This window comes from Marmota flaviventris, chromosome 9, assembly GCF_047511675.1.
Source record: "Marmota flaviventris isolate mMarFla1 chromosome 9, mMarFla1.hap1, whole genome shotgun sequence".
Taxonomy (NCBI): Eukaryota; Metazoa; Chordata; class Mammalia; order Rodentia; family Sciuridae; genus Marmota; species Marmota flaviventris.
The window spans coordinates 102,113,365-102,620,080 of record NC_092506.1 but is presented as its reverse complement, the minus strand read 5'-3'; the positions used below and the strand labels follow the sequence as shown (position 1 = coordinate 102,620,080).

The 506,716-nt window shown below is 50.6% G+C and overlaps 5 protein-coding genes across 6 annotated transcripts; 4 read left to right on the top strand and 1 right to left on the bottom strand.

Moving 5' to 3' along the window:
- Positions 1-3,398: 3,398 nt before the first annotated feature.
- Il10ra (interleukin 10 receptor subunit alpha) lies at positions 3,399-16,959 on the bottom strand. The gene is made up of 7 exons (XM_027930735.2): positions 16,833-16,959; positions 14,284-14,404; positions 13,513-13,694; positions 12,141-12,310; positions 11,360-11,510; positions 9,787-9,908; positions 3,399-6,635 (listed from the first exon to the last, which is right to left on the bottom strand). The coding sequence occupies exons 1-7, from the start codon at positions 16,897-16,899 to the stop codon at positions 5,718-5,720; spliced, it is 1,731 nt and encodes a 576-aa protein (XP_027786536.2). The 5' UTR covers positions 16,900-16,959; the 3' UTR covers positions 3,399-5,717.
- Positions 16,960-67,346: 50,387 nt separating this feature from the next.
- Tmprss13 (transmembrane serine protease 13) lies at positions 67,347-86,994 on the top strand. Its single transcript, XM_071616993.1, has 13 exons — positions 67,347-67,361; positions 69,125-69,359; positions 70,142-70,246; positions 72,691-72,813; positions 73,789-73,918; positions 75,717-75,809; positions 77,637-77,680; positions 78,970-79,132; positions 79,959-80,131; positions 84,646-84,744; positions 85,935-86,077; positions 86,211-86,363; positions 86,968-86,994. Exons 1-13 carry the CDS (start codon positions 67,347-67,349, stop codon positions 86,992-86,994), a joined length of 1,503 nt encoding a protein of 500 aa, XP_071473094.1.
- Positions 86,995-109,491: 22,497 nt separating this feature from the next.
- Positions 109,492-140,544, top strand: Fxyd6 (FXYD domain containing ion transport regulator 6). 2 transcript variants are annotated; one of them, XM_027930717.3, is made up of 8 exons: positions 109,492-109,789; positions 134,771-134,833; positions 135,463-135,501; positions 135,626-135,700; positions 136,288-136,324; positions 137,054-137,103; positions 137,555-137,604; positions 139,253-140,544. In XM_027930717.3, exons 2-7 carry the CDS (start codon positions 134,776-134,778, stop codon positions 137,581-137,583), a joined length of 288 nt encoding a protein of 95 aa, XP_027786518.1. In that variant the 5' UTR covers positions 109,492-109,789; positions 134,771-134,775; the 3' UTR covers positions 137,584-137,604; positions 139,253-140,544. The 2 variants fall into 2 exon arrangements, with proteins under 2 accessions (XP_027786518.1, XP_027786519.1); XM_027930718.3 differs by having other exon boundaries at positions 109,718-109,789; positions 137,558-137,604.
- A 14,882-nt stretch (positions 140,545-155,426) lies between these two features.
- Positions 155,427-159,748, top strand: Fxyd2 (FXYD domain containing ion transport regulator 2). Its single transcript, XM_027930716.2, has 6 exons — positions 155,427-155,716; positions 157,390-157,428; positions 157,645-157,719; positions 159,000-159,036; positions 159,166-159,196; positions 159,496-159,748. Exons 1-5 carry the CDS (start codon positions 155,581-155,583, stop codon positions 159,188-159,190), a joined length of 312 nt encoding a protein of 103 aa, XP_027786517.1. The 5' UTR covers positions 155,427-155,580; the 3' UTR covers positions 159,191-159,196; positions 159,496-159,748.
- A 37,447-nt stretch (positions 159,749-197,195) lies between these two features.
- Dscaml1 (DS cell adhesion molecule like 1) lies at positions 197,196-498,466 on the top strand. The gene is made up of 31 exons (XM_027930592.2): positions 197,196-197,313; positions 410,275-410,421; positions 416,020-416,298; positions 419,119-419,394; positions 421,670-421,966; positions 423,917-424,189; positions 432,610-432,888; positions 433,261-433,380; positions 434,451-434,627; positions 453,296-453,495; positions 453,981-454,077; positions 454,900-455,028; positions 461,507-461,674; positions 462,511-462,581; positions 467,364-467,604; positions 470,991-471,137; positions 473,641-473,796; positions 479,031-479,170; positions 485,199-485,352; positions 487,573-487,690; positions 488,036-488,199; positions 488,500-488,598; positions 489,286-489,474; positions 489,975-490,262; positions 491,598-491,753; positions 493,593-493,623; positions 493,938-494,056; positions 494,308-494,460; positions 495,089-495,283; positions 495,887-496,198; positions 497,510-498,466. The coding sequence occupies exons 1-31, from the start codon at positions 197,211-197,213 to the stop codon at positions 497,983-497,985; spliced, it is 5,754 nt and encodes a 1,917-aa protein (XP_027786393.2). The 5' UTR covers positions 197,196-197,210; the 3' UTR covers positions 497,986-498,466.
- Positions 498,467-506,716: the final 8,250 nt, after the last annotated feature.

Here is a 506,716-nt window from a genome sequence, read left to right as displayed (position 1 = left end):
TCATTTGCCTTCTGCCCTCGGCACCTCCAGTTCTAGGGAGCCTAGGCAGCCCTGTGCACCACACCACGCTGATGATGGCCCAGAGAAGATCAAGGGAGCAGGAGTGGAAGCAGAGGGAAAGGACAGGTGCAGCTGGTCCAGGGGAGAGGTGATAATGAACTTGACCAAAATGCCAGTGGTATGCATTTGGTAGGTAGGGGTGGTGACAAGTGACTGGATTCACCATCTGTCCTGAAGGTAGGACTGGTAGGACTCACCTGATGGGTTGGGGTGGGGTGGGAAGGGATGACTCCTGGGTTTGGGGCCTGAACTGTGGGGAGAGTAAGGCCACTTACTTAGGTGAGGAAGACTCTGGGAGGAAGAAGCATGGATGTGTGGTATCAAGGATGCAGTCACAGTATAATTCTGAGATCTGTGCCAGGCATCCAAGTGGGGCTGCTGAGCCAGCTGAATAGAGTTTGGGGGAGAAATCCTGCCTGGCCACTTGGACTCATCAGCATCCAGATGGCCCTCTAAGGACTGGGTGATACCATCTAGGGAGAGAATGGCAAATCATCAAGTTGTTCCCTAAAGCAGTGACACACAACTAAACTTCGCTGTGTGCTGGAATCACATGTAGCTGGATCAACTGTGATTTGTTTCCTGAGCAGGTCCTGGAAGCCAGCACTCAGAAAGTCCTGGCCTTGGGGAGAAGCCTAGGAAGCCAACGCCCCAGGTGATTCCCATGCAGTGACATGGTGAGAGTGCCCTGAGGGGTAGGTAGAGGCGATATGGGGAAACAGAGGGCAAGGGATTCTGCCAGGGCTGGGATGAGCAGGTAGCAGGATTCTAAGAATGTTCCATGCTCTCCAGGGTCATTGCGAGGCCTTAAACTCCGCCACCCTCTCCTTTCTGAGCAGGTAGGTGTACAGGTGTGACATCCTCCACCCAGGATTTTGCTGATCACACGCCTATCTGTACCCTTCCCCTGCTCATGCCCACTCCAGAGTCTATCAGCTCTGTAGATGGGACAATTCATAATGAGAGCCCTCAGCTGTTACGCCCTCAGTGGTAGGTTGCGATTTTTATCTAGGGAGACTCTGGGCTGGGGTCTGCAGGCAGATGTCAAGCACAAGCATGGCTCACTTTGCTCTGTAAGTCAAAGGATGGCAGGCTGCTTTATCTCAAGACGGGAGGTCACCAGGTGAATATCCTAACTGCATATTGGCTGCAGGGGGCCCAGAGATCTGCTGCAGGCCTGCCTCCTCATCCCCACACCAAGGACTGTGCGCTCATATATGAAGCAGATCACAGAGAGCACAGAGCTCTCGTTGGAATCCTCCGCCCTGAGCTCTCACCTGGGGCCAGGCCTGGCAGGCCAGCTGCTGAAAGACCTTTCCTTTGGAGGACACCATTATTAAGCCAGAGCTCACCCTCTCCCCCTGCACCCGTCTCCCTTCCATGTCCATATTTCATGTTTCTCATGGAGCTCAAGTGTATTGAGCACCTCTAACTCCACCCTGTCATCTTGTCTTGCCAACTCTTTCTTTAAAATGTCTTTTGAATCTGTCCCTTCTGCTGCCCCTGGTCAATACTGTCATTCGATTGGGCTGTTGTATAAGCCTCTGTAATGAAGTGAATATTGGTGTCCCCAACCCTGATGCCCAAACTCATCAGTTTCTGCCCTGACCCCCGATGAGATGGCATTTGGAGGTGGGTCCCTTGGGAGGTGATTAGGTGTAGATGAAGTCTGGAGGGTAGGAGCCCTTGATGGGGTCAGTGTTCTTAGAAGAAAGGGAGAGGGGCTGGAGTCCTCTCCACCACGTGAGGACACAGTCCATAGAGCAACTGCAAGCCAGGAACAGGGGCCTCACGGGAACTGAATCAGCTGGCACCTTGGTCCTGGGCTTTCTAGCTTCCAGAACTGTGAGAAATAAATGTCTGTTGTGAAAGCCCCCCAGGTTACACTATTGTTATAGCCAGAGCTAAGAGCCCCCTACCCTGCTTCTCTGCTTCCTGCCTCATCCCTTGGGTGGAATACCATTTCGTCCATGGCACTCATCATGGTATATTTGTCGCTGAGCTCGTCTGCTGGCTGTTTGCCTTTATAAGCAGATGGTACCCTCCACGAAGCCAAGCCCCTTTCATACCCGGGGCTGAACATCATGTCCAGCACATAGTAGGTGTCTGTGGAAGAAATGAAGTGCTGACTACAATAAAACCTCCCAAGCAGGTCTCCCTGCCTCCTGCCTCACCCCTCTGACTTGAGCCTTGTGTTTCGGCCAGGGTTGTGTTTTTAAAATACTAATTTCATCCCAGCCAGCCCTTCCTCATCAGTGTTGACTGAGCCCCATCTCCTTTTTTTGAAGTTTATGGGAAATTAAGAAAAGTTAAGATCAATATGATAGTGAAGAAAGGTGATGAAGGCCATTAATAACAATGCCTTTAAATTGTGGGTTTGCTTCGAAAGAAACCCTCAAACCCATGAGCACTGCAGGAAATGAATGAGTCAAGCTTCCCAGTACCCAGTGGCCTCTAGCTCAGGCCTGATACAATCAACCCTGACTCCTGGACCTGGCTTTCACAATTACCAGGCTGCTGTCTCAGGTGGGCACAGCCCATGACTCCCCTTTATCTGCCGTTCACAGGAGGGGCTCTGAGAACTTCTGCCCAGGGCAGTGTAGGGGCCGCAGGGAGTCTGTGGGTGGGACCCAGGCTCATGGATTGGGTGTGCTCTGTGAGACTGTGAGCATGGGGGTGGTGGATAGAGATATTTTGGGAGGACAGGCAATCCCTTGACTACAGCTGTTAGCAAAGTTGGGAAAACACAGTTCAATAGAATTTCCTCTTCCGTCAATATGGGCCCATTTCACCCCTCGCCTTTCTAAAGAGGAAGTTCCGTTAGCTCACAGAAACACAGCATCACACACATTCCTCCGCCTGGAAAAGCCCTAGAAGGACGGTTGCTCAGATTAAGAACCATTAGGGCCTTCTCTTGGGGACTTTAATTCCAATTCCAGAGAAGTAGGCAAGTGTCCCATCCACCCTGCAGCCTGGGAGAGCTCTCAGCCCCTCCCACAGCCCTGCCCTACTGGGTGCTCAGAGAGCAGCCCCGAGGCCCAGGAGCTAGAGCAAACTCCCACTCCTTCCACTGGAGCAAGCCGAGGGCTGCCCTGAGAGCCACATCATCTAACTCCATTCTGTCCTGCAGGCCGCTCCTCACGCTGCCTTCTTCCACCAAACTGGCCCCAATTTCTTCTGAGAATTTTTCTTATTTTCTCAACCTTTTCCCCACCTCATGGTCCGCTTCATCCCACCTGCCCAGAGGCCTTTTCCATGGGGAAGGCGCCACCTCCAACCCTCCACTCCCCTTTCCATCCTGACAATTCCAGATGAAAGTGCGAGCGGACTCCAAATGGTCAAGTTCATGGAAGGACATAAAATGGGCACTTTTCCAGAACTTACTTTCTCAGAGCAAAAGCAGGGAGAGACATGGTGGAGATGATACAGGGTAAAAGAGATGAGGTGTCACCTCCAGGGGGATCCAGGCTGGGGCAGAGTACAGCACACCAGAGGCTCAGGCCACGGGACTGTGGTTTGCTCCACCCACTGGGCTGAGCTCAGGGACAGTCAAACCCACGTGTGGCTTTTCGAGGAAAGAGAAGGCTGCTTTCGGAACAGAGTGCAGAGAGCTTCCGCAGTTATGAGAACTCCCTGGGACGTCTCCCGGGCAAGGCGAGCAGGTGAGGCTCCAGGAAGGCGGGGCTATTGCCTTCCTGACAGGTGGTGGGTTTCCTTTCCAGGTTGTCAGAATCCACATCTGAAATGCTGCAGTGCACTTTCCACCGGTTCCTTTTCTCATCTTGTGAAAGAATCCTTGTGCAAACTCCTTCTCTCATTTTCACCCATTTCCAAGAAAAAAATCTCCTTTACAGCCTTCATAACCAAGGACAGCTATTTTCACATGGGAACCCCACATGCCTGGCTCCATGTTAAACTCCTTTGACACATAATCTCATTTAAACTCACAACATCCCTGTGGGGACTTGCCATCCCCACGTTACAGATGGGAAATTGGAAGCTCTGAGAAGATCAATCATTTTTTCAAGGTCACAGCAATACATGTGAGCACAGGCTCTCGATGAGGGCTCTGTCTGAGCAACACCCTCTTCATTAGCATCCCAAGTATCATCAACCAAGTCAGCCATTGCGTCACCAGAAATCTGACTGGTTTCGCAAGATTTCCGTGGTCTAGACATTTATTGGAATAACAATACATCCGTCATTCATAGCGCTCCATGTTCAAGGCGTGTTTCCATTTTCTCAGGGGAACTTCGTGTCCCTGGGAATTAGACAAGCCAGACATTCTTCTACAGTTTTACAGACAAGAAAACCGAGGCTCAAAGAGGAAAGGTGACTTGGCCATGGTCACACGGCTAGAAACAGAATTCTTTCCTGTCTTATGCTGCCTCTTCAATAAATAAAGGAGCAAAATAAATAAGTAAGCTGTCAAGGAAACCCTGAGGAATCCTCTCCTGAGCATGTTGCCAGAGGGGCTTCACTTATCAGGCTGGTACCCAGGAGCTTCTTGGCAGAGTGGCAGGGGCCATGGGTGGGTTCCCTGGGCCAGAAGGCCTGTTTTCAAAATTCCACAGAGAAATTCAGGGCCAAGAGGTAGCTTGGGAAGGCCTGCCCTTCTTCCCAGCATCCTGTCTGGGGACTGTCAACGGCCTTTATTTGAAGACAGATTTCAAATGGATAGTGGGGACGCAGGGCCCACACCTATCCCTCTGGACCTCAGAGATGGGCAGTTCTCCAAGGATGCTCCCATAGACCGATGCTAAAACTATTAGCCCTTGCAGTGAGCAGGAAGCTCACTGGGAAGATTTGTTCCAGAGTCGATTTCCTCCCAGCACTGAGTTGGACAGGGTCTGAAATGTCACCCCAGGGCCAGCTTGGCTAACATCCATCACAGAGACCCTCTAAAGATTGAGTCCTTATTTTACAGATGGGGAAACTGAAGCCCTCTGAGAGGTGACTGGCCCAGGATCACATGACTGAACACCAAGCATGCAGGATCCCAGCCCAGGGCCCTGACCTCTGGGTCTGTGGCTAGACATGAGCAGCAAGCACAGGTGCCAGTCCCAGCCCTGTCTCTCTGGTGATCTCCTGAGTTGGTGCCCAAGCCCAGAGGTCACCTGAAGGCTGGTGCTCTGACCAGTCCAGACACCTCCCTGTGGGGGAGCTTCTCCCTGCCACCACACTAGAGATCAAACTCAGCCTCTGCTCCTGCCTTCTCTCCCCAGAAATGACCCCTCCAGGGAGGCCTTGAAACTCCATTTTCTTAGCACTCCAACCTGCAGGAGGCTCTGATGCCTCACTAGCCTGAAGGAGGCATCAGGGTCCGAGTGGACTGCAACCTGGCAGCCTCACTACGACTCCAGAACCCCTGAGGTTCCCCTGAGCACAGAGCCCTTTACAGCACAGGAAGGAGTCCCAAGGAGCGGAGGTCTTTGCCCGGCCCTTAGTGCTGCTAGAGTCTGCAGGGCCCCATTGAGCAGCACAGGCCAATGCCATCCTCATGCCCTGCACTACTCCAGCGAGACAGTCTCCTCCTGTCCTGTACGGCCTGTCCAGGGCTGGCCCCGATAGGCTTGCAGAAAAATGCCCAGCATGGCCTGCCTGATCCAGGCAGAGGCACAGGCATGACTGAAACCAAAAGCAGCCCTAAGCCCAGGTCACTCATTCGAGTGCAGGCTGGAGATCAGCGGCAAGGCGACCATGTCTGAGTCAAAGCAGCTCAGGGGACCCCCTGAGGCTGCCACACAATCCAGAGGGGCAAGGTCATGGATAAAACTCCAGTCAGCTGTTCCCAGGTCACCACAGCTGGTCAAGCCCAGGAGTGGCCATTCCTTAGACAGTTGGTTCCACTGTCCGGTGGGGCCATCTGAGGGAGCCACAGTCATTCCTGGAGGATCCTGTTTCACATAGCCCTTGGCCAAGGCTGGCGGAGGCCAGTCTGCCTCGGCATCCAGGCACGTCCTGAACTGGGGGCCAAGGCTGTCTGTCAAGGGCGCCTCTTCCTCCAGGCCACCTGCTGTGGCTGCGTTCTCTTCTGTGCATTTAGTTTGTTTCAGGTAGCCCTGGAATGCCACCACGGCTGGGTCTTCCTCCTCAGGCACCTCAGGCCTCAGGAGACTGACAGGGCCCAAGGCAGAGCTGTCCTGTGCATCCCCTGGCTGCCCCTCAGAGCTGTGGACTAGGCCAATGCCACTGTCATCCTGGCCCTGGCTGGCTTTCTCCACCTGCTGCTCCCAGGTGGGTCCCCTGCCGGGGCACAGGCAGGGCTCCTGCAAGCAGATCCCACTGTCTGTGCTACTGCTGCTGCCACTACTGCAGCTGTCCTGTAGCTCTGTGGGGACCTCCGTTCCCAGAGCCCCACAGGCCTGGGTGTGGGGAGTAGGGAGGAGAAACTGGGGCTCTTCAGTCTGCAGGGATGGCTTGGCACTGCCAAAGCCACTGTCTGTGCTGCCATGCAGGTCTGAGTTCCTTAGCTCTGGGGACACCTTCCGGAAGGCCTCCTCATCAAGCAGGTAGATGATGTCTGGGCAGGGAGGCTGGTTGACAGGCCCAATGGGGCTGGGCTTCTCGAAGACCTGGGAGGAGAGGACAGAGTGAGATTGGTTGGGGCCACCTGCCGGAGCCCTCCCCAGAGCCACAAGGGAGGCCAGAGACCCAGGAAGGGAGCATCAACAGAAGGGGACCACAAGGCCTGGATGACACTGCAGGGAGCTCTTTGGAATTAGCTTTTCTCCTGAGGCATTCTCTGCCCAGGCCAGATGCACAAGAAGCTGCGATTCTTGAAGCCAGATGGAAAGGGAGGCCAGGCGGAATGGGAGCCTGCAGGGAACCCCCGAGCCCCCAGGCGGCTCCACCCTCTGGGCTTTTCAAACCTGTGCCCACCCATCTAGAAGTGTGCCTCAAACTTCCTGACAATGACCTCAAATAAGATACAAATATTACAAGATAATCTGTTCATATAACTCATATAGAAGCAAATGGAAGCAGCTTCACAAAATAATACCTACTCCCCGTGCGCCGCGACGGATCCAGCTAGTCTACTCTATCCCATCCCACCCATTTTTAGAAAAATTTCTGGGTGTGAGACATCAAATTAATCTCTCCAGTTTCTGAGTTGTGATCTCCACAAACAGGGTGGCTGCAGTGTGGGGTAGCGGAATAAGTGAAGAACTAGCAGCCAAAGACCTGCTCCCCATCAATGGCCAAGGGTCCCAGGGAAGTCATTTGACCCCTCTCTCTGGCTCTCCTCTGCCCTAGCTGCAGTTGTGTTCTTTCTGTCCCAGAACAAACACATCAGGGCCTTTGCACATGTTAATCCTTCTGCTTGGAATACTCTTCTGTCTTGCACTTTGCATCGCTGGGTCCCCTCATCATTCAGGTCTCAGCTTGGATGTCACCTCTTCATCAAGCCCTTCCCAGCCATGCTTTCCACATTAGCCTTGTTTACTTCTTCCTAGTACTTAGTTCCTGGAAATAATACACACTCGTTCACTCCCCATTCCCCAAAGAATCTAAGTTCTGTGAAGGCCAGACTAGTCTTTTTGCCACTCTGTCCCCAGAACCTGAATTGAGCTGGCACAAGTAGACACTCATAAGGTTTGTTGACTGACTTATTGACTCACCATCACACAACTGCCCTCACTTCCTTAGTACACAATGATGCAAATGCAACTCTCACTGGCTGAGTCTCTATTATAGTCTCTTTTACTTTAAAACCATTGCTTAGTGTTAAAGACGTACACTCAGGAGCCAGACTTCCCAAGTTCAAATTCCAGCTCTGCCTCCTATAAACTTTATAAGTTGAACCAAAATACTTATCTTCTCTGTGCTTTGGTTCCTCATCTGCAGAGTGAAAACAATAACGGCACATGCCTACTTGTGTCATTAAGGCGTGTAGTCATACCAAGAAGAAACTCAGGAAATATGTGCTCAATTGAATTTCATCCTCCAGTAATTTTTCAAGGGAAGTATTTTGACCTCTATTTCTTAGAGGAGAAAACTGAAGCTCAGAGAAGTTAAATGGCTTGCCCAAAATCACACAGCAGTGAAGAGCAAACCTGAAATTCATACTCAATTGTCCTGTGAGATCCCCTGATTTCCAATCAAACTTCCCTGGATGGACAGTTGAAAGAGCATATCAAGCCAGCTAATGAACAAGGACAAACTAAAGAATGTGAAAGTGCTCTCAGCATTATACATTAGTGATGACTCGGATTATTAGGGGAAGGAAATTGGGCTGTATTTAACCCAAGGAGAAAAAACCCTCCAGGACAAGTGAATTCTGTGATCAAATGTACAGAAGGAACAAAACCCCAGAAACTGCTTGTCATCTCTGCTGCTCGGATGTTATTTCCCTGCTTTGTGCTAAGCTCACAGTTTACATATTGGTTGTAATCAAGTCCCTTGGGACCAGGGGCCACATGAATCAGCTCCTTCCCAGACAGAACTGTGCATGTGATGGATGTTCAGTAACCAGCTCAAGCACCACCTCACACATTCTAGATGCCTCTCCTGACCCCTAAGTAGAATCTCCCATCCTGGGTCTCAGGACCACCCTCCTCCCACCCCAACTTTCTTCTAGCCATCTCGTCCCAGTCTCCCAGTACATTCCTAAGCTACCACCCAAGTTCCAGGCCCTGTCTTGAATATATGCTCAAAGTGCATGGGAAACAGGCCGAGGAGCTGACTCTCCCAGGAACAGAGAAAGGATGATGAGTAGACACTTCAGCTAGACACAAGGAGATACTATAAAACCCCTGAGGGCTGTTTAAGTGTGCCTGCCCCAGTCTCCTCCTCATATCTGTCTACCCAGGGTACTGAGCAGGGGACCCGGTGCTTTCTCACCCGGAAAAAGACCAATCAGGCCAGGCAGCCGGCCACCCGCCACGCGCACACACGGATCCAGAAGGTAAACTCAAAACAACTCGGTCTCTCTCATCATTGTCCTTAGAGAGCCTGGGATCCCTCTGGAGTTTCCCACCGCATTTGTGAGCTTCCCTGGGGCTCCTGCCTCCCTGCCCAAGCTGGGTCCTTTGGCACACAGCAAGACCAGCTCGGGGGGCTGTTGTGGTGACCCTCCATGCAGCCTGAGCCCAGGTGGGGGTGGGCTGAACTTCTGAACTGCTGCACAGTTCTTACACGATAACTTTTGGAGGCTGACATGCCACTCCCAGATGTGGCCCAGATGTGGCCCACTGGGAGAGGTGGGAGGTCCTGGCCTCCTTCAAGAATCTTCCTCTCCACTGTCACCTCTCTACTCTGCCCCCTCCCTCTCTGACAGCTTGAGCCCGTCTTTCTTCCTGTCTTGTTGGGAGTCATTGCTCTTGGCCACTATGTGTAGGAAGATGGGCTCATGACTTTTCCTGGCTGTACAAATCTGTGCATGGAACAATCTCTCTGTCCTCACTTCTAAAATGAGGATAGTAACTGGTACTAATGTACAGGGGCTGGTCAATGGCCAATTATTAATAGAAATGACAAGACTTGTGGTCACTGGGTTTGTGATTGCTCAGCATGTACCTGTGGTATCTGGGCTACTAGAAGACAGTGTTCTCAGGACAGGGTTTTGTGTTTACTTCCTCCCTCTGTCCCCATAGTGCTTGATGAGAGTGCCCATGATAATGTCAGGGCTGAAAGCCAAGGTTAGCCAAGGGAATGGACAGCCTGGGAGGGAGGGAACTCTGGAGAGCCTGGGAAATGGAGCAATGGCCTCCCTGTGAGACTCACCAGGACCGAAGGCAGCTTCCTCCGGCGCCGCACATACAGCTGGAGGGTCAGACAGTAGACCAGGGCTCCACAGAGCAGCAGGACACAGGAGAAGAAGATGCTGAGGTTGGTCGCAGTGAAATCTGCAGGCAGACAGATGCATTAGTAGCCTGGCACCATGGGGCACTAAGGGACTGTCCCCAGAGGTCCCTTGGCCACTCTGAGGAACTACTCAGTGAGTGACCCAGGCGACCCCTACAGGCAACTTCTTAGCCATAGTGAATCTCTGCCAGTCTTCCAACCTCTGTGTGGGGTCCCCTCGCTGGGCACATCAATTCTGCTTCCAGCTCTCTGCACCCAAGGCAAACAGAACAATAGGGCAGGATAGCAGAGCAGGCAAGAACAGAGGCTTCTGGGGGCAGCCAGACCTGGGTTCAAATCCCAGCTGCACCACTTGCTAGCTGTTGGACTGTAGACAAAGTACTTAATCTCTCTGAGCCTCAGTTTGTTCATCTATAAAATGAGAAAAAATTATACCTTATAATATGGTTGTAAAGTATAATCTTGTCCCAAGAATTTTACTTACTTCATCAGGCCCTTCTAACAACCTGAGGTGATAAATATTATCATCACCCCCATTTCACAGATTAGGATACTGAGGCTCAGAGAAGCCAAGTCACTTGCCCAAGGTTACAAGCTAAGACCAGAACAAAACTATTTCTTCTATAAAAAAATTCTTTCTCTCTCTCTCTCTCTCTCTCTCTTTGGTACTTGGTATTGAACCTAAGGGCACTTTACCACTGAGTCACATCCCCGGGGTCTCACTAAGTTGCTTAGGGCCATGCTAAGTTGCTGAAACTCCCTCGAACTTGCAATCCTGCCTTGGCCTCCCGAGTTGCTGGGATGACAGGCATGTGCCACCACGCCTGGCCTTAAAAATCTTTTAACACTGCCTGATGCATCCTTGGTGCCTTAGTCTGCCCTGGCACTTCAATGACGATGAGTTGTTGAGTGTTCTTCATACAACAGGCCCTACTGTAAAGTAGAGTCACTGCCATCTTTGCTGGGCAGGGCACACTCTGCCCCCTAGCCAGATGGCAGGATCCTAGTGGGCAGGACTTGGCTCCACACTGACATCTCTCCCCCACTACTGCTGACTTTAGCAGCTCTTCCCAGGAGACAGCTCAGTTCTGCTTCCTCTCAGGGGAGAGAGAGGGGGCAAGGAGAAGCCCTCTGTACCCCAGCTCTGAGGAAGGACAGTACAGACTGTAACAAACAGGAACTAGCACAGCTGACTGGGAGGTGGGGTGGTGGGGTGGGGTCCTGAGGCGGTCCCTGGAAAGCACAGCTGTATGTAGGACCCCAGAATCAGGGGACCTGGTTCTATGGGCCCACCCCTTCCTTGAAAGTTGTCTTCATGGAGCTTTTCTAATATGGGACAACAGGACCTCTCTGATGGGCTGTGCAGGAATAACTGGCTACACAGGGCAGGGCCAGTGTAGTGCCTGGCACCAGCAGCCTGAGTGAGGCTTTATGGATTGTGCCAGCCCTTCCAGATCCTTCTCCACCCGGATGCCAATCTGAGCCCACTCACACTGCTTGGTGAGGACGATGCACTGCTCCTCCGACCAGACCCCCTTGTTCGTCCGGGAGGCCACAGATGGCTTCACTATGACACAGAACTTTCCCACCTCTCCTGAGGCTGTGAGGTTGAAGTTTTCATGACTGACCTTCTTTATTCTCAACTGAAACCAAAACAAGAACAACAATGAACAAAATCCTCTTATGCCATGGTACCTAGAAGAGCTGGAGGCCCCCCTTTTTGGTGTGTGATACAGAGGATGGAGCCAGGCCTCCAGCATGCTAGGCGAGTGCTCTACCGCTGAGCCCCAAATATCCCTAACCCTGGAGGGGCCTTCGAGAACTCCTTCAGTCTATTCCTAAGATAATCGACTGTGCTTATCAGTACAGCCCAGCATCTCTGTAATTACCACAACCAATTTTGCATTAATAGAGAAAAGGGAGTCTTTTCTAGAAGCTGAGGATCTCTCTAGAAGGAACCTGAATCAATTGTGGTGAAGAGGAAAGAGGATGGATTCTGCCCATTCCAGATTTCCCACCCGCAGGGGTGCCCTTGGAAAGTGCCACAGCCTCATCTGTAAAATGAAATAAAGTACCCACGCCGAGGGCGTCAGAAACAAGATCCATCACATGTTTTGAGAGCTGCTGACACCTGGCAGGCAGTGCCTTCCCCGCAGGAGTGTGTGTTCGAGGGCTGAGGTCATTTCAACTCCTTCCTCGGTACCCAGGTTCTTTCTACTCTGCACAAAGGTGATGCTAGCCCAGGGGACAGAGAAGACTTGGGGACCCCGTACCGGAAAGCTTCCTGGCACCTTGCGGATGGCAATCTCATACTGGCGGAAGTGACTGAAGATGTTTTCATACGTATCACCTTCAGGGGCCATCTGGGGCCTGGGGGGCTGGATTGTCCCAAGAATGGAGTCCTCGTGCACCTCTAGCTTCACGCTTCCAACTGTCAGTGTCACTGAATGGGGAAGGGACAAAGCCATGAGGCTGAGGCATGGAGAGGGCCTGGAGATCCCACCCATGACTTTCCTCCAGGGTCAAGTTTACCTCCCCCAAAACCTAGGCCACAGGTTTCCAATCCCACAGAACATATGAACTTCTTGGGAAATGTTTGAAATACAGATGCCCTGGGGGCCTCTATAGACATAGGGAACCTGAATTTTGCAGGCTGAACCCTGGAAATACATACACACACACACACACACACACACACATATATATATACATACACATATATATATACACACACACAAATATATATGTACACATAAATGTACATATATACATATGTATATATATTTATTTGTTTGTTTGTTTATTTTTTAACTGAGAATTTAACCCAGGGTGCTTTACCACTGAGCTATATCCCCAACCCTTTTTATTATTTTTTAAAATTTTGAGACAGGGTCTCACTAAGATACTTGGGCCCCTCTGAGTTATTGAGGCTGGCCTTGAACTTACAATCCTCCTGTCTCAGCCTCCCAAGATGCTGGGATTACAGGCATGCGCCACCTTGTCTGGCTAGAAATATATTTTTAAATACACTCCTTAAAAAAATGTTTCTGCAGCTGGCTGAGCACTGGTCTGTGAGCAGGCATTTGGGAGACCATCGACTCCAATTGGAATCCCGCAGAGCAGGACTTGCACACAGACCAAGCTCAGTCCCAATTTGTGGAATAGAAGAATCCCACTGGGCTTGAGGCTTCATCGTTTCTGTTACCTTCCAGGGAGACTCCTGCCTTTTCTTAAGCAGCACTTTCCTGCTCCAAACGATGACCCCTGGGAATTCTCCCCTACAGGTGGGAGGACCAAATACGCCCACTGCTCCAGGTGCTATGCTGAGTGCTAATGGATTCGCTTCCTTTCCCCAAACTCCACAAGTTCACAGGCCTGGCCCTCATGACTCAGCGGCTCCAGTACACCCCAAGACCTCCCTTCTGTAGGATAAACAACTCCAGTTCCCTTTTAAATCTCAGAAAACTTGGCTGTTTTCATCTAACCTCTCCAAAGACCTGACTCAGGCCTGTTTGAGTAACTAGTTCCCGGCTAGAAGGTCTGATGACGGGAGGAGATATGGGAACAGAAAGAAAAGCCTCAGGCTAGGGTTTCTGGCTGGAAGGGAGCCAAAGCCATGCACTAGTTCCAGGGGAAGTAAAGCACCTTCATCCACAGAAAAGCGGGTTTGGGTGATAGTCCAATTGGAGTGCCGCCTGCCATCCACGGCCCGGACCTTGGCCCGGTAACCGTTGTTGTGGTACAGGTCCAGGGTGGCTGCGGTGAGATCACAGAACTCCAGGGCACCCCTACAGCTGGTGACGTTTTCCCAGAGCTGTCTTCCGTACCTGAAGAGATATCAGGGTAGGCACTAGGGTAGGAACTATGCTCAAGTCTACTCCTTTAAGAGGGCATCCAGAGGTCTGGGCAGAGAGCTTCCATCATGGAAGAAAGCGGAACACGCTCGGGATATTTCCTGTAGTTCAGGGCATCTAATTGCAAGGGGTCTCTCCTGGTTTTGGGACCGCATATCAGCTTTTCTGTGGTGTAGAAGACTCAACAGAGGGAACAGGAGTAGCTCAAGTGCTATCCCTCCAGAAAGGCCTTCGGGCCCTGTCCCTCAGCCTTCTTTCTAACTTCTCCCAGCTACATTTGCAGACATACAGTTTCCTTGTTCTCCAACAATACTGTGGAGGCTTTCCCCGTAAGATGGAGAAACCTGGTGGGGGAAAGCCATTCTTGGCCTTCTCACACCAGAGATCCCAGCATGCTGCTTAGTATACATGGGGATGTCAGCTGGGTAGATATGTTTCAAGGTCCCCTGTTGAGTTGCCTCAATAAAGAGGCAGGCACCTTCCTGTGAAAGGGGAGCAGATGGAGACCAACTGGCCCATCCCTCACCGCCCTTCTCCTCCCTCCATCTTCCCCTTTTCTTACTTCAGGAGTGCCACTTCATAGTAGGTGCTTTCAGACTGATTAGGGATGGGTGTCCAGTGGAGGATGTGCTGGAAAAATTCTGCTTCAAACCACACAGATGGAGGGCTAGGCAGTTCCGTTCCTGGGGAGAAGAGATGTCAATAGCTTGTAGAATCCATCCCCTGAGACTAGGAGGACCCAAATCACTCCCCACGGGAAGAAGCAGTCCCATCATGGCACCAGAAAAGCAGAAAAGCCATGGCTAAATTTTTGCTTTGTCAAGAAGTACATTTGAATTAAAAAAAAAAAAAAAAAGTGGGGAGCTGGAAGTGTGGCTCAGCGGTAGAGCACCTGCCTAGCATGTGTGAGGCACTGGGTTTGATTCTCAGCACCACATACAAATAAATGAATTTTTAAAAAGTCCATCAATGTCTAAAAAAATAAAAAATAAAAAAAGTAGGTGGGTGAGTTTTTGAGTGGGGAGGGGCTATTGATCCCGCACACCATCAATCTCAACCTCTTCCATTTCTACTTCCAGCGGGTGATGGTGACAAGAATTAGAATTCATTTGCTGGGTCCTCTGCAATAAGCTGAGCACTGTGCTAAGTGTTTTGCTATGTTCCATGTCACATCAGCCCTGCATGGAGAACATTTATTGCCCCCATTTTACTAAAGAAGAAATGGAAGCTCAGAGAGGGTAAGTGACTTGCTCAAGGCCAATGGAGCTGGTAAGAGGCAGAGTGTGGACTTGCCCCCAGATGTGTCTGATTCCAGAGCTAGGGTTGGGTCCTGCACTGTTGGTGACCAGAAGCTCAGTGGTGGATGAGAAGACAGAGCTGGGTCCCACACAGCCCAGGGGAAAAGACAGGGGGAGGCCTGAGGCATGTCAGCAGCAAGCTCAGATGAGCTAGTTTCTGGCTCTGCCTGAACACTGTCTTTGCTCCAGTATCATCCTAAGGCCTGTCCCCCACCCCTATACCTGGTCCCCACCCAATCCCAGTCCAAGGCCACTTTTCTGGCTACACAGACATCTTACTTATTGACATCTGCCTGGGCAGATGGTCTCTTGGGCCACTCAAACTGAGGGCTGGTTCCATTCCCTGAATCCTAGAAGGGTTTCACCTATAGTCAGATACCCCCCCGAGGCTAGGTGAGGACAGCCAGGAATCAGCCCTTGTTTTAGACTGTGCTGAGGACCTCTCCTCAGAGAACTAGCACCCCTGGATCTAAGGTGAGATTTGAAACACCAAGCTCTGTCTCTACGCTACCATCCTCTCAGCCCCAACACACCATTCACCACAGGCAGCACTGGTTCCAGGAACCTCAAACTAGCCCTTGCCAATGTGGTGCTAAGCACAAAGTATAGTGAAGGTCAATAGCAAGTGGGTTCCCCTAGGGCGTCTCCTTTGACAGTGGCTCTGCCCCCACTTGCCCAGTTCTCTAACTTCTCAACATCTCTCAAATCTTGCTTTCTTTCTGACTCTGCCATTTTCATTTAGAAAATATACCCCCACTCACACACACACACACACACACACACATATGGGGTCTAGCTAAACTGCCTCGGCCAACCTTGAACTTTTGATCCTCCTGCCTCAGACCTTCCTGTCTCTTACATCCTTTCATTTACTGTCTTTGAGCATTAATTCTGTTTCGTTGCAAAACATTAGATGGAAAGTGAAAGACACAGCAAGTCTTTGCAGGGTTTGGGCTGCACATCCCCACCTCAGCCCCGATCATGTGAAAGTGTTTTACTTTGTATTTTGACATCATGTAGAAGATATTTGGGTCCCTGCTCTCCTTGCATCTGCTTTTGGTCCCTCCAACTCTGGGCCTTTCCGTTCTCTCTTTCTGGGGCTTCTTGGTTGCAGAAACTCAGACTGAGTTAAGAGCTAGGGGTAAGGCAGGAGGGAGGCAGGGAGCAATGGGAGTGAGCTGGGGGGCTGAAGACCATCTCTGATGGTCACATAGGAGTAATCCAAAGGGTGGGGAAAGGGCAGAGATGGAGGTGAGACCAGAAGGCAAAGGGAGAGGAGAGTCAGAAGGGCATCAAAATATCAAAATCACTCCCCACGGGAAGAAGCAGTCCCATCATGGCACCAGAAGAGCAGAAAAACTATGACTAAATTTTTGCTTTCTCAAGAAGTGCATTAAAAAAAAAAGTGGGTGGATGAGTTTTGGAGTGGGGAGGGGCTATTGATCCCCCACACCCCTCAATCTCAACCTCTTCCACTTCCACAGCAGGTGAGCCTGAGACTCAGTCTTGCCAGAGTGAAGGAGCCCCGGCAGGGACAGGGAGGTTATGAGCATCCCTCTCCGAGAGGGTAGCTAAATCGAGTTCCCTGTGGGAAGCAGAACATAAAGGAGGGCCGAGGACAGATGGGAGTGGGATCTGGCCATCCGTACAGCCCAGCGGGGCAGCCGCGAAGAGGTCGAGGCGTTCCTCTACTGACTTAATACTTCTGGAGTTATGTCCATGACATCTCCCAATCCCTCTTGGTTTCCCTTGCTTGTCTGAAATAGCGTGGTTAGAGCTGGTGATAGCACTGCTCCGGGACCCGGAGCCTTACCGTGCGCACTGGAGCCAAGGCACAGGCTGAGGAGCGCCGCCAGAGGCACTACCAGGCGCGACAGCATTCTGGGCGCGCCGCATCGTCCGGAGCCGCCTGAAAACCTCCCGCCGCTACTCCGCTGCGCTGAGACTGACGGCTCTAGCCGCTAGCCCAGCCCGCGCCCTGGGCTGGGGGGCTGACGTCAGTGAAGGCGGGGCGGGGCCTCTATGCGCCCCGCCCCTTCGGCACCGTGACGTTGGTTTGACAGTGCTCCGTGCATTAGCCCCGCTGGCGACAGAGGCAGGGCAAGTCTGTGCAAGTCTGTGCAGAGGCAGAGAAGGCTGCAACCAACTCTGCCCTTCTCCCCATTGGGCTTCCAGCGCCATTGAAACTGTGTGTGTATGTGTGTGTGTGTGTGTGTGTGTGTGTGCGCGTACGTGTTGGAGTGCAGATGGCCTAAGACAGCTTTGCCCTAAAGGGCAGCACCTGGGTTCAGATTAGCTAATTATATGAGGCTACCAGGCTCAGAATTGTTCCTGTGGCCAAGGTGGCCCTGAAATGGGGAAGCAGACAATTCCAGGTGCTGAATGCAGATATCTGAGGACACGTGTGTAATTCTCAGTGTTGCCCTAGGACCTCTGTGCAATCTTCTCAGCTAAACTGACTCTAGAGTAGGTGTTGCCTACCTGACTTATACTTTTGGAGGGGTATCCACGACATCTCCCAGCCCCTTTTGGTTTCACTGGAGTTTCACTGCTGGGGTACCCAGTAACATTGGAGCCAACACTTTTGTGTCACATGGCTCAGCTGAGACTGCCCTCTGGGTGTGCTAAAGATGTAAGGGTGTGGGAGAAAAACTTTGTCACATCACTTTTTATTGGAGGGTGAAACTTGCTACATACATGCATACCCTTGCAATGTGCATATGTGCTTGCACTCACATATGCAGTAGTGAATCTGTCTAGATTTGGATTCATTTGTGATGTTGAGCATGTACTTGTGGGTCTTCTTGTCAGTGTCTATACTGGCTGACCTGGGAGCCCTGTTCTTATTCTCAGAGGACATGGGAACAAAAGAAGGGGGACTTGACATTTCCAGGCTCAGCCTGGGGTCACCAGGCTCTCTCTGTTCCTGGGATGTTTCCTTGGTAGTATCCAGAGCCCACACTGAAGGCCTATCTGTAGCTTTTGAGAAAGGGGACCCAACTTGGATAGGTGTGCATGGCACTCGAGTTAGTAAGAATGGCTTGTGGAGATACCCTGTTGTGGGAGTGAAAGAATTTGAAAGTCTTACCCCATTACAGCTTTTTCTTAAATTTTTTTATTTTATTTTTCCCCCAATTACAGTTTTGATCAACTCTGTTACCCAGTGGTCTGGACCGAGAGTATTCTAAGTTGGCTGAGGGTAGGAGTTGGGGGTCCCATCTGTGCCTGTGGGTGTACATTGGGACTAGAAATATTTCATTCTTGGTCAGCAGTGGCCAGGGTGCCCCAGCTACCTGGGTAATAGAAAGTGGTATCCGCTTGGCCCACCAGGACATATGATCAGTTAAGCCCTCTCTTGGGGTACAGCTCCTGTTACCACACCCTCAGATCAGCCAGGAAGGAGAGCTCCAGGTTTATTTTAAAGAATGGTTTTTGTACTTACTGGTGCTCAGCTGAGAACTTTAGATGACAGATTGCCCAGGAGTACCCAGGCGTGATGCAGGAGGTGTGGCTACCTTCTGAAATGACTTCTTAGTTCCTGTTAACCTTTTTAAGGAAGAGAATGCTGTGGTATTTCTTTCTTATCTTGCCTTCTTGCCTTTAGTTTTTGTTGAGTGTGAGAATTTGAAAGTCTTACTCTGTTACTCTTCTGATCAGGATTCTTCATTCATTCACATGGTCATGTGCACACTTATGACCCAGACATTTGCTGATGCTGGGAATTAACAGGTGATCAAAACCAAGTCTCTTACCCAGGGAGTGATCTAGTTAGAGTGAGAAACAGCAGAGATTTTGATAATCTGTTGTAAGTGTTCTGGGAAGGGAAGTATAGACTAACTTGGGACACAGGGCAGAGACTCTCAATCACACTTACAGAGTGACCCAGTGGAGTGTCGGGTGATAGGAAGGGTGCTTCAGACAGGTAAGTGTATGAGGATAGGTATGGGAGATGAGAGAATATGACATTTTTGGAGATCCCTATAAAATGGGTAAGTTGGCATTTATGTTTTGGAATGTGAAAACTACAGTGGCTGACATAGGTTAACACCTTCCCGAGTGCAGAGCCAGCCTCTGAATGCAGGATATTTCAACATATCTGCCGCCTCATAGAAAGCACCCAGAGTAAGAGTTATATCAAGCATGATTTCTATATCTTAAATTTTTTTAATAAAGCTTACTAGTTTGTTTTGTTTTGTATTCACTTACTCATTCTCAGTGTTTGGACAAGTCTATCTTGAGGTTCTGGGATTTCTGGTATCCAAAACAGTATTAGGACAGATGATAGAAAGTAATTATAACAGTATCTTGAATTTATTGAGTTCTTAACAGTATATCAAGCACTATGCTAAATACTTGTTGTAGCAGAGCCTGGCCAGAGGTCTAGCTAGCAATCTCATTTCCTCTTCCTGGGTACATGTGGGGCAACTAGATTTCCCTGTCTCCCTTGAAGTTCAGTGGAATATGTGGCTGAGTTTTAGCCAATGTGAAGTTGAACTGGTGGGTGCCAAGTCCAGCCTGTTTTTTAACTCTTCGCAAGTCTGTCAGCTATCTGGAAGGGCTCCAGTGGAGGACCCCAAGGGAATGGAAGGTCTTGAGTCCCTGAACCACCATTTGGAGGAGAGCTGTGCAAGAAAGACACCTAATCCTCATCAATTTGTTAAACAAGAGGGGAATGAACCCTTGTGGTATCAAGCCACTGAGATTTTGAGATTTTCCTTATAGCAGTTACAGTTGACTATCCTGATTAATCTGCAAACATAGTCTCATTTACTCCTTATAACCACCCAGTGGAATGGAGTTTTGTAGATGGGGAAGTGAGGTCAAGTGAGATCAAGTCACTTGCCCTTATCTCTCAGGACTAAATGGTAGGACTAAGAGGTCAGTTTGGGTCTGTTTTATTTTAGAGCCCATATTTCTACAATATTGGTACAGACTCCTTTTCAATCTCTGAAGAGTTCTTTGTGAGAGACTAATTTAAAAAGACTTGAGAGAGAGAGAGAGAGAGAGAGAGAGAGAGAGAGAGAGAAGGAAAGAAAGAGAAAAAGGAGCAGCTTAAGCCTGAGAGAGTGCTGTAGAGGGTAGAGGGATGAGGCAAGCCCAGAAACCTGTGGGCAGAGCTGGGTGGACAGTCTGCTCTTGTGACCTCCTGGGAAATTCTTAGAGCAGATTTGGAGCTCTGGAGGTGCTGTTGTTTTCCTTTCAGTCCACTCCATCCAGGACTTCGGGATGATGCTCCTAAATAGGTATCGCTGCGGGGTAAAGTGGGCCTCTGAGTGGGTAGGAAATTGTGATCAAATGTGGTAACAAGCACAACTTTCAGTTTTCTGTCCCTGGACTAGTGATTCGGGAAGTTCCAGGCCTTGTGATCACTGTGTTGGAGCTACATATGATGAAGAGAAACCCAGAGGGAACTGACCCTGAGAAGGAGACAGAAAGAAGGAAGCTGCCTGGGGAAGCTTGGTGGTCCTTATGTTGCGGTTGAGGAGAATTTCGAATGTGAATGGAAGGGCCTGCTGGGACTGCTGAGCCAACTCCAGCCCGGCCCCATGGGACTTCTGGTGGCCATCTATAGAACCCAGTTGATGTCTGCATCCTCTCATCGTCTACCTGACTCCCTGAGTCTAAAAGAGCTCAGAAGTGACAGTGGCTCAGGCTTGAATAAGGAGTTGCTTGCACTTCAGTTGGGTGGGTGACAGTCATCCGTAGGGGGGTTCTGACCAGGAGAGGGACCCCACAGATTTGCATCCTCAGAGCATGGGGATAAGTTGCCAAGATGACTCACCTAGTTAGTGGCAGAATTAAAACCCTAGTCTCCACATTGAGGTTCAGCCCTGCCTGCCACGCCACGGCAGCTAAGTTTGTGGAGCTATGAAGAGGGTGTGGGGTTGTTTTGCCCATCAGCTTAGAGGAAAGGGAAACGAAGACTGACCCCCTGTGCTCACACTCTGAGCCAGCAGAGAGGGGACCTGAGAACCTTTTCCCCCAGCAGTCTGCCCAGGATACTGCTCTTGGCCAGTGCCCGAGGTGGAGGAGCCATGAGCCTTGGAAACAGGAAACCTGGTTCTGGCTCCAGCTTGGCCACTGCCAGCTGTGTGTGTGTCCTTAGGCCATTGTCTTTTATCAGTCGTTGGCAAGGTTGGAACCTTTATAACCTTGCTGGGCTCTTGGAAGGCCAGAGGCAAATGAGTTCTGACAACTGATAAAGGCTTCTGCAGTGAGGGAGTTAGTCAGGAGAAGTTCCAGGAGGAAGAGCATCGTGCTGACCAGAAGAGCCAGTTCCTTTCTCCATTGCCAGGATTTGTTTGGCGTCTCCCCAGGCTGTGTGATGAGCTGAGCTCCAGGGCACCAGCCTAGAGCAAAGGGGGCCTTTGACTGTTCTTGGGACAACTCCTTCTACCAGAGCAATTTTTAAGAAAATCATCTTGGCAGGAAGCACTTGGACCTAGCCCACTATCATTGCTTTATAAACTTGAGAGGCCAGAGATGACCGACACAAGGTAGAAATATCCTGGGTCATTTAAACAGAGAGCTGTGTCTTCCTTCTGTAGCCCAGATGGCCTTGACTTCCCCAGTTGTTAAGGGTGTCATTTCCTCTTGCTTCTAAAATAATAACAGTCTGAGCTCCATCCCACAAATGCAAGAAGTCCATCTGTTCTCGGTTTCCTTCCCAGAGCTGTGCTGGTGGGCTTGTATCTCGTCTCTTCCTATTCAATGATGGTGACCTCTGGGTGCCGGCTGCTTGCTTCAAGTATGGACACAGACAGGCCCATCACGTTTTAAAATGCTATTGGAGGCTTATAAATAACTCTGTACCCCCAGAATTCTGGCATCCTCCCTGGGAGGCCTGCTCATCTGTCTCCCCGCACTGTTCCAAAGTACCTACAAGTTTACCATTTACAACTGCTTCCAAAAGTAGACTCTCAGAGCATCCATTGGTTCACCCCAGTCTGCAAACCTTCCTGAGTGCCTGGTGGTCTCTGTGGTGGGAGAGGCCAGCTAACACCCTGCTTTTGGACATCTCCAGGCCTTTCTGAATACCTTTTAGTCCACAGAGAGAAGTAGCCTTTCTTCACTGGACAAAAGCCGCACCCCCCCCCCCCCGCCCCGTCCTCCTCTTCCTTCTTTTCTGTTGCACTTGAGGTGATTCAGGAGAGGAGTACTACCATCCTTTAAGAGAAATTCCCAGCCACACCATGAAGCTGTAGTCTGGCTCCAGTGGTCCATGCACGTTGGTTGCCTTAGTCTGTTTTCAACCTTAAACCACAATGCCGGTGAGACAGGAGCTGTGTGGCCCCGTTCAGTGGCGTGTGAGGCCCAATCCTGTCTTTCCCCTCAGTGGTTCCTGCACAGAAGGGAAAAGAACAAGTCAGTCTGCTCCTTCTGCCTGTGTCTGGTTCTCTGGTCCTCTGTGAACCCTACCTGGACTAAGAACAATGATTTTTAGGCATGGAACAGCCTAAACTCAGAAAACCATATCTCTGATTTCTAGGGACATGATTCTTCCAAGGAGACAATTGGCATTGCTTAACTAAACCTGTAACACTGCAGTCTGAGGCATCTGCCCAGGACCCACTGTAGATGCCCAGGACCTCTTCCAAACCAAGGGGGCAACCATCTGTTTATATGGACATGACTGAGAGGGTTCACCTAGGACAGTGGGAAACTAGTCTCCAGTCTGTAATGCAGAAATTGTTGGTAAACACTTGACTTACAGTGTCTTAGCTCCAAAGATATAAAGTTCTGTGTTCTCCAACACCTCCTGTAGTAGTGAGAGTGCTCAATGGCAAGACCTAAGACCAAGGTTCAAGCCCCAGTTCTCTCGTTCATGGGCAAGATTTGTATCTTGTCACAATCACCCAGAGGCCACCATCATTCCGTCCTGAATTTCCAAGATTTCAGATTCGTTAGCTGTAAAATGAGCATGATACTACTTCTTCCAACCTGTTGGGTTGCAGAGATGATTAACGTGAGCAAATATTTGTTAAGTACCATTGTGTAGGTACAGTGGGATTCAAAAATAAGTCAGATGCTGGCATTATCAGGTTCATGTACTTTGGGGGGCTTTAGACCTGCAGTAAATAACTTTAACATGATATGAGAAGGGCCAGCCAGGATAGAAGGTGTTATACACCTGGAAGGTGTCATGTCAGTACTACTGTTGTCATTTGCCCTCTAGATTGTGTCTTCTTTGAGTTCACTGCAACCAAGCATGTCTTGAGCAGCTCACAGCGGAGCTTTCTCCTCCCTGTGCCCTGGTTCCATGAGGTCTCACTGCACCCTTGGAGTCCTGGCATCCTCCCCGGGAGGCCAGCTGATCTGTCTCCCCACACTGTTCCAGCACTCTTTCCAGGACATTTAAAAAGTGCCATCTTTTTCCTTTTTCACAGAATTAATGACCAATACAAGAAATAGTAACTGGAAGCCAGCCAGGGATGGCGGATGGGGTACTTGCACTTGTGCCCAGTAGATGGGTGGATGGGAAGGGGACGTAGAAGAGGGAAGCGCTACAGTCCCAGGGTGGAGTTGAACTTCTTACAATTTATAAGAAAATGAAAGAGAGGAAGAGCTATCTCAAGACAATGGCAAGTTCACACCTCACCCCCAGATTCACTCTGTGGCGATCTGACCTTTTGGGACATAAGAACAAGTCAGCCCATGTTCTTCTCACCTTCTTTTTCCAAATTCTTAAACAAGCCAACATCTGGGTGATTTTGATGGGGGAGCCCCCAGTGGTGTCTCTGGTAGCCAGTAGCCAATCCCCTTTCTATCTGTACTAACCGCTCTTTGGGTTCTACCCCAGCCCCCTCTTCTCAGGACACCCAAGGAACTCAAAGGAAAAAGTCACCAGGACCCATGAAAAGATTAGAAAAATTAGAATTTCCTTCTTTTTCTTTTTTTGGTATCAGGGATTGAACCCGGGGTGCTTAACCACTGAGACACATCCCCAGCCCTTTTTATGATTTTTGTTTTTGGTTGTTGTTTGTTTTGTTTTGAGTCAGGGTCTGTGCAAGTTGTTAGGGCCTCACTAAGTTGCTGAGGCTGGCTTGGAACTTGCAATCCTCCTGCCTCAGCCTCCCAAGTTGAAAATTAGAAATTTCTTTGGCAAATTTTTAGAGTTCTTGTATATGATGTGGTCATTTTCACACTTCTTAAAAAATGTTCAACTTTTATGGATAAGCAAGTGTTCAAAACCTATAAAAATTATTTGCTAAGTAAATAAATGCTCAGAAATCTAGAATTTTGATGTGTGGTATGAAGTTTGCAAGAAATGATTCATGTTTAAGATACTTCATGTTTCTACAAATTCATGTTTTTTTTTTCTTTTCTTTCTTTCTTTTTTTTTAATTATAATAATTCTAAGCCTCGATTTGAAAAACTAAAACCAACAAATGCTCTGAGATTTATGAAATTCTTATGAGTGGTCATTCCTTGTGCCAGCTTTATAAATTACAGAAGGTTACCATGTGATTACTAGGTGCTTGCTCATCTGCTGGGCCTGGAACATGCTCCTTGTCCACTCACAAATGATGTACTTCTTCCGGTTCTTTGTCCCAGCCTCTTTCTATTGCCCAGTGTTCCTGAGCTTAGGACTTCATTTTTTTCTCCCCAGGCCAATTCTGATCAAGTCACCACATATTAAAGTGTAAGTTAATAACAGTTCTTTGAAGTCCCAATTTGATTACAAAGTCCACAATGGCTACACCTTCCACTCACAGGTGAGAGAGACTCACCTGGCTCCTTCCTGGGGATAATAACTAGTGGCTGACAGACAGTGACTGACAGGCAGACAGACAGAGGATTGGAGAACTCTCAGTCCCTCCCCCTTCCCCTCAGGAATATTCTTTGGGAGAGGGGTGGGAGAAGCATGGGCACAGGGCTCCTTCCTGCAGCTTGGGCCTAGCCTCTGGCATCTGAATAAATCCCACAACCCTGACATACTCATAATCTAGCCCCTTTTACCTTCACCCTTCCCTTTCTTTATCCTTGATTCCCCTTTTCTTCTTCCCATTTTAGTTTCTTTTCTTTCCCTCAAAGAGTGTGGTCATGGAGAAGGTTGATGGGAAGAGGATTGGGGTTAGACTGAGGAGGGAGGTCAAGGCGTATTAGTTTTCCGTGGCTGCTGTAACAAAAATTACAAAATGGGTGATCCAAAAACGATAGTAACTTCTTATCTCACAGTTCTGGAAGTTAGAAGTCCGAAATCAGTTTCACTAGGCTAAAATCAAGGTACTGGCAGAGCTGCACTCCCTCTGTGGCCGGTAGGGAAGAATCCATTCCTTGTATCTTCCAGCTTCTGATGGCTGCCAGATTCCTTGTCTTCTCTGTGGAGGTAGGTCAGAACCTGCCTATCCCTGAGGATCCAGAAAATCTCCCCATCTCAATATCCTTAATTCAATCACATCTGAAAAGACCCTGTTTCTATATAAGGTAGGTTCAAGGGGTTCAGATGTGAATATCTCTGGGAATCATTTTTTATCCAACAAACGAGGCTGGTCAAGTTTCAACAGTCATGTCTGTACTCATTTATTCATGCATTTATTCAACACACATTCTTTGAACATTTTACTCAATACCAGCAGTGTGGGGGATGCTGAGAATACACTCTGAGCAAAGCAGGGCCCTCATGCAACTTACATTCTAGAAGAGGAAATGGATGTGAATCAAATAGTCACCCGGAGGAAATGCAAGTCACAACCAGGTTCAGTGCCAGGAGACCTGCAATGGGGGCTTTCCCTGGTGAGAAAGGCCTGAGGAAGCTTCTGTGAGGAGGTGTTTTTGAGTTGAAATCTGAGGAATGAGTTGGAGTCACCAGATAAAGAAGGAGGGAAGAAAGTTACAGGAAGCCGAGACAGGTGACAGACTCGGAACAGAATGGCCCTGCCAGGTTGTGGAGGGCTTGGGGTGGCCCAGAGGTGGGAAGTAGGGCTTCCGAGACCCTGAGGGGATCATTATGGAGTGTCTCTTCTGCACCCCCATCCCAGTCTTCACACTTGGCCACCATGCTGCATCCAGGGGCCCTTCCTTCCTGCTCCTAACAGAGGCCCATCTTTCCACTTCCTGCCTGGTGTGGCATGTGGTTTAGCAACGAAACTCTCCTAGCTCTGGGTTGGGACCAGACCTCTATCTAAACTCCAGTCAACAAGAGTTTCTAATAAAAGCCTAAAGCATGGCAGACCTGGTGTTGGAGATTCTGGGTCTGGAGGCAAGGGCAGCAGGTAGAGGGGCACATGAGGTTTAAGGGTTCAGACTCATATCTGCTACTTACCCCACCTCAGGCACAACTCTCCAGGAGATGGCCTTCATTCAGAGGAGATGCATGTCCTGGGAGTGGGGACCCGTCCGACCTTCTCTTCCCTCCTGCAGAATACTCAGTACTGTCCAGAGAACCTCCCTTGATGAACATGAGCCATTCTAACCCAGGGTGCTCCAGGTTTGGGAAGTACTATTCTGGCCAACAGTTCCCATCTACACCTTTGTTACTGACCACTGCTATTAGATGCCTCTGCTTGACTTTTTTTTTTTTTTAATGGGCGTGGCTCCAGTGTTTTTCATCAGATTATCCCATGTGAAAAGCCCAAGGAGTCAGACAGCATGCCAATTTACTGGACTGTGTTTGACAAGCCACTGCCTCTCTAGGCCTCAGTGTCCAGAGGAAAGTGAGGGTCTTAATCCCTTCCCTTAATTTTCCTGGGGCTTTTGAGAAAATCCAGCAAGATTCTGTAGCCAAGCCCAGCTTTCACTCCATTGTGGTGCCCAGCTGAGGCCCAGGGGAGGTGCTGAGGAGGGGAGGTCTTAGTGAGTGCTCATCTCTAAGGTGGCTGAGCCTTCCTTACCCATGCTCCCTCCTCTGCTGGCAGTTGTGGGGGCTGGAGGGGTAACCGCCCTGAGTGATCAGGTTTGCTTTTCTTTTCCAACCATAACGGCTTTTGAATATTCAGCTCCCTCCCTGTCCTCTCACCTTTATTGTTTGGGTGGGGGATTTTGTTCAGAGTGTGAAACAGGCTTCTAGATCTCTCTGGCCCTCATAAGTGTGAGGCACTATTCTTGCCCTTGGGTGGCAGAGGCACTTGATGAGCCTGGAGGTGTGGGGCTGCTGCTCTCTGGGTCTGTCATGGTGACTGACGTCTTGTCGTCTGAGTGTCCAGGCACCCATGGAAAATTCTGGGACTGGATTCTGCATGGGCTCTGGAGCAAATAGGATGCCTAGTTACTGTACAATCCGGTCCAGCAGGGAAGAGGGGATGGGTAACCTCAGAAATAGCCACAACTTACCTAATATGATAGCCTTGGTGAGACCCTAGAGCAGAGGGGCTGGAGTTTCGAGTGGTAGAGCACTTGCCTAGCATGTGTGAGGCACTGGGTTCGATCCTCAGCACCACATAAAAATAAACAAATAAATTGAAAGTATTCTGTCCATCTGCAGCAAAAAAAATGTTTAAAAGAAAGGAATAGACTGAGAAATGTGTGGAGGAGTCAAGACAGGGCCCACCTAGCTGCACCTAGCTTGGTGGACAAAGAGGGTCAGGAAAGGCACTCCAAATTTTAGGTTATGTGTGCAAAGCACACAGGAATACAGTGGGGCTCACAAATAGAGTGACTCTGAGTCTTAGTTTCTTTGTGCATGAAATGGGCACAATAATACTCACTGCACAGTGTGATTGCAAGGACTGAAGGAAATAAATACATGAAAGTGTTTAGCACAGAGTATGGTACCCTGTGAGTGTCTGATCAGTGTTAGAAATGGGGAGATCCAGCTCAGAGTTCATACCTGTTATCGGCCAAAAGTTTATTCCAATACAAACGATTACTGGATAACACTTTGTCTCAGAGGTGACAAATCTCCTATGTACAAGAATTCCATATAAGCCCAGAGCTGTGGTTCATGCTTGTAATCCCAGTGACTCTGGAGAGTGAGGCAGTAGGATCAGAAGTTCAAGGTCAGCCTCAGCAACTTAGCAAGACCCTGTCTCAAAATAAAAATTTAACAAAGGACTGAGGATGTAGCCTATTGGCAAAGCACTCCTGGGTTCAATCCCCAGTATTACAAAAATAAATAAATAAATAAATAAGTTATTATAATATGGAATTAATTAACTGTAAAGAATCAATCATGATGAATTCCATATTAATTCCATTAATTATAAAGAAGTCCATATTCCATTAGTGGTTGATGGGGGAAAAATTCCCCACTCCTTAAGTTGACCATATGTACCCTTGTGTGGTGAGATTTGAATGCCATTTCACCTCTGTGTTCCTCTTCCCCCAAACACACAATCCCACACAGCCATGAGAAAGGCATCCACCAAATTCCAAGAGGGAGCACCCTAGAAAATACCAGAACAGTAAGTCTCAAACTGTCAAGCTCATCAAAAACAAGGAAAGTCTGAGAAACCGTCACAGCCAAGAGGAGCCTAAGGAGGATGTGACAACTTACCTAATATGATAGCCTGGGTGAGACCCTCGAGCAGAAAAAAAGACATCAGGTAAAAGCTAAGGAAATGTGATGAAAGTATGGTCTATAGTTAATGATAATCGACTCATTAATTATAAGAAGTGAACAACATTAACCTAAAATGTCAATAATAGAGGAAACTGCAGGGAATAGGGGAACTCTATGTGCTATGTTCCTCATTTTAAAAATGAATCTGAAAATGTTCTAGAAAATCTGAGTTCATTTAAACACACACACACACACACGCACACACACACACACACAAAGACGTATGTCACCTATCTACTATCAACAAAGGAAACCAATCAGGGAAATATGCTGGCCATTGAAGAGGCTGTGTCTACTCAGGAGTTCTTTGTATTATTCTTGCAATGCTTTCAGAAGTCTGTACATTTGAGATCATTTCCCCAAAAGTTATGTAACCTACAAAATGAACGAACCCAGCTATTTTGAAGTCACTAGAGAACAAGCAAAGCTTGGGGGAGGGCTCACAGAACTATGGTCCACAGAAGAGTGTGTCCTGACGAGCTCAGAACTGGGCCAGAGGTGGGGTTCAGAGCTGCCAGACCGCTAGAAGTTGAGAAGGAATGATCTCAGGAATGAGGGAGCCATAGAATCAGGAGCCCCAAATATGCATACAGCTTCTTCTTTAATCTTTTAACTCATGTTCTGCACATGTGTACAGCAAACCCTGAGGAGTCTGGCAGGGAACTGGGAGGCAGAGATTCAATGTCTTTGATGGACATTAGAATATTCCAATTTTCCGTTTCTTCTCATATTTTTGTTAAATAGCCTTTTTGAAGAATTTTTCCATTCCATTCAATTTGTCAAATTAAAAATCTTCTGAACAGGAAAGGAAACAAGAACATGAAGAGAGAGCCTCTGGAATGGCAGAAGATCTTTGCCAGCTGCTCCTCTGACAGGGAATTAGTAGAGCTCAAAAAGCTCAATGCTAAAAAAAATATAATAACAATAACCCAGTCAATAAATGAGCACAAGAACTAAACAGACATTTCTCAAAAGGAGGAAACATAAATGGCCAACAAATGTATGGAAAAAAGTCCAACATCTCTAACAATCAGAAAAACACAAATCAAGACTACACTAAGATTTCATCTTGCTTCAGTCAGAATGGCAATTATCCAGAACACAAATAATAATAAGCTCTGAAGAGGATGCAGAGAAAAAGTACACTCATACATTATTGGTGGGACTGAATATTAGTAAATGATTTCTGGAAAGCCATATGTAGATTCCTCCAAAAGCTAGAAATGGAACCACCATATGACCTAGCCATCCCACTCCTTGGTATTTATCCAAAAGAACTAAAATCAGCCAACTATAGCAATATGGCCTCTTCAATGTTTGTAGCAGCACAATTCATAATAGCCAAATTGTGGAATTAACCCAGATGCCCATCAACAAATGAGTAGGTCAAGAAAATGTGTATAAATGTGCATTTGTCCATAATGGAGTTTTACTTAGCCCTAAAGAAGAATGAAATAATGGCATTTGCTGGTAAATGGATGGAAACGGAGAACATCATGCTAAACGAAATAAGCCAGACTCAGAAAGTCAAGGGTCAAATGTGTTCTCTTATATTAGGAAGCTAAAGCAAAATAAGGGAGAAAAGACCAAGGAGGGTGGCATCTGATATCCTAAATACAGGGAAGGTCAGTGAAGTAGGAGGTGGAGTGCAAGAGGGGGTATATAGGAGAGGGAAGGGAATACGGAATTAATTTAATACGATTATGTTATGGTCATATATAAATGTACCAAAGGGAATTTCACCTTTATGGTATATGTAGAAAGTACCAATCAAAAATAAATAAGGGCTGGGGTTGTGGCTCAGCGGTAGAGTGCTTGCTTTGCACGTGTGAGGCACTGGGTTCCATCCTTAGCACCGCATAAAAATAAATAAATAATATAAAGTTATTGTGCCATCTACAACTAAAAAAAATTTAGATAATAAACAAAGGAGTAAGAGGAAGATAAGTAGAGGAGAGAGAATGGGGGGGGGGGGCGGAAGGTTAAAAAGGAGGGAAAGGGGATGAAACTGATTCCTTGATTCTGATTATATGAAAATGAATCCAACTACTATGTGTAACTATAAAAGAAAAACCCTGATTACTTTATGCCAAAAAATAAAAATCAGTTCTTGCTAAATTTTTAAATCAAATGTATTAATGTTTTGAGAATGAGTTTTTGGAGTTTTTAATTCTATATTTTCAATTCCTAACCTTTTGTTCTTATCTTTTATTATATATTCCCTTCTACTTTCTTAAGATTTAAGATTTGCTCTCTCTCTCTCTCTCTCTCTTTTTATGGTTTTGCTATATTGCCCAGTATGGCCTTGAACTTGCAATTCTCCTGCCTCAGCCTCCCCAGTAGCTGGGACTATAGGCATGGACCACCTCACCTGGCCTTTTTTATCATCTTGTGCTGGTAACTTAGATGATTGATTTTCAGTTTTCCTTCATTTCTAATTTATATATTTAAGATTACCAGTTTCCCTTTGTGCCATGGTTTTTGTTATGTCTATCACCTTGGTAAAAATACTTTAAATGTTCATTTTGATTTCTTGGATTATTTGGGAGTACACTGTTTGCTTCCTAGGCAGTTGAGGGTTTTCTAACTTTCTCATTGTTTATTGATTTGTGGAACACCCTTACATGGCTTAAATTTTTGAAAGCCATTGAGGCTTGATTTATGACTCAGAATAGGGCTCATTTTTGATGTATTTGTTTTATAAATTTCAATTTCTGATGTTTTGTTGCTAATATAAAAAATATACTGGGTTTTTGTATATGAATCTTGCAACTTGTTACTTTGCCTGTTACCACTCACTAGTTCTACTAGTATTTTTGGGTTTTGTTTGTTTGTTTGTTTGTTTTGGTTTTCCACTTATGTGATCATGTTACCTGAAAATGAAATCAGTTTTACATCTTCCATCCAATCTAGATGCTCTTTATTTCTTTTTCTGGACTGTTTATCCTGGCTAGAGTCTCCAGTAAAATGTTGAATAGGATTGGTGAGCCTTGCCCTATTCCTGATCTTAGATGGGGGGAACATTGAGTCTCTTGCCAAGAAGTCTGAGGATAGTTGTCAGGGTTTTGTGGATTTTTAAAAATAAAATAAGATTGAAGAAATTCTCTTCTATTTTCAGTTTGCTGAGAATTTTTAAATCAGGAAAGGATGTTAAATTTTTTCAGGTGTTTTTTGTGCGTCTATTGAGAGAATCCTATGGTTTTCCCTTTTTAGTTTGTTAATGTGGTGAATTGAATGGCATTGAGGGATTTTCAAATGTTAATTCAACCCCGAATCCCTGGGATAAACCTCATGATGTATTTGATCATGATGTATTTTTCTTTTGATATATTGTTGGCTTCTACTTGTGTAACTATAGGATGCATCTGTGTTTATCAGAAGTTTTAGTCTTTTTTAAATACAAAATATTTAAAAAATGGGAGTTCATAACCCACTTGAATCTAATGTATGAAATATGATATGTCAAGAGCTTTGTAATGTTTTGAACAACCAATAAAAAAATAAAAACAAAATATTTATTTGTTAGTTGTAGCTGGACACAAAGGTATTGCACCTTTTTTAAAATGTATTTTTATGTGGTGCTGAGGATCGAACCCAGGGCCTCACACATGCTAGGCGAGTGCTCTACCGCTGAGCCACAACCCCAGCCACCAGAAGTCTTGGTTTTATTCTTTAGTCTTTAATTTTCTTTCCCTGCTAATGTCTCTATCTGGTTTTAGTCTTAGGGTAATTCTGACCTCATAAAAAGATTTTCTCTAATTGTTGAAAAGAATTTGTTTGAGTTGGCATTATTTCTTCATTAAATGTTTGGTAACATTCACCAGTGAAGTCATCTGAGCCTGAAGTTTTCTTTGTAGGAAGGTTTTCAGGTACAGTTCCAAATTACAGATGTAGGGATGTTCAAGTTATCTGTGTTTTGTTGTTGTTGTTTTTGGTTTTTCTTTTTGTTGAATGAGCCATAGTAATTTTTGTTTTTCAACAATTAGTTCGTTTCATCCAAGTTTTAAATTTTTTGATATACAGTTATTCATGGCATTGCTTTACTATCCTTTTAATATATGTGGATTGATGTCACCTCACTCATTCCTGATACTGAAAAAAAATCTGTATCTTCTCTCTTTTCGTCCTAATCAGTCTAGCCAGAGCTTATCAATTTTATTAATCTTTTCACGGAATCAACTTTTGGTGTCATTTATTTTTTGTTGTTGTTGTTGAATTTTCTTTTCTTTTTTTAATTATTATTTTATTTCTTTTTCTTTTTTATTTATTTTTATTTTTTAAGTCATACATGACAGCAGAATGTATTTTGACATATAATACATACATGGAATGTACATACATCAATCATAATGTGAATTTTCTATTTCATTAGTTTCTACTTTGATTTTTATTGTTTTCTTCTGCTGCTTATTTGAGGTTTAATGTTCTGTATTGTTTTCTAACTTATTAAGGTAGAAGATGAGCTTATGAATGGATACATCTTCTCTAGTGTAGGCACTTAGTATTGTGAATTTTCCTTTAAGTACTACTTAGCAGCATTTTACACCTTCACATATTTTTTTCATTTTCTTTCTTTTCTCCTCCTCCTCCTCTCCTTCTCCTTCTCCTTCTCCTTCTCCTTCTCCTTCTCCTTCTCCTTCTCCTTCTTCTTCTTCTATACTAGGGATTGAACTCAGGGGCATTCAACTCACAGAGCCATTTCCCCAGCCCTATATTGTATATTTATTTAAAGACAGGATCTCACTGAGTTACTTAGTGCATCATTTTTGCTGAGACTGACTTTGAACTCTCGATCCTCCTGCCTCAGCCTCCTGAGCTGCTGGGATTATAGGCATATGCCACACTTTTTGTTTTGTTTTGTTTTCATTCAGTTCAAATACTTTGTAATTGCCCTGTAGTTTCTTATTTGACAATGGGTTATCTAGAAGTATAGGATTCAGTTTTTAGACATTTGGGGATTTTCCAGATATCTTTTTGATATTGATTTCTAATTTAATTGCACTGTAGCCTAGAATATGATATATATTGGCAAATTCTCTGTATGCTTGAAAAGAGGGTATATGTGATTGTCATTAGATAGAATGTTCTATGAATGTCAATCAGGTCAAGTTGATTGATAGTGCTATTCAAATGTACTATATTCTTGTTGATTTTCTGAAAGAAGGGTGTTGAAATCTCTGACTATAATGGTATATATCTCTATTTCTCCTGCCCTTTTACTTTCTTTAAAATTATTTTTAGTTGTAGATGGACACAATCTTTATTTATTTATTTATTTTTATGTGGTGTTGGGGATCAAAACCAGTGTCTCATGCATGCTAGGCAAGTACTCTACCACTGAGCTACAACCCCAGCCCCTGTCCTTTTACTTTTTACCAATAAGTATCTTTATATTTAAAGTGTGTTTCTTGTTGTCAGCGAATAGTTGAATCTTGCTTTTTTATCCAGGCTTGCAACCCCAGTCTTTTAATTGGGATATTTGGATACTTTACATTTAAAAATGATAATTGATATGTTTAGGTTGGATTCTATCATTTTTTTTTTGTTTGTTTTTGTCTCTTCTGTGTTCTCCTGCCACTTTGAGGGGGGGGCCTTCTTTGGATGAATTGAGTATTTTAAAATGTTTTTGTTGGTTTATTACTATAGCCCTTTGTTGTGGTGGTGTTTGTTAGTGGTTGCTTGTGGGTTTGTGGTATGTATCTTTAACACAGCTTACCATCAAGTGATAGTATGCCACTGTATCCATAGTACAAGAACTTCACAAAAGCACACGTGCATTTCTCCTCTCCTAGTCTTGATGCTATTTTTTATCACACATTTTACATACAAACTTTATTACACAATATATTGTAATTTTCTTTAATAGTCCATTATCTTTTAAAGAAATTTGAGTGATTTTTAAGAACCCATATATTTACAGTGTAGTCATGATTCTCCCAAGTATTCTCCTTTATGTAGATCCAGATTTCTATCTGGTATCATTTTCCTCCTGCCTGAAGAATTTTCTTCTACATTTCTTGCAGTGTGGTTCTGTTTGTGAAATTCTTTTAGCTTTTATGTGTTTGAAGATGTCTTTATTTTACCTGTATTTTTCAGCAATATTGGCTGCTTAGAGGATTCTAGATTTTCTGTGTTTTCCTTTCAGTGCTTTAAAGGTGTTGCTCCACAGTCTTCTTCCTGGCATTGTTTCTGATGGGAGATCTGCGGTCATCTTTATCCTAATCCTTCCCCTCTGTATAATGCATCCAAAGAGTGGAGCAACAGCTCTGGTGAGGGCCCTATGGCTGCATCACCCAATGACAGATGGATCGTGGCAGGAATGTGTGTGAAAGAGAAATCACATTGTGAAACAGGAAGTCAGAGGGTGCTGAGGGACCAGTAACAATTCCCTGCTAGGCCTCACCTCTTAGAGGTCCACCACCTCCCAGTGTTGCTACACTAGGTTCAAACTCTCAACACATGAACATTGGGGACAAACTCAACCATATCTAAACCATGGCAATGCCCTTCCAAGTATTCCAAGGAAAGGTGGAATCTACCCTAGCACTCTGAAATACTCTAATGTCCCCAAAATGGGATTTTGCAATGATCTCTTACATTTAAAATTTTAAAAAGTTTTTCTTCATTACAAAGCAGTGCATGTTATTAAAGAATATTTGAAGTTGCAGAAAGTTTGTAAAGAAAGAAAAAGCAATCTCCCATGGTCCCACAAAATAACTACTGCAGTTACTACATTTGTGTATTTTCTCCCCATCTTTGTTTTATATGTAGACTAAACAGCTTTTAAAAATGTGGTTTTAATCATACCATGGATATAATTTAATATTTGCATTTTATATTTCATGTTTTATCATATGTGTTTTTCTATCTTATCAAGTAGTGGCTAACATTTATTAAAACTAAGTGTTGAGCTTTATGTTAATGTAGTTTTTATTATCTTACTTAATCCTCACAACAATCCTATGAGGTAGATATTCTCATTATTCTCACTTTATAGATGGGAAGTTGAGGCTTACCCAGGTTGAATAACCCTTCTAGGAATGGGTGTAGTTGGTATTTCCAGGCCAGATCCATCTGCATTCAGAATATAGGCTTTTGACCATTACTGTATACCACAGTAATTTTTAAAAACATGTTATAGTTACATAGAATAAAAACTGTGGATCCTAAGTGTATAGTTTGGTGAGTCTTGATAAATGCATTTACACTCCAAGCACTTTTAATGTCAGCATGATTTTCATCTAAGTCCTTAGTTGAGTTTTTAGCTCTGTTACTAAGAGCATGACCACCTGATCTGCCTTTCACTCCAGGGTGCCCTGAACACTCCTCCCCAACCCTTCTACAATCTGGTACCCAAAAGATTAATGCCTGGTGCAAGAGGGGTCTTCAGAACCTTTATTTGTATGTGTTGTTCAATGTTTGAAAATACCATAATCTACCTAGCAAATTTCTCTCTTGTTTGGCATTAGACAGAAATTCTTACTTCAAACACTATAATGAACATCCTTGTGTAACATAACCTTTGGTGGCTCTATGATTATTTCCTTAGCATAGGCTTTTAGCTTGGAATACCTGGGTTAAAGGGCATGCATTTTATTTAAACAGCTTTTAACATACCATTTTGCATGTGAGATTCTCCTCTTTTAAAGATCATTTTCTTAGAGAAAATTTCCAGAGGCTGAATTACATTATCATGGGTCACAAGTATATTGAAAGGCTTTGATGTACATGAAGGCAAGGATTTTACACTCTGACCAGCTCCTCACTCCATACCTCATATGAGTTTAAATTTTGCTGAAGACCAGCTTTACTTGAGATATCCAACTGAGGGATATGACCCTGTCCTTTTCTTGGCCAACCCCAAGGAGAAGACAAATGGCTTTCAGCTGGCCACTTCCCAACTCCTAGATGGGTAATGGGTATCCTCTGGGAAAAAAAAATGACTCCCATTTCTGGGAGTCATCAGCCTCCCTGGTTTTCTTTTGTCTTAAGGTGGAGACTTGTGGCTGCCTCCTTCAGCACATGGAGAACATCTTGCAGATAGGCAGCACCTCCAGTTCATCTTTGCACCCCCAAAACTAATATGGAATTTAGCACATAATTGCTGAATAAATAAAATGAGTATCTATCGTCCACTTTGCAATGAGGGACAGGCATTCCCTGCTCTACATTTGTTTATATCCATTATCTTATTTAATAGCCATAACAATCATGAGAAATTGGCTTCATTATCTCTATTTTCACTGATGAGTAAATCGAGAACCACGGGGAAAGAAACTTACTTGAAGCCACAAAGTCCTCATTGGACTCCAGATCCAGTATTTCTTCCCATTACATTGAGATGTCCAGTACCATAGTATCCTTTGACATGGAAGTCACACCATTTTCAAAAATAGCGACTGGTGCTATCTGTGCTAGAGTTGGAAACAGACTTTGAGCTTCACATCTAAGAACTGTGGGTCAAACACCCAGGGAGCTGATTCAGGCCTCTCTCCTTCTTTCTTGCTCTGGTGCAATTATTATCACTATCTATATCTCAGCGCTTGTAATTGTAGGTGCCAGTGAGGCTAAAAGAGAATTACAGCCCCTCTATTAACAGATTCTCAAAGAATAGGCTTGAGACATGAACCAGGATTCCCTGTAGCCTGTATAAAAATGGGCATTCCTGGGTATCTCGAGGACTATTAAATAATATTTTCTAAGAATTGAAACCAGAAACTGCACTTGAACAATTCCACCAAGCGATTCTCACAAGGGCATCCTCAAGTTTGAGCACCATTGTCTTAGAAGGAAGGACAATGGTCAGAGCAGCAGACTCAGGCTTGTAATGAGGGACAGGCATTCCCTGCTCTCATTTGGGTCACCAAGGCATGTGGAGACGATCCAGTGTGACTGAGAGAGGGTCCTGGGCCAATTACATGTGATGGTGCCATACCCTGGGCCCGTGGACATCCATCAGAAGCAAGACCTCACGTGCTCATCACCAGTGACGTGACCACTGGACACCAGGCCAGAGAGTGCTGCTGGTTCCAAGGTCAAGCCCACTGATTCGCTTGTTCTTCTGGTTCATAGGAATGTTCTTGGACCCTCACCAGGCTTCTGGGTCATGTTCTGTGGCCAGAGATTGAAAGGGCAGAAAAGAGAGTGGGGGAGGAGTAAAGGAAGGAGGGACTTGTACATTATAAGTTATCGAGAGAGGAAATAGGTGGGGCCCAAGTAACCACTAAAGAAAAATGTCATCTGTGGTTTTTTTGGATGGAAAAGACCCGGGTTGGTAGATCAATATTTCCTCCAACTATTCTGTACTTTCTTTAACAACACAGAATGATAATCACCTGACATTTATTGTGTGCTTACTATGTACCAGGCACTAAACACTTTAATGAATTAACTCATTTCATCTCACAACTCCCTATGATGTAAACACTGTTTAACCCCATTTTACAGATTAGTAAACTGAGGCACAGAGATGTTGAGTCATTAGCCCAGGCTACATGGCTAGCAGGTGGCAGAGGGAGGACCGAGCATGGCAGGTTGCTTTCAGAGGCTGGTGCTTAGCTTCCATACCATACTACATATTATGTCCCTAATGTGAAAAACACAAGTATTTTAAAAAGTATTGTCTCTTTCTATTCAGTCTGGCCTGCATTATGTTCATAATGCCTATATTTGCCACATACATATTGGGACTACTAGTTTACCTCTATTAGTTCACTTAATTTTGACAACCCAGTTGTACTGCATAGTCCAATATGGTAGCTACTTTACATGTGGCTGCTAGTACCTGACAAGTGGCTAGTTTGAATGCAAATGCACAGTATGTATCAAACATGCTGTATTTCAAAGACTGTACTTTAAAATATATATATATATATATATATATATATATATATATATATACACACACACACACACACACACACACACACACACACATTTTGTTTTTTAAGTTGATGTCATGTCAAAATGATATTATCATTGCAATAAAATATATTATTAAAATTAATTTCATTTTTAAAAACTCCTTGCAATGTGTATAACTGAATTCTTAAAAATCCCATATGTGGCTTGCATTTGCGGCTTGTGTGGCGCTCCCATTGAGTGGTGCTGGCATAGAAGGTAGGTGTTGCTATCCACCCCACTACACAGATGAGGAAACTGAGGGGTTAAGTCACCTGCTGGGTGGAACAGCTCATAAGGTTGGCATCCAGGCCTCTGACTCCACCTCACCACACAACCGTCCTTTCTTCTATGGGCAAAGGATCACAAGTTAGAGGTCAGCCTGGGCAACGTAGCAAAACCGTTTCAAGATAAAATAAAAGGGTTGGGGATATAGTTTAGTGGTAGAACACTTGCTTAACACATGTGAGGCCCTGGTTCAACCCCCAGCACCAAAAAAAAAAAAAAAGAGAAAAGAAACAAATTAAGTCAGTTTCTCCCTCCCCCCCCCATTTGATGTGAATCATTTCTTGAGGATTTTATCATCTCAAAGAATTCACAAAATCAAATTTTAGAGTTTGAAAAACTGAGAAACAGACCCAAGATCGAGCTTAAATCATCAAGATAATATCAGGCCATCCTGCCAGGGACCTTCCTGGTGACATCCTGTACATCAGGGTTCTCAGCCTCAGCACTCGTGACACTCTGGTCTGGGTAATTCTTGGCTGCAGGTGACTGTCTCGTGCACTGTGGCTATAGCAGCATTTTGGCAGCATTCCCCATCACCAGTTATGACAACCCAATATGTCCCCAGGCACTGCAAAATGTGCCCTGCTTGAGAACCTCCATTTTATGTAGTCAAAGCTTCTCAGTTTCAGCACAGAACAACCACTAAGGCAAATTGAAGGAGTGAGAGAATGCTTTTTTCCTTGCACACCTGAATGTTGGTGCAAGGGGACAGGAGAAGCAACCATCTTTAAATTCATCCATATATTTCACATAAAGTGTGATTTAGATGTGGTCAGATCTGACTTCAGGTCAGACCTGATCTTTGCAAGTTTCTTAACTTCTCCTGGTCTTAGTCTGCTCATCTAAGTGGGAATAACAGTATCTATGGGCGAGAATGAAATGAGGTCTCATAAAGCAAATCCTTGGAAATACCCGATGCAGATGAGGATTCTTCCTAGGAATCATGTGTGCTCCCTGCTCCTTGAGATCTGGATAAGATGAGTGGAGCTCAAGCCCCAGACCTGGTATGGTCTGAGCCCTGCTCAGGAGGAATTTCCAGGACAGCATGTGAGCTCACGCTGCCTTTCCCTCCAGCTTCTGTTTTTCAACATGTGTTTTCTGCTGTGCTCCATGGGTGACAATCTCGGTTCTTCCTTTGATTTCCACCAAAACCAAGACAGAAACCAAACTAAAAAGTGAAAACTCCCTTGTGTGAAATGCCCAGGCATATGATCAATTCACGCAGAGCTCAGAGGAGGGGCCACACTGTGCCCCCTTGTTGGACACAAAATTGGCTGTACACAGTTCTATTGATGCCTTTAAAGTCATGTTGGTCACTTTGCTTTTGGGGGGTCTCTTGCTGATGCTTTGCTGCACAAATGAAGAGCCATTTCCTGGCTCCTTTGCCCTCTCTTCCTTCCTCCCTCAGTGCTCTCCTGCATCTCTCTGAATTTTTTGACACCCTTCGGGTGCTGGTTTAGGTCACCTTCTTGATCACTGATGTCATTTTTGAGGCATCTCCCTCCTTTCCTACTGGCCACTTACTATCACTTAACTTCATTTTCTTGTCTTTATAATACTCATTACTAAGGAAAGCAGCCAGTTGCCTATTGCCTCCCCAGAATACAAATTTCTTGAGAGCAGGGCTCTTGTCCACCTGCATACCCCAGCACTCTGTACCCTAAACAGACCTGAGCTGCGGGGGAGCCAGTCTCCCCACCAAAAGGTCAGGTATGCAGATGGCATCGTATTCGCCTAAGCTCCCCTTCCTGACAGTGCTGAGCAGAATGTCTAACCCTTGGCTTTATTTGCCTGCAAGTCCCCCGACCCCACCACCATTTGATCCCTCTCATCTGACTCCAGATCTACAATAAAGTGTTCCATAGGTACAGCCTTTGGCTGGTGGCCCTTTGGGAAGTAAAAGGCCAGAAGCATGGTTCAATGGGGCGCATAGTCCAGAGAAGGAACAGCACGAATAGGAGCAGATCTAGAGACAACCTTGGGGAGCATCAACTGCCCTCCAGAGTCCTTGGAGATTGGAGAGTGACCCTGCTTCCGCCATACCTGGGCTTCGAACCACTGGGTAAGCCAGTGGGTAACCACCTGGATGCCTCAGGGACATCTAAGAAGCTGACATATGAGTGACATTTTTCCTCAAGAGGATGTTTATGGCTGAGGCCACATAGTGGGATTATAGTCACGGGGAGGGGAACTTGGAAGAGGGTTGGTGCCACTGTCCTGTACCTTGGGACTGTGATTACAGGTGGTTCCCAGTAGGAAGGGATCTGAGGCTACCCAGCCTGGGGAAGGAGGTGGCATGAACAGGACAGCCTTTCCTAGAGGTGTCCCCAGGTGGCGCCCTAAGCCAAGCCCTGGAAGGCTGGGTGTGCAAAGAGGGAAGGAGCTGTTTCTCACTGCACTTCTCAGGAAATGACTCAGCGGGTTGACGTCATCAGTTGGGTGTTCTTCTTTAGGATCAGTGGCAGAGACCCAGGGTGCTGTATCACCCCTTTCTAGCTGTGCTGTTCTCAGGGTGGTGGGTAGAGTTGGGGTAGTCTTCTTGACTCATTGATTTACTCACTCACTCTGCTACATTGATCAACTTTCTAAGGAGTTGACCTCGGAGTGTAAGACCCTGCAGCAGGTCCAGAGAGATGTTGCAAGCATTTCCTCAGAGACTGCTGCCTTGTTCCTTTTGTTTGGCCAGTGAAGTGGGAGGATGGGAACGAGGGCCAAGGAATGACATCTGGACACAGAAAATGGGCCATATGGATGACGTCGTGGAGAACACCCCAAGCCAGCCCGGCCCAGAACACAGTTCTTTCTCATTCTCTGCCTCCTCTGAAATGAGATACCATTTCTGTACCAGGTCTGTGGCATTTATTACAAACTGCCCTAGAGTCTGATAAGCTTTTTCTAAGTATGTATCTTATCTCCCCAACTGCTGCACCGTAGCACATGCCGGTCATATCTGATTCATACTGTTATCTCACCAGCTTTCCACCCAGCCCCTGCTCCCCAGCATTCAGGACGGTACCCCGACACAGGCATGTTCAGTAAAGATCCGCTGAGCTTGATAAATCCAGAGGCCATCTGCCGTGAGGCTGCCGGCCCAGCCTGGCAGGCCCCGAGCATCACAGAGGTTAATAACAATGTCAGAGGTCACTGAGGCAGGGAGGTGCCTGGGCTGGGCATGAAGTAGTCAGCAGCTCTCTTGCTAGAAGCAGCCATGCTCCAGGTAGCAGGCGGCACCTGAGAGAGGCCTCGAAGCAAGGCCATTATTACCTTCATTACCATTCCTGGGCTTTTATATTTTATGTGAAAAAGACTAACTTTATCATAGCAGTGAGGGCCCCACTGAACAAAGACTTGACACTCATCTCATACTCGCTTGAAATCTGGTGATAGAAGGATACAAGGCAATATTATCCCCTGGGCACAATAATGGATAATGATATTCATTTCTCATTCATTGGCACAAGCACACATTCATTCATTTATTGAGCACCTCCTGTGTGTCCCTTACTGTTCTAGGTAATGCAGTAAAGAGCTGAAACAGACACAGCCCCTGTTCTTGCTGAGTTTGAAATCTTGGCAACAAATGATCACACAAATATAAAATTACCACTGCAGCATGTGTTCCACAAGAGAGGTACATGGTGACATGAGAGCATGTCATAGGAGGATTTAGCCAGAAAAAAAGTCCCTTCTCTACCCCATAGAGACTGGAAACATATCCAAGCCAGGCCAGATGTGGCCTCTTCTGAGGTCACCTGACTCCTGCCCCCTGAGAGGCTAATTGGCCAACTGCTTGTAGCTGAATCTGGGGGCTGTCGTGACCTGAGTGGCGGCTGCACAGGAGAGCTCTACCACATGATGGGTTTGATGCAGTAGGAAGATACCCAGTTGGCTATGCAGGACTCACCGGTCACCCAGTCTATCATCATTCTGAGTGGCAAGAGCCGATAAAAACACGGTGATGAGAGAGGCAAATAGGGTGACTGACTGGCCCCATTTTCCCAGGACTTTCCCAGTTTTATCACTGAAAGTCCCATCCTCTGGGGCTGTCCTTGTTTTAAAACTGAAAGTTTCACCTCCTGGGAAGCCCCTGAGTCCAGAGCAAGCCAGGGTAGTCAGCCACCCTTGTTCTAGTGACTGCCCAACTTCCTCAGCTTCCTCCCCTGTAAGATGAAGTTGGACTAGAACAGGGTTCCCAGGCCTGGCTGCAAATGAGAACCCCTGAGGAGGCTCTTAAAAAGCACCAAGGCCCAGGTTCCCTCCCCAGAGATTTAGTTAGAGCAGGTGTCAGTGAATTTTAAAAGCTTCCCAGATGGTGCTGCATGAGGCTGAGAACCATTGTTCTAGTTGATCTCTTTATGCTCATCCAGGGTTTTTTTTTTTTTATAAACTCACTAGTTCATTTATCCCCAATTTCCCAGACTGACCCTTCTTGACACTGTTATTCCTACTGGTGACACTGCATAGTTTTCTCCTCTCTCCCTCTTTCTCTCTCTTTCTACCTGTGACTGCCTGAGTGCCTAACACTGATTCCCCCCTGCTGTGCTTCCTAGTCTTGGATCAATCCATGTCATCTCCCCCCCTGTCCCACCTCTGTCTCTGTCTGGGTTTCCCCTTCCCCAGCTTCTCTGACTCCTCATTTAAAGGAGGTGAAACAGCTCTCTGGGGACAGAGCCAGGTGCTGTGCCCAGGAGTCCCTCCCTGTTCCTCTTCTCATTTCCAGTATGTGCTCCTCCCATGTAGGTTCTGGGATAACTCGGGGGCCATGTGGCTGCTTGGAGGCCCTACTTTCATTACTGCACTGGGATCAGAGTCTGGTACATGGCTTCCTGCTTCACTCACTCCTGGGGGTTGGCCCAACCCACGCCAGCTCCCGCTCTACCCAACATTCCGGGATACAGTCTGTAAACCACCTCTGTGCTAGTGGCAAAGGGGCTCCGTGTGAGGAAGAATGTTCCCAGTGCTTCAGGGCCCCCCTCCCCCAAGCTTCCCTACCTGGCTGATGACCTCCTTTACATGAGACCAAAAATGGCACCTTCATGCAGTCAATTATCCAGGGAACACTTTGTGGAGAAACATTAACTTCACTCCACACATGCAATCTTTTGTCAACCCAGTGCTCCTTCTAAAACATACCCACTAGTACCAGCTTGGCCCAAACTGCCTGGTCCTTTACCTAGACAATGACAGGAACTTCCAAACCAGCCAGGCCTGGGAACCCTGTTCTAGTCTAAAACTTCATCTTACAGAGGAGGAAGCTGAGGAAGTTGGTCTCCCTACTCTTCTCTGATTCACCCCTAAAACTGATATTTAACAACATAAATTAGATCATGCTGTCCATGTAATTCATCATATCAACATACTAAAAAATAAAAAACAAAACAAAGCATGATTATCTCAATGGGTGCAGAAAAAACATTTGATGTATTTTAACTTCTATTTATGATTAAAAACTCTTAGAAAACTAAGAATATCCTCAACTTAAAAAGAATAAGTCTAGAACTGATATGTTAATGAAAAGAGACTGAATTCTTTCTCTTAAAGCTCAGGAACAAGGCAAAGATGTCCACTCGCACCATTTTTATTCAGCATTATACTGCAACAATAAAGAAAAAAGGCATGCATATGGGAAAGAACACATAAAACGATTGTTATTAACAACCAACATGATAATCTACATTTAAAAAAAAAAACAACTACAAGGAATTTCCAAAAAAAAAAAAAAATCCAATGTGTGATTTTAGAAAGTTTGCAGTATTCGAAGTTAATGTACAAGGTTCGGGTACAACTGTATTTCTAGAAATTAATAATTGAAAATAGAAATTAAAATATACTATTCAATGGTCTGGTGTGGGGGCACAACCTGTCATCCCAGCTACTTGGGAAGCTAAAGCTGAAGCTCAAGTTTGGGGCTGGCATGGACAATTCAGTAAGATCTGATCTTGCAATTTTAAGAAAATTTTTAAAAGGCTGGGGATGTACCTGGTGATAGAGCACCTTATTTTCAATCCCCAGTACCAGGGTGGGGGGAACCTACAATAATCATGTTATTATGGTGTTAGCATACAGACAAATGTATAGATCAATGGAACAGAATAGGGAATACAGAAATAGACCCACATGTATACAGTCAACTAATGATTGACAAAGATAGTAAGGTTCAATGGAAAAAGGCATTCTTCAGTAAATGATACTAGAATAATTAGGATGTTCACAATGAAAACATAGACATTGACCTTTACCTCACACCATATATAAACATGAACTTGAAATGGATCATAGATCTAAGAGTACAGGCTAATGTTAGTGGTGCCACATTCCTGTAATCCCAGCTATTGAGGGCGAGTGACTTCAAGGCCAGTGGCCATGGGCAACTGAGACCCTGTTTCAAAATAAAATGAAAAAGGGTTGGAGGTGTAGCTCAGCATTGGAGTGATTGCCTGGCATTCATAAGGCTCTAGATTCAATCCCCAGTACTAAAAAAAGAAAAAAGAAAAACTAGAACTATAAAAATTCCAGGGGATAAAACAAGGAAACTTCCTTTAGTTAGGCAAATATTTTTAGGCAAGTTCAATAAATCATAAAGGAAATTTTTGATATTTTGGATTTCATCAAAAAGAAAACAAATCTTTAAAAAGACATTGTTAATAAAATTTTAAAAAAACACCCATAAATTGGAAAAATATTTGCAAACATACACTTGGAATGTGCAAAGAGTATTCAGAATATATAAAGAATTCTACATCTCAAAAATAAAGAGAGAACTCAATAAAAAAAAAAGAAGCAGATGGCAAAGTTTGAACTAGCACATCACTGGAGATATGGAAATGACGTATAGGTACAGAAAGAGATGTTCCACATCATTGAGTATCAGAGAAATGCACATTAAAAACCATCCACTAGAACAGGTAACATTAAAAAGAATGATAATCTCAGTACTGGTGAAGACATAGAGCTACCGGAACTCTCCTACACTGCTGGTGGGTGAGCAAATAGTCCAATTACCCTAGAAAACAATTCAGTGTTTCTTATAAAGTTAAACAAACACTTACCATATAGCCCAGTAATTTCACTCCTAGAATGTATGCCCAAGGAGAAATGAAAATATATGTCCATACAAAGATGTATGTGAATATTCATAAAAGTTTTATTCCTAATAGTCCTAAACTGGAAATAAACCCCCCAAACAATCAGCTAACATGAGCATAACAGAGGATGACATATCCATAAAATGAAATACCATTAGCAATGAAAAACATCATGGAATACACCAACATGAATTAATCTCAAAAGCATTGTGCTCTCTGAAAGAGGCCACACGCCAAGGAATACATCTTTATGATTATAAATGTGTCATGTAACATTCTACAAATGGAGGGCGGGAAGGATCCATGCCAGGGCCTGAGAGTGTGCACAGAGGGCTGACTGAGAAGACATGTGAGGGCTTTTTAGGGCGACGGAAATAATATATCTTGTGCTTGCCACACAGTAGCTACGTAACTGGAAGTGTTTATCAAAGCTCATCAAACTGCATACTTTAAAAAGGCAAATTTCATTGTACTCAAATGACACAGTACTCATTAAGTCACTTCCCACTTACCCCCAATGTCCTTCTGCCAGCCACAGGCAACCTTTAACCTACCCTTCTGTGTCAATAGATTTGCCTGTTCTGGACCTTTCTTTTAAATAGAATCTAATAGTGTGTGGTCTTTTGTGTTTGTTTTCTTTCTTTTGCTAATGAGTAGGGTGTTTCTTCTGAGGGTGATGGGAAAGTTCTAAAATTGATCGTGGCCATGGTTGCCCAACTCTGTGAGTCCTCAAAAAACCATTGTGAGCACTTTCGATAGATAAATTTTATGGTACACGAATTCTATCTCAATAAAGCTGTTAGCAAATTTTTGTGGAGTGAATAAAGAAATTTTCCCCTCTGATCCTGTCCTGGCTCTTGCAGGAGATGAATCAGGCAGGACGTGTCCTATGAGCTGGTCACTGGGCCTGGAAGTGCACAATTGAGAGCAGGCAGCTCATGCAATCTGTGTGCATGAACCTTCCAGCTCGGCAGCCCCGGCCCCTGGGGCTTTGCATGCACTGGGGATTTCATGGGAAGGGGGTTCTGGAGGTCTGGGACCAGTATGGGATCCTAGCAATTTCTCCCCAGTTCTCTGTGGTCAGAACAAACCACTTTCTTAGTCAACTGGGCTGTCACCCCACCCGGGGTAATTACTGCCGTTCGCCCCTCTGGATGTGTCATCTACACATGTGAGTAATTAAACTGAATCCGGCTGATGACTCGGGTGCGTGGCATCACACCAGCCCTGGCCCAGTGCAGACTGGGAGAACTGGCTCATCCAGGCACTGGTGTGAATAGAAAGCCAGTTCACCAGTGCTGGGCGCAGGCGGTGGGGAGCAGGGGGTGGTGCACAGAAGCGCTCTCTGGTCTTCCTTACTCCTCACCCCAAAAGTGGAACCCAGAGTGGGTGGGGTCTGCATGGTTCCAGGCTGGGCTGAGGCCTGCGACTGGTCAACCCTGCGATCAGCCTGGAGGGTTTGAACTCTGGGTGCGAGGCCTGTGGTTTGGTGCTGAACTAAGGAGAACAGAGCAGGCTTCAAGCCCCAGGGCGTGGGCTGAGGCCTGAGAGGAGATAGTAAGTACAGGAAGCGGGTCTTTAGAATCCTGGCCTCTCAAACCGCCTTCCACATGGCATTAGAGGGTTTCTCCAGAATAAGAAGAAGATGAAGGGAGTGATGGGTTAGTCAGAAAAGAGGGCCTCTGGAGTTCCTTCCAAATCCTGCATTCTGCATGTTTGTTTGCTAATACCCACTGGTCTGTGGGACAGCCCTACCCACACCACCTCATTTCATGCTCACGTGACCCTAGGGGGTGTTTCCTACTCTACCTGGGTTACGGAGGAGGACCTGAGGGTCAGAGAAGTCAAATCAATTATTTGCTCCACGTCACAAACCTTCCATATGGTGGAGGCTGTATTCAAATTCAGGTCTGCCTGACTCAGACACGGAGGCCTCAGTCAGCCATGGCCCAGCTGCCTTCATTCTGTAAGTCTAGAAATCCAGGCTCTTTCTAGTTACTTTGAAGAACATATGTGTGGCATAAGAATTATCTCCAGAGGGAAGAGCCATGACTCACTCGATCAAGGTTATTTTGTAGGAGGACATTGCAAGTTTTCTTTGTGATGGGGAGATTGGTGGGAGCAATTTAGTATGAAGCAACTCCTGTTTGCCACATAGTAGAGATTCAATAAAGGCTTGTTGATTGACTAACTGATTGCTTAGATTTATGATAAACATTGTGAGGGGATGCAAAAGAATTGTTATCAATTTATTAGTGAGTATTTATTGAGTATGTATTATGGTCAATGTCAGTATGAAGATCATACCTACTTCTTTGGATTTTTTTTTTTTTTTGGTATTGGGGCATTTTACCACTTTGCTATATCTCCAACCCTTTTTTAAAATTTTGAGACAGAGTCTCACTAAGTTGTTCAGGCTGGCCCCAAACTTGCTACCCTTCTCCTTCAGCTGCCCAAGTTGCTGGGATTATAGGCACGGGCTACCACACTCAGCTTCCTTGGATTTTTTAATAGTCGAATTTTTAAACGTTAGAAATTAATTGAGACAAATGAGCACTGTCCAAATTGAATGAACTGCATCTATTAATCCAGTTGGATAGCAGTTTGCCATCTTTGTTTTAGACTTTCTAAATAAGTTGAAAAGATTCAATACCGAAAGATATTGAAAAAATTGTGATTAAGAAAAAAGCTGTAGAATAACTTTTTTCCCCCTGGTGTTATCTCATTTAATCCTTACAACCCCATGGGATAGATATTATTCTCCCTATTTCATGGATGACGAAACTAAGATTCCAATAGTAAGTAATATAACCAGAATTCCAATGTAAGATGGCTTTTAAATTTTTTTAACCTAATTTATGTTCTTAATCACTATGTTATATTACCTTACAGATTAGGAGCTTGTTTAGAACAGAAAACAAACCACAGAGAAAATTAGAATCCTGTGTATCAGAGAGCTGTCAAGTAATGCTCTCCAAGAACCTCTGTCTGGATAGACCTGACTGAAAGCATTGTGAATTTTCTCGGAAACAGAACAACTAATAACATTTCAATGTCAACCTCTGAAGTTGACATTGCACTGGGAGACTGTATACAGGCACAGAATAACATTAAAAGCAGCTTCAGAAGTCAAACAGATTTGGATTCAAACCCCATGTCCTATGTGGTCTTGGGCAAACTACCCTGTCTGAGCCTCTGTTGTAATGTAAAGGGAATAAAAATAATTTCTACTCACAAGGTTGATGTGACAACGAAGACATTCACACGAGGAGGGTCTGATAACCATTAGCTGTTATTTTTCTGATAACAAAATTCCCAGGTGAGGAGGGCAGGGACAAAGGAGAAAGAAGCTCTGCACTCAAAACCGAGTCCATGAGAAACAGGCACAACAGACCAGCTGTCCCTTCTTTGCTCTTTTTCAGTGGCCCAAGGTGTGCCTGCAATAATGGCAGGCACACAGTACAATTGTTTATGGAATGTATTAAAAATTAAGCAAGGTGCAGATGCTGAGTGGGTGAGCTTTGATTTGCTAAAGTGGCAGGGAGCAGGTGATCCATGCTCTGTTGTAGGGCTGTGGCCCTGACCTTCTATTTTGACTCAAGGTCAGGATCTTAGAGTTCTGACAGACAGTTTTGGGGGCAGTATACCCGTGGGTAGTCCAAAGGCAGCCACTGCCCCAAAGACCAATGGAATCTGAATGTTTTCAGGGAGAAGTTTGGAATTCCACTGGAAACCTTGTCCTCCTCTTGAGTAATGCTCCTCAGTTGATGCTTCCATGATTCCAGGGTCTGCATCAGGAGCTACTAGGAAGATCGCCATTCCTTTGTGTGGGAAAACTATGGCAGAGGAGGAAAACAACTTTGATTGCTTCTTTGTACTGAGGATTGAACCCAGGGGTTCTCAACTACTGAGCCACATTCCCAGCCCTTTTTAAATATTTTGTTTAGAGATGATCTGGCTTACCTGCTTAGGGCTTCACTATATTGCTGAGGTTGGTTTTGAACTCATGATCCTCCTACTTTAGCCTCCTGAGGGATTAAAGATATGTGCCGTTGCACCTGGCTAGAAAAGGAAAACAGTGTGAATCTATACACCTCAAAAGACGAACTGAATTCTCACACGATACAAGAGGGAACATCAGAAGCATCGAGTGAAGACAGTTTGTAAAGATCCACTTGCAGAGTTTTAAACTTAGAGTAATAATGTCCAATGTCCTCTAAATACTTGAGAGTTTCCAAAAAGCCATCTTACACACTGTTTCATCTCTAAGAGGCAGACAGAGCAGAGCAGATCATAGTTGAGAGAACTCAAGTGAAGAGGTTTTTCAGGTCTACTTCTGGGAAGGAGCCAAGCCAGGGCTGGGCCAAGGTCATGATGCATTCTTCCTATGCAGTGCCATAGATTGGAAACAGAATCAGGTTCAAGGTAAGTGTTCATATCTTCATTCTATTTCTATCGATCCTACTTATGAAGGCTTCTGAGGCTTCGTGGAATGTGCCACTGATGTTTTCAGTGCACAGCTTCAGAGATAATGTGGCTGCAGCCAGGCTAAGCCAAGCCAGCAGCCCTGGGGCCTCGAGCAAGTCATCAAGCTTCTCTGGGTATTAGAGAGAGTGTTACCTGTCTTGTCTACCTTGGAGGGTTATCCTAAGGGCCAGATGAGATAAGGAAGAGAAAGTGCTTTGCAAATGTGATATTCTGAGTTTTAACAGCTTCTACTCAATGTCAAGTGTCTGAAGGCACTTCTACAGGAAACAGCCTCTTTGCCCTGTTTGCTGTATGCTTAGCTCAGCATATACCAACTTTTCTACCCAATCTGAGTTGGATTAAGCTGAGTCAAAGGATGCTGATTGCACAGAGAATCAGAGCAGGAAATAGGTCTTGGGTTAAGAAATGACCCCATAGTTCATTCAACTTCTCTATGTACATAGAGAAATAAATCATAGTCCTTAAGATGAATTTGTTCTAAAGGAGAAGTCTTTTGAGAGTGGAAAGAGCAGACTCATGAGTTTTGTTTTTTTCTTCCAACCTCTAAATATCCTAGAAGAGAAATGGAATAACATAGCCGCATGCTCAAATACCCAAAGTTTCTCATGAGCCAGGTTTAAAGTCTGGGCAACTTTGTATCTTTCTCATCTCAATTTTACTTTACTTTACTTATTGGTTGAAGTACTAAGGATTAAATCCAGGCATGCTCTACATCCCCAGCCCTTTTTATTTTTTATTTTGAGACAAGGTCTCACTAAGTTGCTCAGGTTGTCCCCACACTTTTGATCTTCCTGCTTCAGCCTCAAGAATAGCTGGGATTACAGGTGTGCATCACTGTACTTAGCTGTATCTTTTTTAATCATTTACATTCAAAAACAAAAAAAAAATCAAAATGCATAACATTTTCCTTTCACAGAGCAAATGATATGTTGGTCTTTGGGTGACAGTTGGCAAAACACAACATGATTAATCTGGGGACCTGCAGGAGTTCACCTTCAGTGACTGTGCCCTTACCACCACTGATAAAAACACATCTGAAGCAGCTGAGAAAGGAACCTACGAAAAGAATTGCTTCAAGATAAAGTATTCCTTCTCAGTTGCAAAGAGTAAAGATAAAAGTTCTATCAAGAATATCCAAACTTGACATTTTAAAATTTGATATCAAAACAGTAGAGTGACATTTAAGGAAATTTAGAAATGTAATGACCCATTACACTTCTCTGTTACTAGTGACACTGTCCTGCTAAGAACATAGGGGAAGAGGCAGAAAATGTGAATTGAAATTAAGCTTTAAATTTATAAGCTGTTGATCATTGGAAAGTCTATTTCTTTGAGTCTTTGCTTCCTTGTTTAAAGTGGGGAGAGTAGTGGTAACACATGCAAAGACATCCTAGGGACAGAATTAAGTAATCTGTGTGCAGTGTTTGGCAAATATGGCTTATCATTTCTTGGCTTCTTTTTGTTTTTACCTTGGGAAATCATATATTATAAGGACACCTTGTTTTGGTTTTTCTCTGGTTTCTGACCATCCTTCCATTCCTGTCTTACAGGCAATCATCAGGGGCGATTGCTTCTTTCTCAAACTGTGACTGTTTTCTCTTTTCGATCCTCTGCTTCCCAGCTCCAGGCCTCCAATTACCTTTGACTCTCCTCTCCTAGAGTCCCTCGCCAAAGGTAAAAGGGGCCTCACTTTTTAGGATGATAAAGCTCATATCTGGGCACCACACTGCTTAGAATTAAGAGCCCCAGCAAAAGCCCAGTCCTTCAGCCCAGCAAAGAACCCTTCTCCTTGGGCTTTGGCCACAAAGCACACAACTTCACAGTCTCTTTTCTGTAAAAGCTACTATTTGTTGCTCAAATTTTTACACACACAAATTACACACACACACACTATTTATTAGTGGACCCTATGTGGCAAGTCTTGTGTCAAATATATCATACAAATGATTTCATTGAATGGATATATATATTCTTGAGAAGAATATTTATTCTCATTTTACAGATTAAGTAACTTGCCCAAAGATATGGAGGTATAGACAGAACATCCCTGATCCAAGATTCCAAAATCTAAAATGTTCTAAAACTTGGAGCTTTTTGAATGCTGACAGGAGGTCACACTTGGAGTTTCACACCTGACCTCACCTGATGGGTCACAGTCAAAATGCAGGTACACTAAAAACAATGTATAAAATGACTTCTGGGTTACGTGCACAAGGTGTATGTGAAACATCAGTGAATTTCATATTTTGACGTGGGTCCCATCCCCAAGATATCTCACTAGGTATATGCAAATATTCCAAAATCAGAAAAAAAATATACATCCCAAAATGCTTTTGGTCCCAACCCTTCAGACAAGGGAAACAACCTGCAGTGTATGGAAGAGCTTGATTCCAAGGCCATCTGGCCTCCAAGTCGGTTGTGAATGTCTGAATGACAGCCCTAGGGTTTCAGCCTGTGTCACTGTGTGTGTGTGATAGCTTCTGGAATCTCACCTCTTCCCCCAGAAATCCTTCTCCACTGGATCAGCAGGAGTTGAAGACATTCCTGTCTGGCTGTGATTCTCCTGGTCACGGTAGGAAGCTGCTCACTCGCCCTCCACACTCTGTGACTATGCACTGTGCTGCACGCAGGGGGACTCAGGTTTGCGCTGCTGGGCTCGTGCCCTGCCTGTCCATCAGCATCTCTGATCTGTCTGTAGCTGCTTCATTTTGTGGAAAATTAGCGGCAATGCTCTGAGTATTTCCACTGACCATCTGGTGGGGTCTATCAATGGAGTGGGGGAGCCTGTGTAAATATGGCCACGAGACCCCCACTTTAGGAGACTTATGGTGCCCACGGGGAAACTCACAAGGTGAGGAAACCTGTGTCTCCCTCACCCCAGAAGCAAGCGAAGGAACTGGGTGTGTTCAGTGTGAAAAGCCACCTACTCAAAGGGTCACCAAACTATTGCCCTCAAGTGTGAGAATGGCTGTTATGAGGAAGTGTGATTTGACTTCTGCCACATGTCCCCATAGAGGGGAGTGAGGAGCCAAAGACACGCGGGTGAATCACAAGGAAGGGCAGCTACATCAACTCCTTCTTTGGAAAGAGGCGGCCACTCCACACAGAACGCAACCCACGCGGGGAATGGGATTTTCCACTGCCTGGAGCCACCTGGGCACAGGCAGGCGGCTACCAGGCCCAGCATCACGGGGGTGCTCTCAGCGGCTCTGGCCTGGGAGGTCCTGGAGGGCGGGCCCAGCGGCTGGCTCTGCCTGCCTCCGAGGAAGTGGGGCCTGTGTGTGCAGAGGCTGCCAGGAGTCCCGCCAGGGCCTTCTTCCCTGGTTTATCCCCACAACAGCAGGTTTTTGATGATGCAATGAGAACAATGCCAATTGAGGGGGAAAGAATGGGTCCTTGTCCCTTTTTGTCCCTCGTGTTCTCAACGACACACAGAGCAGCCAATCCATAGCCAGGAACAGCCTCGTGCCTCCTGGGTTTAGGATTTAGAACCACTGGTGGAACTACTGGAGGTCCTCTGGCCTTGTTTATTTCCTGGCTTCCCCTCCTGGTGCACCTGTCCTTTCTTCCTTCCTGTCCCACTACTCGGTTGACAGGCCCAATATCTGCTTGAACTTTAGAGCTGCCTCACCGGCAGCGTCCCCCATAAGCCTTCCTTAGGGTGGGCTGGAGAGACCCTCTGGGGATCAGGACTCTGCTTAGGCTCTTATGCTATTATCTCTCAGCTTGAAAAAATATATATCCTTACACCCCAGGCCCCGCTCCAGCACCAGGAATACCTCTGACCAGCAGTTTAGGCAGCATCTACTAACCTTCCACAGGCCTGGGGTAAGAAGGGTGGCTAGAACCAAGTCCAGAGATTCAAAACTGCGCGGGAATTGAGTGGGGTGGGAGTGGCGGCCCTCACCTGGGCTGGGAAGAGGGCTGGGTTTGAGGGTATATGCTGCCTCAGGCCCAGAGGGTGACCACTGGTGACCCAGTCCCTCCAGTGTGGGCTCAGTGTTTCCTCCCTGCCCTATCTGGCCTCTAGGTATGCGGTCTGTGTCCTGGTCACCCTCAGGCCTGGCGGGAAGCCCATTGTTGTGCTCTGAGTGATGGAGAAGGTTGGGATGCAAAGGAGAGAAGGGTAGAGGGCCCCAAGGAAGGAGTCTGGGGGCAGGTGATTCAGGAGCAAAGCTAATGAATTCAGGACTCCAAAGGAGGAGCCTTGTCTGAAGCAAGAGACAGGAGAAGATAAGATTGGGAACAGAATGACCCAGAGCTCTGTGTCTCTGCCTGGAGCCCCAGAAAGGAATTCCTAGTGCTCCCAGAGAGAGCCAGCTGGGGCAGCCGTGAAACTGGGGGTTTAGTCTCAACATGGTTGTGGGTTCCTTCACTATTTTGGAGGGGTGTCAGATGTCATGTGCTTGTTTGCGTGGGGGCTGGCACATCTTTTTATGTAAAACTGCTTTCACCCCAAATGGAAATAACCAGAAGCTGGGGTTGTGGACTGCCGGGTAGCTAGCCTGTGGTCCCCACACAGGGAGGTAACAGGCAGGTGCCAGGTGCTGCGGGTGGCCCCTGTGTGGGGGTGGTGAACGCTGAGAGCCTGCCTGGCATCGTGCCAGAAGGCAGCCAGGGAGCTGGAGGGAGGGAGGCAGCCATCAAGGCAGGAGGGGAGCAAAGTCAAGGGAAGGGTCAGTCAGAAGAAGACCGGGGTTGTGCAGTCAGGCAGCGGGCCAAAGAGACCCGAAGAAGGGAACCAGGAAAGGGCAGAGCCAAGCCAAGGTCAGGTGCAGAAGCCAAGGGCAGGGCCAGGCCTCCAAGACAGACTTGTTGGGGACGAGTCCAGGTCTTCAAGCCCAGCCCCTGTACTTTCCACTCCGGAAACAGGAAAACCACCACAAAGAATCTGATGCCACCGTGTGCCCCCAGGCAGGTCCCTGCCTTTTGTTCCTTGTCATCCTCTACTCCCCCGGCCACCACATGGCTCCCAGCAGCCCTGTAGGCCTGGTACAGAGCAGCCAAGACCCTCGGAGGGATTCTGCAGGCGGATAGTGGCTCCGTCAACCCCAGCTCCTCCATTTGGGGTGAAAGCAGTTTTACATAAAAAGATGTGCCAGCCCCCACGCAAACAAGCACATGACATCTGACACCCCTCCAAAATAGTGAAGGAACCCACAACCATGTTGAGACTAAACCCCCAGTTTCACGGCCGCCCCAGCTGGCTCTCTCTGGGAGCACTAGGAAGTCCTTTCTGGGGCTCCAGGCAGAGACACAGAGCTCTGGGTCATTCTGTTCCCAATCTTCTCCTTGTCTCCTGCTTCGGACAAGGCTCCTCCTTTGGAGTCCTGAATTCATTAGCTTTGCTCCTCTCCAGGACAGGCTGACTCGTGTTTCTGATGGAAAATAAGGGAAAAAATGTGAAATAAACTCATCTTCGTTAGAGCCCAGCCAGTGCCCGGTGCCAGGCACGCTCTCCAGTCAGACGTGTTAGACCTGTTGTCTGGATGGTGGAGCAGCAGACCTCCAGGGTCACAAACTTGACCTGGACCTTGAGTCTTTCCAGAACCGTCGCCCAGAACCCCAAGGCTGAGCTCTTTCCAGAGGTCAGTGAGACCTTCACGGAAAGAGGTTGAGGCTGACTCTCAGAGGCAAGTGGCCTGCTTAGGGACAAAGTGGGGACCCTCAACTGGCCTATGGATGCCCAGGCTCAGGGGCAGCCTGTGGCTCCCTGGTGGTTAAAGAGGGAAGAGGAAGAGAGGAGGACAAATGCAGGCCTGTCTTCAGGACTGGACGACAGGTGGGAAGGGTCCCTCTTCTGGGGCATGGAGGGCTGGGGGGAGGCTGGAAGGGGATGTGGCCTGTGGCTGAGTTCTGCTTTCTTGGAAAGCCAGGGAACCGGCACCACAGAATTAGAGCCCCTGGGGGGCTTCCAGAACTTCTTTCCTCCAGCCCCTGCCTCTGCATTAGATGCCCCTCAGCTACCCTAAGGTGGAGCCGATGGTTTCCACCCTGAGCTAGAAGCTTGTATTTTCTTAAATGTAAATGGGGGAGGGAATCATCACTTCCTTTAAGTCTTCACTCAAAGCTCACCTGAGAGGCCACCCCTGGACACCATATTTCAAATTGTGACTGTGTCCTCCACCTTCTTAATTCCGTCCCTTCTCTATTCCTCTATTGCATGTCTCACTGTCTAATGTACTGTTTAATTGGTTTGTTGATTTTTGTCTGCCTCCCCCCATCCCGATCCCAGTGCCATCAGACTTGAGTCTTAGCTATTGTGTTCCCAGAACCTATTGTAAACCAAGAAATCATAGACTGAAATAAAAGCAAAGAGAGTTTCATTCAGGTGCAGAATAATTGTGCAGAAACCAGGGTCCCTGGTTGGGAGCATTCTCTGGGGAATATAAATAGGCTTGAGATAAGTTCAGCAATTGGAAACTGGCTCAAAGTAGGGTGATCATAGATTTATGTATGTATGTATGTATATTGGCACTGGGAATTGAACCCAGGGCGCTTAACCACTGAGTCACATCCAAGGCCCTTTTTATCTTTTATTTTGAGACAGGGTCTCGTTGAGTTGCTGAGGGTCTCACTAAGTTGTTGAGGCTGACTTTGAACTTGCAATCCTCCTGCCTCAGTCTCCTTGAGTTGCTGGGATCACAGGTGTGCACCACCATGTTCAGCATAAAATTTTTAAAGTACATTAGAATGTCTGTGTCAATAGGCGAACTGGCCAATCTAATATTTCTCAGAAAGTATTGTTAGATTTCAGAAAATTGTTCCCTCTGTCAGATCCAGTTCCTGATAAGATGCCTGTGTGGCAATTTACCCCTGCCAGAAAAATCTCTAATGCTTAGAAAAGACCATTCTGCAGCCATGTTGATTTTTATGGTATCCCTAAAACAGGGCCAGACACTCAATAAATATTTGTTGAAAGAATGCATGAAAGACCTATGTAAAGTGTCTCACAGGACATCCCACTTCTTATTATAATTGCTATTGTTGTTTGCTACAGGTGACTTGTGATCCTTCAGTCCTCTGGCCACCAGATGATCTCTGAGCTTCCCTTTCACTCTAAAAATCTTAGTGTCCCAGATGCTCCTAATATGAAACCTCCCCTGATCCAGCTAATTCCCAACCCCTTCTCCTGGCATTCCTCAGCGGAGCTCGGCCAGGCTTGGTGCATGAAGCTCTTCCTTTTGACTCTGAGGATCAGAATGGGTCGCAGGTGTGGGATCATGAGTCAGCCCAATAATTCCTGGAACAGTTTCCATTCAGATATTTATGTGTTTCAATTTAATTGACTTTGTTGCACTGTTTCATAAATTTTATTGTTTTCAATAGAGGCAATTCATTATGTGCATAATTAAAGCCATTTGATTTTAATTTCTTTATCAAGAGTTTTCACAGAAATAACTTCCCCGGATTCAGAAAAAAATTTACCAGACCACTTGCCCTGATGTGGGGTTTAGATGTGTGACCCTTGGCATGGAGCTCCATACTGTCCTGCCCTGGGTGGGGCTCTGTCCCTGGCCATGGATGTCCCCTGTGGGGACAGGATCATCCCGGATCCGGTGCCTCTGTGATGGAGGCTCAGGTCAGTCGGGCTCAGCCATCCTCATGGGGCCTCCTTGGTCCTCTGAAGGAGGCCGGCCAGCGCCCTCCAGCTGCCTCTGTGGGGGCAGTTTCAGGAGCAGAGGCAGCACATGCTCCCCGGTTTTCGGTATTCGCTGAGTAACTGGGATGAACAGGGAGGGCGGAGGGACAGGTCTGGCAAGTTCTGCCTTGTTTATACTCAGGATTACCTCACATCCAACCAGCCTCCCCGCCCGTTCGCAGGGCCGGCCCTCAGCCCTCAACCTCCTTTTCCCCACATGCCTGGGAAGCTGGGGGCAACATGGACCTTCCTCTTGACATCAGCTAAGCCTAAGACTCATCCCTGGGAGGCCATGGAGAGGGACAGCGGCAGGGTAAGTGTGCGTGTGGGTCTCTGCTGGCTGATCTTCCCGGTGCTGAGGGACAGGGGTGGCTGGGAGACAGGTGAGGCACAGCCGCTCGGGTGCCTCTGGTTTGCGGGAAAAGAATGCCTCCTCTGGTCGGAAGTTACTGGGGACTAGGATCTCTGGGCCTCCTATGCATCATGATCCCTGGAAGCTGCTTCTGCGGGGAGAAGCTGGTGGAATTTGGATTCAGGTCCCAGGACTGAGTGGCTGAGCCCTTCTTTGTGACCTGTGAGCAGTCTGGCCAGGACATCTGTGCTGTTAAGTGGTCAGTTTTGCTGGTTGCTAATCTAATCTAACCTAACCTGATTTTTGCTGGTTTGAGAATCAAGAGCATCTTACCTGATCTTCAAGTCTACCTTGTTTAATCCCCTAGTAGATTCCAAAACCTTCCCAGAAAAATATGACTTTCTGTGTACATTTAAAGATTTTTAAGGGATTTTTCAACCATGCTTAGTCACTTATTTTTGCTCAATAATCCTCATCTTGGGAAGGGCTTCCTTGTGTCTAACCACAATTCCTTGCTACAACATGGTTCTTTTCCTTTGCTGCTCTTGGGGTAGTAGAGAGCAGCTGAGCTGTTTTCTGTGGGCGGAAAAGCTGGTTATAGACGTGTAAAGCCTTCCCAAGGCTTCAACTATGCCTCTGCTTTCTAACTTTTCTGAGTGCTCAGGTCTTGTTTTCTGCTCCTCTCCATGTTCTTTGTACTTTCTTGATATGATAGAATCTGGGACTCGAGGGAGACGGGCCAGCCTGGATTTGAGAAAGATCAGTTCATTCTGTGTTCCAGCCTGGAGTTGGCTTGTGGTCCATTTTGAACTCCAGATGTGTTTCTGGAAGCTTTACCACTATTTTTCCTACCAACCTTTTTGTGCCCTCTTGACTCTTCTTTCCCCAGGCCACCTCCCCTGCCTTCTGGTCTCCTTGGCTCATGTCTCCACCTCACCAAGGTCTTTTGGCCTCAGGCCTCTGAGACTCAATGGGGTTGCTGGTGATCAGAAAGAATGGCATATAGGATGGAATGGAGTTTTGTTGGAAGCCTGGAGAACGTGAAACTGCAGTCACAACAATGGTGTCCTCCTGGGTGGCTTGGTGGGAGTCTAAATTTGATGGTCCCTATACCCAAAGAGAAGGGCTGAGCTATCTAGAGGGAGGCTGTGCTCACAGTGGAGGTGAATGGATGGGCCTGGTCCTGGGGCAGGGTGATGGGGAGGTGTCCACCCAGGAGGTCCATGTCCCCAGAGTCAGGAACCCATGTGAAAGGTTGCTGGAGGAACAAAGGATGGAGAACAACCTTTTATGTTTAATGAAAAAATAAAGACTTCTAATTAATACTTAAATGTCAAAGGTATGGTAGGCCATGATCATCTTGGAAGGGAGATTGTCAGAACTTACTTCAAAATGAAAGAAATGAACCATTCTTTCCTTATTGAAGGTTTTAAAATTTGTCCTTTGGTCTTAGGTGGATTCTCTGGGGTAAGGACAGGGCAAGCTAGAGAGGGGGCTGCTAATCATGTTTGAAGTATTTGTTGAGATTGATGAGACGGGAATGGGCTGGGAGATGCTGGTCAATAAGGCCAAGCCTTCTCCCCGAGGGCTTTACTGCAGAGAGATGATTTCAGTTTCTGTCTCAGCTCTAAACACTAGTAAGGAAGATGGTGGCCAATGGGCATGAGCCTGCTAATGCTCCTATGGGAGAAACTAAGTCTTCAGAAAGATCTTGGGAAAGGGATGGACAAGGCGCTCAGTTTCTCCATATTCAAAAGCAAAGGTGAGACAGGTGCTGTTTGCAGACCTAGAATCACAGTGACTTGGGAGACTGAAGCAGGAGAATCCAAGTTGGAGGCCAGCCTGAACAAGTTTGGTGAGACCCCCATCTCAAAAACAACCAACTAACCAAACAAATGAACAAAAACACCAACAAAAACCCAAAACCAATCAAAAGTTTCATGCTGTGGTGGACAGAGAACTGACCAAGTTCCAGGCTGTGGGCAAGCTCTAAACCTCCCTGTACCTTAGTTTTTTTCCTTTATAAAATGGAATAATAACAGCACCAACAGAATAGATACTGTTATATTGTGTGCATGTAAGAATATGTAACAGCAAGTGCCACCATTATGTAAAACTATCATGCACCAATAAAAAGTGTAGAAAAATAGACTGGAGTCCAACACAACAAAGAAAAAGAAGGAGAGGGAGGAGGAGGAAGGAGAAGGGAAGGAAGGAAGGAAGGAAGGAAGGTCTTTCACCTAGTAAGCCTGTTCTAGAACAACATCCAACGTTCCAACGTTGATAGAGATGCCGGTATAACCACAGTGTTAGGAATTACCTCCATCATCGTCATCCTCTGGTGTCTAATCCTGGCTCCTCTAAATTTGAACAAATATCTTCTCTCTACATCTAGTTTTCCTCCACCTTCCAAAGAAGAGGGTTGGACAAACTTCCCCGACTCCCTTTCTGGTTCCCTAACAGTGGCTGGAATCCCAGAGAGTGGGATTGCCGGGTGCTGCACTGGATACATGCATCTGTTCTTCCCAATGGTGCACATTAGACCTGCAGTGCTTATTAGAGAAAGACTGAAGTACACCCACTGATAAAACAACCATCCTTTGTGGGACAGATTTTCTTATGCTGGGAATTCCTATTTCTTATGCTGGTTCCAAATCACCCAAGACCACACATGCTCTGGATTGGTGAGATCCAGGACCCTCTAGGACAAGGCACCTTCCCCAGGACGGGCTGGGCAGGCTCCCAAGGTGGCAGGCCCGTGGACTCAGTTCACCTTGCCAACCTCAGCCCAAAGTGCAGGCACCTCTGAAGCTCTGTGTGTCCTTCGCCCCTGTAGGGACACAGCCCCCACCTGAGACCCGCATCATGCTATCGTTGGTCCTGAGCAGCCTTCTGCCTGTTACACCTGCCTGTCTTCCCTGAATTGTCCTCTGTGACTTGGCAGTGGGAACACAGGTGTGTGGGAGTGTGTGCCAGGCTCCAGGCTGGGTGCTGGGCGGGAAGACTGGTTAATAGAACAATGGCCTCTTAAGTGTCTTGTTTTGGCAAAACAGCTTCCTCTTGGCCTAGCAACAACAGGGGTGAACTGAGCAGGTGGGCAGGGAGCCGGCGCCAGGGGGCGGTGGTGAGTTTGCCTATATTCCGGGAACTCCAGGTTCAGGGAACAGAAGAGTGGGAGAGAGCCCTGTGGCCCTGAAGGCGCAGTAAGGCCTGGGCCAGGCGGCGAGGAGGGGAAGAAGCCCTTACCACTGGAGCCCAGCCCGGTGTAGTTGTCATACTGGATAGGGTCAGGGCCACCCCACTGTAGCCCATGGGGTCCTTAGTAGCCCCCAGGGAAGCATTTTAGGCTCTAACAAGGGGAGCTCCTTCCTGCCCCTCTTGGTCCTGTTGGGGGCTGGGGGCAGCTTTTCCTGTCTAGTCCAGAGTGTTGGGGTTCCAGCCTATGGTCCTGCCTGTGCCCACCCTTTGAGAGTCCTTGATACGCAGAGTTTCTGGGGAAGAGGGTGCGTATCTGAGGCCTAGGTCTGGGGAAGGGTCTTTCCTCTCTGGAGGATGGTGAGGGGCAGGCTGTGGGAGAGTACAGTGTCATGGGACAGCTCAAGGATGTGGCTAGAGGTTTGAGCTTCTAGTCCTGCCACTGTCCCTAACAGGCTGTGTGATCTTCAGCAAGCCACCAAGCCTCTCTGGTCCTTCATTGCCTTATCCAGATAAAGGGCTTGGGCTGAAGGGGTTTCAAATTCCTCCCAGCTCTGACAATCTGAAGTGCCCAGCCCCCCACACCAGGGGTGGTAGCTTAATGAAAGGATGTCCCCAAGGATGGAGCTTCGACTGGACCTGGAGGGACCCATTGGGACTGCCCCAGGCTGGGAGGTTGCCACCAAGGTCGCTGGATCTTCTTCAGGTCTACCAGGGGAGCTTTAGATAGCGTCCTCCTCACTGTCTGCGTGGGGCTAAGACTGACCACGTCTGTAAGAGTCCATGCTGCTGCCTCTTTGCAGAGCCTGGGGCTCAGTCCACAGCACAGCCACATAGCCAGGGGTGAAGCACCCATGAGTTGGCTGTGGTGTCACTCAGCACAGACAGAGAGCCCCCCTCCTCCATGACATCACCAACTGAGCCCACAGGAGACACAGGGGAGGCCAAAGGCAGGACACTCTCAGGGGCTTGTTAACTCACTCTCATCCCCCACTAGGTTAGCAGTCCCAGGGGGAGGAGTCCCTACAAGAAACCAGAAAAATTCCCCACTCACCTGGAGGTACAGAACCCAGCCCTGGGAACTCAGTATAGAGAGCACCAGACTGAAAGAAAGGGGCCTTGGATTTCATTGTTTTTAAATCCCTGGTCTGCCATAAGACAGACCTCAACAACTTCAGGCAAAACACACAAATGTTTCCGGTCTAGCTAGGCGCAGTGGCATGTGCCTGTAATCCAGCAATTTAGGAGACTGAGGCAGGAGGATCACAAGTTTGAGGCTAGCCTCAGCAACTTATCAAGGCCCTAAGCAACTTGGTGAGACCCTGTCTCAAAATAAAAAATTAAAAGGGCTGGGCATGTAGCTCAGTGGTGAAGGGGTCTTGGGTTCAATCCTTCCCCAGTCCCAGTCAAGAGGAGCAGATGTTTAAGGCCTCTGCTTCCTAGTCTGTGAGATGAGAATCATAATCCTTACAGACTCCTGAAAAGAACCTGGAGCCAGGAACTGTCCTCTGCTCTCTTCCTGGTGGCCCTCACTTTCCTTGCCACAGAGGCCTCCCTTGCTGCCTCTTGTCCCAGGATATTTGGAGGGTCCAGATAGTCTTTGAACAGAGCCCTGGGAGCTGCGGAGGCACAGCAGGGGCACCCTGGAGTGCAGGCCTTTCATGGTGGGGGAAGGGCTCGCAGCCATGTTACCCCCAAGGCTAACCCCAGAGTCCCCCAGGGTAGGTGAGGGGGAGAGGCAGGGCCAGGAGAGAATGATGGGCAGGACAAAGGTGCAGAGCCCCTGGGAGCTGCTGCTCTGCCTTGTCCACATGCCCCCATGTGGGTGGCTGAGCCTCTGGTCTGCAGGGACATGGTGGAGAGGTCAGGGCACAGCAGAGACTTGGCATCTGAGTCCTATTCCCGGTCTTGTGCTTACTGGCAAAGGCAAGGATTTGGGAGGCCTGGGTTCTGGTTCTGGCTCTGCCCCTTTTATCTCAGGACCTTAGATAAAGGTCTCCTCCCTTTCCTGCTCCCCACCTCCTAAAAGCATCTGCCCTCAAGCTCATCAAGCCTCTGGGTAGGTAGGAGGATGGAATATTAGTAGTCGCTTTCCAAGAATTGAGGGAAGGAAATGAGTTAGTGCTGTAGCAGGTTAGACATCAGAAAGAACTTCTAGCAGGGTGGGGTGGCCAGCCATAATATGTCTGAGAGGGATGGTTGTGGGATCTCTTATTCTGATGGCCCCTGAAGATGAAGATGCTTCCTAATGTCCTGCGATGGTTGGGTCCAGGTTCAGAGTCAGGGAGTGGATAGAGGGTCTCACTAAGGATGCTACTTGTCTTGCCTTGGTCCACCTGCCTCCCACCAGCTCTGACAACAGAGGGCTCGCTCTGCCAAAACCAGGGCTGAACATCCCGACTCAGGGCAGCTGCACTTTTGCTGATGTTGCTCATGCTGGCTGCTCCCGGCTTCCCAGCATGCCTGCCGACACCCCCCCCCACCCCCGCCCCCGTCTAACCCCGGGCTGCTCCAGCATCATGAATGCACCCCCATCCTCCCGCTATCTTCCTCAGTGTCTCGCCCCCTGAGACCCTCTCAACCCCTTCTTCTCCAGCCCAGCCCTTTGTTGTACCCCTCATGATGAGGTCCCAGGGTCCCAGGGTCCCAGAGTCATAGTCACATTCAGGTGGAGACAGCCTGGGCTCTTCCCTGGGAATGCAAAGATTACGTTAGAGGTTGGGGGTGGGGTAGGCCTACTCCTCAGTCCCCCTGAGCCCCAGTTCCTCTTGTAGAAACTGGGGACAATCATACTGCCCAGCTTGCTCACTAGGAGCCTTGTGAGAATCAAAGGAAACAGTGGAGGTGAAGCTTCACAAATACTAACCTGAAGAGAGGAAGGAAATTCCCCTGGGTACCTGTGATACTGTTGGTCAAGACTCTACTTGCTCCTGGCAGACCTGGTTAGAATCCAAGCTGTGTCACTTCCCTGGTAGGTGAATCTGGTGTATCCCTAACCTCCCTGGACCTTGGTTTTGATATCTGTAAAATGGGGCTCATGATACCAACCACAAAGAGCTGTCAGAGGGTTGAAATAGGATGCAGCAAAGTCCCTAGTGGGCTGTTAACTTTATTACAGTTGAACACACATTTATAGACCAGGATCTTTCCTGTACATTCCCCCATTTACCTGGGAAGGGGGTGAGATTAAGCCCACTTTACAGATATGGAGCCAGGCTCTGATGGGCTCCATGTTACTTGCCCAAGGAAACCCAGTTAGAAACGACCCAGGCATTTTCAGGCAGACCTGTTTCAAGGCCAGCACTCCCAAACCACAGCAAGCAACCCCAGCACAGCCAATGTCACCCAAGCCCTTACTTTTCAGCAAGTGCTTTGTGTATATCACCTATGACGACCATGCTACGGAGCAGGGTGAACTGGATCCCACAGATAAGGAAGCTGAGTTGTGACAAGCGAAGTCACTTGTCCAATGTCACACAGCTAGATTCCAGCACAGTCACTAACTGTGACGGCACTGCCCTAGGTCACTACGTTCTGCCCAGTCCTGGCAGGTCACAGGGCCCAACCATGGTTCATGCCAGAAGGTTCCACTAGACTGACTTCCCTGTGGGAACCTCTGGGTTCCCAATGGAGCAGCTGGCCCTACCAGGCCCCACGTCCCAGTTCTTTGGTGGTCCTAGTTCTTTGGCTGTGTGCCAAATGCGAAATGAGCACCTTAAGCGTAAGCAGACTGCTCCAGAAGGCTCTCCTGATTCAAGAGGGGCAGGAACTCATGCAAGTAAGCCAGAGGGGAGTCCTGGGTGATTCTGGTAATCTAGCTCTGAGCCTTGACTTACTTATCTGCAAAATGGGCTCCCAGAATGATCAGCTTTTCAGGATGAGATGAGGACCTTGTGAGGCCACAAACATGAATGTCAATTGTAAACTCTAAAGTGCCATCTACTTATGAGTGATTAGTATTTTATTATCTGAAAGATGGGAAATACCCTTGAAGTTGGGAAAATGTAGAGTGTGAACTTAGGAGAGAGGGTCCCTAGCAGGTGGGAAGCTCAGGGTCTTACATGGGTGGGACTTGACCCTGGCTTTGCCCATCACCCTGCTTTTCCTCCCTAAGATGAGCTCACCCACCACTCAGCCCATATCTGCCACTCATCATGTCCCTGGCTGATGATCTAGGCATGGTTGAGCATGCTGTGTGCTTCAGGGCAAGGGGGAGGGGAACAGCCATTTTCTAGTACTTTCTGTGCGCCAGATGCCAGCAAGGATGCTCCTAAGGGGTATTTTATAGATGAAGAAAAAAAGGCTTAGAGAATTAAAGTACTGGCCCAAAGTCACATTGCTACTGAGTAATAGACCCAGGGTTGGGACCCAGGTCTGCCTGACCCACACCAGTGCCATCAACTGTCCCCATTTCCACCTTCGTCCCGACCCCAGTCCTGTTCTGCTTAGAGTGGCCAGAGTCTAACCTTTGTTTCATGGAAATCTGGCTCTAGACAATGGCAATGAGAGGGCGACCTCAGCCCTGGCTCAGCTGCCTTCAGGTCCCCAGATGCACCCGAGCCCGCCCCTGCTGGCCCAGGCCGGCCTGCCAGGCAGCAGCGCTCAGTGTCTCTGGCAAGTCACTTGTGGTCAGGAACCAGGGATTCTTCCTTGCATTCATTCCTCATCCCCCCCAAAAATGAGGATATACCCCAAACCGATTACTTCTGACTCACAGAAGAGGGAAATTATAAAGTAAAACCACTCTGTGGGCTCTCTCTTCACATTATTGATGGTTTCCCTTGCTGAGAAGAAGCTTTTTAGTTTGAATCCATCCTACTTATTAATTTTTGATTTTATTTCTTGAGCTTTAGGAGTCTGGTTAAGGAAGGCAGGACTTATCCAACGTGATAGAGATTTGGGCCTACTTTTTCCTCTACTAGATGCAGGGTCTCTGGTCTAATTCCTAATCCCTGGTCCACTTGACTTTGAGTTTTGTGCATGGTGAGAGGTAGTGATTTAATTTCATTTTGCTGCATATGGATTTCCAGTTTTCCCAGCACCATTTGTTGACAAGGCTATCTTTTCACCAATGTATGTTTTCAGCACCCACAGAGTGGGAGAACAACTTTACTACACGAACGTCAGATAGAACACTAATTTCCAAGATAAATGGGCCAAGGAACTGAACAGGCACTTCTCAGAAGAAGATATACAATTGATCAACAAATATATGAAAAAATGTTCAACTTCTCTAGTAATTAGAGAAATGCAAATCAAAACTACTCTAAGATTTCATTTCACTCCAGTCAGAATGGCAATTATCAAAAGAATATAAGCAATAATAAGTGTTGGCGAGGATGTGGGAGAAAAGGTACATTCATACACTGCTGGTGGGACTGCAGATTGATGCAACACTCTGGAAAGCAATATGGAGATTCCTTAGGAAACTTGGAATGGAATCACCATTTGACCAAGCTATCCCACTCCTTGGTCTATACCCAAAGGACTTAAAATCAGCCTACTATAGTGATGCAGCCACATCAATAAACATTTTATAGCAGCTCCATTCACAATAGTTAAACTATGGAAACAATCTAGATGACCTTCAACAGATGAATGGATAAAGAAATTGTGGTATATATACACAGTGGAATATTATTCAGCCTTAAAAGAGAATAAAATTATGGCATTTTCAGGTAAATGGATGGAGTTGGAGAATATATGCTAAGTGAAGTAAGCGATCAACAAAAAATGAAGGCCAAATGTTCTCTCTGATAAGTGGATGCTGATCCATAATGGTGGGGGGAGTGGGAAGAATGGACAAATTTTGATTGGGCAAAGGAAATGGGAGAAGAGGGGAAAGGACATGGGGTCAGGAAAGAAGGTGGAATGAGATGGACATCATTACCGTAAGTACATATATGACTGCACATACGATGCAACTCTACATCGTGTATAACCAGAGAAATGAAAAGTTGCGCTCCATTTGTGTGCAATGAATTGAAATGCATTCTCCTGTCATGTATAACTAATTAAAACAAATTTTTAAAAAGTTTTTCAAAGATATGTAAAAAGTAAAACCAAATAGGCGTTTGTGGCAGGGATGAGGGGTGCACTCCGGCTGGATGTGCCCATGAGGAAGACTGGGGTCTGGTCTGCTTAGGAAGGATGTTCAACGTGTGGTTGGCGAGGGATGGAAATGGAGGCCTAAGAGAGCCAGTGCCCTCCCCAGCCCTGGGTCCCCAAGCCTAGGTGGGGTTCCTCCACTGTTCCACTGTCGCCAGGACAGCTGCCCTCCTGAGCAGCCAACCAGTTCTCAGCAGATGTTACAATGATGGTCAGATGTAGCCCGGGAGCCAGGTCAGCTCCTGCTCTGGGGGCTCAGAAGGGGACTGAAGAGGCAGAGGTGCAGGAGGGAGGTCAGGGGGACTTCTGCCCACCAGCTCCCTCTCCCGGATTTAGATCACTCCAAGCTTTGGCTTTCCAGAAAGGAGCAGCACTGGCTGTTCTTTGACTGCCCTTGAAGTTCCAGCTGCTGCCTTCCTTGGTATAGCCGTCCGCCAGGAGCCCTGGACTCCAACTTTCTGGGTTCAAGTCCTGACTCTGCTACTTTCTAGCTCTGAGAACTTGATCAAGTTGCTTCATCTCTCCACCTCTGTTCCTCCCTGTGCAAAATGGGAATAATAATGGTTCCTGCCTCATAGGATTGTTAAGAGGATTAAATGAGGAAATATATATAAAGGGCTTAGAGCACATTAAGTCCTCTGTACATATAAATTAACACAGTAAATATAAATTAAAAACCACTCCAACTAAGGTCCTTGTCCAAGCATGGGAGAGCCGCACCCCAGCCTGTGCCTTCTTCCCTTGCCTCTCGCCTCTTGAGGCTCCTGGCGGATTCGTGCGCATGTGCATATGCATGCAAGATCCAGTGGGACTGGGCTGGGGATGTGGCTCAAGTGGTAGCGCGCTCGCCTGGCATGCATGCAGCCCAGTTTCGACCCTCAGCACCACATACAAACAAAGATGTTGTGTCTGCCGAAAACTAAAAAATAAACATTAAAAAATTCTCTCTCTCTCTCTTTAAAAAAAATAATAAATAAATAAAGATATTGTGTCCACTGAAAATTGAAAAATAAATATTAAAAAAAATAAATATTAAAAAAGGATACTGTTTGGCTCAGTAAGGCCAGGCCACACAGCAGAGGCATAAGGATACTATTGCAGAGAATAGGGGCTTGTCAGGGCAGCTGAGGGCTTTTCTTAAGCAGGGTGTTTTACTTTTTCACAAAAGCTTATAGTAGTGAGACAGTATTTTATAATTTAACACATACATGAAAGAAAAGGATGGGGGTGTAGGAGGAAGTGAGGGGGTGGTGACTTTCCCCATAGGGGACGGGATTCCTCCATCCCACATCGCAGAGAGAGTGTGCCTCCCGGCAGCCCCTTCTTTGACCCTCCCTCTACACACACAGCCTGAGGAGGTGCCCCAGCTCACAGCACATGGCCCCCTGCCCTCTGCCCACGTCTGCGGGTCCCCGTCGGGGAGCCAGGGCCAGCACTCTCTCTCCCCTTGCTCACACATGTCTTCTCAGGTGCTTCCTTGTCCACCCCAGCCCTTTTCCATTTATCCCCTGGCCCCGCCTGAGGGACGCCCTCTGTTCTGTTATAGAATGCTTCCCCGGCAAGGACGCCCCCAGCCCGGGCTTCTCCAGCAAGGACGTCTCCGGCTCGGGCCTCCCCATCCAGGTCCTCATCGGGAGGGTCATCATCGGCCAGGTCAGCCTCCACGACGTCCTCTCCAACAAGAGTGTGTCTTGTTAGAGCGACACCAGTGGGGGCTGTCCCAGTCCGGGCATCTCCTGCCAGGTCAGCGCCAGCCACCAGGGCCAGCGGGGAGAGCCCAGGTAAGGGGGACATGGCAGGGAGGGCAGGAGGAACAGGGAAGCAGTCTGTGGGTGTCAGGAGATCTCAGCTGGCGCTCTCTGCTCCTCAGGCCTCTGGGATAATGACGTTGGGCATGGCCAGGGTGGGCTGTGAGGGACCTGGGGAGGCAAAGGCAGAGAGGAAGTGTCACTTGAAAACCCAAGGCAGGCAGGCCTGGTTGATATCTGACTGTGACCGGCCACCATGGTCTCCACACCTCTTCCTCACAGTTCCACTCAGACACATTTGGCCTGAAGTATTTTCAGCCCCTGCCCCTAGGAATCTAAGCTCCCTGAGGACAGGGCTCTGTGATATGTGCTCATTTTGCACCCTACTGAGGTTCCCCCCTGTGCTGGGTTCCTCCTAGCCAAAGAGGTTTGGGGACCATCCCAGTCTTGCTTCTCAGAGTGGGTGAGGCACTTTGGTGGGCTTTGGAATCAGACACACTGCATGTGATCCTCTGCCCTGTCACTCCCTAGCCAAGCAACCTTGGGCAAGTTATTTCATTTCCATGAGCCTCAGTTTCCCTATCTATAAAATGGGACTCAGCTTACAAGGATACTGTGAGAAAGAAGTCAGAGAACATATGCAAAGTGCCTGGCTGGCCCAGAGGAGTGCATAAAAGGGTTGGCATCAGGAGGGTGGAGGCATACTCTGGGTGCAGAGGTCCTAATGGGCCCTCCCGGGCCAGCCTTGCTTCCTTCTCCTCCACCTGCCAGACTCCTCCCCAGCAGCCTTACCTCCCTTGCTGCCCTGCTCCTAGGTCTCGGCTTGCCCAAGTTCTCCTGGCAGGAGAGCCAGAAGCAGCTGCCGCTCATCGGGTGTGTCCTCCTCCTCATCGCCCTCGTGGTCGCGCTCATCCTTCTCTGTGAGTTGAATGGAGGGAGCAGGGGTGGGTTCTGGTGGTTGCCAGGTGGCACAGGGCCCTGGGATGCGGGCACACATCTGGGACAGGGCACCCCATGCTCACTCTGCTACCACATTCATGCAGAGACACTCCTGCAAATGGCCTTGGACCATAGAACAGCCTTTGAGGCAGCTGGGTTAAGAGTGTGGGATGCAGAGGAGCCTGGGCTTGGGTCCCTCTGGGCTACTTCCTGTGCAACTTACCCGGGCAAGTGAGCTAACCACGCTGAGCTCAGTCTCTGCATCTTCAATTGGGACAGAACCCATTTCCATGTGCCCATCAGCTCTCATTCCAACTTCATCGGGTATGAGGACCAAATGAGATGATGGCATAATTCCTGGCACAAATCCTCACTCTCCTAATGCTAGTTACTAAAAAGATAAAAGAAAAAAAAAAGCATGAAAACATTGATGAGAAAAATGGATATCTGGCCAGTTCTAAGTTCAGGGTTTCAGGACCCTTCAATTTCTCCCTCTTTGGAAAAGATACCCAGGGTGCGCCCCAGGGTCTCTGCTCAGCAGTTGACTGGGAGAGCCCAGCACAGGGGGGAACTCAGTAGGGAACAAAAGTGGGCATGCATCACACTCTGACTCCTGGGATTGGCAGAGGTTGGAAATCACTCAGGCCAAATGTGTCTGAGCATGACTGTGAGAAAGAGGTGACACCTATATGGGCCAGGGTGCAGGGGCCAGATGGAGACGTGGAAGATGGAAGAGCAGTTCTGACCTGGACTGGGTCTGAGAGCAGATAAGCAGCATCTGGAAGTGTGGGGGCCTGGTGGTCAAGGCCGGAATGAGGAGAGGGAGGGGACCTGCCTAGCCACAGGGGAGAGTACACACTTGGGGGCCTGGGGTCATCTGTTTGGCTCAGTAAGGCCAGGCCACACAGAGAGGCATAAGGATACTATTGCAGAGACGGTGGGGCAAAGGGCGGGGTGGCTGAGGAAGAGGGCTGTGTGAGAGGGGGCCACGTGCCCACCCAGGAACTCCCTGCCCTCACACCCTGCTCCTGCTTCCTACCAACTGCATGGCTTCAACAAGTTGTTACCATTCTGAGCCTCAGTTTCCCCACCTGATGACCATGTAGTGGAGTCTGTCATGATGTGTGTAAAGGCCTTGCGGGGCCACGTGGCACCTCCTATGGGTGCTCCCACCCTGCTCCTCTCCTGCATCCTGCCCCATGAGAGTGGAAAATGACCCACAGAGGGAGCATATGGCACCCAAAGTTGGGCTCCCTGAATAGAGTTAAGCTCCTGGCCTGGTTTTGGAGCATTTCCTGAAGTCCCCAGTGGCTCCTTCAGGGAGGTCTGGAAATCAGGGCCAGGGAGGTGGTGTGACTTGTGAAGGTCACTGTGCAGCTACGTGGTGGGGTCAGGACTGGAGCCCAGCCTCCCAGCTCCCATCCACATTGAGGTGGCCACTTCACAAACATTCTGAGAGCTGAACTGCCCCGTGTTTCCCAGAGGTTAGGGATTAGGAGGACAGGAGGACCATGACATGGAGAGGAGGGATTTGTGTCTGCACTGGAAGGAGCAGTCACAACAAGTGGCCTTTACCTTGGTGACCAAGAGCAAGTCGTGGGGGCCAGTGGGAGAATGTGGGGTTGGGGCTGAGGAGTCAGCTAGGCCAGGAGGCCGGGTGAGGAATGAGGACTCTGTCTGGGGCATCTTGAGGGCGGGGGTGGGTAGTGTCTCCAGGCAGTAGGGCAACAGTTCCTGGCTTGGAAAGGGATTGCTGTTAGAAACAGGAGGTCAAGAAGCTGATTGTATAAGGTTCTTGAAGAGGTTTTCTCATACACTTGAGTGAGAAGAGTTGAGTGAGAAGACATTTGAAGGCATAAAGGCAAGTAGTGAGGCAAGGATAGCACAGGAGACACCCTCACTTAGGGGAAAGGGAGAAAGAAGCCCACCCAGGAACTCCCTAGGCTGGAAGGACAGTCACTCTTGAGAGGACAAGACCATGGTGGCTGCATGTGTGTGATTGTAGGGATAAAAATGTCTGCTCTGACCCTGTGGAGCACAGAGAAGAGGGGATGCCAGAGGGTCCTGAGGGGCCTTGGGACACTGGAGGGGGTGGTTTCTCCAGCCCCTGTCTCAGCCAGCGCGCAGGGCAGGGGGACCCCCAAGAACTGCCCACCTCAGCACCCCATCTCTCTCTCTCTCCCCCTCCTCTCTCTGGGTGGCTGGCTGCTCGAGTCTGCCTGGGGCTGCCCTGCTTGCAGGAGCTTTCTGGGGCATTCCGGAGCATTCCTGAGCAGCCTTTCTCTCCATACAGATGGGGGACGAGAGCCCCAGAGTCCGAGAGGGATTGCAGGTCGGTGTCTCAGAACCCCCAGGGCCTTGGGCTTCTCAGTGTCTCGCCTCTGTGGGGTCGGCTGTGACCCAGCTTTTGCTTCTGTTTTTCCAGTCTACTTCTGGCGGGGCCACACGGGGATCAAGTACAAGGAGCCCGTGGAGAGCTGCCCCAAGCACGCAGTTCGCTGTGATGGGGTGGTGGACTGCAAGCTGAAGAGTGACGAGCTGGGCTGTGGTAAGGAGGCTGGACATGGGAGTGTGTGTGTGTGTTCGTGCATGTGCGCACATGTGTGTGTGTGTGTGTGCATGCACGCTCTGGTGACTTCTAACTGTGGTGCAAACTGTAAGAGATCAAACAGGAGGAAATGGACAGAGAATCAGAAAATCTGGGTCCTAGTTACAGTAGACTTGGGTTTAAAGCTTGACTTCAGTGCTGTGTGACCTGCATAAGCCACTTACCTTCTCAGGGCTGCAGTTTCTTAATTTGTAAAGTGAATGAATTGGACAAGATTAGTGAGTCTCCAATAAAATCTGACAACTCTCAAATATCAGACTGATCTAAGCGGAGCAGCTCTGACTAGAGATGACTAAGGGGTCCAGAGCACCATGCCTGTGTCCCTCCTCTCTGTCCAGTGGGTGACCTCCACTTTGCCACTCCTGTGGTTTCTTGAAGTTCTAGAGAGAGATCTGTTTGTGCTCTTGTTGTGGTTCGTGAGCGTGTGGCTCGTGAGTGTGTGAGGTCTGCACTCAGCCCTGCTGAGGTGTGTATGTGAGGGTGCCTGTATGTACAGGTGGCCCGTCCATTTCACCTGTGCATAGACATGTCCACTTGTCCACAACTACAATCATCTGTGACAGTCTGTCGTGTCAGATCACAGACCTTATTTCTCTTGTTACCTTCTCCTTTGGGCATGCCACTGTCCTCTCGGGGTGATGGTTCCTGGCAATGTGCACCCCTTCTCCCAGTGGCTCTGGGTCCTTGGTGGAGAGATCTCGCCCTGCCCCTTCCCTGGCCAGGGCTCTGCCCTTGCCCAGCATCTTGGGTTTCCGAGGACTGGCCTGCCACTGCTGCTGGAGCCAACCTCCCGAATGTCCGAGGCCTGAGGGAACGGCCCCAGGACAGGAGCCTCTTGGAGATTCCCTGCACACCTCCCCAAGAGCGAAGCCTCCTGGGTGCTGAGAATCTGCTCTGCCCTTTTCTGCCCTGCAGTGAGGTTTGACTGGGAGAAGTCTCTGCTGAAAGTCTACTCTGGGTCCTCTCATGAGTGGCTTCCCGTCTGCAGCAGCAGCTGGAACGACTCCGACTCAGAGAAGATCTGCCGGCAGCTGGGGTTTGAAAGGTAAACCTCCCGAGGGCCCCAGGGGTGCAGCAGGCTCTTTGCAGGGGTGTCGCAGGCGCATCATAGGAACCCCTTGTTAAAGGGTCATAGGCCACCAGGGCTGATCCTAGTAGCTCAGGGTATGTCTTTCAAAAAGGCAGTGGCCCTGGGATCCTATGAGTGTGGGGCAAGCGGTTTCCCTGAGGCCCCATAATTATTTGCTGTAATCAGTCCCCTCTACAGCTCTGCAGCAAAGCACCTTGTGTCGTTGCCACACTGAATGGTTTCAAGCTGCAAGAGGAGGCTGGATGTTTGGTCAGGTCTCATCTTCTGACAACTGGGAGCCAGAAACTCAGGCTATGCAAAGCCCTTTGGTGGACTCTGAGCAGTACTAGTTTTTGTTTGGACTAGAACTCATGAAATGGGAAATCAGGTGGGGCAGGTGTGGCCAGGTCAAGTCATAAGAAGCTTTAACTCTAAAGATTTTAAATCAAGGAGCCAATGATGATGGGTGGAACAGGGAGCAGGGTGGATCGTGACCTTCCTACGGAAGGAGCCTCCAGTTGGCAACCTCCCTCTTGGCCTGAGTCATTAAGCTGAGTGGTTTTGTGTGTGAGGTTGTGGGGAAAAGGTTTAGGATCTCCCTGTGGGTTCTCTGTAAAAGAATCACCTGGAAAACCATGGTTGGGGGCTAGGACTTAAAACTAGTTCTCGTCCCTCTCCTCAGCCTCAGAGTCCTGGTGGAGGGCAGGGAGATGCTGAGTAATCCAATATAAACCAATGACATTTGTTATTCATGAATTGTGTGACCACATTCAAGCCTGAACCCCCGGGGAGATTCAGTTCTTTAAATATCGTTTATTCAAAGAGCATTCACTGAGCTTTCATGAGATGCTAGTGACTATGTGGCACCTGGACACAATGGAGCAAGAGGTGATCCTGCCCTTGAAGATGCTCTAGTAAGAGAGGCTTACACCAACAATCCCACTTAAGGACATGCGTGGGGGCTCTGTGGGCCCAGGACAGCGAAGGTGCCTAGCTGCATTTGGAAGAAAGAGCAGAGGATGGAAGGATGGGCCCTCCCTCTGGGTAGAGGAAGAGCATGTGTGAGCTTTGGGCAAGGACACACCACATTCTAGAAATGTATACAATTTCCACACAGAGAGTGGAACACACCAGAATCACCTGAGGTGCTTGTGAAGATATGCCCCAGAACCCACATCTCTGTGATTAGGATTTAGAACCTGCTTAGCACATACCCAAGGGGATTCCTGGCATGCTATGCCCTGAAAGTCACCAGTGTACTTGTCTAGGGTCCTCAAACTTAAAAAATGCAAATCAGCAACCTGGGGATCTTTGCAATGCAGATTCAGACTCGGCAGGTCTGGGATGATGCTGATGCCGCTGGTCATGGACCACAGTTTAGACAGAAAAGGGTGAGATTGGTGCTTCTCAAACTTGCAACAGAACTGCCTCGAGGACCTGTAAAATAAAGATTGCTGGGAGCATCCCCAGAGCTTCCAATTCAATAGGTCTGGGGTAGAACCTGGGAATGTGTGTTTCTAAAGAACTCCCTGTCTGGAACCACGCTTTGAGAAGTGCTGGGCTGGTACACGGGGCTAGTGGGTTGGGGCAGAATATGCAGGTGGGGTCCAACTATATGGGGCCTTGACTGCTGCATGGAAGAGTGGCCACCATTCAGACCACTGCGGTCCAGCCTCTGTCTGCAGGGCTGTTGAGGTGAGGGCTCTCAAGCCAACTGGAGAACTTGGGGCACTCTATCTCCAGTGGGCTCATTCTTCTCCTTCCTTCCTCACAGTGCTTACCGGACAACCGAGGTGGCCCACAGGGATTTTGCCAGCAGTTTCTCAATCTCTGAGTACAACTCCACCATCCAGGAGAGCCTCCGCAGGTGTGGTGGGGTGAACCAGGCTGCCTGCCTGTGAGCAGTGGAATGAGGGGCTGGGAGGGTCTTTGAGTCAGGGAGCCCCTCTCCCTTGCCTTCCATGGACCCAGGCCCCAGGAATCCATCATGAACGTTCAAGGGTATCTCAGTTACGTTCCATTTTCACCACCCCGCCTACTGGCTTAAAAGTTCTTATTTGAGCCTTCGGGCTGAGAGTTTGCCTGGTTGTCAGTGACAATTAGTAAATGCCACGTCCCCTGCACGGCTCTTAATTCAGTTTTCTGAGCCAGGAAGTGAGGAGATGGAGAAAAGACAGATACACAAATAGAGGAAAAAACTGGGTCTCGGTGGTTGACTACAACCCTGTTAGGAGGTGGTGACACGCCACAAGCTCAGCACGTTTATTACGTAGGTACAAACATCAAAAGGATTTATTGTGAGAAAGTTTCTTCCAAGTAAGCAGAGCCAAGGTCATGAGTATGAGCAGCCTGATTATGATTGTCAACTTGTGCCCATAACTTTCCACCCCCGAGCACCTGGTGTCTGAATCTCAAGGCCAAGAACTGAATAGTTCTGTGGCTGGCTCAGAACCTCCTATTGAATAGGGCTTCACCATAGCAACAGGGCAGTCTCAAATCGAGGCCTTTGAACAGGGTTCCCAAGAGAGGCGTCCCCTCTGTCACAGGACAGTTTGAGAGCCATAATTCAGTTGCTGCCTGACAAATAAATCTTGGGGCCACCCATCGGCCAGGTGTTTGAACTGAAAGCTTCTGCAGAGACTGGAATAGGGGCAGCAGTAAAAAGCATAGCTGGGATTGGGTTGGAGATCAAGAGCAAAGGCACTGCAGGTGCAAGTGGCCAGGGACCAGGAGGCCCATCTAGGAAGCATCAGCCTCCATTGGGACCTCCTGGTTCTCTGTCATCCTTGTGTTGCAGCCCTTCCTCTCCCAGTCTGTTTTAGTCACTTTTTTTTTTTTTTTTGGTCACTGTGACCAAAAGACCCGACAAGAATAGTTAGTGGAGGGAAAATATATTCTGGCTCATTGTTTCAGAGCTTCAGTCCATGATCAACCAACTCCATTGCTCTGGACCACAGGTGAGGCAGAACATCATGGTGGTAGGGTGTAGCAAAGAAAGCAGCTCAGGATGTGGCAATGAGGAATCAGAGAGAACACCGTTCACCAAGGACAAAATACCAGCCTGTGAGGCAAAGCCCCAGTGACCCACATCCTCCAACCACTCCCACCTGTCTGCAGTTACCACACAGTGAATCCTTATCAGTGGACTAATCCATCGATTGCTACCACTCTCATAATCTAATCATCTCACCTCGGAATGTTCTTATATCGTCTCACATATGAACTTTTGAGGGATACCACATATCCAAATTGTAACATAATCCACTGGGGGGGAGGTGTTCCACCCGCTGGCATTGTTTACTTTGTGGAAGGGAGAGAAGAAGCAAGGGTCTGAGAGATGGCGTGGTGCATCTGGATGCCTGCTCTAGGTTAGGTGGGTTTGCTTGTTACCCTGAGGACCTGTCAGAGGAGCCTTTGGTTACCTGTTTAGTTGTGGAAGATGCTAGAACAGTGAAGACTTGGGTTCAAAGAACTGGGAGGGAGGTGAGAATGGAGATAATTTGCTTTGAACCATCCCTATTCCTGGAGAAAGTGCGGAAGGAAGAATTTCCCACTGGGAAAGAGAAAGTCAGTCTCCACTTCTTGTGACAAGGGTAGCTTCCTGGAAATGGGATCGGATCTGAGCAGGAGTCAATTGGGAAGTCTTCCTGGAGGAGGTGGCTACTCTTCTCACCTTCTGTATGTCCTCTTGCAGGTCTGAATGCCCTTCCCAGCGGTACGTCTCTCTCCAGTGTTCCCGTAAGATGCTCTTTTTTTGTATTGTGCTGTGTGTGGGTTGGGAGTCAGGGGGCAGGAGGTGATGAGTGGCCCGGGTCTCAGCAAGGAGGAGGGTCTCAGCCAGGAGTCCTGCTTCGGGACCAGAATCCCATAAGGGCCATCCTAGAATCACATTTTCTCTCTCCTAATTCTGATAGGGGTCAGTCAGCAACTTCTCTCTTTCCAAGGAAGCCACACAAGTCTTCTGCACTCTAGGCCAAGGCCAAGGACAGGGCAGGAGTGCAGCCTGTGGGAAGCTAAGGGCTCTGTATCCATAGACAGGGCCCTAGATGGAGATGAGGATCTGGATCCAACAGCTATGAGCACATTGCACATGGAGGGCACTGCGCGGTGGCTTTACAATCAAGGCTGCAGTGAGTGCCTACAGCTTCCCTTCGAGGCAGATGCTAATACTGTCCACCTACCTTTTAAGTAAGGTTGAAATGTTTACATTGCCGGAGGTCAGACAGGCCACTGGCAGATGAGAAGCTGGGATCTGACCTTGGGTCTGACCTGGAGCCCAGGCTGTGACCCATCCCAGAATGACTGTGTTCTCAGTGACAGCTAGGGGCAGGGAGGACACAGGGCTATGGATGGAGTGACCACCCCCCTAGGGCCTCACTCTCTCCCCTGCAAGGAGAAAAGACACTGGTCTAAGCACACTCTGGGGGCTGCCTCCTGGTCCATGATTGCAAGGGTGACTCTCCAGCCATGCTTGGAGATGTTCCCTGAGATGGAGGGCCACCAACAGCACTCAATGACCCATCGTGTGGGCACAAGCCCACGTGTGTACCACAGGAAGTTTATTTCTCCATCATTTTGAATGACAGAGATGCCCTTCACAGTGCTTATCAATTCAGGGTCATGTTAGAATCTGTCTGTTTTTTCTGAGCCCCTGGCAGCAGCCCCACATTGTACCCTGAAACCCTAATGCCTGGCTCAATGACAAACATTGGGCACTTAGTAAGCATTGATCAAATTAATGAAAGATTGAACGAATGAATAGAAGGAAAGGGGAAGCTGTCTCGGATCAAACTTCCTACCAGGTGATCCAAAATGCTGGCCCACCATGTGGTCTTCCTGCTTGGGCAGGAAGTAGCTGTACCACATTAGACTAGGTGAGGCAAAGAGGCATCTCAGGTGGGTGGGAGGGTGGCTGGTGGGCACCCTTCAGGATGGGATGCCTGAGCCTGCAGGGAACCCAGGGAGTGAGGCAGGGGCTTTGAGAGGAGCAGGTTTATGGTTTACGGTTTGTCTCTTCACTTCCCCAGACTGCGGTCTAAGAGCCATAACCGGGAGGATCGTGGGAGGGACGCTGACCTCAGAGAACAAGTGGCCTTGGCAAGTCAGTCTTCACTACGGCATCACCCACATCTGCGGCGGCACGCTCATCGATGCCCAGTGGGTGCTCACCGCTGCCCACTGCTTCTTTGTGTAAGTGCGTGAGGAACCTGTGATTCGGTGCTGCTAGGGATAGGGGATCACCAGGAAGGGTGGATTGTGGACTGACCTCTCGGTGGAGGAGGGCGTGGTGTGACCCAGTGCCCCTGGGCCAGAGGCTGGTGCTGCTGGTCAGGATCTGCAGTGGTTGTTTGGTCCTGGAGTGTGAGTTGGAGCACTTGTGTTGAGGCAGGTCTAAGAATGAGAAAATGCTATGATTTCTCCCAGGAAAGTGAGGCAGGAAGGAAGAGGGACTTTGAACCCTTGCCCTGAAGAGCAGGGTGGAAAAACAGGCTTTGGGCTTATGCCATCTCCTGCAGAGGAGCCTGAAAAGTCAGGAACACGGTCCCAGGAATTGAGGGATGGGGATGAAGAGAGAACAGTGCAGTCAGCTCTGATAGTGTCTGGTCAGTCTTGTCCCCTCAGGGGCCCATACAGCCCAGACCTCAGGGGCTCTGGATTCCCATAAGTAAGTCTTCAGCAGGTCACTCTGTCCCATCTAAATCTCCAAGGCTGCTAAGGGTACTATGACTGTGATCTGTCCCATCCACTGCTTGTTATCCTTGGTGGCCTGCTGATAAGATAGTGGAGTGTAAATGCCACGCAAGTTTTCCACATTGTAAGGTGCAGAATGACTCGTTCAGAATATGGGAGTGTGGGGGATTGCTTTGGATCTCATACAATAGTGGTCCCCTCCAGAGGTCAATTCATCTATCCTCCTGCCTCCAAGCTGATGCTCCTGCTGCAGTTCCCTGTGTGCAGCAGGGGCTGCCAGTGAACTCTGCCAGGCGGGTAACTGGATAGTGCTTTCTTGTGGCAGGACCCGGGAGAAGATCCTGGATGGCTGGAAGGTGTATGCCGGGACTCACAACCTGCACCAGCTGCCTGAGGCAGCCTCCATCTCCCAGATCATCATCAATGGCAACTACACGGATGAGCAGGATGACTATGACATTGCACTCGTGCGGCTCTCCAAGCCCCTGACCCTGTCCAGTGAGTGAATCTGTGCCCCCTTCTCTCTTCCCCAGCACCCTTGGCAGCCCTTGGAATTGGCAGTGCCTGTGGACTCATCTGGGGGCCCTGGACCCTCAGCATAGCAAAAGTCAAAGACTCCTAGACATCATTAGATGGGATACTGCTCTTGGGGATCAGGGACAGGTCCTTGTTGCCCCAGTATTGAAGATTAAACACCAGAGAAACACTGAGGCAAGGGTAGAAAGAAGTTTTATTTAAGAGAGGGACAGAGATAGACTTCTGCTGAGAGAAGAGGCCCAGAACTGGGGGTGTCTTACTCTTTTATAAACCCCCAGAATCCCCCACCTACTCCTTCTTCTCTGTGTACATGCCTCAGGGCAGAAAGGAGCAGCACAGGGGGTAATCACTTGTGTTGGGCAGTGCAATCCTGGAGGTGTTAGCAACCTATTGAGCTGGGAAGTGTGATCCCAGAGGTTAGCTGTTAGCAACCAGCCCTCATCCTCTCCACCCCCATTATTCATTATCTACGCTGACTGCTAGGCCTTCATCCCCTGTCCCTCGCCTCAGTTTGTTGAGAAATATGATATTTCCTGTCCCCTCAGGCCAGGCGGGGCTGCAGGCCGATTGCTTTTTGGCAAACAAAGCATGGGGGGAGTCAGTACAGTGGGCTCAGTTTGTAGAATTATTCTCTTAACCTTGTGTTCCCACCATCCTCATCTATCTGTCCCCTTACAAATGAAACACTTTTATTTTATAATCAGGGAAATTGAGACCAAGGATTAAAAATGTTTGTTCCAAATGACACATCTCACATTGCAAATTGCTACCAGAGCCAAGGCTTCGATACTGCTCTTAGTCAATATAAATAGGTTGAATTGTTGCACTGGTAGTGACTGAGCAGAGGCCAGCCACTGTGGCAAGCATGTGACATGTATTATTGCATTTACTCCTCACAACCCTCTGGAGCAGGTCCTATTATTAGCTTCCTCTGACACATGAGGAAGTGGCGCTCTAGAGAAAGATAATTACCTAAGGCCACAAGTAATAGGTGGCAGCTTGTGAGATCCAGGTTGATCTGACACCCAAGCAACGCTCCTGCCACTTGGCTCTGGGCTGGCAGATTGTACACACTGCAGCGGAGCGCGTGAGCCAGTGCAAGTTCGACAGCTAGCTGCCGTGAAGTCAGAGCTAAGGACCAGAGGGGGCTGCACCACGGAAATGCTGTGAAAGTTCTCAGGTCACTGCGAATAAGGGATGCCAAATGAGGCTTCATCTCTCATTCACTCATGGGCTCACTTACCAGATACTCACTGTGCACCTACTATAGGCCAGCTCTGCCATTGCAAAGCAAACAGAACCAAACAGGTGACCCACACCCAGACAACCAGAAGGGGCCACCAGTGTGATGTTGGGGGCCAGGGAAGCTGTGGTGACACAGATGGGGGCACCTAATCAATCTTGAAAGGCTGAGAGATCCAAGATTCTCAAAGGCCTGGTGAAGGGGGCCTCAAGAATGGGGTCAGAATACTCTAGCACAAGCAAGCCTCACTGGTGGCAAAAGCTGGAGGGCCTCTTTTGGAGGACTGGGATTTCTGGAAGCCTTGGAGGATTCTGGTTAGTCCAGCCATTCTGGTGCTCTGAGCCTGTGAGCTGGTGTTTCCTGGCACATTCATTACGGAGGCAGTGCTGACATGAGTCAGACTGCTTAGCTCCTCAGAGTCGGGTGAGGAGGAGGATCTCGGGCCAGCTCCTACAGCAGGGCCAGACCGGAACCACGCCCACTCAGGCCACGCCCACCAGAGCCACACCCTCAACCCTCCCCCCTCCAGCCCTACCTGCAGAGACTGGGGCTGAGGTGGGGGTACATACACAAGGGTCTGTCGGTAAGCAGGACCAGAATGGGTCTTTTCAATCTTGTAAGACCTGGACTTCATCTGGCTAAACATCCAGATCTTACTTCTTACCCATCTTCTTGATATTATTAGGAATTCCAAAACAAATTAAGTAGTTTCTAAAGCCAATGAAAGCTATGAAATATTGCACAGCCTTCTCAGAAAGTAGCATTCCCTTTCCAGGGTTTGATGGGCCCCTGAGCTGGAAGAAGAGCCTTCATTTGAAAATTGCAATTCAGATTTATATAGCCCTGTGATCAGACTATGTGCCCTGACTTTTAGTTTATAAATTAGGGCTGATTTTTTTTAAAAAACTGGTTTGGAAGGCCAACCACCTTGAGTTACAGTACTTTATGAGAAAATTGTGAAAACTCACTGATGAATTTAATTCTCCCTTAAAACAAGCAGAATATATAATAACAAGTAGAATATATAATAACAGAACACAGAACAGTATTACATGTTTTTAAGAGTTTGCATCTCAAAAATGGGCCCATCACCAAACAGAGGTCTGAGGAGATTCCCCAGAAGAGAGAAGTGGCCCTCAACTTGGCCCTTGTAGGCTATTGATATACATTGCCCAAAAGAATTTCAGGATACAGCCAGAGTCACAGTGACTAACATCTGTAATCCCAGCAACTTGGAAGGCCGAGGCAGGAGGATTACAAGTGCAAGGCCAGCCTCAGCAACTTAGTGACAGCCTGTCTCAAAAAATAAAAAGGGGGCTGGGATGTGGCTCAAGCCGTAGCGTGCTCACCTAGCATGCGCGGGTCGCTGGGTTCGATCCTCAGCACCACATAAAAATAAAATAAAGATGTTGTGCCCACTGAAAACTAAAAAAAATAAATAAATATTAAAAAATTCTCTCTCTTTCTAAAAAAAAATAATAAAATAAGAAGGATTGGGATATAGCTCAGTGGTAAAGTACCCCTGGGTTCAATCCCCAGGATTTAAAAAAAAAAAAAATCAGGATGCATCAGAAAGAGGCATGAGATGTATTTAGGAATGCAAGGAGTACACACTCAAAGGGACAGAAAATGTGTGTTCCTCGAGAGTGAGATGCATTTTGGGGTCTCAGGTTCTTGTTTTAAAGGAAACTTTGTAAATAGCGAACATAGAGGTATGGGGGCGGGGGGCGGTGGCAGCACAGAGCACAGGTCCCGTGATCTGGTTCTTTTCTGGATCTTTAGGTTTGGAATGTCCTCATTATAGAGGTTTCTAACTATAGTTTCCTTTGGCTTTATTTACTCTAAAGAAAATAAGTTGTGTAAACTCGCAACGCGCATGTAGGCATTAATTAACCAGATTCACAATACTCTAAGATTCTTGGGCCTTTCAGGAATTTAGGTCTGGAGGAAAACAAGCCTGGGAAGTGAGGGTGAGGGTGTCCTTGGAGCTTCTTAGGTTTAAAGTTAGTTTCTTCTCCCTTCCCTGGTGGTCTCCTTTCTACCTAATCCTATTTCCTCTATCCTACTTCAGACATAGAAAAGAAATCATTTTTTGTTAATGATTGATGCTCTCCCTTCGTGTGTGTGTGTGTGTGTGTGTGTGTGTGTGTGTGTGTGTTTACAGATATAAAATGTGGGAGACACTGATATTCAAAGCCCTATTTATGAGAGAGGAGCTTCCCTTTCTTCCTCTCATCCTCTCCGTTCATGGAGCATTTAATATGCGCCAGGCCCTATTCTAAGTGCAGGATGCTGCCATGAACACAACAGACTTTGGAGAGCATTGCAAAAGTCTATTTTTCAAGCAATATTTTCCTCCTGCAAGTTGGAGTTTGGTGACTAATGCTCTAGACCACCTAGGGGCACAGTCTGCAGAGGGTATTTATGAAGTGATACTCAACAGCACCTTCAAAATATTGCTGTGTGGGAGCAAGGGGGCAGTGGCTGTGTTGTGCGTCTCTAGGGATGTGCTCCTCCTGCTTGTGGTGTTTTTGTTTTTGTTGTTGTTTGTTTGTTTTACCCATGCTGGTAAAAATTTGGATAGAGTGCAATGGGCCCTGGCCAACCAGCAGGTGTCCTCCCACATCAGGCTGCACACACCGTGAAGTGCCATGGCCCTAACATTTGCAGTTTAGCCTGCAGCTGTCCCTTGCTATGAGTAAAAAGCATGGAAGAGGTGAGACCCTCCGTTGGTATCAGCTTGGCCCAGTGCAGTTTCTAAGGCTATGAATCTCCCTACATGGCAACTACTGACATCAGAATGACCTTGAAGACTCTGGCAGAATCCTGAGGACTGGAGGTTTGAGATAGATTGAGCCAGATGCAGTGGTGCATGCCTGTAATCCCAGCCACTCAGGAGGCTGAGGCAGGAGGATCACAAGTTCAAGACCAGCTTCAGCAACTTAGTGAGGCCCTAAGCAACTTAGCAAGACCCTGACTCAAAATACAAAAATAAAAATGGATGGGGGATGTGGCTCAGTGGTAAAGCATCTCTAGGTTCAATCCCCAGGACCAAAACAAACAGACAAAAACCATAAAGTGGTTGAATTTTTTGCCTGGTCAGTCTAAGGCCTGGAGGATTCAGAGCTATTCTGGGAGCAAGGATGGGCCTTAGAACGTTGGTACTCCTGCCCTCGGCCCCATTGAAACCTCCAGCCTGTTCCTTCACTGACACCTCGAGGTCTTGTTTCAGGTCATATCCACCCTGCCTGCCTCCCCATGTATGGACAGACCTTCAGCCTCAACGAGACCTGCTGGATTACGGGCTTTGGCAAGACCAAAGAGACAGATGGTGAGAGGCAGAGATGCCAGGCTGTGTGTACATGCGTTTGGACATGTGTGTGTGTGCGCACGTGGTGGGGGGCATGTCTGGGTATACAGATGAGGGTCTATCTAGATGATGGTTTGGAGATCATTCCCCAACTTGCATGTGAATGTGTTGTACAGACACCTGCATATGTATCAACCAGTCAATGTGACAATGCCCTCCAGGCAAGACCACCAGGGAAGGCCCTGCAGTTGAACAAGTTGGGTTCAGTGCTCATGGCAATGAGGGAGAACTCACCTGGTGGAGAACTGTGGGGCATTTCAACCAGAGGACATTGGGAAGGGCTCAGCACAGGTGGGTGGCATGGGAGTGTTCAAAGAAGTAGGACTTTTCCCTAGATTGGATGTAGTCAGGCAGCAGGGGAAACTCTATAATTGGGGAACTTAATAATCTTATCCAAAAGGAAGGGAGTCTATAGCTATGGTGGTGGAGGAGCAGCGGTCCCTCATGTGGCTGAGAGAGGGTGTTTGTGTGGTTCACACAGTGGCCTTTTATTGGCCTGACCTTAAACAGGACAGAGAAGGAGTCTTGTTGTTCTGTGTTACTGTGTCCCAGTCACAGAGTGCCTTACCCGATGTCGGTTCTATAAAATTGTTCATGTCTCTCAGGAGGACAGCACAGTCCAGCCAGCCTGGCTCTTGGACTCAGGCCAGCTCCATGAAGTCAGGGCCACTTTTCCTGAGATGAAGCAGTGTTTGGTTTGGGCTCAGCCCTTTGATCTTACCCCCATCACTGACCAGCCATGTGGCTGTGACTTCAGCCCTAGGTTGCCCCCCTGTAAGTGGGTCAGTAAGGCCTGCCCTCTTTAGGGCACATAGTTTATGAAAACAAATGAAGTGACATCGCTGATGGTGCTTTAAACATGCACCAGCGTGTTACAATGTGTCAGGTGGCCACGCAGCTGGTGAGTTTGTGCATATGTACGTCCCTGTCCTATATGCAGTGAGCTGTGTTTTGTGAGAAGGTGTGTGTGCCCATTTGTCTTGGGTGTCCCACCACAGAGAGCCTCCCTTGGCCTGGGTCCAGGCATGGGTGGAACCCTCTGCTCCCAGGAGACTGAGTCTGCATCCGGTGGTGTGTGGTTAGAGGGCCATGAAGCCGTCTAGTCTCAATGGCTTCCCATCTTCTCTCCTTCTACTCTCACTTCATTGAAGAGAAGACATCCCCGTTCCTCAGGGAGGTGCAAGTGAATCTTATTGACTTTAAGAAATGCAATGACTACTCAGTGTACGACAGCTACCTTACCCCACGGATGATGTGTGCTGGGGACCTTCGCGGAGGCAGAGACTCTTGCCAGGTGAGGCTCAGGGCCCAGGACCCTGGGCTGGGGGAAGGCTGGGGTGTTGGGATTGGCATGGGAATCGGGCCCCACCCTTTCCTGCTTGGGAGGCCCTCCCCCTCCTGGCTGACATGCTGACTCTCCCTTATAGGGAGACAGCGGGGGGCCTCTTGTCTGCGAGCAGAACAACCGCTGGTATCTGACAGGTGTCACCAGCTGGGGCACGGGCTGTGGCCAGAGAAACAAACCGGGTGTGTACACGAAAGTGACGGAAGTCCTCCCCTGGATTTACAGCAAGATGGAGGTGAGAGCCCTGCCCAGGGATACTATGGAGGCAGGCTGAGGACTCCCCAAAGTGGGAGCTGGCGGAGGGCCCAGGCTTTTCCCCGAGGTGTAAACAGAAGTCCCCTCGGCCCTTTGCATTTGTTCAAGGCAGAGTCAGATGTCAGGCCCCGGAGGCCAGCTCCAGCTGTCCGGGTTTCTTTCCCTCCTTTCCTTCCCTCAACAGATCCCAGAGGGAGTAAAAGGGTCCACCTGGGCTCAGTCCCAGCCTCAGTACTCCTCTTCTCTCCCAGGGATGGCCAAAGTGTGAGTTCTCACAGGCCACTGAAGTGACCCTTGGAGTGGGTTAGGAGGACTCCCTCCATGGCAGGATATTGAGCATCAGGAAGCAGGATCTGCCCCCAACTCTGCTGACCCAGCTCAACCCCAGGCCCCCTGTCTGTAGCCGGGAGACTAGCCATGGCTCTGGGGCAAGGGCAGAGTAGTGGAGAGCTCAGAGCGGCCAGAAACCAGCGCATGGGGCTCTCAGGATGCTTCTGTCTTCCCTCCGCTGCCTCTCTTCTCTGATGGCAGTGCCAGGTGACCACTGGGCTCATTTTGGGTTTCTGTTCTCCTCTCTTCCTCAGAGTGAGGTGCGCTTCCGGAAATCCTAACCAGCTCCACCTGACGGCATGAGCTGCTTTGAAGACTGGCCAAAGGCACTGTGCCATGTCAATATCTGGGCTAATGGTCACCAGGCACCTTCGTTAATCCCACCTCCACTGTCTGCTGCCTCTTTGAGCGTGCGTGTATGTGTGTGTGTGTGTGTTGTTGTTGTTGTTGTTCTTCCAAGTTCTTCAGAAACCAGGAGAACTGTCAACTCTTCTTGGAATCTCAGGCTGGAAGTCTTCTGGAGATGTGAATTTGGGCTCTGTGGATGTTCCCATGGGGAGTCCATAGATGGACAGAGGAGGCGAAGCCAGCACAGAGCCTGGGGAAGGGCCTGGAAAGTGACATCAGGAATTCTTGCTTCTCTAACCCTGACTAGGAAACTAGCCCAGAGTGGGCAGATACCCAGCATCCCACGTGACACTATTGCTGTCCTGGGACAGATAACGATTTTGTTGGGAGTGCCAGCCTTTCCATGCCTGGACCATCCTCAGCAGAAACCAGTTCCATTGGCATCACAAGCATGGCACTCTCACTCAGACTCCTGCATGTGGATACCCGGAATTGAACTACACTGTCCAGGCTGATGACTGTGGCTCGGGCACACCGTATTTGTTTGGTCACAAGCTATTGGGGCAGATTTTATTTTATTTTTATATTTAAGAAATAGAAATAGATGTATTTTAAAAGATTCTCCAGAAGTTCCTGGGGCCTTGAGGGTTATAACTCCAGGGGACTCATGGGAGTTGTACCACTACTATATGTTCTGGCTTCAAGGAACTGGGTGAAGGGCCTTGCTGGACATCTCCAAGGCTACAGCGACAGGAGCCCCTTTGAGATACTCAGGGAAGCAAATCCTCATTTGGGCTGGCAGGAAAATCCAACACGAAGAGAACCACAAACTGTTCCTGCCTCCGGGGCTACAGCCAAGGCATGAAGAAATGAAGACGTGGTTGTTGCTCCTATTTAGCCCCAGGAGCCCCAGGGAAGTTCACATGGGCAGCATCCCTACTGTCCAGGACTATCCTGGGACTGTGAGGATTTGTTCTCAGCTTTCTCAATCTTTCAGTTCCTTGTTGTTCCAGAAACATAAGTCTTACTTGAAAATGGCCATGGAGAGAAAGGGAACATGGCCCCCAGGCCCTCCAAACAGCGTCCCTGGGGGATCTGAGCAGGCCCTGCTCCTGCAGGCCATCAGTGCGGCTGGCCTCCTTGCTAACTGAAGGCCTGGGGCTTCCCCGAGCTTTTCTCTGGGGCACCTCCCCAGCCCTACTCTTACCCTCCTGGGGCCATCTAGGCCCCTGTGGTGCTGTGATCTTCAGAGGCAGGTCAAGCAGATCAGCCCAGCCCAGTCGAGGCAGGCAGCCACCCAGGGAAGAGACAACCCTGGAAGGGCAGGCTGGCAGTGGCCAGAATTTGATGAGGCTGGGTACATTGGGGACTGTTATCAAGACTGGGGTGAAGGGCAGCGCCCAGCAATAAAAGTTGTGTGACCTGCAGAAGTGGTTGTGTGTTTTACTGGCCACCTAGGTAGAACATCAGGGTTGCCCACCGCTGTCCAGACATCTCAGTCACAGATCTTAGTTTGGGTTCCTCTCTTTGGGTTCTGCTCACTTAGTCACACATCTATTCATGTACCTGTTCATAGGTTGTATCAGCGTCTACTCCACTAGGTCCTTGTGCTGGGCCCAGGAGGTTCAGAGACAACAGACTCCTCCAGGACCTGGGTCATGACCCAGGGTGATGGCAGCCCTGGTGGAGTGTGGATACCATGCTTGGAACATGAACAAGGAGTCTTCTGGGCACACCTAGAGAGGTCAGGGAGGCTTTGCAGAGGAGGTGAGGTTCCAAATGAGTCGTAAAGAGTAGATGCAGCTTCACAAAGTAGACAACAGATGGAAGGGGCAGAGGGAAGGGTGCTCCACGGTCTGTCCTTTTCCTTCTTCCTTTATCCTCTACCTCTGCCTTGGCCAGCTCAGCAAGAGGCATGTTTACAAGGAGGCTCCCATGCTTACTCAGCTATTTTCAAGAATATCGGATGGGTGCTCCCATCTAAAAGGTCCACCCCTTCATGCTCTGCAGTCACGTTCCCTGCAATTAATATAAAGACCTCAGTGATTTCGATCCCACTGGTGAATTCCCAGCACCCCATGTCGCCAATGCACACAACATTCATGCTTCTACACATGGCACAGAATTCTGCAGGCCTGCTCCCATGTGTGAGGCCTTTGGATGCTTCAGTTTTGTTTGTTCTAGTCTCTTCTATCAATGCCAGGGCAAATCCTTCCTCTGATTCTTTTCTTGGAGCAAAAAGGTGTGGGAAGGAGATGGTGGCCTAGGCGGAGTAACACGTACCTACTCTAACGGTTCCCACAGTTGCCGTGGTTTAACCCAATCAAAGCTTGTTTTTCACCCGCTAGTCTGGTAAAGCCGTTCTGATTAGTAGTAGGCTTTCTTGCACATGGTTTTCCAAGGACTTTCGCTTCCCATCTTGTGATGTTGTCATTTCCATTACTGTCTGCTTCTCACCAGGAAAAAAAAAAAAAAGAAAAGAAACATGAAGAAGGCATATTCACTTCTGAAATGCTCTGGCCCAAAGTGGTGCATGCCATTTCCATTCACATTTCATATGTGCAAGCATGTCGCATGACACCAAGTAGATGAGGTCATACTGGGAACTGTCCTCATTGGCCGATTCCCATGGGAGAACCAGCACTTATTTTGGAGAACAACCAGACATCTCTGCCCACCAGAGGCAGCTGGTGATCACCTCAGAAGCCAGGCCGTGGACAGAAGGTTAGGACTTGGGCTATTTCTACTCCTTTCTCCTCAGAAATCAGGCCCTTTCCCATGGCTCTCAGGCTTTCTGGGGCATAAGTTGATTGGCAGGTGTGTATGGGGGAGTGAGCAGAAAAATAGAATAGAGAAAAAGCTACCTCTAGATAGAAAAAGAAAAACACATTCCTTTGGCCCAGGACATCTATAAAGTCTTCAAAACTCACAGAAGAAGGGTGATGGGCTTCCCTGAGTGGTCCAGAATCTACAGGGAGGTCTATGGTGGTGATGGGGTATAGGGACACTGTTTTGTGTCCCTGATTCCAGGCATTGCCAAGTACCAGTCAGAGCCTCTGGCTTTGCCAACTCTATTGAACGCTGAATTTCCATGAAATTTCCCTGGGGAAGGAGAGGGAAGCCAAATGAGTGTGTCAGGTGTAGGGCAGATGATGGCTCTTGGGCAAAGGAGTCACTTACAGCCTAACTGGAGATCCAGCTGCCTCTGGGGTTTGGTTAAATTCCCAAGAGCCATTGTTTCCCACAATGGCTTAGCTGTTGTTTTGGGGTGTTGCATGTGGCGGGTTTCTCATAAGGATAATGACGAGGAAAATGATGATAACAGCCAGCACTTGCTGAACGTTTGCTAGGTGCCAGACGCCGGGCTGAACACCTGATGTGCTCTCTCTCCTCTAAGCAGAGTGACCCCGTGAAGTAGGCAGTGTTGAGCTCCTGATTTTACAGATGAGAACACAAAGGCCACGATAACTGAAATAAACCTCCCCGAACGACGCAACAACCAAGTGGCAGAGTTGGACTTTGAACCGGCCTGTCTGGTTGGAAGAGCTGCTTTTCTGCACTCCACACACGCTGCTTTCCAGTGTCAGGCAGAGGCCTCCTGGCTATGACCTCCTAGGCTCACCATCTGGCTCTGGATCTTTCCAGGGACAGGGGCAACTCCCCAGAGAAGACTGGGCACACTCCTCAGAATGTCACATGACCAGAGCTTAGTCTAGGTAGTGTCTGGAAGCACGGACTAGGGCATCCTGAGTGGGAGGAGGCCCCTCCCCCAGCTTCAGCTGAAGAAGTTGGTTTCCAGGTCACCCTCCTGAGCCATGACAGGCCGTCACCCAGGACACCTCCATGTCTCCTCAGTGAGGGTGGGTGGCTCTGAAAGGCACATGCCTTTCATTCCCTAACCTCCTCTTCATTGGTACAGGCTTCCTGTTGCTTGAAAATGATGTTGCCCAGTGCAAGAAGTAAGCACCTTGGTGGCCTTACAATGGGTCTGTCCACAGAAGGGGGGTGTGTGTGGGGGTGGACCTGCTCTGGAGATAAGCAGCTCTGGACCACTCAGGAAGGAGGCTTTGTTAGACGACATGTCTTAGAAAGGTCAGGGCACAGCCTGGTTTTTTGATCCTCCCCAACTCAGCTCCTTTTAGCAGGGCAGGGGATGTGGACACAATAGGATGCCTTCTCTGTCCAAGCCCTGAGTCTTACAAGTGGTTCTTCACTTCTCAAGCAAGGAAGGATGTGGGAATCTGCTTTGAATAATTCCTCTTAATTACACCATTGTAGAGGAATGAGCACTGGGGTTGGAATCAGGTACCTGGAGGTACAAATTCCAGCTCCACCGCTTACTCAGGTATGTGATCTTGGACTCCATGATTTTAGCAATGTGATCTTGAGCAAGTCAGCATCTTTGTTTCTTCATAATTAAAATGGGTATATCAATCCCACATGTTGTTGCAAAATTAAATGGAACAATACATGTAAACATGCCAGGCAAAGTGATTGGTATGTTGTGACCTTTGAACAAATGTTGAATTTGCAGAAATAAATAGATAAATAAATAAAAAAGATGAGCTGGGATTGTGGCTCAGTGGTAGAGCACTTGCCTCACAAGTATGAGGCCCTGGGTTCGATCCCCAGGACCACATAAAAATATATAAATAAAATAAAGGTATTGTGGTTTACAACTAAATAAATAAATAAAGAGCCAATCTTTTATCACTATATTCTTTCACCAAAAAAATGAGGTGAGAAGGAAATGTGGATAAATCTTCAGGTCCTAGAATATTAGCTCTTTCTCTGTAGAAACTTTCCTCTTAGTTTTTTTGTAGCAATGGGGTGACCTTCTAGGAGTTGATACTACCATCTAGGGCAGATGGATCTTCCAGCGGGTGGTTTCTTTAACTCATGGATCTCCTCTGAGTTGAAGTCACCCTGCTCTTTCTTGTCATCACTGGGACCAGGGCAGCTGCCTATCCCTGGAAGAATTCTCTTCTAGGAGAAGTTAGTACCCTGCCCTGGTGACCTCTGCTTCACCAATGGAGTCAGGCAGTTCAGAGCTGGGAGGGGCACACATCCTCAGCTGGCCCCTCACCACTCCTCACACCACAGCATGGGGCTCCCACCCCATGACACCAGTGAACCCTTGTGTTGCCATGCATGGTAGACCTTCTGAGTTCCCATCTTCCTGGAATTCTCCACAGCCTTTAATGCCGAGTAGTCCCTCCTTCAGGGACCACCCTGAGCTCTCCAGTTCCCCTTCTGGCCCTCTGGCTGCTCTTTCTCAGTCTTCTACAAAGTCTGTGGTGGCGCTGCCAGGAGATCACCCACAGCTCTCTCGTCATGGTGCTTGGTAAATTCTGGGTCATCACATCCATTTCCTGGGTTTCCAACTAACCTCTAAGAAGCAGCAGGAATTTGCTCCATGTCACTAAGGTGTAAGAAATCTCACCTTTCTTCTTGAAACCAGATTAACCTGACTTTGAACTACTGAAGTCTGGCTGAATAAAATCCTTTTTCCCAAGAGAACTTGCCCACTGCTCTCCAGGCTCTGTTGCCGGGTTTCTGTTCTCGCGACGAAATAACCACACAAGAGACACAAATACCTTTTTCTTTGGGGTCGCTGTGACGGCTCCTCTGACCTTAAGGGTCCAAAGAAAGAGAGCGAGAGCACGTGCTGACCCCTTTTATTGAGGAGAAGCTATTCAAATGAGGCAAGGGGTCAGGTTTCAGGGGGCTGAGTCTATCTTCATGATGTCCACTGTCCGCAGGTTGACTGACACCTGGGTAGGCCACACCCAAGGGCACAGTAAGAGGAGGGGACACACACAAGGCACTTCCATGGAAGATTCTATCCTAAACAGGGCAAGGGGTTATATTACAAAGGAACAGGTGAGGATAGCTTCACCCATGGGGCTGTAGCAAGACACACCCATTTCTGTGACTGAGCGCCTCAGCACCCAACTGGGGAGTGTAACTCAGTCACCTGTAAGGTTGGCCTCCCACACTCTGTGCCTTCCCAGACCCCCTCAGAATAATGTCCAGATAACAGGGAGAAGCTTCCAAAACTGCCAGTGTCTACAGAAATCCCCCTCTCCCTGCATCAGACTCAGGCTGCTCCTCTCTCTCAGCCCCCAAGTCCCCTTCTCTTAGCAGACAGTTCTGGCTCATCTCTCTTAAGAACATTGCACAAAGTCCTATAAATTCTCTTTGGAGTCAAAGTCATTCCTTCCAGATTAGATCATAACAGAACTCAAGATAAGGATAGGTTTCAATAACTGTGTATGGGTTTTCATACGAATATAAAATTTTTATTCCTTTAGGATAAATTACTATAAGTGAAATTATCTGGTGAAAATGGCTGTGGCATTTTCCATTTTCATCTGTAATATAAGAGTTCCTTTTGCCTCACATCCTCACCAGCTCTTGGCTTGTCAGTATTTTTTATGGCAACCATTCAAATAGATATCTAATGGCATCTCATTGTGGTTTTAAGTTGTATTTTCCTGATGACCAATGATGTTGAGAATCTTTTAATATATTTACGTGCCATCTGTATGTCCTCTTGGGTGAAGTGTCTGTTTTACAATTTTGCCATTTCTTTGTTGCATTGCTTTTTTCTCATTGTTGAAATTTTAGAGTTCTTTATATATTCAGGATACAAGTCTTTGTTGGATATGTGATTTGCAAATATTTTCTCCCTGTGTGGCTTGTCTTTTTATTCATTTAATTGTGTCCTTGACAAGAACAAAAAAACTGTAATTTTGTAAAGTCCAATTTATTAATGTTTTCTTTTCAGGTTGTGTTTTGATGTTATAGCTGAGAACTCTTTGCCATATCCAAATTTTTGAAGATTTTTTCTGATGTTTTCTCTTAAGAATTTTATTGCTTATGCTTTACGATTGGCCAATGACCCACTCTGAATTAATTTTGAACACTGATAAAGTTTACATTGAGGTTCATTTTTATTTGTTTTATTAGAAATGGATGTCCACTTATTCTATCAGCATTTGTTGAAAATATTGTATTTTTCTATCCGATTGCCTTTGCATTTTGTCAAAAAATTCAACTGTGTTCTGTTAATCTATGTTTTATTCTTTCACCAATAACATCCTGTGTTAATTATTCTTGTTTTGTAATATGATGTCTTAAAATTGAGTAGAATGGATCCTCCACATTTTTCCTTGTCCCAAATTTTTTAGCTAGGGTAGTTCCTTTACATTTCCATACGTTTTAGAACCAGCTTGTTTATAAAGAATCATGTTGGAATTTTTATTGGAATTATGTTAAATCTATAGATTAATGAATCATCCAATCCATGAACATGGTATGTTGCTGCATTTCTTTAGATCTTCTTTGTTTACTTTCTTATAGATCCTATAATTTTCAGCTTACAAAGCCTGTACCTAGTTTGTTAGACTTATTATATTCAACCTGTTGTGAAATGTTTGGTTGAAATATGCAAAAAAAATGATTTCACAAAGATAAAAAGTTTGGAAGTGGAAAAGCATTAGTAGATTTTTCAGATCCTTGTGGATACTTTTCTTTGATACTACACTCAAATTTGACAATGTGGAGTAAGAAACCATATCCATGAACTTTTTCTAATGGGTTAAATTAAAATATTTGGTCTATTGGGTATTTTACTCATAGCTAATTTTGTAGCATTATTCAGTGGTCATTCAGAAAATATCATTTCTGAATGTCTTCCAACGCTGATCTATTTTATTATACAATGTCAAAAATTACAGTAATTAATATCACCACTGATCTCATCAGAAAAGCCTTTAAAGGTTGGAATGCTGTCAAACTCATGGTGAAGGATGTGTTTTCTCTAAAATTCTAATTTTCAACAGAACTTAATTTCTACCATTAGCAACAAATCTTGTCACCTGTTTTCCTTGAGATGGCAAGCTTATTTTGTTCATTTCTGAGCCAAGGATTCCAACTACCCAGTCTAAAATAATCACAGTTTGTCCATCAATCTTCATTTAAGTAAAAATAGTTTCACACACACACACACACACACACACACACACAATGGCTGGGGCAGCAGCTCAGAATGCCTCCAGAAAAATAGTACTTTGGTGTGCTACAGAAGTGCTTTGTGCAAACTCCCCATTAGGTCACAGCAAATTGTAAAAATGTTTGCTCAATGTTAAAATTTAATTGTAATAATTAATAATTTTACTGCTTCGTCAAAAATGTTCTTCAGTAAAACTAACAAGTGTGTGGAGGCAAAGGACATAGTGACAAGTACAGAGGGTGCCGGTGCTTTGATTCATGTTAAAGAGCAAGTGGTTTTACTCATCACTGCTTTTGTGCATCGGTGTTAATGTCAACACAATGAAAAAGGCAAATGGTATTATACTCCAATTATGAAAATAATTGACCCTGTTGATACCTGAATTTGTCTCTCTGACCCCCATCCCTGCAGTGTGTCCTCAAATCAAACTTTGAGTACTGCTGCCTGAGACCATATGAGACCAGAAAGGGAAATCTGCTGATACTGATTTTGAATAGATACTTGCTGAAAATTCTACTGGAACCACGGCTTCACTTCCTGTTCTTGGGGGGGGGGGAAAGCCAAGGTCTATCATCTGAAGAGGTCTAAGGTTAGACAGCTTCATGCTGTGATTCTGGTCTCATTAGAGAAGAGGGATGATAATCTAATTGCAGTTTAATGAAGAGCCCAGTGGGTGGGAGAAGAAGAGTGATTGGGGATTTGCATGTTCTTAATTTCCTGGGCTTGATGCACTCCATGTGCATGCTCTGATTCTCACTAGAAATACTTCAATCATCTCCCCAGGTTTGGGGAAGCAGGACTGATGTCCTTAATGTCAATGTGTCTAGGTGGGATCTGCTCTGTGTTTGGGACTAGAGATCAGGAATCCACCAGTCCTTCTCAGAAAATCCCTCTAACTGTATAACTGATGACCCAGGCTCAGTTGAATTCAGTGAGTTATCACAGGTGCTTACTAGGGCTGACACAGTATTAGATGCTGGGAGCAGGGATTTGAGTTTGGGGTAGGGGATGCACTTCTACAGGCAATTTATCACAATATCACATTGTTGGCTCTTTCTACGGCTGTTTTCCTTTTTTTTCTTTTAAAAGCTTGATTGTTTTTAAAATTTTGCAATTTAGCTCTTATTACTCTTTAAAAATCCTGAAAACTATAAAAACAATAAAAAGATACCATTTATTTGTATTAAACTCTTAACATCATCACATACTTCATCTCATTTAATCTCTCAACAACATTATGAAATAAGTACTATTACAAGGAAGAAAGTAAAAATCATTTAAAGTCCCACCATGCAGAGGAAAAGGTTGTCAACATTTTGGTGAACTCTTTCTGGAAATCTTTCTACATGTTCATAGTCAGGGAATGTTTTAGTCAGCTTCTTTGACACTGTGACCAAAAGACCTGACAAGAACAATTTTAAAGGAGGAACAGTTTATGCGGTGCCCTCAGAGGTCTCAGCCATAAACTGCCGGCTCCATTACTCTGGGCCAAAGGTGGGGCAGAACATCAAAGCAGTGGAGGAAGGCAGCTCAGGACAGGACAACCAGGAAGCAGAGACCGCACTCACCAGGCACAAAATACAAACCCCAAGGCACATACTCTGAAACCCACCTCCTGCAGCCACACCCTACCTGCCTACAGTTACCGCCCGGTTAACCCCATCAGAGGACTAATGCAGTGATTAGGTTAAGGCTCCCAGAACCCAATCGTTTCACCTCGAAACTCTCTTGCATTGTCTCACACATGAGATCTGGGGGGACACCTAATGTCTGAACCATAACAGAGGTCTATGATTTTTAAACCAGTGAGATCATATTATACAGGCTTTTTCTATCTTGGTTTCTTTCTCTCAACTTTATGAGGTGAACCTCTTTCTTGTAGGGTTAGATGATCATTTCTAATGGTTTTAGACTATCCTGTTACATGGATGTATCAGTTCATTCATTTAAGTGGGTATCTAATTAGGGTAGCTTCCAATTTTGTTTTAAATGGTACTGGAGATTGAACCCAGCGATGCTTTACCACTGGACTACATCCCCAGCCCTTTTTATTTTTTTATTTTGATACTGGGTCTCACTGAGTTGCTTAGGGTCTTGCTAAATTGCTGAGGCTGGTCTTGAACTTGGGATCCTCCTGCCTCAGCCTCCCTAGTCCCTGGGATTACAGGCCTGAACCACCATGCCCAGCTGCAGCTTCAATAGTGTTTAATATAAACACTACTGCAATTAATTTCTTTGTGTGTGCACATCTTCATCTTGAATCAATAATCTCCAAAGGATCAATTCTTATAAGAAGGATTGTTTACATTTTTACCCAAAATACTAATCTGTTTTTCAGAAGAGTTGAACTAATTGCTATTCCTCCAACATCATCCAAGTCTGCTACTCCATGCTTCAAAAAATGCTAAAGGCTGATGTACAGGTACTGTGAATGTGTTCTTGTATGAATACCTAGGTGCACATGTGAGCTATTCATTTATTTATTTATGATATATTTTTGAGCATCTATGATGAAGCAGCCACCTAGCGATGTGGAAAACTGAATATGATCTCAGCTGACGTGGAGTCAAACATGTATTTAAAAAACCAAAAAACTGCTGGGGATGTAGCTCAGTGGTAGAATGCTTCCCTAGCATGTGCAAGGTACTGAGTTCTATTCCCAGCCCCAGCAAAAAAAATAAAAAGAAAGAATGCTGCATACAATTAAAAAAACAAAACAACAACAACAACAGCAAAAAACTCCCAGAGGCTCTGGAGGCTGAGGCAGAAGGATTGCAAATTCAAAGTTAGCCTCAGCAACTTAGTGAGGCTCTAAAGCAACTTAGCAAGACACTTTCTCTAAATAAAATATATAAAAAAGGTGCTGGGGGTGGCTGGGTTGTGGCTCAGAGGTAGAGTGTTTGCCTGGCATGTGTGAGGCCCTGGGTTCAATCCTTAGCATGGCATATAAATAAATAAATAAATAAAAAGATCCATTGACAACTAAGAATTTTTTTTTTTGGTGGTGGTGGTGCTAGGGGCAAGCACTCTACCAACTGAGCTATATCCCCTGCCAACAACTAGAAAATATTTTTTTTTAAAAGGCTGTGAATGTGGCTCTATGGTTAAGTGCCCCTGGGTTCAATCTCTGACACAAAAAAAACAAAAACAAACAAACAAAAAACCTGCCATCAGTGTACAAGACAAACCATAAAAAGACATGAGCACCTATAGTAAGGATTTGCCCTGGTCTGGGATGGTGGTTGGGGTGGTATGGGGAGGTCAGATAAAGCGTTCTTGCAAAGAGGACAGTTCAGCTAAGAGTTAACGGTGCGGTGGCATTCACTTGACCGAGGGCAGGAGAGATCTCTTGCTCCGCCCTCAGTGGGGACCATCTTGCCAGGAACTCTACTGCTGTTCCCATATGTGAGTGGCCCTGCTGGCCTGCCTTGGTTTGCTGTCTTTCTCCTCTGGAGGTTGGACACTATGTCTTTGAGAATGGAGAGAATTCCCACGTGCTGGGAACTTGTGGCCACAGGATGAAGACAGGTGGGCAGAGGCCTGTGGCTGACCCTGCATTCCGGATGTGGACCTGCATTTGAGCGCGTGTGTGAAGATCTGAGTGCCTTTGGTAGGGGCATGAGCACACACTGGTTCTCAAAGTGCTGTTCCTTGGCCAGAAGCATCAGCATCAGCAACACATGGGGCAGGGCCAGGGGTCGATGGGAGCTTTAACAAGGCCTCAGCGATGGCCTCTCTGTGTGAGAACCCGGCCTGGAGGACGCATTTGTTTGAATGCACTTGTGTGGTTGAGGCTTGGGGATATTTGACTTGCAGGTGGAGATTTGCACCTGAGCATCCTTGTGGCGATACACCTACTCCATCTCACTCGACCTTGTCCTCCTGGGGCACTCCGGAGTCGAGGACAGGTACTCTGGGGTACTTAGCCAAGACTAAACGATGATAATAATGATGGTTCCAGCTCCATCTCCAGCAGCTGAGACACCCTTCCTTACAGTCCCCAGGTCGAGCAGCCAAATGCACTTTTTTTTTAATCATGGACAGAAATCTAATCTGAGAGGGCAGAAAGCAGGAAGTTCACATTAGGAGAGCAAGAAAAATGCCTATTCAGAGCAGAAAAACATGCTGCTCCTTCCTTAGACAGATTGCCTGGACACGGGAAACAATGTCTTCCCACCCTTGGCTAAATGGCTCTGGGTGTGTGGAGACAGGGCAGGAGCTAGTGCCAGGACCTCAGCAGGGGCAGGGCCAGGGATGGCTGTTGGTGGGGGAGGGGGCCCTGTGTTACAGGACCATGTGTCTAGGTCCCCTTTGGAGCAGGATCTCCTCACGGGAAGCAGGGACCAGGAGTAGAAAACGTCCAAAACCCATGAACCAAGGTCACTTCTTCTCCAAAGGAGACGCAGAGCAAATACCTGCTTTAGATCCAGATTCTAGTCCTGGTTCTACTTTTGCCAACTGAGGACTTCCGGTAAGATAGATCTACTCTTTCAGGCTCTGTCTCCTTGTGTCTGAAGTAGGGATAGCCACAGAATCCATATGTCAGGGCTGTTGTACAGAAATGAGGTGACAAACTTCAACTAATTAGAGTCGTGCTAGGCACAGAAGAAAGGCTCACAGCTGGTTGTTGTGTTTGCGTTACTTCTCCAGAACTCCTCCCCAGCAGAGGATTCCCTTCAGTTCTCCTGTTCCCCGTCAAAGGGGGCTGCTCAGGGCCCCTAACTTGGAGCCAGGGTCAATGGCTCACTCTTGCCTCCTGGATCCCTGCGTTTCCAGGCAGCCTGGGAAGATCGGAAGCAGGGGGCACTTTCCCCTGACACCACGGTGCCCGCCATCTTGCCTCTCTGCATCCACCATGAACTGCCATCATGGCTGGCTCCAGGATGGAGTTCTCCAAAAAGAGAGTCTCAGGTTGGATGGTGATGAGAGACACCCAACCTGCCAGGTTCTTGTGAGTGTTAATGTGTGTGACGTACTTGGTTCATGCCTGGCACATAGTACACAATGAGTGTTGGTGAAAGATGAAATTCTATCTTGGGGCTGGTCAAAGTGGGTTCAGTTAATACAGGAAAGTTAAGAAATGAGAATCCATTGAGCCGTTAGCATGGCCAGGCACCGCAGCAGCTTCTTTATATACAGGATACCATTCAATGTGCACAGGAGGCCTAGGGATAGGCCTAGTAACACCCATCATTAATACTCTCATAACAAATGAGGGAATGGCTGCTCAGAGAAGTTGAGGAACTTGTTCAAGGCCAAATGTAATTAATGAATTCCAATTAAGGATTATGCATGCTCGCTCTACTGGCCTTCTATTGCCTTCCTAAAGAGCCTTGTTCTTTGGCATAGAAACTGCACATGGTATTACTGATCTGTTGAGCAAGGACATTTTTACCACCCTGGCTCATCTTGCCCGTTCTGCCCACTGGGAGAGTCCTTCCTGCTATCTGACCTTGACCTCGACCTCTCCTAATAGAGGCAAAATCCCTTCTCGCTGCAAAGGGCAGCTGGGCACATTCACGCAGCTTGCTCCATACCCAGAGGTCCTTTGGGGAATGGGACACTAAAAATAAACTCGGCCTGGTGGTCCCACAATAAAGGGGGACTGAGCTTTGAGGGGAGAGAGAGTCAGAGAATGGGACCCCCAGTATAGGAGCCCTGGGCCTGCCGACTGTGCCCCGGGGCTGGTCTGCTTCCCAGGCCCTGGCAGGGTTCCTATCAGCACAGTGGCCCCCGGGGAGGGGGGGGGGCGGGAGCCTGTTGTGTCCCTCCCTCGTGCCAGCAGCCAGTCCTTGCTGCCCGCTGCTGCTGGTGGAGGAACCAGATAAGACAAAGGGCCCAGATGGAAACAAGCAGAGCCCTGTTCTTTCCCGACAGGACCTTCTGAACCTGCCAAGTAATTCGCCTGCATCTCCCACGTATCTCCTACCTCCAGGCCTTGGCTTGCTCAGCCCCCTGTGCCAAACCCCTATCCTCCTCCTTCAAAGGTCACCTCCTCCAGGAAGATGCCCTGATTAGTCATCCAACACCTGATGAGCATCCTTCTCTTACCTTGGATGCTTTGGGTATGTTTGTCTTAATTGGGACATTTATACTTAGCACTCTTAAGTCCAAAACTTTGTTAGCATTTTCAGATATTTTTCATGCATTTAGGAAAGTGTGTGTTTCCTCACTTCTAGTTAGGACACGGAAATCTAAAAAGAGATAGATGGGGAAGAAGGAAGAAATACTGGACCAGTACCCAGGAGATCTCATTCTGGTCCCCACTAACAAGCTGTGTGACTTTGAGCAAGTTGCTTGCCTTCTCTGGGCCTTGGTCTCCTACTGTTTGTTTTCTAAGATCTTATCCAGCTTAAACATTCCATGGCACTATTAAGTCAAAAGCTATGGCACTATTTCCTTTAATTCTCCTCCTCATGTCTAGTTTAGGGCTCCAGACTCAGAAATCTCTTATGTCCTGTGCCTTCTAAGACTACCTTTGTGAAGCTGTTTGATCTCGTACCACATGTGTCCCTGGCCCAGGCTGCTGTAGCTCAGACTCATGGTGTGGTCTAAGACTTCAGACCCACCGGGTTGCTTGTGAGTCATGCACGAAGCAGCCTGTGGGTGAGGCCAGTCTCACCCCCAGAGAATCCAATTTACCCATTTCAGTCTGCCTGCTGCGAAACAAAAAGTCATTTTATTTGCTCCGGATCTGTGGATTAGGAATTTGGGCAAGGCCCCGCTGAATGGTTCCAGGTTCAGGTCATTCGGGGGTTGCTTGGGCTGGAAGCCAGGATGGGATGGCAACACCCTAGTTAGCTTCAGGTCTCTCTCCAGCAGGGCGATCTGACCTGGCCTCCAAGAGGCAGCATTCCAAACATGGAAGGCAGAAGTTGCAGACTTCTTAAGGTGCCATGATAGTTCTACCTCTTTTCCTTGCTCAAAATAAATCAGAGCCAGCAGAGGATGAAGGGAGAGGACCCACCCCACCCCTCAGTGGGAGGAGTGGCAGAGTCTTGCTACGGATGAGCAGGAGGGATGAAGGACATCGCTGAGGTCAGCTTTGGGCACCTAATTTACCACAGTTTTTAAAACATACTCCAGATGAGATAGATGTTCTCAAGGTCTGTGAGCCATGCCTCAGGTACCTGCTTTCCATCTCTCTCCTTCTTCCTGCCGAACGAGGTGCAGTGTCTGCCTGCCTCCAGCTCTGATGGAGGGCTAATGATTGATGTGTCCTCTCGTTACTCTCCGTCAATATCATTTCTATCTTTGCATGAGCAAAGAATCATCATGCACCATGATACTGGCAAAGGAGGAGTGGAAGGGGAGGGCTAAAGACATAAACCAGACAGTCTTCCTGTTCTCAGGTTGTTCTCCACCTAAGAACAACAACTTTGTCAAGTCCCTGGGCTGAGTCACTGCGTCCTTTCCTGATTCTGAGTTCGAAATCCCGAGTTACGCTTAGGAAGGTAACTGTGGATCCTCTTTTTGACAATGTGCTGGGAAGGAGATGGGTTCTGAGTGCAGTGTAAATCTTTAATAGAATGAACAGCCAGAGTGGTCAGTGTCGGAAACCCATCGCCTCCTATCAACCATATCCAAGATCCTCACAAGGTCTTGAAAATGAAAATCAATAATGCTTTAAGTGGTGGACATCAAAACATGCCTTTGGTCTGAGAAGCAATTATCTCAACAGCATCGTCAAAGAGATAACTGAATTTTAGGAGGGTGTGGAGGGTGGAGATGTCAACGGGCCCAGAGTCAGTTATAAACTGACAAGAGAAGCGAGGCCTCTCTGGCTACAATGGTTTGCTGACCTGCCCAGTGTTCTTCAATGCCATTAAAGGTGAGCCCTTTTCCCAAGACAGGCCAGGCACAGCCCTAGCTTGGAGTTCTCTGGCCACTGCTGTACTTTTCCCCAGGGAAAAATGCAGGTCTGTCGACAGCACTGAGATTGCCTTACAGGGACGGTCCTCTCTGCCTTCAGAGCTGTTAGTCAACAGGCTCCACGAGACTGTGCTCAAATGATTTTTACTGTTTTCCAAAACTGCAGCTCAGGCTTTGGGGTGAGGGTAGAAGTGGGAGATGCAAAAAAGAACAGGTGGATTCAAATCAGTCTTCTTTGCCCAACACACATGACTGGGCTGGAGGGTTATTGTTTGGTTGCGAAGCTGTTGTACAAGCTGAATGGAGGTGCCTGCTGGTCCCTACAATTCCTCCTGGCTCAGGCACTCAGCTCTGCCTCTATTCTGAGCCTGCATCCGGTGGGTTGGAAGAAGGTATACGATGATAAACAGGTGCCTCTCCCCATGATCACTGGCTGCAAGCATTCAGGGAAAGGGGAGGGGGGTGAAATCCAGGCACCTGCGTTTGCTAACAGTCTGTCGGTTTCTCTGCGCTTGGGAAAGCAGAAACAAGAAGTATTCTGGTCTCGTCTAGGGAGCCATTATGTCATGAATTTCCAACGTCATTATCTCCAAAGGGCAACATTGCTCAAGTTTCTCTCGTTTGCATTCAACAGGAAAAGACAAATGGGTGCAGATCTGCAAATTAGAAAGGCTTGGGGGAGGAGTGTTCATGCACTGTTTGAATAACCAGTTGCTCTGAAAGATGCATGTTCGTAATTAGAGATCGGCACCTCGAGGTGACATTTCACACTTACAAGACAAGTTTAAGTTAATCAGGCAGCAGTTGGTTTCCTTAACCAGTGGGGTTGGGGGCGGGGGGTTTCACTCACAAACAGATCTTGTCCAAGCTTCCACAAGTCTAAAATGATGCTGTTTTCCTACATGTTCCAGCTTCCCCATGGGGAGGCTGCGGGTTTAGGCTCCTCCCACTCTGACTGCTTTGGCAGACTCCCCCAAATCAATTCCCTGATACAAAGGTAGCCTAAGAAAGGGGCTGTGCAGGACCTTCTAGGCAGGGAAATCCCGTGTTGAGTTGTTTTTCCAATGTGCAGTGTGTCAGGTGTGTGGGACTTGAGGTGACCGGTAGAGGTCTGCTAGGAGAGACTTGTGCTGAATTTCGGCTTCCTTGCAATGAAAGGCCGTCCTGCCAGTGGCCCCGCTCCACTTGTGTCAGTAAGGACTGTGTTGGTGGCATGGGGCAGAAACCAGCCCCAGTAGCTTTACATATTAGGAGCTGAGATCCCTCACACAAGACTGGGGGGAAGCTATTCATGTGTCCTTGTGGCTCTTTCATGATTCTTGCCCTGACAACCTTGCTTGATGATTTCTTTTCTTCATGTTTACAAAATGGCTGTGCAACCTCCAGGGATGTTTCTGAAAAAAAAAAAAAGGAGAAGGACTATTATTAGGTAGGAGTTCAGGACTCCAGGATGGCGAAGGCAGGGTACAAGAACAAGACGGGAAGATGAATCACCATGTCCCTGCTTACGAAAGGTCTCATTACCATGACAACTCCCGCCACTGAGAACTTACCACCCATGGTAACTCCCGCACAGGTTAGGTATGGTAAAATAACCAATGGCGGTAAAGTGGACAGTATCAAACTAGGTGTTCTAAAGTAACCAACGGGGTAGAATTGGACACTACTCTAACCAGGTATCACAAGGTAACCATGAAGAGCAAATGGGGTAAGGTCATCCATCTGGTCCACAGAGGGAAGAGAACGCTGCACAGCTCAGCGTATAAGCCACTGATTTTTAACTTTGGGACCTTGAGCCCCTCTCTTGCTTGGCCCACTACTCCCCTCTACCTTACTTCCACCTTCACCTTCAACAACTCTGTACTTTGCCTGTTATTTCTGTATGCTCAATTCTTTGTTGGGGACAGCAGGGACTTGGACCCCAACTATACACCTTAATCATAACAGTAAGAGGAGGAGGAGGAGGAGGAGGAGGAGGAGGAGGAGGAGGAGAAAGAATAAGGGTAAAGGCATAAGGCATACATACCACACTGTATTTTTGGAATTGTTACCAGAGTAATTCTGTTTCCATCTCCTTGGCTGGAACTGAGTCATATGGACACCAGTAGTTGCAAAGGAGTCTGGGGAAATGGGCAGTTTACACTGAGCACATCGCTGCTTGGTTAGAAAAAGTTCTGATGGGAAAAGAAGAGCAAGGAACAGGCTGGAGAACCAGCAGCACCTGTCTCCAGTTCCTGCAGCTCTACTCACAGAGAGGTCCCATCCAAGTCAGAGTTGCCTGTTCTCCTCTGCGGGCTTCTGGCCTGGGAGATCTCCAGGACTCACCACCCAGGAGAAGGCCTTCATTTGGAAATGATCAGAGCCTGTGAGACTTACTACCTATCCCTCCTCTGCCTGTGGCCTCAGTAACACCCACCGCTACACCCCTTCATCCTGGGAAGAGAACGCAAAGCTAGCACGTCTCACAGGCATGGCCTATGCCCTTGGTACGGTGCTCAGGGAGCCAGTTCTGAAGTCCCCCTGACAGCCTTCGGTTATGATCAATGGTTAAGCTGGGAGGTTTCTGGCTGGAGAGAAAGCCAGGAAGAAGTTATCTAAAATGAATGTGAAGAGGTTGGCAGAAACCTGATTATGCAGGGACTTTTAGGTCAAGAGCCACGATTCACTTAAATTCGCCAAGCTGTGCGAGGATCACCCTGGGAGACCCTGGGCTTATAATGGAGTAAGATGCCAGGATTGATCAAGAGGTTCCAGTTCTGTTAGAGCTGCAAACACCATCCAGCATGGGAAAGTTCAGGTCGTGATATGTGCTATCATAGTTATAGAAATGCAGTGCTGTTAATGAGAGCAGGGACAAGGTGGCTTTAATGTCAACACGGTAAAATTTGAATTCACCTCTGTAGGTTAGGAAGCATTTTTCAAGCAGAGATGAAGGAAGAGGATGTTTCAAGCAGAGAAAACAATATGAGCAAAGGTTCGAGGCGGGAAGGCAAGCCGGGCGTTTGGATAATGATGTGCGGTCCTCTTGTGCAGGGCACAGCAATTACAAGGACTGGGGTCACAGGGTGATGGAGGGGGAAGTAGGGCACAGATAGGGTTGGCAAGTGAAGCAGGAAAGGCAGGTGCATGTTGCGTTTTAAAGACTGATGTCATATTCAGAATTTGCACTTTAAACTTGCAAGAAATAGGAACCAGACGGTTTGAATCATGTTTGCACTGTGCGGAGCAGAATGACCAAATAGGAGTTGACAGAGGCGGAGGTGGGACTTGAAGCAGAGCCCCTCGGCAGGAAGCCGGTGGCATGGACGTCTGACCTGCAATAGGAACAGCGGAGAAGGAGGAGCAAGCAGCCAAGAGAAAGCACGGGGCAGAGGCATGGAGATGGCGTGCATTTTTCTAGAGGAGGAACAGGATTGGGGCAGAGCTATTTATGAAGTCAAGGAAGACCCGGGAGGGGAGCACCCACAGGCATGGTGCTTTGATTTGGTCTGGTATGTCTCTCAAAGGCCAAGGTGTCCCCAGTCCAGCCTATGGCACTGTTGGGAGCTGGTAGAAGCTTTGAGAGATGGGTCCTTGTGGGAAGTACTTAGGTCACTGGGGGCGTGCCCTCAAAGGGGACAGTAGGAACCTAGACCTCCCTCTTCCTCTCTTTTGATTCTTGGTTGCCACGAGGCAGGCAGCTTTCCTCCACCTCATTCTCCCCATTATGTGCTGCAAGGCCCAAAGCAATGGGCTTCAGACCATGGACTGAAACCTCCAAAACCTTGAGCCCAAATAACCTTTTTCTGTTTATAATTTCATGTGTCTCAAGGTATGTGTTCCAGTGATGGAAAGCTGCCTGGCACACACAGGATTATAGATCCTGCATGGGGTGAAAGGACCCGGTTGGATGCTGGGAGATCATCAAGCCTGTGGATCACATTGCCCAGAAACTGCGTAAAGGGACAAAGGGCCCTACGCAGCTGCTTGAGGGAGAAGCTGGAGGAGTTTGAGAAAGAAAGGCCAGGAGGGAGGAAGGGCTCTGGGATTCAGGAGTGGTGTGGAGTGAGCAGAGCTCTTCTAGCCAAGGAACAGAAAACAGCTCTGTTGTAGGGGGTGACATCTCAGCACTGAGCTGCCTGGCCTGGGGGGCCACTACGCATTCCCAGCCTCAGCAATCATGGCACTGTGAATGGCCAAAAGCAGCAGATGGTGGACAGAATCCACTTCCGTGATGCAACTTTCACCCCAGGATGAAACCGCGCCCTGATAGCTCCCTGTGTTTACCCTGCTAGCAAGGGTGAGACTCCTGATGGCTCCTCCTGAGTGTCTCCTGTGAGCCCTCCGCTCCCTTTCCAAGGCTACGTGACCTGGGCACTGACTGCGGAGGGGTTATTTCTGCCACAGTACAAGGAACCAGGGCAAGTGCTCTCCAGATGAGGGTTAGCTGCTGGGCCACAAGTCCTGGAGCTCAGCACAAGCTTTCAAGCATGGGCAGTCCCGCACCCATTCCGCAGCTGTGCTGTCCTCGCCAGCCCATGCTGTCTTTCCCATGGCTCCCATTCTGCAGTTGGGAGGGCCCAGAGTGTTCAGGAATGGTTTCTGTTCCTTCTCACACAGTTTCCATCATGGCTGTGCAGCTTTACTGCAGCTCTCTCGCTGCTCCTTGGGCGTCTAGAGAAGTAGGGTTCCTCAGTTAGGATCAAGCCCACTTCTCAGGTTCATGTTAGCAGCGTTCTTACCATGGTCTCCTGAACTCTCACTGCAGGGTCTCCCAGGAGCATCTTGAGAAAGTCTCTTCCCAATTCTTTCTCCTAATAATTTTCTTGATGTCCTCAGTGGCTTCCCATTGTCCCAGTGTTAAAAGCTGGCACCTCCAGGAACTGCACAGCCTGGCATCTGCTTCCTACCCCAGCCTGTTTCCTTTGCTCAAGGACTACTTTGAAGGGTCTGGTCACAGTATATTCCTCCTGCCTCAGGGCCTTTGCAAATGTTGCTTTTATTCGACTATGGGAATCATTTCCCAACCCTATCTGGTACTCCAATTCCTGATCCTTTCACCTTTAACCTGATTCTTTCACCTTTAACGCCTCCTTCCTTCAGCCTGCTTCTCAAAAGCTCCAAATTTCAGGGCCCAATCCATGTACTAATTGCCCACTTATTCATAGAACCATTTGGTAAACATCTATTTTGCCCTTGCTACAAGGGATCTTCCCTCCCTTCCCCTCCCCTTCCTCTCCCTTCCCTTCCTTTTCTTTCCCAGTGTCATCCCCATAGTTTGACCCAGGGCTCAGTGAGGATTGAGCCTCCCATCCATAAATGAGTTGAAAGAATAGAGCAGCTGGGGACCTCTTTTAACCCATGCCCATGTCCTTCACGGAGGTGAGGGTAGGATAGATGTGTTTCTTTTCCCTAGAAGAAGACAGGACTCCCTCTCCCCTGCCATCAAGGATAAGTCTGCATGTTGTTTCTAACGGTAGTATCCCATGTTCTCCCAGCAGTACACCTGGCTGGAACACCTGTATGGAAATACTCTTTGAGAGTCTAGCCATCTCCATTCCTCGTGAAGATTTTAACTCTTGCTGTCCCTCTGTAGTCTAGTCTGTCCGCAGTGTCAGGCAGGGGGACCTGGGAAGGAACTTGGCTGAACACTTTGGAATTCTCTGGTAAGAAAAGTGCTGAACCAAAAGGTGGCTCAGCTCTGGAGTTCTAACCCATTGGCCTTTCCTTTCCCAACAGGTTCACGAAGCCTGGGCTTGATGTGGGCTGGCCAGCAGCTGCTCCAAAAAACAATAGAGAGGTTTGCAAAAGGCAGAATTTAAAGGTATATGAAAGAATGGATCTCCCGGTTCGTGGCCGTGGGCCTAGAAAGTGATGCAGTTGCATCTTTCCTGCCTAAAGCAAGGGAAAAGGACAATTGTAACAAAGTCCTCAGTGTATAGAGGACAAGGCAGGAACAGCCGGGTCAGGGTTATGGGAAGTACAAGTTAACCCACTCCCCAGGGGTTCAGTATTCTTATGGCTGTTTTCCCATGTGAGGAAACGGAGACTCCAGAGGTTAGTGCAGAGCATGCTCAAGGTCATGTTCCAAGTAGGGCTCCAGAGCTAGGAAGCAAATCTTCATATTCAAAGATGGTCTTGGGAATGGGTTTGGGAGAGGTAATTTGTATCACCTCCTGGCAGAGTCAGGATTGGGGGAACTTGAAAAAGAGGGTTCTGGGAAGCAAATCTCTGGATGAGGTGAGGACCCCGCTCCCAGGGCCCTACCTGAAAATGACTATCAGCCACGCCGGTTTGTGTGCCTACGCGGCAGTCATTCATGCCGTTGGCGCCTGTTCCCCTTAATTGCCAAAGCACTCAATTAACGTGGGTTGCTGTGTCTGATGCTGGGCTATTTTCTCTTATGTCTCTGTCCCCCTGAGTTTACTATTTCAGAGACACACCAACTCTGTCATTGTGTTTGTCTGGCTCCCTTCCCACATTCACCAGAGGAAAACCGGAATGCAACAGCTGACGGCAAATCCGCCGCGGCCTTGGCGCGCCTCCTCGGCGGCGCTCCTGTTGCTTCTCCGAGCTTGACGGCCCTGGGGAAGAAATCTCCCCCGGCCTGGGGGAGAGGGGTCGGCGCGTGGACGCTACCCAGAAGCCACCGGACTGCGGCCCCCAGGAGCCCGGCCGAGCGAGCCCCCGCCCATCACACCCGCGCCCGCCGCGCCCCGCCGCCCGCCCCAACTCTCCGGCGCCGGGAGGCGGGAAAGCAGCGCAGGCCGCGCCCACCGCCCTGCCCCCAGCCGCCACTCCCAGCTCCTCGGGACTCCGCACGTCCTCCCGGGATCTGCTGGAGGGGAGCGGCTGTGCAGGTGAGCGGCTGGGGAGCGGGCGAAGTCGGCTCCTGCTTGCCAGGGGGAAGAGGCGCGGGTGGGACGGAGCCCGAGCGCCGCGGGTGCGGGGTCTTGTTTGTTTCCGTGGGTGTGTGCGTCCCCCCCGCGTCCCCGCCTGGGCAGCCGAAAGGGCTTCGGGGATGTAAACAAGGAGGTGGGCGTCGAAAGACGCAGGGCCCCCGGGAGGAGGCAGGCTGCGGCGGTGGGGCGATGCTGGAGGCTGGGACGTGGCTGCCCAGTGCTGGGGGCCAGAACTGCTCCCACCCTCTATTCAGGGGGACTTTTCCTTTGTTACTGGAAGCCCTGGACCCTTGCGTGGAGCATGGGGATGAGGACGGGGAGTGTGACAGGATGTGAGTGTGGACACTCAGTGATACAAAATGGAACTTGCTGGTTTGGTGCCCAGGGGTGGGATGTGGGCTGGGAGATTGCGGTGGTAGAGAAGAAGGTGTATGGGGTTCCAGGGCGCGGGAATTCATGAGAATGGTTGCATCACTTTTTTTTTCTTATTCTGTTCTACCCAATTCTGTTTTCTTTTCCAGGGGGCCCAGACCCCCATCCCCACCTTTCCCCAGCAAGGCTGGCCCTGGCAGAGCCGCCCTCTTTGTGTCGCCCTGGGCTTTCATGTAGAGTTGGACGGGCAGCCTGGGTCTTCCTGCCTGCTCAGGCTCTTACAAGTGGCGGAGCAGCCTGATTGGAACCGGGCCTGTCCAGGTGCCCGCCAACCTCAAGACCTGGGGGGATGTGGGTGCTGGAAGCTTGTTGGCACCAATGTGGCCTCTCTCTCCACTTCCTTTGTTTTCTTGGCTTTGTGCCCTGGCTAGGCCAGGATTTCCAGGTTTGCAGATGGATCAGTGGGCATCCCAGGCCCTCTATGAAAGAACCCCCAGTCGAGGGGCCAGCTGCCCTCATATTGTGTATGTGTGGATGTGTATGTCTGTTTTGCAACTTGGCCTTTTGCACGTGACCTGCCTGGTAGTTGCCATGGAAACTCCAATTCTCAGCCTCCCTCCTTTTCCTGCCCATTCCTCACCTCCACATTGCCTCCCCTCCCCCCTCACCGTTGCCTAGATACTAGATATCCTTGGCTTCTGTAGAGAGGGTCTCCTGGTTATATGGCTCCCACTCCAAACTGGCATGCCCCCTTACCCACCCTACTCCCCTCACACTCAATACCCATTGCAAGCATCTTTACACATGTACATACACACCACACTACACACATACTATCACCACTCACACACACTACACACATGCCATTCACATTCTCATACTCAGGCCACATGCACCTGTATCATACTATGTGTGCACCACATACACACCAGATATGCTCCATGCACACTACTTACTCCCCCCTACCTTCCCACTTGTGTTAACACACACATCCCAACAGTAACACATACCATTGCTTCCCTAGCACACATACACACATGCACACACACATTCACTCATTCTTTAAAATAGGTCCCAGGCTGGGCTGAGGTAAGGAAGAGAAGACAGGGTGGTTTGTGGGGGGAAGATGTGACACCCCAGAAGAGAAACCCTAACATCTCCCTGGGACTCTACAGAAGAAGGTGGAAGAAAGGCACTTCTATGTTCCTTCAGAAGAGGGGCCCCTCTTCTAGGTGCCAGACTCTAGAGGCTGAGCACAGACCAGAATTTAAATCACTCCATGTTGTGTTCTCCCTTCACTGATCCTGAGAAAGCTGAGGCTCAGGCATCTCCCTGGCTGGAGGAGCCTCTGTGAGGGAGGGGAAGGCTGTTATGATGCTGGAGGGCAGGAGGGGACGAGAAGGAAGAAGAGGCCAGGAAGAGAGGGAAGTCAGACGGTGGAGGGAGAGGAGCCTAGAGAGTGGAAGTGAGGGTCCTTGCTGGCTCCTGCTAGTGTGCAGGCCACTCCCTGCTCCCTCCCCAGTAACATTTTCCTGCTTCCTGCTTGGCTCCTTCAGCCCCATCTGTGCATCTAGAAGAGGAGGTGGATTTGCAAAGACTCCTAGACGGCCAGGGCTCTTTCAGCACTTACACTTCTATGGTCATCAGATGGTAGATGCCTAAAGGAAGGATTTCCTTCCTTGACTGATGGGGAACTCATTTCATTCAATCATTTGATGGATTATTTTAAGTGTCTACTATGGGTTAACTGCTGGGGACATGGCAAGGAGAGAGACACAGTTTATGGCCTCAGAATCTGATTTCTCAGAGCCAGAAGGAGCCTTGAGAGAGCATCCACTCAGGGCATAGTTAGGGAAACTGAGGCTCAGAGATCACATGGCCACTAGGACCTACGGCTTTCTGACTTCTCAGCCAAGATTTTGGATCCCACACCACCTGACTTGAATCTCTTGCCTTCTTTTCTCAGCTACCATCAATCTTTTGGAGATTGGAATGATCCTTCAGAAGTGAGGGTCCTCTAGTAGGCAGGGGACAATAGAGAAGCCGGTTCCAGTATGTTTTCTTGGAAGGTGAAGCTGGAGGGTGAGGCAAAGAGAGGGAAGAAGGAGCTGTTTGTTAGTCCCTGGGATTTCCCCACAGCTTTAGGAGAGTCAGCCCACCTAGATCCCCATGACTTCCCATTGGATTTAGTGGCTGCCATCTGCATGGCAGGCAGTGCCGAGTAGCCCCTAGGCCAGTCCTCATGACTCACTGTCTGAAAGATCACGGGTGGGCTTCTGCAGCAGTGCCCTGGAGGAAGCAAACCTCCAGGAAAGCACAGCACCCTGCAGGCAGAGAGCCTCCATCTGGAAGGCCTGGTTCTAGCCCTGCTCCATAGTAACTGGGCTTCCCAGGGGCCAATGCATTTATCCCACAAATGTCCTCATATGCAAACTGGGCTTCTGGTGAAATCTAAAAAATGATTTAGACTGCTCTCAAGCAACTGAATGCTTCCAAGATTTTAGACCTCTGTTTCCACATCTGCCAACAGGGGGTTTAGAGTCATGATTTTCAAGCCAGCCTTCCTCTAAATTTATGTGGATTTTACAATCTTGAAAGTGATCTCTTTTCTCACTAAATTGTACTCATTACTTTGCAATACAAGGTTGTGCCTGAAAGGGGGTTGGGCTCTGGCTACTCTGGAAATAGATCCTTTTTCATCCAGTGGGCAGGCAATCCAGGAGCTGAAACCAGTTTTTCCTCTCTTGGGTGGTGGGAGCTGGCCTCTCCTGGACCCGGGTCTGCCTGGTCTGTTCTGCCAGGATGCACATGGAATTGGGGAGAGTCTTTAGAGGCTGTCCTCTGGACAGGACCAGACCCAGGGCCATCATTTGGTAGGTCTGCACCAGACTGAGGGCCATCAGTTTGTAGGTCTGTGAAGTCCTCTGTAGGATGAGATTTTGGTGGGCTGGAGAGTTTGCTACAGGAGGTCCTGGTCAGGGACACGATGCTGGCTCTCTGTCCCTGATGAGAAGCAGGATGTCTCGGGCTGAGACAAGCCATGGAACTCATTTGGCAGCATCTGCTGTGCTCTGAAATGGAGGTGGGGGAGTCTCTGACCTGGGAAATATGCAGCCAGCTTGGAGGCCACACAGAAACACTTTTGTTAAAATGTGCGGGGGAGAAGGAGGCCCAGGAATGAGGCTAGGGCCCCCCGAGAATCAGGCTGGGGCTGTAGGAATGCTGCCGCCCAAACCTAGAATACCTGCTGGAGAGAACCACAGATTAGGGGGGGCGGGGAGTCTAGGTGGAGTGACAGTGACCTCTACACTGCTAAAGGGCAAAGCCAGGCCTGGGTTGAGAGACCAGAGGCCAAGGTCTCCAATTCACTCACTCAACAAATGTTCATTGACTTCATTGATGTGCCAGGCCCCTGGGCATCTCAGGACCCAATAAAGATGTGGAATGATGGCTTCTCATTCACCAGAGTCCTCCTGCTCGGGTTGGATCCCCTTACCTCCCTCCACCCGCCGCCTGCCCAGAAGGGCCCCCACAGCCCTCTTCCTCCCCAGGAGGGGCCCTCATGCTCACTCACTCTGCACTCACACTTGTGGGCTCGTCCCTTCCTCACACATACATCATCGTCCACACCTGAGAGGCAGGTGCAGTAGGCAGGTCATGCACCTTCTCACCTCTGCAGCTGCAGTCTCTCACCGGGCTCTTGAAATGGCCTCTTCCACCCTCTCAGCCGAATCCAGTCCATTTTATCTGCCAGTCCTGCAGCACAGGTCCAGTTGTGTCCAACCTCCCAGGGGCGCTCCCCTGCAGTTAATTAGGACACGTGCTGACACTGCACTCAGGCTTCTGTAACCTGGCTACAGCCACCTCTCCAGGTGCCTTTTCTGGGTACTCATCTGAAGCCCTGCTGGAACGTGCCCTCACTCCTGCCTGTGGAGCAGGGTGGCAGCCTTGGTGGAGGCACAAGCTTGGGTTCTGATCCAGATTCTGATGCTATCTAGTTTTCTTAACTTTTCTAAGTCCCATTTCCATACCTGTCAAATGAGTGTGAGGTGAGTGGGGTGAGCTCTGTAAAGTGGTTAGCACATGGTAAACATGCAGTAAATATTACTTAAAACAAAAACGGGAATGATAGTGACTATCGTATTATAATTAGAATGACATCATTATTGTTATATCATCCTTCAAGGCTCCTTCCAAGTGCCCATTTCGTCAGGTAACTCTAATTCCCAATAAAAACACATGTCCCCAAGGCTCTACTCCGTGAGGCCCATGGTGTCTGCTACTTGCCAGATACTTAAAGACACACCCCTTGCTGGGTGTGGTCGTGCACATCTATAATCCCAGCTATTCTGGAGGCTGAGGCAGGAGGATCAGGAGTTCAAAGCCAGCCTCAGCAACATAGTGGGGGCCCTAAAGCAACTCAGTGAGACCCTGTCTGTAAATGAAATTTGAAAAAGGGTTAGGGACTGGACATGGCTCAGTGGTTAAGCACCCCTGGGTTCAATCCCTGGTACCAAAAAAGAAAAGAAAAAAGAAAAACCCCGACGCACCCCTCCCTCCATTCCACTTGCCTTTTCAGAGGTGAGGTCTGTTTGTTCTCCCCATGCAGCCATGGAGAAAGCCCAGGGAGCCCATGTGAATTGAGCATAAGTAGGAAGAGTCCTTGTTCTCTAGGTGTGGCACCCAGTTGCCCCTCTGGACTGTCTCCCTTGCTTTGTAGAGAGACAGTCCTACAAAGCACAGAACCTGTTCCTAAGCCATTCATTTCTGTCTTCCTAGTCATTGTCCCAGAATGCCTGGTTCCTTTAGTAGAGTCCCAAAACTAAGATTTGACCCCATTTAGGTTCTGGGAGATACTTAAGAGCTGAGGTCAACAGAGGAAAACTGATTTATCATTGATTTTGGGATCTGACAGAGGCCCAGATGGCGGAAATGATGATATGAGGTTGGGTTGGGGTGTTGCTTAAAGCTCAAAGTGCCATAAATGCATGAAAATGCCATAGATGCCTAGGTTGTTCCGACCTCAGATTGGATTATGATTTCAGGAGATAATGAGCTGAAGCATCCATGTATTTCTCATTCATCAACATTTATTGAGCAGCCATTATGCTCAAGTGCTGGGCATCCGGGAATGCCTGGAATGTGTTTCTGGTCCCAAGGAGTTTATACTTTGATAGGACACACACACACACACACACACACACACACACACACACAATGGCAGTACCTGGAAGAGGTGTAGGTGTTGGCTTTGTGGAAATCAGGGGAATGAGGGGCCCAGGTGGGAAGAGAAGGGACAATGTGTTTTCTGAAACAGACTGACATCCCCCTCCCCCACCCAGAGATAAGGCAAATTTCCAGGTATCCTATTGGATCATTTTCCTACCACTCCCATCCCCGAGAGATAATGTGGAATGTATGCAAAGGGCTCAGTAGGGGGAAATATGCAGACCTGAGCTGGGCTCCCAAAGGGGTGGACAGAGAGAGTGGAGGCAGCTGGATTAGCCCCTAGGTGCTGAGGTCTGGCTGTGGGCAGGTAGTGTGGGCCTGCCCCAGGACCCCGGCCTGAGCTGCTGCTCTGGATTTTTATTGCTGCAGCCACAACTGCCCTTCTGGCCTCTCTAGAATGGACCTTGGTCATGATCCTATTCCTGACCTGCCTGGGTCACACCTGTTCACCAGAGGACCTACTACTGCTGTTCACTACCTCCTACAGTGGAGGCTCTCTGGGACTGCACTGACGTCCCCTTGGGATGGGTACTTGACCTTGTGCTGGGAGAGGAAAGCCTGTGCCCAACTGGCTAGCTTACTCTGGGCACTTGGTCGTTGGCCTGAGCCTGAGTTGGCAGCACAGTTCTGTTCCATGTTCAGCTTCCCAGGGCTGATACGAGAGGTCCACAGGTAATGGCTGGGATGGCACTGTGAAGGTTGTCATGGTCCACAGCCACAGTGAGGTGACAACAAGATACCATGCCCGCTCCTGGTGGGCCAGCTCAGGGTCTTCCCGGGGAGACTTCTGGATATCAGGCCTGGGTTTGGCATTTATGAATTGTTTCCTTTTTTAGGAAGAAGTCTTATTTCTCTTCAAGGTCAGTTCTTTGCTTCCTTTTAATTCCCTTCTTCAGACCAAGTTTTCTTCCCTGGAAGTAACTCCATGTTAAAGATAAAGGTGCCTCTGGGTTAAAGTTAACAAGTCTCCAGTGACTAGTGAGGCTGAGACAGGAGGATGGCAAGTTTGAGGCCAGCCTGGGCTGCAGACCCTATCTCAAAATAAAAAGGGCTGGGGATTTAGCTCAGTGGTGGGGCACCCCTGGGTTCAATCCTTGGTACAGCAAAAACAAATAAACACTCAACAAACCAAAAGCAGCCCAAGTCTCCTCTGCCCTCGCTCTCTACAGCCGGCCGGGCTTTTGTCTGGGTTCAGATAGGATTAGGTCCGGCTGGAGAGCAACAGCTTGGAGCCTTGGGAACCTGAGGGCACAGCTCTAGTCCCCGTACATTATGGGCACCTCTCTTCCATGAATGAGGGGAGGTAGGGCAGAATCTCAGCCACTGGGCTGCTCAGGGGCCCTGCCAGGCCTGAAGGCCCTGTGAATTGGTAGAAGGGCCCCAGGGTGGTGCCAGCAGCAGTGTGGTGGGGGTACCATGCCCTGTGCCCAGGCTGTGTTCAGCTGCCTCTGAGCAGCACGGGGAATTTGGGGCCTAGTGTCTGCAGCCACGGAGTGCCCCAGGCATCTTGGATTATCCCTGCCCCTTGCTCTCCTCTCCCCTCCCCATACGTTGAGTTCTCTTGTTGAATTCTCTCTCCTTCTCAGCTCCTCCCTGGAACTTTGTGTGTGTGTGGGGGAGATGATCATTTCAAGCTAAGCTATTAAATAGAATAATTGATGTTTAATTGTTTATCTGATGGGCATTTTAAATCAGGTTGAGGAAACAGGTTGCATTTTCCTCTGGAGGCCGCAGATCCATCCGTGGCCTCTGGTCCAGACCCAAAGCACTTGTTTTAAGAGGCAGCTTTAAAAGCCTTGGCTGGCTCTTGGCTCTGGCTGTGAACTGGAGATGCCCAGCCTCTTACAGAAGCCCTGGACACCGTGCCAGGAAGATGAGCTGGTGTGGGAAGGAAGGGATGCAAATGGAGATCTGTTTTTGTTTTCTAACTGAATAAGAATTTTATTATTGTTCTGTGAACAGCCTTTATTTTTTTTAGAACGGTTTCAGATTTACAGAAAGCTTGGGCAGATGGTGCAGAGTTTGATATTCTCCCCCAGATACAGTTCTGCTTACCTTACTGTTACTACAATTCGTGAGCCACCATTGATACATGATTATTAACTAAAGTTGACACTTTCTTCTAATTTCCTTAGTTTTTACCTGAATGTGCCCTTTCTGTTCTAGGATTCCACCCAGGTCACCGTGTTACATTTAGTCTTCAGGTCGTTTTAGACTCCTTTTGGCTGTGATGGTTTCTTAAGACCTTCCTAGTTTTTTTATTTGTTTGTTTTGTTTTTGCAGGGGCGGGGTGGGGGGAATACCAGGGATTGAATTCAAGGGCAGTTGGTCCCTGAGCCACATCCCCAGCCATATTTTGTATTTTATTTAGAGACAGGGTCTCACTGAGATGCTTAGCACCTCGCCATTGCTGGGCTGGCTTTGAACTCGTGATCCTCCTGTCTCAGCCTCCAGAGCCACTGCGATTACAAATGTGCAGCACTGTAAGACCTTCCTAGTTTTTGATGACTGTGGTAATTCTTTCTTTTGAGGGGGTGTACTGGGAAATGAACCTAGGGATACCCTACCATTGAGCCCTTTGTTTTTTACATCGATACAGGACCTCACTAAGTTGCCAAGGCTGGCCTTGAACTTGCCATTCTCAGGCCTCAGCCTACTACGTTGCTATGATTACAGGTGTGCACCATCATGCCCAGCTAACTGACAATTCTCAGGAGCAATGGTCAGGCATATGATGGGATGTCTCTCTATTGAGACTCATCTGATGTTTTCCTCATGATTAGACAAAGTGTGGGTTTGGGAAGGGAAGATCACAGAGGTAAAGAGCTGTTGTCATCACGTCATGTCAAGAGTAAACACTGTCGGTGCCATTTGTCACTGTTGATGTTGAGATCAGTCACATGGTTTCCATCCTTCCACAGTCCTCAAGCAGCATGCTTCCTGTACCTGGCAGTTGGAGCTGGGCTCTTTCTGCTCTTAAGACAAACACATTGGCCTGTTGATCAGCTCTCTCTGGCTGTCCTCACTGTCCCAGGTCTTGCAAGTCGTGGAGTAGATCAGAGACCTTCCAGCTAGAACCTTGTAAGAGAGCATGAAACAGAATGTTCTGTGTGCCAGGTCATTGTAACCGACAGGTCGCAGGTACTCTGAAGAAGAGTCTCCAGGTGTCTCCAGGCTGTCATGGTGGTTGGACGGAGGGAGCATTTCTCAATTTTGGCTGCATGTTAGAATTAACGAGGGAGATTCTTAAAAGTTACTGATGCCTTGGTCACATGTCCCTGAATTTAGAATTTAACGGAGCTTAGTTGATTCCCAGATATCTTTCCTTTGTTTTTCTTTTTGTTTTTCCTTTTCTTTTCTTTCTTTCTTAAATCTCTCCATGTGATCCTAAGGTGTACCCAGAGTTGAGAACTAGAGTCAACAGGAAAGGGAAAGGCCTTCTGAGTAGAGGGAACAAAATGTACAAAGGCATGAAAATAGATGCAGTCAGGGCAGAGCATGGGAAGTAGCTGCCCTTAACTGAAAGTAACTGGGAGAAATTACTGGACAGTATAAAAGGAACAGACTCAGGGGTTTTTTGCATGCCAATAAAGAAAGGTCTGGAGTTTTAAAAAGTAAATAAAACACTGAAGGTACCACTAAGTGCTTTTGAGTTTGCAAGTGATTGGAAGATTGGTCCCGCAGTGATTAGCGTCCAGGACAGAGTGGAGGGAGAAGTTAAAGATGCTCTCAGCTACTGCAGTGGGAGGCAAGCTCCTGTCCAGCAGAGGGCAGCCACAGAAGACCAGGGCAGACTGGAGATGTTGCAGGAGGCAGGGGCTCAGCATGGAGCCCCAAGGGAAAGGCAGGCCCTGAGACCCTGGTCAGACCCGAAGCTCTACCAGGCAGGGACTGTGCCTGTCTTGCTGGTCGTGTAGTAGCCTCAGTGAAAAGCAAAGTGCCTGGAAAACAGAAGGCCATCAGGGAAAGAGAAGACTTCCATTCTTTCCAAACTCACACCTTGTTTCAATTCGCTCTCCCTTTCTACACAAAAATTTCCATTTAAATATAGGCAAATCTCAGGTGCATGGAAATCAATCTGATTAAATAACTGTGGCTAAGATATACATGGCTGTTAGAATTGGGAGTTTTTCTCTTTTAAAGAAGGCTATCTTTGGAGGCCGTCCTGGGGGAAGAGGCATTTTGGAGTAAGGGGGGGGCCTTTATTTCAGTTCTCCATGCTCACATTCTAGCCGGCCCACTGGAGAAAGGCTGCCGGTTGCTGGGCTCCGAGTTGTTGACATTCTCTGGGAGCAGAGCCCTGTGGACAGGATCACCTACAACTGGCCTGGGCCATTGTCCAGCTCCAGCATGGTTGGACTCATACCAGCTGGGCAGAGAGCAACAGGGCGCCCAGCAGCTGCTGTGAGACAGGCAGAGCTGAGGAGGGAGAAAGCCTGTGCTGGGAGTGATGGGGCAGAACTGAACAGCTGGGATCCAGCAAGGCTGGCAGATAGGCAGGCCTCCCTCCTCCTCGGAGGCTCCAGGGCCTCAGCTTTAGCCCAACATCAGCCACAGTTAGCAGAGCAGAACTGGGCAAGAAAATGAGAAACGAACATTTAAAAAGGCATTGTGCATGCTGAAGACTTTTTAAAAAACTATGTTTGGGGTCATTCTTACCCTAGGCTCTTCTACCCTGGCCCCAGCAAGAACATTCCCATCAAATGAGCCCGGCTTGGTCGTGAGTCAGGCTCAGCATCTCCCCTCCTCATCAGTTATAGTCACTTTGTTTTCTCAGTAATTTAGTTGTAGATAGACATGAAACCTCTCTTTATTATTATTATTTTATTTATTTATATGGTGCTGAGGATTGAACCCAGTGTCCCACACATGCGAGGCAAGCACTCTACCACTAAGCCACAACCTCAGCCCTCTAATTTTTTTTTTTTTTATTGTGGTAAAATACACAACATAAAATGTGCTGTCTTAGCCATTTTAAAGTATACATTTTGGTGGTATACTTAAACATTGCTCTGCAAACGTCACCACCATCCATCTCCAGAACTCTCCTTATACAGATCCATGAAGAAAAACTCCCTGTCCTCCCTTCCCCAAGGCCCTGAGAAGCACCATGCTGCTTTCCATTTCTATAATTCTGACAATTCTAAATGTGTCATATAAGTGGAATCATGTGATGTTTATTGTGACTGGCTTATTTTACTAAGCATAATTTCCTCCAAGTTCATCCATATTTTAACATATGTCAGAATTTCCTTCCTTTCTTAAGGCTGAATAATATTCCTTTTATGTAAATACTACATTTTGTTACCACATCATTCATCCTTGGTTGGACACTTGGGTTGTTCTATGCTTTAACTAATAACGCTGCTATGAACCTGAATGTACAAATAGCTCTTTGAGACTTTGTTTTCAGTCCTTTTGAGTATGTGCTTAGATGTGGAAATTTAAAAGTTTATTTAAAAACAAATATCTTGAGGAATCATCATACTGTTTTCTATAGTGGCTGTACCATTTTATGTTGCTATCAGTAGTGCACAGTGGTTCCGTTTTTCTCTACATTTTTGCTAACACTTGAGTTTCATGTGCGATCCATTGGGATTTTGATTGATGTTATATTAAATCTACAGATCATTTGGGGTAGTATTGCATCTTAACAATGCTAAGTCTTCCAGTCCATGAACATGGCATATCTTTGCATTCATTTGTTGTATTTTCATTTCTTGTAGAAATATTTCATGGTTTTCATTGTGAAAGTTTTCACCTTCTTAGTTAATTTCTAAGTATTTTATTCTTTTTGATGCTATTGATTTTTGTGTGTTGAACCATCCTTGCATTCTAGGAATAAATTAGGACCACCATTTCATTTTCTTTAATCCTGTGCATTGTCACACTTACCAGGGAGGCCACAAGGAAGAGTAGAAAGTGCACAGCATTTGGAATCAAAACAAGTAGATGACAATTCCAGCTATGTTCCAGGGCCTTGGGCAAAAGCAAACCAGAGTCTTTCATTTTTCTAGCCTGTAAAATGGCCATGATAACCAAGATCACACAAAGTTGTGGTGTTTCTTTGAGCTAATGCTGTGGAGTTCTTTGGCAGATAGAATGTTAATTGTATGTTTGGTGTTTCATACTACCACCACCACCACCACCACCACTACCATCATCACCACCATCGCTACCACTATCACCACCACCACCACCACCATCACCACCACCACTACCACCACCACCATCACCACCACCATCATCTTCAGCCAAGGTAGGCCGTGCCAGGAGCTGGGTAGAGTAGGAATCATGCAAACCGCGGTTGCTCCCTTTTTCCTGACAGCCACAGGTATACTGGCGGGTCCAGGGGTGAGGGACAAGAGTCCCTTTCCTGATCCATCTTGCCCTGTCCTCCTGGGCTCCAGGAGGAAGGAGGACCTGGACCACCTTAGGAACAACCTGTGGTTTTACAGAAGCACACTCGGCCTTGCCCCACCTCAGGGCCACAGCCTTCCTGGACATACTGCAGGGCCCCTTGTGGGAGGCACTGGCCTCTCCTTGAAGGGAAGGAAGGAGACTCAACATGCTGGCCAGAGGGGTGTGGAGGACCTCAAGGGCAGAGCCTCAGGCTGGGGCACAGTGGGCTGCTGGCCAGTGTCCCGTGGAGACACTGTGCCTTCCACTGGGCAGCTGCCCCATAGCCGGGGAACAGGGTGGGGTGTTTTCTCCCGGGAGCAGCAGTGGTCCGTTGACTTTCCTTTGCAAACTCCACCTTGGTGTGTTTACCTTTTCCTGCTCTTTCAGTTGTCAGTGTGACTAGCGAGCTTAGGGGCTCCGTGGAAGCACGCGGGCAGCTGAGGGTGTGGAGGCCCAGCAAGGACGTGGCAGGAGGACACAGCACAGCCTCTCAAGCAGATGTTCTTTTGTCCCCATGGTGTCCGTCCTCCTGCTCCTCCCCAGTGTCCTTCCCGCTCTCTGGCTCCGTTTCAGCCTCTGTTCCACCTCCAGCCTCTGTCCCCTCTGCCTGTCCCTCTTCCACTTCTCTCTGGCCTCTCCGCCTTTCAGTTTCTCTTCCTCTGGGATTTCCTACTTCGCCGTACATCACACCCTCTCCATTTTGTTTTGTTTTGCTGTTTTGCTTCTGCATATCCTTGAGGGGACTCCCCTAGTTCTTGACCAGTGTTGCTATTCCCTGGCTCTCCCAGTTAGTTGCACCACTCTGCCGATGCCACCTGCGTGTGGCCCCGGATCATGTGGGCTGTTGATCTTGCAGCAGGAGAAGGCAGTGGTCACGGGAGCCTGCATGGGCCATGGGCTGAGGCCCGCTCCGTCCCCTGTGTTGGTTCAGGACACTGGAACCTCCCCATGGTTACAGGAAAGGCAAGGAGGACCAGGAGGGAACTGGGCCTTTCCCTGGCCTCTGAACTCGGTTCTTTGCACCCCTTGTTTCTCTTTGTTACAAGTGGCAGTGACGAACTCATTGAGGCAAGGCAGGGGCTAGCAGTTCACAGGGCCACTCTGCAGGAAGGGCAGGTGCCAGAGGACCCTCTCCCTGTCCCTCCTGGGCAGCTGTCACCTGCTACTGCTGGAGGCTGGTCCACGCATAGACCCTCTGCAGTGGCATTTCTTGGCTTGGCTGCTTTGACCCTTCCTTCCTAGGTTCCAGTGTGACAACCCCAGATGGGGACACTGAAGTCTCTCACCCACTCCTTTTAGCTACCGGGAAGGCATGCAGGTGGCAGCCTGCAGCAGACCTGGGTTTGGGGTGGAGGGCAGGAGCAGGCTCCCTTCCAGCAGGAGATGCTGGCCACCGGACAGGGGTGATGGACAGGCAATAACTGCACCCACAAGGCCTCCCCACGTGACCCTCACAGGCCATGAGAAGCACATTAGTATCGCTCACATTTGTAGAAGCAAAGGCTCAGAAAGGTCAACCAACTTGCTGAGGCCACAAAACCAGTGCGCAGCAGAGAGGCAGGAGTGATTCAGAGCAGGGACTCCAGGGCCAGGGCTCTTGAGTTGGAATCTGGGTTCTGCTACTTTCCAGCTCCAGACTCTAGGAAAGTGACTGACCCTTACTGGAGTCAGTTTGCCCGTCTGTCCAGTGGGAATAATCATGATAGTGATCTGGGGCTACTGTAAGGACTGCAGGAGTGGACATAAGTAGACCACTTAGAACAGCATTGGCATGATGAGAGCCCCATAAATGATGCGTATTGTGGTCACAGTGCTTTACAGTTTACAAAGAACCTTCACCTGGGTCAGCTCACTTGACCTTCATAATGGCCTTGGGAAGTGGATGAGAGAATGGACCAACTGAGTCAGCCGCACAGTGTGGTCTGTTCAGAAAACTCACCCTCCTGAGTAAAAGTTACCCATCCAGGAGGGGACATAAGCCCGCGCTCAGGGTCTGGAGAGGCTATGGGCTTGGCTGGTGGGCATTCACCCAGAGACAAGAGCCCTTTCCTGTGGCTGACTTTACAGAGCTCTCTGACTCCCTCCGGCCCTGAGTCGTGCGCCCTCCTCCTGCTGGACCAGGGTAGGAGCAAGGGCCACATGGAAACTACTGAGGGGAAGTGGGTCCTTGAAAGAGCCATAGTGCAGGTGGCCCATGGTGATGCTTCATCACTGAATGGGTGAGAGCCCTCCCCTGTTGATCTGGGGACTGGCAGGCTGGCTACATGCTTATAACTGCAGACCACCCTCCCTCCTCCGACAGGGAGGCAGGCAGAGCAAGGTTAAAGTCTGGAACTCAGCACTCATTTGCTTTTGCTGCCTCAGTTTCTTTCCCTGGAAAGTGGGTTCAGTGATGGTAAGTCTGTCACACAGGGGAGCGAATGGATGATGGGAAGAGGCCTTTGCTGTAATCCCAGCCTCAGGGCGTGGGTGAGCTCTCTGCAGGTGACTGTTCTGTAGCGTGGATGGGAACAGCGTGAGGCCAGTGTGATGCCAACAGAGCAGCCCAGGACTAAGAGCTGTGGCAGAGGGACTGGCCAGATGTACTGGCAGGGAGGCGGAGTCTGTTCCTAAGACATTAGGAAGTCTCACTGTTTGGGAAGGACAGGGGGAGGCTGGTTTCACTCCTTTGTGTTAAGCAAGATTTTTCAGAGACAAGGGAGTGACCCAGGGGCTTTTAAGCCTCCCCAGCCTTGCTTCCTGGGTGAGGGAGCGGAGGAGCTGGGGCCCTGCCTTCTAGCCGGATGCCATCTCTCGCTGCCCCAAGGCCGCACTGCCCCCTTGCATCTCTAATCCAAGGTCACCTTCCAGTCAAAGGAGCCTGTGGGTTGTTTCTTTCCTGTCACTCTTTGCCCTGGCCACACTCATTCCTGCAGGGTCTTGTCTTCTAACCCGGTTCCTGGGTAACCTCTGGCATTGCTGGGCCTTCCCCTGCTGCTCTCCAGCCCTGGTCTGCCGCCTCTAGACCTGAACACATCAAAGCAGCAGACAGGACTGGGGGCGAGTGCTCTGAGGCAGGCCGTGCCCCTAACTGGCTGGATAGATCAAGTACCTTCTCTCTCTCTCTCTGGTAAACCTCACATCTTGGTTCTATTCTATTTATACACAGTCAGATCTTCTTTTAACAGTGTCTTTGTTGCAAAGATGCAGAGACATCACAGGACAAGCCGTATACCCAGCTAGCCTAAGCTATGGGGCCCAGGCATTCTATGACCATAAAAGGGTCCCTTTGGGTGTGCAGTATCTGAAGTGGGCCCTCCCATCTCTCTTTGGGGCATCCCATGAGGATCCAGGCCACAGTGATCCCAGGACCTGTTGTCCATGGGCTGAGCTGCAGGAGGCCAAGCAGGCCAGAAGGAAGGGAGTGCAAGTGACGCTTTGGGATCCAGGGGAGCCAGGTGGGGGGAGCTGTGAGAGTGGGATAATGAAGTTTCACTGTAATTTAGAGCCTTTGCCTTTTATAGGGAGGTTGTTTCTGAGTTATTTTCACAATAGAATCGGGTATTCTGATCTACCTCGCTGCTGCGTGGAATCAGAAATAATATAGCATGTTGATATATCATCGACCAGGGGCTTCTCTTTCCGAGCCACGTTTACCCAGCAATTAAGTGAAATTACGTGACTCGGTATAGAAAGATAATCGCCCGAGAAGCTCTTCTGATTGCCGTCTCCCACACGTGCAGCAGGCGACCCTGCAAACGGCAGGACGATGGGAGAGGGGAATTAACGTGGAAGCTTTGCTGCTGCCCGAGGTGTCAGCTGTTTCCCAGAGCAGATGCATGAGGACATGGAGGAAGAGACATGAGTGCAGGCCAAATCCTTTCTCACAGTATGCCGCAGAGGAAACCAGTCCGTTTTCCAAACAAGAGCATGGTCCCCATGGTCTAGGAGTTGAAGGAGAGTGATAGGCCGGGAGTCCCCTGCTCCCGCAGTGATGGCTTCTCAGCTCTCCTTTCCCAGCCAGTCAGGTCCTTAGGGCCCTAGGCAGGGCCCAGGGCCTTAAAACAAGGAGGCCCTTGCCCTAACATGTCCATAGAAACTCATGGAATGTTCCTGAACCCCCTCTCCCAGCTCCATCCAATTCTGCCTTGCTTTTCCATCCCCCTCTGCCATATCCTTGAACTCTGTGGCCTGGAAATGATGTCACTTCCATCACCTCTTAACCTCCCCACCCACTGCCCAGCTTCCTCCCTGGAAGAAGGGAGAAAGGAATGTGTGGGAGCTGGGGTGGGTGCGGAGGGGATGGGGGGGCCTGCTGGGGAGGGAGGGAGGGGAAGCTGAGATAGAGTTTCTTGCTTCAGCAATGAGACAAAGGCACTCTGTGTTCCCTCAGAGACTCTGTGGATGTTCTTGGCCATGCCACTCTGGGCCAATGCCAGCTGTATCACTGATGAGATTTTTCAGAATGGGTTTGGGGCCAAGAGGCACCCAGAGGAGACCTGTGCTGGGGGGTGGCTGGTGTAGCCCAAGCCCCCGCAGCAGCTTGGAGTAGAGCATCGGTCACAGTTCAGATCTGTGACTGTTTCTTTCAGCACACTGTGACTTCATCAGAAATGTTTTCTTCCGAGCACAAAGACAGGTCTTCACTCTTTAGCTTGGCCTGGGTGATTTTCCACTGTCTGATTCCAGCCATCTTATCAGGAGTCTCTCCAAACCATCTGCCGTGCTTTACTCAAGCCGGCTTTTTCTAGAAATGGCCAACACTTGGTGGGCTGCTGCCACAGCCCCCTCCTGTGCCATGTAGACCTTACCAGGGGTGAAGCCCTCTCCTGCTGAAGAGCCCTCTGGGGAAGCCCCTTTAGGCAGTGACGTGCCTTGAGGTTCAACTTGAACTCAACTTGACCTGAGTACTATTTGTCATCACTTCTTTCCACTTCCCCTCTCTGCCTCTATCAAAATCCTAGGCTGCTCTCAAGATTAAATGGAAATGTCAGCTCCCCACGGAAGCCTCCCAGGTTCCTAGTTGTACTCCCTGCTTCCCTTCCCCCTGTCCCCCCGACTTTAACTGTAAGTAGCTTCAATCTCTCAGGAAATTCCCCTCACATTTGCTGATGGGTCAGAGAGCCCCTGGCTGCCAAACCCTGCCTTACTTTGGAAGCTAAGGCTGAATCTCCTTCACCTATGTACCCCCTTCTGGGAATTCAGTGACTGTGGGATTGACTTGGACCTGAGCATCTGTGGAGGTGAATTTGGGGGGCTGAGGGGAGGCACAGCAGTGGCCTGAGCTGCCAAGTTGCCTGGACTCCTTGACATGTGCCTCTTCTACTCCAGGAGGAGGATTGATCCTACCTGACTAATGATCCCTGTGCTAGCTAGAGCTGGGAGGCCCAGCCCATGTGTCCTTCCCGCTGGTACTTCAAATGCAACAGTCATGCCAAGCCCCCTGGGATTGGAGGGATTCTACTGTGTAGGTTCCATTCTCTAGGTCCAGGGTCCATTCTCCCCACTGAGTGAACATAGAACTGATGTAATTTAAATTTGTAATTTAAGATGGGATTTGGTCTGGGAAGTAGCAGTAACTTAACCAAAAATAAATTTTTTGAAGGAAATAAATAGAAATAGACATCGATTTTTTATTCATAACAGATGCACAAAACTTATTTTATGCCATACTTTGAAAAATGTATTTAGGACAAAGATTGCCTGAATCATTGAAGGAACTTTCCACTATAAAACAATCGATCTCAGATTTGTTACTACAGAACAAGAAGGAAGGGAAATATCCACTCATCAGTCACCTCTCCATGGACTAAACTATCTGAAAGGTCAAAAACTAAACCAAAACCAAAAAACTAAAAACCTGCGTTATAAAACTAACAGTAAAGTACGTAAAGTGCAAACAGAATTGAAGCACTTTTGCTGTTAGAGTGAATGCTAATCGACACAATTGCTCTCTGGAGACTAATAGTCACTGGGCCCAGCAAGGTTGGGAAGCCACACCTGAGATTGCTACATTAAGCCCAGGACCTTGGAGAGGGGATAAATGGCCTCAGGTTGGTATCTGACACTCTTAGTGTTCACAAAAAAAGCAAAACAAACTTGCTGGAGGAAAACATCTCATTTTTAAAGCTATTGGTTTCCCATATATTAAAATCTAGCAACCATGAGTTCAAAATCAAAGATTACTGAGCACAAAAAGAAACAACAAGACGTCACTGTTTGAAAGGCAGAGAAATAACAGTGATTTAGACCCCCAAGGATTTAAGATTTTGGAATTATCAGATATAGGATATAAAATATGTAGGAAATGTTGAAAGAAATTTAAAAAATGAGATCGTAAAAATGTATAGGCCACAAAGACTAACCAAATGACCAAACAACTTTAAAAGAACCAAATAGGACATTTAGACATAAAGAATGTGATCACCGAAACAGAAAATGAGATGGATAAATTAAACAGCAGATTCAACAGTTAAAAGGAGAAACAAAAATGGAAAACAAATCTGAAACAGCTACTCAGCACGTAACAGAGAAGCCAAGAAGCGAAAACTGAAAGCCCTGTTAAGTGATATAGAAAACAGAATGAGAATGTGTAAGCACATTTCCGTTTTTTTCCAAGTTATTTATTGCTGAAGGACCCTGTATACATTTATCAATTCTAGTACCTTAATAGCTACCCAACAAGTCATTAACATACAAAAGCATGTGTCATGAGAAAAAGAAAGACCACATTCTGCTTGTTAGCAACTTGTCACTCCGGGAGCAGCAGAGCTCACATCAGTGAGGTCTGTGAAAAGTCACTTTTTGTGTTCATCCTGAGTGAAAGCTGGATGACTTAAGGCCTTCACCTAAGCTCTCTCTCCTGTTATCTGGTGAGCCAACTGGATGTCTTTGGGCATGGTGGTACTTTCAGTGTGGATGGCACACACATTAGTATCTTCAAACAGGCCCACCAGCTCTGCTTTGGTGGCCTCCCAAAGGGCACCAGTAGCTGCACTCTGAAGCTTCAAGTTGGTTTTGAAATCCTGGAGGACCTCTCTTACCAGCCTCTGGAAAGGCAACATGGATGAGAAAATTGGTTCATTTCTGGAAACAATGACATGGTCCCAGGCCTGTAGCCTTGAGGTTTCTTCACCCTCAGGTAGAGGAAGTGCTTTTCCTGGCAGCCTTGGGGGCCAGCTGTTTGCAGTGTATGTGTGTAGGAGGTGGGTTTACCACCAGGGGACTTACCAGTGGTCTCTTTGATTCAGGCCATTTTCTCTTACCCAATGCCAAAATATTAAGCTGCTCTTCTGCCCAGTGTGGTGAGCTGCTGCCCAGTGAAGATCATAGCCCCCCAGCAGAAGAACGATGCTACTCCAGCCAACCACCAAGCCGCTCTGCACTCCCATAGTCCTGATTATAGTGTCAGAAAATAGAACGGAGGAGAGGTAGTAGCTCAAGGGACAATGATTGAGAGTTGAGAAGTGTTCGGTTTTGTTTTTTAACTAGTTGGTGAAAAGGATGACTATAGGAATAGGGAACACACAGACAATATAGAAATGAGTCAACATTTAGACTTTAGTGAAACCCAGAACATCATAAATACGACAAGAAATTAAAATGAGGCAGAACAAAGATAGAATGATTATAAAGGAATGAGAATGAACAGCAGACTTCTCAATAGTGATAATGAAAACCAGGAAGCAATGGAATATCATCTGCAAAGCAAAAAAGATTTTTTTTGGAATCACGTACATGGCCAAACTGCCTTTCGGGGCTAGAAGTGCATTTGTTTTCTATTGCTGCATAACAAATTGCTCCACATTTAGAAGCTTAAAAACATCACATTTATTATCACATGGTTTCTTTGTTTGGAAGTTCAGGACAGCTTAGCCGGCTTCTCTGCTCAAAGTCCACTGAGCTGCAGTCTTGGTGTTGGCTGGGGTTGCTCAATGCAGGGACTGACTGGGGAAAGCTCTGCTTCCAGCCTCCTGCAGGTGGCTGACTGAATTCATCTCTCTGCGGCAGAGGATAGAGGTCCCTCTTTTCTTGCTGACTGTTGGCTCAGGGCTGCTCACAGCTGCTAGGGACATCCCACAATTCCTTGCAGTGTGCTCCTCTCCAGAGGCCCCTCACACATGACAGCTTACTTTTTCAAACTAACAAGGGAGAACGTTCTCTGGCTCTAGTTGCTAAGGTCCAGTCTTGTGGAACACAATGCCACCATTTGAGTGGTTTCCCATCCCCTTTGCCATATCCTGTTGTGAGAAGCAAGTTGCCTCTCCTGTGTGTATTCAAGAGGGGTAGTTCACACAACGGTTGGATGTTAGCAGGTTGGGATGTTTGAGGATCCCCTTAAGGTCTGTCCACCCCAGAGGTGAAATGAAAACATTTCTAGATACAGAAAAAAGAGGCTTTTTCAACAAATAGTCTTTTTTAAAGAAGATTCTAAAAGATGATCTTTAGAAATAAGGAAAATAGTTTGGAGGATGGTTGAGATTCAGAAAGAATGGCCAACAAATCATTTAGTAAATATGTTACATTGATTATCTACTGCTCCATAACAAATTACCCCAAACTCAGCCACTTTGGGTAATAAACATTGGTTATTTCACACGGTTTCTGGGGATCAAAGAAACTGAGCTGGGCGGTTCTGGCTCGGGTTAAAGAGGTTGCAGTCACCTGTCAGCCAGCGAGGCAGTTGCCTGAAGCCCGGAGAATCTACTTCCAAGCTCACTTCGTGGTTCATGGTGGGCCTAGTTTTCTAGCAAGTTTTTGGACGGAGGCCCTTGATTCTTTGCTACTCGGACCCCTCCACAGGGTTGTCTGAGTGTCCATAAGATGGCAACTGGCTTTCCCCAGAATGAGCAATCTGAGGGATGTGGGAGAGGGAAGGGGAAGATGTGGTGGTGGGGTGGGGGTGTTTACAACCTGACTGGTACTGGGAGCAGCATGCCATTCCTTCTACCGTGCTCTAGGTCACACAGGCCAGCCATGGAGCAGGGTGGGGGAGCTGATGAGAACCGTATGCCAGGAGGCACTGGGGGCCATCCTGAGAACTGTCTGCTGCACCGTGGGTGGATTGAGACACTACTCTCACAAAGTACAAATGCTAAGACCTACTTTATAGGATTTTTAAAGAACAAAGCAAATATTATGCAATATTAGCATACATATCAGGAAGGGTGATTGGTAGTTTTGTATTTTTCAAGGTATTATGCCTAATAATTATTATAGCTATTACCTTTGGACTTCTAAATCTTTGATAAGTTGACTACACAGGTGAAATTCCAAAGGCAACCACTAAAAGGTCAGAAATAGGTTGTACAGTTTCTAAACCAGTCAAGAGAAAACGTGAATAAGAAAAAAAAACAATCCAAAAGAAAGAAAAGGAAAATAGAAGTAATTACTAGAAAATTAGGGGACAAATAAATGGCAAAAATCAGTCCAAATATATCAATAGTTACAGCAAATGAAGCTAATCTGACAATTATTAAAGTCCATCAGGTTCTATTTACAAGAAAGAAAAAAAAGCAGCTTTTTTTTACACAACACGTAAGTCCCTAGAAAGGTAGAAAACAAAGTAGATTTTAAGACAGAATTGCTATATAATCCTAAAAGACCCAATCACAAGATAATAAAACAACTTTAAACTGTTAGAATTCTGTTAAGAAGCACAGGGATAAATTTATAAATCCTTTCTCATTGTGGTAGATTTTAAGGCACCTATTTCAATTTTGGATATTAAACAATCAAAATCATGAAAAAATAGAAATTTAAATAAGCAGTTAATGGTCTTAATTGTGTGTGTGAGTGTGTGTGTGTGTGTATGTGTGTGTGTGTGTGTGAGAGAGAGAGAGAGAGAGAGAGAGAGAGATTTGTGTGGATCAAACTACAGGCCTAGCATAGGTTAGGCAACTGCTTTCTACCACTGAGCTACAATCCAGCCCAGGAACTTAATTTAATGAGCATATAGAACTTCCTTCCCAACAGTGAAGATATTCACAATTTCCTAAGAATCCATGGAATGTGTATTTTTAGTAAGTGACCACAGTTGAAGGCATCTGTCATACAGACCACATTCTTTGACTATAGTGCCCTGAAGTTAGAAGTCAGTAATAAAAGCAAATTAAAAATGACTCTCCATGTGGACATTAAAAAAAATACTTCTTAATAATGCATGGGTCAAATAAGAAATTATAGTGAAAAAATTATAATGGAAAGTTAAAGTACAAAAAATTGAACAGTCATTTAAAAAAACACCATATTTTCAAGCTTATATGGTAGAGTGAAAGTGTCACTTGGAGGAAAATTTATCATCTTAATGCTTAAATTAGAAAATGAGAAAAGCGAACTAGATGTCCTACTAAGACGATAACAATAGGAACAACAACAAAATAGAATAAAACCAAAGAATATAGGAGGGCAGAATTAAGAAAAAATTTAAACATACAATAAAGATTAATTTCTTTGAAAAGATTAATATTCTGGTGAGACTGATCTATAAAAAAAGGAATTGTCACAAGAAATATTAAGAATGAAAAAAAAAGGAAGTGGTCACAGATCCAACAGAAATTAAAATAGCCACAAGAAAATACCATGAACAACTTTGTAACAATAAGTTTTATAGCAAAAAGGGCAAATTCATACTAAATGTATCTGGATAGTAAATGTATTCAAGAAAAGATAAATATCCAAAGGTATATTCACAACTGTGAATTAATTGATTAGGCATTTAAATCTTCCTACAAAGAAAATACTAAACCTAGATTATTCCAATCTTCTTCAGACTTCCAGGGATTGACAAGAGAGCTAATACTTGTTCATGAGACCAGTACCACCGTACTGTCTTAGGCTCTTTTGTTTCTATGACAAACTACTTGACACCAGGTAATGAAGGCTTAGGGGTTGGAATTGTGGCTCAGCAGTAGAGTGCTCACCTAGCACGTGTGAGACCCTGGGTTCGATCCTCAGCACCACATGAAAATAAAATAAAGATATGTGTTCACCTATAACTACAAAATAAATATTAAAAAATATGAAGGTTTATTTAGCTCACAGTTTTGGATAGATTAAAGAGAAAAACCATATGTATAGAACCCGCAGTTATAATTAATATAAATCAGAAACATCCTGGAAAGATTAGAGGGGAATTTTCAAAACATTTGAAGAACTCCATTTGAAATCAATAGTAAGACACACGCATGTGTATGCACGCATTTGTGTGTGCATATGTGTCTACCGTTGTTTTAGACTAATGGGGTCAGGATCTTGGGGAAAGAGGAATGGGAGTGACTGTTAATGGGGTATAGTGTTTCTGTGGGGATGTAACTAAATGGTGGTGGTGGGTGCACAACCCTGTGACTATATTAAAAACCACTGGGTTGTACACTCTAAGTGTGAATTTCATAGTATGCCAATTATGTATTTTTATTGGAGTAAGAACACTTAACATTTCTAGGTGTACAATACTGTATTAAAAATGTACAGCAGATCTCTAGAACATATTCATCATGCAGAACTGAAATCTTGCTGATTAGCAGCTTTTTAAAATAGAAGAGCAAGGACAAAATTAAAAACAACAAATATATGTGAAATTCAGGATACTGATTACCTCTGAGAGGGAGACAGGGGGATGGGTTGGGGGAAAATATAGGTAAATAGAGCAGAATTTGCAATGTTCTTGTTCCGAACTTACTTGTTTATGGGTGTTTACCTTAATACTATGTTTCATTGTATAAGTGTGCTACAGATATTTTTATACATGTAACATATAATGTAAACTTTAAAAGAAATATAAATATGAAGTGAGATAGCTTTACAAGCAAATGATCGCTTTTTGATAAATGCACTTTGAATCACCTTCTCCAAGTCTAGGGCCTTGGCCTTGACAGGGCTCTGGATGTAGCTGTGCTGACCCCTGGTGGCTGAGAAGTGAAGGGCAGGTAGTGGTGCTTGATGAGGACCTGGGGAAAGTCATGGGTGACTACACTCAGAGCAAACAGAAGCCAGGGATTCAGCCCACCGCCAGTCTCGCCCCACATGGAAAAGAGCAAACAACCTTGGGCCTTCCCGAGTCGGGTTCCTTCCCCTTTTCTCTGACTCTGCACCACCATCATTTAATTGAGGAGTGTGACTACTGAAATCTGTACCTGGGTGGGACCAACTGGCCCTCTCTCTGCCTCTGCCCAGGTGGCCCATCCTGGGGCCACCTACCAGAGGCCAGGCCAGGACTCAATGAGCCCCTGAACAGAGCTTTCTGAACCTCCTGGTGAAGGAGAGGCCAGTCTCCAAATCCCCTTTGACAATCAAGCCACCTTTGGGGAAGATTTTGAACTTGGACTTATCAGAGGAGAGGCAGGAAGGGTCAGGAGGACTGTCCACGGGGCAGGGCTTACCAGAAGGTCCAGGGAACAGTAAGTCTCCTGCCCTACCTGCTGGCTGGGCAAGAGGGACATTGATGTACCGCCCCCTCTATTCTGTTATAAACAAGAATTTCTGAACGGGGTTGTTGGGTGTGGGAACCAGACCAGAGAGGCCCACATCTTAATGAACGAGGGATAGCCACAGAAGGGTGGCCTGAGAGGAGCACACTGATGAGATCCTCTTCATAGTCCTGGTGATGTTACCGCGTTGGCCCTGGGGGCAGCGGAGGAGTTACTCAGTTCCCTCAGCTCTCGACCTAGACTTTGAGTGTCACTTAACCTCTGTGAGCCTCAGGTGCTTGGCCTGGAGCATGGGTTAGTCGTAGTAGCTGCTAATTGTTCTAATTCAGTTATATTAATTGAATCAGTGCATGCAGAGCATTCTGTGAGAGTCAGATACATATTAACTGCTTCAGCCTAGGTGGTTTGAACTCTCCCAGGTCTTGAGAGCTCAGAGGACAACTGTGGATTTGACTCACCCTGGATCAGGTTGATGGTTGGAGGGTCTTCTCCAGTCCAGGGAATAATATCTTCCTCCCTCTGTCCCCAGACGCCATGGAGGTAGTGCTGATCTTTCTGTGCAGCCTGCTGGCTCCCACAGTCCTGGCCAGTGGTAAGTACCATCTAGGGGTTGGTCCTGCTAAGATGGCAGCCGTAGCTCCTTCTCATGGAAGATTCTGGTCTTTTGGGACCTGAGGGTAGGAGGGCTCTCAGATCCCTCATGTTTAATCAGAGGCTCGTCTTTTTAGTCAGCAGAGAAAGTCTGGGAAAGACAGATTCTCACAGACTGTCACCGCCTTGTCCACCTCTTCCCCTCACAGGTCCAGCTGAACCTGCTTTCTTTTAAGCCCTCAGAGCCACCTCAGGACTTTTGGGCTGAACTTTAAAAACATGCCTGTAGGATCTGGACCATAACTAACCAGTTCTGGCCTTATGCAAATCATGAGTCCTTCCTTGGTCTCAGTTTCCCCCTCTGTCACAAAAGGATGACCGACCCTACCTTTGGGGAATGATGCAAGGGGGGAAAGAAGAAGAAAAAGAAGAAGTCTAAATGCAGGGCTCACCAGCTCTGAGCTGTACCTGGCCTTCGCCCTCAGGTTGGCCTTGACCCCAGCAGGCCCTCCACTCACGCATCCCCAGTATGTCATTCCCAGGAATCTCTGTGGGGACTGAGATCTGTGAGTTAAGACAAGGTAGTCCAGCGTGTGCAGCTGTCTTGACCATGTCTGTTTACTTTTGCAGCAGCTGAGCAGGAGAAAGAAAAGGACCCTTTTCATTATGGTGAGCAGCCTCAGCAACCCTGGGTGTAGGGAGGGGGAGTGAGGCGCAGTCCCATCCAGGGAGGGACAGGCATGCTCTGGTGCCCTGCCTCTTCTCCCTCTCTCACCCCTGGTTCCTTTGGCAGACTACCAGACCCTGAGGATCGGAGGATTGGTGTTTGCTGTGGTCCTCTTCTCGGTTGGGATCCTTCTTATCCTAAGTAAGTTCATTTCTTGTTTTCTGTGGCTGCTAAGCAGGTGGAAACAGCATAAGGCCTGGCCTTTCTGACTCTGGCCTCCACCTCATCTCCAGGACCTAATACAGAGCTGGGCATGGGTCTGGGCACAAAGTAAGTGCTCAGTAAAATAGTTAAGCATGAACAAAGACTATGTAGGTGAATATAAGCATAGATAATAATGGGCAGGGTGGCTCTCCCAGTCCTGTATCCATTGGGCATGAGCAGGACAGTCACAGGAGAAAGGAGACAGGTGCTGTCCCCAGTGGGCTCCAAGGGACATGGCCCTGTGTTTGTTTTTTTCCACACAAGCCTGGTCTGCACAGTGCCCTCGCAGGTCCACAGTCAAGTGCACGGTGGTGGTGTGGCCACGTTCCAGCTGTGGAACGTACAACCATGGCCTCCGAGGAACCCTGCTCCAGTCTAGGGTTTCAGCATACAGCCGTTCAAGGTGCACTGCCCAAGTCTAGGGACCATGAACATAGTCCTGCATCCTGTATGGCCTCAGGGCAGCTCTACTGTGGCGTGGCCAGGCCAGGACCGTGACCTTGGATGATTTCTTTGCCTTTCAGGTCGCAGATGCAAGTGCAGTTTCAATCAGAAGCCCCGGTAAGGATGCCACACCCGTGGCCATCTGGGATGACACTAGGAGGGACAGGGAGGGATCCCTGGTGTATGACCTCAACGGGTATTCTCCTGGACTCTTGTCTGGAAGGAGAGTGTGTGTGGGAGGGTGTACGGATATCAATTTGATAATTACAGTTGACTTAGGGGCAAAAGAGAGGCCAAAACCTTGACGCTCAGCCAGTGACTTATATGGGGGAGCAGGGGTAGGATAGAAGGTGCTGGAAACTATTGACTATTGCCCTCTGGAATAGCTGGGCTCGGGACAAGGGAAGAAGAGGGCCTCGTGGTCTCTCTTGAGGCCCAGGTCCTTTCTACAGGACCCAAGACTCTGTCCCTGCCGCTCACCTCTCTGTAAGGCTCCGTGAGCTGCATCGACATGGGGCCTTCCTGTCTTCCCACAAAACTCCCACCCTGTCCAAGGGAAGCTCTGGTTCTCAGAAGCCCAGATTCTGTGGCAGGGCACACGTAAGCCCCCCTGGCCCTGGGCCACCCCTCCTAGTACTTACTTCTCTTGGGGACTGAGGCTGAAGGGTGCCTGTAAGTTCTTTCTGACTCTGTGCTTTTCAGTCCCATCTTCCCTCCACCCCGTAGAGAGTGCTCAGAGGACTTGGAGGGACAGGTCCCAGGTGGCCCTGCTCCAGCAAGCAGCGTGGTGATGCTCCTGGGTTTGCCTGGAGACCTCTGATGGGGCTCTGTGTCTCTTTTCCACAGGGCTCCAGGGGACGAGGAAGCCCAGGTGGAGAACCTCATCACTGCAAATGGTAACTGTCCATGACCACCTGCCCAGTGGAACAGAGGGGACAGGAGAGGGTTGTTGTATGGCCCAGGAAGAACTATTGCTAGGACCCCTGGCCTGAGGGCCCTCCAGACAAGCTCCCACAGTGCCAGGAGAGGACTCTGTGACATTGCTCCTTTACCTGCACCAAACAGGCCACTGCTAGTGACAGTTGCTATTTACAGAGCACCTGCTTCTTGTCGGGCACAGACGTCATCTCACATAACGTGCACGTAGCCCCAGGAGGTAGGCCCCACTACCACGTCCTACGGCCCAGGTCTAGGGGCCCAGGTTCCCCTAACCAGCAAGTAGCAGAGCAGGAAATCACACCCCCTCTGTGTGACTGGGACTCCCACGTGTGGGACACAGGCGTCCCTTCTGCAGGGGTTGCCCTCCGGAGGGGGTCCTTCACCCCATCTGTCTGTTTTTCTTTCCAGCAGCGGAGCCCCAGAAAGCAGAGAACTGAGGAGCAGCCTCCCGAGGGAAGGTGAGCTGCTCTGTGCCCGGGTCCTCCACTGTCCCCATCCCTGTCCCCATCCCTGTCCTCACTGAGCTGGGCAGGGCCGTGAGGCAGGAGTACTGGGCTAGCTCTTCCAGTGGACAGTTCCTGCTCCGAGGAGCTCTTCCAGAGGTATGAAAAGGACAACAGGACAGTCCAATCCGTGACACACCAAGGTGTCCCCACCTGCACTCAGTGAGCACGGGGAGTCGTGCTTCCACCTGGCCCGCGCCCGGCCTCCTAGGGCACCAGCGCGGCTGCCACCCAGGCACAACTTGGAAACACTCCCATATCAGGGTAGCATTAAGATAATGGCCTCCAATGATGAGTCAAAAACCAAACAGTTTACTGTGATGTCCAACCTCAAGAATGGGGTCCTGGTTAGAATAACTGTGCTCCGGGTACGTCATCAGGTGTCAGAGTGCACTCTCTTCTCGTGTGTATCTAAAAAGAACAGAGGAAAAAAAGACAAAAATAAAAAACATTTTATCATGAAATTTTCTAGCCCTCCTCAAAAGTAGGTCTAATAGTATGTGACCACAGCCCCTAGGCTGGCATTGTCACTTCTCCACATTAAGGGACACCGCTTTCCTGCATTGCTTCAGCAGCCATTTCTGTTGCTCCTCGGGGAGGCACCTGAGGGAAGGTCGTGACTGGCAACTGCTTTCCAGTCTTCAGGGCCAGCCACACACACGGGCTCCCTGGAGCCACCAGAATTGAACAGGACACGTGGGGCTGACCCCATTTTGTGGATGAAAAACTGAGATCACAGAAAATACCCATTTGGATAGAAGGGGACCAGGCCGGACCTTTACATGGGTCTCTGTGGCTGTAGGTTAAGGCCATCCCGCCGCACCCTCTGTCCCGTCTGTGTCCCTTCCTGGCGGACCCTGGAATATCCCAGGGCAAAAAAGCCGGTCTTCTCCCTGTTCACTAGTGCCCTCCCCTCCCTGTACAAACAAGCCGTAACAGACAAGCTCATAATTTTGTCCTAAACTCCAGATTCAAAGAGATTTCTGCTACGCTGCCCGCGATTGTTACCCGGAGCTCCTGCGGGCTGCTGTGACTCCTTTCCTAAGTGTTAGTGCACCCTCCCAACAGCCCGTGGCAGGCAGAGCCTTGCACCCATCTTCAGGATGGGGCTCTTGAAGGCAGGTGGCTGCCTAAGCTGGGGAAGGTCAGAGTGCACAGCTCAGGAGGCAGGAGTCCACCTCAGAGCTTGGTGTTCTGTCCTCTTCCTCACAGCTGGCTGGGCACACTGAGGGTGGGGACAGGCGGGAAGGCTCAAAGGAGGCGGCCTCAGAATGGAATGTTCTGCCCCCCCACTTCCGTCTTCCAGGTCTTTCTCAAAACCCCTTTTCTCCCAAGCCTTAGGCCATGAGCCACTGAAGGGGGAGTCCCAGGTGTTGGGGTTTGCCTTCCCCATTGACCAGCTGCCGTCCCCTGGGAGAACCAGCCCCTCTGGTGCCTTCACCCCTTTCCCAGCCTCTCAGGCCTGACCTGGCTTCATTGGAGAGTAGAGCTTGGAAGGAATGTCATTTCCGAAATTTCAGTGGGCAAGGGGGCTGCGCTGAGGTGGGAGGGGGCAGGTGAAGGAGCCAGAGCTCTGTTTTCATTTAATTCTGTCCATTCTCAGCCTCCGGAACCTGAAGGCAGCTGCTCCAACCTTCAGATGCAGATGGCGATGCTTCAGAAAGCAGCCACCCCCACAACAGACCCTTCCCCAGGAGAAGCCAAGAACTTGTGTGTGTCCCTTGTGCCCTTCCTGTGCCCACTAACCCCGGTCCTCTACATCATGATGCAACTAACCCTGGCTTCCCCACCTGCAGCCTGTGGTCCCCACCTAGTGTGTGTGTGTGTGTGTGCGCGCACGTGTCTTGTCGACTTGATCTTTGTGGCTACTTGTTGGTGGCTGGTATCATATTCGTGATCTGTAGACTCGCTTTCCCGGGTAGGGGCTGAGCCATTGCCATCGGCTCCTCCCTGCCTCCCCGTGGCTCTGCATCCTCTCCTGCTTCCTGGAGTTTGCTTTTCCCCTGGGAGCCCAATCCCTCCTCCTGATTTAGGGATGAGGGTAGAGTAGGTGCCCGGGCAGGAGTCCCCAGCTCCCAACTCTCCTGGGCTGGAGAAGTTTTCTATCATTGCTCCTCACCCACTCTTCAGTCCTTTCGCGAGAACCTCACTCCCATATTCCACCCTGACCCGAGTGCCTGGAAGGCCTCTTAGCTATTGGAGGTGGGAAGAAGTTGCTGGTGAGCCAAGGTTGCTGTCAGGCGGCCTCCGCCCTTCCATGGCCTCTTTCCTCTTGGGTCCTGCACCATGGAGCCCCATCTGCCTGCCCCTTTGCAGAGTACCCAGGGATTCCAGGCCCAGGGCTTCTATTCCACCCCTGGGGAATGTGCCCCTTGCATATCTTCTCAGCAATAACCCAGGGGCTCTGGAACCTCTCACTCTGTCCCATCTAACCTGCTTCTCAGATTTCAGTCTGGGCTCAGACTCTCATCCTGGAGTTGGGTCACTGGCAGGTGACAGCTGAGGGAGGCCTGTTCTGCTGGGGCCAGCTTGTGGAGATGGGATGGACAACGGGAGGTCTTTGCTTCTCTGCCCAGGTCCTCTTGTCTGGGGAGCAGGGGCAGCTCCTTTGTCCTTCCTCTGCCTGTTGACTGGAGTGTGAGTGTTGGAGTGATGTGTGAGGCCACAGCTGTGTTGCAGGTTGGAGACGCAGCAGGGCTCCACGAAGCCCTGCTGGAGAGCCATGGCAAGAAGTTGAAGGTCATAAGAGTGGAACTCGGCCAGACCCTGCCCCACCCATCCATTGCATTTGTGGAAACTAACCAAACCTTGATGCGTGACCAGGACTGCTGTTCTCTGTCTTGTGATCTGTCCTCTCAACAGAAAGAGATAAATAAAACACATCGTTGTTTCCTAGTGGCTCTGAGGTGCTTCCCTTTCTGAGAAAGAACTTGAGTGTGTGTAGGGCTGGGGAACTTCAAGGGCTGCAGGGAGACTGACCTTGCTCAGGGGAGGAAGCCAAGGCTGGAGAGCCAGCCAGGGAGAGGGGGGCTACTTCAGCTGCTTTGACAGGTGGTCCCTCTCTAGTCTCTGCCTCTCTCTTCCTCTTCCTCCCCACCTGCTCCCAGGTCGCTGGGCTCAGGCTGCATCCCACGGCAGGACCTGTGTTACGCACAGCCTGGGAGGAGAAAGGTGTCACAGTGCATTGACCAGGTGCTCACTCGCCCTCGTAGCCTCTGTCTGAATTCCGTGAGCTGTTTAGAGCCACAGAACCTCAAGGAACAGTTGTGAGGGACTTGGCCAGGCCTAGCTACTCCCTGGCCTCCCCTGAACCTGCTTGGGGCCTTGCCCTGTCCTGATTTTATATCCACTCTCCACCCCTCAGGTTGCTGAGGAGACTGAGGCTTATAGTTGAGATCAAAGTTAAGTTTGTCAGACCAGTGATCATGGCAGCGAAAAGTATCCTTGGTCCCAGGTAGACTTGGTCAACAAGCTAATGACTGCACCTCATGAAATACTGGGGATGGGAGTTCATGGGTCTGCAGCCACCGAGACCCTCACAGGCCCCGTGCTCAACAGATTACAGAAGCCTCCCTCAGGCCTTATCAAAAACAAAAACTACAAAATGAGTTTAAGGAAGTTCAGTGGGGGTTGTGACTAGCAGATGTGGGACGACTTGTACAAACTTGGCCAGTTAGTTCTCCTGGGAACCCAGCCTTATTCTGACGGCAGGACAGTCCCTGATGATTTTCTGCTGATTTTGCAGATTCTCTCTGATGTACATATTTGAGACTGGTCCAGGCCGTGCAGCTGGCAGATAGAGGAACTAGAGTAGACCCCAGGCTGTGTCCATAGTGCTGTGTGACACTGGCTCCTTCCGGAGGAACTGGCATTTGGGTGAAGGAAGGGGTGATCTGATGGTTCATGTGGCCCCCATCTGCAGCATGGCTGTCCCTTCAGGGCATGAACGAGCTGGACTGTGCTATGGAGGTCCATGTGGTGACATAGACACATAAAGAGCAAAAACACAAATCAAAATGATAATAATAAAGTCATAACACGTTTACTGAGCACTTATCACATGCTGGGCTAGAGATTTCACGTGGACCAACTCACTTAGAACTCACATCTGGAGACTTTGAGGATGGCTGAATAGAGAGGGTTGCTTTCCTCCATGACATGAAACCGAGAAAGCAGACAGGCAGCGTCTTTGCAAGGTGGGTGAACCAAAAAAAGGGGGTGGGACTTTACTGGAATTTAAAACTGGACATTCAAAGCAGATTGGGGACTTAGGGAGAAATCTCCAGCACCACAGCCACTGCTGAGGCCAGAGGCACAGGCCAGAGGAGTCCCTGGGCCAGCAAAGTAGATGGAAACGGAATCAAAGGAACCTGCATGTTTTAGGAAGCCACAGGTGTGTCTGGGTACCGAGAGTTTAGGAGATCACAGACACTGCCCGGCAGAACTGAAAGACACACTGAGATATTCTTGTGTGAAAGAAGCCCCCATCTCTCCAGGTGGCATGTGGAAGACAGAGGAAGGAACCATTTTGCAGCCATGGCACAGGAGCCAGCAGCGGAGGGGGCCAATTCCTGGCAAACCGAAGTTTGGCCTGAAATACAGGCCCCAGCAAATCCACACTGCACATAGAGCGTGTGCTTAGGTGACCGGGAGAAAATCAGACGTGGAGAGAGGTTTACGCAGGGGACACCTGGTCATGGAAACCCCCAGCTCTCCTTCTCCCTGCTGGCAGGACCGCTGGGAGAGACGTGTCTGGCCTGAATTGGAAAGGGAGTGGTGCAGGAGAGATTGAGTTTGGAGGCTGAAGCTGAGACCAGGAAATGTGGGGTCTACAGGTGACCTACTGGACTAAACATTGGCTCCACCACACAAGTGGAAACCAGGGGAGGTCCCCGGGGTACAGTCTTCCAGTGTGGACCATCAATTGCTGGGCCCTGGAGGTACGCTGATTTAAAATCTCCAGACCAACTGGCATTCTGCAAAGAGCCTGGAGCCCACTTAGGCCTAACCCCTGCCTCCAGGAATTCCACCTATAGGATTACCTCTCCCACTCCAGCAATCCAGAGGGTGGAGCATCTCGCTCCAGATGACCCCACCGAACGTTGTTGAGAAGCTGAGAATCTTTTGAAATCCAACTGAAAGAATTCTTTTTTTCAAAATCTTGTTTAAATTTATTTATTTATTCTAATTTATTATACATGACAGCAGAATGCATTTCAATTTCTAGTACACATATAGAGCACAATTTTTCCTTTCCCTGGTCCATCTGAAAGAATTCTTTAACTTTACATTGATATTTTTTTTTCTCTCACCTGTTTTCCTCAATTCTCTTTCTCTCTTTTCTTCTGCTAACAGCTAATCTCTGTTGTTCTTTCACTCTTCCTTTAATTTTTTACATCTACCTTCTCTCCTCCCTCATAATCATCATTCTATATCATTCCGTTCTCTCCCTGTCCACCATTTGAAACTGTAAACCCTTTTGCAAACTTGCTGTTTTTATTATAGGCAATAACTGATCTATCATTTCTGTTTATCGTGATAATTAACATTGTAGACTTCATATTGGGAACTACTTGGTTTAATGCTTTATATTGTTTGCATTGGTTGTTTTTATTATCTGTCTCCCCCTAAACAGTGAGGTACTGGAAACCTTCAGGGAAACTGTAAGTCCACAGAGTAGAAACTCTACTGCCTCAGATCCATACTGTTAGATGGGTAGACACACTAACAACATGAAAAAGCAAGGGAACAAATCACCCAAATCAACCAAAAATACTTCAATAACAGAATCCATTGACACCACAGTGGGAGAAATGTCAGAGAAGGAGTTTACAATTTATATAGTTAAAATGATCTGTGAGATAAAAGACGATATAAGGAGTGAAATCAGAGAGCAATTAGAGAAAGTCAAAGATCACTTCAATAAAGAGAGAGATTCTAAAAAAATCAAGCAGGAATCCTGAAAATGAAGAAATCAGCCAAATTAAGAATTCACTGGGAAGCATCACCAACAGGCTAGACCACTTGGAAGACAGAGGCTCAGGCAATGAAGACAAAATACGTAATCTTGAAAACAAAGTTGACCGTGGAGAAAAGATGTTAAGAGACCATGAACAGAACTTCCAAGAAACATGGGATAACCTCAAAAGACCAAATTTAAGATTTATTGGGACAGATGAAGACTTGGAGATACAAACAGAAGGAATGCACAACCTTTTCAATGAAATAATACCAGAAAATTTACCTAAAGAATGAAATGGAAAATCAAATATAGGAGGTTTACAGGACTCCAAAAATACAAAAATATCAATGATTGAATATACTTTCTTCTATCAGCACATGAATCATTCTCTAAAATAGGCCACAAAGCAACTCTTAGCAAATACAAACAAATAGAGATAATACCTTGCATTCTATCAGATCATAATGTAATGAAATTAGAAATCAGTGATAAAAAATAGAAGCTACTGGACTGGGGCTGTAGCTCAGTGGTAGAGTACTTGCCTAGCACATGTGAGGCACTGGGTTCAATCCTTAGCACCACATAAAAATAAATAAATAAAATAAAGGCATTTCTACAACTAAAGAAAAAATTAAGAATTAAAAAAATAGAAGCTACTTTAACACATGGAGACAAAATAATATGCTCTTGAATGACAAATGGATAGCAGAAGAAATCAGGGATGGAATTAAAAAATACTTAGAGGTAAATGAGAATAGTGATATAACATATCAGAATCTCTGGGACACTGTGAAGGTAGTGCTAAGAGGAAAGTTCATTGCATTGAGCTCATTCATTAAAATAATAGAAAGTCAACAAATAAATAACCTAACATTACATCTCAAAGACCTAGAAAAAAAGAACAAATCAACACCCAAAGCAGTAGAAGATAGGAAATAATTAAAATCAGATCTGAAATCAGTGAAATTGAAACAAAAGAAACAATCCAAAAAATCAATAAAACAAAAAGTTGTTTCTTTGAAAAACTAAATAAAACTGATAGATCCTTGGCCAATTGAACAAAGAGATAGAAAACTCAGATTACTAAAATTCACGATGAAAAAGAAAATGTCACAATGGACACTTATGAAATACAGATGATAATCAGAAACTATTTTGAAAATTTATACTCTAATAAAGTAGAAAATCTTGAGGATATTGACAAGTTTGTAAAGACATATGACCTGCCCAAACTGAATCAGGAGGACAGAGAAAATTTAAACAGATCAATTTCAATGAAATTGAAGACATCATCAAAAGTTGACCAAGAAAGAAAAGCCGAGGACCAGAGTGAGTCTCAGCCAAGTTATACCAGACCTTCAAAGAAGAACTAACACCTACCCTCCTCAAATTATTCCATGATATATAAAAGGAGGGAACCCTTCCAACTCATTCTATGAAGCTAATATCAACCTGATAGCAAAACCAGACAAAGACACATCAAGGAAAGAAAATCTCAGACCAATATCCCTGATGAACATAATGCAAAAATTCTTAACAAAAGACTGGCAAATCACATTAAAAAACACTAAAAAGATAGTGCACCATGATCAAGTTGGGTTCATACCAGGGATGCAAGGCTGGTCCAACATACATAAATCAATCGTCACATAAATAGACTTAAAGACAAGAATCACATGATTATTTCAATAGACACGGAAAAAGCATTTGGAAAGTTCATTGCATACTTTCCTGCTCAAAACACTAGAAAAATTAAGGATAGTAGGAACATACCTCAACATTGTAAAATCTATATATGCCAAACCCAAGGCCAATATTGTTCTAAATGGAGAAAAATTAAAGCATTCCCTCTAAAACCTAGAAGAAGACAGGGATGCCCTCTTTCACCACTTCTGTTCAACATAGTCCTGAAAACCCTAGCCAGAGCAATTAGGCAGAAGAAAGAAATTAAAGGGATACAAATAGGAAAAGAAGAACTCAAACTATGCCTATTTGCTGATGACATGGTTCTATATTTAGAAGATCCAAAAAACTCCATCAAAAAACTTCAAGAACTCATAAATGAATTCAGCAAAGTAGCAGGATATAAAATTAACACCCATAAATCAATGGTATTCTTATCTATCAGTGATGAATCAACTGAGAGAGAAATTAGGAAAATGATCCCATTCAAACAAAATAAAATATTTGGGAATCAGTCTACCAAAAAGAGGTGAAAGACTTCTACAATGAAAACTACAGCACTCTAAGGAAAGACTTTGAAGAAGAACTTAGAAGATGGAAAGATCTCCCATGTTCTTGGATAAACAGAATTAATATTGTCAAAATGGCCAGACTACCAAAAGTGCTATACAGACTTAATGGAATTCCTATTAAAGTTCTGATGACATTCTTCATAGAAATAGAAAAAGCAGTCATGAAATTTATTTGGAAAAACAAGAGGCCCAGAATAGCCAAAGCAATTCTCAGCGAGAAAAGTGAAGCAGGAAGCGTCAAGATACAAACCTCAAACTATACTACAGAGTTTAATAATAAAAACAGCATGGAATTGGCACCACAACAGAAATGAAGACCAGTGGTACAGAAGACACAGAGACCAAACCACATAAATACAGGTATCTCTTACTTGACAAAGGTGCCATAAACATACATTGGAGAAAAGATGATCTCTTCAACAAATGGTGCTGGGAAAACTGGAGATCTGGGGATCCATATGTAGCAAAATTAAATTTAACCCCTATCTCTCACCATGCACAAAACTCAACTCTAAGTGGAATAAGGACCTAGGAATTAGACCAGAGACCCTGTGTCTAATTGAAAAAGTAGGCCCAAGTCTATATCATGTTGGCTTAGGAACTGAATTCTTCAAAAAGATTCCAAAAGCACAAGGAGTAAAATCAAGAATCAATAAATGGTATTACATCAAACTAAAAAGCTTCTTTACAGCAAAAAAAAAAAAAAAAGAACATGAAGAGAGAGCCTACAGAATGGGAGAAAATCTTTACCACATGCACCTCAGATACAGCATTAATCCCAGATATATAAAGCACTCAAAAAACTTTAAACTAAACAAACAAAACCCCAAATATCCCAATCAATAAATGGGCAAAGGAACTGAAGAGACACTTCACAGAAGAAAAAATACACTCATCAACAAATAGATGTAAAAATGTTCAACATCTCTAGCAATTATAGAAATTCAAATTAAAACTACACTGAGATTCCATCTCACTCCAGTCAGAATGGCAATTATCAAGAATACAAACCACAATAAATGTTGGTGAGGATGTTGGCAAAAAGGTGCACAAATACATGGCTGGTGGGACTGCAAATTGGTGCAACCACTCTGGAAAGCAATATGGAGATTCCTCAGAAAACTGGGAATGGGACCACCATTTGACCCAGCTATCCCATTCCTCAGCATATACCCAAAGGACTTAAAATCAGCATACTATAGTGACTCAGCCACATCAATGTTTATACTAGCTTAATTCACAATAGCTAAACCGTGGAACCAACCAAGGTGCCCTTCAATAGATGAATGGATAAAGAAAATGTGGTATGTATATACAATGGAATATTGCTCACACATAAAGAAGAATGAAATTATGGCATTTGCCGGTAAAGGGATGGAACTGGAGAATATTATGCTAAGCGAAATAAGCCAATACCAAAGAATTAAAGGCCAGATGTTCTCTCTGATATGTGGATGCTGACTCACAATAGGCAGGGGGGAAGAAGAAGTGGAGGTTCACTGGATTGGAAAGGGGATAGTGATGGGAAGGAAGGGGATGGGATTGGGAAGGACAGTAGAATGAGTCCGAGATAACTTTGCCATGTTCACGTATGAAGACTCGGCCAGTGTGACTCCACATCATGTGCAACCACAAGGATGGGAAGTTATACTCTATGTATGTATGAAATGTCAAAATACAGTCTGTCCGTATAACTAAAAAAATAAATAAATAATTTTTTTTTCTGCTATATGAAATGTAAAATAAAGAAAGGAAAAGAACTCACATCTGCACTGTAACTCACCCCCTGGGAGGGACCCAACCTGCATTCTCCCAGCCTCCAAGCACAAAAGTCGGCTTCTACTTGAGACTTGGTTTGATGTGGCAACGGTAACTTGGCTGAATGGGAGAGTTGCCACACCATGAGGTGCCACTTCCCAGAAATGGACGCCAAGTCCCCTCATCTCAGTGACTCCTTCCAGCTATTCCCTGTGGAGGTATTTAACACCACTATTAAAACAGGTCAGTTTGCCTCGTGGGCCTTCAGGGGCTGGGGCCCTCCCATCTCTCTGGGTTTTTTGCAGTTTGTAGATTTTAGAACTTGCCAGATTGTTCTCGGAAGAGGCTGAGGCAGTGTGCCAGCAGCAGGGAGGGCAGGTGGGGAAGGGGATGCCAGGCTGACACATACCCCAAGGTCACCAGACACTTGTCCCCTCCTCCAGGGGGGGAGGGCTGTGCCGGCCGGGATCCCAGGCTGGCAGGGGCACTGGCAGGACGAGGTGGGAGGGAGCTCTCCAGCTCTGTCTGGTTCACCCCACTTTGTCCCTGGCTACTCTGCTTTACCCAGGGCCCAGGAAAGAAAAGAGAGGTCATGTGTGTTTGCCTGAGCCAGGGCAGGAGCTTTGGAAATACCTGTCTCCAGGCCACAAAGAGAAGGAACGGTCACCTCCTGCCATTAGCGAGATTCATTGCCGTCACACCTGAGCTCCGGGGGGCAGACTCAGCCAGCTCAAGCCAACCAACTATTGATTTTATGGAGCCGGCCCCAGCCCCGTGGGCAGCTGCCAAGGCAGGGACAGCAGGCAGGGGATGCTGGGACCAGGTGTCTTGAAGGGCTCGGTGTGGCGGGGCTGGGGGTGGGCTCCTGCCCCTGGGCTCACCTGCCCCTCTCTCCTGGGGCCCCGGAGCCTCGCCTGTCAGTTTTTTCCTGCAGTGAGCGGATCTTCCTCCACAGGCTAGGCAGGGCCTCCTGCTAGCTGTGTGGCTCTGGAAGGTCACGGAGCCTCAGTGTTCTCAGCAGCAAAGTGGATTCATCTGCTTCTTGTTCCCTCCCTGGGTCAAATGAGTCTGTGACATAAAAACACTTTGAAAATCCCACCTGCGGGTATCACGTTATCAATCCAACATCACCATCGGCTGCTTATCTCCTCTCTCCCTGCCAGCAGGGCCTCCTGTCTGTTAGATGTGGGTCCAGCGTCATCCTTGGCCCATCTCCCCTGCAGTTCCCACCCCCTGTTAATAGCAGCCACAAAGGTTGCCTAGATGAGTTGTCGGGAAGAGCAAAGCAGATCTTTGGAATTCTCTGGAACCAGGACAGGGATGGGATTGTTGCTATGTCAGGAAAGCTGGGTTCTGTAAAGATAGGAAGGATGAACGGATAACCACGATCCAGCCCTCCCAGAGCCAGAGAGACTCTGCGATTTGTGCAATAAATGAAAAGAGTGACCGCAAAGCCACAGGCGAGCTGTTGGAGTCCGGTCTGCGGGTTCCAGAGGCGGTGGAGGCAGGGAAGGCTGTGAGGGGAAGGCTTGCTGGAGGGGATGGGGAAGGAGAGCTTCTAGAGGGAAGGGCCACTGCCGAGCAATGGCCTTGGTTCCAGGTGAACGCCAGGCATGAGTTCCGAGGAAAGTCAAGAATGCATTTCTCTCCAGGGTATTCGCTGTGGGGGAGGCGGGTGGAATGGGTTTGACCTTGTCACCAGCTAGTGACTTTGACTCTAGAGTACATTGCCCTTTGGCAGCTCCCAGGACCTCTGTGCCCCATAGTTGGGGCCATCTTGAAGCCAACACTTAAGGAACGGACCCTTTGGGGCCCACCTCCTTCCTCCCAGCCCCACCATATAAGACCCCAGTGAGCTGGCATCTGTAGGCAAAGCAGGTGACAGGAGCCAGCGTGTCACAAATGTTGCCTAGAAGAGCCACCACCATTCCTGCGCAGTAGGCACGCACGCCATGCACCTGTGGATGAATGGGAGCCAGGGGTCGGAGCTTTGCAGGGGTTTCTAGCTCCTGCCCCCTCAAAGCCCCATTCAGCTGTGAGCCAAAACCAAGAGGGATTGATCTGGGGGCCTAGAGTTCAAGGCTGGGGACTCTGACATGCAGACCCTGCAAAGCCCAGGGCAGGTGGGACTGGCGAGTCCTGTCTTTGGGAAGGCCTCTGCGCTGGTGGTTCAACTGAGCACCAGGGAGACCAAGGTCAGCTGGACGTCCCAGTTGTTACTCCCACCCCAGGCTGCTGCTGAGACTTCAGAGTCAGGGCATGGGTGGAGGGTGCTGCTTGGGGGAGACAGAGGAGACTGAGGCTAATAGCTGAAGTCAGTGTCCCATTTGGCATGATGGTGCTGAAAGAGGGATCCAGGGGTGAGACCACCCCTCCACCTCCAAAAGACTCCCAGGTCCTGGGTCTTGAAGGGACAGGTGGGCACAGCTGGATTGTCCCTCCAGCTCCAGCTTGAAACAAGCAAAGAGCGACAGCGGAGGTCTCTGCCTGCCCTGGAGCCTGGCTGGGACTGCAGCACAGGGGTGTCTCCACCCCAGCTGGTCCCAACACCCCAAGGAAACCTGCAAGAGCAAGAACCGAGGCCAGAGCCAGCGGGGGACAACTGTCACCTTGGTTTGTCTGGGAGGCAAGGAAGGTTGGGACAGTGATGGGGGCTGGCAGGGGTCAGCAAGGGGAGGATGCTCCCAGGAAGCCTGCTGCAGAGGTCACCACTTGGACTGAGCCAGGCGAAGGGACTGGAGTGAGTATCCTTGTCCCCTGGGGCCAGCTGGGGCTCACGACCTTCTTTGGCCAAGCGCTTTATCTGTATCACCTCTTCCTACAGCGACCCTGCGAGGTAGGTGGTTTCCCATTTTACAGATGGCAGGGGACAAGAAGGACACCAAAGAGATGTCCTTCCCCAGTGTCCTGCAGTCCAAAGCGCAGGGTCAGGATGCAAGGGGATTTAAGTCCCTGAGGGTCTGGGCACCTCTGTAAGCAGAGACACGTGGGAGGAGATGTTCCTGAGCTGCCCTCAGGTAACATGGTCCAGGGGTGGAAGGGCCAGGCCCTCTCTGCAGGACAGTAGGATGTCTCAGAGAAGGCTCCTTGTCCCCAGTGCAAAGTAGGCCCTGAGGATGACCTTGGCCAGCTGGGGGAGGACAAGGAAGAAGCCTTGGAGTGAGGAGAGAGGGTGGGAGCTCTGCCACTCTCAGCCAACATCATTCGGGTTCCCAGGCTCCGGGAGGAGCCCATGGTGGGGGGGGGTGGCAGGAGAGGAGGCAAGAGGAGTGACAGCGAAGCCCCAGAGGAGCGGCGGGCAAGGTTGGGGTGCTGACCTTGCCCACAGCTGCCTGTCGGGGAGAGTGCAGCTACCGGGCTGATGGGAGGAGGCTGCCTAGCCCTGGGCTCCCAGCACCACCCACAGGATGCCCTTCCCCTCTCTGCGGCTGACTCATTCATTTAAAAAACTCAGGGTCCACTATGTGCCGTGCCAGGCACTGGGGACCCAGGAATGAGCACACACACACACAGGGGTTTACATTCTAGTTGGGAGAAAGAGCAGATAAGGACAATGTTTAACTTGTCAGAAATAAGTGCTGCCCACAAAAAAAGCCAGCTGGGAGGGGGTTTGTAGTATTTTGCAGAGAAGGGCGTGGGAATTTTAGACAGCGATGCCAAGAAGGGTGGTCTGAGTCAGGTACAGGAGGAAAGGCCTGAGGATAGCAAGAGTTTAGCCAGGAAGCTCACTGGAGGACCAGTACTCAGGAAGAAAACAGCCTGTGCAAAGGTCCTGAGACAGAATGGAGCTCTGGGTGGTCAAAGGACCATCCAGGGGACCAGTAAGCTGGAATAGAGAGATGGGCAGAGAGATGAGAGAATGTTCAGAGGGCTCACTGGAGTGACAGTAAGAAGGGCCTCTCAGGACACCAAAGGACTTCAGGGTATACTCTGAGCCCTCAGATTTTGAGCAAGAGAGCAAACCATTTTTTTCAAGTGAGGGGATTGGGTGGGATGGCCTTGAAGCCCTCCTCTGTGGGACACAACACCTTTGTTCACAGCATCTGGGTTGGGGAGGGAACTCCGGGGAGCAGAGGGGCACAGCTCAGATCAACAAAATTTTCTAGGCCAGTGATAAAGTGTGTGAACCTGGCCACCTTGAACGTCCCATCCAGCCCCGAGGCCTAGACACTTCTCCAGGGGCCCAGTTGGGGAATTTCCACTCACAGCTCTGGGCTCTGATGCAGTTTCCATCTGGGAACACATGACAAGGCCACTGGGCAGGGGTGCGGAGACCAGGAAGGGTGGGAGGACCTGGAGCCGGCTGCCCCTGCGAACTTCGCCCCCCCAGGGAGCCCCCTCAAGGCAGCCCGCTCTCCACTTCAGAGGGTTTTCCAGCCCAGGCAGCTTCCTGTGGTCACTAGTCCCCCATCAGAGGCCAGCTGTGAGTGACCAGACCCGGCACCTCCTAGACTCTGCTGCTCTGGGTCCGTGCTAAGACGGCCACGCCAGGGTGACCGCAGGGGCCAGAGGGAGACCTGTGGTCTGCCTGCACAGAGGCTCCTTGTGGCAGCTCGCCTTGGGCCCGTCACGGTGGCCAGGGAGTGGGCAGCCTGCGTCTCCCCTGTGGGCTCCCAGCTCCATCCCTGCCCTGAGAACCCAAGAAGCGCTACCTTCTGGCTGTGCCCCTCTGGCACCCAGGGGAGCCCAAGAGGCCTCGGTAAGCGCAGTCCCCTCTGGAGGAGTCCTCTGAGGTGTGGCGGCAGGTCTGAGACCCCAACCTGACATCACATCGCCAGTCCCTGGGGCTGGGCGAGGAGCCCCGTGGAGGAAGGGCAGCTCTGGCCCCAGCTGTTTCCCACTCGCTACCCAACTAACGACCCAGGAGGCGGCCACTGCCTCCACCCCCAGGACCAAGTGAACACCACCCCTGCCTCATCAGGGGCACTTCCCCGGGGCTACTGCCAATCCATCCAGTCTCAGGAGCTTCTTAGCAACAAAATGAGACCTGGAGGCGAGAGACATCAGGGCAAAGGCCAATAGGGTCAGAGGATAAAGGTGCCTCTCATCCTGCCCACCCCAGAAAGGCTCAGGGGACCCACACATGCCCTTGAGGACCAGGGCCGGAGCAGCGCTGGCCAGTGTCCTCCTGGCGAGCCGTGCCATCAAGATCCCGGGACAAGGGAGCAGTGTGGGGCTGAGGTGGGCGTTGCTGGCGCTCACAGCTGGCCCTCCTCGCGCCAGGTGGAAATCAGAGAATCTCCCCCAGCCCACGTGGATCCCGTGCCCCAACCTGCCCAGACAGGTGAGCACAAGGTGAGCGCTCCCTTGGCAGCCCCTCCTCCTGCCTCCTTTCTTCCTGTCTGTGGGCTCAGGTGACGCAGGGGGAGGGAGGAGGCCACTCCTCCCATCCAGACCCCAGGACGCTGCACTTCACGGCTCTCCTGCATCCTTGACCACAGCCCGCAGCTCCTGCCATGGACAGGTGGTACCCAGGTGAGTGCCCCAAGCCCTGTCCCTCCCTGTGGCCTCAGGCTCTGACTTGGAGGCCACCCCATCACTCAAATGCCCCAGGCAGCTCCCCAGAGGCACAGGAAATGCAGCGGTGAGGAGAGGGACAATATCCAAACAGAGGCACCCGGGTGCAGAGTCCTGGGTCTGCTGTGGTGTGGACAGAGCGTCTCTGAGCCACGGAGCTGGGAAAATGTCTGGTCCAGCCGCCTCCTCCTCAGGCTGTCTGTCTGTCCATCCACCCGGGCAGGAACCCAGAAGCCAGATGGCTGACTTCAGATCTTGGCCCCCCCCCCCCCCCGCCCCCCGCAGCTTCCTGCCCTCCGGAGAGTCACTGAACTCCTGTCTCAGGGTCTTCCTCCAGAAAACAGGATGATAGCAAGGCCTTCTCTACCTTAGACAGCAGAGCCCCGATTGAGGAGTAAATTTCCATAAAGCGTTTGGAACAGTGCCTGGAGGAGTTCCGAAATGCATCTGTCAACCAGCCTGCTCCGCGACTCTGTCTGCCTGTCGGTCTGTCAGTCATCTGTTAAAATTTCTACCTATTTTTTTCATCCCTTATTATTCCAGAATAGATCCACAATGGCTTGCAAAAATAAACAAAATCCACTGAGGTAACTGGTCTGCCAAGTGGGGGTCACAGCACTGCCCTGGCCACCTCCAGGGGTGGCGCAGGGACCAAGGATTCTTTCTCTGTACAACCAGAGCTAACTTGGATTCCACGGGGACAGTGCCTGGGAAGAGGTTGGCCCGTGGTCCGCCCTCGCTAAGCTCTGGTCATAGTCTCATGAGTACTTGTCACTTGGCTCTGCAAGCAGAAGGGCTCTGAGTGGGGTCTGTGGGATCATGACCTTCTCCCCATCTCACTGGCTCATGCTCATTTGCAATGGAGGGTGTCGGCTTTTCTGTGTCCAACAGCAAATGTCAGGCGGAAGGTTAAAGCCCGTCATTTCTCACCCAATGCAAACACAGCAGTGACCGCAGTGACACTTGTTGTGAGCCAGGTCCTCTGCTCCTCAGGCTCTCACCTGGGCCTGGCAGCCACCCTAGGTGGTGGGGGCCATGCCCACTGTGTGGATGAGGAGCCGAGTCACAGAGAGGCAAGCAGGTGGACAGGAGCCCCACAATGAGCCAAGGGAGGACCCGGGTGCGAATCTGGCCACTGCTCCAGGAGCACATGCCCTCAGAAGGACTCTACTGGCCCTGGAGGCCCCTGGCCCCTGCCTCGGCCCTTTGGCATCCATTGTGCATTAGCCTCTTTGGAGGCAGATGCAGTCAGTCAGAACTCACAGGAGTGGAGGACCCGGCCCCGGAGCCCCCGGGGAGAAGGTCACGTGCCATGGGGGGACAGCCTGGGAGGGGTGGGGAAAGTGTCTGACCCCTGAAACCAAAGACTGACCAACCGTCTCCCCGTGCCCCTTGAGGGCTGTGTGACCTTGGGCGAGGCTCCGACCTCGAGGTTCACGTTCATCTGTAAAATTGGGCGCAGGCAGGGCTCAAGGAGCTGCCAGCCAGGAAGTCGCTCTGTGAACCATAAAGCAAAGTGTTGCCTCTGGGATAAGCGCGGGCCCCTGCCTGAAGGAGGAGACAGTGTGTGCTGGACAAGTGGCATGGGGACAGCTTGAGAGCAGGAGTTTCATGGTAGAGGAAGGAAGCATCAGGGTAGCAGAGAAAGAACCATCAGTCAGGGATGGCTGGAGCCTTCCAACTGAGGCATGCATGCCGGAGGAACCTCAATGGATGGAAAAGATATCACGGGGCAGGGCCTTCCAGGGCAGCCGAGGCCTGGCCACCTTGTAGCTGTCCAAGGCTGGGGCTGCTGGTTGGCTCAGGGGAGTCCTTGAGGGCTAGAGTGGGAAGGGGAGAGTGCGACACCGGGACCCACTCGGGAAAGCCCTGATGCTAAGAAATAGGGGCCATCTTGCTGGGCACCATGGTGCATGACTGTAATCCCAGCGGCTCAGGAGGCTGAGGCAGGAGGATTGTGAGTCCAAAGACAGCCTCAGCAACAGGGAAGCTCTAAGAACTCAGTGAGACCCTGTCTCAAAATAAAATATAAAAAGGGGGTGGAGATGTGGCTCTGTGGTCAAGTGCCCCTGGGTTTAATCCCTTGTACCAAAAAAAAAAAAAAAAAAAAAGAAAGAAAGAAAGAAAAAGAAACAGCAGCCACTACAGTGGCGTTCTTGGGCTGGGAAGGTGGCCACTGCTGGGGGGCTCCCAAGGACAGTGCAAGCTGAGCAGTCTGAAACTTCCCCTTCCCCCCCACGCCCCAGCTGTGGCTCCTCCCGCTGTGGAAGAACACCAAGGCTGGCCTGGCCTGGCCCTTCTCTGGAAACTTCCTCTGGGAGGGCTGGAAGCTGAGCCAGCCTCCCCAGCCTCCCCCTGGAGCCTCAGAGCCTCAGCGGGAGCCCTCCGTCCACACTGCAGCTTTCTGGTGACCAGGGTAAATATTACCTGGTACTGTTAATGTTTAATGCCCCCACGTCGTCCCCGGCCACCACACGGCAGACGTTCTCCCCAAAGCAGAGGCAGCAGGAAAAGGGTAGTGGGGACAGGCCCCCGCTGGCTGGGGAAATGGCAGTGTTGGCAACGACAGACGACGGTGAGTGTTTCTGTGTGTGTGTGTGTGTGAAGCCGGGTGACCCTGCTGGGGCCACCGCTGGAGGGGTGACCCCGCTCTTCCCTCTCCTGCCTCTCAGGGTAGCCCCCTCCTCCATGGGCCAGCCTCTTTGCTAAGAAAATCTGCATTTTGAAAGGGGACCCTGCCTTCACGCCAAGGAAGACTGGTTCAAAGGGCGGGACTGGGGGCAGTAGGTGGAGCTGGAGGGGGATGAGTGTCCCTCTTTGGCTCTCTGAAAGCGCCATCCTGGCCAGTGCATCTTCCTAGGCCATCTGAGCTCAGGGTGCTCTGGGAAGAAGCAGGCCTGGGGGTCAGCCTTCCTAGGGTAAGAGTCACCCAAGTTCAGCACACACTCCCCAGAGGCATCAGGTGGTGGGGGACTCGGGCCTGGAGCCCAACAGGGGCAGCTGCTGACCAAGGCGGGTTCTGAGCCAGACCTAGAGGAGGGGGAGGGGCTCATTCATGAGTAAAGGAGGCGGTTTCCTGAGTGGGGAGGGGACTCCTAGTGTGGGTCTAGCTGGCTCTGACACTACCTCCCTGTGTGACCTTGAACAAAACCTGGACTGAATCTGGGGAGATGACCTTAAAGGCTTTCTGCCTGGGGATGGGGGCCTGATTGCTCACAGACTTTCCTTGACCTCTGACCCTCCTGAGCAACCAGGCACCAACCCCTCCTGGCCTGAACCTTCCTGACCAAGGGTCTGGCCACGGGGGACATCAGGGCTCATGGGGACCTCGAGGCTACCTCTGCCCAGGGCACAGGGCAGGAAAGGGGGCAGCTCCAGGGATGGCTGGCCACCTTGTAGCTGTCCAAGGGCAAGTGAACTCAGCTCAGGGGGAAGTCGGGCAGAGCTGTGACATCTGCTGGTTACAGGATTGGGGCAGCCACAGGAGGCAGAGGCAGCCAGACAACTTTGACTGGAAAGTTCTCTGAGAAGCAGCATAGCATCTTGATACAGCCACTTCCTTCCTGGGTTCAAATCCCAGCTCTGCCCCTTACTTGCTGTGTGACTGAGTAGCTTACTTACCCTTTCTGTGCATTCATCTTCTTGTGGATCATACTGGGAAATATCAGTGGCTCTGGGTAAATAAGTTAATGTTCTGTGTTCTGCTAACTTTAGCCTGGTACCTGTAAGTTCTTTATATTAATGTCTTTTAAGTAAATTTGCTCACCCCTGAGGATGGTAATGTAGGAAAACAGAGTCTAGAAAGGAGTCAAGCCCCAGTTCGGCCTCCAGCTTCCCTGGAACTTCACACAAGCCTCCCACTAGGCCCCAGTTCCCTCCTTCTGTTCTGTGAACTCAGAGGCTGAGTTTTATTCATTGGTTCATTGCACAGAGGTCTGCTAAGGGCACGTGGTGGACAATTGGTGGGAAGAGATCCTGCTGGAGACTCTCAAGGGAACAGCTCCTTGGCCTTCCCTTACTGGAGTGTGAGGCAGAAAGCAGAAAGGCCCCCAGGATGGACCCTCTTGGGGTCCCCAGGCAGCCTAGGGCAGGTGCCCCCTCTGGCCTCCTCCTTCCAGGGCCTATTGCCCAGCTTCCCTGGACCCTGGGGGGCTAGCTGGGAGAGCAGGGTCTGGCTGGGAGGCGGAGGACTGCAATCTCCGCCTGTGACTTCCCTTCCCCTCATTCCACCTCTGGCTCTCTCCTCAGGTGGCAGCCCCAAGGGGGACGTGGACCCATTCTACTATGGTAAGCCTGGCCACCCACCCCTCCTCCCGGCCCTTCCGGAGTCTTGCCCTCCCCCACCTCCTGGCCCAGCAGCTGGCCCCAGCTCTGACTCTGTCATATCCCCCTTCTGACGGCCCCCAGTCACCACGGGGCTGCTGCTGGGGGGGGGGGCGCGGGGAGGGCTGCCGAGAGATGACTCATACCCCATGTCGCCTCTCATGCTCTCTCTTTCCTGAGACTATGAGACTGTCCGGAACGGGGGCCTGATCTTCGCTGGCCTGGCCTTCGTCGTGGGACTGATCATCCTACTCAGTAAGTGCGGTGGCCTTGTGTTGGAAGAGAGGCGCTGGTTAGGGCACAGTGACTTGCCAAGTCCCCAAGGGCGGAGTGAATCTCCAGCCCCGCCCGCTGGCCCTGCAGGACTGGGAGGGAAGTGCACCCTCTAGTGGGCCCTGGAGGAGCTGCAGGGAACTTGCGGCGGGGCGGGGATGGGGGAGGTGGGGAGCGGAAATGAGAGGGCCAGGCAAGGGGAGCCCCGCACCTGCCCTGATTTGTGCTCACTCTTAGATGTGAACTGCATATCAGCCCATTTAATCATCTGAGCCCCACTGAGGGAGGCCACCACTGTCAGCATGTGACACATGAAAAATCAGGCCACCCAGAGAGGTGCAGCTGTTCATGAGGAGCAGAGCTGGATTCAACCAAACCCAGGGGTGTCGCTTGTCTGACCCCGCGGCTGGAAAGCAAGCGTGGCTGGGAGCCAGACCCCTGGGCGCTGCTGTCACCTTCCACAGACCCCAGTCCCTGGGCCTCAGTTTGTTCATCTGTTAAATAGGGATGATCCCTCCCACCTGCCTCTAGATTAGGGCTTGCACTAAAGACATGGCATCAAGAACGGGCTTTAAGAAGGGTCCAGTGTGGACATGGAGCATTCTGGGTGAGAAAGGCCTGGATTTCTCCCATCCCCAGCAGGTGCTTAATAAATGCTTGTCGACCTGTTTTGCAACCAAAAGAAAAACATCAGATGCATAATTAGTGAAAAGGAGACCCCTTGTGTAGCAGACACACCTCTGTGTTCTAGAATGCTGGCACAGTCACACTCACTGTCACTGCATCTACAGGACTCAGTCTGCAGGAATAGCTGGTCTCCCCACTGCGCCCCATGGGAGCTCCTCCAGGGTGGCACTGTGTAGTGGCTGAGCACACAGGTGCCGGAGGTCAATGGGCCTGTGCAGGGACCTCAGCTTTGGGCTTACAGGCACCCTTCTCCGAGCACGTACTGAGCAGCTACTATGTGCCCAGCATTGAGCTGGGAGCACCACAAGGCCCAGTCTCAGGGGCCATGCTCGACGGGCTCACAGTCCACTACAGATCGGCTGCCTAAATATTTGGCTGGCTGGCTGGCTGGCTGGGGCTCTTGAATGCTTATTGTCCAGCCCCCTGTAAAGAGAGAGAATCAAATGTGGTCTTCCAGCCCCACACTGTGGTCATGCTGGCAGGAGGGAGGGAGGAGACTGGAAGAACCAAGTCTTCCAGGGTCTCCTTGGGAAGGGAGAGGTCAGCGAATACGGATCCTCCTTTCTCTTTTCAAGGCAGAAGATTCCGCTGTGGGGGCAACAGGAAGCCTCGGTGAGTGATGCCTGGGGAAACCCAGAGGGGGGCAAGCCGGGAAGAAGGGACAACTGAAGCTGAGGTATTGAGAGGGGGTCCCAGCTCAGGCACCTCCCACTGACCGAGTCTTTGTTCCTCCCATCCCAGGCAAGTCAGTGAGGACATGCTGTAGCGAGAGGTATGTCTGTATGTCTGTCTGCAAGGGACAGGAGGGGCGGGCAGGGCATGGCCAGGGAGGGGTCCAAGGGAGGAGGGCAGGGCCGGGCACAACAACCCAGGAAGAATCTCAGGGTCATCTGAGCAGCCAGGTGGGCTGTCTCCATCACCTGTTTTTGATCGCCACGCGCCTGGCGTGAAGTAGGTGACAAGCAGAGACTGCAGAGGGGCCCCACAGAGCATTAAGTCAGACAAGGAGGAAACAAGACTCCCGACCTGTGCCACCGTCCTCCCTGCCTGAATGCTGCTGTGTCCTTGCAGGGTCTGCTGTGCCCATCACGGCCAGGGGGCTGGCTAGGAGGCCAAGGATGCCCCATCTTCCCTGGGCTGTTGACCTTTGTCCCTGCACTGCCGGTTCACAGGCTGGAGGAAACGCCAGGCTCGGTGTGATTCCTGCATGGGCGACTGTGTCACCGCCTCCTGCCTCCTGCTGCCCCCACGCCTCTTCCCTCACCTCCCCCCACCCTTCCATCCCATAACTACCACAGCCCCCTGTTCCCAGATGGAGTACAAATGCAGCCTGGTCTTGGTTTGGTTTTCAATGACTCTTGCCGCCACCCACCTGCCTGCAAAAGCAAGTTGAGTGTTGACCTCCGCAGGCGTCTCTCCGCTGGCCCCTGACCAGCGGGATCCCTAGGGACAGAAGCCTCAGTCTAGCTCCTGAATGCCTGACGAAGTCTGAAAGTCCATAGGTTCAAAGTCTCTGGGTCTTTTGGGTTCTGCTAAGGCCTCTGCCCGACACGGGGTGCTGCTCTTGGAAGCCTGGAAGCTTCTGCGTGGGAATTACTATGGAGATGTCCCGGGCTGCCCAGGCTGGAGCTGTTTGTGCCACATTCATGTGCTCCGCCCTTCCCCCAAGTGCACCACTGTGCCAGGCAGGCAGCTCTGCTCCCCCTGACCTTGGGCATCAGCACTCTCCCTTCTCCCCCCACCAACCCTTGTGCTCAGCTCAGGCCACACCTTTCTGCTCGTGGGGCCAGGAGACCCCAGCTGCACCCACTCCCACCAGCTGTGTGGGTGCTGGGTCCGTCAATCCAGGGCCCGGGGCTGGGTGGGCAGCAAGGGTAAGCCCACTGCAACTGCTTGCTCCAGCCCCTGTTGGTTCAGGGACCCACTCAGGGCAGACTCAGCCTGGAAGGTGTCAGACAACCTCACCTACTTGTGCCCACATCCCCAGTGCTGCACCCAGGCTGTTCAGGGCGCCCCCTTCTGGGAGTCTGCATTCAGGACAGAGCCCAGCTCCCCCTCCCTCCCTCCTCATACAGGAAGGATGGTGGGATCAGGGCACCCTGGTGTCTGATTCGTCATCTGGATCTGCCAGCATCCTAGGGGGCCTGGGGGGGGGGCATGGGCAGAACCAACAGCACCAAGGACAGCGGCATGCTGGGCTTCAAATGGAACAAGCTATTCTTGGGACCAGGGGCAGGGTGACCACTACTGTCCTTGGGAATTAAACTTTGTCCTAATCCAGTGCTCCTAGGCCCTGAAGACCACCAGCCCTCATGGAATCACAGAAGGCTTGCTCCTTAGAGAGCGAAATATACACACCCTCATTTACAGGACAGGACACTGAGGCCCCAGGAGAGACAGTGACTTTGTCCAGAGTGACTCTTCCAGCCACACTGACACCCAGGTTTGGAAGGCTCCCCACCACCCACCTGTGCACCTGAAGAGCTAAGGGGAGAGAGAGAGAGGTCTAAATGGTGAGTGGGGGGGGGGGGTCTCCAGAGGAGCCCAGGAGCCATGAAGGGAAGAGCCTGGCTACTCATCTCAGCACCAAGGTCTCTGATGTTGGCTTACTGACGACTAAATGTGACGGTCACACCATTAAATAAAATATGGTATTACCATGCAGGAGACAGGGCCACACCTGAGCACCTGTGTGAGGGTAGGAGATGCAGCAGGTCCAGTTAAGAGGGCTTTCAGGAGGAAGTGGGCTCCCAAAGCTTCCCACATATAGCCAAAGGCAAGTGGGAAAAGGAGGTATTCCAGGCCTGGACCCACCCAGAGAGCAGAGCAATGGAGAGGAGTCATTTCTAGAACATTCTATTTAAGCCTATAACACTGAAAAGGAACCCAGTCCTGGGTGGTCACTTCCTGATCAGCCTGACTAGAGGCCTTCCTCCCTCTCCTTTTACCACCAGATGCCCAGGATCCCCTCGAGGCCTGCTGGATATGAAGCTTGGGGTGGGCCCGTATTCTGAGGCCTAGCAAACTCCCTAGTGGCCCTAAGGAGAAGCCAGAGCTGAGAACCACTGCCCCAGGGGACATTCTGAGTCTGTGACCTGCTCTCTGGCCAGGACTCTTGGGAACATTTTCCTTCCCTCTCCATGAAGGTCACATGATCTGTAGTCACTGAACTTTCACTTTATTTTGGAACTTTCCACAGTTCAAACCTGTATTGAGTCACAAGAACAACCAAGTCAGGAAGCAAGAATGAATTACTGTCCATCAAACAGCTGGGACACAGCCCCTGTCCGGGGTGCAATTCCCACTATCACCACCAGAGGGAACCAGTGCCCTACTCGGAATCCCCTCCAATGGCTTTTTTGCAAAACAGTCTTTCCAAGGGTCTTTGCCAGGGAGGAGGGGGCACCCGAATAGTCTGCCATGCACCCCGATTTCCTGGAAAAGCCCTGAGCTCTTTTCATTCTGTCTGTATACCCCATGCCTGCCTCCTGTCTCAGGGACAGTACTTGCCCTGCTGTATAGTAATTCTTGGCTGCCGGATCTTGAGCCCCACTCCTTCCAGAGCAGAAGCCATATATGATCTACACTTTCCCGAAGGCTGGGACAGCCATGAAACTTCGAACCCCATAGTTTGAGTCAACATCTTGATCAGGACCCTGGTAGGGACACACCAAGCAGGGACCCTTGTGAGGTGGGGGGAGAGGAGGTGGGTTGCCGGGTGCAGCCCCAGCTGTGGATTCTGATGGGATCCTCGGGGCAGCATGGTTTTCAAACTTTCCCAGGTGACTTCAATGTGGAGTTGAAAGTCAAGGCCAATCAAGGTGAAAGCCAAAGTGGGCAGGCTGGGTGGGGGAGGGGAGCTTTCTGTTGAGGGGCACAAAGCTCAGCCTTGCCCCATCTGTGTCATCCCAGCTCCCCCAAGAGAGTGCTTCTCAGGACAACAAAGGCCAAAAAATGCTGGCGTTGGGCAGTGGGGCCACAGGGCCTTTGCCTGGCCTGCCTTCCTTACAACACTCTCAGCAAAAACTGGACACAAAGTCCTGGGTGGGCAAAGGATTAGCCCTGTCCCATGCTCAAACCACAAACTATGAATGAATGAACATTTTTTGATCCAATTCATAGTAGCTGAAATTTCCAGAAGTGTTATTGGCCTTCCATCTATTCACTCAGAAGGATGCCTTTGCTTTTTAAATTCATAAAACATTGAAGTGATTTAAAAATAATCCACAGCCCACTCTCACCCAGCCTCTGTCCATCCCACAGACAGGGGGACTCGCAGTGAGAACAAAAAGCCCGCACTGGGATGACATCCTTGGCTGGGAGGCCTGGGCAGAGCCTCTCCTTCCTGGACTGGGTTTGCTCATCAGAGCAGCCAGGCAGAGGCTGGGGCTGAGGCTGGTATTCTGTCCAGAGTGAGGTGCTACCGGCACGAGCCTCCAACTTTTCTAAATGCCTTGGGACCTTGAAGGAGACCCTTCCCCTGCCCAGCAATCTTGAACTCTCCCAGGTCGAGGAAGGGTGCCCCAAAGAACTGGCCTTGAGTAGCTCGCTGGCTACTTTAGTTAAAGGAGAGGGCACCCTGGGCATTGGGGGGGTACCCACGTAGTGGGGGTTGAATCTTCCTGAGGTCCACACGCCTCCTTTCTCCTCTTCGCTCCTGGGGAATGGGGCTGCTACCAGGAGATGCGTCTCCTCCCTGTCCATCCTCTGCCCCAGACGGCTGAGCTCTGAACTGCAGTACCGCTGTGGCCTCTTGGGGAGGGTAACCTGCTCCTCCCTGGGGACCCATTCTTCAGCCACCTGGCCAGGCCAGGGGAGATCAGAGACAATTACGGTGTCCACGCGACGCTTCCATGGCAGCTGGGAAGATGTCAGACCTGGGCTTCAGAGATCGGGCCAGGGCAGCCCCAGTCAGGGGCATTAGGGGGACAGTAGCTGAGCTGGGAGAAACAGGAGCAGCCAAGTGTCCCAGCCCAGAAAGAAGCCCGTGGCTCAGTGTTGGTGTCCCCTCCCAGGCTCTGGCTGCCCAAGGAGCCTCCCAGACCAGCCCCATTGTGTGTTTGCGGTAGACTTTGAGGGCTTGAAAGAGTTTAGAACTTTGAACCTTAGCGTCCAGGGCTTCCACCTGCCACCGGAAGCCCAAGGAGGCAAGGGGAGATGGCTCAGGGAGGGTCTCATGCCTGGAAGGCACTGGGGTGAGTCACATTCCGAAGTTGCTGCTCCTCAAACCCTGGTTTGCAGTTTCCAGAACTTGCTGGGCTGTCTGCTCTGCTGTGAGTGACATCCCATAGTCTCCTCGGCCCCAGGAGGCTTTCTGTCTCTTGTGGAGGCTATTTGTCTCTAGATCCCTAAACTTGGTTCTCTTTTTAAAGAAATTCTCACTGTTCTTCCTCAAAGAGCTCCTGTAGTGTCACCCAAAGGAATCCCCCAGGTGCGTGCAGCAGGAGGGAGGTAGAGGAGGAGAAGTTCCAAGCTGGGGCAGCAGTTAGTGCTGTGGCTCCACACAGGCCACACTGTGGAAGGTGAAACTAGCGTCACTAGAAGCTTTGTCCTGGGCCTGCTGTGTGACCTTGGGCAGGTCCTTGTCTGTCTCTGGGCTTGGTTTCAGAAAAAACAAACACAAGACAAATTTCTAAGCTTCATCTTGAAAGTCAAGAGGCTGTGACTTCTGAGGGGAAGCAGTGGCGGAGTTGTAGCTAATCCCCTTGCCCCAGGGTGGCTTTTCCTTAGAGAAAAGGAACATACCACACATACCCACAAGTGTACACTCGCTTCTTCCTGTCGCAAGAGCAGAGAGGCTTGGCCAGGGAAGAAGGCCGACAGGACACACCTGGCAAATTGGAGGTGCCCAGGCCGGCTTAGCAGGCGGCCAGGGGCACGTTGCCTTCTCTGGTCCTGGTTTCCTGCAACGCGGATCACTCAGTAACTGAATGTGAGCCCAGCGCCGCCCGATGGAACTCAGTGTCCTTTCTCTACAGCAAATAGTATTTCAGGTCTTGTGTCTGCAGACCAAATGGTCTCCACAGGTTCATAAAGTCAATCAGGAGAGGCCTGAGCCCCTAGACAGCCTCCCAGGGGCAGGAGTGGGAGGGCCAGGCTGAGGCTGACTGCTCTAGGACCCTTCCTGAAACCCCTCCCCAGCATCCTGGGGACCTACCAGGGATCCCCCATCTCCCTGCTCTGACCATCCCTTTGTGCCTGAGCCCCACTGCCCACAAGCTACATGAAGGCTGGGATTGCATCTGATGGCTCACCCATCAATCCCCAGGGGGCACATAGCCTATGCTCAATAAAAGCATGTTGTATGAACCTGCTATTGACAGGCTGCAGGAATGAATGAATGATGGGTGGTTAGCCACTGTACTGGGACCCAGGAGAACTGTTGGGTAGAGTTGGCAGTGGGTGTGTGTGCTTACCTGAGGTGGAGGATCCTTGAGATCTGTCCTGGTGACAGCCACCATTTCATCTTTTTGGCAACACCGATGTGACCACAGCCTTGGGAATCAGCAGACCTGGACCCCAGTCCACTATACAATGATGGGCAAAGGCCCCTGTGCCTCAGTTTCCCCAATGGAGAAATAATCTCTAACTTGTGGAGGTTCCTTGCCGGATGCCAGCCCCCGGTGGGCAGTACAGTTAGGAGCGTTGTCTCTGGGACTCCACGGTGCTGATTCTCAGTGACACTAGCTTTCCTGGACCCTGCCAAGCACCGAAGCCCCTTCTTCTCAATGTTTTTATGTTTGGGGAAATTCTGTCCAGCACTTTCTTCTCAGGACATAGTGTTCAGGGAGGGCAAAGAGGTAAGGCCCCTAAGTCCACCTTCATCTGTCCAGTCGCTGGGGAGAGACTGGTGCAACCACAGGTCCCAGCCCCCCCCACTCCTCAGCCCCATTTAAGCCACCACATAGACTCAGAGGGTGGGTCATGGTCCGGCCCACCGTCCCCTCCTGGGCCCCTCCTTGGGTCTGGGCCCCCTCAGTGGAGAACAAGGGACCCAGACTGGAGGATACTGTGTGTCCCTTCCAGCCGAGGCCTACTAGACACAGACTGGGGCAGGAAGTGAGCCCAGATTCCAGCCTTGCCGCTGAGACCCAACTTGGGGTGGAGGGCGGGGCTGCGTGGCTGAGATCCCCACCTGGCCCCCCGCATGGTGCTGTGCAGCCACCTGCAGCTCCGCCACCCACCCTGGGGCACTAGGGGAGGCTGCAACCAGATTCCCAGCACAGGGCTGTAGCACAGGGCTGCAGAGACGCACCGGCAGGTCCAAGGTGGCCAGACACTCTACGGAGAGCAGAGCCACCCCGAGGGACCAGGGAGAGCTGGGGGAGGCTCGCTCCAGCCCCTCCCAAACTGCTCTTCTGGGGAGGATAGGTGTGACGGGGGTTCTGGGCTACCTGTGGGGGACCTGTCCACCCCACCCTGGATCTCTGTATGGAGCCCTTCACCAAACAAGGCAGACTCCCCCTGATCCTAATCTTTGGACAAACTCATAAAATCACCTCTCCCAAATCCAAGGCACTGCCAGATAGTTCTGGAAGACTTGTTTTCTTCTAGATCCCACATTTTCCTCTTTTTAGATCTCTCGATGAAACCAACATGAAGCAGGAACAGTGTATGGGGGTCGCAGACAGGGTGTGAGGTGCTGCTCTCCATCCAGCTGGGCAGCACTGGGTCTCTGAGGTTCAGTTTGCTCATCTGTAAGATGGGGATGATAACAGCCATCATTGGGAACTTGACTGAGATCGAGTGTGTAAATGAGATGTGCAAACCAGAAAGTGCTACTTAAAGGTAGAGTGATTTCATTGAGAGGTGAAGGCTAGTTTTCCCTGGGTTGGCATGTTTTTTAGTCATTCATTCTACAAATTTTAATCGAACATTTGCATATAGAATATGTGCCAGCTGTGTTGGGTGTTCCCACAAGATGAGGTGAAATTGTTTGTGAAACTACAGACTCAAAATCCATAGAGGAGCCTCTAGTGCAAATGCACGGGGGTCCCAGGGCCCAAGACCATGTGAAGCTGCTTGCATCCAAATACCTGGGAAATGTAAAATATGGGCCCCTAACTCTGCAGCCTGGGGAGGCTGGCTCCCCTCTGCTCTGAGCTCCTGTGTGTGTGCTTGTGTGTGTGCAGTTGGGTTCGAGAGCCGTTGATCTCGTTCAACCTCATCAATGAACAGCAGAATCTGAGACCCAGAGAGTGTTGTTTGCAGAAGACAGCATGTCACAGGCCAGGCCTTCTGTGCACCTGTGCCTTTTCTGCTTTCCCCGAAGAGCAAGGACAGCTGCAGTCTTGAGTTCCTCCCCAAGGTCTGGCCTGGAGGGGTGTGTCTCAGCACCAGTCCAGAATATGGAATCAGAGTTGACTGGAGTCCCAGCTCCGTCCTGCAGTGACTGCGAATTTAGCAAGTCACTTGCTTTCCAAAGCCTCAATGTCCTCATCTGTAAAACGGGGTGTGTGGGGGTAGGACGGGGTCCCCCTGGCCCAGGGTACTTCTTAGAGGGGCATAAAGTATTGTGGTTGAGAATGAGGGTTCAGCCTTATCTTTTAGATTATGGATGGAATTATATAATACATGGTATTTTCTTTAAAAAAAAAAAATCCATGGTGATGAGGGGGGAGGTGAGAAGCCATAGATGAAGCCAGACTGGCCATCTTGCCGGGGTGTCTTCAGGTATGCATGCTCGGAAGGCTGTACAACTCCACTTTTACCTCCGTGTTTAGGCTGACACGGCCCAACTTTTCTAAGGAGAAACACTATAGGCTGTGTTTTTTGTTTTTTTGTTTTTTTTCTGTTTCTTTCAGGTCCACCTGGATTTAATATTAGAAGATAATCTCCAAGGAGTAGCCCCCTCCTGGCCCAGAGGTTTCTGATACTCAGTCTTTGGGCGACACCTGCTGGCCATTGCGGTACTGCGCCCTCTTCTAGCCCAACAATTTAATAAAACTTGCCCATCTCCTCGGACATTCACAAGCTGGTTGGGACATAGGTGTATGTTCCCACTTCTGCAGATGAGAAAGGCGATACAATCGTCCTATATTAAGAGAGGCACAGTGAATCTCTGATTCCAGTGCTTTGTCTCCATCTCCTCTGTACTTCTTGCTCTCAGACTGGACGAGAATGCAAATGAGATACTAAATCTTCCTGAAGCAGGAACTGCGATTCGGGGCGTGGCCAGGCAGGGAATCCAGGACAGACTGGCCTCAGAAGGCGCGTCCTCATGGCAACAACCCCACCACGCAGAAGACCACCCCCACCAGTTGTCCCCCGTCTCTAGAGAATCCAGACTGATGGCAGGGGCTTCGAGTCACATGAAGCTATTCCAAGAAGGCTCAGAGAGGTCATTTGGCTAGGCTGTGAGGTGACGCCTGGGGACAGGCGGCCCCGTGAGCCAGTTGCCTCTGTGTTCCCAGGCTCAGCTGTTTGGGCCAGTGGCTAGCCTTTTTTCCATCTTTTGCAGGACCACGGGCGGGTAACCTGTCCAGGGTACTTCTCAGTCAGGAGGGTATAAATTGTTGTTGAGAGTGAGGATTCAGCCTTATATTTTAGAGATGCACACTAAAAGATCTATGGATGGAATTATATAATATATGGTATTTATTTTTTAAAAAATCCACGGTGATGGGAGGGGGAGGTGGGAGGCTACAGACTGACCTCAAGTCAACAGCCATCGCCGCTGGGAAATGGGGGTGTAGAGGTTCTTCTCTGGGCAGTTCTCCCGACTTTTGTTTACATTTGAACTTTTCCATGTTCAGTCTTTGGAAAGGTGACAGTGGACACACTACCACTACCACCAATAGCCATGCAAAAACAAAGACACTGAATTCAGTCCACCGGGCTGGAAGCTTGGGTATCTGACACTCATTAGCTGTGTGAGTTAGGCATGTTAATTGATATCTCTGTGCCTCAGTTTCATTAATTGCAAAATGGGACTGATAATAATCAGACTGGTTTTATAGGTTTGTTTTGAGGATTAACCGAGATTATGGAGGTACAGTTAGCACGGTGTGGGCCACAGCAAGTGCTCAGTGATGACCATCCTTATTGTTAGGCATCCATAGCTGTGGTTAAAATTTGCCTAAAGAAAAAGCAACTTCGGCCAATGCAGACAAACCATTGGTTGATTCAGGTGAGCTCCAGGATCTGACGGGTGAGTCCTTGAAGACAGCCCTGAAGCACCACATGTCCTTGCGTGAGGGTATCTCCCACGGGAGACACGACTCAGCCAGGCTTTCCTGAAACCCCCTGGGAGGGGCCCTCCCCGGGCCAGCTGTGTCCTTTCCTCCACTGCTCTGCTGATTCTGGGCCTTCCCCATCACACAAGCCCAGCTTACATCCTGCCTTGGTTTTTCTCTGAGTTTTAGCAGCTCGCTCAAACTCCACAGCAAGCCTCAGCCCTAGATGAGACTGTAAAAGCCATCTGACCCCACCGTGCCGTCACAGCTTCACTCCACAAACACCTCCCTGACGCCCCGCTGGCTGCTGAGCATGGAGGGGTGAGGAGGGCGGGCACAGCAGGTGGACAAGAGGTTGAGCTCAGAGCTGGCACATAAACTCCGGAGCATGGCCAGACAGAGCATGGGCAAGGTGGTTAGGAGCCCTGAACCTAAGCACAGCCTCGGCCACTCTTGGGCTGTGTGACCTGCCGTGTCCTTCAGCTGCCAGCTGGCCACCTTGCCTCCTGTGGCTCCAGGTGCTCCAAGGAGGTGCCCTCGGCTTCCCTCCAGCTCTGACCTTTGGACGGGGCTCTTGAGCCTCTCCCCTAAGCATCTTCCCGTCCCTACTGCAGGGCGGGCCGGGCCAGAGCTCCATGGCAGACCTTCCCGGGATCTGTGAGCTCCTTGCACGAGGGATGGGAGCACCAACTGCTAAAGGAGTGAGTGAACTCAGAGGGTCAAGGGGGGCAGAAACAGCAATAGGACAGATCTTTCAGACTAGGACAAGTGGAAAATGGATCATCCTCAAAATCTCACACTGCACCCCCCACTGGGAGACTCGTGTCACCCACCAGCGTGCTAAAGGCTCTGAGGGATCCTTTGGTAAAAGAAAGCTACTTACCTTCAGTTATTCCAGGGTTTTCCAAACCTCCTTGATCATAAATTAGTTTTGGCCTATCACCTACTAGTTTCTCACGAAACACTTGTGAATGCCATCCTTCTAAGATCTTGTTGCACTTTCAGAGGGATTTGTTAAAAATAAGGGCAACTTTGCTACAGATACTTGGCATTCAATGCCACTGTGGCCTGAGTTTGGGCCTTCTTGCTCCTCTTTGCTGAGTTCTCTCACTCCACTGGGGCTGAGCTTGGACTTCAGACGTCACCCACACTCTCCTCCCATGTGTGTGGGGGGCGCCACCTGATCTGGGTAACACTTCCTCTCCCAACGCTCAGCAAATGATGCACGTCCTCACGTTTCCCTCCTGAAGAACCCACATGACGATCACAGGCCTGCAGAGGCCCGTTGAGCGGCAGCTCATGAGAGAGGGGCCCTGCTTCATTGGCATGTCAGCCACTGCTTCGCCCCCAAAATGAGAGATTCTTGGGCAACAGTAAAAGCAGGTCAGATCCCGATGGGGGGCAGTTCCTGTACTCCAGCTGCTCAGACCTCCTCTGTAGGGTTGGGCCCGTTTTGTTTTAAGAGATGTTGTTAAAGTTAAGTGTAAGGAAAGGGGAAAGCCGCATAGCAAAGGGTCAGAAAAGGAGAAGCTAACAAAATGCAAAAATTAGCCCAGCAAAATGAAGGCTTGGGGTGCCCTGTGGTCGCTGTTCTCCACTGTGTGCAAAGCTATCACCTGGCAGAACTTGGGCGCGCCCAGGCACTCCAGAGGGCTGAGGCAGATCTGGATCCAATGAAGAACATAGCATGTCCCTGGACATAAATAAAGAATTAGATCAATTTCTGAGTGGGAGGGGGCCCCTTGTTCCTGAAGGCATTTAGCTGGAGACTGACCTGGTATCTATCTGGGCTGTATAGAGAGAGACCAAGGGGAGAGATGGGTCAGGTAAGGTGACCCCTAAATTCACCTTCACTGTCCCAAACTGCACACCACCAATCACTACAGCACCCTGGCTCTGTGACTTTGACCTCCGGCTGGTGGGATTTCTGGGCTGCACCTTCTACCTGCTCAGAGTGGCTGGAGGGACATATTGGTGTCTTCAAGCGACTCTTGGATTTTGAAGGGCCTCAGTCCTCTATGCTGGTGTCCTGTCATAACAACAGGAGGGTGTCATCTGCAGAGACACTGTGAGGGGATTAGGGCAGCGCTAAATTGCCTTCCATCCTGAGACCCTCCAGTGTGTGGACTCACAGGTGAAGCCCTGGTGAAATGGGGCCTTGGTTTCCTTTTCACTATGGAGGAAGATCTCTTCTAGAGAGTATGGTACTTTTAAGCACCTCCTGTGTGCGCAGCAATGGACAAGTTCATTGTTTACATACACTCTGAAGCCCTCGAAGGTGGGGAGGGAACCCTGGCCAGGACCCAAGCACCTGGTCCTGGAGCAGCTCTATACCACAGTGTGACCTAAGGAAAGTTCCCACGTAGAGCCCGAAGCCTGGGCTGTTTTAGGGGGGACCCTTTGAGGAAAACAGAACAGACTCACAGATACAAATTCTGATACAAGGGTAATCATTAATATAGAATGACAAAAAATTCTAACAAATTACAAATTGTGAAAAAAACGAACAGACACCACAATTGCCACAAAATATTGAAGGTAACGTGATATTTGCATTAACTAACTTTTTAAATGTCACTTCCACTGCCAACTTTACGCAGACCAGCTTCTGGCTCCACACACTGCAGTTCTTCCTGAGATGAGAGCCACAGGCCATGCGGGCATCGGGGGCAGTCAGAGTCCAGAGGAGGGCCGGCAGGAACAGGGGCTGCCTGACCAGGCCTTGCCAAAGGAGAAACCTTGAACAAGTGGAGAAGGGGACGCTGGGGATTTGAGAAAAGAGGCCTGAGAAGAAAGCACAGAGAGTTTTCAGGATAGAAGGTACTTAAATAAAGCAAGATGAAGACATTCATGAGCATTTCATGAGTCAGACACCCCCAGGACAACGTGGGAAGCCAGTGAAATGACTCCATTCACTAGATTTTCCTTTCTTCTGTCTTCTCCCCTCCTCCCCTCCCCTCCTTTCCTCTTCCCCTCTCTCTATTGGGACTTCACAGAATTCCACGGGGTTGTTTTCTCAGCCAGCTTCAATGTTGTCAGCTGAGGGGCAACAGTGGGGAGAGGCCACGGTTATTCAGGGGACTCCGGCCTCTTTGGGGCTTGTGCAGCCTGGGGCCAGCCTTCCTGGGATCGCTGCTGAGACAGGAGGCCAACGAGAGCAGGGAGATTCAGAGACCCCATCTGAGGGAGGAACCTTGGGGCTTTTGGCTCCGGTGAGCTTAGAACCCTGACGTTGAGGTTCAAGACATTGAAAGGGTCAGTGGCACAATGTACCTAGCCATCTTCTGAGCTAGTTGATTGGATTTTGGTTTGAGGAGCACCCAGGTAATTGAATGACACGCACTACCTTGCTAATATAGGCATCAGAGCCTATAAACTGCCATGGTTCATCCCTTCTCAAGAAGACGGAAGAATTTTAGTGTATGTGTATGCATTTGAGGCAGAAATTGCTTGTGTGAATTTGTGTGTGTGCTTGATTATTTCTGAGAACTCGTGCTTGCAAATTTGTAACTGTTTCTTTGACTGCATTAGTGCATCCCCTCCAGGGATGGGCACAGACACTCAGGTATGTGTCTAGGCCCCAGATGTGTGTGTATTTGTGTCCACCTCATCCTTTAGGAAGGGAATTTGGTGCTCATTCGACCCCAACCCTCTCACTTCATTGGTGAGGAAACTGAGGTTCAGAAAGGTACAGTTACTTATCTAAGATCACACAACTGGCCACAATGACAAAGGACACTAGTTGTAGGATTTTGGATTCATAGTCCAGATTCTTTCTATAGAGTTAAAATTAATTACGAAAAGCAAAGAAATCAGGGAAATCTGTGGGTTTTGATCTTCCCCAATCCATCAATGAATAAATACAAAGAAGGTCAATCTCAAATTAGCTCTATAACCCCAAATGTCAAGTTTTTAAGATCAACTGGGTTAGTATTGATTCCTTTTATGAAAACCATATTTAGAAGTAGGAGGACCACAAATTCAAGGTCAGCCTTAGCAAATTAGTGAGAATCTCAACAATTTAGCAACACCCAGTTTCAAAATAAAAAATTAATGTTGTGTTACCTTTACAGACTTGTAACTATTTGTTAATTTAATGAAGTACCATTACCTATGGGGCATGTTCTAGGTGCTAGAGTTTTAACAGTGAACAGAAAATATCTGCTTTAATGTCACATGCATTTTAATGGGAGAAGACAGAATATAAGCAAATAAATAACCATATAAAAATAAAATTAAAATTAAAAAGGGCTGGGGATGTAGCTCAGTGGTAAAGTGCCCCTGGGCTCAATCCTCAGTACTGAAAAAAGAAAAAGAAAAGAAAAGAAAACCGTATTTATACCGAAAATTGTCAAGAAATTTCAAAGCACATATGAAGACTTTGTTAAAATTGTTACATGCCTTTGTTTTTTGAAGAAAAGTATCCAAAATATATAAGCTCATTGTTTGAGTTAAACAATAAAAACATCTGTTGTTTCTCATGACGGCTCTCGTCTTAATGTAACATGGCAAAATAATACCCCCTAAATATCCGTGATTAACCTGAATTGGAGAGGGCGCACCTCCCAGGGCCTTCGCGTAGCTGCTTCAACTGGCATTGGCGAAAAACAAAACAAAAGCAGAAAAAAAAAAAAGAAAAAAAGAAACAAGCCCGACCATCATCCGGCGTTCTGATGCCACAAAACCAATCACTCCTTTTAAATGGATGGCGTGTCCCTCCTAGAAATGAATTCCACAAATTTGAGGCTTTAAAGGGAAAAAAAAAATCAGGGCATACGCATAGGCCGATGCAGAATTTTTGGACTGTATTCAAATCGCATTTAAGCGCAGGTGTGCCTGCCATTAAGTGTTTGTGTTTACCTGTACACAGGAACGTTTGCCTGGGCGGCTGTGTTTGTTCTCACTCTGGTGTGCATATATTTGTGTGTGGGTGTGAGGGTTTCCATCCAATTTGGGATTGTGAAGGAACTGTCCCTTTGATCAAAATAAAACACAGCTCTTGTGAAGTGTCAGCTGTGGAAGAGACGTCAGGGCTGGGCGGAGACAGCCGCCCTGCTCTCCTGAGTTTCACTTTCTCCCTTGACTTCCCTGCCAGGGATACTAGCTGGCACCCCTTCCTCTCCCTGTACCTGGGGGACAAGAAGAGGCTTCCGAACACATCTGAGCCCAGCTGTCATTTTCAAAATTTTCCTAAATATTAAGGAGGAGCCAAATCTAGGAAATGGAAAATACAAAAAAACATAAGGCTCATCTGCTACCAGGCCCTTCCCGTGTGGATCATTTCCTCCTCTTCCAGCCTCCAAGAGCACCTTGCGTGTTCCTGCAGCCTCTTGTCTGGATCCCCAACTCCTTGGCTCTGGTTTTGCCACAGCCTGGAGTACAGGATGACATCCCAACATGCCCCCAGAAGAGCTGTCCCCTCCCTGCGGCTCACACATGTCAAGGTCCTTGGGAGAAAAGCCAGTAACATCTGTGATATTTACCTGTGCTCACGAGGTGTGCCGGCCACTGGGCTTGTCCTGTGTGATCCTCACTTTTCTGCGGCAGATGCTGGGGCTGTCCCAGCTTTACAGGTGAGGGAAACATGGCTTGGCACCCCTAAATTTCCCAAGGTAAACTGATCGTAAGTGGCACAGTTGGTGTGAGAACTCAGCTCCCATTCCAGGGCCATGCTCTTGACCACAGTGCTATGAAGATTCCTTTTGCTGTAGAAGGCACTGAGTCTGCCCTTTCACCTGTCTTCCCCTCTCCTTCAAAATACTTGCCTCCTCCTCAGGGGACAGCCAGACTGTCGTCACTGACACAGTGAATGATCTCATCCTTCAGGCAACACACAGGTGGACTGTAACCAGCATAAAGGGACATTTAGGTTATAGGAGGCACTTCAGGTGACTGGAGAAAAGAGAGTCACCCTCTCCACCTCTGTTGTGAGCGCCCAGAGCCAGAGCAGCTGGACTGATACCCCCGGGCTCTCTCAGGCCCCTCCCTTCCCAGTAGACAGCAGCCCTTTCATCCTGTCTGATTTAGCGGTTTATTTTAGGCATGGCATGACCAGGTGCTCTGGGTCAATAGGCTTAGTTTTAAATAACTGGATTCCTCTCAATGACCATCTCCTTTGGAAAGGAAGGGGCATGGGGCAGCAGGCTAAGGTGGCAAAGGAAAGGGGCAGAGTCAGAAAATGAGAGATGAGGGGCTCTGCCTCCCCTCGCATGACTTCAAGTAGGTCTATGATGTCTTACTTTGGGACTCAGTGTCCTCATCTGTAAAGCAGAGGATTGGGCTGAGTCATCTCAAACAACTGGTACAGGCCCCTTTGTCTCTGTTTTATGGCTGTGTTGATAAATGATAAGTGACCTAGTGAAAAGCATTCCTTTCAAAGTGGTGATTTGGCATCATGGAGCCGAGCTGCCGGATAGGCCCCACCTTGTGGAGTAGGCATCTCTGCTCTGGAGTCGGGAGACATAGGTTTAAGTCTCACTTTTGATACAAACTCGTGCTTGAATGAGCGATGCCTCCATTTTCTTACCTGTTTAAAAGGGGCTAATAAAGCTTCAAAGGATATTGTGACTTACACAGAGCAATTGCAGGTGAGAGCCCCTTAAGCTCTTAAAATGCTACATTAAAAAAGTCAATGTGCCTGGTAGTTCCTCAAAAAGTTAAACATAAAATTCTCATATGATCCAACAATTGCACTTCTGGGTGCATACCCCAAAGAATTGAAAGCAGGGACCGGAGAAATATTTATATATTCATGTTCATAGCGGCATTATTCACAATAGCCAAAAGGTGGAAGCAACCCAAGTGTTCATTTGATGGATGAATGGCTAAACAAATGCGGTATACATACACAATAGAATATTATTCAACCATAAAAAGGAATGGAATTCTGACACATGCTAGAACATGGATAAACCTTGAAAACAATATGCCAACTGAAATAAGCCAGTGTATGATTCCATTTATTATTAGGTACTAGAACAGAACAGGCAAATTCACAGAGGCAGGGAATAGATGATGGTTTCCAGCGACTCAGGGAGGTGGGAAGCTGGAGTTACTCTTTCATGAGTATAGTTTCTGTCTGGAAATGGCAAGTGATATTGGCCGGGCAATGTTGGGGATACACGTAGTACCACTGAAGATACACTGAAAAATGGCTAAGTGGTAAATTTTATAAGCTATTTGTGTGTGTGTGTGTGTGTATGTGGGTGAGTATATGTGTATATATACATATATGTGCACACTTTTCAAAAATTTAGTTCAAATGTCTAGAAGTATTTTGGCAAAACCTGGGAATGAACAATCCTTGTTCTCCTGCCTGAATTTAGGAAATTTTGGGGGAGTAAATTCTCTTCTTCTGTCAAAAGGAACAGAACAGCAGCCTCTACCTCCTTCTATTCTTCCCACTCCTTCCCTCAGAGAACAGGGTCAAAAGCATGTCCAGGTAGAGCCAAGTGGTAGGGACAATTCAGGGTGACCTGCCTGACATGGCAGCAGGTGCAGTCCTGTCTTGGCATATAGACCATGTTCAGGGCTACTTGAACTCCTTTTCTGGATCCAGATCAGACCTTTGGGGTTAAGACAAAAGAAGGCTTTTCAACATCAACCTTTTACTCTGCCAACCCCAACTCTCAGTTCCTGTGTTCCCAGTGCCTAACCCAGTGCCTGCACACAGCAGATATTGAGTATTCGTGGGTAACTGAAAGGTGTCCTCACTCAAGTCCTTCCTATCCCATGCCAACTTTATGCAGATCAATGCAAGGAATAAGCCAATTTCTGCAGGGTGAGAAAGCTATGGAGGAGTGGGCAGGTGACGATAACAGAGGAAAATGCACAAGCAGAGCAGACGTTAAGCTGTTATTGCAAACGATTGTTTAAATAGTCTTAGTGTGCCAAGTACTGAGGCAAATTTGGACAGAGCGTTGGGGCGGGGCTTGACTGAGCAGAGTCTCTCCAGGAGGCGGACTTGCAGAAGTAACCAAGGTTGGAAGGGCATGTGGCTTTGAGCTTTGGGGAGGGGAGTTGCACCCAGAGGTTCCAAAGACTCTAGATTTTACCCTGAGCAGTCATGCTCCCCTATCCAAGGGATAAACTGAGTCCAAAGGGGGCTAGAAGCATTGACGCCATGTGACTGGCCGGGAGAAATGGGGCGTCGTTGGCCCGCCCATGGTGGGCTCTTGGCACATGTATGACACATGCTTCTGTGCGACCACAGGCTCAGAGCCGGTGGGTGACAGGGACCCCTTGCCTCTCTAACAGTGGAGACCGGTCGGAAGCCATCTGGTCCTGGCCCTCACTCCCCCGCCCCTGGGCTTGTGGGATGGGGGCCGTCTGGGCTCCGGGCTCTCGAGGCGCTCACTACCCGGGGTGCCGCGGGGGGGCGGGGAGAGCGGCCGCCTAGCCCAGCCCCGCGGATGACAGGAGCCGGGGAGCCGAGGAGGGAGGAGCCGCCGCCGCCGAGCGCTGGGCTGAGGAGCAGAGAGAGCGGGGCGCGGAGTGCGGGCGGCTGGGAGCGCGCTGAGCGGGGGAGAGGCGCTGCCGCACGGCCGGCCACAGGACCACCTCCCCGGAGAATAGGGCCTCTTTATGGCATGTGGCTGGTAACTTTCCTCCTGCTCCTGGACTCTTTACACAAAGGTGAGACCCGCGCGGGCAGCTGGGCGGCGGAGGCAGCGGAGCTGGGGTGCGCGCGGCTCGCCACAAGGCAGGGGTGCCCCGCGGGCTCCAGGTGCCCCGGGGTCGACCCGGGTGCGCAGCCCGGGACGGGTGTATCGGGGTGGGGCAAGCGCCCAGTGAAGATCCGGGTGAGGCTCAGCCTGGGACTGCTCTGCCAGCCACCGGAGCCTGCTGTTTTGGGGCGCGTCCGTGGGTTGGTAGCCACGAAGCCCCTCATTTCCTCGCGGGGCCGCAGTTCTACCCTGGACCCCTCCCCCAGCCCCTCGCCCGCTTCCTGTAGCTTGCTGGCCCAGGGACCCCAGGGTGCCCTCCGAGTCGGGATCTTCAGGCCACGACTCTTATCCAGTAGTCCTCGCTTATTCGAGCCTCGGACTCGGGCGGCTTACTCCTTCTGTACCTCGGTGCGCCCCTCCGCTGCCCCGACCCCCGCCCTGGCGCGAATGCGGGCGCAGCGCCTGGCGCTTATCCGCGCTTTAGCTGTATGCAACGTGGTGATAACTGGGGGTCCCGAGAGCTGGGGTCCCTTGGACAGCAAGTTTGTTCTCCAAGCCCAGGGGTCGCCCTGCCCTAACCCTCCCCCAGACCCCCTTGCCCCAGGCGCTAGCCCTGGCTTCGCGGCGCTGCTGCCGTGGCCACCTCAGGCAACGCGCCCCTAGGTGCCAGATTCTCCTCTTCGGCAGCTCCTGGCCTGCTGGACCTGGGGACAAGTGTCCGGGCTGGGGGGCGTGTCCTCTCCCCGGAGAGAAAGGGTTGCTAGGGGTGAGTCCAGGTGTCCGGCTTGTCCAGACCTGCTCCTGGGGCGCTGCATACCTGATCCGCGAGGTAGCGGGACTGAGGAGTTGGCAAGAGGCAGACATTACCAACCCAAGCCACCTGGGCACCGAGTCCGGACCTGGCCAGCACTGGCGGTCCGGCTTCCAGGCTACAACAGAGGACGTGCCCCAGGCGCGCAGATGGCGGGAGATGAGGCGGCCGAACTCGGCGCCCTTGCGCTACAGAGCACACACGCTCGGAGAAGCTCATCTTTACCTGTTCAACCCTCTAACTTTTCTCCTTCGCGCCCTGGGGGCGGCTTCTGCCCCCGCCCCCTTTGCCCTGGCGGTCGTCCCGGCCCAGAGGCAACTCTTGACCCCTATGCAATGGGGAAGGGCAATCTAGCAGAGGGTTAGCACCCCGGGAGGGGACAGGTCCTTCTCTGCTGAAACCCCAGTGGAGTCTGCAACCTGCCAGAGCCAACTGCAATGTCTAGGGGGTTGGGGGAGGAGGCTAACCCGTAATTGTAGATACCGCAGGGTCAAAGCCAGCCTTATGGTAAAGACTGCTGGGGTTTGCAGGGAGATCCCAATTGCGTGGGGCAGTGGGTAGCCTCTGACGGTGGGTGAAGTAGTGGAGTTTCTCAGACCTAATGGGGGTTACTGGATAGCACACCTAGGCTGCTCTAGGTTATTTAACCCCTTGCCCCCCACATCTCACCCCTTCATCCCACCTTAGCAGAGCAAGAAACTGCCTTCTGTTCAGGCCCCTCCCCCCCCCCGCACCCCAGTTTCCCTCTCCTCAGGCTCTTCCTGCCTCCCTCCGCCCCCACAGGCTGGTTCGGCTCACAGCTTTAATTACATTAATATTAAAAATACATAAGGTGAGGAGCGGCTTTCTCTCTCCATAGCTCTCTCCCTACCCCTCCCCCTTTCCCATTTTGTCAGGAAGAAAGCACAAGCCAGAGCTGTTGCCACAATCTTGCCCCCAATCCCCACCCCCACTTCTTCCAGAACAGCGGCTCCTCAGCAATAGAGTCCCTTCGTTCAACAAATACCTGAAGGGTGCTGTCCTCCATCCCGCAGCCCATCATTAATAAATAAAGCTCAAGTTATTTGATAGGGATGGAACAGATAGAGGTGGGGGTGGAGAAAGGCCCAGAAGGCCACAGGACAGCCAGCCATGGGGCAGAATCCTTTTGCACTAGAGAAGGAAGTTGCCACTGGAGGTGGGCATGTGGGAAGGCAGGTGGCCCTGGGTGGCCTTTGGGTCTGGAGAACCCTGGTGCCCCTGAGATTCAGAGGCTCCAGCGTCTGTGTTGGGTGCCAGGGCGCCTCGCCAGACAGGCCTTTCTTTTTCTTGGTGCCTTAATTGGGTCTTAGGTGCCAGGCTGGTCCCCAGGGCCTGTTCCGCATGGGCTGGCATGGTAGGTGGGTGGTAGAGGAGGCTTGGGAATATGTGATGTGGGGAAAGCAAGGAAGATGGGGTTTGGTGTATTTTCTCTCCCGTTGCCAGTCACCCCCCGCGGCACCAAGGAAAATGTAAATGTGAATGTTCGAGCCTGTTACAGAAAACAATATCCTCTTGCAATAATTTGTACGTCCATCTGTGAGGAGAGGGAGGAGGCAGGGAGAGAGAGAAAGAAGAAAACAGGATGAGATGGAGCGTCCTCTGGATGGAATTAAGCAGTTATTGAATGTGTTTTAAGCTTCTGTTATTTCCATTCCTCTCAAAATACCTTTTTTTTTTTTTGTAAATGAAGCCTGAGCTCAGTCTGATTTCCCAGAACTAAACCAGGAAGGTGTTTTTTTTTTTTTAATTTTGTTTTTTTTTTTAATAATCGGTTATCGAGTCTCCAATAACTGCCTTATTATTGCCAAAACAAACCCAGGTTTGGGCAGCCAGATGAACCCCAGCGAGGCTCTCTCCGTTGTTACATCCAGCGTGCCAGCATCTGTGTTGCCTGCATTTGCATTTTTACTGTGTAAAAGAACAAGCTTCCCCGGCACTAAAATTCCTGTTTTCTAAAAGCCAAAATAATGGGTTGCATTGATTTTTTCATTTCCCACCCCAACCTCTCGGATGGGGACTCATGGTTCTTCTCTCTGGAGAAGACCAAATTAAAAGCCTTTGTCAAGCCATTAAGAAAATCTCTAACATTCTGTTCAGTCTCTAATTAAAGGGGGGGGGGATTGGGAGAATGTGTTTTTAAAAACCCGAAGTGGCAAACACAACTTAGGGGAGGCAGGCGAAGGACCAGTGAATGTCCGCCAGGGGTGGGTTGGCAGAGGGGCTTGGCTGCTAGAATAACATGAAGAAGAATGGAATTGCCATCATGCCCGACAAACCTTTCTGATGCTGATCATTTTTTTCTGGGCATCAAAGCCAGCTGCCTTTAATATATTTCTGCAGCAGAATGATGAGCTCAATTAGAAACAAAAAGCAAGTAAGCAGTTGACCCAAAGGCAGTACTGAAGTTGAGCAGATGTGGAGGACTGGCTGGAGAGGCTCAGTTTTCTTAGCATCAGGGTGGAGGTGGGCACATGAACAGGAGGTTTGGCCCAGTGACGGCTTGCTAAAGAAGCAGACAGCCTGGGAGAACCCAGGCACAAGGGAAGGTTCTACTCAGAGCATCTGATAGGCTGGGAGCCTTCGACAGAGGGGTGCAGACCTCAAGCTCCCCTTACCTTCTTTAGGAAATCCATCCTGTGACTTGCTTGGTTCCCTGCTCTGGCTGGTGAAGGATAATTTTATTTATGGATAAGGAGAGGGGAAGGTGGATGTTCAGATAGCTTTTTATCAGGGCAATAGGATCCAGGCTGAGAGATTCTCTCTTCTCTCGTGATCTTGGATGAGGTTTTTCTTGGGATGTTCAAAGTAGTTGCAAGAAGGACACCCCCCCCCCCAGTTCCCTGAGTGTTTTCTTAGCCTCTAGTTTGGTAGATTCTAGCCAGTACTCATGTGACTGAAGAGGGTGAACCATAGGCAAAAGAGATGGCAGGTGTTAGGAACCCAAGGGCAGACTCTCGATTTGCATATAATTTGCATAGTGGTTTGCATGCTCACCTAGGTAGGCCAAGAGCCTAGCCTTCTGTGAGGGGCATCCTGATCTCAGCAACAGTAGCATCTAGGCAGTGGCTTTCTCCTTGCAAGGAACTGGGGTAGGCAGGTGTGGGAGAAGGACTGGTATCTTTGGTAGTGCTTCTATCTGGCTTCTGAGTTTTAGGCCTACAGAGAAGGGCTCAGCACTTAGTTCACTTTCCTGCAATGCCACCTCTCATGCCCAGGGACAGACAGTGGCCCTGTGGTCATTGGGGTAAGATGGGTGGCCACGGGCAGAGACACCTTAAGGCAGAGCAAACTTGGTGTATGGTTGTTCTTTTTGTTCTGCATGATTCCACTTACGGGAATCCAAGGCCAACATTAGTCTTCTGGTGAGCATACACCCAGGATGCAGAGAGCTGGGTGCTAGCGTTGCAGTCAGGAGGTGGAGACATGTTGGCAGGAGGGATGGAAGTATGATGTGAGATGAGATGCTCTTTCACTCTCCAGTTTTTCAATATTCACCTTGGGAGGGGTCATGGCCCTCAGGAGATTGAGGAAGAGCCCTGCTTCTCATTCCACTATCATTAGGGCAGCTGGGGCATGTGGGGTGGTTCTGGCAGGGGCAGTGGGAAGACAGGCACTGTGGTAACTGGGCAAGGGTGTGCAGAGTTGGGAGTGATGCTCAAAGGGCAGGCACTCCAGGGAAGTGGGATGCCTGCGGTGGGAGCGTGGCCTCGGGATGGTCTTATCTGTATTTCTCAGGCCCTGGGCCAGTCCCACCCTCACAGGTACAGCTCTAAGGACTTCTAGAGTGTTTTCTGCACTTCTGCTGATCCATGAGGGCCCTGGTCCATCAGAACTCACAGAGCATCCACTCCCAAGGATGTCCTGTGGAGGCGTAAGGATGGGACTTAAGGGGATGATGGGTGGAGGTAGCAGTAAAGGGCCAGTGAGCAGGGCCTCAGGCCTTGAGGACCCCCTCCCCCAATGCTTTCAACCAGGGCTTCTATTCATCTTATATGTTGGAGTGTAAAAAAAAAAAAAAATTAGAGAAGATGGAAACCTGCTGGTATGATGGGAATTTGAAGTCAAAAGGAGACTTTTAGTCCTGCTACATTTCCTGGGCAAGTGACTTGGAGATTCCCTGAGCCTCCCTTTCTCCCAGTATGAAGTGGGATTAAAGGAGAGAATGCATATAATGTAGCCAGAACAGAGTTGGTAGCCAATAAACATTAGACCTCTTCCTTTTTCTGCATGGGCTCCACCTCCTTCTCCCCCCACCCCCAAAAAGATCAGCAGATCCACCCACCCTGAGCAGTTGTGTTAACCAGCCATATTTTTTGGCCAGGCCAACTGGTTGGACTTTGTAACAAGAAAGACGAGGCCAGTACAGGGGAGTTCTCTCATTCCTTCTATCACCTACCTGTATGACCTGCCCAGATCCTCTTCAGTGAGGCAGGGGAGGCCATGTAGGCACTGAGTGTCCCTAAGAAGCCCAGTACTCTCCCTTCCCTTTGTCATAGCCACAGTGGAAATGGGGAGGACCTCAGGGTTGGCTCCAGATTTGGATTTGAGGGTGAGACAAAGGCTGGTCTCATATCTGCCAACAAAGGTTGGCACATTTCTACCACGGTTGGACAGAATCAGAGCAAGAACAATCCTGGGCCCAGGCACAGTGGTGCAATTCTGTAATCCCAGAGGCTCTGGTGGCTGAGGCAGGAGGATCACGAGTTCAAAGCCAGCCTCAGCAACTTAGAGAGGCCCTAAGCAACTCAGTGAGACCCTGTCTCTAAATAAAATACAAAAAAAGGCTGAGGATGGGGCTCAGTGGTTGAGTGCCCCTTGCCCCTGAGTTCAATCTCCAGTAAACTGCCCCCCCCCCCAAAAAAAAGAACAATCCTGGAATTAATGCCATGCAAACCTATGTCAGTGCTCCTCACAGGGTGGGCCCATTGTCACTGGATGTGTCTCTGTGTGCTGGGATGAGTCTCTCTGTTTTCCAGGTAGCTCTGTGTATAGAGAACACCCTTGACAGCCCATGACCTTGGGGGTCCCTAACTTTATCCATGACCTGGTCTGCCACAGGGCAGCAGCATATGACCCAGAGGCCAAGAGCTGCCCATGGCTGGATATGGTCTGTGAGTTCTACAAGTGTGAGAAGGCTGTGGGCACATCAGCCTGTGTACCCTATTGAACAGATGTTTGTCCAGTGCTGCTGCGGTGTAAGCAGCATTAGCCTTGGGTACCACCCTTGCTACTCCAGCTGCTACTCCCCTCCATTCAGCACCCCTGCCCCCCCTCCCTGTGCCCTTGCTCCACATGATGCTTGCACTGACAGTTTCCAAGGTCACCGTGTTCATTAAGAACAGTTATTCAAATGCTAGTTGCATATTCATTACACTGATTCTGAAGAGATGAGTGTGTGTGTGTGTGTGTTGGAAAGAGCATTTTCCACGGACGGCTCAGACTGTCTAAGTTAGGCAAGTTGCCTAATAGTTCATGCACCTCTATTTCTGAATCTGTATAATGGGCAAAATAGCCACTGTCCCAGCTGTCCCATGGGAGATTGTTATTGTATGTGTGCAAGAAGAAGGAGGGGCATACAGTTATATTCCATGTGACAATACTCTGTACACTGAATGAGGCAACGACATAGAAACACACACATGTAAAACCACAGCAAATCAGTTTTAGCCTTATAAATGCTCCACTGAAATGTAAGGTATAATTACTGTCATCTCATCATACGGGAATGATGAAGGTCTCACAGCTGTTTGTGGCTGTCTCCCCTTGCGGGCCCCCCCACATATGGAGAATTTTCCTAGATTTGCTTTTCATCGTCATGGGGAACAGCTGATAAGGCACAGCCAGGCTGGCAATAGGCTTTCTGCAGCCAGCTCGGCAGATTCCCTGAGGCCCCGGTGCTGGTGGGAATGGGAAGGAGCTTACCCCTTGCTTCTCCCTTCCAGGTCCTTAGACTGACTCCCCTAGGGGTGATTCTGCTGCAGGGAATCTACAGTCTTTTGTGGGAAAAGAAGTGGGCAGGGTCCCTCCATGGGTGACCTCAGGTAAAGCCACAGCACTTGCTGGCATCCTTGAGAACCCTGCTGGGTCATCCTACTTTGGATGGGGAGCCTGCTCTTGGGCAGGAGGGAGCTCCAGGGGACTGGCATGAGTGAGACTCTTCCAGGGTGGGAAGGCACCTCGAAGGACAGGGACACCCTCTGCAGCTCCCCCACTAGGTTCCCTTCCTCTACTCCTGCACTTCCAGCTCCAGGGAACTCTTTCCTCACAAGGCAGCCCTTTCGCGGTCCTGTGCTTAAAATGAGTTAGATTGTCATTATTTTGTACCTTCTACTCTCTGGGCCTGGCTTTAGCTTTGGATCACTTGCCACCCTCAGCCACTTATAGATGGATGTCCTTCCCACCTGTGGTCCCTTCTGTAGGCACACAACATCCCTAGCCTCTCTGATGCTGTCTCACATGACATGGTCTTAGTGCTTCACAGTGCTCTGGGTGGCTCATTTTTGGACAGGGAGGTGAACAGAAGGGACAGAGCAGTGGTAACAGCACTCAGGTCTCAACCTGGGCACTGGCTCGCTGTGTCCCTGGGGTAAGTGACTCCACCTCTTTGTGAATGGAGGAGATTGGACAAAATAATCACTTAAGTCCCTCAAGTGTTAACAACAATCTAAATCTAGGATTCTCCAGGGACAACTGTGCTGTCTGAGTTGACTCCCTAGAAAGAACTTTCTGGCCATAAGAGGCCTTCCTTTGACAGGGCCTGTCTAGAAAGGGCTGGAAGATTAAAGAGTCTGTCCGACTGTCAGCTGTTGCTCATAACTTCTCCTGGAGCTGATGGCGCAGGGGCCTTGCAGGTTGAAGGCTAGCTGCATCTTTGTTGGAGGGCAGAGATTTCTGGTTGCTGGTTATAGGACCTATGTTTGTGCTAAGAATCTTAAAAACAAAAACAAAAGCAAAAAAAAAAAAAAAACCACCCCTATTTGTGATAGGCCCGGGGTGGGAGGTGCTTCCACAGTGTTTCTCATTGGAATTGAAAGTGGGGAAGAGGCTGCTGGATCATTTTGATGACTAGGATAGGGGGCTGCTGGCATTTAGTTGAGGGGGAAGATGAAACATCTAATGCCTGGGATAGTCCTAAATAATTTTGAATTGTCATACCCCAAATAGCCCTCCTGCATCAGACCCCCACCCCCACCCCCGGCCCCTGCAGTGTGCTCCTTGCTCCGAGAGGCCTGAGTATAGCCCGTAGTGTGGCTGTTCAGAAATGCAGCCTGGATGAGGGAGGCCAAGTTTGGCACTTGATTGTGTCCTACCAGCTGGCAATACCAGAGAAAAACCTGTCTTCTTAACTATAAAATGGGCTTTTCTTTTTATGGAGTCTTAAGCAGTTATCTACATTAAAGGGTTGTAATCATGCAAGTGAGGGGCTTCTCATGGTGCCTGGTACAGAATAAATGCTCAGAAGAAATCATGGCAATGGTGATGGTGAAGGTGGTATGCCTAATTTGGGGGAAGCCATAGTCAGAAGGCATAGGACTTGGACCCATGGTCACTTCTTATCTAAGGACAGGCCCAACTTGGCTTGCCTGGGAAATGCTCTGATGCATGACTCACCTTCTCCCAGGGGTCTGGATTCGCACTGTCTCCCAGGTGCAGATGTATCACAGGGGGCTTTCTCGCTTCTAGCAGATCCTTAGTTGGGTTTTGGTGGATTTGGTATTTGGGCTGAGACACCACTAATGGATCCTCCCTGGACCCAAATTTTCCAACTGGGAGATGAGAACAATTAGAGTGGAGGCACATAACACATCTCCCATGAAAACCTTTGTGTGCAAATGCTGTGCAGTAATCAACCTTGCAAGTCAATCTAAGAAACCTCACCAGCCCACACCTGGGAGAAGAACTCCAGGTGAGACCTTGGGGGCAGCAGCATAGTGGCTGTTGAAATGCTCTGTGGTCATTGATCACACCACTATTATTTTATTGACTTGATCACCAAATTCAGTTAATTAATGTGGTAGGAAGATCTTGTCAGCTAGGCTGATGAGAACTGTCTGTTGTCACAAAGGGTGACCTAGAAGTCCAGTATAGCAGGTCCACTTTTTCTGTGGACTGAGGGCACCTGCTTGACAGACTCAGGAAATCTCGTAATCTAAGGCTGTCCAAGTGGTTCTTGTGCATATTAATGTTGGAGCACTACTGTCTGAGTTATCATTATTATTATCCTAGGCGAGTGATAAACGTTTATTGCATAAGGACCCATTTATGCCATAAGTGCCACCGTATACCTGATATAAGGATAATGCTCACAACAATAGCCAAAAATCTTTGGATGGTGCCAGGCATTTATATCCACCAGAAACTGTCTTTGAGGTATTATCTGTCTTGTTGTTTTTTATTGATGGAGAAACTAAGGTACAGAGAAGCAAGGTCATTTTGGTCAAGTTGTGTATATTGTTTGTAAGTGACAGAGTAGGGATTTGAACCCAGGGAGTGTGGTACCAGAGTCCTGGCTTTCACCCACTGTGCTAAGTGCTCTGCCCAGAGGGGAGAATGGTTACAAATACGGTCACTGTCCTCAGGGAGCTCACCTTTCTGCATGAGAGATGGTGCTTTCTGCTGCTTGGTCCTGCCCACTCCCCTTGCTCCCTGCTCCCCTGAAGACCTACCGCCTGTCCCTCTCCCTGCACTGCTGAGCTGGGGCAAGGTTGCCCCTCGAAGGCTCTCCCCCAGCTCAGAGGGGGCGTTGCAGCATCCCCAGCCCTGGTTAGGCACTCTAGGTTGAAGAGTCCAGTGAATGAGAGGAGTAAATATTGTAAGGGAAGAGAACAAAATGACTCATTCTCCCTGTGGAGGTGGCGAGGTGTTAATATTTCAGTCCCCTCCACTTGTCATTTACAATGATTGGAGATGATAACATGGGGGTGATTCGACGTGCACTCGGGAGGAAGCCTGAATGGGCCAACTCCTGGCAGTGCCGCCAGACGCCCCCGTCCCCATCCTGGCAGGTAGGGTGGGAGCCCAGGGACGTCGCCTACACTACACTAATCCCGATGCCCAGACAGCGGAGGGCCAGCGAGTGAGTTGATATGATGGATATTTAGGTCTCAGCGGTGACCCTGGGGGCAGCCCAAATGCCTGGGGGCGATATCTGGTTTAAAAATATTGCAGTGCTATTTCTACACCTCTAATCTCCTAGCGATTTGGAGCCTGTTTTATGAAACACAGCGTCGGGTGGTGCTCCATGTTAAACGGCGGAGAAGATTAAATGGGTTTAAGTCTGGGCGTCTGTCACATGACAGCCAAGCCCATAACTTCCATTTTCTATTAAAAATCCATTTCCCCCTTTGACCAGAAGAAGCTTTGCTGTTGATATGAATGTCTCTGTCTTTATTTATGAAGTGTTTCCCCCTCCTCTTCTTTCTCCCTGTAAATTTGCCTGGTTCTGTCTGCAGAGGGAGGAAAGATCCGGAGGGAATGACAAGGATTTAAGGGGGACACTTGGGGTCTGCTGTCAGGGGATCTGCTTGCCAAAGTGGGACTGGCTTGGAGAGAAAGGTGACAGAGAAACCTCAGGAAGGCCCAGATTTGGAACTCTTCAGCGCCGTGGTGGGAAAAACTCAGCTTTAGAGTCAGACAGATCTCTGTTGAAATCTGCCTCCATGTCTTCTTTTTTTCTTTTCTTTCTCTTTTTCGTTTTTTAGGGGGGAGCAGGTACCAGGGACTGAACTCGGGGGCACTCGATCACTGAGCCACATCCCCAGACTATTTTGTATTTCATTTTAGAGACAGGGGCTCACTGAGTTGCTAGCGCCTTGCTTTTTGCTGGGGCTGTTTTTTAACTCGCGATCCTCCTGCCTCCGCCTCCTGAGCTGCTGCAATTACAGCTGCTTTTCTTTCTTTTCTGAAATGGGGGTCTTGCTATGTCTCCCAGGCTGGCCTTGAACTCCTGGGCTCAAGTGATCCTCTCACCTCAGCCTCCTAAAAGCTGAGATTATAGATGTTCCATCACACCTGGGTAGCTCCACCTCTTTCTAACTGTATGATCTAAAGGACTCATTGACTCCCTCAAAAATGAGACCAACAGGACCCCCCACTTCATACTTCTCGGTGAGGATTAAGTGAGGAAATGCCTCTGAAGTATCCAAGCCCAGTGCCTGGCACAGAGTAGGCGCTCAATACATGTTGGTCTCCTTTCTTTTGAGGACCTGGAGCCATGAGCCAGGCCAAGATGCCTTCAGGGAAGCAGGTGTGAGGCCAAAGTGAAGTCAGGCATGAGGACAGTAGGAACTGGAGTCAGAGGACCCTCCAGCACCCTGCCTGTCCAGGCTTGCTGTCCTCCACCTGTGCCCCGTGCCTTCTGCATCAAGGGCCCAGCACCCCAACCAGCCAATTTTGCCTCTTTTCCCCCCAGGGTCCTCCACACATGCCCCACCCAGGTGGCTGTAGCACCATGATGCAGACCATCCTGTTCAGGAATTGCCTCCCCCTGCCCACCCTCCTGTTCAGACCTTCCTTCCAGTTCAGCTCAGGACTCCTAGCCCAAAGCTTTTTCTCCGGCTGCTGTGGAACCTACCTCCCCTCCACCCTGTGGCTCTTGTTGCCTGAATCGATGCTTCCACCTGTCCTTAAACCCAGTCCTTGTGATGTTCACCTTTCCTGTTCACCATCTTATTTAAGAGATTCTGGATGGGGGACCCTTCTCCCCTATCTTCCATGTCTCCCACCTTACCTGGAACCCTGTGGAGCGTGTGACTGGTGTTTGGGATCTATTCCCTGAAGAATGAGTCTTTCCTGGCCCATGGATCAGGGAGGAATGGCGAAGGGGCAGGGTCAGGGAGTCACTGAGGGAAAGAAGGTGCAGGGGGTTTGAATTTTGCAAGGCTGCAGGGTGGAGCTGTGCCCTGGTTATCTTTCTTCTTCTTTTAAGAAACAGAGTCTCAGTGAGTTGCTTAGGGCCTTGCTAAGTTGCTGAAGCTGGCTTTGAACATGCGATCCTCCTGCCTCAGCCTCCTGAGCTGCTGGGATTAGAGGCGAGCGCCACCCTGGCTCCTGGTTATGTTTCAAAGTAACCTGAGGGAGAGCTCTTGACTTCTCAGGGAGAGCTGGGACTAGTTCCCGCTATGCATACATCCTCGTTAAGGGAACCCAACTCTTCCACATTGCCTTTGCCAACTCAGCAGTCCTGTGAGGTAGGTAAGATGGTGCAGTTACCCCTTTCTCCCATCCCTTTTGCAAACGAGGACACTGAGGTTTAGAAAGCCTACATAGCTTGCCTGAGGCCACACCACAAAGATGGTTCTGTCACTCTTTCTAGGGCATGCCCTATCACCAGCTCCTTTCCAAGTTTGCTGAGGTTTTGCCACTGCAGATCCCAATAGGAGTCTAATAAAGAGGGGAAGCCCCCATATTGAGGTCTTACCAGTCTCCATGAGATCAGAATGAGGACCCCAGGCCCTTGCTACTCACCCTCTATCCCCCAGTGACTGAGCCCACCCATTGCTTCTGCAGCCACTTAGCTGCCTTGCACCCAGCCTTCAACTTGGCACCTAGCAGAGAGTTCCCATTTTTTGTTGACCAGTGCCTCAGTTTCCCCTTTATAGCTTTGCCCACTACTTTCTCTTGGCAGGTAGGGTGAAGCTAAATTAATGTTTATTTAAGGACTTCTGCATTCTGAGCTGACAGGTGCCTTGTGATAGTAAAATATGAACCCAATGTAAGTGCAAAATGCTATTGTTTTACACCTGAGGGTGATGTTTCATAATGGCAGTGCACTGTCAGAGTCGTAAGCAGAAATGAATGGTGTGTCTAATCCCCCCCAGTTCCCCCAGACTCTGAAGACAGCAGCTCACATCCTGGGGTAGGAGAAATATGAGGCTACTTGTCTTTTGCTATAAATCTGCTGTTTCATCAGCCCTGACAGGTGGCTGGACAATCCCAGTCAATTCATCAATTAAATCTACCCATTCGTAGTTGCTGGGAGCCTCGTGTCCTTGGTTATGGCAAGATCTGAGGCCTAGAGTGCAGGAAGGCTTCTGTCATCATGGTTGATGCTGCCAATGGGAGCAGAGAGGCCCTGGGCACAGGGCTCTCCTGGGAGGCCAGGAGAATGGAACAGACTTCCAGCCAGGAGAAGAGACTAGAAGTTTGGAGTGGGTTGGGATGAAGGAAGGGGTGGGTGTCCAGGCTGGAAAACCAGATTTTGTGGTTTGATGTGTCTTTGGCTTGGTTATTCAGTTGAGCTAGTGCAGCCATCTTCTGGCTCTGGTGTAAGACAGAGTTGGGCTCCCGGGCCAGCTCCAGCATGTTGTGTTACTTTGGGTTAGTCCGTTAACTTCTCAGAATCCACAATTACGTATCTGTAAAATGGAAATAATGATAATAATAATGACACCTCCTAGAGAGTGATGAAGATTCAGTATAATAGATGTCTAACAGAAATAGAATGTCCTGAACAGGCCAGGCACCCAGTCTGGCCTAGAGTTGACAGTGCAATCGGTGGTGACGATTATTTTTGCCCAACGTATTGTCATGACAGAGGGCCCTATCAGACTTACCCTCAGGTGTCTACTTACCCTCTCCCATGAATAGGACGATTCCTGAATCCCTTCCTCTTTGAACTCTCTCTCAGCTTTTTTTTTTTTCCTTTAGTACTGGAAATTGAACCCCAGGGGTGCTTTACCACTAAGCCACATCATCAGTCCTTTTTATTTTTATTTTTTTATTTTGAGACACGTTCTCGCTAAGTTGCTGAGGCTGCCCTCCAATTTATAATTCTCTTGCTTCAGCCTCCTGAGTCACTGGGCTTACGGATGTGCACCATTGTGCCCATATTTTTCTGTATTTTCTAAGTCTGTTTCTCAGGTACAATGTAGACTCCTTTTGTACCTTGATGGATTTTTGGCTTCTAAGAAGCTGCCACAGTGAGAGTGTCTGATGAACTAGGTTGTCTCCTAGAAGAAGCACCCAGAACTCCAGAGTGATTTCCCTGCTTCTAGAAGCTAAGGAATGTCTGAAATGTCCAGACTCTAAAAGGGGCCACTCTCCAGTGTATGTGTGTGTGTTCTTGGCCTGCTGAAAAATGGATTTGGTGGCCAGGTTGTGTTTGAGGAAGGCAAGGTTTCCCTCTTTATTATTGCGCTGGTCACACGATAGCCACACATCACCTACTGCTTAAGAAAGCAGCTCTGGGATCAGTCACCTGGGTCTGCATCTCAAAGCCCTCACTTAGCTGGTTGGGCGGTCTTGGGTAAGATGCTCTCTTAGTGTCTTGGCTCCCTCATCTTTAAGTGGGGATAATAATGGGACCTATCTCATAGGGTTGTTAAGGAGATTAAATGAAGTCGGTTAAGCAAGGTCCTGGCATTAGGGACTGGTATGTGGGTGATGCTCAATAAGTATTTGGTAAATGGATCTTGATAGGGAAGCCTTTTGGAAGATAACCAGGTTCTTGGACATGAGGCCGCATATGTATGGAACCAGAGAAAGCTCCCTTTCTTGGCTTCTCAGTTTGCTAACGCATGCAATGGGATGATTTCATGATCATGGAGAACTCTGGCCACTGAGATGGGAATGTTACGAGAGCTTCTGGACCCAGGTACCCACTAGCAGACTTGCTCAACCACCAACCCTGTGACCGTCACGGGAAAGGTAGTGTGCATAGGGGGAGGATGGCCAGCCATGCTGCCCCGCTTCTCCAAGTGGCTTTCAGCGGCTAAGGGTGCAGTGCCTGATGGGGACAGCAAATGCATTTGCTGCTAAGAGGACGCCCCTGACACCGCAGCAAGGAGCCCACGGATGTTTTTTCCAGCACGGCTGCTAATGGCTTCATCACAGCTTTTTATGAGATGATGTGAATTGCTCTGGCCAATGAGGCTTAATGGCCTTCCTCAACGACCTGCCTGCTATATTCTCCCTGGAGGCTCAGCTCAGAGTTAAGCCAAGAATATTAATACAGGCCGGATGTGGGCCCTCCCCCTCCCCATAAAGTTGTGGAAATTGAGGTCAAGTTGGGTCCCCTGCAACGTTCTTTAAACAAGCAGCAGTGGTTTGTTTGCTCCTTGATCTTCCTGGTGAAAAGAGAATGGCTTCCAGCTGGAGACCTGGGACCAGGTCCTCTCTTCCTCTGGGTTTGCTCCCACTTGCCTGGAGGTGGCCTTTTTAAAGGGACAGGCTCCGTGGTGGGAAGGAGAGCCCCTAAATCCAACAATCAGGGCTGCTGGGATAGGAGGAGGAAGTACCAAGGCCTTATGCTGGGAAGAGCGGAGCAGACAGCTCGGTCCTTCCCGCCAGGCAGCCCTGAGAGCATTCTGTGGTGGAGGGAGGGCCTGGCGGACAACATGTGAGAGATGAAGTTGTCTTTGCCACCTTGTCCATCCTCCCCACCGCCCATTTTGCAAATGAAGGAGCAGCAGATCAGAGAGAGGAGGGCAGCTCCACAGGGGGCCCTGTCAGGCCTGGGTCTCTCGCTCCTGGAGCTTGGATCTTCCCTACCCACTGCACCACTGGTCCTCATTCTGCCCTGTGTGGCAGTGCATTTTCCAAGGACATTTGGCGGGCCAGGATGGCTTTCAGGGCCTCCTCATGTTCCAGGCAAGTGTCCCCTTCCTCCAGCCACTCCTCTTAGGCCACAGTTTTGAGACCTTGACTTCTCATTTGTAGTATGGTATGAAGGGCACTAAAATCCTCATCAGGAGCAAAGGCATCAAATTTCAGTTCTGTAACTTGGTTGCTTGCTCCTGGACAAATCACAGCTACTACCCTCAGTCTATAGGATGGCGGTATCCAAAAGGGGAGATGCGTCTTCTCTCGGGGCTGTGCAGATGAGCTGAGACAATGATCAGAACTGGCCTGCATAGAGTAGGTGCTTACTAAATATTTATTTAAGCATTTCAGTCTCTCTCTCTCTCTCTCTCTCTCTCTCTCTGTCTTTTTGGTACTAGGAATTAAACCCAGGGGCATTTTACCACTGAGCCACATCTCTAGCCCTTTTATTATATTTTATTTAGAGATAGAGTCTCCCTAAGTTGCTGACATTGAACTCACAGTCTCCTGCCTCAGTCTCCTGAGCTGCTGGGATTACAGATGTGCACCACTGTCCCAGGATCAGTGTCTCTCTTAATACGTGGATGTCATAGTGGGTGGTGACTTTAAACCCTTCACCATAGCAGGGTGTGTGGCAGCCTCTTCTCATGGAAGGTGAGAATTTTTAACTTTTGCCATTCCTGAGCTAGCCTGAAAGTTTCTATGGTGCAGAAACTGTCTCTTTATGGTCAGTACCTAGTATATAGCAGTCCTGGTGACTGGCTGATGCTTGAAAGTCAGATGCGGGTCCTGGTGGTACTGGTGCTTGCAGGCCTGAGGCATGCCAGCCTGGGGGGCCATGTGGGTGTTATGAGGGCAGTCCTCACCACATCTCTCCTTCTGCCTCCCCTGCAGCCCGCCCTGAAGATGTCGGCACCAGTCTCTACTTTGTAAATGATTCCTTGCAGCAGGTGACCTTCTCCAGCTCCGTGGGGGTGGTGGTGCCCTGCCCGGCCGCAGGCTCCCCCAGTGCGGCCCTTCGATGGTACCTGGCCACAGGGGACGACATCTACGACGTGCCACACATCCGGCACGTGCATGCCAACGGGACGCTGCAGCTCTACCCCTTCTCCCCTTCCGCCTTCAATAGCTTTATCCACGACAATGACTACTTCTGCACAGCGGAGAATGCCGCCGGCAAGATCCGGAGCCCCAACATCCGCGTCAAAGCAGGTAAGGGAGGAGATGGCTGCCCCCCACTTGTGGAGCTGGGTGTGCTAGGCAGGGCTAGGGCTGGGCTCAGCAGGCCATCACCGGGAGGATATATGTGTGACATGCACAGGCTGGAGAAGCCATTCGCTTAGGACAGCTTCCTTGTTCTCCTGACTCTTAGCTCAGTCACCTCCTGGGTGTGCAATCAAGTAAGCTACCTTCCGAGCCTCGGTTTCTTCATCTGCAGTCAACGCAAGCACCTACCTCGTACATCACTGTGTGTGAAGTTAAATGAAATAGTGCTCATTTAACTTTAAGTACTTAAAACTAAGTACCACGCTCACTTCAGTACTGGACTCATAGAAAATACTGGTTGAGTTTCTTTGTCTAAAACCTTTTATTGAAATATATAAAGAAAAGTTAACATGTTGTAATAGTAGCTGGGTGAATTTTCACAAGGCTCAACTAATGCTTCAGATGCAGAAATACAACACCAGCACGCCAGAGGCCTCCCTCCTGTATTTTGGTCACTGTTCCCCTATCAGGAACGGCTCTCCTGCCTTCTAACAATTTAGAAGTCTTGCTTGTGTTTGTTCTTCGCATAAGGGAGTCCTGCAGGATGCGTTTTGTGGAATCTCTGGCTCATTCCTGTGATGGTGGGATTGACGCTGGCTCTTGTGCAGAGTGGGAAGTCTCCAATTCCCGTGCTGTCTAGTACTCCATTGTGTCCCAGGCTACATGCTCTTTGTTCATCCTGCTGTCCATGGACGTTTGAGTCTAGCACAGCTCATGAGAACTGGCACTTAGATGAAGTTCATTGTGGAAAACCTGGAGCAGTGAAGGATCCAGGTCTTTGGAAGAGTTGATGAAGGCAAGGAAGTGAGCCTTTCTCCATTAGTCCCTTTAGAGAAAATACAAAGTCTGATTTCCCTGGATCAAGGCTGGAAGAGAGCAAATGGCTCAGACCAGCTGTTCCTAACTAGGGCATCATGATGCACTGCTGTGCCCTGGTCACCTCCAACAGCATATGGCACTGGAGGATGGGAAAAGGTTTACTTAGTAGGGTTTGGGGTGCAAGAGGGCAGGTAGTGCTCTTGCCAGCCTGCTGCAGTGACCCCAGGCCTGATGCACCCTCTTTCTTGATGATGCATTGAGTAGGCCCAGGAGAGAGTTCCAGGGAGGCCTCTGGGCCTGCCTGCTTCGTGGCAGACCCTGCAAGATGAGCTTGTCTAACCTCCTGGGTCCTTCTGCTTTAGGGATCCCTTTCACAAGGATAGGGTTCCAAGGCTCTAAGAACAGGGGTGTGAGAGGGTGAATTGAAAGCTCTGCTTCTTGCCATGGGTTTGCCTGGGGTCAACCTGAACTCTCAGGATTGAGCCATGCCCAAGGTTTCTCTCCCAGGCTCCCCAGGGAATCTGCTCTTGGGAGCAGGTCCTTTGTACTGTTCAACCCCTAATGCAACACTGAATGCTGGGCTGGGAGGCCTGGATTCTCCAGTGCTGGCCTCTGCAGCCTGGAGGACTAGGCTACGTACGGGACAAGGACATCCTATTTCCTGTAATAGACTGTAGTTGGTTTACATGCTGTTTTCACTGTACATCTATAAAGGGTTTCTTACAAATGAGAAAACTATGACAAAGAGAGATTAGGTGACTTTCCCAAAGGCATGCAGCCACTTCATTGGAGAGGTGCCACTGTCATGAAAGGCAGCATTCCTGAAGCACGTTCCACATGCTGGGACTTGTACGAGCTATTGTACAAGTGAGGAAACTGAGGCTCCAAAGGTGAACCCTTCCTGTCCAGGATCTCGCACTGGCCAGATGACGAAGCAGGGCCTGTTTGTTGCATGCTCTTACCGTCAACTTTTCCAACTCCCCTGCTCCCCTGAGGGTGGAGCGCGCCTCAGCCTGTCCTCTTGCCTCCACCGCTCCGCTCCCCTCCAGAGTGAGCTCCTTCAGGCTCCTTTATTCAAGATGTGTGTCCCAGAAATGGAGGCAGTGCTGCCAACCCCACAGAAGGGCTGGACCGCAGCCCCAGGCAGCTGGCAGCACCTCAGCCAGCAGTACCTCTCCTCCCTCCTCGCCTCCACCCCCGATTCCTTCCCCATCACAGCCGTAGCAGGGAGGAAGGGAAGAATGGACGCCTGGGAAGGCCAAGGAGGGCTGGACCCACTGGAAATATAACCAATTAAGAGGCTCCTGATGACGCCACAGAGGCTGCAGGTGCACAGCCGGGGGGCTGCCAGGGCCTTTAGTGTCGCCTGGCAACCATGGCAAGGAGAGGAGAAGGGCACGTTGCCCAGGTGCCTGCTGAGGGACAAGGTCGGTAGGCAGTGGGGCTCTGGACGTTCCAGCTCTGCTTGGCAGAGAAGAGGGCAGAAGGATCAAGTGAGTGCCTAGGAGAGGCCCCACAGAGGACAGATCAGAGGCTGGATCCTCAGTCCTATCTGTAAGGCCAGGTCAGTCCACCTGCAGAACCAGACACGTGAGTGACTGCAGGTGACAGTGGCCAGGAAGCAGCCCTAGGAGCAAGGCAGGAATGGACACCTGGGGAAGGGATGGTTCTGAAGGCAAGGCCAAGGCTGGGCGCAGGGGTGTGCTGGAGGATGCAGGTAGTGGCAGGAGGTGGAGAAGCCACAGGGAGGCTTCATTGCCAAGAATCTTGGAGACAGTGAGCCCATCTTTGGGGCTCTGCATTCTCAGACATAATTCCAGTTTCAGAGAGTCTCTCCCACTGTGAATTATACACCACCAAACCCTTCCAGAATATTCTGTATCTGGGTTACATTTCCAAGGATGCCTTTCACTCTAGAGTAGTCTCATGCTGTCATTAGATCATCTGTTTTGGCTTTATTTTATTTTAGATCATGGTTTTATTTTGGCAAATACTGGTCACTTTGCCCAAAACAAATGCCACCCTGGGTCCAGGAATAATGTCAGCAAGCTGGTATATCATGCCAAGGGGAATTCTCCCTTGTTTTCCTATGACCCACATCTGCCCCTGTTGACTGCAACATCAGTGCAGACTGAGATGCTAACCTCAAGGCCTCTGCCATCCAGTAGGGTTTGCTAAAACTCACAAGGGGAAAGGTCGAAATCTGGAGATGTGGTCCTGCAGAGGGAGGTGGCTATTTCCGAGTGAGCAAGAACAGCTGCCCAGTGGGGCAGAGAGGAAGTGGACAAAGGTGCTGCTCAGGCAGGAACAAGGTCGTGGCAGGAACTTCTGGGCTGGGTAAGCAGGAGGCGGGAAGGAGGAGGAGAGGAGAAGGCTGGGGAAGCCCAGGGAGGTGACACATCCTGGTGACACTCTTCTCCCCCCTGCTCCCATCTCACTGCAGTTTTCAGGGAACCCTACACCGTCAGGGTGGAGGATCAAAGGTCAATGCGTGGAAACGTGGCCGTCTTCAAGTGCCTCATCCCCTCTTCAGTGCAGGAATACGTTAGCGTTGTGTCTTGGGAGAAAGACACAGTTTCCATCATCCCAGGTAAGAAGCGATCGTGGGTGGGGGGCCGCCTGGTGGCTGCCTGGTTGTGGGCAGTGTCTGAGCTGGTCATTGAGCTAACCCTTGACGTGGTGAGTGATTTGGTTTTGTTCTCATAGCGCGTCAGCAAGCAAGTAGTCTGGTCCTTCTCTACGCGGGGAATCAGGTGCCAGGGGCCTCTGCTGTGTGTGTGTGGAGGTTCCAGCAGACACTGGGCGGGTCCTACTCGCTCACAGGAGTGGGGCCTCCATCTTCCTGGCCACTGGGGCTCTGCTGACCTTGCCCTGAGGGATGGGAGGCAGCTGGCAGGCTTATCTGTGAAAGAAGGCAGGAAGGGCAGGGTTGGGGACTGGTGTGTGGTCTGTGTTCCTGCGTGGAATGGCCAGGGTAGAGGAAGCACGCCCACTGGACCTTTTTCCACCCGTGAATGGGCTAAGATGCCATCAGAATCCTGGTTGGCCTCTCTGCTGGCTGCTACTGGGAGACCCGGTAGAGACTGTTGTGTTGGAGGCTCATCTCATTGCGCTGCTGTGGTTGCAAGTCCCTTGTCAAATCTGCTCCTCTTTCCATTTAGCATGATTGTTCCTTCAACAGGAAATAGGTCTGGGAACCCACAAGAGAAGATCTCAAGTCCTTAATCTACCTTCAAGTCTCCAGTTACAGGACTGTGGGACTTTCCCACCACTCACTCGTCCTTGCACACGGCAGGGCTTCTCCTTTCTCTACCAGGGACCTTTGTCTTCCTTCCTACAAAATGGGTTCTGGGTGCCCCATCTGCACTAAGGTCCCCCAGCCGTTTGTATGACATGATTCCTCTTCTTCAAGGTTAGTCTGGAAGAGGAGCCTTCTCTGCATGAGCCCTTTAAAGCAGCGCTGCTTCATTTTGCTGCGTTCAAATCCCTGCAGGGCTCTTTAGGAGCACCAGCGCTCAACCCAACCCCACGTCTACTGAATGACCACCTCAGGAGTGTGTCCTGGGCCTCAGCATTGTCTGGCGGCTCCTGGAGGGTCCCTTGCATGGTTAGGATGGAACAATGCTGAGGTGTGTTTGCAGTAACGTGGAAGGATGATTTTTTTGAAGCATGGATTTGTGTTTCGCTCTCAGTACGTTTTCTTTCCCTCAGTTCCAAGCAGATGGCCCAGCCATTATATCCTGTCAGAGCTGGCGGTCGCAAGACAGGGGTCCAAAACCACTTGAACACAGCTGCTCTTCCTACCTTTCACAAAACCATAAGCTAATAAGAAAATCTAGGATAAGTGTTCTGTTAGGGGAAGAGCTTTTGAAGGCAAGGGACAAACAGGAGTTGGGAATGCCAGGGTCAGGGTGATATTGTGGCTGCTCAGGATGTAGCTGGAAGAAGCAGTTGGACCCCATGGGGGTGGTTGTGCAGGGTTCTTCTGGGTCTGGGACCGAGGCCAACATTCTTGCGTTTCAGTGAGGCATGAGGTGCATAGCAGAAGACCCAAAGGGACCGTGTGGGTAGTGACAGTGGGCTGGTGGGGACCAGAGGGAACTTGAATCTCAGGATCTCTATGTTTCAGTTTTTTAAAGAATGTAAAGAGATGTGGTATCAGACACTTGAACTGACGGACTAACATTATACACAACAAAAATATAACTGTTATTATATTATATTAAAAAAATTTGAGTGCTTATTATCTGCCAGGCACCAGGTAAAGAAACTTTCATATTTGATCTCATTTTAGCCTCACAAAGTGTATTTTAGCCTTGTCCACCTTACAGGAGAGGAAACTGAGTCTCGAAGAAGTAAAGCAGCTTCTTCTGGTCACGTGTCTGGTAAACAGAGGGTGCGTTGGACCCAGGTCTGTTTTTTCGGCCTATACACTTACCCCCAGAGAGAAGTGCCTCCCTGCACCCACACAGAGGTATCTAGTAAAGTGCTACTCAGGTACCACAGAGGAGTTCACTGTGTGCTGTAGGGAGTGAGGGCTTTGAGTCAGGAAGGGGAAAAAAAAAACAATGTGGATTTTTCAGGGAAGGATTGGTAGAATCGAGTCCAGGGTCGTGATTAAAAGCCTAGAATCTAAGGCCAGTGTCTGGGATTGAAACTCACTCCATTGCTTGCTGGTGGGCAACTCACTTACGGCCTGAGGGACTCATCCCCGATTGTAAATGGTTTCACAGGGTCGATGTAAGAATGAAATGAGTTAATACAGGTACAATGTTCAGAACGCTGCCTGGCATGTCCTCGGGATGTGCTGGGTGGTGGCTATGATTATTAGGTAGCAGGTGGCATTCTCCTGTTCTCGCTGGCTCCTGTTGTGATGTGTGTTCCTACCATGTCCCCCACAATTGTGCGTTTCCCCAGAGCGGGAAGAGGGTTGGTCTTACCCACATATCCTGGGTCTTCACGCTCTGCCTTCCATGCTCAGGGTGGACGCTCAGGGCAGACGCTCACTCTGTGGATAACCAGGTGGTTGGGAGAATCCTGAAGGATTCTGGAAGCAGCCTAGACTGAGGCATGGAAATGAGGATGGGAGTGGTTGGCATGGGGTAGTAAGAAGGCCAGAGCAGGGAGGGAGAAGGAAGGCTGGCTGCGAGGAGCTGGAGGCGGGGGCTCCCCCAGGCAGCCCTTGTAGTTGGCGCTTCAGGGCTGTCTTTGATGTCAAGACTGGACTGGTAGCCCCGAAGGGCATAATTACCAGGGAAGTGGCCTTGATGCTAATCTGCAGGACTGTGTTAAACTTTGGTTCCATAGAACCCCTTTCTTCCCTTTGGTCTTGGAGAGTTTTTCTCCCCTGCCCAGCTCTCCAGCCCCATCCATAATTATTCTAGATCCTTCTGCAGCTATGCATTAGATCCAGGTACAGTCTTCCCAAAGCATGTAAATCCTAACTAACTTGGTCCTAGAGGAATCCATGAAAACCAGAGAGAATGGGGTTGTGTTTCCTCTGGGCATTGTAGGTGAGGAACCAGAACTCAGGCCCACACGCCGTATGCTTCAATTTTGGAAAAATGCAAATAGTATGATTTTTTTATATAAAAATAGAATTTTTCTGCTATCCATATTCACACTATACCTAGTATATATGCATTGTGTGTGTGTGTATGTGTGTGTGTGTGTGTGTGTGTAGAGGCTGCACGGCAGCTGCTCATGGTGGGGGGTGGGGAGACATTAATGATTAGTTGTCCTAGGGGATGGAGGAGCCCGAGCTACTCCCCTCTGAGCTTCAGGGTGGGCTCCTGGAGCAGGCACCTGTACTGACTTTGACTTCCGGATCTGCGGGGCTGGGCTGGGCTGCTCCACAGACATGAGGACCAAAAGGAGCAGGAGCTAGAAAGCAGGAGGAGAAACTGGGGGATTGATGTGGGCCAATCAGGGCACCAGGAAGTAACCCCTAGGGGGGAGCAGGTGCCCTGGGAGGTGGGGCCTAGGCTGCTGCAGAACCCTGGGGGTGGGAGCCAGTCCCCCCGGGTCTCTTTTTGAGGGTGTGTGGGATCTAAACAAGCGCTGTGAGTTGAGTCTCTGTTCACCAGTTGGCCTTCCCGCCTGTCCACGGCTGCCCTGGAGCCGGGCTCACTGGCTTTTTGGCTGTTTTCCCAGGGCCTCCAGAGGCTGAAGAGACAGCCCAAGGTCCTGTCTTTCCAGGAGCCACCTATTACACACCCTCCACCCACCTCCTCCTCCTTCCCCTCCCTTGACTAGTTAAAAGGTGTGTGTAAAGCACAGCCTCTCACCTTTGACCCCCGTACTCCAACCAAGTCTCTCCTGAAGGACTTGGTCTTGAGGTGAGCCTGCTTGCAGAGCGGGCGGGGTGGGCAGGAGAGGGCTGAGGGCTGTGCACAAACATAAATTAAAATTAAGGCCTCCAGTGAAGCCGAGATGTGGTTTAATTTCCCATCTGCATGATCACCATTACAATGCATGTTATTGGATATAAAGATAAATCCGGCCCTGTTCCTAATAGCTTTTAATTTCCACCAGACCTGATTATATCGATGCGGGCTCCTTGTGGGAGTTTCCCAGCATGCTCTTCCCCAGCATCCTGACTGGCTCTCTCGGTCCCAGTGGGGAGTTTTGGACACCGCTCAGATGCAGGCCAGATGTGTCCACTGCTGCTCTGGAAGGCAAGCCTGGAGGAGCCCCTTGCTATGTGCATAGGACTCTTAGATGGGGGAGAAGCAGGGGCAAGCAGGGGGGACTTTCTGGAAAGATCCCCACTTCAAGGATTCCCATCAGGCAGTGCTTCCCCGTCACGCCCCACAGCCCACCTCAGGAGGTGAAGGAGAGTCTCATGAGCCCACTAGAATTTCTGCACCTCCCTAGTGACTGTCCCCAGAGTAACAGGAGCCCAGGGTTTTCCATGGGTTTCCATACCAGTTTGCGTTTGTCCCCACCATTTCTTCTGCCTGTTCCACTCTGATCCCTTCTCTCCTTATTGACACCCCACCCCTCCATTGTCCCATGAACGTGGTGCATATGTGTCTGACCTGAGCCTCCTCCAATGTGACTCCTGACATTACTGTTCCTGTGGTTCTATTCCTGGAGCATTTATTTCCTTCTGTCTTGTGTCACAAGCCATTATTTCTGTTTGTGTGTGCAGAAGGGTGTATGATTATACCTTTCTCATTATTTTATCCCTAGGACCAGCATAGCACTGTCACAGAGTAATAATAAAAATGAGATTAATGATAATACCTATCATGTATAGAGCTCTCTTTTGGGTTAAGCATTTTACATATATTATCTCTAATCCTTAAAATCACCCTTTAAGAGAGATAATGTTTTTTGTTGTATTTTGTTTTCCAATTTATAAATGAGGATATTGAGGCCCAGGGAAGTTAAGCATCTTACCCAAGGCCACACAGCTAATAGGGATGTGGCCTGGATTTGAGCTGGGGTTCTCTGGCTTCCTCTATTTCCTGTGCCTTTCCAGAGGCAGTTTATCCATAGGTTTCCACCCAGGAGAATGGCCTCTCCTTACCTGGAGACAAAAATGTGTCACTAGCCCTTGCGCTAACCTCTGGTCATGGGTGGTAACCAGAGGCTTTAGCTTTTCTGAATGACCACAGATCTCCAGCTTAAAAAATCAGTGGACATGAGCTGGGGTGGTGGCTCAGTGGTAGAGTGCTTGTCTAGCATGTGTGAGGCCCTGGGTTCAATTCTCAGCACCACATATAAATAAATAAAATAAGGTCCATCAACAACTAAAAAAATATTTTAAAAACATCAGTGGACAAAACAACCATTGTAATAGGAAGGCAGCAGTGGACACTCGCTCCATTTTGGTTCAGCAGGAGACAGAGAACGTCCTGATGGGACATGGTGGATTCAGCCTGTGTCATCAGCTCTGATGGACAGGGATGGCTGATCCCAATGCAGCAGGCAACTATGATACTGCTTTGGCTTTGGAATGCAAGTTCAACTTGCTAATTCCATTTGGCTCGGGCTGATCCAAAGGTCACTTTGGATCCCAGGTGTCTACCTTCACCAACTTGGGTGGGGGTGGAGGAATGGGGGACAGGGACAAGGGATGAGGTGGTGCCCAGTTTGGAGCACGGATAGACTATGAGTGAGGATATGGAATCAGGAACAGTCAGAGCCAGAGAACATCCTGGAGGTGACGCAGCCCAGTCCTCTCTGTGCCTGGTAAATGACCCAGGCCCAGACCCACACTGTCCTGCAGCATCTCCCCTGTGCAATCTCAGTACACAGGATTTTAACCACTCACAAGGGACTTTATTTTATTTTTTTACTACTACCAGCTTTTCCTCTTCTTTGTCTGTCTAAACCCTACCCCTCTTTCAAAGACTCATTCAAATACCACTATTTCTATGATGTCTTCCCTGATTTCTGCTAAGAATGGATTTAAAAATCACCCAGATTAACCTCCTCCTAGGGGATCCTTTCTAAACTCACTCCCGACTTTATCAGTTCTGGCTCAAGACACTAATCGTATTTTGTCCTGGAATATGTTAAACCCTGTGATAGCCCCAGATGGGAACCCGTCATCATCAGGGCAGGATGAACATTTCTCTCAGGGCCCTCTCCCTTCCAGTGCTCGCAGGACACGGCGAAGCCAAGTCTCCTCAGCTGTGCTGTGGTATGGAGGGAGGAGGCGGGGAGCAAAGGGTGGCATCGCGGGGACTTAAGCCTGGTGGTCCTTCGCCTCCTTCATCTCCATCAGGCTGAGCTGCTGTGGGTTCCTCTTGGGATACTCCCTGATTTATGTACCTAACTGGGGATGTCAATTCTCAGCTCTTTGGGGGCATGGGGGAAAGGGGCTGGGATGGTCAGCCTGGACGAATATGAAATTGATGGGGCAGACAGAGTCTGGGCCCTGCGGGGTGCCAGCTACAGCATCGAGTCCTGCAGTGGACCCCAGGTAACCATCTCTGCTTCCTGTTTCTTCCCTCAGGGGCCAGTGTCTCCCCAGGAGGAGGATGATACACAGAGGCAGGGATTCTCTCTAAGGGCACAAGGCCCTAGGATACATCCCTAGGCCAAGAGAGCAGAGAGAGCACTGGGGGAGGAGGCAATGGTGCAAAGGTCTGCAGGCCAGGAGGGTGGGGTGGGCCTGGGGTGTGCTGGACTGAGTGGGGAGAGAGAAATCTGGAAAGAAGACCAGGCCATTTGGCTCATGAAGGTCCTGTCTAATTCTGGGCTGGAGTGAGGGGAAGACAACATGATAATCGCTCATATTTATGGAACATTTACTGGTTTCCAGGCTGTTCTAAGCATTTTATCACATTCAGTTCATTTAATCTTGACAGAAATCTGAAGACAAGAGGACTGTTATGTTCCCGTTTTACAGATACACAAACTGAGGCACAGAGAAGCTCACTCAGTAAATAGCTTACAGTTAGTAAGTAGCAGAGCCACAGTTTAAACTTTTGCATTCGGACTCCAAATTGTTCTGTGCTCTTGAAGACAGAGAACTGATATCCAGAATATGGAATAAAAAGAAAATTAACAAGAAAAAAATGAACAGCTGGACAGAAAATTGGGTAACAGTTATGAGCACACAGTTCACAAGTGATATAGTGGGATGTGGTGGGAAGATGACGGGCTGTGAAGTTTGCTAATCTTAATTGCTGATCTTAAGAAAGCTAGTTCCAAAACTTCAGTCTGTCCATCTATAAAATGGGACAATGAAACCTTTTGAACACGGGATCCTGGAGTTGAAAATTAGGCCTCTGGGAGACTTAAATTCTCAGATGCAGAAGCAGTAGACTAAATGCCTCAAGAAAATTACCCACCCAGCATAAAGGGGCTGTCCAATCTCAGGCCCCACCCGCATAACCCTGTCTCTCCAGAGACATCTTCTCTCACCTATGTTTCCCTTCCTGGGTGCTGGGCTGGAGGAAGAGCATGGGTAAGCCAGAGGCATAAAGAAAATGGGATCAGAGAGGCCAAGAGGTTTGTTTCAGGTCACACAACTTCCAAGAGGCAAGACCTGGATTGTAGCCAGAGCTTTTGTCCCCAATTCCCAAGCTCTTTCCCTGTGACAGTGACTTCAGGCTGAGGTCCTGGGGACTCCCAATGATCGCTGTTTCCCTCACAAAGGCAGCTGGCTCTCAATGCTGCTGTTGTTCTTTGTTTGCTTTGCTGGGGAAAGGGGCATGGGACCATCGCGGTCTTCCTCCAAGGGCAGAGAAAGAATCCTGCCTTTAAATGCACTCTCCAGGTTAAAGATTCAAAGGACACGCTTGGCAGCAGCAAGGGAATTCTCCCTCTGGTTGGATGGCCCACACCGAAAAGAAAGTGATAGTAACACTTAGGAGAAAAGAAATGATCAGTTATTGAGGTCTCGTGTGGTAAGTGCTTTTTCTGGGTCATTCTGTTACATCTTCACACATGTCCTCTATAGCAGGTGCTATTATTACCCCCATTTTGAAGATGAGAGGCCTATCTTACAGAGAGGTCACCACCTGCCCAAGGCCACAGTCCACGACCAGGGAGGTTTGACTTCAGCTCCCAGGTCACCCAGTCTGGCCCTATGTCACCTTTTGTCTGTAAGCTACTCTCTGGTCTTGGGCCTCATCTTATTGACTCCCCCCAGTTGTACCTGTGGGAGACTCGGATTCACAGTCTCTTAATAGAGAACCCAAGGCTTGGGGGATGGTGGGGCCTGCAGAGTCGTGCAGCCGGGCAGGGGTGCGCCAGAACTGCGGTTTGGATGCCTGCACCCCAGGAGCTCTCGAGGCCCCGCCTGGCGTGCCCGCCGGCAGTTCCCAGGACCCTCTTCAGTATCCTGGCGGGTGGGCTGCTCTGCAGTTGCATGCCAGTTGCTTGGTTCCAGAACCATCCGCCAGGCTCCTCAGTCAAGCAGAAACGCCTCGTGTTCGCAGGTGCCTCTGGCGGCGTGTGCATGTGTCATGTTTTGCTTTTCCATTTAGTTCATGGCAGGCGCTGCATTTCCAGAGCACCCACTGGGTGAATTTCAGCAGATTTAAGACAATTGCAGGCAAACGCTCTGCCCCGGGATCACGCCGCGACAGTGGACACGGAGCAAGCGGCATTGTTTGGTTAAGTTGGCACCTCTGTAAGTTACCCTGAAATCAGAGTGGAATTCTTTATAGAAGGTTATCCTACACATAAATCATCATTAGACTACCTCATTTTTGTTTAATGTCTACCTAACTGTGCTGTAGTCTAAAAATGTGTGTTTAGTGAAGTCAAGGGTTGCAGGGAAATTATAGGGTTTTCAAAAACCCATTTGCTTTGCTGGTGTTCACATCAGAATCAATCTTGCCTTTAGTTCTCAATCTCGTTGCAAACATGCAGCATGGCTTGCCGAATTCTGGCATTTAATGTAGGGTAGCATTTATTCAGAAGAAGCCAACGGTGCTTACAGAATGGTAGAGCTATGTATAGATGGCACTTCCTGCCAAGCCTGTGATTTTGAACTCTGTGGCGTATCAATGAGATGCCAGAGCCAGAGCTGCAGCCGCGTGGAGATGGGCTGAGGTTCAGCGAGGAGGCCTGAGCCGGGGTGCAGTGGACTGGGTGGTCTGGGTCCATAATGCTGCGAGCCTCACTGTGTGCCAGCGCACAGTAGGCAGGCAGACAACGTTTGCCAAATGCCCAGAGGAAGGCTTAGGTAGGATGGCGACTGATCCTTTAGATTGGGTGGTAACAGGATGAACAAAAAGGAAGGGGAGAGTGGATTATGCCTGGTTCTCTGGCTGCAGGAACGAAGCCATGGTTTGCTCCTGTCAGGGCCCATGTCAGCGAGGCTTGCTTGCAGCCTCTTCTAAGATGGAGTGAAGTTGTAGGACAAAGAATGTGGACTCTGGGTTCTTGGAGGCTTGGGTTCAAATATTTGTTTGTGGTTTGTTTTTGGCACCAAGGATTGAGCCCAGGGGCACTTAACCACTGGGCCGCATCCCCAGCCCTTTTTTTATTTTATTTTATTTTTTATTTTTATTTTATTTTATTTCGAGACAGGGTCTTGCTGAGTTGCTTAGGGCCTTGCTAAGTTGTTGAGACTGGCTTTGAACTCAGGATCCTCCTGCCTCAGCCTCCCGAGCTGCTGGGATTACAGGCATGTGCCACTGCACCCAGCTCAAGTCTTTACTGTGATTCTTAGTGGCCATAGCACCTGGACAAGTACATGAACCTCATAGAGCCTTGCTGTCCTCAGTTGTGAGGAGTAGAAATTATGGACTTTCTTCTATGTAGGTAAAACACAGTTTCCATGAATAGTACACATTTTTCTATGTGGCTCTGTTTTTCTACATACCGTTTTTCTGTATGTAGCTTTCAGTTCTTGCTGGTGCCTGGTGGACACACACCCACCACTTACCCAGGGTTAGTCATCTCCTAGTGGCCTGGACAGTCTCCTGAACAGTGAGCGCAGAGGTGTGAACATACAGGTGTGAGCATTTAGGAGGAGGAATGCTGCTGTCCCTACACAAGGGTCACATAAGCTTCAGGGCTGTAGACATAGGGTAGGAGGTGAGACTGGACCTTGTAGTGAGGCACAGGCAGGAAGCACTTTGGGTCACTGTGCACGGTCAAGGCCTGACCTCTGACATGAGGCTCCGTTTCGGTGGTCCCCCTGGTATCTGCTGTGTCCTGAGATCTGCTGTGCCTAGCTATCCAGACCCACCTTTGGATTAGAAGGCCAAGCTGGCTGGAGCCAGGCACTGCCCTTCTGCGTTCCAGTGTGAGGGCAGGCAGGCCTTGTGCTTGGATGAAGGCTGCTGAGCTGGAGATGTTTCCTCTCAGAGACTCCTCCCTTCACTACAGCAGCAGAGCAAATTTGGGCTCAGAGTATTCTGAATATCCCTGTCTTAGAGCATAGCATCTGCCAGAACCCTGGAGAGTCAGCTAAGAAGATAAATGGTTGAAACAAAGTGAATGGCGGCAGGGGTAGTGGTGGGGCTGGCGTGGGGCAGGGGCACTGTCTGGGGCTCCCAGTTTAGCTTCTCTTCAGGCAGTGGTGCCTGCCAGGTGAGAGGGAGCTTCATCCCCTGGTGGACTGCCGGGCTCTCTGGGACTTTGTGAAGTACAGATTTTCTTTCTGAGAACACCATGGCTAGGGACTTTCTTCTCTGCCCCCAAGATGGGGTGCAAAAAGGGAAAGGACTTGCCTCTAGAATGTTCCAGAGCCCACATTGTTGACACAGGCATAGGAAAGCTGTTTTTCATAGGCATGGCTGGGGATGCAGTTGTACCCCCAGGAGTGGGGCACAAACTCACATCTACTGGTCTACACCAGGCGGTAGCCATGCCACAGCTTGCATTGACTTCATTCCCTAAATCTATCTAAATGGCCATGTTGGCATAGGCAATCGTCAGTTGATTGGATTTTTTACTTCATTATTTAAATTAACAAATGTTTTTAAGCATTTACTGTGCGCAAGATGCTCTGTTATATAGACAGTGATTCCCAAGGGTCTTTGCTTGAGGACCCCGAGGGATTTGGAGAAATTCCTCTTCCTACACACCAAAGAAACTCATTTAAATTAAAATAGATATGCGTGCTCGTGTATAAATAGTCTGCATGATGTAAATGATACACATTGAATACGTACACATATGCATTTACACTCACACCTACGCTCTGGCTTTTCTACCTGTGGTGAGCGAGGGAGCTTCCCCTGTGTAGACCCCAGCACACAAAATGGAGACCCGAGAGAGACCCTCAGCTCTGCGTCTAGGGGCAAGAGTTCTGTGGAGCGTCTGGCTCAGGGTGTGTGTGTGTGTGGTGAGCCCAGGGCTGTGTCAGGTCTTGGCCTTTTCTCCTGGTCAAGGAGGGCAGCTCCCCGTTGCCCATTTTATCTTCTGGGCAAGATTGAGGGGGGATTAGGTGCTTTGAATTTTATGGACAACCTTGAATCAACTCTTTAATGAGGCCTATTAAGCATAGAAAGGATGGCTGGAAATAAGCAGGGGACACTGTGCCTCCTTTTGAGGGGATTGCAGCCTCACAGGTGAGAGGAGCTTGAGATTCACCTGACCTCAACATGAGCCAGAGTGTAGGAGGAGGCTGGAAAGGTGTTCTCAGGACTGGGGCCCCTCTTGAGTGCTTTGCAGAAGTGCCTTGTAGGAAGCAGCATCTCCCATGGGTTTTAGATAATGGGTGCATTGGGTGGCTGAGCTCCTGCAGGGCAGAGTGTTCGAGAACAGACAATTCTCAAATTTAGAATTACTTGGGGAACTTCGAAGAATACCATTGTCCAGGCCCATTCCTGGAACCATCAAATGAGGACCCCTAGGGTGAGACCCAGCCTCTGCACTTGTTAAAGGCCCCTGCATGTCCAGCAAGCATCTGTGGTCCAGGTAAAGGAGACCATGGGAGTGAACTCCCAGAGAGCCGAGAGCAATGGCTCACTCTGGGGGGAAGTAGCCTGATTTGACTGGAACTGTGGATACATTTAAGGTGGGGTATAACCTGCCGCAGGAGCTGTGGGTGATTTAAGGGCAATGCGGAGCCATTGAAATGGTCTGCAGGGAATTTTAGAGGGTGGTCTTCAATGGCCAGGGATGTTTCCAGGAAAGTGGAGATCATCCAGGACCTCGCCTGCTGGAGTCCATGTCTGCCCTTGAACTTCCCAGGGATTATCACTGGGCATCCTCCATGCAGGTGAGCCATAGAACAACCTCTGTCATACACCCCACATGCCCATTGTCCTCCTGTCCCCTTCCCAGGGCTGCTGTTTCACAACACAGGGCACTGCCGGTGAATGTGGGAGTGGCTGAGAGAGGCCGGTGGAGGGAAGTCTTCCACCATGTCCTACCCAGAGTTGAAGCAATGTGAAGATCTAGGGTGAACGGAATAGCCTCTTACCTTTCATATTCAGGTTGAGCATCCCTAATCCCAAACTCTAAACCATTCCAAAATCCAAAACTTGTTGGGCATGGCCATGATGCCACTAGTAGGAAATTTCACACCTAACTTCAGATGCCAGGTTGCCGTCAAAATGCAGCTAGGCTGAAAATATTGTATAAAATGACTTTCCGGCTATGTGTGTAAAGTGTAGATGAACATAAATGAAATTCATGTTTAGACTTGGGTCCTAGCCCAATGTATCTCTTTATATATATGTAAATATCCCAAAATCTGAAAAAAAAAAAAAAAAGATCTAAGATACTTCTAGTCCCAAGCATTTCAGAGAAGGGACACTTAACCTTTAATAGTGAGTTAAATTTGTATTATGACTTTCCAGTCAACAGCAGTTTCATGTGCATTAGGTTTGATTCTTGTAGTGATTCAGCGTAGCATGGAAACAATTGTCCCCATTTACAGATGAGCACACAGAGGCCTGGGGACTTGACTCTGCTACCTCTCCAATTCCTTATAGACTCACAGGAATACAGTCTTCCTGAAGGCAGGAAGCAGGCTCCAGGGGAAGCATTTCTTTAGCCTCTGGGGGCCTGGCACTGTGCCAGGCCTGTCACAAATGTAGCCTCACGTTTTCAAGAGGGAGTATATTATTTGCTTCCTTGTGGTTCGGAGCCCCCAATAAACAGGAAAACACTTGGCTACCAGCAGGTCAGAACTGGCTAAACAAAACAATAGCCCTACTATTCCATGTCGATTTGATGAGAGCACCTGTCAAAGCCCTTTTGGGTTGTTTGGTCACATTTTATGCTCAAGGTAACATACTGTCATTGTCATTTCAGATCAGGAGACGGAGACTCAGAGAGAAGCCTTGCCCAAGGCCAGGCAGTAGTGTCAGGGTGGGAGACGAGGTGGTGCTGCGTGGAGTTGTCATATGGAATGGGCGGGGAGTAATTAAAAACCTGGTCGTGCCAGGCACTGCATGAATTGCTTTATACAAATAATTCTCAATATCATAAGGTAGGTGAAATTATCATCATCCTCATCTCAAAGATGAAACAAAAGAAGCACAGAGGTGAAGTCACTTACCCAAGGTCACACTACTAACCACAAGTAGAGTTGGGATTCAGTCCCAAACCATCTGGCCTCAGAGCCACTCGTCATACTAGGCTGTACTATTTGGGTGGCTGGGGCCTCGGCTCCAGGATCTTCTGCTGGCTGGACCGTCTGCAGGAGGAGGAAGGAAAACCATGAAAGGCAGGTGTCAGACCTGATAGAAGCCTCAGTCCTGCAGGCCTCAATCTGGGGGCTGGGCGTCCTCTCTCAGGCCTTGGTCTGATCACGTCCAGCTGTGAGTCCTCATCTGGAGGCTGGGGTCCAGTCTTGGGTGTGAAGCCTGAGGGCGGGGTCCAGGTGTATGGCTTCTACTTATTGGATGAGTGTCCAGGTGTGAGGCCAGGTGTTCAGGTGTGACCTCCTTATGCCTCTCTCTACCTCTTTCCTCTCTCTTTGGATCATTTCCTAATAGTCACTAGCTTTCCCGAGTATGCACCGGGAGGACGAAGAAGGTGGGAAGCAAGCGGGCAGGGGCTTTCTAGGTCCAGCTCCGTCACTAAGTAATGTGCTGGTGTCTCTCTGGACATCAGTTTCCTCATCTGCAAGTGAAGGGGCCAGAGCAGATGAGCCCTTAGGTCCCTTGGGTGCTCAGTGCACTTTAACAAACTTGACTAAGCCATGAGCCATGTGCCTACATCATACTGGGAACTGGGGTCATGGTGACAGGTCTGTGCCCTGCAGGGGAGACAGACAAATGAAGGAAAGAGCTCCCATATGTATATTCCTTCAAGAAACTCTCACACATGTGCACAAAGAGATGTGGACAGGAATACTCACCGCAGTCACATTTAGGATGGCAAAAGAAATTGGAAACCAATATGGATAAATTAAATCTGCTCTGTTCATACTGTGAAATATTACACTGCAGGGGAAATGCCTGAACCGGAGCTTTACAAATCAGCCTGGACACGTTATGAAGAAAACGGGAAATGGAAAAAGCAAATTGCAGAAGGAGGCGTGCATTATGGCACCATTTGTATAAAGTTTGAAAACATGCAAACCGGTCCCCTGTATTGTTTCTGGTACATACATATGTGGCAGAAGAACAACAACACGCGGGGCAATGATAAACACCATATTCGGGGTAATGCTTACCTCTGAGGAGGAGGTGATGGGCTCTGGAGGGAAATACAACTGTTTTCAGAATGTCTTATTTTTTAAACTGTTTCTCCTAAAAAAAGATCTGAAGAAAATACAGCCAAAAGAAACATAGCCCTTTTCACATTATTTTTATGCTTTTCTACATGCATGATATATTTCATAAGAAAAAGAAGCCATTTCAACACAGTGTGCAGAGGGGGGCTTTGGGTCCCACTGCGGGATGCCAGGCTTGGGGGATGGGAGCGCAGGGAGGGGAGTGAGATGGGGGTGGATCCTGGGGTGCCTTGGTGGAGCTGGGGAGGGGCCGGTGCACATCTGGCATCCCTGCTGTACCCTCCTGAGGACCTACTTCCTGCCCCCTCTTCTGGGCCACCTAGAACAGGGTTGGTGTTCAATAGTTGTTAAATAACAACAATTAAAAGTGGTATAAATATGAGAGGAAAAGAAATGCATCTGCCTCGGGACCCACTGTAATCTGTTTCCTGGTTTAATGAGAGTCTGGAGACCCAGCATGAGGCCACTGAAAATTAAGAATACCAGGAGTATTTATGGGGCTGTGTGGCCTTCTCATTCGGCTGCTCTCCCTGGAAGAGCTCAGGGGAGTCTTGGCTGCCCTCTGTCCTTCTGACCCGGGGGATATTGGTCAGCGGGTCAGCCATTTACAGGAGTGGCCAGCTGGGTAGGAAAAGGTGATCGGGGTTGAGTGACCGGGAGAGGCCCCATAATTGCCCCCATTGAGAACTCCTAGTTTCAGTTCAAATTACAAGAGAAAGCTGGGAGCCCAGGTCACAGCACACAGGGAAACCTGAGAGAGAAAGCTGATCTCCTGCCCCGCCCCCAGCTCCCTGGAGAGCCTGTCCTGAGCCTGCGGAATTGAGGGTCTCCCTGGCAGAGGCCAGGCCGGCAGGGATCACCACCTGCTGCCTTCTTGCTTTGGCTCTTAAAAGCACCTAGTTTTATTCCAATTTATCCTGAAACAATGATCTCCCCTGTCCCCAATCTTCCTTTATTTCCCCCCTCCCTCATACATACCTAAAGTTCCCAGGTGGCACATGCAGATGGTAGAATTAGTTTGCCAGGTCCAGAAGGGGCCTTGGAAATCAGGGAGCCCAACCCCCTGGAGATTCTATACAGAGGCCTTTTGTGACCACACTGGACCTGGGACCCAACTCTCCAGAAGCAGCCTACTCTGGATGAGGGAGCCCATCTCTCTCAACAGGGTGGATTTGTGTTGAGAGCCTCTAGGGTCTGGGTGGATTGTCAGAGTTTTCAAAGGGGACAAAATTACTGTGTAGATCAGTGTATGTGTGTATGTACGCACACACCCACCCACCCCCCCCCCCCCACACACACACACAAGTCAAATTTTGTCGTGTTTATCATGTACCTCGTTTATCACATGTAGGCATATAACAGACATGTTTCTAAAAAAGTGGCGCATCAAAGATCATCTTAAATGGAGGAGACTTCTTTTTGGGAAAACCTTGGAGTGATGTTGGCAAGCATGTGTCTTGCTGGGTGACACACTGCTGCTCCAAGGAGACTCTGGTATGACCTCTCGGAGAGCAACTGGACAGTATGGATCTGAAGCCTTGAATACCCATTTCCTTAGGGTTGGATCCCTAAGAAACAACCCAATGCTCTTTTCAATAGTGAAAAAAAAAATAAACTCTTAAATAACTAATGGCACAATACAATGAAATATTTTCAATATATTACTACTTGAGAAAAATACCGTAATATGATGCTAAGTGGAAAAATGCATTTTATATATATAGTAGGATTCCAATTGGTTGATATATATAAATGTTTATATATATCTCATAGATGGATATCTAGAAAGAAGTACTTGCAGGCTATTAGTGATTATCATGGTTGTCTTTAGGGAGTGGAATCAAGGATGATTTCTGGTTTCTTTTTAAAAAATTTTCGTGTCTGTTGAGAAGAACTGATACGCTGTGGCTTTGAAAACCACCAAGTCATATTTAACCATAGGTACCTCGCAAGGTAGGGGCCACTTCTGCCTTTTAGGAAGTCCCCTTTTATGAAGTTCTTCCTTCTGTGGGACTAAAATCCGCTTTTGTGAAATTCCCCCCTTTGTCCCTCCTCCGGCCTGCTCCCTGCTCCCTGCCCCTGAACTTGTATAGAAGTTTCCTTCCTTCCCTCTGCACCCGCCAGTTGCAGGAGGACAGTGCTCACTCTCTCTTCTACCCTCTGTCAGTGTCCCATCCTCCTGGCGAAGGCAAGCCCGTCTCTGGAATGACCTCTTCTTTGATTTCACACTATCTTATCTTATCCTGGTGCCACCTCCACAATGGCCCAGTTTGTTCAGGTCTTTCTCAAAACCCAGGCCCAAACCGTAGCTGGTACGCAAGACGCTCCGCCCCTCCTGACCATGCTGTTCCGCCCAGCTCCACCTTGGCTCAGGCTTTTCACCAGCTACACCTCACGCTGTTGGTTCCTCGGAGCACTGGCTCTTCGGGCTCTGGCCCTTGCCCTAAATTTCTCCACTTTCCCATTCATGACTTAAGAATGATACCAGCCCTCGATAACCCAGCTGGCATAAAGATAGGCTCTGCCCCTAAAGGCCACAAACATTGGCTCTAATCTTAAATGCACATCCTTGGAAACATCCATGTCTTTCCCAAGATGTCAGCACGTCCCCAGGATGGTCTCAGAGTGGTGACTGGCTCAAACTTCCCACCACTGCCGAATTTTGTCCTTTATCTGTGTTTTGGGGATGCTTCCCCGTCTCTGCCCTAATGCTGACCAGAGGTGGACTCGGTGTCCTTCCTGATTTTCACAGAAGTCCCACCTTCACATAGACCTACCTCCTGCAGAGCTTCCTGAAAGGTTTTCGGGAGACCACAAGACATGGATCACAGAAAGGCATCCCTGGCCCCAACTCTGAACGGGGACAGCCCGCCCCACCTCTGTGCCTCCAGTAAAGGGTCTTCCACCACTTTTTTCTTTTCCCAGATTAACCCTTTTGCAGCAGGTGGGGGTAGTCGAGGGTCTTCCAGTCCTCCGCACAACCTCGTGAGTCTGCCGACGTGGACTAACACATTTAGTAGTGAGAAAACTCACGATTCCAAGCTTCCATCTCCTCCTCTCCTGTGATGGCTTTACCTGAGCAGGGCTTTCCTCGTCCAGGACCAAGGACGTTTGCTCTGGGTAGAAGGGGGTGTGGCAGGAACACCAGACAAGCTGGTGGTTGTGGTCACCGTGAGCTGGGAGCAGGTGCAACGTTTCCTCTAAAGGATGGATGGGGCGGGGGATACACTCCCCACTCTCGGGCCAGGTGCTCCTTTGTCTCCACGGTGCCAACCCCAGCCCCCAGAGGTCTCCCATGGGTGTGGACAATTGGTGGTCTGATTTTGTGACTCCATTCAAAGGAAAGGTGAGAATTTCCTGTTTTAACCAAGAACCCTTTAAAATAGCTCACTTTGCATTTCGGACTTGACTTTGCAATTTGATTACAATCAAGAGAAGATGTTGTCTGCATGGAATTTCTGAGCAGAGGGGAATCTTCAGGGCAGGGAGCTCTGGTGTGGAGGAGAGTGGACAAGGTCCAGGATGCAAGGGGGACGGAGCCTCCCCCAGGTCTCACATCAGGCAGGTTACTTACCTCATAACTCCCTCCACTATAAAATGAGATACTGGTAGAACGTTTTTTGTTGTTGTTGGTGGTGGTGGTTTTTGCTAGTGTTGTTCCTCTGTATCACCTCAACCAGGAGGGATCCATCTCATTCCATCAGGAAAGTTCTTCCTGAAACCCTCTTTTCTCTCACAAATTAGTATTCACATAACCCATTTTCCCTATCCCTGGTCTGATGAGGGTTGTATATTTCCTTACAAGTCCTGGACAGATCTTTTGAGGGAAGAGAGAGAGAGAGAGAGAGAGAGAGAGAGAGAGAGAGAGAGAGAGAGAGGGAGAAATTAAACTCAATAACTTTGGACAGAAATCCCAGCACATCCTCAGACCCGGATCCCAGAGCTCAGTGCCCTCGGGCAGTGCTTTCCTAACTGGCCACTTTGGTGCAAACAGAGCAAAGGCAATATTGATTTGCATACTGGGACAAAAAGAGGTGGCATGTTCAGCTGAAGTGGCCAGTTCCCCATGGGTTAGCAGGTCTGCCAGCCCCAGGTTCTGCCCTGACTCCTCTCAGGCTAAGGGATCCTGGCACGGGTGAGATCAGGAGGAGACTGAAATTCACATAGTAGGGAGGTACCTATAGGTAGGGGAGGGGCTCCACTCAGTAGCTGTGATTTTCAGCGGGCAAGGAGGCGCCATGATGCTGAAGACTGGCTCAGGTGGCTTCCTGGCCACCCCTTGTCTTTTTCTCTGCCCTTCTCCTCTGCATGACTCTCTCCCAAAGGGATTTTAATTATAAAGTCGCTGTTTCAAGAACAGTTGAAGTAGGGAGAGCCAGTTGGCTGTCACCATCAGCTCTCAAACCCCTCCTTCTCCTGCTGGTGGTAGAGAAGGATCTCTCCGGGGGCCCCTGGTCCTTCTTCCCATTTTTTCTATGACAGTGTGTCTGTGTGATCCCTGCCTCCCGCCCCACCCTCGTGCCTGCACCCTGCTGATTCTGCTGCCGATCTGGGCCCTGCGTCCTGGCCTGTGATATAGTCGTAGCTCCGGTGACAGTCAGGGGAAGCTTCCTTCCTCAAGGAGAACTTTCGACATGAAGGTGTGGGAGATCAAGGAGCAATGGCTGTCGAGGGGAAAGGGTGATGGAGATAGAGTGACGGCAGTGAGTTGAATTAATTCCCTAGTGTCGGATTTAATGAAGGCCTGCCTTCCCGCGCTGCCTCAGAAAGCACATCATGGAGTGATCGGTGCTGGGTGCGTGCACGGCTCCAATTAGGAGCTTCTGCATCTCACAGGGGCAGGGTGTCTTTGAATCTCTAGACTCTGGGGGCTTTTCTGCCCCCTCCTCCTTCCAAGCTCCCACAGCCCTGATCCAGGAGTCGGGGAACTCTGCTCCTCTTAAAGGGAACAGCCCAGGGTCTGTCTGTACCTGCCCGTGGACGTCCTTCGTGGCCCTGTTTGCTGCCTTCTCCCTTGTTAACCCTGAGGTGAGACCCAGGCTTCTCTCTTACAAACAATGTCTGTTTAATCTTGGCCCCACTGGCTGCACCCCAGAATCACAGAGGTGGAGAACTGAGAGGGAACCTTAGAGATGACCTTGTCCAGAGTCGCATAGGTAGTGACTAGAACCTGGGTCTCTAGAACAATCTCTCTGGCCTCCTCTTGCTGTTCTGGCAGTGCACAGAGGGAAAAACCACTGCACACCAGGGGCGGGCCCCCCCAAAGTCACAGGTCTCAGCTGTCAATTCAAGATGATTCTCACAATCGTAGGTGATGGTGGCAACGTAGCCAGCTACCACCCTCGGCCATCAACAGGTGTCCCCATCTGATCTCATGCCGAATCCAATGTGTTGAAGGCTGGGGAAGTGTGATTGCCCTTGGGTTTGAATCCTAGCTCAGCCACTAAGACATGACCTTGTGCAACTTCTAGTGCTTAATTCTCAAAGCCTCCTTTTCTCATTTGAAAATCGAGAATAATAACACTTATCACACAAGTTAATAACAGAGTAGACTCTCGTTTTACAAATGAAGACTAAGGCTCTGAGATTAAGTGACAGGCCTAAAAACACAGTGGTGACAAATGGCAAAGGAGAACCAGAATGCAGGTCTTCTCCCTCAGAGGTCTGTGCTTTTGTTTTTCTGTATCACCTTGGCCTGAAACGATGCTACCCCTATCCTCCATCCCCCACCTGGCCTCTGCCCAGGTACCACATATTGAATCTTTCCTGTGTACCTTTATATGGTGCTAAGTACTCTAGAGACTTCATATCATTTAATTCTGACAACACCCTGTGAGGTAGGTTTTAAATTTATTCCCATTGTATATTACAGAAGCTTCAAGAGGTTAGTTGCCCAAGGTCAAGAGCTCAGGCATGATCAGCACCCAGATTTGCCTGATACCCAAGTCTATGCAGTGACTGTGCCCCCACATCTGCCACCATCCTGGGGTCACAGCTGCCTTGAGACAGTTGTGGGCCAAGAGACAGGTGAGGTTTAGATATTCACTCTCACTGGGTCTCCAGGCACCTCCTTGTCCCAGCTCCAGGTTGAGCCTGGGAGAGGCCTGCTCGGTCACCCCGAGTCTCCTGGCTTCACCACAGGGCCCGGGTGCTGAATTTGCTACATTTCCCAGTGATGACAGAAATAGGTGACTTCTCCTTCTCCCTCGTTTTCCAAGCAGGAAACTGAGGTCCAGAAAGAAAAAATCTCAGAGAAATCCCAGGTCCCCAGCAACTGGCCTGGTCACTAGACTTCACTGTTTCCCCTAGATCACCGCATTGGTAGGCCCAGGTCCAGGAACAACCCAGCAAAGACACTCTGGCCAGGACTACCTCAAAGAAGTCATCTTTGTCCCACCAACCTGCTCATGGCCTTCAAGACCCCTCAGGGATCCAACGTTCTCTCCTTGCGCTCTCGCTCTCCTCTCTCTCTCTCTCTCTCTCTCTCTGTCTTTATTCACCATTATGTAAAATATGCTGTGAGATATGCTAAAAATGATGCCCCCCCCCCACTTACTGAGGGACAATTGCCCACACCTTGGAACATGGACTCTTGGAGGAACTGAGAGCTAGGGAGCGGGGCTCGCTTCTGTAACACCCTGAATCATTCCAGTGAAGCACACACGTGTACGTACACCTGCACGCACGCGTGCACACATGGACCAGAGAGGTTCATGAATTGGTGGTGTTAAATAACAATTAGGTCAATAATGCCCTTTACTGAAAAATCTGCTAACAAATTACACCCATTGATAATGAGCTCCTCTGAGAATCAGCCTGAGGACACTGCAGTGGCGGCCTGAGCTGGGAGCTGAGTCTCACCTTCTGAGGAAAACCTCATTCCTTGCTCACTTCCACTAGGGAGACTGCAGAGCCAAGGCCCTGGGTCCGTCTGCACACGCTGTTGCCTTGACCTTGAACAAGGGCACTGTCTTTTGCCCCTGAGCGTCTGCTTTTCTTCCCATGGCTACTGGGATTACTGAGGGAGCTGTGGGTTTGAGGACCAGTGGCTGCTCTGTGGCTTAGGGCCTAGCTGGGCACCAGGAGCATCTGGGAGAAAAGAGGGCTTTCCTGTGCCTGGCCAAGGCCTCCCAGGCAGCTTGTGCCTTCTCTTGCCTGTCTCTCTGCCCAAGCTCAGAGATGGTGCCCAGGCTTGTTACAGAGAGAAGTAGCTTGAGAGGGGTGAGAAACTGTCTGAAATAATTCCATCCTTCCCTGGAGACTTGGCGTGAATTTTATCTAATCACCATGGCAACAGATAAAAAAAAAAAAAGAAAAAAGGTGTGAGCATATCGCCTTTGCTGTGATAATTCAGATTTATATATTCAGATCAGATTGGAGTTGGAGATTTTTTTTTTAAGGGAGCAGATGCAGCAGAAGGTGTGCCTGCAAATAATGTAGCACAAATGTTTGATGATCCTGCCCTTTAAGAAGTGGAACGCAGTTTCCTGCAGTTTTTCCAGAATATAATTATTCCATCAAACCCATTGCAATGAGGACTCATTACGGGCCTGGAGAATGCAGAGTCACGTCCGTGCCAACAACACGCCTGCGCACACACAAACACACACAAACACGCATGCATAGGCAGCCCCAGCCCCTGCCCCTCTGCTTCTGGACGCCCCAACAGAAACCTCAGAAAGTCCCCGAAAAGCATGTGGCCTGGGTGAGGGGACTGCGAAGGCTGTGACTGAAGGGCAAGGCGGGGACAGCTCAGATGTCAAGCTGGTGCAGGGTGACATGACCTTCCTCCCTCTGTGGCTGCCCCTAGAGCAGAAGCGCTCAGAAGGCAGGGCCTGCAGCTGGCCGCCTACCCCAGACTCCCTCCTGCTGGCGGGTTGCTTCTGATATATTCCTAAATCTCAGAATTCCACTCATTGTTCAAGGTCACTTAGCCATTACTAGTACCGTGGGATCTCGTCTTCTGACTCCCAGGCCTGCGATTTCTCTACGAGAAGCCTCCCTTGGGGATGAGAATAAGCACCGAGGCTTCCTGGGGTTCTTTCTTCCCTTCCTTACCCCCACCCCCAAGAAGACTGGCATGCATTCAGCAGCTCATGTGCTTGGCAGAGTGGACACACCCTGAGGACACTGGATCCATGTTTTTTGGGCACTGTCCACCTCGGCTCTGCCTGACACATGTGCCTGCAGGTGCCACCTTGCAGGAGCTGACAGCTTCTCCAGGTCCCTCAGACTGAAGTTCTCCCAAAGCCATCGCCTTCCAAATGGACTGTCCCAGGTAGAGGCTGAGAGGCTTCTTCTCATATGGCAGAAGGGGCAACAGTCCCCCTAACCTGCTTCCTCCTTGGGCCAACAAACACACAGATGTCTTTACCTGCCCCCCACCCCCCATGAGCAGTAAGGTCAATGCCAGAGGTTGCAGCATGAGGGCAGGGGAGCCTAAGCCCCTAAGTGTGGGATCCCCTCAGAGCTTCCCTGCTCCTTGCTGGAGGAAATGAAGCCCCCATTATTCTTCCGTGAACCACAGAGGCCCCCTTCACCAATGTTTCCTGAATGAGAACCCTAGCCCAGAAAGTCACAAGGCTTGTCCAGGTGACATGAGAACAAGGATGCAGAGCCTCCAACCCTAGGCTGTCTCTCCTCAGCATCTCTTGTCAACCAGATCAAATTCCAGTATACCCACCCGTGCCTGCACAAAGGTTCGTCACCCTTTGGTTTCACATTCTCTGCTCAGGGTCCCCACTGGGCCAGGCATCTCCATTATTAAGGACCATGAGTAGTCAAGTTCACAGGGTTGTCTATTTTGGAGCCTCCCACTTGTCAATCTTTCTGGGGATTTAGTGCCAGTTCTTGCTGCTCAGGAGACCCCTCCACTCTGTGCCCAGCCAGGGCTCCCAGCCCACCTGCTCTGCCCAAGATTCAACTTAGGCACCCTGTGCCAGGTTCCAGCCCATTAGGAACGCTGGCTGCCAGGCGGGGCTCATCCCTGCTCGGGCCTCAGTGTCTTGCCGGGTATTCAGGCCACCCACCCCCTCCTCCCCAGCAGATGGGCTTATGCCGAAGGCTCGGGTCTGCTGGTTGCACAGTGCTGTATCTCCAGCCCTTTCGGCAGAGTGCTGATAAACTTTCCTCATTGACTTAGATTTCAGGTGCTAAGGTGGGGAGTGTTAGAGATGTCTGGGAGATCCTGTCCCTCACTGTACCCTGGCCCTGCCTCCACTGTCCACAAGGAAATAGAGCTGCTTCCCGGAACACGCCGCCCTCTGACGGGGAGAGGCAGGCAGCAGATTGTTTGTGTTTGGTGTGTAATTTATTTACCTGGGAAGGCACAGCTCTGTGGCAGCATCTGGCCTCCAGCATGTTCCCAAACTCTCGGCCAGGCTCACGCCCCATCTGTCCCAGATGAGACCAGGGAACCGGGGCGCAGGGGCTGGAGGAGGAGCTGGTTTTCTGGGCCTAATCCTTCCCTGTTGGCATCCGGTTGCTGAGGCTCCTCCCTGGGAACAGGGTGTTCCACCTGGAAGCCCACCCTGGGAGCCCTGCAGGGTCAGACAAAGCTTTTGGGTCTGCAGGGTGGGCCTGGACCACTGACTGGACCACAGAGCTGCCTGGAGCCTCATCCTCCCAACTCTGCCCAGGGGAGCCCGCCCTGCAGCCAGTGCAGACCTGTGCTGGGGTATGCAATGGGGCCCCAAGATCTCACGGCTTGTAGCACCCCCACAATTCCCTTGCTTCCTGTCCCCTGGGAGTGCCAGTCCCGACTGAGCAGGCAGGGAAGGGTGGCAAAGGAAGAGGCTCTTTGCTGCCTCCCTCCATGGCTGGAGGGCATCAGAGGCCTTGGAGGCATAAGGTTTCTGCACACAGGTAGTGAGCAACGCTCCCAGCCTGCAGTCCTGGCCGACGGAACCAGGCCGTGTGGCTGGAGGCGAGAGGACCCAGGGAAGACATAACCCCCTCCTCCTCCCAAGTCCTGTGGGAGGGAAGCAGGGGGCAGGTTTTATTTCATGAGACTCCAAGAGGCAGAATGAGGACCAGAGGGTGAAAATTATGAGGAAGTCAGAGGTGGCCTAATGTCAGTGTGACTTTTGTAATAATTAAGGTGGTCAAAGCAATGGCTTTGGATTCCCTCATGAGGTGGTGAGCTCGCCATTATTAAGTGTGTCCAAGGTAGGAAGATATAATAAGGAGTTGCCATTTTTCAAGTGCCTACTTAGTGCTAGGTGCTCTGCTTTCTCATAACAACCTGCAATTTAGTTGTCATTGTTCCTATACTGTATAGATGGCAATAAGCTCAGAGAGGTTAAGTAATCTGCCTGGGGTCACACACTTTATGAACAGTGTGGCAGGTCTATGTTCCTGTGAAATCCTGAGTGATACCCAGCATGTGATGGGGCTTGTGGAGGGAAACCAGTCATTCTCGCTGATCATCTTATATTTCAGTGTGACCTCAGCACCCAGGGTCAGCTGCTCCCCCCAGGCTACAACAGCTTATAAAACTCTGTTCTCCAAAGTCCTGCATCCCCCACACACCGTAGTTGCAGGAGTCGGGCTTCTCATTGTGACCTGAGGAACCTGGCATAGGTGGTCTGTCCAGTGGAGAAGCAGCAAGGTTCCCTGAGACAGATGCCCCTTCTGAGGTCTGGCTGCCCTGTGCAACAGACCCTCCTTCCCCTACAACTCAGCAGGGCAGCCATTGCCATTTATCCTGGTATTTACCTTTTTTTTTTTTTTTTTTGTAGCGGGGATTGAACTCAGGAACACTTGGCCACTGAGCCCAATCCCCAGCCTTATTTTGTATTTTATTTAGAGACAGAGTCTCACTGAGTTGCTTAGCACCTCACTTTTGCTGAGGCTGGCTTTGAACTCACGATCCTCCTGCCTCAGCCTCCCAAGCTGCTGGGATCACAGGCATGGGCCACTGCGCCCCGCCCTGTATTTGCTCTTAAACAGGACATGTTTCCATGGAGTCATCTGAAACTCACAGCCCTGCATTTAGCATCGTGATGGTCTGAGGAGGAAAGGGACAAGGACAGTGGGACTGACTGGCTGATGGTCACCCAGGCCCTGGAACTCAGGAGGCTGCCTGGCATGGGGTCCTCCAGCAGCCCCCACCCAGGCTCACACAGGACTTGAAGGACCGCACCCTCCAGGGTTAAGGGCTGGGCCTACTAAAAGGAAAAGAAAAGAAAATCCGAGCACCTGGATTTGGAATGGAGAAGAGGGGGGAGGGTTGGGAGGGGAGGGCTTGAGGGACGCATCACAAAGTTCAAGTGGCAGGTCAGTGCAGACCTGGCAAGGCAAGGGAGTGCATAGACAGCCAGGGCTGGCCGCTGGCCTGGGTCATGGCGTGAGGATGGCCCGCCCGTGGGTTTATGCGGGTGGGTTTCACTCAGTCACTCATCTGCCACTTACGGTGCTCTCAGCGAGGCCCTGGCAGAAGCGCACATTCTAGCCCAGCCTTCTCGGGCCACTCTGGAGGTGTGTCTGAAGTGCAACAGGAGCCCTGGCCGAGGGAGACCAGGTGGCCCAGGAGTTTCCAGGGAAAACCTGAGATTTCAGCAGAGCCCTGAGGCCTGAGCAGCCCGAGGGATGGGACTGCTCTAGGCTGTGGGGACAGCGAGTTACAGAGGCCTGGAGGAGGAGCTCTGAGTTTGGGGAGCTCTGTGGCCCCCAAGGCAGGGAGTGACCAGGAGTCACCAGGTTCCCAATAGCACCCTCCCAGCGAGGAGCGCTGCCAGCCGCCAGGGGAGGACGAGGAGGCCACACAGTCAAGAGTGTAGTCCAGGAGGAGTCCCTGACAGCAGCGCAGAGGACCCGTTGGCTCTGAGGAGGCTGACTCCTCTCCTGAGGTTCCAGGAGCTTCCAGGAACAAAGGCACTTCCTCCAGCCCCTCCCCCAACCCCTGTGATGGGGCCAGAGCCAGAAAGAGAGCTGCAAACACTGTGCTGAGGACTGTGCCCAGGTGTGGCCCTAACTGGGGACAGACCCAGCCCCGCCCAACCCAGGTTCCATCTCCTGACCTCTGGCCAGCTCCCAAATGTCCATCACCCAGACCCTAACGCATTTGCCATATGGTGGGTCATAACATTAAAATGCACACCCACAGGGCTGGGGCTGGGGCTCAGTGGCAGAGCTATGCCTGGCATGTGTGAGGCACTGGGTTCGATTCTCAGCACCACATATAAGCAATTAAATAAATACAGGTCCATCAATAACTAATAAAAATATTTTTTAAAAAATACACACCCACAGTCTCCCTGAGGGCAGGCCCTGTACCTGCTTCACACACATTGATTCACTTCATTCCAGGGCTCCCTTGTGGTCCCCATCTCACACAGGCACAGCCTGAGGCTCCCGGAGGTTAAGGGCTTGCCCAGCGTCACACACTAGCAGGTGGCGCCGGGGATCCGGGTCCAGTGCAGATTCCTCAGGCTGAGCTGGCACAGCGTGAAGCCGACAGAGAGCTCAAGAACCAGCCTGTGAAGGGTGGGGCCTTTTCCAGGCACACTCTGGGACCCTAACCTCCACGAGGTCGTGCGAGCCTCTCTGGAGGCTGATGGCGCACAGCCCTAGGCCCTGGTGAGCAGGGGGTGCCATGGCCAGTGGGGGCCTGAGGGCCAGGGACTCAGGTTTCCTGAGTGCCAACCCCCCTCGGACAAGAGCCAAGGGCCAGGTGTTTGTCATCTCTGTCCCTTGCTCCGCAGCCCTGGCCTGAAGGGGAGGAGAGCTCCCCAGAGGGGAGCTCCCTTGGTAGCCTGCCATGGTTCTGTTTTTGTTTTGCAGCCAGGTATTTTGTTTTGTTTTGTTTAATTGACTTTAAAAAAAAATAAAAAGTATAACACACGTGCAGAAAAACACGCAGCGCACACTTCAGCGCTTTTACAAAGGGAACGTAGTGTGTGGCCGCCGGCCACCCCCAACATGGCCACCCGCCATCCCCAACATGGCCACCCGAGCCTGGCACCCGGTGGGTGTGGCCTGGACGCACGTCCCACGCCTGGCTTCTGCGCAGTGCGCTCAGGGGGTCGTGGTGGTCACCCTGGCTTTTCATCACCCCTGCAGTCATGGCTTGTCCCGGCCACCTGCCTGCTGGTGGTGCTGCTTCTGGGTTGGGGCCCCGCATGGTGGCGGGAGCAGAAGTTTGGACCCCGGGAGCCTCAGAGCCGACACCTCGTCTTGGTGATTTCCTTCCCCTTCGCCTGCGGTGTTGAGGACTTTCTCTTACCCGCGCTGGTCTCGGAGTCCAGGCCTGCTGGGTAGAGACCCCCTTTTTCATCCTGGGGCTCAAGCCTGAGAAGGGTGCATGAGCTCAAGTAGAAGGTATGGCAGGTGTGACCAGTGACTGGACTAGGGGGAGAGTGGAGGGACAACCATCAGCACTGTCCTGGCAGGCCGCTGAGGAGGAGGCTGGGGGCTGCTAAGGCCCCTCCAGCTGGAAAGTTCCAGAGTGTGGATTTCTTATAAAGGATCTGTGGCTACAGGAAATGAAAAGGAGAGGTGCTAATCAGGATCCTTAAGGTCTCACCTGGCATCTGCGGGGGGCTTGTTAGAAATGCAGAATCGCAGGCCCTGCAGGATTGGAAGCTGCATTTGGGAAGATACACTGCCAAGTCACAGAAGCACCTGCTTTAGGCAATACCCTTGAGGTGGTCAAAGAGCTGGACTGTTAGGCCCAACTAGGTTTGGATCCCAGTTCAGCCACTTACTGTGTGAGCTCAGGCAAGGTATTTAACCTCTCTGAGCTTCAACTATAATATGAGGATAATAACACTACTTACCTCAAGGGATGTTGTGAGATTTAAATGAGATAACCCAGCAGAAATCCTTTGAGCAATACCTAGTACCTGGTAAGCAATAAACATAATCTATTCCTCAGTGCCAGGCTGTGGGCAAGGTGCTGTTCCCACATCATCTCACCCAATTCGCCTGAGGTAAGAAGTATTGTTAGGCCCATTTTCCAGAACAGGGAACTCATTTGTCAACTGAGGAGACTGAGGCTGGGCAGCCAGTGTGTTCTGAAAGGCAAAGTTTGATAGGAGAGCTCTCTTTCGTCATGGGGTGAGAGGGCGCCACCCGTCCTCATGGAGGCTGGGGTACCTGCAGGCTACGGTTAGGCTGCTGGGGAGTTTATGATGTTAATTGCTAAGAATTAATTGTTAAGCATAAACACAAAGCGTTCATCTGACTCCTAGTTAACTCTAAATTGTAGACAAGCAGGGAGGGGCCACGGAGGCAGAGCCTGTGGGAGGGTGTCACAAGCACTCACAAGGGGCACTCACAGGGAGGACCCGCTGCCCGGAGCCAGCCAGACCCAGCGCTTATCCAGGCAGCCGGAGCTGAGTGCCTGAGAGGGGGGATTCAGCTCAGCATCTCTGGGGACTGAAGGCCGGTGGGACGCCGAGCAGCTGGGTCCCTGGGGAGCTTGGGAGGACAGAGGGCCCCAGCTGCACACAGATGTGGACAGCAGGTCCAGAATGATGGGTGTCAGAGAGGCGTGGCCTAAGTGGGGGACAGCTGGGCTCTGTGTCCACTCTCACTGGTGTGTGTGCAGCATGTGGTTGCTGAGGCCCTCGGGGCCCGCCTGACCCAGGAGCCTTGCCTCCTGCCTGACCACCGCCTGCCCTCTTCCCTGGGCTCCCCTCCCTGCTGGGCTGCCTGCTGCTCTCACACCACTTTTCCCTGCCTGTGCCCCTTATCGGTGCCAGGTAAGGCCCTGTAGGAACTGTCTGTCTCTGCTGTGGACTGTGAGTACCGTGGGGCACAAGAAACTGTGTGAACCTAGTGCAACTCTGACATAAACCAGGTTCTCCATACCTGCAAGATAGATGATGGATGGATAGGTAGGTGAAGGGGTGGATGGACAGGTGGTTGGACAGATGGATGGATGAATAGATGAATAGATGGAAGGAAAAAGAGGAGTGTGCATTTTCACAGATCTGTATCCTGGAAGGGAACACAGGAGGTGGGGAAAGGCCACCACATCTCAAGTAACCCAGCTACCCCGGTGTTTATCACTATTTTCGGACATGGGTCTCTTGGTGTGTCAAGCTGGATCCTAGAAAGCCTGTTTCCAAGATGACAACATGTTTCCTCCATCCTAGTGACCACCTCCTTCAAATATTTTTCTCTTACCCAAATACATTGACTCTACAGGCAGAATTGCATCTGAGGGGCATAAACTGGCCCAAGTGCTGTGTACATTTGTTGGTAAACAGCTTAACTGAGAACTCTGGGTGTGCACAGACCCTCCACTCCATGTCCCCACTTGGCTTCCTGCATGAAGTTGCCCAGCATTGTCCCCCGCCTTGGTACACTCTTCACCACCCAGCCATCTCTCCTCCCTCCAAGCTCAGAGTATCACTGGAGAGACTGGTTCCTAATATTTTTCAGATCACTTGTGATTCCTGGGTTAGTGCACAGGAGGGTCTCACTACCAAGCTTGGGGTGGGGCCCCAGGACAACCCCAGCACCACCAGTGTCCCAATAACCTAGGGACTTTGCTCTGTCCATTGGCCAGCTCCATGTGTGTCCTGCCATCACTGGAGGACAGAGGGCCCCAGCTGCACACAGATGTGGACAGCAGGGTCCAGCATGATGGGTGTCAGAGAGGCATGGCCTAATTGGGGTCAGCTGGGCTCTGTGTGTGTGCAGCATGTGGTTGCCGAGGCCCCCTCGGGGCACGCATGATCCAGGAGCCTTGCCTCCTCCCTGACCCCTTAACACAGGTAGGCAGGAGTTGTGCGCTTGACTCTGTGCTTTCCTAATGTGGTATATGATCTTGGATTAAGTCATTTTTTGCTCTGGGCCTCCTCAGTGGCTCAGTCTATGGAATATGGGGCTGAACTTCTCTAAGGGACACTCTCCTTCTTCAAGATTAGGTTTTCTAATTCCTAACCCATGCATCTCTGAGATTTTCCTAGATCCAACATTTCCAGTGGTGAGGCTGGTCCTAGATGGGGCTCTGTGGACCATCTGACAATGGACCTGTCATCCTCCAAGGCCCAAGGTCAGGGAGCTGGAGCCAAGGAGTAGTGATTCCCCCTTTTGTTTCCTCCCTAGAGCTTTTTCCCAGGGAACCCCTCTCAGGGGTCATGGTCATCCAGTAGGGACCTCAGGGTTCAATTTGCCTTCCCTCTCTTGTCCTGCTTTCCCACTAGGAAGATACCACCGTGGTGGCACCCAACCCAGCCCAGGCTTTGCCTGTGATATGGGAATGGTGTGGAGTGACATCCAGCATCCCTCAAGATGCAGGAGGTACTTTACACAGCTTCAGGGAGGAGGGGAGGTGGGCATGCTTAAACACAGAGCGGGCGGCACTGTGGGGAAGCAACCACCTTCCAAAATAAGCAGTTACTTACTTTGTGTTATTAAGGAGATTCCAGAATAGCTTTGATAGTTTCTTCATCCATTGATAGAAATACACCATATTGCAATATAGGTGATACAGGCTATTGTTACAGAAAAACCCTGACCTCAGTAGCTCAGCCCAATATATTTATTTCTTGTTCATATAGAATCCAATAAGCAGTGGGGGTCTGCTCCATGCGGTCATCCAGGGATTCAAACTAAGAATGCACTGTCCTTTACGTCTGGCTCTCATGATTGTATGGTGTCAACACTGAGAAGTAGAAGGTAGATGGTGGAAGGGAGAGAACGTGGAGGAGGAAGTGGGAAGTTCAGCAACTTCCACTCCCATCCCATTGGCCAGGAATCAGCCACACGCCCCACTTAGATGTGAGGAAGTCCAGGATAACAGGGTCCCTGGCAGCTTCTTCCAAGCAAAAACTCCACACCATGGAAAAGGAGTCACCCATCTCTGGTGGGCAGCTAGTCATCCATGCCAAAGCATCTACTCCAGGGTCATTAGGAATATTTATAAATAAGAGAACACAGAAATGGGCCTGGCATTCATAGGTGCTCAATAAAGATCTATTTCTCCATGTTCTTCTCAAGCAAGGAACACCCCCCACCCCCTTCCAGTTTGCTTAACATCTCCATTTGGATCCGAAGGCCTGGCTGCTTGGAGCCTGCTGCTGCCCGTACACTTGTTGCAGGTGTGTGCTCGGCCTTGGCCTGGCTCAGCCAAACCCAGCTGGGCAGTTCCTCCTGGCTGAGCCCAGCTGTGGCTCCTCATTAGCACACTCTTCAGGAGATGCACGTGCGCCAGAGCAATTCCATGGCCGTAATGATTGGCAGTCCTCATTTCTTGAATGATGAATTTGTAACCCGGAGTCAGGTGGCCATGGCCAGAGCTGGCATTTACAAAGTCCAGGCTTGTTTCTTCTCCATCTTTTGAGTTGCTGGGATCAAGAGAGGGTGAAGCAGCAAGGTCAGAGAGGAGCTGTGGCAGAGGGAGCTTTCCTCAGGATTCCCGGCAGGGGCCCCTTGCCAGGGGGTTTCGGTATCAGTGATGAGATCTGTTGGCTGGGGCTAGGGTTGGAGAATTGGAAGGGGCTGGCAGTGGAGTTCTGGAAATCCTAAAGAGGAAGGATCAATGTTACATCCTGATTTGCCCAGGACCATCTGATTTTAGCTCTGAAAGTCTCATCTCCAGAGAACTTTCTTCCATCCCAGTCCCATGCATACTAGGGCAGTTGGTCACTCTGGCATTAGATACAGGACAATACAGGGGAAAGAGTGTGAACTTTGGAGTCCAAATTCCGGGCAGCACGACGTAGTCTGTGTTTGGTAGAGTCCTCCATTTTTTTCATTAACAAATGCACAGAGCTAGAACAGAATGGTTTCAAATGGCATCTGTTCATTCCATGATTAGGTAAAATAATACATTCATGCATCATTTAGTGACAGGGATTTCTGTGTCATGCAAATATCACAGAGTGCACTTACTCACACTTAGCGCCTATGACCCCACTAAGCATTGTCGTCTTATAGGATTGCCATTGTATATGTGGTCCTTTGGAACCCTCCTTTCCTTGGGATGGAGCCCAAGAATGTACATTTCTCACAGGTTCTCAGGTGATGCCACTGGTCCACGGGAGCCTTTGAGAACCACTGTCTTGGGTGGTTCTTCATGGCTTCCTGTGCAACGGAGCCAGGAGACCAGTTTGCAGGTGGCTTCTCTGCCTCTTGCTAATGGCATCAGTTTAGGCACGTCACCTTATCCTGAGCCTCAGTTTCCTTTCTTTAATTGGAAATGGCAACACCTGCTTTTGGTACTAGGTGTTGGAGGATCAGATTGGACGTGTGTTCAGGTGTTACACGTTGTTTGATAATTGCATAGTTTGGTTTGTGGCTGGTCATTTCTTCTCTGGGCATTTTCCCTCTGTTTCCTGGTGGACTGTTCTGACCACCTTTTAGAATGTGACAATACACCACTGTACTTTTTATATAAAAAGTACCAGGATGCAGGGACAGGGACTCTTGTGGAGAGACCTGATGTTACAAACCAGTGGCTCCTCAAATGGATATGGTCATACTGATGCTTACCTGAGCCTGTCTCCCAGCAGATCACGGGAAATAGTCTAGGAAAGAGATTCTTGGAAATTCTTTTAGAGCAAGGGGCAAAAATCCCTGGACAACTTAAGGCTTTGGCCCTGGGGATCTAATGGAGTGAGTTGGGGTGGGGGTGCAGGCATCCATATTTTTATGAATACATTGTAGGCACACTTCATATGGAGGTCTGAGTCTCTAGGGGAGCAGATGTGCCTGGACACCTGTGGGCACAGACACGTGATAGCAGGTGAGGATGAAGTGTGGTTGACACTGACATTGTGTGACTAATGCTGAAGTCAGCCAGAGGGGTCTGGCTGATGTAAGCATCTACAGGAAGACTTGAGAAACAGTGAGCTAATTACTGCTAGACCCACAAAATTCTTTCTAGGGAGGGAATGACCTAGAATGCAAAATAGACTTCATTTTATATGAAAAACTGGGAGAATTCTAGCAAGAAAGATACCCAAAGTGGGAGTCGCTGGGGTGCTAGCTGAAGGTGAGGAAGGAGTTCAGAGTATGGGGGTGGAGAAGGAATGAGTAGATTCCATTTGAAACTGTCCTGTTCTAGAACAATGCGTGATATGCATCTGCATATAGAGGTGCACTCAGGTAGTCACTGGGCGATGAGCATTTCTAGAGTAACCTACATTCTGCCAGGAGCATCATCTTCCACCTATGTAGCCTGCAGTTGCTTCCTAACTGGTTTTGGTGCCTCCAATTTCTTTCCACCTCTATCTGAAATAGAGATCTGATCATATCACTGCCTGACTTTAAACCTTTCATGACTCGTGTATGTAATAAATATCCACGCTTGCTGTCACCTTCCACTGGACTTCTCCCAGCCCCTGGAGCCTGCATGCTCTCTTGTTCCTCCGGCTTCCCTGTGAATGTCCGCATTGTGTGCGTTGCCCTTGCTGATCTAGGAAGCCCCTCTTCAGATGTAAGCCTCAGTGAGCCTTCTCAGAGTCTAGCCAGTGGGCCCATTCACAGGTGCTGGACTGTAGGATGTTGTTGATTCTGAGCTGGACCACAGATTTAAGACATTTGTGGACGTTTAAGTGGTGTTTCATAATAGTAAACACCACTTTAAATTGGTCCTCCTTTAGTGATCCAATATATTCCACCAAATTCCAAAACATGGCCAAGTGGACAATGGGTTGTTTCTCTGTAGGCCACAGCTTGTGATTTTAGTCACACAGAGCATTGGATTTTGATCTGTTCTGGGTGTGGCTGATCTCTGAGCTACAAAGTGTGCCCCTCAGGACAGGTGACACCCGGCCTTCTCTCACTTGGCCAGCCTCTGCAGTGGCCCCTAGGACTCTCCCCTCATGTATCCATACCTTGTGGAAACTTGCCATTTGAGTGACTCACTGGCTGAGGTCTACTAGGGACATAGATAGGACTCAGCCCTTGTTCACAGCACTCAAACTTTAAATCCTAAAAGACCTTGACATTCATTCTTTGTTTTTTTATCATAGAATAACTGCAAAGGATAAAATAACTTAGAATGATCTTTTTTAATTTAGAACTAAGGGAGTCAAAGAGGGTGGGGCCACGGCTTCATGATAAGGAGCTTTTGGGAATGTATGTGTTTGGAAGAAGCAGCATTAGCTATAAAATGACTGGCAGGTGCCTCTGGCATTCAGAACACAGAATCAGGGGTGCCAAACACAGTGAAGAATTGGCTCACTCCAAATGTGGTAGTACCCCCATGTTGGCCAGCCTCTGCAGTGGCCCCAAGGACCCTCCCCTCATGTATCCATACCTCATGCAGTATTCTATCACGTTGTCTCTGTGATCAATGATGTGTTACAAAAGTGGCGATGTTACTTCTGAGATTTGGTCATTAAAGAATATGGCTTCTGTCTTGGGTTGTCTTCCTTGGGTCACTGGCTTGGGGAGAACCATCGAGTTGGGGGCAGCCATATGGAGATGCCCATGTGGTGAGGAACTGAAGCCAACAGCCAGAAGAATCCAGGCCTGATGCGGTGGCATGAGCGAGCTGGATACGCACCCTCCCGCCCCAGGGCAGCTTGGCTCTGACTGTGTCCGTGGCTGGCAGCTCTGTCATCTCTTGAGAGACCCTGAGCCAGAATCACCCAGCTCAGCCATTCCTGGGTTCCTGACCCTCAGGAGCTGTGTGAGGTTAAATGATCATCATTTTAAGCTGTTCAGTCCTAGGGTGATTTGCTATGTGGCAGTAGAGAACTAATCCAGCCCATTAGGAGACCCCCCACCCTGCAGTCTGATTCTGAGGAGCCCTGGGGGTGGAGCTGGTCCTGAGAGGCAGAGGTCACACGGGAGAGCAAGGCCCTGCTCACTGCCCTGGGAGGGTGGCTCTGAGCCTTCAGTCCCCTCAGTGGCTCTGTGTCTGTCTGCACCTCTCCAGGAGCCCAGGGCTGAGGGGAAGCCCAGCTGTGGGAACAGCCTGGCCGCTGTCTCCTGGTTTGTGACAGTGACAGGACCCGCTGGGCACAGCTCCGGCCCGCACAGGCTGTGCTTTATTACAGCCCTTCTTGGTTTTCAAATCCTCTTTCATTTTGTATGAGCGGACAGATGCGAGGGCCTCGCCTGCTCACACAGGCTGCCGTTCTGGGAGGAGAGAAAGATATTTTGTGTTCCCCCCTCTTTCTATGGAGGGCCAGACTCCTTCTTGCTTTATTTTTTCATGTGCTTTTTAAAGGGACGATTGTCCTCCTCCTGTGGACACCCCACCCCCACACACAGCCTCTGCTCTCTGCAGGGCCAAGTGTCTTGAATCTGCCCTTTTTAGCCTGGGTGACCTTGAACCAATGCTGTATCTTCTCGGAGCTTTAGACTTTGTATCTTCAAAATGGGGACAGGAATAGGTGGGTGGCCCATGAGATTCAGAATAAGATCAGGAACATGAGAGCCTTTTGTAACACATGGTTCTGTCACTGAGTTCTGTGGGACCTTGGACACACCGCTTTGCCTCTCTGGGCTTCGAGTTCTGTCTGCTTCCTTCCTTCCCCTGATAAAAGGAGACCCTTTCAGATTTTCTGGTGGGGATGGTGGCAGTGAGTCCCAGGAAGGGGAACGCAGTGGGGCTGGAGCCCACCTCTTTGCCCTAGATCTGTAGGGCCAAGTGATATTGTCTAGAGGAGGCTGCAGAGTGACCTCAGGGAGGACGATGAGGACCTCTTCACAGCCTGAACTGTGACTTCAAGCCTCAGGAAGGTGACTTCAGTCACCCACAGCCTTGACCACCCAAAAGCCAGGGGCAGCAATAGCAGGTCTGCCTCTGGGTTTTCCTGGGCTTCCGATTTTATGGACTGTCACGTGTCTGAGGGTGTGTCCTCCGAAGCCCAAGCCCTCCTACACCAGGCTCACTTCCCTTGTCCATCTACCCACCAATCACTCACTCCACAAATATTTGTAAAGCACCAGTTATGTGGCAGGCCCTGGAGATGTAGTGGGGGATAACACAAGCATAGTCCCTGCCCCGCCAAACTTTGGAAGAGAACAGGAAATGACATCGAACAAACACAAATGCTTTGAAGGAAGAGATCATGGAGAGGGAACAAGAGTGAGGGGTGAGGTCTGAGAAGGCTTTGCTCAGGAACTGACAGTTACGCAGATGCTTCAAATAGGGGAAGTTGTGGAGGCAAGGCTGGGGGGAGAGCACAAGGTGGCCAAGTCCAACCAGAGTTTGGTTGCTTGCCAGCCACGGGTAAGCCACGTGGGAGGAGAGTGGGGCGGGGAAGGGCCAGGATGCGGTGGGAGAGGCGAGCAGGGGTTTCTGGGGATTTTCAGAGAATAAGGATGATTCCATCTGGGCCTGCTCTCTTGCTCCGCTTTTCCCACCGTTGGGTTCCTCCACCCCTTTAAGGGGTTTCACTTCCCAGGAAAAGACCTCACCAGAGCTCAGTCAATCAGGGTGACAGCAGTGCCTTTGGGATGTCCTGACAGTGAGAGCACTGAGCAGTGACTTAGAGAGGTGTGAGAAGAAGAGTGATTAAGAAAGGACTTCTCCAGATGGTCCCTACAAAGACAAGACTCATATGCAAGTGGTCCCTGGCACTGGAGGCCCAGAAGGGCTCCCTTCCAATAATTCCCTCGACCCATCCCCATCCCCAACTATTGCTTCCATCCCTGACCACATGCCAGACTGCCGTCCCCTGCAGGGCAGTGTGACTGTGGGCTTGGGGAAGGTTTCAGGGGCAGGTTTCATCCATACTGCTTTATTAATTCATGAACAGGCTGCCACCTCATTGAGCTTATGACTTTGAGGACTGTCCTTGCAAAGCATCCAGTCACAGGGAGCAGAGGCCTACAGGACTGAGCCATGTCCCTCACCATCTTTGCAGAGGCCTCACCTGTGCCAGGGTTTCGCCCTGAGGCCCTGCAGGGCCGGGCTGCCTCCTTTGGCATTGTTTGTGTTTGCAGAGAGCCTAATGCCCACCGCTTCGTGGGCCTACGTGGGAGCCTTTGGGCACTTTCTGCAGGAGTTACGGAACCAGACAATGGCTGGCTGCTCTATCTAGTCTTGCCTACGGTGCAGGACCAGGGACCCCTTCTGTCCCTTCCCCCGCCACTGTCATTTTGAGTTTCCCAGGGACCTGGGCTAGTCGGCTACCCTCCAACCTCACGTACTTCATTGCGGCCGCCGCTCAGGCCTGCCATCCTGCGTGCCCTCTGACCTTCCTTGTCTCCACCACGCGCCATAGGCCCCTCTTTTTCCTGTCTTGCCAATTCACCCCTGATGATGATATTCTATTTAAAAATAAATCTTTGCGATCTTTAATTGCAGACTAAATAATTGCTCCATTTTATTTAAATGTGTCTCTTGGAAGCTCTGGGAACAATTAGAAGAAAACATAGGGCAGTGTGGGTGCATGTTTTCAGGCACATAATTTTTTTTATTATTATCATACCAATGTTTGTAGGATCTGGAAAAAAGAAAGCGCACCCCCCCTGCCAGGTCAGTCATGCATGGTTTACATGTAATAATAACAATAATAATGGTGACGATAATAATTCCTGGCCATTTCTGGGTTTTACGCATGGCTCCCAGGGATGCTGGGCAGTTACCAGGCACTTTCTAGAAGGAAAGAGATGGGAGCAGCCCTGCTGCTGTCCTGCCATCCGTCCTGTCCCAGTACAGGGTCTGTGTTTGGTTGGGTTTTTTTTTTTTTTTTTTTTTTTTTTTTGGTTTGGGTGTTTTTGTGGGGCAGGTAGCCAGGACTGAACTCAGGGGCACTCGACCAATGAGCCACACCCCCAACCCTATTCTGTATTTTATTTAGAGACAGGGTCTCACTGAGTTGCTTAGTGCCTCGCTTTTGCAGACGCTGGCTTTGAACTGGTGATCCTCCTGCCCCAGCCTTTTGAGCTGCTGGGATTATTAGCATCCTCCCCTGAGCCTGACTGGTGCGGAGTTTGAAGTGGGCAGAGTAGACCTCCTGTATGTGGGCTGAGAAGCACTGACCATTCCACCAGCTCCCTGGTACCACTCATCTGTCTAGAACCCCATCCTGCATCCAGAGCCATGGAGCTGGATGGAGCCTTGCCATCCTTTAGTTCAGGCTCTCCTTTATGTAACAGAGGCAGCTTGGTCCCAAGAAGTGATCTTTTTCCAGCTCACAAGGCTGGGTGATGACAGAACCAGAACTAGGAGAGCAGAGTGCTGGGGACCAGGAAGTCCTGGGTCTCATGTCTCCTGCCACATCACTCTTGGCAAATCTGGTCATGTTTCTCAGTTTTTAGTGCATGTTTCTTATTTTGGAAACAATTAGTAATAATGGCACTTGTTTATTGTGAGGAATAAAGAATGTAATATATGCAAAAGCTTTCGGCACAGCACCTATATGCAGTAGATGCTCAGTCAACGTTAGTCTTTTCTTGTTTGCAAAGTTCTTCAGCCTGCAAGCGTCTGCTGCTTATTTGCAAATGTCCCTGGGAGGGGCAGTACCTTTGACTCTAGTGCTAGAGGACTTCTGGAAGACAGCAAGGCTCTTAAGCTTGGAGGGTACCTATGTGGAGGAAGAGGAGGAGGAGGAGGAGGAGGAGGAGGAAGACCACCTACCTGGCCCTGCTGCCCAGCCTGGCCTTGGGTGGCCTGCCCCCTCTTCTCCCCCATTCCTTGGTGCAGTTCTTTCTCACTGCAGTATGTCCAGCTGGGTCTGCCCAGATTCAGGCTGGAAAATGGCCTATTGGGTTGTTTAATTCACATTTCCTGAGTACCTACTATATGCCAGAAAGTGTTAGATATTGAAGCTACAAAGACAAGAGAGAAGTGGCTTCTGTCCTTAAGGAACATAAATACTGTGGTGAAAGAAGCATTTATTGTGATATTAAGTGACAGGTGGAGCTACTTGCAAGGAGCTATGAGAGGCTGAGAAAGCCTGAGATAGCAAATTGCCTGCTTCTGGAGCTCAGGGAGACCACCCAGGGAAGCCAGCAGAGTGGGGCCTTAAAGGATGTGTAAGAGTTGGGCAAAAGGAGTTAATGGGAGAGAAGGTGCTGTGGGACCCAAGGCTGGAAGGCAGCAACTAGGTGTGCTGACCCAGGCCTCAGTGGTTTGGAATCAGGGCCCCCACATTGTTAGGAGCAGTAGGAGGTAAGACTGGAGAGGTGGCAGGGATCTCTGTCGATGACTTTCCAATGCCCATGTGAGGGTTTTGGGCCATTAGCAGGCAACACCTACCCTGTCTACTCTGGAATCTGAACTTCCTGGGTAAACCAGAGGGCTGTACTTTTTCTACTGTTGCTTTGTTCCCAGGCAGATCTAAGAACCCCATTCATGATGATCAATCCCCTCTGGGTAGAACACAGCAGGCGCCCCCCTCACCCTCCCTCTCTTACTTTTTTTTTGGAACTCAGGGCCTTATACATGCTAGACTGGCCTGTTTTTTTTTTTTTTTAAATAACACTTTTCCCAGGCATGGGGCAGTACATGCCTATAATCTCCATGACTCAGGTGGCTGAGGCAGGAGGATCACAAGTTCAAGGACAGCCTCAGCAGCTTGGTAAGACCCTTTCTCAAAATTAAAATATAAAAAGTTTTAGGAATATAACTCAGTAAGTAAAGTGTCCCTGAGTTCAATCCCCAGTACCAAAAGGAAAAGCAAACGCACTTTTATTGTGATACAATTCACATATAATTCATTTATTTTAGTATATTCGCAGAGTTTGTGCAATCATTAATGAAATTTTAAAACATCTTCCTCACCCTAAAAATCAGCCCCACTATTAGTAGTCATTTCTGTCCCTCCAGCCCCCGACACCCTGACCTAGGCAAATTGACTCCTGTAGACAGATTCTTCTCTTCTGGACATTTCATATAAATTAAATCACAATATGCAGCATTTTGCTCTGACTTTTTCCACTTAGCATATCGTTTTTGAGGTTCATCTATGTTATAGCATGAATCCACATTTCATTTATCCATTCATTTGCTGATGGTCATTTAGTTTGTTTCCACTTTTTGGTGATTCTGAAAAATGCTACTGGGCTCTTCTAAAATTATCTGTGTTGGTACATTTTATTGTACACTCGAAATGGGTGAATTGTGTGGTATGTAAATTTTATCTCAGTAAAACTGCTCTTTGAATGCTACGGTGGCTCAACGGTAGAGCGCTTGCCTAGCGTGCATGAAGCCCTGGGTTCCATTGCCAGCATTGCAAGAAAAAACTTCTGCTATATGTATTTGTGTATAAAATGTGTTTTCATTTCTGTTGGTAGATACTCTTGGCAGATGGCCAGGCAGGTGGGAATTCTATACTTAACCTCATGAGGGACCACCAGGCTATTTTCCAAAGTGACTACACCGTTAGACAGTCTCATCAGCAGGGTAGGAAGTTCCAATTTCTTCCTGTCACCTCCAACTCTTGTAACTGTGTCAGTTTCCTATTGTTGCCATGACAAACTACCACAAATTTAGTGGCTTAACAGAAATCTGTTGTCTTAACGGTTCTGGAGGGCAGAAGTCTGGAAAGGGTCTCCTGGGGCTAAGATCAGGGTGTTAGCAGGCTGTGTTCTCTGGAGACTCGAGGGTTGATTCTGTTTCTTTGCTCTCTCCAGCTGCTAGAAGCCAGCATTCCTTGGTTCACGGCCCCTCCAACTTCAGAAGCAGCCATTGCATCTCTCTGGCCTCTGTTTTCATTGCCAGCTCTCCTTTTCTCCCCTTCTACCTCCATCTCTTACTTAGAAGGACCCCCCACCCCCATGATCATATTGGGCCCACTTGGATAACCCAGGATCATCTCCCTATCTTGACATCTTTCATGTAATCATACCTATGAACTTCCTCTTGCCAGGTGAAGTTCCAGAGGGTCAGGATGGTGGACCACTTGGGAGGGCCATCGTTACTCAATCTACACAATAGCCACTGTAATGTATGAAGTGGTATCTAGTGGTTTTCATTTTTATTTCCCTGATGGCTAATGACTTTGAGCATCTTTTCATGTAATTATTAGACACTTATACATCTTTTTTGAGGAAATATCTATTCAGCTCCTTTGCCCATTTTTAAATTGGGTCATCCTTTTATTATTGAGTTGTGAAAATGGTGTGTGTTTTCCCCTACTTTATGGGCTTTCTTGATGGTATCCTTTGAAGCACAAGATGTTTTAATTTTGATGAAATCCAATTAATGTTTTTTTTCTCCTGCTTTGAGCTGAGAACCCATTGCCTAATGCGAGCTCATGAAGACTCATCCCTTCGTGTTCTCTAAGAGTTGCATATATTTAGCTGTTACATTAGGTCTTTGAACATTTGAGTTAATTTTTTCATGGTGTGAGGTAGGGCTGCAGTGCCATTCTTATGCATATGAATATCCAGTTGTGATAGCATTGTTTGTTGAAATGACTATATTCTTTATCCATTGAATGGTCTAGGCACCTTTGTCAAAATCCATTGACCCTAATTGTGAGGGTTTATTTCTGAACTCTGATTTCTGCTCTATTACTCTAAATATCTATTCTTCTGCCAATACCCACTCTCTTGGCTACCATAGCTTTGTTGCAAGTTTTGAAATCAAGAAATGTGAGTCCTCCAGCTTTGTTCTGCTCCTCTGCCCCTCAAGATTGTTTTGGCTACTTTGAGCCCATTGCAAGTTTATATGAATTTTAGCTGGTTAATTTCTCCAAAGAAGCCAGCTGGAATTCTGATAGGGACTTTGTTGCTGAATCTGTACATCAATTTGGGGAGTATTGCCATTTTAATATTAAGTCTGTAGTCTGTGAACATGGGATGTCTTTCCATATATTTAGATTACTTAATTTCTTTTAATAATATTTTCGACTTTTTAAGTTAAAATCACCCCTAAATATTTTATTTATTTATTTATTTATTTTTGTACTGGAGATTGAACCCAGGGGCACTGTGTCACTGACCTACATCCTATACATCCCTATCCCTTTTTATTTTTATTTTTTATTTTGAGACAGGGTCTTACTAAGTTGCTTAGGGTTTTACTAAGTTGCTGAGGCTGACCTTAAATTTGCAGACCTCCTGTCTCAGCCTCCCAAATTGCTGTGCCACCATGCCTGGCTATTTTATTCTTTTTGATGCTATTATAAATGGAGTTATTTCTTATTTTCACTTTTGTATTGTTTGTCATTAGTACATAGAAATGTAGTAGAATTTTGCATATTGATATCGTACTCTGCAAACTTACTGAATTCATTTATTAGTTATAATAATTTTTCAGTGGGTTCCTTAGGGTTTTCTATATACAGGATCATCTCATCTGCAAATGATTTTACTTCTTCCTTTCCAATTTGGATGCTTTTCCTTTCATTGTCTTGCCTAATTACCCTGGCTAGAACCTCTAGTACAGTGTTGACAGAAGTGCTAAAAAGGGACTCCCTTGTTGTTCCTGGTCTGAAGGGGAATGCAGTCACTCTTTCACCATGACTATAATGTTAGCTAGATGTTTTTCATAGATTCTATGAGTTTGAGGAAATTTCCTTCTATCTTAGTCTGTTTAATGTTCTTGTCAGAAAGTAGTGTTGAATTTTATCAAATGTGTTTTTGATGTGTCTGTCAAGATCATGTGGTTTTTATCTTTTATTCTCTTGATGTGATGGCATATTAGATTAATCAACTTTCTGATGTTAAACCAACCTTGCATTCCTGAGATAAATCCCCCTTGTTCATACTATACAATCTTTTTATATGATTCTGGATTTGGTTTGCTAGCTTTAAGCAACCATTCTGATGTCAGGATTCCCTGGGGACAGCAAATCACCCTTCCTTGCTCCTAAACCATCCTACAGATTCATTTTCTGGAATCATCCTTACTTCACTTGGCTCTGTCCTGCCAATATCGCTCATGGACTGTTAGCTGATGGCAGTGGGAGTGATCAGCCTGAGCCTCTTGCCTTTGGTCTTGGCTCAGATGCCCTCCAGGGCAGGAAGCCTTCCTAGCACCCCCTTCTAATGCACAGTGCTCTCCTGGTCCTTGGCATAGGACTTGTTGCTGGCTAGCTGCCCTCCCCATGGTTACCTGTCTAACTGTCTACCTTGCTGGAATGCCAGCTCGGAAAGCCTGGAGTCATTGTCCTATGTGCCTGGCAACATTCTCAGTGTTTGTTAAATGACTTGTGTCTACCTGCCCAACAAGATTTCTAGGAAGCAAGCATTTGGGGATCTGTAGAGGTCATTCAGTATCTTGATCTAATGTAAACAGCTTTGAAACATTTTTTAAAGAAGCAAAATCCTTATTTCAAATGGAATCCTATATAAACCCCTGATGTCTAAATACACAGAGGGGCTGCTGAGTTGAGGCAGGGCTAGGAGCCTGGGCCCACTGGGCCTTGTCTTGCTTCCATTGCCTGCTTCATGGAACCTTAGGGAGCCCACCAGAGGCCCCGTGACTTCACAGGACAGAGTGTGGAAACCACAGTGCTGTGAGAAGGGCCCTGCAGGGTCTCCATCTCAGTGATCTTGGGCATTTGGTCTCCCCTCCATGGACCCGGTTCCTTCTCCTTAAAGGGGAAGCTGCACCCCATCAGAATGGGCGTAAAGTGGTATGACATAACTCCCGACTCTCTTGCACCCCAGCTGATCTGGGAGCTCTATCCTGCTGAATCCAGAACCCATACAGAGCTGCAGGAGCCTCAGTGGAGCATGAGGAACAGCCATTCACCACTCCAAGATGAAGTGACCTTTGAGGCCTTTCCTAGCCCTGCCTGATGCAATTTAAACTGGCACAGTCTTGTTCTTGGCTTAGCAAAGGCAGGTGGGGTTGCAGTCATGGCTAACTCTAAGATTTATCTTACTCCTGTACTTTCCCTGGGATCCTAAACCAAGAGATTAAGAGGGCAGCTAAGGGACAGGCCACTTCCAGAAGGTGTGGGGCAATAGGGTCTTAAGGGTGGATGACCCTATTGCTCTGTCCCCCTTGCTGGAAGCATTCCTTGTCCATCCATCCTTGTTGGGTGCCTTTGTATTATTCAGAGATAACTTCCTGTTCCAAACCAGCATCTTCACAGAGTCTGGGATAATGTGCAAGCAGAGAAATAAACCAGCTCGCTCCTGTATGGCCAGAGAGGTAGAAACCAACTCCTCTGAGCAGATCAGGTGCTGTGCCCCACAAGGGCTGAGTGTCTGTGAATGTTGGCACTCTCAACCCCTGCCAACACCTGACTGGCTGCCATCCCTCCCCTGAGAGTGTAAATTAGAGGTTCATTCCTTTGACTTAAGAATTTGTCCCAAGTTAAGAGGCCTATGCATCAGATATAATATGTTAAGCCCAGCACTCACACCCACTTTAGGGTATGCAAGTGAACCCATCCTTCCTGGAGAGGAGTTTCTTCTTGGGGAAGGTGGAGAGTGTGGGCTCTCAGAATGGAAGGAGAGGGGGAAGGTTCTCAGGTCATTGTCAGACCCCCTTGTGCAGTACCTACTGTTTTCTTGAGGTTTGTCTATAATCACACAACATTGCAAAAGGCTAACATGGTCTTGGTGGTTGCAATTGGAGGAGGTAGAAAATGTACCATCAACAATGATCATGGTGAACCAGGGTTCAAATCCTAGCTCTTCTACTGACCAACCATGTAACCTTGGGAAAATTATTTAACCTTTCTGCACCTCTATCCTATATTTATAAAGCTGAGGTAAGAGTCATACCTACTTAATAGGGTTTTGCTAGAATTAATTTTCTGTGTCAATGAAGGTAAAAGGTGCAGAACTTTCTGGCACATACAGCAACTACAGTACACATTCAAAGAATGTCAGCCACCATCATTACTAATAGCCAGCATTTGCTGAGTGCTGTAGCCTTATCTCAGGCTGCCACCCTCCGGGGCTTCAACGTGTCATGCTTGCCTTGGCTGCTACCCTAGGGCCTGTATAACAGGGCTTCTCCTGCTGGTCCAGCTCCCCTGTTTTTAGGCCCCAGAGGCCCCCACACCTGGGATCCAAGGTCACCGTCCCAGGGTCATTCCTGAAGTTCATCACAATGCTGGTGGGTCCCACTGCCCGCTTGCCTCACTTTGGGCCCTTGGTGTCCTTTCCTGGCACCAAACCTTCAGCAGGGCCCCTGGCTTACTTGACAGATGACCTTTTGGAGAAAGACTTGAGGTCTTGGTCTCCTCCCTCTCAGAAGACCTTTGAGTGCCTGGGATACACGGCTCCACCTTCCTCATGGTCCTGTATCCTGGGGCAGCAGGCAGCATTTCTTTTTGTTCTTTTTAGATATACATGACACTAGAGTGTATTTTGATATATTATATGCATACATGAGTAGAACATTCTAATTAAGATTACATTTTTGTGGTTGTATATGATGTGGAGTTTCACTGGTCAATTATTCCTATATGAGCATAAGAAAGTTATTTCCAATTCATTCCACTGTCTTTCCTATTACCATCCCCTTCCCTTTCCTTCATTTCCCTTTGTCTAATCCAATGAACTGCTATTCTTTCCTCCCGGCCTCCTTATTGTGTGTTAGCGTCCGCATATCAGAGAGAACATTCTGCCTTTGATTTTGGGGGATTGGCTTATTTCACTTACCATGATGATCTCTAATTTCATCCATTTACTCTCAAATGCCATAATTTCATTCCTTAGTAATATTCCATTGTGTACATTTACCACTTTTTCTTTATCCATTCATCTACTGAAGGGCACGTAGGTTGATTCCATAGCTTAGCTATTGTGAATCGAGCTGCTATAAACATTGTTGTGGCTGTGTCCCTGCAGTAGGCTGATTTAAAATCCTTTGGGTATATGCCAGTGAGTGAGATAACTGGGTCAAATGGTGGTTCCATTCCAAGTTTTCTGAGGAATCTCCATACTGCTTTCCAGAGTGATTGCACCAAAGTGCCACCAGCAATGTATGAGTGAACCTTCCTCCCCACATCCTCACCAGCATTTATTGTTATTTGTGTTCTTGATAATTGCCATTCTGACTGGAGTGAGATGGAATCTCAGTGTAGTTTTAATTTGCATTTCTCTAATTGCTCGAGATTTTTAACATTTTTTTCATATATTTATTGACCATTTGTCGTCTTCTGTGAAGTGAGCAGGCAACATTTCTAACCCAGGGAAACATCCTGGCATGCCTTGGCTTGGATCCAGAGATACCCACTGGACTTGTATTTATATAAATAAAATTTAAAATATATCAAACAAATATAAATAAGTCAGATGATTTTTCCTGCATGAACAATAACACATTGCTCCAAGGTGATATTTCTCACTCCACAGAGAGAATCTGGTTCAGTGCTTCAAATGCCACCTTCTAACCTACTCAGTCACACTCACTCACACACGACCCCATTTAACCTTTGTAACATTGGGTATTATTGCCCCTTTAGCATATGAGGAAACTCAGGCTCAAGGAAACCGGGCGACCTGCCCAGGCTTTTTGGTCCCAGAGCTAATGCTCTGTACCTCCTACATTCTCCTGCCCCTCAGGTGTGGTGTCCTTGGCCTGTAGTTCCCCGAGAGGGCAGTCAGTTTGCTGCCTGACCTGGGCTAAGGTTGTCAGACAGGTCTCTTCTGTCACCTCATTATGATCTCAAGGGTAGGAAAGAAGGGGGTGGGTCTGACAGGCCAGGCCCCACTGGGAAGGCTGCCGTGGCCCAGTGGCACTGAGGAGACACAGTGCTCTGGCCTGGGCCACCTGAGCTGGGATCTGGGCTGCAGATGTGGGCTGCCTGGGCCCAGCTACCTTCTCACCTCGTTTCAGTTTTTAGCCACCCGTGGCTGCTTCCCTCTGCAGAGGTCCCCAAAGCCTCCTGACACTCCAGCTATCTAGAAACCAGGGCCTGGGCCAACCCTGTATCCAGGGCTAGGGAAGGTCTCACTCCTTCTGCAGCCCCTTCTGCCCACAAGGCAGGGGGTGGGGTGCTTTGGGGCTCAGCAGCAGCTGATCAGAACGGATGATATGTTTTCACTCTGCTGTGCTCAACAGTGCAGATCGGACAGGGAGCGGAAACGGGAAAGCTAAGTGGGAAATAAATCACCCAACTTGATTTAGTCATAATAGTAAGGAGAGGGGGATCGGCGAGCCGTGATCGGGGCCTTGATCAGTGACTGGAGGTAGCAGATGACGCCTCCTGGGCCCCTCACCTGCTCCAGCCCTTGCAGGTGGAGATGCTGTTGGGTGAGGGATGGGGCACAGGCCACTGCGGGTCACTCTGAGTTTGCTGGGAGTCGTGAGGCACAGAGGCCTGTGCAGCCCAAGAAGCCAGTGGCCTCTGAGGGCAGCGGATGGAGGAAACACAGTGTCCATGGAGACCTGCCCACTGAGTGTGGGAGGGGCTCTGCCTCTCAAGTTTCTCAGCAGCAGTCAGCTGGGAGGTGAAGCAGGCAGGGGCGTGGCCACTGAGCCCTCCTGTTTGTAATGCTCTCCAGAAGCATCTGTGCCTTCCCTTTTTTCCCAGGCAGGACTCGGTCCATCTGCCAGCCTGGCCTTTGGGAACGTCCAGAGGAGAGGTCACATCTCTCTCCTGCTGACCCCAGGGCCTTGCCCCTCTCAGTGCATGCAGGTCACCTGGCCCTTCCTGGTGTTTCTAGGCCACTCCCCATGCCTGCTGTCGGGAGGTGGGTGCTGGTCCACACATCCCAAGAAGAGAGAGGCTCTTTGTCCCCTGAGCTGGGACCCAGTGCAGAGAGTGCCATGGGGGTGGGAGAAGGCCAGTGCCCCTGGGAGGCCTGAGCATTAGGGAGAGGACATTGTAGGGGACGTGGGAATATCTATTCCCATTCACTAAGGGATATCTGCTCTGGCAAGTTATAAAACTCTGTTTCCATCGAGCCTGTAGAATTACTTACAGGAGCCACAATGAAACCAGACAACCTTTCCATCAAGCTGCCTCTTGTTCCCGCTTCAAGGCTGGCGAAATAAATATTGAGCAAATAAAGTTAGTCAGCATCTGAGCATTTTAATGAATAAAGAGTAGCAGGAAGGCCTGGGGAGCGGGGAGCAGCCACTCATCCCAGAGGAGAGATGGCGCGAGGCAGCGTCAGCTCCTGCCTCCACAGCCCCCGTTCCTCTTCCTGGCGGGGCTCCCCACCGTCCCTTCTGCTGTGGTTCAGTGCCCCATGGCCTGTCTCCTGTCAGGGTGGCAGAGGACCCAGGCAGCCCAGGGGCCCCAGGTGACTTGCCCTCTGACCTCAGCAGTGTGTGTCCAGCCCCTGAGGAAGTCACCTTCTCAACACGCTGGAAAGAGCCAGCCTTTGGGTCTCTAGAATGCCGGGGTCAGGAAAGCTGAACCCCAGAGGTGAGACACAAGGGGAAAATGACGTTATGGCCGTAAGAAGGGGCTCTTAAAGTTGCTTTTGTAGCAAGAATAAGAATATGCAGCAGGTGTAACAGCAAGGGGGGTGGGGTAAAGGGAAAGTCAAGCTCTGGTTTGCGCCTCTCCTCTCTGCCCAGGAGAAGAGTGGTTGGACCTTGAAAGTTTGAGCAATCCTGGGTAGAGGGACCCAAGGTGGTGCAGAGCAGGGAGGGGACAGGAGATGCTGCAGCGGTGCCTCTGGCCCCATTCGCTTCTTCCCTCCTGGGTGCTGAGGCGTGGCAGATGTGGTTGCTCCGTCACCCTCCGCTTCTCTGGGAACTGCACAGAACTGGAGAGTGGGCCGTAGGTGGGGGAAAGGCAATTGTGGTTTTGCTTTCCAAAGGGGAAGCGCAGTGAAAGCTGCGAAAGATCCCCGGATGTGCCAGCCCCAGGCAGGCTGCGCTCAGCTGAGCAGTGAATAATTTGGACACAAACAGAAGTAAGCGGCGGATCACCGGAAATCAGGATGGGTTCACTATAAACTAATCATATCGGACAAAACCTCTCTGTAAAACACTGGTAGGTCAAAAGAATGTTCTAGATATAAGATGAGGTTTCCAACCTGGCATTTGACATAATCATTCATGGCAATCCTTGTGGACAAGCTGAAAATTTGTAACCTGGATGGAGTCCAGCGAGGAGCATTCGGGGCAGGCCCAGGGGACTGGATGCCTGATGGATTGAAATCAAACTGGAGGAAAATCTCTGAGGATATGGGGGAATCCCCATTTTTTTAATAAGATGTCATCAGTGACCTTGGTGCTGGTGTAGAGGACATACTAGTGAAATCTGTGACTGATCTCAACCTACAAAGGGTAATAAATACCATGCATAATAGTAATAATTGGGAAAGTAAGAGCTAATGTCTAACAACCCTCACTCAGCACTCACCACCTGCCGGACACTGTTCTTAAGCATCAGCCTGTGTTCACACTTAATTTTTGGAGCAGCCCAATGAGGTGGGTAATTGACTGTTCCCGTTTTACAGATGAGGAAACTGAAGACGGACAGCTTAAGGAAATGGGTTATAGAACCAGGATTTGGCCAGCCATCGGAGAGCCTGTGCTCTTGACCCCCGCTTACCACAAAAGAAACGTGATTCAAAGTGCTTTCAGTGACTGCTGCGATGGCAGACCACGAGAGAAGTCTAATAGGAACACACGGGAACTACAGTTTCTAGAACCAGGGCAGTGAGACAGGGCAGGGCGTGGGGCATGTCAGTGGCATATCTGAGAAACTCGGGGAGGTTTGGCTGGCTGTGGCTTGACCGAAACCAACAGGGCGACGAGGCTCCCAGAGTGGGCTCCAGGGCTGCCAGGCCAGGGAGCTGGGACTTCAGGCTCCACGTTTTTAAACACATTGACAAAATGGAGCAGGCCAGGGCAGAGAAGGTCAGGAGGGGGGAGTCAGAATCTCTTCCTGTGATAACCAACCCACTAACCTGTGGGTCAACTGTGGAAGGCTGAATGAACCACTGGAGACTGGTGGGGAAGGGCAGTGGTTATCCCTGGCATCAGAGCAGGGCTGGACTGGCCATGGATCTCCAAAGGGAAGAGCTGGGACCCGCGGGCAGACATGACAGCACCCTCTGGCCCAGTGAGGAGGAGCACCCAGTCATGCTCAGACTGCTTAAACTGGGCTGGTGCCTGAAGCCATGTTGGTGGAAATAACATGAAGCTTGATTAGCACAGTGTCTTGTGTATCCAAAATGTGCAAAACCTGGTAGCTATAATTGTGCTTATAATTAGCTTCAACATCGGAATCCAGAACCTTCCATTTATTGAAATATATGACTCTGAGCAAGTCATTTTATCTCCCCAAGTCTCAGTTTCTTTGTCTATACAAGGGGATTATGACGCCTACCCTAGACAGATGTTGAGGATGAAAATTTTAAGAAATTATCTCTCTCTGAGAGGAAGTTAGTGTTTCCTTGGGAAGTTCCTTAGAGGACAAAGGCTGTGCAGGGGTTGGCATGAGCCTCCTGCTGGTAACGATAAGCAGTAATAAAGGCTGCCACTTATTTCTCACATGCTAATGTGTTGGGCCTAAGCTCAGCACCTTGCCGGCCTCAGTCCTCTGGGTTCTCATGATCCTCGTGATGCTCACAGCACCCTGTCCAGGGAAGTGCCACCCTTGTGCCTGCCGTTCGCCATCTCACAGGTGAGGAAGCTGGAATTCAGATGGCAGCAGGGCCAGGGATGGAGTCCAGTTCTGGCTCATGCAAATCCAGGACTTAAAGACCTTCCACTTGAGGACAGCCAGTTCTTTGGGAAGTGAGAAGGAAGAGAGAATGTGGAGTCCACCGGGGCAAAGGATCTGGCCCTTCATTTGAATGTTCCTGAGCCCTGGGGTGGAGGGTGAGTGGGCATCTCAGCCTGCTCCCCAGGCCTGTGCCCCAGCTCACCTCTGCTTCAGGCCGGCTGCCTGAGGCCTCCCCTCCCAGCCCTCGGCAGGCTCCAGTCTTTCAGCCTGTCTGACTCCATCTGGGTACTTTGTCCTGCTAATTCCGAGGCTGGGAGGGCGTGTGCACTCCTTAAGCTGTTCAGCCCTAATTAGAAGTTCCTGACAGCTTGTTTGGGGCCCTGTCAGGCTCTCTGACTCGCCTTGCACCAATAAGTAAAAAGGAAAATTGCTATCTGCTCCCTACCTGCACTCGGGTGTCATGATGAGCCGCGTGTGCGGCAGGCCCTTGGCTGACGGCTCCCAGGCTGGTCGAGCTCTGCTAACTCGGCCAGAGCAGGTGGCTGGCAGGGGGGCCCTGTCCCTCCAGGGATCACCCAGAGCTCCAGTGCCTGGGCCCAGAGGGACTAATTGAGACTTGATGGGGCAGCCGGCTGAGGCTGCAGGGTGCAGAACACTGGGACTTCCACATCTGCCTTTCAAATCCTCTCTGCCTTTGAAACCCCACACATGTTCCGGTTAGAAGACTGCAAAACAAAGGGGCTGTTTTTCAAGTGACCTATTGCAGGGACCTGTGGGAGGAGGGGTTGGACCGTATGTTTTTCCAATGGCAAGGGAGTGGTGTAGCACAGGCCTGAGCTCACTGATCTACCTCTGAAGTCTTGTAAGCTAAGCAGTTAGGACACAAGACAGTGGAAACTCTGCTGTGCCACTGGGAAGCTATGTGCCCTGTGCTAGTCATTTCAGTCTCTGGGCTTAGTTTTGTCATCTGTAAAATGGGCACCATCATCAAGTTGTAAGGATTAAATAAAACTTTCAAAACAGTGCCTGATAGCTATGAACACTCTGCACAGTCAGCTGTGGGTATTGTTTTTATAAGACTCTTAACTAGCGCATTACTGTTACACAGTTTGAATTCCAGTTATATATTCACCTGTAATATTGGATAAGTACCTAACTCTAACCCTAAAGTCCTTTATTTCTAAAAATAAGTATAATAATAGTACCCATCCCTAGGGTTAAACCTATGAAGATTAAATGAGATTATGTGTATAAAACAACACTTAGCATACCACCTAGGACACAGGTTAGCAAACGAGACCCCACCTGTGTCAGGTGCTAGCCAGTTTTCCAGGACTATACCAAAATACCTGAGATAATCTACTTAAAAAGACGAAAGGCTGATTTTGGTTTTGGGGTTTTAGTATGTGGTCCCTTGGCCCTGTTGCTTTTGGAAGTGTGGTCCAACAGTACATCATGATGGAAACGTGGCAGAGAGCACCTGTTTGACTCATGGTCACAGTGAAAGAGAAACAGGGAGAGACCCATATCCCATAGTCTCCTCCAAAGGCACACCCCCCAATGAACTAAAACCTCCCAGTAGGCCCCGTCTTTTAAGGGTTTTTCCACCTTCCAAAAGCGCCACAGGCTGAGCACCACGACTTTAACACATAGGCTTTTGGGGGTCACTTATTCAAACCATAGCAACCTGTTTTTATAAATAAAGTTTTATTTGAACACAGCCACTCTCTTTCCTTTAAGTAGTGTCTATACTTCTTTCTGGCCATACCTCAGTGTGGAGTATGGCCCACTGAGTTGAAAATATTTACTGTGTGGCCCTTTATGGAAGAAGTTTGCCAAACCCAGGCCTAGAAGACAGTATGTGCTCATTAAACACTAGTTGCTATTAACAAGTAGCTGTACCTATAATTCCCACGCTGCCTTACCGAGGAGTTTGAGGCCAAGCTTGCAGGAGCAGGTGGCTTCTAAGACTTTCTAACCAGAGAGATTTTTTTCCAAAAGGTGATGACAGCAGGGAATGGGGGAGATTTGCGAACATTCATCTTGTTTGTGTGTATTTTTAGAAAGGAAAAGTAGGAGTGATATTCCACAGGATCACACACCTTCCCCCAGCCACATTTCCCCTCTCAAGGGATATCAGGAATTGGGACTGCCCCCTCTCCGTTCATTGATTAATTCTACCAGCAAGGAGGCTTGCCTTCCGCCTGCTCCCAGAAGCCCTGGCTGGATTTCAGACACCCAGAGCCGAAGTCAGGAGGCGAAGGCCCTCAGCTACGCTGCAATGGAATTCGGGGTCCCTGGCACACAGTTGCCCCCACCCCAACATGGGGGCTTGTGCAGGGTCCTGGGAACTGCCCGAGAGCCCTTCAGCCAGGGGAGTCCTCGGCTTCACTGCAGTGCCAGGCCAGCAGGATGGGGCGAGGGGAGGGCCCGGGTCTGTGCAGGCTGCAGGAGCCCGGAGCGGACGCGATGGCCCGCCGACCTGGCGCTAGGCAGGCTGTTGTCACTCCATTTTTACGCTGCGTTCCAGACACGGCTCTGCCTGCTATGGACAGGCAGCCGTTAAAATATTAATGTCTGGCATGTGGCAAACATTTAAAGTATGCTGGGACTTGGGGACTGCTGAGCCGGCCTTGTTGACACGCAGCCTTACCTGGGTGTTGTTTGCTGTGTAAATGCCAAGGATTCCTCCCTGAGCTGGGAGCCGGCTCTGCTCTCCTTGCCGCTCAGTTCCTCCTGTGCCCAGGTGGGTCCAGCGGGTTCCTTCCCTGTCCCCGTGGTGCCTCCCTGAGGCCACATGGGTGAGTTTCGAGTTCCAGTTGCCAGAGGCATTTGAAAGAACTGGTTTTAGGACATCATCCAGAAAAGCAGACCTGGACATGCCCGAGGCCAGCTCTGTGCCAGGTACTGGGCTGGGCACTGTGCGGGGGAGGCAAGTGGACATGGCCACTGCCCACCAGAAGCTTGCAATACCCAAGGGGGTCCACACTGGTCACCACTGCCTAGATTACGGCCCAGAGCAGGGAAGGCAAGGTGGGCAGCAAGGGCAGCACCCCCCACATCCACAGCAGCCGTGGCCGGTCCATCATGGGCCTTTTTTTTTTTTTTTTCCTGAGTTCCCAAGCAGCCTTCCGTTCCTTATCAACACAGAAAGCCACCTCCAGTCAATCGGAACCAGCCTGAGATGAAACCAATTTGTTGTCCCTGGTGGAGGAGAGGTTAGAGATTGAAGGGAGCGCTGGTACCGCCTAGGGGCTCGGCAGCCGGCTGCTCCCTTCAGGGTGGGGAGGCCTGGCTTCCTGGAGGTGGTGGCCTTTAAGGTGGGGAGATGGTGAGGAGAGGGCCATGAGCAGGGCTGAGAGGCAGGCGAAGGAACAATAGAGATCCCATCCCATGCTGGTGACCCAGGGCCGACTCTCAACTCTCTCTTCAGCTGATAAAAAATCTCAGGAGAGTGGCTCGGGAGGCTGAGGCAGGAGGATCGCAAGTTCAAAGCCAGCCTCAGCAGTGGTGAGGCGCTAAGCAACTCAGTGAGACCATGACTCTAAAGAAAATGCAAAATAGAGCTGGGGATGTGGCTCAGTAGTCGAGTGCCCCTGAGTTGGTAGTCGAGTGCCCCTGAGTTCAATCCCTGGTATCCCTCCCCCCACAAAAAAAAAAAAAAAAATCTCAGGAGAACTTTTCTCTCTCTAGAAGTCTCTAGAAAGGCTTGTGTCCTCCTGAACTAAACAAACCAAATGACACACCCAGCCTGGGACAAAGCTGGGATGGTGTTTGGCATCACCAGTCACCTGGCCCAAAGGTCGATGGTTTTTTTTTCTGAAAAGGATCAGAAAGTAAATATTTTAGACTGAGGGGCCTGGGGGTCTTCCTCATAACCGCTCAGCCACCGTAGCCCCAGCAGCTGTGAACAATATGCGAATGGGCGGGGGTGAGTGGCTTTGAGACACTATTTGTGGCGCTGAAATTTGAATTCATGTGATTTTGATGTGTCACAAACTAATATTATTTTTTTTAAAAAAAACACCTCCTTTCACCTGAGTAAACTCCATGCTTAGCTCTTGGGCTGCATCAGACAGACACTGGGCCGACCAGGGCTCCTAACCTGTGGAATGGCTTTGGGCTGCTCCCTGCTCCCTGGCCTGCCCTGCCCACCCTTGACAGGGTGCTTACTAGTTCTGACGGGGTGGTGGGCTGCTTCTGCTCATGGTCACGATGCAGCCACAGCCTGTGGCTCACAACCAGAGCGGTGGGTGAGGGAAGGGTCAGTTAAGCTTTCAAAGAGCAAACCCCAAGCTCTCACAGGGGGACAGGACCATAGGCTGTCTTTGATGCGTCCTGCAGACCTCTCAGCAATCGGCGGTTCCACTAGGTCGAAGACGAGGACTCTGAGGCCCAGAGAGGGCCTTGCTCAGGGTGGCTCATGTGGTTAGCAGCAAGGTGGGGACCAGACCATACCATAAGATGACAGTCTTTCCTCCATGCTACCATGAGGAAAAGGGTCCCCCTTTTTGTCCCCTTGCTGCAGGCTGACAGGAAGTGCCCCCGGCCTTTGCTACCATTACTGTCCGTGCCCACTGGCGGCTGCATCTCTCTGAGGACACACCATCAGGCCCTAGCATCCGGGTAGTTCAGCGAGAGGGAAAACATGATAAATTGCTGCTAATGCTGCTGGGTGACTGAGATAAAGGCTTGATTGTTTGGGCAGCATAAATCAACACCCTGAGCTGGATGGGAAATAAAGCAATAATTTAAATCTATTTTCAGGGTCTTGTGGGCTGAGTGACCGACCAGGAATTGATATCCTAGGATGGAATAATGGCTAGGAGAGGGTGATAGATGGTTAAACGGCACCAAGTGGAGATCTGTACTCCCCCGGGCTTGTCGCAGCCCTAAGGGTGAGCTCTGGGCAGAACATAACTCCTGCCCCTGTTCTGGAAAGAGGTCCCCATAACCCACGTGCCTGTCTCCCCAGCCAGCCCACCCACGGAGAGCCTCTGCCCTCCTCCAGGCACCTAGCCACTTACTCATCATGCTTCACGGAGGAACTATCCCTGCCAGGCCCCAGGCAGGGCACAGAACACTCGAAAAGGCACAAGACAGAATTAGCATCCCCAGACCACAAGTCCACGCAGGCAAGGATTCTGGCCTTCCAGTTCACCATGTCTCTGGGTGCCTAGCACTGTGCCTGGCATGGTGGCCACATCTGAACCTGGTGATGGAGGTGCTCACTATTTTTTTTTTTTTTTGCTTGAAGAAAGGAATGCCAAACAACAACCACAAAGTCACAACGAAGCGCATCGACATCTAAAGACTGGACTGTGGCAGGGGCCAGGGGACAGAGGGAAACAGCGAGGACCTCCAGGTTTTCCTGGGACATCTCGGGAGGGTTAAGGGAAGCTATAGAGGAGGTGAAACCTGGGCTGAGTCTGCAGAAGGGGTAGAGTTGGTGAGGGAAACTGGCGGAAACGACCCAGGCAAAGGCCTCTTTTAAAATTAATTTATTTACTTTTACTTGAAAAATATAATTGTATGCATTTATCACGTATGTGATGCTTTAAAACCATAGCTTCTGTTTTCGGGGCCTCAGCTTTCTCTTCTTCCAGGTCCTGGTTTCCCTGGGGCCACAATCACATGTAGAGCACCTAATAGACACTTGTGGTCAGGGGCCAGGGCTCTGTCCCCACTGCACTGTTGCACAGTTTCGTGGCCTCAGGCTGGACCTTTGAACATTGCTTGCTCTTTTCCTTCTGGGGAAAATGACAAGGTGGGCAGTGGTCAATTATGTGACCTCTAGGTCCATTCGATTCCTCAATTCCTTCAGGGTTCTTGTTGATGCTTTAAATAATTTGCAGGCCGGCACCACCTGCTGGAGCTGAAACGTTTTTCCTTCCTTGACCAAAAATTAGGCACTCGGCAGTGACGCACGCCTATAATCCCAGCAGCTCAGGAGGTTGAGGCAGAAGGATCGTGAGTTCAAAGCCAGCCTCAGCAACTTAGTGAGGCCCTTAAGCAACTCAGGGAGACTTTGACTCTAATTAAATACAAAAAAGGGCTGGGGATGTGGCTCAGTGGTTAAGTGCCCCTGGGTTCAAACCCCGATACACACACACACACACACACACACAGACAAACACACAGAGCATTAGGCACTTAATAAATACTTAACAGATTTCCCTGTCTTTCAGAACAGATAGAAAGATGAAGTTTCCCAAGAAATGCTGGAGTTGTGGATGGCCTCTACTATAATAACTATAACAATTGGGCCAAAATAAGCCCAGGACATGACATTGACCGCAGATCAGGCAGTAGTCCCTGCACTCGGATGTGGTGCATTTGCTCAGGCCACCCATCCGCCACCCTAGGGACGGACTCAGCTATTTATCATCCCTGTCTCACAGAGGCAGAAATGGGGATGCAGGAAGATGGACCAACTCGCCCAATACCACACAGTTCCCAAGGGCTAACACCAGGATTTGGACCAGACCAGAGGGCCCAGAGGCGACTCTGCAGGGAGATCTGGCAAAGATGAGCAGGCTGGCAGGTGGTTCCAGGGACCTCCCTCCACAGCAGTGCCGGGCGCTGGACATTCCACCACCCAGGGCCTGCTACCCCACCACCTCCGCCACAGGCCGTTCATCCTACAAGGTGTCAAGATGGATGGGCCTGACAGAACCTGTCAAGGCCCGACAAGGGGCCACATCTGAACCTGGTGATGGAGGTCGTAAATTTTTATGTTCATTATGTTTGTTTTGTTTGGTGTAATTAATGAATCTATTAAGCTCAATCAAGCTCTGACCTCTTTTATAACCATTATAAATCAGCTCAAATGGCTCTGGGCGGGGGGATTGGTGTCCTTTGCAGCCCTCCCTGGGCGACAGTGGTCATTTCATAAAGTCTTAGAAACAGGGTAAAGGGTGGGATGAGCATGTGTTCCCTGGGGACAGATTAGGGGTGGGACTGGAAGCTACCAATGAGAAGGAGGGGGAAAGGGACTTGGGGAGAGGGACATGGGGAGAGGGAAGGGGAGCCTGGCTATGTGACTCCTGCTCTAGTGACCCTTCCTTTTCCTGTTTGTATTAGTCCTACAAAAAGGGAGTCCGAGGGAGAAAAGAGCAGAATCTCTCGTACCTTGTCCTCTTTGCCCTAAAAATGGCTTCCTGTGGAAGGAAAAGGGAGCAGGGCACGGGGAGGAGAGAGGGAGAAGATTCCAGGTGTCAGAGGAGGGAAAGGAGGTGCAGAGCCACAGTCCCAGAGCACGGAACAGGGGACCTCCGGAGTCTCTTCCCGCGCCCTGCTCTCTGGTTTGGTGAGCGGAGTGGTGGAACAGGGTCGCGCAGCCCGTTCTCAGCTCTCAGGATGAATGGATCCTGGGACAGAGCAAGGATGCGGCCAGCACGCGTGCTTTAATAATAGTAGAAAAAGAAACTAACAAAATACACACTCCCCATCATTAAAATGCAGAAGCAGATAAAGAGCAGCTCCTGTGTAATTACCAAAAATTCTTATTTCCATAAGAAACCAGCACTTCATAAATTTCCAACCTGAGCCTTTCTCTCCAGGGAAACTGGGTTTCTATGAATATAGAAATTTGGTAATTGCCCCTGAAACTGTGCTTTTCCATGTTAATGAATAGCTGGAGTTGCTTTTGCTTACAGCCCCGAATAGTTCAGATTCCTTTTCCACCACTGTGTCAGTGAGAACCTGCCCCGTCCCCACCCCACATGTCCACACCCCTTAGACCCATATAGAGCCTCCAGGATTAGGTTTCAGGAAGAGCGATTTCTTCTCCAGGGGATGAAGGGAATGGAGGGGGCCTGCCAGTCAGGAGCCGAGTTCTGCATCTTCCCAATTGCCTTTGTATTCTTCCTTACCAGAGGCATGCATTTTTATTTCAATGCAATGTGTTTTTTAAAAAATAAAATAAATGCACTATTAGATTTTAAAATGTACAGCATTATATAGCTCATAATGCCATGGTAGATTTTAAACCTCTAAAAGCATATGCATTAAAGCAATTTTCTAAACTAATATAGCAAGAGGTCCACAAAAGCGCTGCGACATTTGATAATAGTTGCCATCTTCAGCCGAGGATAATGATGTTAACAAATGTGATGGGAGTAATGAGTGGAGATTCGAAAAGCTGCTTTTGTTTAATTTTTTTTGTAATGCAAATTCAGTTTGGGAATAAAAGAAGGGGGGAGTGGGGGGAAGCCCTCTTATTTGAAATGAATCTTAATCCTAGCTGGTGATAGGCCAGTTGTGAGCAGAAGTGGCTTGAGTGTGGAATTAAACAATCCAGGGTTGCAATTATTAAGGTGATGGGGGGGAAATTGAAAGAAAAAAAAGAGAGAGAGAGAGCTACAAAAATCAAATCTTCTTTCTTGAGCTTGGAATTATAGATGTTTGAGGAAAGAGGCCTCAGCAGGTTGAGGGTGTTGTCTCTGGAGTTATCTGAGCCAGAGATTGCCAGGCAGAGGGGTGTCTCCTACTCTGGTTCTGGGAGCAGCTGGTATTTGAACAGAGTCCAGACAGAGGGACTTGCCCTGAACTTTGACCTAAGCCAGGTTGCTCCATGGGACCCGGAATTATTCCTTCAAGCTCCACAACATGTTCCATCCGGGGACTTTCACAAGTTTTTCTGACCCTGAGTTTTCCTTTCTGGAAGATGGGAGCAGTGATAAGCACATTTTTGAGGGTGGTGGAGCTCATATCTTAATTCCTTAAAAGAACAAAGGTGGTACAGAGATGAGCAGCCATCGCTTCTCTCAGCCTCGTTTTTCTTTGCCCTTGGCTGAGCTCAGCCTGCCCCATGAAGCAGAAATCTTAGCTATAATTTTGATGCACAAAGGAAAAAGCCTATTGCAAAATGCCATCCTGGAGAGCTCTTCCAGGGTCATTCAGGAATAGGCTCCATTTTCTTGGTTTTTCTTTAGCAAAGACAGGAGCAGAAAAAGTGTGAGCTCCTGGCGGTGCTTCTCCAAGAATCTGCCCATGCTGGGAGCAGGGATGGGCACAGAAGGGGAGCAGCCCTCACTGGGCACAGCCATGCAACTCTGAAGTGATCCAGTCCATTTGTATTGATAATAGGCACCAGGAGGCTTAGGGCTTGGCATGTTCCTTTTGAGTACATTCCATTCAGATTGTAAGCTTGCAGGGGGCAGAGACATTTCTGTATCTCTAGTATTGTCCACAGGGGCACATCCAGGTGCTGGGCTCACCAGACAATGGTTTCCTCGTAGCTACCATGGACCAAGCTCTTACCATGAGCAGGCTCTTTTGTAAGTACTTTACCTCGCTCATTTCATTTCACATGAACAACCTATCAGGTGGGCACCATAATCATCCCTATTTTATAACTTGGGAAACTGAGTCACAGATTGGTAAGGACACATAGAAACAGGTTGTAAGCATTAGAGCTGGACTTGAAACCAGTAGTCTGCCTCCCCAATTCCAGTCCCTAATGTTCATACAGGTACATGTATGGGTTGCTATGGGAGGAGGCATCTGCACCCTGGACAATGTCAGGTCCATTCTGCTGCCCTTGGCCAGGATGTCATGCCTGAGGCCCAGCCCTGCCCAAGAAAGGCTGCCTGATGCCCCAAGGAAGTCTTTAGGGGGTAAAAGTATTCTGAAGAATAATATGAAGTATTATAAAGTAATATGATTTTGAGAGGGTGCAGAGAAGTGGAGAATATGAGTTACAGTTACCAGCTTCCCCATTTGACAGCTTTAATTAATCTGAAATTACAACGCAGATTTTTATGATTAGCAGGGACATCTCAGTGAGCAGGGAAGGAACTTTTAATGCCGATCCCAAGATGAAATGGGGAGATGAAATGTCCATCCAATAAACAAGGTGGCATTAGAGGGAGCAAAGTAAAATAAAATCCCAGGCCATGAAAACAGTAATCTGTCAGCAGGACAAGCTCTCCCAGTGTCCCAGACTGTCCCTGTGGAGGGGACCACCACCCTCAAACCAATGGCAGAACTGCACTGAGATTGTGTCAGGTCTGGGGATTTGTTTTTGAGAGGTTCCATCCAGGCAGGGCCTCGGAACCAGCCCTGCTGCTACTGACTGGGTCTGTCCCCAGCCAGGCTTCATTGCCCTCTCAAGGCCTGGGCTCGACAAGCTCCCTGGGGTCTCATCTGTCTCCTGAGCTAATGGATCAGGGCATTTTCCTGCTGCTTTTTTGGCCTTTGTCTGATGAAGTCTCATCCCAAAGCCAAGGGCACAGGAAAGCAGAGACTGGAGGCTGGGGTGAGATAAGACTGACGCTACAGAGCCATCTACCTCCCCATGAAATTTATTAAAATAAGCAGCCACTGTCCATACCTTTCTGGGTACTGTTATGGGCTGAATGTTGTGTCCCCATCTCTCATCCTCCCCTTTACCCCCAATTCATATGTTGGAGTCCTAACTCCTCCTCAGAGATGGAGACTATCAGGAAGGAATTAAGGTTAAATAAGGTCATAAGGGCGAGGCCCTGATCTGATAGGGTTAGTGTCCTTACAGGAAGAGACACAGGAGTTCCCCAAGTTGGCTATTATCAAATATCCCCCTTTGCAGATGAGAAAACTGGAACTCAGAGAGTCTCCATTTCTTGCCCAAGTCAGAGCCAGGGAGTGTACATGAAGGCAGGTTCTCCAGCTTAGGCAGGCTCTAGTTGTGGGCCAGAACTCAGCCTTGGGTGAACTTGGGATGATTTACTGGGTAGTATTCAATGGGAGACCTCGTCAAAAATCCCACCACCCCTGCCTCACGCTCTTCCATGTGTGTGGTGCAACAAAGTGGGAAGGGAGTGACATCTTGGCAACAAGTATAGAGACTGTGGTCCTTAGGAGCCTCCTCTCCCCTTCTCTCCCACTGTCCAGCAGTGCCCAAGCTACTTTGGTCCCAGATGCAATGACCCACCCTGAACTCATGTACACATGTGCCAACACTGTCAGGGACCCTTGCCCATGTCTCCAGAGCTCCTGAGAACCCCTCTTTCAGGCAGCATGTGTCCCTTCTGAAAATGAAAATACCAGGAACGTCTCCGATGCAAAGGAAGTTATCAGTTCCTCCAAAAGCAAAAGCCCTAACATTTCCTGAGGGTCCTCTATGTGTATGAAATACTATGTATTTACCATTTCATATGGCCTTTAAAACAGTGTTTTGAGTTGGGTATGATTATTATGGCTTAGAGAGGTTAAGAAACCTGCCCAAGCAGGTCAAACAGCATATACTTTTTTAGAGAAGAGCAGAAGGACCTTAGGAAGATATCAGGGAACACTTTATGGCAGGGCTGTATTCAAAACAGACATGGGACCCTTGGAGGACATGAGTTCCCTGTCACTGCAGATGGCCAGCAGAGATGAGGATGGACGTGATGTCACAGAGCTGTAGCTTTGGAAGTTGGGGTTAAACTAGACAGGTCTTGACTTCCTTCCAACCTGTGTCTCCTTGGTAATTAATGTGAGAAAACACAGAGACACACCAGGAGGCACAAGGCACAGAAAAGCAGGCTGAAGATCTTCAAGACATGATTCTGTCCTGAGCAGAAAAACATTCTCAAATGCACGACGATGGCCCTGATACAGGCTGTGTCCTCACCCTTACTGTGTCTCCACTGGGCATCCAGGTTCTGCTGGAACCTCTGATGGTTGGATAAAGTACTCCAAATTAGAACAAGGACCTGAGGGTATTGCTTTAGAAGACATCTGGTCTACCTGCCTTCAGGCAGCGGATTGTCAAAAGGTCTTCTGGGGTTAAGTGGAGTCTGCCTCCACAGCACTTTGGCCTACCTGAAAGTGGGCGAAGTGGGCTGACTTGGGGAACCATTCAGACTGCCCAAGGCAGCTCCTGCAGAGGGGCTGGAGAAGCAGAGGGGAGAGGTGGCCAAAAGGACCTCTAAGACCATTCACTCTGTCCTCTTTTTCCACTTCTTTTGGAGCCAGGAAACTGATTTCATTTGTTGCCACCATTTTCTTCTGGCTCTGGTATGCATTGGTGTCAGGGTCTTAGAGCACTGGCCCGCACAAAGCACAGGCTTCATAGGTAACTTTTGCCACCAAAAGCTCGACCAAAGTCAAGCAAAGCTGTGTCCCAGAGCAAGAGTGAACTAGAGCTCCTTTGTTCCTGTGTGCACATGTGACGCCAGGCCCATATGTGGTGTTTTCTTTTCCCAAGTGAGTTGGTCACAGAGACTCATGACTTCGGAGCTGTGTCACTGGCCACATGATGTGGTTTTCAAAGGCATTTGGTCCACCCTACTCATTTTGCAGAGGAGTAAGCAAAGGTCTAAATCTAGGGCTGTTGACCTGTGGTCGGTATCCTCCCCAAGTTTACCTATGAGTTGACCATCTGGGTTAGTAGTTTGTAAAGACTCCAGGAATCTGCAATTTAGAATAAAGTCCCAGGTGGCTTTGAAAATTGGATAAACTCAAGGAAAAATGAATCGAGGGACTTGCCCAAGGTATCAGTGGAAGGAGTGGAGCTACAGGCCAGCCCTCCTTCCTCCCCACAGGTTTCACCCCTGTATGGCATGCCGGGGACACAGGGGCATTTGCACAGATGTGTCTGCTCTCATGGGTGGCTTCTACCTCCAGGCTTCAGGGGGGCCCAGAATGCATGTGATAAAGGGATTCATTGTCCAGAGGGCCTTCCCATGTACACCCCTTCCTTCTCAGCCCTTAATCCTGCTGGATTACCTAAACTAAACACTGCATTCTGATTGCTTTCCTCCCCAGGAACAGGCCAGCCTGGAGACACGGGGAGTTTGTAAGTGATCTAGACTGTGGTCTCCACCTGCCCAGAGGCGGCCATTTCTCCTCATACATATAGGAGAGGCTGATTGGAAATAACTGAACCAATCTACCAACAAAATTAAAACCTGGAGAAAACAAAAACTAAACTAGGGAAGACCTCACACCAACAGAGGCACCTCATGCAAACTGGAAGCAGATGAGCCTGCCAGACAGGAGGGGGGCATTCTGAGGGGAAATTGGGCGTCAGGGAGATGTTTGGACTGGTAGGAGAAGAGAGGCTGCCCAGAGGATAATTAAGGGCCCTTCTTTCACTGTGGTATCCCCAAATCAAGCTTACTGGGCGGAGACACCATCGCTTTCTCCACTGCATCAGAGAGGGCATGACTTGGAGGAATGAGCATACATTTGGAAGTCACTCTGCCGACCCAGGTTCATTGACAGATGTTAAGGATGAATCCCACTATTTTCAAAGGACACTGTCCAAATCACCACCCTGCAAGATACAGATTTTTATCTCCATTTTACAAATAAAAAAATTGAGGCTCAGAGAGGTTAAGCACTGGCCAACATCACACTTCCCACGGCCACTTGCCCTCCCACTATTGAACACTTGAGAATTTAGAATTCCAAACCTTGGTTCTTAAAGAGACAAAGCATCTGAGATGCTGAGGGGTGGTGAAGAAGACCTGCACCCATTTGAGATTATTTAGGTGCAGTTCTGCTTGGAGGCAAGATACTCAGGCAAATTGATTTGGACTCTTCCTGGAGATCATTCCTGGTCATTCTTACAGTGATTTTGAGTCTGAGAAGTCTCCTTGTCCAACACAGAGAACATCTACCATAGAGAACGTGTGTTAATGATGGTTGATGGTGAGGCTGAGAAGAGGAGGAATTTTTATCAGGAAATAAAATCTCCTGTTTCTGGGGAGCAGCAAGTGCCTTATTTCTAACAAAAGAAAAAATATATAATATTACCCTAAAAGAAAAACATTCATCCCTAGAGTTAACTGCCTTGGGTTAGGGTTGTCCACGGTAAATCTAGACTCCTGGGCTGGATTTATTGGCCACCCAGCACTCCCTGTCCTTTATAGCCATCTGAGTATTCTCTGAGAATGCAAGCTCATTTTAATAGCAGCCCAAGCAAAATAAAATTAGAAAGGTGAGTCTGCTAGGGAGAAAATCGTATATTTCAAGTCAAAGGCAAGCGCACGATATTTTTAGAGTCTGCCTTTGCAGGGGGTTATCTGCATCCCGCCCTCCCGGGCCCCCAGACTTCCCTCCCAGGCGTGGGTACCGAGAGGTGCTGCGCACACACATCCGGGGCGCGCACGAACCTTGACAGTGCTCCACTTAGCTCGCTGCTTTCGCCACCCACCCAAGGCGCACCAGGGAAATGGAAACGCTTTTCCAGGGCTCCTCTCAATGAAGAGTTCTCTATTAGTCACCAGCAGCCTGGCTGGGCCCCCGGCGGAGAGTACCATCCCCGCTACGTGGTACCAAAATAAATGGCTTTTGAGGCTCCGCGGGGAAATATGCTGAGACTCGCACACAATTAAAGCGGTTATTAATACGCGCATTGTCCCGGGGTGTGGGTGTGCGTGACATCTACCTTTTCCCTCTGGCTGGAGTGAAGGAAGGGAACATCTGTTTTCATGGCTGGGGCGCCCAGCCTGCCTTACCCGGAGGAAGGGAACGCTCTGTGGGGGGCCACCTCAGCCCTCCCCTGGCAGCTTGGGACCCCCAGCCCTCCCCGGGCAGTTCGCGACCCTCCCCATAGGTCTGCGGGGCCTGGCCCATAAGGGTCTGGGCGGGAGAGCGGGATGAACGAGTTTCAAACGTAGATCTTTCCAAGACTTCAATTCTGCCATCTATCATAAATAAATAAATAAAATGTTTAAAGTGTCTATTTCAGGAAGGGGCCGTGTTAGCAGGGGGTGGGAGGCACCAAGAGACCAGCAGATACCCTGGCCCACCTGTTGAGTTGTAGGAGGAAAAGGAACAGATGGGAGGGCATTTGGAGCTTGACAGGAAATAGGTCAGGGGAATGATGAAGCTTTTATCTTCACTTGTTTACTGGTGAGCTCCGTGATCACCGTCTTGCCTACTTTCACCTTCTTCTGACCTCCGTTCTTCCTTAATGCCCTCACTCCCCTTTTTCCTTCAGGGCCTCACTAAGTTGCTGAAGCAGGCCTCAAACCTGCAATCCTCCTGCCTCAGCCTCCTGAGTCTCTTGCTTCATGGTTGCCTAGCCCTTCCCTTTCTTCAAAGGAGTTAGGAGCATGGGTTTTGGAGTCTTTTGTGTGATCCTACATAGATCACCTAATCTCCAGATCCTCCATTTCTTCATCTGCAAAATGGGATAATAGTACTTGTGAGCATTAAACTAAGTGACACAAGCTCAGAACTAGGCCCGGCTCTGGCACACAGCCCGACTCTACTCTGGGGTCCGGTGGTAGTAGTTATTATTCTGATCATCAGTGTCATTATTCCCCTTCCTCCCAGAGTTCCTTGGGCTACCTCCAGGCATCTGGCCAGGCTCTGGGGACAGACATTCCTGTAACTATCCCTGCCCTCAGGGATCCCATAGTCTGGTCAGTTAATAGTCTGCCCTTCACTCTGCGGCTTTTAAGGACCTAAGATGAGGGTGGGGCCAGACTGACTAAGAGGGAATCCCCGCTTTCCAGGTATTGGAAGAGGTCAGCAGCGGGCAGAGGTTTCTGTTCCGCCTTTTGATGACACGATGGGCTCATAGGCCTAAAATTCATTTGTCACTTGGGAACAGAGGTTTCCTGGGACCAGAAAACTAGCAACCAGCAGAAGCACAGTTGGTTTCAGTGTCAATATTTGCTACATGGTGAGTAAACAAAGCCTCCCGGGTCGGAATCCAGCTGTCTGGGCAGGGGAGCCGCGCGGGTCAGGGGCCCAGAGTGTAGCCCAAGCAGCTCTCTGAATAGCAGACAAAAGAATTCCAGTAGCAGGAAGAACAGAAAATCTCTCTCCCTTCCCCTGAGAGCGCTGGGTGGGTGGTAGGCAGCATGGGTAATCTCGAGATGAAGTAGCCCTGGGGTGCCTGGGAGGCTGGGCTCCAAGGTCACTGGCCTGCAAAACGGAGTTGTGGGTGGCCATGGCGTCCTCTGCAGGCCTGGCTTCTGCTCCTATTGTCACAGGTTCACCCTGCCACCGCCCCAGTCCTGAGCCCCTTTATTTGCATCTTGGTGGCGTGAGCCACAACTGCAGTCACATTTTCAGAAAAACTGCAAGTTTGCGCTGCTAATTTAAGAAACCTCCAAATTCAAACTTACCAAGTAGACAAATTAGGAGAGGGTTATTTGCATTCCATGAAGTCTTCTGTTTCACAATAGGGGTGAGCCACAAGAATCCTTTAAAGACCGGCTCCTTCTAGGTCCTTTTGGGGCTTCGTTTATATCTGACAGAGGTTCTAGGGGAGGACACATAAAGCTAAGGGACTGGAACCACTGGCAATGTCCCCACAGTAAGAAATGGAGATAAAACATCTCTGATAGAACAATGAAGTTCAATGGGAAGCACCCTCTGATTCACCAAAACGTAATAATTTCACGATTTTTTAAAAGGTGCATTAAATATTCTTCCATTCACATATGCAGCAAACATATTGCACACCTAGGAGGCACGAGGACATGGGACATAAGACTGAGGCCTTGTTTTTAGCTGTTCCAGAAATAATAAATCATCATTGATAGTGTGAAGCGGGATTAGAAGCAGCAAATGAACAGTAGAATCACACAGGAAGGTCCAAGTCAAACTGGAGGAGGAGCAGTCAGGGAAGGCCTCCTGGAGGAGGCAAAGCTTAAGCTAGGTTCTGAAGGAAGAATAGGTATTTGCTAGCAGAAGAGGAGGGGGAAGGGTAATCCCAGCCATGAAAGACGTCATGTCCTAGGGGACTCAGTGTAGGGAGCTGCAGAGCGTAGGACAACCAGGTTAAGGAGGGCAGAGGCCAGCCAAGGTCCCCAAGGGCTTTCTGAGCCTCACCGGGAGTCTGAACTTTTCCCGAAGGCAATGCAGGCCACTGAACTGTGTCGTGCAAGAGGACCGACTTGATCCTATTTGCATTTTAGAAAGATCCTTCTGGCAGCAGTGAGGAGAGTCACTGGGAGCCAGGCAGGAAAGCCACCAGCCAGCCGGACAAGGAGTGGCAGAGCCTGTCCCGGTGCTGGAGGAAGGGTGGAGCGTCAGGCTGCGGGACCAGATATGGTGGTGGAATCATCAGGGCTGAGCCGCTGGGGGAGGGCGGATGCAGTACAAAGCCGTGCTCAGGACACAGGGTCTGCTTGGCCTGTCCTGCTGTGTGCCTTGCATACATGTGGCATGGAATTGTTCGGGGCAGTGAGGCTCCCAGGGTCACACTCCAATGGCATCCCCAGGACATTTAAGTCACCAGGGCTGAAGGTGAAGATTAGAGCCACTCACTGAAGCAGCACCATCAGGGATCCATGGTGACAGACAAGGGGGCCAACTCCTAAGGTGGCTTTTGGGTTGAAGTCCCCGTCCCCACCACTGGCTTTGCCGAGGGGGGTCTTTCCACAGCCCCCCTCCTGTGGGCCGCCTTCTCCCCCAGCAGCTGCCAGATGCATCTCATCCTGCATTCAGTGACAAATATGGAAGTGTTTTTCAGATGTGTTAATTGGGATTTTTAATTGACCATAAGCAAGTTATCAAAGGCTCTTGGTCTCCTGCAGTTGTTTATTCTCCAGGGGACAATCCCGCCCAGGGTGGCGTCCCTGACCGCCCGCTCAGCTCCCCCTCTCCTTTTTTAAGTTTTGCCTCATTTAAAAATAAGAGCAAACAAAGGAGAGTGGTGTGGCTTAGGAGGCAGGACCTGCCGCAGTGAGGCCGGGCAGCGAACCCTTCCTGGCTCCCTTACTAAGGGCTGGGCACAGTGGCACATGCCTGTAATCCCAGCAGCTCAGAAGCCTGAGGCAGGAGGATTGTGAGTTCAAAGCCAGCCTCATCAAAATCTAGGCTCTAAGCGACTCAGTGAGACCCTGTCTCTAGATAAAATACAAAATAGCGCTGGGGATGTGGCTCAGTGGTTGAGTTCCCCCGAGAAGTGAGTACTGTAGAAAGGGGCTGCTCTGGGCCTCCTGGGGGAGGGGCCTGGCCCTTCCTTCTGCACTCTCCTCCGTGATCCTTACATTCCAGGAACCTGGTTTGTCGGGAGTGAGGTATTATTATTGATAGTGCAAAGTAGGTCAGTCCATCCATTCCTATCCTGTCCCCTGCATCCTTTCCTTGACCTGACTGTCCCTGTGCAGAGAGCTCCTGCTTTTCTGGGCTTGGGTCAGAATTGACTGGGATGGCCTGTCGTGTTCCTCACAAATAAAACACTCAGGGTCACTCCAGGTGAACTGGGCTGCACGAAATAACCACACAAGAGACAGAGATACCTTTTCTTTGGAGTCCTGTGATGGCTCCTCTAACCCTAAGGGTCCAGGGGAGAGAGAGAGAGAGAGAGAGAGAGACCCTTTGATTGAGGAGAAGCCATTCAAATGAGGCAAAGGGTCAGGTTTCAAGGGACTGAGTCCAGCTTCATGATGTCTGCTGTCAGCAGGTTGACTGACATCTAGGAAGGCCACACCCAAGGGCAGAGCAAGAGAAGGGGACACACAAAGGGCATTTCCATGGAACATTCTATCCCAAACAGGGCAAAGGGGTAATATCATAAAGGAACACCTGAGCTTAGCTCCACCCATGGGGCTGCAGGAAGGCACGCCTGTGTCTGAAGACACATTCTGCTACCTCGAGGATCGGGGCAATATCCAGGTCACTATGAAAGGGACCGACAGAGCCTCTCGGATCACTCAGATCATTCACAAAGAGTATGTGAATTCATTCAGACTGGCTGCCCACAATGCCCCAGTGGTCACAAGGGGGTTGGGGCATGGGCCCGGCTGTACTGTACAGCAGCGTGGTCTAATCGGATGGCGAGGGTCCCTAGCAGGCCATGGATGCCCTCAGCCTCTCTGGGTCTCGGTTTAACAACTTTGAGACGGTCTGTGTCTCCCTGACTCCATAGGGCTGCTGGAAGACTTGAAAAGATTTGGGGACATTTTAGAGCACTGTGACAGTGAATAAACTTATTCATTCTTCAAATATATACTGAGCAGATGCCAGGAGCTCTTCTGGGCCCTGTGGATTGAGACAAATGTGGCCAGGCTCAGGAACCAGCCCCGCCCAACTCAGGAGCTTCCCAAGGATGCAAAAGGTCTCACCAAGTGTCCTCCTACCCCCAAACCCGGCGCGCTGCTCAGGGTGGATCCTTGGAGGCAGGTCAAAGCCTAGACGGAGGGGACTGTACTGGAGGGCTGGGGTGAGGGTGCGCGGCAGGCGGGGGGTCATGTTCAGACGGCTTCTCCGTCAGTTAGAGTCCTCCAAGAAGCCGCCGACTGCTGCAACTAGATGTGCAGCCCATTGAATGGGAGAAAGTTCTATGGAAGACAAAGTAGGAAAGGGGCAGAAGCCAATGGAAGAGGCTTCTGAGCTGTGGGCAGGGAGAAGGGAGGGATGCAGGGGTGGACAGGAGGAGCCTCAGCCCGCAGGGGGGCTCAGAGGGCAGGTCCCAGGGCAGGCTGGCTTCAGGAGCCCTGCGCTGAGCCTCTGCGTCCCCGATGGCTGGGAGCTGCGAATTGCGGGGGCCGCTGTGGTGGAGGGGAGGTGCCCCTGCAGGAGGCCGTCCGCCCATCTCACAGTTGGTCTCGTGGACAGAGGTCTGAGCAGCCGACTCCTGTGGCTCCCTGGTCCTGTTTTCCAGTGTCCCCTCCCCGAGGCGTCGGGCATCTCTTTCCCTTGCCTTGCCCAACCCTGTGCTCTGGGGTGGCCAGATCCCTCATCCCGAGCCACCCACCTGGACCTCACTCCTCTTCCCAGGGGAAGCCAAGCCGTGTGCTCCTAGGGCCTTCCCTGTGTGGCCTCCTCCCCGAGAGGTGCTGCCACCATCACTGCCACCTCGGGATGCCCCGCCCTGTTGGCCAAAGCCAGATGCCAGCTGCTGGTCCCCTGTCCCCTGTCCCCCTCGCTGCTGGATTGCACCAGGGCCTGCCTCTCCCTCCTCGGAACCTGCTGTCCTGTGCCCCTTTCCAAGATGCCATCTGGGTAGCTACACAGATTAAAGAATTCAGGGCCAAGGGTGAGTCATGGTGACTTGACACATCCCCACCATGGTGTCATTTCCGGGTCAACAGAGCCTGTCCAGGCCTTGGCCCTAGAGGGGACCAGGAAGCCAGCGGTGTGAATAATGCTCCATGCTTGTCAAAGCTGGTGTGTGGTGGGGGACACGGGAACTCCCGCCCTCAGAGCACGTCACCACACGGCTGCGGGGAACATGCGTGGAGCTGTGTTGGAGAGGGCACAGGGTCGGGATTTAAAACAAAAAAGTAGGTTAAAACAACCCAATTCCAAAACGGGTTGAATAGGCGGTTCTCCGAAGAAGAGACCAAAATGGCTAATAAGCACACGGAGAGAGGCTCGGTCATCAGGGAAATGCCAATCAAAGTCCCAGGGGATACCACCTCCCACCCACGAGGGTGGCCGCTGTCAACTGAACGGAAACTGACAAATGTTGGCAGTGATGTAGAAGAAGCAGGAACCCCACGTACTGTTGGTGGGAAGGTGAAATTGTGCAGCCTCCACAGAAAACGCATCCTCAAAAAAAAACAGAAATCACCACAAGATCCAGCAATTCCACTCGGGGCATGGACCCCCAGGAACTGAAAGCAGAGTCTCTAAGAGGTGTTTGTAAACTCGGGTTCATAGCAATGTTACTCACTAAATGGCAAAAGGTGGGAACAACTCAAGGGTTGGGCGATGTATAAGTGGATGAGCCAAGTGCGACGCACACACAACGGAATATTATTCAGCCTTAAAAAGGAAGGATGGTCAGGCACTTGCTAGAGTTTAGACGACCCCCGAAGACATTATGTTAAGAGAAATAAGTAAACAGCCCAAAAGGACAAACCCCTGGGATTCGGCTTCCAGGAGGCCGAGGCTTCCGGAAGGCTGGGGGGAAGTGCAGCAGGGTGGGGACATTGGTTATCTTCTGCTTCCCAGAAGCTGCTGTCTGATGCTAGGGTGGTTTGGGTCACGGAGACAGCAGAATGAAGATGGTCAGAGGTTCCGCAGGGAGGAAGCGGGAGTTCGTGTTGAACGGGGACAATTTCCATTTGCAAGAGGAAGCATTCTGAGGTGGATGGTGGTCATGGTGGCTCAGTAATACGAATGGACTTCAACAGCACTGAACAGTGCACTTTAAAAGAGTTAAGATGGTACATTACGTGTTGTGTTTATTTGAACATGATAAAAATTTTTTTTAAAAGGGCACATTTTCCATGAGAAAATAGAGAGAATTTGGTTTCTCTGAGAATCTTTACTTTGCATCTTCCAATGAGGGTAAGCACAGGGCTGGTATGCAAAATGTGAACACAGGGGCTAGGAACCAGGAGTCACTGCCAAAGGGGTCCTCAGAGAACAGGAGCTCAGGGCAGGCACCAGAGGAAGCTGAGCTCAGGAGCAAGAGTTGGCCAAATTTGGTTTGATCTCCGTGAGGGCTGGCTCAGTGCTGTGTGATTTTGGCAAATGTTCTAACCTATCTGAGCCATTGTTTCCTTCTTGATAAAATGAGGAGACAATACTAACAATACCAGAGTTATTGTGAAACTAAAGGCCACCTGTGCTGTGCATAAGGAGGCTCCTAACAAACAGAAAGCTCTTGTTAAATGTTAGCTCCCCTGTTAGTCCCTGAGGAGTCTGTGGAGGAGGTGGGGTTCTGGGTCTGTTTAAATGCCAGCGGCTGCCTCAGATGACAGGGGAGGTTGTACTATTAATGGGTGAGCATGTGCGATGTCCTTTTTCAACGTGTCGGGCAGGGATTTAACATGCTGGAGTGAGCAGAATAGAGTACTGAGCCTTTGGCTCTCACTGCGGGGGACCGGCATTTCCAGCCCCCACGTGAACTCGGACACCCCTGGGGAGTGACCAAGCAGGTGCGTGGCCACCCTGACTCTGGCCAGGCGCAGGGGGGAGCAGAGACAAGGGCCGACAGGCAGCTCCCGCCCCACTCTGGGGATGGCAGGGAGGAGAGAAGCAGCCTCCCCAGGAAGAGGGCTCATGGGGACCACTGGCCCAACGTAAGGAGACTCTGACTCGGTCCCCACCTGAGCCACACTCACATGCTCCTTGGAGGCTCTCGTCCTCGGTCCCCACCACACACTCCGCAGCAGCTATTCTAGACTTTTCCTTCTCAACACCCCATGGCCGCCTCTGGGCAGGTGCCTGCACCTATTGCACACCCTGGCGAAGAGGGGCCACCAGCGAGGACAGCTCCCCCTCCTGTGTGGCGTCGTCTCCCAGGTCACCTTCTGTGTGTCTGAGAAATCCATGTAGCTGGCCAGGGCTCCACTTCCTGCCTCCACCTCCCCGTGTCGCCCAGGACATGGGAGCACCAGGAGGGAGGCCTCTCCAACCTCCCCTTCCTTACCTGCTTCCTTCTCTCAGCTTCTGCCATGTTCCAATCCTCTCATAATGTTATTTTTTTAATTTCCAAGCTATTCTCCAATGATCTCTCTCAATAAACCTCCGTGCTTCTGGGGTCTGCTAACCTTCACGGAGCATCTGTTGCATGATCTACGTGCTTTGCTCATAGTGTCATATTTAAACCTAACAACACTTGAAAGAACGGTCTCATTGTTATGCCCATTTTATAGTTGAAGAAACTGAGGCTCAGGGAAGGAATGACTCACCCAGCGTCACAAAGCTGTGACTGGTAGAATCAGGATTCGAATCCAGGCCATTGCAGCTACCTAGTCCCCCAATCACAAGAAACGTCCATTGTCCCCTGTGACGCCCAGGGCCGCCTCTGTGGTCTTCATTGCTCGATCTCTTTGTACCCCTCAGCGCTGCAGCATTTGGGATGTGTTCCTTTGGGTTCCATGATCCCAGCCTCTCCTGGCTGTCCCCCACACTCCTAGTGAGGTTGTTTTTATCAGCTCCTCTTCCTCTGTCCACCCGCGATATGTTGGCTTCACCCTGGCTGGTCCTCAGCCCCTCACCTTGTTCTCCGGGGGCTCTCTGGCTGACTTTGTCCACTCTTTCTTTTTGTACCAGGGATTGAACTCAGTGGTGCTTAACCACCGAGCCATGTCCCCAGCTTTTAAAAAATATTTTATTTAGAGAGTCTCCCTGAGTTGCTTCTAGGACCTTGCTAAGTTGCTGGCTTTGAACTCATGATCCTCCTGCCTCAGCCTCCCAAGCCCTGGGATTACAGGCGTGCACCACTGTGCCTGGCATTTGCCTACCCTGGTTTGAACCCTCCCCTGTACTACGGTGGCCCATGCGCACACCTGTGGTCCCTAGCACACCCAACATGTCTCTAGCTGAGCCCGTGACCCCCACATTTCACACCTGTTTTAGCCCCTCTCTTCCTTAGATGGGTTCACAAAACTGGCATCTGCCCTGTCATTTAACTGGAAATCCCAAGAACACCAACCACGATATGTCTAACCCTAAGGGCTCACGGGTCCCCTGAGCCTGCCTGTCGTAGCTCTGGACTCTCCTGCTCTCCCTATTCCTGACCTCACCACTCTCACTTAGGACCTCGGATGTCTCCCAGAGCCCTTCCTGTCTTCCTCGGGGACCTTCCCTCCAATCCGTCCTCCACACCGTGGCCAGGTGTCTCTCTAGAGCCTGGTCTCCCAGGGTGCCTTACGTATTCCCGGTCTTCCCGACACCTAGAGGCTGAAATTCAGGCCCTGGGCAGGGGTTCAAGGCCGTCAGGAGCTGGCTGCAGGGTGTTCTGGCCGCTTCTGTGACACCCTCCACCCACACCCACCTGCGCCAGGCTTCATGCGTGGCCCCTGCTCAGGAGCTCCTGGGACACCTTGCAGTCCAGGGCTCTCCTTCCTCAGACCCCCGCGGAACGGCTGGTTCCCTCCTCAGTCCTCAGCACACCTGGTTCCAGCCACAGCGCGGCCCTTGCACAACACGCGGGTCGCTTCAGCACATGCCTCCCTGGCAACGGGCAGGGCCTTGTGGATCCTCAGAACCCGGCATTCAAGAAAAAGTGGATGGCATGGAGGGGTGGCACACCTAGGGACTCTGTAAATGCTAGTGTCCCTTTATTTTGAGACAAACACGATAGGTGCCGGGAGACTAGAGATGGACACATATCCTAGTCTATAAAAATGTGTAAAAACATTCAGCCTAAAAATGGCAGTTGTGGCAGGGAAGGGTGGGGGAGTCCCCATCCTCCACACTGAGCCACGCGGTATTTAGGAAAGAAATCAGAACCACTCAGGACTCGAAATATGCATCCCTTGTTTGCATAAGGACATGGGACTGGAGGAGACATGGCAGCTGAGGGTGTTTTGATTTGGATAAGGCTCTGGCGGGTCTTCCCCCGTGTCCTTGTGGGTAGGCTGGGGACACCTGGAGGGTGCTCGTGCATCCACTAAGGTGTGAAGCTAGAATGGTCTTCAGGGCCATCTAATCTGAACCCTTCACATTGCAGATGAGGAAACTGAGACCTCAAAAGCTCGTTTTCCTAAAGAAATGCAGCTTATTAGAAACAATACAGCACCCAGGATCTGTTTTTCCTGACTTTGGATCGCTGGCTGCACAAGGCTCTTCCTGGATCCGTTGGTCTTTAACCTATAGACCAAGCATCCCAGAGGGTGTTGTTGAACAGGCTGACGTGGACCTGGAGGGAGAGGTCAGGTGGTGTCTGCGTGCCTTGATCCTTGACCCTGCCCGTGTAGTCTTTTATCAAGCTCTGGAGTAAAACCAGAAAGCCCGCTTTTCAAATAAGTGAATGGCACTGAACGCAGAAGGATGCTGTGGGACTCCAGAATCAGGACCTGAAAGGTCTTTCAGGCTGGAACAACGGGCCAAAGGGAAGGAGATGGAGCTTAGCAGGAATAAATAGAAACTCTTCCACTGAGGTTTCCAAAAACTCGATTCCATAAGCACAGGCGAGGGGACCTTGACTGGTGGGCTCGGAGTGTCAGTGTGTGTGTTGGTGACAAGAGGAGCTGAAGGCATCCCAGCTGTTCAGATCCGCCCAGCAAGGCACTGAGGATCATTCTTGGGCTGAATTAATAGAGTACATTTCCAAAACAGAGGAGAGGACACTTCCTGTCCTCTGTGCTGCCCGTTACACTTTTGGAGGGATTTGACACTCTGAACACCTTGGAGGCCTCACTCAGGATGCCCAGGAGCCGGGAGTACTGTCAATCAAGGAGTGCTCAGGAAAATGCAAGCCATTGGGCTGGGAAAGTGCTAGAGGTGAAAGACAGTAGAATGAATGGGACATCACTTTCCTATGTTCATGTACGACTACACGACCAGCGTGCTCCGCATCACGTACAGCCACGGGAATGGGACGTTCTACTCCATGCATGTATGATATGTCAAGATACACTCTGCTGTCATGTAAACTACAAAGAACAAAGTAAAAAAAAATTAAGTAAAAAACCTCAATCTCACTAGCAAAAGAAAGAAAGAGAGAAAGGGCTGAAGATGGTCGGCGTGGGGCAGGGAAGTCAGTGCCCGCCGAGGCTCCAGAAGCCGAAACCTGAGGCACATTATGGTCTGTGCAGCAGGGGGACGTGGCCATGGGATCTCAGCACCCAGTAGTCTGTCTGTGCAGGTCACAAGCATCAGGGGTGCACAAGGCCTAGATGACCCTCAGTCTGGGCAGCCAAGGGGTTCCCCTGGGAGTGTGGGTGATCCTGGGGTCCCTGCTGGCTGCCAGTTTTGATTTTGATTGTTCCTGCTATTATTGTGGGATTGTGGGATCACAGCTGCTATGACTGTGGCCCTGAATACACCCACAAAACCAGACCTTGTGAAGACAAGTCCCCCCTTTCTCAGTCCCCTGACATTCGTTACTCAAGCCAAGCGGGAGCCGTGGTTTAGATCCCACCCCACGCCTAGGGGTAGAGCACCCAGGACCCAGAGTCCTGGCCCAGGTGCGTCTGGGGAGGAGCAGGAAAGAGGGAAACACAACAGAGAAGACGGCCCTGCCTCTCCTGGATCTCAGACAAAACCCACCTTGGCGGACGCCAAGCGAGACGTGGGGGCGGAGGACATGACAGGCAGAAGTGGGGTGTCGCCTCTGCTCTCAGGCACAGTGAGCAAGCACCAGACAAAAGGGGCTGACATAGCAAAGTGGGAAGAGGGCTGGGAGGGGCGCGGAGGGGTGGAGGGGCGCAGGCGGGAGGAGGGGTGTTCGTCTGGGGAGGGAGCTGGCCTGCCAGGGGACGGTATCATGAGGATCCTCGCCTTAGGACAAGGACGCAGTGCAGCGCTGGTCTCTCTGCAACTGGCCTTAAAGTCTTCGTGCCCCTCAGGCCCAGCTCTCTAGCTGAAATGGACTTATTTATTTTTAAAGAGCCCATTTGAGCTAGTTGTGTTTTCAAAGGCTGATGTACTCCCGAGTCCTTTTTTTATTCTTGCAGGCTTAAAAAAAAATCCCTTTTGGAATGGGAATGCTGGGTGGAGAGGGTCCCTGGCAGCCTGGCCAGCCTTATTCATCTAAGCAGGGGTCCCACTCGGGGGTCCCACCCAGGGTGCGTCCCACCCCAGCTCAGGAGGGGTGACGTGACAGTGGCCAGCAAGGCACCCCAGAAAGGAGGTGGAGGGGAGGCCTTCCCACCCTCTCCACGCTTCCCCTTCCTGAACGCGCAGCGTCGATGTAGTCATGGCTTTTAAACAACATTACACACACTTGTCGTCCAAGATAAAATGTTATTAAGATTAAATGCCGAGCAGGGAACGAATCCGACTTCCCACTGTCATAGTTCAGCTGTGTTGAGTGATTGCATTTCGGTAGCCCCAGCTCCTAAGCAGGGAAACGGCATTATTATCATTAATAAGCCCATAATGGAGAAGAGAAATTACAAACATTTCTGCAACAAGCGGCCCTCCAATGTTAATATTTTATGAGCACACAGAGAAGCCTGCAACTGAATGTAAATGGCAGGATTATACGTAGCCATAATGTAAACATGCATAATTGGGCTGACGTGGTGGGAGGGGGGGAGGCCGTGGCTATGGCCCAGGGTGGCCGTTGTGGCACTGGGTGGATCCCCACGAGAGAACCTCAGGAGCCCAGGAGCATCTTTGTCCTCTTCTCCTGCCCCTTGCGTTTCAGGGTGGCCCATCTCGCCAGGGCCCCTGTGGGCAGCCAGAGGGCCTGGACTTTTCTACACCTTGGCACTGGGTCACTTTAGAACGACTCCAGAGACAGATAACTGGCCTCAGCGGTGCCTCCTGGGGGACTTTCAAGTCCTTTTATGTGTGGGTTCCTCCCTCTTAAAATGAAGTCTACTCACCTGCAGGACAGAGGCCTGTCTCTGTGCCCTTAGCAATCATCAAGTGTGTCCAGGGGCCCTTGGAGAGGTTTTTTTGGTTGTTTTCATTTGAACTTTGGACTCTTCAAACCTCACTTGAAACCAACCGTTTCTTGGAAACCCAGGGAGCAAGAACTGCTCACATCAAAGCAGGGCCGGGGCCACAGCCCCTCTTCTTCCAGATCCTCTTCCCTCCCAGGGTCCCCCACGGCCCCTCTGGCCCCTCACCTCACAGGGTGAGAACCATTCAAGGGTCCCCTTCTGTTTCCAGATGATGCAACTGAGATCCAGAGATGAGGGGTGACTTGCCTGACCCAGGGACGAGACCCCAGGGCCTGCCTGGCAGGGACTGCTCCACGTGGTCAGGGGCTGAGGCGTCTTCTGCTCTGCCATTAACAGGATGGTGGTCATGGAGAAATCCCACTGCCTCTCTGAACCCATCTCCCCATCTGAAAAGGGAATGGAGACGACGAGGTGGTCTCTGACACCCCTTCCACCTCTGAATTCCAGGAGGTGAACAGTCCTTAAGGGAATCCCAAGGAGACTTTTCAGTGCCTGTGGTCACTCGCCATTCTGTGTTCTGCCCTCGGAATTTGGGTCTCCTGGGCAGGGAGGGACCTGCCTGCTACTGGGTTTGCACGTATGGGCTCAGAGCCCTGGACTTGAACTGACCCGCGGAGCCCAGCACGGTGCCCGACTCATAGTAGGTACTCAGGAGAGTCTGTCGGACAAACAGTCTTATTAATAGTCGTATTAATTACTTAAGCATTTAGTTAATGAACCGAAGCAGCTGTCTTCAGCTGTACTTTGTTTTGTTTATTTATTTATTTATTTTCCCGGCGTGGCCTGTGGCTGTCCAGACCCGTCTGTGGAACCCCTACTAGGTGCTGGCACGGCGCTGGTGACTTTATGTAAAGGCAAGGCCGCCTCTGGCTGGCAGCCCGTCTCTTCCCCACCTTCCCCCGCCCGCCTCCCGCTCTGCCTCTCCCCCTGCTCCTATTCATTATTTCTCTCTGCAGTTATGTTATTATTGGCCTTGGCAAAGAGTTTCAGAGGTGTCGTTTGTCTGAGCAACATTATGCAGAATTAAGTTCCAGGGTAATTTCTGATGCAAATACCTGTCCTCCAGGAGGGTGTGAATTAGGCCTGCTGGTCTCAGCCCAACCGAGGCTGCGCGTGCAAGTCCAGGTCGCTGGCAGCTGGGAAGCTCCAGGAGGGCAGGGAGCCCCCCAGCTCCTCCCCAGGAAGTTCCTGAGAAGCCCAGACGTGGGTCCCAAATGGAGGGTCTTGAGCAGGCATCCCTCCATCCTCCCCCTACCTGGGGTCTCATCAGCACCCCAGAAGTTAAGGATCTCTGCCGTGGCCTCCCTCCCCCAGGAGGCAGGAAGGCCTCCTTTATAGCTAACCCCATATTTCTTATTTCTGGCTAAGTGCTACTCTCCTTTCGATCCATACTTTCCAAACTCCAGAGTGCCCACGAGTCATAGTATAAAACAGATGGTGGTTCCTTGGTCTGGGCAGGGCCTGAGATCCTGCCCCTCTCACCGGCTCCCAGGTGATACTGTTCCCGGGTGCACACGTCCAGCAGCAAGAATTCAGAGAAGGTGGAATGAACAGAGAAACAAAAGGCAAACAGCCCTGCTTATTTCTTTGCCTGAGTCCCTTAAAAGTGTCTGTCTAGAGGCTTGATCTCTGCTGAGACTCTGTCTGCACACCACCTCCCTCTGGGAGTCTCGGCTTCCTCGTCGGTACAACCAGGATGACGAGATCTCAGCGTGGGATCGTCCTGAGGGTACATGCTGGAGACAGAAGCCCCAGTAAGGAGGAAGGGAGGACCACGGTGGTCTGCCGGGTCCCTGGGGCTGGGAGGCAGGGAAGGGGTCTATGCTGCACCGGTACCTCCCCCTCCCAGGGCCAGTGTGCTTCCTGGTACCTGGAGCCACGGTTTGGAGGGTACTGAGTTTGGAGGCTCAGCCTCCATGGAAGAGTCCAGGGGTTGTCAGCAGGGAAGAGCCATCCACCGCCTGCTTAGGCTGACCTGGGTTTATAAGAAAAATAAGGCTGTTTGTATAACTAAGGGCTTTACAAAGCATTTTGAAGAAGGTTCTGGCAATTGGATCGGGCTTTCGTCCCCTTCAGAGCTTGATCCCATGGCCTCTTTCACAGCTCTGTGAGGCAGGAAAGGCAGATTGTGTTACCTTTATGCTGTAGATGCATGGTTCAGAGAAGGTCAGGAGCTTGCCCAAGGTCACACAGGCTTGGGCAGAAACCATCCCCTGCTCCTGTGTTCTTCCTGCTGCCCTCAAACATGAGGAGGAGTTAAGGAGGGGGAGGCTCTTTTCTCTGCCTGGATGATGTTGGGCTGAGAAGAAGGTGGAGAGGAGGCCACTCTGACTCCAGCGCTCGTCCTGCTGGGACTCAGGACCCCGGTCAGGGAACGGTGGGCCTGGTCTGGGCCCAGCCCACAGAGAAGAGCCTTCACGGGGCCCCTGCGTGGAGATGAGAGGGAGCTGTGGGCTGCTGCACCCCCAGGCACTATCCGTGACGTGGGCCAGCCGGGCCTCGCCTGTGCTGCCCGTGACGTGGGCACCAGTGTCGCGGCTTTCCACTCCAGATTCCGAGTCCTTATCATCCCAGGCTCCACTCTTCCCTTCCCGTGGCTGCGGCTGCTGGAATCCGGCTCCGCACTCTCTCCCAGCTCTGGCTGTCCCCCACAGGGAGCCCTCCTTCCTCCACAGCTGTCGCAGGGAAGGGGGCGGGCAGCCTGCGCTCACTCTGGGTCTGCCTGGGTCTCAGGGACAGCTGGCTCCTCTCAGGGCTGCCTTGAGACCCCCTCGTAACTTGGCCCTCAAGGCCTGTCCAGCTGTGGTCAGATTCAAGGTCCAAGCCATCTGGCCTCTTTTCTCCTGCCATCATTCATCTGCCCTTATCATTTTTGTTAATTATTCTGAGTCTCCATTTCTTCTGCTGAAGCCCAGAGACTCTATTCTGCTCTAAGCTTTGACTTCTTCATTTTTTCCAATGAGATGCTAATATCAACCTCCTGGGGTTTAGAAGCGTGTTCAGTGTATTATTCACCACAGTGTATAGTAGATGCTCAATAAATGACTGTCAGAACAAAACATTGTGCAAGAATTAGGGATTTAAAGACAGACCCAAACCCTGGTCCAGCTCGCCCTTGACTTCTCCCTCTTCCTCTCTGGATTTCCATAACTGTGGCAGCTTTGGTTTCCTGCTACCTCTCTGGCCTCACCTCCTTCACCTTCTCTCTGTCCTGTGACTCTTCCCCACATCCCACCCTTGGCCTCCTTCCCATGGTCTGCGTTCTGGGCGGCTCCAAGCCCACCCATGCCTACCGCCCTGGAGAGACAGGACCGGTGAGACACGGGCCCAGCCGCAGACCCCTCCGTCACAGACTCTCAAAGAACAGAAACCAAATTCAGTGTGTCACTCACCCACTCTTGGGACCAGTGGGTAGAGACCCTTTGAGAAGACAGCGCCAATAGATGTGGCTAACATTGTCATCCTCGTCCTCGTCCTCATCATCTTCACGCCCTCCACCCCCATCAGACAAGCCTCCTCCCAGTGACCAGGGTGGTCCTGCCTCCGTGTTGGATTTTGGAGGCCCTGGGATCCTGAGGCCACTCTGCTCCTCTCTCTCACCTCCAGGCGAGTGCCTGCCTCGTTCTTAAACTGGTCCCCTTTACATCCGGGCGTCCCCAGGAAAGGGTCCTTGAAGGCACTCTGGCCACCTGCACCTGAGTGTGACTGAATTTGTCGCAACCAGTGGGAAGGAGGCCCCAGGTGCCCGGGGCACTCCATGGGGCCTGTGCCGAGTAGGGGGCAGGTGGGGAGGGAGATGGGACAATGGCCACTGCAGACCACGTGGAAGAGCCAGTTCCTCCCGGGCTCGGCCACTGGTGTGGGGGGACCCCGTTACCTCTTGGGCACAGAGGAGGGTCAGCCCCACCCTGTGTCAGTCGCTCGGCGAGCTCCTCACACCTGATCCCTTCAGAGGGCGGCAGGGGCTTTTGCTGGGGGGTAGGAGCTCCTGAGCTCTGAAGCAAGGCCCAGCAGCCCTCCCCACTGGCCCTTCTCCAGGCCCCGGTCAAGGGGCTCAGCGCTGCTGGACCTTCTGGGTCTGTGCAGGGGCTGGGGCTCCCATATCGGGAGGGATCCCGGGACCTCACTCTGGGCCCCAGCCGCTCCCCCCTGTGGCCCTGTGTCCAAAGCTCTTACTCTGAGCTCAGTCGGATCGGTGCCGTCACCCCCGGGGTCTACCTGCAGTCATCCCCCCAACTTCAAGGAGAGAGACCAGCGCACTCTCCCTCCCCACCCCGCCTGGTCCCTACTCTGCACTCCTCCAGGGGCCCAGGCTCTTCCCCGACCCTGCTTCCTAAAAATAAACCCCAGACGAGGGGCCCTCAGCGTCCACTCTCGTCACCTAAGGGAGACCCAGCTTCTGCTAGGACTCGCCATCTCCCTCCTCAGAAATAACAAGACTGTGCAACGTTCAGGACGTTATTCGACTGTAGCTCACCTGGCCACACTGTGGGGACCAGACAGGGCAAGTCTGCAGATAAGGAAAGGCTCGCGGGGGGCCAAGCTGCTGCCCAGAGCCAACCAGAGGTCAACGTGCTCCTGCCTGCTCTGGGGGGCTCAGGGCTCACAGCAGCTCGAGGGGTAGAAGGCAAGTGTTGGCTCTTCAGGGACATTTGTGGGTCCCCGTCCTGAAGCCCCACACCCTCAGGCCTGGCCTCCGCCACCATCCATGTCAGCTGAAGACACTGGAACCTCTGGGCTGCCTCTAGGGGTGCCTGTGCCCCATCACTCTGCCTAGACCCAACATTTCATGCCCCGTCCTGACCCTGAGTGGACCTCCACCCTAACTGTTTACTACTAACCTAATCATAAAAGGTAGGGAGAAAGGACAGGAGATGAGGGGTAGGTGGAATGACGAAAATAGGCCCTGCCAGGGAATCAGGAGGCCTGGCTGTATCTCTAACCATTAGTTTTCTGTGTGACTTTGGATAAATCACACAACCTCTCTGAGCCTCACCTCACTGATGAAAGAAAGAGACCTAATGGAATGATCTCTAAGATTCCATGCAGTTCCAAAATCTCGACTCCTCCTATTCCCCCCACATCTGATCCCGTGTTAACTCACCCCAAAAAGTTGGGAGGGAGATCCCTCCGATCTCCATACCCTTGGTCAGTCTTCAGGCCTGGCCTGGCTCTGCCCTTCAGCAGGGACTGGAACGGGGAACCTGCTCGATTACCAGGTTTTCTTCCACGGGGCTCAAAGCTCTGGCCCCACGGGGCCTGGCCTCTCCCCGGGTTCTTCACGAGCAACTTTGGAGCCGTCTTCCCACCACAGCCCCCAAGAGGGATTTGGCAGCCGACTCAAGTCCCATCCTTTGGCTAAGGATCTGAGCACTCCACAGGCCCCAGCAACATGCGAAGAGGGGTTAGACTCCACGCAGCATCTCGTTCTCGAGCACACACAGCCTTCGTTCTTACACTGTGACGCGGAGGCGCTGACTTTCAGCGACACGTCTTACATCACACAGACAGTCACATCAGCACAAGCTGTCACCAGCAATGGGGTCTCCTCCCTCCAGACCTGCTCTTCCTCTCCATGACGAAGCTCCTCCACCCCCTTGTTAACTCCGAGGCCCTGCATATGTTTGGTTTTGGTACCAGGAATTGTACTGAGTTGCTGAGGCTGGCTTTGAACTCGCGATCCTCCTGCCTCAGCCTCCCGAGCTGCTGGGGTGACAGTTGTGCCACTGCGCCCGGCTGGGTGGTTTTGTGTACCAGCATCTTCACCCGGCACGACCCTTCCTTTTTTTTTTTTTTGGTTAATGAAATGTGTGAACAGTCTGTTCCCAGCTAAACACAGGGGCCGGCGAGTTTCGTACCTTCCTGTGCAGGAGGGAGAGAGGTTCTGAGGCAGCAGGGCTGGCAGTGGGGCAGGCTGCCGGCGGGAGGTGAAATGGGGAGGAAGAAGGAAATGGAAAGATCAGTGTGAAACTTGGTGTGTGATCTGTTTCTCTTTCATTCTCCTGTGTGCAAACCCCGCTGTGGGCCTTTTGATTGGAGCATGGGCACGGGGACTTGGGGAGACCCTGGCCCTTTTACAAGTGAAGCAGTACATCTGTGGGTCAAGAGAGAGAGATTGACACTTGGGATGGCCTTAAAGGAGATAAAACCCTCCTTTGGGTCTATTCCCTATTATCCATCCCCAGGGAGGGAAAGAAGGCCAAGATACGGATGAGAAAAAGACACCCTTCTGTGTCCTTTAAAGCTGGTATTGGGGACTTGGCTGCGGGTAGACAGAGACAGCCAGGTCTGTGATAAAATAATGGCATCTAACATTTATTTGAGACCTCCTAAAAGCCAGGAGTTTTAGTTCTGCAGATATGTAGAATGTTCCTCCCACATTATATCTGAGGAAAATGAGATCAGAAAGATCAAGCAACTTGTTCAAAGTCACACAGCTTTTAAGTGGTGGACCCAGAATACAAACCCAGGCAGTCTGGCTCTGGAGACTCCATGCTTAACCCCAGTGCCATAACGAGAAGGCTTTTTGTAGCTGTTGGCTGGGTGACCTCAGGCTGATAACCAGCCTCTCTGAGCTTCCATTTCTTTATAGGGTTATTAGGGAACTCTAATACCAAGGTGATCGTCAATGCACTTTGCAAACTTTGAGGCGATGATAGTAAACTCCTGGATGACGTAGCCCCGGTCCTCCTCTCCCTGTTCCCTGGGAGAAGCGGAGTGCTTGACGTCCACTGGCCCTTCTTCACCTTTCCACTGGGAAGCCCCCAGTCCAGCTTGCCACTGACCTCTGGGAAGGATACAGCCCTCACAGGGGGACCCTGGGGACCAGCCGTGCTCGGCCTCTGGCCATTTTCCTGGTTGCTCAGGAGTGGGCAGTCCCTCGTGTCCTCCTCTCCTTTCTCCTTCATATTGCACACCGGGGTCTTTGGAAGCTGCCAGAAATTCCAACTGGGGCAGGGTAAGATGCAAACTGACCCAAAAAATCACAGGGTGTTCAGAAGTACCTCCTGACATGGAACCGAGGGACGGGAGGGAGCGGTGGCCGAGCTGGCCATGTCCTCTGCGGAGGTTCAGGGGCGCTGTGGCACCGTGGGGAGTGGCGGGATCTAGGTCTGAGTCCTGCTCCAGGCGCCCTGTGGTTCCTGACAGCCCCCGTCTCCTCGGGTCTCTGGGTCTCCGTTTCCTGGTTGGTGCCGCGGGAGGAAGAGGGCTAAGCCAGGGGGGCTGTCCCCCCCCCCCACATCCCCGGCTGCTCCAGCCGGCCTCTGGCCTTCGCACCTTCCCCTGGGACGGCCACACACCTGCCTCTGTCCCTTCTGGGCTCAGGGACACGGGTCACATTCTCTAAACTCTGCGCTGCCTGCGGATTTGGGTCCCAAGAGCCACAGATCCGCCTGGGGGAAGGGCACCTTCTGCTTGTCCCTAGTGGGAGGGAAAACCCGGATGCCATCTCTGGCAGCTGTCACTCTCTGGGAAGGAGTCCTCGGCAGGCAGCGTGACAGGTGAGCTGGCGTGGTGTCAGGCTACCTTTCAGTGGAAACAGGACGCGTCACCTTTCCGTAGAAGGCAGGAGTCCTTCCCCGGCTGCTGTCAAGATAGAACACGGGACACGTGGAGAAGCGCCACCTCCTCCACCTCGTGTGGGACACTGTGCCCTTCCTAAAGAAGGACGGGCAGAACCTGTGGGCGTGAGGCCAGGGGTTATACACGGTGCCCTGGGTAACAGGGGTAACAGGGAGGGCCAGGTTCCCGCCAGGAAATCTGTGGGTTCAGGTCGTGGCTGGAGCAGGCGGGCAGAAGGACGGCAGGGCGGTGAGAAGTGTCCGGGGGTCGGCCTGGAGGAGGAGGGCAGGGCTTTCCCAACAGGGGCCCCCAGCCCCTGAGCGGAACGGTGCTTTGTCCTGGGCTGTCTGGTCCGTGACAATGCGTTGAGGACCCCGGGTACCCAGGCACCCTATCTTTGGGACAACCAAAGCACCATCCCCCGACTTCCCAATACCACCTCAGGGTCGGGGAGGGGTGCCCCTGCAGGGAGGACCACCCTGAAGGTGGTGAGAGACCACCAAAGGTCAAAGCAACGAGACAAGATCAGAAGCAGCTTTAGAAGGTTCTCGCAGAGCCTGGACGGGAAGGCTGGGGCCGGGCAGGGCAGCCCACGGACAGACAGACGGACGGATGGACGGACGGGAGCTTAGACAGACATTCCTTTGTGGTGTTTAGATGGAGAGGCTCCTGCGGCTGGGGGCCTTCGCGGGGGAGTTTGCGGTCTGCCCAGTGCCCCAGGAGGGACTCCCAAGGAGGCAACGAGGAGGAAGCCCAAGGACTGATTTATTAAATTAATTAAAGGAACAGTCTCCACGAACGACGTCCTCACGTGGTTCTCTGTCATCTCTTTAAATGGAGCGAGGGCAGATGCTAGGCCTGGGAGGGGCGGGCGGCAGGGAGGAAAGGCGGCCTCTGAGCAGCCATCAGGCTCTTCAAACTAAAAATGGAAATTCAGTAAAGGCCTGGCAGGTCAAGAGACCTCTTTCCACCTTGAACTCCCATGGCCAAGGGGGGTGTCTTGGAATGGCCTGGAGGGTGGAGGTGGCTGGCTTTCCCGGTTGTGGCCAAGCCAGGGAGCCTTCCAGGAGTGGGGTGGCCTGTGGCCCCAAGATAATGCTTCCCAGTGTTCAGGTTCCCCAAGGCACTTGTTGAAATACAGATTCTGGTCTCCAGGGCCAGAGACTGTGCATTTCTAAAGAGCTTGCTGGTGACGCTGATGCCACTGGCCCTGGCCCGGGGACCACACTGAGTGGCCCAGGAGCCTTGTTGCAGGGTGTTGGCTTCACTCACTTTCCGGGGAGCGTGCTGGGCTCCGAGGGTGTGGGAAGCAGGAAGAGAGCAGGGCCGCTCCACGTGTCCGTCCTGGGGCCAGTGAGCTGTTGGATATTCAGTTTGGAAAATGCAAGATGAGAAACCAGGGGCAGAAGAAGAAAGCGAGAGAGGAGCAGAGCGGCCTCTTCAGTGGTCAGCGGGGGGACAGTCCCTCTTCTCTTGGACTCTTTAAGCTACGTGTGGGGCTTCATCCCCCACAGGCCCTGAGCTTCCAGAGGCTGGCATCTCCTGACACCTCTTCTCTGGGTTGTCCTCAGCTGTCACTGCAGCAAGTCCAGACCCTTTTAAGGGAAGGGGAACACAGAGGACCCTACCTGACAGGGTGCAAGGCAGATGGAGCTGTTGGAGCCTCTCAAAGTCCCTGTTTAACCTTGCCTGGCAAAGTGGGAGGATTCAGGAAGACCGGCCCAGGGATACTTAAGAGTCCTGGTGACCTGGTGACCCGCTGTGGAATGGGATGGTGCCACCATGCTACAGGGACAATGGAAAGGCTGCCTTATTACAGACTGGCCTGAATCAGTCCCCCACCCCCGCGGCCCTGGACCTGCTCCTCCGTACCTTGGTGGAGAGCTTTCTAGACCCATGAGAAGCCCTGCTCAGGGAAGGCCTTGAACTTTCTGCTCACTGGCCTGGTTTTAGATCGGAGGGGCCTCATGCAGGCAGGTGGGACTCCCTGCGCAGTCCCTCGGGGCCATGGAGGCTCTGGGCTCACCAAAGCATCGGGAGCCACAGTAGGATTCCAGATGTGGGGGTCGAAGTCTGGGCTGGGGTATCTGTGTGTGTGTGTGTGTGTGTGTGTGTGTTGGTACCAGGGATTGAACCCAGGGGCACTCAACCACTGAGCTACATCCCCAGCCCTTTTTTATATTCTATTTAGAGACAGGGACTCGCTGAGTTGCTTAGGGTCTCTCTAAGTTGCTGAGGCTGGCTTTGAACTCACCATCCTCCTGCCTCAGCCTCTCAAGCCGCTAGGATAACCGGCGTGCGCCATCGCGCCCAGCTTGGCATGTGTTCTAGAGGGAAGGGTGTGCCAGACGCGGCTTTGGCCTCTGGAGGGGAAGGGGCTCCGCGGGCCTCTGCTGGTGCCCCGGCTCCCCAGCAGCCCTGGCTTTGGAGAAGTGCACTAGAACAGGCTTTGGGTTCAGACTGCAGGGAGAGGTGAGGGTGCTGGGAGAATCAGAAACTGTCCTGAAAGGAGGGGCATCTGGTGACCTTGGGATGGGAGCAGGCCATGCTGGACGAGGGACGTGGCCACTCACCAGAGGCTGCAAAAGCCCCTGCCTCACCAACAGCAGCCGGATTTCAAAGCAGCCCGAGAGAGCATCCTTTACTGTGACCCAACTCCATCTTCAAGGCCTCCTCCAGGCCCTTCCTCCTGCCGGTCCCCCTGACCCTCTGGGGGAGGAAAGGTGGCTGATTCTAGTCCTACCAGTCTGAACTTCTGCTGCCTGGGGACAAAGCAGGGCCAGGACCGCCTCACAAGTCTTGCATCTGCCAGGACCCCCTGGGGCAGGGTGGGTCTGGGGTGAGCCCCAAGCCTGTGGGGCCCAGCACATGGGGGTAGGGGACAGATGGCCTGCAGCTCTCCCCTGCCCTGTGCCCAGAACCCATCACCGCAGGGTGACGGGCCCAAAGCCGGCCTCCTGGATGCAGTGAGCCCATCTCCCATGGTATCGGCCTGGGGCCCACCTAGACCACAGGTGGCCTCTGTCCAACAGAAGGCCACAGGGCGGGGGGTGCTGGGCCTGGGGCCCTGAAACGTGCCCACATAGCTGTGGCCACAGATGTCCTCACTGGACCTGCCCTGGACCTGTTTGCAGAGTGACCTTCTCTGAGTCTCGTGAAGTGGGGGCTCTCCCGCCTCAGGGTGCTGTGAGGACGCAGTGAGACCCGGAGCTTGAGTACTTAGTCCAGCACCCGCCCTGCAGAGCGCTCCGTGAAGATGTGCCAAAGAGTCACCCAGACCCGCGGCAGGACTGCTGCTCCCCTTTATTGAGCAGCTGAACTCGGGGAGTGTGAGCAGGACACAGTTTCTTTCCCCGCCTCTGCCGTTCCCAGCGTCTCTGTCGGGGTTTCCTTCCCTGCCCTGCACCCCACCTCACACAACCCCATAGCATTTCTGCTCTCTTACTTCTGAGTCTGAAAGACTAGTTTCTCCTCAGCTCAAAACCTTCTCATGACTTCCATCTCATTCCAAGTTAAAGACAAAGTTCTTGCCCACGAGACCCTGCAACAGCCTGGTCCTACCTCTCTGTGGCTTCATCTCCTGTCACTTCCCTCCTCCACCCCCTTCAGGGCACAGTGCACCTAGAATGTTCCACTTTCCCTCAAAGGTGCCACTTGCACCAACTTCTGGCCTTCCTACCTACTGTTCCCTGTCCTACTTCCTGGAATACTCTTCCCCCAGAAACCTACATGGCTCCCACTGCCTTCAGGATGTCATCTTTTAGAAAGCCTTTCTCTGAGCCTCTAACAATATAACCCCTCCCCGCACACAGTCTCTCTGCTTACCACTCACCTCAGGACTTAACACTATCCACATATAAGGACTTACTGATTCCTTACTAATACCCCCACCTCAACACAGGCTCCAGGAGGGCAGAGATTTTGTCCACTCATTGCTGTGTCCTCAGGGCCCAAGACAGTTCCTGCACATAGTGATGCACAAGAAATATTGTTCATGAATCTCAATCAAAACTTTAATTCTTCAAATGTCAGTCTCCTCTTTCCTGCCCCACTGTCCACCTGCCTGTCGGGGACTCACCCAGGCTGGGTGACCTGCAAGGAGAAAAAGGGGTGATCTGGGTTGCACATGCGTGGCTTCACCTGCCCCCGGCCCAGCAGCCAGGAGCCAGGAAAAGGGCTGAAGAGCCCCTTGCTCAATTGCCGCCAGCCGCCCCCCGCCATGATTCCCTCTGGGTCCTCTAACGCTGCACCACTCCCTGGTGACCTTTCTGTTTGGTGTCCTCTGGCCACGTTAGTGCCAGCTCTAGAACACCCACACAGTTCCCCTCCTCGGCCACAGCAGGTAGTCCTTGGGGGCAGTGTCCTTTGGGATGGCTCTGTCAGGGGGACGAGGGACGAGGCAGTGTGCGTGAGACGAGGCTCTGGAGCAAGGCCCTGGACTCCAGTGCTGTGTCCAGTGCTCAGGACCTTGGTGACCTTGAGCGAGTCCCTTCCTCTTTCTGTGCTCGGGTGCTTTTCTACAACCTGGTTGGTGCAGTGTTTTACTAGGTGGCATTTAAATGACATGACAAACGTAAGGCTCCTAAAGCAGAGCCTGGCTCTCAGGGTGCTCAGCAGCGGTCAGCCGGGGTTCCTTCCTTGTCCCTCCATGGTGTCTCTTCACCCCTCGACTGACAGAGGCCCCCCTGCTCCCGCCTGAGACCTCCAGAACCTTCCTTGCTGCCTCTGCCCACAGGCCAGGTTGGCCAGCAGCCCCTGCCCTGCAGCCAGAGGACACACCTTGCTGCCCTGGACCTGTACTGGACCAGGGATGGGACTCATCCTTCCGGCATGTGTGGGGACCACAGAGTGCCCCACTGTCTTCAAAGGTGATGTCACCCTCTCAAGAGACGGCCGTGTGCCTCTCCCCAGGCTGGGGCTGACGTGGGCCCAGGGGCTTGGGACGGGTCCCACCGGTTCCCACCGGTTCCCACCCCACCCACAGCCGGCCCTCGACAGGCCGGGCCTCTTCCTAGAACAGGCCTTGTCTCCTGGGAGTGTGGGTCGAGGGCTTCAGAAGAAATCCAGACGCAGTGGGAAGCCAGGATTCACTTCTGTCACACAGACTCAGTGCGGGTTAGAGCAGAAAAGAGCCAGGCCCCTCCAGGAAACCAAGGCCAGGATGATGGACCCGTGACACCGAGAGTGTCATGCCCCCCCCCCACAGGCTGCCGGTCCCCACTGGGGCTCTCCCGCAGCTTCTCCTGTCCTTTGTGACTGTCCTTGACGTGGGGGAGGTCTCCTGGCTTGGCCGTGCCCTCCAGCATGAACACCTGGGGCACTGAAAGGAGCCTGGGCCTGCTGACAGCCACCACTGCCCTGGGCCTGCTGGAGGCCTGGGCGAGAGGTGCTGCCCCCCCCGCCCCCGCCCCCGGGGAGCTGATCCTGCCCTGCCATCGGCCCTGTGAAGTGAGGCTCCGACCCACGGGGTCACTGGGGAGGGTGTCAGCTGAGCAGCCACTGGTCCTTCCAGACAGCTTCTGGTCATCTCTGATGGAGGCTCTGGGACACCTCTGTCTGTGCAGCTGCGGAACAGAAACCCTTTGGGGAAGGCCAACGTGGGCTGTTGAGAGGCAGGTCTAGGGTCTGAGGCAGAAATGGGGCCAGACCTCAGCCCAGAGCCCCACAGGTGTGCAGAGGCGGAGTGCAGACGCTGTTCCCAGCCCTCCCCCTGTGAGGTGTGGCGCAGCCTGGAACCCGGGACCACATCCCGACCCCGCCTCTTCCCGCCTTGCGCCTTGCGTTGGTGGGATCTCCACTTTCCAATGCTTTGCCTTCTTTTTCCTTCTTCCCTTCGGATAGCAATGCCTTTTTTTTTTTTTTTTTTTTCCAATGTGACAATATTGCCCGTCCTTTAGTTGGCTCTCTGTCTATGTTTCCGCCTCCATCCTAATGAACTTTTTGTGAGAATCTGGTGGGTTTGGAACCTGCTAGCAGAATGGCAGCTCGAAAGCCCTGACCCCTCCCGGCCTCCCTGACCCCCTTTCCAGAGCAGGGCCACCCCGTTGGGGGGGAGGAGCATAACTAGGGTTGGGGACCGTTTGCGCTGTTTACATTTAACCAGGAGGAAGCATTGATGAGCCCCAGGCTGCCATCAGGAGCTGAGCCTCGGTGGGCTACCCTGGGGCTGTGGTGGACGGGATGAGCCTGGACGTCCACGGCTGACCTTTACGCCTAAGCGGAAATGACGCCCTGGTGCTGTCGCTCCAGCCTCTGCTGGGGAGCTGGCGGGACAAAACACGGACAGCAGACCCTCACGGTAAGGGCAGGTTTCTTCCCTGGGACCAACTGTAAGCTGGGACCCGGGCCCCTGCACAGCTGGCAGGGTAGGAAGTGTAACTTGGGTATTTTGTGGTGCTCTGAGCCTTGGCAATGTCTGTGTGCATGCTTTGAGATCAGATTGGTAGAGATAGACTATCCACATGTATAATTATAAAAGCTAACATGCAGATACTAAGTCCTTTTGGCATATTAACTCATTAAATCTTCATGACAACCTTGTGAGGAAGATGCTATTACTGTCCTCATTTTACAAATGGGAAACAGAATGGGTGATAACTTGCCCAAGGTCACACAGCAAGGACTGAGTCAGGCAGCCGGCTCTGGCATCTGTTCCCCTAACCTATCCATTGTCTGCCTGATGAGACACTTTACAGTCCCCAAATCTATACATATATCATCCCATGTGATCCTTAGTGTCCCTATGGGAGTAGCAGCCACAGCTGATTTGCCCCATTTTACAAACACGGAAATACAGGCTCAACGAGATCATCTGACTAGTCCAAAGTCACAGAGCAGGCAGCACTGGCATTAATATCCCAAGAGAGGGCTTGGCCCTGGAATGGAGGGCACAAAGCCATCACGGGGCCCCCACGAGCTAAGAGCATCACAGCCCAGCTTTCCAACTCAGGGTCCATCGGCAATCCCTCCACCTGACACCCCTATCTTATCAAAATGGGGCCACTGCTTCAGGACTCTCCCCCAAAGAAGGCTGAAGTTCCTATCTCCAGGAGTGACTGCACCCTGGTGTTGACCGAGGAGTGGGATATTAATGCCCCCGTTACTGAGGCAGTGTCCCTGTGTGCTGCCCCACCCTGGATGTCCCACTCAGATGCAGGAGCCCCGTCCGCCATGAGGCACCAGCCAGGGATGCTTTTCTTCTGTATGGCCTGAAGAGAGGCCATCCCTCGACAGAGAGCTGAGTGGTTACAGAGAAAGAGCATCCTCAGAAAGCCCTCAAGGAAATGGTACCTTAGCTCTCCCCTGCTTGGCTACTCTAAGGCTCTCTGTTGCTGCCTGCTCTGTGACTTTGGAAAAGTCAGATGACTTCTCTGAGCCTGTATTTCCACACTTTTATTTGACTTAGTGTGGGTACAGACTGACACTACCCATGTACTACCCATAGGGCCTGCCCAGCATGTCCCTGGGCTTGAGTCAGGAGTGGTGGGGACAGACCAGCCTCCACACAAAGGTACGTTAAGCTGCATCCTAGCCGGCCCAGGCAAAGGAAGCTTCTCGGGAGGTCAGCGCGGTCTTGGCTTCCTCCCGTGGACAGGTTCCTATTTAAAGCTCACAAGGTGGGGGCATCCAGGGTAGCCCGCTGCATGAGCGAGCCTGGGGAGAAGGTGGGAGTTTGTAGGAAGAAGGTGGAAAGATTTGCTTCTAATTGAATCCATGTCTGGGCACCGCTCTCCCAGGCCACCTCTAACCTGCACGTGTGCACAGAAATCAGGAGATAAATAAATGGAGACGCTGAGTTCCGGGGCAGCCTGGAAGGTTGGGGAAGGAATCGATGCTCTCCCCAAGCAGCTGTCCAGAATGAAGTGTAATAGTTAATAAAGGCTGACTGTGCACACACACAGCTGGGGCCAGCAAACAGAGGAGCGGGCCCGGGGGGGCGCCTCCCGCTCCGGCCCGCCCCTCCCCCACCCGGTGCTGATCACAGGCTGATTAAATCAGGCTTCCAGGCAGTGGATCCAATTAGAGGGGGCGCGGGAGTCTTGGGTGCTACAATGACTGCACAAGACATGTCAAGTAATCCTTAATCTCCCTGATTTGCTTCCCTGGGTCAGGAGTTTGGTGGGGGCAGAGGGAGCCGGTAGGAGACGGACTGGGGAGGGGAGCAGAGCAGCAGCCCCTGAGCGCTGGGACCAGCCCAGGTGGAGCGGGCTCTTCTTACTGTGCCAGGAAGACACCCACCGAGGCAGGATTCCCGCCTTTGGGAAGTGCCCCCAGGAGCTGGCTGAGGAAGGGGCTTTATCGTAAACAGATCTTAGGATAATTCAGAAGCCATGGCTCTCTGGCTTTGGAGTGTGTTAATTTTGCTCTCAGAAGATTTACCCAAGTCCGCCTGGCTTACATGATAAAACTGTGTTGGCCCCTTTTGGTCACATCTGCACCAGTGGTAAGGGGCCAGGACTCTCAGACTCGAGCTAGGAGGCTGGCAGCAGGAAGGCTCTGGGAGTTTACAACTTGTTCAGAGAGAGCCACAAAAATAGGCCACGAAAACTGCTTGCCCAGAGAGGTGGGGAAGTAAGGGAGAGCTGGAATGTTCTAGAGAGACTAGATCCAGGCAGCTGTCTGCAGCGGCTTCCTAGAGGAGTTGGCGCCTGACCCTGGGGACAAGAACAGAAACGTTCAGCCCACAGGAATGGCTTCCCTTCACTTGCCACCTCCAGATAGAGGTCAACCAGATGGCCCCTGATCCTTACCCACTGTAAAGGCCACTCTCCTGCAGGGATGATGGTCAGGAAGTTTGCAGTCTGCCAGGCCCACGGTGACACCCCATCTGAGGGCCACAGGAGAAGAGCAGACAGAACCCAGGATGATGAGACCTGACAAACAGCAGGAGACAGGCGTTGCTGGGAGTTGCCACCACGGGATCCCCTGGATGCCCGTGGCTAACTCTGAAATTGCTTCCATTGATTCTTCTGGAACTGTTGCCTGCAGTGTGCTCACGTGGAATTCCTAGAGAGGTGGCAAGTCCTTGTCCTTGGAGCACCTTCCCTTCTGATTTTTCAGAAGGGTGCTGAAGCCTCAGGTGTCTCTTTGAATCTTTGTTAATGGATAATCCCTGTGTGTGTGGTGGGGGGGGCAATGGTCACTTGGAAATCAGTGAGTGCCTCTAAGCACCAATGATGTCACCGCCATCTCCTCTGTCCGTGGGCGCTAGGCCAGGAGGTGGGAGGCTAGAGACAATCCTTGCTTTGACACTAACCCTGCTGGTTCCCTTGCATGAGTCTAATCTCCTTGATACCCAATTTCTTCATCCTCAAAATGAGGGGGTCAGACTGGATGGGCCCCAGGGTTTCCTTGATTCTAAAGATCTGTAATGCTGGAGATGGTCTCCCCTATCCCCACTCTCTCTCTCTCTCTCTCTCTCTCTCTCTCTCTCTGACTTCCTATTACTGTGGCCACGGGGCTTCTATTTTATTTCCTTCCATGTTCCAGGATCTGAGCATCACTTTTGACTGACTGTAGGTGTAATAGAATTTGTACTTTCTCAAAATTTAATTACTAGCAGTAAACGATCAATCAATCCATTGATTAACTACTTATTGATTCCCCCTGACATGGCTCCGAGACAGTTAGGCTGCATTTGGAACACAATCCTTTGGTAATTGGCTTATCCTGCCGGGCGCAGAGGCTTTTGTTAAAAGGCATTTGGGTCTTGGTAAATGGCTTTTTATCTAAGTATTTATTTCTCAGATCTCAGGACTGCTATTGGGAGACATTTTCTGTGTGTTCTGGATTTAGCAGGTAAGACCTGAGATGTAAACATGGAATTCACGTGGCTGCCGATGATATACAGCTCAAGCCATTCAGGCCCTTTAAAAGAGGGTCCCAGGCCCCTTAACTGAGGGTCCCAGGCCCCTTAACAGAGGGTCCTAGGATAACTCATCTTGCCTCATTGTACCTCTGGTAGCTTCCCTGTAAAGCAAAGGTTTGGGGCTCCAGGATCTCTAAGGGTTCAAATTCCTTAACTCTGAGTTTAACTCTTTTTCACAAACAGTCTAGCTTAAAGAGACAGGAAATTTACATATCAAACACCGCTGCAGGCGCAGGTCGCCCAGGCTGCATCCCTCTTGGGGAGATGTGGATGGACGGGATGATGCTTTGAAGTGTGAACACTGAGCACATTCCTTATGCCAGGCACAGGCCAGAGGGAATTGGCCTCGGGTTTCCAAACGTGCACCCCTTTCAAGGTGCAGCCACGTCCCAGTCATCTGCAGGGTGGGGGTGGGGTAGGGGGGTGCATGGAGAAAGGAATTTGGCTGGACCCCCTCTGCCACCCGAGCCCTCTGTGCTCCTTCCCTTCTGTCAAGGCATCGCGTGCCCAGAAAGGTGAACTCACCTCATGGTCAACATGGGTCTGCCCACTCCTACCCCGTACCACTGCCCAAACCCCCCATGGACCCTGAAGTGAAGAGGAAAGAATCTTTGAAAAACCTACTGGTTTGGAAGGTCAGTTTGGACACACAAGTAACTGAACTATGACAGAAGTAGGAACCAAACGACCCCCGAGCACAGAGGCGTCCTCTCCCTGGACCCTCATGGCATCCAATGATGGGACATGACTGGACCCTTGTGAGCCCGCCACTCCCTCGTCTCAGAACCTTCAGGAGCCCCCCACACTCTAGAAGCAAGTCCAAACCCCGGTCAGGACAGACCAGGCCCATCTGGATCCAGCCAGACCTGCCTCTCCCCTCCTGGCCTGCAGCTGTAGGTTTTCGGCCTGGACAGGAGGAAGCAGTTGATGAGTGGGTGGGCTTGGTTTTGAATGACAAGGGAAGTTGAGGTTCATTCTTTGCGCTTAAAATTGAGAACACGCGACCAAAGCCTCAGAACCGCTCTCTTGGTTTCTTTCCTTTCCTGAGAGGCAAACACAGGTCCCTGAAGACCTAGGAGATGGAAAGCTTCTCTCCTTTAAAGAGGACCCAGCATCACAGACTTGGCCGGGCCATGCTCCAATTGTACTTCATGGCGCAGTCCCCTCACCCAGGGAGCCACAGCTACACCAATCTCTTGGTTTTTCAATTAAACCAGGGTCTTTTAGACACATCCCCTGACCCAGGGCCTTTGCACACGTTCCTTTGGCCTGGAAAGTCCTCCCCGCCGTGCCCCCATGCTTCATATTTGGATCTATCTTGTTCTCAGGTCTCAGTGTAAATTTTCTCAGTAAACATCTCTTCTGATGAGCCCCAAGTCGTTCTTGTCCATCTCACTCCCTGCCTGGCTTCCACACTGCCACTCCACTTTTGTTGCAGTTGTTTTTAACATGATCCCGGGCTAAGCCAGCCCCTTAGCACCAGGACTGACTGTCTTGGCCACTGGCCTGTCTCCAGGGCCTTGGGCAGGGCTTAGCACTAAGGATGACCCCTAAATCACTACTGAATGGATGGACAACCCAACGCAGACGGCTTGGGCTGGAGGAGGTCCTGCTGCGTACCTCACACTCCTCAGCCCATGCAGATGGACCTTGAAGGTCTCCCAGGGCAAGGTGCCACAGCTGGCAGCGAGGCAGAGCAGCCCCAGGGCCTGTCCCCACACCATCTGCCCACTCTGGTGCCCACCCGTGCCAAGGCTGCCAAACCCCTTGAAGCGGCCTTCAATGGAGGCCTTGTCTTTGAGGCTGCATTCCCCGTGGGAAGCCCTCTGCCTTTCTCCTTTCATGGGGCCTCTTTGCTGCTGGATTGACTGTAATTGTGGAATTTGCATTTGGTACACCTGCAGCAAGAGGCCCCGGGGGGCACCTAGGCCTTTGGAAATCAATAGGAACAAACAAACAAATACATGCACAGGAGGGGCGGCTGGAGAGGAAGGGAAGGAACACATCCCGGTGCCAGGCTCCCCCGCCTGGGCCCAGAGCCGCCGCCCCTCCCCCGCCGCCCCCCCAGACCGACTCGGAGCTCGTGCCAGAGACCCCGCCTTCGATCACTACAGTGAAACCGAGACTGTAATTTCGGTGCTAGCCTGAATGGGTTCATTTCTTTTTATTAACTCCAGCACCCGGGTTTTAGGCAAGTTGGCTATTGTTCGAGCCACGCTCCTCTCCTCTCCACTCCCCACGCTTTGAAGCAGCAGGAACAGCCGGAAGGAGATGGCATTGAACAGCAGAAGTGGCTGCTGTGAGACCAGATCACCCCGCAGACGGATGGAGACTGGAGCTGCCTGGGGGGGGGGGGGGACGGGGGCGGAGGCTCTCCGTCTGGAACCCAGCGCTGCTCAGGGACGGGCACCGGTGCCCTCCTAGGCTCACCTGCCTGCTGGTGTCCTACAATTAGAAAGGGACCTGGCCAGCCTCCCAGGTACCCACTGAGCTATAGCATAATGAGGCAAAAAACAACCAGCAAGGCCTGCTCTTGACAAGGTGCCTTTACAAATCCTCCTGCATACGCCAGAGTTTGCTGAGAGCTGGACCAGGCTCCTGAGGCACCCGACACCGGCTGCTGGCTGGAGCTGCTCTGGAGTGAACTTGTCCCTGATAATCTGTAGACTGCGGAGCACCCTTCCAGGAGAAGGAGGGCATGACGTCATCACCCAGGGAAGGAGCGTGGCCTCTCTGGGCATCGGTTTCCTCATCCGGATCGCGAGCTCCCACAAGGACAGGGACGATATTGCTCTTTTCCTACCTCCCTCCCTGGCATGTAGCAGACCTTCAGTTTTTTTTTTGTCTGTTTGGTTTTTGTTTACTGCTGAGGATCCAAAGTATTTTTAAAGAATGAATAAATGAAAGACAAAAGAGAAGGAGAGAATAATGTCCCTGTCCTAAGGTGGTACAGGAATGAAAGAAATCATGTCTATAAAACCCTCACACATACCAAATGCTAACTGTGTTGACCGTTATATTGTTCTCAGAGTGGTCCTTGCTCTAGTGTCAGGCACCCAGGGGCTGGCAGCTCTGGCACTAGATCCCATATCCTTTCTCCTCCAGGAAAGGGATCATGGGACCGAGCATGACTTTAATGTGTTCAGTTACAGGCTGGCTCATGGGACAGGGGGAAGCACCAGATAACAGGTGGGTCCCTTTCTGCGGTGAGGCTACTGCCAAGCCTGGACCCACCTTCTTCTGCGTGTCCTAGTTAACCTTGCGGGCTACATTCTGTGTCAGGGCAGGAGGTGGCTTCGGAGAGCACTCAAAGCAGAGGAGGGAGCCAAGTGGGAAGCAGTCCTGTGTGTGAAGAGGAAGAGAGAGCCGAGACTCGGGCGGGGAGGGATGGGGCACCCACCTGGGACCTTGCTGTCTGGGCAGGTGAGGCCCTGGGAAGTCCAGCCCAGTGGAGGCCAGGACCCTTTCCCAATGCTGGCTGCTGGAGGCTGCTGGTCCCTCCCTGCTCTTGCCAGCCAGCCCCTCCAGGAGGCTAGGTGTTGTTCCTTGGACCCCCGCTGCTGTCCTGACCCCTGCCCTGGGTGAATGTACCATGTTGGCCAAGCCAACACCTGCCGACTGCCCACCTGACATGGCAGCCACACCACTGGAAACACATGGTGGCAAAGACACCGGGGGTGAAGTTGGTGTGCATGACAGGGCACTTACCAGGCACCATGTGAGGTCCTCACGTCATTTCCATCACTGTTGGATCCTTCCAGACGCCTGACAGAGGCAGAGATGTTGCTATCTCTGCTGGACAGAGAGAAGGACAAGGCTGAAAGACCCCAGAGGAGCCACATTGAAAGCCAGTCTGAAGTTTCCACCTCTCTTCGGAACGTGTCCTTCTGCAGGGCCAGACTTTAGAGAAGTCTTGTGCCCACAGCTCAGGTCTCACGTTCCCCACCACCTGAGGCTCAGATGATCTCTGAGGATGGGACACAGGCTCAGGGGGGTAGGGGTGGGAGGTGGGAGTTGGGAGCTGAGAGTTGGGAAAGGGCCCGGAGACATGGGTGAGGGGTGTCAGGGAGGCCCGGGAGCAGCAGTGGGCAGATTCCTGGGTAAACAGCACAACTTTGTCATCAGGGGCTTCTGCTGCAGCTGGGGAATGACAGACCAGGAAAGAGACAGGAACTCAAAAAAGGAGATACAGCAAGGACAAAGGGGACAGTGCACGACACAGAAGTCCAATCAGTAGAGGCCAGGGGACTAATATTGATCCTGCACCTCCTCATACTCACCATGGAAACCGCGGAACACGGCTCTGGTTCCTCACATTTGTGATCTTGTTTGATCCCCATCATCCTTTACAGTGGTATTAACACCCCAACTTACAGATGAGATCATGGAGGCCGAGGGGCTGGCTGCAGGTCCCACAGTTTGGAAGCCCCAGAGGCTGGACTTGACCTCAGGCCTTCTGGAGTCCATGCTGTTCCCCCACAGCACTCTGCTTCCAGGGACCCCGGGTTAAGGAGAGGACCAGCTGGATGCTGGGGCTGTGGGTTCAGAAATATTTTTTAATGTTCCTTTCCTGTGAATCAGAAAGGCTGAAACTTTGGGGGCAGGTTTGTAACCTATTATGGGGACTTAGGGAGGTGTGCGGTTGCAGGAAAAGAGTCACTCATGGTGTCACATACAGGGGTCTCAGGAGCAGCCCAAGGCTCTATCTAACTGCAGTGAATCAGCCACTGCTGACTGACAGGTCCTTCCTCAGTCCCCCCTTCCCCCAAGGGCAGCCTGGTCAACAGGCTCTGCCCTGACCTTGCTACTACATAAGTTTTTGCAAAAGTCCCTAACTTCCCAGAGCCATGGGATCCTCATCTGTGACACGCAGAGGCTGGAATGACCCTAGTACCCATTTCCTATTCCCTAACATTCAGCCAGTCTACACATAGGCACTAACTTAGGGTTGCATGGCATGGCCTTGCCCCTTGGCCTCACCCCGTGGCACCCCTCAATATTAGAGACAGTTAGGATGGTGGCGCAGGCCACAGTCTGCTTTGGGACACCCGAGACAAAAGCCATCCACACTCTTAGCTTCAGGGGCTGGTGAAGCATGCATCAGAGGCCGTGAAAACCACACGATTCGATGCCAACCTGAGAGGGGCTCAGAGAGGAAGTGTTGCAAAAAGTTGTCACCAAAGACCCCACAGGGGAAATGGGACTCTTCTGAGAAGGGGAGGGCTTGGGCTGGCCATCCCCAGGCTCTGAAAGTAAAAGAATAGTAAGAAAAGGGAGAAAGAGCTGCTGCACAGGGGTGCCCGGGGTGGTGTGCAAACCACAGCAGCATTGATGGACAGAGCTCTGAAGGTCCTAGCTGGGAAGGGACAGAGGGCTCAAGGCCTTTGAGAACATCAGGCCTCCCTTACTGCACTCGGTATTCTCATTAGCATGTAAACCGGGCCATTGGGAAACATTCCGTGAAACCCATGAGCACCCGTAACGCTCATCAACCAAGAATGTACTGAACTACTCTGCAATATCCATTAGGGGCTCAGCATAGTGCGAGGTCCTTTTTTTTTTTTTTTAAATTGAGATGAAATTCAAATAAAATGCTGGATACGTTTTATTCGTGACCCTTACACTCCAGGACAGCAATGTAGGGTAGGTGTTTTTATCCCTATTTTTGCAGAAAGGGAAACTGAGCCTCTAGAGCTCACACAACTTGTCCTAGGCCACCCGGCAGAGAGGTAGCAGAGGGACACCAGAGGATAGAGCTATGTGAATCCGAAGTCTTATCCTTTCTATGGCATTGCAATTCATAAATGTACTTATTTCTATAAATTGATGGACAAATAAAAATATCTGCTCAGAAAGCCTATCATCAGCCGATGCTTCTCAAAGTGTCATGGTTATAGATTTGGCAACTGGCCTACCACAGTCCCTGGTGGGCAAGCTGGGCTAAAAGTGGGCCACTTATTGTCTGCCTGGAGAACCCACCGTTCCTCTCGGCACCCTGAGTCTTGGTCCCCACCCCCACCCCATCCTGGAGTACCCTCTCTCTTCCCAGGCCCCGCCCCTCCCCCTGCGGCTGTGAGCCGCAGCATTTCCCGGGTGCACTGTTGTGTATCAAATGCTCAGTGTTGGCGCTGAGCGACGCGCACGGCAGCCGGCCCTCTGTACTTGTTACAGCTCGGTGGAAACACCCGCGCTCTTTGGAAGAGCAGGGGAGGAATCAATGTTTCCGTCGCACTATAAATAATGTAGCGCGAAGGATGTTGTGTAAGCGGTGCTCTGGGTTTTGCCAGGAGGTATGTTTTCCTTCTTTCTCTATCTTTTTTTTTTCTTTTACCTTCCTTCCCCAGCCCCTCTTGATTCAGTCCAATACAAAATGCTTCCCACCAGGGATCAGAGGAAGACAGCTCCGCTCCAAGGGAAGGAGAAGATTAAACTGTTAAAACTAAACAAGTCAATCCCAGTAGGAGGAGAGCGTCTGGCCTGGCCTGCACTGGGCATTGATTTGGGTCCCTTAAGAGAGGGAACCTTCTGGAAGAGGCGGGGTCTCGTCCTGGCAGGGGAGGGAGAGGAGCAGGCAGCGCCCTAAGCAGAAGGCGCTCTCTGGAAGAGGGTTGGGGTGGACTCTAGCCCTTCCACTTTCTCAGCCCCTCACATGGATGAGCTCCCAGAGGGAGCTGGGTTCTGCTTATAGGATGGGGGCCACGGATAGGGTGCAACCCCAAGGTGTGGGGTTCTGGGAACCAGGCTGGGAAACCAAAGGCAGAGCAGAGGCACAAGCAGAACCCAGTTCATGGTCAAGGTGGGAGCCAAGGGCTGAACCCCATTAAGAGAGCCCAGGGGTCACTGATGAGAAGGTGAGATGGAAGGTCAGAAGCCAGGCTGTGGTGGCAGGAAATGGCAAGGGTCTGAGAATGAGTCTTTTGCTGAAAGATGCCTTCCTCTTCCTGTCCTTCTGGCCCTTGGTGTTCCCTGTGGTTCAGCCAGAATGAGATGGGGACCTTCCCCAGTCAGGGGGCAAGCAGATGTGGGACGTCGAAGGCAACAGCCACTCCAGTGGGCTGATACCAGGGCACCAGAGAACCCGTTGGCCTTTCCTCTGGGACTACATTTCTTCAAGTGTTATCTGGCAATCTCAGGTACGGGACTCATCCCAGGAGCTTGTTTTTAAATATGCAGATTTCTTGTCCCTGTTCCAGCCCTACCAAATTCAAATTTTGAGTGGGACCAAGAATCTGCATTTTAAACAAGCACGTTGGTGACTTCTTGACATGAATTTTGATAACACCTGTTGGGAGCTACATTCAATAGTATCTGGTTTGAAAGGGTCTGCTGGAGAAGGCCTCTCCTACCTTCCTCAAAGCCAATAACCCCATGTCATTTAACATTGGTCACTTGACAACCTACAAGTATGGACTCAGCACCTACTATGTGCAAGATTGCTCTAGGCTGTTGCCTAGAACCATAGACACAGTCTTCAGGTGGAAGGGACCTCAGAGAGCATTTGCCACCCCGTGAGAACATATCCTGTGGCAGCCTTGACACGTGGTCATCCTTGAGCTCGCTGCGTTGAGAGGCAGCCACGTCCTCGGACTGCAGGTCCTGACTCTGCCTCCAGGCACACAGGCCACACCTGCTCCCTCCCACACATGCCAGCCTTTCAGCTGTCACGTTCCCTTGAAGTCTTTTTTCCAGAGTGAAAAACTACCATTTGCATGAAAGGAAGAATTTGCCTTGAATTCTCACCTGCGACAGCCTTCCCTTCTCTGGATGCTTGGGTTAGTGGCCGTCCTTCATAAAAAATGGCATTTTGGTCCTAGGATGGGGTGACCGCAGAAACAAAAACCCGAGGCAAACCCCCTCTTCCCCCTTATCTGGAGACAGACCAGCTTCTGCCCTGGCAAGTGGTGTTTAGAGGAGGGAGACTGGTTCCCCAACAGCTTTTGGTGGCAGAAGCCCTTGCAAGAGACCCAAGAAGCAAGTTGCCTTGGGGCCACTGCAAGCTTTGGTGCTGAGTCTCGCAGGCCACCATCTGGCCTCTGAGGGACTGTTTTCAGGGATTCAGCCCACAGGTGGCCCAGCCCTGGACCGTGCTAGGGGATGCCAACTCTCAGCTTCACCTCCTGCCCCCTTCACCATAGTTCAAGTCCCATGACCAAGAGTCACCTTCTGACTCTCTCAACTCTTCTCCATGAAGGCAGCAAAAAAGTTTCTCTTTAGCAGGGAAAGAAGATGGAGAAAAGTGCCCTTTGACAGAGATGATCCACAGAGGGGACTAAGCCCTGAATGGTGCTTTGTACACTGGCCTTAGGGAGGGATGTAAGAGAGGACCAGGTGGCAGGCGAGGAGGATGATTTGAGCAGTGGCATTTGGGACTGATTGCAGGGGAGACAGTCTGGGGCCGGGGAGGCTTCATTATAATAATTGTATCCTTCCCCTGTAGTTACGACCTTGCAAATGTAACTCGATGTTTGTAATGAGCCATAATTAGACAATCACCAAAAGTTGCCGAGAGTAGAGTGAATGCAAAACCCAGCTCGCAGCAGGGCCCTGTGTAGTCCCTGTTGCCTGCACCTGCTCAACTGCCGGCCCCCTCTTCCCTGTGGCGAAAGCTCTGGGGAAGGCCTACCATGGCCGCGGCTACCTCCAGGCTGCTCTGCTGTGACTTGGCCCGGGTCTGTGGTCCTCCAAGGTGCCTCCCTCTTGTTCCCAGGCCTTGAGTTTCCTTCTGCCATTTCCATCCTCCAAATTTGAGTCCTTGGATCATCAGCTCTGAAAAGATTGAGCAAGACCCTAGGATTCTGGGATCCTAGAAGTCCTAGGACCGGGCCATGGCAGCACACATCATCCCTGGAAGTGACCTGGGCACTTCACTATTCCTAAGAAAATACCCGTCTCCAAGATTGCCCAACCAGAAAGTGGCTAGTGCCAAAATACATTCTCTCTTTTCCACTAATAGGAGCTCAATCCCTAATTCAAAGGGACCTCTAATGAGGATTTTAGGTATTGACATTGAATATAATGGTACAGGAAGGTATATCCAGGAGTAAGAGGTCCTTCTCCAACTCAGGATGCAAAATCACTTCCAGAAACGCTGGCCCTATATCTCAGCTAAGCCAGAGTCCCCACCCCTCCTGTATGGGTGTTCCATGTGAATGACATCCCTTAATCGAATTGTGTCCTGGCAACATACGCAGAGCCCCTGTTAATGCTAATGACGGCGAATGGTGCTCTGACCCTCTTGGCAGCTGGGCCCTGGCTCCCCAAGTGGAGCGAGTTTGAATGTTTACAACATTTACATTTTAATTAAAATCCTTTTTTGGACTCTCCAGAGTTTCCATGAATCTATTAGTCCCTCTCCAGCCTCCTCCGTTATGGAAAAGTTATTTCAGAGGATGGGGACTGTACTAAGCCTTCACTCTTGCTCGTCATCAGTCCTCTTGGAGAACCAGAGAGGGAACTTAAAGACCACAGAATCCAACCCATCATTTTTTCAGATGAGGAAACTGATGCCCAGAGGGAGAAAGCCATTTGCACACACATGGGCTGTGGCGGAACCGGGCTCTCAGCTGACCCTGGGCTCTTTGTCTGTATTTTAAACATTAGACACAATTTCAGAGGAGCTGGGGAGGGCCCCTGGCCCGTGGTGGTTTCAATCTGTGAGACAGAAAAACAGGGAAGGATGGCGTGAAAAGAAGTGATTCTTAATAAGTTTGGAACAGGGTATGGGGCAGATGACCCACACCAGGCAAGTCAGGGGGCTGCGTTGCTAAAATGTGCTGGCCCACAGGGTGAGTCCCCAATCATTCCACAGAGCCAGCCCCGTGGCCTCTTGGCCTCCCTCAGGAGCAACTTAGGGAATCCAGTTCATTCTGAAAACTGATGTTCTTTGGGCCTCAGTAAGACCCTCACTCGAACAATAAAAATGTTCTGAAGGTCTAGACCAGTCGAGCTGTTTTGGAAGACAGTCTCATTTCACTGGATGAGCAGGACCCCAGACTGACTTCTCCATTCACTAGGTGGCCATGATGGAAGCACTGACCCTCTTTTGGCCTCAGTGTCCCATTGTTACATGAGGTCGCTGTCAGTAGCTTCACACCGTGTGGTCAGGTTGGTGTCAGATCCACGTGAAAGTGCTCCTTCACCTGGACGGCACTGTGACGACATCCAAGCTCCCTGTGTGGTTTTCGCAGCTGGGGAACCTCTTCCTCTACCTCTGGGTGCAAGGGGAGCATCAACGAAGCACAAAATAACAGTCTTCCCAAACTAGCTCCTGTTACTGCAGAACTGCACTGGATTTGGCCAAACCACTTAGCCCTCCAGGACCCTGGGATACCCACAGTGCTTCCACAGGCCGGGAGACAGGTACCCAGAGTCGGGAAGGATGGTGGTCAGCGGACAGGGAGCATCTCTGTCTACTGCTCCACTTACAGGCTGGTGAGTCTGGAGATCAGATCTGCACCTAGACCGAAGGGAGGGCCAGATGGGCAAAATAGAAGCGAGGGCCTAATCTTTACCCAGTGACCTGGGAGCACCTCTTTAACCAACTTTTTCTGCAATGACACAGGCAACATATCTGGACGTTGGGATGCTGTGGTGAAGGTGCAGGGTATTTCATCGACACTTCTGTTTATAGGTCAGTTCATGGCTGAGCAACTACTTTACCTAAGGAGGGTCCTGGCCACTTGAAAATGTATTTATGCTAATCCTGAGCTGTCTATCGCCTCTTTTCTCAACCGGAATATATTGTCTGGGGCTTCTAATTTGTGTCGTTCTCTTCTGAGATTTGGGCAGAAGGAGGGCATAGGGGATTGAACTCAGGGGCACTCAACCACTGAGCCACATCCCCAGCCCTGGTTTGTATTTTATTAGAAACAGAGTCTCTCTGAGTTGCTTAGGGCCTCATTTTTTCTGAGGCTGGCTTTGAACTCACAATCCTCCTGACTCAGCCTCCTGAGCAGCTGGGATTACAAGTGTGCACCACCACACCCAGCTCTCTTCCGAGACTTTAAGCCTTCTTTGATCCGGGACAGCTGTTGACATGGGCTCTTGGATGGAGTCAGCCTTTCCAGAGCACTCTGATGGCCCGTGCCCTCTTCACAGGTAGCACACCCTGCCACTGCCAGTGAGAAACCAGCCAATCTTAGATCTCACTCTGAAGATAGGAGGCTTAGATCTTGGTTGGCCAGTGATGGGTGACATGACCTTGTTCCTCTTAATGCTAAAATCTCCCTTTGTGATCCAGTGGCCCTGCATGACCTTGGACAAGGTCTTGCTCTGCTGGGCTTCAGCTTCTCAGTCTATAGCCTTTATAAATGAGGGAGTCAGCCTCCTTCACCCTGTTGAGGTGGACTGGGAGATCCCCTGGACATCAGCAAGAGTGAGAGGAGATACCCTGTAGCTTGGGCACTCCACCAGCAAACCGTGCAAGCTCAGGCCATAGGACACTGAACATGTAGCATAAGCTCCAGCGACTCGAGGGCTGCAGAAGGCCCCCAGGGTGGGTCCTGTGCATGCTTCAAGATGAGCCTAAAAAGAGGCTTGCGTTCCACCCCACACCCCCCAGTCAGCCTCATGAGTCTGCGGTCACGGCGCAGGCTCTGTGGTCAATGAGCAGGCAGTGGCATGGTGGAAAGGCCATTGTTCTCGAGTAGGCAGCTCATGGTGCCTCCATGCCAGCTGGCATCCTGTGACCGAGCCCGGCTCCAGCACCGTGAGGCGACGCCAGCAAGCAGCAGCGGTCGGCGCTCATTGTGTGGTGCCATCTCACGCACCGGAGTCAATCACTCCTTGACATTCCAGGAGAAGAGCACTTTGTCCAGCAGGCACCGAGGAGCTCTGCTTTTGTGAGGAACAATAGTACAGCAGACTAGGTGCGTCCGCAGCCCCGGGATCTCGGGGTTAAGGGAGGGCCTCAAAAGGTCACCAGTCTTAGTTCCCCTTAATGCTAAAAATCTCCCTTTGTGATCCAGTGGCCCTGCATGTGTCCTGCAAGCTTTCTTTTCTTTCTTTCTTTCCTTTCTTTTCTTTTTTGTCTTACCAACTTGCTATAAGGAGAACTGGAACCATTGACAGTTGCAAATTAAGTCCGAAAAGTAGGTCCCTTCTAGATGAAGGGACAGCACGAGGAGGAGGTTGTTTTGCCAGCGACCTAGGATTAGTTGGTCTCTGACATTGAGCATTAAATTCAACCCAGAGCTTTTTTGGCAGCAAAGGCAAAAATGGAAATATGATTGTTATATGGGTGTCTGACAGGAGGCCTCGCGGCGGGAGAGACGCGACTTCCCCTGCTACTAAATTTTAAAACAAGTGCATTCATTTGCTGGCTCGGGAAGGTGACCCTGGAGGTGGTGGCTTCATTTCTGTTTCCCTTTTCCGACTCTGAGTCCCTTATGTTCCAAGAATCTGCAAGACCCTTCGAGGCTTTGCCTGGATGGCCATTTTCCTGTTTCTTCTTTGAGAAGCCCATTAGGTTCTGGTGGCCTGAAGTCCTAGGGAGAACTGTCCCCTATGAAAACCTCCAAGGGCCTTTAGGATCAGGAAGGAAAACACTGGGACATGGATGTGTGGAGAGCAGGAGTGTCACCTTTAAGCACCGGCTGCCCTGAGGCCTGGGCGCGTGGGAGGGCTGAGTGGCAAGCACACACCTATTTGTAAGTGGGTGGGTCTTACCAGCCTCCAGGGGGCAGCCCGGCGCAGACCCCTTATGTGATTCCGCACAGAGACCTATTCTTTATTTTATTTTATTTTTTCTCTTAGAACAATCAGTGCATTTCTGGTCTCCCTTTCATTGGTCCATAGCTGGACACAGATGGCACCACATTGGCACCTCCTAGTGAGTGCCCAGTTCCTCTGTCGCCTGGGGGCACAGGAGGACCACAGCTACCATGCCTGTGACCTTGCGACCCGCCAGGTCTGGACACTGTTCCTAACCCTTGAGTGTACTAGGTGGGTGGCGATGAAGACCGCAGACTGCAGGACCCTGTCCCCATCTCAGCACCCCACTAATTTGGTTTTGTGTCCTGGGGCAAATTTTTTAAGTCTTCTGAGCTTCAGGTTTTTGTTTTTTTGTTTTACACTATAAAAGAATAATAGCGATCTCTACCTGACTGGATAGAGGTAGATCAAACTTAAGAAATAGATCTAGAGATGTTTAGGTGAGTGTTTGGAACCGTCATCCTTGATTCTGTTACACAGATGTCACGGAAGCCTTTCCTCTAGGGTCCCTATCTTCAGAAAGTCTCGGTAGTGCTGGTACGTCATCCCCATTTTACAGGGGTGGCATGGTGGCTCCGAGGAGCTAAGTTCCTGTCAAAAGCAACCCCAGGATTAAGTGGTGCGGAGGGATCTTGATGGGTCTGCCTTTCTCCTGGGCTATATTTCTGATGTCTTGCAGCCTTGCTCTGTTCTGAAGAGGAAGCAGCCACTTCCCCTGGTCTCACCTTCTGAGACTGTCACACTGCTGGCTTCCAGCTCTGCACTAGCGGCAAGGACCCAAGTGGCTTTTGTAGAATGGGTAGAAGATGAACTGGTTTCTGCAGAGGGAACTGGGGCCTGTGACCAGGCTTCTGCACCCACGTTTGCCCTCCAGCTGGAGTCCAACAAACGACTCCTCCTTTCCCTGGCATCTCCATCTGGACATTAAACAAAGCCCCAACTCCTGTGGGGCCAGGGCACTTGACCAAGATTGCAGGCCCTTCACAGTTAGCAGTGGTGTTCAGGATGCATGGGTCTCCCCAGAGTTTCGTGACACTGGGGCTCCACTGGAAGGCCTGAAGATAGGGGAAAGGCAGGGATAAAGGTTGCACTTTTCCACTGACTTTTCACCAGACAGATTTCATTTTAAATCCTACCTCTACTGTTTACTAGCTGTGTGCCTTTAGGCAAGATACATAACCTCTCTGAACTTCACTTTCCCTGTTTATAAAATGAAGATAATAGTATTACCTCATAGGGTTGTTGGAAGTATGAATAATGCTATCTGCAAAGTCTATGCCAAGTGCATAGCAGAGTGGAGGCTATTTATTAGTAGCGTGATCATTATCATTACTCTGTCTTCTGCCTCAGAATTCAAAGTCCCCAAATAACCAGCCCCCTTCCACCTGCACATTGAACCTCCCCCGACCTGAACTGGGGCACCCACAAGTTCCTATTCTTGCTGGGGAGACTTTACCTTGCAGCCAGACCCCAGTGGCAGGACATGGAGATGGTAGCTGGGACTGCAGGCCTGTGTGGCGGCTGCAGCTCAGCCTTGGGCTGTGCACTTAGGGTTTGCACAGAGGAATGTGCTGGCAGCTACCCCGACATCCCGACACCTGGCTTTGGGGCTGAGAGGCAGGCATGGGCAGAGGGAGTTCTCTTTTGGGAGACTGTGATGTCTGCTTCTGTACTTTACATCCTGGGGTAGGGAGGAGAAGGCACGTCATTCCAGGTGGCCCCAGCAGGGCACCAGAAGTGAAGCACCGCCATTCCTAACCGCTCTTTCTTCCGTCATCTCCATGGCCTCATTACGCAGATGAGCGCTTGCTGTCTAGGGGAGGGGGTGTGCGTGAACCTGCATGAGAACAGGACTGTCCTAGCTGTGTTCGGGATTGATCTCTGAGGTCCCTTCCGACTTAACATTCCGCAGGACTCTAAGCCCATAACTCAAGGAGACTGCTGCTCCCCAGAACAATGACATCTCAACAATAAATCTTGCCCGTTTAAATGATGCCTCTGTTCCTATTGCACTTGCTGGCAGACTTTCCTTCTCGATTTCTCACATCACTCCTCAGAGGTTGGAATTAATTGCTCCCTGTCTCATGGATAGACCAGTAGGGGCTAGAGAAGAAAATGGGGGAAACTGGTGGTGTGTATCTACAATTCCCATGCCAGCTCCAATCCCAGCTCCATGTTCTCTCTCCACTTCATTTTTCACAAGAGTTTATTATTGAGATGTTATACAATCCACCCATTTTAAAGGTCACCGCAACGGGTTTTTAGGATATTCACAGATATGTGCAGGCATCACCTCAGTCAACAACTCAGAAATAACGCCCCCACACACACATACTTACCCTCTAGTAACGTCCCCCTGTTCCAATCTGCCACTTTCGATTGGCCTATTTTGGATATTTCATATCAATGAAATATGTGGCCTATTACCTGTGGCCTTTTGTGCCTAGTTTCTTTCATTGAGCATCGTATTTCCAAGCTTCCTCTGTATGAGTACTTTATTCCTTCTTATGGCCCAATAATGTTCTGCCGGATAGATACACCACCTTTTGTGTATCCCTTCCTCAGTTGGTGGACTTTTGATTTTTCCCACCTTCTGAAAGACGCTAAACCCTCACGTACATGTGTTTGTCTGGGCGTGTGTTTTCGTTTCTCTTGTGCATATGCCTGGGAGTGGAATTGCCAGGTCATGAGATGACTGTGTTTAATCCTTGGAGGAACTTCCGGACTGTTCTTCACACTGACTGCCCATTTGACGTTCCCACCAGCAGCGTAGGAGGGCTCCAGTTTCTCCCCACCTCCCAGGCGGGTGCTCTCCTAAGCCCTTCCCTAGCGAAGCTCAGTGAGAGGCTCTTTGGGAAGGCGAGGGTGAAATGAGACAGGCCAAGTGATGGACGGGCACCGTGGGGTGGAGGTGGAAATCCCTCTGGGACCATCAGTCCAGCCACCCAGAAGTCATCCTGACATCAGTCCTGACCACAGATGAGCACTGGTTCCCACAGGGACTGTCGCAGCATTGCAAGCAGAACACTGGACCCGTTCACTGGAAAGACAGGTTCAGAGGAAAGAAACTCTAGCTCCAAAGACGGAGGTGAGCCTGGGCTTCCCCGGGGTCTGGACAAGACCCACAATTGCCTATTAATAGAGAACAGTTGATTGATGACCACGACTATCTCTGAGGGCAGGTATTGTCATCCTGGTGTCTCCCCGAGCCTGCGTATGAAGTAGGAGAAAGAGCCTCTGTCTTGGGACCTAAGACTGTGCCACCAGATAATGTCAAGGAGGTACTTTGAAACTCAAATAACAACACATTTTTAGGGATCTAGATAGTCTCTTGCTAGTGATGTAGCCAGGGGAGCCTTCGTCAGTGAGGGAGAGATCACAGCCTGTTAGATTGTGGAGGTTGGGGACATGGGACAGAAGGGCGGCTGCTGTGGCTCCTGCCAGGAGGGGCTTTTCTGTGGTCTTCTCATCTGTTTCTCTTCATCATTCCTTCTCTACATTGAGACTGGGTGATGGGACAATGGCCAAGAAGCTGCAGACGGAGGCAGCTATTATGGTGGGCTGTAAGACCAAAGACCAAAGACCTGGTCACATTTTGGTCAGAATGTGACCTGCATCTGGGCCCACACACCAGGCCATGTCCAGATGCCTCCTGGTCATGGGCCGATCTCTAAGCTCCCCAGGGTTGTTTTTCTGGCTGGGAAGACATGAAAGACACCCCAGGACACTCTGGTGACATCCCTCCCCTCTCTCTGAAGGTCACCTGGAGAACCCTCACCACCTGGTGGACAAAGCTTGATGACCCTGAATCTACCCAAAGCCCAACACCCACTGCACACATGCACACACGTGCACACACCTTAAACAGAATGACTCCAAAAGCCTCTGATTCCTGAAGTCCTGTGACCTTTCTTCAAGTGTGTGCTCAAAACTGTGAGACTCCAACGGTCCCCTTGCAAGAAGCTGTGTGTGATCCCTTCTGGCTTCCTACCTATCCTGAAAGAGCTGGAGAGGGGCTGTGGTTGTGGCTCAGCAGTAGAGTGCTCTCCTAGAACATGTGAGGAGCTGGGTTCAATCCTCAGCACCACATAAAAATAAATAAAATAAAGGTATTGTGTCCAATTACATCTAAAAAATATATGTATTTTTAAAAAAAGAGATGGAGAGGAGGATGTTGAAAAGGGGCAGTCAGTTCTCTTCGCATTCATTCATTCATTCTACTGATATCTACTGAGCATCTTAATGCCATGGCTGGATCCCAGAACCACGCAGATCAGACATGGCACCATATCTTCAGCCCTGTGATCTGCAAAAGCCGTCGACTCTAGGCCGATCCATACGCATGGACTCCTGTAGTCTAGGTGATGCCAAATCTGGCAGCACCTCAGAATCACCTGGGGAGTGTTATCAAACAGAGTCTCGAACACCCCCCTTCAAAAGATGCAGATTCAGAAGGCCCGAGGTGGAGCCCCGGAATCAGCACATTTTGAGATTTCCTGGATGGAGCCAGTGAGGAGCCACAGCCTGGCGACCATAGCTCAGGTCCAATCCCTGATTCCACAAATGAGATAACCAAGACCCTGAGAAGGTTTAAGAACTTACCCAGGTGGTGACCAGGGCCTCTTCAGCATCCTTTCCAGAACATTCTGCCAACCAAAGGGGAGACAGCTTGAGCCAAGCCAGGAGTTCCATTAAGGCTCAGAGGCAGCTCCCCACAGGGAAGGCGGGGGACTTTGAGGGTGGGGGTGGGGGTGTGGGGAGAAAAAGTCTCCGAGTGTGGGCAGTGGGAACTGGAAGACAGGTCTAGAAAGTCAGGTTGAGGACAAATTTGAGACCAAGAAATTCATACATTAAACATCAGGCCCGGGACCAGGTTTTTTCAGCCAATGGTTTTTTGAGATGATCTCTTAAATGAAGGGAGGGCTCTGTTCAAGGGGCCAGCCGAGAGCAGGGACATCAGTGGGAAAGAGCCCGTGAGGAGTGAGCCCACTTCTGCCCTGGGTGGTGTGGAGATCACTGTGGGGCTTGGAGGAGAGCAGAGATGCAGAGCTGGGCCCAGGGAGCCACAGGAAGCCAGGGACATGAGAGTCAGAGACGCTAACGTTCTGAGCCTCAGTGCCCGCAAGACCAGGAGCAGGACTGTGGAGCTGGGGACTGGTCGGGGCTGGGGAGACCGACTTTCAGGGAAAGACTTTTCCTTTGGGTCTGCAACAGAGCTAACATAAGTACAGCACAACGCCCGGCCTAAGGAAGTGCTCAAGAATGAGTCTGTCACTTGTTCCCCACCCGGGCTCAGACTGAGTTCGTGAGAATCTCACCTTCTGCACCCTTGGTCTGATTCTCTGAGGCAGGCACTTGTCTTCCCAGATCCGTTAAGCACTTGGCTTTGCAAAGAGTTCACCTCCTGTCTCCAGAGGTCCTTTGGACCTCCTAGGGCTGGTGGCAGGCTGGGGGCAGGTGAAGGAGAGGAAGGGAGTACACATTTATTGAGCAGCTACCAGGAGCAGTCTGCACCAGGTGCAATAGCTCAATAAGTGTTACTGCCTTTAACCACACAGCCAAGGGGTGAGGTGACACTGCCCCTGTCTTGCACAGGTGAGTCACTCCATGACCTGGAATGAAGAGGCTGAGCCAGCCCAAACTCAAGTCTGTCTGACCCCAGAACCCTGCAGGCCCAGGGCCCCTGCCCTTCAGAGCCCTGTTTCCCCTTCTTTGCCCACATTTGCTTCCTTCTGCCCCTGAGTGATTAAGGCAGGTGGAGGTAAACTGCAGAGAGTCAGGCCTGGTTTGCTGAGTCCCCTTGGAAAGGGCTTTGGTGTCAGGACGTGGTTGCCAGCTCACCCTTCAGCCTGCCCCCTCTGGGGAAGCCCAGGAGCACCCAGGGGCCCTGCCCCCACCCTTTCCCCTGTGTTCCCAGAGTGGAAGTAATTCACCCCAGGGACACACAGCTGGGCAGAAAAGCCAGGCCTGATTTCCAGGTCACTGCGGCCCCCTCTGACGGGGGGGAGTGTGCAGAGGGGCAGAGGGTGCTGGAGGAAAGAGGGCGGTCAGGGGGGTTGGAGATGGGGCAGTGGCTGGTCACTTGCGTGATGGGCAGAGTCCCTGTGCTGGGCTGCCTGGGCTCTGGGCTGCTTCTGGGGCGCAGAGCGGGTTGCAGGACAGGTCTCTGAGTTTGCACTTATCCTGCTGCACTGGAAGCGCTGATCTGCAGGCTGGACGTGCTGCACCGGACCCGTGGGAACAAGGTCATGGGTGCTACTCTAAGGGAGGGCTGTGAAGGGGACAAGGTGTGAGCAGAGGCCAGGACAAAAAATCTCCTTTGGGGACAGTTCCCCCTTGTCCCCCTCTTCCTCACTCCTGGACTCACTCCACTTGGTCTTTTCTTTGAGTTGTTCTCTTTCCATAATCTGCTTCCTTCTTCTTTCTGCTAATCAGAAGGGACCTTCTCTCCTCACTCCCCGACACCGCCATGGGCCCTGCCTCTCCCTTGTTCTCCCCACTCCCCAAGATGTCCTGCTTCCTCTCCTCTTCACATAAGTGTCCTTTCTCTGTCTTTCTCAGTGTCCCCCATGACCTAAGAGCCTGGAGGGGCTCCAGTTTGCTTGCTTCTTCATCTCCCTTGAACTGTGGCCCACAGCTAGGTCTCTGGAGGTGGCAGCCAAAGCAGTCTGTCCCTGTGGCCTGGTCCAGAGGATCTGGTTGCCAAGGGCCATGAGAGTTGAGTGAGTTCGCCACCCTGATGTCCCCGAGGAGCAACCCCTGCCCCATCATGCGACATCATCCCTGGCTCGTTACCCTGACTCAGAGTTGGCACCTGCAAGATGCCCAGCCCTTTCCTGGGGCGGGGCGGGGGGGGGGAGCAGCCTAAGGGCAAAGGCACAGGAAATGCTCAGGGCACCTTCACTCCCATCTCTGGGCCTTGCCTGAAGTCGCCTGAGCTTGCCCTCAAGTGAGGCCACCTCTCCACCTTCCGCTCCTGGTAAGCAGGCTCAGGAGTAGGGGTCGGACTGTGATATCGTGTAAAAAGCGCTAGGAGAGGGAGCCGTGAATTGTAAGGCCATCTGTGTCCTCGGTGAGCTCTGTCACCTCCCTGGACTTCGTTCTGCTTTCCCACATTAGAGGATGAAACAAGATCACTCCCAGGGACTTGTCCGCCACAGAACGCCAAGCAGTGGCTGCTCTGTGGAGGTGAAGGGAGGCACCATTAGTCTCCCTCCTGAAGTCTGACCCTTTGTGATTTATCCCTTGCCCCCACCCCCAACGTTTTGTCCTTCTCTAAGAAACCTCTCTAGAATCCAACTATTATTGAGACATAACTCCCAGTGGTGTGCTGGCAAATGTCTAACAACCAGCTCTCAGGGAGTGGGAAGATCTCGTCGGTAACATTGGCAGATTGGTTTCCATGGCATAAATTCTCTCACCACAGCCAATGGCAAGCTACCAACATGAGGCCACGAAATGTGGAGTTGGGGAGAGATTCACAATGGGCTCTCTGAGCTGGTCTGAGTGGCTCCAGCACACTGTGTGACTTGAACACCTTGGGAGGTGTACGTAGTAGGTGCTAAGTAAAATCTGGATGAAAAGAAATAGCTGGCAGCATACGAAAACAAAGAAAAGAACTAGGGGAAAGTGATAAGAGGGGAAGATCAAGGGACTCTAGGCAAGACTGGAGTGTACAGGGAACTCCTGCAGAGCTGGCTCAAGGTCAGACTTCCCACACGTGCCTCCTTCCCCCTCAGACCCAGATGTTCTGGATGAAGGTCCATCTTGAAAACATGACTGAAAACCTCTCCCTGAGGCTCCAGCCTCTACGGAGAGTCCAGGGACTCCGTAGCCACTTTCCTCTCTCCCTCTTTGGCCACAGAGAACATATTTTTTCAACCAAAATAATCAGAACCTGCGGTTTCAACCTAGGATTTTTTTTCTTTGTATTTAAATGAAGTCTCCCCAGGTCTAAAAATTAAATCCCAGTTATACATTAATGAAATGCTCTTACTGGTAATAATGACATTATTTTACATTTGAAAAGAGCCATAAAAATTCAGCTAACCATATAGCAGCTAATGCCATGTTTGAAAATAGAAACCGCTCCAGTTATTAGGATTTGTTAATACTGGGTAGTGGGTATACACAAATTACGGTTTTATAATTCTTTCTTTTGTACATTTAGACAATTTCAAAATAAAAGCAAAAAGAAAAAGAAACAACCCAAGAAATTAGGACGCTTTATTCTTCTGGTTTCAGTCCAATCCTCCTTTTACTTCCAGGAGTGGAGAAAATCAGCCACAGTTGTTCTGGTCCTCAGGTAGAGAGCCACCGAGGGGGCCCTGGGGTGGAGACCCCAAGAACCCCTTTCTCTCTCAGGGACTCGTCATTCTCATCCATCAAATAGCACGGGAGATTCTGGAGCCTCTGAGGTCCTTCCCTGGCCAGGGAAACTCTGTAGGTCTCAGGGAGACACTTTCCTTCCAGGCTCAGATTGGAGCCATCATTGTGGGGGGCTCTGTCCAGCTGAGACCCTGTCCACGAGCCCAAGGCCTGACTGAGCTGGGTCATGCCATGTGGATGACCTGGTCCCCACAGCCTGAGCCTCCAGGCTCCCATCTGTGACTCTGAGGTGGCCCCCTGGCATCTGACTCAGACAACAAGTATGCTTGCTCTTGACTGAGCTGAGGTGGCCCGTGCGTGTGAGGTGTGTGGCCTGCCTCCGTGAGCCGTCTCTGGCTAGCCCCTCTGAGTGCATTAGGCCTGAGGTGGCCGCTCCGCCCTCCCCGGTACACAGCAGCATTAAGGGGTCCCCAGCCCCAGAGGCTGCAAGGGCAGCTGCACAACAGAGAGGACTCCCAGGCTCCCCCGCGGCATCTCCCCAACAGCTACAAACAGGCTCTTGAACATACTTAATAAACCCCGGGAAGGAGTTGTGGCTCCCCGCCTCTGCTGGGGAAGGAGATGATGTCTTCGTGGAGAGAGGAGCAGGAACTTTCTACGTGGGCTGCACTGGGGAGGGAGAGGGCTGTGGAGGGGGCTCCCGGGTGCCGTGCTCATCCTGAATGCCCACGGGCACCTAGTCCTCTCCAGGCCTCACTTGAGCTGGCGACACCTGGGAGCGGGTGGACCCACGGCCCAGTCTCACTCAGCCCTCGGGAACAGCGGGCACGGGGTGGAAACCGGCTCGCCGGCCCCAGTGCCTCTGCTCGTGGCCTTCGGGTTCCTCAGCTTCAGAATGAGAGGAGACGACCCTCACTAGGTGACCTCTGGTGTTTGGGGATTCTAAAATACTCCATTGCCTCTGGGGACCTCTGGGTCTTAGCTCTGGAACTTACAAGACTTGGGAGCCGCGGTGAAGTGTGTTTCCCTCAGGAGAGAGGAAGTTGAAGGAGTTGAGGGGTCAGAGGCCGGGGGACTTGGAGCCCAGGACCTCACCACAGTGTGCTAGAGAGCCCTTCCCTGCAGGCTTCCTGCGAAGGGCTGTGCCCCAAGAAAGGAGGGCTCCTGGGTAGCAGCTAGGAGAACCAGGCACCCTCTACCCCAGTGTGAGTGTCACGGGCCTTTCCATGCCCCACCCGGACGTGTGTGCAGAACTTTCCAGCTCCGCTGCCTGCGGGCCTGCTCCCTGGGGAGGGGCCCACTGTTTTTCTGAACTCCTTTCCCCCCCTGTGGAATGCAAATGATGCCACAGGATGATGGTGAGGATCGTGTGAGGAGGTATGCAAGGGCATGCTGTCACCTGGCAGAGGGTGACAGACCTAAGTCTTGACAGGGATGTGTGGCTGATCACCCAACTGTCCTTTCTATGGAATGGGGACGCCATGGAGCCCTGTCCTGCAGCAAATGAAGGTCTGGGCCAGTGTCTGAAGCCTGGGCCAAGGGGCCCAGCTCACCAAAACTGTATAGGCCTAAACTGGGCAGGGGCGGGCTTGGTAAAGTGATCGGGCAGCTCTCCCCAGGGGTGCTGGGGGAGGGAGTGGAAGGCATCTAAGGAAAGCCTCCCCTCTCCAGAAAATTAAAATGAAAGGTCCATTTGCAGAATTCTTCTCAGGGTCAGCTGCCTACGGGAGGGCTGAGTACTGTTTTCCAATACCAACCTCAAAAGGAAGAGACTGGGAACAGAAGACATGGGGACATTTACCGATGAACTGCACGTAACTCCCCTGACCATGTGCGCGCGCGCGCGCGCACACACACACACACACACACACACACACACGGTCGCTTTGGTTCTCTTCAATCATCCATCCAGGAGTCGAACTAAACCCTTTCAGAAGCCATTTAGATTTTCAGTTTGTCCCACCTCTTGGGGTTAGTTGTTCTGTAAGTTTACAAGCCTCCGTATGAAGTCTCACTTCTTTCTCTGGATCTTAAATGAGCCCCATAAAAGCTTCAAAGGGAGTGACATGGAAACAAGGAGACATAAAGAGAACACAGGGTGGATCAATTCAGACTCAGAACTAGGTAACAAGTACACAGAGGCGGAGCCTGACATCCCTGCAGGGGGAGGGGTGACGGTTTCCATGGTGATCACAGGGCCTGCATATCACAGGAGTTTGGGGTTTCTGGAGAGGAAGATGGGGGAAAATTCTTCCAGCTTCTCCTTCTCTTACCCCTGGAGGGCTTCCTGGGGGAGGCAGCATTTCCCAAGCTGTTTGAGACAGCTTCATAGCCTGAGTCAGGAAGGGTATCTCAGGCAGAGTCAGAGGTGGAAAGAGGATGAAGGAATCTGAGAGTGATATGGGCCTCACAAGGGTGTTTCTGAGCCCCTCCAATCTTATATCGTCATCTGAGTAGCAAACGAGAGCCGGAATTGCAGCGACCCACAGGCCTGGGAAGGAAGCAGGAACCGCAGATCCCGCTCTGGGCCCCTGCAGCCATGCCCAGGGATGGGTACATGCAGCTCTGTAGAGGCGGAGCGTGTGTGCCGCATGCAAGACACTAGGGAAGTCATTATAGCCTCATCTTGGATGCAGACAACTAACCATAAGAGACATTCTCACACTAATGTGATCACAGAGGATGCCGAAGTCAGGCCTGCAAGATAAAGAGCTGAGACTAGGGCTGCCCACTCCCAGCAGCCTGAGCAGCCTTCCTTCCGAGGGAGCAGGCCCCATTGTTGGGGATGGGGGAGGTGGCATCTGGCCATCTGAGTCTCAAGTGATCCCTGTCCAGGACCCTTGGGTCAACTAGTCCCCAGTCCTGGCATCTGATCAGACCCAGCATGCTTGGCAGGATGACAGGGGAATTGAGACGTGGCCTTGCCCCTCCTGGAAGCATGCAGTCTCCTCTTGCCAGTTGGAGTGGTTCTTATCCTGATTCGCCACAAAATACAGTGTGTTTATTCCCCTCTATTAAATAAAAAATGTAGAGGGAGAATAAATAAGCTTCTAACGAGAGTCCTGGCTATGTGCCTGGTTTTTGTATTATTGTGGTTGGAGTCAGAACATGTATGTGCGTGCTGGTGACATGTGCTCACACCCCCAAAACAGAAAACAAGTCATCTGAGTTCTGTGGTGACACATCTGGGTGAGTCGCAGCCCTATCCCCTGCTCTGTGCTGGGGGAAAATGAGGGTGGAGAAGGGGCCTGAAACACTGACCCTGAAAAGGCCACCGTGGAGGCTGCTGAGAGGCCGAGGGTGCCCATGGGAGAGGCCTTTGCTGTCATCCGTGTTAGAGAAGATGGTGGCTTGGGCCAGAATGGTGGGGGGAGACAGGATGAGATTAAGTGTATTTTTTTTTTAGAGGTGGAACCAGTAGGATGTTCTGACGGTGCAGGTGGAGCTGTGAGAGGGAGGAGTGGTGGATGACCCGTTGTTTGGGGCCTGAGCAGCTGGACAGGGTGTGACTAGCCCTGAAGCCAAGGCTGGCTTTGAGTCCCTACAGGACACGTGCCCCTGTGTGATGTAGAACAGGTCATTCCAGTGAATTCACCCCTCTCGAAGGAAAGAGCTAACCCCGTTCGCCTCCTTCCACAGATTTCCTTAAGGATTAAACCAGGTCACCTGTGGTGGGGTCTCTACCAACATGGCGCTAGTTCAATTGAACAGGCCGCGGTGGCAGGGAAGGAGCTCCTCGTCCACCGTGGGCTGCAGGGGGCAATACGCGCTGAGTGAGGGAAGGGGCTGGGGGAGGCGGAGTGAGCGGTGGCTGTGGCCTCTGAGGCTTCCTGGGCAGCCCCAAGCCCTCGAGGGCCATTCCACGCCCACCCGCCCACATCAGCACCCACAGAAGTCTGCTCACTCCCCTCCAGGAGGAGCTTCCTGGGAGACTTTGGCTTGGCTCAAAAGACAGAAGGGGAAAGGCCAGGTGTCAAAGGAGGGTGACCAGATGGGTGGCCAAGCCCCACGAAAAGAGGACGGAGGCCAGCCGCAGCGGTGGCAGCAAGGGCAGCGTGGTGGCTGCAGTTTCCAGGGTCCCTGCAGCTGCTCCATCGGCCCTGCATCGGGCAGCAGCATGGGCCCAGCCACAGCCCCTGACCCGTTCCCCTTGTACAAGCCCAAGACAGAATCAGCACGAGACGAGCCTGTCCGGCTGCACCCCCTTCCCTCTTCCCCTCAGGTGCCTTTCACCACTGACCCGTTCCTGGGCCTCCCTCCAAGCCCCCAGCCCCAAGATGGACAAAACCAAAGACTTTGAGATCTGCTCTCCGCCAGCCGCCCAGATGGCGTAGGAGCCCCGCTGCACCAGGCAGCCAGGCCTTCCCGTTTCCTGGGGGCCCTGATGGCTGTAGCACGCTCCGCACTCACCAGGACGGTTATAATTAAAAAGACAGACCCCGACAAGTGTTGAGATGGAGAGAAATCAGCCTCTCACACTGCTGGTAGGAACGGGAAATGGTGTGGCCACTTTGGAAAACAGACCGGCAGCTCCTCAAAAGGTCAGGCAGAATCCCCTCACAGCCTGGCAGTTCCACTGGTAGATGTCCACCCAAGAGAAATGAAAACGGACATCCACTTCCAAATGTCTCAGGTCGGTCGCCCAAATCCATGGGTTCCACATCCACAGTTCCAACAACCAAAGATGGAGAATATTACACAAAAAAATCGTATCTATACCAAACATGTTCAGCTTTTCTCCTTGTTATTACTCCCTAAACAATACACTATAACAACTATTATATATATATTTAGTTGTAGGTGGACACAATACCTTTATTTTTTTTTGTACATGTGCAGAGGATCGAACCCGGCACCCCACACATGCCAGGCGGACACACTACCAACTGAGCCCCAGCCCCAGTCCCTGTAACAACTATTTACAGAGCATTTGCAATATATTAGTATTATAAGCAATCTAGAGAAAATTTTAAGATATGGAAGGACCTATGTAGGTCATGTGCAAATATTATATCATTTTATACCAGGGACTTAAGCACACACAGATCTTGTTATCTACAGAGCGCCCTGAAAGTGTACCCCCGCAGACACTGAAGGGTGGCTTTTTGTGAATGTTCATAGGTGCACTATTCATAATCACCAAAAAGTATCAGGGGGGACACAAATGTCCATCAAAACCAAATGAATGGATACACAATGTGATACTGTGTGTCCATGCAATGGAATATTACTTGGCTGAAAAAAAGCATAAGTACTGATTCCTGCTGTAACACGGATGAATCTTAAAAGCATGCTAAGTGAAAGAGCAAAAGACCACATAGTGTATGATTCCATGTCCTTAATGACTGACTGCTGTGTCTAGATGATGTCAATTAAGTTAAGCTGTGTGTAATTAGTTGGGTGTATGTACCTCTGCAGTCCGGCAGAGAAGCGGCTCCTGCTACCTTGGGTGCCCACTACTTTGAGTTCTCAGTTCCTGCTGAGATCACTTGCAATAAAGTAGTTCCTGCTTCAACCTTCAAGTTGCTTGTCACCTCTCGGTTATTTTGCCCAGCCGGACTTAAGCAGCCCAGCCGGACTACGGCACCATGTCCCTAAAATGTCCAGAATAGGCAAATCCATCGGGGAAGAAAGTAGCAATGCTGGGGGTAGAGTGGGGTTGGAAAAAGGAATGGAATTTCTTTGGGGGGTCTTGAAAAATGTGCTAATATTGCCTGTGAGGATGGCTATACAACTCCATAAATACACTAAAAATCGGCGAATTGTACACTCTCAGTGGGTGGGTAGTGTGTTATGGGAATTGCATCTCAACAGAGCTGTGACAGACACACGTGTGTGCACGTGATCTCCTGCTGCCTTATGTGGGACTAGCATGACCAGCTGTCCTGGTTTACCCAGACCAAGGGGTTCCCAGACCTGGGACTTTCAGTGCTGAGACAGAGACAGTCCTGGGTGAGCGGGGACGGCTGGCAGTCCTTGTGGAACCCAAACCTGCCTCTCCCTGATGTTTCCTGACTGGTTTAGGATCTCCTTCTAGAGTCGCCCAGAACACGTTCAGGCCCCGCCCCTGCCCCAGCATAGCCCAACGCCAAGAGAGCCCATGGGCAAGGCGTATCTCCCCTCCGCTGAGCACACCTGCTCTGCCCCCTCTGTGTCTGCACACGTGAGGAATGGGGTCTCCTCACCATTTTGGGTGGCCTCGCAGAATGGCCTCTGCTCTGTAGATGGACATTTGAAAGAGGACCCGGAAGTGAATCCAGCCCCTGGGCTCTGTTTACCCACCCCGAGGAGAAGAGCCAGCTCCTTTGGACTGGGGATTTCTTCTCCATTAAAGCAGCCATATTGTGTCAGCTTTAGGGCCAAGACACACCTCAACCCAGTCCCCATGGGACCCTTGTCTGCGTGTGTTTGAACCTGTCACCTCCACGGCTACTTTTCCACTGGCATCCAGCTACATCTCATTTTCTCTCAGATTCACTTATTTCTTTTGAAGACAATTTACGGAGCACCCCTGTAGCTAGAGAGAGAGAGGATACCCAGCATTCAGGGCCTGCTCCCTGGTCTTGCTCGCAGTCTCAGGGAGAATTGCAGACCCTGGCGCAGGCCACTGGGATTCTCTGAGAGATGCTGGGATCATGTGAGCACAGGAGCAGCCTTCCAGCCCAGGTCGCACATCCGGGGAGGACGTGGTATCAAACCAAGACCTGAGGCATGAGCGGAGTGCACTGCAGGGCAGGACGGGATGAGGGAGTAGAAAGTGCCTTCCTAATCCAGGAACAGCATGTGCAAAGGCCAGGAAGCAAGAGGCGTGGCGCTGCAGACTAGCGCTCAGGAGCAGGGCATGCTTCATCTGGAGCTTCTGGGGATGGTCCCTCTGCCTTGTCTACAAATGATCATGACAATTAATAACAGCCCCCTTTGATATTCAGATCATTAACTGACTGCCACCTGGGCTCTGTACCAGGTTCCTTTCACGAATGAGATCTAATCCTTACAACAACTCTACAAAGCAGGTGGAAACGTCACCTTTCACAAATCAGGAAATTGCAGCTCAGGAGGAGGGTCACCCAGTTAGCACCTGGAGAGACTGGGTTTTAGGCCCAGGAGTACCTGACTCTAAAGCCAAGCTTCGGCCAGAACTGCTTTGAGCAAGGGGTCTGCAGGTTCCCATCCAGCAGGGGGACTTCCTACCCTCCCTCCCTCTCCTCAGGGGGTGTGGAGGTGGTGCCTGCCAGCCTGGGCCTCCCCCTCCAGCCTGCTTAGCTGGAGCCGAGGGGCAGCTGCAGCAGCATTTCTGAGGAAGAGGATTCTTGTCCGTGTGTTCCTACATGCTGAGTGCCTGGGTCCCAGGTGCTGGCTTCTGCTAATCCCGGTGCATTGGGAATTGTTTAATAGGATTTTTTCCTTTTAATTAAAATATGATAATGAAATCTACGGCTTGGCTCTTAAAAAGGAATGCTTGACAATACTCACCTATTCCCCCAAAGTCCTGGCCAGGAGAAATACGGATGTAATTCTGTTCCGTGTGGCTGTCACTCAGAGGAAGGGCTCAGTTTTCTTCATTCAAATACAGAACTCCCATCATTTGTCACGTTGGGTCTCCCTGCTCCTGACCCCCCCTGACCTTCCGGGACAAGGCTTTTGGTTTCCGGGAACAGAGCCAATGCTCAGCTTATGATTTGGGTGTGCACCGAAGAGAAATTACCAAAATCCACGCACCTGGACGTAGATACATCCACATTCAGCTGCGTGCTCTGGGGGGATGGAAGGAGGTGGACGGAGGGCTCTGTGAATGGGTTTCACCCTCAGACACGTCATTTCTGTGACCTGGGCCTCAGTGACCCTCCTTGGACCCCAGCCATATATTTCCATGACTGTGACCCACCTTTGGCAAAAGCCTCATTTCTCAGCCAGCCTGGTGACCTTGCCACACCGTGGCCTTCTCCCATGTCACACAAGGTGAATTCCTCTTCTTCCTGTTTCTTAGCTTTTCTCTCCTCCCCACAAAAATAACTCCGAGGCTCCCCTGGCTTCCTTCTCCTTGAGTCCCTGGTGCACCCCGGGAAATGGAGAATTCACCAGTGAGTCGCAGAATTTACAACACACACACACACACACACACACACACAAGTCCTGCACTTAAAGCCATAAAACCCAACCAGTGGCTTCACATCCTTGGATGTCTGTGACCCTGGCACGGTGGATGGACAACCCACAGCTCGCGAAATTCCTGACCAGCCAGGGATGAAATGGTCAAAGTGAATTTGCCTGGAAAGAATGGGCGGGCAGAGCTGGGGCTTTCTCTCTCCCTCCATGTCCCCCTCCTGTCGCCTCCTGTTCTGCTCCTCCTCCCCTTCTGTGCACCAAACCGAATGTGATTGTGTGCCGCTGCAGAACATCAAAGAGCAGAAGAATTGCTTAAGAAGAAAATATTGGGGTTATGCATTTGAGAGCAGACTGAGCTTCAAGTCACCTCCAGGGCTGCGCATCTATCTTTAATCAGCCCCCAAAGGGCAATTGGCTTACTGTTGAGCAGACGGTCGGGGGCTCGGTGGGCGGCCAGCATGGTGAGGAAGGAGAGGGCTTATGGCCTGGCCATGCTCTCTTCGGTGCCTAGCCACAGTCGAGGGTCAGAAACAAGATCAGACTTCAAGGCCCATTTATTCCCAGAGGCCTTCACTCTTGGAAGGCACCAGACTTCAGCTTCTTCTGGGACCAGATGAGGTCCCAGAAACCTCCTGAAACCAGATGAGGATCAAGAAGCCCAAGCTCCTATCTGTGACCTGCCTCCAGAAGGCCACCTTGCAACTGGGAGCCCTGATTCACAGGTGTATTGGTGAGGGGTGGGCTAGAGAGAAGAGCATTTGCAAGTAGACACGGCTTTGGGGCCCTGCTATCAGAGCATGAAGGAGGAATCACTAATACAAATCCCAGGAAGCACAGACTCCAGGTTTACTCCAGACCCCTGAGCAACTTGAACAAAATTTATAGTCCCAACCCATCTTGCACCCAGGTTGACTTTTCCTGACCTTCCAAACCTCCTCCAGAAACTGTAAGGACCTTGAAGGGGGCCTATCTTGCTGTGCCAGGGTGACCAGCTGAAGGGGGTACAGCTGCAGTTTGATGCCACAGGGGCAGGGAAGCAATGCAGGCATGACCAGAGGTCCCACGGCCAGGGACGGTCCAGCCCAGAAATGCCTGGTGTATCAGGGTGCTCTGAGCAGGAGGCTCCTTTTCTACTAAACTGTGATTTCCTCAAGGCAAGAGGAAAATTTTATTCATCATCCCGTTCCCCAGATGCCTAGCACAGTGCAGGGTACAGGAGAGGTTATTAAGACACATCTGTTGAAATTGAACTTGAATCTTGACACCGTTGCTCCCTGCCCCCCCAACCCCATTTATACACTTGGTACCACTCGTGGCCAGCGTCCGCCGGTGCGAAGGCATCTGTCTCCCCTCCCCTCACAGAGCCCCACTTAGCAGGCGCGAAAGCCCAGAGGGCAGGAGGGTGGGCGCCTCATCATCCAGGTGGCCTGCACCTTCCTCCCCTCCTGGAGGACAGTGCTCGTCTGCCGTGATGCGCGTGGAAGAGCCACCGTGTCCCCCACTACCCCCGCCCCTCAATCCTGAGGGGGATTTGCACTTTGATTATTTTTGAAAACAGATTTGTGAAAAATTTGATTTGAGAAAACATTCTTCTCCCACATGCTGAAGGATTGAGGGTCTGTAATCCCTCTCAAATCGCCCGGACGAGGTTGGTATTGCAATGTCGGTATCAGAGCTAACAAAGGGGGATTAGCGAGGAGAATTCTGCGTGAAAACCTGCCACGCGCTGAAGGCTTTCAGTGCAAAGCAGATAAGATAGGTACAGCCAAGCCATTTTTAACCCAGTTTTTACAGCACTCGGAGGCCTCCTTCAGCATTGACAGGCACAAGGGCTGGATTTAGCTGAGATGTCGCCTCCCTCTCCCTTCAGCATGCTCAGTGGGGAGAGGAAACATCTCCTCCACTGTAGGGTGGCCAGAGCCCTGGCTGGCCCAGGTGTGACCAGGTGGGAGGGCGTGACCTCTCAGGCAAAGGATGATGGGATTCCCACCCTGCACCCAGATGCCCACTCTTCTAAGTAGAGGAGTCACCCCCAAATTCCAGATGGTAGACAGAGACCTTTGTGCTGTTTATCCTGACCTGAAGGGCCCGCAGTGCTATCCTAAGGTTGAAAGGTACATAGATTCCACCTGACCCCAGGGTCTCCTGGGCAGCCGTGTTTCCCAATGGTTAGGAACTCTTGCTTTATTTTTTTAAACACAACTTTTATTTTTAGTATATATATTTTTAGTTATGGGGGTCACAATACCTTTATTGAGGATCGAACCCAGTGCCTCATGCATGCTAGGTGAGCGCTCTACCACTGAACCCCAGCCCCAGCCCCAGGAACTCTTGCTTTGAAGTTACTCTGTGTAAACCTAGGCCCAAGTTAACTCCTGTAAGCCTGTTTCCTTGTCTTTAATAAATAGTGTCCACCTCCAAGTTCTGTTGAAGAATTAAATGAGATAATACCTACAGAGCCTTTTCAAGGTGACTAGCTCTCAATAAATGCTTAATAAAGAGCAGCGTCAATTATTATGCACGAATAAGCAATATTGTTAGGTGTGGAGAAATGAGAGCATCTCACAAAGTGACCCACACAAATCTGAATTTGTTTAGTAGGGAAAATTGCTGGGCTCACTCCCCTTTGTAAAGCCCCAGATCAGAGCAAATGTCTGGTCTGTGCCTTCAAACTTGGTGCAAGTCTTAGCCATTCTCCTGAGCTACTTGTAACGCTGCGTTTTCCACCAGATCAGCTGCTGGGCTCTAGTTCCTGAAAGCAAACTTTTTGATGGCCTGCTCTACCCTAGGACGAGAGGCCAGACTGGTGAAGCCTAAGAACTTGTCATAGGAGCAAAATTTAGAACTCCTGGAAAAAACATAGTCTCCATTCCCCAAAGGCCTGAGGAAAGCAGGAGGGTGGAACCGGGAGGCTGGGAGAGAGCGGATGCCTGGTTGACATAACCAATAGCAAGCACTGCTAGAAATGAAGCAGCCTGTCTGGAGAGGTAGTGAGCTTCCCAGCCACAGGAGCATGTAAGACAGCACATGGATGGCCTCTGATGAAGATGCTGTGGAGGACCTTTCCTTACAGACTGGAGGGTGTAACAATTTATTGCCACTGTCCCTCCTAACTCTAACAGTCACCTGTAAGCAGGAAAATTTGCTGCTCCTCTAAGCACCCCTCCTGCTCTGGCCTAGTAGGGGCCTGGGCTGGGCCAGGGGGCTCCTGTGTGTAGACCCTCTCTCCTTTGCTTGGGCTTCTCCCCAGGGACAAGGACCAGATCCTTGGCTTCTGTCGCCCCAGAGCTTAGCTCAAGGCCTGCTCCAGGGAAAGTGGGAGTGGTTGGATGGTTCGATGGCAGATGATTGATTGGAGGAGTGATGGGAGGCTGGAGCGCGTGCACACCGAGGCAGGCTCACACACATGCACGCACACACGTGAGCCCCTGAGATCTCTGCTGCCCCCGTGTCTGATATTCTAATGTATTCTTTCGTGATAAGCATTACTCTCTCCCTTTGGGCTTCTTTTGGAATGCAGATGTCCCAGAAGGGACTGCTGTTTAAGCGGAACCGAACTCTTTTCTCTGATCTCCTGTAAGACCCAGACAGCAGCCAGTTCTGGGATCCAGTGGCAGGGAGGACACTAAAAGGATGATTTGGGGCCTGCCAGGTGGCCTGGGCCTGCAGCCACGGCTCTCCTCTAGGGCTTCCTTGGGAGCCCTGAATATATGAATAGAGGAAGAGGTGAGGCTGCGGCCCCAGAAACCCTGGCAGGCCTCCCTCTCGCCCTCTGCCCAGGGCCTGCAGCCCAGGCTGTCCAACCTCCAGAAGGCCCCTGCGGGGATCCAGCAGTAGCAGAGGACTCCAGGGGCTAAGATCTGGGGCTTCCCTTGAACTCGCAGGACCCCACAGGCAGAACCTCCAGCCACAGCACCAGGAAGGTGGTCCAGTTCTTCCCCAGAGGCCCTGTACCTTCCCGAGGGTCCCTTCCTTCCCTCCACCCGTCCCCCTACACTGGGGTCACAGCTGCTCTTCTTCCTGTAAAATGTCAACGCTCACATTTACTGAGTGCCTACTGTGTGACAGGCGCCATGCTGAGCGCTTTAGTACCCTCTTTCATCCAGTCTTCACCAAGCTTTGACCTAAATGATGTTTTATAGATGAGGAAATGGAGGCGCAGAGAGTTCAGGGGAGGGGCCCAAGGTCACACTGGGTGGTGTGTCGGAGCTGGGAATGGAACCTGGCCACTCTCTCTCTGCTGTGCTCTGTCACCACACCAAAATATTCCAAGAAAGATGCTCTGTCGGGACACATTCCTCCCCCTGCCCTCTGGAGTCACTGGGGAGTCACACCAGGCTCTGTCTGCTACTCTGGCTTTTGGGCTCCTCTGTGCCTCAGTTTCCAAATCTGTAAAGTGGCAGCTGCACCATTCCTACTTCACAGCGTGTCTGTGGACCTGGATACAGGGCCATGGAACTTCTGCCACACCCAGTGCCCTGGGGGAAGCTGCCTGGCCAGCAGCATGTCCCCAGTCCACAGCCCGGACATCCTGGGAGCCCCTGGGTGGAAGAAGTTGCTGCGGGGTTTGAGGTGGAGATGTGCACATCTCCAAGGCCCCTGAGCTGCCACTCTGAAATACCATGTAGTGACGATGACCATGTAGTGGACCTGACCCTGAGGCATGACTCTTCCCACCCTGCTGCTGGCAGGTTAGGGAACAGTGAGAAGAGACAGGAAGGAGCTCTGGTCAGGGCAGGTCCTTCCTGTGTCCCCCAGGAGGTCAAAAGGGCAGCAGGGGACAACCGCTGGTCCTTTCTCCACAGGGACTCAGAGGCTGTGTGCAGTCTGCTGTCCCCTGCCCCAGCTGGCCATCTCTAGGGTTCTTGTGGGGCTTCGTGGGACTCTTCTTTCTTTTCTAAACCCCTCTTCCTTCTTCCCCTCCCCCACATTTTCACGCTTTCTGGAAGTTTCTCTGTCACATCTGTCTCCCTGTCTCTGTCCCTCTGTCCCATTGACTGTCTCTTGCAGTTTCTATTGCTCTCTCGCCTGACGGTCTTAATCATAGTTTCGCAACACCCTTGCCCAGTCTGGGCAGCCGCCCTGTCTGCTGCCTCCTGGGATGAGATGGTACTATCTCCAGACAGTCCCCGGATCTCCCTGCCCAGCAGTCCCAGGCCTACGGTGCTTGGCATGGGCAGCTGTCACCTTCTGCAGCCTCCTGGCTTGGGGACCAGCAACCTTGGAACTTGTCTATCCTCCGAGTCAGCCAGCATTGATGTGGCCTCTTAGAGAAGGGCTGGGGACAACTGGGGGTGCTCAGGTCTCTGCACCAGGGATGCTTCTGCCTTGCCAAGGGCACCTCCTGTCCACATGGCTGAGCCTCCCAAACCAGACCTCACTCCCAACATACCCTACACAGGCACACCCACCCCATGCTCCAGATAGCAAAGTGCAATAGAGAAAATAACTGTGCCTGCTCTCTGTTGAGCAGATTTATGCTTGAAGTAGAGCTGATGTTTCTTCATTATCTTTTATTTTAATCCCTAGATTTGTTGCTATTTTTGTTTTTTTCAAAAAGCCTTATTAGCATTGATCAATCTGCCGTGTTTAATTTCCACCCAAATTTGGCAAGTTCATGTTCCACCTGGGTAGGCCCTGCTCAGGGCCTGCTGTCTCTGATGCCCATCCTGACCACTACATCCTAGGCTCCCCACAAGAGAGGCGGGGCCGCTGGGGGTAGACCCTGTTGGGCCAGTAGCTGGCTGGAATAGAAGGAGCGCTGGAGGAGGAGCCCGGCAGCCTCAAGTCTAGGTCTGAATCGGACCTGGGGCGGGTGCTTTCGCTAGGCCTCCCTTCCTTCCCCTGTCAAATGGGTGGGTTGGGCCAGTTGGCTTCCACAAGAAACAGCTCCTGGTTCTGGAGAGGAGAGTAAGGGGACATAAGTCCACATATCACTGTCCCTCCCCAAGGCACCTCCATCCAAGAGGAGTGTAGCCCAGTAAAGCCAGGAGGGATCACCATTTAGGAAAAGCAAGTGCTGTGGGCCCAGGAGGGCAGGTCGAGGGGGAATGTGTCACAAAAGAGCTTCCATGGAGGAGGGTCCCCAGGAGTGAACAGAAATCCTGGAAGGAACCAAAGAATCAGAGTAGACGCGATTGGAAGTCACCTTCAAGGTTACAAATTTTAGGTTTAATAAAGATCTTGACATTTTACAGACGAGGACACCTGATGCTAGTGCCTCTGACTGCACCAGGGAAGGTGGAGAGGCAGGGTCTAGCCCCTGCCGTTCCCTCCTCACCCAGTGTCCCCAAGGATGGGCCGCGCCCAAGCCTGGGAGTGCCTACTCCACAGAGGCTGCTCTGCTGGGCTGGAGGGTGGGAGCTGGAGATCGGACCCACCCTTTACCCAGTTGCCTAAGCGGATGCTGTGGTAGGGAAGCCCCTGGCGAGGGCAAGAAGTCTGGTTCCAGTTCTGCCTTTACATCTACTCAGCTCTGTCACCGTGGGAACCTCAGTCTCCTGACTTTGAAATTGGAGTAATGAGGGGCTGGGGATGTGGCTCATGGGTAGAGTGCTTCCCTAGCGTGTGGAAGCCCTGGACTTCCCCCGCACCACCACCAAAAAAATACAGAAAAAGAAAAGAAATTGGAATAATGACACACAGTGTATCCCTCACGGAGTTATTGCAAGGGCCAATGCATTAAGTGTGAAAAGGGGTTTTATCCAACATTAACCCTCTAAAATACAGGGCTAACTACTGGGAAGCCCCAAGTGCTCATGCCCAGGATGGTCTCTCTGGGAAACTGAGGAAGGGGCAGAGGTGTCTATGACCCACAGGGAAGAGGAGCCACTTGATCAGAGCTGCAGGAGTTTGGAAAACAGAACACTCATGAAGTCTACAGGGTCACAGTGGGCGTGAGGATCCCAGTGATGGATAAAAACAGAGACTAATGGGCAATGGGGCATAAAGGGCAAGGGGAAGTTCTTGGGCTTTGAGTAGATGCCCATGCCAACTTGTCCACATTCCCGGGGGGGTGATCTGGGACAAGGTACTTAACCTCTTTGAGTCTCAGATTCCACAGCTCCAAAATAAGGGTGTTGAAATCCCCTGCAAAAATTAAATGAGACAAGATATGCCGAGTGCTTGGCATGGCAGTTCCCAAAGTTTCCTCCTGGAGACTATAAAGATAAACTCATGTGAAAGGCTGTGGTTATTGAGCTGAAAACTGAGCCAAGCTGCAGACCACAGACAGAATGTACTTAGAATGCAGTGCCTGGCATTGAAATGGAGGAGAACCATGAATGCAGACATTCAGAAGGGGGCATGAAGATGATTGTATTAGTCAGTTTTTTATTACTGTAACAAAATGCATGAGGAAATTAGCTTTAAAAGAGAAAAGGTTTATTTTGGTTCATGGTTTTGGAGGTTCCAGTCCAAGATCAAGGGTCCCATTCTTTGGGCCTCTGGTGAGGGAGGCATATCATGGCAGAAGCATACATAAAGTAAACCACTAAACTCACAGGCCAGGAAACAAGTGAGAGAGAGGATGGACTAGGATCCCAAAATACTTGAAGGCACACCCTGAATAACCTAAGGGACTCCTTAAGTCCCCTCCTTCTAAAGGTCCACAGTACCAATAGTCCCCTGAGCCTTTGAAGACACTTGGCCATACCATAGCAGTGGTGGTGTGGGGAGCTGATAGTGGTTGGCTCTATCAGGTGCTCCACCCATAAAGGGAATAAGACTGACCTTCCATTAAAACCTAAAAATAGCCACCAGCCCACATGTCCATTGACCAAAGGGCAATAGGGCAGATAAAGAAAGCTGAGCCAGGCTGCAGACCACAGACAGAATGTTCTTAGAACGCAGTGCCTGGCATTGAAATGGAGGAGAACCATGAATGCAGGCATTCAGAAGGGGGCATGAAGATGGTTGTATTAGTCAGTTTTGCATTACTGTAACAAAATACATGAGGAAATTAGCTTTAAAAAAGAAAAGGTTTATTTTGGTTCATGGTTTTGGAGGTTCCAGTTCTCAGGAGGAACAAGGAATGAACTTTTAAATGAAGCCACCTAAGAGGGAGAAGAGGGGTGGGGAGTTCTTTGTCCCCTCTACTGGCATCTTAGTGGGCCAAGGGCTAAGGAGGAAACCCCCACCTCAGATGCTGGCAAGGCAGGATATGGGGTTGAGCCCTGCCACGTTCACCCAGGAAGAAAAGGAATAAATTACGCTTCTCTAGTAATAGGTGGCCACCTAAAAAAAAAAAAAAGAAGAATTAGAAAATTAATTATCTGCTGTAATTAGTGTAATGACCTACACCATTAGAGGTTATTTACCACAGAGATAAAACTTCCCACCATAAATGTCAGCTCAGCCTCCTGAATGTAAACTCTCATAGGAGCCACTGCCTCGGGGCCTGGCTGACTTCATTTGTAGATTTTTCTCCGGCTCCTTCTTGAAGTGGGCCGCTAACAGGTCCCATGGAGCACATTATGAGATCTGCCCTACTGTGTGCCCGCGGCTGGTACCAAGCACCCTGAATCTTGTCCCAGGTGGGCAAGATGTAAAGAATGTGCCCCAGAGCAGCGGTTCAGGGGAGCTGGACCCTGGAGGTGGAGGGGCTCCCCGTGCCTGGAAAGATGACAGCATAAGCACCCCCGCATAGGAAGGGCCTGTTGTGCACAGCCGGAGAGCCTGCCTACACTCTGACATCCTTTGCCTCGTCTGTCGTCACTGTCCTAAGGCAAGCTGCTTTGCCAGCACTGCTTATAGATGAGAAAACAGAGGCTCAGAGAAGATTGTGGCCCAGTGAATCAAAAGCCCCAGACTCAGCCAGTTGCAGTGGCACACACCTGTAATCCCAGTGGCTTGGGAGGCTGAGACAGGAGATCGCGAGTTCAAAGCCAGCCTCAGTAACTTAGTGAGGCCCTAAGCAACTCAGCGAGACCCTGTCTCAAAATGAAATTTTAAAAAGGGCTGGGGCTCAGTGGTCAAGTGCCCATGGGTTCAATCCTCAGTACCAAAAAAAAAAACCCAGACTCTCACTACCTAGTGATGGCCTATCTATCTACCCTCGCCCCACTATCAAAGCAAGAAAGGACAAATAAGCTGAGATTAAAGGAGAGGGCCCCCCTGAGCAGCTCAGGTGCAGCATGAATGCCTACATTTCCTGCTCAGGGCCCTGGCAACATGAGGCGGGGGCCTGTCTGCTCAGGAAAGAACAGCCCACCCTGTAAAGCCTCACTGTGTGGCCCACAGAAGCCAAGGCTGAGCAGAGGCGGGCGGGATGTGGGCTGGTTCTCTGAGCAAGTCTCACGCCCGAAGAGGGGAAGATCCCAGCACAAGTGGGCCATGCTGACCCAAGAGGTGCTCTTACCCTCCAACCTGAAGCTGGTAAGGAGGTCTCCAGCTCCTGGGGATCCAGGGCTTAGCCCAGAGATGGGCAACGTCCCAGAGCACTGTGGGAAACACAGCCTCCCACTTGCTGGCCTCGCTGTGCCTGAAGGACTTACCTGGGGCTAGTTAACTTCCTCTGCCGATGTGAAGGCCAAGCTACCAAACCTGGGACACTGCTCCTATAGAGGGCCTTGAAGAAAGGTAGGCCTTGTCAGCTGCTGCAGCCCTGCAATGGACGGTGTTTCTCAAAGGGTGCATGAATGGCATTTAGGGCTGGACCTTATACCATAAGGTCCACGCTACTTAGTGTTCCTGGGCTCTGCTCCCCAGATGCCAATATTAGCAGCTCAAGCATTGCCAATCAAAAAATGCCCAACATGTGTCTGAATGCCATTTTGGGGCAGAAAAACTTCTGATACAAAGACCCTCTCAGATAACTACAGAATATTTGTTGCTGACAGTCAAGGCCAAGGTGAAGTTTCCTCTCCACCCCAGACTTTACTGTGACCTGCTAAGCAGATGGTCTTGACCACATTGCGTCTCACCTCTGGGCCCTGGTTTCCTCTTTTCTAAAACCAGGGGCCTCTCTGACTTTATTATTTCCACACTCCCTCCATAGCAGGCTGTGGAGATGGCTAAGCCTCTCTCCCTCGTCATCAGTCATTTATAGCTTAGTGTGAATTTGAGTCACTCTGTTCTTCTCCCAAGGGCATTGCTGTTTTAAGCCTTATCTCTCACCGTGGAATAAAGAGCTTTGTCCTAGTGAAGGAGTGGCAGGTGCTAGGAAGGAGGGAGAAGTGGCCATTTTGAAAGCAGGTGGGTACTTCCCCAGGGCCGGAAATCCCTTTATTCTAAGGTTACACTCCACTAGACTCCCTGCCCCAGCATTCTGTGAGACTCCGCCCCCCTAGAGAATGTGTTGTTGGGGGTGGAGGCAACCTCAGAATCACCTGGGGTCCACTTGAAACATCCTGCACCCAGGCCACATCCCAGACCAATTAAATTACCCTGTGTAGGGCCGAGACCAGCACAGGCGGGTTTCGAAGCTCCCTGGGTGACTCCCATGTACACGTAAATTTAGGAACTGCCAGACCCCAAATGCCAGTCCTACCTTCACGCTTGCTCTCCCTTCCTTCTCCTCTGCCCCTGCCAGAGGAATCCTTGCTAGATGGCCTGCGTTCCCCACAGGCTGACTGCCCCCCCCCCAGGCTGGGCTCTAGGTAGGGCTGCACCGGAACCCAGGGCTCACGCACTCTCTCCAAGGAGGGTGGATAGGGGCGGGTGCTTCCATGACCAGGCCACGATGGATGAGTTAGAGGGCCACATGATCACTGCAAGGCTATGAGCTGGGGCCACCAGAGTGCATACGGGACCGTCTTACCCATACTCGAGGCGTAAATGAAAAGCCAAATCACAGAACCCAAAGGGTCAAACCCCAAAGCTTCTGGTGGTTTCTTTTCAACGTGTGCTGGGCTGACTGTCCCCTCTCTCCCTCACTCGTTTACAGATGGGTTTTGAACAGCCCGATCTGCTTCTCTTTGCAGTGTCTGTGGCCTTTCCATTCATGACTCTGTCAAGAGCCACAAGGTCAAGGACAGATGTGGACATTCTTTGGGGGCTACTGAATAGGCCCGTCCCCTTTGCAGGCCTGCAGTGGCTGTCCTCCTGGCTCTGTGCCCTTCTCACCTTGCTCCGCGAGTGCCCTGTGATGCTGTCCCTCCGGTTCTCCTGAGCCTCTCAAGTTTGAAGCTGGTGGGTGGCTTTGCCAGTCAGCGAGGCTTATTTTAATTTGAAACCAACAAATGGTAAAAAGAAAGTTAGTCATTTAATGAAGCTAAGCTGTTCTGTTTCTCCCACCTGTCCTTTACTCTCCCTGGACACGCAGCGTCACTCTCTTTGGACTAAGTCCTGACAGCTCTTGTGGGAATTGTCACTGTATTTTTTTAAATTTTATTTATTTATTTATTTATTCTAATTGGGTATAAAAGACAGCAGAATGCATTTTGAGTCCTTGCACACAATGCCAGCACAACTTTTCATTTCCCTGGTTGTACACGATGTAGCATCCCACCATACATGCAGTCATACACGTACCTAGGGTAAGGATGTCCATCTCGTTCCACCATCTTTCCTGCCCCCATGTCCCCTCCCTTCCCCTCCATTTGATCAATCAAAGTTTCTCCATTTTTCCCATGCCCACCTCCCATTATGGATCAGCATCCACTTAAACATTTGGCCTTTGCTTTGGGGGGATTGGCTTACTTTGTTTAGCATGATATACTCCAACTCTATCCATTTACCTGCAAATGCCATGATTTTATTCTCTTTTAATGCTGAGTAATATTCCATTGTGTATATACACCACAGTTCTTTATCCATTCATCTGTTGAAGGGCACCTAGGTTGGTTCCTCAGTTTAGCTATTGTGAATGAGCTGCTATAAACATTGATGTGGCTGCATTACTATAGTATGCTTTAAGTCCTTTGGGTATAGACCAAGAAATGGGATAGCTGGGTCAGATGGTGGTTCCATTGTCACTGTGTTTTTATGCAGAGGGACATAGAGCCATTATCCTCCTGTAGTGTCTTAACACACATTATGCAGATTGGTCAGCATCCTTCAATGGAAGTGTCCACCAGGCTGCCATGCCAGAAGGCCTGGGTTCAAGGCCCAGAGCTTTTGGAACTTCTGTTGCCTTGTCTGTTGGGAGGTTTGGTAAGATAGTAAGAGACAAATTCACTGAACATTTTCCATGTCCCAGGTACTGGGCTGTGTGTTTTAGAGGCAGTGTCTCATCTAACCTTACATCCATACCAAGAAATAAGAATTAACATGGTATCCACTCTGGAAGTGAGGAAACTGAGCCTCATGACCTTACCCAAGGTTCTGAACCGGTGAGTGCTGGAGCTGAGACTGAGCCCAGATCCTGTTCTAGACAAGTAGATGCACTCCATCCTCACAGGTGGGGTCTCCGCTGATGAAAAGCCAGTCCTCTCGTGTTCTGTGAGAGCGAGGAGCGGTAGGGAGAGGGCTTTGAGATATTAAATGACATGCCCGAGGCCACACAGCTAGTAAGTGGTAGAATCAGCATTTGAGCTCAACCCAGCCTCATCTAAGGTCAGCAATCACACTGGCTGACCCAGCAGAAGAATTTCTACCCAGTAGAACTTAACCTGTGTATCACCTGCAGCATTTGATCCATAGTAGGAACTCAGCAATATGAGTAGTATATAATCCGTGTCACTTACTGAACCTGTTACCTATAGGCTCCTTAGAAGCACAACATAGGAAACGTCTTGCGTGCTGGGCACCTTGGCTGGGAAAACGAGGAGCACCGAAACCTAGGACCTTGAGGTGAATTTGACTTCCTTTGCAGTGTTACTGCAGGACCTGGGTCCTGGGCTCCACTCATCCCCACTGGATTAGGGCCCTGGTCACCTGAACTGAATACACTAGGAACAACCTGACACGAAACAGGAACTGTGATCTCCTTCGTCCAGGACCTTGCAGAGGAGTGGGAGCCCTGGAATGCAGAAAATTCCTCCACACAAGCATGGGGGGAACAGCCAGGCTCGGTTGGTTAGGACAGTGTTCTCAGGCCCAGGCTGCACGGGTATGGGATCCACATATGGGCTGTCAGCTCACTGCCATTGCCAGCCAGCTCCCTCCGAACTCGACACCATCAGTCACAGGGGAAAGGAGGGAGGGCAACTTTGTACAACCTGTCCCTGCTCCTGGAAGACAAATCAAAATTGACATCTTACAGATGGTAGCTTCTCGGCTTCGTCGTCTCACACCAAAGAGGGTGTGTATCTCCATGGGAAGGAAGCACGTCTCCTTCATATCTGCAGGGCTTCCCGGCTGTTGGCCCCTTGGGATGGATTTGATGGGGGAACCAGCCTGGAAGTAGTCTCACCAGACTTCTCCTTTTAGCTTGGGGGGGGTCCTCATTTTGGCAGATGTCAGAACCTTCACTAGACAGTGTCTTATCATGCCATTCATTCAGCAAACACAGAATGCGGGTCGCCTAAGTTTCAGGCCTTCTGGAATCCTTGCTATGATAATAACTAAATATTAAAACAACACTTCAATTTACAGGACACTTTTTATAAAACATATTCTTTCATTTGACCTTTGTGGTGACTTTGTGAGGACCCCTTTGGAAAACTGAGGTTCAAAGCAACTACATACTTTGCCCATGAACACCCAGCCAGTTAAGTAACAAGTCCTTTCACACGTTACCTCATTTCATCTTTAAAATAATCCTGCGAGGTAGGGTTGGGAGTGTAGCTCAGAGACAGAATGCTTGTCTAGGCTGCACAAGGCCCTGGGTTCAATCCTCAGCAATACCAAAATTAATTAATCCTCTGGGTGAATATTATCTCCATTGTAGAGATAAGGAAAAGAAATTTAGTGGTGTTGAACAACTTGCCTAAACTACATGACCTACAAGCTTCTAATGCCATAGCCAAGTTATTTTCCCCCAAAGAAATACAGCTGGGTTCTTGGAATCTTAGACTCTGGTTGAACAACAAGATGCAAGTATGTTAACAATGTTTAAGAAAACGAACTTGCTAACATACAGATAGATCCTTTTCCTGAGACTCTGAATCCCCTGACTTCACCCTTGAAGCCTGTTCTCACTGGGTTCCTGTGGGTCTAATAGAGCTGGTCTGCTGCACCAGACCTCACAGATAGGTGTCAGCGCTGAGTCACCTAAAATTGCTTAACCTTCGGGTTTCCAATGGCAGCGAATACAATTGTTCCTAATGGTGTGTGAGTTAGGCGTCCACCTGTCATGTTTACTCATAATTGAGTGTTCTCTGTGGTCTCAGTTGTGCTCATAAGTGCTAAAGAGCAATCAACAAAAAGAACAATAAAACTCAAGTGGTTTAATCAATGGAGGGGAATTTTGAGCTGGGCTTTGAATGCAGCACAAGTATTTTTCCAGCTTCAGTTTCCAACGCCATGTCCAAACACAGTCAACTGCTCAGCTGAAAGTATGAAATTCTCACAGCCTGGGAGATTTTACTGTCTCTGCCTCAAAGCTGAAATTTAGCACCAATTGAATGTCTACTATTATCTCTTGAATACTTACTATGTGTGCCTGGTATTACAGGAACCATTTTCACATGCATTTTCTTCCTTATTGTTCACAATCACTCTACCCAATAGTTATTATTGCCCCCATTTTGCAGTTGGGGGAACTGAGACCCAGAGAGGTTTAGTGATTTGTCCAAGGTCACCCAGCTCATAAGCAGTGAAAATGGAACTGGAATTAATCTGTCTGACTCCAAATCCATTCTCTCTAGCTCTCCGTACTGACTCTTCATCTTGTGTATTTGGTCTTTACTTGTCCCCAGGAGGTGCTCACACCATTCTGCCTACCTAGGCCTGAAATGGGTTTCTGGGAGCTGGGGGGTTCCTCCTAGACATGAGCAGGAGAAGAAGGCTTGTGGAGTTGTGGCAAAGTGGGGGCCTCGTCCACACCGGTAGCAAGCAGATGAGCCGTCTGAGCAATGGCTTGGAAATCTCCCCACTGGAGTTAATTTTGGTCACAGTGTCTTTCCTATTAAGCGGAGCAGTTGGTTGGCTGTAGGTGTCAGAATGGCCTTATAAAACTGGAATCCAATCTAATCTTAGGGGAAGGGGTGTCGGGGGAGAGAGAGGAGAGGGGGAGGGAGGAGGGAGAGGAAGCTGGCAGCGTGTACAGGTACTGGTTGGGCAGAGAGAGCGATTTTTCCAGCTCTTCACTGTTGGTGGCTGGTGAGATTCAGACCTCTCGCTGCTTTGTGAAGAGAAGCTGGGCCACTTCCCCACGAAGGCTGATCCGAGCTGCTTCCTCTACTTCAAGGGCTTTACCCAGATATATTCTCAGGTATTCTGGGGAAGCTGGGGCTCTGTTCTGGGACTGTTGCCATTTGGGACCTCAAAGTTGCAAGGCTGTCATTCCCCAAGCCACTCTTGACCCAGCAATGATTGAATACCACTGTGTGCCAAGCTCTGTGCTGAATGTTTTACCAAGTTCGTCTTAACGCATTTTCTCACTAGATGCATGGGATTGAAATTATCATCCCCATTTTACAGGGAAACTGAGGCTCAAAGAAGTTTCCCAAGGTCACAAAGCTATTGAAGAGTCAGAATTTGAACTCCGATATTTTGCCCCTAAGACCACATTTTCCCCTGAATCATGATTTTTAATGACCTGCCATAAGAACTTGCCAAGTGAGGGTAGCCTGTGACCTGCTGGGCAGGTGTAAATCCAAGCTCATAAGATCTACCTCATCTCCACCAACCAGAAAGATACCATAAAACAGACGAACCTTGCTTTTCTAAAATGTAGCCATCTTTTTCCCCCATATCTTCATTTAGACCCCTTTACATCTATCGACATGAATATTTTGGAATCAAACCATGTTATCTGTAATCCAGTTTCAAGTTCTTCAGCTAAAAAGGAACTACAGATTTGCAAAGGGCACCGAAAGAGATTACACATATTTTCCATTTTCTTCCAGATTCTAATTTTTTTTTCCCCAAACTATTTCTCCATCTCATGGTCTGTAGATTTCCCGTGAGCCAACTCTCTAGTCATGGAGATCTTATTCAGACTCCCCTCTCCAAGGATCTGTGCCCTCGGGGTGAATCTCCTGCCTGAGGAAGGCTGGCCTGGGTGCCCGTCGCGGCCTTAGGTCAACCGCCATGGCCCTGCTGTATGAGTCCAAGGCCTGGCGTGGCGCAGCAGCGAGGCTGTTTCCTAGCGACCAGGTTGGACGAGAAAGCCTGAGACCAGCCGCCTGGGGCTGGAGCAGAGTCACTGAGCACCAGGCCTGACTTGGCAGTCCTTGCGGGAAGCATATGGGACTGAACAGATGGGCCAGGCACAGGCGCCCCGAGCTAGAACCATAAAGACAAGAGCAGAACCGGGGAGGAAATGGAGAGGACGCAGAGAAGATGGGTCAGGAATTGGCTGCAGGAGCTCCTCTGGGTGGGTGCTTTGGGGCAGGCTGGATACTGAAATCCGAGAGACAAAGAGCACAGCTTCTGAATCATCCAGCAGCGTGTACTTGGAAGGTCTCTCCCAGGACACCCACCCCCATGAGCAGGAGTGGCACTGAGGACTCTCCCAGTGGAGGCCGAGGGACCCTCCCGCAGGTGCTGGTGTTGGGTAGGGTAAGGCCAACTCGGGGGCCCTCTCCCTGATCCACAGGTACGCCTGTCCCTTCCCTGCTTCTTTCCCCAATTTCAAGTACAAGCATCTATTTCCCTGCAGTGACACTGTTTTGTTTTGCTTTTTTTTTTCAAACCAAATCTAAAGACTTTACAGAGATGATGCAGGCTGTGTGTGGCCACTTTCAACCAAGGGATCCATTTTGTTACAGGGCCACAGTTTATCTGCAGTGCTGTTTAGATGGTTGGGTTTCTGAAATTGGCTTGGAATGGCCGTGAAGGTTACAAGAAGTGGCCTCATCAACGTGCAGCAGAGAGGACTTGGGGCCGTGGGGGGGCAGCAGGTGCCGAATTCCTGAAGAGCTGTCGTGTAAAAGTGGGAATCCACTTAATTTTCCAGAATAGAGCCAGCAGGCGGAAGTTCCCGGGAGATAAATTTTAGCTCTATTCTACGGAAGGCTTTTCTCATAATTAAAGCTATCTTAAAACGGACAGATGTCATTAATGGGTAGAGAGGGTCCCGTCAGTGGAGGTGTTCCAGCCAAACTCAATGGCCACCTGGTAGAATGGTGGAGAAGCCGTCCAAGGACCCAGTGAGGTCCTTTCCAACCGTGTACCGTGTGTGTCTACAGCTTTGTGAAGGGAACTGTATTGAATAGCTCAAAAATTTGACTCAAGTGACTCTGAATTCCAGGCCCCAGGCAATTGTCCTTTCTGAATGAGGAGTCATCCTGAAAAGGTATCGTTGAGATCAAAGGTAGAGCAATTGAGAGAAGGAGAGGGGGCCAGTCACTCCCAGGCCTCTCTGGGTAGGAGTCCTCACCTCGCTTGGGGACATCGTCCTACATGGTTACCTGGGCACAGACAGTGTGTCCTTCAACAGGTGGCCGCAGGACCTGGCCTGCCAGCCCCCCTCCCTCCTGGGGGAGTGTGCTGGAAGGTGACCTGAGTCTTTTCTTTTCTAGCACTTGGAGAAGCCCCACCTTCCCACGGCCTGGAAACGGGGAGGGGACTGATCCGGGTCACGGGGCACCAGGGAGTTCGGTGGAGAGCGAGCTGTGTGCCCTCGAGTCGCACCAGTGTGCTGTGGGTTGTTGTTTTTTTCCCCTAAATGGCTTAATACGCCAATGTTTGTGGAGCACCCTTGGAATCAAAGTGTCTTTGGCGTAATTATTGTTAATTGCGCAGACTATTCTATAAACTCATCCAATTAAGAGAAAGTTATTAACTTTATAAAATATCGCAGGCATCCCACAGTGCCATGTGTAGATGGAACAACAGTTTGAGAGGCAGAGTCAGCGTGAAATATCATGCAAATGATGAGGCTTATTTACTTCTTTTTAAAAATATCACAACATCCACACTAAGGGGGTGGGTTTCCTCTCCGTTGTCCAGAAAGACTTGAGCCAGAGGCCTCTCTTGGAGAGCTCTGCCCCCAGCCCAGGGTCCCCCAGAACAGATCCAAGCCTGCCGTTAGTTGAGATTCCCTGCGACTCAGAAGGTGTCCCCAGCTTCACCTCTGATGAGATGTGTGACCTTTCAGGGCCTTCCTAACCTTTCTGGGTTTCCTGCAAATCAGAATATTAACCTCCTAGTGTTATTGTGAGGATTCAATAAATTAATACATGGAAAATATTTGGAACAGTATCCAACATGTAGTGATAGTCAATAAATTTTCATGAATAATAATGTCTTTATTATTGCTAGACTTTTAGCTATAACTGTGAAAATGTCAGTATTTCCCTTCAAATTCCCACCATCGGATGCACCTCCATACAAAATTATGAAGTCCGGTAATGTTAGTCATTATAGTATTATTTTTTTTAATATTAATCACGGTTGGGTCATAATTTTTCAAATAACTGTTTTAAGGTATAACACATGTGTTTCAAAGGACACAGATGATAGATGTGCACCCTAATGATTTTTCCGGATGTAAATATACTTACATAATCATTGCATCACTCAAGAATTGGGCATCACCAGGACCCCACAAGCCTCTCATTCCCCTTCCAGTCCCGACCTCCCCTCCCCCACCCAAGAAAAGCCTAAGATCTAATTATGTGCTGTGTGCTCTTTTTGGAGTCTGGCTTCTTTGGCTCCACCTTCTGTTTGTGGGATTCATTCATGTGAGACTCGTTCACTCAAAACTGGAACAAATCCAAATGTCCATCAGCAATCGAAAACCAACTGCACTATCGTGAGAGATGAAATACTACACAACAAAGGAAAGGAACAAACCACACGCATCAATAGCAGCGCGTCCTTCCCCGGAGCATGTCAGAGCTGCTGGCCCAACTTAGGCCAAAGGTTACTGGAACCAGTTGGTTTGGAGGGGGAGGGACACACAGTAACTATCCGGATTTGTGGGATACAGTTGACATTTCAATATGTGTGTATCTTAATGATCAGACCAGAGTAACTGACGTATTTCATTTCTTTGTGTTGGAAACATTCAAAATCCTCTCTACTACGGGGAGGGGATTGTTCTGGGTCACGGGGGCATCACCAGGACCCCACAAGCTATTTGGAAATATGCTATTAATCGCTGTCAACCACAGTTATCCTACTGTGCTGTAGAACAGAAGTCATTCCTCCTAGCCAACTGCGCCGCTGTACCCGTTACCCAGCCTCTCTCTGTCCCCTTTTCCCAGCCTCTGTAATTCTGGACTCCTGTGGCTGCATGGACACCTCCCAAGCCCCTGTCAACCCCAAGAGCAGCATCCGTTTCCCCAGCTCCGACTGCTCAGAGCTGAGCGGTGCCCCAGCCTAAAGGGACAGTGGAGGGTGAATTTGCGTGGAGACCTTGGAAGATAGTAAGAACCCTGTCGCCAGAGGCGTCACTAGCAGACACAGGAGATCCAGGAGCCATATGACTAACTGTACCGATGATGGCCCCCAGATCCCTTCCTTCCTGAGATTCTGTTAAGGGACTGTCACGTTGAACAAACCAATGGAATTCCCTGCCCCTGGTTCCGTAAACACGTCCACTTCCATGAGATCATCCCCAACTCTAAGAGAACAAACTCATTCTGGTCAGAATTTCAGGCCCTGAGGGTCAGAAGTAGAATTTGTTCCCAAAAGCCAGCTCCCCTGATTTCGGGGCATGAGGGAGGCTAGAGGCTGGAGCCGAGACTCAAAGGCTGCGGAGGCCAACAGCCCTTCCCCAGGCTGAAGGGCGCTTGAGCAGTGGTTTCTCTCCATCTTGGGCACCATTGCCACCTTGGTGTTCTCATTTTACCAACACAGCAGCCAGTGAGTTGGTACTGTCCCCCCAAACAGGCAGGGGAACCAAGCCCCACCACTGGAGACTTAAGTGACCCTCCCAGTATGAACCATGGATTCCAAGTCCACGAATACTGAAAGGACCTGCGATCAGAGCAGCCTGGGAGGCTGGATTCTGCAGTAGGTTCTTTGCCAACTTTTTTCTGTGCATAATTATTGATGGCAAACCCTGACAGCTGTTTGTCCATCCGCATCTGAACCCACCCTGACCTGAGTTTGCTTCCAGCCAGACGGGGCTGGCCCGGCTCCCTGCAGGGTCAGTACAGGCCACACTGTGAGGAGGACGATGCTGGGACTTGCATGGTGACAGTGGTTTCTTCCTGGTCCCCATGAAGTGAGCCACATTCGGATGCAGTTCAAACCCTCCCCCAATGGGAGGCTCTGCCCTGGGGTATCCACTGGAGGCTGGGCACTGGGAGGATCTGGGCCTTGTCCCAGCTCCACTGGCGATTAGCTGTGTGACATTGAGCATGCCACCTAGCCTCCGTAAGCCCCTTAAGTCCCACAGAGCTAAGGATCCCTGCCTACCCCAGGAGGCTGTTTTAAGAATCAACAATGAAGGATTAAAGGAGGACAAGAAGGTGGGGGGGGGGCGGGGGGGAGATGGGAGTCATTGAGAGAGGAGAAGGCTCTTTGACTAGACGATGGGGCTTCATGTTTACAGTACCTGGGGAGGTTTTAAAATCTGATGGCCACACTGCCCCCCAGAATTCGGGCATGTGAAGGGCCCCAGTAGATGGCCGAGCTGGGCCCCAGTGATGGCGGGTATTGCTTGATTGTCGTTTCAACTACTAGTTCAATTACCCAGGACACTAGGCTGCAGCTGGGGATAGAAATGTGAGCAGGGACAGGCCCCTGTTCCCAAGGACCTTCCAGTCCATGAGGAAAAAGAACCACCCTTTAATGGAGATGGAGCTCTGAAGGAAAGAAAGGCAGAGAATGAGTCACGCCTCGCTTAATGACAAGATGCATTCTGATAAATGTGTCACTAGGCAGTTTTGGAGTGTGCTTGCAAACTAAGATGGCTTCCACATCACCAGGCAATGTCTTAGAGGACCATTGTTGCAAATGCAGTTTGGCACTGATTTAAAAAGGTCATTTTGTGGCCGGACGTGGTGGCACACACATGTCATCCCAGAAGCTCAGGAGGCTGAGGCAGGAGGATGGCAAGTTCAAGGCCAGCCTCAGCAACTTAGCAAGGCCCTGAGCAACTTAGTGAGAAAACTGTCTCAAAATAGAATAGATGTGGCTTAGTGGTTAAGTGCCCCTGGCTTCAATCTCGGGTACCCCCCCCAAAAAAAAGAAAAAGAAAAGCCATCATGTAGCACAGAGATATAAATGTGTATGTGTGTGTGTGCGCGTGTGCGCCCATGTTCATCTCTGCATGGTTTTGCCTCCCTGTGGCCCCTTCCCTGTCCCTATTCCAGGGAAGGATGCTTCCTGGTAATAAAGATTCATCATAAATATCCAAAAGCAACCCCTCCTGCACCCAGAAAACCCTCAGACATCCCCAAACCCCAGCCCCACCACAGCACCCACATCAGGGTGTGGCCCCTAGACCCAGCATTTGGACAAAGGGGCGGGGGCTGGGGGCTGCTTGCAGCCCAGACCTCTGAGCTCGGCAGGGGTCTGCTCCCCACTCCCACACCCTCCTCTGGCTCTGGCAGGAGGCAGCTGGAAGAGCAGCCTTAGTCTCTGACCCCCTGGGGCGGGTTATATTTGGATGTTAAAAGTAATGACACATCTCCACGAAGTCCTCCCTCCAGCCTGCCTAGCTCAGTGAAGTCTCCTGGTGGGGAGGGGCTGGCTTCTATTTAGGTCTGGCATTCCCTGGTAGGCATCCTGTTCTGAAATGGAAATTCTTTTAATAGCTAGCCAGCCCCAGTATTTAATGAGCTGGTGTTGACTTTTTGATTTCTTGTTCTTGGTGGAGGACTGTGAGCTGCCTCAGCTAATTAGGAGTCCCTCCTCACAAAGCATCCCATTTTTTGAGTATGGAGAAGAGCAGAGAGCTCCCCATCATTCCTCAGTGCCCCCTTCCTCTTTCTTCTTTAAGCTTCTGCTTTACCTAAGAATGTTGCTTTCTCGTTGAAATCCACCTCCTCCAGGAAGTCTTCCCAGATTTATCCACCTGCCTCTGACTAGCCCATTACTATTACATTGAAAGTGCCCTAATCTTTTTCTAGGGTGCCTGCTAGCACCAGCAGCACTACAAGGTCACCTGTCTTCTGTTTGTAGTCACAGAATTCCAGGGCTGAGTTGGCCATCTGGGGCCAAGGATTCCTTTAAGAATCCAATATGGTCCAGGTACAGTTTGTGCAGGCCTGTAATCCCAGTGGCTAGGGAGGCTGAGGCAGGAGGATTGTGAGTTCAAAGCCAGCTTCAGCAATTTAGTGAGGCCCTAAATTACTTAGGGACTATCTAAATATTCTAAATATTTAGAGACCCTGTCTCTAAATATTCTCTGGGAATATGGCTCAGTGCTTAACTGCCCCTGAGTTCAATTCCCAGTACAAAAGAAAAAAAAAAATCCAGTATGAAGGAAGTTGGGGAGACATGGGTTCTATAACCAGAAAAAAAATATACACACATGTGCAAAATTAGAATACAATTTCAGAAGCATGTAGAGTATTAGATACTCACCTGTGGACCCCAACTTACAGAATCAGTGGTCCCCACAGAGAGGGAAAGTGACTTGCCAAGGTCACAGGACTAGGAAGTGGCAGAACTGGGACTGGCCCTCTGGCTTGGACTCTGTCCCCTCCACACACCCAGGCCCCTCTCCTTGTAGGCTCACCCATCCTCCTCAGGGCAGGGTGCTCAGCACCTAGAGACCACACACCCTGAATGGTGACCAGTGACTTCTCCACAAGGACAAACAGGCCGGTTGGTCCTGGGCATGCCAGGTCTCATGCCCAAGGTGTGGAAGGAGGGCAGCAGGGCCACGTGGGATAAGGAGGGCTACGGAGTGTGGTCCTGGTCCTGGGATGCAGGGATGTCCCCTTGATGCTGATCTCTTATTACCCTCTAGAAGGGCAGCTTCACTTGTCCAGAGGATCCACCTTCGCACTGGCAGCCCAGGGCCTGATCCCCCCAGGGGCTGGTGCTGGGTTGGGGGCGCCGGAGGGGAGGCAGGAAAGGGAGCCGGCTGGAGGAGAAATTGATGACATGATGCTGATTGTGGAAAATGAAAATAGCAACCTTCCAGACTGACGGGAAACATCTGACTTGTCTGGTGACAGCACCTGAGTGCTGGGGTGGAGATGGCGCAGTGTGAAAGTCAGCAAGCTCCGGGGAGGGAGGCGGGGAGGGAGGCGGGCCCTGGGCCCTGACTGCACCCTGGGACTGTCTGCAGAGTGTCTCCCAGAGCTGACAGCCCTGGGGTGGCCTTTCTGCCTGAGCACCATTTGGTTTGAGTCCATCCAGAGTTTCCTGAACACCTGCTGTATGCAGAGTTCTGTGCTCAGGGCGCGGGGCATGCAGGGGTGGCATGGGCGGCTCCCTCCTCTGCAGGAACTGGGGTCCAGTGTGCGTACATGTAAGGGGTGGGGCAGAAAAATCCACGGCAACTGCAGTCCTCAGCCCAGATGAAAGCTCTTGGAAGGCGTGGAACAGCGGGTGAGGCTAGATCCGCGGGGAGAGCGGGAAAGTTTCCTAGAGAAGATGCTCATCCTAAAGGATGAGCAGGGGAGAGTGAGGCAGGCAGAGGGGCAGTGGGCCACGCAGGGAAGAGAAGGACCCTGAGGCCTGGAGAGGGGAGAAGCCTGGTCACTGCAGGGCAGGCCTGGCTGTGGAGGGAGAAGAGGAGGAAGACGTGAGGGCGTCTCTTGCTGGGGGACTAGGAGGGCATGGATGTCCCTCACCAAGAAAATGAGCAGAGAGGGAGACGTTGGGGGCGGGAAAGGACGAGCCTGTTTAACTTTGGCTCAGTACAGATGTAGACTGCCCACTGTAGGCCAGGCGCTGTGACCTGCTCACAGGACGACCACAGCCATGGAGAACAGACCTGCCCCTGTCCCCGTGGAGTGCAGGGCCCAGGGGAGGGACACGGGATTATGGGATGTCCCACAAGCCCCTGTAGACCTTGGCCATGGGGCTGGGGCTGGAGCTGGGCTGGGGCTTCTGCGGGCTGAGAGCCTGGGATGATAAGTCCAAGAAGGTAAAGAAGAACATTCCAAGCGAGAGAGCTGGCCAGGAGGAAGGAACAAGCTCTCTGAGGAGGCTGAGGAGGCTGCCAGGCCCGCCACGCAGCTTTATGGGTGGTGTTGGGAGTTTTGACTTTTTCTAACTGCGACGGCCACGATGCAGGAAGAAGCGCCCGGTGCACTGGTGGGGGTGTGAGCAGGGGCGTCCTCACAGGCCTCCACACAGGGTCATCTGGCAGGAGATAGAAACGTTGGGAACAGCACGTGTGCCCTTTGACTGGACAGCACTGCTCCTAGGAGTCCACCGTGCAGACATACAGGGATCTCCTCATGAAGAAACCCAGGGATAGGGATTATTTTTTCCAGTGTGACTTGTAATACCTGAAACCTAGGAGCAAATTAAATGCTCAGAAATAGAGATGGGGTTAAATAAAATGAATATCACAGTGTGTCATCCCAACAAGGAATTGTCTGCAAGATTTTTTAAAGTAGAAAAACAAAACCAGAATATGTTGGGTATACTGCTGTGGAGGCCTGTAGTCAAAGTCCTAATGCTACTGCTACCTCCTCACCCCCGGGGGCTTCTGCACCCATGGCCTCCAGGACCCCTTGCTATTCTTGGGGTGAGGCTGCCCCTGGAAACTATCTAGAATCTGCTTGAAAGAGGCCTGTTGGCAAGGTGTCTGTTGACTTAGTAACCCTGCAGTAGGAAGTCCAGGAAGCATCTGCACCCCCCACCACCACCACGCACACACCTGTTGGGAGGACTGGGAGGTATGGGGAGAACGGGGGGGGGGGGGCTTCAGAAGAATGTGTGACCAGAAAATATAGTGGTAGCAACCAAAGGGGCTGGGAGGGACTGGTCCCTGGAATTCCCCACTGACTCAGCAGGCAACAGCAGCTGGGTCCTGATGTCTCGCTGGCCTTAAGAATGTGTAGAAACAGTCATTTGGAAGTGGTCACAGTTTCTCTCCCCAACAAACCCTTGGCTAGGAACAGTTGGAAAGCCCAGATGCAGAATAGGTTGGTGCATCCCTGAGGGGGCCTCTGTTTTCTGGGTGTATTGGTGAGAGGTGTTGCTCTTTGGGGGGAAGGTGAGGATGGGAAAGTTTTCAGTTGAGGGAGCATCACCGGGGTGTCCATCAGTCTTTGCCAAGCATTGCTGTAGGTTCTGAGGAGCTCGGAAGACAGGGAGCTCCGCAGACCTGCTCTATTTTACCCCTGGCCACAGAAGATGGGCAGAATGCACAGCCCGGGTCAGTGGCTCAGGGTTAGCCTCCACGCCCACCACCAAGCAAATACTGCATCTAAAGTTAAAAGGCAAACTACCAACCAAAGCAAGTTACTTGAAACAAATATGGCAATGGGTAAAAATAAAAATCCCTAAAATACAGTACTCTTCTAAATCATTAGGAAAATGCTAACGTCCAATAAGAAAAAAGGGCAAAGAACATGACAGAGAATTTGCAAAAGGAAACGGTTGAAAAGAGTGGGGGTGGGATGGGGGATTGACCTCTTTAGTAATCAAAAATGCAAATCCAAGCAAGTTACCGTTTTGCCCTTTCAATTTGACACATATTTAAAATAAATAGTGCTCAGGGTCGGCAAGAGTGAGAAGGACTTCTGATAACAGGAAAATTGGCACCGTATTTACATGGATAGGCCATATGTGTTTAAGAGCCTTAAAATATAATTTTCTGCAGTCCTAATAACTTTATTTCTATGAAATTATCCTAAGAAAATCATCAGAAATACAGATAAAGACTTATAATAGTAAAAACTCAGAAATGGTCTAAATGTGCAACAGCAGAGGATTATTTAAGTACATCCTGGTACATCCACATGGTGGATCTCATGGGCATGATATTGGTTTATATGATATATAAAAAATGTCCTTATCCTAGTGAGAAGTGCTATAAGCAAGAAATATTACTATGTATGAGATGGTCTCAACTGTACCAAAATGTGTGTGTGTGTGTATATAAGTGCACATTTATACATACACACATATAAGAATATATACACACACATACATATTAAAAGTAGAAAATGATATTAAGGAAATAGCCCAAAATATTAATAGAGTTGGACTGTGTATTTCAATTCTTTCTTTTAGACTTTTCAATATGATTCAATTTTTATGTAAGTATATTTATTTTCTGCTCAGAAAAGGGTATTCAACAAGAGTTCCATCTATGTGCAAGGCTGTTAACCATATCAGATCACTGAGTGCGGGGGCCATCTCTGCACTGTGAGATTGCTGAAGTCCACAGTTTGTTGTTGTTGAATTTTACTTTCATGCATGCCTTTCTCCTTCCTTGACTTCCCCGGCTGTTCCCTTTTTCATCCTGTTCCCGACAGTGCCTGACTGCATGCCCTTCCCAGCAGGTCTCAAGTCACAGGTCATAGGTCAGTGTATGTACTGGAGTGCAGACCAAACTTCTTTTGGCCCCCATGACTGTCCTCGGTACTCTAGAGCTCCAGTTCTCCCCCATGCAGGGGGAAGGGGCAGTTTTGAACCGCCACCTGAAGAGAATGTGGTGTCCTCTTGTTCAACTGTTAGACTCCGTGCATACCCATTCTTGTGAGATTCAGTCTTTCAGGACTCCTCCCTACTCTACTCTTTCTACCCACAGTGGCTTCTGGGTACAGGGAAACTTACTGTACCTGTGGTGTTGGCGACAGTGCCTACGCTGTCCTCACCACCTGTGCTGCTAAGGTCTGGTGTGACTGAGGTCTGTGCTCTCACCACAGATAAGGTGTGGGGCTGCTTGCCGGGAGCCAGGCCTCCTCTGCCTGCTGCCTCAGCCAGCCCAGAGGTGCTGTGGATCCACCTCACTGGCTTCCAGTCTCTGGATGCCCTGACATCCCTGCCCATGCCTCTGTAGCTAGTCCCTCCATCAAAGCCTCTGCATTTGATCCATCTGAGCTGAGTTCTATTTCCTACTGATATCCCAGCAGCCTCTGGTTCCCTGGTGGAGGCCCTCAGTTCTGGATGTGAGCAGTGGAAACCCAGGCTAGCACACTTGCACAAATACACGTGCCGTGTCCCTGAGGCTGCTAGACCGGACTCCACTCCAGGCCCATGGGCTGCCACCTGCATGCCTCTCTCCTCCTCCTCCTACCAATCTCCAAGGTGGATAGACTCAGCCCAGAGCACCACGAGGCTGTGTTGGTGTCAGAAGACAAGGGAATAGGCACTTACCATGCCAGGGGGCCAGGATAGGCCCTGAAAGAGTCAGTGCCTGGCTCCGTCCATTCCCACCAGCTGCTGCCTCTTTAGAGAGACCCTCTCTTGTGGATGGTGTGTGCCTAGAATCCTGTGTGGCTCCAGTGGATGCTGAACTTCCTGAGGGCTGGGATCTGGTGGCTCTGCACTCTCATTTCTTAACCCTCTCTGCCTGGTGTATGGAAACCTCCCAAAATATTGACTAAATAAGCTGATGCTCTTCCCCTAGTCTATTTCCCTAACCAAATCTGACCTTCCTTCTGCAGCAGACCATACAAAGCCCTTCCTGGTTGAAGAAGCCATAGCCTGGTGAGCAATTTTTTTAAAAAAAATAGACATCAGAATCAGAATTTGAATGTTGCTCTTCAGGCTGCAGTGACGGGCCAGCTTTTGCAAGCTAAAATGTGAGGGAGACTACAGGACCCCTTGCACCTCCTGCGCCAGCAAGAAAGGGAGCTCTGACTGACTGACCGTCTACTGGGGCAGCACGAGTCTGGGTGGGTGGGAGGAAGGAATAGATGGAATTCATGTCAAATGAAGAATCACTTTTTTTAAAAAAAGAAAGAATATTCTGGACTTTTTTTTTTTTTTTTTTTTAGCTATTTTCTATACCTGAAGGGGCATTATGTGGGAAGGGCATTCCTTCAAAATATTCTATTTATTTAGGGGTATGACTACAATAAGTGGGTGAAATTTAAGGAAGTGGGTTTTAGCTCATTTTTAAAGGACAATTTGTTTCATTTATTCTTGCAGTGCTGGGGATTGAACTAGCTTCATGGGTGCTGGGCAGGTGTGCTACCAAGAGTTGTTCACATGTGAAATCGGCAGTTTGTCCCGCTGGGCCTGCTCACTGTAGGCAAGGTCTACCTTGAGGGGTCAGGTCGGGGACAGGGAGTCAAGGTGGATCCCTACTGAGAGCCACGGAAGCCATGGAAGAAAGAGAAGTAGTCTTGATTCCTGGTTTCTGGTCCTCAGGATTCACTCACAGGGAAATCTGAGAAGGAAAGGACCCTGAGAGCGTGAAGTCCCCCTAACACACTGAAAGCTGGGTGGGGAGTTGGCACAGCTACTCAAGGTCTCCTGTGAGACAGAACCATGTCCTATATGCCCAGCAGCAGGCTCCCCCCATCTCCATGACACAGAACAGAAAACTGAGGCCCCGAGTGGACTGAGGAGTAACAGTGGCTATGTCCTGAGCCCTTACCTCGCCCTGGCAGGGGATCGTGCACCTACAGTCCCTCTTCTTTACAGCAGCCCACAAGGAAATTGAGGTTGGTCTCAGGGGCCAGATGGGGACTTGGAAGCTCTAGGAGATTAAATGACTGCCTCAAAACCACACAGCTAGAAAGGCGGCAAGCCAGGTTTGAGTGCAGGTCTCCTGGCTCCAGACCTCCCATCACAGGTGTGTCACAGCCTCCCCTGGGGCTGGGGGTGGCACTCACCTAGGCAGCCTGAACCAGTCAGAAGTCCCTCCCCCAACCCTTTGTCTCTGGCCCCCTACCCCCCTTGCAGCCTTCCTGACCTAAATGGAGAAATCCAGTCCAACAAGGCAGGTTCCGTGAGCCCGGGACTAAAAGAAGCCAGGTGGCGGAGTAAATGGAACTTGGCTGAGGGCCTCCACCTAAGCGCTGCATTCTGCCGCGTCCTTGCATCCTGGGTTTGCGGGCTCTGGGCTTGCTGCGATGGAGGATGATGGTGGAGGAGTGGGGAATGGACAGACATGGGAAGCCTGAGCTGAGTTCAGTGGATGAGAATGTGCTCTTTCCAGCCTCAGAACAGCCCCATCATGGGGAAGGGTTGGGGCCGCAGCGGGAAGTGGTAGGCTGATCTAAAATCAGGGAGGAGGGGGAGGTGGAGTACAAGCAGGAAAGTTGCTGTCGGGAAGAGCCCTGCTAATCAGACCCCGCCAAACCCACAGCCAGCCAGGCAATGGCCATCCCCAGAGGCCACATGTTCCCATGGCAGGGAGCCCAGGATCCTAGACAGGCCCTGTTGCCAGGGAGGCAGGGGCAGGCAGACCAGCATGGGAGAGATCTTTTTCCATTTCTAGTCTCTGGCTCCTCCATCTCTGGCCCCTGGGACAACCAAGCTACTTGGCCTCCCATCTCGTCTGCCACTGGAGCCCTTGAGAGAAGCCAGAACTAGTCAGCAAGGCGGGTGGAGAGCAGGGTTCAATGAGGGGAAAGATGTCTGTGAATGGGTGAGCCTACAGCTTTGAGCATGAATAAATAAACAACGGCCGTGATGAGCCTGGCCACACAGCTCGGCCAGCCCAGAGAGAATTCCTTCAAAAGAATAGAGCCTGGCTCCTTCTTCATGACGGGGCCCACCAAGGTGGGCGCCTCTGCTGTTCACTGCAGTTTAACACAGGCCTCGGAAGAGAGGCGGGTACAGGCAGGCATCGAGAGAGGACGCAGATCTCTGTACAGCAGCCAAAGGGCTAAGAGGTCAAGTTCACAGCATCATCAAGAAACCTGCTCTGTGCCGATTATCCCCTCCCTGTCACAAAGGTCTAGGTGCTGCAGCCATGATGGGACACTTCTTATAAATGGCATCTCTTCACTTGCTGGTCCATGAAACAGATTTATGCCACTAAATGTTCAATTTGGTGAGCTCCTGCTAAATACCTGCTGGGGTGGGAGTACCTGGTATGTGCTGAGGCTCATGAAGCTCGTGTTACCCACAGGAGCTTACTCTCTGGGTTTTTGGACAGACAGGTGTGAGTTTGAATGGTCTGCAGGGCCCAGCCATGTAGCATGGCCAAGTCACCTGTCTGCTGCGCTTCCTCATCAATTAGGTGGGCACTGTAAGTCCTTCCTTTAAGGTGACCCTTATGGTATCTGGCACATAGTAGATCCTCAATAAATTGGAGCTGCTAGTGGTAGCAATAGTGTTTGGCTCTTACAGATATCTTGATCTTTGAGATCGCTCAGGAAATTGCCTATTTTTTTTTCTGTTTTTATCCAAAGATCTGGCATTTCTTAGAGCAACCCTACTTACCCAGAATAATTCCACTATTTCACCTTGCTGGAAGAAAAGAGTCGGTCTCTCCTCTTTGTATTTAAAAAATCTTCCTTCAGGATGAATTCTGCTGCATTTTCTTTTTGACATTAGCCTTGTGCTGTAGGAAATAATAATATTCAATAGCAAGGATTTTGTGTGTGCTTGCTGCAGGTCCAGCACTGTGCTAAGTGCCTATATCCACCATCAGGATTAACCTTCACAGTCAACTTTGACACAGGTAGTTTCCGATCACCATTTTACAGATGAGGAAGCTGAAGCCTGGGGAGGTTCACCTGCCCACAGTCCACAGTAAGTGACAGAGCAAAGATTTAAATACTCCTAGCCCAGAGCTCTTAACCACCATGAGGCTTTCATATGACTTCCCTTCAGTGTGAAATCCTCTGTAGCACCATTTTTATTTAAGAAAGCAGAGCCATAGGTGGGCAAAATTAGGACTGAGTGTAGCTCAGTCGTAGCAGCCCACCAAGATGTCCAGAGCAGGACCTGGAGATCCGACTCCCACCATAGCCGGGTCAGTAGACCCCGTGTCGGCTCCTTCTCACAGGGAACCTTGGTGGGGTCTCTGATTGATGGGGTCTCTATGTCAAGTCCTCCCAGCTAGATGGTGAGGGACTCAAAGGCAGGGGCGGACCACCAGGTTTCCACACCCAGAGTCCTCTCTCATTCTTCCTCTTGCTGGTGGAACCATTTGTTCTATGTGTTCAAGGACATGAAATGCTCGTGTCTCTCTCTTTCCCTTCCTTTATAATCAATGCTTATTCTCAGAAAAGGCTGAAGAAATGTATCCTTATTAAGAGGCAAATGACTGGACACATTTCAGAGTGTTGCCTCTCTCAGGGGTGTTTGCATTTTAACCAGACTCAAAGATTTAACTGAAAGGAATAAAACCTGGAGAGTGGAATTCGGATTGTGGCGGATGCTGATGAGCATTTCGAGGGGTGATGTACTTCTGGATCTTCCATGGGAGAACCACCTCTTGGAACTAAGGGTTAGATGATGGTGGACATCTCCATCGGGCCTCTCTTGGCCTCAGAAGGTTGAAGTAGCTCTCTCTGCTGCAGACTCTGCCCCCTCCCCCATTCCCTCTCCACCAGCTCCCCTTGCCTCTGAACCCTGGTTTTGTGAAAGGCCTATAATCCATCATGATCCGGGATGGAGGAATCCTCAGGAGACTTTGCCTCCTTTTCTTTGTCTCTCAGTTTCTGAGAACAGAAATGCTGGGCCAGCCCAACAAGGCCTGGGAGCATTTGGATCTCACTGTGGTTTATTTAGAGCTGGAGGTGGGGGAGGGCGGGAGAAGGGGTGGTGGGTACCAGCTCGGGGCAGGGAACAGCTGGGGTGCCTCTCAGGGAACAGCTGCTATGGAGCCCGCTCTGTGGGTGTGCAGCAAAATGGTGGCTTTTAATACTTTACAAGGGATAATCTCGTTCAATAAATTCCAGCTGAGGAGGTGGGAACTACCCTCAGATGATTCCTGCCCTCCCTCCCAGCCTCCCGCAGCGTCTTCCAGTGACCCTTCCCAGTGTCCACGCACGGTTAGGTCCATGTGCTCCTGTGGCCTCATCCCCACCCTCTTCCTCCTCCTCCGGCTCTGGCCTCGTAGGCCCAGGAGGAAAGGTTCCGGGCCCTTCATCAATCCTGCCTGGCAGAGCCCAGGGAAAGGAAGCTGCCATCCCCACAGCCCCGTGGCACAGTTACCAGCTATGCCAAGAGATAATGACAGGTTGAGTGTTCTCCGCCTAGTGATGAGCTGCATGCAAATGACTCGGCTCTGAATGGGCTTAATTGTCACTGCCTGGTGTGGTGGCTCAGACCACCTCCTCCTCCTTCCTCTGAGGGGGAAAAAAACGGAGAAAGGAGTAAAGGAGATCCTGTGGTGTGGCAGGGGTAGGGGGGACTCAAAATGGCCCCTGGGACCCAGAGTCCTAGGGAGAGGGAGAGGGAAGCTGGCACTTGCTCTCTGGGTGCCAGGCCTGCTCATGCACATGTGGGAGTGGAGAGTGGGGATTCGCTCCCCGACGTGACCTAGAGTGAGATGCGCTCTACAACCATAAATCCCTTTCTGCCTCGCAGCTCAGCCGTGAGAGGCTGTCTGTCACGTGCATGCAAGATGTTCCTGCTTGGCTGGCAGGGCCTGGGAAGAGACAGGAGGGGGAGCAGGGAACAGGCAAGAAGTGACTCCCTATGTACCGTGTGAAGTCCTGCCCTAGCTCGCCCTCGCGACTCTCCGGCCTGGGATGCTAGCCCCAGTAAACACAGACCTGGCAAGGAAGACGCGAGGGTGGCCAGAAATAGAGACGGTCAACACTTATTGAATGCTTCCTCATTTCAGGCATTTTCCTGAAAGCTTTTACACAATGTGTAAAGATTCATTCACTCCTCCCCGTGTCCCTGTAACGTAGGCTCCGTTACGATTAGCCCCGTGTTGGCCTATAAGGAGAATGAGGCACAGAGGAGTTAAGAAACTTACTCCACATTATATGCTTTGGTAGAGCTCAAATTCAAGCACAGAACCTGGCCCTAGACCATGGACTCTGTTCTTCCTCCACCCTCAAGCAATGTGCCACACACCCAGGGCCCTCCTGGAGGTGGGGCAAGGGTGATGAGGCCCGGATGCCAAGCTGGGCGTTAGTGTCTGTGAGCCTACGTCAAGGCTGATCTGATGTTTGTACCTCTGTGTGTTTTCTATGCCCATCTTCTGCCCCAGAGCCAAGGTTTCTCCAGGGTTGAATCTTGGAGTGGAGTCTGCTTTGGTCAAGAAAGCACAGGGTGATGGCAGATGTCCTGAGTTGAGCAGGAGAATGTCGGGAAAGAACTGAGTGAGTGTGTTTACACAGTATGGGGAGAGGCTGGGGGTGCTGCTGTGCAGAGAGGGCCCCCAACTCATCTAAAATGTCACCTTTCACCCACTTTACACTTTGGGATGCCACATGAAATTTTATACGGGAAAAAAGCACCCATACTCCAAAGTATCCAAAACTAGAAGATTCCTAAAGGTCCATCCTATAGTTCTATGAGTCTAGATGACCAGAAGCCACTGAAGACTTTTAGTTAAGGAAAACCATTTGGAAATCACCTTCCAGAAAGAGAAGGGGCCAGAACTAAACATGGCCACCCCATGGCCAAGGGCAGCAAGTAAAGAGGAGCCTACTCTTGGTAGCAAACAAGATACAGAGCTGTCTCCAATGTCGCCTCATCAGAGTCATCGTAGGAAATGGGGCAACAAGGGGTGGCATGCACCTGTGAAGTACTAAGAATAGGGCTTCTGGTTTTGCAGCAACTGCCTCAAAATTTACCCCAAGCTGTAGGAAAACATTTCACGTTAATTGGTCAGGAACTCTCTAATCGCTGAAAGGAAACTGGGGTTAAGATCCGTATTACTGTGATAATTCTGTAATTCCACCGCATTAATGTTATTAAATGTCACTGAGTGATTGCTTTCCCAGTGTTTAAGTTCTTAATGCACTTATCCTTTCAAAACTTTGGGCACCAACGTCAGGAAAAAAGACATCACTGAACACCCTGCTCCAAAACGGGATAGTCAGAAGCCTCTCTCGCTACTCTCAGTGCTCTTAATCAGTTTAGACAAAAGCAATTCAGCCCTGATTTTGAGATCATGACACACTGGCTTTGGGTTCTGTTTGACTGCGTCCCCTGGATACAGTAATGCAGTTGGCACTGCCCGGCCTCATCACACAAAGCACCTCCCTGCCCTCCCCTGAGCCTCCTCCAACCCCTTTCCCAGACCCGTCCCCAACCCAAAATTGTATCAACAAAGACAAAGCAATGCCTGGACATTGTGTTTGGGGATTAAGAGAGGAGATCAGTTTGTATTAGTCTCTGGACACAAAGGTGAAGAAGCCAGAAGACTTCAGCAGAGTCAAGAACTCCCAGAATGAGGGGAAAAGCAAAACAGAGCCCAGCCCTATGTCAGCGAAGCTCCCAGTGCTGCACTTGGGACAGCTGCCATCTCCTAAATCACCCTGGATGCCCATGAAATTGCAGGATGTATCTTGGATGAGGACATTAGGAAAACTCAGCTTTAATTCTCCCTTTGCTCTTCAACCTTGGGAGAGTCACTGAACTCATTCCTACTGTGGAGGTAAATGGAGTAATAAGTTCTACTCCATAGAATATGGGCAAACATTAAAGTTCTATGAAAAGTATTATCATTTTTATTTTTATCCAGTAAAAAATTCATAATAATACCAAAAGGTGTCCCTTTGAGGAATCTCAGGAAGTGAGCAGGATGGGGAGATCTGCTAGGATGGGATTCCAGGTCTCTCAAACTCGCACAGTTCGAGAGAAGGGAGAGAGGAGAGTGGAGAGGGTGTTTGAAAGTTTCATGTTCTGCTTTCTTTTATAAACAGGGACCATCCACTTGTTGGGAGATAACGTTGAACAATTGCATGACCAACAGATGTTTTACTTTTTCACTGTGTGATTGTCCTGTGTGGGGCCTGGCCTGATTTTATGGATGGGACTAAGCCCAAAGTACCTTGGCTCAATGTCTTTGATTGTTATGTTTTTCTTTTTCTTTTAAAATAAGTATGATATTCCCAAAGACGCCAAAGAGGAAGTGAGTTTTATGGGTAATTCTGAACTTGACAATTTTCTTCCCAAGTGAGAGAAGGAGAATTAAGCTGTAAAAGGTGGAGGTGAGGACAAGGAAGGACCTGAATGAAAAGTCAAAAGCAATCCCTGGTACCTCCTCCCCCTGGCCCAGCTGACAAGGGCTTTCGCCTTGACCTGGTTGTTTTAGCGTCTCACGGCTTGCCCCTCCATTTGGCTTCTTACAGTCCTTCAAGCAAGTAAGGTGACCAAGGGCACTCTGGTGCTATCCCAGGTCCTGAAATGCCACACGTTCCCATCCCGGTGATTAAAGTGGCTCTGGAGAGCTCCTCTCTTGTCTGCTGTTGTGTGGAAACTAATTTCCATATAATAACATTTTGTTATTTGTAATAAATCATACCCACAGTAAGGTGACTGGGTTATGTCATTATTTGCAAACCTACAGAATGTAATTATAATATGTCTGAAAACCTCCATGCAGAACAGGGCTGTTCCAGCCACAGCACTGTCCAATAATAATAAAAATTTATACTGTGCTTTATGTGACTGCTCATCAGAATAACTGTTCTATACCAAGGGAAAAGAAAGCCCACAACAGGGACAAATTCACGACCATGGAAACCTTGTAAGTGCCAAACTAGTGGATCCCAAAGCTAGCTACTGGGTTTTCTGGTTTTTTCCTATGAACACTTAATAGTAATGTACTGGGTCCAGGTTGCTTCTGCATTCAAAACAATGAGCCCTTTATTGGAGTTTCCCTTTTATGTATTGGATATACATTAATCAGCCTCGGCTGATATGGGTTCATAAGGACTCACTTTTTTGTACAAAATGCACGTGTTGCTTCCTTTCTCTACTTTTCCCTGAGTTCTGTCTTCTGCTTTCCATGCCTTATTATTATTTTCCAGAATGTATGGTTCTATTACTTCCTGTGTGCATTGTAATGTAGCTTCTATGGAAAGTAACTAACTAACTCTGGTTAGTCATCTTGCATCTGTTTCCAAAAGTTCCTTCCTTGTTGAATTTCACCCAAGCATATATATATATGGTTGCAGCTAGAAATGGGCAATCCAGAACTCTCTCTCCTCCCCAAATTGATGCACACTTCATATATCTTTGGCATGTTCTGCTGAGATTTTTTTTCCTTGCAAAGAATGGCACATTCTGACAGATCAGAAGACACTCCGAACTTCTAGGTGGGTTGTGTTTCTTGATCCCATTAAGAGCAGAGCATCGCAGTTTCCACAGACCTGGACTTAAGGGTAGCAATCTTCCCCATCTGGTGCCTTGTGAACCTTTGTAACTCTGGGGAAACATTCCCCCACATTGGCCACCATGGTCTCACTTTTCTTACATGTGTGATGGTGGCAACTCTCTGAGTTAATTTTGTTTAGAGCTGTGAAATTTGCCTTCAAATCCAAAACTGAATTTAACCACTGCCTTTAGCAGAAGCAATAGGCTTATGTATATATCTCTTCCCCCAGGATGTTTGCAGCTACCGATGCTTAGTGTGGTCATTCATCATGGACAATATGAACAAAAAGGAATTTATTAATAAGTTTCCTGCTCCCACGTGATTCTGGCTTAGAGCTGAAGACTTGACATTTTGTTCCTTAGCCTCTTCTATCTGCATACTTCCACCGTCGCCTCCTCCTGCCCTGCTCTGTGGAAGGTTGTTGAGGAAGGTGTCTTATGTTGGTTGTAAAGGAATTGGAGCTTGAAAGGTCACTTTTGTTACTGTAGATGAATCTGATGAAAATCTGTCTCAGGATAAGCGCATCAGGGTAGAGGTGGGGATAGGGACCAACTTTAACCATCTTTCACTGACCATGAAGCAAGGGATAAAAACACATCCCCAGGAGAGGACTTATCCTTCATTCCCAGAGACATTGGTGGGAATCCTGGGCAGGACCCACCCTAGGATCTGGGGTACCTGAAAGGCCAAGGACAGCTTGTTTGTGGAAGGGAATATGTGGATATAGAGAACAAGCTCTTGTTGCAACATCAGAGGAAAAAAGATTGTATAAAACTGCACATGTGCCAGGTGCGGTGGCACACCGCCTGTAATCCCTATGGCTGGGGAGGCTGAGGCAGGAGGATTGTGAGTTCAAAGCCAGCCTCAGCAATTTAGTGAGTCCCTAGAAAACATAGAAAGACCCTGTCTCAAAATTTAAAAAAACACAGAAAGGGCTAGGGATGTGGCTCAGTGGCTAAGCACCCCTGGATGCAATCCCCAGCACAAAAACTAAGCATGCAGCCTAGCCCCCACCCTATTCCCCAAAAAATTACTGAAAGGAAATATACCAAAAGCACCAAAATATGGTTTCTATCTCTTGCTGGTGAGACTACAGATGATCTTTGTTTTTATATTTCTGCTTCTCTAAATTTTCCAAATCTCTCACAATAATTGTGTATTGTATTTTAATCAGCGGGGGGAGGGTGGGGGTGGAAGATATTTTAAAAGCCCTCCTGAGACTGGCTCTCTTGACTTCCTCAACCCTCTCCTAATAGCCCCCTCCCCTCCTCCCTTCCACAGCAAGGAAATCCTCCCTCATTAAAGCATTCAGATAGCCTCCCCTCACCTGAACGCCTTCAAAGAAGTGTCTTAGGAAATATCAAAGAGCATGTGTGTGTGTGTGTGTGTGTGAGAGAGAGAGAGAGAGAGAGAGAGAGAGAGAGTAATCATTCTATCAGGAAGGAGGAACCCACCATAGAAATGCAAAACAGAACAGTTGAAGAGAAGGCAGGGGTGAACTAGAAAGGGGTCCCATCTTGACAAAGGTGACAAGGAGGAATTAAAATCCCACCTGTCAACAGGCAGGCGATGATGGCAGAGCTGAATAATAGCAGCTCTAAGGGGGAGGATGGACACACCCTTCCCCTTCCCTGGCCTCCTTCAGGTGGGACTGAAAGGAGAGGAAGGAGGGAGGGCCTGGAAATTCCAGCCCGAGAGAGAGGACCAAAAACTGCAGTCAGAGAAGAAGTAGGGGCCGCCCCCAATCCATGGGGGTCAGAGGGAGGTGGTCTAACCGCCCACTGGGGACATCTTGACCTACAGAGTCAAAGCCAGAGCACAGCCCCTTATTGTGTAGAAAAGGCCCATGCCTGAGGGAGGACGTGCCACTGCTGGAGTCTGAGGACAGGAGACCCAAACAGGTGTGTGCATTGCTAACAGTCCTTCCTCCTGAGCCCTGTTAGGGAGCAGTTCAGTGTGGCAACTAGGAGCTCAGCTCTGGAGCCAGACTGCCGGGTGACCTCGAGGCATCAGCCTCCATGTGCCTGGGCTTCTCCCATCTGAAAAGGAGGCTAATAACGATACCACCTCATGGGGTTAGTTAAAGGATTACACTCCGGAATATGGGGGGCACACTTAGCACATTGTCCAGCACCTACTAAGTGCTGCCTGACCGTTGGCTCAGTACAAGGGCTGCTGACTGTTGTGAGCCCAGCACTGCCCACAGTGATGTATCAGGGGTCAAAGGGTCTTTGTAACCCTGTGCCAGATCCCTTGGGAAATCCCAAAGAAAGAAAAGACCCAGAGCCAGCCCTCAGGGAACTTCTCCTGGAAGATCCTGGACACACACAGACACCGACAGATATTCAGGACACTTGAGACTTCGAAAGAAGACAGTGTCAGCTCCAAATGACCCACAGGACTGTGCTGTCATGGCTTCCTCGGAGCCGTGAAGACATCTTCCCCTTCCTGCTTCCAGGAGTTAGGGAGTACAGAAACAGCAGGCCAGGACTCAGCAGAGAGAAGTGAGACAGAAAACCCAGGAAGCCAGAGCCGTGGAGAGCCCGGTCTGAGGCCCCCCAGGCCCCAGGGGCTGCTGTCAAGGGCCCCTGTCCCACCCCAGTCCCCATCCTCCACCAGCCTTCCCCATGCAGGCAACCAACTCAGGTCAGATGCATGCCTGGGACCCAACCCCTAGCTGCAGCCTTTCTGCCAGGTCCCTCGAGATGCCCCCTTTCCCTGCACTCCCCCCCACCCCATCCAGAACCTTCAGAAACCCACGTGGCCCCAAGCACAAAGACCTAAGAGCCCAAGTGTCTGAGTGATGTAGAAGTGAACCCCAGCAAGGGCCCTGGATGTACCAGAGGACAAAGAATCCAGGGAAAGAAGGAATCCCCTCCCTCCTTCCAGAACGTGCAGTGCACAGGGCTCCCCAAGGCGGCTGTGACAGGAGCATCTGGAAGGAGGACGTTAGATGCCAGTACCTAAGTCTGCGAAAAGCCCGTCAAAGAGCAGGGGTAATTTATGAGGAAGACTCTGAAGGAATGCAGGCAGAGCAAGGGAGGTTCAGGGAGCGCAGCCTGGACACATAAATATCCAAAGCAGAGGCCCCAGCTCCCACCTCGCTGCGTCCGGAGACATAGAATATTACAGACCGCGCTCGCAGGGTGCTCACATATTCCTGCAGCTCTGATACAGTTCCGTAAATGCATTGTGACAGTAGCTGAGTGGATTCTATGTGCTGAACAGATGTCTTCTAGCAGACGAAGTTTCTGTGACTGTATCACATTGTGCTTTCATCAATTATACATCAGTCCTCATTACAGACGCAGGTGCTCGTGACGGGACGCGGTGGCTAAGCGAGAAACCCAACCCGACCAAGAAGCCCAGGCAAACTTTGGGGGAGCAGGGGGCCCACTGGGTTCCAGTAGTGCTGGAGCCAACTCCTCCCCTAAAGGCCCCACATCACCCCCTCACCCTGCTACTCCTTATAGGTCTTAACATCCCTCTTCTTGGCCATTTATTTCTACTTTTAACATAATTATTACAAATCATAATGAGTTGTTTATAATAATGAACCTCATTTCATGCACCTGTCACCCCATCACCCAGATTCGGCAGCCCTGAAGCTTTGCTGATGCGGCTTCCTCTCTCCCCCCATTGGGGTGGTAGTGTTTAAAAGTGAATCCCAGGCCTCTGCGTCTCGCCCCTCTGTAACTCAGGGTTAATAGACGTGTCTATTTCCCATGTAACTGCGTGAGCTTTTTTACCACTTCACAAATTACAATACCTTCCTGTCATCTGGGGCTGCTTCTCATCTGAGGGTCTTTGTGGCTCGTGATCCCTTCCTAGTCATTGCCCTGGGACACCCCCATGGCATAGTCCCAGCCTAGCCTGACCAACAGTCCTTTCTGCAGCACCCTAAATCCCCATCCTCAGATCCCAACCAAATTAGGGGAGCCAGAGTGCCTGTTGGATTCTGGGGTGCTGCACCCAACTGATCCGTCTAGAAACCCATATCATCCCCCTTCCCCTGGGGCCTTCAGGGAGATGAGTTCTGGCAGGTATTGGGTGTAGAACACTCCGTGAAGACAATAACAATGTAGATATGTCTGGGTGCTCCTTTCTGGTGTAGGCTACTTCCCAAAATGTAGTGGGTGCACCCTTGTGGTGTAGCAGGCAGTTCTGGGTGGCTCATGGGTAGGCATTAAATCTATATGCAGGTAATCTTTGTTTTTTAAAAAAAAGGTCGAGACAGCATGTCAAGCCCTTGGTCTCATGAGATCATTGCTGCAGATGAATCCAGTCAAAAAAGTTTGGTAATTTAAGGTGGATTTTGAGGAAAATACTAGATAAACAATAATGAAGATGGTATCTGGAGAAGGGGAAAAAGTCCCTAGTAAGACCCAGGACTCTGAAGTTTAGAGGCCATTTGTGGGGAAAGGAGTCGATTTTAGTCTAAGCGCTGTTCAATTGCCAGCTGAGTAACCTTGACCTATTCACTTAACCTCTTGGGGCCTCAGTTTCACCCTTACAATGGGACTGTGCCTGTCTGCTGCGGCTGTCACACCTCATTGATGTCAAGCTCAAAGGGGCAGATTCTGGACTGGGAAACCCTCTATGGGGGCAAGTTTTAAGATACACTAAGAACACCCCAGTTTCCAAGCCTTTTGTACCTCATGACATTTTCCCATTCCTGGGGGGGTCGCCACTCACAGCCTGGAATCCAGCGGCTCTGCTCGGTTCCCTAGTACTACAGTCGTTAAGCCTGGCCATTGTAATAAGCATCGATTATCACGATCTACATTATTTTATTTACCTAAGCTCCCCGGTGCATAGGAAAATGCAGTGGGCTCTAGTGCATCCCTTGCTTTACAAGAACAATTTGCCGTGTCTAAGAACCATTTCTAGAATTAATTTGCCTACTGCAAACAATTTATATTAATGAAAACACATTGAGTTGGGGGAGGTAGGAGGGGGTGTTCTGCCTGCGGAGTGTGTTTGCTTTGTTCACCTAGAATAAAAAGACTTTGAGCATGTGTTTGGTTTGCATAAATAAATAGCTGGGTGACAGGAGGACGGCCACCCTGTGCATCTAATCCTACTTGGTCCAGCAGTCATCTCCAAGGCGGGTGTGGAGTCGGCAGGAGCTCGCTCCGGTCGCTTGCATTTTAAAAGCACAGTGATGTCTGTCATCTGCTTCTCTCTATTTGCAGGCCCCCTCTCAGGCTTGCATTTGATCACGGTGGAGGATGAGGCCACCAATTTCTTCTTCAGTCCCACCCAAGGCTTGGAACAAGCCAAAAAGGGGTCCCTGTCCCCTGGACCCCACCTGTTCCTGCAACAGTCTCCACAAACCAAACAGCACATTGTTTTTCTCTGTAGCGCTGCCCTCCCCCTGTGTGTGCTTATTTTATTTATTTGGGTCGATGAGGCTCATTTTCCTCTCTACAGATGGCAGCAGGGTCCCTGATCTCAGGCGCTGAAAACATCAGACTGATGCTCCTGCTTATCAGAGGGAGGAGATGGAGGAGGAGGAGGGGGAAAGGCAAGAAGATGGGGAGACTGGGGGCTGGTTCTGCAGAAAGAGGCAGGAACTCCATGCCCCCTGGCCCATCTCCGGCCACACGTTGGCCTCTCATCCTGGCTGACAGGTCAATGTTTGAAACTCACCCTGCCCCGCCGGCCCCATGGACTCCCTCTTGCTTGTTTGGTTACATGCCTCTCAGATGCTTAAAGCTTGATAGTCCCTTGACGACAGCGTTCCTGAGAGCACTGTCCAGCAGCTCAGTGAGGCCTTGGGCCGTGAAGGCTCAGGCCTGGCCACGCTGTCGTCCAGATGCATGTATGTTTGTGTAATAACCTATAAAATGCTCCATGCCCCTCATGGCGCCTGCTCTGGGGCCTGCAGGGGAGGCCAGCTTTGTCAACATGGCTTTGTTTGGGGGTACTGCCTGTGTTATCTAGGATTAATTCATCCTACAGTTTGCACACTACCTAAAGCTGGATAGGAAACCAAAAGTGACCAGAATGGGCGCTCAGTACTTAAGGAACAAGCATACCCCTCAGCCCGAGAGAGAAAGAAAAGGGAGTGGTCCTAATGAATGGCACCCTCCAAGAGGGATGGCTGAGAAGGCCGCAGAGGCAGCCCCCTCCCCGGGTAGGGGTTGCTGGACTGTTTCAATCCCTCCTGACTCTGACACCTACTAGCTGTGTGACCTCAATGACTCAGCCTCCCCAACCCTAATTGGGGGTTCCAGGGGGATGTGAACCAGAGGATGTTAGAGGATCGAAGGAATTGACATCATCATATGCTTAGAGCGGTCCCTGGGACATTGGAATGCCAAGTCAATCTGTCAAAGAAATCACGTACCATTTTCCCCAGGGGTAGAGGGTTTCGCCAAATCCAAGGATGTTCGACCTGGACACCCCCCAGTCCCCAGGGGAAAGGGGCCATGATTCATTCAGGACCACAGAAAGGCTCAGAACACAGCTCCCCCTCTCGCCCCAGGAGGCAGCCCCTCCACGAGGATCAGTACAGGGTTCCCGGCTCACTCTGACTCTGTGGGGATGGGGGACAAAGAGGAGGCATGGGGAGCAGAGAACAGCTCTCGTCCCAAACGCCAAGAGGGACTTAGTATTTTCAAGTCACAATTTTTTCCTCTCTCTCACATTCTACTTTCTCGAGAGTAAGTACTTCTGAACCTGTCCTTGCTCCTTTCGGATGGCTCTGCAAGGCAGTCAGGAGTCCAGCCCACAGAGGAAACGTGGAGAACATGGGCTGACTCATCTCTGGAGTCTTGGGCTCCCTGGAGGAGATGGGGAGGGGTAGATGTCACCACCATTCATAGCCTGGACTAGGATGACAGTGCACACTGGTATCCCCCAGCCCTGCCATGGGGCCCTGGAGCTGAGGTGACAGTATGATGGGAAGAGAGGAAGGGACACAGACTGCAGCCCTCAGCTCTGCCACCCTCTAACTGGTTGACCTCGGCCAGATCACTAACCTTCTCTCACACTCAACGTCATCTTCAACTACAACATAGTAATAACTAGAGTAGCCAGGTGCAGGTACACACCTGTAATCTCAGTGACTCAGGATGTTGAAGTAGGAGGATCATTAGTTCAAGACCGGCCTCGGCAACTTAGCAAGGGCCTAAGCAACTTAGCAAGACCATGACTCAAAATAAAATACAAAAAGGGCTGAGGATGTGGCTCAGTGGGGATGTGGCACCCCTGGGTTCAATCCCTGGTATCAAAAAAGGAAGAAAGGAAGGAAGGGAGGCAGGTAGGGAGGGATGGAGGAAGGAGAGAGAGAGAGAGAGAAAGAGAAATTGGAAAGGAAAGAAATAACCAGAGTATCCACATCATGGTTTTGGGGAGAGGAATCCTTGAGCTATTTCTTAGCACCTTGTTCACCACCAGCAGGTCAACTGCTACAGCTACTGGGAGGAGTGAAGGTGGTAGGGTTTGTTTGACCAAAAAGGCCGTCCCTGAGGGCAGCAGCAATAAGGATGACCCCTGACAAAAGTCAAAATCCCTCTCTGGAGTCCAGGGACTGCAGGATGCAGTCCTTGGGTGCCCCCACGCTGCTCATCATCACAACCCACTAAGGCCAGCTCAGCCTTGGTACCATGTAGGGCAAGCCAGACCCCATCTTTGTCCCCCAAAGCTAAGGTGCCAGAGGTGGCAAATTACTAAAACATTGGATGAAAGGAATTGATGGGAGATGCCAACCTGGCCTGGGGAAATGGTTCCTCAGGCAGGAATCTGCCTGGGGCAATGTCCCCAGAGCAGGAGATGTCACATGGCTCAGCTCAGGGAAGAAAGGTGGTCACAGAAGCAGGTGAAGCTCAGAGAAGTTAACGGGCTTGGCCGAGGTTACCCAGCTAGAAAGAGTAGATTCAAGCCAATTTGGCCAGATGGCTATGTGCACATACACTCAGCCTCAGTTGGTCCACCTAGAAATTGGGGGAGGGGGTATACTTCACCTGACAGTGCAGTGCTTGCTTTGAAAATGGCAAAGCTAAACATACACAGGACAGATGTGGAGGGCTGGGCAGAGGGAGAGAGGGAAGGCTGGGGGACAGAGGACAAGAGCCGCTCTAGAACATTCTGTCTGGCTTCCTATGACCATTGTACTCTTAGGGACAGAAAATATGAATTCCTAATTCCATTTTACTTAGCAGTCCTTGACTCCTGATTGAGCACATTGGGCCACTCCCCTCTAGGGCAACCCTCCAGGCAAGTAGGAGGATACAGGGCCAGACTATACAAGTGTCATCATGAGTCACTCAGTCATGGCCATGACACCCCAGAACCAAGGGGAGGAGAAAAGCAGGAAAAGCTGTTAAAAAGAATACTGGGGAGAACCCAGGGTCCCCTGTGCCAGACCCTGCTCCCCAACACCACTTAAACACCTTTGTGTGCTTTAGGTAGAGTGACAGAAACAGTGACAGGACCAGGGCCCCGACCTCCCCCAAAGGATCAGATTCAGAATTTTCTGTCTCCTAGTGAGCTCAGGTGTGCCCCAGGAGACCAGCAAAGTGTTAATTTGGAGCATGGGCAATCAGATGTCTGGGAAGAAAACACTAGAACCAAGAAGGTGTTCTTGCGGGGATGGGCCTGGGAGAAGGGGCAGGTGTACCAGAGCCTTGCTGGGAATGACAGCTCTAAGCCAAAAGGGTGGCAGATTGGGAGCAGAGCTGGTCTATGCACTGGGATGTTGCAAAGGTGTAGGGATCCTCCCCAATCAAGAGGGCCTCTTGGGGGGGGGTCCCATTGGAGGCTCAGCTACTTCTTGTGCCTTGGAGGTGGTGTTCAGGCTTCCCCAGTCATCTTCCCACAGAGTACAAACAATCCCTAAAGCCCGCAGATGGAGGAGAGGGTTTAGATAGTAAGCAGGTGCAGAGAGCAGAGCTCTGGGCCCAGAGTCAAAATACCTGCATTCTAGTTCCAGCTCTGCTACCAGCTGTGTTATCTTGGGAGTGTCACTTCCCCTCTCTGGCCTATTTCCTGGATCTGTAGGGGAGGCTGTTGGTCTAGGTAGCCCTCACATCCCTCATTCTAGGGTTCTAGAAGTGGTCAGTCATATCCAGGACATTCGTGCCTTTATCAGCAAACATTACCAAGGCCCTCATCTGCACCAGGCTGGTGTGGGAGGCTCTGAGTATTTGGATGAATCAGAGACCATCCTGCCTGTGGGTACTGGGGACCATCAGTGCAAAGCCCATGGTATCAAGAAAAATGCTGAGAACATGGGAAGATGTGACCGGAGATTGACTAAGAAGGTCACACAGAGGAAGTGACATTTTAACAGAGCCTCCTGGAGTGAATGGGATCCCCAGCTCTGGCAACTCATCCTCTCTGAGCTCCTGAGAGAGGGACCAGTTTTCTTGCCCTTCTGCCAGCTCCTTCTGCCACCACTGGAGAGGGCAGGCAGAGGGAGAGTCCTGGAAGTCACCGTTCTGCGTTCTCATTGTATCAATAACTTCCCTTCAATACCAGCACTTTCTTACATACGCATACTTAGAGCATATTTGTAGAAGCTGAAGCTGCTTGTTTGCAATAGCATAAAACCCCCAAAATGCTTCCATTTGACTTGAAATGTACTCTTAGGGACAGAAAATATGAATTCCTAATTCAATTTTACTGAGCATCAAAATGAGGTGTGTCACCTGCAGAGACTGAACAACTATGAGGAGAGGAAGCCCTGAATAATCCTGGGATAGAATATTTGTAAGAATAATCTGGACAGAGATCATCAAAATCCAACTGGAGCAAACACTCAGGCTATCCATTATTAACCCGTGGTAGTTGCCATGGTTCTATATCATATTGGAATAATAAGAGCTAATATTTATTGACTCCTTTTCACATGCCAACAGCATTCCAAGGACTTCACTTGTGTCTTGCCAGTAATCTCCCCAACAACTCTATGAGGTGGGCACTTCTATGAAGCCATTTTACATATGAGAAGACTGAGTCGGTGCCTTGCCCAGCTCTGGCCACTACGCTGCAGTTTAACATGCTGCTTGGTCCCTTGTTCAAGTTGACCAAGCAACATCGAAAATGACCGCACACTTGAGAGAGGCCCATGTTGGACTTCTCCTGACTCAAAACACGGGACAAACAGTAGAACTGCCAGAAGCCACTCAGGCCCTGAGAACTTTCCTCTGAAGACCGTGAAAGGTCACCACAGTGGTCTAGTTTTTCCCTGAGTGTGGCTCAGTGATTCCACAAGATGTCTGTGGGGGATTCTGCATTTAGGCAAACCTGGTCTCATGCTCTTCTGAATGCCAACAAATAGCTTGCCTTCCAGTTCCTCTTTGGAATCAGTTGTTCTTCCTAAATGTCCCCATTTGGGGTAGAATCCAGCTCCCGAGGATTCTAACACATTGGTGGTGCTGGGAAGATGCAGGTGGTGAATCAGACCAAGAATCCCAGTATCTGAGTTTCAGAGCTCCAACAAAGACATTGTCCCTGCCCCTTGGGACTATAGCCCAAAGTTAGAGACAGGGGAGATGAGACAAGCATGAGTCAGTCATCTGAATGCAAGAGGACAAAAGCGGAGAAGAATTTAAATGTGTTTCTATTTTCTTATCTCCCCAAGGATCCCTTCATGTTGCATGGGGAGGAGGGGGGACGGCTAGGAAATCTCCACAAGGCAGGCTTGTGATGAGAGGGCCCCCTGCAGGGTATGTACCAACAAGCTTCCCCCACCCCAAAACGTCAGAGCTTCTTTCCTTTGGCTAGAAGCATTATGCCTATTAAAATGCAAATTCCTGGGGAAAGACAATGTTAAATCACGTCAGGTCTTTTTTATACCACTCTCTTATGGAGTCCATAATCCCAAAGAACATGGGTGTTGGAAAAGACCTCCAAGATCTCTGGATTCAACCCTTTCCCTTCTGTATATGAAACTGCAGAGAGGGTGGACCAGGGTCCAGATCATACAGAGAGTCAGGGATGGAGCTGGGCTCTCTGCCGTCCTCACCTGGTCCTGTGTTAGATGCTCCTTGAAGAATTCCTGAGCTAATGGGAAGAGGACAGATTTGGACATGGAAAGGTGACTAGCAATTCAAGGTAGAGTGTGATGATGCTTTTGACAAGGATTGGAGAAGAAAGAGCAGCCTGGGCTGGGATGATCAGGGAAGTCACCCCAAAGAGGTAGGGTCCTGCCCAGCCTTGAAGGCCGGCAGGCATTCAGATTTATATGGGCAGGAGATTCTCATGGGGCGAGATGAGGTCAAACCTCAAAGACTGAACCATCAGGCTTAGTCTTTGGGTAGTTCAATATTCCTTAGGTGAAGGGCAGCCAGGAGGGCTGGGACCTTGAGCAGAGACCCAGCTGGTGAGGCAAAAGCTATGTCTAAGACCTGCCTGGCAGAGGGGTGTGCAGGAGTTATTGGAAGGGGAAAGGTTAGAGGCAAGGAGGCTCAGATGCAAGAGGCCTGATGATAGAGGACCACTGGAAATGGGTAGGGGGGAAGAGCAGAAGGACGAGGATCCCCAAGGTTGCCCAGGCCCCACAAAGCATGCAGTAAGAGGAAGGCCATGGTTTCTTGAACCCAGCAGATACAGGTAGAAAGTACTTCTTCCTAGCACACTGGGGCCACCTGACCCAGTTGTTGGCAGCCAGAGATCACCAGCCCCAGCTTCCTGGGCAACCCTGAGCCAGGCTGCTCAGCTACCCTAAGGGCTGGGGGACTCCCTACCCAGCCACAGACAGAACACATGTGCCAGGGCAGGAAGCTCAAGTTCAGCCAACCCCAACATGAGGGTCCGGCTCTCGTGCAGGGCCCTGTGGGGCTTTTCCTCTCCTTTGCAGTCTGGCACTCTCCGTTGTCACTTGGCAAGCCTGAGGGTCCCCCTCACTGCCCATCCAAGCATAAACAACTCTTTCTTCCTCCCCTTGTGTTTGCCTAGACATCTTTAGGCAGGACTGTTTAATTTATTTATATTTATGAAATCTCCAAGTAGGTCAATGCACTTTCATATACATCTTAATAATTATTGATATGGAGTGGGGAAGAAGAGGGTCACGTGGGCCCTCGCAGCCGGCTCATCCCTCTCTGCGCCAACCGAGGTCATCGGGGACCCAGTGCAAGGAAAATGCCTTTGTTGGTGCACTAATTGCTGAGTCCGTGCCCAAAGCTGCCTTCGCAAGCCCAGCTCAGCACTTCTCCGAAGGAATAGAAAATGGGTTTGTGGTTTTGAACCGCACTACACCCCCAGGTCCCACTGGGCTTGTAAATGGATACGGAGCCCCAAATCAACAAAGCAGCAGCTGAGTGAAATCAGACCCTGAATCCAAAAGAAACCAGGCTGTGATTCTCACCATAAATGGAACTTAATGTTTCTTTTGTGTCAGGCCCAGATATCCTCTCCCCACAACATGTCCCCACCTCCACACGATGCACTTCCTCTTACTTGACTCCAGACCCCCGTCCCATGCTGATGGAGCTTCTGCCTCTGAGCACCACAGCATGCTCCTGACAGGGAGCTGTAACCTGGGGGCCAAGCCTGGTGCTCTGTGTCAGGTTTAAGAGGAAGAGAATTTGAGGGAGATACGATGAACCCAGAGGCAAAAATGTTTCTGGAAAAGAGGATAGAATCAATGTGAACAAGTAACAACATTTGCTGATATGGTTTTCTAGAAAGGTCATGCCTGGTGTGCTTGAAGAGCACCAGCAATTGAATCCATGGGGTTGGGAGTCAGAAATTCTGAGTTTGAATCCTGGCTCCATGACTTGCTAGCTGTGTGACCTGAAGCAAGCTAACTAACATGTCTAAGCCTCAGTGGCCTCTTTTATAAAATGGGAATCATAATGATGCCTAGCTCAGAGGTATCTTGAGGGTGAAGAGATGGTGTAGGCACATCAAATTTTGAATGCATGGATCTTACCTGCATTTATCTCAATGAATTATGCTCCAATGCATTCATTATATTAGGTCAAAGAAGCCAGTCTCAAAAGGCTAACTGGTGTTCAATTCCATTTATATGATGTTTTGGAAAAGGCAAAAACGTAGTGACAAACAGATGAGTGGTTGCCAGGAGCCGGGGGAGGGAGAGGGACCAACAACAAAGGGACACAAGGGAATTTGGCGGTGAAGGAACTGTTCTGTACCTTGACTGTGGTGGTGGTGCCCGACCGGAGGTATACATCAGAACTTGCAGAATTGTACTCTAAGATGGGTGAGTTTATTCTATGCAGATTCTACCTCAATAAACCTGACCCCTCCAAAAATAAAGACAACACGTCCGTGTAAACTCCTTGATGCATGGTGTTTACTAAATAATTACGCTTTCCAGTGGGTATCGGATAGATGGTAACTTGGACTATTGTCATGGTCAGTCATGGGAAGTCCCTTCCTGCCTCAAAGAGCAGAGGCTTCGCACACACATATTGCCAAGGGGCTGCTGTGGCTGCAGTCCTCCTCAAAGGAGGAGGTTTGGTTCAGTGACCTGCAGAGGTCCCTTCCAGTCTGTGACATTTGGTGCAGAATTTCCACCTCCTTGGCTCACCAAGGCATTTTTGCTTAAGAATGACTGCAAGTTTTTTGTTCTGGTTTGAACACCTTGGCAGGCTGGCAGACCTGGGCCCCAGCCTCGGGGCTTAATAGCCACGTTCTCACCTCCCCTCATTGTTCTTTAATCTGTATAATTTTAGGACCCTGTTCAGCACCTTCTCCATGCTCGTGGTTCCCATTAATAATCATGATCAGCACTTACCTAGGTGCTTTTCATTTTCAAAGCCCATTAATTAACACTAATTAATCCACACAGCAGTGCTAGAAGGAAGGGGAGCTATCATTATCCTGGTTGCAAAAAAGCAGAGAAGGGGAAGGTTCCAGGTGACTTGCCTATGGCTACAATGGGTAAGAGAGAAAGCGAGAAGAAAATCTTAGGCTGAGAAGCCCAGGGTCCCAGCTCCAAGTTCAAGACCAGAACTATGACCAATTATTAGTGACCAACATTTATTGAGCAATTGCTGTGTGCAATATAGCATACAAAGAGTTTTCATGCATCTTCTCATTTAATCATCACCAGATTCCTGAGTTCCTATGTGCTGTGATTCTCTGCTTTTTATAGGTAAAGGAAAAGAGATACAGAAAGATTAAGTACCTGCCCAAGGTCACACAGCTGACACACAGTGCAGAATTCACCTGTACCCAGGCCTTAGCTCTATCAGATAAGGGTTGCACAGAATTCCTGAAGCCAGCAGCTAGGTTAAGGCCGCTGGCAACCTTGCTTGGTGCTCACCATGTATGAGGAAGTAATATAAGGAGCACAGAGGCAGCTGTCCCAAAAAAGAGAGACAGAGCTCAACCATAGGACCATCAGGCAGCCATGGCATCACAACCCCCTGGGGATATCTCCCCCCTACTGCCAGCCTCGGTTTCCTGCCTTAGCTCATAAGATGACTGTCTGTTCATTCTGTTAACAAACATTTACAGAGCTCAGCACAACCTTGTGCTCTGGGGACACTTTAAGATGCACAAGGCATGACCTCTGTCTTGGTGGAATTCACCGTCTCCAAAAGCAAAGTTGTGACGCTTGAAACAGCCAGTCAGCTAAAGAGCTGCAAAAAGCCTCAAAACTCTTTCCAATCACTCTATATTCAAAACCATATTCTTGGGCTCCACAAAACTTTTACATGGAATAGCACAATTAATTATTAAATATTATAAATATATTATGTACCTCTAGAGCTGGACAGGAACTTACATTTATTCATTTATTTAATAAATATTTATTGAGTACCTACAATGCACCCAGCCTTGTTCTAGGCACTAGGAATATAGCGATAAACAAAACAAACCAAGTCACTGACCTCATGGATTTGACATACTACAGGAGAAAGACAGCAAACAAGCAGGAAAAAACACCATTATGAACCATGAAATATCAGACAGTGGTATGTGCCGTACAGAGAATGACAATAGGATAAAGTGAAAGACAGTACTCGGTGCCTACTTTAAATTGGGTGGGTAGGGAGGGCCTGTCTGGATGATTGAGATCTAGCTGAGACCTAAATGACAGAGAAAAGCCAGCTGTGTGGTAAGGGGAAGATCTTCCAAGAAGAAGGAGCGGCCAGTGCAAAGACCCGAGGTGGAAATGATCTTTCACTCAAATTTATATTAGTTCATTTATTTAGGTACTGGGGATTTAACTCAGAGGCTACTTTACAATTGAGCTACATCCCCAGCCCTTTTAAATTTTTATTTTGAGACAGGGTCTTGCTGAGTTGCTTAGGGCCTCCCTAAATTGCCCCAGCTGGCCTGGAACTTGTGATCCTCCTGCCTCAGCCTCCCAAGTTGCTGGGATTACAGGCATGCATCCAGCTAGAAAGGATCTTGCACGTAAGCAATTGATAGAGAGTTGGAGTGGCCCGTGTGGTGTTAACTAGAATGAGAAAATCACAGAAGTGAGGTCCAAGAAGTAGGTAGGAGCCAGATGGTGGAAGACTTTAGGTCATGATAGAGTTTGAATTTGATTTTAAGTGACATGGAGGAATTGATATGTTTTTAAAAGGGGCACTTTGGCTGTCAAGTGGGAAATGGATTATAAGGCACAAGAGGGGAAGCAGCAAGAGCAATCAGGCCACGGATGCTGGGCTGAGGAGGAGAGAGGTTCGGATCAGGTCATAGCAACACACTTGGAGGGAAATAGATGAATCAGGGATTTTCTAGAGATGGAACCCACAGACTTGCTGATAACTGGACTAGGGTAGAAATACACAGACAAATCAGGATAATTCCTGTATGTTTGGATGAAGTACCTGGGTGGGTCAGGATGCCCTTTATGGAGAATGAGAAGACGGGGGAGACAGAGGTTGCAGGGCTAAGGTGGGCTTGAGTGTTCTGTTCTGGACGTGTTCACTTTGCAATGTCAATTAGACATGAAAAGTTAGGTAGATCTGGGGAGAGATCAAGTCTACAGATTCAGACATGGCAGTGTGTGGGGGGGAATTACAGCCTTAGGAATACAAGCCAAACCCAAGAGACAGTCTGGATGGAGCAGGGGGCTTGGGGCCTAGAGCACACCAACATTTAGGTGTGGACCAGAAAGTAGGAAGCAGGAAGGAGACTGAAGAGGTGTGGCAGAGAGAGAGAGAAGGGGAACTGGGATAGGATGTTGTCATAGAAGCTAAGAGAAGTTAAGGGCTTCAATAGGAGGGGGTGATCAACCGAGAGGAGCAAGTGGGAGAAGAACATCTTTCTTGGCTACGTAGTTCCCTAACATGGTCAGGCTTCAAATCACTGTTGGGTTTTTTAAAAAGAATAGATGCACAGACCCTAGTCCTGATCCATGGTGCCAGAAACTCAAGGGCAGCATCAGGATCCCCAGGACACCAATACTTTCTAAAACATGCTCCGAGAGGTTCTGGTGTACCAGGCCATGGGTCTGAGAACCACTAATATAAGCCAGCTCTGAATCAGAGACCAGAGAGCCTCAGTAACTCTAGGTCAACCAGTAGCCGAGGACTCCAGAGTTACACCAGACTCCCTGGTGGGTCTCTGTCCATTACACCACATTGCCACTCTGGCTTGGGTTAGGGTGGGGGATAAGATTTGCCATGTAAAAGTAAGTTGTGGAAAAAAATGTCACTCTAAAACAGGAAGGCAAAACTGAGGGTAAGCCTGAGCCTTGTAGAAAGTGCCATGCTTTTACATAAGATGCCCAGAATATGCAGATCAATGGTAATTAGCCTTTGAAGGCCACCAGTTCTGTGACTCCAACCCAGTTCTCAATGATCTGCATTTGGTTTATCCAGTTTCACTGATGAAAATGTTGAGACTGCCGCTGAGGCTCCCTGACACTCAGGACACAGCTGGGCTTCTCTCCAGCAGCCCCTGCAAACACAGGAGATGGAAATAAAGGGTTCCGGGTAGAGAGAAAAAGAGCTTGTGAAAACAGTCGGGCTCAACTCTGCTGTCCAAGGCATTGGAGAAGGGAGTCGGGGTGAGGAGCCTTGCATTTCCTGAGCATGTACCATGTGCCCCAAATTGTTAGGCCCTTCAAGTACATGATCTCCCACTGTATTTTAGTTCTCATGCTCATCTCTATTGACAAAACAGACATGGAAACCTGGAGCATGATGAAAATGTTCACAAAATGAAGGGAACTGGGGGTAGAGATCAGTCCCCCATGTGTTTGGAACGTCTGCCCTTAGGAAAGCCACCTTGTCACCCATGGAATGTTGACAAGCAAGGCTGGACCCAACCATATGAGGAGGGTCAGTCCTCACACTCAGTGGAGGCAGCCCTCTTGCATCTGGGAACCGTGGTTGGTCCACCTCCTCACTGGGCGGGAACCCCTCATTGATCACGGGGAGTCGGCAAAGCCAGTCAGGCTGACTGCTCCTCCCAAGGCAACTCCCTCACAGGCCCTGGTCATAAGTGGCAGAGCTGATCCTAAAGGGCTCAAGGGAGGGCAGCTGCAGCCACACCAAACCCATCACAGAGCTGGGGGGAGTGGGCTCAGCACCCGGGCTCTGCAGTCAGTAGGCCAGGAACACCACTGGAGGAGAGGGAGCCCTGCATTTGGGCCAAGGTCTGGACATTCAGGCCTCTGGGCATCCTATTCAGAGGCCAGACAAGGACTGTCACCTTCTCCATAATCTGCAGTGTGAATGAAGGCATCGTCCCACCAGTGTGGGAACACACCTTTGCTTTCTGATTGCCACCTTATGACATTCTACCCTGTGCCAAGGAACATTCTGGTACCTTAGAGACCATGGTTTGCATCTCAGCTGGAGGGCGCACTCTGAGTCCTCTAATGCCAGGCTTCCCAACCCAGCAGAATCACCAGACACATTTAGCAATTCAGATGCCAGCACCTCACCCCACCTTGCTGAATCCACCTCAAGACTTGAGCCTAGGCTTCTAAACTGTGAGAAGGCTAAAACCACTGATGTGAACTTGACTGTGTTGGGTCCCTGCAAGACTTCCTCTACCATGCAACTCCTTCTTCCAGTGCCTTTAGTATTTCTCACAGCCTGCATTGTCTGGGTGCTTTGCTCTCCAGATGTAGACCAAAGGCACAGGACTCCCTACCAGTTTTAGTATGTGACCAAGTCTGCTAGGCCAGGCCTCCCTTTCCAGGACCTGGGCCAGGGAATCTTTCCCCATGTCTTTTCATCTGTTGCTTTATATGGAGTCTGGCTGTTGTTCATGCCCAAGGAGGCTCCATGGCTTGCTATGGGCCCCATAGGAGGGAGGAGCAGAGCCCGAGGGCTCCATGTCCAGTCCTCACTTAGTCCATGGCCTGGACTTCAGCCCTTGAGGGTTAAGGCCACATGCCTAGAACTGTCTTCAGAGAAACATGATAACAGGAAACTCTGTGAAGACAACATAGGCTCACCAGATTCATGTCCCCTGGCAGATGCTGAAGAGCCCCTGGGCCTAGGAGGAAGGCAACCCACAGCTCTCTGGCAGAGACCTGTTTAGGAGCTAGGTGTAGGTGATGTGCAGAAAGGACGTGGGCCTGAAATACAGCACAGATCATGACAGCTCAGTTCCCAGGTAAAGATTGTAGGCAACTCCCTGCTGAGCCACGCAGGCACCCCCTGTCTCATCTCCCTCCACAGTGGAGGAGACCAGGTCATCTCCAGAGGGTGGGGTAGATGTCCCAGTACCGGGCCTGTGGGATCACCCAAGGATCCAGCACTCTGCTGTTCCTCCCTCGGCCTCTAAATGGGTGGTCTCACCCAACATGGTGCCCATTTGTTCTTCTGGAGAGATGGACCCCCCAAGGGAAAAACTGAGATCAAGCGCTAGAAAGTGCCCCTCCCAGGAGGTGAGGGTGGAGGCCCTCTAGAAAACTGCACAATGCAGAGCTGGAGGGAGCTCAGAGGGAAGAAGAGAACAGCCTTGGCGTTTTGAATATTCTACCAAGTGTGGGAGGGAGCACTGTTCCCTGTCACCAGGGAGTCCTCCTCCACCTATCTCCTTGGGATGCTGACTTTTGGCCCTCGCCTGAGGTTTTAGGGAGAACTTAGCACTTATCACTCCCAGGGGTGCCAGTCCCTCTTCCTTCCCTGGCTTGCTGTTGGAATGACGGCTGCAGAGGACAGAGGCCTGCTGGCTTCCCCCAGGAGCTGCCTTCCCTGCTGAATCCCACCCACCTCTGCAAGTTGTGATTCTGGGATGCCCGCCCTGTGGACCAGCTATCATTGGAGCTGCTGGAGGGGCAGCGCAGGAGGTCACACTGTCCAAAGCCTGGGGCTAAGGGAGCAGGCAGAAGGCTCTGGATGGATTGGAGGTAGGCTCCTGTGTCTGCCTCTAGCTGCCAACAACCCAGCCAGAGGGGCTCAGAGAATCCTCCAGACTAGAATGTGGTGGATAAGCCCCAGAGTCTGGGCATCATTGCCCATAAATGAGGACCCCTAGAAGGTTCCAGAAAGGTGGACATCATCCTGTAGGATGCACAGTCTACTCTGGCATGAGCCCCTGATAGCAGCAGACTGGGATCGACATGTTCAGATCAGCTTCTGGCTGTGCTACAGGATGTGTTTGAACTGTGAGTGCTGGCCAGGGCCACTTTGTAGCAGCGTAACCCTGAGCCAGTCTCTTGACCTCATTTTCCCCCTTGGAGAAGAGAAAAGCTGAAACAATAGTCGTCTCCCAGCACTGAGCAAGTTCTGGCTCACCGTTACCTCACCTTGGTGGCCATGGTGAACACCAGGCTGAAGGGGACCAATCCCCAGGTCACTTTGCCCCAGGTAATTGCTGACTGACCCCACACTCTGAGAGAGCAGGACTCTCAGGCCCACTGGTAGGTCTCCGGAGCAGGAGGACAGGAAGGAGCCCAAGGGATATCTGCTTTTACCTGCACTTGAGCTGGCCAAGAACTTGATCCACATCACACAACGAATGAAGGGAAGTGGCCTTGTTTACCCTCCTGCAACTGGATTTTGCACACCAGCTCTTCCCAAGGCACACTCCCCCAGGTAATGGCCTTTCTAACACCTGCATGGATCTACTGAGCAGCATCCTTGGTGCCAGACCAGAAATGGCTGGTGTGACCTGAGCTCATACCCCATGACTTAAGGGGGCTGGGGTGCAGGGTAAAAAGGCCCTGGTAGAGGATGGGAGGGGGAAGGGAGGCCCACGGCTTGTCCCGTGTAGTCCACAATGAACCATCCACAGTGACTATAATGACAACCAAACGCCAGATCAGGAGTCAGGAAGCTGGCTTCTCCCGGCTTCCCCACCAGCCTGCTGGGCAGCAGGAGTTCATCTCCCAGCACTGGGCTGAACCCAGAGGGGACAGCTGAGGGGCCCTTGTGAAAGCTTCCAGAGGTTCTGCCCTGCCAGAAATGTTTATCACTCCAAAGAGGAAGGCAAAGACCCCTCCCTGTAAGCATGGAAAGGACGGGTGAGGACCTGGCCCAAGGGCCCTCACCATTCTTCCCTTGCCCCTTCCTCTCAAATAATTTGTCCCAGCAGCAGAGCAGGAAATTGAACTGATTTTCCACAAGCCTTCCCCTGGGAATACCTGGGGTCGCAGCAGCACCAGCGACCCAGGCTAGTGCTCCAGGAAGCCAGAGGGAATGGAAGAAAGAGCACTCGACAGGGAGTCCAAAGCCTTGGTTCCTCCTCCCAGCTTGGCCACGCACTCACTCAGCCCATGATCTTGGGATCCCTTTTTCTCTGGACTTTGGTGTCCTCATCTGTAGCACACGGACAATAACACCTACACTAGGACTGTGGCGAGGTCTCTCCCAGTGTCTGTGGTATGTAGCAGCTGCTCAGTTAATAGTAGCAGTAATGGCCATGATAAGCATTTGCTTCAAAGCCCCTTCCTGCTCTCAAATCCTCTGCCCCAGTCCAGGTGGCCACAACTACTTGCTCTAGAGCACAGAAGACCAGGCCCAGCCCTGGAGCCCCAGTCTCCCAACACCCTCCCCACCAGAGCTTTGCTCACAGGCCCTGCTGCATCCCCCTAATGAGGCTTGGATTTCATTACCTCATTTGTCTGGGGCTGGTGCCCAGCTGAAGATCATTTGATATAAGAGCTGGGTCCTGCAAGAGGCTGGTATTAATCCTTAAAGCTTAGCGTCCACCCTCAGCTGCCATGTGTGGAGAGCTGGCCTCGCAGCTGGCGTGGGGCCAGGCTGGCGGGAAGCAAGAGGCCGCGTCCTTCTCTGAGCTCCTCCAGGGAACAGGGCTTCAGCTTCAGCAGCAGGTTTCAGCTGCTCTGGCCAATGTCATAGCTGGACCTCCACACTCCTACCCTTACGAAGGGTCATGGCCCTGGAGTCAGAAGTCCATCAGCAGAGGGCCAGGCCATCTGCCACTGGCCACCAGAGCAGCATTTACAAAGTGCAGTAATCAAGGGAGATATAAATAGGCCTTGCATACACACAATAACCCAATCCCTTTACCACAGGACTTCTCAGAGCCATTAATTGCTCAACCACCAAAATTTATTGAACACCTACTCAGTGACAAGTACTTATCTAGCTGCTGGGAATAAGAGGTGGATAAGTATCTTGGTTCAATTAGGTATCTTTGTTCATTTACTTGCCAAAAACACAACATCACAGACTGTGTGATCTGTAAAGAAAGGGGCTCTATTTTGGTTCTCATTTCTGGTCCAAGGTTGAGGGGCCACAGCTGGTCATGACCTTCTTGCTTCTTGATGTCCTGAGACAGCTCAGGGCTTCACATGGCAAGAGACCTAGCCAAACTTACTTTACAGCAGACTCACTCCTCACATAATCTACTCATGCTGCATTAATTGCATGAGTAGATTAATCCATTCATGAGGACAGAGCCCTAATCATCTCTTAAAGGTCCCAGCTGGTCCCCCACCTTAATATCTTATAATGGGGATTAAGTTTCAATATGAGTTTTGGAGAAGACAAACTATTCAAACCATAGCAACGGACTAGTTGAATGCTCTTGAGGAGCTACATTCTGGGGCAGGAGGACACAGGAAATAAATCTGTAAGCAAATAAGAGAATTTTAAATAGTACTTATCTATGAAGAAAGTGACCTGGGAAAGGGATGGGGAGGAAACAACGTGTCAGACGCACCGTGAAAGTCGGAGGGGAAACAGAACTGCATGCGCCACGAGCAAGTCTCAGCACTGCAACTCCTTAGGAAGGCCTTGAGAAAAGCTCTTTCAGATTCTCAGATCTACTGTGCCAGTGTGTGACAGAAGTCCCTTGACAGCTGCCCATCATCTCCAGGGCAGCCTCTGAGGCCTTTCAGCCAGTCCCTGCCAGGGCCCAGCTCACCTCCAACCCCCTTCATGAAGTTTAGCCCACTTGAAATTCCCCTGTCACATTCCTACAGTTTCCCTCAAGTGTTCTTGTTTCCCAGAAAGCCCTTCCCTGCTTTCTTTACCCAGCAATCATGCACTCATCCTTCAAGGCTGGATTAGACAGAGTGGGCGATCTGCTATAACAAACAGCCCCAGAGTCTCAGTGATTTAATCCCATCCAAGTATTCTCACTCACGTCCCATCCCAGAGAGTCATAGGGACAGAGCCCTGTTCCTTACAGTGCCTTCCTTCTCCTGGGCCTTAGAATTTTCCTCTGGGTCCCCTGAATGAGCAGCCAGTGCAGCAGAGAGTGAGTATGGAGGAACATGCAGGAGGTCCTGGGAGCCAGGCCTGGGGCAGGAGCATCCTTCAGGCACACGGGCCCATCTGGCCACAGGGGAGGCTGGGAAATGCAGTTTTTTTCTTAATCCCCAGGAAGAGGAAACTTGGGCAATTACCTGGGCCAGTTCAAATGTCAGCACCTCTGTGAAGCCTTCCTGACCTTCCCATTAAAAATAAATAAATAAATAAGCCAGGCCCTGGGGCACACACCTGTAATCCCAGCAGCTCAGGAGATTGAGGCAGGGTAATCGCAAGTTCAAAGCCAGCCCCAGCAACTCAGCCAGCCCTACCCTGTCTCTAAATAAAATATTTAAAAGGACTGGGGCTGGGGCTCAGTGGTTAAGCGCCTCTGGGTTCAATCCCTGGTACCAAAAAAATAAATAAATAATAAGTGCAGAATAAAGTAAGGAAGGTGGCTTTGTGTAACAGACGGGACATAGGGTGGGAATCAACAGACCTGCGCTCAGTTCCGTCTCTGTGACAGGTGAGCAAGGGCAGGGGGAGCCTAGCTTCTGACTCCTGACTTTACAGCTCTCTGACTTTGCACAGGCTACTACTCTCTAGCTTCCCATTCCATGATAAAGATGATGACAATGACAAGGAGGATGATGATGATGATGATGATGATGATGATGATGATGATGATTTTATCATCCTGCGAGGATTGTTGGGTGGATAAAATGAGCTAAGAGCCCAACCCATGGCAAGTGCTCAAAAATGTTATCTAGTATTAGCATAAGCTCTCAGAGCCTGGTTCAGGCCATCAGTCCTCGGGCCCTGACCTTGTCATGGAGATGAGAGTGGGGCAGTAGGACAGACGTCTGCCTGCCTCACAGAATGAGCCTGTTTGTCAGCTTCTGCTGGAAAGAGGGTCTGCAGTATCCTTGATCTGACCACACCCCCAACTCAGTTCCCTGGCTGCCAAGCCCTGAGCTCACCTGGTCATGGATCTGTCACACCCAGAGGGCAGACACTGGCCAGACACACGAGGACCCAGGGACAAAAACAGCCCCAGCCAGCCTGATGCTGAGGAAGAGGGGATCATGCCTGAGGGCCACAAAGGTGAAATAACAGGTCTGACCACAGGGATGGGAACATGATGTTAGGTCATACTTACTGAGCCCTTTCGATGTGGTAGATACTGAACTTGGGATAGAGAGTGGGATACAAAGATCCCTGTCCAGTGGGAAGACAGACCATCAGCAATCAGAATGAATAAGCAGATGATATACTGTGTTCATGGATGGATGCTAAGGAGAAAGAAGAGCAGGGAGAGGGGACGAGGAGGAGAGGGCAGAAGGCAGGACACTATGTTGAGTGCAGTGGTCAGAGAGCCTCACTGAGAAGTAGGGTTTGATCACAGACTTGAAGAGATGAGGAGTGGGGACCATGGGCCTGGGTCAGAGTTTCCTGGGTAGAGAGCCAGCAGGGACAGAGGTCTGAGGCAAGAGGGTGCCTGGCACAATCAAGGGACAGTAAGGAGGCCAGTGCAGCTGGAGTAGGAGTTTTGCTAGAGCCAGCGACGCCTATTGACCGAGGATGATTGCTCTAAAACAGAGAAATGTCCCATTGGCCTTTTGGGAACCATATGTAAAAACAATAAGAAGGTTGAATATTTCTTGCCCAAAATGCCTGGAGTCAGAAGTGTGTTAGATTTCAGATTTTTTGGAGGGAGGGGGATAGATTTTGGAATATTTGTAGAGACATCATGAGGTATCTTGGGGAAGGGACCCAAGCCTAAACATGAAATCCACCTTACACACATAGTCTAAAGGTAATTTTATACAGGATTTTTAAAGTGCTTGCTTTGACTGAGGTCAGTTGTGGAATTTTCCTTGTGGGGTGTTATGCTGGTGTTCAAAAAGTTTCAGGTTTGGAGCATTTCAGGGTTTTGGATTAGGGGTGTTCCACCCAGAGCTGGTAACTGCCGTCCCAAAGTGCTCAAAGAGCAAAGTGTGTGTGCATAAGGTAGAGAAGCTTCCCACATAGACCTGGGTTCTGTCTGAGAAGCTATGAGCTGGCCATTAACCCATCAGTCCTAAGTGTCAGGGACAGGCTCCAGTTGCTGTCCGGGGTACCTTTCCAGGGAGCAGGAGTATGAGTCTTTTGAAGCCTTAAAGCTAGGCCTGCTCTTTGCCTTCTGGCAGATGCAATATTTCACAGGCCTCTTTTCCCAAAATAGATCTATTTGGTTGGCCTGGAAAAATCTGCTGAGGCAGGTAACCCTGCTCCTCACTGGCTCCACTGCGGCCCCTGGGAACTCCAGGCAGCTCCGCCACGGGCGCTACCAGCCCCAACTCAGTTTGATGTTTAGCTGATTTCGAAGGGTCTTGTACCTGGAGAATAATCCTTGGCTTGTCACAAAAGTTCTATGGGCATCACTTGACCATGCTCAGCCTTTGATCTCCCCACAGGACTGGTCGTCCATCCGTGTAGCCACCGAGGGGCACACAAAACACTCGCTGGACTCATCAGTCACTTTGCGTCTAATCTTTATTGCCACTTGCACCTGCCTAGCCCAAGCCTTTCCCAAATCATATGATTTACTCTCTGCCTTCAGAATGGTCCTCAGTGTCACAGGATGCAACCCACAGGGAAACAGTGAGACTCTGGTCACTTTTTCTCCACTTTCCACTCTTTGTAATTACTTTGTGTAATTACACTTTGGGGCCTATTATAATGGCTCTTCCCCAAACTTACAACACTTGCTGCTTTGACATTTTCCAGACACAAAGGAGTTGGTGCACTGATCATAAACTAAGCACAAACTCAGCAAACACATGATGGACAAGCCAGGGGTGGACCCCCAGGCACAATTGCCCTCTGACACATAGCTTTGCTCGTATCTATGAGCATGTGGAAGTAAATGGTCACAGGTAGAGGAGCTTTTACTGCCTGTGTTTAAAATGCACTTGGCCCTGACCCCTCCTCAGCTCTTTCTCACTTTTGCCCTCTGCTCAGGAGTCCATAGCTAACAAGCCCCCAGAGTAGGGCCACTGGAAGGCAAGCAAAATGGTCTCAGCAACATGGTGCTGCCACATCTTTCATCTCATCTGGTTCTTGCTTGTTCTTTAGGGTGATTTTCCTCTCTCTTGCCTTTATCTCCCTTTTCCTAAACCTCCTAACTTGTCTAGTATTTGCAAGAAATAAACTAAGCCTGGAGTGGTGACACACACCTGTAATCCCAGCAATTTAGACTGAGACAGGAAGATCTCGAGTTCAAGGTCAACCTGGTCAACAAGTTCAAAATAAAAAAATGAAAAGTACTGAGGAAGTATCTCAGTAGCAAATTGCCACTAGGTTCAATTCCTAGAAGAAAGAAAGAAAAGAAAGGAAGGAAGGGCGGGAGGGAAGGAGGGAGGGGAGGGGAGGGGAGGGAGGAAACCTCCCCCAGAGTCAGCTGCAAGCAGCCTCCACTCTAGGACCAACTTTGGGGTGAGGGACACACCACCAGGAAGTGGCCTGATCCTTCAGTCACTGCTCTCGAAGGTCCCTGCATTTCAGTGAGCAGTGAGCTAGGGTAGGAGGTGTGAGCGCAGGCACGTTGGTCAGTAATAAGAATAATAACTTTTATCTTCTGGATCAGACCCTTTCATATAGCATTTGTAAGTCTTAGAACATCCCTGAGCTGGGAACAGTGGTGCCCGTCTGTAGTCCTAGCAACTTGGGAGGCTGGGACAGGAGGATCATAAGTTCAAGGGCAGTCTCAGCAACTTAGTGAGACCTTGTCTCAAAGTAAAAAAACTAAAAGGACTGGGGATGTGGCTCAGGGATACAGTGTCCCTGGGTTTAATCCCCAGTATCAAAAATAAATAAAGAAAAGAAAATCCCCTATAACTTGGTCATGGTTATCCCCTTCCGTTTTAAAAAGAAGGAATTTGCAGTCCACCTTCATTCACTTGTTCATTCACCCATCCTCCATCCATCCATTCACAAGGTGCCTAGTCGGTTAGCTGCTGCCTAAGAGCTAAAGGGTGAGCCCAGGCCTGTGTGATTCTGCACTAACTCGGCCTCTTGGACCTTGGGCCTCGGGGAAATGGCCCTCCAGCCAAGGAGGCCCACGTGTCAGCATTTCAGTGCAACTCACAGAATGGGATTAAACACATCTAATGAGAGTCATAAGCTGCATGTGCGAGCTCAGAGCCAAAAATGATTCCAAGGAGATCTGGGAAGGCACAGGGAAGAGGTAGCATTTGCATGGGTGACAGGCTCTCCCTGGTGAGGAGCCCTGGAATCAAGGCATGGGGAAAGGGGAGTGTTATGGAACATTCAGGGAACAACCTGACATAGGTGGCAGGCATATGTGGGGCTTGGGGGTTCCCTTGGGACCTATGATGGGTCGGTAATGGAGCTTGCACTATTATGGCCCCCCATGGCAGGACAGCATGAGAGTCACTTCCATTCCCCAGCAGCTGACCCTCACTGTGAGGTCAGACCCGGAGCCCCAGAAAGCCTGCCCCTCTGAGCCCAGGCTGCAGACTGAAGGGTCCTCATCATCAGCAATACTCCATTCCCTCTCAGCACTGTCTCTCCAGCAGAGGCTGCGAAGCTACTACATGCCCTCCCCTCCCTCATCTTCCCTGAATTGATGTTTCTCCTGGAATTGAACCCAGGGGTTCTTAATCACTGAGCCACATCCCCAGCCCTTTTTTATATCTTATTTAGAGACAGGGTCTCACTGAGTTGCTTAGGGCCTCACTAAATTGCTGAGGCTGGCTTTGAACTCACGATCCTCGTGCCTCAGCCTCCCCAGCCGCTGGGATGACAGGCGTGTGCCCCCGCCCCCAGTCCTCCTGGTCTTCTATGTCCATGGAATCACCGCGGTCCTAGTCATGCCCTTCTATCAAGGAACTACTTGTGCCAAATACCAGGGAAGGCGCTGAGAGTACCACCAGGGTCAAAACAGGCATGGCCTGTCCTGAGGGAGCATGCGCATAAGTGGGGAAGCCACACATGATGGCAAGCACAGTGCGGGGTTCCCAGCGAGCCCAGGAGCTCCAGGGACAAGCATGAGGGGCCTCCAGCCCATCCTGATGGTCCTGGAGGGGTTTTCAGTGGAGGTAAGGGCTGAGCTAGAATCAGAAGAGGAGACATTAACCAAGCCAGGAAAGTGGAGAGGGAAACGGACCAGACCATCAAAGGCAGAGGGAACCCCATGCGCAAAGGCAGGGAGGAGAGGGAAAGGGACCAGGGTGACAGGAGGCTCTGGGTGGGGGGGAGGAAGGTAAGTAGAGAGGCTGGAGAGGCGGCTGGAGAAGCAGGCAGGGGCCTCGTCATGAAAAGTCCACACCAAGAACTGGAGACAGTTTAGGTTTCACCCTACCACGGGCAGAGCAGCTGTGGGGTTTTAAGAGGAGGAGTGGCAGATTCAGGGTTAAAGCCCCAAGAGCTCTGAAAGGCCACTTGGCACAACCCCTTATTTTGTACAAGGAAATCAAAGTTCAGAGAGGGGGGCAGCCTGCCCAGGATCACTCTGCAGAATCGGTCAGGACCCAGACGTCCTGACCCATCGTCAGGAGCTCACTGCTGTGGACCACAGCCTAGCAGCCCGTCGGGAGGAATCTGAAGATGCAGGAGGGAGCAGGCTCAGGGCCCTCCACTGCCCTGTGAGAAGAGGGCAGCCCCGGCCTGCCTCAGTGGTGGTGTCCCCGTCCTGCACCTCGCTGGCCCGTGACAGTGCTTATCTGGTGTTTGAGGCACATCTGCCAACGGGCCCTTGGTCCCTGATAACCCAGGTAGGGTCTGCTCCTGCAGCCTGAGCTTTCCTGCCCACCAGCCAGATAGGGGTTGTGCCCAGGCACCCCAGCTCCCACCCACCCCCATCTGTGTCCTGAAAACCATCCGACAGCCCGGAGCCCGCCTTCAGGACAGCTCTCGGCCCAGGCCCAGCCAGGAGTGGGAGCTGAAGCTTCATTAAGCACTTCCTGACACTGCCTCCCTTCATTATGTGGTACCCTGAAGATTAATTTTACAAGAAGAAGTAAAGACCTTGGGGCAGAGGGACTGTGGGGAAGAGGGATGTGAGGCCCAGGGGATGAAAGCCATCGTCACCCCTGAAGCAGGGAGGGCCAGGCAGGCTTTTAGGCCAACTCACCAGGACCCTCATGCAGGTGGCGCCAGAGCTAGATTCCTTGGCAGGAGCAGAAGCAGGGCTGGGAAGGTTGCCCTCTCCAAATCCTAGAGGGTTCTAGAAAGAGTGTTCACCAAGAGCCCAAAGCCTGAGTTCAGATTCTGGCTTTCCCACAGATGAAGTGTCTGTCTTCAGTTTTCCTACATGTAAAATAGAGTCTTGATATTTGCCCTTTCTACTGATGTGCAATATGAAAACCAATGAGAAGGTGGGCTTGGAAGTGCCAGTAGAAAATATAATGAGAATGTGACAGCAGAGAAAGGGACTATGGTGGCAACAGGGTGGTTTCTAGACAGCTTGGAATGTCATACCCCGTGTGCTGATAGAGTTGTTGTACTGGTTAAAATATACTATATTGAAATGTCGGTATTGTGGCTGGCTTTATGAAGGCACGTGTCTTTGTCTGTTTTCAGCTGCTATAACAGAATACCCTAGACTGGGTAAGTTATAAACAATAGAAGTTTATTTGGCTCATGATTCTGGAGGCTGGGAAGTCCCAGATGGAAGGACACATCTGGTGAGAACCTTCTTGCTGTTATAACTTGGCAAAAGGCATCTCATAGTGACAGGAAGTGAGGCAGGAGCTGAATTCTCCCCAACTCCCAAGGTAACAGCCTTCATCCATCCACCAGGGCGGTGCCTCACCACCTCTCAGAGATTCCACCTCTTCCTACTGTCACAGGAGCAATTCAATTTCCCCATGAGTTTGGGAGCAGACGTTCAAACCATAGCAGTGCCCCACAAATCCAGGCTGCACCATCACCATCGTCACTACTAAAATGCACCCTTTCCAGCCCTGAGGTCTTCTGTCTGTCCCTGTCACAGTGGTCCCTTCTTTCCTCCAACACAGATGACGCCTCAGTGCCTCCCACCCCCCCCATCCTGCACCTGCCCCTCCCCACAGCCAGGCCTAAGTCCACTTGGGGGAGCCATCATTGGAGCTCTGGGTACCAGGCAGATCCCCCTGGCTTCTCCCCACTGACCCCAGCTTGAGGCCCTGCCTCCCCTGTGTTCTCTGTCCTCTCACCTGACGCCCCAGCCTACGTCCTGCCACCGTGCTTGGTCAGCGCCCCTCGCGGCCTGCCGTCTCGCTGAGTACCTCTTTGTAGCCGCTTCTTTCTCTGAAGGGCAGCTCTCTGCAGGTCCTCAGAGCACCTCCTCCTTCCACTACCTTCTCCAAGGTGCTGACAGCGGACACCCAGCCTGCCACATCTAGATGGTCACAGCTTCTTCTGTCACTCTTCAGCATGCCGGGAGATGCTGGCTGAACGTGACAGCCCACCCTCCTCTTCTGCGCTGGCCTCTTCCCTCTGGTCTCGCAACCAGCACCGGTGACATCTCAGTCTTTGTGGTGGAGCCGTCCTGTGCTCGTAGGATGCTTAGCAGCACCCTGGCCTCTGCCCACTGTGCCCACCGCCATCACGACAACCCAAAATGTCCCCCTTCAGACATTGCCATATGTCCCCAGGAGGCCAAAATTACCCCTGATAGAGGACCACGCCCTAAAGCTACAGCCAACCCTGGCCTCTAAGGCTCTCGTGCTTCCTCCCCAGTCCACCCCCTCTCCCTACACTCTGTCCCTCTCCGGGTCTCACCCCCCTCACATACCCACCACCACAGGCCCTCTGCAGCCCACGCTGGGCTCAGTCCCTCTCTGCCTGAGCTGCTGCTGTTTCTTCCGCTGCCCAAACTCAGGATGGAGGCAGAACATGCAAATGGCACAGTGGGATGCTTCACTGGTGTCTGGGGCCTCTCAGGTGAAAGTCAAGAAGAGGGGCTGGGGTCTGCTCAAAGCGGACAGGGACCCTGGGGAGCTCCAGCTTGGCTTCCTCCCTTCTGCAGATGCCAGGTCTCTCCCTGAGGGCAAGAATGGGGCTGAGGATGTCCTGCTCCCTCCAAGAGTACCAGAGGCTTCAGGAGGGCAGGCGGGTCACTGCCCCTGGACATTAGGGTCCTGAAGCCCTTGTCCATTTCAACAGCTTAGACTTTCTGCCTAGTCCCAGGAGGTCCCCTCTGGGTCTAGTCAGAGTTTCTTCTGCCATACTCTACCTCTGCCCCTGCTTGCCACGATCCCTACATAGCCTCCCATCAGTGACACTTGATGCTCACTACCGAGGGGTGTTTTAAATCCTTTAGCATCACCAAGAACTCAGAAGTCCTCAGGTCCATTGGAAAGATCCCTTACCAAAGGTCTGGTCCCACTTCCATCCTGCCCAGTCTTGTCTAAATCGGCTCTCCTGTAGCCCTCTCCAGGAGGAGCATTTCTCCCCCACTTCCTGGGGAGATGCCAACACACCACCTCTCTCCTAGCACCCTCTTCCCTAGACCAACATAATCCATCAAAATGGATGAGCAGGACAGCTAAGGAGAGGTAGGCATGGGTCTGTGGAGTTCCAGGCAGGTGTCTACAAAAGGCTACCAACCCTTCCTTGGGCCACACATCCCCCCACAGGACAAGCTGACTTCTCAAGGCCTGTGACCCTCACATGGAGGTCAGGGTCAGGGCTGCACCTGGCTCTTTGGCTCTCAGCATTCACCTGGCCACACAGGTGGCCGACTGCAGCATCAGACCTAGTCCCCACTCCCAGGGCCCTGGAGTCCTGTGGGATCTCAGGGAGGGTTGTGACTTTGTCTCCAGCTCTTCCCCCAAAGCCTCTGCCTGTTCCCTCTTGGGCCCACTAGTAAGGTGAGATCAAATGATGACCATAAGCTTGGAAAAGGAAAGGTGTGGCTTTCACTCTGATGCGCTCTGGTCCCCAGGCATCCAGCTTCTCTGAGTCCCCACCATCAACATTGCCCGGCTCACCCCCCCCCCACGCCTCCTTCCATCCGGCACACTGACACCCAGAATCCCTCGGTGGCAGCTCTCTGCCCTGGCACTTGAAGCCACCACCATCCAGCTCTTCATTCTCCACCCCGGGTCCTCCCTGTGGCCCCCCACTTACCCCTCAGCTCCAGCACAGTGTTCATGAACCCTCCACGCCCCACAGTACTAAGACGTCCCAACCCCCATCACCCTCCAGGTTCACTGACACCCACTGTGTGCCAGGCCCCAGTCTTGTCCCTTTAGAACCGTTTGTCTCCCAGAATTCTCAGAACACACCTGTGAGATCGGAGCTGTGACTAACGCCCTTAACAAATGTGCAAACTGGGGCACAGAGGAATTGGAAACTGACGTCAGTAAGTGACAGAGCCAGGATGCAACGTTACTTTATTAATATTTCAATACAGCACTTCATTCTCTGTGAATTTTATGATTGCTTTGAACTCTGTACCCATTAGCAGCAGCTCCCCGTCCCCCCTCCCCACAGTCCCTGGCAACCACCATTCAGCTCTCTATGAATCGATTACTCCAGGTACCGCACACAAGCGCAAGCAATCCTGTGGTTTGATCCTTTTGTGACTGGCTTATTTCACTGAGGATAATGTCCTCTGAGTTCATCCATGTTGTGGCATGGGTCACAATTTCCTTCCTTTTTAAGGCTGGATAATATTCCACTGTGCATCTACACAACATTCCATTTATCCATCCATTCCACCAAACTTTCCCGCCATCAGGGCACAAGGGTCTGCCTTCTCCACATCCTTTCCAGCACTTGTTACTCTCCGGGTTTGGGGTTGGTTTCTGTTTGTGTTACAGTGGCCTCCTAGTGGGTGTGAGGTGGGATCTCCCGTGGTTTTGATTTGCATCTCTCTTGCTGAACTTCTTTTCCCTGTGCTTATTGGCCCTCTCTGTATCTTCTTGGGAAAATGTCTATTCAAGTCCTTTGCCCATTTTTAAACCAGTCTGTGGGGGATTTTTTTTTTTTTTTTTTTTTGCTCTCGTTAGGTGTTCTTTAGATGATCGGACTATTAACCCCTTATCAGATACGTGATTTGCAAATATTTTCTCACATTTCATGGTTGCCTTCTCTGCTGATTATGTCCTTTGAAGTGTAGAAGTTTTAGATTTTGATGGAGTCCATTTCATCTATTTTTTCTTTTGTTGTCTGTGCTTTTGGTGTCATATTCAAGAAATCATTGCCAAATCCAATGTCATGAAGCTTTTACTCTAGGTTTCTTCTAAGAGTTTTATCATTTTAGCTCTTACATTTAGGTCTTTGATCTGTTGTGAGTGCCTGTCTTTTTTTGTTTGTTTGTTTGTTTGTTTGTTTGGAAAATGAGAGTTTTCCTGGAAGCTCTTCCCCACCCCACACCCACCTCCAATAAATTTGATCTTGTCGCCCGGAACAGGCAACAATTTGGGGAGAAAGAAGAATAGCTATTGGATAGACAAGGAGCAAACACTCATGTGGTCTGAACGTACTCACTTCCCCAGGCCAGCCGGGGACAACCCGGAGCACACCGTGGGTCCTTAATAGATGGACACTCAGGGGTCTGAGGGAACTAAAGATTCAAGCCCTGGCTACCCGCTTCCGATGGCCCATTGCCTCCAACAAGAACTTAACCTGGCTGAGCCAATTGCCTCAATTTCAAAATGATAATAAATATCACTTCCTTTTATGTAAATATTTCTCAGATGACAAGGCCCTTTTCAGTATCTCTCCTTTTTCATCCTCATAAGGACTCTGTGGAGTAGATAGGGCAGGATTTATTTAATCTCTATTTTCAAGATGAGGACATGATTACCCAGAGAGGTTAAGTGATTTTTCCCAAGGTTGCTCAGCCGGTAAGTTTCAGAAAGGACCCTTTGTCTCCCCAGGTATGTAGTCTCTTCCCTCCCCATCTGGAGGAGGGGGTAGAGGACGTTCTGGCTATTAGTAGTTATAAAATGAGGGCCCAGAGAGAAGAGAGCTTTGGGTGTTGTTTGGTTTCTCAGCCTCTGTGTAGATGAGGGATGATCTCCTTGGATCCATGAGGGTTGGGACGAGATGAGGACTAGGTCAGAGAAGGAGAGCCAAGGCCCTGCTTCCCTCCTGGCACCTGCGGGTTCAGAGGGTGATGGTGTAAGGAAGGAACACTCCACTAGCCAGCGGCCCCACTAGCAGGAGGTGGCTGAAGGGAAGTTGTTTCCCCTGGTCTCAAGGTAAGCAGAGCAGAAACAGGCTGGGTCAGACCCCGGCTCACCTCAGTGTGACCTTCAGGCACCCTTCAGTTGTTGCTTAGGTAATAGATCTAGGAAGGGAGTCCTCACCAGAGCTCCGCCCCCTCCCTCCTCCAGGGCTGCCCCACCCGACCCCCCTCTCCCCACCCCCTTCCCCTCCATGCTCCCTCCCTTCCAAGGCATAATGAGTGTGATAAGAAATTGTCTGTTAACAGGATTAGCCACGGAAATCTCTTGTCCCCTCCCACTCATTCTGTAACACTCCTCATCTCCTGTCCTGTCATTTTCTGCTGGTACCAGAGGCTCTGGACCACCTCGGGGATATTAATTCCTCCTTATTCTTTGATCGTGGAACTGCTAATAGCTAGGATACCCCCCATTGCCGCTGGGTCACCAGGCTCCTGGGTAAATCACATGCGGCTTTCGCAGGCTCTCCTCTAAGTCAGTGGCTCCCTAAATTTCTTCAGTTCTGAGGGCAGCAACTGCCTGTAACTTAGGAGCAAAGGAGGTGGGTCTAAACCAGGAGCTTAGGTGACAGAAGAATGATAAATTAATACTCAATCCAGTTTTTTTGTTTTGTTGCAGTGTTGGGGACTGAACTCAGGGCCTCACATATGCTAGGCAAGTACTCGACCACTGAGCTACATCCCTACATCCCCGACTCTTTTTATTTTTTATTTTGAGACTCACTTGCCCAGGCTGGCCTCAAACTTGTGGTCCTCCTGCCTTGACCTCCTGAGTAGCTGGGATTACAGGCCCCCAGCCTTTCCTTCCCTTTCTATATCACCCCATACACATGGCTCTCAGAAGACTCTACGAAGGGTGCAGGCAGAGGTGGGTGAGGGGGCTGAGCTCTGGGCCTGGGCTCACTTCCTAGATCTATTACCTAAGCAACAACTTACCCCTTGTCTTTGAGCCTCAGTCTTCTCATCTGTGCATTAGGGATGATAATGCCCATCTGTCTGAAGCTATGCATACAGCAGGTGCTCCTCACTGCTCTTTTCCTTCTCTGCTGTTTCAAGACTGGCCCTTGAGCAGGGTGGGAACACAGCTCCCGGGATTTTCTGAGAGTTGCTTGTCTCATCCTCTCTCCTCACACCAATCCCTCTAACCTCGTCCTCCCAAATCTGTTTCCCTTCACACATTTCTAGGGACTGATGCCGAGGAAACTTTATGACCCCTTTAGCCCAAGTGAACCTGGAGAAGAGGTAGCAGGAACAGAAGGCCCCCAAAGCATGGTGAGGCCAAAGAAAAGAGGGCAAGTCCAGAATAGTCCTAGACCTCACAGGGCTGAAACCCTGACTCAGGTCAGCAGGGCATTTTCACTGACAGGAGGAGAAGCTGGGAGGCCGGCGGCACCCAGAGGATTAACAGAGACAGGGAGGAAATGGCTGTAGTCAGAAGAGGTGAGGCCGGAACTAAATCCAGGTTAATTTGGACACCATTTTGTGATTGATTGTGCGGAAAGTGTCGGCAAGTGAGAGGTGGGAAATTGCACCTGTCTGGTGAATGAGCCCAGAATTCCAAGTGCCATTTCTCGGGAAGCCAGGGAGCCGTGTGATGGCGAGTGGGGAGGCAGTTTGTGCCCAGGGAGATGACAGGACCAGTTTCTCCACTGGGATATAGGTGCATAAACAGCACAGCAAGAATCTGCACTTACACCTGCTCCGTGCGTCCAGCCCCATGCGAAGCCCTCAACTACACTTACTGGGTCGTGTTGGTAGCACCCTGAAAGATGCCATCATTGAGAGTTAAGGTTACTGAACAGAGGCGGGGCTTTCAGACCAGGCACCGTTGCGGGTGGGGGAGCCTCCCTCCCAAAGGAGCTGCAGAGGCCAGCCAGTTCCAGTCCCAGGGGTGGTGTCCCCTAGCTGTGGTGGCCTTGGGCATGCTTCTGAGCCTGGTGTCCTTTTCCATAGCATGGGGACAGTATGGCCTGCCTCTCAGGATTAAATTGAGATGTCAAGTACAGTGGCGTGTCCTCCTGCAAGGTCTCACTCCCCGTGACTTTCTACTTGTGCTTAACCAGATTCTGAGTGGCTCTGGGCTCCCCCTCCTGATGTGGGTCAGGTCAGTCGTAACCTAAGCCTGTCATAATGCCTATGTCACCTCACTTCAGTGTACCATGTAGGCCTTATACTGTCTCATATCACCACAAGAAGGGCAGCTACAGAACAATAGGATATTTTAAAAAGAGAAAGAAAAAGAGATCACATTCGCCCAACTTTTATTGTAATGTATTATTATAATTGTTCTATTTTTATTGTCTGTTATTATAGTTCCTCTCTGAGTGTATTAACTTATAAATTAAACTTTATCATAGGTGTGTATGTATAGAGGAAAAACATAGTACATAGTACATGGAGGACTTGGTACTCTGTGCAGTTGCCGGCATCCCCTGGGGGAACATATTCCCCGAGGGTAAGAATGACTTCTGTACACTCTATGTGGATATTGACCTATGAGAGGAACATCCCCACCCCTGTCTCCTTCTCTCCCATCTACAGCCATCAAGGAAAATAATCCATCAATGCAGGGAAAAAAATTAAATTCACAATAAAAAGCAAGTATATGGTAAAAGTTGAGTAGGGGGCACATCTCAGGGGGAGGAGATGGCAGGGTCAGTGACAGGGTCAGGCAGGTTCTTTTCCTGGAGAAGGAAGACATAACTTAGAGCCAACAGACGCCAAGAGTGCACTAGAGCGAGAGGACAGGGAGTAGCTCAGCAGAACCGGGGTAGGAGCTTGTGTAGCGACAACCTTTCAATCAGACACACTCACTTGAGAACTGACAAGACAAACATTAATGGACTGTGAACCTCTCTGCCTTTGCTGATAACCTGGCACCACCGATGGAGCATATAACCTCACTGATTAGCCCATAAATAGGAAAGGTAGATGTCCGAACAGTGAGTGGCCTCTGCGAGGAATTTTAAGGGTTCTAAGAGGGAACTGGCATGTAAAAGTGATCTAGAATCAGCAACCTCTGTGGTCACCCTAAATTCTGGAGGGTGCTGAAATGGGCGCTGGTTGAATTCTTCCCAGGAAGCTGGTCCTACCCAGAAGGGGGCTCACTTATTGATGAGTTACTGTGCAGGCACCAGGACAGGGCCTCCACTTGGATGCCCACTAAAACTCTGTTTGATATTATTATTAGCACAATGTTATAGATAAGGAAACTGAGTCTGAGAGGTTAGGTGACTTCTGCAAGGCCACCCATGGAATCGAAGTCTATCTGACTTTAGAGCCAAGGACTTAACCATAGAAGTAAAGAGGCCAAAATTCATGCACTCATCCGTCCATCCATTCATTCCATCCACAATTTTTTTTTTCTTTTGGTACTAGGGGTTGAACCCAGGAGTACTTAACCACTGAGCCACATCCCCTGTCCTTTTTATATATGTTTTTTGGGGGGAAGCAGGTTCTGGGGATTGAACTCAGGGACATTCAACCACTGAGCCATATCGCCAGTCCTATTTCGTATTTTATTTAGAGACCAGGACTCACTGAGGCTGGCTTTGAACTCACAATCTTCCTGCCTCAGCCTCCAAGTCACTAGGATTATAGGCCTGTGTCACTGCACCTGGCTCACAAATATATTCTGAGCACCACCAAATGCGTAGTAACTGAAACAGGCCAGAGCAATGGACAGGCAGGCAGCCCTGCCTGGTGGAAGCCATAGCCTCTTTCACCAACAAGCACTGGATCTTTACTGATCACCAGGCCCAGGCTGGGCCAGGGACTGGAGGCAGAGGCGCACAAACCTACCAGCCACTCTTGGCCTCGGAGGCTCCAGCCTCTTATCATGGAGCTTCTCTTTGCACCATGCGGACACTGGAGGCCTCTGAAGCAGGCAGGCTCTGGGTGGGAAGGTGGTGAACAGGGAAGGACAGAGGCATGATCTCTCCTGCCACCCTGGTGCCTTTGGAGCCACACAGCAGACATCAAATAGCTTTGAAAGGTTACTGTACCATGTCCATTTGAGCCACATCTCCTTCTCAGGCACTGTGTAAGGCCAGCTCTCGTTCCCTGGCTGTAAGCACGCCATTGTCACCAGAGACACCAGATGAAGGAAATGAAGCAGAGACAGAGATGAGACCCTGGGAGGCTTGAGTCCACACCAGCACAGCAGCACAGCAGCTCCTCCCAGCAACCGTGGTGTGTGTGTGTGTGTGTGTGTGTGAGAGAGAGAGAGACTGTCCCACTTTAGGGAACAGGAAACTGAGGCCTGGCCTCCAGGTCACACAGTTCTGAACTGGGAGACCTCGCTCTCCCAGCTCTGCGTCTAGTGCTCTCGCGGCAGTGTGACCCAATCAGAGTCGGCAGAGCACTTAGGAATTCTCAGGCCTGGCCAGGTGTGATGGGGTTCAGAAGAGGGATGCGTAGTATCTTTAAGGCGCCTGCACTGTATCTGGGAATCTGAAAATGGCCCACATGGAATGGTGAAGAAACCATCCAAATGTGAAACTTGAGGACTGTCCACATCCCAGGGTGTGACCCAACGGTGGGGCTGTTAACTGTGTGGAAAGGGAGGGGAGCCTTCCTTAGCTGGACTCCCAGAGAGGCCTTGGGTGGCCTGCTGTGGTGCAGGGGGGGAGTGCACCCTAATTGGAAGGAATCAAGGGGAAGTCCGGTGGCAAAGCAGTAAACCAAAAGCACTTGGCAAAAGCATGGCTTCAGAGTTGACAGCCCCAGCTTTGAGGTTTGGGGCAAGTTGCTTCAATCTCTGAGTCTCCGCTTCCTCATCTGTTGGAAGAGAAGAGAACACTTTCACCAGGGACCAAACAAGAAGGCAGGTAGCTCTGGCCCAGTGCTGCCACCCGTTCCTTGGTATGGAGCCTCCACCACCAGGCTGGGCCTGGCACTACACAGTGGTGGGGATCCTCAGGGGGTTACATTCTAGGGACATGCCAGGCCTTGGTGACTCAGTCCCCACCTCATCCAGAGACAGATTATCTTCATGGAGAGGGTCTCCTTGAGGGAGGGGTGTGGGCTGAACTCTGAGGGGTGGGTCAGAATGAACTGTGGAGAGGAAGTGGAAGTGTCCCAAGTCATCCCAAAGCTGGAGAGGAAGAGGGAACCCAGTACAACGGAGGACCACAGGTGGGGCAGGGGGTGGATGGTGGGCTTTGGCTGCCCTGCTAAGGTCTTTAGCCTAAAAAACCTAGGAAGCCACAGGGTGCTTTCAGCCTGCTCAGAGTCCACTTGAAGAGGATCTGGCTCCAGCAAGGACAATGAGTTAGATGAGACCCCAGCAGATATGAAGGCCCTTGATAAAAGGCCGCAGGTGTGGCCTTCATGGTACACCCTGGGGAGAGAGGGCGGTGCAGGGAGCCAGGGCTCCTGGGAGCTGAGCTCTGTGTCAGAGTGAATCCTCTACTTTTCTGGGCTAGCCTTTGGTCTCAGAGCCACTCAGCATGAAAGAGTAACTCTAAATGCCCAGTGGCAAATGGGGGTGCGGGGTGCAGAGTGGTCCTTCAGAGAAGGAGCAGAAGGGTGGGGGTGTGCCTTAGAGGTGAGCGCCAGGTGGATGGTCGCCATTCCTCTTCCCCAGGCCTAAGGACATGAGAGGGTTCCTCCCTGTGGCTTTGGGGTTCTGTGGAAGCAGGGCAGACTTCCCGATTGTAATAACAGTGATTTCTATTACACCATGAGCATCTGACATGGAGCGAGGAGCCATGAAGCCCCCCGGCGGGTAACATAAAAGTGGGGGTGGGGGCTCTGGGGAGAGTTGGAGGCTGCCGCCCCTGGCTGGGCTCTGCCATGTGCAGCGAACGAGGACTGGGAATAAAGAGACTTATTTCAGCACCCTGTTATTATGGCATCTTGTTTTCATAGTTTGTGCAACAAACCTCTCCCCCCCCCCTTTTTTTCATCTTCCTCTCTCAGCAAATCCATTTAAATGCAATTCTATTCTTAAAGCGGCCCTCTCATGCATGTCTAATGAATGTCAGGGAGATGCTATTACAATGGGGCCGAGGAGGGTCCAATCGGCAGTGTGTGTACAAGTCATTTGAAAGGAAGCCTGGGAGCGCTCCAGTTTTATTACAGCATAATTAGAAATAAAATCTTGTTGCAATAGGAGAATGAGAGATGTGTGCTAATCCTGTGGTGGAGAAAGATAGAGCTGTATTTAGAGAAAAGGATTCGGGGAGAAAGAGGAAATAGCCCTGCGCGTCTGCCTCCCAAGCTTCTCCCAATTCTCTTTCCCGAGACCCTCCATCCTCATGGCCCCTAGGACCTCTGGTTCCTGGGACCTGCTCCAGAGACAGTGCTAGGATCCTATGGAAATGAATTGCCCAAAGTGGTCAGCCTTCCAGGGCACCAGGGGAGTCAAGCCGTGTCCCTTCAGTAAATCCACCCGTACCCCACCTGCTTAAGAGACCACCGTGAGCAGTGGTGGGACGGGCTGTCAGAGCTGGGACTTGGAGACTGAAACCAAGGCCCAGCTCTGAGCCAGCCACTTACCAGAGTTATGCAACCATTTATCCCACCAATACTTACTGTCTGTTAGGTGCCAGGCACTGTTTGAGGACATCGTTAACTCTTTTAGTTCTAACAGGAAGTGGGTTTGGAGAGGTTCAATGGCTTTCCCAGCATCATCCAGAAAGAAAGTGACACACAATTCAAACCTCAGCCCTTCTGATTCTGGAACCAGGCTCTCTCTGCCCCACCATGCTGTCGATGTCCTGGGTCTCCTTGAACCCCCTGGATCCTTCAGAAACCCATCCCCCCAGTACAGCCTTCTGTTACACAGCCCAAAGGCAAAGCTAAGGAGGTGGACCTTGATAATCCCTCTGATAGGACAGAAAGGGGGCCTCAGTGGTGACCGCCCAGTGGTCCTGACCATCAGGAGGGCTGTGATATCAGGAGGGAGGACGACTCTGGCCCAGGGAGTGGGTGGGTCAGTGTTGGCTCCTGTTCTCTGCACCCCCTCAGACCACTGGCTGAGATGGGGCTAAAGGGAAGGAGACCCCAGCCTTGCCCAACCAACTGGAGGGAGATCTTAGAATCACAAAAAGAGCGAGGCTGGGGAGGTACACACAAGAGCAAAAGGTTCAATCCCCTCATTCATCATTTAGGGAAACTGAGGCCCAGAATTGTCAAAAGCCACAGCAAATTAGAAGCCAGTTTTCTCCTCTCTCGGCTCAGTGCACCCAACTCCAGCATGCCGGCCCCTGCATAAGTGTTCCCAGAGGAGAAGCTGCCAACGGAACCGTTCTCAGCCCCAGCACACTTGCCAGCCCTTCCTGAAAGTCCACGGTTGGCCGGGCGGGAGGAGGTGGCCTTCCTGATGGAGTGCAGGATCAGTCTAGAGCTAAGCTTGGCCTGAGAGCTTGATGCAACAGGGGACAGCACTGCCCCATCTTGAGGGTGATGAGATCCCCTAGTCCCGCAGGAGAAATTAGTCTGAGTCTGAGCCGTGAGGGTAGGATGATGTCAGCACTCTCCATAACCCATGCCTTCTTCGACCACTCATCTTATCACAGAGGTGGCAGTGGAGGAGGAAGAAGAGAGGTCTGCTCCCCTGACACCTCTTGGGAACATGTGGTGTACTTTGTGCTCCCCCATCAATGGCCCAACAGGCCAAGCCAGCCCAGCCTGACCTCTTGTTCATGAGTTGTATGAGACCATGTCTACCAAAGTCCTCGGAAGCTCATGTGCCAGAAAGCAGGTAGATAAACCTGCTACCTGTTCTAAAGCCCTCTTCTAGTCAGTTCCCCGCCCCAGCTCCACCTCAGCCTCCAGCCGTGCATGCCACTGATTCCACTTCCACAGGGAAAGAGCAACAGGCCAGGAGACAGGAGGCCTCCGGGACACATTCTGGCCCAGGCAAGGCGTACAGTTCTGTGCCTCCCTTCCCTCCAGTGCAACATGAAGCACAGGTGAGATCTGAGCCTTTGAGAAGGCAGATGAGGCCCTACCTGGTTAAGAGACCCATTCACTGGACAGGTTGCCTACACACCCCACCCCTGAGCAGGGCCTCTCTCCTCACCTCCCCTCAACTCCTGGCCCCTGATGCCCACTGGAGGGACTCAGGCTCAGTCTCATCCTGTCCTTCTTACTCTCAATCTCTGAACTCAACCTGTGTGGAGGACTTCAGGAGCTGCTCCCCTCTGCCCTCTTCCCCATCCCCATCCTCACGTCTTCTGAGCAGGGCCTGATCCTGGGTGTTAGTGCTGCAGGTGTCCTCAGGGAACAGCCTGTCCCAGTGAGGAGTGGACTGGTCTGCCCAGACTGCAGTAACTAAATACACAGACCAGAGGCCCAAACGATCCCCCTTCTTTCAGTTCTGGAGGCTGGAAGTCCAAGACCACGGAGCTGCAGGGGGAGTCCCTGGGCTTGCCGCTGCCCCTTCTCACGTGACCTCACATGGCCCTTTCTCTGGCTGTGCAGACCCCTGATGTTCCTTCTTCTTCTCATAAGGACGCCAGTCCTATTGGATCCGAATCCCCCCTATGACCTCACCTAACCTTCATAACACTGGGGGTCAGGGCTTGCACGTGAATTTGGCGTGCGGGGTACAAAATTCAGTTCAAACAAGGAGGATCCAAGTCTTAGAGCCAACCAGGCCAGAGCTGAGACTTGAATCCAAGTTCCCGCTGCAGACTCTCCTGAGGTGTTGGGGCATTTGCATCCTGAGAGTCCAGAGTCCAGAAGAGAAGGAGAAGAATGAACCTTGGCTTTCCTTGGGGTTTTCAAACCCAGGTGGCAAGCATCCCCAAGGGCCCTTGTGGAACAGGAAGGAAAAGAAGGAAGGAGTCTTGCAGAAAGCTCCCTGCAGGGTGCCTGGTGGGGCTACCAGACAGAGGCCAGCTCCCACCAGCCAGGAAGTGTTGACCCCCCCCTCACCTGCCCTGTCCCACAGTGCAAATAGCTTGGAAGGAGAGAACAGCTCTGGCTGGGGGATGGGGGGGCAACTGATCTCTTTAGTCGTAGGAACTGTCCACAGACGCCATGTCATACGCTGACCAACCACATTGTTTTTATAAATCTACATCAGGTGGAACAGTACCTGCTAACCAGTATTGATTACAATTTCTCTTTTGGAATTGGCCGTCTTACAAGGGTCAATTGAGGCTCTTGGAGGGCCTGACATCCTGAGGCCACCTCAGAAACAGGTTTGAGTTGTGATAAGCTAAGAATCTCTTCTCTTCCGAGAGAGACTGATCATTTTTTCTGACCCTGGCCAAAGACTGATGTTGGTACAAAACTCCCTCTGATTCCTTCTCTCCTCTCCTACTCCATGCCCCCCATGGCCTGCAGGGACCTTCCTCTCAGGGAGGGGGGAACCCCTCCCTCAGCTCCAATCTCCTGCCTCAGGAAGGCACCTGTCTTCAGCAGTGGAGAAGCAACAGCCAACGCCACACAGTCCCTGTGTCCAGCCTGTGCATCAGACACACCCCTGAGCTTCACACAATGAGTATTATGGCTTTAAAACAGTCCTCCCTAAAAAGCATACAGTGCAGTATACATCACAATATCCTTTCAAAAATACTGTCATATGGACATCACAAAAGAGCCCTGTGAGCAGGGAAAACCCTTTTGGGGGGATGCATGAATAGAATCCAGAAAGGTTAAGGGATTTTCCTAAAGCCACACAGCTAGTAGGTGGCCAGTCTCAAAACTCCCATTGCTGTCTCCTACAGTCTCCCTATGGTACCCACTGGACCACAACTGATCCTTTCCATGCCCTGCAATGCCCCATGGGCCCTTGCAAGTGAACCCAGCAGCCCGAGGACTCTCTTCCTTCACCAATACATTCAGCCACACGCTGTGCACACCTTCCTAGTAACACAGGGCTTCAGGTCACCGAGGGCTCCTTCGCTCTCTGAGCCTCCACTCTGATGCTCCCAAACACATGACTGCTGAGACCCCCAACCTCCTGCTTCACTCTGCACCAGTCTCCTTCAAATTCAAGTCCTTTCTTATCTTTTGAAACGGGGCCCATCTCATGTTCTGCCCAGCCCTGCCCAGCCCAGCCCCGGCTCTTGAGAGCTAAGCCTTTCCAGAGGAAGCAAGGAACCAGGGACACTGCCTCTGCCCACAAAGGGCAGAGCATCCATCTCACGGGAAGCGCTGGCCAAGGCCCCTCCACACATGCACACACTCCGGCAGCAGGCTGTGGGTCGTGTTCAGGAGCCCCGGGTGTGAACCTGACCCTTCCCTGCCCTAGATGTGTGCTCGAGCAAGTCTTAGCCACCATTTTCTCATCTGTGGAGAAATAGGGACCATCTAGGTCTGTGCTCATGCTTAAGAGAGGGAATATAAGGCATTTCTGTACCCAGGTGCCCACGGATTCCTGCACCTTGGGGCGTCTTCCTAGGTGAGTTTGTGACACTAATAAAGACACTCCACCAGCTAAGGAAGATCCCTCTCCAATCCCAAGACAGACTATTCCCGTGAGGGGTGCCCAAAACGGCCAGGGAGGGCAAGAATCCAGCTATAGTTCCTGGATAGAGGCCTCTTCCTCAAGGGCCCCAGCTATGGAACCTCTCACGTCTAAGGGTTTGAGATAGAACCACCCCGAACGGCTTGATCTTAGGGTTTCTCTGTTCACTTGGCCTGCTCTTCTGGACTGTGTACTCTGCCCTGAATGTGGGTCCTGGCCTCTGAGGTGGTTCTCTCCTGGAACCCGCAGACTTCTGCACTTAGTCTCTCTTCTGAGTGAGTGTGGTGCTCCATCCAGTCACCTAAGAAAGGGGGCGTCCCCAGGGTCAGGCAAGGGTGATGAGGGTTGAGACACCAGGGAAGGCGTGTCCACTCCCTGACTTCCCTGGGCCCAGGGCTCGGGTTAGAACGAGTCTCTCAAAGTCTGTTGGAAACTCCGTGCCCAACACAACAGAGCTGGAGACAGTGCCTAGGAAGAGGTGATTAGCTCACGAGCCTCACTGCCCTCATGGAGGACTGACGTCGTTGTTGCAGGAGGGGGTTAGTTATTATGAGGGGCTTGTTGTAAAAGCAAGTCTGGTCCCTTCTCACTTCTGCTCTGTACGCTCTTGCCCATGCACCTTCCGCCTTGGGCGGACATGGCATGAGGCCCTTGCCAGGCGCCTCTGGTCTCAGTCTTCCTGGTCTCCAGTTAGGGAGTAGAAAAAAATTAAGAGCCCAGCTCCCGTGGGTCCACTCTCCTGGCTTACACCCCAGGTTGCCTGGACCCAAGTTCCTGCTTCTCTTTGTTGGCTCCAAGCCATCAGTCTTGCTTTAATGTCCCAGCCTGGACTCCTCTGAGCCAGGGAACCAAGGAAAGGATCCAAGTGACCTAAAAGGAAAATTGCAGCCCAAACCATTGCTGTGTGGCAGCAGAGGTTAGAGGGGACAGGAGTCCAGGCCTCGTCCCATGTGGAGGGTCTGCTCTGTGGCCAAGGTCTGTTCATTCAACACACGCTCACAAGCACCCACTATGTCCCAGACAACCTGCAGCTGATTACAGAGTCAACTGAAGTGGACCCCTGTTCTCTAGGAGAAGCATCGTGTACTCCTAAGACAGTGACACAGGGGACGGAGTGCGGTAGGGGTGTAGCGCCCAGTCCAGTCGGATAGAGTGCTCAGACAAGGCCTCCCCAAGGAGGCAGAGGCCCAGATGAGGAGGCGTGAGTCCAGGGAGGAGCGTGACAAGAACAAAAGGAGCCACAGCCAAGAAGGCCTGGGGTAGAAGAGAGCACAGGCACACAGGCACCTGACCCAGCCACCGCAGGGCTCATCTGCAGGACCGACAGACAGCAGGGACAGGTTTTAAGCTCTGAGTTCATAAATTGCTGGAAGGGAAAGGGTCTTAGGGGTGGCCCATGGCATTTCTTCCATTCGATACTTGAACTCCCCTGCAATGTCTCAGCCAAGTTTCTTCAGCATTGAATATCCCTGGTGACAGGAGACTCACTCACAAAGACACTCATTCCAGTTTGTTAAACTTGACTGTCTTCACTTTTTAAATTTCAATTGTGATAGGATACTCATAACATAAAATTCACCATCTTAGCCATTTTTAATATTAATTTTACATTCAGTAGTGTTTAACTTCATATTCATTTTATAAAACTGAAACTCTATGCCCATCATCAACACCGCTTTCTCCCTCCTCCCAGCCTTGGCAACCACCATTCTGCTTTGTTTAGGGAACTCTGACCGCTCCTGATACCTTGAATGAGCAGAATCATACCATATTTGTCTTTTTGTGCTTGGCTTATTTCACTTAGCATAATGTCCTCAGGCTTTAGCCATGTCAGAGCACGTGTCAGAATTTCCCTCCTTTTTAAGGCTGAATCATATTCCACTGGACGCACAGACTACACTTTGTTTATTCATGCATGCATCAGGACCCGGGCTACTTCCACCTCTTGGCTGCCGTGGATCACATTGCTGTGAACATGGGTGTATAAATATCTCTTTGAGCCCCTGCCTTCAATTCTTTGGAGTCTACACCCACCAATAGAATAGCTAGATGATACGGAAATTCCACTTTAATGTTTCCAGGAAACACCACACACTGCTTAGTTTATTTATTAAATTTTGAATGCTCAATAAATGAATTCAAATCAAATGGGAGAGAGTAGAAGCAGTGACCAGGCAGGCGAAAAGTCTGCCAGATGGAGAGATACTGGGAGGACCGGGAAGGCTTCCTGGAGAAGGTGGGTCACATCAAGCTGGGATCAGGCCTCCTGAGTGGCAGGTCTTCCTCAGTGAGCCCCACCTCAGACTTTTGGGAAGTTTCCTTCACTGGTTTGTTCTGGAGATGTCTGTTGGGTGCTTATGCTGTGACAGCCACAGCTTTCACACCGAGTAAAGTGGGAGCCATGGAAGAGGGTTGAGCAAAGGAACCACCTGACCCGACTTAGGGTTGAAAGCACCACCCCGGGTGCATGTTGAGGACAGATGGAGGAGGGTGGGGCAGAAGCAGCGTACCCTCTGCTTTGGTCAGTAATTCCCCTTCCTTTGCTATTGGTGCAAAGGTGCATTGGGACCTTCCATTTCACACTCTCCCCCAAAATCTCAGCCTGCACTTTCTCTGCCTGCCATCATCTCCCCACCAAGCCCCTCTCATACCACCCTGAGAGCCCAGCAGCAAGGGCACCTCACCTTTGCAGAAGGCCAGGGAGGCCTCTCTCCATCCAGAAGCTCTGGGGCCGCCAAGAGCCCAGAGGTTTCTATCAATTATCTCTGCATGGTTCCTGCAGCTCCGAGGAGTCTCCAAGGCCCAGCTCTCTGACCTTTTAGAAAAAGACAGAAAAGCTGCTGCCAATTCACTTAGTGCTGTGCACAGGGCCTCAGAGTCGCCAAGGAGGGGCTTCTTTGCCTTCAGGCTCCCTGCTGGCCAACCACCCTTGAAGAGGAAGGGGCAGAATTTGCAAGAAGCCTGACCACAGTGGGGAGCTGAAGGCCGGAAGGCCCCAGCCTCAGCCAAGCAGGCCGCCATCTTCCCGATGTACAAGCAGCGGCTTGTACTGACTGAATCCACTGCGTGCAGGGGCGGTTCTGGGCATGTTCCATTTAACTCTCCCCACAACCCTGTGACGTGACTTAAGTTTGGTTTCTTTTCTTCATTCTCCTGATGAAGTGGGACTCAAGAGGAAAGGGTCCTGACAAGTGTATCTGGCCAGGGGTTCTCTGCCCTCACACTGCAATCTCCCCAAAGCTTTTTAATATACCAACTTCCAGGCCCACACCCCCAGCTCTTCAGATGATTCTAACGTACAAACATAGTTAAAACCACTCACTTATTCCTTCTCCCTCTTCGTGGATGGGAAAGCCAAGGACCTGAGAGGAGACTGAACTTCCCTAAGGACATCCCATATTAGTTTCCTGGGGCTGCCAGACAAATGACCACAAGATGGGGGGCTGAAAACAACAGAGACTTATTGTCTCCAAGTTCTGAGGCCGGAAGTCCAAGTGCTGCAGAGCTGTGCTCCGTGCAGGCTCTGGGGGAGGAGCCTCCTTTGCCTCTTCTACTTCTGGTGGTTGCCAGCCATCCTTGGCATTTCCTTGCTACTGGACACATCTCTCCAATCTCTCCTCCATCTTTACATGGTGCAGTCTGCATGAGTGTGTCCGTGTCCACATTTCCCTCCTCTTAAGAGCCCAACGAAACCCAACGTGACCTCATATTACCTATTGTCTTTGCAGAGACCCTATTTCCAGTGAGGTCAGTCACAAGTCCAGGTGGACATTAATTTGGGGGAATACTTTTCAACGCACTGTACACCCAACATTATTGGTAGAACCAGGACTCCAGCCCCATCTCCCAGACCCAGCCTGGGCCTGCCCTACCATACTGGACAGCTCACGCCTCCTTAGGCTCACCACCCTCTTCCTGGCTTCCAGCCAGCCACCTCCCCACTTTCCCCAGAGCCCCAGCCTGACGGCTATATCTTTCATGATGGAAAGACATTGTCTTCCAGCTGTAGAATGGACAGAGACCATGTCTAAGACTTCTCTATGGAGCCCAGTCCAGGACCTGGGGACTCTCCACAAGGACAATAATTCAGCCAAACTGAATTGGATGGACCCCACTGACAGAAGTAACCATAAACAGATGGTCATGTCCCTATGAGTGATGGTGCTATTCTTGGGGGTCAGTCTGGCACAGATTTTGGGAAGAGCATAGGAAGTAGACTAATAGATTAGGCTCTATCAGGTTCTGGCTGTGTGACATTGGATAGGTTATTTGACCTTTCTATGCTTCTGAATACTATCCATTTCAAAGGGTGGTGGGAATTAAATGAGATAATCCATGTAAAGTCCTTGGCCTACCATGTGATAGATGCTCAATAAATATATATGTTTATATATATATATATATATATATATATATATATATATATATATATATATTTTTTTTTTTTTTTTTTTAAGTAGAAGCCTGGTCCAGATCACCAGGAAAGAGGACAGCAAAACATGCCAAAGTAATAATATAAAGAGGGTAAAGATTCACTAACAATATATGGCACTTCCCTGATGATACCACATGACAATCAAGTAGCGTCAAAGCCAGAGTCCACATTTACACAGAGTTCTGTATCCTAGACTTAAAGGCTAAGGGCAAATGACTGACGAGCATAAACCCTCAGGGCCACTGTTGGCATTTGGAGCAGAACAGTTCTTTGTTACTCAAGATGCCCAGCGCCTCTGGCCCCTAGCCCCTGCCCACTAAATGCCACTTTCACCCCCTGGTATGGTATCACCCAAAAAATGATCCTCCCCTCCATGCATTTCCAAGTGGCCTCAGAATGGGGGCTGGCTCCACACTCTTGTTCCTCAGTGGGACCCAGCCTGCTCCCAGGAGTCAGCACCAAGGACATGGAATAGCTCTACCCCTTCCAAGGACGGCAGTACAGAGCATGGGCAGCCAGACAGCCAGGACACCTCACCAGCGCCAGCCTTGGAGGCCAGTATGCTGTCCACCCCTGGCCCCTGCAAGCCCCCGTGGCTGGCTGGCTGTGCACCCTCCCCTCCCTGCACTGTAAGGACTCGCTCCACAGGCCTCTTGCTCCTTCCCTTCCCCAGCGGGGCCCATCATCTGATTCTCATCAAACATGCAGAACTGATGTTGCTCAAGTCCCCCCCAGAGGGGATTAACATAATACCCCTGATTTCTCCTTCCCCTCTCGCCGCTGTGCATCCCCCTGGCTGCAGCCTGCCTTTGTTTCAGGAGGAGCAAAACACTGTGTCTGAAAACGTTACTGCAATTAAATATGCACAAGAAGGGGGGAAGGGAGGGGGAAATGAGGACAATGAAGGATGTGAAACATCAGATGCGGCAGCTGCTTGTTGCTATAGAAACCCCAGCTCCCCACCACCATCACCGCAGCCTCACCCCCACCCCAGCCCCTACTCCCCGTTTAAAATCCCAGTCTGGCCAAAGGCCCCATTTGTCCTGGGGTGCTGGGAGGAGCAAGATCTCAGGGTCCTCACTGTCCTGGGCTGGGGCACCTGTGGTCTGCCAGCATTGATTTTCGTCTTTCCTATTTTTCCTCACCCCACCACCGCCACACCCACCAACCACCCCAGCCCTACCCTGGCACTTGTGATTGGCAGCAACACCCTCCAGTAGATCTGCATTATGGTCCCAATTACATAATAAATTACTGGAGAGCTTCCACATTTGACTTTGGGATGTCACAACATGGAGACAAAATGGCACACACAGAGTCCAGTGGGGGAGCCAGGCTCACTGTGTCCTCTGTTTCTCTCCAACTGCCGCAGCCGAGCTCAGCTCACTCCCTCTGCTGTCTTGACTGAGTGGGGGTCTGCATTAGCTGTGGTCTGTGTGCTAGAGGCGGCAGGGCAGGGGTCCCCCAAACTCCACGATCCAGAGGACTGGAGACCTGCCAGATGGTGGAGGAGGACCCCCCGGCAGATAGAGCTGACCAGGGCCCTATGGGTTTGAGGCCCCGACTTGGGCCCACAGAACCACTGTCTGAGGGGAAGAGAGGGAGAGAGGTAGGGCAGAGCTTCAGAGACAAGACTGGTCTTTAGTTGAGCGCAAGAAAGGCACAGGAACTCGGCAGCCCCCGCTCCCCCTAATGATCCAGAGTCCTGCTCAGTTCTGCAGCCACCAGTGGAGTCTGATTGTCAGATCCCCACACTTGGCAGAGTGTCTGGCTCCTGGTGGGTCTAGCGCTGTATAGAGATGTGTAGGAGAGAAGGAGGGAGAAATGAGGAAAGAAAGAAGGGGAAGGGGGAGGGGAACAGCTAGGAGACTTCTAGATAAACCAGAGTTTATTCAGAAGCAAGAGAGCAGATTGACACCTGGTTCTTAATCTGGACCTCCACCCTGCAAAGTGTTTGCACCTCATTATACAGACAAGGCTCAAAATTGAAACCATATAAAAGAAATTACTTGAAACCATATAAAATAAATAACTATTAAAAAATAAAGTCCTAAGCCTGCATAGCCTGAAGAAAAACCAAAGGCCACTACAGGGGCCATCCCGTTTGGGCAGGAACAGGTCAGGAACACAGATTTTAGCTGGTTCCACAGAGTTCCAGGGTACAGAAGCAGGACCTGTGGCGCCTCTGAGGATACCAGCGGTGACTGAGGAAGAACTCTTCCAAAGTCAGAGCTATTAACTCTAGAATGGACTGTGGGGGGTGCTAGTGAGTTCCCCAGACCCAGAGGTATTCAAACGAAGGCTGGGAAACCTTGTCAAAGATACTGTCTGCACATTAAACGTTTCAACCTCCAAATTCTACAGCTTCCACTGTCAGAAAGTGTCCTCTGGTGAGGTCCCCACCTGCACATGCTCAAAATCTTAAACTTGTGCTTGGAGGTGGGACACCACCAGATATTTCTAATAGGGTGAGACACAACCAGAGCTCTCATCATTGATTGAGGGGATGTCGCCCTGGCCCCAGGTGGAAGGAATTCCCGTGTTGACCAGTCCCTCCTGCAGGTTCAACATTATATTCTCTCCTGCTGCTTTACACCCTGAGTCCAGGGGCCCCTCCCAGTGGGAGTGGCACCTCTTCGCTTGCCTGAGGAACCCTAAGCCTTAGGGCCTAGAACAAAGAAAGCCACTCCACTCTTAGTGGAGCCTCCTGCCTGTCCTCCCACTTCCCCACCAAGTCCTGACAGTAATGGCTGCACTGGTGACGGGGAAGTATGGCAGAGAGCCTTCCCTTTCTTTGCCTTGCACAAAATGGAGGTTGGAATACTGTGTGCTGAATTATCATGGCGTATCTCCATGGCCCCACTCCTCCAAGAGCTTAGTTTCAACAATTGTTTGTGGAGTGAATAAATGACTTAAATTGAGCAAAGAGGATTTAGGCCTTAGATGTGGGTTAATGCCGAAGATGGAGTTCCAAGCCACCGTCTGCCGTGTGACCCGGGCCAGTCACTTCACCGAGAGTCTCAGTTTCCTCCTCTGGGAAATGGAGACATCTCAAACAGTAGTTAAGAGCCAGCCAAAAAACGAATGTGAAAAGGCTTTGCAAACTCTTGTAAAGAGATAGGAAAGATGGGGAGTGAAGTTCACCGAGGGAGCCCTTTCTATGTGCCAGACACCTGGTTCTTAATCTGTACCTCCACCCTGCAAAGTGTTTGCACCTCATTAGACAGACAAGGCTCAAAGAGGTTAAGTAACTTTCCCAAGGTGTCACCACTAATAAGAGGAAGAGCTGGGTCTGGACCCGGATCTCTGACTCTGAAACCCCACTTCTTTCCCTCAAACCCTGAGGCATCTGCACTTAAGGAAACAATTACTGTAATTTCTATTCATCATGTTGTTTGTGTGTGGAAAGTCCTTGTCTATTAGCAATGGCACCCCACCCCGCCCCGCCCCAGCCTTGGAGGCTGTACTGGCCTCACCCTTGGGCTTTCCTATCCCCCCCACCACCTCCCTTCCCGCCTGGGAGGAAGAAGGCCACCTGTCAGCCAGTCAGCCAGTGGCCCAGGCTAGGGAGTAACCAACTCTGTCCTGGTTGTGTCTCCAGAAAACAGATTTTTTATTACTCACCACGGCGGGCTGTACATCTCGGACGTGCAAAAAGAGGACGCCCTGTCCACCTACCGCTGCATCACCAAGCACAAGTACAGTGGGGAGACGCGGCAGAGCAACGGGGCCCGCCTCTCCGTGACAGGTAAGCCAGAGGGCGGTGGAGCAGAGCAGACCAGGAAGAAGGACACCAGCCCATCCCTGGGACCCCGCACGTCCCTACCACAGATCTGGGAGTCCCCTGTGTACTGGGGCACTCAGAGAGCGAGATTAAAGAACACTGGTGCAGAGACCATCCAGCAAGACCTGGTCCAGTTGGGGCTTGTGTACTCTGAGTGTAAGGACTAGAGGACAAATTCTCTTTAGGAGTCTGCATCAGAGGACACTTAGCTGTCCTGAAGAGCTGATATATTTCTATTTACCTAATCACAAGGATTATGAACCCACCCTCCCTTTCCTCTTTTTGCCTTCCCTGCCAGGAAGCTCATGGATAAAATCTGATACTCAAACATAGTAACTATTGGTCTAGGTTCCGGGCATTTTTGCATTTCCTCATATCTCCAAGTGTTTTTTAAGAGTCTGTTTCATCAAGGAGTGCACATGTATCTTGTTTGAGGCCACCTCCCAGCATTTGAAAGCAGGCAGAATTTAATTTATAAACAGCATATTTTTTAAAGGATCCTAAGTCTGGAGTGATTGCAGCTTCTGAGGAAGGGATGGAAGCTGATACTGAGAGAATTCCCCAGGACACCAGGACGTCTCTATTTGTTGTCTGTTAGGGACCCACGGCCCTCTGAGATGTGTATGCTGTTCTCCCTATTTTTACGGATGAGAAAACCAAATCTAAGGAAAGACAATCAACTTGCCCCAGCTATTTAACCAGGGAGAGCCACCACCAGAATTCATGTTCTGTCCAGCTGCAGGTCCCCCTCGGAAGGGGCCAGTTGGGTGCCCACCTCTAGCGTGTAGCAGAGTAAAGAAGGCATTTTGTGCCCTTCAGAGAAGGCTTTCTGGAACAGTAGTCTCCACACTTTCCTGAGAGCCAGCCACAGGCAGACGTTTTTGTCATCACTGTGCAATGCAACTTGCATTTTCTATCCTATTCTATCCTATTTTGCTTTTGCTTTTATTTTTATTTTTTTCGGTACTGGGAAATGAACCCAGGAGCGTTTAACCACTGAGCCATGTCCCCAGCCCTTTTTGTATTGTATTTAGAGACAGGGTCATGCTAAGTTGCTTAGGGGTCTCACTAAGTTGTGGAGGCTGGCTTTGAACTCATGATCCTCCTGCCTCAGCCTCCCAAGCTGTTGGAATACAGGCGTGCACCACTGTGCCCGGCCTATTTTGGTTTTCCTAAATGCCTGTTGCAACTCACTACATGGATTCCACAACCTCCCCAGTGGCTTGCAACCTATAGTTTGAAAACCCCTCTCTTGAGTAGGTGAGACTGGAGTGGCTTTTGGAAAGAGAATGAAGTAATAGTGAGCTTTTGGGGTTTAGATCCACAAGGTCATACATCCCCTCCAGGCCTCTGGAAAAGGAGCTAGACTAAGGGACCCTTCTGATTCTGTCTGCCACTGGCATTCTGCAGTTTGGTGAGATCAGCTGTGATCACAAAGGGCTCTCTGCAGGACCTCTCTCCTTTGTCATTTGGAGACAAGACTAGGAAAGCAGGAACAGGAGGGCAATTACCAGCCTTTCTGATCAACCCTGTGTCTTCAGTGCCTGGCCCTATGCCCAGCACATAGTAGGTGCCAAGGAAATATTTATGGCGTCAATCAATACCAACAGAACCCAGGCTATTGTATGGGAAGGAGACGGGGCTGTGCTACACGGCACCTTCATTACGGCTTGACTTTTGAAACCGCAGCCCAATTCCTAACTGCTTGTATCTGAGTAGTTCACCTCCAATTTATTGGAACTTGTTTGTATGGTGTTTTGAATCTCATTTGCATGCTTCTCATACAATGTGAGAGAGAATTCCCCCTCCAGCAGGCCCGCTCCATCCTCCTCCACAGTAATGGAGTCCCTTCATTCTCTAGTCGGCTGGTTGGACCTCCAGTTTTGGGGGTAATAATCAAGAGTCCCTCAAAAAATAACATTTGTTAAGCTGAAGGATGTGCCCAGCTTTCTCCTCCTCCTCATGCACCACCAGCTGTGGGGAAGTGGGGGCAGGAGGAGGGAGAGAGACCACCAGACCCCTGGAGGACTCACACATGAATCCAGATCGGAGAAGCAGAGTAGAGATAGGAAGGTGCCCTGGCAGCCCGAGGGGAGAGGATGACAGAGGACGACCGCACAACAGAAGGGAGACACACACAAAGACAAAGGAAGGTAGAGGAGACAGGAAGATGAGGAAGCTGAAGGGAAAGGACCGGAGGGGAAGGGAGGAGGGGCCCCGTGCAGTGACGTGGGGCCCTGATGTGATGTGATGTGGTGTGACAAGGCCGCCTGTCTGCAAGCTGCTTGTCTCCGCAAGAATGCAACAGATACTGGAGCAAGGCAGTGTGGCGGGGAGCCACAGGGCACTCCCACCCCTCAGATCCACTCCCCGAAGAGGAAAGGGTGGGAATGAGACTGATGGCCACTTGCTGGAGATGGTCAGGGCAGGAGCTGTCTGCACTCAGCTGTCGGTGCTCACTCCATGTATGTTGGGGGGACAGGACGCTGTTTATTGTTAAAAGGGCATTTACGAATCAGAACAAAGTTTCCTCCTCAGCCTCTCTGCTCAGTAGCCACATATGCAACCTAACATAAAATACGTAAGGTCTCAGCCTCAGCTTCCTCATCTGTAAAATGGGAGTGGTGAAATGCACTGCACTGGGAGGTGGAGAGAAGGAAACAGGGAGCCCTGCAGAATGCCTAGCATGGAGCAGACTCATAGGAAGCACTCAGGAGCTCGGGTCCTCGTGCTGGTCCTGGTGGTCCTGTGCTGTGGCCGCCCCAAAGTGATGGGGGTGGTAGGTGGGGGCTGCCATTTTTCTGTATTTCCATGTTAGAGGAGGAAGTTGTAGCAGTCTGAGCCTTTCAAAACACACCCTGATAACGGCGGTTCCATGGACCTACGCCCTTTTTAGTTTGCCACTGATTTCAGGTGCACTAACTCGCTGAGTCCCCAAGACAACCAGTGGGATGAGCATTACCATCTTAGAAGGAAATCGGGGACCAGAGAGACTGAGAGCCCAGGCTGAGCTCACACAGGACCGAGCCAGATGCAGAGGCTGGGTTCCCTGCTCCCCGGCCATGGCAGGAGGTCCCAGCCCCGCCCCACACCTGGGACTCCAGCCGCGCCCCGCCTCAGCTCACCGTGATTTCTCCGGGCAGGCCCACGTCCCGCCTGCCCTGCACCGGTGCTGCCAGCGCCCTGTCCCCCCAGGCTGTCGCCGTGCACACGCCGCAGCGTTTTACTTCTGCTTCAGAGTAATGAAAGAGGTTTCTTTCCCTCAGAATTTAATTTCACGCCTGAGCCTCGGTGATTAATTCCCTCCCCACCGCCCCTTCCTCCACCGCCCTGGCGGCCTCTCCGCTTGTAAATTCTGCCGTGTGCCACGGAATTTGTGTATTTTGCATCAATTAAGTGTCACATTGAGTAATTCTTCCCTGGCACCGGGTTTGTTTATCCCAACCATTCCCACCGGGGTGGGGGTGGGGGAGAGGCCGCAGAATCTGGCAGGGAGGGAGGGTGGGACCGAATAGTCATTGCCCTGCCACTTGGACACACGGTGCGCCATCGTTCCCTGCAAAAGCCCCTGTGCGATCTGGAGGCCCCGCCATCACCATGCAGATGAGGACACTTAGCTCTGAGATTGAAGGCTCCCGTCCAAGTTCACAAGGCGCATCAGCCACCTGGACAGAACTCACACGGGGCCCTCCTGACTCCCAGCCTGGGCTCCTGCCCACACAGGCACCCCATCTTGAGCACTGGAAGGCAGGAGAGGCTCCATTCTTCTGGAAAGCCTTTTGGCCCAGAGAGAATCCCGGCCCCACCCCTCTCCAGGGACAGGAGCTGAGGACAGAAGCCATTTCCCATTTGGGAAGGGAGACCAGGAAGGTCAGCAGTGCTCACCTTTCACTCCTAAGCAACCTTCAGAATGTGAAATTATTCCATGTTGGACCCCATGTACCAAGCAAGGGTGAGGGGAGACCTAGTTTCTGATCTTGGGTCTGCCATGATTCTGAGGCGGTTCCTCACCTCTCTGGTCTCAGCGACCTCATCTCTTTCTGCCCTCCAAGGTCCCAAGGCAGCTGTCTTATTCCTCCCATCTATAAAATTCTACACTGTGAGATTTTATCTAGAAAAATCCAATTGCTGGCCAGTTCCACTCCTGAGTGCCCCCAGTTCCCCTTCTTCCTCCCCCCAGACATTGATGGTTCAACAGCCTGGGGCCCTGCTCCTTGCAGGCACGGAGAAAGGACTGTGGGTCAACACTGCCTCGGGAGCCACAGTCTTCCTGGAAGAAGGATGTGGCCTGGGGCTGCTGTTGGAAAAGAGGCGACCACAGTGGCTGCCTCTGGGGGTAGGAGGAGCGTTGAGGCCAGGGTTGTGGAAGACTCCGGTTCACTGTCTGCTCCTCTGAAGCTTGCCATCTGCACACATTACCTATTCAAAAGAAAAAAAAATTTAACTTTTTCTTTTAAAAAGGACAGGGGCTGGGGAAGTGGGGATTGTTTGAAAATAAAATGAAAGAAAAAGCAAACTCTAGAGGAGCCCAGGGAGAGCAGCAGAGGTGGGGAGTATGCAGAAGAGGACATAGAAACTGGACCGTGCAAGAGGACCAGGAGTTGACTGTGCAGAGAACAGCTGGGCATCCAGGTGACCTGGAATGCCACCGTGGGAACCCTAGAGATAGAAGGTAAAGAAGCGTGTAGCAAGCCAGGCAGCAGACTGAGCCAGATCAGAGTAGGCCGTGGGGTTCAGGACAAGAAGCTGGGGTACGTATAGGTAAAGGGGGGCCTGAGGAGGCTCCAAAGCAGGGAGGTCACTAGAGTGAGGCTGGACTGAGAGCAGAAGGGACACCCACGTAGAAGTAACAAGGGTCACACACACTGAGTCCCATCCGCAGAGGCCTAGATCTTTTTCAGGCTCAGACCACGGGTCTCGTGGGCGCTGATTCCTCTTGGTCTGGAATTGCAACACAAAGGAGGCTTATGGGGGTGGGGGTGGGGGTGGGGGTTCTGTGGAGGGATCCACTCCTGGAATCATCTGGGCTCCAACAGAAATGCCCTGGGCATAACTAAGTCTGCCCAGAGTGAAGGTAGGAAGAAGCAGAGCAAGGGCAGGAACGCTGTCTCCCCTTTCTTGAGGGGCACCCCCCCAAGCCCAGTTGGAGACCCAGGTATAGACTAGACTTACCAAGGGCTGAAAACTGCAGACAGCCGGAGCCTCACGGCCCCAGGGCCACTGTTTCCAAGACTTTGGGTGAAAGGGCTCTCAGTCTCACGCTCCTCTTTGCATCCCGTGCTCTGCCTGCTTCTGTTCCATCTGCCTCTCTGTCATCCTAGTCCTGAACTCCACCAGATTCTCTCCTCTCCCCCACGCCTGTTCCTAAGCATGGTTCTCAGGGGCTCCGCCTGGCCAGAGCACGGGAGATACACATCCTCCCTGAAAGGCTTGTCTGGAGCCACCTGGGAACTGCTCATGGTGGGCACCGGTGGACACAGCTCCTGTCTGGATACTTCCTCCCCCAGCCCCATTGCCCCCTACCCAGGCTGGCCAAGGCTGCTGACCCTCTCTGTCTTCCAGACCCTGCCGAGTCTATCCCCACCATCCTGGATGGCTTCCACTCCCAGGAAGTGTGGGCTGGCCGCACGGTGGAGCTGCCCTGCACCGCCTCTGGCTACCCCATCCCTGCCATTCGCTGGCTCAAGGACGGCCGGCCCCTCCCCGCTGATAGCCGCTGGACCAAACGCATTACAGGGCTGACCATCAGTGACCTGCGGACCGAGGACAGCGGTACCTATATATGTGAAGTCACCAACACCTTCGGTTCAGCAGAGGCCACAGGCCTCCTCACAGTCGTTGGTAAGTCGAGGAAACCCTTTCTGCAGCCCCAGTGACCTTAAAGAGTACCACCGTGTAACGGGGAGGGCTGCCACCAGTACTGCATCTGCTCTGGCTGGCCCCAGGGGACATTCCTGGCTGGCCGGGGAGGGCAGCTGGTGTCCTGGAAAACCGAAGCCAGAAGACCTGCCTTTCGGCTCTGGCATTTTCAGATAGGGACAGGCTCTGGGCAGATTACAGAATTGTGACCATCAGCTCAGTGTCAGTCTCTGTAAAATGGGATAATGATCCCAACCATCCTCCTACCCCCAGGGGTCAAATGGAATGAAGTGACAAGCCTCCTCAAGGGCAGGGCTTCTTGGCTTGCTGGGAGGCGGCAGTGTCTGAAACTAAGGGAAGCAATGCTGATGTTAATCCATTAGACAGGACATATGTCCCCATCCTAGGGTGACATTTAACAATAATTGATAGAGGCACTGATCCATCAGACAAGACACTGGGTATAAGCACCCAAGTCAGCCGCACCAGGAGCTGCCAGCTGGATATCAGTTCTAGTCCTTTCCTGTCCCCCCAGCACAGAGCCCCAGGGCTCCAGGACACCCTGTGGAGAGCAGGAGCCCCTCCTGCAAGGAGCCCCCAAGCAGGCAGAGAAGGAGGCAGAGGGGCTAATCCCAGGGAAAGAAACCTGATGACAAGTCGTGAGACCTGGGCTCATCCCTGGGCTCTGCCCCTTCCTGGTGTGACCTGGTCTCAGGTTCCCACCTATCAGATGAGGAAGCTCCCTCCAGCTCTGGCATCCAGAGTTCCCTCCCCTCCAGGCTGCCCTGAGGACTCTCAGGGAATCCCACTTTTCAAGGGGCAGCAATAACTAGCCTGAGTCCCTGAATGTTGTATCCAAGGACATCATGAAGGTCGTTCAACCTGAATAGAAGGAGCAGGCCGTCCAGAGATGGCCCCATCCCCATCCTGTGGGAGGTGCATTCTGCCATGAAGGTTGGCTGAGAACACTCTCCCCACCCCGTCGCCCATCTCATCAGCACGGACTGCAGGGCTTCAGACCCTCCAGTGGGCCAGAGGACCACAGCAAACCTTTCCTGGCTTCCTAGCCTGGTGTCTAACTCTCCCAGCCCAGGCTCCTGTCTCATGGACCAGGGTCTTGAGGGTTGACCTGTGTGTATCTGCAGTGCTGGGAAGAGGCCCTGCCCCCACACATCACAGTGAAGCTGGAAGCACAGAAAGAGCCCCCCAAAAAATGCTCTAGGAGAAGAACACATTATAAAATGTTGTAAGCCCTGCTTTGGGGGCTGGGGAGTCATCTCATATAAGCCAGCCCTGGACAGCTAAGTGGGTAGATAGAAGGATCAGCATTGGTAACCCCCTTCTGGCCCTAATCAGTGTCTAAATAAGTTTAATTAAACATTATCTTCAGTTCCTTCCCCATCCTCCTATTACACACACACCACACACACACACACACACACACACACACAGAGTCTCAGGAATAAGATCAGGAGGTCATTTCCCCCAAATCCTTGGAAAACCAGCAAACCTGACTGTAAGGAAGAGTGATATTCACAGCTCCTGCCCCAATACCTGCAGGCAAGCAGATACTCACCCAGACACAGGCATGAGTATCCAAAATTCACATGCCTGCTCCCCCATACATATTCATACATGTCTGTGGTACCCATCACTGCAACGTGCTCATATCCAGTACGTTCATACTGATGTGCAGCAAAGAACCACCTTCAGATGTGTGCACAGCCACCCTGCCATACGCATAGTATTTGATCATCTTCCTCAGCTCTCTGCCCTGCCTCCCAGTGGGTTTGCTGGACAACCAGGTTCCAGGGGAAGTAACATGTCTTTTCTCCATTCTCCAGTCTCTCTATAGCCCCTCTATGCCAGTTTCATGGAGAGAAAAGCAATGCTTCCCATACCCCACTATTCTGCCACCAAACCTGTGCAGGGACAGCTCCAAGAGAATTGGCTAGCAGAGAGCGCCCTGAGAGCTCTAATTGATGGCTGGGACAGGAAGAGGCACCTGCCTCACTGTGCACTGACATGTCCTGGCAGTGGCCGAGGCTCTGGGTAATGATAAGAGAGCCACGTGTGCAGTCAGGTCTGCTTTGGCCACACCTGACCCTCATGGCCTGCCATCTCTTCTCATCAGCAGGCTATCTCGCAGGGACCCCATGCTCCTGCAGCCTGAGCCCCTTAAAGAACCCCAAGCCCATGGAGGTCAGACAGAGAGGTCTTCTTGCAACTGGAAACCAATCATCTGGTCAGACAATAAACATGGCTCTGATCTTGGTAGGGACAAAACTGAGAGGGATCACTCTGCTCCTAAGCAGCTCACGATTCAAAGGACAAGAAACAAGGTGATGGAAAGACCTGGGAGGGTTGTCCAGGAGGGATTCCTGGAGGAGGGATTCCTGGAGGAGGGGAACCAGGAGCTCAGTGTGAAGAATGAGCAGGAATTAGGCAGAGCACCCTAGGTGGAAGGCCCTGGGGACAGAAGCAGTGCAGGAGAGGCAGGAACCACAGGCAGTTGTTGAGGCTGTAGAGAGTATCTGGCCTTGGTGGCAACAAGAGAGGGCAGGGAAGGTGACAGTTTCCCCAGGTCCCTAAGGGACTGGAATGCTATGCTGAGTTTTGGGGCCTGATGCCCCCCATTTAGCAGATGAATCAGCCAAGACCTGGTGGAGCGAACTCCCGGCCCTGTCCACACCAGGCCTTGCCACAGCCGGGGCCCCTGACCTCCACCCACTGTAAGCCCCCTTTCTTTTCTTTCTCTCCCGCCCCCTTTCCCCTCATGTCTCCCCACCTGGCCTGGCCCAGAACCCCTTCATGTGACCCTGACACCAAAGAAGCTGAAGACCGGCATCGGCAGCACGGTCATCCTCTCCTGTGCCCTGACGGGGTCCCCGGAGTTCACCATCCGCTGGTACCGCAACACCGAGCTGGTGCTGCCCGACGAGGCCATCTCCATCCGCGGGCTCAATAACGAGACTCTGCTCATCACCTCGGCCCAGAAGAGCCATTCTGGGGCCTACCAGTGCTTCGCCACGCGCAAGGCCCAGACCGCACAGGACTTCGCCATCATCGTGCTGGAGGGTGAGCTGGGTGCCAGGCAGAGGGAAGGGCAGGGCAGGCAGGGCGAGGCGGGGCTGCCAGGTCCCCCTCCCTCTCCCAAGGTGGTTGTGTTGCTAGGAGGTGTTGGTCCAGTGCCCACTACACTCCAGGCAGGTCCCCTGTCTTCTTCAGCCTCCCATGGGCCTATTTTGCAGTTGAGGAAACTGAGGCTTCCTTCACCTGCCCACGCTCTGGGTCAGAGCTGGAATTTAAACCCAAAGCTCTTCACCACCCTACTAGATAGCCTTTGCCCTCCAAAATTGCTAGAAATGTACTACCTGAGGGGTCTTCTTTAGCATATTGAAGGTTTTCAATCTTGCAGAGGCCAGGAGAGTGCCAGGAACCTCTGGACTTCTGAATCTTCTCCCAACCTGAAATCTCTTCACATGGGTCTCTGTTTCCACCTCTCTCTCTCTCTTTAAAGCTGCCACCCAGGGGGTCCTCACCCAGCACCTCAGTGTATGATTTTTTAGGTTTTTTACTGCTCAAGTTGCCTGGCCAAGAAAGTGGGTGAAAACTAAAATCCAGCTTGCACTCCATTTGCCAAGTCACACGCCCTGGCGGTGGGCTGTGACCACACAGAGGAGGCGCCTTTTGATGATCTGACAAAGGTGCAATGTGGGCTGGCAGAAGCTCTGTCTTACCAACAAGTTGAATGGCTCCCCAGATTCTTCTTCATGATAACCCAAAACAAAAAATAAACCAAAACACCCAGAAGTTCTGTTCCTTTCAAGGATTTTTCAGTGCTCTGACAGAGATACCAAACTCCAGCAAGTCCAGAGGAACGGGCTCCTGCACAGGTCTCACTGCCGTGGCTTACGGGTCCTCACTCCTCAGAACACAGGAGCTGAGCACCCACTGTGTTTAAGCCCTGGCCTCTCGCCCTCCCTTGGCCCTTGCTCTTCTTGTCTGCCCATTCCCTGGTCTCTCTCCCCAACAAGCCCAGTGCAGGTTAGTTGGAAATGGGGACCTTTCATCTCAGGAGACCTCCTGTCCGAATAATCCCCCATCAGGGAGCAGACCACCCTATCCAGCTCATTTTCCCTTGGAGGGGGCCACCTGTTTGCCTTGGGTGGAGGGACAGAGATCCTAGCAGACAGCCACTGGTGGCCAGTTGAGAGGAGGCAAATGGGAAAAAGAGGCTGTCAGAAGGGCTGAGTGGAGAAGGTGAGGAACGGGCAGGAGGGGTGGGGTGGGGAGGCAGAAGAAGAAGGGCCAATAGCCAGGTGCTTCCCTGGGCACTCCCAGGCTCTGCCAGGCACCAGACTATCCCCAGGTTTTAGGTAAGGGTCTCCCCCAGAAAAAGGGATGGGGGCTGGCAGACTGGCTGAGTCTTGATCAACATCAGCATTTTGTTTAAACGGGATGTAAAGAATGCTGTGTTACATTCGCCTTACTTTTTTTCTTTTTTCACTTTTTAAAGTACTTGACGCCTATTTTTATTACATTTTTTTATTTTTAGTTGACACATAATAACTGTACATATTGATGGGGCACGGTATACTTTAACCCCTTTTAATCCTTTACGACAACCTTGTATGGAAAGATGGCCGTGGTTAGTAATGACATCTCCCGAGTTCTGCAGGAGGAAGTTGGGGCCGTGGAAGTTAATTGTCTCATCTAAGCTTACTTGGTTAGCCACAGACTCCCCACTTCCACCGCCTCTGGGAAACTTGCATTCTAAGCCTCCAACTTAAGGCACTTTGCTAAAGGGGCTACCGCAGCCCCACCCCCTCCACTGGCACAGTCAAGTGCAAAGAGCCCTGGATCAGACTCCACGGGACTGGCCTGCTCCACACATAGCTCTACATGAGGTTGCCTCCAAGCCTCAGCATCTTTATTAATAAAGGAATGAGAAAGAGGCAGACGAGGAAAAGTTGAGAGGCATTAATAGTTAAGCACCTTCAATGCATTAATTCGTTTACTCCTCCCGGTGTCAAATGAGATGCGGATAATCATTGTCACTGTTACCCCCATCTCACACCAGTAAAAAATGGAAAGACTCAAAGAGGTTAAGTACTATGCCCAAAGATTCAGCACCAGCAAGTGGTGGAGAGCAAACCCAGGAGTCTTAACCCACGAACAAGTAGTAATGGCACCTCCCAGGGCTGTGCGTAGCAAGTGAATTGATGCACAGGACAGTCCTTTATTGTCATTATGGCTACTGCTTTGCCTCCTCCCCTGCCAGGGTGGGGTAGCCTGGGGGAAGTCTCTCTGTGACTAAGTGACCCTGAAGGGGGCTCCTCGCTCCCTGCAGACGGCACACCCCGCATCGCCTCGTCCTTCAGCGAGAAGGTGGTCAACCCCGGGGAGCGGTTCTCGCTGATGTGTGCTGCTAAGGGCGCCCCGCCCCCCACGGTCACCTGGGCCCTGGACGACGAGCCCATCGTGCGGGATGGAAGCCACCGCACCAACCAGTACACCATGTCCGATGGCACCACCATCAGCCACATGAACGTCACAGGCCCCCAGATCCGCGACGGGGGCGTGTACCGGTGCACGGCTCGGAACTCGGTGGGCAGTGCTGAATATCAGGCGCGAATAAACGTAAGAGGTGCCTGTCTACATTTAAATATCAGAATAGGCTTTTGAGTTCCTTTGCCATCTCTGTGGTTACCATTATTCTTGTGATTAGTACTTATTATTAATCGTCATTTTGATTTTAGTAGAGGTTTCTCTCCTCTCTCCTGTCGCCATCGCCCTGCCCTCACAAGCCCACCATCCATTCTTGTGTGTGAGTGTGTGTCTGGTATAGTTCACCCATTCTCATTCCCTCCTCCCTCCTCCTCCTCCTCCTCCTCCTCCTCCTCCCCTTCCTCCTCCTTCTCCTCCTCTTCCTCCTCTTCCTCCTCCTCCTCTTCCTCCTTCTGCTCAGCCTGCCCACCCTCCCCACCCTGATCCCCCCATCAAATCACTCTGGGCCCCAGTAAGCTATGCACCAGCTACCATCTGCCAGCCCCACCAGGGCCTTGTAAGGATAGAGACAGAGCAGGGGCAGGGGGGCCAGGCCTGACCTAAATATGCTTCAGCTGTGCTCCCAACTGCCCCCACTAAGCCAGTCCCTGAGAGCTCCAGGAGGGGCAAGCAGCCAGGAGCCAGGTGTCGGCTTCTCCTGCAAAGTCCAAGTCATCAAGAGAAGGAGGCAAACTGGGCATGTTGTCACACATCCATAATCCCAGCTACTTGAGAGGCAGGGATTACAGGAGGATAGCAAATACAAGGTCAACCTGGACAATTGAGCAAAACCCCATCTCAAAATAAAATAAAATGTGCTGGGGGTGTAGCTCAGTGGAAGAGTGCTGGGAGGCCCTGGGTTCAGTCCCCAGTATCACACATGTTTATACACACACATATACAAAGTAGAGGGCTGAGGCTAGTTGGGTGTGTCCAGAGGCTGGAGGCCTCCCCACAAGTGCTGGTAGGGGTCTTCAAGGTGATCATCCCCTATCTCAGTTCTCCAAGTCACCATGGTGAGAACAGTCTCTGATGCTCTTTGCAGCCCTTTGGGTCTAACTGGTCCTTATCTGACCCTATCAGTGACCCCCAACACAAGTACCGAGGAGGACGGGGGAGGAAAAAGGAAAAGGCCCTGATCCAGGGGTGCTAGTGGTTACCCTGGGAGCAGGGAAGGGTCACAGAAATACAGGCTCATGCCAAACTTTCCAGGGCCAACTTCCTCCTGAGAAATGTAGGCCTCCCCTTTGGTCACTCTGTTGCCCTCCTCTCTGAATTGGAAAGGGGACAGAGCTGCAGGGCCCTGGGAGATTCCCCAGTCCTGCTGCTCATTTTCTGGATGGGGACTTGAAGCCCAGAGAGTTCCTTGGCTCTCTCTAGCACTGCCCCTGCATGAGGGCCTTTGAGCCCTGCTTCCATGGCCATATTGCCACCTGCCCAGCTGTCCCAACTAAAGACACTCTCTCCCCCAGCCAGTGTGACAGAGCCCCCGTTTATCACCCCTCCTCAGGGACCCATAATACACATTTACCTGATAAAAGAAAATCACCAGTTCATCCAGTGGAGACCGTCCTATTACCTACAGATAGTTGGCATGAGAGAGTTCCTTTTGGGTACGACGAGACCAGTGTGAAGAAGTGGAGTGGAAATAACACGAGGCCCCACGTCCACTCTAACCCCCAATCCTGACTTCTCATGACTAAAGACTTGCCCTCCCAAATCCCAGCTGCTTCCTGGTGAGGCCGTGGTCTCGGCCACACACCCTGTCCTGTTTGGGTAACGGACTTTTCTTGCAGCCATGTATGGCACACGTTTGTTCGCAGCTATTTGACACTAGTAACAGTGCGTCCTGGAGAGATAATGGGTGACCCCAATCCAAGCCTTTGCCTTTAGTCTTGAAAAAGGGTTCCCTCTACTCCCACCAAATTTCCACCCCCAGAAGTCTCAGGAGCCAAGCAACTGAGAAGAGTACCACAGGGTGGTGCCTGGCTGTCCCTGGCTGACGGCACCGCTCGCCCCTCCTCTCCGCCTCCTCCCTCCCACGCCTCAGGACCCCCCAGCATCCGGGCAATGAGGAACATCACAGCAGTCGCCGGGCGGGACACCCTCATCAACTGCAGGGTCATCGGTTACCCCTACTACTCCATCAAGTGGTACAAGGATGCCCTGCTGCTGCCGGACAACCACCGCCAGGTGGTATTTGAGAACGGGACCCTCAAGCTGACTGACGTGCAGAAGGGCATGGACGAAGGGGAGTACCTGTGCAGCGTCCTCATCCAGCCCCAGCTGTCCATCAGCCAGAGTGTCCACGTGGCTGTCAAAGGTAGGCCTTCCTTCCAGCCAGAGCCCCTGCCCACCCTCACCCCAAGCCTCCCAGGATGCCCCAGCCATTTCCAAGCCATAGCTCAGGTGGCCGCAGACAATCGTGAGTGAGTAGAAGGACAAGGGAGAGGGACCAGCCTGGCGTGTAGAAGAAAGGAAGGAGGTGGAAGATCCGGGTGGACACAAGAAGGATGTGGGGAACTCTACCTCCAGGTTCCTCTTTTGGCCACACTGATCCCAGGGGCACAGGGGCTGTTACAAAGAGGAGGCAGGTCACCACAGACAGAAGGCTCAGGTCACAGATGGCAGGCTATATCAGGCCCCTGATGTCAGGATGGGGCCACCAGGAACTCAGGAGAGATACACCAGTGGTCAGCAACAGGAGACCAGGTGGAAGGAGCACTGGCTGCCCAGCTTCCTTCCAGGGCACAGAGTGGTTGTCCCAGGTTGCCACTACGGGAATGGGGAAGGACCTGCTATCTGCTAGTGCCACCTGATGCCTGGAAGGGAGTAGCCCCCCCACCCCAGGCCTCTGTGCTCACCTGGGTGAGGCCTATGTTTCTGGTACATGGTGGCCACTCCGTAAGTCTATATAGATCAGTGAATGAATGAATTAATGACTATAAATGAGCAAGTAAGTGAATATATGAACCAATGCCTGTGTCCCCGTGGCTCTGGGGCCATGCAGCTGTGTGAAGCCCCTTCTTTGGGACTGACGGGCCTGGAGTTTTTCTGGACAGTGTGTGAAAGGAGCCTTCATTGTTTCTCTGGGGACAGGATGGGAAAGTGGATCCTGCTGGGCTTGACTAAGGAGAGGTCAGGGAGTGACCCAGGGTTGATGGGAGGTCAGGCCCAGAGGAACTTTGTCCCCTTCTCCACCTCAGTAATGAAGAAATAGATTCCAGAACCACCGAGGAGGGAGAAGGAAGAGAGAAGAGTCCCCGAGACCTTTGAGAGCCCTGGTCACCTGGGGACTTCCCTCCTCTGGCATTTCTGCCACCCCAGGGAAGCAGGGGGTAGAAGCTGGAAAGACCCTAAGACCTGCAGGGGCCAACACAGGGAAGGTCAGAGCTGGGGTCTTGTTTGCTCCAAGGGAAGCAAGATTGCACAGAGGCCTTGTGGACAGGAAGAAGGAAGTCTGGGGGCAGGGGTCTGGGGACAGATGCTGCACTTGGTTTGATCCTTCAAGCATGTGATGACCAGGGGCCATCAGGTGGAGGGCCTGCAGGACAGCTGGGGAAACTGAGCAGGAGCAGAAAAAAGGCTGGGTCAGCTTCTCCCTGTGCTCCTTGTCATCGGGCTCATCCTGATCAGTGCTCAGGGGCCGTCACAAGCATCCTCATGTACCCACCACCTGTCACAGTGCCAGACGGTGTGTGTTTGTTGAACTGTAACTGAGACATTCGTCTGGGTTGGAGTGAATTATGGGAAGCCGTGCTTTAAGCCCCCAGAGCTGGGGTTGGTCTGTGGCCATCTCAGGCCTGGGGAGGGGAGAGGACACCCTGACAACTCCACCTCCCCACCCCACCATGGCACCGCAGGCAGGTTGAGGCACGCGGGGGACCCCTTCTCTGCCTGACACTTCGGCCCAGCCCAGGGTCCTTGCATGCCAGTGAGAACCTCACCACCCCCCAGGCCGCATCCTTCCCCTGGCATCCTGGGAAACTCAGCCTGGTAGTGGTGGGGCCCAGCGCAGCGGCCCCCACCCGGCACCCTGCTGCCCGTATCCATTTCTGTTACAGGCAGTGGAGCGCGAGCGGACAGTGTAAACAGCACATATTAAAACATCTAACCTTTGCTGCACTCCTGCACCCAACCGCACCAGCAAGCATTTGGCCGGGTTTGTTGGCATAAAAAAAAAATAATAATAACAGGGCCCCAGCGAGCCTCTGAGTACTCGGAACATCCTGAAAGCTGCTTCTGCTCATCAATTATTCAAGCCCATTCAGGGAACGATCAGTCCTAATGAATTGAATCTGATGCATTCCGTCTCAGTGACTCGCTGGGCCTGTTGTGATAGTGCAGAGTGACAGCGTCTCCCCAGCCCAGGGAGGAGGCATGTGTGTGTGTGTGTGTGTGTGTGTGTGTGTGTACAATGTACAGGCTTATGCACACGCCCTCCCCCTTCCCCACCATCAGGGTCTGAAATGCAGCCTTAGAGGGGGTGGGGTCACCTGTTCTCTCTCTAGACCAAGAAGCCTCATTCATATGAGGGGCTCTGGGACCCCTTGCCCCCACCCCTCCAAAAGCTCAGGGCCCCCATCCCCACCCTCTTGCTGACTCCCTCTCCCCACCTCATTAGAATGCACTTTTGCAGAAGAACCCATCAAAGCTGATTATGATCACGATGCTTGATTAGCGGCTGTGCTCTTCCAAGAGCTACCAAAGGTGGGGGGTGGAGAAGGCGCCCCTGGGCATGGCAAGGGGTCCTGACTATAGGGAGGAAGGGATGGGCCCATGGGTAACACACCAAACCCTACTGTTACTGCTGGCTGGAAAGCGTACAGCGCTCCGGGATCAGCGCAGGGAGCCAGAGGAGGGCAAAACAGGGCGGGACAGGGCACTAAAAGCTTGAGATAAAATTGAAGTCCCCTCCACTTCAGCTCCCCTTCTCTGTGGGGCCAAAGGCTGGAGGGCAGGGTGGACAAAAACCCAGGCTACCCGATGAGCTGAGAAAACAACTGCTGTCTCCGTCCCCCGGGACTGCTCATCTTCTAATGAATTTTTCAAACAATGAGCTGAGAAGAGCCAAACACACTGGCACACAGGCACATGCATGTGCAGAGACCCGTGTGTGAGTGCACAGGCATGTACACATGGGAACACATTATGTGCACTTTCATGCTTCTGAGTGACACGCGAGCCTGTCCGCATTTGAACGTACAATACATGCGTGCTAGCAGTTACATAAATGTTACTCTGTTGATGCCCTCCTGTCCCCAGCCACTTCCTATGCCAAAAAAGGTGCCTTCAGGTGGGTCCATTTGAAATATTGCCCAAGTGAGCCTGCTGGGGCCCAGTAAGGTGGAGGAGCAGGGGAGAGGGTAGGGGCTGCTTCAAGGACTGCCTGGGCTTGGCACCCGCCACACTGAGCCACAGGGGAAGCACCTCATCTCTGGGTTTCAGGAGAGCTCCTTAGCAGGATGCTAACAAGAGGACACACAGATCCAACCTAGACTTGGTGACTTCAGGGCCCCCTGTAGCTGAAAAATAATGTGGCATAAAAGCATCCCTGGACACTGGCTGAATGTTTAATTAACCAGGAAGGTGGGGCTGCATCTGGGGCCCCTTGGCATTGGCTCAGGGAGGAAATATCTCCATCCCTACATCTGAGCCTTCCAGGGCTTTGGGAGCCAAAAGGGGGGCATGAGGCGCTTTCTGCTCATGCTCAGCAGAACCAGGTCTGGGAGGTAGTGCCAGGCCCCCATGGAGAGCAAGCAAAAGAAGGCACACACACCACAGACTCCCTCAGCCCACATACCCACACCCCTATCCACAGCCATTCTTCCCCTACCTAGGCAATGAAGAGCTTCTGCTAAGGCTTCATCCGGTCCCTTCCACATGCCTGGGAGCCTTTGGTAGGGACCCTCCTCCACCCTAATGAATGAGGTGGGGATTCTGTGATCACAGGGCATTAAGGACCAGCCACCTGGCTGAATGCCGGCCTGCTGTTGGTGGAGGTGGAGGCTTGGAAGGAATCCTACTAGAAAACACGGGCAAGGCGGGTGAGACAGGCTCCACAGGAGGAGATTGCATACTTGCACCTGGGGGCAAAGGGGAGTCAAGGAAGCTGCTGCCAGCAACCCTGTTTCCCCAGCCAAGGGAGCCAGGAACATAGGAGCAAGCAACCTCCTCACAGAGCAGACGGGGCTAGCAAAGATGGTGGTGGTGATGATGACCACTCCCATTCAGTATATTCCAGGCACTATTTTAGGTTCTACTGATACAGTTATTCTGAAGATAGATGAAGCTCCCTGCCCTCAGGGAGCTTGCAGTTTAGTGGAGAAAGGGATAGCAAATCAAATACATACAAGATATGGGGTGTCAACCAGGGATCAGGGATGAGAGTGCCCAGGGAAGGCAGAGGGACTTACGATGTTAAAGAGGGTAGTCAGGGAAGGTCTTCCTGAGAGGAGGGGGTTGTGGTAAAAAATGAAGTAAGTTATGATTATTCCTAAAATATAAGATTTGTCAGAACTGGAAGGTCAGTGTCAGACTTCAGAGATTGTATGGTCCATTTTGCAGATGAGTAAGCTGAGACTCAGAGGCAGAGGCAGGGTAGTGGTGAGAAGGTCACTCATGCATGGTAACTTGAATGGGTAGATGAGTCTGGAACCCAGGCGCCCTGGGCCCAGAAGTGGCTCTTTCTCATTTCCGTGCTGCCTGGAGAGAGAGGCCCTGACTTCCTGCCGTGCACACTCTGCTAGCAGGTGCAGTAAATAAAAGGCTCAGCCTCGAAGACAGATGATGAGAGACCCCATAAAGTATTTATGGGCTGGGCTGGTGGTCACCACTGTGTGACACTCACAAACAAGTGGCTATAAAGTCTTTATGGTGGCCAGACACCACATGGACTGCCACCGCCACTGTATCTTCTCGCTCACTGTGCCCACTGATCTCTGTCATTGCAGCATTTTCCTACAGGTGACTGGCCAAAGCAGGCCTCCCTGGGAGAAATCCTGGGTTGTGTGGCAAACCTGCATCCCGGCCAGGTGCTGGCGAAACACTGTGACTCAGGCAGGAGGACTGGGGGCTGCACTCAGTGTCACAGAGGCCCCTAGTCATGCCCAGGGGGAGGTGGTCAGAGACCTCACCCCCTGAAGGACTGAGTTCCCAGAGGTGGAAATGGACAAACCCATTCAATGAGCTCTTGTCTGTCCCCTGAGCACTAGGGAAGGCACAGCTGAGACACAGGTCAGAAAGCAGCCCTGCATCTGGGCAGGGCGCCATGTGCACACAGTGAAGAGCCTCCACACCCTGCCCACCGCACTCCTGCTCAGTTCAGCCAGCTGTGCAGAAGCAGCCAGGAACGCCAGGCTTTCTTGTCCCTCCAGGCCATGGCATGTTCCTGGACTTAAGGGGGGTCAGAATGCTATTCTGGAGCCTTGGTGGGATATGTCAGCCACAGTGTCACAGACACCCATGCCTGCATGGGCAGGCTCTCACATAACAGTGAGTGAGGGGCCTGCCCTGGACCTCTGGTCATCTGCCTCCTATAGGACAATGGTGCTCTAGGAGCCCTGGGCCAGCTGGCTGCGTGTCTCAGTCCCCAGCATGGGTGCTGGCTACTGTTCCTCTGTAGCCTCGCCAGTGGCCACCCACATCATTCCTGCAACTGTACCTCCGTTGGCCCAGCTGGCCTCTGCCCCTTGGCTCAGCCTCCTCCCTCTCCCTCACCCCTCGTATTTTTTACAAGCATGTATGTCCCCTACTCTCAGTTCAAATGCCACATGCTCCAGGAGGCTTTAGTCTGCCCCTGGACATCTCCCTCTGCTCTGACTGGCCATCTGTGTATCTTGAGGGTGCGCGCCCTGAGATCACAGCATGTCTGGGGGTGGGGGAGTGCCCTCCTTTCTCCAGTCACTGAGCAGCTCCTGAGGCTTTTTCTGTAGTTTGAGGGTGTTTCTGCTTCCTCAGCCCACACGGAGCACGATGCCTTCACAGAGCAGGCATTTCATAAATATTAGATGAATTAGTTAATTAATGAATTAACCTGCCTTAGTAACTTGTTCCATTATCTACTGAGAGAGAGAGAGAGTCTTCCCCTTGCCTGAACCAAATCTCCCTGCCTGATTTCACTCTGTTGTTATCCTGTCCTTGATAAAAATGTCGGGCCCTGGTCATCGGGCCCAGGGGCATGGCCCTCCCAACTTGAGAGCTCTTGGGCCTCCTCCCCAGCCACCTTGCCATGCCCGCATGTCCTACTCCCCGCCCCTGCCACTGCTGACAAGGGTCCATGGGCTTTTCAACCTCAGGAGCTGGTTTGTCACTGTGATAGCCAGGGCCTGAGCATGGGAAGGACCAAGGGACATATTCCAGGTTCCAGAATGCCAATTCAAAGGCAGGGCCTGAAGATGAACCCCCATCCCCTCCTCACCCACCACCCCAGCCCACCACTGAGGTCACCTCAGGAAATGATATCTAGACACGTCCACTCATTTACTCACCCAACAAGCACAAATTGAGTACCTACTATTTTCCAGGTAAATATTCCTAGTTGCTTGAGTCCTAGCACCCAGAGCCCAGGGAGACGGAGGTAGTCGCGCCCACTGCCCTGTGACACATGCTGTAGTCACGGTGAGCACTGGATCTGCAGCATTCTGCCAAAAGCCCGAGGAGACCTAGAAGCCTAGATCTGACCTCCATACACCTCCATGCTCACACACAGGAAGGAGATCCACGAGAGCACAGAGGAATCTCTGGAAGTCTGTAACGGTCACTGGGTCATCACTAGAATCCTGAGTTCAAAGAAATCTACCTAGAGCTGTCCCCGGTCCAGAAACCTCCCAGAATACTGGGGCAATGCCCTACACCTGAGGAAAGAAGCCTCTAGTGACAGGGATGAGCTGATCCGGACGGTGACCAGCACCCCAGGAAACTTGGCAGGGGTTCAGGACCTGCTCTGAGCTCAGGCATATCTGGAATAAAATGGATCAAAGCCAGCCAGGGGGCAGGAAGCACACAGGGTGGGAGACGGGGACAGAAGCCCCTGGTCTCCCCAGGCAGGGCTGAGCTCCGGAGCTGTGGGAGGCTGTGATGCTGCTGGAGCCCCCAGGCTGGAAGGGCGAGGTGGGAGAGGGCATCAGAAATCCCAGGGAGGCCCCTGCTGGGGGTCATGGAAGCAGCTTCCCTACTAAATGGCACTTCCTCCAGACCTGGAGCTCTGGTCGGGACCTCTCCATGCTCCAGTGAGCTGCCAAGAGACTTTCTATGTCCACACCTGGCCATTTTCCAGGGCAGCTCCCCATGGAGCCCTGAAAGTGTGTACAAGGAGGGTCTCCTCAGGCACCCACCCATTCAGGCTCGTCCCCCCATGGTGGCCACTCTGGGTGGGCCCAGGGTGGAGAGTAGCAGGCTTCCAAGGAGCCGTGGGGCTGGAGCCTGGGAGAAGGCCAGAGGACTGTGGACTGCCTTGTAATTTAATTATTTGACTGCAGAAAGGAGACCTCATCTACTGGGTGCTCATCCTTGTTAAGCTAATTGTCTGTCTCCCTCACTCTCTTCTCCCCCCACTTGCTGGGGAAGCCGCTGCAGCCTAATTGAGTTATCATAAAGATAATGGCTGATGCTCCAGCCAGAGCTGAGAAAGGAGGATCCATCTCGCAGTGACTCCAGCTCCAGACAGGGCCCCCAGGGGCTGAGACCAGGCAGTGACGGAGGGAGGCTGCTGTATGGGCCTTTACCCAGAGTCTAACCCAGTGGCTGTTGCAAGGTCAACAGGGCTCTCTCTATGCTTTCCCAGCCACCAGCCACCCAGGAAGCTCCTTTAGGAGACAAAAGGATCTCTGGTGTGGTGTGTCTGGGAATTTCTCAGAGAAGCAGCCAAGCAGCATAGCGGGGAGAGGTTAGAATTAGCAGACAGATCGGGTTTCAAATCCCACTGTCACTGCTGGAGAGCAGGGTAACCTAGCACAGTTACTTCTCTGCTCCAAGCCTCCATGTTCTCATCTGTAAAATGGGAACAAGTAAGCTCACCTCACATTATTGGTAGGAGGATTTGGTGAGATAATGTGTATGAAACAACTGAACCACCAGTGGCATGAGCTTCTGCTCACCTGTCCTGACACCTGATGACTGTGGAGCAGGGGTGGCGATGGGACCTCTGGGAGGAGGCCGGAATTTAGCACCCTGGCTCTAAATGAGCAGCCTTGGGAGGTGCATGGGGAAGGGTCTGCGCTGGCCTTCCTCACTGCACCTGGGCACCTTGTGTCTCTCCCTTCCAGGCCCCAGAGGCTTGTCTGGGGAGAGAACATAGGCACAAGCCGAGCAGTGGGTCAGCAGGCAGATGGGAGTCAAAAAGCCCATGAGTTGGGGCTGGGGATGTGGCTCAAGTGGTGGCGTGCTTGCCTAGCATGCGTGAGGCACTGGGTTCGATTCTCAGCACCACATAAAAATAAAAAATAAATATTAAAAAAAAAAAGCCCATGAGTCAAATCCCAGGGCAAACCCGAAGGTCAGAGTTCACGCGAGGGGTCTGAGGCCTCGACAGAGACTGTGGGTCCAGGCAGGGCCCAGGGTGGAGGAGGGATGTGGGAGAGAGACACAACGGCAGAGCAGCCAGGCACGCTGGGGGACTCTGTGGACAGGAGAATGAGGTGCCAGAGCCTGGGGAGCTCTAGTCCAAGCCCAGAGCCCCCCGGTGAGCATCTGGCTGGGCTGGGGCAAGTGAGGCCTGATGGCAGCAACCCCTTGCCCGCCCAGTGCCCCCTCTGATCCAGCCCTTCGAGTTCCCACCGGCCTCCATCGGTCAGCTGCTCTACATCCCCTGTGTGGTGTCTTCGGGGGACATGCCCATCCGCATCACCTGGAGGAAGGACGGACAGGTGATCATCTCAGGCTCGGGCGTGACCATTGAGAGCAAGGAGTTCATGAGCTCCCTGCAGATCTCCAGTGTCTCCCTCAAGCACAACGGCAACTACACATGCATCGCCAGCAACGCGGCAGCCACCGTGAGCAGGGAGCGCCAGCTCATCGTGCGTGGTGAGTGGGGTCAGGCCAGCCTGGAGGAGCGCCAGGACCATCTCTCTAGAGTGCTGGCTTGAATCACAGGCTTAAGGGAGGTTGGCCATTGAAGATGGAGAGCCCCAGGCCTCTTATTTTCTAGGGCAGGAAACGAGTGGAGGAGATACTTGCTCAGTTAGTCCTTGGTTGAGGCAGGATTGGAACTCAGAACTCCTAGCTCCAGTTCCTGTACTCAATAAAAGCCTTCGGCCTCCAGGGTTTCAGAAGCTGCAGGCTCCCAACTTTATGATGGTCCAGAAAGGGCTGACATTGAATGAAGGTGCCCAAGCTCTAAGGGACCTCTCAGGAGCCAAGATGACCTTTCTCTCCCTACTTCCTCTCTTTTGGCAGTGCCCCCTCGATTTGTGGTGCAGCCCAACAACCAGGATGGCATCTATGGCAAAGCTGGTGTGCTCAACTGTTCGGTGGATGGCTACCCGCCACCCAAGGTCATGTGGAAGCATGCCAAGGGTGAGCCCCTGACCATCCAGCATCTCCAACAAGGGCAGGGAGGGCCAGGGAGGATGCTCAGATGGGACTGGGGCCTGTTCTCCACATGCAACTCAGTACTGGTGGTGGGGTTGGGGGGTCCTGGGTTCTGAGCTCTAGAGGACCCCTAACTGTAAATCATTTAGAAATCCTCAGCCACCCCCAGGGGTCTGCAGTCAGGGACAGCATCATGCTGACTTGACTCCACATTTTCTCTAGTCCCTACAGACTTGGCCCTTCTCCCAGCTCCAGCCCTAAAACTCAGGGTACATCTGCTAATCCCACCCTGCCCTGTCCACCCCAGGTCCCAGAGCCTCCACGCTGGCTTTTCACCACTCTATCTATTCTGGGATTTTGGTCCTTCTTAGAGCTCAACTTCATCCCAAGAACACATTCAGTATCTGAGTAAGGCCCACATCCTAGGCTGTGTCCATGCTGACCCAAAGCCCCCATAGAAGGACAGCTGGCCTTTTTTTCCCGGGTCGACTGCCATGAACCAGGAATTGCCATTTGAGGACTCAGTCCTGTCTTTGCTTATTGCCAAGTTGTCCAAAGGTTACTTTATCTTCCTCTCCCAGGAATGCATCCCAAGGAAGCTCAGTGGCAAGGTGGCATCTGCTGAAGCCATGTCCCCACCTCATCTGCTTGCTGCAGAGCTGGGGCAGGACCCGACCTCTCTGAGGGTCTTTCCTGTTGCCCCCCCAGGAGCTGTGTGGCTCTAGCACTTGGGGATGGTGCAGCTTTGCTACAATGTGGCCCTAGATCAGCAAAAGAAAGGTGTCAGGTTCACTCTTTTTTATATATTTTTATTTTTTAGTTGTAGTTGGACACAATACCTTTTTTTAATTTATTTTTATGTGGTGCTGGGGATCGGACCCAGGACCTTGCCCACACTAGGCAAGCGCTCTACCGCTGAGCCACAACCCAATCCCCAGCACTGCAAAAAAAAAAAAGAAAAGAAGAGAAAATCAGGTTCATTCTTAAGGCACCCCGTCCAACCCAGCTCACTTCCCAGCGAAGACCCAGCCCTCCTAACCTCTGCCTCCTTCCAGGGAGTGGGAACCCCCAGCAGTACCACCCAGTGCCCCTCACCGGCCGCATCCAGATCCTGCCCAACAGCTCCCTGCTGATCCGCCACGTCCTAGAAGAGGACATCGGTTACTACCTCTGCCAGGCCAGCAACGGCGTGGGCACCGACATCAGCAAGTCCATGTTCCTCACTGTCAAGAGTGAGTCCTGCCCCACACACCCACCCCGCACCCCGATCTCAGGCCAAGGCCATCTCTGCGCTCTCCCTGGCTGTCCCCTTGGTTTCCACTGGTCCATCTATGAAGGGGAGACAGGAAAGATGCCTCCTCCAAGGTGGGCTTGGGACTGTCCAAGGGTCTAGTGACATGTGACATTACTAAGCACTAAGCCTGAATGGCCCCAACACACCCCACCCCCAGTTCTGATAAGCTCATGATTTTCTGTGCTGAGATACCATAAGCCATCCCATTTACTATGACCTGTAGGTTGGCAATTCACTCTGAATGCTTATGCCAAAGTATTTCTGTTACTTAATACCACCTCCATGCATTCAACCCTTTGTGGCTTAGAAAGGAAAGTACCATGCAGACAACGTAGAAGAAAAACCCTGGGCTCCAATTCCACATCTACCAAATGAGCTGTGTGACCTTGGGCAAGTCACTTCATCTCTCTGTGCTCTAGTTTCCTCACCTGGCACTAGAGGTTCAATCCCAGCCTACTTGCCTCCCAAAATTATTATGAATAATACAGGAGCTTATGATGGAAAGAGGAAGGTGCTTTGAAAAAGCCATTGGAGCAGTACAATATACCTCCATTTAGTGCTGCTTCTATGGCTTCTAATCCCCACACTCAGAGCTGGCCTCAAAGGTGTTGGAAAGCCACCATTTATATGCTAGGATTCTGTTAGAGTCACAGAGCCATTCCTACTGAGCCAGCCTGTCCCTTTACACACGGCGGGGTCTATGTAGCGGGTCCCTGAGGATCATATCAGGAATAGAGTGTCATCTGGCCCTGTGTCTGGGACTGTGCACCTTGGCAGGCAGAGGTCAGCACCTGAGCCGTAGCGTCTCACCCACCATGTATGGATCTGGGGGCTGTGACTTGGTCACTGTGTGACTTTGATGAGCATACTTGGTCTCATGGCAGCTCACCTTCCTGATCTACAAAACGGGGGTCATGATAAGGTGGGGTTCTGCCTTGTGTCGAGCAGGAGTCTAGTGTTGTGCGGCAGCTGCACCATAGACCAAGCCACCAGTGACCACTCTTCCTGGCCATCCCCCCAGGGCTCGCGGGGAGGCGGCTGACCAAGTGCCCACTCGAGGTCCAGCCTGCCCTCCCCGGAGTTCCCCCTCCAACCACCGTGGCTTCCCCATCACTCCCAGCGCCCGCGCTCTGCTCCGCACACACAGGGAAGCCCGGCCGGCGATCGATGCTCAGGGAGCTCCAAGCTGAGCCGGAATCCCCGCCCTGGGGAGCCGCTTCCCTCACACTATCAAAAAGCACTTTGTCCTCAATAAAACCAGGCAATCAATCTACATCCCTCCGCCAGGGAGAGCTTGGCTGATTCTGAGAGCAGAGGAAGAGCAGGCACCTCTGGGTATTTGATCCTTATCTCCCCACTGTCAGCAGGATGAGTCTCAACTCCTTGCAGCAGATTCTTTCTTTTTTTTTCTGTCTTTGCTATTTTTCTTGAAGTTAGAGGCTTCACTGAGCGGGTGTGGCTGCTGTTCTGTGGCGTGTGATTTTTCTGTAGAGATGAGGGGACTCTGGTGGCAGAGGATGCAGGGTCAGCGGGTGGGCTGTGTGTGAAGAGACTCAGTTGGTGTCAGGCTGTCCCTGAAGTCCCGGGGGTCTGGACAGCCTCTGCCATCCATCTTCCCAACCAGGCAGCAGCGAGGAGACGCTGAAGTATTTGGAGAGCACGAATGTTATAAATCCAGGGCCTCCTGGTGAGCCCCTCCCACCACACACACACACACACACACACACACACACACACACGTGTCACCCTCTGCCCTTCGGGGAATGCAGGCGTTTCCTGCAGCACTAATGAGTCAGGGCAGAATCTGGTCCATTTCCTTCCCACCTTCCCCCCACCCCACTGCCCTCACTTCAGCTCTCTCTCCCCAGTAAGACCCAGGTGCTTCCCCTCCCACATCTGCTCTCTCACATGCAGGTCTGGGTCCCATTTCCCTGCCTGTCAGGCCCACCTGCCCCTGTGATGGCGTCTCTCAGCACTTCCTCTCAGTCTCTCTGCACCAGGCTCCTGGCTCCCTCCCAGACCTTCCTGCACAGCTGCCTTCCAACTGTGCCCTTTCCCACACCCTCTCCCCAGTTCCTGTCCACACTGTCCTTGAAGACCCTGGGCAGCCTGAGCAATTCTACATGGTACCTGGAGCCAGCCATTTGCAGAGCCAATTTGAAGGCTTGCCTCCAACACGCAGGGAAGATTTGGCCCAAAGCAGCTCCACCTCACCAGGCCTCACGCCTCTCTGAACTTTCAGAGGGTGGGAAGCTCAGTCGGCTGGCTCCCAGAGCCCACAGCACCTCCCTTCTGTTCTCCCCACCCATCTTCCCCTTCACTCTCTGCCATTCACACTAGGTTAGGTGTAATCACTGCGTTTTCAACTTCAGATGTTTTCCACTGGTCATGGGTTTATCAGGATGTAACCCCATAGTAAGTCGAGGAACATTTGTGCTTTTTACTCATTGGTAAGATTTAAATGAGGGACTGGGGGCTTGATTCATGGTAGAGCACTTACCTAGCATGTGTGAGGCCCTGGGTTTGATCCCCAGCATAACAACAACAACAAAAAAAAAAGTGAATAAATAAATGAGACCATGTTCTTACAGCAATTAGTACAAAATACACATTGAGTAATTGTTAGCAATCATTTAGTTTCAGTGCTGGAAACCTAGCTTAGTGTAATTCAGGGTTGTTCTTCTCAGGGAATTTAGAATTATGGAGGGGAAATAGACATATACCCCAAAACAACCATAATACACAATTGATAAGTACCTTAAAAACTACCAATGAGCAGACTCAAAAAGAACCAGGGCTAGGGGTGTGGCTCAGGACTAGAACACTTGCCCCCATGCAAGAGTCCCTGGGTTTCCCCAGCAGCAGAAAAAGAATAATCAGAGATGGAATCATGAATTTTACCTTTGGGGGTGAATAAAGGGTGTCAAGAAAAGCTTCACAGTAGGGCTCAAGGGACAAAAAGGTTCTGAGATGAGCCAATAAAGGTGAAGGTCATGCCAATCCAGGGAGGAACAAATAGCACAAGTGAGGTCATGGGGCAGGAAGGGCCATGAATGTCATATGGTAACGTAAGAGGTCAGGGTGTCTGGCAGAGAGTGAAGGGGAGGATGGACAGGCAGAATAAAATGTGAGATGCTATGGCTTTGGGAGCTACATAGGGTCTTCTTGTGTTGAGCAAACTTTGAGACCAGGCTACAAACCAGAGTTTCAGGAACCCAAAAGTCTGGTGGGGGTTGAGATTCCAAAGCTGGTTCTTGGAGAATTATCCCCATACAGAACCCTCCTCAGGGCCTAAATTAGGCAGGGTTCTCCAGAAGGACAGAACTAATAGGATGTAGGTAGATAAATAGGATGAAGGGAGCGAGGGAGGGATAGATAGATAGATAGATAGACCGACAGATTAGAGGGTATTTATTAGAGGAATTGGTTTATATAATTATGGAAGTTGAGAAGTCCTACTAGTTGTCTGAGAACTGGAGACCCTGGGATGCAAGCAGCAGGACTCAGTTCGAGAGGAAAGGTCTCAGAACCAGTGTGGCCAATGGTATACTCAGTCCAAGGCTAAAGGCCAAAGAACCAGAAAACCCCTGGGACAAGTCCTGGAGTCTAAAGGCCAGAGAGCTGGAGGAGACCTAATGCCCAAGGACTGGCAAACAGAGGAAACTGCTTTCCTCTGCCTTTTTGTTCTCTCTGGGTTCTCTGATTAGATGGTGCCCATAATGAGGACGGATCAGTTCACCACTCACATGCCAATCTCCTCTGCAAACACCCTCACAGACACTCAAAAATGAGGCTCTACCAGTCCCTAGGTGTTCCTTAGTCTAGTCAGTTAACCCCTGAAATTACCATCCTAGGGCCCTAGGGGTTTGTTAGAGTGGGAAAGCAGTTTCACAAGTCCTTGGACATCCTTGCTGACAACCAACCAGGCCCAACTGGCCCCCACTCCCTCCTGACCCCAGAGTCTTGGTGTGGGCTGAGCTCATGAGTACTGAGCACGCTGCGGGTCCCCCTACCCTGTGCACAGCACTTGTCACTCTGCCTGTGAGGCTGGCCGGCAATAACACCTTTTCAGGGAACTGAAGATACTGGATCAGGGTCACTGGGTAGAGTAGCCCCAGCTGAGACCAGAACTTATCTCCAGGATTGGGAAGAAAGAGCACAGGCTGAGAGTCCAAGGACTGGCCGCTTATCCTGGCTCTGTGACTCTGGCTGTGCATTCACAAGCTGTCCCTTCCCTTCTCTGGGCCTCGGTTTCCTCATCTGTACAATAAGGGACCTGAACTAGAATCCAGTCCCAGCTGACCCAAGGCCCCTTCCACCTCAGACAGACTCTGATTCTTCAGCATGTGTATCTTTTCAGGGCACCAGACCACCTCCCAGAACTTGGTTGAAAATAAATGTAATTAACAGAAGAAAATACCACATCCACAGAGTTGCCTTTTATCTCCCTTTTAAATATATATTTTAAAAGAGAGATAATGACCAAAAGGGGGAGGAGGCAATTCCTCCTCTAAGTGACACATGAGGAAAAAAATAAAGCATCTTCAAAGAGAATTCTTCAGTGAGAGGCAGGTACAAAGCCGAGCAGCTTCATCTGGGGTAGAAGGGGGCTGGCTGTTTTGATGCCACCACCTTGTGGCAGTGCCTCCTGGGACCTGCTAGCTCCCTTGTCCAGCAGGTTACCTTATTAGACAGGTCTCATTACTGTCCCCAGAGTCCCCTTCACCCTTGTGAAGGCTCCAGTGATTGGGCCACAGACAAAGCCCACGGCCAATTAAACCCATGAGGGCTCTTTGTTTGGTTTGAGTTTTGATTTGTTTGTTTAGCAAAATGTCAGGCCAATTAAAATGAGATCCAAGAGCCTCAGCAAGCACACACCCCTGCAAGTCACAGGAAGTCAAGAGCGGGGAGACGGGGAGACAGGCCAAACTCTCATGGGAGTGAAGGAGGGAAGGAGCCTTTGGACAGGAGTGGACCAGGTCACCTGCTATGGCTGACCATGGGCAGGTACCAAGGTCTGGATGCAAAGCCTTAGAAAACACAACTGTAGCTGCTGACAGAGCTGGTCCTGATTTCCAATTTGCCCAGTGGAAACGCCTCTGTCAGATCGGAGTAGCACCTTCCTTAGACCTGGGTGAATGGGTCCCTGCTCCACCCACAGGGCAAGGAGTCTATGGATAAAGGAAATGGCCACAAATCCCTTTCGTGCTCTGGTACCCAGGGAATTCCCTCCCTGAACACCCCAAACTGCTTCCAGGGTTTCCAGGCCTCCCCCAAAATCTGTCCTCCCCAACAGGCCTCGCCACCAGATGACCCTTAACCTAAGGGAAGGCAAGTAGATGGAGCCAGGATGTATGGATGGGCATGGCCCACACAAGGCCCCTTACAGCACCGATGATAAACTGAGGCACAGAGGCCAAGCAATGGGCACAAGGCTTTCCTGTGATAGGTTCTGTCTCCTCACCAGAGTGAACCCTCTTGGGTCTGTGTGGGAATTCCCGCCCCTGGCACGCAGCATGGCACAGGCCTCTGCCCACTTGGCATTGTGTGCCAGGGACTGAGAAACTGACTGGCCCCCTGGCCCACAGGACTGGCCTAGTAACAGCTGGCACCGTAGTCCACCACCTGGGCTCTTCCCTTGGCCCTGTGAGCCGCTCTGACTGGGTGAGGAGTAGGGGGCTGGGTCTGCAAACAGTGGGAAGGAGGCAGGGAAGCCCAGTGGTGCGCAGGGCACAGGGGCCGAGGCAGGAAGCTGAGCCGGCTGGCCCCCACCACAGCTGTGGAATTTAGGGGCTGTTACCTCCCTCTCCTCCCAGGCGATGGTCATTGGTCCACCTCACCTGCCCAGCCTCAGGGTGGCTGAGAGGACCCTGTGCTGGCCTATGCCACGCCAGGGTGTCTGCTCAGCCAGCAGGGGCCTCCCCCTGCTGCTGAAGGAGGAGGGAGGGGGAGAGGGAAGGAGGCACTGTGGTGATTTCCATGGCGATGATTATCCAGCTGGCTCTTTGGCCTTATTGATTTTCAGACTTCATGGAGTAAGGAACAACACTTTATCTCCTTCATCAAACAGAGGGGAGGAGAGAGGCCAGACAGAGCTTCTTAGCAGGCCAGGCTCCCCACTGCGCCTCCTTCAGAGGCAAAGGAGGAGTCAGCAAATCTTCCAGAGCCCTGGCCAGGGCGTCTGCAGCCCTGTGCCTGCCCAGGCCAGCCCTAGCCACCGCAGGACCCTGGAAGGTCAAAACAAGTCATTCACTTAGGGGACAGAAAGGACCTGAGCAGGGAGTGAGGAGCGTTTCTCCCGCTGGTGCCCCCCACTGCACCCTAGGTAACTGAGACCTGCCACTCCCTCTCCCTGGGACTTGGTTTGCACCTCTGTTCAGCGGGGTCGCAACCCTCCTGTCACTGTCCCTCACCCACTAAGCATTGACAGAACTCAACAAGTGGGTCACATTCTACTGAGCTGATGGTGGCCAGGAGCGGGTGTTCAGGCTGCAGCTCCGGCCATTCAGGGGGCCACAAGAAAGGCGAAGATGAGTCTGAACCAACAAAACATGGGCTCGCGCCTGCCTCGTGCCCCCAGAGTACCACTGGAGCTCCACAGCACATCCCAAACCAGCCCCAAAGAGCACCGTGTGCAGAGGCTTTAAGGTAGAGTAAAACGTCTCCCTGTGGGACAGTCCCCCATCCCGCCCACGCCTTCTCATCTCCATAGCAACCAGGCCCAACAGGCAGGGGAGGCTTTACTGAAGAGATCAATGAGAGGAACCTCTTGTGTCTGTCCCCAGGAGCCTCATCTGGGCCCCTCTCTCCCTCCTAGAGGCTTTGGGCTGTAGCGGTGTAAAGCACATTATCACCTGTCCCCCCTGAAATCCCCCCAACCACAGCACTGAGGAATTTCCAAGTGGATGTGGGCTTCAAGGCATCATTCAGGGCAGATCAGAGGGTACAGCATTGTGTGCATCGTGCAAGTCACTCGGGGTAGCAGTGCCAGTCAACACGCCCAGCAAGACAGCTGGGGCATGGTTGGGTGGCCAGGTTTAGTAGGTAGGAAGATGCCGGCATGACAGAACCCCCAACACTGCCCTCCCTGGGGAGCCCAGAGCTTCTCCCCAGTTAGATCGACACCCATCTGACGGATGGGGCAGTATAAATTGTTGAGTCAGCCAAGCAGTGAGCATGGTGTTCCTGCGTGGCCCACAGGTCCAGCACGTGTCAAGGTCTACTTTGCCTCTTTGCTCTTGTTATTGACATCATATCACAGTCTCCGTGACTCTTAAAAAAGAGAGATTTATTTTGGCTCGTGGTTCTGGAGGCCCAAGGTCAAGGGGCCGGAACTGGTGATGATGGCTTTCCTGTTGGCAAGGTCCCACGGTGGTACAGGGCATTATGCAGTGCGAGATGGGCAGCATATGCATGTGGGTGCACACGGGCTCACACGGGCGTGCCTGTGTGTTTGTCCTCTGGTCTCTCTTCTCATAAAGCCACCTGAGTTCAGTCATGGGGGATCTGCCTGATGACCTTATCCACTCCTGATCACTCCCCAAAGGCCCCCCTCTAGACACTAGGGTCAGATGAAGTTTCCACCCTCTTGAGTCCTCACAATGGGGATGAAACTCGAACACAAGAACCCTTAGGACATACCCAAACCTTACTCAAGCAGCCCACAAGGCAGCAAGGCAAAATTAAACCACTGTCCTCTCCTCCAGGACAAAAGGCAAGGCCATGTGCTAAGTGTGGCGGCACTATCTGCATGTGACATTAGGTTAGAGAAGGAAAACCCCAGAATGAACAGACAGGGCAGAACTTCCTGGAGGCAGGAGACCATGAGTTGAGCCTGAAGGGTAGGTAGATTTGGATTGGCAGGGGAAGAAAGGAAGCCTCCAGGCAGAGGGACAGTCTGAGCAAAGGCCCTGGGGTGCGAAGCTCCCATGAGAGGTGGCAAGAAGAGCAAGCATCAAACCAGAAGGTGGCAGCTAGGGATGAGGGTTGGGGCTGGATGGGAGAATGGCACTGAAGTCTGGGCATGACGGACTAGGTAATGGGAATGACAACAGGATCCTGAGTGGGAGAGGTGGAGAGGAAGCGGGACTCTAAGAGACATTTTGAAGGAACAAATATCAGGCCTCGATGGGTAAACAGAGGAAGCCCAGAGAGTCAAGGGCTTGAGGCTGAGAGATGAGGAAAACAGGGTGGAGGCGTGGAGAGGTGGCAGGATTGCTGTGGCCAAGAGATGACAGGGAACACCCTGAGGCAAGCAGACACTCTCCCTAGAGCTGAGCACTGGCCCAATGACCCCAAGGCCCCAACCAAGGTGATTCTCCAATCACATGTGACTGGCAGGTGTCCTGTCCTGAGTTGCGAACAGATTCACCCAGAAACCACCCTGCCCTGCCCTCTGGGCCTCTCAGGTCTAGAGAATTGAGATGGGGCAGGGTTGCCCAGTTGGCGCACCATTCATCAGGTAGCTAGGGAGCAGCTGCTCTGAGCCCCTCCCTGTACCCAGGGCTGCAGGTGGGATTAGGGGCAGGGCGGGGTGGTCTTTGCACACTCTGAGCTTCCTGCCTTCTGCCAGCCAGGGCCCTTGGGGCCGGGAGTGGACGCAGATTAAATTCCCCACACAGCTGGGAGAGCAAAGCCCACACCACCTGGCACCTTAGGAAGCCCTTCTGACTCCACAGAGCAGAGCCATGGCCACCCTCTCTGGGCACCAAGCACTGAGAACCTTCGCGACTTGCCGGATCCCTGCCTTGGTTTCCCCAGCTACAGAAACAAAGGCCTGCAAGCTGGGTGGCCTACAACTTGAACCTGTTCTCTCCCAGTTCTGGGAGTCTGAAGGCTGACATCCAGGTATCTGTAGGGCCGTGTTCTCCTGAAGGCTCCAGAGGAGGGCTCTCCTGGTGCTGCCGGAAGTCCTGAGCGTTCCTTGACCATAGACACATCACTCTGGTCTCTGCCCCCATTGCCACAGGGCCATCTCCCTCTTCACATCCTCTGTGCACTTCTATGGCTGCTTTGGAGGTGCGACAGCTGAGCTGAGTAGTCATGCCAGAGACCTGAGGCCCGTGAAGCCTCAAGGATTCACTATCTGGCCCTTTACCGAAAAGTTTGCTGACCCCATTCACAGTGATGACCCGGAAGTACCTTCCCCAAGTGATCAAAGAAAGACGGCCCACCTCCTTCTGTTTCTGAAAGGATTCTAATGATCAGATGACCTTTTATCTCTAAAGCCTCCTGCCCTCCAGAGCTGTGGAGGGAGGGGTTTTAATGAGCTATTTCATGAACAGCATTAACCACGGCACACGCACATAATAAGCACACAGTAAATGTTAGTTGTGACTATTACTATCATTTTCCCAACATTCTCAGGGAAATAGAGGATGAGAAGCAGGCAGAAATCCCCATCCCCACCTTCATTTGAGAACAACCCCCCTCCCACTCCAGGAAGTGACTGGCCCCATTTTATAGCTGGACAAAGTAAGGCCAGCCAAGTCCAGCTGGGCCTACCATGCAGCAGAGACAGGTCTGTGGTCCAAGTCTCTGAGGTCCTGTGCTCCCCAGCCCTGTCCCCTTCACAGCTCTGTGGTCCTGCTAGTTCTGATCCCTGAGTACTCAGGCAGTGGACAGCCAGGGTCCCCTGAGCCCCCAGCTCCCCGGGCACCTCCCCACTGGCTCTCAGAAGCGAGGCTGATTGCTTCCATGCAATTTGAATTAATCTCATGCTTCAGGTGGAGCTTGGCTAATCAGGGGAGACAAGACACCGAAATGGGTGCAATCAAATTAACAACGCCACAGCCCTGGCTCTTTAAGAAGGGGAAAACAAAGCAGCCACCAGAAGCCCTCACCCCCAGCCTTTCCCAGGGGAAGCCCAGGGCTGCCACCACCCAGGCTGAGCAAAGCCTCTCCCACCCACCCCAGGCCCAGCACCCCTCATGCCCACAAGGTCCCTTTGTGGCGGCTTATCTCACACAGCCAAACAAGCTCCCGTCCTTGTCAGGAGCTTGTTAACAAGGAGCAGAGACACAAGCCTTTGGGGGAGAGAGGCGAGTGTGCTGGGCTGGGGAGAGGGGCCCACTCACCTCTCAGGGCTGCCTGTAATCCTTCCAGAAACAAAAGCAGTTGCGAGCCCAGCCAGGGGCTGCCTTCTCCCCTGACAAGGTGGGTTGGCAGAGCTCGCAGGCTGTAGGGCACCCGTTGTTTCCAGGAAAAGCCTCTTCCTAGGGCAAAGAAGAGGAGGTCCAGGAACGTGATTTGGCAGACCAAAAGTGGCCTTTTTAACGAAAAGCTCTATGAGACTCCTGAAAAGATTTCAGTTAGGCTTTCAGAAGAACTTCCTGAGAAAGCAAAGACCCTTCCCTGGGGACAGTGAAGAATCCCAGGACTTTGCTGCCTTCTCCCAATCTGTTGGCTTTGGGGCTGACCCAGCTGGAGCAGGGGAAAGACCAGAGGGCATGAAGAGGGTCCACCCAGCCCTGTGGCGCTTCCCCCAGAGCAGTAAGAACCTCCTAGAGGTGGAGGTGGCTCCTAAGGAATGCAGGTGCCCAGGCCCACCCGGGACCCATTAAACCAGAGCCTCTGCACGTGCCATCTGTGCCATAGTATCTCTCAAAACTTCCAGGTGGCTCTCATGTACAGCTGGGGCTGAGAACCTCCTCCACCCCCTACGCAGCTCGCCCAGATGAGAGAGCTTCACCCCTGGACCCCCAACTCCGGGCCCATCCTTTATCCCCAAGCCAGCCTGCAGCTCAGCTCCAGCCCTCCCACTCCCTGGCACTTGCTCCAGTGTCTGTTGTCCTTTGACCAGTGTCACAGTGTGTGAGACCTCAGACACTCTGGGTTGGGCCCTGGCTCTGCTACTCACCAGCCATGTGACCTTGGACTATTTGCTTCTCTAAGCCTCAGTTTCCCCAGTATAAAGTGGGAATAAAAATAGGGTTATTGTGAGTGCTCAGTGCACCGGAGCGTGTTTGAGAACTCAGAACAGTGTGTGGACGCAGCGAGTCCTCGGTAAGATCGACCTCGCGCTGTGTTAGCACACCGCGCCCGAGAACGGTAAGGACGTGCCCTGTGGAAGGTGACTTTTCTGGCCTCTCACGCATGACATCAGCCCCTGTGGAAGGTGACTTTTCTGGCCTCTCATGCATGACGTCAGCCCCTCCCAACCACCGATGGTATCCTCCTCCTGCTCCCTCCATGTCCCCTTCCCACTCACACTGCTGTCTCCTCTGGGTATTCAACACAGAGCTTCCCTCCCTGGTGGTTTGGGGACTGTCAGAAACACCAGCTGAGCTCCCATCACCAAGGAAGAAAGGGAGGCAGACAGGCACCCAGGGAGCCTGGATTCCTGCCCCTACTCCTGCCCGGGACCCAGCCTGCCCACTCTAGTTTTCAGCCTCCCTCTGTACCTCTCCCAAGATTCATCCACAGTAGAGGGAAGGGAAAAATAGGCAAGAGAAGGCTGAGCTAAAACTAAAGAAAAAGGAGCTTGTGAATTGTCAGGGGACATGGGACTTGGTCTTCTTGCTGTTGTCACTAAGCTATGTAACCTCAGACAGATCACTTGACCTCTCTGAGCCTTCATTTCTTCATTGACGATGGCAGGGGTAATAGGCCCTAGGCCACCTCCTTAACATAAATAAAGCTTGCTGCAAAAGTGCTTTTTAAACTGCAAGGAGCAGGCTCCTCCCTCTCAGGGGGTGAGACCTCAGAGGAAGGGGGAAGCTGAGGAACAAGGGTCTACATAGGCACAGGGTTCGTCATCCCCAGGGCAGTGTCTGGGGACCCGAGGACTCCACCTCCAGGCCTAGGGGTTGGTGGGAAAGTGCGTGGCTGCTGGGGGTAAGTGAGGCGGCAGAGCTGTCTCATGGTCTTTTAAAAATCTATCAGCCTCTCACATCAAATTAAAATGTAAATAGCAGCTGGTCCGGGCAGGACCTCAGGGGTGACAGGAGCCGGCCTGCGAGTAATTTCACAGACGGGAACCGGTTACATCGGATTCTGACAACTGTCTTGTTTCTGAAATTGATTTCCTCTCCCCTCTGCTTGCGGCCCTGGGAGGGCCTGGAGTGAGGGGAGGGGCGGCGCCTCCCCAGCCCTGCTGCCTGTGCTGGGGCTCCCGCCAACAAGGCCCCACCGGACAGAGTGGGACAGAACCAGGAGGAAGAGACCAGGGATTTCTGCCACCTAAGGCAATGGCCAGAGCCTGGTTGGCCAGTCCTCCCTGCCTTGGAGTGAGTAGACAGCAGCCCTGGGCAGGGTGTCTGGCGCTGGTGCTTGGGAGCCCCCTTTCCATGGATGGGAGCTGGTTCCCAGGCTGTGGCTGTAGCTGCCCTGGGAGGCCCACAGTCCCACCCTGGAGACAGGCACTGTGCCCTTAGGGCATGCCCCATGGGGAACTCCAGAGAGTGTCTGCTCGCCATGTGGGGTGTCCCCTGTAGTCGCCTGGACACTGCTTTGCCCCCTGCCACAGTGTGGCCACTTGCAATGCAGAACACTGGTGAAAAGCTGTCAAGCTCTAAATGAGATGGGCCTGCCTCACCCAGAGACTCACCGGGGACCTCGGAGACTCCCACCCCCCACCCAAGGGGAGGCTCACCAGCTCCTGTGCCCAGCCCCTCCAGCTCCCAAGGCCACAGGAAGTGCCCCTCCCCGACACCCAGCTTTGTACAGAGAAATTCATGTTCCCTGGTTGTTAATTGAGTCACATTGCAGGAGACAACCAAGTTGGCCTGGTTAAAGCCTCCTGCGTCCTGTGGGAGCAGCGCGCTGGCCGCATGGCTGTCATCAGCATTTTCCATGCACGACTCAGCCCTGTGCTTACAGTCCCCTCCCACCCCCCAGCTGCCCTACCTGGGCCCTAAGGCTGCAGTCCCTGCTATCCACCCCAGGAGTCACCTGCTGAGGCTGCTGGGCCACAGGGAGACCACAGCCAAATTCTGCTTCCCATCGCCAGACCGTGTGCGGGGCAGGCGGGCAGACAGATGGCTGGCAACAGGCCTCCAGCCTCTGCGCCCACAGCTTACAGGCCAAGAACCACCTGCCCTGCCAGAAGCCTTGGTTTACTTGTGTGAAAAATGGGGATAATAACACTTATTCCTTATGGTTGGTGTTGGGAGGAATCCTTGAAAATAAGCCAAGAGGCAAAGGCATCCGGCTTGTTGCCCGCCCGCTCCATCCTGAGCATCACGGACACCAGCCAGGCCACAGAGCTATGCCAGGACCCAGGCTTTGGAGCAGGGGAGTAATCACAGGCCTCCCTCAGCAGGGTTCGTCCACGTACAGTGCTTAGAGCACTGCGAGCACTCGGCCAACGCTCCATAGCACAGGGACTATAAAAGTGTGCAGGTGTGTGTGCACACGCATGATCGTGTAGAGGAAGGGTGCTCAAGGGCATTGCCTTCGTGTGTAGGAACGGGTATTCATCACCTCTGGATATCGACCTGCAAGGTCGTTTGTGGGACGCTGCATGTGGGTTCATGGTAAGGGGGATGGCAGTGGAGACTGTTCATTGGTTGTGTTCTGGGCACCGCCTCCATGTGCAAGTGGGTGTCTGCACATGAACACCTCCCAGGGAATCCTTGGGGGTCTTCCTTCAACCCAGAAAGTCTCCATACAGGGAAGACCCACGGTGCTCATTACTGCCGCTCAGTGGAACAGCGAGTCCTCGTGGCCCAGAGCAGGAGGCGAGGCCAGGGAAGAGGGAGACGGGGGCCGGCACCTGCTGCCTTGGGCTCAGCTGTGCAACAGCCAGGACGGCTGAGGCCCCCAGTCAAGGGCACAGGAGAGAACCACAGAGCTTGGAGGAGGGAGGGGCACAGTGGAGAGGTCTCTGTTCTAGTTTGCTGGTGGGAAGACTGTGGGGCAGGGAGAACAGAGGAGTGTTCCCTGTTGCTTGTCCAGGACAAGGGACTGAAGACCCCCATATGCTAGGAGATGGGTGCCCTGATCATGGGGATCACTTTCCTAAACAGCCATTTCCCCAGGGCCATTATTCCTCTCCCCTGAGACCCAGACACCCCCAGGACCCAGAGACAAGGGCTTGGATCCAGGCCCCAGCTCTTCCCTGGTTTTCCACCCCTGGTACAGAGAACTGCTGCCCCATACGGCAGCCCTTTCCCTAAACAGCAGGAACTACTAGAAAATTCCTCCTTGGGCCTAACAGGAGGCCCCCTCCTCTGCCTTGCCTATGACCCCCCTCAGTCCCTGCAGTCACCACATTCCCAGATTCTAGAACCATGTGAAGTCCGTTCATCTTCCTGGCCAGACCCAGGTGGTCAATGTCTTCTGCCAAGGAGAGAGTCTAGAACAGGACAGAACATTTCACGGGCAGCCTGAGCTTATAACTGTTAGTCCTACAAATGGGAGGTAGGTCTGACCGCCTGGCCTTACCGCCCACCATTAGTAGTGTGGCCACGGGTGTGGAGTACCACCCTCTCCCAACTGGGGTTGGGTCGAGTTGGATTGGTTTTTTTAAGACAGAGTCTCACTACATTGCCCAAGTTGGGCCTCAAATTCCTGAGCTCAAGTGATCTTCCCAGGTAGCTGGGACTTGAGGGTGTGCACCATCACACCTGGTTTCTTTTTTTTTTTTTTTTTTTTTTTTTTTTTGTTCTTTTTAGTTATACATGACAGTAGAATCTGATGCTTGCTAGCAAAGTGACCTTGAGCAAATCGCTTTCCTGGGCAAGCTCAGTTTCTCCATATGTAAAGGGAAGGGTGGGTCAGTGTGGATGACCTATACTGTGCCATTTAGCAGAGCCATACAGGGAATTTCAAACCTTCCCATTGTCCCATGTTCAAAACAGTGAAAAAGAAACAGGTAAGATTAATGGAAATAGAATATTAACTCAATCTCTCTAAAATATTAAAATGTAAAAGATATTAATGAGACAGTTTACATTCTTTTTCTCTTTTCCCACATTTTAAAAATCCGGTGTCTAACACGTGCAGTGCAATCGGAGCAGCTAGGATTCCAGAGCCCCAAACTCACATTTGGCTGGAGAGCAGGTCTTGGTGCAGGTGCAATGACCCTGTGAAACAGTCTAGCCAGTGACATCTTCAGCCAGGAGCTTGGTGCCCACAGACACATCTGATGCTTTCCCTGGACAGGAGCAAGCAGGAGAGCCTTGTGGGGGTGGCTGTGCAACCAGGCTTCTTGCCCGTGGTCGCGTGGCAGGCATTCTACATGTATACACTCGTTTCATCCTCACCACTGCTTTGTGGGGTGCAGAGGTGAACTTGTGAGGTGCAGAGGTGGACTTGTGGAGTGCAGAGGTGGACTTAAATGTGACAGAGGCCACATAGTTGGTGCCGACAGAGCTAGAACTTTCAGATCTGCTGGCCCCAAGCTCTTCCAGCTCTTCTGCAGAGCCTGCCCCCCTGAGCTAGTCCGGAGCTACAGGGCGGTAAGGATTGCCTGGGCAGCTCGTAAAGAGAGGGTGGGAGCCTGCCCCAGGCTCCAAGTAGGGTTGTTTACAGGACTAAGGGACAAAGGATCTCTCAGGACCCTGCTGTCTCTCTCTATCCACATGTCTGTCTCTGAACAACCCTGAGAGGAAAGATAAATTCCCTGAACTGGTACTAACATGTGTGAATACACAAGTTGTGCACTGCTCAAAGATCCACATCCTACAGGTGAGTGGGATCTGAAATCTGGTTTCCATTGGCCAAGTTGTGTCTCCTGGCACCAGGCTGCATCTACCAAGAGGGACCTTTATGCTTCCCACACAGGCCCTAGAGGTTGCTGCAGGCTGAGCTCGGAAAGCAGAACAGAGGGGCAAGTTTCTCACTCTGGTGCAGAGCTGTGAAGCCCTCCAGCAGGGAAAGATTCTTCCTTCCCCTGCCCTTTCTCAGAGGCTGACCCCTGCTGAGGTGTGGCCCTCGCTCCACCCTCCTCTCTCTCTCTCTCTCTCTCTCTCTCTCTCTCTCTCTCTCTCTCTCTCTCTCACACACACACACACACACACACACACTGCTCCACAGTCATTCCAGGAACAGGATTCTCCTCCCCAGAACAGGACAGCCTCAGGACCTAACCAACCCAGGGGTCAGATCCCAGGCCTTGGATCGCTCCTTGTAGGAAGAACAGAAACAGCCCTGTGCCTCCCCCCACGCCCCAGCATCTCCATCCTCCAGTGAAAATGGAGGCATCTGCAATGCGAGGCCTGACTTGTTGACGTAAAACCTCACTCTATATTCCACCCAGGTTTATACGAGTGAATTATGCAAATCTTTGATGGAAAAATATTCCTCCGCACATCCTTGAGAGTGTAAAACCTTAGTCAATAATTCATACTCGGATGTCTCTGACTGCAGGCTTTTTCTTCATTATAACTTGCACCTCGTTATTTGTCTTTCGCGTTTTATTGTATATCTTAGTGTAATGCTGTGCATTATAAAATTTATCTGCTTCATTATTTGATGAGCCGGGGCTAGGGAATATGCTGGGACCTGGGGCCAAGGCCAGCCTCAACATCCAATCCCGCTTGACAAGACAGCAGAGGGGGTGGCTGTCTGCATGGCATGACTTCAGGGAGCCAGAAAGGTCATCCCCCGGCACCTGTTCCAAATGTCCCCCTTATCCCCTGGCTGCTGTCGCAGGTCAGATCCTTCCAGTCCTGTGGCTTCCTTCCTTTCTCCAAAGACTTATTTGTCCATAAAAATCAGATGTCCCTGGAGAGTCGGCTAGGAAGAACTTTGTCTGAGAAGGGCTTTAAAACTGGAGAGAGAAATCCTGAGAATACTGGGAAGAAAAGGGCAGCCACCGAGACAGAGCCAAGACATGGTGCCAGGAAATAGGGGCAGAGCACCAGCTCTGAGCAGAGAGAAGACAGAGCCCCTTTTGCTCCATTGCACAAGCAGACCAGCGACGGGGCTGTGGTGACAGGTCTCTGCTCTGTAGAACCCGTGTGAGGAGGGCTCCTCTGCTGAATGTGGGGGTGGGAGGTGTCTGGGTTTGGCGGCCTAGGACGTGTTTCTGGATCACCCTCCCAGGACAAGAGCTACTGAGCACCTGCACTCTGAGCGGCAAGTTTTCCCAGAAAGGTGGTGAGGAAAAAGAAGCCCAAGGATCACCCCCTGTCGCATCAGACCGCTCACTTTCTGGGCCTGCCCTAGAGATGGAGTGCCAGGCCTCTGTCCTTCTCATCTCAGGTCCCCAGGTGTGCGTGGTGCCCTTCGGCCAACTGCCATTCCTGACTCGGCCACTGGTTCGTTGCCTGTTCTCACCCTGAAATGTGACTCCCTGCCACCAAAGGCCATCCTCCTCCTGTTCAGTGACTCCCAAACCCAGCACAGGCCCTGGCACATAGTAGGTCTCCATGTATGCTTGTGAGACAGATGGATAGTGCCTTCCCAGATGCCCCCAGTCAAGAGAATTTCTCCTGAGCTGGGTGAGCGCTCATCACATGCCTCCAATGTGCACGCTGCCCCAGGCATTGGGTCTACCTTCAGGAGGCAAGGACCCTGACTCATTGTCACATGTATCCCCAAGGCCTGCAAGTTGTCTCGTGATGGCCTAAGAGCTCAGTGCATGTTGGTTGAGTTGCACAGAGGAAAGGGGACAGGACTCTGAGTGCTCCTGTCCTGTCTCCCCTGTCCCTCCCCTCCTCCTGTGGCTGGCCAGGTGCTCAGGCCCAGAGGAGGGACCAGTGGTTGACAAATGTCCTGTCAGGGCTTTGGGAGGAGTGGATGACCAGCCTGGGTGGTTTTTTGGCGACTTTCTCAGGACATGGGTCAGGGTGGGGTGAAGCTGAGACCCTGTTAGTGTCGCTGAGGGTTGTCGGTTGCGGTGGTGCCGTTCAAGGGCTTACCGTGGAATTTTGTTGGAAAGCTCAGGATGGAAATAAAGAAGCTTTAGCTGTACAGACAAATGGAGACCCCAGGTTCAGAGCAGGGGTCTTGACCTGGTCCAGAGACCGCCCACAATTTGATTTGGTGAGACTGGCGAATTTGAGTTGGGGGTGGGGAGAGCACATCTTCTATTCTCTGGCCTCTAAGTGAAATTTAGTATTTCCTGCCATTGCAAACATAACCACAACCCACAGCAGTACAGTATGTGTGACTGTCACCAGTAGAAATCCACAGATATTTTCACATCAGATCGCATTTGTTGCAGACATCTCAAAATATCACTTGTGCTCATCTCTAGCACAAAAGCTCAGTAAAATAAGACAGTAACTATAAGACCTACTGGTAGATCTTTTTTCATGAGTAATAGAGAAGCATGAATATGTGATATACAATATCCAAAGTCTGCTTTTTAATGTTTTTAATATTTACATAACCATATTTCTGTAATAACCAGTTTCCCTTTTAATTCTATGTATGTTGTGCATGTAAAATAATTTTGAAACCAAGTCAACTGACATCACCAGAGGGGTCCAGGGAATGTAAGAAGTCCTGGTGAGGAGGGAGCTATGCATCCCAGACATGGAAGCAAGAGTGACCAGGGACAGGCAAACAGGCTCCCCTACAGGGCTCTCACATTCTCAGACCTTCTCCAGGGGCCTGGGGATGGGGCAGTGTGGGCGGGTCTTCTGCAATACGTGCACCTCCCCCGGGATTGCTCCTGAGACCCTCATAGTGCCATGCACCTCTTTCCCTCCCCAGTCCCAGCCATGATCACCTCCCACCCCAATACCACCATCGCCATCAAGGGCCACTCCAAGGAGCTGAACTGTACCGCGCGTGGCGAGCGGCCAATCATCATCCGCTGGGAGAAAGGGGACACTGTCATTGACCCCGACAGAGTCATGCGCTATGCCATAGCCACCAAGGACAATGGCGATGAGGTTGTCTCCACGTTGAAGGTGAGCGCCCAGCCCCAGCCCCAAGGACCCTGACTCTCTGAAAGTGGGGAGCCCACCAGGTCAAATCTGTATCCAGAGGAGGTAAATGGGGAGTCTGGGAGCCCTTCCCTACACCAAAATGTACCTAGCCGTTCCTGCCTATTTCTAGTCCCACCCAGGAATCTCTACCTCGGATCTCACCACATCCCTTTCTAACAATCCCTCAGCCATCAGCTATGTGGGTTCTTCAGCCCTCCTTTCTGGAACCACTGGGCTCCCCTTCCTCTCCTAGGACCCTTGACCTTTTCCTCCCTGCATGGACCCCTCCACACTCCCTATCTTGGAACATTCTGGGAAGAGAAGCCCTTGACAGAGCCCCTCGTGGGTCCCCCTCCCAGAACAAGATATCCTTTGCTGATACCCCTGGAGTGGCCCCCTTCAGTTGCTGGACTCTAAAAGGCTCTCCCCATTTCCTCCCTCTCCTGCCCCTGCGGGCCATCTCCCAGCTCAAGCCAGCTGACCGTGGGGACTCTGTGTTCTTCAGTTGCCACGCCATCAACTCGTACGGGGAGGACAGGGGCTTGATCCAGCTCACCGTGCAAGGTGCTTTCCCTGCCCACCTTCCTGACACATGTCTGCTCCCTAGGGGCCAGCAACCTGCAGCCAAGTCCACCTCAGAGAGCAGGGGGCAGCCAGGCATGGTGGCGCACTCCTATAATCCCAGCAGCTCAGAAGGCTGAGGCAGGAGGATTGTGAGTTCAAAAGCCAGGCTCAGCTACTTAGTAAGGCCTTAAGCAACTCAGCGAGACTTTATCTCTGAATAAAATATAGAAAGGGCCGGGGATGTGGCTCAGTGGTTAAGCCCCCTGGGTTCAATCCCCAGTACCAAGGAAAAAAGAAAAGCAGGGAGCATCTCCAGCACCATGGTGGGGGATGACAGGAAATGGCCTTTGTGGGAAAGCTTCCTGCCCCACCCCTCCAGCCCAAAGTAGGGAGATAGGACCTTTGCAAGCACCTCAGAAGCACCCACTTATTTGCAAGGGCTGCAGCCCCTACAGAATCGATGGGTTCCTGGTTCCAGGAGGGGTTTGGGGACCTGGTTCCTGGGAACATGCCCCTAGAGGAAGTGCAGGAAGGAAAATTCAAGTTAGAAAAGTTGGGAGCTCTGCATGGGGTGGGGGATGAGGGCAGCAGCCCTCAGCTCTGAGGAATCCCTGAAAAAGGGTCTGCCCTTTCCCAGGCCGAGGCAAAGAGGCCTCAAGGCAGGAGACCAAACCTGGCTTCTCAGCCTCTGAGCCCAGCTGCTGGCCTCCCCCAGCTCCAGGGTCCCTGGTTAGACCACTAACGACATCACACCCAGGCGGAATCTGGAGGCCAAGCTCCTGCTGCCATCCTCACTTCTGTCCCTTCCCTGCTGCACTCCAGAGCCCCCTGACCCCCCTGAGCTGGAGATCCGGGAGGTGAAGGCCCGGAGCATGAACCTGCGATGGACCCAGCGATTCGATGGGAACAGCATCATTACAGGCTTTGACATTGAATACAAGAACAAATCAGGTAGGTGCCCAGTCAGGGAGCATAGCCTACCATGGCCCCATGTTACACACCCTGCCTCTACCCCTCTGGTGGGACAGCCCCTGGCAAGTGGCCACCTAAGGCAGATACACCAGCACCGTCCAGTGCACAAGTACCTATGGTCTCTGAAGGGAGGGACACTTATCAGTCTAGAAACCCCAGGCACAGACCACAGAACCCCCAGGCGATGGGGAAGTTGTCTCCAGGGAAACACTCTCAAGGATGAGCTAATTTAAAACAATTTAAAAGTACTAGGCCAAGGCTGTGGGCTGTGTCTTTGGGGCGTAAGGTTTGCCAGGTCACCTGGGTACTCCTGGTTTTGGGTGATGAGGGTGATTGGAGGTCAGAAAGCAGGTCCTTCCTAAGAACGGGTCATGGGGATCTATAAGTCTCTGGAAATGCTTGGATCTAAGTTTCCTGCTCCCAGAACTCTTCTAGAACCCTCTCTCAGGCCCAGCTGGCTCTATGGGGTACAGGGGGGCAGTCATTCCGCGTCTGGAGAAACCATGGTGGGTCCCACTGTCGGGAGGCAGGAAAGGCAAGGCAGTGCCTCAGAGGGCACCTGTGTGGCTTCAAGGTAGGAGAAAAAAGCCCTTCTCATTCTGGATCTTTGTATACATTTTTGAACTCAAAACAACTAGTCCATGTTAACTTCTCAAAATAATTTTAAAAGGGAACACAGGAAGAGTCTGTAGAGCCCATCCTCCCTTGTCCCCCCCAACCCGCCTGCCAACTCCCACTCATCTATTGGTTCTTAGCTTTGAGCTCAACCCCTCCCCCTCTGCTCCTCCCCCATGCTGCCCTGCTGCCCACTCCCCCTCCACTGACCCCTTAATATGTGGGAAACTTTCCTGGGGCTCTGCTCAGCAGGGTGCACTGAGAACATCACACATCTGGGGAGAAATACAGAGGAGAGGCAGCCGGGCAAGACCTATTCTCACATGTCTCTCCCTCTGGTTCCCCCAAGGAAGAGGAACTGCCATCGCCCACCCCAGAGCAAGGAGTGGCAGGAGGGACAAGCAGGGAGGGGGTGTGGAAAGCTCAGTGGCACACTCCCCCTCCCACAATGGCTTTGCACCATTAAAGGAAAAACTCACAGGATACCAAGCCCTGCAAAGGCGGCTAGTCTTTTCCTCTACCTTGGAGCCCAGTCTGCTCCAGAACAGCCCACCCAGATGGGCGTCTGTCACATCCTGGCATTTAGGAGCAGGGGTCCATGAGAACTGCAGCGTATTGCCATTGGATGCAGGCAGAGGCCACAGGCACGGCTCAGCTTCCCCATCTGCAGAGTGGGAGCAGAATGTCTCCTCACGAGGCTGCTTGGGAATTAAAGAGAAAGAGTGAGCCTTTAATAAATGTGAGTTCTTCTCTCCCTTCTAATTCAAATACCTCATGCGGCAATTTAGAGTCCTGTGGGACTTGCAGACTGAAATATATGTCTGCCAGTCAGCCACATGTACCGAGTGCCAATATATTTTTTTTTGCAGAATCATGCACCAGACATGTGGCAGGGAAAGGAAAAGAAATAGGAGAAAGAATATTGCCCTTGGAGCACATGATGAAGTTGGAGGGAGAACACACACTGCGCACACACACGCACACACTTTCAGAACCATTACACAGCACTATTCCATCAAGCCAAACACACCACAACCATATTACGTGAAACCTGCAGAAGGTATCCAAGGGAACAGAAGGATGACTCAAAGGAAGGAGGAGGTGCGGGTGCGGGTGTGTGGCGCGTCTGCGACTCCCTGCACCTGTGGAAGGAGACTCATCTCCAGAACCAAAGCCTTGGCTTGACCAAGTGAGCTGTGTGACCTCCAGCAAGTGCTCAACATCTTCAGGCATCTCTTTACTTATAAAACAGAGACAGGGACACTTCATTGGCACGATGGTTGTGAGGATGAGAGTGATGTCCTATGTAGAAATGCCTGGCACGGAACCTGGCCCATCGGAACCTTCCCTGTGTTCTGGTTGTGTGCCTCCATCCCCCTCCCACTCTGCCTCCTGCCCCCCGACCACGCCCATCCTGGATCCTGACCCCCTCTCTGCCCTCCCCGTGCTTTTGCTGGGTTTTCTGCTACGTTGCTCATTGTGCTAATTTTCCAAGGGAAATTACCAAGTCTGCCCTTTCTAAGCCATCCCACTCATGCTGACTTCTGCAGGCCCCAGGCAGCAGAGTAATAATACATGAATGCTGAATGATAAATAGCACCGTCCACACAAATCTATCAGATGGCGCTGTGCAGATTTAAAATGCAGACACTACATTTTGCCCCTATTTGCCAAGCAAGGAGCAGGGGTGTGTTGTCTGAGGATGGCCCTCCAAACCCAGAAGGCTGGCTTGGGGGCTCTTCTGGCCCTGGTTCCGGGAGCCAGCTTGGTGTGGCATGTCATTGTGTAGGAACTGGAGTGTGGCCGGTGCTGGGATGCTATGAGCTGCTGTTGTGACCCAGGGAACCTGTCTCTGGGCTGCAGAGAGATTGCCACAGGGGGCTCAGAACCATGGTGCAAGGAGAAAATCAGAGATGCAGAATGGATTTGTTTCCTCAGCTCAGGCAGCTAAATGCTCCAGATGTGGCTTTCTTCCAAGATGCTCCCCCTCTACAGCGAATGTGTTTCCTGAAAATCCAGGCTCCGGGTCCCCTCTCAGCAAGCAGCCCACAGAGCAGAAGGCGCTGACATCTCCCCAGCCACATCCTTAGTTTTTAAGAAGAATATTTTGCATCATAAACCCTTTGATGAAGAAAGAGAGAGAGAACCCTTAATGAAATATGTTAATTTGGGAAAGCCAGGCTCATATGAAAGGGAATATTAAAAGAGACGATATTCACCAGAGCCAGCTCAGTACCCTGAGAGAGCTGGAGAGGAAAGAGAAGAAGATAGGGCCCCCAGTTCAGCTCTTCAGAGTCAGGGAGATGGCAGTGATCAAGTAAGGAAAATCAGCAAGAGCCCTCCAGATTTGACTCCGATGCATAGCCTGGAAGGGTTGTGGGGAGAGAGTTGTTTTCTGCCAACATCAAAGAAGATTTGGGCCTACAAGGGCAATTCCACCTACAAACTACTGGTAAAAGCAGGAGAGGAGAAAAGGAGCCGCTCCTCAGCTCCCCCCACCTCCCTGTGATTGGCAGTGAGTGAGGCAAAAGGCAAGGGGTGTCCAGTGTGACTACAACATGCAGAGGAACTCCACGTTCAAAATAAAGGACAAGGGGCTGGGGTTGTGGCTCAGCAGTAGAGCGCGTGCCTCACATATGTGAAGCACTGGGTTCTATCCTCAGGACCACATAAAAATAAATAAACAAAATAAAGGTATTGTGTCCATCTACAATATATATATATATATATATATATATATATATATATATATATATATATATATATTTTTTTTTTTTTTTTAAAGTAAAGGACAAAAAAAGTAACTGATTTAAACCAACAACATGTAAAGTGCCCAGCACTTGCAAGGATAGGACCAACATTTTAGACCCAGTTCCTGCCTTCAGGGAGCTTAGCTTGTCCTTGGGCAGTGGTCACAGGAACAGTGAGGAGTCCTAGGAAGAGGATACTGTGAACAAAGAGGGCTTTAAATTCTGTAAAGTTCAGAGAAGAAGAGTGATGAGGTGGGAAGGGGCACCTGAGCCACTTGCTGCAGAGCTTCCAAAATGTCACAGAATGTTGCTTCATCCTAACAGCAAGGGGAAAGGACTGAAGGGTTTTATGCGAGGGGTGGGCATTGTCAGCTTGGGTTTTGAGAGGACTTCTCTCAGCGCCAGGGTGGAGTGCTTGCCCCGGGAGTGGAGCTCCGCCATGTTTGCAGAATGAATAATGGCTGCAGTTGTCCAAAACAGATGGACGGGAAGGGGGCATAGAGTGGACGCTGGGAGGCTGGCAAGGAGGCCATTTCCCTGATCCACATGAGGGAGGATGTGACTTGGCCACATCTCAAGAGGGATGAGTTGGATAGAGTATGTTCGAGAGTTACATGGGTCACAAAGGTCATTGGGCGTGATAGCAAGGAAGAGAGAGGGAAGAGTCAAGAATAACACCTCCCTCTGGCACGCAGGACAGAACGTGGCACCATCCCAAGCCAGGAAAGAGATGGGCTGACCAGATATATGGTCAAGAGCTATGTCCTGGACATGTTGAGTTTGAGGTGCCTTTGAAGCCCCTAAGGGGTCAAGTTAAATAGTGGGCTATAAGAGGCTGGAGTTCAAAGGAGAAGCCAGGGATGGACAGTGGCCAGGGAGCTATAGAAGCATGTGTGGGAAATGTGATGGACACTAGGGAAGAGGTGAGGATGGAACCTGGAAGAACCCTCACCAGCCATGACAGAGGAGGTGCAGCTGCCAAGGGACAGAGAAAAACCGACCCAGGATAAGTAAAAAATCAGAGAGCTTTATTAGGAAACCAAGGGAAGACTGTTTCAAGATAAAGGGAGACACACAAGTGACAGCTGAGAGGCCAAATGGGAAGTGGGGTTTGGTGACGCAGAGGTCACCTATGCCCCTTGGAGACACAGCATTGACGTCATAGGAGGGTGTGAGGTGTAAACGGCGAACATTTAAATTGTCCATCCCCCGTCCCTCTGCTGCCTGGTAAATGTTACTGCCTCTTCTCCTCAGCCCCCATGAGTCTCCTCCCTCCGCCCGCACTCATCAAAAATGAATGCACTGACTTCTGATCACTCTCGCACTCCTCTAAACACGGGCAAATCAAATGTGATTTGTGAGCTGGCACCAGCTCCCAGGATGCCACAGAGAGAAATGAGCACCTGCCTCCACATTGCTAGTCCGTATCATCCCGAACCAAAGAGGTGCCCGCAGCAGGTAGGAGACTGCATATTTGCAATTCTGGCTTAACCTGTCAGCCACAGAGTGACTCTCTGGGTGGCTGGGGTGTTTTTAAAAGACAAGAAGAAAATAATTTGTTTTCGAGCATCAGCAGCCTGCCATTTTGTTCCTTTGGCTCATGCAACCAAAGAATTAAATGCAAAACTACAGATGGGAGCTGGGCCTGTGCCCTTCACAGATGTCAAGCCTGTGCAGCTGAGAGCCGTGTTTCAAAAAGCATCAAGACCTCGGTTAACCAGAATTGGTGGTGGGGGCGGATATTACTCTCCTGTTTTATCAGCGTTCAAAAACTTCTTTTTAAAAATATCTGTCTAGGGCTGGGGATGTGGCTCAAGCGGTAACGCACTCACCTGGCATGCGCAGGGCACTGGGTTCGATCCTCAGCACCACATAAAAATAAAATAAAGATGTTGTGTCCGCCGAAAACTGAAAAATAATATTTAAAAAATTCTCTCTCTCTCTCTCTCTCTCTCTCTCTCTCTCTCTTTAAAAAAAAAATCTGTCTAGAAGGTGCTAGCTTCCTTCACTGGATTAGGAATTAAACTACAGTGATTACAATTTAATCTTTTCTATTGAGAATTTTTCAGGGTACTGCACTGTGGATTTAAAAGGTGTAGAAAATTAGACTAAATAGTGACATCCAGACATGCCCTGGAAACATATTTAAGCCCTACTATCAACTTTTTTCCTTGTGCTTTATTTTTTTATTATTCTTTTTTTTTTCTTTTCTTTCCTTTTGAAAATCAAGTGCCCAAAGAGGCATCTGGTTAAGAATTTTGATCTGGGAAGGCCCTAGCTGAGCCATCATGGAGACTGTAGCCCCTTCTCGTTTTCCCCTGGAATCCCCTGGTAGGTGTGTAGCAAGCATATATTGAATGAATGACTGGGATTCCTCTGGAGATGCAGGATGTTTACAGTCACGGGATCCCTGAGTGGCACTTATCTGGTATTTTCCACGTTCTACAATTTTGCTAAACATTAGCCCTGGAATGGACTGCCAGTCCCCTTGGATGAATCATGAACATGTTAATCCCTTTGTTAGTCCCTGATCCGAAACACTCAGTGATCTTTCCTTTATCGCTGGTGCAGGAAAGAGGGTGAGGTTGGGGCTGGGGATTTCTGTTTTATCCCCTCCAACCCTGACATATAACACTCAAGACTGTAGCCTCACAAACACACAAGGAAGCACACAAAGAGAAGCAGGAAGGGGGACAGGATGTGGTTTCCTTCCTCTGCACAAGGCAGTTGAGAGGATGGGATGTCTCTCAGGTGAAACTGAGAGGCCCAGGAAGAAAAGCTCTGGGCAATCAGATTCTCAGGGATCAGAGCAAATGGTGATCTTGGCAGGGACCTTGAGAAACATCTTGTCAGACCCTGTCTGAGGTTTAGCTCACGAGCTGGCCAGTGCCAGAAGAGAGTCTGGCTTCTCCCGATATGGAGCCTCCTGGGACAGACCCCTTCTACTCCCTGGGGAGTTAAGGCCTGTGTCCCCCTCTGCAGTCCATGTGAGCCAGAATCCAAGTTGAGACTGGGATGGGCTGATGCTTGAGGCTGGGGAGGGGTCCTGAAGTTTGCCTGGCAGTGCTTGGAAATGGGTGTCTTCTCTACAGATTCCTGGGACTTCAAGCAGTCGACACGCAACATCTCCCCCACCATCAATCAGGCCAACATCGTGGACCTGCACCCAGCGTCCGTGTACAGCATTCGCATGTACTCCTTCAACAAGATTGGCCGCAGCGAGCCAAGCAAGGAGCTCACCGTCAGCACCGAGGAGGCTGGTGAGCACCTTATCCTGCCTCCCCTGCCCATAGTTTTGGGGATCAGGGACACCAGGGGCCCCCACCAACCTTGTCCATTGGCAGTGGGCATGTGATAGGAAGAAGGGAAAAAAGAAGCTAGGCGTGGTGGTATACACCTGTAATCCCAGCTACTCAAGAGGCTGAGGCAGTAGGATCACAAGTTCAAAGACAGCTTGGGCAACTTAGGGAGACCCTGTCTCATAATAAAAAATAAAAAGAGCTAGGGATTGGCTGGGGTTGTGGCTTCATGGTAGAGCACTTGACTAGCATGTGCGAGGTCCTGGGTATAATCCCCAGTAACAGAAAGAAAGGGAAAAAATGGTGGAGAGAGATCCCAGCCTTATCCCTTGGAATAATTGGTGTCTTATTTTATCTGTTTCATTTTCCGGGTGCAGCTCTAGATGTTGCTTTGGGGAGCTGTCCATGGTTCTGTCCCCACTCCCCTGGCCCCAGTCTATGTGGAAAAGACAGATGTTCTGCACCTGCAGAGGATGTAGGGGTCCTAGTCCCCTAGATCATTTTCTGTGGCCTTTGTCATGAAGTTTTAATAAAAAATTAAACAAAATATCTCTTGCTATATATTCTTTCATTTGTTATTGTGGAACAAAATTAATGCAGAAAAGCTCATAAAACATATATGTGCACTGTGACAAATGACCATAAAGTAAAACAGCATCACCAGTACTAGCAGCATGAGGAGCTCGTGAGCTTCTCCTTCCTCCCAATGCTCCTCCAGCTCAGGAAGGTGTGAGGAAGGGTACAGACCCTGCTCTGCCAAGACTAGACTCATAATTTTGCTTTGTCTACACCCCCAGCTCCTGATGGGCCCCCCATGGATGTCACCTTGCAGCCAGTGACCTCACAGAGCATCCAAGTGACCTGGAAGGTGAGTGAAACACCATCTTGTCTCTTACCTGCTTGATCCAGGACTGAAACCCCAGCAGGCTTGCTAGTCTCTAGTTTCATATAATGTCCACGCCTTTTTTTTTTCACTAAACACAGTGAATTTGGGGGAGCAGGAAGGTAGCTTTAGGACCTAGGAGGGTAAAGAGCAGGTCCCCCCACCAATCCCCACTCCCACCACCCCTGGCTCTCTGGTGGAGAGCCATGCCTAGAGTGGGGTGAAGAACTCAGCAAAGCCAGGGAGGTGGGGAAAGAGTTCTCCCCCATGCTGGCCCATCCTCAAACCCCATGTTTGAGGAAAAGGGGTAGCAATTGGATGTGATTTGGTGCCAAGTTTCCCCTCTATAACAACAGGATGAATAACTGCCCTGCCTCTGTGGCTAGGGAAGTGGCAGGGAGAAGACACCAGTGTGTGCTGCAGCCATTTCTAAGGGGCTGAGACCTGTAAGATCTAGGGCTGGCTGAAACATCTGTCACTCAAGGAAACCTTAGAAGAGACTCCACAGCTGGGCAGGGACAAAGGAAGAACCAAGAGGTGCTTCCCTGGGAAGCTCTGGCCCTATCACCTATTTCTGCATGTGCACAGATAGGTCAGCAACCCCATGGCTTCCCAGTCCACTGTGTCTTCCAGTCCCCAAGCACTTGCTCTTACACAGAATTGCCTGACGTCTTCCTGCCACTGTGGGGTGACCAGAGGAAGTATTTTCATCCCCATCCATCAGAGGAGGCCACGGGCTCAGATGCGAGGTGACTTGCCTGTGGCTGTTCAAGTAGAGACAGTGTATATACTCACACGTAGTTTGGAACCCCCACCCCATCTCCCCACTGTAGCCCACCACAGAGAGTTCTGGAACAGAGAGCCTTTCTTAGAGCCCATCTTTGCTCTTCTTAAAGCAGTCCCGTCTCAACAGTGGGCCTTGGAGGTAATCTCATCTTCTTGGGGGTAGGGGGCAGTAGTCCAAGGTCACTGTCTGACTTTAACTACTGATAGGAAATCCAGGTATAGTAGTCCTTCTTTTCAGGAGGGTAGGCTTGGGAGTGGGAGAGTCAGAAGGCCTCGTGATTCTCCCCTGAAAAGATAAGGCATACACACGTGGTGCTTGCATACATGGGTGCAAAGCAGCAGCAGCAACAGGCTTGTTCCCTCCCCCGCTAGAGGAGTGGCCAGGAGGACAATACACAGGGAGAAACTGGGTCATTGGACCTTCCTGAGGACCCTGGGAAATCCCTGGAGCCATGGTTCCCCTCTAGATTCAGATCTGGGCTTCAGGGCTTTTCTTAGAAACTGAGGTGAAGCCCGGAATCCAGTCCCCCAGTCTCCTCTGCATCCTGGCTCTGGGCCCACCTCTTGGGAAGGCGCTGAGAGAGCTGAGACGTGGGGGTAGGGAACGAATAGCTACGTAAAACACTGAGACATTTGGCTATAACGCTCTGACCCAAAGGTCGATAAAAATTTAGAATCAGATTTATTTCTCCAAAGTCTCATAATGAAAAATAAAATTGATTAGAAAGTTAGAACTTCAGAATGAACCAGCTGGTCAATAAATTTTGGGACTGACTTCTCAGGGAATTTTTTTTTTTAACACCAAGAAACAGATTAATGAAAAATAAAGATTCACTTGAAAGATAAGTCACTTCATTTTAAGACTCTTTCCACGAGATGGATCACCCCTGCTTTATGACATAAATTTGCAATCAGCCCTATTGATTTCTTAATGTTTCAGAGAAATATTGTTAAGATTGATTTAAATCCTGAGTGTCGTGTTTAGGAGGTAGGGAGATAGGGAAGAAGAAAGAGAAAGAGGGACAAAGGAGGAGAAAGAGAAAAGGGGGGAGGGAGGGAGGAAGGATCTGCGGAGGTCTGTATAAATGTGTGTGTGTGTGTGTGTCCATGTGCACACATTCGTCAGGGTTGTCTGAATGCCTGTCCAAGATCTCTGTAGGTCTATGCTGATGAAGTAGTGTGTATAGTTGTACATGGTGGCACAGATAGTCCTGGGTAGGTAGGCCTGTGTGTCGTTGTGTAGTGATGTTGATGATCTCAAATGTGTGTTAGTATGGATATGCATACTGCAATATGAGTGTGTGTTAGCATGAAGACCAGGGCATAGGGCTCTTCAAGATGCGATTGTGCCTCTAATACGTGTGTGTACACACACACAGGCATAACCTGAGCAGCTACAAGACCCAAATGCAAAAATGTGCCCAATTACACACTAGCACGCAGGATTGCCCAAGTGCAGAGAAACCTTCTTCAGGCAAAACAGAAAGTCAAGTCAATTAAACACACACACACACACACACACACACACCTATTTAGTGAGTTCAAAACAATTATGTTAAATTAAAAATGTCATTTTATTGTGTTAACAATGAGGCTAAAAATGCAGTTCATTTAAAACATTCATCAAATTTAAAAAAACACAGTAGGGCAGTTTTACTAACTTAATTGTTTTTGATCTATTTTTTAGTACAATAAAAGGTAGGGTTTGGGGGGGCTGGAGTTGTAGCTCAGCAGTAGAGCACTTGCCTAGCATGTGTGAGGCACTGGGTTTGATTCTCAGCACCACATATAAATAAGTAAACGAAATAAAGACCTATCAACAACTAAAAAACGTTTTTTAAAAAGGTGGGGTTTCAAATTAACTTCATTGTCTTGAAAACCCTGATTCAAGCTGCTTTTGTATTACTGGAGTAGCTTTTCTGTCTTAATTTATAGGTGGGCAGGCTCGGTTGTGAAGGGATCCAGTTCTGGATTCAGTGCGTCCAGCTGTGACTAGGTGTGTGGACTGGGATGCAGGCACATCTGTAGGTGTGTGTTCCTGGCTCTGGACACGAGTAGATACGCTGGCGTGTGCGTGCGTGGGTGGCCATGTGTGAGACTGTCATGTGTCAGTGAGGACCTGTGTCAAGTTTTCCCTCAGGGTGTCTGTGTTTGCGTTGTGTGCAGCTGAGGCTGTGTAAGGACCTGAGCTGGGGAAGGCCGTGCTGCTGGGCGTTCTCTGGGTCCGGCCCTCAGATCAGCCCTTCATTCCCACCAGTCCCCACAGAGCTCCGTGTCCACACCACTCTGCCCCTCCATCTCGGGGCTGCCCTCCGGCCTTGGTCCTCATTGCACAGCAGCCTCTGGCTGGCGTGCCTAGGGCAGTCCTGCCTTAGTGTCCCTAGAGGGCCTGGGTCAAGCACTCTTTGGGGGCTTTTTTTTTTTTTAGTCAAATGCATATGAAATTTACAGCTTCCTGTAGGAGAGAGCAGCTCAGGGACAGGCAGCACAGTCAGCCTTGTGCAGTCAGCCCCTCCACCTGCATCCAGAACTTGTTCATCACCCCACTGAACCTCTGTACCCATGAACTCCCCTTGTCCGCTCCTCCCAGCCTCTGGAAACCTCTATTCTATTTTCCATCTCTACAAACACGCCTCTTCTAAATACCTCTGTAGATGGAACTGTACGGTATTTGTTCCTTTGTGTCTGTCTTATTTCCCTAGACGTCCAGTTCCACCCCTGTTGTAACATAGGTGAGAATTCCATTCCTTTCGTGGGTAATTTCCCCCTGCATGGACACACTATGTTTTGTTCATCTGTCGCTGTACCAGTGGACCCCTGGGTTGTCCCATCTTTCGGCTACTGTGAATGATGCTGCTGTAAAGCTGGGTGTGCAAGCTCTTGTTGGAGCCCCTGCGTTCAGTTCTTTTGAATCTACCAGGATTGCATGGTCATATGGTAGCTCTGTGCTTCAACTTTAGAGGAACCGCCAAACTCTCTTAACAGTGGCTACACCATCTGACATCCCCACCAGCAATTACAAGGTTCCAATGTCTCCACCTCCTCTCCAGTGTTTTTTTAAATTATTTTTATTTTTTTTACAATGGTCATCCTAGTAGGTGTGAACTGGGATCTCAGAACTTTCTATTTTTTTTCTTTTTCATTTCTTTTCATTTTGGCAGTACTGGAAATTGAACCCAGGACCTTACACATGCTAGGCAAGTGCTACCACTGAGCCACATTCACATCCACATAGGGTCTCACTCAGTTGCCCAGGCTGACCTTGGGCTTGTGATCCTCCTGCCTCAGCCTTCCAAATAGCTGGGATTACTGGCAAACATCACCATTTTCTTCTATTTAAATTCATTGCTTACCTCCCTTCCCCTATAGCTCTGATTCTCCCAGGCCCTGATCCATGCCAAATGATATCCCTATCCATTCATTCATTCATTCATTCAATAAATCCACATTGGGGGCTTCTCTGTGCTAGGCCCCTCAACACTGAGATACAACAGTAAACAAAGCGGTCACACTCCTCATCCTCGGGCAGTAACGTTCCACTGGGGCAGACAGTCAAACACTTACGTAAGAACTACAGAATGTCAGGTGTGCCATGGAGGAAAATAAACCAGGGAAGAAAAATCAGGCGTGCTGGACAGAGGCTGGGAGCACTCCAGCTAAGGAACTAAGGACGCCTCAGGCAGGAGGAGCCACTTCAGAGGGGAGGGGACCAGTGTGCAGATAGATATTCAAGGGTGTTCCCTCCAGGATGGGAGCGAGGCTGATGTGAGCAGCGAAGAGGCCAGAACGCTGTGGCATAGAACCAAGGGTCTGAGGGGCCCGGGCTCAGGTCACGGAGGGCCCCGTAGGACCAGGGCTTTCACTCTGAGACAGACAGGAGCCTTAAAGGGTGGGGCACAGAGGAACATGACCTGACTGGTCTGATGAGTGTCATCTCAGAGATCGCTGTGTCTTCGTCCCTGACCCTGCCCATGCTCACAGGCACCCAAGAAGGAGCTGCAGAATGGCGTCATCCGGGGCTACCAGATCGGCTACAGAGAGAACAGCCCTGGCAGCAATGGGCAGTACAGCATCGTGGAGATGAAGGCCACAGGCGACAGCGAGGTCTACACCCTAGACAACCTCAAGAAGTTCGCCCAATATGGGGTGGTGGTCCAGGCCTTCAACCGGGCCGGCACGGGGCCCTCTTCCAGCGAGATCAACGCCACCACCCTGGAGGATGGTGAGGGCAGGAGCGTGGGGGGGTGAGATCCCGGCCCAGGCCCAGCCAGGGCTGCCAGTGAGAGGACCCACCTTGGACCCGTGGGTGACACAGGCTCCCCCATCTCCTCTGGCTCATCAGCCCCTGAAAGGACACTGCAGCGCACCAGCCTCGGTCCAGCTTCCAGCAGGGAGTGGGCAGGCCCCTCTTCCTCCCTGCTGATGCCTGCCCCTCGGCCTACCTGTGCACCTACCAGCCTGTGGAGGCTTGTCTCTGCATCTGTCTTTCCATCCCCATGTTTCCCTCTTTCTTTCCAGTGCCCTGGCTCCTCTCTCTGACCAAGCTCTTCCCTCCACATCCCAGGTCCTGTTTCTCCTTCTCAACAGCTTTTGGGGGAAAGGGCAAAGCCAAGTCACCATTGTCTTCTAGGCTGGAATCTGTTCCCATCTGGTTTGTTTGTTTGTTTGTTGTTTTAGGTAGCTTTTTCGTTTTGTTTTTTGTTTGGTGTATTTTTTTTTGTTTGTTTGTTTTGTTTTGTTTTTGTTGTTACTGAGGATTGAACCCAGAGGTACTTAATCACTGAGCCACATCCCAGCCCTTTAATTAGAGACAGGATCTCATTGAGTTGCTTAAGGCCTCACTAAGTTGCTGAGGCTGGGATTACAGGTGTCTACCACCACGCCCCGCTGTTCTCATCTGTTTTGAGCAAGCGAAATGCGACAATAGAGTTAAAGAAATCCTACTGTTCGCATGGCAGAGGATTTAGAGCTCAGTTTTTAAAACATAATTCTCTGATGGCTTCATAGAACCCACTGATTAGCAAATTAAGAGACCCCATTGCTCCAGGGAAAGAGGATTTGGAGGTAGCCAGAACATGCCCTCTGTCTAAGCACAAAGAGGGCACCTGCAGGTCCCTAAGCCTGCACCAGGTCAAAACAGGAGATGTGGCCTTGATGCCCCAGAGAGGGGACCAGATGAACTCAGGTCCCAAAGAGCAGAATAAAGAAACAGAGTGTTTTCCTAAGCTTTCTTCTCAATGCCCCCAACCAAAACTAGGGTGGCGGAGTAAACCCATTGTGGAGTCCCAGCCTGCCCATCTGCCCCTGGTGCAGGGAGGAGACCAACTCCTGAAGAGCACAATGCCACTGCCCCATGGCCCAGCAGAATAGGCGCACTCCAGCATTAGAGAGCCATTCCTGTGCCCCCTCCTACCTCATCCTCTGTAAATATAGCCCTCTTGGCGGGAGGAAGCACGAGGTCAGAAACACCTAGAGTGCGTAGGCTCATACCAGCATTTATTATCTGGGCTACAAGTTGGAATTATCTGGGAGCTTTCAAAACACTGATGCCCAGGCTTCATCCCCAAAGAGTCTCATCTCTTACTCTGTAGAACAAGCTAGGCTTTGAGACCTATCCAACCTCAGCAGTCCCAGGGAACTGGGCACCTGAGAAGAAAGGAGACCACAAAGGAGAGGAAAGACACACAGAAGAGAAGTGCAGAGAGCCCATGGGAGGAAAGCCATGCTGGGGTCAGCCCCCCAGGCCTTCCACCTCGAGGTGCTGCCCCAGGCCTGGCTACACTAGCTTGTCACCTCTTGGTCCCAGTAGCATTCTTCCTTACAGTGGTTCCCAAGCCTCACCTCCATCAGAATGCCCTGGAGGTCTGGTGAACAGATGGCTGGACCCACCCCTGCCAGAGGCCCCTGCAGCAGGTCTGAGGAGGCACGGTAACTGGCATTTCTAGTAAGTTTCCTCAGAGCTCTGCTGCTGCTGGGCCACGCAGCACCTGTGAGAACCACAGCTGGGTCACTATCCACCAAGGGCCGTCAGAGCCTGCGGAGTCTAAGTGCTTTGCCCAGGTGACCTATCCAGTGAACAACAGCCCCACTCAAATCCAGGCCTGACCCCGAGTCTGCATTCTTTCTGCTTCACCCTGTCCCCAAGCAAGGCTGGGAGCAGAAACAAGTGATTTGGGTACAACATGCTCCATGAAGTTTTGTCCAGGGGACCGTGCCCCAAACCCAAGCCAGCCACCCAACCTAACTAAGCCCTGGAACCCTCACGGGGCCAGGTCACTGTCTCTGCTCAATACCACATCCCTGACCCCAGAGACCCCTGGAGTTTCCAACAGGGAGGGATCAGCTCGACTTCAGAGTCCTTTTCAAAACAGAGGAGGAGAGGGGGGAAGAAAGTTTCCAGCAGGATTTGCTCAGCAGTTTTTCATACTTAATTAAGGCCCTCGTTAGCCTGTCAGATCCTGATCGTTTCCTGGCAATATTAGCACTCCTCCTGGGGTATTCAAGGGCCCCTGCCTTAGCAAGAGTGTCTTTTCCATAATTATATTACCTTCATTTTGTTCGAACGGGCGATCTGTATTAGTTTATTACACTGGGTCCCTAATTACATGGTGCTTATATTTTTACACCTAAGTAATATGAAACAATAATCATTCTCAAAGAGGATCGTTAGGATGATGTATTATCATTTAAATGCTCATAAAAATTAGAGTTGCCTCTTGTGGGGCAACGGGATCTAATTACCTTCCCTCTAGCCTGGGCCTCCTTTCTCCCATTCACACCAGAGCAGCCTCGTCTTTCCCTTTGTCCCCGGCTCCTAGAAGCCGGCAGAAAGTGCCGCCCACGTTCTCCTTAGCCAAGGTGGGCCTTGAGGCCCAGTGCACCCACCATCTGCCATCCAGAAAGGGCAAGTGGCACCAGGCCAACCCAGGGCTGGGAATGTAGGTTACACGAAGACGGAGCTCATAGAGGGAGAGGGTTAAGGGCAGGGGGCCACCCGAGCAGGTCTCAGAGAATGGTGCCCATCTTTCCAAGCATGATGGCATTTTTTTGTGCAGGGTCAGGGCAAAGGGGTAAAGGTCCCAGAGGTCTTTGGGAACTCTTCTTCCTGGCACCAGGGTTATTTAAGACCCCTTTTCCTTTTTTGCCTCCCCTTCAATTGGCACAAGGACACTGAGTCCCTAGGCCAGGCCATGGCTGGACAGTGGACACGGAGGGGCCAGCAGCTATCAGATGACTAAATGACAAATACCTCTGGGGCCATCTCAGTGGTCTTCCAGATTCTGTCCCCTGGTCGTGGTGATCCACTGGTAAATTACCAGGGATTCTGGCAGAATTCAGCACCTTCACCAGGAGTTAGCCAAAGCCAGGAGCATGTTGACCTAGGAGCAAGGAGCCACATCCATAAAGATGTCTGACTACTCCAATCTCCAGCAAAAACTGAGTTCCCAGTCTGGTCTTCCTGCTCATGAGTGAGGAGGTCCCTCTGCTTGTCTAATTGCATGTTCCTTTGATCTGGCAGCAGGACCTGGCCTGGGACATGTATGTTTTGCTGACGTGTATGTCACACCCCTGACTGACTGGACCCTTGCTTCTCCCCACCCTGTGCAGTGCCCAGCCAGCCCCCGGAGAATGTCCGGGCCCTGTCCATCACCTCTGACGTGGCTGTCATCTCCTGGTCAGAGCCTCCACGCAGCACCCTCAATGGTGTCCTCAAAGGCTATCGGGTCATCTTCTGGTCACTCTATGTTGATGGAGGTGAGTCTGATGGGACTGAGGCTGAGTCTCAGGACAGTAGACACAAGTACCAGGCTGTGGCATGTCAAGTGGAAGTACAGCTTCCCTCTGCACCACAAGTGGAGGCCACAGGGGCATCTTGGTTATGGGGCCAGGAGATAGTATGAGAGAGGCTCGGGGCCACTGGCACATGTCCACATTATCCTGGGGCCAGAGCCAGGGGCAGGGTGGTGGGTGGTGGTACCCATGGTCTCTGGGCAGGGAAGACACCCTGCCAACCCTAGACAACGGTGTGTGGGGTGTTTGGAGCATGAGAAGGGCACATTTGCTTTTTTTTTTTTAATATATATTTTTTAGTTGTAGATAGACAAACACCTTTATTTTTTATTTATTTTTATGTAGTGCTGAGAATCGAACCCAGTGCCTCATGCATGCAAGGCAAGCTCTCTACCACTTAGCCACAACCCCAGCCCAATTTGCTTTTCTTTATATAAGGCCTTTATAGTCACATCAGCAAGGGTCACCGCAAGGAATAAGTGTCACGCTCTGGGGCAACTGAAGAATTTTATGAAGGGCTCCTTTTAGTGGAGTGGAGAGGAAGTGAGCAGGGGGCTAGCATTCGTAGGAAGCCATTGCCACCTTAGACCAAAGAGGTGAGAGACGCAGCGGGGTTACCAGAACCCAGGGGAGCCTCCCCCAGCCAAACCCAGCCGGAGCCAGGCAGCCAGCCCCGTGTGTGGCCTATGCAGGGGAGCCATCTAGGCCCCCAAAAGTGCAGGATGGCACATACTGTGGAGCAAGGGGAGGAGTGGCAGGTGGGGAAAACCCAGATGATGGCCCAGCCACCGAGGTAGCTCCCTTCCCCCGGGGTGCACTGTGCCAACGGGTTTGTGTAGCCCACACAGACACACCAGCCTGCTGCCTGCTGGTACAGACAAAGCCTCTCAGGGTTCAGGAAGTTCCTAGTCCACACAAGCCAGAGGCCAGTATCCCAAACTATGCTCTACAGGCCTTGCCCACGCGACAGCACGAGGCCTGGAAGGCACTGAGCCTTCTGCCTCCCGGCTCCCTGCGTCCTGCTCTCCTTTTCCAGAGGACTTGGGAATCCAGCTCATGGCTATCCGTCCAGGATTACCACCATCCCCTTCCCCACCTGAATGCTACTCTGCCCAGACATACCACCAGTAGGAAGTGACCTCCCCCTTCGCTTGTCTCCTATGAAAGCTCAGAGGCCTCTGGCCCAGGGATTGGTCCCTAAGTTCTGGGCTGTGAGACACCAGGCTGCACTGCTCAGAATGTGTCCCTACCACATTCCTGTTTGGGCTGAGCCATGTAAGGGGTGGATGTTCATTTTCCAGAACTTGCTCTCTTTTGTCTAAGGTGGCAGCCTCCCCCAGCACAGCCCTTAAGGATTTGACCTCGTTAAGGTCCAGGACCACCTGGACTATTGGCCACGCTGCCCACTTCCTGAGTCTTTCTCTGGCCACAGTCCAAGACTGGCTACTCTGCCTCCTGTGACCAAGCCTCTGAGGTCCCTCCTGCAATGACTGGGGTCCCCTCATGCTGGGCATGGCATTCTCACCCTCTGGGCCCTGGCAGATGACTGCCCTCCCCTGCCCAGGCTTTCTGCCTCGGGGCTTTGCCTGCATCAGTCACCAGATAGTGCTGAGAGTTGGTGTGCAGTTGTTCATCTCATGAAGGCCTGTCCTCAGCCAGTGTCTGTGCCTGTCTTTAAGAAAACCCAATAGTAGCAGTGAGGGGCTCAGGAGCCCACCTCTCTTCCTCAGCTATGACCCTGGCCCTCCCATGGGACCCTGGCCCTCCCATGAGATCCTGGCCCTATGCCCTTCTTTAGAGTCTCTGAGAAGTTCCTTGGCAGAGTCAGGATGACAGGGCCTCACTGAGCCTGACAAATGACCCAGCCCTTTCTGCCGGAGGCTGTCAGCCCCCCAGGCTGCCCAGGTTTTCTGTGCAGGCTTTTTGCAGGGAAGGCCTGGCTGTGTGTCCTCGATGGTAGGGAGAAAGCAGGTGGGTCACATAGCCCCTTACTCTGAGTGACCAGAGTGTTGGCCCAGGAGCAATCAGAGGCCAAGGAGGCAGTCATCCTTCATCTGCAGGTTGACACGCTGTGTAGGGAGAACTGAGAGCCCAACGAGGGTCTGGGTCAACAAAGAGGAAATGGGTGTGAGGTGGGGTTGCAAGATATGCCAGGCCTCTGGGTGCAAGAAGGGACACACTTCAGGAAGAGATGGAGGGATAGAGGGATTCTAAAGGGTGAAAATCGAGTTGAAGTTGGCAAGGTCATCTGGAGCCTGGGGCCAGGCCATTCTATGTGGTTCACCCTGATTGTCCACTGAGGCAGAGACATGACCTGCAGGCAGTGGCCCAAATATGCTCCCAGGTACTCTGAGGTAGTTCTGGCCCCCACAGAGGCCAAGGTCAGAGCCCACGCTGACAGAGGGGCTGCAGCAAGGACCTTGGCAGGGTGGGGCTGCCCATGCTCAGAGGCCCCTTGTCCCCACAGAGTGGGGTGAGATGCAGAACATCACCACGACGCGGGAACGGGTGGAGCTACGGGGCATGGAGAAGTTCACCAACTACAGCGTCCAGGTGCTGGCCTACACGCAGGCTGGGGACGGTGTGCGCAGCAGCGTGCTCTACATCCAGACCAAGGAAGACGGTGAGTCCAGGCCTGGAGCTGCCCACAGCTCACCCAGGCTGCACCCCAGGGGCAAGGTAAGAGCAGGGCGCCAGCCTTCCTCCTGTCCCTTAGAGCCATTACAGGGTGGCTTGGAGGACTTGGGTCCTGCTTTGAAAGGACATCACTGACCATAGATCATGTCTTCTCCATGGACCGATGCATGAACATCCAAGTTCCCCGACCCACCTTCTGAAGCACCGAGTTACCCTCCAGATAAACTTTCCCCCTCATACCCCCAACCCCAAGGACATATGAGAGAGGCTCTGCTCCCCTCTGAGGTGTAGCCTGGTTTCCTCTAAATATACTAGTAGAGGGTGGCGCAGGGGTCAGGAGCACCACCCAGCACACCCTGAGCTGGAGACCTGGCTGTCACCCCAGCATGAGCCAGGCCCGGGACCCGCAAAGAGGAGAATGGGGTGTGCCTCCATCTGGAACTGAGACCTCACAGCCCTTCCTCATGGGGTGGAACTAAGGGAAATCCAGAGACAGGAAGCCAAAGTCAAGGGTAGAGTGACCAAGTAAGGGCAAGGGAAAGGAAAGGGTGAGGAGAAGGGCCAGACCTCCACCCAGGGTCAGGAGCCGCACCCCTCCAGGGGCCACTGTTTGAATGGGAGGTACATTTGTACCTGGCACGAAACCCCAGGCTCCTGCTTCCAGCCATCTGCTTTCTTCCCCACTCCACTGGCCACAACACTAGGGGTTTCTTTTTTTTTTTTTTTTAGCCCTTTTTTTAACGTTTTATTTGTTCTTTTTAGTTATACATGTCAGTAGAGTGTATTTTGACATATTAAACATACGCGGAGTATAACTCCCATTCTTGTGGTTGTGCATGATGTGGAGTTACACTGGTCAGGTATTCGTATATGAACACAGGAAAGTTATGTCTGATTCCTTCCACAGTCACTTAGGTGTCTCTTAACTGGATGTTTTGAGCCAGTGCTCTGATCTTAGATGAGTTGGTCTATGTGAAGAGCCATGGGCACACATGGGCACTCCCCACTCAGGCTCTGTTTCTCTGAGGAATATGGAGCCCAGAGTAGAGGCCCCACCCACAGGATCTGGCAAAGGTGTTAAGAGTTACAGGTGTTACAGAGCGACTTGGGCTGGGAGTGATGGTGAGAGAAATTGCACATACAACCCTGCGCTTGGTGACTAGACCAGCTCCCAGCCCAGCTTAATCTCCCTGCCCTGCCTCCGCTCTCCTCCCCACCACGCCCCCTCCCCCTAAGCTCTGAGCAATTTGATATTTTACCAACCTGCCTGCCCTACTTTTCCTGTCATTAATCCCCCATCAAGGCTTCCCAGGACAGCTCCAGGCAAAACCACCTGCTCTTGCGTGGCATTGAGCTGAGATGGTGCCCAGAGCCTGATCCCATCAAGGCCTAGGTTCCATGTAATACAGAACCTTCCTGGCCCTTAGAAATGAACCACTGGGGTCCCTAGACTTCTTGCCCCCTATTCTGGTCAAGGCCAGAATCATGAGTGTATCCATGTGTCTAACAAAGGTGAGGCCCGTGAGGGAGTTCCAAGGTCCAAGATCCTCGCCCTGCCCTGCAAGCAGCCTCAGCCTGCACCCAGAGTGCTCACAGAGCCCCAGGGAAAAGTGCAACAGGCGCCAAACCCGGGAGTTAGTGCACTGCCCTCAGGAAGTGGCTTCGCAGCATGGAAAGGGGACTGGCACATTCAGCAGAAGAGTTGCCCAGCCCTGTTTCTGATTGACAAGTCACTTAACCTTCCTGCACCTCAGTTTCCTCTGGATAAAACGGGGACAGATGTAAGGAATAGGATAACTGCAAAGTCCTTCCTAAAATGCCAGGTAATAGCTAATGCTGGTTGCTTTATGGCTACCAAGATGCTAGCAATGACATGATAGGTGAGGCAATTAGCATCCCCCAGGGGAAGCACAGCCCCCAAAGAGCCCAGTGTCAGAAGAGGTCTCATGCGGAACAGCAGTCAACTCAACATTGTGTGACACACTGTCACAACGTGATTTGACAGACTCCCATCCTGTGAGGTAGATGTCATTTCCATTTTACAGGTGAGAAAACTGAGGCCCAGAGAGCCAAAGCTACTCTGAGAGTATCAGTCAGCTAAGAGTAGCAAATCCCGGCTTTCCAGTCTCCATGTCCTCTATACTTTCCACCATCCTATTGGATCTGTTAGGCACCTTCCAGTGTATAGGAAGCCCAACTAAAAGGGAGGAAAGCAACACGCACATTTGTCATTGCACATAATAAGAAGCCCCACATAGGGCAGCTCCAGGGTCAGGTAAGTCAGTGGTTCCGTATTTCTGTCTTTGCTCTGCCATCTCCAGTGCGGCAGCTGCTCCCTCATGATTTCAAGACGGCTGCCACTCTGGGCCTCACGCAGGACAGTCAGTGTTCAGAGGGAGAAGCAGCAGTCCCTTCCAGAGGGCATGCTTCTCATGGGAGCAAAAGAAACCTTTCCCAGAAACCCCCTCCTCAGATTTATCCTCATTTCCCAGAACGGGGCCACATACCTCTTGCTTGCTAAGCTACTCACCAAAAGGGAAATGGAATTACCAGGGCCAGCTCACCCCAAGCACCATGTGTCCTTCAGCGCAGGGGTTAGAGATAACTGTGTCTGAAGTGTGGAGGAGCTTGGAAACCTAAGCCAACGGGACTAGGAAGGAATGGCGGTCCCTGCTGCCTGCCCACCACAGCTGCCCCAGCTCACCGGGCTCTTCCTTTTCCAGGTGGAAGTTATGTTACCGTCAGTTCTCAGGTGGCATGGAAAGCAGACGGGTTCATGTTCCAATTCAAGTCCTGCTGAACTGGGCAAATACCCTAATCTGAAGTCACGGTGACCCCACTCACACACCCTACTCCAGGGATATAACATTTTTCCTAAGGAAAAAAAAAATCAGGAAATTTAGAAAAAAGCAAAATGAATTGAAAGATAAAGTTCAAATATATGAATTCAAGTTCATTAATTAGTCTTAGTCTGCATTTGGTTTCAGGTTAGCTTGGGTGGACTCAGTTCTTGAGCTACACGGCCTCTTGCCTACTCCTCACCTTCCCTGTGAACACCAAACAGAGCCACATGGCCCCCCCCCAGGACAAAGCTGAGCTCAATCTAAGGCCACTTCGGGACTGGGGGTAGAGCTCAGTGGTACAGTGCTTGCCTAGCACGTATGTGGAAGACCCTACGTTCAATCCCACCACTAAAAATAAAAGTAACAGTTTAAAGAGCTTTGACTGAGGAAAGGGCATGACTAAGCCTATGTTTTAGGAGAATAACCCTTGTTGGGCACAAGCAGAGGACGGGAGAGGAAAGACTAGTGTCCTTGACCTATTAAAACCTGTAAAGTGCTGGGATTGGGGCTCAGCGGTGGAGTGCTCACCCAGCACAGGTGAGGCCCTGGGTTTGATCCTCAGCACCACATAAACATGAATAAATAAATGTCCAACTACAACTAAAAAACATTAAAAAAAAAAAAAAAGAAAAGAAAAGAAAAACCTATACAGGCAGAGGAGCAGTTTCTGTGCTAGGGGAACAGCTAGGCGGATGGAGGGGAGGCGTCCCTGCTCCCCTCCCGTCTCCTGTCTGCCATGCTTGTCAAGTATAATTGTTTTAAAGTCCACATTTGATCATTTCAAGTTTGGAACCCTTCTGAGTCTGTTCCTTTTATCTTCCCCCGCCCCGAAGGATATTGTTCAGTTGTCCCTATTATTTTTTTACTGCATGCTAGACACAGAACTCTAAAAGAAACCACAAAAGGAAAGAAAGAGAAAAACCAGAATAGGTGGGACAAATAGAAAATATTTAGTAAGATAGTATATTTAAACCCAAATGTAACAATTGCAATAAAGATAAGTTGACTAAATTTTCCAATTAAGAGATAAAAACTGTCACACTGGCTAGCAAAAACCAAAATCCAAATAAATGCTGTCTATGTATCTGAAACATAAAGGCATAGAAAAATTCAACATGAATGGATGGGGGAAAAAAACATAATCATATCATGCAAACCATTTAAAGAAAACTGGAATGTTGATATCAGACATATTATACTTGAAGGCAAAATATCATTGTTAGTGATAAAGAAGTTTGCTTTTTTATGATAAAAGACAGTATGAGGCAAATAAAACAAATTTAAATTTGTATGCACCTCATAATATAACTTCAATAATATGAAAACAGAGATGAACTACAAGGAAAAACAGACAAATACACAATTGTGGTAGATTTTAATACACTTCTCTCAATAGCTGGTGAGGAAAATGTACGCAGAAATAGACGAGCCTGAACACTACCTAGCACCTTACCCCCGTGGCCATCATAGATTCCTGTACCTCACAACTGTAGACTTACCTGCATAGGTGGAAGGGGCTGGAGCATGGAGGAAGGGCGGGGTCAGGGATGCTTCCCAGCTTCTGGACTCAGGCCCGTGTATGGAGGATGCTGCTATATCTAATTGTTTTGTTTAACCCCACATAATTGACCACTTACTAGGAATTTGGGAGAAACCACTGAGGTAGGTGCCAAAATGCAAAATAATAATTCTTACAACCTATTGAATATTTTCTATATGGTAGGCACTGTGCTAGGTGCTTTATCGTAATTAACACTACCTCCCACCACAACCCTTCAGAGTGGTTATCTCCATCACATAGATGAGCTGAGGCTCAAAGAGGTGAAATAAATTGAATAGGCTGCAATCGCTATCCTCATAAAAGCTCCCAGGAGGGAAGACAAGAACACAGTAGCACAGTGCAGAGTTGGAGTATGGTTGAGAGCAGGGATCACCTGGCCTCCCAGGCAGAGGCCCAGGGCTCCAGCTAGGTGGGCAGGCCCAGAGATGGGGCAGGGTATTCAGGGGTAGCTTGCTCAAAAGAACAAATGACCAGTGCCAGTGTGAGGTTTTCCTTAATGGTTAGTAAGGGTATTGGGGGGCAGGGTTTAAAGTCAGAGAGATGGAGACGAATTCTTCATGGGCTGTTTCTCTCTGGCCTACCTTAAGTCCTCCATTCTGGCCAGTTCTGAAGCAAGCCACACCAATGGCCCAGACGATCACCCTTCTTTCCCCACCTGTTTGCTGTGCTGTGGGCTCTCTCCTTTTAGATGGTATCAAGGATGCCCCCTCCAAGAAGGTCTCCTAGATTGATCTGCCCACTCTCTCCCTTCCACCACTCTTTCCCAAAGGCTGTGTTCCTCCTTGTCTAAATTGACCAGGCCTTCTCCTTGCTCAGTTCCAGGTCCCCCAGCTGGCATCAAAGCTGTCCCTTCATCGGCTAGCAGTGTGGTCGTTTCTTGGCTCCCTCCAACCAAGCCCAATGGCGTGATCCGCAAGTACACCATCTTCTGCTCCAGCCCGGGGTCTGGTCAGCCGGTAAGCAGAGTCAGGGGAACAGGAGAAAAGATCCTGTGGGGAATACAGGACCATCTGGCTTTCAGACCAAACCCCGAGGCTGCCTGTATCTGTTCTACCTGGAGCCCTAGTTAGGAATGGGCACTGGTCACCCCAAAGCGGCTTGAAGCCTGACTACCATCCATCTTGGGTCATCCCTATGTTCCTGAAGTTGCAAGATTGTCACAAAGCTTGGAGTCAGGTGGCTCACAATCAAGTGGGCAGCGTGAGAGGGAAGCCAGCCAGCCATTCCGCTCTGTCTGTGGAAGCTCTTAGCAGGCTCCCGGCTGATGACTGGGGACGGGCTGCTTGGTGACCTCTGGGAATGAATGGCCTTTCATCAGGGTCACTCTGGGCATCAGGTGCTGCCGGAGCCTGCCCTGAGTGACTGTCTCAGCATGGAAACAGGTGAAGGGATAGGAAAGACAGGGGCACCCCAGAGAGGCAAGCCATCTCTCCAGCCAGGGCCTGGGCTTCAGCAGGGGAGAGTCTGCAACACCCGGCTCTCCCCTGGGAGCAGAGGGCACCCTCAAGTGGAAGTGCTGTGCAGGTGACCAGCTCACTGAGTGCCTCAGGGGCCCATGGGGTGGAAAGACAAGTCAGGGGTGGGTGCAGTGGTGGGTGTATGCACCCATATCCCATAATATGCATCCTTCCCTCTGCCTCTTCAGTGATCTCCATCCACACATGCATGAAGTCCTGCTGAGGGACATCTCTGCAGCATGCCTATTCTGGGTGCGGGTGCAGGTGCAGTCACTTGCCCTCAACAGGCTTCCAGTCTAGAGGGGTAGAGTGCACAGGGCCATGAGTGCCATCAGGAGGATGGGCTGGGGTGGGGAGCGGGGGCAGAAAGGGGTAGCCAGCTTCTCCCTCCATCAGCTCATCATCAGCCCAAGCATCTGCATGAGCTTCTGGCCGCCAGGGAAGCTGCCCTGAAATTGCTCTGTAATTGTGTTATAATTTTCTCCTGTCATCTCTGCTTTCCCACGGTCTTTCTGAATTACTCTCCCAGTGGTAGGTGGCCCAACTTCTCACCATTAAATCCAGAATTCTCTTACCAGGGAAGAAGTTCAGCAACACTGACCCCTCCTGGCCATCCTCATGGGCCACTGCCTCATAGCAACATAGTATGCACGACACACCCAGGTGGCAGCCCTCAGGGCAGGGGACAGGACATTACGACACCCCAGAAGACCACTCATGCCCTCCCAGCCACCCTTTCCCCTGCCTCCCTCTTGACAACAACAGCACAGATCAGAGCTGCCTCTTCCGTCCTTGGTGGGACTGGAGCTGCGCCATTTGTCTGTGAATCTGTGAATCTGTGAATTCCATCCACGTGGCTGTGTGTGGTCGTAGCTCATTCTCACTTCTCTGCATGCATTGCGCTATCTGTGGATGTCCCTGGCTAGAAGGCTTCGGGTTGGTTTTCGGTGGGGGACTGTTCTCATGCTGCTGCTGGGGACAGGCTTAAATGTGTCTCTCGATGTTCATGCGCATGCGTCTTTGTTGAGTGTGTACCTAGGAGAGGAGTCACCGGGTCATGGGCCTGCAGATGTTAGCTGATACCACCCTGCACTGTCGGGTGCTCCTGTCTGTCACACTCCCATTTGTGGGGGATAAGAGTCCCATTTCTCCACATCTGCACAGGCCCTGCTATTTTCTCATCAACATTTTCAGTCTCCAGCTGTGGAGTGCTGCACCAGGAATACCATGGTCACTGAATACATGTTTGATGAGTGAAAAAGTAGCAGCCTGGCAGTTGTAAAGTCTTAACTTTCATAACTTTCATAACTGATGGGAGAAGGTAGCCATTCTCTGGCTGGGGTTTTTGCTGTCATTTCTTCTCTGATAATGAAGCCCTTCAAAGGGATTGGTGTCTGGAAGCCTCCTCATTAGCTCAGGCTTCAGGAGTCTCCAGTCCACTGGCCAGCGATCCTCTCCCAGACCCCAGCACAGAACTCCTGGTTCCCATCCCCTCCTCATGCTACTGGAGACACTGAGACTATGTTAGTTTTCCATTACTATGACAAACACCTGATATAATCAACTTAAAAAGAGGAAAGGTTATTTGGGCACACAGTTTCATAGTTTTCAGTCCATGGTTGCTTGGCTCCATTGCCTTTGGACCTGGGGGGACACAGAACATCATGGCAGGGAACATGTGATACAGCAAGATACTCACCTCATGGTGGCTGGGAAGCAATAAGAGAGACAGAAGGGGCCAGAGTCTTCCAAGGACACACCTCAGTGACCTAACTTCCTTCCACTTGGCCCCACCTCCTAACAGTTCCCAGTAGTACCACGAGCTGGGCACCCAGCTTTTCAACACATGGACCTTTAGGGACATTCAATATCCACCTACAGCTGGGCCCCACCTCTGTCCTCTTAGTGTCCTGAGCGTGTAGGGACTTCCTCTGTCCAGGAGAGATTTCCCATCAGCCAGCTCCATACAAGGTATAGTATGATGAGAACTCTGGTTCAGCCACATAGGGGGACTGGAAGGGAAGGGAAGGAAAGGGGCCCAACCATCACATGTGACATAATCACTTGGCACAAATATATTCCAACCTCCAAACAACTGCATTACAAAGTCAATTATGAAAGACAGCCGTGGTGGAGGTGCTAGGGGTGAGGGCGCACACGTACAGGCCACAGTACAAAACCCTGGGTGTGAGCATGGGGTCACACCCCTCATGCCCCTGAGACCGCGAGCGCTTGCACACGCTGATGGGAGTGTGGGAGTGTGTATGCCTGGAGTCCTCAGAACAGAACTGGGCATGGAGCTGGCTCTCAGGGATGCACCGGGGACAGCCAGTCTGGGTAGAAATTTCACCAAATACTTTCATACAATTGTTGTTTTTCTCTGATTATAAAAATAATACATTTGAGTCTAGAAAATTCTGTAAATTATGGGAAAGAATAAAGTAAAAGTTAAAGTGCTCACACTCCCTGAACCTTCTAGACTTTGATCCACACGGGGATCATGAGTTGTCTTAGGGTTTGCTTTTTTCCTTCCATAATTAAAATACAATTTTACATAATGTTATATAATCTGCTTTCTTCATGTAATTTATGTAAGCACCTTCCCACATCAGCAAATGTTCTTTCAAAACATGATCTTGAATGGCCATTTATACATAATCTATTTAACAAGTCTCCTGTTATTCTACATTTAATGTATTTTTCAAATTTTCACCATGTAAGTCATGCTTCAGTGAACATTTTTCACAAAAGTTTTTATGCCCATATTTTATTTTCTTTTTTATTTTTTAAGCATTACAATTCTTATTACACATATAGAGCACAATTTTTTATATCTGTATATAAAGTATGTTCAGGCCGATTTATGCCTTTATACAAATACTTCCCATATTTTAATATTAGGGTAAATCTCTATAAGAATTACTGGGTCACAAAGAGTAGATATTCTTTTTTTTAAGATAGAGATAGAAGAGAGAGAGAATTTTTAATAGTTATTTTTCAGTTTTCGGTGGACACAACATCTTTATTTTATTTTATGTGGTGCTGAGGATCGAACCCTGCACCCCGTGCATGCCAGGCGAGTGCATTACCACTTGAGCCACATCCCCAGCCCAAGAGTAAATATTCTTAAGGTTCTATTTACATATTTTAAAATTGCCCTTCAGAAAGCTTCCCCATTTTATGTTTCCATCAATATTACAGGTACTTGTGGTGCGATATGGACCACCACCATTGTCCTGTGTATCTATGCTCATTTTGGGTTTACTTTTGGTTTAGTTTAGTTTGCATTTTTGCCAGTTGGATTTTTACTTTTAAGAGGTATCTTATTTGAAATTACCTTTCCTTGGTTACTAGTTAGCTCAATTGTTTTTATTAGTTACATTTCTCTTTTTTAGATAATTGTCAAATCATATTCTTTGTTCATTTTTTTCTATTTGGGTTTCTCATGCTTTTCTTATTGATTTGAATCTGTTCTTTACATCTTAAGGAGAATAACCATTTTTATCATACAAATTGCAAGTACTTGCTATTTATTGCTTGACTTTTGATTCTGCTTTTGATGTAGCATAGTATTTCTTTTTACAGAATTTAAATTTATCTATTATTCATTTCTGTTCATAATCTTTGCCTTATTTAATGATTAGAAAGACAGATAAATATTGGCCTATGGTTTCTTCTTTCATAGTTTGTCTTTAAAAAAAAAAAAAAAAAACCTTTGATCCACTGGGACTTAATTGGAGATATGACTGAGTGCTTTTGAGAGAGATTTCAAGAGATTCATAGAGAGTCTAGATTAAAAGGAAGGCACCTGGGATCTGGGAAGGATGCTAATGTCTTCAAGGAGAAGCCAAACTTTCCTGCCCTGTGTAGACAGAAAGGTACACTCAGTACACACTGACACACAAGCAAGTACTCAGCTTTTCTCCACACATGCACGCATGCACATACACACACTCTACCCTCACTGAAAATAAACCCAGAGGAGAATGCGTCTCCGTTCTCAGAGGCCTGGCACACCCTCTGCCTCGTTGTCCCTCACAGTTACAACACGGGGGATGTATTGTATTGCTTCCTAGCTTGCAGGAAAGAACATGGACAGCCTGGGGAGCGTGGGCAGCACGATGGGTCACATGTCCAGTCAATAGCTAGACAAGTGCTGAATGAAGCCAGGCCACCACCCCAGACCTCAGCACAGACAGGAACTGTGGACTGGATACACCAGCACCCAAGGGTGCTGTAGCTTAAAATGGCCTCCCAACCACTGTGGCTCAGGGCGGCTCTGCACCTGTCTCCACAAGGTCTTGGATTAAAGGCTGGACTCTCTTGAGGGAGGCAGGAGGAGGGGTGTGCTGGGGAGCACTGTGTGGGGGATGCCTGTACCTTCTCCCTAACATTTTCCTGCAGATGGCCTAGGGCCCAAGAGGATGCTTTCTCCTGTTTTAAGTCACTAGACCCCTCAGCCCTCGCTCGAGGCATGGAGAATGTCCCCCTGTGACCACACATCTGTCTGAGTGTGTCCTCAGCACGTGCGTGCAGGCATCTACATGTCCATGTGCGTGTGAGCGCGTGTGCGAGATCCCATGACTGCAGAGATAACTAATTACTAGCTCCCTCTGGCCTCAGGGCCCCCCATCTGTTCCGGGGGAGGCTCCCCCTCCTTGGACTTCCGCCCTGATTTCAAAGGGGCCCTGGTGCTGTCCTCCTCTCCCTTCCCCGCGGCTGACCAAAAAATAAAATAAAATGAAAGTCAGCCCCATCCCGCCTGTAGCAGGGAAGAGGCTGACAGGAGGTCTGCAAACTAGCGCTTATCAAAAGCTCCTTCTCAAATTCATTTCAATATCTGAGCCTCTGGTTTCCAAGGCAACATAATCTTTTCATCAAAGCAACTGGTAAAACCACTGGGATCTGATATTGTTTTGTTGGCAACTTGTCAAAACTGTCATTTGGTTAAAAAAATTTATAGATTTATGTAACCTACAAATATAGATGGCGATCTATACCACTAATAATCGCTGATCAAGTGCTGCCCAGTAAAGCTTCCATAACTCCCTGTCCCGCCCCTTCTCCGGGAAGGAAGGGGCGCAATTAGACAGCAGGGCTGGGCTGACTGAGCCGGGGGAGCCCTCTACAACCCTAATAAGGCAAACGCACTATTTCACTTCTTCTCAGAGACTCTCTCTTGCTCGGGGCTTTCCTGGGACCCTCTGTCCCCCATTCTTCCTCCTGTGACTACCCCCATCTCACCCACAACACCCACCTCCCCTGGCCTGAAGCCGTAGCTGACACTCAGGGACAGGAAAGGAGGCTGACCCAGCAGCACCACAGGCCAGGCCTGCCAGCTCCCGTCAACGGCACCAATGCCATCCACTGCCACTCCACAACTGGGAAAGAGCAAGCTGGACAGAATTCCGCCTCCAGCCCCCCGCCCCTTTTGGCCACCATCCCCTCCTCCAGGGCACTGAGGCAGATGGCAGGCCGGAGGCCCGGGCTGAGTTCTGCTCTTAGCTGCCTCACCTCTGCCCCACAGGCTCCCAGTGAGTACGAGACGAGCCCAGAGCAGCTCTTCTACCGCATCGCCCACCTGAACCGTGGGCAGCAGTACCTGCTGTGGGTGGCTGCTGTCACCTCCGCCGGCAGGGGGAACAGCAGCGAGAAGGTCACCATCGAGCCTGCTGGCAAGGGTGAGAAACGTGGGGCTGGGGCAGATGGGCAGAAGCTTCCAGAAACTCCCTTCCAGAATGCCGGTTCTCCCCAGTTAGGGGCTGTCTCCCCTCTGCCTTACCTGTGGCTGGGAGGAGCTGGCCACTTGCCTCCCTCCTGCCTCCACCAAGACTGGGTCTCTGCTGCCCCCTGACTCCAGGAAAACCACACAACATGCTGCTGGGGCCCCATTCCCAGCTCTGCAGCATGTTCCTGTTGAATTTTAATCCTGCTAGAAAGAAGGGGAGTCACCCTCACCCTCATCTAACACTGAGCCTTTGTCACCATGCTCAGCTCCCCCCAGAGGGGACTCAGCAGGGTGCGCTGCTGCCACAGCAGCCGAGGCTCCCAAGAGAGCCTGTGTAGAGCCCATGCTGCAGCCTGGACACCGCGGGCGGCGGGCTCCCACCACGGCTCAGGTTCTAGGCCTGAGTCAGGCCTTCTAGGGGTGGGCCCCACTGAATCCCTGCCCAGGGCAGGGGTGTGGCATGGAGATGCACCCCCATGCTTCTGAGGAATGGCATTTCTGAGCCCAAGACCAAGTTGGGCTGCCACATAGGTAAAGCTGTTGGCCAGTGAGCCCAGGATTCTAGGTCCTCCACTTGGCTCTGGTCTCCCTTCCTCTTACTCTGTCTGTTCCTCAGTCCCTACTTATTCCCTGGCTCCAGAGCCCTGGGGTCCCAGGGCCTGGACAAGGATGGGGTGGTACCTCGGCCCATCTGCCCTGGTTCAGGCAGGCTTCAGCCCTACCTGCCATTGGCTCAGAGCCAGCGAGCATCCAGCTGAGGTCCTGAGGCTGGCCAGGGCTCCCATCTGCTGGCAGCAGGCACTGTAATGCCCCTGTGTGACTGTGAGTCTAAGACTCAGGTGACCGGCCTGCTGAGACAGCCGCGTGGTGCTGGACTAGCCCTTTTGGGTGCTAGTCCACATGGCCTCCCAGGGGTGCCTCCTACCCCTTCTCTAGAACTCAGCTCCTTCAGGAGGGAAGGGCCTAGAGCCTGTGATCTTCCTGGGACAGCTGGCACTAGCCCAGAGGTAGGGGTCCGAGGACCCAGCTCTTGGTAGAAGCCTGGCCCCTGCCCCCGTAGACATTAAATGCAATGCATCCTTACAGGCTCCGCACTTCCAAGAAAACATTCACACACCCCTCACAGCTCCCCAGAGAAGCAGGAAAGACAGCACTGTGGTCCCCTTCCCCCATCAAACACACTCGCCCTCATAAACAAACTCACACTCACACATAGCCCCCGCTCATGTCAGAACCCAGTCTGGAGCCAGGTCTCTGGAGAACCCCTGTCCTCCCCAAGGCTCGGAGGCATCTCTTTGGCCCCAGGAAAGCCAAGGTAATGCAGGCCCTCTACTCCTCCGCCTCTGGCCCCCAGGCAGCCCCCTCTTCCTTCTTAGCAGCTCCACAGGCCTTTCCTACTCACCACCATCCCAGCACTGCCCTCGGGGACCAGCCTCCACTCCCTGCACCCCGACCTCTCAACTGGTCCCAACCACTTCACACTTTCCCCCGGCCAAGGAGGCCCCTGGTCCATGGCCACTCTGGCCCTCTGGGGCACAGGGTCTCTTGGTTCCCTTCGATCAGGCCTGGTGACCTCTATGGCACCTGATAACGCCCCCACATCCTGCACTTTGGCCTGTGCCTTCTGTGGTGTCACCCAGTTCTCCCAGCCCCCTCAGGGTGTTCCTTGCTCTCTCCTCTGTGCCTATGTGTCCATGACCCCAGGGGGGTTGCCCCACCCCGCCCATCACTCCCAAATCAGCCTCTGGTCTAGACATCTGTCTCATGCTCCAGAACCTGCAGACTCCCCTGGACTCTGGCTGCCCCTCACCACACTGGCCCTCTTCCACTGTGCCTTGGTCACTGCCAGGGCACCGTCTCCACCTTGTCAGCCCAGCCTGAGCCCTGGGAGTTGTCCTCGCCTCCCCCCATCTCCTCCAAAACCAGTCAGTCCCCAGGTCCTGTCAGTTCTTGTCCTGGGCCCCTAGTCTCTCCCTCTGCCGCACATGGCCTCCAGCCTGCTCACAGCCCCATCCTGTCACAGTCCGTCCTTCAGAACCACCTCCACCAGGGCAGCCAAGGGTTGCCAAAATTTCCTTTGACTTGAATTTCAAATCCAGGGAGTCCCGAGAAAGGGGCCAGGGGAGTATTAAAGGGTAGAAATGGGGTGGCCCTCATCCTCTCCTCCCTATAGCCCCAGCAAAGATCATCTCATTTGGGGGCACCGTGACAACACCCTGGATGAGAGATGTCCGGCTGCCTTGCAATTCAGTGGGAGATCCAGCCCCTGCTGTGAAGTGGACCAAGGACAGGTGAGTAGCAGGCCCCTGAAGGGATGGGTAACCTCAGAGAAGGGAGAGTCTGGGTGTCCTCGCTTCCAGATGATTTTCTTGCCTCCTGGCCCTGTGGAGGCCCTGAAGGGTGCATGGCACTGTGCTCCCTGGGTGGCCTTTGTGGCTCCCTCTGTCTGGAGCCAAGGGCCTCCCTTGCCTGTGTGGTCGAGGAGGCCAAGATTACTGGATACCCACAGGAAATGCTGAGCAAACCCCCAAGAGTACAGGGCCCCTAGCAAGCCTCCTTCCGCTCCCACATACCTGGGAAGGGTGGTCAGGACGAGGGGTGCTTGCCATAACCCCTCCGCTCACTCACCCTGATAGTGAAGACTCGGCCATCCCCGTGTCCATGGATGGGCACCGGCTCATCCACACGAATGGCACACTGCTGCTACGTGCTGTGAAGGCTGAGGACTCCGGCTATTACACCTGCACAGCCACCAACACCGGTGGCTTCGACACCATCATCGTCAACCTTCTGGTGCAAGGTGAGACCCTGAGAGGCAGGTGGCTTGGGTGGGGACAGGATGGAGAAGGATTAGAAATTCCACCATGTTAGAAAGAGAGGGTTAGTGGATGGCAGAAAAAGTCAAACCTCCGGTAGGAGAGGGCAGATTTTGGAGGAACACAGGTGGGAATGGAAAGGAGGCAGGAGGGGTGGAGAAGGGAATGAACAGAGTGGGGGGACCCAGAACATGGAAGAGCCAGCACCTTCCTACCATGGGGACCCCCACGACCCACCACTGGGGTCAACCTCTGTGCTGAGGGCTGGTGGCTTTCCCCTACAGTTCCCCCAGACCAGCCACGCCTCACTGTCTCCAAAACCTCAGCTTCATCCATCACTCTGACCTGGATTCCAGGTGACAATGGGGGCAGCTCCATCCGAGGTAAGAAGGGGTCTGGATGCGGGGGGAGGGGGGGATCCTGGGACCCCTGGGCAGGGGAAGGGATTTACCCAGTCTGACCACTTGTCCCTGTAACACCCTGGAAATGATCTAGGGGGCATTCAGACCACAAGGGAGGCACTCAAGTGCATGGAAACCTCACAGTCCCTTGGCACTCCCAGACTGGGTGGACCTGAGGTCTGTTTTCCTCTCTAGGTCTTATTTTCCCAATCTGTCCACGTAGATAAACCTATAGGATCCATGAAATTTGAATGGGCACGTGAACAACCAGGGATCTTAGAAAGATTCAGTTTCTGATTCCATAGGTCTGGAGTGGGGCTGATAATTTACAGTTCCAACCAGCTGCTAGGTGATGGGGATACTTCTGGCCAGGGAACCCCCTCAACACCATGGAGTAGCAAAGATATAAATAGGCTCCCTCTTAAGCCTCCCGACTTGGTTTCCTGTGGGATCCTAACATCAGAGCTAAGAAAAGTGAGCAGTAAACACCCCGGGGCTGTACCCAAGATCCCTCAGGTTGGAGTCTAATTTGCATATGCCCCTCCCAATGACCAAAGGCCCCACTCTGCCCCCTCTCCTGGAGCCCCACCCCTATGGTGCCCACTGGGGAGTCCAGGCTGGGCCTCTGCTGCCCTGCCCCGCCCACCTGAGCCAGACCCCTCCCGGCAGGCTTCGTGCTCCAGTATTCAGTGGACAACAGCGAGGAGTGGAAGGACGTGTTCATCAGCTCCAGCGAGCGGTCCTTTAAGCTGGACAGCCTCAAGTGTGGCACATGGTACAAGGTGAAGCTGGCGGCCAAGAACAGCGTGGGCTCTGGGCGCATCAGCGAGATCATCGAGGCCAAGACCCATGGGCGGGGTGAGGTGGAGTCCAGGGTGGGGATGGAGAGAAGGGCCTGGGGTGGGGGAGCGGGGTGGAGTGGAGGGGCCCAGGATATGGGGGTGGAGGATGGCTGGCATGGGGAAGGAGGGACCCAGCCTCCAAACCTTCAAACACTGGGGACTGAAGGGTGGAACCCCAGCCTCATTCCGACCACTAGAGCACCTTGAGGCCAAAATCATCTTCACTAGGAAAAAATAGTCTCACTTCCCTATCGGGGGTGACAGAGGATGGCAGTCCTCTTCCTTCCTCCCCATCACTCATCCTTTACTGCTGAGGCGCCTCTCTGGGTCCTTCCCTTGTCTGTCCTCCTCTCCCTCTCCTCTTGCTCCCTGGGGTATCCCCATTCCCACCTGTTCCGTCCACTGATCCCTCGGAGCCACTGAAGCCGCAACCACCCCAGGGCAATCCTCCCCGGCAGGAAGAACGCCCCCTCCCTTCTCCAGCTCTCTAACCTCTCTCTCCCTCCGGCCCCTCAGAGCCCTCCTTCAGCAAAGACCAACACCTCTTCACCCACATCAACTCCACGCATGCTCGGCTTAACCTGCAGGGCTGGAACAACGGGGGCTGCCCCATCACGGCCATCGTACTGGAGTACCGGCCCAAAGGGACCTGGGCCTGGCAGGGCCTCCGGGCCAACAGCTCCACAGAGGTGTTTCTGACTGAACTGCGGGAGGCCACGTGGTACGAGCTGCGCATGCGGGCTTGCAACAGCGCTGGCTGCGGCAACGAGACAGCCCAGTTTGCCACCCTGGACTACGATGGCAGTGAGTCGGGAAGGGCAGGAGGGGGAGCTGGGAGAATGGCAGAGATGGACAAGTAGAAAAATTAGGCAGGAATACAATCAGAGAAAAGTTTGGGCTGGCAGGTGAAGGAGCAGGCAGAGAGAGAGCAGACTGGTGTTTATTGATATATTAGCCAGGAAGGGAGAGCCTTGCTGCGGTAACAACCACTAAAAGTGTGGTGGCTTCACCCAATCAAGATTTTTTCCCTTGCTCTCCTAAAGCCTGTGAGGAGGGTTGGTTGGCCACAACCTTTTAGCTATGCCATCTCAAACATGGAGCCTTCAAGGTGCCTCAAAAAAGAGAGAAAAGGGCTCTCAATTCTTAACTGCCTTGGCCAGGAGATGGTGCTCATCACTTCCGCTCACATTTTGTTGTTAAAACTAGTCATTGGCTACTAATCTAACTGCAAGGAAGTCCGGGAAATGGAGACAAGTATGTGAATCTTCAGTGACGACCTAACTAGTGTCGACCACATAGGAATACTTCACATGCCTGCACACATATGTACACATACACACTAAAAGAAGGCTGAATCTTAGGGGGTCATTGTTACAAGCTAAATCTACCCGTAAGTCTGTCCCACAATTCTACCCATGTGTCAGGGAAACAGAATAAGTGCAGTATCAGAAGAAGATGGGAAGTCAGGCCCAGTGGTGCACACCTGTAGTTCCAGCTACTCGGAAGACTGAGGCAGGAGAATCCCTTGAGCCCAGGAGTTCAGGGTCAACCTGGGCAACAGAAAGACCCTGTCTCCAAAAAAAAAGAAAAAGTGTGATGGCCTAAACAAGGAGGGCTTCCTGAAGGTGATGATTCTCAAGCAGAGCTTGGAAAGGAAGCAAGGATCAGGGCTTGGCAGAGGGGTACATGGGCAGTAGAGCTCATCATCGCCTCCCTGCAGGCCCCCAAATGTAATGAATATTGCCCATGGAAGGGGCAGGCAGAGAGAGAATGCGGGCAAGAAACCCAGGGTCCCACTCCCTAACATCTTCCCCCACCCCCAGCCTACCAATCCACCCTCTAGGATTGAACACTGAATACCAACGGGAAAAGGGAACTAACTCTGAGAGATTTCGGGTTAATTCTAAAACTATACCAGGAAGCCCTTGATATCTGACAGTGTAAAAACTACACAGCTGCTCAGGGCTGTCCTGATGGAACCAGAACTGGGGGGAGCATAGGAGAGGATTGGGACTCTGCCAAGAGGTGGAGGTCAAGATCAAGGACAGCAAGAGAAGTCACAGGTTTTTCCATCCACGGGACTCTGCACAGCCCCTGGCTCATAAGGGACGCCCAATTCTCTTCTTTACTCCCATTCAGGCACCATCCCACCCATCAAGTCTGCTCAAGGTGAAGGGGACGATGTGAAGAAGCTGTTCACCATTGGATGCCCAGTCATCCTGGCCACACTGGGGGTGGCCCTGCTCTTCATTGTCCGCAAGAAGAGGAAGGAGAAGCGGCTGAAGCGGCTCCGAGGTGGGGGAGTTTCCTGTGGGCTTTCCAGAGAGGGTATTGGCTCGGCCACAGTGGCCACCTTTCAGTGGCTCACAGCACCATCTGGACAAGAGAGAGTGCCCGTGTCTCCTTGAAGGAAGAACTGCCACTCAAAACTTCTGAAACCTCCTTAGTTATTCTTTGCTTTCTTCTCTATAACCCCAGGACTTTGTGCCTCAGTGCAGCAACCAGGGCACAAATTGGTACACACTGGTGAAGTCATTCGAGTTGTTAAAATATTTAAACATTTACATGTTGATTGGTAAATGTGTATCTCTAGGACCCTGCTCAGTTCTGCCCGGACAGTTTCCATGACATGTCAGGTGTTAAATATTTTGAATATTGGGTATTTCCAGCATTTATTACCCCAGTCTGGAAAACAAGAGTCTCTAGTACCTCAAATTTATCAGGGCCTAATATTGTATCTGGCACCTACTCATTGCTATGTCATGAATGTTCACTTACTCAGAGAAATATTTACTGAGTCCACTGCCTCATTGATACTGCCAGACATTAGGGATATAGAGATGAATGAAGAAAGGACCAGTCATGCCTTTAAAGAGTTCAGTCTCATGTGAGAAACCAGGGGACAACAGTAGCACAGAAGAGGAAATGACTGATGTTCCCAGAGTGTTTAGGAATTGGGTAGATGGATGAATGGATGACTAGATGACTAGAAGGATGAGTGGTTAGATGGTTGGATGGATGAATCATAGGATCCTTGAATAAATGATTAAATAGATTGGGTGGAAGGAAGGAAGGAAGGATGGATGGATGGGTGGATGGATGGATGGCAATGTAAATGAATAGATGGATGGTTGGATAAAAGAATAGTTGGAATTATGGGATAATTGGATGGGTGATTGGATGGTGGTTTAGACAGTTGGGTAGAAGCCTGGATATGTAAATGGAAGGATGGTTGTATGTATGCTGAATGCATGGATGGATGGATGCATAGATAGTTGGATAAATGATTGGATTAGTAATTAAATTGTTGGATAGGCTGATAGTTGTATCAATGGGTAAATGGATGGATAGATGGATGGGTGAATAAGTAGATGATGGATGAATGCTTGGCTAGGTGGACGGTAAATGTATGGATAGTTGGATGGATGGATGGATGGATAGATGGATAGATAATTGGAAAGTTGGATACATTCATGTTATCAGGATCACTCTGATAGATCATTTTCAGTTGTCAGGAATCTAACCGATTAAGTAAGCCCTTTGATTCGCCTCTCTTCCAATATCATAACCTGAGAGTCCAGGTTGTATTCAAAGTCCCTCTGAGATAAAGTAGGGACTCCCAAATTCATGCACAAACTTTTTGGGGACAGATGCCCTAGAAGAAGAAGTGAAGACTCTTTGTTTATATGAGAGTTTAGTCGTCTAGGGATTCCCATTGGTCACCTCTACCTCATCCTCCTCTCACTTCTCTCCCCAGGAGACAACTGAGGATAGATCCTCCACTGGTGCCTGTTTCTAGCCTGCCATAGTGTCTTGTTTAACTACAGTTAGCTCATAAAGCAATAGGGGACTTACTTTGACTCCTATACTTCAAGAAAGACTTCCCTAATGGATAAATATCTGATAGAAGGAACAGATCTGAGTCAAATCCTGAACTGGGAACTGGGAACTCTTGGCATGTTTGGGGTTGTATCATCTCTCTCTACTTCTTAGGAGATCATTCCTATTTTAGGGAATTCTCCCACCTCATTCCCCCATGCCTCTTCCATTGTCATCCTACTCAAACCCCATTCTCCCCTCTCTCTCTCTCTCTCTCTCTCTCTCTCTCTCTCTCTCTCTCTCTCTGTTTTTCAGATGCAAAGAGTTTGGCAGAAATGCTGATAAGGTAGGTATCATATAGCTGCTTCCTCTCTCCTCCCCTCCCCTTTTCCCATGCAAGGGACACAGAACCCTCCCTCTGCACATGTTGGTTGGTAAAAATGTATCTCTAGGACCCCGCTCAGTTCTGCCTGGGCAGTTTCCATGACATGTCAGGTGTTCAATATTTTGAATATTGGGTATTTCCAGCATTTAATACCCCAGTCTGTAAAAAGTGAGTCTCTAGTACCTCAAATTATAAAGAGATAGGCTTCTAAGACCCCTCTTTCCTACAAAGCACCCTCCCTCAATCTTTCTTGGCTCCTTTCCTTCTTCCCACAGCAAGAACAACCGAAGCTTTGACACCCCTGTGAAAGGGCCGCCCCAGGGCCCACGGCTACACATTGACATCCCTAGGGTCCAGCTGCTCATTGAGGACAAGGAGGGCATCAAACAGCTAGGTAAGTGACAGGTGCCACAGCTTTCTGTCCTACTGTAGGTGTGCTTTCCAGGCCATCCACCATGGGGACAGCCAGCAACCTTCATGACAGCACCCAGAGGTGCAGCAGCAGCCCCATCAACAATTCGGCAGCCCTGGAGCTCACTGCCGTTCCTCTTGAGGCTTTGTTTCCTCGTATTTTGGGGACCCAGCCTTGGAAAATACAGAGAAAAATTTGGGAAGGGTTCCTCATGATTGTCCTTCCTCCTCTAGGAGATGATAAGGCCACCATCCCCGTGACGGATGCTGAGTTTAGCCAGGCTGTCAACCCACAGAGCTTCTGTACGGGTGTCTCGCTGCACCACCCAGCCCTCATCCAGAGCACAGGACCCCTCATCGACATGTCGGACATCCGGCCAGGAACCAGTATGCAGTATCCCCGGGGGGGAGCCTTCTTCTCATACAGGGGCTCTTGGGCAAAGCAAGGGGCAATGGTGATTTAAAAAAAAAAAAGGCAGAAGAGAATGAAATGGAAGAACGGAAAGGATGCTGGAATTCGAGTCTGGAGACCTTGATTGCAGACTTGTTAGCAGTGATCTTGGGCATATCACATCACTAACCTCCTCTCTCGGGGCCTCAGATTCCTTACCTAGAAACTTGGAGCAAGGGTCAGATATTCTTGCTCTTCAAGGGCCTTCTATCTCAAACACTGTGACTCTGGACACAAGGGTGGAATGTGTCAAGGACTATCGGGAAGGAATGGACAGGCAGGAGGCGGCAGGAGAGAGCACCACGTTCTTTCCGAGGTGGAAGGAAAAAAAGGGGTGGGGGAAGGATGTTGCCTGCTGCCCCTATGCCTTGACTCTTCTCTTGCTCTTCTCTTCTGGAGCCAGATAGGGTCAGGAAAGGTGGTCTGGTCAGTGTTCCCAGGGAGTTCCTGTAATGGCTTCTGCCTCTGCCCTTGCTCCTCACTGCCCTTTGTACTGAGTGCCAGCTGCCCGTGCCCAGGCACCCTCAGCTGGACACTGCTTATCTCTTGCTTCCCTCTGTGCAGATCCAGTGTCCAGGAAGAATGTGAAGTCAGCCCACAGCACCCGGAACCGGTACTCCAGCCAGTGGACCTTGACCAAGTGCCAGGCCTCCACACCTGCCCGCACCCTCACCTCTGACTGGCGCACTGTGGGTTCCCAGCATGGTGTCACTGTCACAGAGAGTGACAGCTACAGCGCCAGTCTGTCCCAGGACACAGGTGTGCCTCTGGCCCTTCCTGAACCCTGCCCATGGACCTCCAGTTCTCCCTCATTCGTCTGCACCTTCTGTTCTTCCCAACTCCACTCCACCAGCTTGTGGGGTCTGCAGCACAAGTCGCTTTCACTCCCAGCTGTCCACTCACTCCCTGTGTGGCTGGGAAAAAGACACATTTGGTCAAGGATTTTATGTTGCTCTCTCCAAATATTGTTAGAGAAAATGGTGCACTGGATATTTGCTGGAGAAGAGGCTGAGTGTTCTAGTTGCTGATTTTCAAGAATGAGGGGCCGGGGCTGGGGCTCAGTGGTAGAGCGCTCACCTAGCACGCGGTAGGCATGGGTTCGACCCTCAGCACCACATAAAATTAAAATAAAGGTATTGTGTCCACCTACACCCTTTATTAGCCAATGATTACACATATGCCACCTCTGCCACCCTCACGGAGAAGAGCAGAATCTCCTAGCCTGGCCCTCAGGCTCCATGGCCTGGCTTTCAGATGCCTGTCGTGGTTAGGGATAAGGAAGTTGCCCCGTCTGGTTTCATTCACCCCTTCTCTCCCTAACCAGCTCCTTTCCTCTTCACCGCACACTTTCCTTGTCCCCAGACAAAGGACGGAACAGCATGGTGTCCACTGAGAGTGCCTCCTCCACCTACGAGGAGCTGGCCCGGGCCTACGAGCATGCCAAGCTGGAGGAGCAGCTGCAGCACGCCAAGTTCGAGATCACCGAGTGCTTCATCTCCGACAGCTCCTCTGACCAGATGACCACAGGCACTAACGAGAACGCAGACAGCATGACGTCCATGAGCACACCCTCAGAGCCTGGCATCTGCCGCTTTACCGCCTCCCCACCCAAGCCCCAGGATGCTGACCGGGGCAAAAATGTGGCTGTGCCCATCCCTCACCGGGCCAACAAGAGTGAGTGCTCAGATCCCCTCCCCTGCTGTGTGCACCATGAACCCTGGTTAGCACTTGTCTCACTGTCACCTGGATCCTGCTAGCCCAATATGGCTCCTTGGCATTGCAGGGTTGTGGAGAGAGCAAGACCCTGGGAGCAGGCAGCTGAGAGCCCACGTCCTGGCACAATCTCTTAAGATCTCTGTGACCTTGGGCAAGTCATTTAACCTCTCTGGCCCTAATTTTGTCATTTATTAAAAAGAATGCAAATGGTAGTATGTACTTTGCCTTGTCATAATGGCCATTAGAAATTTTGTACATGACTGATACATAGAGGGTCTCATTAAGCATTGATCATTCCCTGAATCAAAGCTTCACTGATATGGAAAGAGACCCTTTATGGGGTCATCTGCCCAGTGGCCTCCAGTCTCAGTGTTTGAAATTAATCCAGAACCAAAGGAGTGAGCCCGGCAGTGTAGCACAAGTGGTCAGACCACATGGTGTGCGGGGTGTAGACTCCCAGGGGTGGTCCAGCAGCAGACACGGACGTCACCATGTGCAATATAGAGTCTGCCTGACCCTGGCTGTGCCGAGGTTCATCTAGAAAAGAGCCTGGAGTCAGGAAAATTGCAAGGACTTAGGACACTTGTGGCCCTGAATGATTCCCCACCCCTTCTGGCTGGGCAAATGTCGGCAGAGTATTTAGTCCCTTAGAATTGCAATTTCCTCACTTGCAAAATTCAGGCCACCATTAACCAATCCAGACAGCATAAGGAAAGGGCCGGCCACAGCCAGCAATTGATAGAGCACATTCACAGGCAGGTGCTCACAGGGCACAGTGACCCGTGCAGAGGTCCTGGGAGCACGTTGTTTTAGAAATTAGGAACATTCCACCAAGAGAAGAAGGAACCAGGAGAGGGGTGGGGACACGTCACTGACTTCAAACATCTGGAAGCCTGCCATGGGAAAGAGGGGAGGTCTTACTCCCTTAGAGGACAGAGTCAGGCTCACGGGGGAAATGACAAGGAGTGACATCCCTTTCCTCCACGAGTCTTCCTCACTGGGAGCTGACCAGCCTACAGTGATGACTGGGCAGGACACATTAATTTATTGAGCCATTACTCCATGTGCCAGCCTCTGTTTTGAAGCAGTTCATGTACTGAATCTCCTTCACTCTTCAGAGTAACCCTGTAGGGAATGATGGTCATCCCCATTTCACAGATAAGGAAACTGAGCCTTGGGGAAGTTACACACCTGGTGGGGTGGGACAGGGCTTGAATGAGCATGTCCCCCAAGAACCCCATCTCTCACATCCTCTGTCTCTGATTCCAGGTGACTACTGCAACCTGCCCTTGTATGCCAAGTCAGAGGCCTTCTTCCGAAAGGCTGACGGGCGTGAGCCCTGCCCTGTGGTCCCACCCCGAGAGGCCTCCATCAGGAACCTGGCTCGAACCTATCACACGCAGGCTCGCCACCTGACCCTGGACCCTGCCAGCAAGCCCTTGGGCCTCCCACACCCAGGGGCCCCTGCTGCTGCCACCACAGCCACCTTACCTCAGAGGACTCTGGCCATGCCAGCCCCCCCAGCTGGCACGGCTCCCCCAGCGCCCGGAACCACCCCTGCCGAGCCCCCCACTGCCTCCAGCGCTGCCCCACCGGCCCCCAGCACTGAGCCTCCGCGGGCCGGGGGCCCACACACCAAAATGGGGGGCTCCAGGGACTCACTCCTCGAGATGAGCACCTCAGGGGTAGGGCGGTCACAGAAGCAGGGGGCCGGGGCCTACTCCAAGTCCTACACCCTGGTGTAGGTGCGCCGCCAGCAGAGCACCCCATGCTCCAACCTCTGCGTCTCCAGCCCTCACTCACCAACTTGGCTGTTTCCTGCATTATTTATATTAAACTGACAGACAAAAAAACAACCAACAACAAAAAGAAGCCCCCCCAAGTCATGAACGCTTGTACATAGAACTCTTTTTGTACAAATGAAACTATTTTCTTCTTCTCCATGAAGCCAGGGCACAAAGAATTTGACCGTACAAGTCAAATCCCCCACCCCACAAAATACGTGTGGAGAGATATATACATATATAGAGACATAGGAACACACCAACAAGCTATATATCTATATATTTCTCTCACCTTCTTTTGAGACAGAGGCACAAAAACAGCAATTTTTTTCCCTTCTACTCACCCCTGCCCCAATCTAGGTGGTTTTGACAAAGACCAAAATCCCAACTCAGAGACACTGCATGCGATTTTACTGTTCCAAGAAAACCAGGAGTTGCTTCAATTTGCAGATGCTTATGTGTTAATACCTTTTTCTATGAAAAAAGACCCAGCGCCGTGTGCAATAAAGGTTATGTTTCTATGTGGTGGCTTTTTTCCCATCTGGCAAGGGCCAGAGGGGAGGATGGAAAGACCCCTGTACCAGGTCTAAGATTTTGCTGCTCACCAAGTGAAGCCTTTTAAAAGGCTTCAATCAGCCAAGGTGCATCCATTGTTCTCAGACTTGTGCTGGGCCCTAAGAAGACCCAGCTTGGAGCAAGTGCCTAACCCCTGAACCACAATCCTTATGTGTAAATTGAGGGAAACTTGTAGCCCATGGAATAAGGCAGCCTTGGTGAGAGCTCTGGGGAGCCTGGGGTGGGGGAGCATGCAGAGACACCAGGGGACATAGCTAGATGAACCACCAGCAAGCAGTTATGTGTGAGCTACCTATAAGACGGGAGTGGAGAGGAAGAGGCCATGCGTACCTTGGGGATCAGGCATGACCTGAAGTTCTGGGCTGTCTCTTAGGGCAAAGTGAGGCCAAAGAGAGAAGGAGAGATATCTATGGAGATCAGAGGGACAGAACAGGCTCAAGGGGAGTAGGAATGAAGTTCAGCTAAAGGCCAGAAGGCACACCAGGCACCTCCCCTGGCCTGGAGTCGGTGACTAGATGGTCAAGTAAAAGGAAAGTTATCCTCAGGGAAGAGCAGGGGCCTGTGGTGTGTAGCTGGACTATTCCCAGCCAGAGGGTCCAGAAGACATCACAGGGAAGTGGCCTGTGAGCTGAGCCTCTGTGGACACACAGGTTTGCAGAGGCAGCGAGAGGGAAAGGCCTTGAGCAGGAAACTAGGAAAAGCCCAGGAACATGCGTTCCGTGGTCTAGTGGAACTCCCCTCCACTGTATCCAGCCCCTGGGTGAAAAGCAAGTGCACCTAAGAAGTACAAAGGGGCTCCTGAGCTGAGCAAAGTTGAGATTGAATTGTGGGTCAGGAACCTGGAAGGAAGGTGAGTCTGGGACCTACTGCCCCCCATCATTGAAAGAGGAACTGGAAGCTAACAGGCCGGAGAGTAAGAAAGGAATTTGTGCAGGTGAGTCACATCTACCCGGGCCACCATGAAATCCTGCCTGGGATGCATGACCTTTTACAGAAGCTCCCTATAAACAGTCCAGTCTACAAACATTCTCTGAGCACCTCAAGTGTGCAGGATGCAGGGGAGTCCCACGCATGAATAAATATTACCAGGTAAGAGAGGTCAGCACTGCAAGAGAGCAGAGTTCCTGTATTCCGTGTCGATTCCTAGGCTTATGGGGAAACGTCCACGTCAGACCCCACACCCAGGACCCTCCCTGGAAAACCAGCTAACAGCATCCTGAAAACCAAGGCCCTACATTTCAGACGCCTGGTGCCGGCTCAGCTTCATCTCATGGCTAGGACCGGATGCCTCTCAGGTCTGTGTGCGCCATCTGCAGGCCTTCTCCAGAACTGCAAACACGATGACCAAATCTTGGGAGTCCAGCTTAGAAGTTGATTGAGAATGTACACCTCACCCCAATCAGCCTCAACACTCCCCCGCATGCTGGACATGTTTGAAGAAACCAACAGAAATCAGATCAAATTCCTGTCAGCACAATGAACAACTTCTCAGAGGCCAGAGTGGACAGAGGATGGAGTCACAAACCTAAGTGCTTCAAAGGGGACTTTGTCATGAAAATACATTGTGGAGCCCTACACTATATGTCAGGTGTTGAGCAGAGCACATTCCTCACACTGCCTCTTGTAATCTCATTGTAAATTTGGAGAGAAAGGTGGGATTTCCATTTAACAGGTGAGAAAGCTGGGGCTTTTAGAAGTTAGATAACTTATCCGAGGTTAAAGGAGCAAGAAGAGATAGAACAAGCCCTAAATCGTAAGTGAGTCTTTCCTTGACTACTGTGCCATACTACCTGATGTTCCACTATTCAAAGTCTAAGTTTCAGTTCTGCTTCAAAGATGTTGCCAGGTGAAGAGTCTCCTGGACCCTGTGGCACAAGCTGGACATACAGGAGGTAAGCAAGTGATACAAAACTGTTAGTAAATGATTCAAGTAGCTGAGCAAATACACAGGTCTGAATGCAACAAGAAGCTCTGATGTACTTTACTCAGGGGACATGGTAGAAGGGAGGGATCCACTCTGGAGGCACTGCTGGAGAAGGTCTGGAGATAGAGAAGGACTAAGAGGGGTTGAGAAAAGCGAAACAGGAGCCAGCTTAACTTATATCCAATGAACTGGGCCCCTTACTATAAAGTACAAGGTCTGGCATTCAGACAGCCTTGTGAAAAAGCCAGGCCATTTTATTTGCTAATAATCCCTAAACTTGATATTAACTAAGCCAAAGGCTGACTGTTTGAACCAAACTCAGAAGTGAATTCACCAAGAAATGAAACCCTTGCTCCTTGTCACTCATCCCCAGATCAACATCGTCAAACTCCTTCTGGAGCAATCACTTTAAACATCTGATAGCTGTTTTTCAGATCTCAATTTTTGTCCCCGACAGACAAGGCTACCTTGAGAGACTTAATCCTCAAAGTGTGATCCATGGACCAGTAGTATGAGCACCACCAGGAGCTTGCAAGACATGTAAAATCCCAGGCCTCAACCTAGACCACTGACTCAGAAGCTGCATTTTAGCAACAGTCCCATGGGGACCCCTATGCACATTGAAGTTTAAGAAGCCCTCCTCTAGAGGGCTGGGAGAACACTTCCTAAGCATGTGCAAAGATGAAGGTTCAATCCCCAGTACTAAAAAAAAAAAAAAAAAAAAAAAAGGCTTTCTTTCTAGAAGGCCATAAAAAGACCACCTCTTGTCTTTCCCATCTGCCAAAGCCAGCGCTAAACTACTGGGCCTCAGACTTAGCAGCATTTCAGATTTAGAGTTTGTTAAAAAATATAGAAGCCCAGATCTTACCAATTTTAGCTGAATCGGAATTTGTTGTCAAATAGCCCAGATATTTACATTTTTACCATGGTAAAAGATGAATAACCTAAAATTTACCACTCGAATCATTTTAAAAATGTTCAATTCAGCAGCATTAAGTACACTCACCTTGTACACCCATCCCACTATTCATTTCCAGAACTTTTTCATCATCCCAAACAGAAACTCTGTCCCTCCCAACTCTCTACCATCCCATAACCCTGTACCACCACCAACTCCCCCAGCACCTGGCAACCACTGTCCAACTTTCCATTTATGAATTTACCTATACTAGGGAGCACATATAAGTGGACATAAAGCATTTGTCCTTTTACATATAGTTTATCTCAGCAGAATGTCTGCAAGCTTCCTCAATGTTCTAGCATATATTGGAATTTAACTAATATTTAAGGATGAATACTATTTCATTGTATGTATTTATCGCATTTTCTTTATCCATTCATCTGTTGATGGACACTTGGTTTGTTTCCACATTTTCACGAGCACAAAATGCTGCTATGAACAGGGGTGTGTATGTATCTGTGTCCCTGCTTTTAATTCTTTGGGGTTTATACCCAGAATTTTGATTTGCTTAATCATATGGTAATTCTATTTTTAACTTTTTGAGGAATTGCCAAACTGTTTTTTACTGCTTCTGTATTTTTAACAAGCAAAATGATACCCAAACATTTGTTCATTTACAAAACACCCCTGAGCACTTCCAATGGCCTGGCGTGAGCTAAGCACTGGAGATGAAAAGGCCCTGTCTCTTCCTGCCCTCAAGGGCTCAATGGTGTGCAAATTAGCAAAGGCCCAAGGAGGGAAGTCTGGGGTAGGAGGCCATCCAGGATGGCTAGGATGTCTGCTAAAGCCTCACGCTCCCCTTCATAGTGCGTGGTGTTTCTGGGAAGTGGCTGACCACCCCCTCTCCCCACCCTATAATTACTAGATGGGGCCACCAGACAGTGCTGACCAGTGGGATGTGGCAGAAATGAGAGGTGTTACTTGCAGGCTGGATCCTAAAAATTTTCCCAGTCTCCCTCCACTCTCTCTGACTGAATGTCAATACCCAAAGTGAGCTTAGAAGCCGTACTTTCTGAAGCCAGGCGCGGTGGCGCTTGCCTGTAATCCCAGCAGCTCGCAAGGCTGAGGCAAGAGGACTGCAAGTAAGCTAGCCTCAGCAATTTAGTGAGGCACTAAGCAACTTAGAAAGATCCTGCCTCTAAATAAAATATAAAAAGGCCTGGGAATGTGACTGAGTGGTTAAGTGCTTCTGGGTCTCTGGGTTCAATCCCTGGTACTAAAAAAAAAAAAAGCCACTTACTGAAGACAGCAAAGCTTCTGTCAGCCTGTACATCTGTTCAGAGCAGAGGCCCTTCTGCCCCCACCAATACCAACTGGACTTTATGTGAGCAATAAATCAGTATTTAATGTATTAATCCACCGACATTTGAGTGGATAGCGAGCATGTCTTAATTTATGAAGAAGATGAAGGGGCACTTGTCTCTCCATGGAAATCCTCCCTGATAACCCAGGTCCCGGCATCTCCCCCCATGCCACTTCCCGTCCCCTAGATGTTGTGTTCCAGCGCAGTCAAAGGGGATGGGGAATCGTCACTTTTAAGCTCAGGGAAGAGGAGGGAATCTATGGTCTGTTAAGGAAGAAGCCCCGAAGGGCCAGGCTGGCTGGAGCATTGAGTCAGGGCTTTGTCCTTCCTTCTAGAGACCACGTCTTCTCCCAGGCAGAGACCGCAAAGCTTTCAGGCAGAAGAGAGAACAGCTGCTAGCTGTGTGTTACCCTGGAGGTGATCCATGTTTGGTTTCATTGTCTCAGAGTCAAAGCCTCTCGGGGCTCAAAGAGACCTTCAAGGTCACCTGGTCCAGGTTTCCATCCAGATCTTAAATTTCTTCTGCAATCAGCAAGCGCTGTCTTGCCTTCACGCACATACCCTCCATCATGGTTTGAATGTGTCCCCCAAAGGTTCATATTTTGGAAACAAACCCCAAAGTCATACATTAGTGGTATTTGGAGGTGGGCCCTTTGGAAAGTAAACAAGAGAACAGAGAGCCACGCTAACACACTTGCTCTGACTCGCCATGTGATGCCCTCTGCCATGTGATGCAGCAAGAAGGCCCTTGCCAGATGCCAAGCAGATGTTTGTGGACTTCCAACCCTCCAGAATCACAAGTCAAATAAACATTTATTCTTTATAAATTACCTGGTCTCAGGTGTTTTGTTATAGCAATAGGAAACAAAACAAGATGCCTCCTGACACACATTTCACTTTTGGACACTTCTGCTCCCAAAGTCTCCCCAAACATGGGCATCCCCCCTGACTTATACTCACAATACTCTGGACCCCCACTCATTCCTTCAGGGCCCACATGAAAGTCTCATTCCTCCCCAACCTGGCAATCCTCTACCATGGTCTGTGAACACTCTTCGTAGCTGACAAACTTCCCAAAAGCAAAGAATTTTCAAATTTCTTCCCAGTTACACCCATGACTGTGCCTGACTTATTAAGCACATATTAGCTATAGAGGGATGAAGGGTGATTGTGGGAAATATGGGTAGAAGGAGATAGAACAGAGATGGCGGTGCCATACTTCCTGGCAGGTGGAGGCCACCCAGCCACTCGCGGCCAGGCCTTATATGTCTGTGGTTGCCCAGACCCCACCAGTGCTTTGGTGATGTATGGTGGTCTGAAGGGTTCTGAGCTATGCATTCAGGCTCAGCACTTGAACAGTCACCACCACACACTGCCATGGCCACCTTGCTTCAGAGTCAATGCCCAGCACAAAGGCCAAGCCCAAGCTGCTCACCAGGCACTGTATGCTGTCATCCCTCCTGGAGCACACAGAGGGGGCATTACACTGTGGCACCTGAGGGCTACAAACCTTCAAGCTCTTGCCTTCTCCTCCCCAGGTGTTTGGATAACATGCGACTCCCCACAGCCTCTTCCCTGCACCTCTCAGACTGAGACGCTTCAGGGAGATGGAGACTGGAAGACAGCAGTCCCTCTGGGTGGATATCGGTGGTAAGGTTGGGGTCTGGCTGGCAGCAGGAGTATTGCCACTGCCAAGCAGACGTCAGCACCATGTTTGTGGACTTCCAACAACTGACCCCTCATCCCAGAACCCCTGGCCATGGAGCCTAGGGAGAGCAGCCTACAGAGCCCAGCAGCGCCTCAGTGTGAGATGGGGCATTGCAGGGTCACCAGGGCAGCAGGCAGTGGGAGCCTGAAGTGAAGAGCCGGGGGGCAGGGAAGATTGGGCTCCAGCCTTAGATGAAGGAAAGCCTGCTGCCTATAGAGCAACTGCTGTGTGCTTCCCTCTTCGCCGGCACCAGGGTAAGGGAGACAGGCCGTCCAGTGAGCTTCCCGGGAGGGCCTGGAATCTACCCTCAGATGAAGATGCCAAGGCCCAGTCTCTGGACGGTTAACTGGTCAAAGCACAGAGGTGGTATACTGACAGCGGCACCATTCTGTGACTCAACCCCCATCCCACAGCTCCACCCTCCCCGGAAGGAGGTTCCTGAGAGTGGGGATCCCCAGGCACTGTCCCCACTGATCTCTCCTGGCTACAGCCCAGCAAGTGCTGAAGTAGCTCCAGGACCTGGAACTTTCTCCAGGAAGCAATGGGGCAACAGGGCTGAGTGAGTCCAGGACAGAAACGAGAGAAGACTCCTAGCAGCAGCTCAGAGCCCTCCAACAGCAGAATCAGCACCTTCTGGGGTGATGAGTGCCTTGTCCTTGGAAGCACTCAAGTAGATGCTGGGTAACAACTCACATTTCTACAGCATGCTGCAGTCTACAGGGCACCTCCTCCAGTGCACTTGATGCAGGTCATTACACTAATAATCTCAGTGTGAGGGATTTTCAGCTTCATTGTACAAATAAGCAAACTGAGACCTAAAGAGGAATCATTTCCCAAAGTGACCTCACTGGTAAATGGCAGACAGAATTAAACCCCAGACTTTTGGAGATACAACACAGAGACGGAGATAGACTTTCATCCCAAGATAACATAAATAGTAAGCAAAAAAGTCCATTCTCCCTCCCTACCTTTGCCCCGGCCCAACCTGGACCAAGGTGCCCACAGCTGCCCCAGCAGTAGTTCTATAGGGAGTCTGGACACTAGACAGAGTGGCTGAGTCTGTGTCCTCATACCCAACTGGCCATGAAGGGGGACACAATCCCCTAATAATCTTGTTCCTTTCTGCTTTATTCTCTGTGTCCGAGACGTTTGCCATTAGGCATGGGGAGCACTGTAAGTCCCAGGGCCTCAATCGGGGCCCGACTTATCTGCAGGGGCCATGAGAGCAGCAGCTACATGTTGAGCACTCTTCTGAGAACCTGAATCCCCACAGTCACTTGATAGGACAGGTACTATTAGCCCCATGTTACAGATGTGAAAATCAAGTCACCAAGAGGATAAAATGTGAACCCTTGTTTGAGTCACATTCCCTTTTTTAGCTCAGCATTCTGTGACGTACTGCAAATTCCAGAGGGGAGGCAGGCAGGGCAAGTGTGTGAGAGATTAGGAAGGAAAGCAAGAACAGGGGACTTCCAATTCATCAGGATAAGTTGGTGACAGGTCCTCCACCTCTCAACCATCACTTTTCCACCTACCCTGAAAAGACTGCTGGGGAAACCAGGAAGCCTTCCTGATACCCCTGCCCACTGAGTCCCAGCACCCCTCTGGCTCCCCACTCTCAGAGGTGCTGAAGCTGAGGCAGCTACATTGCTTCGTCCCTGGAATGTGGAACCGAGTCTGGTCCAGGGAAGACTTGGGATCAGAGGACTTGTTCAGATGGAAGAGCCAAAAGCAAACCCGGACATCCTAGGGCCAGGGTTACTTCCCCAGGCCCTACACAGTTACTGTGTGGGTGTGGGAACAGAGCTTTGGGAAATCAGCTCCCCCTGTATGAGAAGTGACCTATTCCCCACCATAAGGATGTTTCTTCTATTCCCGTGTGAGCATAAAATCTCTAGAAGGAACTAGTGATATTTTTTACCTTCAAGGAGGAGCACTAGATGGCTCATGGACAAATGACTTTTGCAACATTTGAATATTGAGCCATGTGAACATAAGGATTGATCAAAATATATCTTTTAAAACAAATAGCGTTTTCCTGAAGCCCCAGGCTGAGAAGTCAAGACTCCTGGGCTCAGGTCCCACCTCCATGGCACACTGACTGAAACCAGAGCAGCTAGCGCAGGCTCTCTAGGCCATCGGCTCTACTAGAAAGCATGAGGAGTGGAACAAGGCATCTCCTAGGCTTCGGCTATGCACTTGACATTCATGCCACTCTCC

Bases quoted from the DNA above. Each gene is read 5' to 3' on its own strand.
- Fxyd2 (XM_027930716.2), top strand. From the start codon at position 155,581: ATGTTTAATGCCCCCACGTCGTCCCCGGCCACCACACGGCAGACGTTC. The intron at 157,429-157,644 runs GTAAGCCTGGCC...CTCTTTCCTGAG, and splicing joins CGTGGACCCATTCTACTATG to ACTATGAGACTGTCCGGAAC. The intron at 157,720-158,999 runs GTAAGTGCGGTG...TCTCTTTTCAAG, and splicing joins GGGACTGATCATCCTACTCA to GCAGAAGATTCCGCTGTGGG.
- Fxyd6 (XM_027930717.3), top strand. From the start codon at position 134,776: ATGGAGGTAGTGCTGATCTTTCTGTGCAGCCTGCTGGCTCCCACAGTC. The intron at 135,701-136,287 runs GTAAGTTCATTT...TTTGCCTTTCAG, and splicing joins TGGGATCCTTCTTATCCTAA to GTCGCAGATGCAAGTGCAGT. The intron at 137,104-137,554 runs GTAACTGTCCAT...TTTTCTTTCCAG, and splicing joins GAACCTCATCACTGCAAATG to CAGCGGAGCCCCAGAAAGCA.
- Dscaml1 (XM_027930592.2), top strand. From the start codon at position 197,211: ATGCGTGGAAACGTGGCCGTCTTCAAGTGCCTCATCCCCTCTTCAGTG. The intron at 453,496-453,980 runs GTGAGCGCCCAG...GCCATCTCCCAG, and splicing joins AGGTTGTCTCCACGTTGAAG to CTCAAGCCAGCTGACCGTGG. The intron at 490,263-491,597 runs GTGAGTCGGGAA...ACTCCCATTCAG, and splicing joins CACCCTGGACTACGATGGCA to GCACCATCCCACCCATCAAG.
- Il10ra (XM_027930735.2), bottom strand. From the start codon at position 16,899: ATGCTGTCGCGCCTGGTAGTGCCTCTGGCGGCGCTCCTCAGCCTGTGC. The intron at 14,405-16,832 runs GTAAGGCTCCGG...TCTTCTCCCCAG, and splicing joins CCTTGGCTCCAGTGCGCACG to GAACGGAACTGCCTAGCCCT. The intron at 9,909-11,359 runs GTGAGTGGGCTC...GTCTGCCTGCAG, and splicing joins CATCGTCCTCACCAAGCAGT to ATTTCACTGCGACCAACCTC.
- Tmprss13 (XM_071616993.1), top strand. The intron at 73,919-75,716 runs GTAAACCTCCCG...CCTTCCTCACAG, and splicing joins CGGCAGCTGGGGTTTGAAAG to TGCTTACCGGACAACCGAGG. The intron at 79,133-79,958 runs GTAAGTGCGTGA...TTCTTGTGGCAG, and splicing joins GCTGCCCACTGCTTCTTTGT to GACCCGGGAGAAGATCCTGG.